Source organism: Bos grunniens, chromosome 14, assembly GCF_055505025.1.
Source record: "Bos grunniens cultivar Pamir isolate PY7600 chromosome 14, Bosgru_T2T1.0, whole genome shotgun sequence".
Taxonomy (NCBI): Eukaryota; Metazoa; Chordata; class Mammalia; order Artiodactyla; family Bovidae; genus Bos; species Bos grunniens.
Window position 1 is genome coordinate 2,923 of NC_141178.1, and position 576,716 is coordinate 579,638.

Genomic DNA, 576,716 nt, shown 5'->3' on the forward strand with positions numbered 1-576,716 from the left:
GATTCACATTGTATATCTATTCACCTCTGTAATTGATGCCATAGCTGTTTGATACTATTGCTTGAATGAGTACAACTTATGTGACTTCGCAAACTACAAACACTACTAACATAATAGGTATTAAACCTTGAGTGACATGAGTGTTAAGAAAAGTAGAGTTGAGCTCACGAATAATGATACTATTATTCACTCTAGCCATAGTACTGGAATCGGTACATTAACACCCCTGCAAAGGAAACTGAAAGGGTAGAATAATAATAAAGGAACTTCATAACTATATTCCTACTGTAATCATTCAACACTGTATGTTTTCTTTTAACCTAACTTTCTCTCTTTTTTTTTAAATTTTATTTTATTTTTAATCTTTACAAATTGTATTAGTTTTGCCAAATATCAAAATGAATCCGCCACAGTATACATGTGTTCCCCATCCTGAACCCTCCTCCCTCCTCCCTCCCCATACCATCCCTCTGGGTCATCCCAGTGCACTAGCCCCAAGCATCCAGTATCGTGCATCGAACCTGGACTGGCAACTCATTTCATACATGATATTATACATGTTTCAATGCCATTCTCCCAAATCTTCCCACCCTCTCCCTCTGCAACAGAGTCCATAAGACTGTTCTATACATCAGTGTCTCTTTTGCTGTCTCGTACACAGGGTTATTGTTAGCATCTAACTTTCATATTTGGTCCACTCTAACCTCTTCTGTGTTCACTTTATGCTATACTTATTGCTAACAGTAAAATTACCATAGGAGCTCTAATTAATTTTTTTTTTACTTGCAATACTAGTGATAGAACCAAAGGCCGATATGTATATCTGCAGCAGTTGTAACCTCCTGAACAGACTGCAATAAAAAAGGTTTCCAGAATATCCTGATGATTTCCATCTACTAGGCTGTGGTGAGCTCAAGCAATACATGCTCCAGAGGACAGAAGACAGACAGGTTAGAAAGACTTCTACTGCACTTAGGGAGAAAGGGCCTGTTGCTACTCAGCCCAGTACAAGTGTAGAAGTAACACCTCAGTGATTCAACCTTTAAAGACTCGATAAATATGAGAACGACTCGTATGAATAAACCTTCAGAAGTGCCTTCTCAGACCTCCCATCATAAGCACAAGCATAATAAAAACACTGAGTTTTCATGGTCTCACACAAAATTAGACTCAATTAGGACTTTGCTTTGAGAGGAGTTGAACTACTCATTGTTAAAGAGAAATGATCCTTTCTTCTCTGAAGATTTGTGAATCATTCATTTGGGTGTGGTGAATAAAATACTTAAGGATCTAATACACAAAAATGCAATAGGCAAAGCACAGAGATTTTTTGCTCCCTTTCTCAAAGGATGGAATATTTTGTATTTGCACTGATTTTATTTCTTGACTTCATGTACAATTATATATGGATTTTTTCAGTTGAAATACAATAAGACTAAAAATATACATATAATACTAATAGATCATGTTGATATGTGTGGTTCTCACATAGGATTCACAGGAAATTTAAATTCACAGTTGTCAACGTAAAGGATGAATGCTATTTAGCTTCTTTATGAATCTATACCATGAACAATGAACTTTTCTCAAAATATTTCACTGAGGGAAATACAAGGATGATAGGCATAATACTATGCTTCAACTCATGGATTTCTAACCATTGCTCACAATACAGATCTGATTTTCAACATCAGGGTTCTTTCAGTGTCCTTGAACAGCATTTGTTTTTCTGTATACAGAAGAAAAAAACTCATGAGTATCAAACTTGTTCACATAAAACAAGTATATGAATTGTTGTCTTCCTGACCCAGGGATCAAACCCACATCACTTCCATCTCCTGCACTGGTAGGCAGATTATTTACCGACTGTGCCACCTAGGAATCAATATACATTTCAAGAACCACTGCCATTAGCTTCTCCTGTTCATGACCGAAGTAGGAGAAAGAACATTGGAAGAAATACTCGTTAGTCAAGGAACTGTTATACTGGGTACTCTAGTTATTACTGGGACAAGTCAGCTCCTCCAATGATGAGGGGTATAACTGAAAAATTATTATAGATGCATGGGATGTGATGTCTACATGATAAATGTGCTCCTTTTATGCTATTGCTTCAGGTGTGCCTACTTCAGCATGAAGGACTGCATTCAAGGGATGCCTGCCATTCCAGCTCAAACAACAGATAGTGAAGTGCAGATCACTGTCCTTTGTTGAAAATAATCAGCAGTTTGTCAACATATGTAACATGCCAGAGCAACCCTTGGGATGCAACTCCAAAAACAGGTTAGGTCCTCTTTTTGCCAAGCCCTGTGATAAAATACAAATCAAAAAAAGAAAAATAGCATCGGTTTTCTCAGGACTTCTTCACCTTTTCTTTCTGGATGGCAGGAAGCAGATATTGAGGCCAGATGACTGCGTGATTTCATTGTGAACTAACATTGGGTGGGGTGGATGCTCATCACTCTAGTAAGAATGTGGCTCAATTAAACTGACTTTCATTCACTTCATGTACACAGAGTTCTATAATCCTTCGTTAAGGAATTCAATAAGTTATACTTCCTTACACCTTCACAATCTCTTGGTTTACACGAACGTCAATTCCTAGTCCAGCACTTATACAATGAGTGGTACAGGTAGTAACAGTGCATAAATGATGATGAGCAATGACAGGAAGTTTATTTAATCTCTGTTTGAATTCTTGATTTTTATATAATTTTTTATAATATACTTACAGATGTGAATATTTTAGTGGCATGTATAAATACACGTTGAGTAGTGCTATGGTAACTCATAGACTTGGCACAATAATTATCATGGTTATTATGTCTTTTTCATATATTCCTTTTGAGACTCTGTTCCATTATACATTATCATAAGATATTCAATACAGTTTCCTAAACTGTACAGTAGGTCCTTGTGGTTTCTTTCATATATAGTACTATGTATTTGTTAATAATTCAATCAAAAACTGGTACACAAATATTCATAGTGACATTATTCACAATAGCTCAAAGGTAGAACCCATTCAAGTGTCCATAGGTGGGTGATTGAATATGCAACACAGGGTATATTCAAAAGCTTGAACAGTATTCTACCATACAAAAAAAATTAAATGGTGCTGCCACTGTGCAAGACATCACAGAAATTACTCCAAAACTAACACACGGAATAAATTCATAGTTCAATTCTAATTCATGCTATGTACCCAAAAGGTATGGGAAAAGGGGCTCAAAAAATGCATACTTCTGCAGTCACAGTCACAACAGCATGATTCACACTGGCCAACAAACAGAAGTAATCTAAGTGTCCATGGCAGCCAATTCCATAAACAAACTGTGGTAGACACACAATGGAATCTGATTCGGCCCTTCAAAGTCGATAATTCTGACAATGCTGTAATGTGGAAGAACCTTATGGTCATTATATTAAGTGAAATAAACCAGGCCAAAAAAGGACAAAAGTTGTGTGATTCCACTAGTATGAGATATCCAAACAAGTCAAATCCAAAGCCAGAAAAAGCAGAAAGTGATTCCCAGGGATCAAAGAGAGTTCATGTTTCATGGACCCCAGTTTCCCTTGGGGAAACTGACTTCCGATGATATCTCCAAAACCAATTATACAAATAATTGGAAGCCATATCCAATCAAATGAATGTAGACATAATTTTACAGTTTACACCAAACTCACTCAAACTTCTCTATAGACAAAAGGTAAAACTGTATCTATGGTACCTCAGCTTTGCTTAAAACTGTCTACAGTACCTCAGTTTTGCTTATGAAATTTAACAAAAAAAAAAACTAAACTCTATCCAAAAAGGATATAAAATATATATAACATGAACTTTAAAAAATTAAGAAATTTAAACTGTGAAAAACCTTATTCACAAAACTTAAACACAAGCCACAGAAAAATATATTCAAAAAATACATATCTGATAAAGGATTGTACTCCAACTATACCAAAAAATCTAGAACAAACAACCTCATTAAAAATGTATAAATCTAAACACCTGGCCTATGAAAATATAAAGATAGTAAATCAGCATATCAAAAATACTCAAAATCACATATCATTAGGAAATTACAAACTAAAACAACAGTGAAGTAGCATTGCACACCTATTAGATCCAGGAAACTCAAAAAAAGGGGGAGAAGAGCTTCTCTGGTGGCTCAGTGGTAAAGAATCTGCCTGACAATGCAAGACACTCAAGTTCGATCCCTTACCCAGGAAGATCCCACATGCCACAGAGAAACATAGCTGGATTGTTCCACAGTTAAACAAGGCTCACCTGTGACTGAATACTACACGTCTAGCATTTAGTAAACAGCTTTGGAAAAGTGTCCAGACAAAAAGTATCACACAATTATACACAACAGCTCTACTTGTAATAACTAAAACCTTTCAAATATCAGGATGCCTTCGGTAGATGACTGTGTAAACAAATTGGGATACATCCAAAGGGAAGGGGAGCAAATGCTACCCCAAAATATACCACTTCAGCATGAGAATTAGTTGGACCTAATTAACTGTTTTTTTTTTTTTTAAGAGGACACATGATCATCTCTGAAACCCAAGTTCAAGACGGCTCTTCTGTGAGTCACATTTACCAGAGAAATCTCATTTCAAAGGAATCCTCTGTATATACCAGATAGAAGGATGACAGACAGTCTTGTGAAACTCTTTTTTTTTTTTTTTATCAATAGGAAAAGCTAAGACGTAAATCTCTACAACAACCATATCTTTCCTTTCCTTTGGTTTTATTTTTTTAATATTTATTTGTTTTTTTATTTGGCTGCTCCAGGTGGACCTTTGTTGAGGCAAGCCAGATATTTAGCTGTGGCATGCAAACTCTTCGTTGTGGCATGGGAGATCTAGTTCTCGGATCAGGGAATGAACCTGGGCCTCCATCTTTGGGAGTGTCCAGTCTTAGCCACTGGACCACCAGGAAGCCCCTGTTTTGTGTTTAGATGAAGATGGTATCTAAGGTGATATCTTGGGCCATTTCAGTCACTGACTCAGTTTCCTGAGTTTCTCCAAAGCATGCACAAAGTACACATTATTAAACGGGTTTGCAAAACAAGGAAAGGTTGTTTGCTACAACATTGTATGCTTACAAATATCTAAATGGTAAATGGCATATTAATTTTTAATTACTATGGGGGAAAAAGGAATGCAAGATTCATACATGTTACAACATGAATAAACATTAAAACCACCTTTAGTTGAAAAAAAAAATCCATATAGAAAAGGCCACCCAGATCCCATATTCACCATGTCTGCTTTAAATCCATCAAGTTTGTCCAAATAACTGAAAATCTCAGTAACACTCTAAACAAAGAAAAAAGGATGAGGACGCAAAAGAAGATATATTCATACACTTGAACAATTGCTAAAAGTGGAAATGGGGCTGTGGATTACATTACAATGTAGAAACCATATGATTTCCTGATGTTGGAGGTTATGTGCTGGTTCTGCAGGAGAAGGCACCCCTTTTGGATAAAATACATAGACTATTTTAGATGATGTGGCAAATATGAGTAGTTTTTCCCATTGCTAGGAGTTTTCCATACATTTGAAATTACTGGAAAGTAAATTATGTTTCACAACAACCATGTCAATACCACAAAAGGAATTCAGAGTAGACAGGCATGAAACCTTCTTATACAGGCCAAGACTTACCCAGAGGAAGTTCAAGGGAAGCTGTGATGCTCACTGCCCTTGAAGGAGCCCACATGGAATGAAGAACTACTGTGGGAAGTCTACTAGTAACCACCATGTTGTGGGTCCTCTGGATGACCTATTGCAGAACAGGTTTTACAAATAAAATGTTTCACATAACTTCACAAAAAGTTGTTAGACTACATTCAGTAAAGCTGAATCATTTCGGATCAATTTACAATCATATAAAATACTACAATTTACAACCCCAATCAATATACAATAATCATTTGTGTTTCTATACACTAACAATCAGAAACAAAAATTAAGAAAATCCCACTTATAATTGCATCAAAAAGAATAAAACATCTAGCAACAAACTTAATCAAAGACATAAAAGACCAGTAGTCAGAAAACTAAAAAGCACTGATAAAGAAACCAAAGAAAACACAAATAAACAGAAAACTATTCCACGCTCACACACTGGAACAATGAGGAATTAAAATGTCCATTCCAACCAAAGTAATCAACAAATACACTGACTGCAATCACAAAATAATATTCAATGGCATTTTTCACAGAAATAGAAATATTCCTAATATTAGACTGCTAATATTGAACAGGACCTTAAACGGCCAAAAAGACTCTGAGAAAGAAGAACACAGCTGGAGGCAGCTTCCTCTCCCACTTCAAACTACATCACGGCCCTGTAGTAACCACCACAGTGAGGAACTGGCAGGAACACAGACACATGGACTCCAGGAAAGAATACAGAGCCCAGGAGTGAACCCACATGCACGTGGTCAGTTCATGAAAATCAAACCAGGAACGTGCGAAGAGGAAAGGACAGTCTTCTCAAGAAACAGTGACAGGAAAACTGGCCACCTACACTAAAGAACATCACTGGTAATCCTCTAGATCATCTAACAGAAATGGAACTAAAAACCCACCGTTTTGCACATGGAGCTCTTTGCCCAGAGTCCTCTGAGATGGACCTCCAGTCAGGCGTCAGCTGGACACAGGAAACGTCTACTTCGTCCTCATTTTTCCCTCTTGCAGCGCCTCCCTCCTGGCGGGCACTCAGGCAACCCCGCTCCTCTCAGCCGGGACGCAGCCCCGTAACCCCGAAGCCCAAGCCCTGAGGGCCCTGAGGAGACAAAGCAGATTCTGAAGGTAAAGCGTCCTGCGCCCGCAGGATAAAGGGGGGTTTGGCGCCCCCTGCGGGCCGCCAGAGAAGAGCGGGTAGCCCTGAGCTCGCAGACCTCAGAGGGCTCACCCAGAAGCAGCTCTGCTGTGAGCACTCAGACTGGAAGCCCAAACTGAAATGGAGCAGAATAGCTCTATGCTGCTGCTGCTACTGCTGCTAAGTCACTTCAGTCGTGTCCGACTCTGTGCGACCCCATAGACGGCAGCCCACCAGGCTCCCCCGTCCCTGGGATTCTCCAGGCAAGAACACTGGAGTGGGTTGCCATTTCCTTCTCCAATGCATGAAAGTGAAAAGTGAAAGTGAAGTCTCTCAGTCGTGTCCGACTCTTAGCAACCCCATGGACTGCAGCCTACCAGGCTCCTCCATCCATGGGATTCTCCAGGCAAGAGTACTGGAGTGGGGTGCCATTGCCTTCTCCCAGAATAGCTCCATGACCCTCCTCAAAACATGGCTAAGGAACAATGAGAGCCTGTATGGAATGCAGCCATAAAAAGGAACCCATTTGAGTCCGTTCTAATGAAGGGGATGAACCTAGAGCGTATTAAACAGGAAAGTCAGTCAAAAAGAGAAAAACATGTTATCGAGAAGGATGGGTCTGACGAGTCTGTTTACATAGCAGCAATGGAGATGCAGACATAGAGAACAGACTTATGGACAAGGGTGGGGAACAAGAGGGAGAGGGTGAGATGAATGGAGAGCGCAGCATGGATGCATGTACACCAACATTTGTAAATAGACAACCAGTGGGAATTTGCTGTATGACTCAGGGAACTCAAACTGAGGCTCTGTAATAACCTAGAGAGGTGGGAATGGGTGGGACGTGGGAGGAAGATTCAAGAGCAAGGGGACATAGGTACACCTATGGTTAATTCATGTGGATGTATGACAAATCAAACCAATATTGTAAAGCAATGATCAACCAACTAAAAATAAATAACTGTTAAAAATAAAACATATGAAAACATATGAAATGAACATAAACACAAACTTTGCAGCAAGGTAATTCCATTTAAAAAACTATAAAATTTTTAGAAAACAACAAAAGATCTACATGACCTTTGGTCTGGTGATCAGTTCTAACACACAACAAAAAAACCAACTTACTGAATTATAAATATAAATTATTTTAAAAATTGACTTTTATAATTTTATACGTTTACTCTGTTGAGGACCTTACTCGAGAGAACCAAAAACAAACTGTTAAATAAACCACTGACCACCCACCCTTGCCAGGCAACAGAGAAAACAAAACACTTGCCAGAGTCATCTTACAACAGGAGGTCCTGGTAAGGAACAAGGAACTAACAAGCTACCACCAACCGGGATTCTGGAGAGGTCAACAAGAGAGGTCAAAAAGAGGTCAACAAGAGATGGGAGACTGCAGTCCAGAGGTCCTAGCAACTTCCCAGGATCCTCCTAGCTGGAATCCATCTCGGCTGAGTGATGCGTGTGACCCCAGGAAGGATCCCAATTCAGAATGACTGGCAAGAGACAAACCAGAAACTAACCCAATGACCATAAACCCTGAGACGGTGAGCCACGTGGCAGAGCAATTCTCTCCATTTCCCTTGCCCTCCTGCCCTCCGCCCTGGCATCCCTTCCCAATAAAGGCTCTCACTTGGACGGCACTCCTCTCCTCAGACAACTCATTTTCAAGTGTCAGACAAGAACCCACTCTCAAGCCCTGGAAGGGATCCCCCTTCCTTCATCAAAAGCAATATTCAGGAAAAAATATCTTCAAAACACTAGCTTGTAGAGAAGGAAATCGGAGAAGGCAATGGCAGCCAGCTCCAGTACTATTGCCTGGAGAATCCCATGGACAGAGGAGCCTGATAGGCTGCAACCCTAGGGTCGCTAAGAGTCGGACACGACTTCACTGAGCGACTTCACTTTCACTTTTCACTTTCATGCATTGGAGAAGGACATGGCAACCCACTCCATTGTTCTTGCCTGGAGAATCCTAGGGACAGAGGAGCCTGGCAGGCCTCCATCTATGGGGTTGCACAGAGTCAGACATGACTGAAGCGACTTAGCAGCAGCAGCAGAGAAGGAAATGGCACCACCTCCAGTATTCTGGCCTCAGAAATCCCAGGGACAGAGGAGCTTGGTGGGCTACAGTCCAACAGCAGGGCATTTCTGAGGGGAGGAAACAGTCCCAGGAAAGCTGAGGCGCTCACTAAAAGCCCCAGAGCTTTTGATAGCACAGCCAGAACTGTGGCTGAGGATTCCCAGCTGCCAGGCCTCTTGATCCTGGCCTCTTTCACTAGATACATGTGTGGAAAACTAAAATATAAAATATGCCCTGGTGGCTCCGTAGTAAAGAATCCACCTGCCAGTGCTGGAGATGCAGGTGGGATCCCTACTATGGGAAGATCCCACATGCTACGGAGCCCGTGTGCCACAACTGCCCAGCCTGTGCTCTAGATCCTGGAAGCCACAATGCTGAGCTCACATACTGCAACCACTGAAGCCTGTGAGCCTGTGCCCCACAAGAGGAGCCACTGCAGTGAGAAGCCCGCACACCACTAGTTATGGCCCACGCTCACCAAAACTAGAGAAAAGCCCACACACGAAGATGCAACTCAGCCAACAATAAATAAAATCATTTTCCTTAAAAATGCATATCTGACAAAGAATCTGTACTCGAATTGTCCAAGAACGCTAGAGCAAACAATCCCATTCATAATTGGTAATGATTGAAATAGACACCTGGCCACTGAGGGTATACTGATAGTAAACTATCATACAAAACATACTCAAGATACTGGTGGGATGCATGCAGAGCCCCCTTTAGAAGACAGTCTGACAGTTTTTTTCAGTAACCACATGGGACAAGCATTGAATTCTATACATGACAAGTAGTGGAAGCCAGGTATCTTACCATTGGAATGGGAAGTTACAGATAAACAAAAGGAAAGGTTACAATATCCATGTCATGGTGGATCAGGTTGGAGACATCATCACAAATTACCTTTACCTGAATATGTTCAAAGGTAAACTGGAATACATGTATGCCATGTATTGTCAGCTGAGCATATTTAGTTCCTACATGTATGTTTTAAATATCATTCTCTAATAAAAGGGAACAGGAAACGTCCCTGAGGGCCCGGTGGTAAATGTCATGCAAGTGTATGTTCCTCGGTTCTTTGTCTCGTCACAACAAAGATTTGGAGCGACGGACGTTAAAGCCCTCGGCACATCACAGCTCTCGGGTCTTGGACAAACCGTGTTATAGCTCTTAGGCAAGTCAGTGTTACAGCTCTATTTTATTTAGAAGATAGCAGGAGAATCCATCCTCGAAGCGTGAGGGCATGCCAATCCAAAGACTCAAAGAGAAGAGAGTGGAGAAGCACGCAGGGGAGGGAGAAAGAGAGAAAGAGCGTACACACGCGGGAGAGAAAGAGAGTGAGAAAGCACTTTGGCTCCTCCTTTTATACGTCTTTTTCCTCCACCTGGGCCTGCCCTATGCAAATTGGGCTTAGCCAGGAGTGCTGTTTGTTCTACCTGAAGTCTTAACTCTGGTCCTCAGACCTTCCTTTGACCTTCCTTTGTTCTATTTGTGTGGGCTTTTCCCTTCCTTATCTTTTAGCCACCGCCATTTTGGACTCCTTTTCCCTATTCTACCTACCTAACATTCCCCCCTCAAGAGATAGGAGGCCCAATTCTTTGGGAATAGGGGCGTCGAGGTCTTTCTGGCTACTTCCTGCTGAACCAGGACAGAGAGGGGTATTGGGCCTCCCCCTCTTGCTAGTCTCAAGCTTCAGAGTCCTTATAGCGGTGTCCATCTAAAGGTGTGTGATATTTTCCCTGGTCAGCTGTAGTTTTCTGTCTTTGTTGAACTGGCACTGCATGTTGTAGCTTGTTGACCTGGTGGCAGAGGCTTAGCCTCTATGGTCTCAAAATTGAAGACTACTGCATACCCGGCTCTTCTTTTTCCATCCAAGACAAAGCTGCTTCCATCAGTGTACCAGATTTCCTCAGGATTGGTCAGGGGATCTTCTGACAATCCCTCTCGGGGTTTCGTCCAGTGGTCCAAGGTTTCTAGACAAGAGTGTAAGAGGAGAGAGCCCTCAGGGCTAGGCAGGAGGGTGGCTGGGTTAAGAACCTCACAAGGGGATATAGTGAGGCCTGGATTTTCCATCAGCATTATTTGATAACTGAGGAGGCTTTGACCAGACATCCATAAATGGCCTCTCCCATTTAGGAGTTGTTCTACTTGGTGGCTGGTAAAAATAGTTAGTTTGCCCGAAAGGAGAGTTTTAAAGCGTCTTCTATCATGATTGCAATAACTCCAAGATTTCGAAGGCAGATGGGCCAGTCTCGGGGCAGTTGGATGGAGCCTCTTTGATAAGTAAGCTACAGGCTGGAGCTCAGATCCCAACCTTTGAGTTAACACTCCCAAGGTTATTGCCTCTCTTTCATGGACATAAATTTGGAATGCTTTTTATGGGTCTGGAAACCTCAAGGCAGGTGCCTGAGTTAAGGCCTGTTTTAGTGTAGCCTCTGCCTTCTTTTGAGGAGTTCCCCACATCAGTGGATTGAATCATCTCATCCCTTTAAGCTTTCATATAAGGGCTGGGCAATTAAACCATAGTTGGGTATCCAGATTCTACAATACCCAGTTAGCCCCAGGAAAGCTCGCAATTGTTTTCAAGTCATGGAGAAGGGCACCTGGAGGGTTCCTTGTACCCGATCAGAGGACAGCCTCCTGGACCCGTGTGTAATCTGAACTCCCAGGTAAGTGACCTTTGTCTTGACCAACTGTGCCTTAGCACAGGAGACTTTATATCCCCTTTCTGCCAAAACGTTTAGAACCTGAATTGCATGTTGTTGGGCACTTTTCTTATCTGGAGAGCAGATTAGTAGGTCATCTACATATTGTAATATTTTCCCATTAGGTCCCAGGTCCAGATCTAGGAGATCCCGGCTAAGGGCCTGTCCAAACAGGTGGGGGCTATCTCTGAACCCCAGAAGCAATACTGTCCAAGTCATCTGTTTGTGTTTTTCTCCTGGGGCCTCCCACTCAAAGGCAAAAATATATTGGGATTCTTTAGCCAGTGGTATGCAAAAAAATGCATATTTGAGATTTAAGACTATAAACCACTTGGGATTTCTCCCAAGATTACATAGGGATTGGACACTATGGAATGGAGGGGGACTACAGCTTGATTTATGATCCAGAGATCTTGGACCATTCACCAGGTTCCGTCTTTTTTCTTTACTGAGAGGATTGGGGTGTTACATGGTGAACTGGTGGGGACCAGTAGCCCACAAGCAAGGAATTTATTTATTAAAGGCTGTAGTCCCTCCCAAGCCTCTCTTTTGAGAGGATATTGTTTCCAGTTAGGAAACCGAGTGGGATCTCAGAGGACAATGATGACCGGTTCAGCCTGGTGGGCTTGTCCAGGAATCCCCTGGTCCCATACCTGGGGGTTAATTTTGTCTTCCCATAGTTTTTGGTCCCTCTCTATTGAAGGTGTAATGGGTTCTTCAGTAGTAACCAGGAGCTGTAGAGCTCTAGGGGCTGAAAAACTTCCCATCACAAGGGTGGTCCCCAGTTTAGTGAGTATATATCTTCCCAATAAGGGAGTAGGACACTGAGGGACCACCAGAAACTGGTGGGAAAATATTTGTCCATCCCAGCAACAAAGAAGTGCTTGGGTGAATCTTAGTAGTTGCTTTTCCTGTAGCACCAAAAATGGTACAGATTTGGGAGGAAAAGGCTCCGGAGTAGGAGATCAAGACAGAGTAGGGAGCCCCTGTGTCAACCAAGAAATTCTTGGACCTACCTGCCACATCCAGTTGCACCCTTGGCTCCATCCCCGTGATGGTTATCTGTGACAGGCGGGCTGCCTGGAGCGGGCCGCTTCAGTCCTCTTGAACAATCGTGAGGGTAGGCTTGGCGCTTGACCTTGAGGCTCTTGGGTCCTAAGGGCAGAGTGCCGCCCAGTGTCCCAGTTGATGGTATTTGTGGCAAGCCGTTCTAGGAGACTTGTCACGGTTTGGACACTTTTCGGCCCAATGCCCTGCCTGTCTACAGATCAGGCATTTGTCTCATGCCTTGTCCTTCAAAGACTCGGGGTTTGCCATACGGCTTCTCTGGAGGGCGGCCAGCATCTCAGCATGCCTTGTCTCTTTCTTTCTTTCCTTCTCCTGGGCCTTGGCCTCCTTCTCCTGTTCTCCGTTACAAAAGGTATTGGTGGCTGTCTGGACCATCTCATCTAAAGAGGCAGCAGGGTCCTGCTGTTGTAGCTGTTGTAACTTAATTCTGATATCTGATGCACATTGGGGCAGGAATTCGTCCTTTAAAATCACCTGTGCCTCGTAAGAGTCTAAGTCCAGATTGGTAAACTTTTGGAGTGCCTCTTTTAGCCTTTCCAGGAAGGCAATGGGGTTCTCATTGGGCTCCTGAGTTATTGCTGAGACTGAGCACAGTCCCACAAGTTATAGGCTTTTTTGTTTTCATGAGTGGACTTCCTTAGAGGTGAGTCTTTCTAAAGTTTATCCTACCCAGAACTGTTGCAACCTGAGAGCCAGGCGTCCCCGGGTCAGGGTGCAGATCCCCAGGCAGGCTGAGGCATGACAGCTTCCTAGAGATCGAATCCCCAGGAAGGTCGGGGCGTGACGGCCTCCCGAGAATTGGGTCCCTGGGCAGGTCGAGGCGTGACGACCTCCTGGAACCCCTGGGACTAGCAGATCCCCGAGCAGGTTGAGGCGTGACAACCTTTTGAGAACCAGATCCCTAGGCAGGTCAAGGCGTGATGACCTCCTGGGACCCCCGGACTGGAGTTGGGCATCCCCAAGATCTCCAGTGTGACCAGTACTGGGTAGGATTAGGAGGTCGGGTATTTATAGAGTATTTCCCTCCCAAGGCCAGTTATTTTCTGGTTGTCTCTCCAGAAGATTGTAGAGGCAACCTTGTGGGTCTGGATGGGGCTCAGGAAAAGAGCATGAAACAGGAGGGAAGGGGGCAGAGCACAACCTTTGAAAGAATGACAAAACACAAGGGTATAATGTAAACCAATTAAAATCAATTGGGTCCAAGATGACAAGTCAAATTCAAGTAAACCTTAATCCCCAATCTATAAGCCAACAGACACACCCAGAGGTGGCAGGACAGCTCCAAGGCACGGTCAATAGAGGGAGGAGAGGGTGGTTCCCCAAAGGCTGGGATGCCCTCTACAATGGTTCACATCCTGAAGAGTGGCTTCTCTCTGGATCCTAACAAATCCACCTCTTATCGCTTTGTCTCTCAATGAATTTTTGCAATGAGACATCAGAGCCTGAGTTTCATTAGTTTTGGCCGGGCTTGGAGTCCCGGGAGAGAGCTGAAGGACAGGAGGAAAAACCAGTGGGAAAAACGTGCCAAGGAATCCCCTTCATAGCCCGCCGGAAAATTTGCTAAATATCTGACCGGTGCTCACAGTTTCATTGGTCTGATCCTTGGCACAGAGAAGAGAAAGGACAGAAGAACCCCCACCGGCTTGTGTAACAGCTACTGGGGCTCAGCAGATAGCACATTTGGGACATGCTGAGGAGTAGCCTCTCCAGAGTCCCTAATTGTGCCCCGTCCGCCCGCCTGTTCGCAGGAGGTTCAAGGAAACAATAAACGAGAGATTGTAAACGTCCCTCCAGCTCTAGGAGCAAGGACCTCTTACCTTAACTGGAGGTCTTCTGGAATCTGAGACTGGGCCACATGAGCTTTCTGCTGAGTTCGTTTTTCACTGTCCTGGTTTCCAGCACGATTGGCCTTCCCCTGTGCTGGGTTTCTTCGCCTTCCGCTCCTAGCGCAGGAGCTTCGCTGAGTTGGGCTCCTGCTGTGCTTGGCCTCTTCCACGCGGAGGTTGTTTCAGCCAGGTTAAACCCGAGTCACAACACTATAGGTGTCACATGAGTGTATGTTCCTCGGTTATTTGTCTCATCACAACAAAGATTTGGAGCAACGGACATTAAAGCCCTCGGCACGTCACAGCTCTCGGGTCTTGGACAAACCGTGTTATAGCTCTTAGGCAAATCAGTGTTACAGCTCTATTTTATTTAGAAGATAGCAGAAGAATCCATCCTCGAAGCGTGAGGGCATGCCAACCCAAAGACTTGAAGAGAAGAGAGTGGGGGAGCGCGCAGTGGGGCCAGGGGAGCGTGAGAGAGAGAGAAAGAGCACAGGCACGCGGGAGAGAAAGAGCGAGAAAGCACTTTGGCTCCTCCTTTTACACGTTTTTTCCTCCACCTGGGCCTGCCCTATGCAAATTGGGCTTAGCCAGGAGTGCTGTTTGTTCTACCTGAGGTCTTCACTCTGGTCCTCGGACCTTCCTTTGACCTTCCTTTGTTCTATTTTCGCGGGCTTTTCCTTCTTTGTCTTTTAGCCACCGCCATTTTGGACTCCTTTTCCCTATTCTACCTACCTAACAGTAAAGAATCTGCCTACCAATGCAGGGAACCTGGGTTCAAGTTTGCATGCTCCAGAGCCCAAGTTCTGCAACCAGAGAAAGCACTGCAATGAGAAGCCATGGCACGGCAACTAGAGGGTAGCCTCTGCTCACTACAACTAGACAAACTAGCAATAAAGACCCAGCATAGTCAAAAATAATTTAATTCTTAAAAAAAAAAAAGGACAGTTCTTTGAAGAAATGACTGAGACTAGGGGTGAGACTGTAAATATATGAGCCAGGGTAATCTTAAATTATGAGAAAGTAAAGACAACTATCAAGCTGTCCAAACTGATAAAAATGAATGATTACACAGTTTTATATGAATATACTAGCAAATAACAATCTGAAAAGGAATTTAAAAAAACAATTCCCTTTCAATAATGTCAACATGAATAAAATACTTTGCCATGGATGTAATGAGGATGACAAGACTGGCACACTGGAAATTATACACGATTGCTGAAAAATACCCTAAATACATGTACAGATATTCCATTACGATGGAAAGACTTAAGTTGGCAATACCATGGAATGCATCTTCAATCTGAAATGAAGATTCAATATGAATTACAAAAGGCTGAAAAGTTGTTGCTAAACTACAAAAGATGCCAGGATTCTTGGCCTCCAGAGGAGAAGAGTTCAATCCAGGGCAAGTGACGAAGCTTAATCGCTCAGAGGTTTTGTGTTATAAAGTTTTATTAAACTATAAAAGAGATAGAGAAAGCTGCTGACATAGACATCAGAAGGGGGAAGAAAGAGTACCCCCTGCTAGTCTTTAGCCAGATGTTATACAGCCACTAGCAGTCTGCTAATTAAAGAAAAACACCTCAAAGGAACGTGGCGGGGAGGTCCGGCGGAAGAGGGACACCGGAGACGACGGCACCCGGCGCGGGGCAAGGGTGGCGCCCGGCCGGGGATGGAGGTGCGGCGGGGCGGGCGGGAAGGCGGAGGAGAACCGCCTTTCCCACCCGACCCCTACTCTGCACGCCGCCCCCCACCTTCTCGCGCTGCCCCTCATCCCCTACCACCGAAAAGGCCAATGGGCCCAACTGCCCGCCCGGGGCGTGCCGCCTTCCATACGTTTTTCCCTCCCTACCTTCCCATCCCGGCCACACGGTTGGAGGAAAGGCTCATGAGCCGGCCGGGACGGGGCGGGGGCCGCGGGGGCGGGGCTACCGCACCGCTCTCGGTGCCGACCACATTGAAGATCCTTCCGCAGGTTGGCCTACGGAAGCCTTGTCAGCTGATCTGTCTATAATTCAGGGATAAAGCTATGACTACAGAAAAGACAGATGACCTGACCTAGGATGGACATGATATTCTATAGAACCAGAGAAAATTGGTTAAAATAAAAAATTTTTTTTCTTGGAAACTGTAAAGCTGGTTCTTTTGCATATGCAATTAAAAACAATTAGCTTGGGGGAGGAGCCAAGATGGCGGAGGAGTAGGACGGGGAGAACACTTTCTCCCCCACAAATTCATCAAAAGAGCATTTAAACGTCGAGTAAATTCCACAAAACAACTTCTGAATGCCGGCAGAGGACATCAGGCACCCAGAAAAGCAACCCAACTCTTCGAAAGGAGGTAGGAAAAAATATTAAAAACAAACAAAAAAAAAGAGACAAAAGAGGGAGGGACGGAGTTCCGTCCCGGGAAGGGAATCTTAAAAAGAGAGAAGTTTCCAAACATCAGGAAACCTTCTCACTGCCGAATCTGTGCCGAGCTTTGGAAGCACAGAGGGCAACATAACAGGGAGAAAAAATAAATAAACAATTTAAAACTCGCAGATTGCGAGCCCTACGGTAACTCCCCCAGCAGAGAAGCAGCGCAGACGCCTGCATCCGCCATTAGCAAACCGGGGCTGGGCAGGGAGGCGCGGCGTGGGCTGCATCGCTGAGAGTAAGAATTTGGCCTGAATACCCTGAGCGCTATCTGAGCGAAATAATTTGAGCTAGCAAACCAGACTGTGGGATACCTACCACGCGAAAAGCCAGCCCTAACCTAAGACCGCCAGGCCCGCACACGGAACAAAGGACTGAGCAGAGATAGCCGGCTGCAGACCTTCCCCCTCCGGTGACAGGCAGCCAGAGCCGGAAGGGGGCAATCGCAGCCCCAGAGAGACATTATCTATAAAATTGTAAGCAGGCTTCTTTGCTAACTAAAACTTCTTGGGGGTCTGGACGGTCAACATCTGCCTGAGGAGGTGCGCCGGTTTTACATCCAGATAACCGAGTGGCGGGGAGGCGATAAGTCGCAGCATTGGCGCTCGCCTGGGAAGAGCAAATTGGCACTCGGACCTGGGAAGAGCACAAAACGCAGGCCCAACTGAGTCTGCGCCTCTGAGGACTACCCGAGTGCCTGAACCTGAGCGGCTTGGACCTGGGAGGTGCATGCAGCCCAGGGCCAGCTTCGGATTGTTCCCGGCAGAACAACCTAGAGTCCGAGCAGTGTGGACAGGGAGGCTACACGCGCCGTGAGCGGGGGCAGACCCAGGGTGGCTGAGGCACTGCGAGCCCACGCCAGTGTTATTTGTTTGCAGCATCCCTCCCTCCATCCCCACAGCGTGACTGAACAAGTAAGCCTAAAAAAAAAAAAAAAAAAGTGTCCTCCACCGTGCCCTTTGAGTCAGGGCGGAAACCAGATACTGAAGAGACTAGCAAACAGAAGAAGATATAACAGAGGGAAACGCCTTGGAAGCTACAGGCAATAGATCAAAACCCTGTGGTTACTACGGACTACATAGGAAGGGGCCTATAGATCTTGAGAAATATAAATCTGACCAAGGAACTAGCCAAAAATGAACTGAACCCACAACACCCACAAAAAAAAAAAAAAACAAAAAAGTCCTAGATATATTTTTATTATTTTTACAATCATTCTTTCTTTTTTTTTAACTAAAAAAAAAAAAAAAAATTTTAAGTCCTCTATTGTTCCTTTAATTTTCACTTTTATAACCTATTACTTTGCAAAAAAAAAAAAAGACCCTATTTTTTTCTTCTTCAGCAAACTTCACATATATATATTTTATAATTTTTTGACCTTGTTTTTTGTTTGTTTGTTTTTGTTTTTGTTTTTCTCTTCTTTTCTTTAACATTGTATTTTTGAAATTCCAAACTCTACTCTAGATTTTTAATTTTCGCTTTTTGGTATATGTTATCAATTTTGTACCTATAGTTTTTTTTTATATAATTTCTGTGACTTTTTTTTATTTCTTTTTTTTTCTTCTTCTCTGTTTCTTTCTCTTCTTCTTTTATATAACATTGTATATCTGAAATTCCAAACTTTACTCTAGATTTTTAATTTATGCTTTTTGGTATTTGATATCAATTTTGTACCTGTATTTTCTTTATGATTTTTGTGACATTGTTCGTATTTGTTTGTTTGTTTTCTCTCTTTATTTTTCTTCTTCTTTTTTTTTTTTTTTTAACATTGTATTTTTGAAATTCCAAACTCTACTCTAGATTTTTAATTTTTGCTTTCTGGTATTAGTTATCAATTTTGTACCTGTACTTTCTTTATAATTTTTGCGACCTCGTTTGTTTTTGTTTGTTCGTTTTTTCTCTCTTTCTTTTCCTTCTTCTTTTCTTTAACATCGTATTTTTGAAATTCCAAACTCTACTCTAGATTTTTAATTTTCGCTTTCTGGTATTAGTTATCAATTTTGTACCTGTACTTTCTTTATAATTTTCGCGACCTTGTTTGTTTTTGTTTGTTCGTTCTTTCTCTCTTTCTTTTCCTTCTTCTTTTCTTTAACATCGTATTTTTGAAATTCCAAACTCTACTCTAGATTTTTGATTTTTGCTTTTATGTATTTGTTACCAATTTTGTACCTTTAAGGACCCAATCTACAGGACCCATTTTTCACTAGGGAGTGAGATTACTGGCTTGACTGCTCTCTCTCCCTTTGGACCCTCCTTTTTCTCCACCAGGTCGCCTGTGTCTCCTCCCTAACCCCTCTCTACTCTACCCAACTCTGTGAATTTCTGTGTGTTCCAGATGGTGGAGAACACTTAGGGAACTGATTACTGGCTGGATCTGTCTCCCTCCTTTTCATTCCCCCCTTTTATCCTTCTGGCCACCTCTGTTACCTTCCTCCTTCTTCTCTTCTCTGTATAACCCCGTGAACATCTCTGAGTGGTCCAGTTGTGGAGTGCACATAAGGAAGTGACTACTGGCTAGCCCACTCTCTCCACTATTGATTCACCTCATCTCATTTGGGTCACCTCTAACTCCCTCCTCCCTGTTCTCTTCTCCATGTAACCCTGTGAACCTCTCTGAGTGACCCTCACTGTAGAGAAACTTATCATCTTTAATGTAGATGTTTTATCAATGGTGCTGTATAGAAGGAGAAGTTTTGAAACTACTGTAAAAATAAGACCGATAATCGGAAGCAGGAGACTTAAGTCCAAACCCTGACTCCAGGGAACTCCTGACTCCAAGGAACATTCATTGACAGGAGCTCATCAAATGCCTCCATACCAACACTGAAACCAAGCACCACACAAGGGCCAATAAGTTCAGGGCAAGACATACCAAGCAAATTCTCCAGCAACAAAGGAACACAGCCCTGAGCTTCAAGATACAGGCTGCCCAAAGTCACCCCAAAACTATAGACATCTCATAACTCATTACTGGACATTTCATTGCACTCCAGAGAGAAGAAATACAGCTCCACCCACCAGAACACCGACACAAGCTTCCCTAACCAGGAAACCTTGACAAGCCACCTGTACAAACCCACACACAGTGAGGAAACGCCATAATAAAGAGAACTCCACAAACTGCCAGAATACAGAAAGGACACCCCAAACTCAGCAATTTAAACAAGATGAAGAGACAGAGGAATACTCAGCAGATAAAGGAACAGGATAAATGCCCACCAAACCAAACAAAAGAGGAAGAGATAGGGAATCTACCTGATAAAGAATTCCAAATAATGATAGTGAAATTGATCCAAAATCTTGAAACTAAAATGGAATCACAGATAAATAGCCTGGAGACAAGGATTGAGAAGATGCAAGAAAGGTTTAACAAGGACCTAGAAGAAATAAAAAAGAGTCAATATATAATGAATAATGCAATAAGTGAAATTAAAAACACTCTGGAGGCAACAAATAGTAGAATAACAGAGGCAGAAGACAGGATTAGTGAATTAGAAGATAGAATGGTAGAAATAAATGAATCAGAGAGGATAAAAGAAAAACGAATTCAAAGAAATGAGGACAATCTCAGAGACCTCCAGGACAATATTAAACGCTACAACATTCGAATCATAGGGGTTCCAGAAGAAGAAGACAAAAAGAAAGACCATGAGAAAATACTTGAGGAGATAATAGTGGAAAACTTCCCTAAAATGGGGAAGGAAATAATCATCCAAGTCCAAGAAACCCAGAGAGTACCAAACAGGATAAACCCAAGGAGAAACACCCCAAGACACATATTAATCAAATTAACAAAGATCAAACACAAAGAACAAATATTAAAAGCAGCAAGGGAAAAACAACAAATAACACACAAGGGAATTCCCATAAGGATAACAGCTGATCTTTCAATAGAAACTCTTCAAGCCAGGAGGGAATGGCAAGACATACTTAAAATGATGAAAGAAAATAACCTACAGCCCAGATTATTGTACCCAGCAAGGATCTCATTCAAGTATGAAGGAGAAATCAAAAGCTTTTCAGACAAGCAAAAGCTGAGAGAATTCTGCACCACCAAACCAGCTCTCCAACAAATACTAAAGGATATTCTCTAGACAGGAAACACAAAAACGGTGTATAAACTCGAACCCAAAACAATAAAGTAAATGGCAACGGGAACATACTTATCAGTAATTACCTTAAATGTAAATGGGTTGAATGCCCCAACCAAAAGACAAAGACTGGCTGAATGGATACAAAAACAAGACCCCTACATATGTTGTCTACAGGAGACCCACCTCAAAACAGGGGACACATACAGACTGAAAGTGAAGGGCTGGAAAAAGATTTTCCATGCAAATAGGGACCAAAAGAAAGCAGGAGTAGCAATACTCATATCAGATAAAATAGACTTTAAAACAAAGGCTGTGAAAAGAGACAAAGAAGGTCACTACATAATGATCAAAGGATCAATCCAAGAAGAAGATATAACAATTATAAATATATATGCACCCAACACGGGAGCACCGCAGTATGTAAGACAAATGCTAACAAGTATGAAAGGAGAAATTAACAATAACACAATAATAGTGGGAGACTTTAATACCCCACTTACACCTATGGATAGATCAACTAAACAGAAAATTAACAAGGAAACACAAACTTTAAACGATACAATAGACCAGTTAGACCTAATTGATATCTATAGGTCATTTCATCCCAAAACTGAATTTCACCTTTTTCTCAAGCGCACATGGAACCTTCTCCAGGATAGATCACATCCTGGGCCATAAAGCTAGCCTTGGTAAATTCAAAAAAATAGAAATCATTCCAAGCATTTTTTCTGACCACAATGCAGTAAGATTAGATCTCAATTACAGGAGAAAAACTATTAAAAATTCCAACATATGGAGGCTGAACAACACGCTGCTGAATAACCAACAAATCACAGAAGAAATCAAAAAAGAAATCAAAATTTGCATAGAAACGAATGAAAATGAAAACACAACAACCCAAAACCTGTGGGACACTGTAAAAGCAGTCCTAAGGGGAAAGTTCATAGCAATACAGGCACACCTCAAGAAACAAGAAAAAAGTCAAATAAATAACCTAACTCTACACCTAAAGCAACTAGAAAAGGAAGAAATGAAGAACCCCAGGGTTAGTAGAAGGAAAGAAATCTTAAAAATTAGAGCAGAAATAAATGCAAAAGAAACAAAAGAGACCATAGCAAAAATCAACAAAACCAAAAGCTGGTTCTTTGAAAGGATAAATAAAATTGACAAACCATTAGCCAGACTCATCAAGAAACAAAGGGAGAAAAATCAAATCAACAAAATTAGAAACGAAAATGGAGAGATCACAACAGACAACACAGAAATACAAAGGATCATAAGAGACTACTATCAACAATTATATGCCAATAAAATGGACAACGTGGAAGAAATGGACAAATTCTTAGAAAAGTACAACTTTCCAAAACTGGACCAGGAAGAAATAGAAAATCTTAACAGACCCATCACAAGCATGGAAATTGAAACTGTAATCAAAAATCTTCCAGCAAACAAAAGCCCAGGGCCAGACGGCTTCACAGCTGAATTCTACCAAAAATTTAGAGAAGAGCTAACACCTGTCCTGCTCAAACTCTTCCAGAAAATTGCAGAGGAAGGTAAACTTCCAAACTCATTCTATGAGGCCACCATCACCCTAATACCAAAACCTGACAAAGATCCCACAAAAAAAGAAAACTACAGGCCAATATCACTGATGAACATAGATGCAAAAATCCTTAACAAAATTCTAGCAATCAGAATCCAACAACACATTAAAAAGATCATACACCATGATCAAGTGGGCTTTATCCCAGGGATGCAAGGATTCTTCAATATCCGCAAATCAATCAATGTAATACACCACATTAACAAATTGAAAAATAAAAACCATATGATTATCTCAATAGATGCAGAGAAAGCCTTTGACAAAATTCAACATCCATTTATGATAAAAACCCTCCAGAAAGCAGGAATAGAAGGAACATACCTCAACATAATAAAAGCTATATATGACAAACCCACTGCAAACATTATCCTCAATGGTGAAAAATTGAAAGCATTTCCTCTAAAGTCAGGAACAAGACAAGGGTGCCCACTTTCACCATTACTATTCAACATAGTTTTGGAAGTTTTGGCCACAGCAATCAGAGCAGAAAAAGAAATAAAAGGAATCCAAATTGGAAAAGAAGAAGTAAAACTCTCACTATTTGCAGATGACATGATCCTCTACATAGAAAACCCTAAAGAGTCCACCAGAAAATTACTAGAAATAATCAATGACTACAGTAAAGTTGCAGGATATAAAATCAACACACAGAAATCCCTGGCATTCCTATACACTAATAATGAGAAAACAGAAAGAGAAATTAAGGAAACAATTCCATTCACCATTGCAACGGAAAGAATAAAATACTTAGGAATATATCTACCTAAAGAAACTAAAGACCTATATATAGAAAACTATAAAACACTGGTGAAAGAAATCAAAGAGGACACTAATAGATGGAGAAATATACCATGTTCATGGATTGGAAGAATCAATATAGTGAAAATGAGTATACTACCCAAAGCAATTTATAGATTCAACGCAATCCCTATCAAGCTACCAACAGTATTCTTCACAGAGCTAGAACAAATAATTTCACAATTTGTATGGAAATACAAAAAACCTCGAATAGCCAAAGCGATCTTGAGAAAGAAGAATGGAACTGGAGGAATCAACCTACCTGACTTCAGGCTCTACTACAAAGCCACAGTTATCAAGACAGTATGGTACTGGCACAAAGACAGAAATATTGATCAATGGAATAAAATAGAAAGCCCAGAGATAAATCCACGCACATATGGACACCTTATCTTCGACAAAGGAGGCAAGAATATACAATGGATTAAAGACAATCTCTTTAACAAGTGGTGCTGGGAAATCTGGTCAACCACTTGTAAAAGAATGAAACTGGACCACTTTCTAACACCATACACAAAAATAAACTCAAAATGGATTAAAGATCTAAATGTAAGACCAGAAACTATAAAACTCCTAGAGGAGAACATAGGCAAAACACTCTCCGACATACATCACAGCAGGATCCTCTATGACCCACCTCCCAGAATATTGGAAATAAAAGCAAAAATAAACAAATGGGACCTAATTAACCTTAAAAGCTTCTGCACATCAAAGGAAACTATTAGCAAGGTGAAAAGACAGCCTTCAGAATGGGAGAAAATAATAGCAAATGAAGCAACTGACAAACAACTAATCTCAAAAATATACAAGCAACTCCTACAGCTCAACTCCAGAAAAATAAACGACCCAATCAAAAAATGGGCCAAAGAACTAAATAGACATTTCTCCAAAAAAGACATACAGATGGCTAACAAACACATGAAAAGATGCTCAACATCACTCATTATCAGAGAAATGCAAATCAAAACCACTATGAGGTACCATTTCACACCAGTCAGAATGGCTGCGATCCAAAAGTCTACAAATAATAAATGCTGGAGAGGGTGTGGAGAAAAGGGAACCCTCTTACACTGTTGGTGGGAATGCAAACTAGTACAGCCACTATGGAGAACAGTGTGGAGATTCCTTAAAAAACTGGAAATAGAACTGCCTTATGATCCAGCAACCCCACTGCTGGGCATACACACTGAGGAAACCAGAAGGGAAAGAGACACGTGTACCCCAATGTTCATCGCAGCACTGTTTATAATAGCCAAGACATGGAAGCAACCTAGATGTCCATCAGCAGATGAATGGATAAGAAAGCTGTGGTACATATACACAATGGAGTATTACTCAGCCATTAAAAAGAATACATTTGAATCAGTTCTAATGAGGTGGATGAAACTGGAGCCTATTATACAGAGTGAAGTAAGCCAGAAGGAAAAACATAAATACAGTATACTAACGCACATATATGGAATTTAGAAAGATGGTAACAATAATCCGGTGTACGAGACAGCAAAAGAGACACTGATGTATAGAACAGTCTTATGGACTCTGTGGGAGAGGGAGAGGGTGGGAAGATTTGGGAGAATGGCAATGAAACATGTAAAATATCATGTAGGAAATGAGTTGCCAGTCCAGGTTCGATGCATGATGCTGGATGCTTGGGGCTGGTGCACTGGGACGGCCCAGAGGGATGGTATGGGGAGGGAGGAGGGAGGAGGGTTCGGGATGGGGAACACATGTATACCTGTGGCGGATTCATTTTGATATTTGGCAAAACTAATACAATTATGTAAAGTTTAAAAATAAAATAAAATTGGAAGAATAAAAAAAAATAATAAATAAATAAAAACAATTAGCTTGTTTAAAAGGCCTGCCTAGGGCAAAGCTTGAAGTTAACCCTTTCCTTGAAAAACACTGCCCACTTTGCCTGAGACCTTCAGTTCAGTTCAGTTCAGTCTCTCAGTCATGTCCGACTCTTTGTGACCCCATGAATTGCAGCACGCCAGGCCTCCCTATCCATCACCAACTCCAGGAGTTCACTCAGACTCACGTCCATCGAGTCAGTGATGCCATCCAGCCATCTCATCCTCTGTTGTCCCTTTCTCCTCCTGCCCCCAATCCCTCCCAGCATCAGAGTCTTTTCCAATGAGTCAACTCTTCGCATGAGGTGGGCAAAGTACTGGAGTTTCAGCTTTAGCATCATTCCTTCCAAAGAAATCCCAGGGCTGATCTCCTTCAGAATGGACTGGTTGGATCTTGCAGTCCAAGGGACTCTCAAGAGTCTTCTCCAACACCTGAGACCTTAGCCTTCGGCAAATGAGAACTTCAAGCCCCCCCCCCACCCCAAAAAGGAGGTCAAAGAGATATTTTAAATCTTAGGCGGAAAACTAGAAGATCTCTGTCTGTCTGTCTGTGTGGATTTATGTATGTCTCAGCGTGAGTCTTCTGTTTTTTGATAATATTGCTGAAGTTTTGAGTTCTTATTTAAATAATCTAAAGAAAAGGAAGCCCCTACAAATCAAACAATTCTAAATACAATAAAAAATTGACCTAAATGAATTTTAGATTCATGTGAACTGGGAAATAATCAATATTAAATATATAGTATTTTTTCCTAATATAGGCATGTCTGAGAGTCATTAACATTAAGCATAAAATTTTCATAGTGCCTAGGTTTATTATAAGTTCAATATTGCTATATTGTTATATCTGTCACAAACTTGTCAACAAAGAAAAAACCTCTAAAAACAAACAAACTCCTAAAAAATGTAAATGCGATATGAGCTTTTAGATAAACTATTAAAAATAATTATACTTTAAAATATGTCTATAATAGTCTCGATTGAAGGCAGAGGAGAAGGGGACAATAGAGGATAGGATGGTTGGATGGCATCACTGACTCAATGGACATGAGTTTGAGCAAGGCCCTGGAGTTGGTGATGGACAGGGAAGCCTGGCATCCTGCAGTCCACAGGGTCGCAAAGAGTCAGACACGACTGAGCAACTGAACTGAACTGAACTGAACTTACAGTAGTTTCTCCAGATTTTGTTTACCTGAATTTCTATCCTTGTGCTAAACTAAGTGACAACAGTGTATTGAATGGCTAGGTCATTTCCAAATAAATTAAGGTTCTGAAACATTCACTACTTGACAGGACCTTCCTCTTACACAGAAACTAAAGAGATTTTTGACTATCCTGAATAGTGTCTGGTGCCATCCTAAGATGTTCACTATAAGAAAGCAATTTTTTTTTGATAGCATCACTGATGTGTATGTTCACCAACCTATAGAATGCCAATGTAAAAATCAGTTCTTGGTTGCTTAAGGAAAATGCATGTCTTGTTATTAAATAAGGTATGAGAAATGAAATCACATTTTATGAAGGAAAAAGTAGTTGTTCTGACTTACAGGTGGCAGTTTCAGGATGAGAGAAGCAAAGGAATGGGTACAGAAAGGGATAAGGAGGTTTTATGGAAACTAGACCCCCAGAAAAGAGTTTTGTGTCTGGTACAAGCTTTCTTGAGATGTTGAACTGCCTTTGCTAATGGATTTTAAGTTTCTTTACTGCTGGGGACCAGCCCCAGCTGATCCAGGGTATTTGAAGGAGAGACGGCCTAGGCGACTATTTATATGCTAATTAGAGATATAGAGAACAATAGAATGAGGATAGCTCAGTAGGAAAATTCAGTGGAGAAAAGAAGCTGAGTAGCTTGGTTTACGCGGGAGACCAATAAAACTTCAAGACAATAAGTTTGCACCACTTACGTAGGCCGCAGGCGCCCTCTCGAATAGCGGAAGGTGCCTCACCCTAGACACCTTCTCGAGTGGGTCTTAGAAGCCCAGGCATAATTAGTAAGCGTGGTGGGTTCCGCGCTCCAGATGGAGATTCAGCTGGAAGTTAAAGGGAAGAATGACATGGGGAGACCAAGCATTGGTGAGCAAGGCCTGTAGCTTTATTTTTAACAGGGGCTTTTATACCCTAAGTTACACATAGAGGATAATAGGGGATGCAAAGTCAGCAGTCTTTGATTCTTACCAAAAACCAAGGTTTCTTTCCTGCAAATTTATCATATACAAATGGTTTAGGTGATTTACATCATCTTCTGGCCAGAAGGCCTACTAACATTTTATGACTCTTGACAAGGACTTATCAACAAAGACTTATTTTCTCTAAGAGTAATTATTTTAAGGTTTGGCGCCATCTTCCAAAGATAAAATTGCATTCCTATAGGGCGAATGTGTAATGGGTTTACAACAAAGGAAAGAATTTATTACCTTAAGGGTCTAAAGTTACTAACACCAAGGCCACTACTTATTTTTTACTATATACCAACTATTAATTAATACACATTCAAGGATACAATTCAGGGGATGTGAAAACTTGGCAACAAGCATTGACTCATCAATGAAATCCTTTACTAGTTTATTCTGACAGTTTTTAACTCTCTGAGAGGCTCTAAGCTATTTGAATATCTTAAGCTTCCCGTGCCTCTGGAGGCTAGGAGACTGTAAACAATCGTATGCATAGCTGCAGGAGTCCGGGTAAACTTGTCAGGCGAGTTAGAGAGCCATCTGAGGGGTTTGGATTTAAACACTCCTAATTGCCCAGGAACTTTATTAATTGGAGCTCTAAGTTAACTCTTTGACAGAGAGAGAGAGATGGTGGTAGGGGACAGCCCCCAGTAAAGTCAGAGGTGAGAGCACAAAGCAATAAAGTAGGCAGACTCTGGTTTTTTGGGGGAAAATGCTCGAGAATATCCGGGCGGACTCCTGAGGCTCGATCCCGCCTTTGCGTATGCCGAGCCTCTTTCCTCATGACCTTTGTCACGAGTGGAATGCCTCACCGGCTCCCGGCACTTTACCTCTTAAGTGATCTGTTCTAGGTTTACCTTTGAAATCTTTTGTTAACTTCGGCTAAGTGGAGAAGTTTTGTTTCACAGTAACTTATGTGATCCTATCTGACTGTTATAAACCCTTTTGATATTTATGAACAAACCTTCCTAAATAATTGACTTCTAACTAACTTTGGGATGCTTCAGAGGGCCCCTGAAACCTCCCAAAGAGAGATATTCAACAACTTGAGTTCATTTGGCGTGTTAAACTACATGGGAAGTGTTGTCAGAAAGAGAGATGAATCTTCTCAAGTTATATTGTATGGTTGATGATACTAATATAGATATCTTAGAAATTATGTGACATTCATGAAAATCTGATATGTTCTGGTAAAATGCTGTCAGTTATAATTCTAGTTATCGTATTCAAGTGTTTCAAGTTACAGCAGTGACCAGATTACTTTGTCAATTTCAATTTAATCAGGTTTTAAACATGCCTTCTATGGTTTCACACTGATGCCTTTGCAAAAATACTGCTCCTTCAAGATATATGGAAGAGACTTTTCTAAGCTTACCCATAAACAATTTTTTTGTTTGTTTGTTATCTGGTAAGCTTGTCAGACTGGAATTTAGTCTATTCTCTAGGCTAAGAGAACACAGTTTTCTTAGAATGAAGCTTTCGATCACAGATTATGAATTTCTTTACCTTTCAGTGCTTTATATTTGTTTTTATTTTTTTTTTTACTTCGGTAAAGTAAATAAGCATTATTTAAGATTATGGTGCATATAGGATGGACCAAGCTTTCCCCACTCCTGCAAATTCCCTTAACCCCTCAGATTCTTCTGATGGGACCAAGGTCTCACTTCCCTCCAGAGGGACAATCCAAGCTTTTTATCAGCTGATCTGCCCCTGATATCAGAGTCAATTTGACCATTATTTGGTCTATAATTTAGGCATGAAACTATGACTACATAAAGGAAAGATGACTTTTTGATGCAGGATGGCCATGATATTCCTTGGATTTCAGAGAAAATTGGTTAAAATGAAACTTTTTTTTTCCCCCCTTGGAAACTGCAAAGCTGGTTTTTTTAGCATTTGCAATTGAAAACCTCTAGGTTGCAAGGTCAGTTTTCATTCCAGTCCCAAAAAAAGGCAATGACAAAGAATGTTCAAACTGCCTCACAGTTGCACTCATCTCACACACTAGTAAAATAATGCTCAAAATTCTCCAAGCCAGGTTTCAACAATACATGAACCATGAACTTCCAGATGTTCAAGCTGGACTTAGAAAAGGCAGAGGAACCACAGATCAAATTGCCAACATCCACTGGATCAAGGAAAAAGCAAGAGAGTTGCAGAGAAGCATCTATTTCTGCTTTATTGACTATGCCAAAGCCTTTGACTGTGTGGATCACAACAAAGTGGGGAAAATTATTAAAGAGATGGGAATATCACACCACCTGACCTGCCTCTTGAGAAATCTGTATGCAGGTTAGGAAGAAACAGTTAGAACTGGACATGGAACAACAGACTGGTTCCAAATAGGAAAAGGAATATGTCAAGGCTGTATATTGTCACCCTGCTTATTTAACTTATATGCAGAGTACATCGTGACAAATGCTGGGTTGGATGAAGCACAAGCTGGGATCAAGATTGCCAGGAGAAATATCAATAACCTCAGATTATATATATCAATAACCTGGAGAATAATTCTTCATCAGCTGTTTTGTATGCTCTTATGTTCTCCCATTCTGAAGGCGGCTTATCACCTTGCTTATAGTTTTCTTCATTACACAATAGCGTTTGAGTTTAATCAGGTCCTATTTCTATTTTTTCTTGTATTTCTATTATTTGAGACCTGGGTCATAGGAGATCTTGCTGTGACATATGTCAGAGGGTGTTCTGACTATGTTTTCTGCTAAGAGTTTCATAATTTCTGGTCTTACATTTAGAACTTTAATCCATTTTGAATTTATGTTTGTGTATGGTTAGAAAGTGTCCTAGTTTCATTCTTTCACAGGTGGCTGACCAGTTTTCCCAGCACCACTTGTTAAAGAGATTGCTATTCTCCATTGGGGACTGGAATGCAAAAGTAGGAAGTCAAGAAACACCTGGAGTAACAGGCAAATTTGTCCCTGGAATACGGAATAAAGCAGGGCAAAGACTAATAGAGTTTTACCAAGAAAATGCACTGGTCATAACAAACACCCTCTTCCAACAACACAAGAGAAGACTCTATACATGGACATCACCAGATGGTCAACACAGAAATCAGATTGATTATATTCTTTGCAGCCAAAGATGGAGAACCTCTATACAGTCAGCAAAAACAAGACCAGGAACTGACTGTGGCTCAGACCATGAACTCCTTATTGCCAAATTCAGACTTAACTTGAAGAAAGTAGGGAAAACCACTAGACCATTCAGGTATGACCTAAATCAAATCCCTTATGATTATACAGTGGAAGTGAGAAATAGATTTAAGGGCCTAGATCTGATAGATAGAGTGCCTGATGAACTATGGAATGAGGTTCGTGACACTGTAGGAGACAGGGATCAAGATCACCCCCACGGAAAATAAATGCAAAAAAGCAAAATGGCTGTCTGGGGAGGCCTTACAAATAGCTGTGAAAAGAAAAGAAGTGAAAAGCAAAGGAGAAAAGGAAAGATATAAACATCTGCATGCAGAATTCCAAAGAATAGCAAGAAGAGATAAGAAAGCCTTCTTCAGTGATCAATGCAAAGAAATAGAGAAAACAACAGAATGGGAAAGATTAGGGATCTCTTCAAGAAAATCAGAGATACCAAAGGAACATTTCATGCAAAGATGAGCTCGATAAAAGACAGAAATTGTATGGACCTAACAGAAGCAGAAGATATTAAGAAGAGGTGGCAAGAATACACAGAAGAACCGTACAAAAAAGATCTTCATGACCTAGATAATCACAATGGTGTGATCACTTACCTAGAGCCACACATCCTGAAATGTGAAGTCAAGTGGGCCTTAGAAAGCATCACTACAAACAAAGCTAGTGGAGATGATGGAATTCCAGTTGAGCTATTTCAAATCCTGAAAGATGATGCTGTAAATTGCTGCACTCAATATGCCAACAAATTTGAAAAACTCAGCAGTGGCCACAGGACTGGAAAAGTTCAGTTTTCATTCCAATCCCAAAGAAAGGCAATTCCAAAGAATGCTCAAACTACTGCACAATTGCACTCATCTCACACGCTAGTAAAGTAATGCTCAAAATTCTCCAAGCCAGGCTTCAGCAATATGTGAACCGTGAACTTCCTGATGTTCAAGCTGGTTTTAGAAAAGGCAGAGGAACCAGAGATCAAATTGCCAACGTCCACTGGATCATAGAAAAAGCAAGAGAGTTCCAGAAAAACATCTATTTCTGCTTTATTGACTATGCCAAAGCCTTGACTGTGTGGATCACAATAAACTGTGGAAAATTCTGAAAGAGATGGGAATACCAGACCACCTGACCTGCCTCTTGAGAAATTTGTATGCAGGTCAGGAAACAACAGTTAGAACTGGACATGGAACAACAGACTGGGTCCAAACAGGAAAAGGAGTTCGTCAAGGCTGTATATTGTCACCCTGCTTATTTAACTTATATGCAGAGTACATCATGAGAAACGCTGGACTGGAAGAAACACAAACTGGAATCAAGATTGCCAGGAGAAATATCAATAACCTCAGATATGCAGATGACACCACCCTTATGGCAGAAAGTGAAGAGGAACTCAAAAGCCTCTTGGTGAAAGTGAAAGTGGAGAGTGAAAAAGTTGGCTTAAAGCTCAACATTCAGAAAACGAAGATGATGGCATCCGGTCCCATCACTTCATGGGAAATAGATGGGGAAACAGTGGAAACAGCGTCAGACTTTATTTTTCTGGGCTCCAAAATCACTACAGATGGTGACTGCAGCCATGAAATTAAAAGACGCTTACTCCTCGGAAGGAAAGTTATGACCAACCTAGGCAGCATATTCAAAAACAGAGACATTACTTTGCCAACAAATGTTCGTCTAGTCAAGGCTATGGTTTTTCCTGTGGTCATGTATGGATGTGAGAGTTGGACTGTGAAGAAGGCTGAGCGCCAAAGAATCGATGCTTTTGAACTGTGGTGTTGGAGAAGACTCTTGAGAGTCCCTTGGACTGCAAGGAGATCCAACCAGTCCATTCTGGAGGAGATCAGCCCTGGGATTTCTTTGGAAGGAATGATGCTAAAGCTGAAACTCCAGTACTTTGGCCATCTCATGCGAAGAGTTGACTCATTGGAAAAGACTCTGATGCTGGGAGGGATTGGGGGCAGGAGGATAAGGGGACGACAGAGGATGAGATGGCTGGATGGCATCTCTGACTGGATGGATGTGAGTCTCAGTGAACTCCGGGAGTTGGTGATGGACAGGGAAGCCTGGCGTGCTGCGATTCATGGGGTCACAAAGAGTCGGACACGACTGAGTGACTGATCTGATCTGATTGTATATTTTGCCCCCTTGTCAAAGATAAGGTGTCCATAGGTATATGGGTTTATCTCTGGGCTTTTTATTTTGTTCCATTGATCTATATTTCTGTCTTTGTGCAGTTACCATACTGTCTTGATGACTGTAGCTTTGTGATATAGTCTGAAGTCAGGCAGGTTGATTCCTCCAGTTCCATTTTTATTTCTCAAGATTACTTGGCTATTAGAGGTTTTTTGGCATGTTTCCATACGAACTGTGAAATTATTTGTTCTAGATCTGTGAAAAATACCATTGGTAGCTTGATTGTGATTGCATTAAATCTATAGGTTGCTTTGTGTATTATACCGATTTTCCCTATATTGACAATTCTGATCAATGAACATGGTATGTTTCTCCATCTATTTGTGTCAATTTTTATTTGTTTTATCAGTGCTTTATAGTTTTCTATAGGTCTTTTGTTTCTATAGGTAAATTTATTCCTAAGTATTTTAACTTATTCCTAAGTATTTTATTCTTTTTGTTGCAACGGTGAATGGGATTGTTTCATTAATTTCTCTTTGCTTTCTCATTGTTAGTGTATAGGAATACAAAGGATTTCTGTGGGTTTACTTTATATCTTGCAACTTTACTACATTCATTGATTAGCTGTAGTAATTTTCTGGAAGTCTCTTGCGGGTTTTCTACACAAGGATGTCATCATCTCTAAACAGTGAGAGTTTTACTTCTTCTTTTCCAAACTGGATTCATTTTACTTCTTTTTCTACTCTGATTCCCATGGCTAGGACTTCCAAAACTGTGTTGAATAGTAGTGTTGAGAGTGGGCACCTTTGTCTTACTCCTGACTTTAGAGGAAATGCTTTAAGTTTTTTGCCATTGAGGATAATGTTTGCTGTGGGTTTGTCATAGATGGCTTTTATTATGTTGAAGTATGCTCCTTTCATGCCTGTTTGCATCTACTGAGATAATCATATTGTTTTTATCTTTCAATGTAATCTAGTGTATTAAGTTAATATGGTGTATCACATTGATTGATTGGGGAATATTGAAGAATCCTTGCGTCCTTGGGATAAAACCCACTTAGTCATGATGTATGATCTTCTTAATATGTTGTTGGATACTGTTTCCTAGAATTTTGTTGAGGATACTTGCATCTATGTTTATCACTGATATTGGCCTGTAGTTTTCTTTCTTGTGGCATCTTCATCTGGTTTTGGCTAAAGTGATAGTAACCTCATAGAATTAGTTTGGGAGTTTACCTTCCTCTGCAATTTTCTTGAAGAGTTTGAGTAGGATAGGTGTTGGCTCTTCTCTAAATTTTTCGCAGAATTCACCTATTAAACCATCTGGTCCTGGGCTTTTGTTTGTTGAAAGATTTTTTTATTACAGTTTTGATTTCCATGCTTGTTCTGTTAAGCTTTTCTATTTTTTCCTGGTTCAGTTTTGGAACATTATACTTTTCTAAGAATTTGTCCATCTTTTCCAAGTTGTCCATTTTATTGGTGTATATTTGCTGATAGTAGTGTCTAATGATCCTTTGTATTTCTGTGTTGTTTGTTGTGATTACTCCATTTTCATTTCTAGTTTTATTGTTTTGATTCTTCTCCCTTTTTTGTTGATGGATCTGGCTAACAGTTCGTCTATTTTATTTATCTTCACCAAGAACCAGCTTTTAGTTTTGTTGATTTTTGCTATAGTCTCTTTCCTTTCCCTTTCAGATATTTCTGCTCTGATTTTTATGATTTCTTCCTTCTATTAACTTTGAGGTTCTTCTTTTTCTAGTTGCTTTAGGTGTAATGTTAGGTTATTTATAAGATGTTTCTCTTGTTTCTTGAGGTAGGCTTGTATTGGTATAAACTTTCCTTTTAGCACTGCTTTTATTGAATCCCATAGGTTTTGGTTTGTCGTGTTTTCATTTTTATCTGTTTCTATGCATATTTTGATTTCCTTTTTTATTTCTTCCATGATCTGTTGGTTATTCAGAAATGTGTTATTTAGCCTCTATATGTTTGCATTTTTAATAGTTTCCCCCCGCCTGTGGTTGACATCTAATCTTACTGCATTGTGATCAGAAAAGATGCTTGATTCCAATAATTTTTTTATTTGGTAAGGCTTGATTTATGATCCAGGATGTGATCTATCCTGGAGAATGTTCTGTGTTCACTTGAGAAAAAGGTGAAATTCATTGATTTAGGGTGAAATGCCCTATAAATATCAATTAGGTCAAACTGGTCCATTGTATCATCTCAAGCTTGTGTTTCCTTGTTAGTTTTCTGTTTCATTGATCTATCCATAGGTGTGGGTGGGGCATTCAAGTCCCCCACTATTGCTGTATTACTGTTAATTTCCCCTTTCATATTTATTAGCATTCGCTGTACATATTGAGGTGCTCCTATGTTGGGTGCACATATATTTATAATTGTAATATCTTCTTGGATTGATTCTTTGATCATTATGTAGTGTCCTTCTTTGTCTCATTTCAAAGTCTTTATTTCAAAGTCTATTTTATCAGATATGAGAATTGTTCCTTCTGCTTTCTTTTGTTCTCCATTTGCATGAAGTACCATTTTCCAGCCCTTCACTTTCAGGTCTGTCCTTTGGTTTGAGGTGGGTATCTTGTAGACAGCATATATAGGGGGTTTGGTTCTGAATACATTTGGCCAGTTTTGTCTTTTGGTTGGGGCATTTAACCCATTTACCTTTAAGGTAATTATTGATAGGTATGATCCCATTACCATCTACCTTGTTGTTTTGGGTTCAATTTTTATAAACTTTTTCTGTGTGTCCTGTCTATAGAAGATCCTTTAGTATTTATTGAAGAGTTGGTTTGGTGGTGCTGAGTTCTCTAGCTTTTGCTTGTCTCTTTCTCCTTCATATCTGAAAGAGATCCTTGCTGGGTAGAGTAATCTTGGTTGTAGGTTTTTATCTTTCATCACTTTAAGTATGTCTTGCCATCCCTTTCTGGCCTAAAGAGTTTATATTGAAACATCAGCTGTTATCCTTATATTAATTTCCTTGTGTGTTATTTGCTGTTTTTCCTTGCTTCTTTTAATATTTGTTCTTTGTGTTTGATCTTCATTAGTGTGATTAATATGTGACTTGGGGAGTTTCACTTTGGGTTTATCCTGTTTGGGACTCTCTGATTTTCTTCGACTTGAGTGGCTCTTTCCTTCCTCATTTTAGGGAATTTTTTTTTACTATTGTCTCCTTAAATATTTTCTCAGGCCCCTTCCTTTGGTATTCTTCTTCTGGGACACTTACAATTTGAATGCTCGGGCATTGAACATTGTCCCAGAGGTCTCTGAGGTTGTCCTCATTTCTTTGGATTCTTTTTTTTGTTTCTTCCTCTATGTTTCATTTATTTCCACCATTCTATCTTCCACCTCACTTATCCTCTATTCAGCCTCAGTTTTTCTACTGTTGGCTACCTCCAGAGTACTTTTGATCTCAGTTATTGCATTATTCATTATTGATTGATTCTTCTTTACAAGACCTTCTAGAACTAACACCCTAAAAAGATGTCCTTTTCATTATAGGGAACTGGAATGCAAAAGTAGAAAGTCAAGAAACACCTGTAGTAACAGGCAAATTTGGCCTTGGAGTACAGAATGAAGCAGGGCAAAGGCTGGTAGAGTTCTGCCAAGAGAACACACTGGTCATAGCAAACACCCTCTTCCAACAACACAAGAGAAGACTCTACACAGGGCATCACCAGATGGTCGACACCACAATCAGATTGATTATATTCTTTGCAGCCAAAGATGGAGAAGCTCTATACAGTCAGCAAAAACAAGACTAGGAGCTGACTGTGGCTCAAGTCATGAACTCCTTATTGCCAAATTCAGACTGAAATAGAAGAAAGTGGAGAAAACCACTAGACTATTCAGGTATGACCTAAATCAAATCCCTTATGACTATACAGTGGAAGTGAGAAATAGATTTAAGGAACTAGATCTGATGGACAGAGTGCCTGATGAACTATGGACAGAGGTTCATGACATTGTACAGGGGATAGGAATCAAGACCATCCCTAAGAAAAAGAAATGCAAAAAAGCAAAATGGCTGTCTGAGGAGACCTTACAAATAGCTGTAAAAAAAAAAAAAAAAAAAAAAGAAGAGAAGCAAAAAGCAAAGGAGAAAAGGAAAGATATAAGCATCTGAATGCAGAGTTCCAAAGAATAGCAAGGAGAGATAAGAAAGCCTTCCTCAGCAATCAATTCAAATAAATGGAGGAAAACAACAGAATGGGAAAGACTAGAGATCTCTTCAAGAAAATTAGAGATACCAAGAGAACATTTCATGCAAAGATGGGCTCAATAAGGGACAGAAATGGTATGGACATAACAGAAGCAGAAGATATTAAGAAGAGGTGGCAAGAATACATGGAAGAACTATACAAAAAAGATCTTCATGACCAAGATAATCACGATGGTGTGATCACTTACCTAGAGCTAGACATCCTTGAGTCAAGTGGGCCTTAGGAAGCATCACTACAAAAGCTAGTGGAGATGATGGAATTCCAGTTGAGCTATTTCAAATCCTGAAAGATGATGCTGTAAAGTGCTGCACTCAATATGCCAACAAATTTGGAAAACTCAGCAGTGGCCACAGGACTGGAAAAGGTCAGTTTTCATTCCAATCCCAAAGAAAGGCAATACCAAAGAATGTTCAAACTACCATACAATTGCACTCATCTCACACGCTAGTAAAGTAATGCTCAAAATTCTCTAAGCCAGGCTTCAGCAATACGTGAACCGTGAACTTCCAGATGTTCAAGCTGGTTTTAGAAAAGGCAGAGGAACCAGAGATCAAATTTCCAACATCCGCTGGATCATAGAAAAAGCAAGAGAGTTCCAGAAAAACATCTATTTCTGCTTTATTGACTATGCCAAAGCCTTTGACTGTGTGGATCACAATAAACTGTGGAAGATTCTGAAAGAGATGGGAATACCAGACCACCTGACCTGCCTCTTGAGAAACCTGTATGCAGGTCAGAAAGCAACAGTTAAAACTGGGCATGGAGCAACAGACTGGTTCCAAATAGGAAAAGGAGTACGTCAAGGCTGTATATTGTCACCCTGCTTATTTAACTTCTATGCAGAGTACATCCTGAGAAACTCTGGGCTGGAAGAAGCACAAGCTGGAATCAAGATTGCCGAGAGAGATATCAATAACCTCAGATATGCAGATGACACCACCCTTATGGCAGAAAGTGAAGAGGAACTAAAAAGCCTCTTGATGAAAGTGAAAGAGGAGAGTGAAAAAGTTGGCTTAAAGCTCAACATTCAGAAAACAAAGATCATGGCATCTGGTCCCATGACCTCATGGGAAATAGATGGGGAAACAGTGGAAACAGTGTCAGACTTTATTTTTCTGGGCTCCAAAATCACTACAGATGGTGATTGCAGCCATGAAATTAAAAGACATTTACTCCTTGGAAGGAAAGTTATGACCAACCTAGATAGCATATTCAAAAGCTGAGACAGTACTTTGCCAACAAAGGTCTGTCTAATCAAGACTATGGTTTTTCCAGTGGTCATGTGTGGATGTGAGAATTGGACTGTGAAGAACGTTGAGAGCCAAAGAATTGATGCTTTTGAACTGTTGTGTTGGAGAAGACTCTTGAGAGTCCCTTGGACTGCAAGGAGATCCAACCAGTCCATCCTAAAGCAAATCAGTCCTGGGTGTTCATGGGAAGGACTGATGCTGAAGCTGAAACTCCAATACTTTGGCCACCTGATGTGAAGAGTTGACTCATTGGAAAAGACCCTGATGCTGACAGGGATTGGGGACAGGAGGAGAAGGGGACGACAGAGGATGAGATGGCTGGATGGCATCACCGACTCAATGGACATGAGTTTGGGTAAACTCCAGGAGTTTGTGATGGACAAGGAGGCTTGGCATGCTGTGATTCATGGTGTCGCAAAGAGTCATACATGACTGAGTGACTGAACTGAAAGTATAAACCTAAGTTATTGATTCAGATTTTTTTTCTAACTTTGTTTTAGTGTAGGAAATTTATTCCTACAAATTTATCTCTGAGAGCTGATTTTACTTTATAAATTTTAGTATTCTTAACCAAAATTTCAGGAATGAGAAGCTCACTAAAATAAAGGGGTGTTATTTTTTAGAGTTTCTTAGTGCCACAACCTGAGAAACACAGATTCAAGAAGCACTTGAATTTTATTTCAAAGACTACAGAATGTGGGAAGTTTGTAAATGTAAAATACACAAAGCTACATAAGTTATTTGTCAACAATTAGGATTGGAGGTGGCAAGAAATAAAGTTGCTTATTAGGTAAGGATGTTGGGATTCAAAATAATTCTGTAATTGTGAAATGGAGAAGATTTTGAAACTGCAAAGGTTGTCGATAGCAGCCTCTAGCAGTTTGTTTTTTTAATATCTGGTGGTGCATTTGAGTTTGATAAAGCTGAGAAAGTTCAAGTCTGACTAATGCAGGAACATATCTGAAACCACATCAACGGTGGCCTGATGGCTCCGTTTTGGATGCATAAACACAACTTCTCCATCTTGATTTTTTTAATTGTTTTAGATATGTCTTGGGTATGGTATGCTTTGTTTTTGTTTTGTTTTGTTTTTTCATCTGTAATTTTTCTTTTTAATTCATTGTTTTGAGTGTTTTTAATTTGACATGCTTGTGAAATTTTGAATTTTCTTTGCTGTTGACATGTAGCTTCATTTATTTAGAGCTGGACAGATATTTTAGGGAATTTCAAACTTTAAATTTATTGGCACTTATTCATTGCCTAATATATGAGCTATCCTAGAAAATATTCTGTGTGCAATTGAGAATAGTGTATATTTAACTGTTGTGTGATGAAGTGCTTAATATGTGTTTGGTAGATCTTTTTTTTAACAGTGTTGTTCATTTTTCCTACTTCTTTACTTATCTTTTGTCTAGATTAGATATTCTATTCATTACTGAAACTACTGTATTGAATTCTCCAGTTATTATTATATTACTGTGTACTTCTTTTTTCAATTGTTTTATTTGTTTCTATAACATCAGTGTCTTTATTGATATTCTCTGTTTGGTAAGAGTTTGTTCTCATGATTTATTTATTGGAAAACACCTTGTGGGCAAATTAACAAGATGGCACCAGTCAGGCTCTCTCACTCCACGCTTTCACACCCCTTTCCCCATGTTCTGTAAACAATAATTTTACATGGTTAAATGATAGCTGGTATCACTTATAGCACTAAGCATGTGTGTCAGAAGGTACTTGCTTGATAAAGGGTTATTTTGTGCAGTATGACTGTATGAGTTTCACCATGAAAACCCTGGCCGCTGCTGCACTGGGGCTACATTGGAGCCACATCATGGTTATGTTATGACTATGTTATGGTTATGCTATGGATGCTGAGTGTTATGCCAGGAGAGAGGATGTGTTATGGCTGCCATGCAAGCCAGGAAAGAATAAACCTGTCTGCAGTTCCTATGGCTCCTTGAGTCTCCTTCCGGTATCTTAGCTCTCACCTTGCTTACACTGGGTTCAGCATCCACAGGAAAAGAATAGACAGGATACCACCCAGCCTGTAGGGGAGCCAGAGGCTCAACTGGATAGAGGAAGCCAGTGGCCACCAGATAGCATGTGGTACCATGCGGCTGTGATCCTCTTGGCCTGGGCTCCAGTGGGAGACTGGAAAGTTGTGGATGGTTCACCTGATAGCACTGAAAAGGTAGTGCAGGCAGTGAGTTCCTATTTGCTGAAAAAAGTGGCACAGACTGCTCTTGGCACAGTGGTGTGGATTTTCCTGACTGCCTTGAAGGTGAATATGAATAGTACCCTACACGATGCCATGCTGGTGTGCAATATGCAGAGATGCTTGCAAGAATGACAGCAATGTATATTGGCATTAAAGCAAGAAGTCCATGGCCCTAAAGAACCCAGCATTGTGACAGCACAGAGGAAAGTGATGGTGATGATGAACGTCATGAGACTAAGGATAATGATGATATACTTTATGAGACTGTGGGTCCCCCTTGGCACCAAGGCCTACTGTACAACAGAAAGTGAAGCATGAGCAGCCTAGGGGAGAGAGCAGGCATCCTCAAGGGGCCCTGGATGTGACTGAGTTCACAACATTGACCATATATTCAGGTGGAGTTGGTCAACTTGGGAAAGCAGTTTCAGCAAACGCTTGGGGAACCCTTGGCAACATGGCTCTTGTGACTGGGACACAGGCGTGAATGGTATCACTTGTTTGGGGATGAGATAGAATGGTTGGCATCTGTAACCACTTGCCCCTCATTTAGGCAAATGTTGCAAAATACTAGGTGAGTAATGCAAGGGTTGCCTAACCAAACACACCCCTGATGGAATGGATTAACGCCGCCATCCACATCGTGTGGGCGAATGCGGAAGAGCTCCCAGATACTGTGAATAAATGGCATACCTATTATGAGTTGACACAACTGGTGAGACAACTGGGCACGAAATGTCCAGAGGCACGGATGACGAGTGTTTTACTGGTCGTATCCGAGATGCCGTTTTGAACAACGCCCCATCCACCACTTTTGGATCCCTGACTGCTATTCTTGCACCCTCTGTGGGGTGCCTCCTCCGTAAGGTGACCTGGATAGTGGCTAGCTCGGGAGAAACAGAGGGATGGCAGCAGGCAAAAGGGCTTAGAAGTGTGAAGAGTCCAAAGGAGGCCAGAGCTGATAAAGGCCCCATTGGGTGATAAGAATGCAAATGAAGTCTGATTTCCTGGCAGCTGGCAGAAGACAGCCTACTGCTCTTCTCCTAAAGCAATGGAGGCAACTGAGACCAGAACATCAGTTTACCAAGTTTGTGAAGCACCCACAGCCAGATATATGGGCGATTCAGTTAGAAGATTACATGGTGCCCAAGGATGTTCCTCTAGACGATGCTCTTTTCTGCTGTGAATAGAGCTCAGACCAAGGCACCCACCTGAAGAGTCCAATCAGGGATCATAGGCCCCATGTAGAACTTGCAATTCACTGATCACCAGCTAATGCACAGAGAGTAATGGTCTTGGTTTATATTGGTGCTGATTGCAGACTTGTTTATTGCAAATCAGAGTTGTTTGCCACTCCTAGTGCATACATTGTTGGCTATGGTTTCCAACTGGTTACGAATTGGGCTGTGTTCTATGATGTAGATTTAGACAGTGTCCTACGATGTAGATTTAGAGCGGGGTGCTATAAAGGCTGTGTCTTACAGTGTAGATTTAGTAGAACACTGTAATCTAAGAGCTGCATTCTGTGATGCACTACTAGCCTCTGATTCTTTTGCAGATTTAGAATAATATGAAAGCATTTGGTATCTTGCAGGTAGGCTGTCAATGCTACAGAAATCCCCTCCTTGAAGGGATAGGCCTGATACCTGTAGGATGTTTTTTGTGTCCTTAATAAAAATCCTACAGGGGTGGAGTTAGCCTTGTGAAGGCTTTTCTGCAATTTCAAAAGGACACGTGGTGGCTTGGTCTTACCCATGGAAAATAAAGGCACTCCATGTGTGGTGAGTGTCTTTTCTAGCCCTGTGAGGGTAAGGACTGCAACTGGAGTTTCAGGTGATGCCTGGTGTTGTGTTTTACTATGTATTGGAGATGTAAATGTTTGTTGTTTTAGCAACTGCTGTTGGAAGATGTAAATTCAAGGGCCAGTTTTACTTGCCAAGGGACTATCATGGAAGATAGATTGCACATAGATTGTGAGGCAAGAGATGCTGAAGGGGTGGATTGTGGGAAAATTAAGAAGATGGTGCCAGTCTGGCCCTCTTGCCCCACACTCTCATCCTCTCTCATCCATTGTTCTGTAAATAATGACTTTGCATTGTTATGTAATAGCTGAGATCACTATAGCACTGTGCATGAGTGTCATGAGGTAATCAGCTGGTCATGGGCTACTTTATGTGGTATGTCACCGTGAAATCCCTGGCTGCTGCTGCTTCATGACTACATTGGAGTGACTTCATGGTTATGTTATATGAAGTTATATCATGGCTTTATTACGGCTATGTTATGTCTACATTATGGCTGTGGCTATGGCTGCTGCATCAGCCAGGACAGATATTGTGTTATGGCTGCCATGCCAGCCAGGAGAGAATAAACATGTCTGCAGTTCCTATGGCTCCTTATGTCATTTTCCAGGCTCTTAGCTCAAGCTTTGCCTATCTTGGGTTCAGCAAACAGTGCAAACAATGTGAACAGGATCAGCAATACACATTTTAGTCTTTTTGAAAATTGAAGTATTGGTAATTTACAATATTATATTAGTTTCAGGTACACATCATAGTGACTCAGTATCCATTAACTATAATGGCTACAGTTTCCTAAGCTATAAAGTATATCCCTTTTTCTGATCTTTTTATATATAGTAGTTTGTATCTCTTACTCTCATATTACTATTTGTTCATTTCCTTTCCCCCTTTCATTTTGGCAACCATCAGTCTGTTTTATATATCTGGGAGTCAGTTTCATTTTGCTTCATTCACTCATGTCTGGGTTGTTTTTATTACACATATAAGTGTCATCATATAGTATTTGCCTTGGATTTATTTGACTAAGCATAATATTCTCTAAGTTCATCTACATTGCTCTACAGGAAACTTCTATTTCTTTTAATGATTCCATAACATTCCATATGTGTATAATATATTGAGATATATGTATTATATTTTCTTTATCCATTCATCTATTAATGTGCATTTGGATTGCTTCCATATCTTGACTATTGTAAATCACTTTGCTATGAATATTTGGGTATAAGTATCTTTCTCAAATTAGTAGTTTGAGGTTTTACAGAGGTATACACAGGTATGGAACTGTTAATTCATATGAGAATTCTATTTTTAATTTTTGAGGAATCTCTATGATCTTTCCATAGTGATCGTACCAGTTTTTATATCCATCATGAGTGCAAAAGGGACTTCCTTTCTCAATTTTCTCTTCAACATTGTTTATCACTAGACTTTCTGACAGATGTAAGATAATATCTCCTTTTGATTTGCATTTCTTTAATACTTAGCAATGTTAAAAGTAAGCTCTTAAAAATATGCCCACAGGCACTCAACCCATTGGTATATTTTCTTTGAACAAATGTCTTTTCAGATCTTTCCCCATTTTTAATTTAGTAGTCTTTATTAACTTATTGAATTTTTTATATTGATATGGTTGAGCTATTTATTTAGAATATTAACTTCTTGTTAGTCATGTGTGCGTGCTCAGTCACTCAGTTGTGTCTGACATTTTGCGACCACCTGGACTGTGGTCTGCCAAGCTTTTCTGTCTGTGGGGTTTTTCTAGGGAAGAATACTGGAGTGGATTATCATTTCCTCCTCCAGGGGATTTTCCCAGACCAAGGATCAAACATGCATCTCCTGCACTGAAAGATAGATTCTTAACCAATCCTATCATTTGCAAATATTCTTTCTTATTCTATAGGATGTCTTTTTGTTTTATCTGTGGTTTCCTTTGTTATGAAAAGGTTTTGAATTTAATTGTCTCATTTGTTTGCTCTTGGGTTTTGTTTTGTTTTGTTTTGTTTTTTTGCCTTAGTAAATAGATTTAACTAATAGATTAATACTATAACTAATGTTAAAGATTGTTCTGCCTACTTTTTCTTCTAGGAGTCTTATAATTTCAGATCTTACAGAAAGGATTTTACTAGTTAGAGTTTGTTTTGTGTGTGGTGTAAGACAATGTTCTAATCTCACTGTTTTACAAGGGGCTGTCCAGTTTTCCTAGAACCATCACTGAACAGACTGCTTTTTTCTCTTTTCTGTTACTCTTAACTTTTTTATAATAGATTACTTCACTGTCAAATCAAGTGAAGTTCTGTCACTTAGTCGTATCTGATTATTTGCGACCCCATGGACTGCTGCATGCTGGGCCTGCCTGTCCATCACCAACTCCCAGAGTTTACTCAAACTCATGTCCATTGAGTCAGTGATGTCATCCAACCATCTCATCCTCTGTCATCCCCATCTCCTTCCTCCTTCAATCTTCCCCACCATCAGGGTCTTTTCATATGAGTCAATTCTTCACATCAGGTGGTCAAAGTATTAGAGTTTCAGCATTAGTCCTTCCTATGAATATTCAGGACTGATTTCTTTAGGGTTGACTGAACTGAACGGAAACCTTTATCAATTATTTTATCTTTAAAAAATTTCTTGGTCTTATGGATCTCTTCTATTATATTTTTTTCTCAACTTTATTTATTCCCTTTCAGATTTATTATTTTCTTCCTTCTAGGTTCCCCCCACCATAGAGTTGTTTTGCTAAATATTTTAGGTAACAGCGTATGTTGTTTTTGAGAGGTTTTTGGCTTCTTCCGGTATCTTTCTTCTTTAAATTTCTTTTGCTGCAGTCATTACAAAGATTTTGGAATGATGTGCTTTCATTCTCATCTGCTTTAATATATTTTTTATTTCTTCTTTATTTCCTCATTGACACATTTCTTTCTTTAGTGACATCTTCATTATCCAGGTATTTATTTTTTTCCCTACTTTTCTTTCTGTATTTGATGTCTGGTTTCATACCATTGCAGTTGGAAAACAATCCTTGATATAATTTCTATCTTATTAAATTTGTTGAGGCTTGTTTTGTGAACTAGAATTACATCTTGGAGAATATTTCATGTGCAGTTGAAAAGAAAGGGCATTCTACGATTTTGGAGGTAATGTCCTGTAGTTACTGTTTAAGTTCAAATGATCTAATATATCAGTTAAGATCACCATTGCCTTATTGATTTTATGCCTGGAGGATCCGTCCATTAATTTTAGATGGGTATTAAAATTCATCTTTATTATTCTATTATTATTAATTTCTTCCCTCATGATCACTAGTATTTGCCTTATATATTTCAGTTCTCCTTATTGGATGCATATATATTAATAAGGGTTATATCCTACTTTTTATTTATCTTTTTATCATTATATAATGGTTATTTTTGTCTTTTGAGGTAGGCATTTTTTTAAGTCTATTTTTTTCTATCCCTGTTTTTGCAGTTTTCCTTTGCATTTGCTTGTAGGCAGGTGGTAGAGGGAAGCACACAGAGTCCATGTCTCTCTACATCTGTGACATTTACCAGATGCTGGTGGAGGACCAAAACACTCAAGCAGATGGAGGTAACCCTGAGAAATTACATAGGATGTAGAGAGGAGCAAGGGAGGAGAAGTTGAGTTGTGACAGGTCAGCATACCTGAGGGGTGGTTAAGGGGGGTTCTTACCTCGAAAGGATCACTGGTGACAGGAGGAATCTTTGAGGCTTTGGAGGGTAAGAGAGGAATGTGGCTAGCATTTCCCCTGCCCACTCAGCCGCAGGGAGCTTGTTGGTGTTCCAGGTCTGACTCTCTGCCCTCCGAGGCCCCCTTCACCAATGTGCCTTGGGAGCATGAGGTGGATGAAGGGAGGAAGAGGAGAGTTGATCAAGGCGTCAGACTACTCAACCTCCAAAAGAGAAACAACCTCCGATGAGCAAAGTGCGTGGTGTGTCCATTAGTAGAGGCCGTGGAAGGCAGGCCCCAAGTGGCAAACACCGTTGCTTTCAGTTGTGGTCCATTTGCTTGTCTGCAGCGAGGGACAGAAGGAAGGTTTCCACCTTCCACAGAGAAAGCTATACCTAGCGTACCAAGAATGTTTGACCACACCCCACTGCCCCAGGTTACAGGCGTGACAGGTCAGACTGTAGAAATCTTCACGTCAAGGGTGTATTAACAACAGGCAGACTCATCTTAAAGGCACCCTGTCCTGTGAAGGTGGAGGGAGGGGAGGGAGGGGCAGAGGGACAAGGAGGAAGGGAAGGAGAAAGAGAGGGACAGGAACACACACAGTGTGTGAGGGTTGGGGAGGGGAGGCAGTGAGTGGTGTGTCTGTGGCATGCACAGGTGGTGCTGCATGGGCAGTGTGTGGGGCCGTGTGTGTGGGGGGAGGGGTGTGTGTGGGGGGGTATGTGTGTGGTGTGGGTGTGGTGTGTACAGGTGCCACGTGGGGCCGTGTCTGTGTTGTGTCAGCGGCATGGGTGTGTGTGTGGGGGGTGCGCCTGTGGGTGTGGGAAGGGGCAGAGACAGAGGCAAAGAGACACAGACAGGCAAAGGACAACGCTGTGTGTGTGTGTGTATGTGTGTGTGTGAGTGTGTGTGGTGTGGGTGTGCGCGGTGGGTGGTATGTGGCCGGTGTGTGGGCGGGGTGTGTGTGTGGTGTGTGGGGGCGGGGCGGGGCGGGGTGTGTGTGGCTATGCATGTGGTGTGTGGGCAGAGACAGAGACAGAGAGTCACAGCCAGGCAAAGGACAACGCAGTGTGTGTATGTGTGTGTGTGTGTGTGGGGGGGGGGGGGGGGGAGTGTGTGGTGTGTGTGCGGGTATGTGTGTAGTGTGGGCAGGGTGTGTGGTGTGTGTGGGCGGAGTGCGTATGGGCTGGGTGTGTGTGGGGGGGGGGTCAGGTCGGGATGTGTGTGTGTGCGCTGTGTGCGGGCGGGATGTGTGTGCAGGTATGCGTGTGGTGTATAGGGTGTGCCTGTGGGTGGTGAGGGCAGAGACAAGCAGAGAGACGCAGCCAGGCAAAGGACGACGCAGTGTGTGTGTGTGTGTGTGTGTGTATGGTGGGGGAATGAGTGTGTGGTGTGCGTGCGGGTATGTGTGTGGTGTGGGCGGGGTGTGTGGTGTGTGCGGGAGGGTCGCGTCTGGGCTGGATGTGTGGGGGGGTCGGGTCGGGATGTGTGTGTTTGCACTGTGTGCAGGTATGCGTGTGGTGTGTAGGGTGTGCCTGTGGGTGGTGCGGGCAGAGACAAGCAAAGAGACGCAGCCAGGCAAAGGACGACGCAGTGTGTGTGTGGTACGCGCGTGGTGTGTGGGGTGTGTGGGTGTGCGAGGGGGGCGGGCTGAGACAGAGAGACACAGTCAGGCAAAGGATAATGTGCGCTGTGTGCGGGCGGGGTGTGTGTGCGGGATGGATATCCCGCATAATTTGCTTGTGTTTTCTGAGCTCATTCATCACCTCCGTGATCAAGACCACTCCCATGAAATGTGAGTCTGCCCACCCTGACCTCAGCCACCAGCCAGCACTTGTCTTTGGGCAGGCAGACAGGGGAGTATTCTGAGTTGGCGGCAGGGTTGGGGGGGCGGGCCACGGGGGAGGGGGCGAGGGGCGTGACTTACTGTCACCAAGCCAGCCTTGATCCTTGCCCCTGAACCTGACTGGAGCAAGTGGATCCGCGTGATCTGTCGTGGCTTTGTTTGAAATCCTTGGCGGGAGAAGGAAGATTCCCCCATGCCAAGAGACAAGGCCAAAAAGAAGGAAGTCAACTCCCTTGGGTTCAAATAGCTGTTCTCCAAATCAGTCAAGTTTCCAAAACAAGATTTCCAGTCCAAACCAAAAAGCCCAAGTGGCTACCCATCCCGCCCCGTTGACCTCTGGCCCAAGATGCCCCTCCCACACAGCCTCCTTCCACAGCCCCAGGGCATTCAAGAGTTCGCCGGCCCAGCAGGCTCCAACCGTGGTCCGCACCGCCCCCCCCCCCCCCCCCGCGCCGCAACCCCCCCCCCCCACCACGCAGGACCATCTAAAAAGGCGACCGACAGGCAGGTGGTGCCCGACAACCAACCCGCTGTCCAGAGAGCCGGCCGCAGCGTAGAAGTTCCGAGGGAGACCGACAGGGACTCGTTGCCAGACGGGGCCCATCCTAGGGCCCAGGTTCTCCGCTCAGTCACCGACTCGGTCAGGAGAACAGGACACACCAACACTTCTCGAGAACGTCCCTGGGCGAGGTACGACGGAAGGACGGGAGGGGAAGGGAAGAATTCTTGACACCCCACCCACAGGGCAGCGGAATGCACTCCCATCCAACGGGTACCGCAGGCCAACGTCAAGCGGCGCGATCCCCCGCCCCGAGAAATAACTCGCCATCTTCCCGGTCCCTGTCACCGCCCTTTGGGCGTGCCAGGAGAAACCCCTTTTGTGACCCACCCCCCCGACGACGGACTGCTCTTTCAGCAAGAACAACGTTCAACAATGGGACAAATAAACAGACCTTCATGTTAGAAATACGCATTCATATTGCGGCGATGAAACAAAAAGCAAAAGCACACGCTCCTCACACACATAACCTCAACCAACAAGCTCGACGCAACTGAAAAGATAATGCAAACGTCAGAGAGCAGTTCGACCCTGACACTGACCCTGACCCTAACCCTAAACACTAACCCTAACCCTGACCCTAAACCCTGACCCTGACCCTGACCCTGACCCTAACCTACCAATCACCAACTCCTGGAACTTACTCAAACTCATGTCCTTTGAGTCAATGATGCCATCCAACCATCTCATCCTCTGTAGTCCCCTTCTCCTCCTGCCTTCAATCTTTCCCAGCATCAAGGTCTTTCCAAATGAGTCAGTTCTTGGCATCAGGTAGCCAAAGTATTGGAATTGCAGCTTCAGCATCAGTCCTTCCAATGAATATTCAGTACTGATTTCCTTTAGGATTGACTGGTTGGATCTCCTTGCAGTCCAAGGGACTCTCAAGAGTCTTCTCCAACACCACACTTCAAAAGCATCAATTCTTCAATGCTCAGCTTTCTTTATAGTCCAATTCTCACATCCATACATGACTACTGGAAAAACCGAAGCTTTGACTAGAAGGACTTTTGTTGGCAAAGTAACGTCTCTGCTTTTTAATATGCTGTCTAGGTTGATCATAGCTTTTATTCCAAGGATCAAGTGTCTTTTAATTTAATGGCTGTAGTCACCATCTGCAGTGATTTCGGAGCCCAATAAAATAAAGTCTGTCACTGTTTCCATTGTTTCCCCATCTATTTGCCATGAAGTAATGGGACTGGATGCCATGATCTTAGGTTTTTTAATACTGAGTTTTAAGCCAGCTTTTTCACTCTCCTCTTTTACTTTCATCAAGAGGCTGTTTAGTTCTTCTTTGCTTTCTGCCATGAGAGTGGTGTCATCTGCATATCTGAGGTTATTGATATTTCTCCCGGCAATTTTGATTCCAGCTTGTGCTTCATCCAGCCCAGCATTTTGCATGATGTATCTATATATAAGTTAAATAAGCAGAGTGACATTATATAGCCTTGATGTACTCCATTCCCAATTTGGAACCAGTCCATTGTTTCATGTCCGATTCTAACTGCTGCTTCTTGACCTGCATACAGATTTCTCAGGAGGCAGGTCAGGTGGTCTGGTATTCCCATCTCTTGAAGAATTGTCCACAGTTTGTGTGATCCACGCAGTCAAAGGCTTTGGGGTAATCAATAAAGCAAAAGTAGATGTTTATCTGACACTCTCTTTTTCGATGATCCAACTGATGCTGGCAAATTCGAAAGCATTTTATATTAGGCTAAACTAAGGTATTATTCTTTCCCTCTCTGGACTCAAAAGGAACCAAGTGATCATGTTGTATCACAAGAAAAGTGGACAAGAGGGATTTCCCTGGTGGTTCAGTAGTTAAGACTCCAAGCTCTCAGTGCAGGGGGCCCAAGTTTTATCCCTGGCCAGGGAATTAGAGCCCACATGCCAGGCCTAGAGTTTGCATGTAGCAGCTAAGATCTGGTATAGTCAAATAAATAAAAATAAATATTTTAAAAAATAAAAAGAAAGTGGGCAAAATCCCCACAATGAATATAGAATATCAACTGAAAAAAAGATCTGCTCTAGCCCAACATCAACATTACATGCACAGAAAACATTACTTGAGTTTCCTTTAGAAGGGATAGGTTTACTTTAAAGAGTATATGTTGGAAGCTGGAGTCAGGAGCATGTATACTAAAACTGGAACAATATACAGAAGATTAGCAAAGCCTCTGAGCAAGGATGACAGGCACATATGTGAGATGTTCCACATTTGTACAATCTGCAAAAGAACATATATATATATTTGGCGGCTCAGTCCACTTCAGTTGCTCAGTTGTATCTGACTCTCTGCAACCCCATGGACTGCAGCACGCCAGGCTTCCCTGTCCATCACCAACTTCTGGAACTTACTCAAACTCATGTCCATTGAGTCGGGGATGCCATCCAACCATCTCTTCTCCTGTCGTCCCCTTCTCTTCCCACCTTCAATCCTTTCCCAGCATCAGGGTCTTTTCCAATGAGTCAGTTCTTGGCAACAGGTAGCCAAAGTATTGGAATTTCAGCTTCAGTATCAGTCCTTCCAATGAATATTCAGGACTAATTTCCTTCAGGGTTGGCTGGTTTGAACTCTTTGCAGTCCTAGGGATTCTCAAGAGTCTTCTCCAACACCACACTTCAAAAACATCAATTCTTCAATGCTCAGCTTTCTTTATAGTCCAACTCTCACATCCATACATGACTACTACAGAAAACCATAGCTTTGACTAGAAGGACCTTTGTTGGCAAAGTAATGTCTCTGCTTTTTAATATGCTGTCTAGGTTGGTCATAGCTTTTCTTCCAAGGAGCAAGCGTCTTTTAATTTAATGGCTGCAGTCACCATCTGCAGTGATTCTGGAGCCCAAGAAAATAAAGTCTGTCACTGTGTGGCTCAGCTGGTAAAGAATCCGCCTGCAGTGCAGGAGACCTGGGTTTGATCCCTGGGTTGGGAAGATTCCCCTGGAGGAGGGCATGTCAAATCCACTCCAGTATTCTTGCCTGGAGAATCCCCATGGACAGAGGTGCCTAGCAGGTTACAGTCCATGGGGTTACAAAGAGTCGGTCACAACTGAGCCACTAAGCACTGAAGCACACACACACACACACGCGTGCGCACACACACACGCACACACATGCACACATATATATATGAAGTGTTAGTCGTTTAGTTCTGTTTGACCCTGCGACCTCATGGACCGTAGCCTGCCAGGCTCCTCTGTCCATGAAATTCTCCAGACAAGAATATTGGAGTGAGTTGCCATCCTTCTTCAGTGCTCCAGTAGGAGAAATCAGAATCAGACACCTCCAGTCTAAGTGAGCCCCTCCTCCCCCGCCCTGGGATGTTCATTATCAGAGTGTTCCTCTCCTTTGTAAAGCACTTCTGATGGCCAGATTGTTTGTGAGCCGTTCAGGTGCCATTGCTCTTCTGATCTTACCTTATCTAATGTGCACCCCAATAGATCCTTCTTTCAGGATAGAGGAAATATTTCCTATTTCTGTAAGTTTTATAACAACAAAACACAAAATACGCAGACAAATTCTAACAGAAACAGCACAAACAGATTCCAGCATCGATGCATACAAGACGAACCGATTCTCCGATACGGTGAAAAAAAACATTAAATAATTCCAACTAGGCTACCGACCCCTACAAGAGCTGGCTCCCAGACCTAAGTTTAGGTCTACCTGTATTCCAGGGAACAGAAACAGAACAAAACAAAACCCAGATCCTCATTTCATCATGCATTACCACATATCGCCATTAGATGGCAGCAGTGTAAAAACAACCGTGTAATCCAGGCTGCGTTTTGTTTGTTTTTAAGGCAGAGCAGGGCTGCAAAATCCCATGGACGGAGGGGCCTGGAGGGCTGCAGTCCATGGGGTCGCTAGGAGTCGGACACGACTGAGCGACTTCACTTTATTTTTTCACTTTCATGCATTGGAGAAGGAAATGGCAACCTACTCCAGTGTTCTTGCCTGGAGAATCCCAGGGACAGGGGAACCTGGTGGACTGCCGTCTATGGGGTCGCACAGAGTCGGACACGACTGAAGTGACTTAGCAGCAGCAGCAGCAGCAAGTTGAGAAGGCAATGGCACCCCACTCCAGTACTCTTGCCTGGAAAATCCCATGGGCGGAGGAGCCTGGTAGGCTGTAGTCCATGGGGTCGCTAAGAGTTGGACACGACTAAGAGACTTCACTTTCCTGCATTGGAGAAGGACATGGCAACCCACTCCAGTGTTCTTGCCTGGAGAATCCCAGGGACGGGGGGAGCCTGGTGGGCTGCCGTCTATGGGGTCGCACAGAATCGGACACGACCGAAGCGACTTAGCAGCAGCAGCAGCAGCAGCAGGGCTGCCCTTGGGAAAGGAAGGCGGTTTACACAGTGGAAGATGAGTAAGTACTGTGAAAGAGCGTTTCAATAGCTTAAAGGTTCATTTCCCTCAATGGTTCCCTATCTGATGGCCACTTGGAGAAACTGCCTCTGGGTGTTCAGCAAGTGGGAATGAAGAACAATAGAACAATATCCCCTGAAGAACAGGACACTGTCTGTGCTCCTCCTTGCTGTATCGCAAACCTATTAAAGTGATGTTCTGAGTTTACTCAGTCACTCAGTCGTGTCCAGCTCTTTTCGAACCCCTGGACTGTAGCCTGCCCAGCTCTTTAGTGCATGGGATTCTCCAGGCAAGAGTACTGGAGTGGGTTGCCATTACCTCCTCCAAGGGATCTTCTCCACCCAGGGATGGAACCCACGTCTCCTGTCTCTCCTGTATCGGCAGCAGATTCTTTACCACTGCACCCCCTGGGAAGCCCATAATTTAAGTGATATCAGAGGTATAAAAACATATTGCAGCAACTATGGTCTTGCAGGTCATCATGCCTCTGATTTAAGATGAGGCAAGTATTTTAGGCAAGTCAAGGGTACAAAGTTTCACCTGAGCGACACTGAGCAGGACTTACATGCGCTCCCTTTGTGTGGCACCAAGGGCTATGGCCAAGAGAAGAGAGACATTTTCAAAAGTATAACACTGAAACTAATAAAACTCAGGCCCCTTTAAAGAACTAAAACAGCCAGTGTAAGAAAAGAAAAACTGATTTATCTAAAAGAGCAAAATTGGTAACTGCGACTTCACTGAGCCGAGTCTTAGCGTTCAGCTCTAATCACAATCCTGAGGGAGAAAGGAGCATGCAGACTGAGCCTCTGCAGAAGCAAGGACACATCCCTGGCTGCAGAGACCCACGGTGTCTGTGGCCTTGGGTTGAGCTCTCCGGGCATTGGCTGTGCTGGGTGCTTGAATTATCACCTCACCTGATTCTGCCAAGGACACCATCTTATCACCCTCCTTCCACAGTAGAGGAAACCAAGGCTCACAGACCCAGGGCCCCACAGCTACTAAGGGGGGAGGTGGAGAAATGCCAGGTCCGAGACCAAGACTCTCTCCCCCACCAGAGCAGGGTGTGGCCGAGCAGGAGAGACAGCGCCACCTGCTGAGGGCTCTGCGCTCAGCCCAGGCACCTGTCCCTCTCCGCCAGTGCAGGCCCGTGCAGTTCAGTGGCAGGGAGAATCAAAAGAGTGGGAGCTGAGAAGACTTGGATCCTACCCTCCGCCAAACCCCCAAGTCCGCCGCTGCACTCTGCCTCCATCCGCGGTCGTGAGCAGCTTACATATGCGTTTACCAGGGAGGCAGCCTTTTCTGTGCTACAGCCTTGTCACTTGCAAAAAACTGCCTGCTGTTTGTTTGGGGGGTGCGTAGTTGTTTGACAATGTTGTGTTAGTTTCTGCCGTACAGCAACGTGAGTCAGCTGTAGGTACACATAGCCTCTTTCGGCCCTCCCTCTCACCCACTCCGCATCTCACCCATCTAAGTCACCACGGAGCACCAAGCTGAATCAGAAGAAAAATATCATATATTAACGCATATATGTGGAATCTGCTATTTGTTTTGTTTTGAGCATCACATGCCTGCTGCTGCTGCGTCGCTTCAGTCGTGTCCGACTCTGTGCGACCCCATAGACGGCAGCCCACCAGGCTCCCCCGTCCCTGGGAATCTCCAGGTAAGAACACTGGAGTGGGTTGCCATGTCCTTCTCCAATGCATGAAAGTGAAAAGTGAAAGTGAAGTCGCTCAGTCGTGTCCGACTCTAGCGACCCCATGCTCTGCAGCCTACCAGGGTCCTCCGTCCATGGGATTTTCTAGGCAAAAGTACTGGAGTGGGGTGCCATTGCCTTCTCCATCACATGCCTACTTCCATCGTAAAATTCCTCAAAGGTATTCAATTAATGGTTTTGTCAAATATTGACTGGAATGGAGTCACCAGAACGGAGAGAATTTTTTTTATCCAGCTTTGTTGAGATTTCATTGACATATAACGTTGTGTAAATTTAAGGTGCATGCCTGTTGACTTAACACATTTGTATGAACCCCCACCCCCTTGGCAACCACAAGCCTGTTCTCTGTGTCTGTGAGTCTGTATGTTTTGTAAAAACGTCTATTTGTGTAAGAGATCTTATACTTCTTTCTGTCCTTAGAATATATCTCCCTGGGGATGTACAGTCTAAACATGTGTTTCAAAGTCCTTTGCTATAGTTCTTGAGATTTATATGCCAGAGAATTGATATAAAGTTAGGTTCATTTTTTTCAGTTTATTTTAAAGTTTTCCGACTTGTGTTTTGGTGTGCTTTTCTCTTTGCCTTTACTTAGGTGAAATATTTACATGATTCCAAAGTCAAAGAACAAATTGTTTCATAAAGAAATCTATATCCCTTTCATATCCTCTACTTCCTTGTTCCCTCCATCCCACTTTTAAATTAATTTTTGGTTTATCCAGCTACAGAAATTATACATAAGTGTGTATTTACTATGTCTTCTCCTTTCTTATCTAAACTACAACATTGTGCAAATTCCATGATGCATTTTGTTTTTGTTACTTCAAAATATGCCCCAGCCCACTATACACTGGGGTGTAGAAGGCTTCCTGGTTCCCTTTCACAGATGCAAAATATGGCATTGCATGGCTACTCCAAGCTTCATTTGCCTCCCTTTGATAGACATCCAGGTCATGTCTAGCCTTTTGCTAGTTAGTTCTCTCCATTTATCTTATTTTGCCCTTCCAAGAATCCAGTTGCTTTGCCTTCTGTGAGTGTGCTCAATCTGTCAGTTTGTGTCCAACTCTTTGCGACCCCATGAACTAAATCCCACCAGGTTCCTCTGTCCATGGGATTTCCTAGGCAAGAATCCTCCTCCAGGGGATCTTCCCAACCCAGGGATCAAATCTGTGTCTCTGGTGTCTCCTGCACTGGCAGGTGGATTCTTTACCACTGTGCCACCTGAGAAGCCCCGTGCTTTGGCTTAGTCTTATTTTATAGAAGAGCAAACGATTGCTTAAGCAGTTAAGCATTTGACCAAAGTCACAAGAGTTAAGTGCGGAAGAGCAGACCAAGGATTCTCCTGCTTCATAATTTCTGCTCTTTGCTCAAATATATATAATTCAAACTGTGGTGTAAATAGCTATTAACACCTTTATTTTAGAGTTGAGGAGGGTGGAGAGGAGAAAACACGTGCTTTGCGGTAGATTGTGGAGGAAAATTTAGCCTTAAGTTCAAGGCTGGAATGTCAGGTCTCAGCCAGCCCGTGGGAGGAGTATCTAAGCTAACAGCTGGCCTTTCTGGCATTGTCCCCAGTCAAAGGAATGCCAGACATTCACAAGCAGGTGGGTCTATTTTTGGCAGAAGGACCTTCTCAGTGTGCCTGCTGGAATCACATCATGTCCCCTTCTATCACAGTGCACTTTGCTCTCCGGGTAAATCCACTCAAGACGCCCTTTAAAGGATATAAAACAATCCCTTCTCAACTCTTCCCTCACCCAGGACTGCTCCCTGCCTTTGTCTTCTTTCTTACTCTGCGGACCAGCGCCGGGGGAGGCGAGGGGGGAAGCTCCATGTTCTAAACCACACAGAGCAAGCACAGCTCTGATAAGTAAACATCATTTTCCAGTCTTCTTATGGGAGAGATTAAGCTGATATTTACATGAAGCCTTCAGACTTTGACCAGAATCCTTCACTAATTTTCCCTTTTTCCACCACTCTTTTTTTTAGGGGTGGTGTCAGTTCTAAAGTAACATGAGTCCCTATCACTGTGTGATTTTAAAATGAGCATCTCAAGGAAGCACCTCATCTCAGAGTATGTTTAGCCCAATCTCATCCACACGCTCCCCTCCAAAGTAACCATGTTTAGCATAAAGTATGGACCCCACTGTAAGATTGGAGGCCTAGCAGCTTTTCAGCTTCAAGACACAAATCGTGTTCACCGCACAGTCCTGACCAGGGCGCAACAACCACTGCATTTTACAGAGCTTTTAAAAGGGGTTAAACAAAGGCGCTGTTAGTTCTCCTGGGTGGTCAGAACACGCCGTCCCCACGTCGTCTTGTTGACAAAGGCTGCACTGTGCCACTGCTGCACTTCTGAAACCAAAGGCACTGGACGAGCCTCACCACTGCCAGGCAGTGACTCGGCAGCCAGGGCTGACCGTGCGGATCTGATCTCCCCCTGGGTCTCACCAGCCTTCCGAGCTAGTCTAGCTCAGGACTCTCCCAGCTCAACTGGGTGGGCCTACTCAAGTAAAAACAGTGCCCCAGAACTCTGACTTCTGTCTTGTCAAGACCCAGACTTTGAGACATGACTCAATGCCTGAAAGTTCACCCACGCAGTGTACGTGAAATTACTTCCTGCAGTGTGCCAGGGACAGAGAAGAGAGTTGTGAGCAAGACACACACACTCCCTGCTGTCTGAGAAAAACGGGGAGAAATAGGGATACAGGAGCACAAATCTATGCTAGTGTTACAGTGTGGCCTTGAGTATGTTTTCAAGCTCTTTGTGCCCGTGTGTGTGTGCAGGCCTAGTGTGTCAGTTGCTAGTCACGTCCGACTCTTTGAGGCCACTGTGGACTGAAGCCTGCCAGGCTCCTCTGTCCATGGGATTCTCCAGGCAAGAATACTAGAGTGGGTTGCCATGCCCTCCTCCAGGGGATCTTCCTGACCCAGGATTGAACTCGTGTCTCCTGAGTCTCCTGAATTTGCAGGTGGATTCTTTACCACTGAACCACCTGGGAAGCCCTTGCCTGTGTGTATTTACTTGTAAAGGAGGATGATACAAATAGCTACATCACACATTGTTATGAAGAGTAAAGCACCCAGTGTCAGGCACATGGTGGTGCTCCATATATGTTAGAATTAATTATTACGAGAATTTAAAATTAAAGCTTTCGCTCGGTCTTCTCCCTAAACTTCCTAATGTATATCTTTCTCTTCCAGGGTTTCATTTAATGAACCCAACAAGCCTGTAACATAGATGCTACCTGCCTTTGGAGAAGCTGAGGCCACAGAGACAAAAGGGCTTCTCCAACTCTTATGCCTCACATGAGCAGAGGTGGAACCCAAACTAACCCACATCAGTTCAGCCCTCAAAATTCCTTATGTTTTAACCCATACATGGTGCTGCCTCCCCTATAAGAGCCAAAACCAGGATGGAATACACAGAGGGGAGAGAGACTAACCCATGAGGAGGCATCTGGAGAAACTTGAGAAGGAAAACAGAGCGCGCCCTGCCTTGCTGACCCTCCCACGGCTCCCACTGCCTTGTTCAAACCTCTTACCAAAGCCAGAAATCCTCTTTCCCCTTCAGATCCCATATCTAAGTCACCAACAAGTCCTGTATGTTACAGTCACAAACTTTATGCCAAAACGTCCTTTTTCTCTGTCTGTCTACTGCTACTACCCTAACCCAAGGTACCACCATCTCACATCTGTTTAGGGTTCCCTACTGACCCCTGCACCCCTTCTAGACAACCTAAAACCCATTCTCTGCATAGCAGCAAGAGTAAGCTTAAAATCCAAAGCAGATGCTGGCACTCTCCCACTTTACAGTCTTTTAATAATTATCATTTGTATTTAGAATTGGGCTTCCCAGGTGGAGCTAGAGGTAAAGAACCCACCTGCCAATGCAGGAGACATGAGACATGGGTTTGCTCCCTGGGTTGGGAAGATCCACTGGAGGAGAAAATGGCAACCTACTCCAGTGTTTGTGCCTGGAGAATCCCATGGACGGAGGAGCTGGTAGACTACAGTCCACAGGATTGCAAAGAATTGGATATGACTGAATTGACTTAGCATATGTATTTAGAATTAAATCTAAATTCCTTTCCCTGATGCTAAGCATAAATATCTGGTGCCTGCTTAGCTTTCCCACCTCTTCTAGTCAGTGTCTTCTCTGCAGTCATTAGGCAGAAGCCGTAAATACCACCTTTATTTTATCCAACAGGAAACATTCTTTATCCTGTCTCATGGCTTTGCACTTACTGTTTTCTCTGCCCAGGCTGCCATGGTCTTTTCTTCGTACTTCTTTCCTCTTATTGTTCTGATCTCAAATATCATCTCCTTAGAGAGATCTTCCCTAAACCTTCCATCTAAAATAAGACCTCATTTCTGCCCCTCCCACCCCCACCATCATTTTCTGTTACTGCACACTATCTAACTCCTTTAAGACATGAATTCCATGCTATACTTTTTGATTGCATATTTATTTATTGACTGGATCCCGCATTGAAATGTAAAGCTCCAAGGGGATGGGGATTTGGTCCATATTGCTCCATATCCTGGGTTTCGAGAAGACATCCATGATATATTTATTAAAAGGATGGAGGGGAGGGAATAAAGGAAGGAATATCCAACTGAATTTTTTTCAGAAGTGTAATACTTGAGCAGGTAAATGTAGAAGGAAAGTAGGGAGGCAATTCACAGCAGAAGGAATAGCTTGAACACAAATCTCAAGTCAGATGAGTTCAAGATCTGTTTAAAGAAGAACAAGTGTATTAATGTGCCCAGAAAGCAGCTGTATAAGGAAACTAGAATCATCGGCCAGTTTACAAATACTTGTCAAATGCCTGTGATATCACGGATAGCCTGTGCTGGATGTTCCCATTACATACTGCTGCATAGCAGATTATCCTAAAACCTAGTGGCTTAAGCAATCACAATCATTTGTCTTCTTCATAGAACTGCAATTTGAGCCAAGCTCAGCAGGGGTGGCTTGTCTCTGATCCAGGGGACGCTGGCTTGGGAAACTCAACTAGGGGCTGGGAGATCGATTTCCAGGACGGTCCACTCACATGGCTAGTGAGCACTGGCTGTCGTCTGGGTGCTCAGCTCCAGCTGTGGGCTGGGGCCCTCGCTTCCTCTCCCTGAGCCATTTCTACAGATAGCTTGAGTTTCCCCACAGCACAGTGACTGGATTCCAAGAACAAGTGTCTGAAGGAAAGAAGCAAACGTGCATGGTATTTTGATGACCTACCTTTAGAAGTAACAGGGCATCCTTTCAGCTCTATTGTTCAAGAGAGTCACGAAGTTCCATCCAGGCCCAAAGGGACGAGACAGGGAATCCAGCTCTGGAAGGGGTAAGGTTCTGGAAGAGTGCTTGAAACAGGAGCTGTCATTGCAGCCATCTTTGTGAAACACAATCTACTGCTCAGGGATACAGCAGCGTGCTTGGAGTTACAAAGCCTGCTCTCAGGAAGCTCAAATTATAATGAGGAAGACAAACCCATGTGGTGTTGTGATGTGTAACTTCAGTGGTGGAGAAAAACCAAAGTGTTAGGCTGAGAACAAATGATCTGTTGCTGCACTCAGAATTTAACACTTCGGGAAGGAGAGGGTGGGATGAACTGAGAGAGTAGTGTTGACATGTGCGCGCTGTGTGTGTGTGTGTGTGTGCATGTGTGCACTAAGTCACTTCAGTCACGGCCCACTCTTTGTGACCCCATGGACGGTAGCCTGCCAGGCTCCTCTGTCCATGGGGGTTTCCAGGAGAGAATACTGGAGTGGGTTGCTATGCCCTCCTCCAGGGGCTCTTCCCAACCCAGGGGTCGAACCCACGTGTCTTACGTCTCCTGCATTGGCAAGAGGGTTCTTTACCACTAGTGCCACCTGAGAAGCCCATGTATACCCTGCCAAGTGTAAAATAAATAGCTATTGGGAAGCTGCTATGAAACACCGGGAATCCAGCGCATCCATGGTTCTGTGATGGCCCAGAAGGGTTAGAGGGTGTGGAGGGGGAGGGACAAGAGGAAGAGATGCATGCACACTCAGGGCTGGTCTGTGTTATTCTTGGCAGAGACCAACACAGCACTGCCAAGCAATATCCTCCAATTTAAACAACAACAACAAAAAAAGAATTTAACAAATTAAAATGATAATCATTTGCTTTCTCAGAGTTTCAACAGGTTAGGAACTCAGGAGTGACTCGGGTGGTTCTGGTTCAGAATCTCACTTGAGGTTTCAGTCACGACATCAGCCTGGGCTCTAGTCACTGAAACTCTCCACTGAAGCTGGAGAATCTGCTTCCAAGACTGTTGCTGGCAGGAGGCCTCAGCTTTTTGCTGCGTGGGCCCCACCTTAGTGCTGCATGAGTGGTCTCACAAGATGAGAGCTGGCTTCTCCTAGAGTGGGGCAGCCAAGACAGAGGGCAAGGAGGAAACCACAACTCCTTCTATGACCTAGAGGCCTCACACCATCACTTCTATTACATTCTCTTCTTTGAGCCCATACTCAAGGCTAGAGAATTAAGCTCCACCTCTTCAGGGAGGAAGAATTTGTGAACATGTTTCACACCATCACAGACCTTATCTATCATAGAATGGAAAGAAATTTAGGAAGAAGTGATGACTGGGTCAGACTTATTTAGATTGATCAGTCTGCTGGTGACATACTGGACAGATTGAGAAAGGTAAGACTGAAGGCAGGCAGATGAGAAGAACCCTGAAATAGCCCAGAGAGATTAAAAACAACTCTAGGTGAGAGTAATTGGCAGAAGCAATTGAGGAGGAGATGGGTTTTTAAAAGACTAAGGAAGCAAAATTCTGTTAAGTGAGAAATAAAAGCATTCAAAAACTAAATGTCATATTTTAATTAGTTAATATGAGTGTCCGATTGGAATGATGGTTACCAGTCAAGATGGAAAATCCACGAGACAAAGCATATTGAGGAACAAGAGTCAATTCAACACTATATTTCGAGTTTAAGCTTCCAGTTTTAGTGAATGAAGAGTTGTATTTTTTTTCTTTGCCCCTGCAGTATTTATTTGTGCCTTATTTTGATAACAGCCTCCTTTTGGCAAGGTGATCATACCCTTACCTCCTCTGCTTGGACTGAGCTATCCCTAGCGATGCTGGTAAACGAGCTCTCCAAAATAAACAAACACAGCCCTAATCTGTGCTGTGACTACTCCCATCTTTTCCAATTTTATGGTCACAACAGTTTAACAACCAACTCAGAAAACTACTAGATTGTTATAGTCAACTGGCTGTAGCGTACTGGGACTATGTTTCTGGCTTAGCAATGAATCACGTGACCCAGATCTAAGCCAGTTATCACACTGAATGCCTTCTCATCAGGTGATTAGTTCAGAACTGGACACTGCAGCCAATTGGAGTCAATGAGATGCAATGAGATTTTTGCTATGCATCCTGAGAAAACACTTCTATTTCCCCCGATACCTGTAACTAAGAGATAATGCAACTGCACTACTGCACCATGCAAAGCTGCAGAATGGAGCCAACTCTGTGCAAAACAGAGCTAGGGATGGAAAGAAAGTAAATCCAGATGACATTATTCAAGTCATGAATCCAGCTATAGCTAAAACTAATTCTATTCATAGACTTTCCAAGTAAGTGAGCCAAGAAATTCTATTTTCTTTTCTTTTCTTTCTTTTTTTCTTCTATAAGCAAGTTTTGTTCTGCCTTTCCTTTACATTCAGAGTTTCTCAGCTGACGTACTGTTGACATCCAGACCTTTGGTTATACAAATCTGAATCTCAGTAGACAAGCTCAGGATCAACAGAATTTAGTGAGTTTAATCCATGAGAAGGAACAAATTTACCAAGGGCAAGAACCATCTAGGTAATCATAATTTTCTTCAAATTCTATAGAATAAGAGATATGGGAGTGACTTCAGAGATTATCCAGTCAAACTCCTTCACTTAACAACTACAAAAACTGTGTCCGTAAAATGTTCAATACTTTGTCCATGGTTACTTGGCTCTTTAGTCTTTAGAGCCAAGGCTAAAATCTGATTTCCTATCTCAGATGTAGCCCTTTTACAAATCTGGCAAATTCTGAATTAGTAAGATCTGACTTAGTTCAGCAAGTATATGTTGTGTTTATATTATGAATCATGAAATGCGTCATATACCACTTTTCATTTTAATGGATAGCACTTTACTATTTCAAAGCACTGAAATAATCTAACCTTCTTGCCAACACTGTAAAGTAGGTAGGACAATTATTTTAAAGATAAGAAAATCTCAGCCTGGACTACTGGAATGACTTTTCCAAGGTCAAATAGCCAGTGAATACTAAAGCCAGTGATAGTAATAGAATCCAGGACACTTGATTCCTTCCTCCAATGCACTTCCATGTGCCTCTCATTCAACTTAAGGACATTCCATTGCAACTGGTTAAGGTATAAATTAGATAACACAGCTTCCTTGGATTTGGGATGGCTTCTCATAATCTTCATAAAAATACATTTGCAATGTTCATCCCGCACTAACTCTATAATTCTCCAGGCTTCTAGGACTCAGTCTGCTCAGTGATCAAGGCATCAGCACAGATGGTTACAAAGGAAATGCATCCGTTTCCAGGGCCACTGTAACAAATATTACTTAACAAATATGCAACAAATAAGCAAACTTGGCTTGCAGAAATGGAAATTCATTCTGTCACAATGAGTCCACAGTTAGGATCGTACTCCCTACGAGGACACCAGGGGAGAGTCCAGTCCGTGCCTCTTCCAGCTCCAGTGACTGCTGGCATTCTTGGCTATGGCCACACCGCACCAGTCTCTCCCCCCATCTTCATACAGACTTCTCTTCATTGTGTCTCTCCTCTGTATGTCTCTTATAAGGATTCTTGGCATTGGATTTAGGGTCCACTCAGACAATCCGGAATGATCTTCTCATCTCAGTATCTTTTACCTTAATTACATCTACAAAGACCCTTTTTCCAAATAAGGTAACATGCCCAGGTTCTGAGGATTAAGACATGGATGTATTTGGGGGTCGGGGGGGCTACTATTCAGCCCACTATGGTAGGCAAAGGAAAAGGATTTTTATTTATTTATTTTAGGAGAAGAGTTATTTATCCAAAGGCCAGACACTTTACAAGTGGAACGAATCAAATATTTGCTTGTACCACCAGTGATGACAAAACACTCTTTTCTAAAGTGGCCTTCAACTCATTTTGAAGTAGATCCAAGTAGCCCATAACACAGTCTCTGAAATGATGCTCTGCCAACAGCTTTGTCGGCTCACTGTGGGCCATGGGCTAGAGGGTAAAGCTGTGTCCAACAAGTAGTGACTGGCCTACATGCTTGAGCATGTGGCCTGTTTATGTGATACTGTCTGCCAGAGTTAGCTTCATGCCAAGAGGCAAACTTGAAAAGCCACTGTTGAAACAAGAGCTCCTGTTTATATCTGACCAGGATAACAAGCTCTCTGTATCATTCACTCTCTTGGAGAATCAGCCGCTAGCCGTCTGTGCCCCTCCCATCGCCCTTTAGTAAAGACTGACATGTTTGTTTCCAACTGCAGAGCTGTATCTGTGAAGTGTCATAAACTACAGAACTCACATATAAGTCACAGTCTTTCAGAGACTAGTAATAGCTCTGTGTCCTTATTCTTCCATGGGAAAGATTCCTTCTTGTCTGCACTCTCAGAAAGAGGGAAAAAAGTGAAACAACACCTACGGAGCCTGGTGGGTATGTTCAGTTCACCCCCAGATCCTCGCTCCATCCTTCTCACCCTGTTCCCAGGATCACGTCCTGTGACCTTAATGGACTCTCTTAGCAGTGGCGTCATTGCCCAGTCACCCAGCGGTCGCCAAGAACTGGCCCATCTCTGTGAAGTTCTTGGCACCCCTCCGGTAGCTCCCTTGACACAACATTCTGCCTCCAGGCCCCAGGAAACTTGCTTTTACCCAAACCTTCAGCCCTGAAGCTGGTGTCCCCAGAGTATTGCGCTCTGTTTTTGAAGCTTAATTGATTTATGATGTTGTATTAGTTTCAGGTGTGCAGCTATGTGATTCAATTGTATACACATGTATAAAACTGAATATACATATATATTTGTTTTTCAGATTCTTTCCCATTATAGATTACTATGAGATATTGAATATAGTCCCCCATGCTATATAGTAGTCCATGCTGTTTATCTGTTTTGTAATGCCAAACTCCGAATTTATATCCCACCTTTTCCCCTTCGACAACCAAAAGTTTGTAGTTTGTTTTCTAAATGTGTGTCTTTTTCTGTTTTGTAAATACGTTGGTTTGTATCATTTTTTAGATTCCACATAAGAATAATATCATATGATATTTGTTTTTCTTAGTATGATAATCTCTAGGTTCATCCATGTTGCTGCAAATGGCATTATTATACTCTTTTTAAAGCTGAGTAATAGTCCTTTGTGTGTGTATACACACACACACACACACACACACATACACACACCACGTCTTCCTTATCCATTCATCGGCTAATGGACGTCTAGTCTGCTTTCGGGTCTTGGCTATTGTAAACAGAGTATTGCACCATCCCTTGTGATTTTCCTACACCTTGCCTATACATTTTTACAACAGTCCTGCTGCTGCACTTTCCTCAAATTTTCCTACTTTGAATGGGCCATCTGTTTCCTACAGGAACTCAGGCTGAGGAAACCCAACCCTTTCAAGGTTTTCTTCTAAACATCCCTATATTTCAGTGATTACAACAGTCCTACGGGGTAGGTACTCTTAATCCCATGTTATTGATGAGGAAACTGAAGCTTGTTGAGACAACATAACTTGTCCTTGGAGACAAGCTAACAAGTAAGGATTCAAACCCAGATGTGTCTAACTGCAAAGCCCATGGATTTTTAGCTATTTCTCCTCAACACTGAAGAAATGTCCTTTTTATTATTGAATTATAATTGATACATGATATTATATTAGTTTCAGGTGTACAACGTACTGATTTGATATTTCTACACATTACAAAATGATCATCATGGTAACTCTAGTTGCCATCTGTCACCATACAGGGTTATGAGAATACTATTGAGTGTATTCTCTATACTGTACAATACATCCCATGACTTATTTATTTTATAGCTGGAAGAAATGTCTTAAAAGGGTGCCTGGAGAAACAAGGAGTTTTAAGGCACAAAAATGCCAGAATGGCTTCAGTGCTTCATTCAAAATTAAACTCTATAAAGTCATTCTGAGGCCCCATTTCTTTTTAGTATTGTATAAAGAAGAAAAAAAAAACCTACTTAGCAGTCATAATAATTGGAATGTAATTTACATTTTACTGTATTATCCTAAAAGAAGGCCAGGAGTAAATTACATTTACAATATAGAGTCAAACTTCTTAAAGGCCTCTTTCCTGCATTATTCCATGTATTTCAGATACAGCTACTCACAAAATCTTTTTCCAACCCACCCCCAAGCCCCCAAGATCTCTCCCAACAGGCTCTCTGCCTCCATCCTGTCTGTATTCTTTTATCCTTTCTGTATTTTCCCCTTTCTGCCAATAGCTCTGCCTTTTCCAATAAAAATCCCTCTTGTCTCTTCCAGGCTTTTCCAGATTTCCCTTTGGCTGCTTGTCCAGTTAACACAACTAAAGGGCTAGATTGATTTACCAGAACAGTACAAGCATCTTCTGGGGAGAGGGAGAGTTATGTAAATATTTCAATAATATTTTGTTTTCTCTACAATAATAATTCTTTCTCTACAAATTATAGATTTACTCAGTTTACAAGGCAAAAGGATTTTGGTATCACATATAAAATCTACACTAAGGATGAAGTATAAACTATAAGTACCTGGAGCAAGAGAAATGAGAGAGCGTAAAGGGAATATTTAATTCACATCTTATTCATCCCCTCAACTTCCCAGTGGGATGCACAAAGTCCAGATATTTGTCTCAATTCAATTGTATGAAACTCAAAACATATTTTATTTGAGAAACAGCACTCTGACTACATTTTTTTATCCATCATCAGTTGTGTTTCCACTTAAAATTTTAATGATATTTATTTTTTGATAATGATATTTATTTCCCTATCAGTCAGTTACCATCTGTTCGTCTAAGTCTCATCTCTAACCAGGTAACCACATAGTCATCCTAACAGCACCCCTAAAACAACCTCTGAGCCTCCTAGAGAGTGGTTATAAAATCCACTACTTTTCAGTTTTCCTGTCACCTCAATTGATGAAAATTCAGGAAAAGATAAAGTCAAGATGATCTTTTTGCAGTAGGCAGTTTATTGCTTGTTTTGTTTTTTAAATAGCATTAATGGGTTGAAAGGAGTTCATCTGGAAGTATTTTCTTTGGCAAGACAAAATGAAAAAAAAAGTTGATTAGCTCTGGGACATAAAAGACAGACCCTCACAGGAACATTGGACAATAAACCAATTCATCCTGAATCTACCCTCAGTTCATAGGATGACAAGGATCTTCATTTTTCTGGCCCCAAGAAAGGCATCTACCAAAGCTGAGAAGTAGACCATTTGTTCTTTTTCTAGGGTCCTGCAGTGCAGGGAGTAGAGAAGGCTAGAATATTATCACTTGCTAAGCCCCGAGCCTCTTAAATAAGTTAATAGCTTACCCTTTGTTGTTGTTGTTTAGTTGTTAAGTCCTGTCCAATCCTTTGCAACCCCACAGACTGTAGCCCACCAGGCTCCTCTGTCCATGGAATTCTCCAGGCAAAAATAATGGTGTGAGTTGCCATTTCCTTCCCCAGAGATCTTCCCCACCCAGGGATAGAACCCATGTATCCTGCATTGACAGGTGGATTCTTTACCACTGAGCTACCTGGAAAGCCCTATTAACTTGCCCTGTCCTGTGCTGAGTCACTTCGGTCATGTCCAACTTGTTGACACACCATGGACTGTAGCCCTCCAGGCTCCTCTGTCCATGGGATTCTCCAGGCAAGAATACTGGAGCGGGTTGCTGTGCCCTCCTCCAAGGGACCTTCCCAACCCAGGGATTGAATCTGCATCTCTTACATCTCCTGCAGTTGGGAGGTGGGTTCTTTACCACTAGCGTCACCTGGGAAGCCCAATAACTTATGCTGCTGCTGCTGCTAAGTCGCTTCACTCGTGTCCAACTCTGTGCGACCCCATAGACTGCAGCCCACCAGGCTCCTCCATCCCTGGGATTCTCCAGGCAAGAACACTGGAGTGGGTTGCCATTTCCTTCTCCAATGCAGGAAAGTGAAAAGTGAAAGTGAAGTCGCTCAGTCGTGTCCAACTGTTATCGACCCCACGGATTGCAGCCTACCAGGCTCCTCCGTCCATGGGATTTTCCAGGCAAGAGTGCTGGAGTTAATGGTGAGGGCCCCCTAACTTCCACCCTCATAGTTAATTTGGGAACAAACTGGAAACCAGAAAGAAGGCTTAGCACAAACAATTTCATTATAATGAAAATTCCCATGAACTCCTAATGCTGCCTTAGGTTTGCTTGGCTGTATTTGCAGCCAAAACCCTGTCAATCAACCAACTGTTCATCGTACACTACACCAAGAGTGGTTTGTCTGATTTTTGGGTTTTTATGTGTCATTGAATTGATGAATTGCTTTGGCATCAGGTAGCTGGCTTTTATCTTGGGAAATAGTCATCTTCTACCGGGAGAGCTATTCAGCTGTGTGGTAGTACTTTATCACCAGCTGCGCTTAAGTGGTGCTGTTTGCAATTTGATAAACGTGCACAGAGGCTCAGAGGTCCCCAAACACAAGTCTGATATGTAAACATAATCAAATTGCACTATTAACCAGGGAACTGAGTTGTGATTGCTCATCCTTCTCTGTCTTTTTCAACTCTCAGTAAATATCCTCATACCTCATTCTGCACAGGCAAAGGGAGGGAGCTTTCTCAGCCTTAGGTGGCACTAGAATAAGTGTTAAATATTTTCCACCTGTTCTAAGCTGAATTTGTGATTGGAGAAAAACCACATCAAAACAATTTCATAAGAAACTGGAGCCCTTCCAAAGGCTTTTAAGCTCATTTCAAAATACTGAGCAGTACCCGAGGAATGCGTAGAATAGCTTATTCTTTCAGCTTTTCTCTACCAAAGACTTTGGAATCATAGAACTTCAGATTAAGAGGAAACAGAAGTGCCACACACACACACACACACTCTCTTACACACACACACTCACACACACTCATCCCCTTTATAGACAAAGAAGTTAATTATTTAAAGCCTTGCCAACAATTATGCCTTTTCTCATTTGAATTATTACGAAACTGAAGCAGAAAAATGAAGTAACTTGCTATATGTCCTATATGTGGTAAGTGCCAAAACTGGAACCCAGTCCCATCTCTAGGATCCAACTAGCACACTGCACTGCTTTGTCTCTGTGATATTGCTGCCAGCCTATGCTCGACGTCCTTTTTTGGTCATGAGCTCAGTCCATCCAAACCTCAGACGTCGCTATTTGAGTTGCCTGCTCTGTGTCAAAAGTTGCCTTTCTATAACTCCTAATTACTGAACCCAGATGTGGCCTGGGGCCATACAGAATAAGTGTAATCTCTCTTCCAAGTGACAGGCTTTTGAATATTTGAAGCTGGCGATCGTGTCACCTGGAGCTCTCTTTCTTGTGGGTAAATATTCCCAGACCCTTCAGCCATCCTTCATATAACATGGTTCACTCTCTTAATTGCTTTCTATTTTAGACATGTTCCTCTTCAACTGTCACCAAGAAGAGCAGAAATCTCACCATCCTCAATTTATTAGTGCAGCAAAAATAAAATTAAGATTTCTCCATGCTGTACCAATCCTGTGTTTTGAAACCTCCACTTTATGGGCACACATCTTTGTCTTAAAGTCACCCAACCCTCACACAGAGTGCCAAATCTCTAAGAATGCTCTCCTAAAAATACAAAGAAAAACTGATATGAAGTTAATCAGAGTACCCAATGGGACTCTGTATTATGACTCTTCCATTCAGTTCAGTTCAGTCACTCAGTCACGTCCGACTCTTTGCAACCCCATGGACTGCAGCACGCCAGGCCTCCCTGTCCATCACCAACTCCCGGAGCTTGCTCAAACTCATATCCATCGAGTCAGTGATGCCATCCAACCATCTCATCCTCTGCCATCCCCTTCTCCTGCCTTCAGTCTTGCCCAGCATCAGGGTCTTTTCCAATGAGTCAGTTCTTCCCATCAGGTGGCCAAAGTATTGGAGCTTCAGCATCAGTCCTTCCAATGAATATTCAGGACTGATTTCCTTTAGGATGGACTGGTTGGATCTCCTTGCAGGCCAAGGGACTCTCAAGAGTCTTTTCCAACACCACAGCTCAAAAGTATCAGTTCTTTGGCACTCAGCTTTCTTTATAGTCCAACTCTCACATCCATACATGACTACTGGAAAAACCATAGCTTTGGCTACATGGACCTTTGTCAGCAAAGTAATGTCTCTGCTTTTTAATATGCTGTCTAGGTTGGTCATAGCTTTTCTTCTAAGTAGCAAGCATCTTTTAATTTCATGGCTACAGTCACCATCTGCAGTGATTTTGGAGCCCAAGAAAATAAAGTCTGAAATACAGTCTGTCACTGTTTCCATTGTTTCCCATCTATTTGCCATGAAGCGATGGGATTGGGTGCCATGATCTTAGTTTTCTGAATGTTGAGTTTTAAGCCAACTTTTTCACTCTCCTCTTTCACTTTCATCAAGAGATTTTTTAGTTCTTCTTTGCTTTCTGCCATAAGTGTGGTGTCATCTGCATATCTGAGGTTATTGCTATTTCTCCTGGAAATCTTGATTTCAGCTTGTGCTTCATCCAGTCCAGCATTTCACGTAATGTATTCTGCATATAAGTTAAATAAGCAGGGTGACAATATACGGCCTTGACATATTCCTTTCTCAACTTGACTCCTAGTCCACTTAAATGTCATATCTGTCTCCTCAAAGCCTCATAGCCCAAGGATACCCTGTCTCCAAGTAGTTCATAAATTCTTAAGTGTCTGCCACAAACCCAGTTACCCTTCCAGCAAACTGGTCCCAAGCAACCTTCCTTGCAAGGTTGTCATTAATGTTAATAAGATATGGTCACTTGTCACCCTTGCCATTGCTGATAAGACTGTCCAGGGAGGGATGCTTGAATCAAGGGGCTGTACAGGGTCTGGCTTCCCTTAGCAACTATCATGAACTATAAAGGAAAAGGTGAGATTATTATCAAACGGTGCCAGAATAGCCTCACTATATGCTCTCCTTAGAAAACATGTCAGAAATGTATTCTCCAAGCTGAAATGTATGAGAAATATGTCTTAATTTATGAACTTTATTTGTATTGCAAGTTTACTTACTTGCAATTACTAGATTTACTCCAGATTATTAGAGGTTTAATCTTAAGAAACTGAGGAGTCTCCTTCAGAGGGGGCCACCTCTAATTTGAGAGGCCCTACTCCTCCTGCCTCATTGGCATGAGGGCATCTTATTTGGGTTGTTATTTAACCTCACAGGTGTCAGCTGAGCTGACTCCCTTTTGAGGTCTTCTTCCCTGTCTTCAATCATTGATCCATTCATGTTTGGAATATGTCATCCCCATTCATTTTAATTTTTTTTAATTGAGGTATAGTTGCTTTACAATATTATGTTGTTTCTGCTGTAGAACGAGGTAAATCAACTATAAGTATACATATGCTCCTAACTACTTTTGTGACAAGCAAAAGATGCAGTCAGGAAAACCATAATGAAAGACCATACTAAACTATTGTTATGAAGAAACAGAAAATGTATACTGCTACAAAAGCATGTTGTGAGGGGTGAAAAGAGAATGGGGGGAGGTGTAATATAATCTAATCTAATGGGGGTGGTCAAAGCTTAAGAATAGATCTCTGGAAAAGTTCCTTTTGTCTGAGATCTGTAAGGTTACATAAGAGCTAACTAGTCACCAGGAAGAAAGACTAGCTTGTGCAAAGGCCCTGAGGCAGTATAATCACAACTTTGTGCGGACCTGAAAGAAGGCCAGGAGGCCTGGAGCAGAAAGAGTATCAGGGACACGGGTGAGCAACACCAGAAAGGGCAGCAGAAGTCACTGCTTGCTGGGCCTTCTAACCTGCATGAATAAATTTTACCAGCAATGGCCATCCCATCAGAAGAACCTCAAGTCCTGCATTTACATTATCTCAAGCATTAATCATGAGCGAACTAACAAGACTTCAACTCACAAGGTATAAAGTCTGATTGTTTCAACTTGGCTGAAGTAGTCCCTACTTACCCAGTTGGTAGGACTGGATGGTCGTGAAGACCACATGGTCATCAGAACCAATCATCGTGAGGAGGAATAAGTGTTCTGATACAAATAAATCTATGCAACAGCCCACAGAAAGCTGCACTGACCAGCATCTCTGGTTACAAGATCCCCAGACATACCCAGGTTTACCTTGGGCAGTCAGTTTTACTGTAAAGATAAAATGGGACATTAAGAAAAACCTGATGTTCATTCAGAAAACACTCGTTAGCTCTAGCAATCCACCAAACACAGGGAAAGCACCAGTCATTCCATCACATGGTCAGACTCTCAGTAGCACGCCTCCAGCTTGAATGCTCTGCCATCAAGGTTCCTTGGCAAGTCTCGGGCTCTGCTGCTTCTTCTGTTGTTGTGATGTAGCTCTGTCTTAGGCTCCAGTTCCACAAGAGAGAGGATCTGACTGAGCCGATCAGTCGCCTTTACTATTAGGCTTCCCCATTGAGGGGTAGGCTTCCCACAGGTCACTTCTGGGGGGAAGGCTGACAAGAACTTCCCTTGCCCCATGCCCATCCCTCTGCAGGAAGCCCCCGATGGCACGGGGCACTGCAGGTGCAGCACGAACCCTTCGTGAGGCCATGCCTGCAACAAGGAGGCTGGAGCCTGCCACAGACAGGTTTGGTTTGATTTGCACAATTTGGCTCACACAGGATTGTTTTTCATTTAATGCTGAACCAACATTTTTTTAAGATTTATTTATTTATTTAGGGCTCACAGGCTTCAGTAGTCATGGCTCACGGGCTCCAGGGCACAGGTTCAGTAGTTACAGCTCAGGGGCTTCCCGGCCTGGAGATCAAACCTATGTCTCCTGCATTGGCAGGCAAATTCTTTAGCAGGCAAATTCACTGAGCCACTAGGGAAGCCCACCTTATCACCTTAAGAAGTTTCTTTTTATCTCTTTCAGGTTACCACTCCTCTCAGGGTTTGCCCTAGTTCAGATATTTAGCCCTGGTTTTGTAGAGAGAAAAGCCGCTCAGTCCCACAGGTGGCTGTATGCTTTCAATGCGACTGCAGCTGCCGCTGTTGCAGAGTAAAGCCATCTGGCCTCCTTGGCTAATTCACCACTGAAGCATCCCACTGTGCTGCCACACGGCCCCAGCCACTAACCCTACGAGGCCAAGAAGGAGCCGGGCTCACTGCAGCTGCTGTGGTCTGCAAGCACGCAGCATGGGAGCAGAAAGAACCTCTGTGAACCAGGAGAGGCCTCTCTCCCTGGGGGTGTATGTTGCTATGGGGAGCTCTGCCTGCTGGTCCCACCTCTTGGGTCAGGTTTCATATTACTGACGTTTGGATTACCTGGTTTAGGTTGTGCGTGCGTGCTTAGTCACTCAGTCGAGTCCAACTCTTTGCAACCCATGGACTGTAGCTCACCGGGCTCCTCTGCCCATGGGATTCTCCAGGCAAGAATACTGGCCTGGGTTGCTGTTCTCTTCTCTAGAGAATCTTCCTGATCCAGAGATTGAACCTGGGTCTCTTAGATCTTCTGCATTGGAGGCTGATTCTTTACCATTTGAGCCACCAGGGAAGCCCATGTTTAGGTTGTAACTAATGTTTTGTCTCTCTCATCCTTGCTTTAATCAAGAATTGATTCACTCAACACTGATTCTCCTTTGTTTTCCCCTAACATAGAGAAGAGAAAGCTAAGTATTCCATTTTCCTAGCTGCATGCTAGCTAGCGATGGGAATGAGACACAGTTCTGACCAGTGACAGGTAAGCTGAGTGACACACACTCTCAGCCATGTTCCCAAAGCAGATCTCCCATTAAGCAAGGCCAAGTTGGAAAGTGCTTCCAACTCCGCAGCGGTCTGTGACAGAACCATTCTCTCTGCTTCCTTAGTCCCCCAGATCCCTGGAGGTAGAGAAAAACCCTCTCTCTCTCCTCTCAAGCCTGTCTCCTTCTATTGAATGAGCTTGTTTCATCCATGGGAATACCACACAGGTGAGTAAAGGGGACCAGATGCAGGGTGAATGCTGCTCTTCATCTTTTGACACTATTTGAAATTTTAGCATGTATATATATTATTTTCCTGTTTTAAAAAATTACCATCAATGAGACTTCCCTGGTGGTCCAGTGGTGAAGATTCTGTGCTTCCAGTGCAAGGGATGCGGGTTCAATCCCTGGTTGGGAAACTAAGATCACACATGCTGCACAGCCTGGCAAAACAAACAAAAACAAAGAAGATCCTATCATTAGTGTCTGAGGTTTTCTTTACTAAGTTATCAGACCAAGCAGCAGAGAGTGTAAAGGGACATGTATAGCTGCCCCGAGCACTTTGTGTCTGAAACAAGCACTACAGGGTTAGGGAAGCAGGCAGAAATCTAGATTCTGTGTTCAGTGAGCACAGCGCTTTACTGAGCCACAGACTTGAGGCTGTGAGCTGCCTGGGTTTAGCCCACTCTAATCCCACTTTGGACACACTGCCTGGTGTGTTTTGGGCCTTCAACCTGGGCAAAAGGCAGTATCTGTGACCCATTTTTGAGTCACTACAGATTATTGGCTGATGCTGAAGAACATCTCTTCTGTTTTTAAAAAGTGGATTAACGTGGAATTTGCTGTCTCTGCTATGATCCCTTAAAAGGGCCACGATGACAGAGCCAAGCAAGGCCACCTGAGACGGAGGCTCATCTTGCTGTGTGTGCAGCTGGCAGTCCTCCCCACATGGCTCCCCCATACCACCCCCGCTACGGCCACAAGTGTGTCATCCTGGGGGTCCAGCCAAAGAACTTCGGGACATGCCTTTCATCTGTACAGCCAAGGCCAATGCCGCACAGAATTTATTTCAGCTGTCTCCCAGCTCAGTTCTCACTTCTACAGAGAGAAGATCCTGCTAATGGAGACCTTTGGTTTCAATGTCAGTATGAGATTGTGCTGAAATAGGAGACTTTTTAATGTATGAATAGAAAGAAACTTTAATTCATCAATCAGCAACTTTTATTTTCTTTAAACGTTTGCTGAGTATCTGGCATTGGGGCAATACACGAGTGCAGTGATGAATAACAGGTCCCAGAGTCAGAGAGATTTGGGTCTGAGTACTGTCAGATATTTAAGGTTGAACCACACAATATTTCTACAAATTCTTTTTCACACATTTTCTTTACCTGCTTACATTTTCTGTCCATTTTACCCTGTCTATTGGCTATAGCTTTATTTACAGCTTATGTTTTTTTCTCCTTCCATTTCAGAATGTGGTTCTTCTCAAGCTTCTAATACAACTCTTTCAGTTTCTCACTCATGATCTGACTTCATTCAGTCTTTAAAGTCACTGCAAATGTCGGTGTATGTCTTGTGATACACGCTTTGACACCCTCCATCACTGATAGTCTGGATGCTCCAAGGCAGTGTTCTTGGTAAAGAGGCACTTAGCTTCTTGGTCTGAGTTGATCTGGGAGTTTTTGACTGGCTGAGGCATTGTGGAGCTTCCCTGCTGGGGTTCACTGCCTCTGTTTCAGGCTCTGGTTGTTATTTTTTGGGTTCCACACTTGACTACATTGTCCTTTCTTCGCTCTCAGTTCTTGAGTAACTTTTAGCCGCTCATTGCTGGTGGAGAATATGCTGGATTCTGCCTCTTCCTCCACGCAGTCCATCATTCCGAAATGTAACTCAGGGCAAGGAGTAGGCACATCCTCTCTCAGCATAGCAAAATCAAAAAAAATGGGTCTATTTTATTCTAATAGGAAGAAAGGACTTCCCAGGGGGCTCAATGGTAAAGAATCCCGCCAATGCAGGAGACACGGGTTCAATCCCTGGGTTGTGAAGATACCCTGGAGAAGGAAATGGCAACCTACTCCAGTATTCTTGCCTGGAAAATTCCATGGACAGGGGAGCCTGGTAGGCTATAGTCCATGGGGTTGCGAAAGAGTTGGATGCAACTTACGACTAAAAGAACAACAATAAGAAGAAAACTAATCTCTCAAGAAGGATGATAAAAGCTGTTTTGGTGAATGAAGCTTTTCACTTGCCCAGTAATCTGAATATCCACTGTGTGATATTGTTGGGGACTAGGGTTTCCTACCCCCTGGCCCCACTGTCCTTGTGATATGACTCTAGTTCTCAGGATGGAGGGAGATCTGGCACCTTCAGCCATCACGCCTGCTTCCCAGTCAGGAAGAAGGTAGGAGGGCCACTGGTCTTCTGCCTAATGGAAGCCCTTCCCATCGGATTAAGCTGGCATTTCATTGGTCAGAACTGTGTTGCATCACAGTTCTAGTCGCTAGCTAAATTGCAGCTAGGAAAACTGAATGCTTAGCCTTTTTGTCTCTGTGTTAGAGCAAAGCAAAGGAGAATCAGTGTTGAGTGAACCAATTCTTGATTAAGGCAAGGATAGGAAACAGAAGACATGAGTTATTCAATGAGTTATTCATTTATATTATTTTTATTTCCACAATAGGATGAGAAACTAAGGTTCAGGGAAGTTGCAACAATTACGCCAAATATAGTGGTAAGGAGTCAAGCCCCAGTCATTCCAACCCCAGTGTTTTGTTCTTAAAGGACTCTCCTTGCTTTAGACAAAAATCTAGAGTTTCTTGTTAGGCACCTTAGGCCAGGGCGATGTCCTCCGTTACAATGTGAAGAAGTAGCAGTTACGTCGGCAGTTGGCAAGATGCCTCTTTCATGGCTCTAGGACACAATGGGATTGACCATTGACTATTATTGACCAATAATTAGCTGATTACTCAAGGTAGAGGCTTGCAAACTGTACTAGGCATCGAAGCTCCTAATCTCTTAGCATAATAGGCAGAAATATGTCTATTTTGTGGTCAAAGATTAGGTTGCCAACTTGATTTAAGTACCAGTGATTTTCTTCAATGGGCTTACCTGGTGGCTCAGTGGTGAAGTGTCTGCCTGCCAACACAGGAGACCTGGATTGAATCCCTGGGTCAGAAATCCAGCTCTTGTAATGGTTTAAATAGATAATCTAATATACCTTCTACAGTCATTATCTTTTAAGCTGTAAGCAGAAGGATGTTTAAACCATTTCCTCAAAAAGTGAAAAGCAAAAAGATATTGTTCTTGAGGCTTCTGCCAAAAGCTGATTGACAAGGCATATGAACTATGATTGCTAAGAGATTAGTGATAGGCAGGATTAGAAGGATTTGAGTGGGCTTCTTGATTCTGTAAACTGTGAATAAAGTGGGGCCCAAAGAGTATGTGGAACAGAATTTTAGATTAAAAGTAAACCACAAGTGAGACTTCTGCAGTGGTCCAGAGGTTCAGAATCTGCCTGCAACACAGGGACACAGGTTCAATCCCTGATCTGGGAAGTAAGACTCCACATGCCATCAGGCGACTAAGCCCGCAGGTCACAGCTACTGAAGCCCACACCACAGAGCCTGTGCTTCACAGGAGAAAGCCCACATGCAGCAAATAAGACCCAGAGCAGCCAAAATTTAAAAAAAAAATAAAATAAATAAACCACAAGGGCAAGAGTTTTCATGTCATTCAGGGGACAGGGCCTTCTGCTTACTCCAAGGCCTGGTTATTTAAATGGAAGATTCATCTTCACTGTGTGTTGCCTAATGGTGAGAACTGGGCTTCTTAAAATATAGAGACGTATCAAGATAACATTTACCTTCAGAAGGCTCTGCACCACCACACAAAGGTGAGCCATGAACACAAGCGTAGTACTCACATCCTTGAAAACAGAAACTAAACTATGGTCCACAGAAAGATGTGCCTCTGTAATGCTCTTTACATAAGTGACAGAATCAGAATCAGCTTTGGAAATTGGTCCATGGTAAATGACTCACTCTCGCATTCCACAAACCCTCACTGATCACCTACTGAGCTAATTGCTGTGGCCCTATCTGGAAAATCTGATCACAGGCAAAGGGAGACAGAGGCTGCTTTAGCCTGTGTTCAGTTAAACCAGGCACCATCTCACTATTAACAGCTACTTTGTAACCAAACCTGTTTCATCACCCTTTTCAAGAACAAGGGGGAAATGAGCCCACAATGACTAAGAGCATGAAAAACTAATTCTCACTAGGACTTTGGGAGGTTTTGAAGTCTTAACAGGCAAGAATTTTTTGTTAAATAATCAAACAATTAAGAGATTTCTGAGAACCACACAGGGCTTATCCCAAAGTAAGCAAAAAGCTATTAGTCACCTACTGGGTAAGTCAATTGTTTATTCAATATGGTCCTTAAAGTAACCAAACACATATAAATTGAACTTTTGGAGATATTCATGGTCTGGGGGCATGAGCTGATGACCAACTCCACTTAACACTTTCCTGAACTGAGCTGTTGAAATAGCACCAAATTCATGACTTCGTGTACCCTAGCCCTCATCAAAATAGCAAATTCTGTATTATATTTAATCTCCTGCACTATAATGTTCTCTAAAGGCTGGGAATGTTCCTTATTCATTTCTGTACACTCAGCAGCTAACACAAATCTTGGCATATAGAGATTCTCAATTCATTATTTAATATATGAATATATAAGCTCATTTTTTCTCTCAAAGGTAAAATTCACAATTGATTGGGAAATGACTTTTGTCAGAAGTATAAAAATAACTAGACTTAAATCATTTTAATTAAAATAAAAGAGGTGGATGAATAATTTTATTTGAGACTGTTTGTTACATTCTTCTTTGAGCAAAAACAGCAACAAAATCTCTCCACGTATTTACATGAAAAGGAGAAGCCATGTCTCATTCTCAGTTCATGCTGCCAAAACAGAGCACCATTACTACAGAACACCGTTACTACAGAGCACCATTACTACAGAGTACCGTTACTGAGCAGCTTATTCTCAATTCATGCTGCCAAAGCAGAGTACCATTACTGACCAGCTTAAATAGCAAATGTTTGCTTCTCACAGTTCAGGAAGCTGGAAAGACCAAGATCAAGGTACCAGCAGATGAGATGTCAGGTGAAGACATTCTTCTTGATTTGCAGACAGATATCTTCCTCTTTTATCCTCACATGGTAGAAAACTGAGAGTAGATGCAAGGTCTCTCATGTCTCTTCTTACGAGGGCGCTACTCCCACACATGAGGCTCCATCCTTATGATCTAATTACCTTCCAAAGTTCCCACTTCCTAATACCATCATTTTGGGGGTTAAGATTTCAACATGTGAACTTTGTGGACACAAACATTCAGTTCATAACAAAGTTTTCTAAGGTGACGTCTTAAGTGGTGTCTTTGTTCCCAAGAACCCTAGGCATAATTTGCAACTCACACAGCATGGGAACAAGTCCACACAACCTCGTTCCATCATTTCACTGCTTACTTCTTAGATTTTTCTGCAGGTCCACAGCAAGCCATGCAGGCAATCTCAGTAGCTAATAATTTGGTATTTCAGACAAATGTTCAATAGCTACTTATTTGGGTAGGAAGAAACAGATTTTTCTCTAAATAAAATTTATACTGAAATAGATTCAGTTACTAATTCAAATTCACTTACCAAAGCAGTGCAATAATTTGGCATAACCTTTTATTCCCTATGCAGTTCTTGTTTCTCTTGCATTTTCTTGTGATATTTCAGAAACAAGTCACCTTCTTGGGAGGCATATTAATGTGTGCAAAATTTAGATAATAAAACAAGTTCTGGGACACAGCACTGTACCGTGCATTATTCATTTTTAGAATTTCAGCAGACTTTCAGCTATGCCTTGCCATGTGAGTCACAACACTCAACACAGATAGGTGGGTGATAACAAGGCAGACCTTTCTCTTTGTGACTTGAGGACGCTCTCCATTTTGGCAGGAGCTAAACTAATTAAGCCTCTCAAATTATATGTGGTAAAAACTAGAGACGGCATAATTCTGATTCGTTTTAGGGACACTTTACCCTCCCTGACCCTCCGCCTCTGACTGCGCACTAGGGTGCTGCACTTGAGGCTGTGTAGTCAAGAGAGCTGAAAACGTTCAAGTAACTGGAAAGAGAAGGAAACTGTATCAACCTAATAAAGTGCATCTATGAGAAATCTTCATCAGCCATACTTCATGTTAAAACTTTATGCCTCAAATCAGTAACAAGATAAGTAATAAATATTTTACTGGAAGTTTGAGCCAGGACAATTGTTCAGGGATGGGGAGAAGAAGGAAGAAAGCAAGGAAGGAGAGAGGAAAGAAAGAAATAAAAGGATATACAAATAGAATAAGAAGTAGTAAAACTATCTCTAGAGGACGTGATATTATATAGAGAAAAACCTAAAGAATTCACAAATAAAATATTAGGACTAGTAAACTGGTTCAGGAAAGTTTCAGGGCACAATATCAACATACAAAAATCAGTTTTATTTCTACACAGTTGAAAGTGAAAAACTCAAAACTGAATTTAAGAAAACAACTATAGGGACTTTCCTGATGGTCTAGTAGTTAAGACTCTATCTGCTAATGCAGGGGGCATGGCTTCAATCTCTTGTCTGGGAAGATCCCTCATGCCATGGGGCAACGGAGCCCAAGCATCGCAATTACTAAGCCCTCGTCCTCTAGGGCTATGTGCCACAGCTGCTGAGCCCACACGCTGCAGCTACTGGGCCCACACACGTAAGGCCTGTGCCCGCAACAAGAGAAGCCACTTCAGTGGGCAGCCCTTATTCTGCAACAAAGAGCAGCCCCTGCTCACTGCAGCTCGAGAAAGCCCCATACAGAAATGAAGACTCAGCATAGCTATAAATAAATAAATAAAAATTTTAAAAAGAACTCTTACAACTCAACAAGAAGACAAATAACCTAATTAAAACTTGGACAAAGAAACTGAATGGACATTTCTTCAAAGTAGTTCTGCAATTGGCCAAGAAGCGCATGAAAAGCAGCTCAATATCATTATCATTAGGGAAATACAAATAAAAACAGTAATAATATGCACTTCACACCCACTAGAATTTAAAAACAAAATAGGAAACAAAAAGTATTAGTGAGAAATTGTAACTCTCATACATTTTCAAAGGGTTGTAAAATATTGAAGTCACTGTGAAGAACAGTGTGGCAGTTCCTCAGAAAGTAAAACAGGATTACTATACAATACAGCAATGTCATTCCTAGGTATATACTCAAGAGAACTGAAAGCATACATTCAAACAAAAACTTGCATATGAATTTTCATGGCATCATCTTTCATAACAGCCAAAAAAGTGAATCAGCCCAAATGTTAATCAACTGATGTATAAGCAAAATGTGGTATATCCAATCAGTGGAATATTATTCATCCATATAAAGAATGACGTACTAATATATGCTACAACAAAGAACCTTGAAAATACTATGCCAAGAGAAGGAAACCAGAAATAAAAGTCTACCTACAAAATGATTCCATTTATTTGAAATGTCCAGAATAGTCAAATCCGTGGAGACTGAAAGCAGGCTAGTGGTTACCAGGAGCTGAGGGTCAGAGGGAATGCAGAGTTATTGCTGAGTGGATACAGGGTTTCTGTGCGGTTGATGAAAAACGTTCTAAAATTGAAAGTGATGATGATTATACAACATTGTGAAAGTCCTAAAAGTCACTGGATGGTAAAAGTGGTAAATTTTATGTTATGTGAATTTTAACTCTATTATTTTTTTAAAAGCTGACAAATACCACACATGTGACAAAAATCTCAAAAATAACACACTATACCTCTATTATACTCTTTTCCTATATTTTTGTCTGTATACTTTTTGTATCATTATCTCTTCACGTGATGATAATTTTATACTATTATTTTGTATGGAGAGAAGCAATGCAAATAAAATTTAAATAAAATTACATTGCTTTGAGCTGCATAATTATTTAGTCAAATTATCTTTATCCTATGCATGAATACAATAATTTACAGACATATGTAGTGCCTATAACTAATGATACTGTATTGGGTGCTTAAAATAAGATGGTACAGAAAAACTCGAACAAATTTTTTGGCCAACCAATAAAAAGATGTTGAATAGCTCACAGACTTGATTGAACAGTAGATAACCAGGTTTGCATCTTGAAAGCAAAGAACAATGCCCAAATTTATGCCACAGAACTTTCCTAGAGAGGAAATCACTGTTGCTGCCAGTGAGCTCTGCCCAATGTCATGTGCAGACAGCACTGACCTTGACATCAGAACATCCTGCAGTTCCGCTCCCTCTGCTGTTTGGGGTTAGTCTTACTTTTACCACTGCTGCCCCCAAAAATCTTCCTTGTGGTGCCCGTTCCTTCCAGTAACTCCAAGTCTGCAGAGTACCCATATGATGAGAGAAGAGTGAATTGGTGCTCACCCCGTCATAGCTGCGTTAGAGGTCAGGGAAGCTATCATCCAGCACCTTTTTGAGTCTCCTGAATGAAAAATTCTTCACACATAAGATAGACTTCTCAAGTTGGGCAGACCAAAAGGATGACAATATCCATCAGACATATCAAGTCAACTGATCTGTGATAATACATGTGAAGGGCTTAGCAAGTAGCTGGCTATAATTATAAAACACCTGCTGTTTGCCTCTCAAAAAGCTAAGGACTGTGTTGGATCCAAGGAAGTCAGGGTTCCTGAGCTCCAAGAAATGACAATACACCCCTAAAGTGGTCCCAGATTTGGGGCCTTCCCACAGGGTCTTCCCACGAGGCAATCCGTTTAGCATCGTCCTGTGTCCAGGGAGAGCAAACTCTGCCTTTTGGTTTCAGAAGACCTCTTTACTGTTATTGGAAAGAACATTTTGGTCAGAGATAAATAATGTTTTCACTTTCCTTTTTTGGAAAGCTATTTAGAGAAGGGAGAAGAGAGGGAGCAAGGGTTTCTGGAGATGTGATGGATGACAAAAGGCATTGCTCCATGCCGCAATGGCCCAGAAAGGGCTGCAGTCACACACGTAAAGCTCGTCATTGCTGATGGAGTTGGGTCTGGCATCCAGAGAAGAACGTGCCCTTGGAGCTGTGCTTCCCTCTGTGGACAAATTGACATTGAGGGAACCTTTGTCATAAATAATGCCTGCCACTCAAGAGAACATTTAGCCCATTGCTGCAGAGGGAAGACAAAAGAGACATTGGAGTTTCACAAACTGGGAACTCTCCTTAGGAAGACAAACAAAGGCACATCAGGCCCCAGTACCACAGTGACAGATAAAAGATTAAAGAGGGAGCTCTGAGCTGCTGGGACTTAAGATGACCGTCCTAGGTACACACGTGTCAAATGTCCAGGTACAAAATGAAAAATTCAGTTCCTGTTCCCAAAAGCTACAGTCCACTGCTTTGTGTTATATATTTTTTAAATAGACAAAAAGTAAAATAAAAAATAAAACATGAATTCAGAGTCACAGTACATTCTACCAAGAATTCTATCCCTGGAAGACTGTCAAAAAGTACTTTGGTGAAGGGCTCATGTTATGTGAATTAACAAATAAGTGAATGAATGAAGGATTCTTGTTGTTCAGTTGCTAATTCATGTCTGACACTTTGCGACCCCATGGACCACAGCATTCCAGGTTTCCCTGTCCTTCACTATCTCCTGGAGCTTGCTCAAACTCATGTCCATCGAGTCAGTGATGCCATCCAATCATCTCATGCTCTGTTGCCCCCTTCTCCTCTTGCTCTCAATCTTTCCAAATGGAGGATAAATAAATATTAATACAAGGCTTAACTACCAGCTTCCTTGAACCTCTTTGCCTGCCGCTCATCTCCAAGAATCTTTCAGAGAGTTCATTTTAAAATCTTCCAAAAGAAGTCGACAATCAGTGGTCTAACACTCTTCAAACACAACTATTCAGTTTTGACAGTAAATTTCATGAGGCTGAAAAGTACTATAGAGTGTTCTTTCACAAAACCTTCTCTAAAAGGAGTCCAGCTTATTGAAAGCTTCAGTCAGATGATCTGCGCCAATCCTCTCAGCATCCCCGTTGCACACCTCCTCCCTTCCCGCGCTCCGTGTGCTCTGACCACATTGGCCTTCCTTCCATTCACTGAACCGAGCAAGCGCCTGCCTGTCTGCCTGGGCTGAGCTCTGGCCCCACACCTCTCAGCCCCTTACCAGTGAGAAGACCATCTGGCCCCATCCAAGTGTCAGCACCGCAGGCAAAACCCCTATGACTACTCCATGGACAGCAGACCTGCCCCTCAGCCCAGCCCCTTGTCTTCAAAGCACTTCTGATCACTCGTACTGAAGGGCTCAGGGCATGACACCCTAACACAGGCTGCTTCTGCACATAAAGTATTCTGAGGTGAAGGCGATCAGATCCAACAGATGCCAGAGAGCTCTTTATCTCCCCCTTAAGTGCCTAAAACAAAGCATAAATTTCCTCTTTTGTAAAGGAAATTTGCATTTATAAACAAATATTCTGTTGGTAAAGGCATCTGTATTAGGAGAAAAGCTACACCCAGAGACACCTTTTTTTGGTTTTACCCTAGAGACTCTTAACTGCAAAACAAGGCAGCCTTTAACTTACCAGATGTTTCCTTTGCTCCCCTAATTCACTCCCCCAACCAAGTGTCACAACCCTATTCCTTTCCATTATTCCAGATAGTATACAAGTCTCAACTTGACCCCTCTTGACTCTCATATTTTTATGAAACTCTCCTGTGTATGTATGGAATTAAAATTAATTTTTTCTCCTGTTAATCTGTCTTATGCCAATTTAATTCTTAGACCAGGTACAGAACCTAGAAGCAGAGAAAGAAATTTTTTTCTCCTTTATGGCATCCTTATTTGTATATGTTCCTTCTGTTTCTTTTTTCTCACTATAATTCAAGCACCATGACAGCTGATGTCAGGTCTGCCTAACTCCTTATTTCTTTTCCTTAGGGCCAGCAGAGTAGTTATCATGTGGTTTGAGATAAGCAAATGTTGAATAAACAAATGAATGTATTCCCCATTCCTCTCATTACAAGTTTAGGAAAATGAGAAAACCAAAGAAAACAAGTTCTTATTGAGAGATACATTCAAAACAAAAATTTTCAGCATACGCCTTGTGGGCAGCAAATATTCAACCTAAGCATTACTTCTTTTACATTTATAACCAAATACTAAATGGAACAAGCTCATTCAATAAAAAATATCTTGAAAGGCCATAAGGGAACTAGCATTTATCTCTGCCTATTATAGGATCTATGTCAATTCTTGCAGTTCTTCCAATAACTCAGGGATAGGCATAATTAGGAAAACAAATCATAGCACTTCTTCGCCTTTCCTCGTGTGCAGATATGAGACCTGAAAGTAACAATATGAAGTAGCACCTGCAGATCTCATACTTCAGGGAAACTGGGATTGACACAGATTGCAACAGTCAAAAGCAGCTTCAAAGAAGACGTGGGGCTCACATTGAGTCTTGAAGACTGGGGAATACTCAGAAGGTAGAGAAGAAACAGATGCTCAGTCCATGAAGACAGCAGAGCTGGAACAAAGTATAAGTAAATGGTACAGGAGTCAGCCCTGGATGAGGGCACAGCAACCCACTCCAGTGTTCTTGCCTGGAGACTCCCAGGGACAGAGGAGCCTGGTGGCCTGCAGTCCATAGGATCGCACAGAGGCAAACGGGACCGAAGCGACTTAGCACGCAGCACTCACAGGAGTCAGCACAAAGCACTGAGAAAAGACGAATCATGGAGAAATTGAAATGGCGGGTGGACCATGACAGGGAGAAGTTAGAAAGATGAATTTTGTCTGCATTCTAGAGTTTTTCAGTTCAGGGCTGAGGAGACCAGATTTTATGCTCCACACAAGAACAAACCACAAGAAGTCTGGTTATGATGAAAATTGCATTAAAAACATGTAATTTGTTTGTGAACAGGTGAACTGAAAACATAGCAAGTCTCCCCACCCAGCACGTCCCATGGTTAGCTACTTAAAAACCTTGACCTTCCCCATTTGACGGAAGCGTGCTTTCCTTTTCATCTCGGGTCCTAGTCCTCGCTGTTGTGAATGCAAATAAATCTGTTTGCATTATTTCAAAAAAGAGAAGCTGGGAAAACTTGGCAGACAAATAAGTACCAGGAATGCAATATACAGCGTGGTGATTATAGTTGCTGTGTGGTATATTTGAAAGTTGTTGAGAAAATAAACCCTTAAGTTTCTTATCACAAGGATAAGTTCTGTTTTGCTTTTTTTTGTAACTGTATGAGAGATGAACATTAACTAAACTTTATGTGAGGATCAGTTTGCAGTGTATGTATAAGTCATCATGAGGTACACCTTACACTTAGATCTGTATGCCAATTACATCTCAATAAAATGGATAGAAATACTAAGTCTTCCAACCCAGAAAAAAGAGAAGCTGGAAAAGGGGAGGCTTCTTTAAAACCTAAGTCATGTCCAACTTTTGCAACCCCAAGGACTGTAGCCCTCCAGGCTCCTCTATCCATGGGATTTCCCAGGTGTCTCCTGCACTGCAGGCAAATTCTTTACTGCTGAGCCAGTTCAGTTCAGTTCAGTCGCTCAGTCGTGTCCGACTCTCTGCGACCCCATGAATCGCAGCACACCAGGCCTCCCTGTCCATCACCAACTCCCGGAGCCCACCCAAACTCACATCCATTGAGTCAGTGATGCCATCCAGCCATGTCATCCTCTGTCGTCCCCTTCTCCTCCTGCCCCCAATCCTCCCAGGATCAGAGTCTTTTCCAATGAGTCAACTCTTCGCATGAGGTAGCCAGAGTACTGGAGTTTCAGCTTTAGCATCATTCCTTCCAAAGAAATCCCAGGGCTGATCTCCTTCAGAATGGACTGGTTGGATCTCCTTGCAGTTCAAGGGACTCTCAAGAGTCTTCTCCAACACCACAGTTCAAAAGCATCAATTCTTTGGCGCTCAGCCTTCTTCACAGTCCAACTCTCACATCCATACATGACCACAGGAAAAACCATAGCCTTGACTAGATGGACCTTTGTTGGCAAAGTAATGTCTCTGCTTTTGAATATGCTATCTAGGTTGGTCATAACTTTCCTTCCAAGGAGTAAGCGTATTAGAAATTAAGAAATTAAATGGCTGCAGTCACCATCTGCAGTGATTTTGGAGCCCAAAAAAATAAAGTCAGAGGGAAGCCCAATAATGTTCATATCTATGTATTTGGCAGAAGTGAAACAAAAATGTTTAACTGTATCAGTCAGGGTCCATTCAGAAATACTACAAGTGTTTTAAATAGGAGGAATTTAATACAGAGAATTGGCTACATGGATGATATGAGAACTGAGCTGTAAAAGAGGGGACAGTGAGACAAACCAGGAATGCATACCATCAGGAAGCTGTTACCACCTCCAAGGGTGATGCAAAAATGAGAAGGGTCTTACTGGAGTCAAGGTCTGGGGCCTCTTAGAAGCTGGAGACAAAGACAGCCTGCCAGGATGTAGAGGCTGTTTGTCAGAACCTGGAGTCATGCAGCAGCCCTAGCCTGTACTGGAGATGCTGCTGATGGAGAGAGAACGCAGAGAATATCAGGGCCTCTCCTTCCTTCAGGCGCTCACTAGTGGTCTCTTTGGTGGAACCTAGACAGAAGGCAACTGGCAAGGTATTTTGAAAAATAGTTTCCTGAACATCAAAGTTGACAAGGATGTAGGGAATGCACCAGCTAGTTGGAACTGGGATTCTAGGACTAACAAGCTATTGATATAGAGGCATCCAGTCATATGCTTCAATCATTCTCTGAACAGAAAAGAGAAACTAGGAGAAAAGGTTTACAAAGAAGAGCATCATTTTGCAGATGATGGAGTTAAAGATCAGAAATGTGAAGTTATCTAGCTAATGTGATTCAGCTTTTTATTGAATTAATTCTAGGTTGAAATTGAAGATTTCTTCCAGGTAGTTTTGGGTTTCCCTAGTAGCTCAGCTGGCAAAGAATCCGCCTGCAATGCAGGAGACCCGGGTTCAATTCCTGGGTCAGGGAGATCCACTGGAGAAGGGATAGGCTACCCACTCCAGTATTCTTGCCTGGAGAATTCCATGGACTGTATAGTCCATGAGGTCACAAAGAGTCAAACACAACAGCAACTTTCACTTCAGGTAGTACAGTGTTTTTTCCATTACACAAAATTGTTCAAATTTTGTACACATTCCTCACACTGTAAGATTAAAAAAAAAAAATGAAAAACAAAACAAAACTGTAGGAGCAAATAGACAATCTTCAACAGAAAAGAGAATTTATCAGACTTGTCGTTCATTCAGAAAAAGTTTTTAACTTTTTGTTTTATATTAGAGCAGGTTGATTAACAATACTGTGACAATTTCAAGCAGCAAAGTGATTATACATGTATCCACTCTTTTTCAAATTCTTTTCCCATTTAGGTTGCACAAAATACTGAAATGAGTTCCCTGTGTCATTGTGGGTTTTTATAATTTTTAAATTTATTTATTTTTAATTTGAGGAGAATTGCTTTACATTATTGTGATTTCTGCCACATATCAACATGAATCAGTCTTAGGTATACACATGTCCCCTTCCACATGTCCCACATCCCACCCCATCCCATCCCTCTAGGTTGTCACAGAGCACCAGATTCGGGCTCCCTGCGACATGCAGCAGATTTCTACGCCATCTAACCGTACATGTGGCAGTGCACGTGTTTCAACGCTGTGCTCTCAGTCCCTCCCGCCCACCCTTTCCCGCACTGTGTTCACGAGTCTCTTCTCCATGTCTGCATCTCCACTGCCGCCCTGCAGATAGGCTCATCAGAACCATCTTCCTATATTCCATTAACTGTGTTAATATACGGTGTCTGATTTTCTCTTTCTGACTTCACTCTGTATAATAGGCTCCAGGTTAATTCACCTTATTAGAACTGAGTCAAATTTTATGCAACAAGTCTTAATAGAAATTCTCCTTTATCCATATTTTTGAATGCATAATTCTGTCACGTGCAGAGAAAATGGTGGCTTCTATGAACACCAAGGTTCAAACTGTGCACTAAATGCTTGCAAAAATAATTACCACGTGAGTGAAATGCATCGTGACGGATGTCTTTCCAACTTGGCTTCAGATATTTCTTCAAAAAAAAGTCTATTTCCTGCTGTGTCTTTATGCAATTATATACAGCACGATTAGATGGAAAAAAAGATTCCCTAAATACCATGTACAACTAGAATGAAGTTCTAATCAATTCACTGATTTTAAATTGTTTCAAAATATTTCCTGAGTACTAAAATGGCCATGCTTAACTTTTCTTATTTTAGTAGAAATTAAATTCTATTTTTCTTGACCAATACATTTCTGCTCAAGATACAATACTAAGATGCTTAAAATCCTAATCAGAAAATACAAATTAAAGTGAGATATTACCTTTTGCCTATCAGGTTGGTAATGACTAAGAATGAAAGTATCTAGTTTAGCAAACGTGTGGGGAAGGCAGAAATCTTATATTTTTCCAGAGGACGTCTAATCACTACACTCTTTTTTTTTTTTCAGTGTAGAATTTGTATTTCATATCTTTTTCACAGAAAGTTTACAACAGCTTTACAAACAGATGGAACTTGATTCTATCTTGAGTTTGCACAACAGTATCATTCATTTTTCTAAAAAATTAATTTATTTATTTTAATTGGAGTCTAATCACCTTATAATACTGTAGTGGTTTTTGCCATACATTGACATGAATCAGCCATGGGTGTACCTGAACCCCCCTCTCACCTCCCTCCCCATCCCATCCCTCAGGGTCATCCCAGTGCACCAGCTTTGAGTGCCTGATTTCATGCCTTGAACCTGGACTAGTGATTTATTTCACATATGGTAATATACATGTTTCAGTGCTATTCTCTCAAATCATTCCACCCCATGTCTTCTCCCACAGAGTCCAAAAGTCTGTTCCTTATATCTGTGTCTCTTTTACTGTCTTGCATATAGGGTCATCGTTACCATCATTCTAAATTCCATATATATGCATTAATATACTATATAAGTGTTTTTCTTTCTGACTTATTTCGCTCTGTATAATAGGCTCCAGTTTCATCCACCTCATTAGAACTGATTCAAATGCGTTCTTTTTAACAGCTGAGTAACACTTTAGGGCAAGTGTAGGCACTATAATTGTTTTGCAGCTCAATTTGGCCATATGCATTTAAAGCCATGGGCTTCCCTTGTGGCTCAGCTGGTAAAGAATCTGCCTGCGATGTGGGAGACCTGAGTTCGATCCCTGGGTTGGGAAGATCCATTGGAGGGAAAGGCTACCCACTCCAGTATTCTGGCCTGGAAAATTCCATGGACTGTATAGTCCATGGGGTTGCAAAGAGTTGGGCATGACTGAGCAACTTTCACTTCATTATTTAGAGCCATTAAGAAATATTTATTCCCTGTGACTTCCCTGGTGGCCCAGTGGTTAAGACTTCACCTTCCAATTCAGGGGGTATAAGTACAATCCCTGGTCAGGAGGATGTCTGATTTTCTCTTTCTGACTTCACTCTGTAATAAACTCTAGGTTCATTCACCTTATTAGAATGAAACTTGGATTTTATATCCCACATTTTTATATAGATCCCACATGGCTTGTGGCCAAAAAACAGAACATAAAACAGAGGCAATACTGTAACAAATTCAATAAAGACTTTAAAAAATAGTTCACATAAAAAAAATCTTAAAGAATTTCTCCATCTCTTTTTTTTTTTTTGATGTTCTTTCTCAAGCCTTTATCAAGCATAGTAGAAAAGTTTTTGTATACATATATAAATAATATTTGCCTTTTAGTTAGGCAAGCCTAACTAAAACATTTATGACATTTTGAAAAAAAATTATGAAGAAATATTTATGCCCTTTAATCCAGTAATTCCAATTTTAGTAATTTGCCCTAACAAAAATATCGAGCAAATGCAAGAATGTTCATCACAATATTATGTATGGTGGGGGAAAAAGGGGTACAACTAAATATCAAACAAAGAACAGTGTAGTTAAATAAATCAGTGATGGCATATATGATACAATATTTTCTGATCTCAATGACCAAAAATAAAACACTGGCAAATAAACTTAGGTGTATTGGTATGATAAAATACTTAGGGTGCCATTTTATGAAAGGTAAAAAGATACTACAGTAGTGTATTCTAATTCTCACAGCTTTGTACAATGTACGTAGCTGTGTACACACGTGCACACACAGTAATGGAGAACGCAAGAACTTTAGGGGTATAGGCGCCAGCGATATTTTGGGGGCCTGGCTCTTCCTGGAGATAATTCTACTTCAAAATGTTGCCATCAAGGTTCAATTACAAGTACTTGACCAGTTTCCCCAGTGGTTCAGATGGTAAGGAATCTGCCTGTCATGCAGGAGATGTGAGTTTGAACTCTGGGTTGGGAAGATCCCCTGGAGGAGGGAAAGGCTACCCACTGCAGTGTTCTTGCCAGAGGAGCCTGCAGGCTGTAGTCCATGGGGTGGCAAAGAGTCAGACATGACTGAGCAACTTTCATTTTTACATATATATATATATATATATATTGACATATATAAAAAGTATATTTAATTTATTTTTATATTTTATTGTATATTATAGGGCTTCCCTGGTGGTTTAGTGGTAGAAAGTCTGCCTGCCAATGCAGGACACGAGGGTTCGATTCTTGGGTTGGGAAGATCCCCTGGAGAAGAAAATGGCAACCCACTCCAGTATTCTTGCCTAGGCAATCCCATGGACAGAGGAGCTGGCAGGCTACAGTCCATGGGATCTCAAAGAGTTGGAAAAAATGTTGCCCTCAAGATTGAATTATAAACATATATATATAATTGATATATGCAAAATAAAAGATATATTTTGTTTATTTTTATGTGTATTATATATTCATATATTGTATATAAACATAATACTATATAACTCTTGTACTACCTATATATATGCATATGCATACATATATAAAATATATACACACAATCTCCCTATCAGAGGGCCTGGGAAATAGTAGAATTCAAAGAATACCAGTTACCTTCTTGCCTTTATAATGTTTTCCATATGAAGCACCACCCCGCACTATTCCATATCTAACGTGATTTGGCTCCAAGAATGCAATCAGAGATAGAAAAGTACCTTGGGAAGGGAAATAAATCAGGCAGAAAATGAATAAACTTCTAGAACTCTTTACAGGGTCTGCATATGTCCTATAAAGCCAAAGCTTGACGCTTATTCCAATTTTCAAATGATAGCAGGATGACAGGGCTTCATCACCCACTTAAGTTAAGGGCTACCTTACTGATGAACATAGACTGAGGATAGCTCTTCTTCAGAAAGGGGTCTCTTACTGCCTTTTAAAAGCATGAATCAGACCCTGGAAAGGCTCCGGTCCATTACTCTAAAATAACCACATAAAGGAACTTATAGCCACATGCCCAGGCCTAATGGATTCTGCCCCGTAAAGAGGCATAATTTTGAACGCTCCTAAATGCCTGTTGAGTTTCCATGGGAACAAATGTCTGGAGGTCAACTCTATTCATCTTGAGGTTGGGGAGCTATATGAATGGGTAAGAGACAAAATCTGTCCCCTTTGGGAGCTGATTAGGTCTAATGATGGGCATATATTTAGCCATAACAGAGGAATGAAAGGGCTTGATGTGATATGGGATTTTTAAGGCCAGAGCCATGAACACTTCACAGAAGTGTGACATAATTTTTAGCTCCTCCAAAGGGCCCCCTGGCAAGCTGTTCCCTGACCACCTTTAGTCTGCTTTCCCTTTTGTTCAAAGAAAGATAGATGGTATCTCTTTAGGCTACTGAAAATAAAGAGAAAACATGCTCTCAGACCCCATCATTTAATCTGATTTAATGGAAATGAAAGCCAAATGGAACATCTGACATACATTATATTACAATAAGTATCTATGCAAATAAACATTTACAATGTATTATTAAACAAAAATAAAGCTTTTCTGCAGTGTGTGTATATAATATTCTAAAATAAATACATATTAACTAAAGTATAAGTTCTAATTCTTTTGCTTCCTGAGTAACTTAGATTAAATCACTTAATTTCTCTGTAGCTAAATATCGTCATCCTTAAAACAGTGGGGAAAATACAGTAACCACACAGGGCATTTTCATGAGAATGAAAGGTGAAAATTCACATAAAGCATTTAGCATAACCTTTAATATTCAGTAAATACCAGTACAGGTGAGCTTTGAAATACGCATATAACTGCTATATATTATTATCTTGCAAACATGGGCAAAAAATACATTAAGGAGGTAGATCAGATTTTAAAAAAGAATTATTTGGTGGATAAGAAAGTAAAGAGAAAAACGTAACCAAGAAGTCAAAAGCTACACCAGAAAAACAATAGGTAGAATATGACATTTATGAATTGTAAAATTATGTCTATATATATTTTTAAAGCATACTTTCAATAAAAATGTCTTATTTTTAAGTTTATCTTCTTTATACATGCATATTTTAAAATATTTTCTACAATGAAAATGTTGCCTAAAATAAGAAAACATAATTTGAAACTATATATTTCACCTCCACAAATATAAAGAGCCCTGATGTATCCATTTTGTATTCAATGATTCTGAAATTTTATTCTCTTAAAACCTATTCTAACCATTGATTCCATCTTGTTGTTGTAGGTGATTTCCTTTGATCTGAGGGCACTAAAATGCTCCCATAATTTAGCCCTTATTTCTGCTTGAAACATTCAAGAGCTTAAATTCAAAAAGAACCTCAAATGCATCTATGTGTTCAACCATAGTGAAAGAGGTATGGTGGTGGTGGTTTAGTCTCTAAGTCATGTCCGACTCTTAAGACCCCATGGACTATAGCCCACCAGGCTCCTCTGCCCATGGGATTCTCCAGCAAGAATATAGGAGTGGGTTGCCATTTCCTTCTCCAGGGGCTCTTTCCAACCTAAGAATCGAACCCAAGTCTCCTACATTGCAGGCAGATTCTTTACCAACTGAGCTATGAGGGAAGACCTAAGAGGTATGATATTATTGAAAACAGTAGCCAAGAAAATTAACAAATGAAGAACAGCTTTGTATTTAAGCAGTGTAAACTCAGACTCAGTGGTAGATATCTCCCAAAGCTAATTTATGTACTTAAATAAGAGAAACCAATCTGTTATAATCTGCACAATTGCACTCATCTCACACACTAGCAATGTTCAAAACTCTCCAAGCCAGGCTTCAACAGCATGTGAACTGTGAACTTCCAGATGTTCAAGCTGGATTTAGAAAACACAGAGGAACCAGAGATCAAATTGTCAACATCCATTGGATCATTGAAAATGCAAGAGAGTTCCAGAAAACATCTACTTCTGCTTTATTGACTATGCCAAAGGCTTTGTGTGGATCACAACAAACTGTGGAAAATTCTTAAGGATATGGATATACCACACCACCTTACCTGCCTCCTGAGAAATCAGTTTGCATGTCAAGAAGCAACAGTTAGAACTGAACATGGAACAACAGACTGGTTCCAAACTGGGAAAGGAGTACATCAAGGCTGTATATTGTCACCCTGCTTATTTAACTTCTATGCAGAGTACATCATGCGGAATGCTGGGCTGGATGAAGCACAAATTGGAATCAAGATTGCCAGGAGAAATATCAATAACCTCAGAAATGCAGATGACACCACCCTTATGGCAGAAAGTGAAGAAGAACTAAAGAGCCTCTTGATGAAAGTGAAAGAGGAGAGTGAAAAAGTTGGCTTGAAACTCAATATTCAGAAAACTAAGATCATGGCATCCAGTCCCATCACTTCATGGCAAATAGATGGAGAAACAGTGGAAACAGTGACAGACTTAATTTCAGAATTTATTTTCTTGGGCTCCAAAATCACTGCAGATGGTGACTGCAGCCATGAAATTAAAAGATGCTTTGGCTATTTGAGGGTTTTTTTGTACTTCCATACAAATTGTGAAATTATTTGTTCTAGCTCTGTGAAAAATACTGTTGGTAGCTTGATAGGGATTGCACTGAGTCTATAGATTGTTTTGGGTACTGTATTCATTTTCACTATATTGATTCTTCCGATCCATGAACATGGTATATTTCTCCATCTATTAGTGTCCTCTTTGATTTCTTTCACCAGTGTTTTATAGTTTTCTATATATAGGTCTTTAGTTTCTTTAGGTAGATATATTCCTAAGTATTTTATTCTTTTTGTTGCAATGGTGAATGGAATTGTTTCCTTAATTTCTTTTTCTATTTTCTCATTATTAGTGTATAGGAATGCAAGGGATTTCTGTGTGTTGATTTTATATCCTGCAACTTTACTATATTCATTGATTAGCTCTAGTAATTTTCTGGTGGAGTCTTTAGGGTTTTCTATGTAGAGGATATGCCATCTGCAAACAGTGAGAGTTTTACTTCTTCCTTTCCAGTTTGGATTCCTTTTATTTCTTTTTCTGCTCTGATTGCTGTGGCCAAAACTTCCAAAACTATGTTGAATAGTAGTGGTGAAAGTGGCACCCTTGTCTTGTTCCTGACTTTAGAGGAAATGCTTTCAATTTTTCACCATTGAGGATAATGTTTGCTGTGGGTTTGTCAAAAAACCTCAAATAACCAAAGCAATCTTGAAAAAGAAGAATGGAACTGGAGGAATCCAAATGCCTGACTTCAGGCTCTACTACAAAGCCACAGTCATCAAGACAGTATGGTACTGGCACAAAGACAGAAATATAGATCAATGGAACAAAATAGAAAGCCCAGAGATAAATCCACGCACCTATGGACACCTTATCTTTGACAAAGGAGGCAAGAATATACAATGGAGAAAAGACAATCTCTTTAACAAGGGGTGCTGGGAAAACTGGTCAACCACTTGTAAAAGAATGAAACTAGAACACTTTCTAATACCATACACACACACAAAAAAAAAACGCAAAATGGATTAAATATCTAAATGTAAGACCAGAAACTATAAAACTCTTGGAGGAGAACATAGGCAAAACACTCTCTGACATAAATCACAGCAGGATCCTCTATGACCCAGAATATTGGAAATAAAAGCAAATATAAACAAATGGGACCTAATTAAAAGCTTCTGCACAGCAAAGGAAACTATAAGCAAGGTGAAAAGGCAGCCTTCAGAATGGGAGAAAATAATAGCAAATGAAGCAACTGAAAAAGAACTAATCTCAAAAATATACAAGCAACTCCTGCAGCTCAATTCCAGAAAAATAAATGACCCAATCAAAAAATGGGCCAAAGAACTAAACAGACATTTCTAAACAGACATTTCTCCAAAGAAGACATACAGATGGCTAACAAACACATGAAAAGATGCTCAACATCACTCATCAGAGAACTGCAAATCAAAACCACAATGAGGTACCATTTCATGCCAGTCAGAATGGCTGCTATCCAAAAGTCTACAAGCAATAAATGCTGGAGAGGGTGTGGATGAAAGGGAACCCTCTTACACTGTTGGTGGGAATGCAAACTAGTACAGCCACTATGGAGAACAGTGTGGAGATTCCTTAAAAAACTGGAAATAGAACTGCCTTATGACCCAGCAATCCCACTGCTGGGCATACACACCAAGGAAACCAGAACTGAAAGAGACACTTGTACCCCAGTGTTCATCGCAGCACTGTTTATAATGGACAGGACATGGAAGCAACCTAGATGTCCATCATCAGATGAATGGATAAGAAAGCTGTGGTACATATACACAATGGAGTATTATTCAGCCATTAAAAAGAATACATTTGAATCAGTTCTAATGAGGTGGTTGACACTGGAGCCTATTATAGAGAGTGAAGTAAGCCAGAAAGAAAAACACCAATACAGTATGCTGCTGCTACTGCTGCTAAGTTGCTTCAGTCGTGTTCGACTCTGTGTGACCCCATAGATGGAAGCCCACCAGGCTCCACCATCCCTGGGATTCTCCAGGCAAGAACACTGGAGTGGGTTGCCATTTCCTTCTCCAATGCATGAAAGTGAAAAGTCAAAGTGAAGTTGCTCAATCGTGGCTGACTCTTAGCGACCCCCATGGACTGCAGCCCACCAGGCTCCTCGGCCCATGGGATTTTCCAGGCAAGAGTACTGGAGTGGGGTGCCATTGCCTTCTCCACCAATACAGTATACTAACACATATATATGGAATTTAGAAAGATAGTAATGATAACCCTGTATGCGAGACAGCAAAAGAGACACAGATGTACAGAACAGTCTTTTGGACTCTGTGGGAGAGGGAGAGGGTGGGATGATTTGGGGGAATGTCATGGAAACATGTATAATATCATATAAGAAACGAATCGCCAGTCCAGGTTCGATACAGGATGCTTGGGGCTGGTGCACTGGGATAACCCGGAGGGATGGTACGGGGAGGGAGGTGGGAAGGGGGTTCAGGATGGGGAACACGTGTACGCCTGTGGTAGATTCATGTTGATGTGTGGCAGAACCAATACAATATTGTAAAGTAAGTAGCCTCCAATTAAAATAAATTTAAATTAAAAAAAATAAAAGATGCTTGCTCCTGGGAAGAAAAGCTATGACCAACCTAGACAGCATATTAAAAAGCAGAGACATTACTTTGCCAACAAAGGTCTCACTAATCAAGGCTATGGTTTTTCCAGTACTCAATGTATGGATGTGAGAGTTGGACTACAAAGATGCTGAGCACCGAAGAAATGATGCTTTTGATCTGCGGTGTTGGAGAAGACTCTTGAGAGTCCCTTGGACTGCGAGGAGATCCAACCAGTCAATCCTAAAGGAAATCAGTCCTGAATATTCATTAGAAGGACTGATGCTGAATCTTCAATACTTTGGCCACCTGATGGGAAGAACTGACTCATTTGAAAAGACCCTGATGCTGGGAAAGATTGAAGGCAGGAGGAAAAGGGGACGACAGAGGATGAGATGGCTGGATGGCATCACCGACTCGATGGACATGAGTTTGAGTAAACGCCAGGAGTTGGTGATGGACAGGGAGGCCTGGCATGCTGTGATTCATGGGATCACAAAGAGTTGGACGCAGCTGAGCAACTGAACTGAACTGAATCTGTTATAATTACTCCCTTTTTAAAATAAAAAGTGCTCAAAAAATAATTACCAAAACACAGTGGAAGCTTGCTTTAATATTGCATTATGTAATGACAGGGACAAGTAGATGCTGCTGCTGCTGCTGCTAAGTCGCTTCAGTCGTGTCTGACTCTGTGTGATCCCGTAGACGGCAGCCCACCAGGCTCCCCCGTCCCTGGGATTCTCCAGGCAAGAACACTGGAGTGGGTTGCCATTTCCTTCTCCAATGCATTAAAGTGAGATGTGAAAATGAAGTCGCTCAGTCATGCCTGACTCTTAGCGACCCCACGGACTGCAGCCTACCAGGCTCTTCCATCCATGGGATTTTCCAGGCAAGTGTACTGAGTGGGGTGCCATTGCCTTCTCTGAGGGACAAGTAGAGGGAAGAGAAAATTAGGAAACATGCAATATTGAACTCAAGTAATTACCCAAAGCAGAGAAGTCTTCGGTTCATGAAGGTATATCTAAAGATTGTGAATGCAGGCAAGCAATCTGAGTATAAAAACTATTTGGAAGGAAAAAAGTTGAGGTCATATCCTAAACTAACTGAAGGTCAAGATAGATGAGAACAAAATCAGGCTTTTGAACTAAAAAGAATTTTTTAAATAACAGCTATATTCTAGGTACTGTACTAGGTATATTACAAATGTTATCTCACTCAGTTCTCACATACATTTCATTATAGAGAAATTCAGAGACAAAAAGTTTAAATTAGTTCAACTTCTTGAACTTTCTCATTGTGCCCATGGTAGGCAAGTTGGAGAAGAGGAATAAATTTTCAGGTTTTGCCTGAGAAAAATCTATGCTTGGGTGTAAAGACAGAATTATAAAGCGGTATTTAGAAGTATCCAGCCATCCCTGAAGACCAGATGACTTTTGAATGATTTTTTTTTTAAAGGAAGAAGTTTAGATAATAATGTTAGCATGATAAAGCTTGAACCCTCATGGTATTTGAGCATATTGATTACATCAGTCAAAGAATGCACAACGTATGCAGAGAAAGCATTTGAAAAAATTCAGTGCTCATTAATAATTTAAAAAAATTAAAATAAGTGCTCAGCTAAGAGCAAAGGCAAACTTTCCTCAACTAATAAAAACATGTCTACTGAAAAACCTACATAAAAAGCTTAGCCAAAAAGAAAAAGAAAGTTAAAAGAAAATCTTCAGTTCACTTCAGTTCACTCGCTCAGTTGTGTCCGACTCTTTTCGACCCCATGAATTGCAGCACGCCAGGCCTCCCTGTCCATCACCAACTCCCGGAGTTCACTCAGTCTCACATCCATCGAGTCGGTGATGCCATCCAGCCACCTCATCCTCTGTTGTCCCCTTCTCCTCCTGCCCCCAATCCCTCCCAGCATCAGAGTCTTTTCCAATGAGTCAACTCTTCACATGAGGAGGCCAAAGTACCAGAGTTTCAGCTTTAGCATCAGTCCTTCCAAAGAACACCCAGGACTGATCTCCTTCAGAATGGACTGGTTGGACCTCCTTGCAGTCCAAGGGACTCTCAACAGTCTTCTCCAACACCACAGTTCAAAAGCATCAATTTTTGGCACTCAACATTCTTCACAGTCCAACTCTCGCATCCATAAATAACCGCTGGAAAAACCATAGCCTTGACTAGACGGACCTTTGTTGGCAAAGTAATGTCTCTGCTTTTCAATATGCTATCTAGGTTGGTCATAACTTTCCTTCCAAGGAGTAAGCGTCTTTTAATTTCATGGCTGCAATCACCATCTGCAGTGATTTTGGAGCCCCAAAAAACAAAGTCTGACACTGTTTCCACTGTTTCCCCATACATTTCCCATGAAGTGATGGGACCAGATGCCATGATCTTAGTTTTCTGAATGTTGAGCTTTAAGCCAACTTTTTCACTCTCCACTTTCACTTTCATCAAGAGGCTCTTTAGTTTTTCTTCACTCTCTGCCATAAGGGTGGTGTCATCTGCATATCTGAGGTTATTGATATTTCTCCTGGCAATCTTGATTCCAGCTTGTGCTTCTTCCAGCCCAGTGTTTCTCATGATGTACGCTGCATATAAGTTAAATAAGCAGGGGGACAATATACAGCCTTGAGGTACTCCTTTTCCTATTTGGAACCAGTCTGTTCCATGTCCAGTTCTAACTGTTGCTTCCTGACCTGCATATAGGTTTCTCAAGAGGCAGGTCTGGTGGTCTGGTATTCCCATCTCTTTCAGAATTTTCCACAGTTTATTGTGATCCACACAGTCAAAGGCTTTGGCATAGTCAATAAAGCAAAAATAGATATTTTTCTGGAACTCTCTTGCTTTTTCAATGACCCAGCAGATGTTGGCAATCTGATCTCTGGTTCCTCTGCCTTTTCTAAAACCAGCTTGAACATCTGGAAGTTCACGGTTCACGTATTGCTGAAGCCTGGCTTGGAGAATTTTGAGCATTACTTTACTAGCGTGTGAGATGAGTGCAATTGTGCAGTAGTTTGAGCATTCTTTGGCATTGCCTTTCTTTGGGATCGGAATGAAAACTGACCTTTTACAGTCCTGTGGCCACTGCTGAGTTTTCCAAATTTGCTGGCGTATTGAGTGCAGCACTTTCACAGCATCATCTTTCAGGATTTGAAATAGCTCAACTGGAATTCCATCACCTCCACTAGCTTTGTTCATGGTGATGCTTTCTAAGGCCCACTTGACCTCACATTCCAGGAGGTCTGGCTCTAGGTGAGTGATCACACCATTGTGATTATCTGGATCTTGAAGATCTTTTTTGTACAATTCTTCTGTATATTCTTGTCACCTCTTCTTAATATCTTCTGCTTCTGTTAGGTCCATACCATTTCTGTCCTTTATTGAGCCCATCTTTGCATGAAATGTTCCCTTGGTATCTCTAATTTTCTTGAAGAGATCTGTAGTCTTTCATATTCTGTTATTTTCCTCTATTTCTTTGCATTGATGGCTGAAGAAGGCTTTCTTATCTCTCATTGTTATTCTTTGGAACTCTGCATTCAGATACTTATATCTTTCCTTTTCTCCTTTGCTTTTCGCTACTCTTCTTTCACAGCTATTTGTAGGCCTCCCCAGATAGCCATTTTGCTTTTTTGCATTTCTTGTCCATGGAGATGGTATTGATCCCTGTCTCCTGTACAATGTTACAAACCTCATTCCATAGTTCATCTGGCACTCTATCTATCAGATCAAGGCCCTTAAATCTATTTCTCACTTCCACTGTATAATCATAAGGGATTTGATTTAGGTCATACCTGAATGGTCTAGTGGTTTTCCCTACTTTCTTCAAGTTAAGTCTGAATTTGGCAATAAGGAGTTCATGATCTGAGCCACAGTCAGCTCCTGGTCTTGTTTTTGCTGATTGTATAGAGGTTCTCCATCTTTGGCTGCAAAGAATATAATCAATCTGATTTCGGTGTTGACCATTTGGTGATATCCATGTGAAGAGTCTTCTCTTGTGTTGTTGGAAGAGGGTGTTTGCTATGACCAGTGCGGTCTCTTGGCAAAACTCTATTAGCCTTTGCCCTGCTTCATTCCGTATTCCAAGGCCAAAGTTGCCTGTTACTCCAGGTGTTTCTTGACTTCCTACTTTTGCATTCCAGTCCCCTATAATGAAAAGGACATCTTTTTTGGGTGTTAGTTCTAAAAGGTCTTGTAGGTCTTCATAGAACCATTCAACTTCAGCTTCTTCAGCATTACTGGTTGGGGCATAGACTTGGATTACTGTGATATTGAATGGTTTGCCTTGAAAAGGAACAGAGATCATTCTGTCGTTTTTGAGATTGCATCCAAGTACTGCATTTTGGACTCTTTTGTTGACCATCATAGCTACTCAATTTCTTCTAAGGGATTCCTGCCTGCAGTAGAACGTCTGAATTCAGCAAACATTAAATAGATGTAATAATATGACACCAAAAGTATGGAATATAAAAGAAAAATTATTCACAACAAGGACCTACCGTATAGTACAGGGAATGATATTCAGTGTCTTGTGAAAAAGAATCTGAAAAAAATTCAGTTATATGTTCATGACTGAATCACTTTGCTATACACCTAAATAATTTGAATCAACTATAATTCAATGCCAATAAACACTTCCAAAATAAATAAATATCACACATGCAAAAAAACTTGGCAAATTTCACTGCATTGAAATTTAAACTTTTGTTCTTCAAAACACTCTGTTAAGAATTTTTAAAGGCAATCACAGATTGGAACAGCATCCTTACAACACATGTATATCTGACAAAGTACTTTCATCCAGAATACATAAAGAATTCTTATAACACAATAATTGGAAAATAACCTGATTAAAAAATATATATGTAAAAACTATACTTCATAAAACAAGGTATACAGATGCCAAATAAATTCATGAAAATATGCTTATCATTCATCATCATGCAATCTAAAATCACAATGAGATACCATTACATATCTATTAACCTAAAATAAAAAAGATTGACAATACCAACTATTGACAAGTATATGAAATATTCAGAGCTCTCTTACATCATTAGTGAAAATACACATGGGAAAACAGTGGGGATTTCTCTTAAAATTATACATCAGTTCAGTTCAGTCCCTCAGTTGTGTCCAACTCTTTGTGACCCCATGGACTATAGCATGCCAGGCTTCTCTGTCCATCACCAAACCATGGAGTTTGCTCAAACTCATGTTCATTGAGTTAGTGATGCCATCCAACCATCTCATCCTCTGTCTTCCCCCTCTCCTCCTGCTTTCAATCTTTCCCAGCATCAGAGTCTTTTCAAATGAGTCAATTCTTCGCATAAGTGGCCAAAGTATTGGAGCTTCAGCTTCAGCCTCAGTCCTTCCAAGAAGTATTCGGGACTGATTTCCTTTAGGATTGACTGGTTGGATCTCCTTGCAGTCCAAGGGACTCTCAAGAGTCTTCTCCAACACCACAGTTCAAAAAGCACCAATTCTTCAGTGCTCAGCTTTCTTTATAGTCCAACTCTCACATCCATACATGACTACTGGAAAAACCATAGCTTTGGCTAAATGCACCTTTGTTGGCAAAGTAATGTCTCTGCTTTTTAATATGCTGTCTAGGTTGGTCATAGCTTTTCTTCCAAGGAGTAAGCATCTTTTATTTCGTGGCTGCAGTCACCATCTACAGTGATTTTGGAGCCCAAGAAAACAAATTCTGAAATAAAGTCTGTCACTGTTTCCATTGTTTCCCCATCTATTTACCATGAAGTGATGGAACTGGATGCCATGATCTTAGTTTTCCTAATGTTGAGCTTCAAGCCAACTTTTTCACTCTCCTCTTTCACTTTCATCAAGAGGCTCTTTAGTTCTTCACTTTCTGCCATAAGGGTGGTGTCATCTGCATTTCTGAGGTTATTGATATTTCTCCTGGCAATTTTGATTCCAATTTGTGCTTCATCCAGCCCAGCATTCCGCATGATGTACTCTGCATAGAAGTTAAATAAGCAGGGTGACAATATACAGCCTTGATGTACTCCTTTCCCAGTTTGAAACCAGTCTGTTGTTCCATGTCCAGTTCTAACTGTTGCTTCTTAACATGCAAACTGATTTCTCAGGAGGCAGGTAAGGTGATGTGGTATTTTCTTCTCTTTAAGAATTTTCCACAGTTTGTTGTGATCCACACAAAGCCTTTGGCATAATCAATAAAGCAGAAGTAGATGTTTTTCTGGAACACTCTTGCTTTTTCAGTGATCCAACGGATGTTGGCAATTTGATCTCTGGTTCCTCTGTGTTTTCTAAATCCAGCTTGAACATCTGGAAGTTCACAGTTTATGTACTTCTGAAGCCTGGCCTAGAGAATTTTGAGCATTACTTTGCTAGCCTGTGAGATGAGTGCAATCGTGCAGTAGTTTGAACATATCATGCAGCAGTTTGAAAATTATACATAATCTAACATTTCCACAGAAATTCCAAGAGATATGGAAACATTATTCTACACTTATACTCAAAAGGGGATTTATTCACAATAGCCCCCAAATTGTAAAGAATTCAAATTTCCACTAACATCTAATTAACCCATATAGACTGTGGCATATATATAGGAACAATGAAATGTTAATATCAGTATGATTCAGCAATACAAAGAAATGACCCACTGACAAAAGCAATAACATAAATAAATGTCAAGGACAGTTTTGCTAAGTAAAAGCGTTCAGATACAAAAGATTACACAGTTTATGATTTAATTCATGTAAAATTTTAGAAAAGCCAAAACTATAGTAAAAGAAAGATGACCAATAGTTGCCAAGAACCAGGCATCAGGAAGAGAAAGTTGCCTTTAAAGGAACATAAAGGAGTTACATACAGCAGGATCCCTACCTGATCACACAGTGTCCAGGTCTTTTCTTTGAAACATCTTTTATTCAAGACATAAATAATAGTATTATGTGCATTAGGTGAACCTACCGTGTATTAGGTTCTGTTCTAACCACAGGACACACCGCAGTGAACCAGATTATGTCCTTTCTGTTAACAGCTCACATTTTAGAGACAGAACATAAGTATGAAGTATATTGTCTTCAGATGACAATAAATCCTGCTGACCCACGAACAATGCTGAAGTTAGGGATGCTGGGCCTCTGTGCATTTCCAAATCTGAGTGTAACTTTATAGTCAGCCCTCTGTATCTAGCTCTGAATCCTAAGATCAACCAACTGCAGATCCTGCTGTATGGATTTGTTGAAAAAACTCACAAGTGGACTCAAGCAGTTTAAACCCTGTTGTTCAAGGGTCAGCTGTAAATGAGGAAACAAACCAGGCTGATGGGCCAGCGCTGGGCTACCCACTACAGTAACCGTTCACCATGTGTGGCAGCTGAGTACTTAACTTGGTTACTCCAAGGCGAAATGTGATGGACTTCAAACACTTAGTGCTAAAGAAAAGAGTGTCAAAGTCTCATCAACAATTTTATGTATTTAGTACATGTTGGTAAGGAAAAGTCTTTCAAGTATAAATCAACATATTTACCATGTCCAATGTTCCTTATTTTTTCAAGTTTTCGTCTGGTATTTGCCTTCCATATTAAAAAAACAAACAAACAAACAAAAAACATAAAAACTTCTAAAAAATATTTTTTATAGTGCAGGTCTGCACTCAGGTCTGAATTCTTTTAGATTTTGGCCTTGGAAAAAGTTTTTCTTTCTTTTTTTTATTTTTAAAGCTAACTGCATTGAATAACAGATTCTAAGGTGATAGCTTTTGTTTTGTTTTAAGATTTATTCTTTCCATAGATTTTCAAAAATGCTATTCAACATGACGTTTTCTTTCCTTATCCTTGTTGGGAGTCTGTTGAGTATCTTGAATATGTGTATCAATAGTTTTCATTATGTTTGCAAAACATTTGCTAGTGTTTCTTCAAATAATTGTCTGGGGTGTTTTTCTCTACATTATATAAAATTCTGATTACACATATGTTGACATTTGAGAATGTCCCCTGGCCAATAAGGTTCTGTTCATGTTGACTTTTTCCCTCTGTGCTTCAGTTGCACAGTTTCCATTGTTACATTTCCAAATTCAGTGATTTTTTTCCTTCTTAGTGTCTAATAGTTACTGATCCATTCCAATGAATCTTTCCATTTCAGATATTGTTTCATTTCTAGAAATTCCACTTTTTAAAGTCCTTTATTCCTCTTCTAATTTGGCTTATATTTTGCCTTTAAATTCTTGAAGGTTATTAGCTATTTTAAGATTCTCATCTGCTAATTATATTACCTTCGCCATTTTTATTTTGTTTATAATAATTGTTGCTTCTTCTTGTAGTAGGTTGTACTTTTTCTGCTTCTTCACACATCTAGTATTTTCTTCTGTTAAATTCTGGACACTGTGCAGTTTATAATGTTGAATGCTGGATTTTCTTTTAATATACATTCCTTTAAAAGGCATTGGACTTCATTCACTTAAATTACTTGTTATTCAGTCTGAGATTTGCAAAGTTTTCTTAAAAGCTTTTTAGGGCAAGTTTGAGTGTCCTCTGCTCTAGAGCCAGTTTACTCTGTCTCACTAGGCACGATCCTCCAGCGTCCTCAGGGCCCCAACACGAACTCTTCACTACAGCTGACCAGAACTCAGACATCTCCCAGCCCTGCGTGTGTTCTAGGAACCCTTCAGCTTACAGTTAGTTGGTAGTTTTTCTGCCCAGCCTCATGGAGGCTCTCCCTTCACATCTGTAGGTTACTCTTCAACACAATACTCAAGGGGACCTTTATGTATATTTTGGAGTTTTTTCCTCTGGGCAGCTTCCTCCTCCCTGATACTCTGACCCTTAAATTCCAGACACTTCACTCTTCCAAAATTCCACTCTCTCTCCTCCTGTGCTTCGCTTGAGTTTCTCCTCCCTTCTCTGCAATCTGGGAAGTGCCTCCAGACTCACAGCCCAGATGAACATCAGGTTCACATTGTTATTTCTTTTCTCATGAATCACAGTTCTGCACTGCCTGTTGTCTAATGTCAGAAACAGTTGTCTGATATACTTTATGCAGTTTTCTCACTGTTTACCGTGAAGGGGTATGTCCTATCACAGTTACTCCATCACAGCCAGAAGCAGAAGTAAACCTGTATGAAATCTGGCCATATATAAAAATTTAGATGTCTTATTTTATCAAAGTAAATGCATCCCAAAGGCATTTCATCATAAGAAGTGTTTAATCTGGTACACCGATACTCAAACTTGATTGCACTTTGGCATAACCTGGAATATCACTCCAAAAGTTTCTGATTTAAATATTCTGGGATGCCACTTGGGCACTAAAAATTTTAAAACCCTCTTGGTGATTCTACTACTCTGCAGCCAAGCTTGAGAACCACTGATGTGATGCACTGAAGTGTTTGGTTATTCTTCATTATATACACATAGTTATACTGACCTTACACCACAGAGGAATGGATGCAGCGTGTTAGTGTGTGTTTAGATGTTGGTGTGCTCACACAACTGAGTATACATATATACATGGACTATACCTTACACCTAACTCTCTAGATCAGTGGTTATAAAACACTGTTGTGGGAAAAACATGGCTCTAGGTAAATGCCTAGCAAATGGTATTTTTCCAGCTCAGATTACCTAGCGAGCCCCAGGAGTGAGCCTGATGATGCTGCTCAGGAGGGTGAAGGCCTCGGGGGCAGCTGTTTGCAGCTGGGTGCAAGCCTGTGTCTCATGGATCAGCCCTTGGATCACCTGTTCATCAACATGAGTCAGAGGAACCACACAGCTGTGTCCTACCAGAGAAGGCACGTTTGGCTCGTCAGAGCTCAGAGAACACTCATGTCCCTCTCCTCAGCTTTCTAGTTGCTGCAGTTTTTCAGACTGTTACCAAACTCCAGTTCAGGTACCTGATGCACAGTGAGACCAAACAAGCAAACAAAAAATATATCAGAATTGGGAGCAGGGAAAGGTTTATTGTAGGGGTATTCAAGGAATAGGGTGGCTCATGTTGTCCCCAAAACCCGAACTCCCTGAAGGGTTTCAGCACAGCATTTTTAAAAGCCAAGTGAGGGAGCGAGGTTGCAGGCCATGTGATCAGCTTATGTCCAATTTTCTGATTGGTTGATGGTGAGGTAACAGGACTGTGTCACAGGGTTGAGTTAACATTCTCAATCTTTAGCTGCCAGTAGGTCCAGGGGCTACGTGCTCATGGTCATTAAGTAGTTAATTTCTTCCATCTGCTGAGGTTTTTAGCATCTGTAAAACAACTCAGGGAGTGTGCATCATCATATACTGTTATCTAGGTCCTCCAGAGAGGAGCTGCTGCAGAGGGCATGGGGGCAGGTCTGTCCTGGGAAGGCTCCAGAGGGTCCTGCTCAGTTACAAGACCACACCCACGCTTAGGGAGCTACTGATGGTGAGAGATGTAACTGAAAAAAATCATGGCCTAAACTGAATTTTATTCTCTGGATATACTCAAGAAGAATGAAAATAAGAAGAAAATATACATTTATTGAGAGCCAGGTATTTACATATGAGATCTCAATGATAACACCAACCATCTTAAGGGATAGGACAGTCTCATTTTAAAGAAGAAACCAAGGAAAGCTTTAGAGACTTCTCTCTCATAGTTTTATTTGGTGAGCACAGAGGAAAAAAAATAGTAATAAAGCTGATTAAAGTGTATCTGTCCTCAAGAAAGCAGATGAGAATGTCTAAGCCCATCCCATATCTCTCTGCTCCTCATGGAGTCCCAGATGTTTCTGTGTGGAACTCCTGGGGCTCCAATGAACACAGCATGAAAACTCATTCCAGGTCTAATGTCCTACGGTCCTCCAGCTACAGTATCTTGTCCAGATTAGACAGTCAGTTAACATACATAGATCATAATTTTTTCTTTCTTCATCTCATAGTGGGATCCTTCCCAGCTAAGGATACTGGTCCCCTAGTTTCTCCCATAAATACTCATCCAGCCTGGCATAATGCAAAGGACATAGGCATTGGACAGACCTGGCTACAAATCCCAGAGCCAACTATTTCTAGATGTGCGAATGTGGGCACATTACATAAAAATCTCTAAAATTCACTCATACCATTTATAACAGAAGAATAAAAACACAGTGCCTGGGTCAGTCAAGGTAACAGCAGGATAACAACAACACCATAAAACTGGTAATTGATGAGAACTTGATACAAGGACTGTTGGAAAGACTTGGGCAGGGTCTAGAGGAGCCCGCAGCCTGGACCAGCTAAGGCAGCAGGCCTAAAGGGGCAGGGAGGTGCTGGGACCACAGTGTTGATGGATGCAGCCTTGCTGTGACCCAGAGAAATAAATACCCAGACCTTGTCTCTTTTCGCCTTCCATTCCATATCAAAGTCTCCTATGGACGAAACCCAATAGGAAGTTAAAAGATAAAGGAGAAGGCAGGGGAAGGGTAAAGAGTAAATCTTTTTCAGGGGAGGGGGGGGTCATATAAATGTAATAACATAATGTGCTCAGAGGATTAAATAGCCAGGCTGTATAGGATGCGTGGTATTCATGTGACAGCTCATTTCCTTTTCCCTTTTCGGCACTTACTCTCATTCCTCTTCAGCTTCATCTCTCGTCTATCTCCTCTTCTGTGTCTCCCTGACTCTCAGTCCAGTTCTTCCCAGAGAACTGGCTCCAGCCCTGTTTGCCCAACCTTTGCTAATCTCCATCTGTTCTTGCCACACTTGAGTTTCTTGAAGAACTGTTACTACAGTTCTTCACATTCACTTACCTGGAGGTCAGTGTGCCTCTCACTAAGCCCCCCTTTCCTGTTTTAGGGTGTTTTACCCTAAAAACACCCACAGTTGAAATAAATGAGAAAACAGAATAAATAGCATCCTTATTAAAACTTGCATTTTACTCACTGAACATGAGATCTTGGCTAGTTTTAACTTGTTCAATCATCTGATTTTTAGGCCAGAAAAACTAGCACCAGCAAACAGAAGAAACCAAGAAAAGGGAAAGAAACCAAAGAATGAACCAAAGGAAAAGAGAAAGAAAAGATGCATAAACACGGCAGAAGTGATGATCAAGATTCAGACTCAGAGGAAAGAGAGAGACACAAGAACCAAACCCAAAACCCCAAGGACATTCATGAGCGAAGAAAGAGAATGTCCCAATCCTTGGTAAAAGGTAAGATCACATTCAGTGTTGTCTGGTTAAAAACGTAGAAAATAATATGTAGTCCTAGCATATGATTCAGAGAAGGCAATGGCACCCCACTCCAGTATTCTTGCCTGGAGAATCCCAGGGACAGGGGAGCCTGGTGGGCTGCCGTCTATGGGGTCACACAGAGTCGGACACGACTGAAGTGACTTAGCAGCAGTAGCAGCAGCAGCGTATGATTTCTCACTGTAAAAATGATGAAAATCAAAATTGTATTGAACCTTGTAGAAGCATTACCTCAATCACCTGGAAAATTCTCTCATGTGGCGTGCCTTATTCTGATGAGAGGAGATAATTAAAAAGTTAATGTACTTTCTTAATACACTGAGTCACTGTTAATATACTGGATCACTATTATTTCTTTTATTTGGTTCTGTCCCCTCTGCTCTTTGAGTATCGAATTTTAAAGATTTACATTTATGGATCCTTTCTGAGGCTACCATAGAAGCAGATATATGGTAGGTGTTCATGGCAGAAGAAGAAACAAATATAGAATCAAGCAATCTTGAGTTCAAATCCCAGGACTAAATAATATCAATTAAATCAGAATATGATTGTCTGAAAGTGAAGTCACTCAGTCGTGTCCGCCTCTTTGCGAACCCATGGACTGTAGCCTACCAGGCTCCTCTGTCCATGGGATTCTCCAGGCAAGAATACTGGAGTGGGTTGCCATTTCCTCCTAAGACTGGTCCAAACTGAAGAGCAGGATGAGGAAGAAAAGAAGATAGGTCCCTTTGAGACTTTCCAGTGGTACGAGGTGAAGAACCCACCTGCTAATGCAGGGAGCAGCTGAAGTCCACAAGCCACAACTTCAGAGCCTGTGCTGCAGTGCCCATGAGCCTCGACTCCTGGAGCCTGCGTGCCTGGAGCCCGTGCCCCACCACAACTAGAGAAAGCCCGCATACAGCAGCGAAGACCCAGCACAGCCAAAAAGTTAATTGACTAAAAAAATAAAATAAAGCGTCCCTTTGCAACATGCATAAGTCACCCCAACCATACACTGATTCATTTGAAAACTGATTATTGAAAGTCCCTAGCATCTAGAAGGTTTTCTGGCACATACACTCACTTATTTAGAACTGGGGCACTGGAGGTTCAAAGACAAGAATGGTGGGTCACTGTTATTGAAAATTCTTTGGAAAGCAATGAGAAAGACTTTGAAATACTTCCATCCTTTTTCCCACCTGAGTCCTGAATATCTTCCCATCTCTGTAAGCCTTGGATGCAAGGCTAACTGCAGAGCCCTTTGTTCCACAATCCCTAGTCTTTAGAAGGCTTAGCTATTTATCAGCATCACCTAAGGGGTTATATCTGATTGTTGTTGACCTGATTTATCCTTCTAATATGTGGTGAGTGCTTTTTATCAGTCACTTCTAAGTTGTATGATGACATTCAAAATTCATGAGATAGTATTATGCCCTGCTGCCACTGCTAAGTCTCTTCAGTCGTGTCTGACTCTTTGTGACCCCATAGATGGCAGCCCACCAGGCTCCGCCATCCCTGGGATTCTCCAGGCAAGAATACTGGAGTGGGTTGCCATTTCCTTTTCCAATGCATGAAAGTGAAAAGTGAAAGTGAAGTCACTCAGTTGTGTCCAACTCTTTACCACCCCATGGACTGCAGCCCACCCAGCTCCTCAGTCTGTGGGACTTTTCCAGGCAAGAGTACTGGAGTGGGGTGCCATTGCCTTCTCTACTAGCAAAACCATGGCCCCAGCCCTTGCCCTCGGAATGGCCCACACCCTGAGCATGGCCCCAGCCCTTGCCCTCGGCAATGGCCCACACCCTGAAGAGTGTGCTTCTTTCTGAATCCTAACAAATCCACTTCTTACTTATTGCTTTGTCTATCACTGAATTTTTGCAATGAGACATCAGAACCTGAGCTTCATTAGGTCCTGAAGCCAGGTGTCCTGGGTTTTGGCTAGGCTCGAGTCCCAGGAGAGAGCTGAAGGACAGCTCTATTATGCCCTAGGAGATAATATTATTCCCATTTTACTGATCAGAAAGCTAAAGTTCAGATACATAACTAGAAATAAATTTACAAATCACACAAGTAGAAAAAATGGAACAAAGATTCCAATCAAAATATCTGCCTTTCATATATTCTGGTGTTCATATCATGGGTACGACAGAACAAACTAACTTCTGGGACTGGGAGCCAGGCGTGGCCCTTGGTGTTTACACCAGACTTCTTAGATCTCTTCAGCTTATTCAAGTTCAGATGCCAAAAAAATGACTAAGACAATTGTGACCTAGGAAGAGCTTACAAAAGTATTTGCATCCAATCAGATCCCAAAGGTGGGAGCCTGATGCAATGGGAAGAACACTGTGGAGTTCAGACACCTGGTTCCTAGACCTGACTGTATCAGAACATGTTAATGGTGGTACAGCTACTACTTCTTTTTTTAAGTTTTTCTTTTGACATGGATCATTTTTAAAGTATTTCATTTGTTACAATATTGCTTCTGTTTTATATTTTGGCTTTTTGGCCACAAGGCATATGGGATCTTAGTTCCCCAACCAAGGGTCCAAGCCACCCTCCCTGCATGGGAAGGTGACGCCTTAGTCGCTGGATCTCTGGGGCAGCCCCACGACTGACGCTGCCTGTGCTTGTTAGGAGCTCCCGTGAGGTGGTGATGAGCCAGTCACCATAACCACATAATTAGCTACTTCATTTAGAAAAAGAATAAAAGAAAAGGTGCTCTTTAACATAAAAAAAGCTTTGATGGAAGAGGAAGTTTAGACCTTTGATTACACTGAGTTTTCGCTATTTTCAGTTTTCATTTAACCTGGCCTTTTTTTTCTATTACTCACTAACAAGAATTGATAGAATCTAGTTCAACATTCTGCACCAACATGTATGTTTGGTATGATCACCATATGTTAAAAACTAAATGATTCATTTTTTAAAAAAACTGGAAGGGAAATACACGCAAATGCTAACATTGACTATCACTAAGTGATAAGAATACAGATAACTTTTTTGTTTTCATAAGAGCAGTTTTTTCATAATGAGCACATATTATTTTCTTAGTGAAAAAATAATACCTGCTCATTTTAAATCCTTTTAGTACTCATTCAAACGTGTGCCTTGAAGCAAACAGCAATGATGTAATTAAACAAGAAAATAGTATTTCAAAAAGCTCTTATCCTTAAATATATGATCATTTTTTATGTACTTACAGATAAATCAAAAATGAGAGGGAAAATTATACTGAAAAATGCACCCATAATTTGTATAGCCCTGACTATAACTCCGAAAGTGATATAATGTGGGAGGGACACCGTCCTTAGTTGTGAAGGCAGAGACTTCTTCCTAGAATCCCTCAACATTGTAAAATATCACAAACTCTTACAGCCAGAACTGTGACCACAGAACAGAACAATAAGCACAAGCTATGACCACTCAGTGGACACATCTGAACACCTGCTTTAGCCCGGGCTTCCTGCTGCATTTGCTGAGCTGGGCAGCATCAAGTTGGAAGAGCTCATGTTTGAAAGCACCATGTATATTTTTCACTTTCTTGGAATATGGGAAGGTATTCACAATGCAATCACGGGGACCAAGTTCAAAGTGTACCCACACACACACACACACACACACCATTGCTTTAATACTCAACATTAATTGATGCCCATCTTGTCAAAGTCTATCTGAAGTTCTTCATCTACTTGCCAGTCCTTCACCAACTTCAAATATTTGTTTAGTTTCCATCTTAAGTCACTTTTCTAGGGGGGAAAAAAAAGAGTGTTTGGATTTAAACCCAACTGTCAAATGTTCTGGACACTTACAGTGGCCTAAATAAACTCAAAAGATAGGTAGTCGCAAGTGACTGTGAACATATTTCAGGGAGACTACTCTATTTGCAGGCAATTTGCCTTTCTGCAAATTAGTGATGATGCATTAGTAGTTTAGTGTTGATTCATCACTGCATCACGAGACATAAGGGGGCTTCATAAGTACTTGTCATTTTTTCTGTTTGACAATCAGTTTATTATTTTCCTTCTAACCCTTGTCTTCTTCCTGATTGAGAATATCTTCTCAACAACTGTTTTTAACAAAGCGCTGTCGTCCTCGTAATAAAGACACTGAGCGCTGTCGTCCTCGCGATAAAGGCACTGAGCGCTATCGTCCTCGTGATAAAGGCACTGAGCACTGTCGCCCTCGAGATAAAGGCACTGAGCACTGTCGCCCTCGAGATAAAGGCACTGAGCGCTGTCGTCCTCGTGATAAAGGCACTGAGCGCTGTCATCCTCGTGATAAAGGCACTGAGCGCTGTCGCCCTCGCGATAAAGGCACTGAGGCTGACCCGTTGGCACTTCTGCCTTTGCTCCGGCTCCTAAGGGAACGTGACGCGCGTGAGGCTCCTCTTCAGAAAGTCTGTTTTCCTTGTTACTGCTACTGTCCACTCCTGTCATTTCCTAATAGTGAGAATTCATTTAAAAGACTTTTAAAAGTGCATCTTAGAATTTTCTCATGTAATACCCATAGGATTACTACTAGCTATGTTTTATGATATAAAGATATTATGTTGCTGCTGCTGCTAAGTCGCATCAGTCGTGTCCGACTCTGTGCGACCCCATAGACAGCAGCCCAACAGGCTCCTCTGTCCCTGGGATTCTCCAGGCAAGAACACTGGAGTGGGTTGCCATTTCCTTCTCCAGTGCATGAAAGTGAAAAGTGGAAGTGAAGTCGCTCAGTCATGTCTGACTCTTCTCGACCCCGTGGACTGCAGCCTACCAGGCTCCTCCATCCACGGGATTCTCCAGGCAAGAGTACTGGAGTGGGTTGCCATTGCCTTCTCCAAAAGATATTATAGATGCCTATATTTTCTTTTCATTCTACAAATATGTGAAATGGTAATAAGTTAAAACCCTAGAGGGTGAGGCTTGATCAATGAAAGATGGGAAACAAGAAGGAACCTTGCCTAAATGAATTCCAGTGGATACTCTGTATAAATATGCACAGTCTATGCATGTATATACTAGCACAACACTGTAAACCAACTAAACTCCATTAAAATAATCTTTAAAGTAGAAAATAAATGTATTTCACAAATGTGAAGTGAGCACCTAATATATTTCAGGCGTCATACCAGCTTAATGATAATTACATGAACCTTTGATGTAGACCACACCATCTTGTTTCTTTTTATGGCAAAAGGAAATTTTTTCTTCTTTATTCTAAACGCTACTTAAAAGCTGACATTAGTGGGAATAAAAGAGTTTGCAGGCACAGTGCCTTTCAAAACAGCTGTTTCTCTTAATGATAGTGAGTCTTGGAAATCTTGCTGGAAGCTACATGTCTTGTTTAAAGTAAGCCAGATCTCCTCTCCCCGTGATGATCATTTCAAGTGAGGACTAAATCTTAGAGATCAAGTGAATTACACGGGCCAGAGACATTTCTAAAAACAATGAACCAGTAGAGAGATGCAAATTTCCAATTTTTTTATTTCCAAGGACAACATTCAAAAGTAAACTCAAGGTACTATTACCATAATTTCGTATATAAAACTCATTTTAACACTGGTAAAAAGGAAATTATCTCAGAATTCTAAAATTCTGCTATAAACCTAATATTTTTAAAAACTCATTAAATATTAGTTTTCTCAAAAGTAGGAAGAACTCAGGGTTCCTTCTGCCCTCCTTTAGTAGTTCATGTTTTAGTTTATTCTTCACCCATTTATTCAAAAAAACTATGCTGAGTGCCCAACATAGGTTTGTTCTAGACATTGATAGCGAAAGATGGAGATCTCTAAATACTGTCAGAGTGTGATTTTCAAAAGTTGAAAACATGACTCGCATGATCAATTTATGTTACCAATTTATACAGAAGGATCAGTTTATCTGACCAGTCTAAGAGGGAATCAGCAGAATCATAAAATAGTATCAAATAGCAACTGAGAATTTACAGGGATTAAAGAACACTGAAATAAATTGCTGGGTTAGGTAGAAAACAAACTGTCCTCTGCAGCTAAACTTTCTATTGGATAGAAATTTGCATTTCTACTAAACAAAAGTCTGCTAAAAGGTCCCATGACAGAGTTAGGCCTGATCCGTAGAAAACAGAACATCGAATACGGGCATCTTCTCTTAGATGCTAAGTAGTCTGGGAGGCCTATTGCTCCATGAGCCTGGACGACACTGAGAGGACACACGGTCCTCTTTGCCGTGTTTCTAAGTATCAGATAACGTTGACTACTAAAAGCAGATTATATATCCTTTCCCAGCTTCTGGAAAGGAAAAAGATTAAAGAGATTACGTCTTCAGGATAAAGACACACCTAGAACTTACATGTGCCACTTGAATTCTCACACAACTGAGCAAAGCTGTTATCATCAAGCAAATTTCAAAGAACAAGTGTATGGATACCCAGGGGGAAAGGTGGGGAGGGGGGGATGAACTGTGAGACTGAGGTTGGCGTGTGCACACTATTGATACTGTGCATAAAATAGGTAAGTAATGAGGGTTACCTGTGCCCACAGAACTCTGCTCAGTGCTTCATGGTGACCCGAAGGGGAAGGGTCCAAAAAAGAGGAGAGATATGTGCACGTACAGCGGATTCACTTTGCTGTGCAGTGAAAACTAACACAGCATTGTAAAGCAAGTACACTTCAAAAAAAATTAAGTTAAAAAAATAAAACAGATAACCAACAAGGACCAACTATACAGCACAAGAAACTCTACTCAATATTCTGTAAAAATCTAAATAGGTAAGGAGTCTGAAAAAAGAATGAAAATATGTATGTGTTAATCACTCAGTCGTGTCTGACTCTTTTCAAGTCCACAGACTGTAGCCTTCCAAGCTCCTCTGTCCATGGAATTCTCCAGGCAAGAATACTGGAGTGGTTGCTATTTCCTTCTCCAGGAGTATGTGTATATGTTTAACTGAATCACTTTGCTGTACACCTAAGACTAATGTAACATTGAAATGAATTATAATCCAAAATTTTAAAGAAATCAAAAAAAAAAAAAAGAAGAAGAAGAAGGAAAAATTGAGGCTGGAAGCATTGAGCTCACATAGAAGGAGCCATTATTCCAAACCCATCACGTCTGGTGGAACCTTCAAGCACTTTCCAGTAGGGCCACAAGGGCACTCAAGAAATTCACACAAGCGCTGAGCCATTTGCTCACTGGTTAATTCCTAGTCATTTATTGATGACCTCCTCCACACTCAGCATCTCAGGCGAAGGAGGGAACCAACAGGCTCTATCCTCATGTAATCTCTGCCTCATCAGTTCAGGGGCTTCCCAGGTGGCGCTAGAGGTCAAGAACCCGCTTGCAAACGCAAGAGACTTAAGAGACATGAGTACGACCCCTGGGTCAGGAAGACCCCTTAGAGGAGGGCATGGCAGCCCACTCCAGTATTCTTGCCTGGAAAATCCCAAGGACAGAGGAGCCTGGTGGGCTGCAGTCCATGGGGTCACAAAGAGTCAGACACGACTGAAGTGACTGAGCCCACACACACTCGTCAGCTCACTTTCTAAGGGGCCCCAGGCCTTCATTTTAGCCAGCTGTCACTCAAGCATCCCCCCCACCCCCACACACACACACGCACGCACACACATATATAAATTAACTGGCAGTCGTCCCTTCTGGAAGCGTGCCCCTCTTTCTGCCACCCCAGCCCACAGACGCCGCCCCTTTCATCTGCCGCCTGCCCTTTCCTGCTCCAGCTTATCTTTCCCTTCCAAAAGCCATCCCTTTCCCTGAGGTCAGAGCTGCCAGCTTTCCTTGTAAGTCAGACACTTTACACATTCTATGCAAAGGTTTCAGATGCCTGAACGGCCAGCAGCTGCTCTTCTGAAACCTGAGCCCAGAGCCCTTTCCAGCAGCGGCTCCAGAAATGGCCCTCCCCTCTGGGCCAGGCCGGAGGGCACTTTCATGGAGCTGCCTGGCCAGTGGGAGCGTAATGCAGGCCGCTGTCTTGGTGGTTATCCACAACAGATTAGGTCACTGGTAAAAACAGAACCCAAAGTCCCCAGTGTTGAAGGGCTTCAACAAGCTTTAGCAAGAATGCAAACAGAAAGAGCATGTAGCTTTACAACTCATGGAGACTGTTCTTTACTTCCAGGGAAACTGTGGTGAAACTCACTTCCCACCTCTGAGCTACAGTGATGTGACTGTGTGGTGCTTAAATAGCAGACTTGTCTGTGTCTCCACTTGCGTGCTTAGTCGTGTTTGACTCTTTGCGACCCCATGGACCATAAGCCCGCCAGGCTCCTCTTTCCACAGGACTTCCCAGGCAAGAGTACTGGAGTGGGTTGCCATTTCCTTCTCCAGGGGATCTTCCCAATACAGGGATCGAACTGAGGTCTTACAGTACCTGCATTGGCACGCGGGTTCTTTACCACTTGAGCCTCTTGGAAAGCCAAAACAGCAAGCCACAAAATCCTAATCTTTTAGACCTGTAAAGACTGTACCAAAAGGAAGAAGAAACAAAATGGTAGCTGCTGAGGTGATGGATGTGTTAATTAGCTTGATTGTGTTGATCATTTCACCATGTGTACATATACAAAACATCAAGTTGTCCACCTTAAATATTTACAATTGTTGTCAGTTATAATTTAATAAAGCTGGAAATAATTCCATGATTCTGCGGCGCTCCATTGAAATGGCAAACATTAGTTATGCTAGTGAAGGGAATGATCTTTCTCAAAGGAAAGCAGGGTGTTTGCTTTGACATCCTTACTGCATCAGTAACAGAAGTATAGGAAAAGTGGCATGATTCATGGCGCTGGCAGCTTTCTGTGGCCACAGAGCAACCAGAGCTAGAAGGTCCACGGGAAGGATATTGCAACTTCCGAGGAAGCAGGAAGGCAACCGAGGCTTCAGGGGATGGCGCGAGGGCCACTGAGGTGTCAGGGGACAGCAGAAAAGAAGTAGGAGCTTCAGAGGACAGCGATCAGAAGGGAGCAACAAAGGTAACAGATTCCAAAACAAAGGCGGAAGCGGAGTTTTAATAAAGCATTTGGACAGTGGTTTGAAATAGATTATTTATTTGGCAAAAACAGAACTATGTTCAGCAACGTGGAACTGAACATTATTTTTCATACAAGGTTCAAAGCACATTGTATTTCCTTCCTGACCACTTGCCCAGTCCCCATCTCTTCGAGAGAGAAAAGCTTCATCTAAATTATTTCATCTGATTGATGACTGTCATTTATAACTTTATTGCTACTTCTGTCTTGGGTATTCCTTTGGAAAAGGTGTAAGGATTCATTACATCTTTATTATAATCCAACATTCTAAAGTACTATCCATAGATTATAAGATAAAGTTAAGCATGTATCTGCTGATACTTTTTAAGTTGACCTGTCTTTATACTTAGAAATATCTCTTAATAGTAGGCTTCCCTGGTGGCTCAGTTGGTAAAGACTCTCTTGCAATGCAGGATCCCTGGGTCAGGAAGATTCCCTGGAGAAGGAAATAGCAACCCCCTCCAGTAATCTTGCCTGGAGAATTCCATGGACAGAGGAGCCTGGCAGGCTACGGTCCATGGGGTTGCAAAGAGTCAGGCATGACTGAGCGACTATCACTTGCACTCACTCGTGTGGGTGTAATACATAAGACCTCCCAAAACAGAGTCTTAGGTCAAAGGCTCTTCTTGTCCAAATGTGGGTAAAAAGGAAAATCTTGGGTTGGAAAAAGAGGTGGGGAGAAGAGAAAAGAAAGTAGGGCATATAGATTGGTTTCCCTACTTAGGATGCCCAAATGTGGAGAAACATGGTAGCTGGCATCATGGTAGTTAGCTAAATAAAGTTAGCACAACTTTTTTTCCACAAAAATGTTCTGAGGGAGGAGATTAGAGCTTTGCATAATCAACATTCAATAAATCATAATTGATTAAATGAATCAATAAAGTCCACGTCCATCTATGACACCCACTATGGCGATACAAGGAGGGGCTTTTAGCCACTCTTTGGGGTCCAATAATTTAACACATGAAGTTCTAGTCCTGAGAACATCTAGGCAAAATACACCACCTCCCTGGGATTCACTTTTATCTATAAATCAAAAAGTTTGCATATTGGAAGACAGACCTCATCTTCTTTATCTTCACAATGGCATCATGTTCACTGTCTGGACTTCTAATGGAATTGTCGGATCTGTTACACGAGGTGACATTAAGAAGTGGCACATTCAGATAGCCCTCACTATAGGAACACCATTTCAGGGATACCGTAATTGTTCACTAAGGCTGCATTAACACAGTACCACAACCTGAGTGGTTTTTGTCTCACGTCTCTGGAGACTGGAGTCCGAGAGCAAGCCGTTAGTAGGACCATGCCCCTCCGCAGGCGCTAAGGCAGGATCAGGGGCAGCCTCGCGTAGCTTCTGCAGCTCCTTGGGTCGTGGCGGCATAACTGCAGTCTCCACATGGTGTTCTCTGTGCGTGAGTGTGTCTGTTCACATTTCCCCTTTTTATAAGGACACCAGTCGTATCAGCTCAGAGCCCATTCTACCCCAGACGACTGCACCCTAACTAAGTACAATGGCAACAGCTCTATTACCGAATAAAGTTCTATTGTGAAGTTCTAGATGTTAGGACTTCAACACACAAACGTGGGAGGGACATAAATTAACCCGCAGCACACATATTCCAGATGTATCTATTTTCAAATATATTGCTCTGTTGCATTCACGTAGTACTTTTTTCTGTTTTCTAAAACTTTACATATTTTCCAGGTAGATCATATATTACCTCCATTTTATAGGTATGCAGTGCAAGGAGCATAAAGAAGATAATTGACATTCCTAAATTTACACATTGTTGTCAACGCTCATTTCCTCCAAAGTGAGACTATATTTCCTCTTTTCCATACATGATTTATTTTTCTAACAACACTTTCATTTCTGTTGTTTTCATTCCTATCCAAACTGAATGCTTAAAAGCCACTTAATCTTGCCTGTTTTCTGTGCCTATAAAAATTCCGACTTGAGTCTTTGTTATTGTGTTTGATCTCAAGAACAAGATACATTATTCCCAGAGACTGACGCTGGGTTCTGAGTCTTCCTGAAGGCAAACAAAATGAGTGAACCACAAGCTTTGCTTCCTTGGAGTAATAGGAGTATCCCTGAGCATCTAGCTGATGGATTCTCTATAATTCTCCAGGGGTAAACCATACAGACAGTAGAAAAAGCTAAAGATTGGAAGTAAGACAAGATTTGTCTAAAGCCCCACCATGGCCACATAGTAGTTGTAAGTAACATCTCAGACTTCATAATACAATCTTAGTAGCATAATGGGATTCATCAAAATACATATAAAAGATCCAATAAATTAGAAAGGGTTTCCCAGGGGCTCAGTGGTAAAAAATCCTCTTACCAATGCAGCAGACAGAGGAGACTCAGGTTTGAACCCTGAGTTGGGAAGATCTCCTAGAGGAGGAAATGGCAACCTACTCCGTATCCTTGCTGGGAAAATCCTATGGACAGACGAGGTTGCAAAGAATGGGACATGACTGAGAACACACACAAGCATGTCTTGCTTTGTGCTGCAAGCGAGAGGCAGGCAGAGGCATAGTCTATTTCATGCAGGTACCCTTCAGGAATTTCACAAGCCAGTAGCACACAGAGCTGTGTTTGTTGTTCGGTCACCCAGTCCGACTCCATTTGACCCCACGGACTGCAGCATGCCAGGTCTCCCTGTCCCTCACCATCTCCTGAAGTTTGCCCAAGTTCATGTCCATTGCATCGGGGATGCCATCCAGCCATCTCATCCATCCTCTGATGTCCTCTTCTCTTTCTGCCCTCAATCTCTCCCAGCATCAGGGACTTTTCCAGTGAGTTGGCTGCCCGCATCAGATGACCAAAATATTGGAGCATCAGCTTCAGCATCAGTCCTTCCAATGAATATTCAGGGCTAATTTCCTTTCAGATGGACTGGTTGGATCTCCTTGCAGTCCAAGGGACTCAGGAGTCTTCTCCACACCACAGCTCAAAAGCATCCATTCTTCAGCACTGCTCCTTCCTTACGGTCCAGCTCTCACAACTGTACATGACCCATGGGAAGACTATAGCCTTGACTATATGGACCTTTGTTGGCGAGTAATGTCTCTGTTTTTTAATATGCTGTCTAGGTTTGTCAAAAGTTCCCCACTCCCTCCTGTAGTGGACCACATTTTCTCAGAACTCTGCACTACAACCCGTCCATCTTGGGTGGCCCTGCAAGACATGGCTTACAGCTTCATTGAGTTACACAGCCCCTTTACCTCGACAAGGCTGTGATCCATGAAATGGTTATAAGAGATAGGCAGGAAGTTTCAGATACACAGAGTAGAAGGTAGTGTAAAGGTGAAGCAGAGAGAAACAGATCTGAAGATGCTACTCTGCTGGCATGAACCAGAGGTCTCCCAGAAACCAAAGACAAGGAAAACAATTCTCCCCCTGAGCTTCCAGAGGGAACACAGCTCTACCAACATGTTTGATTTTGGCTCAGTGATACTGACCTAGGACTTCTGGCTCCAGAGCTCTAAGAGAATATATCTGCTGGTTTAAGCCATCATGTTCATAGTGATTTGTTACAGCAGCCATGGGAAACTAACATGTCTGAGTTCAAGTTCTCACTTGCTGATTTGGGAGTGGAAGCAGGAAGATTCTTAGTTCTCAATTCTCGCTACACAATAGTATCAGCAGGAGAGCTTTAAAGCTATCCTGATGTGGATCTGGCTCCAGAGAGTCTAGCTGTATAGTCTGAGGTGGGCTGTGAGTATCTGTACTTAAAAGCTCTCCAAAGAGTTACAGGATGCAAAGAAGCTTAGGAGTCACTAGACTAATGGTTCTTCCTGAATCTAACATGTTCCCATTCTATGTTTTTGTACTTTACCACCATGAATTGCTTGAATGTGGGATAAGAAATCTCCAGAAAGGACAGGAGGAAAGAAAGCCTCCAGGAGAAACCAAGACAAAACAGCCATGTGACAGAGATCCAGAAGGATATCACAGCGAATTTCAACATGTCCCTTTGGTGTTCAACAGCCTTCCCTTCCTGGGTAGGATGAAATCACCCCTAGCAGCAAAGAAACACTGAAGAAGTAGGTGACTTTCAGAAAAGCTACATCAAATGTCGAGTCAGTTTACTTCCATGCTCCAACAGAATGAAAATCAAAAGATCAACGGGAATTCAAAGGATTCTTTCTGAATGATACATTTATCCCTTTAGGAAATATTTATTACAGTGCTTTCTCAAATGCCATCCAAGGTTCCAGCATTCAACACACACATACAGGGTGCGTGCTAGCGCTGTTCTAGGTATCATGTGTGCTTGCGTGCATGCTCAGTTTGGTCTGACTCTTTGCAAACCCATGGACTTTAGCCCTCCAGGCTCCTCTGTCCATGGAATTCTTCAGGCAAAAATACTGGATTGCCATTTCCTACTCCAGGAGATTTTTGCCCACCCAGGGATTGAACCTGTGTCTCTTGCATCTCCAATATTAGCAGGTGGATTCTTCACCACTGCACCACTACATATTGAGACCCAGAGAATAATCAGAAAGATGCTATCCTTGATGAGATGGTGGGGGAAAAAAATGCTATGATGAAAAATAAATCAGGAATGGGGAACAGGAAATGGGATCAGAAGCAGTGCATGTGTTTGGACAAGTAAAGGCTCACAGAAGATACATTTGAGCAAAGCTCTGAAGTAGGTGAGTAAGAGCCTTGGGTGTTCTCTTAAAGAGTTTTCCCAACAAAGGAAGTAGCAAGAACTCATGGCTCTTTGAATAAATCTAGAGAATCATCATTCCTCAGAACTTGAATACTTGATTCAAGAATCACATTTAGTCTCTTCTGCTTTCCCCTATTTCAAAATTATTTGGAAATGGAAAATAGAAGGGCCTCCCTGGTGGTCCAGTGGTTAAGAATTCGCCTTCCAATGCAGAAGACCCAGGTTTGATTCCTGGTCAGGGAACTAAATCCAACATGCCATGGGGCAACGAAGCCCTAGGGCTACAGTTAGAGAAAGCCCATGCACAGCGACAAGAAAGAAGCCCCAAGCGCTGCAACTTGGGGGAGCCGAGAGCCGTGATGAAGACCCAGTATGGCCAAAATGTAAAAAATAATAACTAAAAAATAAAAAATAGGGAAACTGTTTAAGCAAAGCTCAAGTACAAGGGACACTGCATTGAAGAACTGGTTCTATGAATAAAACCTTTTTATGTTATTTTTGTGCTTCCCACGTGGCCCTAGTGGTAAAGAACCCATCTGTCCACTCAGGAGATGTAAAGAGATGTGGGTTCGATCCCTGAGTTGGGAAGATCCCCTGGAGGAGAGCATAGAAACCCACTGCAGTATTCTTGTCTGGAGAATCCCCATGAACAGAGGAGCCTCCTGGCAGGCTACAGTCCATAGGATCACAAAGAATTGGATACGACTAAAGCAACTAGCATGCATGCATACCATTTTTAGCAATAAAGAGAGCAAAAGGAACTTTTTCAGGCAAATATCCCAACAGCAAAAGTTAAGCTACCATGGGGCTTCAGTCTCCAGAGGGCAAATTCCTTGACAAGAAGCTCAAGAGGTGAACAATGATCGAGGCGGCGGAAGCCCCCGAGCTCCATGCTCCTTTTCAGTGCTGGGACGCAATTTCCCTTTATCATTTTTGGGCCAGTCCCCTTTGCAATTAGGGACCACAGCTGCTAAGAATAAAGTGGTGTCTGTTCTACTGGCAGAAGGCACAATGGCCCACTCATGTCGTCAATGAAGTCGTTGTTCGGGAAATATTGCCATTGAGATATTTTTAAATGCTAATGAATTAATTTCTGTTTCAATGCTAATTGCCACTCAGTTCCTTTTGTTTTTAAAGACAGGAGGGCTTCTTTTTTTTAATTGTGTGGATCCAAAACATTTCTCATGAATATATAAATTTAGAATTTCAGGAACCTTTAACATTATTTATGTAACCAACTCACTTATAGAAAAGAATGCAGCCCAGGAAAGCTGAGTAGCTTGGTTACAGCCCTGCTGCTACTTAATGACAGACTTGAAATTAGGAACCAGTCTTCACTCTCCATCCAGCATACTTTTCATGGTAGCAGCCTCTGCCATCAGAAATATTTTTATTAGAGGGATCTGTAATTTACCATTAAATATTCTTGCCAAATAAGTATATTCTCCCAGCAACTTTTTTCTTAGTACTCAAATATGAAGTCCAGTCAAGTTTCTCAAAGCCTTCTCATCAAATCAGTGCTCTCCTTTTCACTCAAGGGAAAAAAGTTCTTGTACCCTGGACAGTCTCAGGGAATTGAAGGAATGTGTATTCTTTCAGATACAGGCGTGTTTCCCGAAGCAGCCTGTTCTGTGGCTTGTGTGGACATTAGTTACCAAGAGTCTCTCTCCTTCAGGTGACCTGGTTAATGGTTTGTTGCTGGTAAATCATTGGGTTACTCTTTCCAGAAGCTGAGGGTACTTCAACCATCTCAATTCAATGCCCTTAAGACTAGATACTCAATGAGACTCACTGGGAAAAAGGGGGATCTCGCCAGCATTCTGGAACATACAAATGTGACTCAGTTCACATTTTTATTAAACAAGCTGTACTTTATCTGTGTGCATGCCTGCCCAGTCATTAAGTCGTGCCTGACTCATTCTGACCCTGTGGACTGAGACCCACCAAGCTCCATCGGGTTTCCCAGGCGAGAATACTGGAATGGGTTGCCATTTCCTTCTCCAAGGCATCTTCCAAACTCAGAGATGAAACCCATGGTCTCCTGCATTGGCCGGCAGGTTCTCTACCACTGAGTCACCAGGGAGGCTCATACTCTATCTGCATATGCATTCTTCTGCTGTCTTTAGGAGAAAACACGACCCTGGTTTAGATATGCCGCTTGAGCGCAATAAAAATAGTAGTGACCCTGGAGGTCAGAGAATTTTTGCTTCAAGCACTTCATTCATTTATTCAACAAAAATGTTGCTAAGACCTATGAAAAGCCAAGGCCTATTCTAGATGTTGTTAGAAAGAAAAAATTATTCATGACATTTGTTAAAGATGAAAGACAGATTTCATTCAGTGTGAGACTTTTGGGATTGGCTGGGGAACCACTGTAATAGGGTCTTGTAGTGGAGAAGAGAGTGAGCTCAACTTGGAGCACAGCCTGGGCAAGTGGGAATTTATAGCCAAGGAGCGGGATGGGGGTCAGTAGGTAGAAAATTACTAAGAGAAAATATCTGGAGGTAGGGAAGATTCTTGCTTAGCCCGCCAAACGAGTCTTATTGAAGGTATTCCCGTGTGACCAAATATCACTTGAGGGATGGTGGAAGGTGAGGAACCCAATTAGATACCAAGAGTGATCAGATATGGGAAATTCTAGCTAAACTGACATTGCTAAAACTGGAAAATGCAGAAACAAATATGGAAATCCAAGAGTTGAAGCCTAGTTGAGAAATAGTTCAAGAGAGCTTGGAATTTAATCAAGAAGAGAATCTTTGTTATAGATAATAAGGGATGATGCTGACCTAAGGCCGTTTTCTTGATTTGCCTTGATTTGCAATGTCGTGAACCTTGAGAAATCCATTTTATGTATCTTGGCCTTGGTTTTCTCGTCTTTAAAATGGGAAGTTTGGGGACTTCCCTGGCTGTCCAGTAGTTAAGACTCCACACTTCCAATGCATGGGGTGTGGGTCCAAAGCCTGGTTGGGGAACTAACATCCCACATGCTTCAGATTGTATAGTCAGAAGCCAAATAAATAAATAAATAAGAGTGGAAATATGAGAATAAAAAAATGGGAAGTTTTTATACTTGCCTTAATATTTTAGCACATAAACTATTCTCACAAATAATAAATATTTTATAAACTATGAATCAAATTTCAAATGCAAACAGATTTTAAATACTATCCTTCCAGGGGATGCTAGTAATAACAATAATATGCCAAGATCATTTATCCATTCCAACATCCTGCCAGGCAGGCAGCATCATTTCCTACCATCAGCGTAACTGAGGCACAGGAGAGTGAAGTGTTCGCCCAAGTTCCCAAGGACAGGAGGTAGAGGATCTGGGACTGAAACTCTGTGACTCAGCTCTAAAGTGTGAAGGCCATGCATACGTGCCTCTGCACAACAGACCAAGAAAAAGCCATAGATGGCTGTAAAACTCTTGGAGTAAACAGACCAGACTGGTTTATAAAGTTTCGTGCACTTACAATGACCTACCTCTCTTGCCCCCAGCAGTAGAAAATGTCTCCCAGAGCCGAATGTCTTATCTTTAGATACGAAGTCCAGAACCATCAAAAGCAATAATTGAAACGCTATCTCTGGGTCAATCAGTCTACAGATTTGACAGTTTAATCAAGAGATATGTGGTCACCACTGTCAAAAAAAATTTTTTTTTGTATCTAGGCCCAGGCAATTTTAGTATGATAAACTCAGATAAAGTTTACCTGGAGCTCATACAAATTTCAGGAATTGACCTTTGCAGGCCTAGACATTTCTTTTCTTTTTTAACCACAAGTGGGGGGAAAAAAAAAAGCAAAACAGCAAAATCAAAACAAATATAACTGAAAAAATAAGCCTGAAATACTGACAACAAAAATTTCCAATTCAGTAACTGTTCTTTAGAAATTTAAACGTCTAGGAAGAATTATCTAGAAACAAAATTTTCTGTGGGTTTGCTTTCATCTTAAGGTAGTATCACCATTGATTCTATCTACAAAAGCAGATTGTAACTGTTAGGTAGTGAGAGTAGAAAAAAGGGAGTCCAAAATGGTAGCTAAAAATTGGCAGCTAAAAGGCAAAGAAAGAAAGGAAAAAGCCTGAGAAAAAGAAAACAAAGGAAAAATCCAAGGACTGGAGTGGGAACCTCCAGTGGGAAAAAAAACACACCACCTTCCTGATGGGTAGCCTGTACAAGCCCCACTTTGCGTAGGGCAAAACCAATCAGGCTCTGGGGGAAGGAGACAAAAAAGCATCAACAGGAGGAGCTAAGACAGGTTGAGGCCACTTCTTCAGGGTCCGCCTGCCCTCCCCTCTCAGGGGTGTATGTATGATCTGCTGTCTGCTTAATAAAAGCTTGAGCTGTAACCGAGCTATAACACCGGTCCATTGTTTCATATCTTTGCTGCAATGAGACAAACCAAGAGAAAGAAATGCACACACCTGAAAAAATCAATTACATAAGCAGCCTTGACTTAAGTCAAGAAACAGTTCCATCACTGCCTGGCAAATTTGCAGCCATGTTCCTGTCCCACATAATAAACCAAACCTTAATCTTTGGCAAACTTGAAATGTTAGTTACATCTGTTTGAGGTGGACTGTGTTAGGCGAGGAAAACCAGCTCATCAGCCAAATGGCTTCCTCTGAGTGCCTGAAACCGACATTCTGGCACCTGGCTTCTGGGAGACGGAAACATCCATCGAGTTAAGTGGAGAGTGGAAGTGGAAGTCACTCAGTCACGTCCCGGTCTTTGGGACCCCATGGCCTGTTAGATGTCTCTGTCTATGGGATTCTCCAAGGAAGAACACTGAAATGGGTTGCCATTTCCTTCTCCAAGGAACACACCAAGTACAAAGAAAAGAAAAAAGCAAGCAAAGACTAAAGCTGAGGCCAAGGCCGCAGAGCAATAGTTAAATTCAATTCCAAATAACTGTCCAGAACCAATATTGATGTCGCTCTTTCTAAACTCTAAAAGAGGCTTTTAATTAATTCATTAAAACAATTAAATTACACCCTTTAAAAATTCTTATTCTTAAGTTTTTGTTTTTCTCTGTTTTGTGTAGTCCATCTGTCAACCACAGAGTGTTCACTGGAGCATAAATCTTCGCTTGGCCCACACGTATGTTGCACATGTGTCATATTTATGCCTGAAGTTGGCAATGAATGTGTTCATTATCATGCTATGAAATGAATAAAGACATCCGTGCTGCTTTTCACACACAGCCAGCCCTTGCATGTCACTTCTCTCTTTCTGCTTAGCCTTAAAACCATCCTGCAAAGTAACTAAAAAAGGTATTACCACTCCCGTCTTATATTTTAAGAAAATGAAGCCTCCAAGAGGTTAGGCGAGTAGCCTTGTAAAGGCTAATCGGCTCAACACTGTGCTGACAGTACCTGGACCCTGGAGCAGAGCAGACCAATCACTCATGCTTCCCACCTGCCTTCCTTCCCTTCTCCCTCCGTCCGTCCCTTTCTCCTTTATTCTAGAGGCCAGTAACTATTGGACTCTGAAGTCTGCCAGGCAGACACTTATTCAGTCACTGACTGGCAAATTCATGGCCATATTCCCATTCCAGTCATCTAAAAGTGATAACCCCAAATCCGACCCTAAACTTGAAATTGTAGCTCCATCATGTCTTCTAAAACCTGACCTTTCCTTCCGTCATACCTATCATAGATATTTTTGTTGGCTAATTTGGATAAATATGTATATTGCTTAACAGTTCTCATAATTTGCACAACTGTGACCATTGTGATGAGCATTCTTTTGTCTCCAAGTATCCTTGGAAACAATGATTTAGGGCAACAAAGATTGTGGTAATGAGACACTGAGCAGACGTCCATATGTGAGAACGACTCGCTGGAAGCTTAAGGAAGAGAGAGAAGCTTCACCCCTCTGTCGCCAGCACGAGGACCTTTCTTTCAAACACCCTCACAATGTAGCTACTGTTTTTATTTCCAGCAATAATGCGGGGTCATTACTGCTGTCCTTAATCACGTGACCTCAGCTTCTGACCCCTCATCCTGCATTTATGAAGTGAAGAAACATACCAATTGCTTCATTGTAAAGTCATGAATGAGACGCCCTGAAGGCAATCAGCAATTTATGATTAAAATCATTAGCAGAAGTCAGTGAGCTATGGAAATGGGAACTGAAGAGGGAGAGAAAAAAGAGAAAGGAGAAGCAGTGGTATGGGAAGCTGCAAAAGCTCCTTATAAGTCAGTTACCGATTTCCACATTGAGTTCCTCCTTGAAGGGAGAAAAATTAGTCTTTCCCAGAGTATGTGTAAAGGTTTTCCCACACACACAAAAGAGGAGGGGTAGGGTAGGACAGGTCTTACAGTCAGCAAGACTAAATAAAATTTGAAATTTTCTATATTAGTAGACTTTAATATGTGAATGGTAAGACACCATGAGTACAGAATATGTTGGGTTTACCAGATTTATGTGATTATGAAAACATTTTCTCACAGTCTATGTCACAGAATGTTCTATTCTGGGGAACACACTTTGCCCAGTTATGTCTGTTAAAAAACAGAAGAGAGATAAGAACCCCAGACATGATAGAGCTGAATTTCTCACACTCACAGAGTAACTTCCAGTTTGGCAAATACTCAACTGACATAATCTCAACACGGGATTCTTTTTATCTCACTGTGTGCCTGTTAGTCGCTCAGTCATGTCCGACTCTGCGACCCCGTGGACTGTAGCCCACCAGGCTCCGCCGTCACTGGGATTCTCCAGGCAAGAACACTGGAGTGGGTAGCCATTCGCTTCTCCAGAGGATCTTCCTGACCCGGGGATCGAACCTGGGTCTCCCACATTGCAGACGGATTGTTCACCCTCTGAGCCACCAGACAAGCCTGCTGCCCCCTTGAATTTTAATTCCATGTACCCTCGATGAAAACAGCTTGCAGCCCTTGTAAACACAGGAGAATTCTTTCTCCACCTCCCTCCAATTTCTCCTGTTCTTTTCATCCTGTGTTCTCTCCTCTTTCTCTAGAGACTGGATGCAAGGCTGAGAGAAAATCACTTCCTTCCCCTGGACCCTCAGTTCCACATGTTCCTGGAGCTTGGAAATACTAGAGAAAAACAGCAATCAGGACAATATATGTATACAGGTAAATTACAATTAGATTAACATTCTAGCTTCACTGCTGCTTCTGAACAAGAGAAGAAGACCAAAAAAAAAAAAAACCTTCTGTCACTTTATACTGTAGACATGGATGATGACTGCATAAAGTGTGTAAAAATAAGTATCTGGTAACGTGTGTCATTTTTGCTAACATGGTGTCTACAGGAGATAGTTGGAAGCTATTTTGAACATGGCTTCTCTCAACTCTCGGTCTACATGATGCGGAAAGAATGAATTTGATCCAGGGGCTGATACATGGCCAAACAACTCCCTCCGTTGGTCAAAGGAATCAACTGAAGGATGGGCACGTGACATCAGGGGTCAATCAGTGTTGACCCGTGGGACTTTGGCTGAAACTCTCAGGAAAGAGGAATTCTTTGTTCTCTGTGATCATTAGCTGTGAGAATGATGTAAGCCTAGAAATTTTGGTGACCGCATTAGCTTCATGAGAGTCAATCCAAAACCGGGTAAGGCAGGGCCAAGACAGGGAACAAGGCAATTTCCTGGTTACGTTATTTTAGCTACCGGATCCAGCCCTTCTGAAGCTACAAACACTTCTAAAGTTCTAGTTTTATGAGCAAATAAACCCTTTTTTGCCTAGAAAAGTTTGATTTGAGATTGTAACTAAATGGATTTTGATTAAAGCACTTTAGAATTTTTAAGTTCTATAAAGAAACTGAAAAATATATGCTTTTGCTCATTTTGCCAAAGATAATTAGAAAGATTTCAAAAACCAAATGCTTGCCTTCTTTAGAAACTTAATATATAGGACGTTTTAAAATTTTAATAAAATTTTTAACTTGGAAAAATAATGTGACTGTCATTTTTAGAATGGTCTGTTTTCTCTTATTTTAAAAATGTATTGGCATAAAAATAGTTGTTGTAATTTACTTTTTCAGATCTCTGCCATGTATACTTAGGTACCCCTCTTTGCCAGTCATGTATATTTCAGTATTCTCTGTTTTTTTAATCAATTGACTCACAGTTTTCCACATGTTATTATTACTTTTCACACTGAATCAATTTGGGGGTTTTTGATCCTCTCAAGTTTTGTTTTTTACTTTACTTACTTCTGCTTTTAAATTTATTATTCCTTTTTCCTCTATTTGTTTTATGTTTAAACTGCTGGGTTTTTTCCAAGGGATATAAATTTCTGCATAATACTGCTTTAGATTTTTGATGTGTAAAAAGCTCATGTATTGCAGTTCTAAGTATTTTCTGACTACATAATGACTACTATGTAATCAACGAGTAAGAAGAAAGGTTTTTTATTTATTTATTTTTTGCTCATTTTGCTTTCCAATCACATCTAGTAATTGTTATTTTATTTTTGTTGCAGTCTTCTAATTGCACTGTGGTTATAGAAGAGAGTCAACGTATTACTGCGGCGACTTTGCTTTTCGCCAAGACATGCTTTAGAGGTAGATGCGTAATTGATTCTGGCAAGCGATCAATATGTATTCACAGTGTAACTAGCAAATGTATATTGCAAATCGTTAAGTCTGGAGTTCAATGTAAATCCATTAGATAAAGCTCCTTAGTTGAATTTTTAAATTTTTCTACGTTTCTCCTTGTTTTTATTTTGGCTTGATTCATACATTCACTCATCCACTTACTCAACAAAGGTTTGAGTGCCTACTGCCTGCCAGGCCACTTCTTCACACCCTTGAGGTACCATGAAAGCAACAATGGAAACAAGAGCTCCTGTCATCAGAAAGCTTCCTACGGGGGAGAATCTCAGTATTTCAGAGGGAGGGAAGGACGCGGGAAGGAAAGAAAGGAGAGGGATATAGTATCCGAAATTTCCATTCACCCAGCCACTGGCACGGAATCAGCAGACTCAGAGAGCCAACTCTGCTGCCATTTTTATAAGATTCTTGAGCGCTGGAACGCTTCCCTGTGGCTCAGATGGTAAAGATCCGTCTGCAGTGAAGCATTCAAGGTCTGGGTCAGGAAGATCCCCGGAAAAGGGAAAGGCTACCCACGCCAGTGTTCTTACCTGGATGATTCAACGTACAGAGCAGCCTGGCGGGTACAGTCCATGGGGTCGCAAAGAGTCAGACACGAATGAGTGGCTTTCACTTTTTTCATTGTCTTTATAAGAAAGTAGTAAAACTAACACTTCCGCTTTCACTCTTCTTTGAGCACTGGCAGATTTTGGTGTTCCAGATGTCCCCAAACCAGTCCCTCTCAGATGATGAGGATGGCTGCAGAGAATTTTAGATGGTAGTAGGTACAACAGAAAAAATAAAGAAAAAAGATAAACAGTGCAAGGGTGGGAAAAGGAAGCAGGCTGGACTGTATGTAGGAGTCCCAAGAAAGAGCTCGCCGAAAAAGCCACACTTGACTAAAAACTCCAGAAAGTGAGGGTTGGAAAGTGAAAGTTTGTGACAGTGTTAGTCATCACTCAGCCGTGTCCAGCTCTTTCAATCCCATGGACTGTAGCCCACCAGGCTCCTCTGTCCAAGGGATTCTCCAGGCCAGAATACTGGAGTGGGTTGCCATTCCCCTCTCCAGGGGATCTTCCCGACCCAGGGATCGAACCCAGGTCTCCCACATTGCAGGCAGATTCTTTACCATCTGAGCCACCAGGGAAGCCATTTTCAGAAAAGCCCTACAATCGGAACATTCTTAATAGAATCAAAGAGCACAGGGACCCAGGAAGCAACCACAGAATAAGTAAGGGAGAGAGGAGGACATGATGAGCTCAGGAAGGAAGAACGCTGGGTTATAACGAGGAGGAAGATCACGTGAAGTCTTTTAGCTGTTAATATTTTCAGGGCTTTCACTTTATTTTTTAATTGGAATATAATTGCTTTACAATGTTGTGTTAGTTTCTGTCATAGAACAAAGTGAATTAGGTAATTCAGACTTAAATTGAAGAAAGTAGGGAAAACCACTAGACATTCAGGTACGACCTAAATCAAATCCCTTACAATTATACAGCGGAAGTGATAAATAGATTCAAGGGACTAGATCTGATAAGAGTGCCTGAAGAACTATGGACAGGAGGTTCATGACATTGTACAGGAGGCAGGGATCAAGACCATCCCCAAGAAAAAGAAATGCAAAAAAGGCAAAATGGTTGTCTTAGGAGGCCTTACAAATAGCTGAGAAAAGAAAAGAAGCTAAAGGCAAAGAAAACAAGGAAATATATACCCATCTGAATGTAGAATTCCAAAGAAAGGCAAGGACAGATAAGAGAGCCTTCCTCAGTGATCAATGCAAAAAAATAGAGGAAAACAATAGAATAGGAAAGACTACAGATCTCTTCAAGAAAATTAGAGATACCAAGGGAACATTTCATGCAAAGATGGGCACAATAAAGGACAGAAACAGTATGAACCTAACAGAAGCAGAAGATATTAAGAAGAGGTGGCAAGAATATACAGAAGAACTATACAAAAAAAAGATCTTCATGACCCAGATAACCACGATGGTGTAATCACTCACCTAGAACCAGACATCCTGGAGTCCGAAGTCAAGTGGGCCTTGGGAAGCATCACTACAAACAAAGCTAGTGGAGGTGATGAAATTCCACCTGAATTATTTCAAGTCCTAAAGGATGATGTTGTGAAAGTGCTGCACTCAATATGCCAGCAAATTTGGAAAACTCAGCAGGGGCCACAGAATGTATTTCATTTCACAGAATGTAATACATTTCACATGATGTATTCTGCACATAAGTTAAATAAGCGGGGTGACAATATACAGCCTTAATGCACTCCTTTCCCAATTTGGAAACAGTCCATTGTTACATGTCCAGTTCTAACTGTTGCTTCCTGACCTGCATACTGAACTGGAAAAGGTCAGTTTTCATTTCAATCCCAAAGAAAGGCAATGACAAAGAATGCTCAAACTACTGCACAATTGCATTCATCTCACACACTAGTAGAGTAATGCTCAAATTTCTCCAAGCCAGGCTTCAACAGTATGTGAACCATGAACTTCCAGATGTTTGAGTTGGATTTAGAAAAGGCAGAGGAACCAGAGATCAAATTGCCAACATCAGTTGGATCATATAAAAAGCAAGAGAGTTTCAGAAAACCATTGACTTCTGCTTTATTGACTATGCCAAAGCCTTTGACTGTGTGGATCACAACAAACTGTGGAAAATTCTGCAAGAAATGGGAATACCGGACCACTTTACCTGCCTCCTGAGAAATCTGTATGCAGGTCAAGAAGCAACAGTTAGAACTGGACATGTAACAATGGACTGTTTCCAAACTGGGAAAGGAGTGCATCAAGGCTGTACATTGTCACCCTCTTATTTAACTTATATGCAGAATACATCATGTGAAATGCCAGGCTGGACGAAGCACAAGCTAGAATCAAGATTGCCAGGAGAAATATCAATAACCTCAGATATGCAGATGATACCACCCTTGTGGCAGAAAGTGAAGAACTAAAAAAGCCTCTTGATGAAAGTGAAAGAGGAGAGTGAAAAAGCTGGCTTAAAACTAAACATTCAGAAAATGAAGATCATGGCATCTGGTCCCATCACTTCATGGCAAATAGATGGAGAAACAATGGAAACAGTGAGAGACTTTATTTTCTTGGGCTCCAAAATCACTGCAGATGGTGACCACAGCCATGAAATTAAAAGACACTTGTTCTGTGGAAGGAAAGTTATGACCAACCTAGACAGCATATTAAAAAGCATTACTTTGTCAACAAAGGTCCATCTAGTTAAGGCTATGGTTTTTCCAGTAGTTATGTATGGATGTGAGATTTGGACTATAAAGAAAGCTGAGTGTCAAAGAATTGATGCTTTTGAACTGTGGTGTTGGAGAAGACTCTTGAGAGTCCTTTGGACTGCAAGGAGATCCAAACAATCCATCCTAAAGGAGATCAATCCTGAATATTCATTGGAAGGACTGGTGCTGAAGCTGAAACTCCAATACTTTGGCCACCTGATGCGAAGAGCTGACTCATCTGAAAAGACCGTGATGCTGGGGAAGACTGAAGGCAGGAGGAGAAGGGGATGACAGAGGATGAGATGGTTGGATGGCATCACCAACTCTACAGACATGAGTTTGAGTAAGCTCTGGGAGTTGGTGATGGACAGGGGGGCCTGGCGTGCTGCAGTCCATGGGGTTGCAAAGAGTCGGACACAACTGAGCGCCTGAACTGACAGGTGCCCATATCCCCTCCCTCTGGGCCTCCCTCCCACTGCCCCTCCGGGCCCACCCCCTGGGCCATCACAAAGGTGTGAGCCCCTGTGCTGCTCAGCGGCTCACTCGCTCTTTCACACGGTGGAGTGTGTCAGTCCTGCTCCCAGCTGTACCTGCTCTTCCCCCACAATGTCCGCGTGTCTCTCTGCATCTGTGTCTCTATTCTTGCCCTGCAGATAGGTTCATCTGTACATAAGTGAGATGGAAAGTGAGATGTGTGAAGTGATCAATAGGAATAGTATGATAAACAGTTTGTTCAGATATATTTTGGGGAAAGGGAGCAGGAGAGAGGGTGAACAACACTAGGAGACAGAGAGCAGAACCAGGGCGAACAGTTAAAAGGTAATTGAAATGAATGTGTAAAACACTATTGTAGCCCAGGCCAGGATGGTATCAGTGAAGGCAGTAAGATGAATGTATTCAAATACTACGGCTCAAAGATATAGCTGGCAAGATTTGCTAACAGATTAGTAAACTCGGAGTATGAAAAAGAGAAAACAGTAAAAAATGACTCCTAGAAAAGTTACTCTCTTCCTTCTTTCTGTAACACTAGAGAGATTTTGAAAACTTTTACTCTTATCATGCCTCTCCTTTTCATGTGCATTAGTTTTCCAGTATTTCACTTCCAGCTCGCTTTACACCCTCCAAATGAATCAGTTATCTTTATTGTTTTATATACAGCCATTGCCATTCAGATTTCCCCACAGTATTATCTGCTGTTTTTTTTAAATACACCTGCCTTCTTGGATCACACTCCTTTGTTCTGTAGTCAACTTCCTTTTATCTAAAGTTTATTATATCCCCTATCAATTTATTACTTCTCATTTTGAAATTCACCCTTCAATATGTACTCTGCAATGGTGGGAGAAATTCCTTTCAACCTTTCTTCTTTACAGTGAGTTGAGGTTTCTGGGTAGAGGGCATGGATGGGGCATTGAGTAAGGAGGCACTCTCCTGCAATTCCTGGAAGCACTCTCAGAAGGGGTACAGGTGTTACAACATCCAACGGCGCTTGGCCTCAGCCACACACCCAGAACACAGGTGGTTCTTTGGTCTGGTCTGGTCTGGTGATCACTTTTCATGGTCTCGACAGGGACTCCGTGAGTTCCGCCCACACTGCCCCGCTCCCTCCACAGCCCTCCCTCCCCTGGAGTTTTGCCTCCTATGACCATGCGGCCGTGCACCAGGCTTCCCACGCGCTCAGCATCCTGACGCCACTGCTTGTCTCCGCTCTGAGAAGTTTGTCTCTTGCAGATGCTACAAGCCCACCAGACAGAAACAATACTCAGCAACCTCCCACCCACCCTGCAGACCTATTTGCCTGGCAAGCCTGTGGCTGGAGTCTCTGCACCCTGGAGACTTTAGAGGACACTTTCTATTTTCATTCCAGCTGCTTTTAAAATCACCTCCTGTCTGGGCTCTTCTGCAGGTTGAGAGTGATGTGTTGAGCCCCTCCCCACTTCTGTTGAACCAAGCAGGCCCCTGTGGGGCCTTCCTGGAGACAGACCCCTGTGTCTCCCCCTTCTTGTTTGTAGAAAAACTTGTTTGTAGCCTCTCTCCCTGAGTTGCAAAGAGCAAATTTAGGCAGAGAAGTGAGAAAATGCAGAAACAAAAGAAAACAGTCAAACAAAACAAGGTGACAATAGTTAGCCATCAAACAAATCAAGGACCTTTAGTTCCTCCTCAAGGACTATAGATAATATCCTGAGTCATATCCTTCAGTTGCAGATACTAAAACCCTCACCAGTGAAAGAAGTTGACTCCCTGCTGATCACCAGCACACAGACTACACACAGTAGTTAGTCAGTTCAGTCGCTCAGTCGTGTTCAACTCTCTGCGATCCCATGAATCGCAGCACGCCAGGTCTCCCTGTCCATCACCAACTCCCGGAGTTTACTCAAACTCATGTCCTTCGAGTCGGTGATGCCATCCAGCCATCTCATCCTCTGTCGTCCCTTTCTCCTCCTGCCCCCAAGCCCTCCCAGCATCAGAGTCTTTTCCAATGAGTCAACTCTTCGCATGAGGTGGCCAAAGCATTGGAGTTTCAGCTTTAGCATCAGTCCTTCCAAAGAACACCCAGGGCTGATCTCCTTCAGAATGGACTGGTTGGATCTCCTTGCAGTCCAAGGGACTCTCAAGAGTCTTCCCCAACACCACAGTTCAAAAGCATTAATTCTTCAGCACTCAGCTTTCTTCATAGTCCAACTCTCACATCCATACATGACCACTGGAAAAACCATAGCTTGACTAGACGGACCTTTGTTGGCAAAGTAATGTGTCTGCTTCTTAATATGCTGTCTAGCTTGGTCATAACTTTCCTTCCAAGCAGTAAGCGTCTTTTAATTTCATGGCTGCAATCACCATCTGCAGTGATTTTGGAGCCCCCAAAAATAAAGTCTGACACTGTTTCCCCATGTATTTCCCCTGAAGTGATGGGACCAGATGCCATGATCTTCGTTTTCTGAATGTTGAGCTTTCAGCCAACTTTTTCCCTCTCCTCTTTCACTTTCATCAAGAGGCTCTTTAGCTCCTCTTCACTTTCTGCCATAAGGGTGGCTGCTAAGTCACTTCAGTTGTGTCTGACTCTGTGCAACCCCATAGACAGCAGCCCACCAGGCTCCTCTGTCCCTGGGATTCTCCAGGCAAGAATACTGGAGTGGGTTGCCATTTCCTTCTCCAATGCATAAAACTGAAAAGTGAAAGTGAAGTCACTCAGTTGTGTCCGACTCTTAGCGACCCGATGGACTGGAGCCTACCAGGCTCCTCCATCCATGGGATCTTCCAGGCAAGAGTACTGGAATGGGGTGCCATTGCCTTCTCTGTGTCATCTGCATATCTGAGGTTATTGATATTTCTCCCGGCAATCTTGATTTCAGCTTGTGCTTCTTCCAGCCCAGAATTTCTCATGATGTACTCTGCATAGAAGTTAAATAAGCAGGGTGACAATATACAGCCTTAACATACTCCTTTTCCTATTTGGAACCAGTCTGTTGTTCCATGTCCAGTTCTAACTGTTGCTTCCTGACCTGCATACAGATTTCTCAAGAGGCAGGTCAGGTGGTCTGGTATTCCCATCTCTTGAAGAATTTTCCACAGTTTACTGTGATCCACACAGTCAAAGGCTTTGGCATAGTCAATAAAGCAGAAAGAGATGCCTTTCTGGAACTCTCTTGCTTTTTTGGTGATCCAGCAGATGTTGGCAATTTGATCTCTGGTCCCCCTGCCTTTTCTAAAACCAGCTTGAACATCTGGAAGTTCATGGTTCACATACTGCTGAAGCCTGGCTTGGAGAATTTTGAGCATTACTTTACTAGCGTGTGAGATGAGTGCAATTGTGCGGTAGTTTGGGCATTCTTTGACATTGCCTTTCTTTGGGATTGAAATGAAAACTGACCTTTTCCAGTCCTGTGGCCACTACTGTTTTCCAAATTTGCTGGCATATTGAGTGCAGCACTTTCACAGCATCATCTTTCAGGATTTGAAATAGCTCAACTAGAATTCCTTCACCTCTACTAGCTTTGTTTATAGTGATGCTTTCTAAGGCATCCAGAAAGCTGATGGTTGAGATTCTTGAAACACCACTCTGTTACTCACCATCAACCAATCAGAGAACCAGGCATGAGCTGATCATCCACCCCGAGGCCCTCTCCCTCACATTATCTAAAAAACACCTCTAGGGCTGATTAATATTGATGTATGGCAAAAATATAATTACTTTATATTGTAAAGTAATTATCTCCCAATTAAAATAAATAAGTAAATTAAAAACAAAACACACTTTCCCTGAAACCCATTAAGGAGTTTGCGTCTTTTGGACACAAGCTGGGCACTCTGCAGTAAATGCTGTGTTTTCCTTTTACCACAACCCAGTGTCAGTAGGTTAGCTTTGCTGCATCTGGGGCGAGAGGACCCAAGTTTGGTTCAGTAACACTGTTATGCTCTTCTTGCACTTCCAAGTATGAGCATCCAAGTCTTCCATCAATTCTGGAATATCCTCACCCATTTTCTCTTCCAACATTGCTTCTTTTCTCATTCTCCCCATCTTTTCCTTCTGTGTTCCTCTTCAGCATACGTTAGGCCTGTTTCTTTCTAACTTGCATCTCTTTAGTCTCTATATTATCTGCTTATCCCTCTGTTCTGATAGTTTCTTCAACTGTACCTTCTACTTTTCCCCATTCTCTCTTCCAATGTATCTAATCTACAATCTAACTTATCTATTGAGTTTCTAATATAAATGACTCCATTTTACATTTATAGAAGTTCTATTTGATTAATTTTCAAATTGGTCTTTTTTTATAGTTTCTTATTCTTTGTTTGCTTTTCTGAAGTTCTTTCCGCAGCTCTTTAACCATGTCACATGCCCTTATTCTTTGTTTGCCTTTCTGGAGTTCTTTTCGCAGTTCTTTAACCATCTCACATGCCCTTATTCTTTGTTTGCCTTTCTGGAGTTCTTTTCGCAGTTCTTTAACCATCTCACATGCCCTTATTCTTTGTTTGCCTTTCTGGAGTTCTTTTCGCAGTTCTTTAACCATCTTGCATGCCCTTATTCTCTGTTTGCCTTTCTGAAGTTCTTTTCGCAGTTCTTTAACCATCTCACAGGCCCTTATTCTTTGTTTGCCTTTCTGGAGTTCTTTTCGCAGTTCTTTAACCATCTCACATGCCCTTATTCTTTGTTTGCCTTTCTGGAGTTCTTTTCGCAGTTCTTTAACCATCTTGCATGCCCTTATTCTTTGTTTGCCTTTCTGGAGTTCTTTTCGCAGTTCTTTAACCATCTCACAGGCCCTTATTTCATCATTTGAAGCCGTGCTATTTGTTGTGTGTGCTGATTCTAAAGGATAATTATTTTAACTGATTGATGATTTATCACTGTTGAGTTTTTCTTCAAAAAGAGAATTTCTCAGTAAAAATTCTATGTATCATAGTTGAGAGTACATCCTTCAGGAGAAAAATTTGACCTAAAAAATGCTAGAACCATTTTTGTGTTAATTAATCATCATGGAATTTCCAAAAATGCAGACAGTAAAAAGTATAATCTGTTATCCAAATGAGAACATGTCAGCGGTTACATTTATCAGAAGAAACTTTGTTCCCACTCAGAATCCAGGATAAGGTTCCTTGTCATCCTACTGTGATCATGGCTCACTTGTGTCTAATCGATCCTTTCACTAAAACGGTGCCCTTGAAGGGTCAGGCTTAATGCAGCGGTCTCAGTTATAAACTGTTGTCTCATACTGGCCTGTTTTGTCCTGCCTCAGTGTGTGCACCTAATACCATCGGTTATTGACACTGGCAACTACCGACTGTAGTGCTCCCACTGTTCCAGGTCAACTCCTTTTACAGTTAGTTCCACTGGTACCTCCTGTCTGCCTTACTCACTGATACCTCAAAGGATGAGCTCAGAAGGGTATTGTCTGTATTTTAACTGGCGTTTTGAAATGTTTTTGTTAGCAAAGTTTCAGGCTGTCTATTCCACATGTTCCAAGGTATAAACATACAACAATTATTTTAAAATATGTTTCCCATAGTAAAATGTAGGTTGTCCTCAAAGGAGAAATGTAATTTTCCTATTGATCATTCTTTGCTTCCCAAAGTGCTTCTGCTGAACTAAAAATCTAAGAGTTCAGAATATATTTTTATTTGAGCCTTCTGAGTCATATTAATTAGGCAATGTTTTCAAAGTGCTTTTTGAGATGAAATCATTATTCATCAGCAAACCCAAGTGTTTGTTATCATAATGATGGCTTCTTTTAAAGATGCTAATTGGCCCACTGCCATGAAAGAATAACTTCACCTTTGCAGGAACGATTGGAAACATACGTAGGTATCCTATTTATGAACTCATAAATAAAGGCTTCATAGGCAAATATCTATCTATCTATCTATACACACACACACACACACACACACACACACACATATACACATATATACTTTTACTGTTAAAATAGCAATGAAAAGTCACCGAAATGAAAGTTCATCTTTGGCAATGCTCCGCACCTCCTGAAAATAGAAAGTTGCTTGTGTGGGAACCACAGGAGAAAACCCATTATTCTCATTGTTTCCATGTCATTATTTCTATTTACATGAAAAGTATTTCCATATTTCTCAGCAGACTAGAGCTTATTGAAGTGGTCTGTTCCCAACCCCTGCCCTATGAATACTGTTTTATGCTAGTTCTATTCTATTTCTACAGAGAGGAAAGAATTGTTAAATGATTTTTTCAGCATGTAAATGAAAATAACAGTAATGAGTAACTAAGCAGTAACAAGAAGGTTTCTCTCAGGTTCTTTTCTAACTTGCAAAGAGAATATCATGCTCACTAAAATGGTATCCAAAAATTCCTTGGCATTTTTTTCAAAATTATACGTTTATCCACATTGCATTTCTTTGGATATCAAATGTTTGATACGGCATTTGAACTGAGTTAATTTTTTCCCAAGGGCTAAGATGATTTTTTTTTTTAATAAATCTTCCCTACAGAATAAAAACTATTTGGAAGGCAACATTAATAGCCTTCTCTTCTGAGAAATGTGAGAGGGCTATAAAAATCTAGCATAGAGAGCCAAGTACACTACAGCTCCTATAAACCTTAAATCTAAAAATAAACCTTTTCATGACACTTGTTTGAAAAAAAAGAGTTGTTCTAAGAGAATATTCTAGAAATAAATTTAATCCAAATGTCTCTTTTCAAAACAGTTAGTTTTGAAGTCTTTGTTCTGTAATAAAATAGCCTAGTGTATGAGCAGTTTGCTAGTTGTAAAATAGGCAGTTGAGGGTGTTGGGTTAACTCTTTTGTGGATCCAGAGACCTGAGTACCCATTTATTAAATGGAGCCCCAGAGTCAGAAAAGCTAAGAAAGCAATCAAAAAATACCTAAATTGTCAGCAATCAGATTCTATCCCGGGATAATCCATCTGGCTCAAATTTAAAATAAATCTAAATGAAATTTTAAAAAATCATGATATATAACATTAAGAATCTGGTTTCTAAACAGAAGTCTTAGCTGTTCATTCCAAAGGACTTCCCTGGTGGCCCAGTGTTTAAGAATCTGCCTGCTAATGCAGGGGACACGGGTTTGATTGCTGGTCTAGGAAGAGTCCACGTGCCGCCGAGTAATCAGGCCCGTGAGCCTCAACTCCTGAGCCCGAGTACCTGGAGACCTGCTCCGCAACTAGAGAAGCCACCACAGTGAGGAGATCGCAGGAAGAGGAGCCCCTGCTCATTGCAACTATCAGAAAGCTCACCTGCAGCAACGGAGACCCAGAGCAGCCAACAATAAATAGAGACCAGGTTTTAAAAATTGATCAGGTTGGTTTTTGAGTTTTCATACTATAATACGCTCCATGGTACCTAAATAAGGAATTTTAAATAACTGGGCAAAGAAAATTTCTATCATCAAGGGAGTTATTTAAATGCACGTTAGGCGGCTGCAGATGGGTCTGTAATTTAAAATGTGGATGTTTATCTTTACATATTATACTAAGTGATAGGTGAATATAATACAATGGCCCCAGCTTCAGACAGGAGACAGACATGTAGAACTGCTGTTGTGACGGAGGGAAAAAAAGGAGTGATCGATTCTACTTGAGAAGCTCAGGGAAGATTTCTAAAGGAGGTGTTTGCAGGGAGATTGAAGGCTGAGTGGGACTAGTGTAGGTGGACAAGCGGGAGAAGGGACATCCCAGCAGAGCTATGGAATAGGATTGCAGATTCAGAGAGCTGTGTAAGTTCAGCATGATTGGAGCATTAAATAGACTCAGGGCAACAGTAGGAATTCGAGTTCCAGCAATACATACATACATATATTTACACTTTAATATTTCAACCTTTTGAAAAAGTGTCCAAGGATCAGATTATAGGAAGGAGGCTATGAACCTTGGTGGCTGAGAATAACACTCATTCACCATCGCACAGTTGACATGGGCCAGGAGCCTGGCCCAGGCTCGACTGGGGCCTCTGCCCGAGGTCTGACAAGCGCTCGGTAAGACCCCCATTGCTGTGTGTGCACCCGGAGTCTCATCTGGGAAAGAATTTACTCCCAAAGCGCATTCAGGCTGCCGGCAGAACTGACTCTCCTGTGTTGTGTGAAGAAGGCTGGCAGCTGGCTGGCGTGGCCCACAACACGACTCGGTCAGAAGAGAGTCCGGCTCGCCAGTCTGCTGACAGCCTCATCAAAGGACGATACCCCAGTACCCTTAACACATTCCATTTACTGTCAGGAATCCACTTGTCCTTCCTGCACTCACGAGGAGGGAGTTATGTGTGTGGCTCTCTGAGGGGTCACCATAGGGTGTGTCCACCTCAGAGGGCTTGATGGAATCTTCAGGCGGAATCAAAGAGAAATGGAAATATTTGAACTGCTTTGGTTATCAAAATTCCTAACGTTTTTATAACTCACATTTAAAAATTAGAGGTACATTCCTTTGGAAAATGATCGGCCCTAAGGTATAACAGCACGACACATAGAAACATAGCAAACATTCTCGAGATAAAATAATAGGAAACAAAGCCTTGATGAGCTAATAGTGCTCAAAATAGCTTAAAAAATTCAGACACTACAAATAATATGAATTACATGTTTGATGGAATATCAAACTAAATATCTAAAGGAAAGCAAAAATGGGCCCTTAGATTCAGTCATCACAACCCCTCCTTCCATCGTCCACAGTGAAGTAACAGGTGCTGAGAGCCATCCAGAGCTCCATGGAAACTATTTGGCCTCTGGGAACAATTGTGACTGAGTGAGGTGTGAAATAAGACAAGGGAAGTGGCAATTCCAGATGTAGCAAGTGACTCCATGAAGTATCTTATTTATTAATACTAAAACCAGAAAGAAGAGAAACGTGAAAACTCCACTTATTTATTCAACAAGTATTGACACCTCCTACGTGCCAGGCATTGTAACAGGCCTTGCAGAGGTGATGGCAATCAAGGCAGACTCAGTTCACGTCCTCAAGGAGCTCTTGTGACCTTGTTATGTACAGGTATAAAGGGCTCCTGCAGTCTTGCCCTGCCTGGCAGGGTACCCACGGACCACATTGAATGCCTACAAGGATTGAGATTGTTATGATCCATACTGTGTATTACCATGGGCTGTCCTGGGTGGCTCAGTGGGTAAAGAATTCACCTGCAACGCAGAAGACACGGGTTCCACCTCCAGGTTGGGAAGATCCCCTGGAGGAGGGCTGGCAACCCACTCCAGTATTCTCGCCTGGGAAATCCTATGGACAGAGGAGCCTGGTGGGCTACAGTCCATGCGGTCGCAAACAGTCAGACACAGCTGAAGCAGCTGAGCACACAGGCACACATGTATAAGGGTAAGATAAGCAGTGGATTTCACAAATTTACTAAAAAAAAAAAAAATATATATATATATATATAAGCTCTCTTATTAGTAATTCTTTCAGTTCCAAGTTAAAATAACATTTTGTGCATTGAGTTACATATTTACATAAATAAAATACATCATTAAAGTTAGTTTCGTCTGTTCTTTTTCATGTGGCTCATATTTGTGGCTTGCATTGTATTTATATTTATTTATTTTTAATGAATCAATTTTATTTATTTTTGGATGTTCTTTGTTGGGTCTTTGTTGCTGTGAGGGAGCTTTTCCTCCAGCTGTGGTGCACCAGCTTCTCAGGGCCGTCGGCTCCCTTGTTGCAGGGCGTTTAGGGCAGGGGCTCAGGAGCTGAGGCACGGGGGCTTAGTTGCCCTGCTGCCCCTGCAGTCTTAGTGCCCAGACCAGAGATCGAATCTGTGACCCCTGCATCGGAAAGCAGGTCCCTAACCACGGGACCACCAGGGAAGTCTCTGCTTGCCTTTTAATTGGACAGAGCTCTCGACAGGGACTTCTCGTTTCTGTGTCTTTTGAGCCTAACGTGGTGCCTGCCGCACTCGTCGGGAAGCAATAAGGGCAGACAGAAGGGACCGCCTGGGACTGTGCAATGAAGTAAATGAGAGCGTTGTCAAGATTTCTCTTTAAACACTGATGTTCTTGGAACTAGACAGCAGTGATCCTCCACTAACGGACCCGCGGCCAGTGCAGGAGGCGCAGGAGGCGCAATAGGCCAGGTCAGATCCCTGGGTCAGGAAGATCCCCTGGAGTAGGAAATGTCATCCCACTCCAGTACTCTTGCCTGGAAGAGTCCATGGACAGAGGAGCCCGGTGGGCGATAATCCATGGGCTCCTGAAGAGTCGGACGCGACTGAGCGACTGAGCATGCGCGTGCACACATTTGTCTCTTCTCAGTTTTCAGGTGAGGAAAGTCAAATAAAAGTATTTTCCGTAATTAGTATTTTTGTTCATGAATTATTTTGAAATCTTTGTTGCCAATTGTTGCTTTTTGTGCTATAAAATAAATAAGAAGCTGAGTAACTGGTGGAAAAACTGAAAATTTGCCTCCATCCAGCAAATACTGAGAGCTTCCCAGGAAAATAGTTTTCCAGACTCCTCTGAAATTTATTTTCAAACCTCTTCCATTTCACGTCCTCTTTGCTTTTGTCTTCTGACCTTTAGTATCATGTCTTGTTTGGGATTCTCTTCTGCCCTTTGGACAGGAGTCAATATTTGTCTTTGCAAGCTTTGTTGTTTGATGCTACTAAAGTTATTGGTTCTGTTCTTTTCTGACCTTGAGCAGGAGGTATCATAGTTCAGTTTTAGCCTCTGAGCCTTGCCACCTAATTATAAATTGTACCCACAGAAACAAGCTGTTTGACTGAAGAGATGTTATTGTCTTGGGCATGATGAACCATTTCTAAGGAAAAGAGCATCAGCTCCCATAGTCCACTGGGTACCACAGATGACACGGCAAGTATGACAAATTTCTGGAGCACAGTGAGATAATACAGAGTTCCATTCCTGGGGAATCACTTATTTGGTTTTCATATGAGGAGCAGCCACAAGCTAAAGGGAAACATTTTCCTCCACTACTTCACGTTTCCAGAAAGGTAGTCCCACTCGAGTACACCCTTGGCCTTCTTCTCTACCCTTTTACTCACTGTTCTCAGCAAAGGAGTGATTATTTAGGAGATTATTTGAGAAACTTGGGAGAAGAGACAGGACAACTCATCCCTTAAGAACTATCGAGTCAGGGACTTCCCTGGCATTACAGTGGTTAAGATTTCCTGCTTCTAATGCAGGGGACATGGGTTCAATCTTTGGTCAGGGAATGAAGATCCCACATGCCACCTGGCTTGGCCAAAAAATAAAATAAAATAAATAAATAAATTTCCTGCCCAAAATTTTGTTTAAAAAAAAAAAAAACACAATTGGGTCAGCCCTACTTCTGTGATGGGTGGGGAGCCTGTCTTGGCTCAAAGACCCTCCGGTTGAGTGAGTAGGCCTATCTAATCCTAGAGTTCAGTATTAGGAAGCAACATCCTCCAGCCTGGTGGTAGGAGCCCTTAAAACTCCAGCACTACTGTGTTCTATCACAGCGACAGCCATTGGGAAGACAGACACCAATAGGCCGTGGTCCCTTCACTCAAGAGACATGTGGCTCGTAGGAGAGACCAAGTGGACAAGTAGATAATTACAGCATAAAGTAGTAAGTTCAGTTCAGTTCAGTTGCTCAGTCATGTCCGACTCTTTGCGACCGCATGAACCGCAGCACGCCAGCCCTCCCTGTCCATCACCAACTCCCGGAGTCCACCCAAACCCATGTCCATTGAGTAGGTGGTGCCATCCAACCATCTTATCCTCTGTCATCCCCTTCTCTTCCTGCCCTCAATCTTTCCCAGCATCAGGGTCTTTTCCAATGAGTCAGCTCTTCATATCAGATGGCCAAAGTACTGGAGTTTAAGCTTCAACATGGGTCCTTCCAATGAACACCCAGGACTGGTCTCCTTTAGGATGGACTGACTGGATCTCCTTGCAGCCCAAGGGACTCTCAAGAGTCTTCTCTAACACCCCAGTTCAAAAGCATCAATTCTTTGGTGCTCAGCTTTCTTTATAGTCCAACTCTCACATCCAAACATGACCACTGGAAAAACCACAGCCTTGACTACATGGACCTTTGTTGGCAAGTGGTAAGTAGTGACAGAGAAAAGCACTAGGTTCTGAGTGGGGGGACACGGAAGAAAGATACCTGGTCCAACTTGAAGAATTCAAGGAAAGCTCAAGAGGCAAACTGAAGGACTTCACTCATGGGCCAGTGGCTAGGACTCCTCACTCTCAATGCAGGGGGCCTGAGTTCAATCCCTGGCCGGGGAACTAAACCCCACATGCCGCCACCAAGAATTTGCACGCCACAACCAAAAAGATGCCACGTGCTGCGACCGGGACACAGCACAGCCAATCAATAAACAAACATTCAAAAAACAAGAAGCAGTCTGAGCTTCAGTGAAAATTACAATTTAGCTGTCAAAGCAGTAAATAACAACAAACCCCCTGCCATTTATTGACAGTGTGCTATATTCCAGGCACAGGCTTTATGTGAATTATCTCATTTAATCCTTGTAACAATCTATGAAGCAGATTATTGTTCCCGTCTGAACAATGAGGGCACTGAGATCAAAAAGCAGCATTTTTTCAGCTCATACGACTTGTCAGTGATGAGGCATGCTTTTTGGGGAGGAGGGGTACTCTAAATAAGGATTCAGCAAACTTTTTTCTGTAAAGGAAACAGTAGGAAATACTTTGGACTTTGCAACTACTCTTGACTCCACTGTTAGAGAGTGAAAACAGCCAGGGAGTCGGCATAAATCAGGGGGCACGGCTGTGCTTCAACTAAACTGTGTTTATGGACATGGAAATTTGAACTGTGTGCAGCTTTTCTGTGTCACTAAACATTCTTCTTCTTCTGAAGTTTTTCAAGTTTAAAAATGTAAAACCCATTCTCAGCCATAGAAATACAGGCCACATTCAAACCAGTGTTGGGCCTAAATCAGCCTATGGACCGTTCACTGCTGTTCCCTCTTTAAATGATTTCTTACCCGAATTTCTCTCTGATTATTTCTTGCAGTTTTTCTTCTCCTTGGTGTTGGCAGGGACCTTTGTTGGTTTTAGTTTGTTGCTATTAAAGTGCGAGTTACTGGATTTTCTTTGATGTTTTCTAAAGTAGAAAATAACTTCTCACCTTCCCTGCGTGCCACTTAGCTGAAAGTAAGAATGCCGTGGCTGCTGCTGGCGCCAATTAGAGCCCATCGCAGTCTCTGCCCTGGTGTGACTCTGGAACACTTGGCAGAATCTTCCTTCTTGCTCTTCCAGCCCATTTTGTTTTTACCTCACTAGTCCCAGGCACATTCCTCTGCGTTAATGAGTTCATTCCTTTATAAGTCCAGGTGGGGAGACTGATAATAAGTGAAGTGATGTCCTCATGGAGGTGTTGGGTGACCCCTAAATCATTCTTCCCCATTTTCCAAAGAAGAGAATTTAAAGGTACTAGCAGACACAGCAGTGTGGATGCCTTCTTATAGGAAAGGCCCAGATAAAGTAAAATTGCCAGAGTTCAAGACGCTTGTAATAATGACGAAGGGGTAGAACTTACTCTCTGAGCACTTCTGTTCTCTCTTAAAGTCTATCACACCTGTGCAGCACCCCTTGCCAACCTGCCCCTTTAGCCCAGTGTCCTCAAAACGCCCCTTGTTCAATGGCTCAAAGTCATAGGCAGAATGACTTTGGTATCTTGATACTATAATGATGAGACTCCATCCTTAACACTCAGAAATGGATTGTTTTGGGCAGAACTGCTAGCAACTTATTCTAAAATCCATTCTCTCCTTCTGCCTTACTAATAGAACCCAAAACTGTCCCCCAGGCAAATGACTGTCTAGAAAAAAAGAAGAATTTTCCTAGCTTTCTTACAGCCAGCTGTGAATAAAAGACTATATTCTGGACAATCATATACAAGGAGAACTGTTATTTAGCAGATTTCAAGAAGCATACTCAGGTATCCAGTGTCCACCCCTCCTCTCCCTTCTTGTCGTCTCCTTCTCCTTGCAATAGAGATGCTATGGCTGGCACTCCAGTAGCCACCGCAAACATGTCTATGAAGGGATGGTGGGTGGAGAGCTGGAAGGAGTGTCGGTCCCTAATTTCATTTGGCCAACAGATTTTCTCTGGACTGCCTCTGGATTTTTCACACATGGGAAAAGGGTAAATATTTATCTTACTTAAGCAACCACATTATTCTGTTACCATCATACACAGCCCCACTCCCCAAATCTAACTGATACTGTTGTCAAGTTAGCCAAACTCATATGGGCAGAAATATTGAATCTCTGACTTTTTGAGGCAATTCAACTCATGTACCACCAAGTACCCAGAGGCTGGTAACAGTGATCAGGGGCACCTCCGAGACTGTACAGTGCCTTCCTGGCTCCCTCTTGTCAAGCCCAGATCAGTTCTCAGCTCAGCCTTGAACTCTGTGGGCTTCCATCATACCTCGAGATACAGACTAGAATGGAGGTCAAAGCAGACACTCAGGACTCACCCGCTTCTGCTCAACCTGTTACTCACTGAGCGTCCTAGAGTGGGTTAACTTTTTTATGCTGCACTTCCTTCTCACTAAACTGGTGATCTAAATGGCAACTGCTTCATTATTTTAGGGCTTAAATGAGTTAATCTGTGCTAAACAGTGTCTGGAACAAAGAAGAGCTACCTAAGTGTGTGCTGTTATTATTATTATTATAATATTATTATCATTAGCATTTTCCATGCTTTGGACTTTATGTTGATAGCACTTGATCTTCCTAGTATAGAGTTACTGTCTATTTTATCCTCTATACATTTGTTTAGAAATGTTGTTTAATTTTGAAAGAAATAAACATTCATTAAAAACATTCAAACCATATATAAGTCAGTAAATCAAAATTCAAAATGTTCCTTCACACGTTGGTCTCCCTGTCAATGGCAATCATTAACCATCACACATGCATCTTTTCAGGTATGTTCCATGCATGGAGAAACATACATAGACATATGTAAAGATATAGACAGACATATGGATACATATATTCTGCTGCTGTTTCATACATAAAAGCTCATATTATACCTATTATTCTATTATTGGATTTTTTGATTTAATACTATTATTTTTATTGAGATAAGTTACATATAACATTGTATTCACTTAGGGTATGCAACATAATGATTTGATATGTGAAATGTGTATTATCACAAATTTAGTGAATTATCACTACGTATAGTTACAGATTTATTTTCTTATGATAACCTTTAAGATCTACTCTCTTGGCAACTTTCAAACAAACAACACACTATACTGTATATCCCCAGGATTTATTTATCTTATAACTGGAAGTGTGTCTCTTTTGACTTAATATTATTTTGACAGCCTTAAAAATGTTTGCATGGTATTCCTTATTCATGGCTTTTTAAACTGTCTCCAGCTTTTTACTATTATAAAATGTACAGTACCTTTGTACATTTGTGTGAGTATATCTGTCAAAAAAATCCCAAAAACAACAGAGCTAGGTCAAAGTTATAGAAAGTCCTGACAAGTTCTCCAAAAAGTTTGTTTCAAATTATAAACCATGGATAGAGAAAGTGAATTCTATCTTCCTACACCTTCTTTAAGATGGACTATTATCAAATGTCTTAAATCTTTGCCAACCTGAGAGGTAAAAAGACAATGATCCATTGTTTTGATTTTTATTGTGAGTGGAACTGAGAAGATTTGGGAAATTTATAATTTATCTGTTTTGTTTATTTTTTATGTGAAGTCTTTTGTTTATGTCCTTCCAGTATTTGAATCTTGCCAAAACCTCAAGGGGCTTCCCTGGTGGCTCAGTCGGTAAAGAATCTGCCTGCAATGCAGGAGAGCTGGGTTCAGTCCCTGGGCTGGGAAGATCCCCTGGAGAAGGAAATAGCAACCCACTCCAGTATTCCAGCCTGGAAAACCCATGAACAGAGGAGCCGCATGAGCCGCAGTCCATGGGGCTGCAAGAGTCGGACACGACTTAGCAACAAAACCACCTCTCCGTGCCCTGGGCCACCACACACAGGGACTCCTGTTGTAACACAATCTCCATCTGATTTCTGACACCAGCCATTCATTCAGTTGCATCTTAGTCTGAGTGTTCTGGTTCCAAGTGCCCTTGTAAGTAGATGGGAAGGGGCTCTGGTGGAAGATTTGGACACACTCATTCTGAAGAGTTAAGTGACAGAATGAAACTATCGCCCTTCTTTCCCTAGTTCTGTCTCCTCTGTGAGTCAGAGGAATGGGCTGTATTATAATCCTGAGCCTCTCCAAGCTGGTATGACGCCTCAGGCAGAGTCCAGCATCTCCAGCACCACTTTGTTTCCTAGTGAGAAGCCATGACTCTTAAGGGCACACTTGGCAGAGAGCCCAGCAAGCTCTACCACCCTACAGTCATCCTATGTCAGAGGGGAATCCTTTGGGAACGGTTGAGGGGGACAGGGTCCTCCAGGCAAATAGGTCCCACAGCCTTGGGAACATCCATAGCTCACAAGGCTGACTCTGACTAATAATTTTCTGAATTATTAATAACTGAAGCTTCAGAATACAAAGAATAACAGAGAAATTGGAGTCTACCATATGAAGCTCTAGCTTTGCAAAGTACATCTGCGGGCTGTAATTTTGGTAGGTAAACCATTTGAAGAACCTGTTTGTAAGAACCTATGCAAACAAAGCCTTGTTTTGCACACATGCGAAGCATGCACAAGACCTTCCAGAGGCCTCTTACACACTCCTTCACTGTGCCCTGAGCAACGGCATGGTTCAACCCACTCTTCACTCTTCTTTCACAGATATTGCAAAACCTGGCTTTTCATCCACTTCAGGGAGTACCTGAACTCAGGAAGCCAAAGCACTTGGCAAAAGCCACAAATTCTCCTTTAGAACAAAGAGGCACACTTGTAAATCCAGCTCTGAGAACAGGCCGTGCTAAGCCACAGCTCTCCAGCAGGGTAAGCCACCTGACCTCTGAGGGAGACGGTGTCACGGTTCTGACCGATCGCCCACCCGCTGCTCACGCTTTCCCAACCCACCTGTGCCCTCCTCACTGCCACTGGGTCTGCACCAACCTGCCCTCCACTTTCAAGTTCCAACTCAACACTCACTTCCCTGGCCTTGCCCTTCTCTTCTGGTTGCTCATCTTTTACATTTTCCTTGACAATGAAGTGTTCAGTCCTCATCAAGATGGGCTCCTGTGTGTTTGGGAAGTCAGAATGGCACAGGACTTTGAAATCTGGCAGGAATACAGCTAACACCAGCTCTGACATCTGCCAGCTGTGACCTTGGGCATGTTACGTAATAGCTTCCTCGGTTGTCGGGGGATAACCACAGTCACCTTGGAAAGTTGTTCCGATGGGTAAATCAGATAATACATGTAAAGTGCTTAGCTCTGGGCTCGATTCGTGCTATGAGATCTATTCTTAGCTTGGCCTCTCTTTTCGGGTAGTTTCACATAATCCTTTTCTTTCAAATTCAAACCACCCATCCCTTGAGATCGGAAATCAAGTGCTATCAAATTTTTTCAATTCCATAAAAGTGTCTAACACAAGTTATTTATGGATTAGTCAATAGTTGTTTCTGAAATTATTGGAATATTGACATAATATTATAGTGAAAGGTGAGAAAGTCATGTGAATCAGGTTTAAACGTTGATGGCCTCAACAGATTGTTGACACAGTTTTGTATACAGTATGATTCTCCAGAGACTCAAGAAAAATGCTGAAATTTGACTCAGAAAACCTGAGTTATAATAACCTTGAAAGTGAAAGTGAAGTTGTGAAGATGAGTCTGACTCTTTTGCCACCCAATGAACTGTAGCCCGCCAGGCTCCTCTGTCCATGGATTCTCCAGGCAAGAATACTGGAGTGGGTTGCCATTCCCTTCTCCAGGGGATCTTCCTAACCAAGGGATCAAACCCAGGTCTCCTGCATTGCAGGCAGATTCTTTACCTTCTGAGCCACCAGGAAAGCCCATAATAACCTTGGAAACCTTGATAAAGTCACACTACCTTGTGTTCTTGTCAATAAATAATGCTTAGCAATATCTGACCTGCCTGCCTTTCTGGGATATTTTGAGGATCAATCGCCACCATCTGTATGAAAACATTTTCAAACCATAATGCAGTCTAAAAATGAAAGATTTGAGAATGGCTGGGTCCATTAGATTTATGATGACCTAGGGATGGAATAAGGAGGCACACTGTTTCTCCGGGAAACCGCCCCGTGGCTGAACAGCGTCAGGATCCATAGCCTCGAAATGTGTACATAATGCGATCCTCTCCTGGATGACCGAGTGTCAGGCTGTACTTCCCAAGACTGCTCAGAACCATATCTGCTAGCTCCTTCCACTCTGCTCCTGTGCCCCAGCTAAGCCTGCAGTGGTTAGAGTGAATTTCTAAAATATTAGCAGCCTTTATGGGGATCAAAGTGCAGGCACTTACCCAGAAATGTTCTCTGAATTGCTTACATTACCAGAAAAAGTAAAGTGCAGAGAATCCTGGAATGGCCTATAGATTCAAATGAACCCCAAATTTATCTCTATTCCAGTTCCATTGTTAGCACTTTTTGGATCAAGTTGGAATTTTTTTTTTTTTCATTTGTTTTTGCTGCAAGCTTGTGGAAGTGTTTGGCTTGACAATTAGGAGTTGGGAAAGAGGTGGAAAATTACAGTCTGAGAGCTGCTCTGTGCCTTTTTTGCAAGAACCTAACAGAAAAACATTGAGTCTGGTGTTGAAGCATTATAGTAGAAAACAGAAGTCGAAAACATCCTCCTTCCGCCGCGAGTTTGGACAGCGGTGCAGGCTGAAGGTGCACAGTGACGCAGGAGGCAGGCCGGCTGGCTCGCTGCCACGTTGTGGCGTTCCATACTTGTATGTAACTTGCTGCCATGACCCACTTGTGGCGCTACAGTCACTGTATGGACAGGGATGGGAGCTTCTCGGGGCTCAGAGTTTTCATTCTGTGCTATAAGAGCATGAGATTGTATCAGATTATGTACTAAGACAGACCAACCATATGCAGACTTCCCAGAGACTGAGATAAAAATCCAGGCCTCCAATTCAGTTACTTAGAGCGGGAGATACAAAGTCATGACCCGAAGGCCAAACTCCACCTGTATGAGTCTTCGTTTTGCTTGTCATTTATTTTATTTCTGGGGCTAAATCATATTTTATGCAAATTTGAGTCAAAAAATTTGTCCACTTTTATTGTGATACCACTGACATATAACATGAGGCAAGTTTAAGATGCACAACATGACGACTGGATAAACATATTGTGAAATGTCTCCCCCAATTAGGTCAGTTAGCATATCCATCACTTCACAGTTAACTCTTTTGTAATCATAAGGACTTTAAAGACCTTCTCTCTTAGCAACTTTCAAGCATACAATGCATGCACGTGTGCTCAGTCTTGTTTGACTCTTTGTGACCCCAAGGACTATAGCCCACCAGGCTCCTCTGTCCATGGGCTTCTCTAGGCAAAAATATTGGAGTGGGTTGCCATGCCCTCCTCCAGGGGCTCTTCCCCACCCAGGAATCGAATCCAAGTCTCTTCTACCTCCTACACTGGCAGGCACACTATCACCACGAGTACCACCTGGGGAGCCTATTTTCCATAGTGGCTGCACCAACTCCTATTTCCACCCACAGTGTGCAAGGGTTCCCTTTTATCCACATCCTCACCAGCCCTTGTTAGTTCTTGACTTTTTAATAATAGCCCTTTTAATAGGCTGAGCACATTTTAAAATCATCTAGAAGTGTATCTCTTGATTGTCTTAAGTCAGAGGACTTGGTCCCTATGCTTTTCCCACGTGGCCACAGTCACTGCCTCCTGCTGAGCAGGGCTGGCCCTTTCAGCAAGCTCGTGCTCTCCATATGTGTGCACCTCTCACCTCTGATTATTACCCAACACTGGACTCATTTACTGTGCTCTTTGTGGAGAAATAGCTAATCTATACTTATGTCTCTATCAAAATTTGGAAAACTTAATAGAAAACTGGAGGGCAGAGCATTTTAAGAAAACTGAAAAAGGACATATTTCCTCTTGAGGGTGAAAAATAAACATTCTCATTTTATATGTATATATAAAATCATCAAAATGATAAGCTTCTTTGTTTCCCAAAGCAAAATCACAATAACCTTAGCCATGAAAAAATTTCAGAACACACTGATTATAATGGATGTTTTGTGACAGCATCTAAGTTCATTCTAAACAGATTTTATTGGGAAAAACAAAATTCTCTCTCAAAAAAAAAAGAAGAAGAAAGAAAGAAGTCTTCAAACAGCCCCAAACAAAATTTGCAGTTGCTTGACTTTCTGGAAAGAAAATAAATGGCAATAAAGTATCTTTGCACCCATGAGAAATGTAAGACTCCCTTGCTCTGATTATAACCTAAAGCTGCTTTTTGTTGGGGGCATTGGTGCTGGTGACACTGAGAGCCACAGGTTTTTTTCACTTTTCAGAAAGCCTGTGAGACAGAGTTTAAAACACAGCAGTGGTGGGGCCGCCAAAGACTCAGTCTTTGGAAGAGAGGTTGGTCCTCTTGTGGGTTTCCCTTTCAAAATGACTGTAGACGCCTTGGATGTAAAATCTGAGTTTCAATCAACTGAAGCCTAAACCGTGGTGAAAGTGGCAGAGTGACTCAGCGTCAGGGATTTGGTGGAGTTTGTCAACCCAAGTCTGCATTTCAGCTCTTCCCCCAGATCTATGTAACCTTGAGTGGGCTTCTATCTTTGTATTCCATGTACTGTTCTGTGAAACTTAGATGATTTCTACTTCACAGAACGGATGTGACTATTGCATGAGAAAAGGTAAACTGGCCCACAGTAGGCACACTCAAGTGTTGATTCTGATTCCTCCCGGTTTGTTTCCTTTATATACAATTACATTAGCTACCATGGACTCGAATGTTTACTATTTGCCAGGCCAATGCCCCTTCCCCCAATTCCAGGTTTCCCTGCTTTTAAAGTTGCTCTAGTCCTTTTCTTATATTTGAATACACTAGAGCAGGGGTCATTCTTTTTTTTTTTTAAGTCTTTATTGAACTTGTTACAGTTTTGCTCCTGTTTTATGCTTTGGTTTTTTAGGTGCGAGGCATGTGGGATCTCAGCTCCCTGATCAGGGATCAGCCCCGCAGCGCGGCACTGGAGGCGGTGTCTGGACCACTGGTCAGCCGGGAGGCCCAAAGTGGCCCGGGGAGGGGGAAGGAGGGGGCGTCTTTTTTTCTGTAAAGGTCTGGGTTAGAATATTTTTATATTTCTGATCATCTCTATTGTCAAAGGGTTCAAAGGTCAGAGGGCTCTGTGATCTGTCAGATTATTCAACCCTGCCTGCCATTGCAGTATGAAAACAGTCACAGATAATTTATAAACAAATGTCTGTGTTCCAATAAAACTTTATTTACAAAAACAAAATCTGGACCAGGGACCATAGTTTGCTGCTTCAGAATCTCCTTGATAAAATGTATGTTTCCAGACCCTACCCAAGATCAGAATCATCAGAATCTTTTGGATCGGGGCTTTAAGTTTCTGCACTATTACTCCTAACACTATTTTTTTTTAAAGTATGAAGCCTACCAATAATTTTAAACAATCATACAATGAATCCCCATTTATCTCTCACTGGATTCACTTACCACAAATTTTGCCACATTTGCATCATAGATCTCCTTCTCTTTCTCTTCTCTGTCTGTCTCTATATTTGAAAGTTGGTTGATACTCTGCCACATTTTCTTGGTAATTCCTCTCTTACTCCATTTGAAACTCAGTTACAGATATCATTACAGTGAGAGACTTTTATTCTTTTAGGGGCTCCAAAATCACTGCAGATGGTGACTGCAGCCATGAAATTAAAAGATGCTTGCTCCTTGGAAGAAAAGCTATGACCAACCTAGACAGCATATTAAAAAGCAGAGACATCACTTTACCAACAAAGGTCCGTATAGTCAAAGCTATGGTTTTTCCAGTGGTTATGTATTGATGTTAGAATTGGACCATAAAGAAGGCTGAGCACCGAAGAACTGATGCTTTTGAACTGTGGTGTTGGAGAAGACTCTTGAGAGTCCCTTGGACTGCAAGGAGATCCAACCAGTCCATTCTAAAGATCAGTCCTTGGTGTTCATTGGGAGGACTGATGCTGAGGCTAAAACTCCAATACTTTGGCCACCTGATGCAAAGAACTGATTCACTGGAAAAGACCCTGATGCTGGGAAAGATCGAAGGCAGGAAGAGAAGGGGACGACAGAGGATGAGATGGCTGGATGGCATCACTGACTTGATGGACAGGGGTTTGAGTGAACTCTGGGAGTTGGTGAGGGACAGGGAGGCCTGGCGTGCTGCAATTCATGGGGTTGCAAAGAGTCAGACACGACTGAGTGACTGAACTAAACTGAACTACAGATACCGTTTCACCCATAAACAAAGTAGCACATACTTTCTAAGAAGAAAAGCTTTCTATGATTATTGCCCCCAAGGAACTTAATTACCATGGATGCAATTATATGATCAAATATACAGTCTGTATTTAAATATCTTTAATTGCCACACACATAAAAAGTCCCTGCAGTTTTTCTTTGATGATTGAATCTAAGATCCTACAATTTATCTGGGTTTCATGCCCCTTTAGCTTCCTTTTAAAAAACCCCATCCGGTGTTTTGTCTTCCAAGACTTAGGACTGTTGAGACAGCCAGGCCGCTTGTGTTACAGAGTCCGGGCCGTCTAGGTCTGCCTATCAGCCCATGTTTATGAGTTTAGGTGGCGGGCTGGATCGAGCCTCTGTGTGGTGATGTGTGTGCCTTTCCTGATGCTCGTTCTAGGGATAAATGACCTGCAGAGATGCTCTGAACTTACTAAGTGGGTTTGTTATTGGTGCTGCTATCAAAATACTAATCGTGATTTCTGAACAATCTCTTTCTGTATTGTAGGACACACCAAAATGAATAACTCTATTGACATGTGTGAAAATCAGATTTCTCACATATCGGGAGAAACAAATATGGAGTAAGGAAAAGTAAGAAAGCAGCTTATGGCGTAGGATTTGAAATGAGAATATGAATATGAACTATCTGCCTGTTATCATAGTATAAATAAGTACACCTAGTCTCCATATCTTTGTTTGTAAATAATTTTCCCACTAAAAGGAACCAGGGCTCCCTAAGGAATGACTGATCCCAGGGCTAGGCATATAAAATACAAATTAATCCTGGAAGAGCTTGTTATGCCAGAAAGCAAAAAGCAGAAACTTGTAAAAAGTGCTTAAAGACAATGATGGCCCATCAAAAGAACACAAGAGTCCGCTTAAAGAGGCTCATACTGGCCAAATTTGATATATTTAAGCAGAAAACAGGATAATGACAGTAATGAATTAGAGCACAGTAGATAAGAATCTGGATCATAGTGAAATAAGAATCAGCAACAAAAACAGCTGTATATGGGGATTCCCTGGAGGCCCAGAGGCCAGGCCGCTGCGCTTCCATTGCAGGGGCACAGGCTCGATCCCCGGTCGGGAAACCAAGATCCCACACGCTGTGAAGCATGCCAAACAAACGACCTAAGAACTGTGCATAGAAGAAAGCTCCTCCTTGCAGAGGTACGTCTGCTAGTAAGTGCGGGAGGAATTTCTGAATCCGATACCTGCCTTTCTAACGTGGCCCCCAGGTGGTTCTATTTCCCTCCCACCATTGAGAACAATTGCCAGGTGTTTCCTTGACACTGCAGTTTTATAATAGCCATGGTATCCCCAGTGCTGGAGAAACTAACATGGAACAGAAACATGGAAACAGAAATTCTAGTCAGTCCACAGCGATTTGTTTTCTCCTTTAAAATACTTCCGAAAGTATTTTTCCATGCTGTTTAGCCGAGATGTCGTTCAGGCTGCTCCTGAGACCTGCCTTTCTATTCTCGGGTGGTCCTGAGAACTTCTCCACTTGCTTTCGCCACAATCCCCTCCCCTGCAGTGCAGTCTCATCACCCACGGAGATGGTAAACTCAGGCCGCTGCCTGGGACTGCCTCCAGGCTCAGCCTCTTGCTTGCTCTAGTTTTTTTTCCCTTCACCAAGCAGAGCAGAGATTTCAAGCATCGACGGCCAACTTGGAGTTTAGTCCAGTGGCTACTTCAAGTAAATATAGTGTCTTATGATGCCTCAGATGGCTTGAATTTTCATTTCAGAAGTAGGGCAGTAGCCCTTTGCCTTTAAATATGTCTTCTGTCTCTGGGTTTCCAAGTTTTCTAGTTAATTGGGGCTATTTTTGTGTGGCTCTAGTTTAGTTATGAAGAGAAGCAATTCAAAAGTCAGCGTAATAATTATGAATTTCTCTCCCATAAATACTTTCCCTTTGCTCCCATATTCAAATACATTGCCAGACCAAATCGATTCTGCTTTCAACATTTTCCAAGTACCATCCTTTGACTTTTCACTTCCTTGCTATTTAAAGATGTGTATGAAATAAACCTTTGATTTCTTATTCCTCTTCGCCTGTTTACTGGGACATCTTCAATGCCTCCTCAGGCCAGCCTGCTAAGGCCCCTAGTATTTGGTGGGATGCATCTTGCCTACCAGAGTCTTAGAGTCATTTATCCAATGTCTTTAATGTGACATCTCACCTATCCTACAGTTTTCAAAAAGAATCAAAGTTAAGATCCTTTAGGAAAGTGACTTAAATTTAGACCACAGATATTAAAAGACTGGATATGGTTTGTCTCAGCAGAAGTAGTTATGGAAGAGAACCAGAGAGAATGGAACTCAATAAGAGGAGAGAGAGGATAAGCATCTAACTGCATTACAATTCTGCCCTGGGCTGGCTCTGCTCCCAAAAAGGTCACCACCACCACCACATTCTCAACACAATGAGCAATCAAACAATTCACCTGACCAACTGGCTGGCTGAGAGTCTGGGTGGTGGTCTCTCTGGTTTACCAAGGATCCACCCAGCTGAATACCAGTCTCTGCAACAGAGGGTGCTGGCCAACCTGTTTACAATGGATGATGTGCCTGCAGGCCTCCTGGGATGTGCCAGCACTCTTCACGTGTCTCATCCCTCAGTCCCAGTACTTCATCTTGAAAGTAAGAGTCACTCCTCACGTGCTTTGAGGAAGCTTTGAGAGCCAGTGTGGAGTCTTCGATGGGAATCTTCTTCTTACAGAAAGTAACTAGCTTTGCGGGTCCTCTTGGGCCAAGACCTGCACCAGAGCAACTTCTGGTTTCTTAAAGTGGCCTCTGTTACCAGTTAAGACTCCTCAGTAGGTCTCCATGAGGCTTCAGCAGCCTTGCAGCAGAGGGTCAGATCAGGGCTTGACTGGGCCCCCTGCCGTCACCTTCAGCCTTGTTCTGGCTCGGCCAGTGACGACGAACAGCTTTGCTTCCTTACAGTGCCAGCACATGAATCTTGTGAAAGATGCCCTGTTGTTACTTGTGAAAAACCTTGCCCCAAGTCACTCTAGACCCTCTTGCCCTGCTGCAGTTTCTTCCTGGCACTTACCTCTCCATGAAAGCATCTTACCTCTGCAGTCTTTCTCCACCTCCACCCTGTGGCCCGCTATGATGGACGCCTCCGAGGGCACGTCCTACCGTCTATCTGCTCCCCCGTCACAGTGCAGCCCCTAGAACAGTGCCTGGGACAGGGCAGGGGACAAACCCCTTTGTGGAAAGGGAGCGGACACAGCCCCTTCCCCACGGGCTGCTCCTGCGCCTCAGGCATCCTCGCCCCAGCCGAGGACTTCTGCAGGCCAAGGTCCACCCCCTTTGCAGGAAAACGCACCTCCCACAGCAAAGACGCACCCACAGAAGATCCCACTTCGGGCTGGGTGGAGACGGAAGTCAAAAGCAGAGGACCGAAGGAGGAAACAGAACCAGAGCTGAGTAAAAGAAATCTGGTTAAAAAAAGGAGGAGGGGACTTGAGGTGTCACTTCTGGAATGCTCAAGGTGGACGGGCAGTCGCGCCAGCCCAGTCGTGGCTTGTCACAGACCGATCACGGGGCCTTAACGCCGTCACTGCTCTGCTCAGCTTCAAACGCCACACTCGTAAAGTGAGGATGCCGGGAGTCTTTTCAGACCTGTTCAGGGGCCATTCTTCACAAGGGGAGACCGAAGAGAACATAATCTGTCCTGATTGTATGTATTACAGGGCTACTGCGTGGTAGTCCTGCCTAGTACCAAGAAATTAGATCAAGCTTACCTTTGAGAGCCAGCAGCTTTCCTAATTGGGCCAGGTGTGCAGAGGTGTCTGAGGGATAAGACAGGGCTTCTAGGCCAGCAAGACCATAGCCATCATCAGCTCCAACCTATTAACACATCTGAAGAAAAGAATGTGCTAACTCTAGGGGAGTGGGTGTCCTCTGAGCCTGGGGAGCAGGAGAGGCCAGAGACAAAGCTGGCTGCACCTCGCTAGTTGTTGAGATGCCACGTCCGGTCTGACCCATTCTACTCTGTGGGCTATAGCCCGCCAGGCTCCTCTATCCGTGAGGCGAGGATACTGGAGTGGGTTGCCACTTTCTTCTCCAGGGGGATCTTTCCCACCCAGGAATTGAACCCGTGTCTCCTATATTGGCAGGTGGACCCTTTACCACTGAGCCATCTGGGAAGTCTGCACCTTTCTAGGGGAAGGGGCCTAACCCTCAGGGCCTCCCTCCCAGTGGATACGCTGTCCTCCGTGCAAGCTGAACATTGAGGCCGACGGGGTCTGAGCATTTTTTAGGAGAGCGGAGGATAATGGTGAAGAGTCCAAACTCTTCACACCTGGGTTCATACCCTGACTCTGCCATTTATCAGCTACAGGACCAGGGCTAGTTTTAAAATTCTGCATCTCCACTTTTCCACCTGTGACATAGGAGTGATGATAATAGGAAGTGTTATCATCCCAAGAATTCCCAGGAGGATTAAGTTGACATGTGTAAAGTGTTTAGAATAGGGCTGTTACTCCAATTCCACTGGCAAAGCCGTCTCTGGCTGACAGGCACACCTTGGGCCTAATGATAAGGAATATTTGCTCTGCTCCTGATGCCACTTTCAACAAAGAAACCTACTCCTTCCCACGTAGGTTTGCTTACCTGGAAAAAATGTGCTTATTGTGGGGATTCTGAGAAATTGCCATCCCAGAGCTCGCAATTTCTGATGACAAATCGATACATTACTTCTAGTTATGCCTGGGCCTCTGACATCGCTCGACCGCAGAGGGAGATCCAGGTGCAACGTGAATAGAGATGTCAGTCCCAGGGCAGAGCTGGTTTGATTTCTAAATCATCACACTGGCCTTCTGGCGCCCACCTCCATCTCAGAGCACTTGGCAAACGTTCCTGACTTGCGTCTCTAAACAGAGGGCGGGACCCTCCGGCTTCCCACCCAGAAGGGCGCTGCCGGTGCTGTCTGGGCCTGAGGACCGCTAATGAGAGGATAAACAGCTTTTAGAGCACTGGTGGGTTAGCAGTACTGGAAATGAGGGTGCTGCAGGCAGAAGTATAAATCTAAGCCTTCCCCTTGACCTACCTGCAGTGACTTCAAAAAAAGAAAAAGAAAGAAATCCAGTGTTTCCATTTTATCCTGGGTCCCGGCCTGGAATACCAACCACCCAATCTTTCGGGATTGGTCTGGATTTTTAAACATTCTTATTTAAAACTGTGAGTCATGCTGGAAGGGTTAGAAGTTTCAGTGATGATACGCATCGGTGGGAATGTGTTCCTAAGACTTCTTTCCTCCTGATGTTTTGCTGGGTCGGGTTTACATTTAGGAATTCTGGGATTGGTGAATTTTTTGTTTGTTTTTGGAGAGAGGGCACAGAGAAGTGGGGAAGGGAGGTATTAATAACTGGGAAATGTGAAACGCTTCCAGAGCTCCGTGAGGCCTGCTGTCGGGTGGAGGAGAACTTGAGGAGTTTCAGGAACTAGGCTGGTTCTGAAAGATTCATCTAAGGGTTGCATTGGCATTTCCAGTGCTTACCTTACCACTGAGAAGGTAACCAGGGATTATAATGTCTCATCCCAGGAAAAACGCAGCTTAAGCTGCAAATAAGTCACCCATAAAGAAACTTTGGAGACACAATCCATTGCAACTGCGTTCTTTAAGATGGACTTTCTCTATTGGATCTTCGGGATAAAGAAAGTCACAGGAAGCATTTGGGGTGGCGTGGCGGGTAGGGAGATAGGTCAGAAGCAGAGTGCATATATTCCGCTAGGACTGGAAGAGCATCTGTCCCTGGGGCCTGAGACACGTCTCCCAAGACCCGGCGCAAAGATGTCCTGCCTTTAAAGACGGTGTCCCGCACTCGAGTTGTGCTGACGTTTCACTTGGGATTCACGGGCCAGCCTTTCCCTCGTGACTCTCGGGGAACCCGGGGCCTCTGAGTCCACCTGGGCGTCCCGGCGGAGAGGAGAGACAGGTAAGACCTGGGCAAGAGGCGGAAGCGAGGAGGCTTCAATCTAGACTCGGCTGAGGTTCAGACTGAGGGGCGATCGGGCAGAGGGTGTGAGGGGGGCGGGGGCTTGGGAGCGCCCGTGGGGGAGGGAGGACGGGCGCCGGACACCCAGACCGCGCGAGGCGGCGCGCGCCCGCGGAAGGGGGGTCCCCGGGGCAGGGTGGGGGTCCTCGGGGCGGGGCGGGGTCCCGGAGAGGGCGTGGGGTCCCTGGAGCGGGGTGGGGTCCCCGGGGCAGGGCGGGGAGACGAGAGGGCCGGGGCTGCGTGGGGTCCCTTGGAGCGGGGTGGGGTCCCTGGGGCGGGGCGGGGAGACGAGAGGGCCGGGGCTGCGTGGGGTCCCGGGGACGGCGTGGGGCCCCCCGGGGCGGCTCGCGCGCGCGGGGGGCGGTGGCGCCTGGACAGGTGAGCGGCCGCGGCCCCGCCCGTCCCCGCCGGTCCCCGCCCGGCGCGCAGCCGTCCCGCCCCCTCGGTCGGGCTTTTGCAGCTGGCTCTTTCCTCCCCTCCTGTTCCGTCTCTCCTTTTAGGTCGCTCCACCCCGCCCAGATCAGGCCGGGGGCCGGCCCGAGAGCGGCCGCCAGCTCGCGCGGGGCGGCTCGGCGAGTCCGGAGCGGAGCCGCGTCCTCCCCGCAGGCGCGCTCGTCGATCCCCGCGCGGCCCTCGCGGCTTTCCCCCGGCGCGCTCGTCGCTCCCCGCGCGGCCCCCCGCACTTTGCCCCGCGGGCGCGCGTTGGAGAATGCCGGAAAGATGGCGGTAGCTGCGGGGCCGGCCGGCGGGGGCGGCCGCGCGCCGCGCAGCGGGCTGCTGGAAGTTCTGGTGCGGGACCGCTGGCACAAAGTTCTGGTGAACTTGGGCGAGGACGCCCTGCTGCTGAGCTGCGAGGACGGCGCGGCCAACGGCCTCGGGGCGGCCGCCGGAGCCTCGTCCCGCCGGGGCGCGGGCCCCGCGGAGGCGGCCGCCGGGGTCCGCACCGCCTTCACCGACCCGCCCGAGCGGGTGCCCGAGGCCGTGTGCAGCCAGAAGCGCGGCGTGAAGGTGCTGAAGCAGGAGCTGGGCGGGCTGGGCATCAGCATCAAGGGCGGCAAGGAGAACAAGATGCCCATCCTCATCAGCAAGATCTTCAAGGGGCTGGCGGCCGACCAGACCCAGGCGCTCTACGTGGGCGACGCCATCCTCTCGGTGAACGGCGCCGACCTGCGCGACGCCACCCACGATGAGGCGGTGCAGGCGCTGAAGCGCGCGGGCCGCGAGGTGCTGCTGGAAGGTGAGGGACCGGCGCGGGGCGGGCGGGGAGCTCCCCCAACACCCCACCCCCCCGCCCCGTCCGCACGCCCCCCGGGGGCCATCGCGGCGCGGGCGGCTCTGGGTGCGCACCCCCTCCGCCCCTCCGCCCCACCCCTCTCCACCCACCACCCAACCCCACCCCCCCGCCCCGTCCGCACGCGCCCCGGGGAGCGCGCCCCCCTCTACCTCCCCCCCGCCTCCCCGCGTCTGCACGCCCCTCGCCTGCAGCCGCTCTCCGGAGGCCGCAGCGCGCGGAGTTGTGACAACTTCTATCCTCCTGGGGGCAACTCGTCTCCACCCCAGGGTCGTCCTGGGCGTTGGCCTGGCAGGGCTGGAGGGAAGGGCCGGGCGAGCGAGCTTTCTTGAGCCCCTACCCATTGCCCGGCAGAGGACCGGGGGCGGCCTGCACTTTGCCTCGTTTTTATCCGCGCGAAATCCCGGTGTCGTGTAGGGGCTGCAGGTGAAGCTGGCGGTGAGGGGTTCACGGCCACGTTACGGAGCCGGCTCACCGAGTGACCGCGACTCTGCTCGGGCACGATTTTCTCTCAGAAGCCTGGGCAGCCGGGCGTAAAAAAGGCGGTGGGGGTTTGAGTCTCACAGGGGCCCGAGAGAGGGGGCCACGTGTGAATGCCAACACTCCCACCACCCTTCCCGGCTTCCCTCCTTCCAAATTGGAAACGGGGCTTCTGGCGAGTCGTGCCGAGGCTGGGAGGTGTGCTGCAGCTTTACGCAGAAGTTTGCTTCTGCTGCCAGGTGCCTGGCCGGTCGGTCTGGATTCCAGGTCGCTCTGGGTGGAGGGCCGGTGGAGTGTTTTTTCCTGCCTGAGTTTTCCCCATGTTTCCCCTGCATCCCCTCGGAGTGGTGTGGAAACAACTTTACGTTTGTAAACAGTTTCCCCTGCTCGTGAAGTGTCTTAGCACCTCCTCTCTTGAAACCTGAAGGCCCCGTTCCCCCGGTTACGGAGTGTGAGTAGGATGGTCTGCGGCGTGTGTCCTGGTGTGGCTGTGTGTCCGTCTGTGCGGAAGAGGGGCGGTGGGGGCGCTGAGGGGGTGGACGTCTTTCCTGCCACAACTGCGCTCCCTTCTCTCCCTCCGTGTCCTGTCTGTCGCTCAGCTGCGGAGTACGTACCTCTTTGTGTGACATGTACGTGTCTGTTTAGCCAGCTGCCCCCACACTGTAGACTGAGTTGTCTGGGGTCTTTTATTTGATTGTGGGTCCTCTCCCTTGAGCTCCATGTCATGCCTGCTGAGTAAATGAATAAATGAAACCATGGCCATTGAAACAGAATGTTTCAACTGAGACCTTGTAAACTGGTGGTTGATTTAAGTCCTAAATTAAGAACTTGAGTCGATTTCCTGCTCACCGATGAAGTTGCAGTGCGACCTGTGAAACCGAGAAAGTTTGAAGTTTGGAAACCAACTGCTCTTCCCTGTCACAGCTGATGCAACTCTGGTCCATGGTTCCTGGCCTAGAATACAGAAGGTCCCCATAACCCTTATTTGTGTAGAGTATTTGCGATGTCTTCATATTTAATTGCTACGCGGGATCCAGAAAGTGGAAGGCTGTTTGCTTTGGCTTGATTATTAACATAAGTAAACAGAAAAAGTTTCTTGATTCAAGTGTGTGTTGGCTTGTGTGACAAGGGGCAGGTGGAATCTGGAGCAAGTGTAGTTTGGACTATAAACGGCTGGACACCTGCTCGGCTTGCAATATTACAGCAGAATATCAGGGGGCACAAAGGCAGGTCATTTCTATTTCAGGCACTGCTCTTGATTATGTTTTTTGTTTTATTCTCCCTCCGTTTCAATTTAGTGAATAGTGACTTAGCAAAGAAATAAATTTAAAAATCTACCTCTCCCCTGAAGAAGAAGAAAATATGATTCTGGGAGTTAAAAATAAATTTAGTCAAGAAAATAATTCAAGCAGTTGTCTGACTTTTTTTGGTGCGGCAACTGAAAAGTGAGTTTTGTAACAACCTCTAAATGTAACAGTCTTACAACAGATTGTTATGTGTTACAGGCAGGAGCTTTAGGGGGAGACTTGTGGGCTTCCTGGACAAGACCCACCTGGACTTTGTTTGGGCAGCAGTCTTATTCTAAGCCTGAGTGTTCAGAAATCAACTGCTATTAAGATAAACCAGAAACTTCCTCCCCACCAAAACAGTATCTCTTCTTCTGAGAGTATTGATCCTAAATGAGGTGGGTCATGTATCATCAAATCAAATAGCACACAACTTCTCTCTTGTAGCTTGGCTAGTACTAGTACAGGGTTCTCAGCTGAAGGGACTTACCAGAACCACCAGAAGGGCTTTTAAAACTCACCTGTCCACTGCTCCTGCACGGAAATGCCATCTGGATTCCAGAATTTCTACATAGGAAAGACTGTGCTGATGTAATCTAGTTGGATGCGAGGGCTAAGGGAGCTGCATTAAATATATATTTATATGGCAAATACTTTTTTTTTTTACTTAGATTGCTTTTTCTGGTTTGTTTTTTGAGGGAGCAGATGGAGACTAGTTGAGTTCTTCAACGAATGCTGATACAACCGCTCATTTCATGACGTGTGCCCCCTAGTGGAAACTCACTGCCTGTACTAATGGTGTGTGTGTGTGCCTCGATCAGTCACATCAACTCTTTGCAACCCCGTGGACTATAGCCCCCCAGGCTCCTCTGTCCATCTACTAATGGCACAGAGGGCTGTACCACTAGTAATGTAATCAAGGGCTACATTTCTTCTGAAATGAAGCCCAGCAAATTTCAGTGCCTGCATTCTAGTCTTAGATTCTGTCGTAGAAGGATCTTAACCTCCCCGAGCCTCAGTGTCTTCTGAAAAATGAGAATAAATAAATGTTTATTTACTGGGCTGCTATAAGGAAGAGCACTCTGAGCATTTTCTTAAAGGAAGCAGGGGGCATATATCAAATGCTTGCTGTGCTTAATTATTTCTATAATTCAAATGAAGATGAACTTGTCCCTTCTAAGGAACAGACTTTCCCTATTCCTCTACTAGAGCTTATATTTTTAAATTTTTATTTTATTTTTTATTTTTCTTGTACTATAGAACTGTAACCTTAGGAGACCATTGCTCTGGGCAAAAGGAATCACAGCAACAGCTCACAGCTCTTGAGGACTTAATATATGCAACCTGCATTTGTTACCGTTGTTGCTGTTACACTTTGAGTAACTCTTTGAGGCTAGTGCTACTGTTGCTAATTTTACTGAATGGAAACTGAGGTTGATAGATAACAGGTTATTTGCTTCAACTAACAGAAAATACCCAGGTCTGTCAGACTTAAAAGCTCAAGGTGAGACTGATACTGACTTCTGCTTCAGCTGTCTGCTTGAGTCAGTGGAAGTGTCATCAGTTATTAGACTCAAGATGCTCTTCGCGCTCCTCGCGTGCTGACATCAGGCGGCGGCCACGGACCGGAAACGGTCATTGTGCGGCCACCCAGAGGGAGAGGCAGGAATAGACAGTGAGCCCCAACTTAATCACCAAGTGTCTGGCTGTCAAGAGGGATCTGCCGCGATATGGCCCAAGTTTGCAATGTGATGGAGCCTCCATTGTTGGGCACATGGTGAGCAAAGAGACTAAACTGCAATTCAGACTTTAAATAGTGAATAAACTATGCCAGTTAAGTCAGTGTCAAACCAAACGTGCATCAAAGTTAAGATCAGAAATCTCCACACTACAGACTCATTTCCCTTTTTAGGGAGTGGAGAACAGGGACCCTGCGTCCAGCCGTGTGATGTTGTGCCCCATGACTCCAGGAGCGCACGCTCTGGAGTAGGGCAGGGCACACCTGCACAAATGCCTTTGGAAGCTTTGGGTGGAGGGTGGGGGGTGGGGGGGTTGCCCTTATATTAATAGTAAAATCATAATTTGAACTATATCAACTTGTTTGTAGCTGAAGCAACAATAAAGTCAGTTTCTTCAGAATTTGTTGAGATCAAGGAGTGTAGAATGTTCTGAGAGTGGAGGTGAGGGGTGGGCAGAATTATCCTTGAGTGCAAAAGTCTCCCGTGGAACTGAACCCGAAAACTGGAGACTCAAGCGAGAACGTCAGAGACAGTTGTTGACATTCACCCTGTCGCTCAAAGCTGCTTCCTCAGTGCCACCCCAGGAGTGCTTGGTGTGGAGAGTCGCTGAAATGTCACTTTCGCCACCACTTTATGCAGTGCTGGGGGCAGCGGACAGGGAGAAGGGGTGCAGGAGAAGGGTGGCTAGTTTGCTGGCGTATGGCCTCAGAACTGGATGAAGATGTGAACTTCAAAGGGCTTTATGGGCTGCGGTGGTTGCCCATGGGAAGGGAAGCTGAACCCCCCTTGGGCTAGTGGAAGGCCAGTGCCTCAGCCCAAAAAAGAGCTTGGTTGTCAGCTGTAGCTGAGTCTGAGTGGGAAGAATGTACCCTTTAGACCTTGCTGAGGGGCAGGAGTGAGAAAAGATGAGAGGATCGAGCAGGGTCAAGGCTGGTAGGGCTTGTTAGAGTTGGATTTCATTCTGAGGGTGAAGTGTTTAAGGCAGGGAAATGTCACACTTGGTTTCATATTTCCATAAGCTCACTCCCTCAAGCATGCTTCTAGCATGAAGTTGGCGAGACTAGTGAGGTGAGTGGCCCCCTGCGCCCACCCAGCTGCCCTACGATGTGGGCACCTGATCCTGAGCTATACTTGGGGGCACCTCCCTGAGCAGGACTTAGGTTTGTAGAGGGGCTTCACATGCATTATGATTTTGTCTCCAGGTCACCCCTTTGTGGATGAGTGGACAGCTGTTGTAATTCCCCTTTTGTACAGGAGGAGATGGAAATGCCAGGGTTGGGTGACTGGTCCCAGGTTACTTTGTCAGTGATGGAGCTGGAAATCAGGTTATCTAACACTCCATCAGCTTTTCTGCTGCACACTGACACCAGCCCAAGATATCATGCAGGGACTAAGAGAAGCCTCAGAGGAATAAGACGTGGCTTCTTCTTGCAGTAAGCAGTGAGGTAGGGCATTAAAGGCTGATTGTGCAGTACTTGGAGGGCTTCCCAGCTGGTGCTAGTGGTAAAGAATCCCCCTGTCAATGCAGGAGACATGAGACTCAAGTTTGATCTCTGAGTCGGGAAGATCCCCTGGAGGAGGGCATGGCAACCCACTCCAGTATTCTTGCCTCGAGAAGCCCATGGACAGAGGAGCCTGGGGGGCTACCATCCATAGGGTTGCAAAGTCAGACACAACTGAGGCAACTTAACATACGTGCGTGTGAAGCAGTGGAGATTAGTAAGACAAATAGGGTGATTTTTACTCCAGGACATAAAGCAGTAGTACCTGGCATACACTGGGCTCCCCAGGGGGTGCAGTAGTATAGAATTCGCCTGCCAATACAGAAGATGGAAGAGACTCAGGTTCAGTCTCTGGGCCAGGAAGATGCCCTGGAGGAGGAAACAGCAACCCACTCCAGTATTCTTGCCTGGAGAATCCCACAGACAGAGGAGCCTGGTGGGCTACAGTCCATGGGGTCGCAAAGAATTGGACACGACTGAGCGACTGAGCATCCATGCATGCACCTGGCATATGTTAAGCTGTTAGAATGTGTTAGGGAGGAAGAAATGGCAGGACAGGCAGAAGGAAGGAGGGAGAGAGAGAAGGAATTTGGGGACGTATCAATGACCCTTTTTTACAACTCCCATCCTCCAGCATTCATGCTGTTAGACCACGGCGATAAACATTTGGCATCTGATAAGGAAACCGAACCTTTCCCTGTAGAGAAGAGGGGTGAAGAAAGGACTTTATAAACCCAGGAAGCACTTACTTAACATAGACCAGCCTTGAAAGACAGTTAACAAAAGAGGGGCCAGACATGACTTCACAAGTGGTGGAAAAGGGCAGTTATCCTTTTCATGCTATATTTAGAACCACTGTGCCTTTGCCCCTCTGTGGCTCAGGGACCTCCATGTCCAAATAAGTAAGAACACGTTCTACTGGAGGAGGTGAAAACTGTCTGCTTAGATATTTTAATTGTCTCTTTTTTAAGCTTGTGTATCAGTCTGAGGATTCAGACCATATTCCTTAAGTGAAGCTGACCTTTTAGTTCCTTCTTTCTGCTGGGCGAGGGGTGCTCCTCTCGTTCAGTGGTGCATTTTAACACATACCCTGGAGTATGTGTTAAAAATAGCTCATTGCACAGGGTCTACATTTGTGAAACACATCTAACCAAGGCTACCGGTGGTCCGTGTGGAGGGGAAGTTCCTCTCTGGCAGCCTGTGGGCTACTGAGAATTCTACTTCAGATGATGCATTTCAAAGCAGTTAATGTTAAAGAAAAGCCAGAATTTCCCCCCACGTTTATAACGTGTTTTATGCACCAAACCTCATTACCCACTTCGCTGGCTTTGATCTGTAATAGCACTTGCCTTTGGCTCTGGCCTGCAGAGTGAGACTTATGAGAAAATATGTAACGTGCACCGGAAGTAAATGTCCAAACAGACCCACGCAAATGAGCCCCATCCCCAGCACGAAATAGGCCAGATGGAAAAGCTCATGATTAGTCATGGCTATCACGGAAATTAAAAGGATGCCCCATACTCGAGCTCAGTACTTTTCGAGACTGCTGCTCCCCTCTGTGGACTGAAGTGTCAGCATGTGCACAGATGCAGGCGGCTGTGACTGAAGTTCAGCAGTTGCTGAGGATGCTGCAACTGACATGTCCACTTTGTTTGCATTGCTTTCAGACTGCCCTTGTTTCTTCCTGTTGCAAATTTTTTTTTTCCCTCAAAGAGGTAAAAAGCAGTGGTTTAGAGAGTAGGCTTTAGATGTATTCTGTCTGGGCTTAAATTTGCACGCAACCGCTTTCTAGCTTGTGATCTTGTACAAGGTATTTAACGACAAGCCTCAGTTTCTCAATTAGTAGGTTCATCGTGAGGAGTGGAGTGATTGCCTGTGTGAAGTGGTTAGCTCATTGCCTGGAACGTAGTCTGCACTAAATGATGACTGACCGTACAGTATGTCAGATCTCATGCTTAGCTAAGTCTTGTTTCTGGATAGAGGGTTCAATCGTGGGTTCTGTAATGCAGGCACAGGGGACAGTTTGGGATTTACCCTGCTAAGAAACTGGCTGATGTAAGAGATGGCCTAGCGGAGTTCGTTTGCCATGTGGGGTGAGTTACGATCCCACAAGACTGTGTTTCACTGATGATTTTTAGTCACCTCAGATATTTTCCTTCAACCAAACCACAGCGTAGGCTGCTGTGGTTTTTAGTGGAAAAATGTGAACTGTGTCTTAAAATGCTGATATGCAGGAACATGAAGAAAAGTGTTTTGTGAAGGGATAGTAGGCAAATAAGGATTTAACCAAAAAAGCAAAATTCAAAACTCTGAAAATTTTTCTAGTAATTATAGGAATGCCAAAATCTTATTAGCCCAAAGAAACCCGTGTTTTTATTTTAAAATGTAAAATATGTAACTGTTACTAAATAAAAATATACTTTAGTCTTTTTTTATTATTTTGTTATTTAGTACTGTATTTTGTGGAATCCAAGAGACCATCCAGTGGAAGATAAATTTATGTATCCTTAGGAAAGAAAAACTAAGATGGGGAGTCTTACAGGATACCTGCTTAAAATTGGGACACCAAAATGTTATCCCTTCAGTGCAGGGTTAAATGAAAATTAAGCCATCACACAGATAGGGACAACAAAGGAACTCATTTCAAACTTGGTAGTGGTAGAAAGAGGGAAAAACACATCCCCTGTGATTCTGATTGCAAGTTCTGTTGCTGTTTAGTCACTAAGTCATGTCCAATTCTTTGTGACTCCATGGACTATAGCCCACCATGCTCCTCTGTCCATGGAATTTCCCAGGCAAGAGTACTGCAGTGGATCGCCGTGCCCTTCTCCAGGGGATCCTCCCGACTCAGGGATGGAACCTGCATCTCTGGCATTGGCAGGTGAATTGTTTACTGCTGAACCACGAGGGAAGCCCTGAATTGCAAGTTGGTTCTAATAAATATTTAGATCTAAATTTAGAATGTCAGTGTGAATGTTAACAAGTACTTAGGCAGATAGATAATCTAAAGTGTCCTCAGATTGGGAGGGCCCTTGATGAATGAGAGGAAAAATTATGAATACTCTATGTAAGAACTTGGTTTCCATCCAGGCCTTCAGAAACTTTAAGGCCATTCCCCAATTCAGAGATGATAAAATATGAAGAAGAAGGAAGAAAAGGGGAGGCAGTTTGAATTGCGAGTTACGGTGTAACATTGCTATACAACTAGTTATTAAAATAATTTTTCGGTACTTTCCTGGTGGTCCAGTGGCTAAGAATCCACCTTCCGATGCAGGGGGTGTGGGTCTATTCGATCCCTGGTCGGGGAGCCAAGCCCCTCCGTGCAGCCGGTGCTGCAACTAAAGAGACCCTGTGGAGCCCCTGCGACCAGAGGAGCCCAGCGCTGCCGAGAGAGAGAGCTCGCACGCTGCGGCAGAGACCCGGTGCAACCAAAGCAGAAACGAAGGAAGAAAACCATTTGTCTTAGGATGGTTAGTAAGGTGGACCTTGTTGGTAGATTGAAGCAAAAATCTATAGAGGAATGAAATGAAATTCCTGCTCTTCTAAAATGGAACAGCCTGGAGGGAGAGACAGGTGTAGAGTAATAAACTGCATTTATATAAATTACAGGTAAGTTCTATAAGCATATAAATTGCAAAGGAGGAAATCTTGTAACAGAACTTACGGAATATCTGAAGGTACTAAGTCCATATGAGGTGGAAAGGAGTGCTTCCCAGAAGAGGTGACGTGCCCGGGAGGACCACACAGGAGAGGGGAACGGAAAACCCAGGAATTAAATGGTTCTTTGGGGCCCTGCGCCTCATGCACTTTCGTCTGCAACACCCTTTCGTCTGCGTAGAAGATCAAGTTAATGGCTTTTCTTTTTTGCTCTGTTCTCTACTTCATTTTTAGAATTTTTCTAAGTCAAAATAATTCATGTTTATAGCATTCCTTCACCTACCCTCCCTCATATCTTCTCTCCTGTTCCCCAGAATATTAGAATATATCGCAATGTAGGCATATTATTTAGAATATTCTAATAGCAGTATTATGGGCAGACTATTTAAAATACGGGATACATATTTTTACATACTAGAATACGTATTCTAATATTCTGAATAATATGCCTATACTGCTATTTCTTGATATATCAAATTTAGCCATTACTGACTATATTGGTTTATGTATATAAAATTAGAATGATGTCCGTATTGCTCTATTTTCGAGTTAAGTAGTATTCTATGATCAGGATTCTTGCGGTTATTAATACTAACAGTTTTTCTCTTTTTTTTCCATTTGCTTTGTTTTCTTATGCCTAGCTCAATTTTTTTTTCTGAATGCAGCACTAACGTGTCAAATTTCTAGCAATAATTTTTTGAAATGTTCACACATATCAAATAATCCACCCGTTCTGCTTGTTTTGCTCCTGGAGCCCTGCCGCTCTGGCGGCTCCATCTTGGCCTGGCTGTGGCCATCCTCCCCGGGCTGTCCTCAGCTTTCCCCTGCTCTCCTGGTCAAACATCACCTCCACTGTTCACTCCCCAGTTTTGCTGGAGCACAGTCTTCAGCAGCTTTCTGAGAAAGGGCGTTTGGGAAGCAAACACGTGGTAATGTCTTTGGTCTCTTTTCTCGCTGGTCTCATGCCATTCTCCTTCTCTTTTTCTCATGTGTGAACTATTTCTTATCTCTGGAAAGTCTTAATATTTCTTTTTTATTTCTGATAGTCTCAGTTGTGTAGAGTAACTTGACAAGGTGTGAGGCTTTTGGTAATCATTCTTCTAAGCACTTTAACGGACACCAACAGTCCATGGGGTCACTAAGAGTCGGGCACGACTGAGCGACTTCACTTTCACTTTTCACTTTGATGCATTGGAGAAGGAAATGGCAACCCACTCCAGTGTTCTTGCCTGGAGAATCCCAGGGACGGGGGAGCCTGGTGGGCTGTGGTCTATGGGGTCCCACAGAGTTGGACATGACTGAAGTGACTTAGCAGCAGCAACAGACCAGAGCGGTAGTTCCCAAACTACCAAGGTTCCACAGGGTGCACCAGTGAGTCACCAGGACACCGTGTGGAACATTTTAAAGTTTCAAGGAAGGCAGCAGCATCTGTTGTACACCAGGCAGACCAGTAAAGGGAGTTTCAACGTTAAATTGCTACATTCCTTCAGTGATGTCAGTATCTTTGCAAAGATGGATTTTCTGCAATTGCTATGATAAGACATTAAAATAAGTGCTAAGTGAAAAGTAGTGTGGAACAGAAAACAGAGGCAGCAGTATCCAATATGATTTCAAGGCTTGAGAAGTTGCATAGTGCCCAACAAACGCTAATTTTTCAGGACATAAAGATGCACTGGGGGCTTCCCTGAAGGTTCAGATGGTAAAGAATCTACCTGCAATGCAGGAGATCTGGGTTCAATCCCTGGGTCGGGAAGATCTCTTGGAGAAGGGAATGACTCCAGTATTCTTGCCTGGAGTATCCCATGGACAGAGGAGCCTGTCGGGCTTATGTCCATGGGGTCACAGACAGTCAGACATGACCGAGCGACTCACCCTTTCATTTTTTTCAAAGATGTACTATGTTGTTAGGACTTAGCTACTTAGTAAATCAGATTGTTGGGTATTTCTTTGTGCCTGGGAATGTCATGAAGAAAAAACAACTGAGACATTTAGGGGGCCGTTTGCTGAGTGGATTGGGGCCTATGGTCTGAAGGCTCTGTTGCTCCGGTTCTGGAACTCGCTCTGGTGTTGTGTCCGGCAGTTCCTCTCCTCTGGTGTCAGTGCCTCAGGGTGCAGATCCTGGTGGCTGGATACAGGACCCTCTGTACTGACCCAGCAAGAAGCTAATCTTTGTCGTTACCTTTCCCTCTGATTGCTGTTCTGTGCCGTGTTTGTTCATTTTCACGGTCAGTTACTAGATTTGTATCTACAGCTCTTGTGTTGAATCTTTAGAAAGTTTATCTGCTCTGTTGCTAAGTTCCAGCACATTTTCTTGGTCTCATTGTTCGTTCTTTTTATATCTATAGCATCCTCTTGTTTTGTGGATGCAGTGACTTGGCTGTTCTCTATGAGTCTGTGAATAGTGGTTTTTTGAAGGTATATTTTTGCACCATTATTGACTCTGATCTCTCTGTGTACCTTTCTGTCCACTTCATTTTCCAGTGTCATTCGTATCTGATAGTGTCACGTGTTTCGAGATTTGTTTCATTTTTGTGTTCCCTAGAAGCAGAACCTCAGATGAACATCTCAGTATAAGAATTTTATTTGGGATAGAACCCCAGAAAACACTGGTTGTAGAGTGGGAATGTAAGATGATGATGGAAATGAACCCAGAAGGGCCCCACTGTGAGCATTAGCCACTCTGGAATGTACTGGGTCCCATGAGAGGTGAGGAAAGGAGTAAAACTTATTTTACCAACTCATCTTTTCATTAAGGTTGCCTGCTGGGGGTATTACCTCTCTGATACTCTTGCTGCTGTCTCTGTGAGGGTCAGCAGCGCGTGCGTGCTAAGCTGCTTCAGTTCCATCCGACTCCTTGCGACCCCATGGACTGCGGCCCGCCAGGCTCCTCTGTCCACAGGATTCTCCAGGCAAGAATGCTGGAGAGGATAGCCGTTCCCTACTCCAGGGGGAGGGTCACCAGTACCTGCTGCCCAAAAGATGCCCTCCAGGGAGAGAACTGCAAGTATTCACTGAGGTGCCATTCACTGCTTTGGAGAAGGCATGGTATATCAACTTGGGCTTCATTGGAGTCTCATTTCCTGATTTGAAGTGTTCATAAGAAAGCATGATGAAGATTTCCATCCCAAATCTCTCAGAAGGGCTGGTTCAGACACAGTCAAGATTGAGCACACTGTGAGGCAGCCTGGGCCACCTTCACCTGGTCCTTCACTTCTGTGCGCAGAGGTTAGCGGAGAGATGTGAGGTTAGCGGAGAGACGTGAGGTTAGCGGAGAGATGTGCAGTTCTACTTAGTTGACTGCACAGCCCCTGCAAGTAGGTTGTACACAAGTTAGATCAACTGAACCAAAGTGGAGCGTTGCGTTTCTCACCCTCAGTGCCACTGACATTGTGGACTGGATCAGTCCTTTGTAACGTAGAACGTTTGCAGCATCTCTGGCCTCCACCCACTGGCTGCAAGTGGCATCCTCCGTCCCTGCTTGTAATGACAAACTGCCTCCATACATCACCCGGTGTCCCTTGGAGGGCAGAATCACCACTGGTGTACAGCCTAACAGTCGTTCTCAAACTTGCCCATGTGTTACAGACATTTGCTTGCGGACTAAGTCAGTCATTCCAACTCTTTGTGCAGGGACTGTAGCCCCCCCAGGCTCCTCTGTTCAAGGGATTTTTTTTTTCCAGGCAAGAATTCTGGAGTGGGGTGCCATTTCCCCCTCCAGGGGATCTTCCCAACCCAGGGATCGAACTCATGTCTCCTGCGTCTCTTGCATTGGCAGGTTTTTTGTTTGTTTGTTTTTGTTTTTACTGTGGAGCCACATGGGAAGCCCAATGTTAGAGAAACTTGCTGCTACTGCTAAGTCACCTCAGTTGTGTCCAACTCTGTGTGACCCCATAGACGGCAGCCTACCAGGCTCCTCCGTCCCTGGGATTCTCCAGGCAAGAACACTGGAGTGGGTTGCCATCACCTTCTCCTAAGTGTAGAGACACTTCAGTTCAGTTCAGTTCAGTTGCTCAGTCGTGTCCGACTTTGCCACCCCATGAATCTCAGCAAGCCTGGCCTCCCCGTCCATCACCAACTCCTAGAGTTCACTCAAACTCACATCCATCAAGTCGGTGATGCCATCCAGCCATCTCATCCTCTGTCGTCCCCTTCTCCTCCTGCCCCCAATCCCTCCCAGCATCAGAGTCTTTTCCAATGAGTCAACTCTTCGCATGAAGTGGCCAAAGTACTGGAGTTTCAGCTTTAGCATCATTCCTTCCAAAGCACACCCAGGACTGATCTCCTTAAGAATGGACTGGTTGGATCTCCTTGCAGTCCAAGGGACTCTCAACAGTCTTCTCCAACACCACAGTTCAAAAGCATCAATTCTTCAGCTCTCAGCTTTCTTCACAGTCCAACTCTCACATCCATACATGACCACTGGAAAAACCCTAGCCTCGACTAGACAGACCTTTGTTGGCAAAGTAATGTCTCTGCTTTTCAATATGCTGTCTAGGTTGGTCATAACTTTCCTTCCAAGGAGTAAGCGTCTTTTAATTTCATGGCTGCAGTCACCATCTGCAGTGATTTTGGAGCCCCCAAAAATAAAGTCTGACACTGTTTCCACTGTTTCCCCATCTATTTGCCATGAAGTGATGGGACCAGATGCCATGGTCTTAGTTTTCTGAATGTTGAGCTTTAAGCCAACCTTTTCACTCTCCTCTTTCACTTTCATCAAGAGGCTTTTTAACTTTCTTCCATAAGGGTGGTGTCATCTGCATATCTGAGGTTATTGATATTTCTCCTGGCAATCTTGATTCCAGCTTGTGCTCTTCCAGCCCAGCGTTTCTCATGATGTACTCTGCATACTTTCCTATTTAAGGAAGCTTTAAAAATGCTCATGTCTGGATCCCTCCATAAGGGATCCTGATTTTAATTAGTCAGAGATTTATCTTGGATATTAGTCAGTTTATAGGCTCCCCAGGTGATTTTAATGTACATTCAGGGCTGAGAACCACTGGCCCAAAATACCTGCTCATTAACTGTAGTCTTAAGACAGTCAGGAGTGGTGGAGCTCGTGGTGAACTGGGTTGATCTCGTTCGTCCTAAGGTGGGCAGCTTAGGCGCTTATTGTCGGATGGAAGACTTTTTTATGTTTTGTCTCTGGATCTTGTGGGTTGATTTTCCTTTATTTACACTTTAGAGTGCACAAATGACATGAACATCATACCCTCTTTTGACCTACCACTCCTGTTATGGTGACAAGGAACTACTGAATCTCAGAGTGACAGACCAAAGTAGATTCTCCACGAACAAAGTGGACAGACCAGGTGTGTGACCTTGGACAGCAGTCCCCCCTGTCTAGAGCCCAGTTTTCCCGTGGCTCACCTGGGGTGACAGTGGCACTTCATGGGGCTGACAGGAGAATTGAGAGAGTGAATATAGACCTAGGTACAGCGTTCAGCACCCTGTGTTGTATCAGAGTACCGAAGGGTGTTGATTATTATTATGATATATTTGCTCTCCTGCACTAGACTAAATGATCGTAAGAGATCAGGCCTGATCCACCGTAAAAGATTCAGTGAACTGAACAGCACTGACTCATTGACAGTTGTCTGCTGGTCATTAGCCATGGCCCTAACACAGCAAGACTTGGGTAAAACTAAGAAACAAGCAGCTTTGGTTGGTGAGATTTATCAGTGGCTCAGTAAGGTACGCTGTCGGTAGTGGTGTTTAGTTGTTAAGTCGTGTCTGACTCTTTTGCAACCCCGTGGACTGTAGCCCACCAGGCTCCTCTGTCCATGGGATTTCCCAGGCAGGAATGCTAGAGTGGGTTGCCATTTCCTTCTCCAGGGGATCTTCCCGACCCAGGGATTGAACCTGTGTCTCCAGCATTGGCAGGTGGATTCTTTACCACTGAGCCATTAGAGAAGCCCAAATAATGTACACGTGTTGGATAAACAACTATTCAACAGTGTCTCCATGTCACAGGTCTTCATTGTATCAATCCCTGGCTGAAAGAGGGACTTAAATTAACAAACCCAGGTGCTCTATCCTAATCCATCTAACACTTGGGAAACAAAATTTTGAAATGGATTTAGTGGTTTTCAGGTTTTTTGAACACTACAATTTTTATGTGAGTACATTTCATTTTCAATTATAGGTGTCCCTGAATCATTATTTCTCATTCTGCCGGAAAATATACTCTCTACAAATTTATCTTTGCCTCAGTAATTATGAAATGACAGGAGACTGTGTCCCCAGTATGCTTATCAGTCTGCATTTGTCAGAGGAAACAATGAATATAACTTTTTAAGTGTTTCAAGTCCTGAATTAAGTCATATTTTCTTTGAAAATGTCCATAAGGCCTGGAAAGATGATCTGGAACAATTTTAAAGGATGAATCTCAGACACTGATTTATAAAATACATTCTCAGCTACCTAATGTTTTAAGATACATTCGTATTTGTATATGTGTGGGCATACTTTGGGAAAATGGAAGGTTTCGCTGGTATAGTTGTAGAGAAGGAACGTACCTAGCTTTGCTGAGTGAGTGCTACGGATAGTACGTGCTGCACGCGTGACGGGGAGGAATCCTGAAAGCTGGGGATGGCACAGAATGCTCTTGCACAGCCAAGGCCTGAGCTGGACACAGCAGAGTTCGTTCTCATCTGCCACTGCCTCCTTCCAGCCTCACAGAAGCCACGTGCCCACTGCAGGGCGGCTCTTCCGTCTCTGAGGCCCCCGAGGCCCAGGCGGGAATAGTGAGACCCTGGGGCTGGTCCCAGGCCCAGGGAGCCTCCTGCCCCCACTTCACAGGTTCCCTCTGTCTGGTTTCGTATCCACACTGGTCTCCTTGATTTTTGGCTCTCCTCTCCAGTCCTTTTTAACACATTTACAGATTCTACTCTTTGTTATGAGTTAAGTATGTCCGCTGCCAATTCGCGTGTTGAGGTCCTTTCCCCGAAGTGTTTTGGAAATAGGATCCTTGCCAGTGTAGTTAGTTAAGATGAGGTCATAATGGAGTAGGGTGGGCCCCTGGCTGTATCCTTATGCAGGGGGGAGTTTGGATACACACACACACACACACACACACACACACACATCCACAATGCCATGTGGCCAGTCCGTGACAAAACTGTGAGTCACTAGAGTAAACCAGTCAGGGGTGGATCATTTAAAGATGGCTTTGTAAAGATGCACGAGAACCAGAAAGCTGCACACAAGGTGTGACTGTGGCCATTCCCAGGCCTTTCTCAGGAGACGAGCGTACAGCTTGGGAGATGTGACTCCTTCCCTGAAACCTTTGCTCTTTATCCCCAGTGTCCCAGGGATCGGGATTAAGAGCCTTCACTGAGATGTACAGGTGAGGGGCAAGCTCTTAAGAGCCCACCATCTAGAATCATCCCTGAATTACGAGTACAACCAGCACTACCAAATGTGAACAGAAGTAGTCATCATATGAAAACTGAAGAATTGGCATCTTGAGGCTATAGTTGTAAAATTAATAAGATTGTTATTAATAACACCCTCCTTTATATCTTTACCCTGATTTATTTCTACGGCGTCATAGTATTGGGTTAGCCAAAAAGTTTGTTTGGGTTTTTTGTAAGATATGGAAAAGGGTGAGCAAACTTTTTGGCCAATCCAATACTTACTTACTATATTCTTCAATACAGTCATTCCTTAGTATCCTTGGAAGATGGGTTCCAAAACCCCTGAGGACTCTGAAATTCACTGATGCTCATACCTGTTATGTACAGTGGGGTAGTGCAGTCAGCCCTTGGGAACTGCAGGTCCCGCCTCTGTAGATATGGAGGGCGAATGTGTGCATGCCTGTACGTGGGCTTCCCAGGTGGTGCTAGTAAAGAACTGCCTGCCACTGCAGGACACGTAACAGATACATGTTCCATCCCTGGGTTGGGAAGAGCCCCTGGAGGAGGGCATGGCAACCCACTGCGGTATTCTTGCCTGGAGAATCCCATGGACAGAGGAGCCTGGCGGGCTGCAGTCCATGGGGTCAGACACAACCGAAGCAACTGAGCACCATGCCCCTGTGTGTGTGAGTGTGTGCAAATAGTGCATGTGCTGCTGTGTATTGCTTCTTGGTTTCTTATCTGATTCCCCCTGTTGGAAGCTATATTCCAATGCTTAGAGGATTACTGGGAATTCAGTGGGCACTCAGTAACTACAACTTGAGCGGATGAATAAGTGAATGAATGAATGAGCAAATTGCTCTCTTTAAGTAACCTTTAGGTTAGTCAACTTGAAAGAAAGGCCTGACCCTCTGAGCTTTTTATGCGAAGGTCTGAAAAATTTGTGCTGTTCCAAATTATCCTGGGCTGGTGGGGGCTGCGAGCAGAGGTAGGAGGGATTTAGAGAGGGAAGGATCCTTTTTTCCAAGACTTTGCAGCATTCCATTCCAAGTTACTGAGCTGTGTCAGGCTTCAAGACGTTGTATGGTCTAACGAACTTCTCAGAGCCTCTCCAGCTTCTTGCTAAACGGCAGTGAAGTTAATCTTCTTAATATTGGATTCACCAACCGTTTCCTGCTCCCTCCAGTTGGTTTCACGAGGGGACAGAGGCACACGGGAAGAGACGTCTCGTCGCCTGGGTCATACCCTGATATTGCCGTAACTCAACCAGTTGCAGGGTATTTTCCCTTTCTGCGGCATTAAAAAAAAGCATGATTGAGCTTGACCTATATTAAACATAAGCTGAAGCATCTATTTATCTTTGAGAAAGACACTGTGAGGTAGTCACACTTAGGAAAGTTCTTTCATGTGCTTCAAATAAATATATAATGGTGGGAAAATAAGCCTAATAATTTTTTCATTCTTTGGCAGCAGCATTAAAATTCAGATTAAATGTTTGATTGCTAATGTGTTCTAGAATCTTGTAAATAGGATTTTTTTTAATCACCTTAGAAAATCTGTATTTGACTAGTTAAAACAATGTAGGGTTTGAAGTTAAATAGGCTGATTTGCAGTTGTGCAACTCCCTGGACCGTCACTGCCTACATCTTCATAATTTCAGTTATCAGAAGCCAAGGACTCCGGAAGAAAAAAAAAAATTTTTTTTGAACCAGAGCTGGTCCCTTGAGTGGAACACACGCTGATAGATCACCCTCGGGAACAGCATTTCTCCCTGGGCAGCTGCTGTCCTCTTTCTTAGATCTCAACTTGCCTTATCTTTTCAGGGGCATGATTAGAAGCGGTTACTGCAATCGCTGTGGAAAAATCCAGCAGGAGGTTATCATATTTAATGTTTCAGAAAGCTTCCTTTTGAAGGCGATAACAGTGTTTCCTAATCACTGTGCCGTTGGGCAGGCACAGGTGTGTTGCAGACCGTTAAGTCACTCTCTCCTTAGGACAGAAGGTTTTTCTTTGAAAGTATTTGGCTCTCCTTCCGCTTTTTTTCCCACCCTGTCTTCATGCCAGAGAAGGCACCTTTCCCAGACTTACTCTCCACACCCAGTGAGGTGTTCTTTCAGAAATCCTGGGTGATTTTTTTTTAACTCTTTCCATTCCAGTCGCATCTGCAAGCTCATAAGGCATGTTTCTTATTCAGTTCCGGTCCTCAGGTACTGCCTGAGCATCTCCTAAGTCCTGAGCATTATCACAGCTTCCAGAGGGGCTTACAGTCCCCGGGGGGAGAGACCTACAGAGCAGCCACGTTCTTCTCTTTTTTCCATTCGAGTTGATCTTGCACTGGGAGAACCATGATGTAAACAGATAGCTCAAGTCTACTAATAAAAAGAGTGTGTTGCAATTGTAAAAAATTCCAACACACAAGATTCGATCAATTTTGGTTGCATTAAAAGCATGAGTATTGGAAACGAGTGAGGGGGAAGCAGAGGTTCTTTTTTATCAGAGTGGGTTGCTCACACTGCTGTGTTGGTGTCTGCTGTGCTGCAGGGTGAATCAGCCGTGTGTATACAGACGTCCCCTCTGTTTTGGATCTCCTTCCCATGTAGTCACCTGTGCTGGCGGGAGCTCCCCTCCAGTTGTCTGTTTCGTGCACAGCAGTGTGCGTGTCAGTTCCAGTCTCTGGATCCACCCCACTTCCCCCTTGGTATCCCCGAAGCAGAGGACTTCTTGATGTGAGCTCGCTTTTTGTAAAACAGGCTAGCTTTTCATTGTAACTGCAAGACGCAACCCTCACCCTTGCTCTGTCCTCAGAATCTGCTACAGTTTTAGCCTCCTCCTAGTTCCATCTTCCCTCATGAACACGAGGCTTCAGCTCAGTCTTGTTTTCGCCTCCTGAAAACACGGTGTCGTATAAGCTCTGCCACAGGCCTTGACAGCAGCTGGAGATTCGTCAGTATTTGGAGCATGAAGAAAAAATCGACGCAAATGTAGATATTTTCCTCTTCCATTTCAATTTTAGACTTTTGAGAAAGAGGAAATCTGACTGGGATGGCTCGGGTCAGGGGTCTCCCCTTTGTCCAGGAAATCTGGCTACAAGGCCAGGTTCACAGTGTGCAGGAGTTTGGAGGGTCTGTTCTGGGAAAGGGGTCACGAGAATCACTTGCCACACGTCTGAGTGCCTTAAGGAGCAGAGTTCCTCAAGAGATTGTGGAAGATCAAGTGTCTGCATGTGCCCCAATGCTTACTGCAGCACTGTTTACAAGAGCCAGGACATGGAGCAACCTAGATGTCCGTCGGCAGATGAATGCATAAGAAAGCTGTGGTACATATACACAGTAGAATATTAGTCAGCTATTAAAAAGAATGCATTTGAATCAGTTCTAATGAGGTGGATAAAACTGGTGCCTATTATACAGAGTGAAGTAAGTCAGAAAGAAAAACACCAGTACAGTATATTAACGCATATATGTGGAATTTAGAAAGATGGTAACGATGACCCTATATGCAAGACAGCAAAAGAGACACAGATATAAAAACAGACTTTTGGACTCTGCCGGAGAAGGCATGGTGTGTGATGATTTGAGAGAATACAATTGAAACATGTATATTACCATATGTGAAATAGATTACCAGTCCAGGTTCGATGCGTGAGACAGGGCACTCAAAGCCGGTGCACTGGGATGACCCTGAGGGATGGGATGGGGAGGGAGGTGGGAGGGGGGTTCAGGATGGGGAACACATGTACACCCATGGCTGATTCGTGTCAATGTATGGCAAAAACTACCGCAATATTCTAAAGTAATTAGCCTGCAATTTAAAAAATTAAAAAAATAATTTATATCAAAAAATGCTACACTCAAAACAAAAGAAGATCAAGTGTCTAGCAGGGACAGTGGGGGACAAGGAGTCTGCTGACTTCTCTTTGCCCTTGAAATTGAAGGAGAGATCAGAATTGGACTTATAAAGAAAGTGGTATTTTCAGGGGAAAGCCTTCTGTCAGGGCAAGGAGGAGGAGGAGGGAGTGTTTAAGAAAAGATTAAAGATAAGGAGAAAAGTTCTCTTTTTCATCAGTAAACATAATTCATTTTAGTTTACTCTTTGTTATGGGTATTGACATACTTTTTTTCATTATCTCATTATGGTATTGATTTATGGAATACACAAGACCAAGTCTGCATGGGTAACATTGCCCGTATTTTAAATGATGCATTCCAATTCCAAACAATGGTGTTATAAATTGAAGGAAAGTAACCCACTTTGGGGTTGGGATTCACCTATAATTGTTGAATGAGTCTGTGAAAAGTGAGTGAAGAGTGAGTTAGTATAAAACAGATAAACTGAGAGTCAGAGTGGGGATATTTGGAAAACCATCAGCTTTATATAATTTACTTTTGTAAGAAATATTTGCTATGTTCGATCAGTTTGCTGCCAGAGCATGTTTTTAAGATCAACCCAGAATAGCTGTCCCACGTTAGACAGATTTGCAAAAGCTTTTTAGGCAAATGTGCAATTGCATGTTATGGGAAAACTATTGATCAGATAAACCAAGTAAAAGGGAAAATGTCCCCTTGTGAACTTCCTGCGAAGTGTCCTTGCTGTGAAGACCTGTCCAAGAAGAGTAGAGTAGAAATCAAAGGGAAATTTGTCGTCCTTGCTTTTCTTTCTGAGTGGAAAGCAAAAGGTAAATACCATGGTTGAATGGAAAAGTAAATTGGATTTTAAATTTTTATATGTGTTTCCCCAGTCTGAGGTGCTCAGGCTTCATTCAGCTGTACAGTTAAAATTGACAAGACCCCTCAAAATGTGACACAGCCACTTGAGGGTTAACCTTTCAGTATAGCTATTGAGTGGATGTGTCTCCATGGTTAGATAGAATTTATTTATAATTTAAATTATTCTTACTTCCTTCAATCCTAAGTCATCCTAGAGACAGTATGTATCTAGAGGAAGTAATGCTATGGTTAGTATTTTCCATTGTGTTTGGTAGAGGATTTAATAATAAATGGCAACCCACTCCAATATTCTTGCCTGGACAATCCTATGGACAGAGGAGCCTGACAGGCTACAGTCCATGGCGTTGCAGTCGGACACGACTGAACAACTAACACTTTCAGACTTTCAAATGTAAAGTGAATTTCTTCTTTCAAATCTCTTTCCAATTAATTGTCATTTTTTAAAAAATTGTTAATTTATTTGTCCTCACTGGGTCTTAGTTGAGGCATGCGGGGTCTTTTATTTTCCTTGCAGCGTACCAGCTCTTCAGTGGCGGAATGCGGGATCTTCAGTTGTGGAATGGGGGATCTTCAGCTGTGACATGAGAATGCTTAGTTGTGGCAGGCAGGATCTAGTTCCCTGACCAGAGATCGAACCTGAGCTCCTGGGTTGGGAGCTCAGAGGCCTTAGCCACTGCACCACCAGGGAAGTCCCAGTTTTAGCTTTCAGTGGGACACATTCCTAGATGAAGAAAATTTTCAGTAAACTCTGTACATATTTGGAGGAAGGCTTCAAGGATCTGGTCATTTTCTGGTTTTATAGGTTAAACTGTGTTCCCCCGTTTTCATATGTTGAAGTCCCGGTCCCTAGTATCTCCGAAGGTGCCCTTGTTGGAAATTGAGTTGTTGCAGCTGTAATTGGGCTTGCCTGGTGGCTCAGTAGTAAAGAATCCGCCTGCCAAGCAGGAGACATAGGAGACCTGGGTTCGACCCCTGGTTTGGGAAGATCCCCTGGAGGAGGAAATGGCAACTCACTCCAGTATTCTTGTCAGGAAAAATCTCGGACAGAGGAGCTTGGCTGGCTGCAGTCCGTGGAGTTGCAGAAGAGTCTAACGTGACTTAGTGAGTAAACAGCAACAACAGACGGTGTAATGACTTAAGATGAGGTCACCCTGGAGGAGGGCAAGCCCATCCAGTGCCGCTGGTACCGTTGTAAAAAGGGAAATCGGGACACGCAGGCTTGCATAGAAGGAAGACCTTGGAGGAGACCCAGGAAAAGGGCAGTCGTCTCCAAGCCACGGTGAGAAACCCAGAACGGACCCTCCCTCTCAGCCCACAGAGAGAGCCAACCCTATCGACACCATGGTTTTGGACGTTTTTGTTCTCTAGAACTGAGAGACCATGAGTTTTTGTTGCGTGAACCACCCAGTCTGTGGTGCTTTGTGATGGCAGCTTTGACACACGAATCCACGTGGCCATGTGGTCAGCTGAGCAGGGGTGGCTGTGCAGGTGCCAGGGTCCCCCCTCCCTAAACACTGACTGCAGTTTGGAAATTCCAGTTCCATACCCCACCTCTTAGTATTTTCCTTTTTCTCTGTAATGTCAGACAGTTATAATGTCTGATGAGGCCGAGCTCTGATATAATAATTTTCCAGGGAAGTCTGTGGTGTAGTCTGACATGTCATAAAAGAGAATGAATGCATTCTCTGCTTCGTGAGATTCGTAAGCAGCAGCTTGAGAGCATGTGGATAAGGTACAGACCTTGTGGAAGGGCTGGATTCTTGCCTTGACTCTAGCTGTGTGACCTTGGACAGCTCGCTTAACTTATCTGAGTCTCAGCCTTTTTCTTTGCAAAATAGACGGTCTTCTCTTTTTGTGACTCTGTGAATGTAAGTTCAAAAACCTGGCCTACATAAGACAAAGTAATCATTGTTTAGTCTCTAAGTCATGTCTAACTCTTTTGCAACCCCATAGACTATAGCCAAGCCAGGCTTTTCTGTCCATAGGATTTCCCAGGCAAGAATACTGGAGTGGGAAATCCTTCTCCAAGGGATTTTCCCAATCCAGGGATCAAACCCTCGTCTCCTGCCTCACAGGCAGATTCTTTACCACTGAGCCACCAGGGAAGCCCACAAAGTAAGCATACATGCAGTCATAACATGTAACCTCTCTTTTCCACTTTCATATTCTCTAAATAAAAATGCTCTTGGTTGCAGAAAATTGGAAAGTACAGAACATCTTATAATGAATATCACAGGCTCCTGCTTCAGCCTAGTTTTAACTCGTTTTAAAGTGAAGAGTCCTCACCCTCCTTGACTGCTCACTGACTTCCCAGAGGAGACCACTTTGAACAGTTTCCATATTTAGTTCTTTCAGTGGTCACCGCCCTCTCTTTAATGATATGCTTATGCTACATTTCCTTGATGATCAAGTCCAGACATTAGCTCTGGACTCCCCACCACTTACTAGTTTTAAAGTGAAGAACCACTGATTCAGCAGACATTCCTGATAGCCTGTGGGTCAGCAGGCCCCTTCAGGAGTCTCACTCTCTGTGGATCTAATTTGAGAACAGAATTGTAGCTTCTGTCAAAGGGAAACCAGGGATTAGCTGATTTCCACAGGGCATAACACAAGATGTCAGGAAGGAGTTTGGTTTAATTACCCAGCCTCAGACCAGGCCTGAATGCTTTTACTCCTTTCTGCTTTTCTGTTTGCACATGTTTACTTTACATGAAATAAAGTAAAACAAAATATTATGTGTTATTTTTATAAAAAGAAAAAATATCTACCCTGATAGCTCATCTTTCATAAAAAAATTTTGAGATGCCCGGCAGGTAAGGTGTTTGATTCTTGAATAGTGACAAAACTGCTCTGAAAGTCTCCATTGATTTTCACTTGTAGTACTAGTTTGATTTGGTTTTGCAACTGTTCTTTTTCAGAAAATTATAATTGGCTATCCAAAGAGTAAGATACAGAGTTGAAGAAACCATTACTATTTCTTGGAAACACAGCATTTCTGCAATACAGATTTTTCTGGAAATGCTGTTACATAAATGACATTGATTTATAATTTAGAAAACCTCTTTATCATCCATAATGTCAATAAAATATATTTTATAAAAGTTATGTTGACCACTTTCGGTTTCTTTCGTGAATCGTGAAGTCTCTCAGTCGTGTCCGACTCTTCATGACCCCATGGACTGTAGCCCACCAGGCTCCTCCGTCCATGGAATTTTCTAGGCAAGAGTACTGGAGTGGGTTGCCATTTCCTTCTCCAGGGGATCTTCCCAACCCAGGGATTGAACCCAGGTCTCCCGCATTGCGGGCAGACGCTTTACTGTCCTGTTCAAATAATCTGATGCGTGTCTGCTGTTCACTTCTAGCTCTTGATCATGTCAGATGTCCCCACCAAGGGGCAAGAGACGCTGCCAGCAGTGGAGTTTTAGTCTAACACTCATGCACACCATAGCTGCATATTAAGATTCATATTAACTGACAGCTTAATGGGAGATGTTAAAGGATGTGTCTACAAACGGGACAAACAGATGTGGTGGTGGAGTGAAAAGAGACGAGCACACACTGCTTTATTTAAAATGGGACCAACGAGGACCTACTGTGCAGCACGGGAACTCTGCTCAACATTATGTAACAACATAAATGGGAAAGAGTTTGAAAAAGAACAGATGCGTGTGTGTGTACACCTGAAACCAGCATAGAATTGTGAAGCACCCGATCTCCAGAACTCCGATATAAAAAGAAATGTAGAAGGGAGAGTTGGGTTTTCAGCACTTTTTGCTATTTTCCAGTCCCCTTTCTAGGACTTCGCTGCAGCTCAAATGGTAAAGAATCTGCCTGCAATGCATGAGACCCAGGCTCGATCCCTGAGTCAGGAAGATCCCCTGGAGGAGGGAATGGCAACCCGCTCCAGTATTCCTGCCTGGAGAATCCCATGGACGGAGGAGCCTGGGGGGCTACAGTCCGTGGGGTTGCAAAGAGTCAGACATGACTGAGTGACTAACACAAACACAGCCCTCTTCCTGGAAATTCTCTTTTTTCCCTAATGGGGGCTCTAAGCCCCACCTATGGCAGTGAAAGCTTGGAGTTCCCATCAGTGGGCTGCAGGGAAAGCAGCTCTGCCTCTTACCTTGTCGGCTTCGTAATAGCACCCTGTCCTCCTCTCCTGCTCTGCCATCTGTCTTTTTTCCAGTAGATCACAATCCCCCATATGTCCCTAATAGGCTTCGGCAAAGGTCTATATGTAAAATCTTCTTTTCTACTTCCATGGTTTCAGCTGTTATTTATTTGCACACAATTATCAGATCCCTTTCTCTAGCTGTTGCTCCTTTTCCTGAACGAATGGCATGCCAAATGGACATTCCTGCCTGAGTGAGCCAGAAATATCTCAGATGAGGCATGCCACAAACAAAATCATCATCTTTGACTCCATTGTTCAGACTTGCCTCCTCCCAGTGCCCCTCAGTGGGGTTGCAGTCTCATGCTTTGCCCATTCACCTGCCCCAGGAGACAGGCTAGCCTGCTGCACCCATTTGTCGCTAGGTGCAGTTCATCTGCTCACACTGTGTGACCCCCGGCCGCCTCTGCTCACACTGCGTGCACCCCGGTCCTCCCCTGCTCACACTGTGTGCACAGTGGTCTGCCCCTGCTCACGCTGTGTGCACCCCGGTCCTCCTCTGCTCACACTCTGTGCACCCCGGTCTTCCTATGCTCACACTCTGTGCACCCCAGTCTTCCTATGCTCACATTCTGTGCACCCCGGTCCTCCTCTGCTCACACTCTGTGCACCCTGGTCCTCCTCTGCTCACACTGTGTGACCCCCAGTCCTCCTCTGTTCACACACGATCCTCTACTTACACACTGTGTATACCCCGGTCCTCCCCTGCTCACACACGGTGTGAACCCCAGTCCTCCTCTGTTCACACACAGTGTGAACCCCAGTCCTCCCCTGCTCACACTGCATGAACCCCGGTCCTCCTCTGCTCACAAACTGTGTGAACCCCGGTTCTCCTCTGCTCACCATGTGTGAACCCCGGTCCTCCTCTGCTCACACATGGTGTGAACCCCGGTCCTCCTCTGCTCACACACAGTGTGAACCCTGGTCCTTCTTTGCTCACACAGTGTGAACCCTGGTCCTCCTCTGCTCACCCTTCCTGTCCCACCCAGGGCTTCTCATCCTGCTCCTCATCTGCAGTGGTGTCTTGAGAGCTGGGCTGTCAGCCATCAGCCCCCCTCACCCTCTACTGTGAACTTCCACTAGAACTGTTTCTCCATCCACTAGAACTGTTTCACTTCGTAGAAATTGTGATCATCATATTTGCCTGATCCTTAGCGACTGTCAGGATGCCACCAAAACGTCACAGCCTGACATCTGTTCGCACTGGGCCTGGCACTCAGCAGAGGCCTGAAGAACAAGTGAATAATGAGCATAAGAAAGACTGAATGAGTAAGTGGACAAACGATTCAACAGGTATTGAGCCTGCCAAAGATATTCTTATCTCATACTGCCAGGAAAGCTATTTTCCTCTTTCTAGAATGGGTGAAATCCCATCCGTAAATGTGTCATCTTTGTGAAGTCTTTCATGATGATCCAGACTCAGTTTTCTCTCAGTTTGTGGTTTGAAGACATGTTATTCTTACTACAGTCATAGCGGTTAATAAACGTCATGGTTATTTACATGTATGCTGGGTGTTTAGGGACACTTGGATGCTTTAAGGCAATGGAGACTCAAATCCTAATATGAAGCCTGGCACACATGGGAAATCAATGCATGTGTGAATGCCCACCAGCACTCATTTCTTTCCGACTCTCATTGTATCTCTCTGGAAGCTCTGTGATGCTGTCGTAAGCGTTTACCCCGTCTTCACTCTCCCATCCTGAAATCTGCCACGGAATTCCCTAGTGGTCCGGGCTTTGAGAATCTGCTTCCAATGCAAGGGCTAGGGTTCGATTCCACATGTTCTGCAACGAAAACCCAGCACAGCCAAAATAAGAAAGAAAGAAAAGGGAAGAAAAACCTCTACAGAAAGCCTTCTCTTCGCAGCCCTGCTCACTTAATTTGTCCTGAAAATGAGAAGTTTGCAAAAATGCAAGAGCACTGATGAAGTCAGGGGTCCGGACTCTTGGTTTAGAGATTCTTGCCTTTTTGAAAGCGTCTAAGTTTCCTTCTTTTGGAACTCTGATGGCTTTAGAGTAGTAGGTATCTGAGGTTACAAAATGAATGGAGTGTCATTCTGTGGGGCACAGGAGGTCTTTCAATGAACCTTGCTGCCTCACCATTTACAGTATTTGTACTCTGAGATTAAATGTAGAGTTAGGAGGAAATGTTCCTGGGAACAAGAAGGAGACATATCTCAGGCTAAAGTGAGCTTCATCACTCTGTACTTTCCCTCCTAAGAAGTCTTGGAAACCACCTAAGTTGTAGCAGATAAATACAGTTATTGCAGTTTGGGGCTTCCACCATGGCTCCGCGATAAAGAACCCACCTGCCAATGCAGGAGACATAAGAGATGTGGGTTCAATCCCTGAGTCAGGAAGATCCCCTGGAGGAGGAAATGACAACCCATTCCAGTGTTCTTGTCTGGAGAATGCCATGGACAGAGAAGCCTGGTGGGCTACCATCCATAGGGTCAAGGAATTAGACACGACTGAGCGGCTTCATGCAGACATTGTAGTTTGAGGCAGTTGTGCTCATGTGTGCAGTCTCCATGTGGCTGAAGCAAACAGCTGGATGTAGTTAACAGAGTGGAAGTTGGCAGAACAGCCAAATAAGTTGGAGACTTGAGAAAGGGAGTTCAGAGAACCATCCTCTCACCAAAGCACTTCTACTGCTACTGCAGATGCCACTGTTAACTGGAGTTGCTTATTACTTCAGTTGCTTTCGATGGTACTTCAGGGGATGTCATTGCCCTTGTATTATCTAAATTTGTCCCTGCCACCAGTGACTGGACGCCTAGGGCGTTTTCCCAGGCAGCCTGTTACTTGAGAGTCGGCATCTAGTTCCTTGTATTAGAAGTAGATATTTCTCCAGGGATTTAACCACCTGTGCAAAGTCTGAACCTCTTTGGTGGGAAGAATGTATTCCTAATCATGTTTGCCCATTACCTGTGGCTTGCAGCGTGCTTAATGCTTATTAACTCATTAATCCTCTCCATGAACCCTGTGAGGACGGTGGACCTCAAATCGTGCTTTCTTCCTTCCAAGGGTTGTGAATTGGAAACTCACATTTGCACAGGCTGGATAAGTACAGGCATGGCCAATCTTGGGCAATGACCATACCATTTTGAAGTGTGTGGAACTGACATATTTTAGCATCTGAGTCCTTTTTTTCCTGTAACACCTAGATGGCTCTTTACAGCCACCAAGCAGAAGTCCTCATTCAGTAAATCTATCAAGGAGAAAGGGCTTTCCGGGTGGCTCAGTGATAAAGAATCCACCCGCCCATGCAGGAGATGTGAGTTCGATCCCTGGGTCAGGAAGATCCCCTGGAGGAGGGCATGGCAGCCCACTCCAGTATTCTTGCCTGGAGAACCCCATGGACAGAGGAGCCTGGTGGGCTGCAGTCCACGGGGTTGCAAAGAGTCGGGCATGACTGAGCACATACACACGTAACCGAAACTGGGATATTAGTTATTTCTACTTCTAGGTAACAGTTTTATTTTTGTCCCTTAGATCTGAAAGTTGAAGGTGATTTCTGAGGATCTGCTTGGTCACAGGGCCTGATTTAAGTCAACATGCTTCTCAGATAACTATATTGCCTTCTTATCGTTTTCCTAATGAAGTGTGCAGAGCCCAAAGGCATGCAGACCGTTGATGCATCCCTGTGTGCTTTGATTCATTTTGCATGTACTTCTTTATTACCCACCATGTGACAGCAACGTGCTAAGCTCCTGGGGTGCAGAAATGGCCAGGCTTAGGAGGAAGAGCAGGTGGGCTGTTTAGCTCCGGCCTCGTGTTCATAAAAGGCCTCACACTGAGTCTCCTGACATTGTCCCCAAATGAGGTTTTATTTTGGTAGTAAATAAGGGTAATTGTGAAGTATGTGTGTTTTAGACTATTTGAGAGTTTTGGTCATCCTGCTTTGCTATATCTTAATTCCATAGCATATTGAGAGTTTTGAAAGTGGAAGTGAGCAGGGCCAGGTACTACCTCAGGGAGATTTAAGGACTGGCTCAGACACCCTCCCTTTGTCTCATTGCCACACAGGATATCAGAGATCCTTTCCTCCAAGAAAGAAGGTGGTTTGCCGGGATGAAGCAGCATCTCCTGTCAGTAGCCATGGACTCTAAGTGTTAGACGGCTGGAAAGGGCTGGAGTCGGCCTCTGGGGAGTTGACCTAGAAGGTGCGCGACTGGTAAAGCCAGCTTGGTGGCTAATGGCAGAGTGAGAATGGGATGAAGACTCGCTCATCTGATTGCTCAGACCGTTCCTCCACAGAAAGGGACCCTGGGCAAGCGATACAGTGCTTTCCTTTGCTGGAGGTCCCCTAGCTGCTCCCCGGGGTCCTAGCTGACTTCGGTTTACTTCCCTTCTTCCTGCTCCCTTCATTCCTTTTCTCTCCTCCTCTCTTTCTGTCTCTCTCGCTTTCTCTCGTTCTTATTTGATGGAGTGCACCTTGCTTTATACTTATTGCCAAAGTCCCCTGGCCACACTACTCCATTGTCCTTACCTCAATAGAGGCTGGGCCACATCAAACGCCGAAAGCTGGGTTTTGATCAGAGCAGCATTTGTGCTTTGCGCTTTGATCTCGGCTCTCGCGCCTGGGGCTGGAGGAGGGCTTCTCCACGACGACGCACTGGCTGGGGCCAGGGTGCTGCTAGCCTGAGCAGAACGGGTGCCTCTTGGATGAAAAGCCTGCAGCCAGATTTTCTCAGGGAGTCCCAACTGCTTGAGGAGGAGGGAGGGGGGAAAAATAAATAACACAAGCCATCCGCTAGTGCCCTCAAAACACACCTGAGAGCCGAGGCCGAGGTACGGAGTACATACCTTCCTGTCCCACATTTATTATTTCTCTCTTTGGGTTTTAGACAAGTGCAGAATGACAAAAGTTTAACCCCGTGTCTTCGCTGGGGTTCTGGAATTATCTTTAAGCTGCCTGGTGGGTAGCGTCACCCAGTGTGCCAGAGGCTTTTCAGGCTCAGCGTGCAGACGGCCCGCAGCTGCTCCCCTTGGGGACCTGCTCGTGCTCTTCGGTTTCAGACTCTGCCACCAGGCTCCCGCTGGAATCCCTGGTCTCAGCCTCCACTCCACGCTCAGCCTCTGCTGCTGTCTCAGCCTCCGCTCCCTGCGCGGCCTCCGCTCCGCGCTCGGCCTCCGCTCCCTGCTCACCGGCTGTCGGCTCTGCCCCTGAAAGTCTGGGAGTCGGTTTCTGCCGCCTCACTCAGCGCTCCCCGCGGCTGCAGGAGAGTCTGTCCAGGATGCAAAGCTGGACGGGCCAGGCTCCCTCGTAAGAAACCCCGAGCACCCGGGCCGGGAGCGGCACCCCCGTGCCCTGCAGGTGGGGGCCACGGGGCCACGCAGGTGCGGGCTGTGCCTTCCCGAGGCAGGTCGGGCGCCTGGGTACTTTGCTTCAGTCCACCTCACCCCCGGGACATGCCTTCACCACGGTCACATCCCGCTCGTTCTCAGATTCAGCTCCACTCTCTCCACTCTTTATCACGTCTTCGGAGACTCTCTGTTAGTTGGCGGCTCCATCCTTTTACCAGGAGTGTGGCTTGTTAGAAAGAAATGGGCTTTGGAGTTAGACCAAACAGATCTGGAGAACGCGCTTCGTTCTGAATCCCGGTTATGTCGCACATAGCATCCGTGGCCGCCTTTGTAGACTCCTTGATAGGATTAAACAAAATGGCGCTGTTTCCAAGAAAGAGCAATTTCCTTCTCCAAGCAAACTGTACAGAGATAGAGTACAGTGATTAAAGGAATACGATCCTGGACCTCCCTGGTGGTCCAGTGGTTAAGAGTCCACCTGCCAGTACCGGGGACATGGGCTCGATCCCTGGTCCGGGAAGATCCCAAGTGCTGCAGGGCAACAAAGCCAGAGCACCACGGCTGCTGAGCCTGTGTGCTAGAGCCCCAGAGTTGCAGCTACTGAAATCTGCGTGCTCTAGAGCCGTGCTCTGCAATAAGAGAAGCTGCTGCAGTGGGAAGCCTGGAACTGGAGCTAGAGAGTAGCCCACGTGCAGCAACAAAAGCCAGTCACAGCCACAAATAAATGATTGATTAATTAACTAAAAAAAGAATATGGCCCTGTTCCAGACCATGTGGCTTTAAAGCCCAGCTCCCCGACTTATCCTGTCGGTGACCTTGAACAGTGCCATTCTCTTGAGCAAATTGCTCCCTTTCAGCGAGCGTCCTCATCTGTATGATCATAAAGCCTGTCAGTACTTTGTGGGTTACTTGGGAATATGAAATGAGATAGACGTGATGTTATCATGTTTGGCACTTGGTAATCATGCAGTGGATGTTGGCTGCACTCATTTTGTTCCTGCACCAACCATTTGTTTATGTTGTTCTTTCCCCGTCAACTAGAAAGTTCCTAAAGAGATCAGGCTATGCCATACACATGCGGGTATCCTAAGGGATAACCAGGAAGCACGGAATAAACATTCAGAAGTTGTTTCTTCAAATGGATAAAACCAGGAGCATTTCATCTGAAGTTTTCATTCTGTACTACAGTTAACAGGCTTCCCTGGTGGCTCAGCTGGTAAAGAATCTGCCTGCAATGTGGGAGACCTGGGTTCGATCCCTGGGTGGGGAAGATCCCCTGGAGAGGGGAAAAGATACCCACTCCAGTATTCTGGCCTGGAAAATTCCATGGACTTTATAGTCCCTGGGGTCACGAACAGTAGGACACAACTGAGCGACTTTCACTTTCTTTCACCTTCACTACAGTTAACAATACAAAGTGGGCTTCTGGGATGTTGCTGCGTTTTTCTGTCCACGCCATCCCCTCTTTATGATCCATTAAAAACTGGCTCCTCTAAGAAGCTTTCCTCATGTTTCCCCAAGTCCATTGAAATCTCTCCTTTAGATATCAGTTCCTGTTTTATTACTTTTTTTTGTTGTTGTTCAGTTGCTAAGTCCTGTTTGACTCTTTGCGACCCCATGTACTGCAACACACCAGGCTTCCCTGTCCTTTGCCATCTCCTGGAGCTTGCTTGAACTCATGTCCATTCAGTTGGTGATCCATCAGTTGGCTATCCAACCATCTCATCCTCTATCGCCCCCTTCTCAGTCTTCCCCAGAATCAGGGTTTTTCCAGTGAGTCAGCTCTTCCCATTAGGTGGCTAAAGTATTGGAGCTTCAGTTTCAGCATCAGTCCTTCCAATGAATGTTCAGAGTTGATTTCCTTTAGGATTGATTGATACTTTTAAAAGAAATTATTATTTTGCAGGGGCATCCTCTGTAGAAGTGGAGCTTTGACAGCAACAGGGACTGTCTTCCTCTCCCGCCTGACTGACGTGACTTCTTCTTCTCCCGCCTGACTGACGTGACTTCTTCTCCTCTGGCCTGACTGACGTGACTTCTTCTCCTCTGGCCTGACTGACGTGACTTCTTCTCCTCTGGCCTGACTGATGTGACTTCTTCTTCTCCGTCTGTGACTGAAGGGGCCACCAGCATCACTTGGTGCTGCTTTTAATGAAAGGCGTTACCTCTTAGGCTGCTTCGTGTGACTACATCTTTTCTTCCCTCCTTCCTTCTCTTCCTGTTCCCTCCAAGGGGGTTTTTAGCCTTGAATGAGTTTGTTGATCCCTGCTTTCGACTAAAGAGCTTCCATTCCCGCACTGGACCTAGGTTCTATCTATTCAAGGTCTTTCTCTCCTCTGCCCTGAGGCAGGCACACACAGTGTTGAGTTTTCCCCTCTTCTCATTTTAGTTTAGTTGACCCCAGAGGTACTGGATGCCAGGAAGCATTTATCTACCTCCTTTGTTATACTTTGTATTAAAAAAAAAAAAAAAAAAGTATGTCCCTAACCTTTATATCTGAAAAGCAATCCCGATGATTCTGGACAGGACAGATAGAGAACAGAGATAAAATATGGGTTGTAACATCGTTCCCAGACAGAACTCCTCAGAACAGCTTATTTTGGAAAATTTCTGTTAGTAGGGCTCAATTCTGTTCTAGAGATGCTTGGAGAGCTTGATGTAAATTAAAGCTGTATGACTTGGGTTAAGTTTCAAAGAAAAGAGGCATGATTTTGTTTTGTTTTAAGCATATTTTCCCCGTTGTTTTCAAATCAGACCCTCGAGTTGAAAATGATTCTTGACTGGGAAGAAGACAGAAGCTATCAAGGGCGTCTCCGGTTCAGACCGGGTGACTGCTTCAGAGAAGTGCATTCGGTCCTTGCATTTGCAGTGTCTTAGCTGGATTCACCTTCTTAGCAAAGAAACCTAAATGCTTGTGACCTAATGAAACAGAAATTGCTTATGCATTTTCCCTGAATCTGTAGTTTTTTCTTTAGTTTTATACAGAAACAACGTTTTCAGGTGCATTTTCCTGAAGAGTAATTGTTCCTCCACTCTGCACATAAGAGAAATAATAGAGACTAAAAGAAAACACCACTCAAAGTTTCTTTTAATTCATAAATTCTGACCTCCTTTGACCTCATTCTCTGGGTTCTGAGATTCTGAATTTTGACTGAGTCCCAGATCTTTCTCTTGCCTCAAAACCCTCTTCACCTCCCTCTGGGATGAGCAGTTTCCTTTTTGGGGGATGTTGGGCCGCAAACCCAATCCCACAGCAGCTGCCAGATCTTCCTGATCTGCCCCTGTGATGCTTCTCTCACCCTTCCACTGAGGCAGTAATCTGGAAATACATGGGCCAGAGGGACTCTTCCTGTTGAGAGAGGCCTGGGACCTGGGACCCTTCACCGCAGTGTGTACGCCTAGACACACGTCCCCTCAAGCAACAAAAGACAGAGAAATTCATAACTGCACGCATGAGCCGTTGGGGCAAATTCAGGACCCAAAATATACAACGAGACTGAAAAACCCAACTGCCACTTTTGAAGAGCTTGGAGCAAAAACAGGGCCCTGCACGTGCTCTGCTCTCAGCACCACCTCAGGGGCAGGCAGAACACCTAAGCCCCACCCCCAGACACACACCCCCTCATATAAGGAGCAGCGTTGTTCCCACCTTGAGGAGTGAGTGGACAAGGGAGCCTGTTTTTCTTTCTTGGTCCCCTGGCTGCAGCAGAGACCCCAGTAAAACCTTGCCTGAACTTCTTATCTGGGCTCTAGTCGACTTCTAGTGACTGGAGGAGGGCAAAAACCCTGGTCAGCAATACCGTTAGAATTCTGAGGCCATTGCTGCATACCTCTGCCTGTTTTCCCCATAACCTGGCTTAATTTACATGTAGGTAAAGATTGACACCAGAAATAAAGTACTGTGAAACGAGCAGTGTCCATCACATTGGAGGGCTCCACAGTGAGGAGAGCTGCATTTCAAGAATGACGTCCTGCACACAGGGTTTACAGCCTCCCTTCTAACACTGAAGGGTGGATTGTTCTAAGGTCCATGTTTTCAGTAAGCCCTTGAAATCAGGCAAAGGGATGGTGGATATTGGGCATGCTTCCTATCCATCCTTGATAGGAGAGGGGTGGTTATAAGAAATGAAGGGAAGCGGGAGAGTCCACACTGACTTTACTTTCTGCAAAGTTAATGGTGACTGTTTTTCTTACCCTTTTATGTCAGTGCCTTCCCTGGGATGAATGTCTGTTGGGAGGAAAAGCCACTTGGCAATGTAGGATTACTAGAGGACAGTATCACAAGATGATGACTGTAGTCAGATGCTGAAACAGTTACAGACATTGATTGTACATTTCATGATCACAGAACACAGTGGCTGATTTTAACCAACTGCCCGGTGAGTAGCAAGAACAACTGTGTGGAGTAGTAAGAGCCCAGGTCTGGGGTGGGCAGGGGGCATCTGCCTGTGTTCTAGTCCCTGCCCAACAGCAGATTTGTGAGTTTGGGTTCATCACATAATAATGTCATATGTATAGGAACATACTGAGCATTTTAAAAGCATTTTATGCATGCTGGTTATCTGTTGTGTAACAAACCATCCAAGGCTTGTGCTGTGCTAGGTCGTTCAATCATGTCTGACTCTTTGCAACCCCTTGGATTGTAGCCTGCCAGGCTCCTCTGTCCATAGGAATCTCCAGGCAAGGATACTGGAGTGGGTTGCCACGCCCTCCTCCAGGGGATCTTCCCGACCCAGGGATCAAACCCGCGTCTCCTGCGTCTCCTGCATTGCAGGTAGATGCTTGACCACTAAGCCACTGGGGACGCTTAGTAACTGTAAAAAAAAAAAAATTGTCATTCTCTTTTACATTGTGCTCAACTGGGTAGTTCTTTTTTGGGTCCCTCCATGTAGTTTCAAGGGCTTCCTTGGTGGGCACTCAGCGTAAAGAATCTGCCTGCCAGTCCAGGAGATTCGGGTCGATCCCTGGGTCAAGAGGCTCCCTTGGAGAAGGAGAAGGCAACCCACTCCAGTATCCTTGCCTGGGAAATCCCTTGGGCAGAGGAGCCTGGCAGACTGCAGTCCATGGGCTCACAAAGAGCCTGGCACAACTGAGCAACTAAGCAACAAGAACAGCTTGTGAAAATGGTTTGGTGACAAAACCACGATGGCAGTGTGATCGCGTGATGGGACATCATGCACATAGAGCTGCAGACAGATTGTAAAGCGTGTGAAGGCTTCAGTCACGCGTCTGCACCCGGGCTGGGATGGCTGGATCTGCTTCGGACTCTGAGCAGCTTTGTCTGTCCAGTTTCTCTTGTGCCCATTCTGGGCTTACTCACGGCATGGAGGATTCAGACAGTCAGACTCCACATGGCTGCTGGCATCCCACAAAGCAAGTATTCCAAGAGGCAGGCAGTGGAAGCACCTCTTAGAACACTGGAGCCAGCCTTTGAATCAGGGGCCAGAAACTGTCCCAGCATCATTTCCGTCAGATAGTCCATAGATCAGAGCATTCCCAGAGCTCACCCAGGTTAAAGGGGAAGAGAGATTGACCCCACCTCTCAATAAAAAGAGTGTCAAAGACGGTATGGTCATCTTTACCTCAAGGCATTATTGAATACTCCTGTTAAAAGTTCCAACTAGGGTCCTCTTTCAGAAATCTGTTTGTAAAAAGATAGTTGTAAAGGATAATTTCCAAATGAGGATCAAAATAGCACCTTTATTGTCGCTAAAATTGTGTCAAAAGCCACAACCTACTCTAGCTGAAATAAGGGCTTTCTACCCCTTTCCCCACTGAATTGAAAGTGGGGGTGGGGAGCGGCTAGGGTCTAAGATGGGTGACCCTCCAAATCCCATGTCTTGCCCAGAACCAGGAAAGTAGACTCCTGGCTGGACCTGCCAGGTGAAGCAAACAAGTCAAGACCCAGAGATCCAGAGAGAGGAACTTCTGAGACGCTCACGGGCAGCTCTGAAGTGCTCAGCCTCTCCTCCTCGTGGTGGGGTGCCACCAGGTAGGCCAGAAGTGTCCTCTTGGTCCTGCTCTTTCTCGAGAAGTAGAGCAAAAAACTCCATCTCTTGTCAAGCTGTTGGGGGTCACAGGAGGTTTCAGGCATTCTTCCTTCCTGTAACATTTCACAAGTCCATGCAGGAGACTTTTGCAGAGTATTCAGTTCAGTTCAGTCACTCAGTCATGTCCGACTCTTTGTGACCCCATGGACTGCAGCACGCCAGGCCTCCCTGTCCATCACTGGCCCCCGGAGTTTACTCAAACTCATGTCCATTGAGTCGGTAATGCCATCCAGCCATCTCATCCTCTGTCGTCCCTTTCTCCTCCTGCCTTCAATCTTTCCCAGCATCAGGGTCTTTTCCAATGAGTCAGCTGTTCGAATCAGGTGGCCAAAGTATTGGAGTTTCAGCTTCAGCATCAGTCCTTCCAATGAATATTCAGAACTGATCTCCTTTAGGAGGGGCTGGTTGGATCTCCTTGCAGGCCAAGGGACTCTCAAGAGTCTTCTCCAACACCACAGTTCAAAAGCATCTTCTGTGCTCAGCTTTCTTTATAGTCCAACTCTCACATCCATACATGACCACTGGAAAAACCACAGCCTTGACAAGAGGGCCTTTGTTGGCGTAGTGATGGCAGAGTATTACTGGCCCTCTTTTCACTGGAGGAAAGCTGAGGCTCAGGATAGATTTGCTGTCTGGCCGGGGCCATTGGCTGACAAGGCGGAGAGCCTGGTGTGCTCTCTTTCAGCGTGTTAGGTGGAGCACGCTGTGTCTGGCGGGCCTTGCCCCTCCCCCAACACACACCACTCCCTGAGGCCCTCACCAGCTTACTTCTCCCCATCACCCCCGGTACCATCCCACACAGTCTAGTGTGCTTGTCTGTGTGTGTGTTGTCTGCCCTCTCACTCGAATGTGATGAAAGGTAAAGGATGTGGTTGGGAGTGTAGCAGATGTGCAAGTACAAGCGCCTATTGTTTGCACAGAGGTGTTATTCCCTGTGGTTTTCAGTGAGTACCTTCTGCTTGTCAGGTGCCCCCCAACGAGCCCCTGAGGATGTGGGCTGCCAGCGTCCAGCAGTCCTGGCTTCAGGGTACCGGTGCCCAGCCATGGAGGTTCATGATGGGTGCTGGTCCCCTGGAGCGTGAGCAGCATGGGGCCAGTACGCCCCCCGGGACACTGGTGCAATCTTGTATGGCGGGTTAGGCTCCATTTCAGGTTAGTTGTTCCTGGCTCTGCTGCTGTTTCCTGTGATGAGTTTCATAGCCAGAAACAACTGCCTCTTTCTAGCCGAGTGCTCAGAATATCAAAACGATTGTCTGGCTCCTCCGCAGAGCGACAGACCAATTGAAAGTGGTTGAAATAATCCAGATCCCAGAAGGGTCCTGCAGTTTGACGAGGTTGTGACCATTTTCCCGAGGGACCCCTGCAAGTCTTTTGCAGGAAGTAAAGAAGTAGCTTTACTTCCAACCAGTCCATTCTGAAGGAGATCAGCCCTGGGATTTCTTTGGAAGGAATGATGCTAAAGCTGAAACTCCAGTACTTTGGCCACCTCATGCAAAGGGTTGACTCATTGGAAAAGACTCTGATGCTGGGAGGGATTGGGGGCAGGAGGAGAAGGGGACGACAGAGGATGAGATGGCTGGATGGCATCACTGACTAGATGGATGTGAGTCTGAGTGAACTCCAGGAGTTGGTGATGGACAGGGAGGCCTGGCGTGCTGCGATTCATGGGGGCGCAGAGTCGGACACGACTGAGCGACTGAACTGAACTGAACTGAAAGAAGTAGCATCTCTTTTTTCATTAATCAGAGTCATTATTTACAGTTTATCAAGAAGGAGAGAGTTGAGTGTTGAAAAGTGCAGCATATAAACAGCAGTCACTAGTGTATTTATAATACTTCCACTGTGCTCCAGAGTCTGATGAAAGCCAAGTAATAGAAGAAACATTTTACTGAAACATCAGGGGCTCCGAAGAACCCTCTGAGAAATGAGTCCTTCCATTCAATGGTGAGCAGCCTAAGGTAGAGACGCTCAGAGATGGGCCTAGGGTCATAGTCAGAGCCCAGGTTTGAGCCAGGATAGTCTAGCTATAGAGCCTGAGTTCTAAAGAACTGTATCACCAGATCCTTTTCCTGTCTTTTCTTTCTTTTTTTGTCGATAGCATTTTCAAGGTCTAAAGAGTGTATGAGCAAGCCAATTAATACATCTAGCAAGTGAGCTGTTTGTATTCTTGAACCATGTAAGCTTGGTGTGTGTGCGGACAGCGTGTAGACATTGCACTCAGTTACGCTGGAGTGGGAAGGGAGTTTAGAAGCAGGGTATTTCAGCTTCCCACCCAATTCAGGAATCCCCAGAGAATCATCCTTCAGCTTGGCTTGAACTTTAAGGTCAGGTGAGTAGAAATACTAACAACCAGCATGAGAACGGATGCTAATAATTGCTGTAACCATGGAAACAAACTGGAATACAAATGACAAAAATAAAGGTTCTTAAAAGAGAATCAAACACACACACAGTAATGACTAGGTTTGGGAACTCAGATAAATTAATAAAGACTGGATAATGGAGGGCAGTGGTGTTGAGAGATGTACAGGGACTGAATGTCTGCTGCTGCTGCTAAGTCGCTTCAGTCGTGTTCGACTCTGTGCAACCCCGTAGACGGCAGCCCACCAGGCTCCCCCGTCCCTGGGATTCTCCAAACAAGAACACTGGAGTGGGTTGCCATTTCCTTCTCCAATGCATGAAAGGGAAAAGTCAAAGTGAAGTCGCTCAGTCGTATTCGACTCTTAGTGACCCCATGGACTGCAGCCTACCAGGCTCCTCCGTCCATGGGATTTTCCAGGCAAGAGTGCTGGAGTGGGGTGCCATTGCCTTCTTCGTGTGTCTAGGCATCTATTAAAAATTATCAAATGCTTTTGTTTGTTCCCTTGTTTTGGTTAGATAAATAAGATATTTTGTGTGTTTGTGAAAAAAACCCTAAGAGAACCCTTCATGTAATTAAAGATAAGATGCCTGTCTCCTGAGTGGGTATGGGAAATAAAGGATCTGCTACAGAAAACAAATGGTGCAGAAGAAAACGCACAGACAGACTGTGGTGGCGGTCCAGTGGCCACGACTTTGCCTTCCGACGCACGGGGCGCTTCGGTGGCAGTCCAGTGGCCACGACTTTGCCTTCCAACGCAGAGGGTGAGGGTTCCGTACCTGGTTGGGCAGCTAACATCCCACATACCTTGTAGCCAAAACATGAAAACATAGCATAAAACAGAAGCAATATTGTAACAAATTCCATAAGGACTTTCAGTTCAGTTCAGTTCAGTCGCTCAGTCATGTCCGACTCTTTGCAACCCCGTGAATCGCAGCACACCAGGCCTCCCTGTCCATCACCAACTCCTGGAGTTCACTCAAACTCACGTCCATCGAGTCAGTGATGCCATCCAGCCATCCTCTGTCGTCCCCTTCTCCGCCTGCCCCCAATCCCTCCCAGCATCAGAGTCTTTTCCAATGAGTCAACTCTTCGCATGAAGTGGCCAAAGTACTGGAGTTTCAGCTTTAGCATCATTCTTTCCAAAGAACAACCAGGACCGATCTCCTTTAGAATGGACTGGTTGGATCTCCTTGCAGTCCAAGGGACTCTCAAGAGTCTTCTCCAACACCGCAGTTCAAAAGCATCAATTCTTCAGCGCTCAGCTTTCTTCACAGTCCAACTCTCACATCCATTAGCCCACATCAAAAAAAAAGAACTTAAAAAGCAAGGAAACGAGAAACAATAATAAACTCCCAAAGTGTGTGCATTATGGCAAATACATAGTTTTAAATTCTGTTAAAACATAAAATAGTTTGAAGTGAACTAAAAAGCAGTATTCAGTTATTTGCTCTATTACCCAGTGAGTAACATGGTCTAGTCAATTATCACACTGTGCAGTATTTTGTTAGTTAATATTGTCTCTAATTACCCTGAAGACAGACTTTATGTCTTACTCACTTTGGTATTGCCAGTGTATAGTTGGTATATGGTTGTCAAATATGTGTTAAATGATTTAGTTATAAAAAGATAGTAAGTGGGTAAAAATATGAGGAAACTAGTATTTAATCAAAAAGTATTATACACAAGAGAGTGAGTGGTTTCACATTGACAAATGGTATAATCAATAGTGAACACATAATAGATTCAAAATTTATGTGCCAAAAATTTCCACTACAAAATATATGGAGCAAAAGCTGTTGGAAATACAAAGATAAATTGGTGGTAAGAGTACGGGCTTTGTCATCAGTCATACCTGGCTCTGAACCATAGCTTTGCCATTTGTTAACTTGGAGCAATTATTTATCCTTTACGGGCCTTGTTTTCATCATCTGCAAACATGGAAATGACCTCATTGTTGTGAGGATTAAACAAGGGAATGTAGGTAAAATACCGGCCCCCAGGAGTCGGCCTTTCCTCCCACTGGTTCCTTAGTTTTTCAAATAAAATGGGAAGGATGGCAAAAGGCGGGGAGGAAGAGGGGCCTGGGGCCGGGGTAGGGGGGCCCTGTTCTGCGTGAAGTGTGTCACTGCCTGGGCATCCCATTATTTATTTTCTTGATGACATCTTTTTGGATAGTCATTACTACTACTACTACTACTCCTCCTACTAAGTCGATTCAGTCGTGTCCGACTCTGTGCGACCCCACAGATGGCAGCCCACCAGGCTCTGCTGTCCCTGGGATTCTCCAAACAAGAACACTGGAGTGGGTTGCCATTTCCTTCTCCAATGCATGAAAGTGAAAAGTGAAAATGAAGTTGCTCAGTCGTGTCCGACTCTTTGCGACCCCATGGACTGCAGCCTACCAGGCTCCTCTGTCCATGGGATTTTCCAGGCAAGAGTACTAGAGTGGGGTGCCATTGCCTTCTCCCGGATAGTCATTAGGTTTTGCTAATATTTTGCTATCATAAATAAGACTGTAATAAATATTCTTAGAAATATGTCACTTTGCAAATGTGTAAAAGTACCCCGGACATGAACTTCCATGCTGAAACAAAAGGTATGTGCCTCGTGACTTAGGCTGTTGCAGATTGCCTTCCAGAGCTATCGGCAGTCCACGCTCAACAGCCAAGCACCAAGAGTGCGTTTTCTTCATTCTCTTGCCCATTGCATTGTGTTATCAACTTTTGGACTTTGCTCATCTAATCAGTGGGGGGAGAAAAAGCACTGAAGCTTTGATTTGCATTCCACTTATTTTAAATGAGGTTAAGCCTCATCCTGGAGACTTGAGTCTTTTAATATTTTTTCCATTTATATTCTTCACCCATTTTTTGTTAGTGTTCTTTATAGTTTAAGGAAACTGACCTCTTGTAAGTTATAAATATGTTTCCCATTTGTGTTTTGACTTTGTTTTATGGTATATTTTTCATGCAGACATTTTTTAAATGCTTATATAGTCAAATTTATGAATGTTTAAAAAAGTTATTCAGGATATATATCCCAGGTAAAAGGACTTACCTTCCCTTAGATTATTTTAAATGGTCATTTTTTCTGCTAATATTTATTGGTTCCATTGTTTATGTCTTAATCCATCTGTAATTTATTTTGTTGAAGGTGTATTATTTTAAAATGACCTCTACATTTTATGTGCTAAAAAACCAGTTATGTTAATAATTCCATGCCTTTTGATGTCTAACACAAAGATATGGAGACCAGGCAACCAGTTCCAGATACCAGCCAGGTGGTTGTTGAAAAGAAGTATGTCCAGACAAAGATCTGTATAACTACCAGTTATGAGAAAACAGATTTCTGCTCTTCCAAGAAGAAAGAACATTATAACAATTAGGCTTGCAGTGGAATTGGCTTTATTGCAGGTTTCTTTGTGGCTGAGTGAGCTAACTATTTTTCAGAGTATTCCAGGAAGCCTCCATTCTTCTGCCTGCTTTTTAAGAAGAGCTTTGTGTTTTCCAATGGGCATCATTAGCAAGCAGTTCTTGGGAAATAAGCACCTATAGTAATGGGATATGCAGGACTTTTACTGTCCAAGTAGCAAAATGAATTTCCTGGGAATCATGTACCTCGTGCTAGAGGTGGAAGTCCCTGGGATAATCCACTGCACAGGCTGAGCTCCAGAGGGCCTGTCTCAGTCCCAGCTGTGTGCCTGGCTGCACAAAACCCTGAGCCTCAGTTTTGTTCTTTCTTGTAATGTTTATTTGCTGCATCAGGTCTTACTTGCAGCATGTGGGCTTCTCTCTAGCTGAGGTGTGTTGGCTCAGTAGTTGAGCTCAAAGGCTTAGTTGCTCCATGGCATGTGAGATCTTAGTTCCTCGACAAGGACTGAACCCTGCATTGGAAGGCGGATTCTTAACCACTGGACCACTGGGAAGTCCCTGAGCCTCAGTTCCTTCATCTATAAGATGGGGATGTAGTACTACCAACTGTGAGGGATTATTGTCAGGCAGTCTTGAAAGTTCAAATGCTCAATAAAATATTACTATTTTTATTATTATCCTGTTTTGGTAAAATTCCTTTGCTAGCATTTTTTTTTTCTTTCAGCAAGTATATTTAATGAGTGCCCACTGGGTAGTAAACACTGTAGTGGGGCATAAAAAGATTAAACCAAATACTTGTTATCAAAGACCAGAGTTCTAGGTTGTACAGAAGTATGTGAGCAAGATGCTAATAAAAATCCACTGTTAGATCAATAAAGGCAAAAGCACTGAACAAACTGGGGGAGGAAGGGCACGCAGAGTGAAGTAGCTTATGTTGGCAGTCAGCCTGTGAGTGAGCACCAGCTGGTAGGAAAATCAAGTGGGAGCTTCCTTCCCACCCTCCAAACCCACAGGCCTTCTTTCATGCAGGTAACGAGAGATGACAGTGCCGGATCAGGCCCTAATGCACAGACGTTCATGAACCCGGCTCCTCTTTTCATCCTGATTAGAGGATAAAGGAAATGGTTTCCTGGCTGGGCTCATCCTGGGAAACATTTTGCCTGCTTTGCAGAACCGCCACCCTAGTGAAGTGCAATTTGCTGGACCTGCAGTTGGAGAACAGCGGGGCCTTTGTCAGAGAACAGAGCTGTGGTGACCGGGAGGACATTCACGCAGCCGCTGCTGTGCCTCTTGCCTCATGCCAGCTGCTGCTACTAGTGCTCTTTCATGCAACTCTTGAAATTCACTCTGATCAATTCTGAGAGCAAAGCCGGGGCATAATGAGTAATCAAATTCAGTTCTCTGGAATCCAGAGTAGAGGTGGTTTTGAACGTGGGTGTTGTCTCATTGGAAGAGGAAAACCTCTGAGGAGCTGAGAAAAAGTGGTCGATATTTTTGTAAAGCATCATATGGGTTCCTTTCCAGTGGTTTTATTTTGAAAGAACCAGCAGTCCGTGAGCTGAAGCACATATGTCTTACTAGTCTCTGCCAGCTGCTGGAATACTATAGACTGGGCACCTTGTGAAAACAAATTTTTTTCTCACAGACCTGGGGGCTAGAAATTCAAAATCAAGGTGTCAGTGTGGAGGGGGAAGGGCCCTCTTCTGGGGTGCAGACTTCTCATTGTACCCTCACCTAAGGAAGGAGGCTTGAGGGATTTCTCTGGGGTCTTTTATAAGAGTGTTAATAGCACTCATGAGGGCCCCACCTCACTTTGTAAGCACTTTCCAAAGACCCTGCCTGTTCATCATGCTGGGCATTAGGATGTCAGCGTGTGAGAGGGGCGGGGAGAAGCATTCAGACCGTGGTAACACAGGTAACTGGAGCCCACGAGTTTATGTGAATCCTGCAGAATGACCTGAGGCACCATTTTGACAAAAAGAAACACTCATATGAAAAGTTTCCAGTGGCTTCATAGGGTGTCTCTGTCAAGCACAGTGCATGAACCATGACCCACGGGTTCACACCTTTTTAGTGGGTTGTTTACCTGCCAGGAATTAAGTTGTGTGTGTGGCTTCCTGGCGCTGTGGGTGTCAGAGGCTCAGGTCTTGTGATGTCTTTGCTTCTGTGTTCTCTGTTGTCTTGGGTTTCCCGGGAGACTCTAGAGCTAGGATCTGAGCCTTGGGTTGGCGATGTCACCTGTCACATGGCAGCTGAATCGATGCCGTGCAGAACGTGTGGGCGGGAACGCACTCTTTTTTTTTTTTTTTTTACATTTTATACTCTTACTTTTATTTAATGATACATGCTTCAGTTTTTCACACTTGTACTTATTTCCTTTTTCCTCCAGCTTTATTGAGATATCATTGACATGAAACATACTTATTTCTTTATCATTTTATCACAAGCTTTCTGGGCTTCCCTTGTGGCTCAGAGAGTAAAGAATCTGCCTGCAATGCAAGGGAACCAGGTTCAATCCCTGGATTGGGAAGATCCTCTGGAGAAGGGAAAGGCTACCCACTCTGGTATTCCTGCCTGGAGAATCCATGGACAGAGGAGCCTGGCAGGCTACAGTCCATGGGGTCAAAGAGTCAGACACGATCAAGTGACTAACACACACACACTCTTCTCACAGTACACTTCCGTTTTATTTTTTTAAACCTCCTTTTTGTATTGGAGTATAACCAATTAGCACTGTAGTGACAGTTGCAGGTGGACTCTCTATTCACATGTATATACATGTACCCATTCTCCCCCAAACTCCCCTCCCATCCAGGCTGCCATATGACACTGAGCAGAGCTCCCTGTACAGCAGATCCTTGTTGGTTTCCACTTTAAATACAGCCCTGTGTGCGTGTGGACCCCAGACCTCCCTGACTGCCCTGGGGAGCGCTCTTACCCTTGGCGTGCCATGCTTTCTGACTCGGGGTCCATCACTGACAGCTGTGGATGCCCGTGACCACCTTAGTTCTGTAATGCCACTTTCACATGGGCACGGTGTGAAAGGTTAGGTTAAGTTGCTCAGTCGTGCTGGAGCACTCTTTGCAACCCCATGGACTGTAGCCCACCAGCCTCCTCTGTCCATGGAATTCTTCAGGCAAGAATAAACGTGTTCAAAATGTGGTTTTCAATTCTTAAGTTACCAAGAAGTGCACTGCTTTTCGGAGGGACTGTGCTCATTTATCAAAAAAAGTATTTGAAGCAGACCACCAACATAATCTCAGGAAGTAATAACCAGAGAATGGGGAGAAGTTCCTGAATGTTTATGAACGGGTGAAAGTACGTGAACATTCCTGGTTGATCTTGGCTCTGGTGGTCGTGTTTGCTGCTCTCCTGGGCCTCTGAAGGCTGCTTTGCGTTTCATGCAGAGAAGCAGCTAAACCACTAGCTGTCGAGCTTATGTGTATCCTCTGATACAGACCGAGTTTACTATGACCTCCATAGAGAACAGGGACTTCAGAACTCATGGCTATAACCTGTTTTTAACTCTTTCAGTCCTTATAGTTATGTGTGGTGTTGCTGTTCAGTCGCCAAGTCATGTCCGACTCTTTGTGACCCCATGGACTGCAGCACACCAGGCCTTCCTGGCCCTCACCCTCTCCCGAAGTTTGCCCAAGTTTATGTCCATCGCATCCGTGATGCCATCCAGCCATCTCATCCTCTGACCGCCTCTTCTCCTTCTGCCCTCAATCTTTCCCAGCATCAGGGACTTTTCCAATGAGTCAGCTGTTCACATCAGATGACAGAAATACTGGAGTCTCAGCATCGGTCCTTCCAACGAGTATTCAGGGTTGATTTCCCTTAAGATTGACTGGTTTGATTTCCTTGCTGTCCAAGCGACTCTCAGGAATTAGGGTTGTGTGTAACTAACATAACATATAGCTATGTGTATTCCAGCTGTGAGATATCAGAAATACTTCTTGATCTTAAGTGGGATGATGCAGGGGAAGGTCGGTGATGGGCTCGTATAATAGGGTGGGTATAGGCAGCAAGTAATATACAATCTGGATTTCCTTATTCATTGAAGATAACTTCTATGAGGTTCAGAGTCTTGAGGAAAGTGAGATGACCACAGTAGCCTCCCGGGTCCTCTTTGGAGGCCGTAGAGTTAAGGTCAGCCTAGTTCATGATTCAATAGCAGCTTTGAGTCTTCTGGCTGTGTCCCCAAATTGCAGCCTTGATTGCACAGTATGCTGTGGTTTGGCACGGAAACAAAGGTGTATTTCTTTGCCTTCTCTTAGATTCCTTATCAGAGTGATTGTGAAACCCCCCCAGGAGGTCTTGTAAGTGAGCCATCAACAGATGACATTGCATGTAAATGGAGCTGGAGAAACAGTGAAGCCGAGGACCCCTGCAGGAGTGACTGAGGCAGAAATGAAGAGCGTGTGCTTGAGTGTCTTGCAGCTCTCACAGAGTTTAGGCTTCATCAAGACTGCAACTCAGTGCAGAAGTCACCTGCATGGAACCCGGGTCTTGTGACCACCCTCGAGGCGCTTTTCCGATGTGTCCAGAGGTGGAGAGCTCAGCCCTCATCTCAGCCCATGTGCGGGAGGGCTCCCTCTGATTACGTTAGCCAGGGAGCTCATGGTTGTGAGTGACTCCACACCTAAACTCATTTTAGGAAAAAGCAACCTTTTTCAGCTCTCTTGACAAAACTTGGGAAGGGCAGGTTTCAAGGATGAGTAGCAACCAAGTTTGAAGCCTGGAAATCCATCCATTTTCCATCCTGCTCCCTGTCTCCCTCACCCCCTCCTTTCCTCTTTCCGTCTCTGATTCTTGCTCTTCTCCTCCTCCCTTCTGAGCAGGGGCTGGCTTTCCTGCTTAGTGGAAAGCTCAGCCACCTGCAGCTTCCTCAGTTCCTGTGTCCATGCTTCGCAGTTGGGAAGGGTTTAGTGTTTTTTCTTTCGGGTTCTCATGCTTCCTGTTGAGGGGGCCAATCTCGTCAGCTAACCTCCCATCTGGTCTCTGTACTCATTCAGCCAAAGTAGCTGGGAAAGAAGGACACCCCCACTGGAATGCTGTGGTTGGAATAAAAAGAAGTCTTTCACAGAAAAAGGAGGAATGTCAGACTGATGAATCTCGGGGTGGACATTAGAGACATCTAGGTGCTTGAGAATGCTTTCCTAAATAAAAACCAAATGTTCGTGCTTCTAAGTTTTGTCTCCTCCTGAGACACAGAATGCATTCGTCCTTCCTTGTTTGTGACCTTTCAGATCTGCGAGCACAGGTTTCTCGTCTGACTGACTGGACTGCTGCAGAGTCCCCTGGCCTCGGTCCCATCTCCGGGTGACCTTCCCCTTCCCTCCAACGCCTCAGGAGCTTCGTGGACATCGCCCCCCTCACCCTCGTCCCGTAGCATCCCCTTCACTGTGCCCAGCCGGCCTTGGCAGCTGTGGGCCTGTTACCCAGTGTCCTGTAGGAATGCAGTTCTTTCAGTAGAAAACAGGTTTGGGAACCTGATAGATCTGTTTTGATTCCATCTCTCCCACTGAGTAAGACTGTGACCTTGAGAAAGGGACTCAGCCTTTCGCAGTGTTCTCATGGGGACTTTGGACTAATACCTAATAGCCCCAGGTCTGGCATTTAAGTAGGCACCCAAATAAATGCCCACCAAGCTCCTCTGTCCACAGGATTTGCCAAGCAGCGATACTGGAGTGGGTTGCCATCCATTTCTCCAGGGGATATTCCGACTAGGGATCGAATCCTAGTCTCCCGCATTGCAGACGGATTCTTTACCATCTGAGCCACCAGGGAAGCAATGCCCTCCCCCCAACCCAAATAAATGATAGCTGTTGTTATTGTCATCATGACTGTTACCTTAATTTCTGACATTCCACAGGTAAGGGACACCCAATCATCTATGGTTTGTCTATGGAGAAAGAGACAAGATTTTTTCTAACCTGGAAAAGGAAAAAAAAAATTGGCAGGCACAGATTGGACCTTGGGGCTTCAATTTCTCTTTCCTGCAGGCTTCAGATTTCAATCTCTGTGCTTAGGCCTCTGGGAATGTACCAGGAGGTTTTCTCTTGTTCTACTTGAGGCCTTGGGCCAATTGTCTCGAGGGAAATAAAAGCTCTATTATCCCAAGCTAGAGAATTGGACGGAACTTGAATTCCATCCAGGTCAGCTATTAGAGACCCTGAAGGTAGAGATGATTCTTTTCTGGGGCTTTCCTGGGAGTGCCAGCCCAACTTGTTCAGCTCAACTGAAGGAAGATGGTTCTCGTATCACTACTCTGGGTTAATGTCTTGGCATTTGAATCTCTCCAGATTTTGGCTCTAGCTTAATTTTCCAGATTTAATTCCCTTTACTTTCTAATACTTCCGTTCTGCCATTCAGAAAAGGGCAATTTAGTGCCCCCAAAGTTTGCTCTGTAAATGAATACCTCTGAAATTTCACTACATCATTAACCAAGTGGATGTCCTGCACCAAACTAAATCCATCTCTACCACCTTATCCATCCATCCACATCCATCTGTTCATCTACTGAATAAAGTAATATCTGTTCTTTTCTGTTATTAGTGTTCAGTTCCAGGTACTGGATGTGACCGACATCAAGTTCTTGGCCTTGTGGAGTTTACATCCTAGTGAAAGAAGCAGAAAGCAAACACATGAATAGATGCGTTAGTGTCCGGGGTGTTGGGTGTTGTGCTGAAAATGAAAACAAAGTGAGGAAATGGAAGTGATGCTGAGGCTGCAGAGGGCAGGGGCCAATTATTAGATGCGCTCGTTAGGACCCTAGACTCTTACTGACTTGGAGGACTGAGAAATGGAAGGTCAGCCAGTCCAGAATACCACCTAATCTCTGAAAGCAGCTAACCATGGAGACAGTGCATCGTGCTCTTCGGAGCGGGCCGTGGGGACTTCTTGGTGGTCCCGTGGGTAGGTCTTCACCTTCCAGTGTAAGAGGTTTGAGTTCCATCCCTGGTCAGTGAGCTTAGACCCCACAGGCCTTGTGGCCAAAAAACCAAACCATGAAACAGAAGCAATGTTGTAACAAATTCAATAAAGACTTTAAAAATGGTCCACATTAAAAAAAAAGTCTTAAAAAAAATAAAAGATCAAACCGTGGATTCACCTGGGTTTGAATTCCAGCTCACCACTTGTCCCTTACTTGCCACTGTCTCAGAGATGCGATTTTTAAAAATGATATATATTTAATATTAATTATATATTTTATTTATTTTACATTTGATAATGTGTGTGTGTGTGTTGCTAAACCCTATGTTTCTGGGAACTTTAACTTCTCCAAGTTCCCTGACCTGAGGTCAAATTGGATTTTTCATTACCATTTTGTCTACTGAAGAGAGTAAACCTGCTCTTCTGTTAGACTTGGCTCTCCTTAACTATCTCTTTAAATTTGATATCCTTTTCTCACTCTGTATGTTGTTTCTAATGAGACATATATATCACATAGTGTTTTGGAGAGGTTTACCACAGGCAAGAAAAATACAAGACCATCACTGACAATGGATCACAGGTTATAATGTCAGAATTCTCCAAAACGTCCCAAATGAGCCACGTGTTGGGCAGCACCACTTGTGTCTGACTGCTTTAAGCTAGCGCAAGGTGAAGGAAAGAGAATGGGTCAACAGTTACCTGATTGTGACAGCTGACATTCATTGGGCACCCACTGTGTGCAGACACTGGACTCAACTCATGCAGGATGTTTCTTTTTTAATCCTCATACTATTATTATCCCCAGCTTCCAGAAAAAGAAATGGAAGCTTACAGAGTAAAAGTCAGTACCTTAAGAGGTTATAACAAATAAGTGATGGAGCTGCTGGTTTAAGAACTTATTTTTTAATCGAAAATAGTTCACTGGCCCATGAGGGAAGAGAGCTTTAATCACAAGCCAAATGCAGGAGGGAGAAGAGAAACCAGGACCAGATATCAAGGCAGGCATTGCCTCCAGGGCCAATAACAATACTGTCACCACTGCAGGTAGAGACACGACTGACGAGGATACACTTCTTGCACGCGAGCGCTAACCTTTAACACAGAGAGCAAACTCGTGGCTGCCAGGGGGCAAGAGTGAGGGAAGTGGCATTTGGGGCGTTTGGGATGGACAGATGTGCACTGGCATATGTAACGTGGATGACCAACAGGACCCCTGGAAGCACAGGGAGCCCTGCTCAGGGTCACTGGCAGCCGGGTGGGAGGGGGGTTTGGGGGAGAGGGACACATGTCTGTGTATGGCTGAGGCCCTGTGCTGTCCGCCCGAAACTGTCTCAACATTGTTAATCAGCTATACTCCAATATAAAATTAAAAGTTTACAAAAGAATCTAGGCTTTGAGAATGAGTTTATATGGGTATCTGAAGGAACTGGGCGAAAAGAAGTGGAAATAGCACATGTGAAGAGTGGCTTTGTGAACTCTTTTGCCCCAAATCCTCTCTTCTACCCAGCTGTCGTGTCTGAAATTCCCTCATTAGTGACTAATGTCCTGGCATGGCTTTTCTAGGTGTCATGGTAATGTGGGCCACACATTCATAGCCTGTCAGATTTCATCAAAATTCAGAGTTTGCTTTTTCACACCTACTGCCCCCAGTCTCCTGCCCTGAGATAACTTGGTGTCCTCTCTTGGTCTCGCGCCTCCATGTGAATCTCCCTCCATCAGCACTCCTGCATCCTGCGAATCTGCCCCCGCTCCTTTGTTCTCTGGAGCAGACAGTGCTTGATGAGGGGTGAATTATTAGCTGGGATCCCTCAGCTGTAGATAATATGGTTCCTCTCCTTAGCACACAGGATCGTCATGTTTAAGCAGCAGGCTAATTCTGTGAGTCTTCAGCGTCTGAATCATAGTAGCTTAGGTTGAGGGGATGTCTCGAGGAAGCAGACAGAGTTCTTTTAAATTCTCCAGGATCCTGTCCGCATTCTTAAGTCATGGTCCCCTTTGCTTGTGCATAAAAGCTGGTTCTGCTTGTAAAGTGGAAGCCAGCCCTTTGTTTTCCACCTGACACCTCATGACAGATGGAAACATTTCTTCCGCTTCTCCTTATCGCTCAGCATCCTCCTCTGAACAAATGAGCATCCGTGACCCTTAGTGAGTCAGTTCCATTTAAACAGAAGGCCAGATACACCCTGGTGTATTCAATTATTTTATAATCAATTCCCTTCCTGCAGCATCTTTCTTCCAAGGGTCAGAGAGCACTTTACAAACTGTATTGGCAGCATTATCACGAGTCGAAGCACAGTGACCAGCATCTGAGGACAGTGATTTAGGAGAGAGTGGATATAAAGAGGCGAATTCAATTTCGATCAACAAAGGATAAGCACTCGCCCTGTTACCTCCGTAAGGTGACACCTAGAGAAACCAGCTCAACAGATTCATCCCTGGTGAAGGAATTTCAAGCAAGCCTGTTGGTACTGGGGAAGTTCGGAACACAGCAAGTCATTTCACACTGTGGATACTTAGTAAATCTCTGTAGAATGATTAGCCATAGAAATGCATTAGTTCAAAATATTTGTTGAATTCCTAATATGTGACAGACACAAGCTCAGCCCTGGGGATTATAGAGGCCTGGGGATACCGCTGTGGGAGGCAGGAGTGAATGAACGCACCGTGGTGCTGGGCTTCAGGGAACACAGATGCAGATTCACCAGACACGTCCACATAACCAAGATGATCAGAAGACACTCTGAACAAACACAGTGAAGGTGAAGTGTGTAGAGCAGAGGTTACAAAACTGGCATGTTTATAACGACCTGCTCGGAGTATAACAAGTCGTTTTGTGAAAAATTGGGATATCATACACACCTGCCCACCCACCCAATTCTCTAGACACATGCACCCTCCACAGATTCTGAGCTTCTTGTGCGTTTCTCAGAGCTGGGAACATGAGCCCCTGATTCCACGTCAGACCTCTCGCTTAGAGACTGCCGGCTCCCGGAGCCACAGCTCCCCCAACCCTGTACACAGGGCACAGATGCAAGTGGCCCTCTTTTGCATGTATATGCCTGGCTGCCTCCCCAGTTTGAAAATGCTGCTGTAGGGTGCTGTGGGGAATGAAGAAGGAAGGTGTCAGCCCTATTTTGAGAAGTGTCAGAGAGGAAGTGACTCGAGTGTTGTTAAAAGCTGAAGTGTTAATTAGGTGGCAAGCGGTGGATGGGCATTCCATGAAGAGGGGACTAGAAAAGGGAAGTCAAGCAAATGCATGAACTGTCAGGGGAGCTGTGAGGTTTTCCTGAAGCAAGAAAATGTCGTTTTCTGGAGAGAAAGAGAAAGGCCAGATCATGGGGAACTTTGCTGGTCAGCTGAGAAATGTGGGTCTGTGACAGCCTCCTTCTCTCAGCACCGCCCTCTACCTGAAGGTGACAGTTGTTGTCCAGTTGGTCAGTCGTGTCCAACTCTCTGTGACCCCGTGGACTGCAGCAGGGCAGGCTCCTCTCTCCTCTACTGTCTCCCAGAGTTTGCTTGAATTCATGTCCGCTGAGTAGGTGATGCTAACCATCTCATCCTCTGTTGTCCCCTTCTCCTCCTGCCCTCAATCTTTCCCAGCATCAGGGTCTTCTCAAATGAGTCAGCTCTTCAAATCATGTGGCCAAAGTATTGGAGTTTCAGCCTCAGCATCAGTCCTTCCAATGAACACCCAGGACTGGTCTCCTTTAGAATGGACTGGTTGGATCTCCTTGCAGTCCAAGGGACTCTCAAGAGTCTTCTCCAACACCACACTTCAAAAGCATCAATTCTTCGGCACTCAGCTTTCTTAATAGTCCAACTCTCACGTCCATACATGACCACTGGAAAAACCATAGCCTTGACTATATGGACCTTTGTCAGCAAAGTCATGCTTTTAATAGTCAATTCAGCCTCTAAAACAAATGAGTTAAATATAAAGCCACTCAGTTACTAAGGCCAGAATCCTGAGCCTATTCTTAATTCTTCTGTCTCTACCCTTCCATGCACTTATTATCGAGTCCTGCTAATGCCACCTCTAAACATTCCTTGATTTCCATCCCTTTCCATCGTCGTCTCCTGTTTACAGTATTCCTTCCAAGGCCTTGCACACTTCCCACATGCGGGTTTTTTTTTTTTTTTTTTTTGTCACCTCAGGTCTTCCTACATGCCATCTCTCTGCCTAGGTCTTAATTTCCCTGTAACAAGCTCTCAGTCACCACCCTTCAAGTCCCAGCTTAACTAACTCAAGGTACCTAGCTCTGAACTGGCCCAGCCCCCTGTTTCTTCTTGTACAAGATATGGTTTCCCACTGCATGTTCTCAAACATCCTTATGCTTCTCCACCACAGAACATGTAAAGATTTTATAGCTTGTGTGGTTATCTGCGAGGTGGCCCTTACCGTCATTCAGCTGTGAAGTCCAAGAGAACGAGGGTAGGTTGCTATCTGTCTTTCCTACTCTCTCACCAGTCCCATCCCCAAGTTGGTGCCACCCTATTGTATGAGTCATATTATCTTTGTAGAGTAAAACTCATACAAATAATGGTAATAACTAATAAAAACAGTGCTTTGCATTACTAATGATTCTGTGGGGTATAGTCACTGCCATAGTATTGCTGAGGGGTAATGGCAGAGCAGCTGGCCCTGTGAGCAAAGGAGTCTGTCTGTGTTCCATCCATTCTAACTGAACACACTGGAGGCTCATGGTGGGTCTGGCATTGTTTTAGGTGCTAGATAGCACGCCGTCTCTGTGTGTGCCCCTCGATGAGTACATAAATGAGGGAGGCAGGAAAGGATGAACAGAAAAGAAAGAAGGAAGGTAGAATTATTAGCCTAAGTGATGAAAGTGAAAGTGGAGAGTGAAAAAGTTGGCTTAAAGCTCAACATTCAGAAAACGAAGATCATGGCATCCGGTCCCATCGCTTCATGGGAAATAGATGGGGAAACAGTGGAAACAGTGTCAGACTTTATTTTTCTGGGCTCCAAAATCACGGCAGATGGTGACTGCAGCCATGAAATTAAAAGACACTTACTCCTTGGAAGGAAAGTTATGACCAACCTAGATAGCATATTCAAAAGCAGAGACATTACTTTGCCAACAAAGGTTCGTCTAGTCAAGGCTATGGTTTTTCCAGTGGTCATGTATGGATGTGAGAGTTGGACTGTGATGAAGGCTGAGCGCCGAAGAATTGATGCTTTTGAACTGTGGTGTTGGAGAAGACTCTTGAGAGTGCCTTGGACTGGAAGGAGGTCCAACCAGTCCATTCTGAAGATCAGCCCTGGGATTTCTTTGGAAGGAATGATGCTAAAGCTGAAACTCCAGTACTTTGGCCACCTCATGCGAAGAGTTGACTTATTGGAAAAGACCCTGATGCTGGGAGGGATTGGGGGCAGGAGGAGAAGAGGACGACAGAGGATGAGATGGCTGGATGGCATCACTGACTCGATGGACGTGAGTCTCAGTGAACTCCGGGAGTTGGTGATGGACAGGGAGGCCTGGCATGCTGCGATTCACGGAGTCGCAAAGAGTCAGACACAACTGAGCGACTGATCTGATCTGATCTGATCTGATGGAATAATTTGTCCCTAGTTGAGAGGCCTGGCCTTGAAAGATAACATAACACTTTTTTTTTTTTTTAAGATAGTTTATTCATTTGGCTGTGCTGGATCTTGATTGCAACACGAGGGGTCTTTGATCTTTGTTGCAGCATATGGGATCCTTATCTGCGGCAGGCGAACTCACTTGGTGCGTGTGGGGTCTAGTTCCCTGACCAGGGATGGAACCCAGGTCCCCTGCATTGGGAGCAGAGTTCTAGCCACTGGACCACCAGGGATAAGACTTTTAATACTGAAAATAATCACTGTTATGATTATTCTATTGAAAAATTGAAAATGGAATCTCTAGCCACATCACATGATTGCTAGAAATTAACAAAGTGAAGTCTTTAAAGCTTGGGAAGAATCAGGTAACATCTTTAATGCAAAGATTTGAATGGTCTGTTCACCCAAAGAAGAAACAGAATGGACTCCTAAGGAGTTAGGTTAGCTCACAGATGGGTGCTTTAGCAGACAGGGACTCCTAGACCAGCACAGACTTTTCCATACTAGTGTGTGTGTTGTGTGTTAGTCACTCAGTTGTGTCCAACTCTCTGCGACCCCGTGAACTGTAGCCCACCAGGCTCCTCTGTCCATGAGACTCTCTAGGCAAGAATACTGCAGTGGGTTGCCATTCCCTTTTCCAGGGGGTCTACCCACCCTGGGACTGAACCCAGGTCTCCCACATTGCAGGCAGATTATTTACAATCTGAGCCCCCAGGGAAGTATTTCAAGCCAATCCGAGTGTTACAGGTGTTAGACCCCCGCGAGCTGGGCTTTCAGGGGAGAGGTAAAGATGAGAAGGACAGCGAGCTCCTAACCTCCAAGTCTGTTTCAGTTTTCTTCATTGCAAACCCTTATCAACATTTTTCACAAGACTTTCCTAGTAACCAAGAGACTCACAGGCAACCACAAGACAGGGGCCTCTTCATAACGTACACACCACCAACCACAAGATACTACCAGAGAAGCAGAATGAAGGAAGAATGGCAGGCACCACAAAGACAGACTGTAGTGGTTTATAAATAGTATACAGACTGTAGTAGTTTATAAATAGTATACATGGAATGCAGTTTTCCTGGTGGCTTAGATGGTAAGGAGTCTGCCTGCAATGTGGAAGACCTCAGTTCAGGCCCGGGGCCAGGAAGATCTCCTGGAGAAGCGCACGGCTTCACTCTTGCCTGGAGCATTCTGCAGACAGAGCCCCCAGTGGGCTGTAGTCCACAGCATTGCCGAGAGTCAGACAAGAATAAGTGACAACTACCTTCACAAACTTTTGACTTTCACGTACGTGGTGTACATGTATTCAGTATACTGAATACAGTAAACAACTCCTATACATAGAAAAATCAATAAATTTAAATAGTCTTAAAAAAGAGAGAGAGTGCTTTGGCTTCTTGGTAAGCAGTCTGGTCAACTGTTAGCATATGATATACGGAATTATTCACAACAGCCTTGGTCATGTCAAGATTCTACAAACGTATAAAGAGGAAAGAGATGGCTTTTCCTTTTTCTTTTATTTTCATCTTTAGCCCTTGAACTGTTGGTAGGTTTGCCCTCACAGTTAATTTTTAAAGTTGAGAAAAGCAGGTTGGAAAAACTAGCTAGAAATAGGATCTGACCCAGACCTCCTAACGAACCCCCGAGAGGCTGTCTTCTAAAGTTTTTCCAGACTGTCCTCTGATTCAGAGCTTGAAAAAGCAGGCAAACTAGATTATTATGAATATGACCAGTGTTTGAAATAATATTTGTATTACTTACATTTCAACCGTTAGTGAAGTAGCCACCCTTTACCATTTCCTTTCTGGGTGCCAGGCACTGGACTGCCCTTTACACATATAATTACTAACAATGATGAAATTGCTGAAGGGTTGGTAGTATTATTTCTTTTATTTTTAGAAGAGGGAAATGAGGCCCAGAGGGATGCAAACGACTTACTCAAAGGCCCACAGCTGTGAAGTCACAGGGCTGAGGACTCCCAACGCTTGGGTCTGCCTGCCTCCAAAGCCTGGGCTATTTCCACTGCACTGGGCTTAATGAAACCAGAGCACTGCCTTCAGTGAACAAGCATATGGCATTAGTATCACACTGGCCTTTTGCTGGGCACTTAAGTATTAATGACATTACCCCAGAAGAAATTTTTGTATTTTACTTTCCTTTGGAATTCTCTGCCTTGACAAGCACTAAGCTGCCTCCCCTTCTCTGGGCAGCTCCAAAGTGGTCCTGTGGGCCCTGATGCAGGAATCTGACTTTCCCAGACACCGTATCACTTGACCATCCTTCCTGTCTCATCTTTACAATTCCTGTATGTGCCAGATGCTTCAGAAAACAGATCCTTTGTATTGAATTTCCAGACCACGGTTCCCAGACCGCGGAAGGATGAGGAACAAAATATTTTTTTTATTCCATCAGCTCTGTTTTTTGTGGATGGATATATTTTTAGAGCCAGTTGAAAAGGAGGGGGGAGAAAAACCCACTCCCAAACAAACAACTCCCTGATCTAAAACAGAAAATGCAGGAGTCTTCACGTCCACTAGAATGGACAGGATGTCGGCTGTTGCTACAGCAGAGCTTGTTTGAATAGAGTCAGAATGTAACGTGTCTGAGGAAGGCCTGTGTGCAGAGCAGGAAGCGGGGTGAGAGGTTTGGGTTGATTAGAGAAGTCACAGGGTACTCTTTAGCAGGCATCAGACAGTTAAACTCTGGCAAAGAAGTCCATTTAAGATCTCATCAAGGAGATGATCAGTGCCTAGTAATGTGTAAAATGTATTTTGGGGGAAAAAATAGAGAAAATAGAAAAAATAATCACTTTTTTCCTCTCCACTCGGAGACAGACATGTTGAAAAATTGGTATATTATTCTGCCATTTTTATTTGAAAATACAACATGGATCTCACTGGTTGAAAAACAATTTTCTTTCCTTTTTCCTTTGTTTTGCTGATGACTCGAGGCTTACGGGAACTCAGTTGCCCGACCAGGACTGAACCTGGGTCACAGCATCCTGAAACCCTAAGCACTAGGCCACTAGGGAACTCCTGAAAGCAAACGTTTTGCATGATTGTTTTTCATTGCTTCAGACAATTCCTTGAGTGCATACACTAGGCTTGTTGTCTCATGTTGACACTCTTGTAGGCCGAATCCTTATCCAATACTGATTTCCTTAGGATGAATTAATAAAAGTAAAGCATTTATTGGGCTAAAAGCTCTGCATATAATCAAGATTAAACTGTCCTCAGAAAGGTCTACAGTCTGAATATAAGAAATGCCATTTCTCTAATCTTCACTAACACTGAATATCCATGATACTGAGTAATAAAAAGAAAATCATCTTTTTAAAAGCTGGCTACTTATTTTGGTTGGCAACCCGACAGATGGCAAAATTAATCTTAAGACTGCAACCTTTATTTAGGAAAATATCTCCTGACCTTTTTAGGTGAGAAAGGCTAGACCCAGGGGGTGGAAACCTTTTTCTGTAAAGGGTCAGATAGTGAATATTTTAGGCTTTGTGGGCTGGAAAGTCTCTGTTGCAACTGCTGAAGGCCATACTGAAGGCCTGTGGCCGCGTTCTAGCAAAACGTTCACAAACACGGGTTGATTTGACTCCTGGGGCCATAGTTTGCCACCCCGTGGGCTCGACTCTCAGGAGGGTTGTTAAGGATAAGATGGACACAAAGAGCGGACAGGAGTGCCTTGCAGGAAGGAGGCGCTGGTTCCTGCGAAACGCCTGTAGGAGGGGCGGGAATGAGAGGGGTGAAGGATTGGGGAGGCGGGAGAGAACTCGGGCCAGAGAAGCCCAGTGCAGGGCAGTTAGGAGGCTTCAGGAGCCTGCGGAGAGCAATTCTATCTGGGGTGGGAGGCTGAGGAATTTCGTCCCTTCTAAATTAACTTTAACTTGTTTCCTGTTCTGCTCTCCGCAGGAGGCCGCCTCCATCTTTCTCAAGCCTCCCCTAAGGTTTCGCTCCATTCCTGCGTTCGGGCGGGTGCTTTGGAGAAACGGGGTGACCGGACGGTTCCCGGGGGGAGAGGAGACATTGGCGGGGCGCTGTGATGGGCGAGTGTGTGAGAGTGAAGCCCGAGAAGGGATCCAGGCAGATGGTGGCGGGAAAGTGTAACCCTGCTTCTCCCCGAGTCTCAGACGGTCCGGGAGGCTGCGCCTCCGTGTGTCCGTGGGCTGGGCTGTGCTGGGCAGTCCTGCGGGGCGCGGAGGACACGGAGGCGCTGGGAGGATGCAGAGGACACAGAAGTGTGGCCGGCTCCGGACAGCCGGGCTGAGGGGCCCGGGGCCGCAGGCGTGGGGCTCAGACCCCTCGTTGGGGGCGCTGGGGTGGAGACCCGGGCGCCGGGGCCGCGAGGGCCGCACAGGGGCCTCGGAGCCTCGCCTGCAGCTGCTGCCGCCACGGTCGGGGCTGAGTGCAGCAGGAGGGCTGTTAAAGTGACCACTCAGACCTCTCCTTCCATCTTTGACCTCCTGCCTGTGCTCCCAGACTGAAGCAACACAGGTCGCGGGGCAAGGTCGCAGGGCAAGGGGATTCACAGGGTCAGTCTCCCAGGACACCGAGAGGCTCAGGGCGGACTTGGGGGCAGGGAGTTGTAATCGGAATACTACTGCATTTTATTTGGATAATTTTTAAAAAGGGTATATCAGAAAACTGAAGGCCTTGGCATAAAAGGGTTTAAAACAATGATATTTTAGTATTTTAATTCTTTGTTTTAAACATGACACTGATACTAGATGCTTTAGACAGAGAGAGAAAAAGGGGACAGCAGATGTATTTATGATTTCCACTGACTGCTTGCCCTTGTTTTGGTTTTAGAAGGCCAAAATATGCCCCCAATTAATCTATGTATGGCATCTATTCAAAGTTTCTTTTGTTCTGGAAAGATTCTACCAACACTAAAATCTAATAATAGAACATTAAAATGTTCTGCCCAGTTACATAAGTTATAACTATAACAATATGTTATATTTACTGGTAAAATGCTGCATCAAATATATTAAGAACTTGTGCTCCATCAAATATGTTTAAGAGCCACTCAGAAGCTTAGTTTTGTATTCTGGTGTGGGGTCGGGGGTGGTGTGAAGGATCCGTTCCTCCAAGGCTGGCAGAGGGGCCCAGACAGACAACAGTTCCTGATCACCTTCTCACACAGCTCAGAGTCTGTATAAATAGGATCAACAGAACCCTTCTATTCCATAGAGTTGTGGTGTTAGTATTCATCTTGGCATATATGAATTTGTCGGCTTTTAGAAGGAAGTAGGGGGTACCAGTTAATTTTTAGTAGACTCACCTTCTTCCAAAGGTTAATCAAATTCTCTTCCTAATGAAATCAGAAATAAATGGGGGTGAAGACACGCTCCCCAGCGCATTAGTTTCTTAGGAGGGATTTCGGGACCAAAATGAAGAAGCACAGCATTTTCTTTTCTTGGCCCAGTGGCATAATGGCACCGCGCCCTGTGCTGACCTGAGACACGCAGTCAGGCAACAGGTCGAGGCTGCTTTGGCACCGATCCAGTAAGAATGACATCCGCAACACCCCACCCTTCCCAGAGTCCCTCAGTTGCTAGACTACCTGCTGTTAATTGAATGTTTTATTCATGGGTTGCAAGAGGGTCTTACTTTATCAGGAGGTAGAGAATTAACACTTGGACCGTTGCTGCAAATCAAACTCCGTGAGATTTTCAGCTTCCTTCATGGACACAGACCTTTGTGGAGCCTTCCCTCGGCATTCTGCCAACATGGTCTGAGTACCCTGCTCGCATTACAGACCTCAGTTAACTAGAGTGATACCAGCCAGGCATTAGGAACATCGATCAAGAAGCCAAGGAAATGGTGCCCAGCGCTTGTTTGTCATTATTCTGTGTTCCATGTAATTTCCGGACTCCAAGTGACAGTGAGACACAGACCCTCAGTGTCATTTTAAGATACGTGTCCTTTGAAGATCAAGCTTCATTGCACTGGTCCTCACATACTTTGTCCCTGATAATCAGAGGTTTCTTTTCGAGATGATTGAGCAGAAAGACCAACAAAGAAGAATCTCTGTTTCCATAGTACGGTCACTGACTTAGAACCTAAAGGTGCCAGAGCAAATTGCTAACTCCAAACCCTTTTTAATACTCATAAGAGAAAAACAAGGGTTATATTAATGGAATGGCCAGCAACCCAGCAAGTAAGAACATGTCCGACGTTAGCTGTCTTCTAAGAGCAGCTGAAGTTCTGATAGTTATCCCCCAAAGAATGCTGATTCTGTTGTCAGCATCTGGCTGTAGAACTTTTGACCTTTCCTTTGGGAGTTCTGTGGTTTTGAGGTTTTGACTGTGCACAGGAATTCCTTTAAAAGTTTGTATACATAATACCATGTTAGCTACCTTGAGAAATTGCTCATCAGTAATTTTGGCCCTTCATGGTCTTAGCCTTACATTTAAGAACCCAAAGCTTCCTCTACTCTCCACATAAGATGAGCTGTCACCCTCGTTCAGCAGAGTGAGTCTGTAACCTGGTTGTGCATATACTCAAGGGTCTTCAGCCTCTGATAAGTAACTTTTGATCGTTCTCTTAGTCTATTCAAAAGCATGTATACACGCTGCTATATTTAAAATGGATAGCCAACAAGGACCTACTGTAAGCACAGGGAACTCTGCTCAATATTATGTGGCATCCGGGATGGGAGTGGAGTTTGGGGGATACATGTTTATGTATGGCTGAGTTCCCCTGATGTTCGCCTGAAACTGTCACAACAGTCGTTAATTGGCTATATCCCAATACAAAATAAAACATTTTTTTTTAAAAAGGAGGAAAGAAAAGATGATGAAAAGAAATAAAGGAATTGCTGTGTTTAAAAAAAAGCAAGAATAAAAACATATACTGCTATAACAACAACAACAACAACAACAAACCCATAGACCAAGTGGCTTATAAACCTCTCACAGTTCTAGAGGCCGGAAAGTCCGAGTTAAAAGTGCTGGTACTTTCTGTATCGGGTGAGCACCCACTTCCTGTTCACAGTTGGTTGTCTTCACAGCGTTCTCACATTGTCAAGGGAGCTTTCTTGGGCCTCTTTTATAAGAACACTAAAAGCCTCTTGATGAAAGTGAAAGAGGAGAGTGAAAAAGTTGGCTTAAAGCTCAACATTCAGAAAACAAAGATCATGGCATCTGGTCCCATCACTTCAGGGGAAATACATGGGGAAACAGTGGAAACAGTGTCAAACTTTATTTTTGGGGGCTCCAAAATCACTGCAGATGGTGATTGCAGCCATGAAATTAAAAGACACTTACTCCTTGGAAGGAAAGTTATGACCAAACTAGATAGCATATTGAAAAGCAGAGATATTACTTTGTCAACAAAGGTCTGTCTAGTCAAGGCTATGGTTTTTCCAGTGGTCATGTATGGATGTGAGAGTTGGACTGTGAAGAAAGCTGAGTGCTGAAGAATTGATGCTTTTGAGCTGTGGTGTTGGAGAAGACTCTTGAGAGTCCCTTGGACTGCAAGGAGATCCAACCAGTCCATTCTAAAGGAGACCAGTCCTGGGTGTTCATTGGAAGGACTGATGCTGAGGCTGAAACTGCAATACTTTGGCCACCTCATGGAAAGAGTTGACTCATTGGAAAAGACCCTTATGCTGGGAGGGATTGGGGGCAGGAGGAGAAGGGGATGACAGAGGATGAGATGGCTGGATGGTATCACCGACTCGATGGACATGGGTTTGAGTGAACTCCAGGAGTTGGTGATGGACAGGGAGGCCTGGCGTGCTGTGATTTATGGGGTCGAAAAGAGTAAGACATGACTGAGTAACTGAACTGAACTGAATGTCATTCTTGAAGGGTGGGGCACCTTCCAAAGGCCCTGTCTCCTAAATCCTCACCCTAGCAGTTAGCATCTCAACATGAATTTCAAGGTGGGGAGGGGATCCAAATACTCAGTCCACAGCAATAGTAAAAACAAATAGAAGAGGCTTTTTAGCCATTATTTTAAACCATTTTAGTGACAACATTTTTTTAATTAATTTATTTCTATTTTTTATTTTTGGCTGTGCTGGGTCTTCCTTGCTGTGCATGGGCCTTCTCTTGCACAGCAGCCTGAGGAATCTTCCCAGACCAGGGATCAAACTGCTGTCCTCTGCTTTGTAGGGTGGATTTTTAACCACTGGACCAATGAACCACCAAACCACTAGGGAAGCCTGCCCAGCATTTTCTGATGATAACACATAATGGGTGTAATGTCCGTGACTGGGGCAAGAAGAACAGAACAGATGATTTGCTGTGCTCAGTCTGGTGTGGAGGCTTTAGGATGCGCCCTCCTTGCTTCCTCCACGCTCTTCTGTGACCACAAAGACTGGTTTGGCATCCTTTCTGTGTGGTTGTCATCTTTTCCCCAAATGCATTGTTTTGCATTTGCCTTCAGGGAAGGCAATACCCATCCATCTGATCACTTCCAGAAAGAAAAAGGATTTTTTTTTTTTTTTTACTCTGAAAGGCAGATCCATGTTTCCAGTCTGTCTGGGGATCTTTTAAAGCTCCTGAAAGAGACAGCTGAATGAAATGCCACCTGTGTGGCCTGAATAGTTAACAGATGTTGGAAAGATGATGCAGGAGGAAGCTGGGCTGGAGTCACTCTGTCGGGCAGGGTGCTCAGGGCACCTGTCCATCAGTGCTTCTGCTCCCTAGGAATATAAACGGCCTCAGACAGATGCGATGCTTTCAGCTGGAAACATCCTCCAGAGCAGGCAAGCTGGTCGCCTCTCTCAGTAACGTATCCATTGCCTGGTAATCCTGAGTTGGTACACTTTTCCTTATATCTCGTGAAAGTCCTTTTTACACCAACATAATGCAATGCCTAGGAGACAGAGGAAAGGGATTTTTAAAGGCACAGTTTTATACCTCAAAATGCTTTCCCTTAAGCCAACGGCCATAAATTGGCAGGCAGTGTTCTGCTTGGCTGGAAGAGGCTTGACTTTTTTTAATTAAATGTCTTTGATTTTGTTTCCTTGTTTCCATAGGCCCTGCCATTTCCTCCTGTTTTTCTTTTCTTTCTTTCTCTTTCTCTGTCTCTTTTTTGGCCAAACCACGTGGCATGTGGGATCTTAGTTCCCTGACCAGGGGTCGAACCTGCACCCCCTGCGTTGGAAATCCAGAGTCTGACTACTGGGCTGCCGGGGATCCCGTTTCCTGCCGCTTTCCATGCCGCCCATTCACCTTTGTTCCACCTCGCCAGGCCCTGCGGGTCCTTGGGTTTTGTGAATCTTACGTCCTCAATTGTATAAAAGAAAACATAACTATGGCCGCCTCTGCGTCTCCTTTACAAACTAAACTTCAGTCCTGACCCCAGGATACTTTTAGAGAATGCAGAGTTACTTCATGTATTTTGTCCCATATGGTTTGGTAAAACCGACGGTGTTTGCCAGTGTAAACACCCTCACCGTGGCTGCGCCCATCCAGTGCTGACTCGGGAAAAGATGCTCATAGTCACTTTATGAAGCCAGCTCCAGAACCACTCAGGTTGCTGCCGTCAAGCCTGTGACCTCTTTTGATTTCTTTCCTCAGAATGAGCTAATCAGATGAAGAGGACTTAACTTTAATCGTGGACAAAGCAAAAAAAGAAAAATATAAAATATTTTTCTCTGATAAACTTTAGACATTATGTAACACACGGAGTCAGCAAAATGTTTTTCCCTATAAATGGCCAAATAGTAAACACTGCAGGCTTTGTTGGCCGTATGCAGCGTTGATCACATACTCCTTCTTGGCGTGCCAGCCATACAAACAGAGTCAGTTTGTCCTGTGAGCTATAGCTTGTACACCCCTGATACAAAAGGGTAGAAATGAGAAGATGCTTAGTTTATTTTTTTAAATTTGAGGTGGTAAAATACCACACTTCCAATATTTATCTGAATATCAATGCACAGAACATGAAGCAAGGTTCCCTAGAGATTTTTAATACAGGAATAAAATTTATGAGTAGCTGCCATGAAGACTAGGTAGGCTTGGGCATACGTCTGGCGTATATTCTCTTTAGCATGATGCTTCATCCGAAAGGAAAAGAGCTATAAGAAGTGGATATGGATGCACTGAACACCAAGAACCTACATCCTTGGGCCTAGAGAATATCATACTAAGTGAAGTAAGTCAGAGAAATACATATACCTGTGATATCACTTATACATGGATCTAAACAGTGATGCACATAAGGGGCTTCTCTGGTGGCCTAGTGGCTGAGACTCTGCGTTCCCACCGCAGGGGCCCTGGGTTCCGTCCCTGGTCAGGAAACTGGGTCCCACGTGCAGATCCTACACTGCCACAAAGACCTGGCACAGCCTAATAAATATGTATTTTTAAAAATGATGCAAATGAATTTATTTACAGAACAGAAACAGAGCTTCAGACATAGAAAACAAGCCTGTGATTACCAAAGGGGACGTGGAGTGGGTGGGGGGGTGGTTTAAGAGTTTGGAATTAGCTCGTGTACACTGCTGCTGCTGCTGCTGCTGCTTAGGCACCAAGCTGTGTCCCAATCTGTGACCCTGTGGACTGTAGCTGCCAGGGTCCTCTGTCCATGGGATTTCCCAGGCAAGAATCCTGGAGTGGGCCGCCATGTCCTTCCCCGGGCGATCTTCCCAGCCCAGGGATCGAACTCAAGTTTCCTGCCTGGCAGGCAGGTTCTTTACCACTGAACCACCTGGGAACCCATGTACATACATATATAAAATAGATTTAGAAACAAGGTCCTACTATATATCACAGGGAGCCATACTTAATATCTTGTAATAACCTGTGCTAGAAAAGAATCTGGGAAAGAATATATATGTATACATAACAGAAGCACTTTGCTGTACACTAGAAACTAACAAAACATTATAGATCAACCATATTTCAACTTTTAAAGGAAGAAGATGATGCATCCTTGTGTGCAAACTCACTACCCAGTGTTTGGTGGGGACAGAAGACTGATGTGCCTAGCACTTAAGAACATGAGCTGTGGGTTCAGATCTGTGCTCTGCTACTGATGAGCTGTGATATATCAGTCTTAAACCCTCTGGGCCTCAGTTTCCACATCTGTAAAATGGCAGTAATAATTGTAACCACTCCCTAGTCCTGCTGGGAAATGGAGTCAATAGATTGAAACTGTGTAAAATGTTTTTGGCACACGGGAAATGCTGTATTAATATGTTATTATTATTGTAAATATTATTATTGTTTGCCTGCAAAATCCAATAAAGGGAATAGATGATGCCTCCTTAAGACATCATTCTATAGAAGAAAAATGTGGAAGTGATGGGGGAACCTGAACTTGAGTGCTTTTTTCTGTCTAAAATATGAAATAGAGCCTGTGCCAAGCTCTTGACCATGATAGCATCCTGACTCAGAAGACAGTGAAAGTGATTAGGCGCTAGCCTCCGTCTTGATCTTGTCTTCAGCCCTGTTTATAAGTGGTCTATCCCTTCCCTTTCCCTCCAGCTTTCTTCATGTCACTAAAATTAAAGAATCTGTTATATTATCCTGTCCGTGGCAAACAAAGATCATAAATCTTTTTATGGAACGGACACAGACAACTGCTTTCCTGTTAAACTTCCTTTAGGGCAGTTGACTGATTCCTCCTTGGTCTGGATCGGTTACTCTAGGAACATGGGTTCACGCGTGATAGTGTTACTTTCACTCAGGCCAACCCCCAACTTTTCCATTAATTTGCAATTTTGAATAAGTCACTCAGCATTTATGATCCTCCACTTCCTCACCAATAAAATGGGAGTAATAGCAACACTTATCTGTCTGAGCAGAAGGCAGAAATGTGAGGAAGAATTAGAATATACTTTATAAGCCCAAGTGCTTTGTAAATATTCCGTACTTAGTTGAGGTAAGTGTCGGGGGAGTATAGAAGCCGACATTCATCTTTTTGTCATGACACCTCTCTAGATGTGCCTAATTTCCCAATCCAAACACTGAGGACCCTGAGATTTGCTGACCCTTTCTCCTTTTCTTATTTTTCTTCTTCTGTTGGGTTGGCCCAAAAAGTTCGTTTAGGGTTCCTGAAAGAACTTTTGGGCCAACCCATTTTAATCCCTTTACAAAGAGTCGCTTTGGCTCATTAGGAAGCCCAGAGTCCCGCTGTCTGTGCTGAGTTCCTTAATGCTGGCACAGGAACACTTAGGCCTCACGGGGAAATTCCCTGTTTTGACAGGAGCGTTTCCTTGTGTTGGGCTGGACTGCATGTCATTACTGTGCAGCGGCCCTGCTGGGGGGTCCTTGCTCTCATTAGGATCGCTTGTGTCCGCAGACAGGCTTCCCTCCAGCCACTGCCCCGCGGGGTCCTTGTCACTGCTGAGGCCCCATGTCCGCCTTGGCAGCATGGTTTCCTGACTGAGGCTGGAGCCGTGTGGTGAGTGGAGGCGGCAGAGGCTGAGGGTCCGATCCCTGGTGGGGGGCTTTACCCTTACATGCCAGCTGGCGCAGCCACAAATAAATAATAGTTGTTTAAAATTAAAAAGCATTTAATAACGCATAGAGATTTTCCCAGATTAGCTCTGCCGTTTCTCTTGAAATGACGAGAGCTTTTCCACAAACACTTGTCTGGACACTTTGTCACAGGGGAGGTTTGCTGACTCAGAGGAGAGCTCCAGCTCCTCCTGGTCAGTGGCTAAGCCTGGGCCACCCCCACCTCAGCTGCCTGATGGAACAGTTCCTGTGAACAGTGATTTGCTTTGCAGTTTTAGTTTATTTCTAAACTGCAGGAATGGTGGATGCGTGAAGTCTTCTGTAGCTTTTATTGGAACACAGAGTGTAGATTTGGGAGTTCTTGAGGCTGATGTTTAGTGAAACAAATAAAAAAAATAAAACCTTGTGCTTTCTTTTTTTCTGAATGGTGATGCATACAGTTATCTGAGGATAGATATATTGTGCTTTGCAATTTGCTTAGGACATTTCTGTACATGATCTCAGCTCTAAAGTACTATTATTGAAATCTTTGATGGATGATGTTCAGTGACTGCTTTAGAAAACAGAGTTATGATAAATGATTTTGGGGTGCTGAGGGGGGTATTTCTTTTTCACGCAAGAAGGAAGGGAAAAAGGACACAGGGAGGCAGGGAATGAGAGAAGAAATCACTTAGCCTCATCAAGACTTGTGTTCCTTATGTGAAAAATGAAGATAATAGTAATCTTTACCCTATTTGTCTTGGATTCCCTTTGACAAAGTATTTTTCAAATATTATGTAATTTATTTAGAGCATTGACTCGGGGGGGGTAAGAATCTTAAGTTTGGGGGGAGAAATGAAGGTAATAATACATACCTGTCTCCCAGGATTGATAGGATTAAATAAGATGATGTTTATTAAGAGCTCTGCCTAGCCCCCTAGCATACAGAAAACACATATTTCTAATACCTCTCATTTATGGATGAAGAAACAAATCCTCAGAGAGGTTATATGATATGTTTAAGGTTACAGGACAAGTCAAAGGTGGATCCATCAGTCAGACTGCCCCTTCACCATACTAACATGTCATGAGGAATGGTCAAAATATTTGAAAGTGTAAGTTTGGATTGAGAAAGAGAGAGATAAAAGGAAGAAAAGGAAGAGAGATAAGGGGAAGAAAGAGGGAGGGAATGCAAGCACGTGCTGTGGTGTGAGTGTGTCCCTGCCAAATTCATGTGTGTGTGTGTGTGAGTGCTCAGTCGTGTCCTCTTTGCGACCCCATGGACTGTGGCCCACCAGGCTCCTGTCCATGGGAGTCTCCAAGCCAGAATACCGGAGTGGGTTGCCGTTTCCTCCTCCGGGGGATCTTCCTGACCCAGGGATCAAACCCACGTCTCCTGAGTCTCCTACATTGCAGGCAGATTCTTTACCACGGAGCCACCAGGGAAGCCCAGATTCATATATTGAAATCCTAATGCTCAGCGCGATGATTTTAGGAGGCAGGCCCTTTGGGAAGTGCTTGGGTGATGAGGGTGGGCCTCCTCTGAAGGGGATTAGCCCACGTATAAAACAGATGCCCCCCGAGTTCTGTGGCCCCTCCATCACGAGGACACGGTGAGAAGTCTGCCGCCTGGAAGAGGTCTTCACCCTGCCCGCTGACACGCTGGTCTCAGACTTCCAGACTCCAGGACTGTGAGACATGAATTTCTGTTGTCATCACCTACCCAGTCTATGGTATTTTGTTATAACAGCCCAATAGAACTCAGAGAGGTTTTAAAATGTTGACTCGCTAAGACATAGGTGAGAGATAATAAACACCCGCCGGGCACAGGTGCTAAGTCATTTCAGTCGTGTCCGACTCTGTGCGACCCCATAGACGGCAGCCCACCAGGCTCCCCCGTCCCTGGGATTCTCCAAACAAGAACACTGGAGTGGGTTGCCATTGCCTTCTCCAATGCATGAAAGTGAAAAGTGAAAGGGAAGTCGCTCAGTGGTGTCCGACCCTCAGCGACCCCATGGACTGCAGCCTTCCAGGTTCCTCCATCCATGGGGTTTTCCAGGCAAGAGCACTGGAGTGGGGTGCCGTTGCCTTCTCCGCCGGGCACAGGTAGGTGTCCTGTAAACAGTGTGGGGGAGGGGGTCTTCGGACGGTGACGTAACCGAAGAGCTGGCGGGAGTGAAGTGGCTGCGTTTCCCTCCGCTTCCGGCTTCCGGCTGCTCAGGCGCCATGTTCCAGCCCTACCACTTCAGCGTTCTGTATTAAGAGCTGGTTCCATGGCAGTCCCCAGGGGGCCCAGGGGAGGCAGAGGCCCTCTGATAAAATCCAAACTGGTTCAGCTGAAAGTGTCTGTTAATCCTTCTTATATCTACTTTGTTTCTTGACCTCTCAACAAACATCGTGGAAATGCTATTCACAACCGCAGAAGTTTTGGTCTCTTGACAGAATTCTGAGGGAAGCAGACTCACGTTCACCAGCTCCCAGCACTTCTTCGGACCCTTCCGACCCTACATTCAGCATCTCTGACTTCTGCAAAGTCTCAGGCTCACCTAAGGTCTCTTTGGGTTTCCCAGGTGGTGCAGTGGTAAAGAATCTGCCTGCCAGTGCAGGAAATGCAGGAGACCCAGGTTTGATTCCTGGGTCGGGAAGATCCCCTAGAGGAGGACGCAGCAACCCACTCCAGTGTTCTTACCTGGAGAATCCCCATGGACAGAGGAGCCTGGCAGGCTACAGTCCAAGGTGTTGCAAAGACTTGGACACGACTGAAGTGACTTAGCACACCCACCCTAGAATGGCACCTCATCTAAGGAGTATTACCAATGTTTTCCAAAGGTCTCAAGCTTCTTCACAGTGATAATTAGAGTATGTATTTCTTTGCGTTGCTGTCAGTCATTAGATACGGGAGCATAAAGTCTGGCACACAGTTCAGTTCAGTTCAGTTGCTCAGTCGTGTCCGACTCTTTGTGACCCCATGAATCGCAGCACACCAGGCCTCTCTGTCCATCACCAACTCCCGGAGTTCACTCAGACTCACGTCCATTGAGTCAGTGATGCCATCCAGCCATCTCATCCTCTGTCGTCCCCTTCTCCTCCTGCCCCCAATCCCTCCCAGCATCAGAGTCTTTTCCAATGAGTCAACTCTTCGCATGAGGTGGCCAAAGTTCTGGAGTTTCAGCTTTAGCATCATTCCGTGAACTCCGGGAGTTGGTGATGGACAGGGAGGCCTGGCGTGCTGTGATTCATGGGGTCGCAAAGAGTCGGACATGACTGAGTGACTGATCTGATCTGATCTGATTCCAAAGAAATCCCAGGGCTGATCTCCTTCAGAATGGACTGGTTGGATCTCCTTGCAGTCCAAGGGACTCTCAACAGTCTTCTCCAACACCACAGTTCAAAAGCATCTTAGGTGCCCAGCCTTCTTTGCAGTCCAATTCTCACATCCATACATGACCACAGGAAAAACCATAGCCTTGACTAGATGGACCTTTGTTGGCAAAATAATGTCTCTGCTTTTGAATATGCTATCTAGGTTGGTCATAACTTTCCTTCCAAGGAGTAAGCGTCTTTTACTTTCATGGCTGCAATCACCATCTGCAGTGATTTTGGAGCCCAAAAAATAAAGTCTGACACTGTTTCCATTGTTTCTCCATCTATTTCCCATGAAGTGATGGGACCGGATGCCATGATCTTCGTTTTCTGAATGTTGAGCTTTAAGCCAACTTTTTCACTCTCCACTTTCACTTTCATCAAGAGGCTTTTGAGTTCCTCTTCACTTTCTGCCATAAGGGTGGTGTCATCTGCATATCTGAGGTTATTGATATTTCTCCTGGCAATCTTGATTCCAGCTTGTGCTTCTTCCAGTCCAGCATTTCTCATGATGTACTCTGCATAGAAGTTAAATAAGCAAGGTGACAATATACAGCCTTGACGTACTCCTTTTCCTATTTGGAACCAGTCTGTTGTTCCATGTCCAGTTCCAAGTGTTGCTTCCTGACCTGCATACAGGTTTCTCAAGAGGCAGGTCAGGTGGTCTGGTATTCCCATCTCTTTCAGAATTGTCCACAGTTTATTGTGATCCACACAGTCAAAGGCTTTGGCATAATCAATAAAGCAGAAATAGATGTTTTTCTAGAACTCTCTTGCTTTTTCCATGATCCAGGGGATGTTGGCAATTTGATCTCTGGTTCCTCTGCCTTTTATAAAACTGGCTTGAACATCAGGAAGTTCACGGTTCATGTATTGCTGAAGCCTGGCTTGGAGAATTTTGAGCATTACTTTACTAGCGTGTGAGATGAGTGCAATTGTGCGGTAGTTTGAGCATTCTTTGGCATTGCCTTTCTTTGGGATTGGAATGAAAACTGACCTTTTCCAGTGCTGTGGCCACTGCTGAGTTTTCCAAATTTGCTGGCATATTGAGTGCAGCACTTTCACAGCATCATCTTCCAGGATTTGAAATAGCTCAACTGGAATTCCATCACCTCCACTAACTTTGTTCATAGTGATGCTTTCTAAGGCCCACTTGACTTCACATTCCAGGATGTCTGGCTCTAGGTCAGTGATCACATCATTGTGATTATCTTGGTCGTGAAGATCTTTTTTGTACAGTTCTTCTGTGTATTCTTGCCACCTCTTCTTAATATCTTCTGCTTCTGTTAGGTCCATACCATTTCTGTCCTTTATTGAGCCCATCTTTGCATGAAATGTTCCCTTGGTATCTCTAATTTTATTGAAGAGATCTCTACTCTTTCCCATTCTGTTGTTTTCCTCTATTTCTTTGCACTGATCGCTGAGGAAGGCTTTCTTATCTCTTCTTGCTATTCTTTGGAACTCTGCATTCAGATGCTTATATATTTCCTTTTCTCCTTTGCTTTTCACTTTTCTTTTCACAGCTATTTGTAAGGCCTCCCCAGACAGCCATTTTGCTTTTTTGCATTTCTTTTCCATGGGGATGGTCTTGATCCCTGTCTCCTGTACAGTGTCACGAACCTCATTCCATAGTTCATCAGGCACTCTATCTATCAGATCTAGGCCCTTAAATCTATTTCTCACTTCCACTGTATAATCATAAGGGATTTGATTTAGGTCATACCTGAATGGTCTAGTGGTTTTCCCTACTTTCTTCAAGTTAAGTCTGAATTTGGTAATGAGTTCATGATCTGAGCCATAGTCAGCTCCCGGTCTTGTTTTTGTTGACTGTATAGAGCTTCTCCATCTTTGGCTGCAAAGAACATAATCAATCTGATTTCGGTGTTGACCATCTGGTGATGTCCATGTGTAGTCTTCTCTTGTGTTGTTGGAAGAGGGTGTTTGCTATGACCAGTGCATTTTCTTGGCAAAACTCTATTAGTCTTTGCCCTGCTTTATTCCGTATTCCAAGGCCAAATTTGCCTGTTACTCCAGGTGTTTCTTGACCTCCTGCTTTTGCATTCCAGTCCCCTATAATGAAAAGGACATCTTTTTTGGGTGTTAGTTCTAAAAGGTCTTGTAGGTCTTCATAGAACCGTTCAGCTTCTTCAGCGTTACTGGTTGGGGCATAGACTTGGATTACTCTGATATTGAATGGTTTGCCTTGGAAAGGAACAGAGATCATTCTGTCGTTTTTGAGATTGCATCCAAGTACTGCATTGTGGACTCTTTTGTTGACCATGATGGCTACTCCATTTCTTCTGAGGGATTCCTGTCTGCAGTAGTAGATATAATGGTCATCTGAGTTTAATTCACCCATTCCAGTCCATTTTAGTTCGCTGATTCCTAGAATATCGACATTCACTCTAGTAAGCACTCAATAAATATCAGCTTTCATGGCTGCTATGCAAATAAAATGTGGTGACAGTCTTGACCTTCTTATTTTAGAAGCTTCTTTCTTTCTCTTTGTGCTCCTCTATTAACTTTTATTCAACAAAATATTTGCTAAATAACTGGTATGTTCTAAGCATTGTGCTAAGATCTTTGCATTCACTGATCTTACTTGATTCCTCACAGTAAGCCTTGAGCTGAATATTATTACAAAAATAACCTCGCCATCCTGGGGATATAGCCTTGAACAAGGCAGATGTTATACCCACCTCCTGGAGCTGTAGTATAGTGGGGAAGTCAGATGTTCAGCTAGTAATTACAGTACAGTCATCACACCAGTCTGCTCTTCTGGAGTCATTGGCTACTTCTTCACAATGGTTACTGGATCCTGGATTTTAAATACAATTGGCCTTCCTATTGCTAAATGTTCCACACTGTGAGATTATATGCCCAGTCTCTTAGGGCTCTTATCAATGAAGATCCTGAAAGCTTAGAGATGGAAGAGAATGGAGAACATGTGGCTATTTGTATTTTTTTAGATTAGAGCTTATTATTTGTTATTACCTGGTAAATAAGACACACAGACCCAAGCTTCTTTCTTTCATTCAAGAGGGATCAAAGAGCCTGGAATTCCCAGCCAACGTCCTCACAGAAGGCAATTATTTGGTTGGTGGAAGAGGAGTTTAGAACAGACCTACTGCTTGGAGATCCGACTCACTGGGTCTGCTTGGACCATGCAGCTCAACAGAGCAGTATACCAAACACAGAAGTAACGCCTTAGAAGAATGATACAGACGTCTACACATACACCACCATTGCCAGCCACACTCCCTTTCCTGGCCCTCAGTGAAAACCACAGCCAGATCGTCAACATGGGTGGGCTTTCTTGTCCATACACAGTGATCCCTCAGGTACAAAGACTCACTCCAGGAGGAGGAAAGAGCGGGCCACAAATGACTCTGAAATAAACTAGCATACTTTTAAAAAAACACTTTGGGAGTACTTCTCAGAGATCATATTTATCTACTTTATACTTGCATACATATAATTGTGTTCCCTGTTAGGGTCTCTCGAATGAAATTAGTTTCCTTGTTACCTCCTTGACGTTTGTCACATGAATTAGCTACAGTTCAGATCGTCCCTTGCAAGCAATGTGTTTTACACCAAAATATAAATTCCTGAAGGCATAGGCAAACGAGAGTTGGTGTTTTCCTCATTGCATAAACTTCCATGCCCTTTTTACTTGTCAGCCTGCTAGAGTCTCAGAGACACAGTGTACATGCTCTGTATCCATCAAATACTCCTTTGCTTGAAATAGAAATGATCAGCTCTTCACTGAAGGAAATGACATAGTGATGTGAAAGCAAAAGGAAAACTTTTCATGCTCAGGAACCCAGAACCCACATCCCCCCAGCGAGGCTTCCGCTTTTCTGGTTAATTGTGAGGAATAACCAGAAAACTCTACTTTAAAGTATAAATTCTGCTAGAGATAACAAACATCATTTTGAATGTCCTTGCCTTTTATAAAAAATCATAAATTATAATTCTGTTTTCCTCTCAATGGCCCAAGGTTGCAGATATGAGAGTTAAAGTATTTGATAACCAAAAGTTATAGGAAGCTATTTAATAACCAAGGGAGACTTGAAGAAAAAAGTAGTTATATCCGTGCTTTGAAGAAAAGAACACGGCCATTGTATCCTGTGAAAAGTGTCGGTAATAAACTCTTTACAAAGGTGTTGAGCTTTCCAACTTTTCATTTTCATGCCCTCATGGAAAGATAAGCATCTTAAGAAGAGCCAAATTGCTTCATTCAGCTATCTAAAGAAGCTCCAGTTTTGAGACACTGCTCACTGCTTATACAGTCCTCCCATTTCCATGAAATAAAATTTTCATATTAGTTGCCTTTGCAGAAATTATGTAGCACTTGGGAGTGCTGAGTGTTTTCCATTGGGGTTCATTTTAGGGGAAGTTAAAAATTGAACAAGTCATAACCATTACCCAGAATTATACCCATGGTCTCCAGGAACAGCTGGGCTGCTGAAGGATGGGCAGGCCTGCTGTGGACATCTGCAGGCTTGGCTCCTGGTTCTGAGTTTGGTCCTCGCTCACTGAGCAGCTCAAGACAAGTCTCCCCTCAGTGGACCCCCTCAGTGGACCCCAGCTTCCTCCCTTGCGACATGACATGGTTTTGCATAGTCCTTCCCTCCACGGATGTTCTGTGACTCTTGGCAAGACCAGGGAGCTAAACTTCTCTAATGAAGTATTAAGCAATCAGGATTTTAAGTCTCAGAAGTCATCTCTTCCAAACCCTGTCCATCCAGGATTTCATAACTGGCCCAGAAAGATAATATTGTCCTCCTGATCCATTTCTAATGCTCTGTCATGGACTCCCCATCTCACACTCTCTGGGTCTGAAACTAAGAAGCTACTGCTGCCTGATTTTATAGAACATGTATGGTTTCTTAATGCTGTTGTTGTGTAGTTTTTTTAAAGAAAAAAAAGGAGAGCTAAGCAGTCTTTTCCTTTTCTTGAGCAAACTAAAATAATGGTATGATTTGACCTGGATTTATAAAACTGCGATTTATTTATTGAACTGGAAACAACTGCACTTTTTCTTCTTAGCTGTTATTTATTAAGCCACCCCATGGCAGGCATTGGGCTAAGCTTTCTTTCTAGACATACTATTTAAAATCTAAATAAATCACCATGAAAGATAGGTGTCATTATGCCCACGTTATAGAAGATGAAATTGAAGTGCAAAGATATTAAGTAAGTTGCCTAGAGTCACTCAATTTGTGGTGGAACTGAGATTCCAATTCATCCCAGTAATCCTAACCACAATATACTATATATATCATATACACATATATATCTATCATATATGATATATATCATATACATATATATATGTATCTATCATATATGATACATATCATATACATATATATCAATATGTATAAAACATATTGAAAGATATGTGTAGGGGTAATGTTTCCACTTCCATTTCTAAAACAATTTGTTGCAAAATGGAACATTTTAAGTTCACCACTTAATGATTTAGAATTCATTTACAGCATCTCCTAACACAGAGTGGGTTCTCACTTTGGTTGAACAGATGTGTGTGTTTGCTCAGACTCTTTGAGACACATGGACTGTAGCCTACCAATCTCCTCTGTTCATGAGATTTCATGAGATTTCCCAGGCAAGAATACTTGAGTGGGTTGACATTTCCTCCTTCAGGGAATCTTCCCCACCCAGGGATCAAACCCACATCTCCTGCATTGGCAGACAGATTCTTAGCACTGCACCATCTGGGTAGCCTCGTTTGAACAGATTCTTGGATTTATAAACATGGGGCTTATGAATGGAACATCACTGTGGGGTCAGTGATACACTCGGCAGTGTGTTTGTTGAGTTGAGATGATGGCTTTTGTAGCCTCCATGTTTGTACTTTAACCTGATGCCATAGTCATTGGCCATGGTGGCCGTCAGGACTCCAGGACATGAACCCGCACTCTCTGTTTAAAATATGTTGGTGGAAAGATTAGGTCTAACGAACAGCTTTCTTTCTTTTTTTTTTTTTTATTTTATTTTTAAACTTTACAATATTGTATTGGTTTTGCCAAATATCGAAATGAATCCGCCACAGGTATATATGTGTTCCCCATCCTGAACCCTCCTCCCTTCTCCCTCCCCATACCATCCCTCTGGGTCGTCCCAGTGCACCAGCCCCAAGCATCCAGTATCGTGCATCGAACCTGGACTGGCGACTCGTTCCATATATGATATCATACGTATTTCAATGCCATTCTCCCAAATCATCCCACCCTCTCCCTCTCCCACAGAGTCCAAAAGACTGTTCTATACATCAGTGTCTCTTTTGCTGACAGGGTTATTGTTACCATCTTTCTAAATTCCATATATATGTGTTAGTATACTGTATTGGTGTTTTTCTTTCTGGCTTACTTCACTCTGTATAATAGGCTCCAGTTCCATCCACCTCATTAGAACTGATTCAAATGTATTCTTTTTAATGGCTGAGTAATACTCCATTGTGTATATGTACCACAGCTTTCTTATCCATTCATCTGTTGATGGACATCTAGGTTGCTTCCATTTCCTGGCTATTATAAACAGTGCTGTGATGAACACTGGGGTACACGTGTCTCTTTCAATTCTGGTTTCCTCAGTGTGTATGCCCAGCAGTGGGATCGCTGGTAACGAACAGCTTTCAACTCAGACACGTTTAGCAGTAGCTCTGCTCTTGCAGGAGGTTGATGATGTTAGGTGTGGCTCTTGCCCTGTCCCTTCAGCCTGTTCCAAAAGGGACACAACTTTCCCTTTGGGGACGTTTGGTAAGCCTAGAACATGTGGGCAAAGTGTGGTGCTTTTAGCTATAGTTGATAATGATTCTAATTGTAGCTACATAAGAAAATCTTATTTTTCAAAATAATTTTCAAGAATTTATGCATGCATGGGATACATAATCCAACAGCTACTGAAGTCCTGCCTCCAGCCTTCCCTCTCATTCACCCAGTTCCTTTCCCAGAAGCAACTGGTGTGTTCCAGAATATTCCAGAGATACTCTAGACATCAGTTCAGTTCAGTTACTCAGTCGTGTGCAACTCTTTGTGACCACATGGACTGCAGCATGCCAGGCCTCCCTGTCCATCACCAACTCCAGGAGTTTACTCAAACTCATGTCCATCACATTGGTGATGCCATCCAACCATCTCATCCTCTGCTGTCCCCTTCTCTAGACATGTATAAGCACTTAAGTATTTGTGTATTTTTTTCCCACAAAGAGTAATGCATTTTACACAATTTTATACCTTGCTTGGAAAACAGAACTTTAACACAGTGTCCTTCATGTAAGGGTCAGTTAATACATATTTTATTTAATAAATTAATCCACAAAGGCAATGAGCAAGAGGCAGGGAGAATATTTTCCTGGGAGGTAATAATACCATTCTGCAGTAAAGCTCAGAAAGATTTGCCTAGGAGGTTGGCTTCTAATCTCTATTTGTTCCTCTCTTCTATAGTAGGAGTCTAAAAAAGACTGAGGGCATGGAATCAAACTCACACAGACTTTTTTAGCCACTGATTTTCCCAGTGATCAGCAGACAGAATTCTCACAAGCAGCTCCCCAGCCCAGTGCTAGGGACATGGTGGGTTTGATACAGGAACGGCAGAAACTTCTGCTTTGTCATGAATCTCCTCTAGTGTGTTGGCTCTACCCAGGGCTCTTTGCCATATACTGTGAAAACACCTGGCAGTAGTGTTTCTGGTCTCTGAAAGCAGTGGGCAGCATTTACTGAGTATTACTCTGTGCCAGGCGTTGTACAAGGCACTTTTCATGCATGATCACATTTAAGGCTTTTAGCAACCCTATAAGATCATTACTAGTACCTTTCAGACCAGAAACTGAACAGAAAAATAATTTTCGCACAGTCACCCCTTGGATGAGTGACGCCTCAGGACTTGAACTCTGGGTTCAAGTCCTGAAACCGACATGCCAATTCCTCCCTCACCCGGCTGCTTCTTGTCTGGGTCTGATGGCTTCACACCTGTGGACACGGCCTGTGGACATCACAGGGGAGAATGAACTTGTTATATCTCAACCCAGTTCTCCGCTCACATCCCTCCCGTTTTATGTAGCTTTACATCCCTCGTTAAGTTGTTTCAAAAAGCAGTAACAAGATGAGGCACACCTTAAGCCCACAAGTCAGAAGTGCTGTGTTCTTCTTTACCTCCTTGGTCAGCAGGTAAGGGCTTGTACAGAGGCACCTTTTCTGATCTCTGCTGCTCTCATCTTCCAGCCCTTCATTCGGGAGAACCTTCACGCCCTTCATCTCTTGATCACGGCAGGCGCCATGCAGTTCCTGCAGCGTAATGCAAAAAGAAACGGAGAGAAGTATTGCCTGAGAATTCTGGAAAACATTACTTAAGCTGAAGAGAAGTGCTGCAGATTGACTATTAGACTCTTAGTGCTAGGAATGCCTGGACGCTGTTTCGTCAGCCTTCCAGCTTCAGGTTTTTATGACTGTTTAATTACCGCCACTGTTCCACATTGCCAGGATTCCTCTTCCAGACACTGTGGAAGTTCATTGTTGATTACAACCAGCTACATGCAAGCTGTACATTGTGGGTCTTTAATAGCTTTCTTTACTTCACAGCACTTTCACAAATAATCCAGATAATGGCTCTAATTTTCCCTCTTAGAACACATATTTTTTTCCCTTATGTACCATGAAAAAAAAGATCAGATGAAACTATTATCTTTCTGCTTAAGAGTGATTTTCCCTGTAATGACTGTTTAAATACGAGTCTGTTTCAAAATGTCCACCCTCATCTTACATGGTATCAGAAATCTATTCAGAAATGTATTTAGCCATTTGAATAACTCTGGGAATTACATGTTGATATCAATGTTGAAAGAGGAGTTTAATCCACAAAGGGTGATTTAATGAAGAAAATAGCTTTGCTGTTGGAATATATGGTTCTTTACAGAGCAACAAATCGATCCTTAGCCCATAAAATTTACAGTTAGTGGTCAACGGTATCTTCAAGGACATCTAAGAAACTAGAGAAGAGAGCATCTGAGGGCTAAAATAATATTCAGCTTATTTAGTGATAGCTGATGATTTTTAAAGAAATGTAAGTTTTGAGCATAATAACCTAAATGGGAAAAGAATTTGAAAAAAAAAGAAAGTGCATATATATGTGTAACTGAGTCACTGCTGTTCACCTGAAACCGACAACATTGTTAATCAAGTATGCTCCGATATAAAATAAGAATTAAAAAGAAGAATGTAAGTGCTAAAAAATAGATTTTCAAAACTAAATGAACACAGAACATATAAGTAAGGATGAGCCTAATAGCTCTGGTGAAGCTGCACCAGTGAGCAGGGAAGACTTTGGTTCAAGTTCAATATGCGGTGGACACAAGCCTTCTTGCGGTGGGAAGGAAGAGGGTTGTAGTGCAGTTTCAGTGGAATGAGATGCTGACCACCCCTAGCAGGTTGGTCAGGTTGATTGCATTGGTTTGTAACAAGTCAACAGTCACACCTTTTTTTTTAAAGCTTTTGGTTCTAGTGGTCTAATTCATTATCAGTGTTGATAATAATGATTAACTTAATAGATTTGGTTAATGATATTGCAGGACTTCACATAGCAACTCCTAAGAAAGTCTCACCTGCCTGAGATTGATGAGGCACCTGTCTTGAGGTAAAAAGGCAGACTAGATCACCTCTTTAGTTTCCTTTCAGCCTGTTTACTGTGACTAATATCGTGTATTGTCGACCACTTTACGGGCATGACAGTGGTTCTTTCTCTGCTGCAGCTGCCACCACCAACTTCCCTCCTTCAGCCCTCTGTCTGTTTGGGGGCCCCCAAAGGCAGAGTCTGAGACAAGGACTTCGGTGCAGGGAGTTGCTTGGGAGGTGATCTCAAGAAGCTGGGCTGAGGGCAGAGAGGTTAATACAGGAAAGAATAGAAGTCCATGAAGAGCACAGATTGAAATACTGAGCTCGTTACCGCTTTGGACAGCTAGGGGCCCGTGCAGGAACTGTTCCAAATGCACCCAGGATAACCCCCCGCAGAGGTCTGCAGGCTGCAGCCTCGCCCGCCAGTTCCTCCCGCCCCTCACCTTCCCTCTTGCTTCCCCGCCTCATTCACTCTTCCACACTGGGCTGCATGAACGCCTTCTGCATCTTTGGAGAAAGTTCTGAGGCAGAGGAGTTGAAAAGCCTTCAGATGAAAGGCTCTCGGTGTCTAAAGAACTGTCCGCCTCAGAGAGTGAAGTCAGCTGTGGTACCAGTCAGAGAGGCCACGGGGAGGGGCGTGGAGCCCGCGTCAGCAGCTGACACGGAGTCAGACCCCTCACTCACCAGCCCCCCATCTCCGCCCCCGGCTGCTTCACGACTGTTCACTTGCTCCCTGCCAGGCACTCCTCATCCCGCTGTGTTCAGTGGCCCCTGGTCTCATCCCGCTGTGTTCAGTGGCCCCTGGCCTCCTGGCTTTTCTCCTCTCTCCAGGTCTGTCTGCCCACTGTCTTCCTCACTCAGCTGTGCGGCTCTCCCATCCCTGCCTTTCTCCCTCTCTAGCTGATACCATCTTGTTTGGGGGCCTTACCTTTTTTAATCTGCTTTCCATTTCCTCAAAACAGAAAAAGACCAAGAAGAATGGTTTCCAAAGTTCAAACCTTATATCAGGTTAGAGATCATTAAAGATACTGTGAACTAATTTACAGCCATAGCTTTAAAATCTAGTGCTTTATTTCCATCAAATGACTCTTTTCCCTATTCCAAGTTCCCTAGAAGGGAATCGCTCCTGAAAATAAGGCTCAGTGTTTGGAAGCTGGAGTGTGGTATATGTTGAGAGTTCAGCTTGGTGGGGAGAGCTTTAATCTGAGAGTTGCAGGGCACTCACACTGGATTGAGCAGGGGACTCCATGTCTCCTAGTGGCAGGGCAGGAATGTAACCATGTGTGCCAATTAGAACTCATCAAAGTAAGCAGGCCCAGGTCCACTGGACGGAGCAGGGGACTCCATGTTTCCTAGCAGCAGTGCAGGAATGTAACGATGCATGCCAACCAGACCTCATCGAAATAGGCAGGCCCGGGTCCATGGCTGTCACTCTCAGCCTACCCTGTGTCCAAGAGCTCTGACTGGCCATGTGCCCTGCCACAGGGGGGCTTTGCAAGGGACCCAGGCTGAAGCTGCAGTAGACAGGCTGATGAATGTCCAAAGCCTTTTTTTCTCTCTGCTGTTCTCTGTTGGTTTCCTTTCCAGCTTCAGGGGCCCGAAAGATCTTGGCAGAGCCTGAACTAGTCTCCTTCCTGCATGGTGAGTGAGCACAAGTTTGAGACTCCCCGACTCACGCTCCATCCCACGTGCTGCCCCTGAGTTCCGGAGACGCACTCGTCACGCCTCTCGGCAGTGATGATGGGGCGTGGCATCGTTTGTTGTTGTTGAGTCGCTAAGTCGTGTCGAACTCTTTGCAGTCCCATGAACTGTAGCCCGCCAGGCCCCTCTGCCCGCGGGATTTCCCAGGCAAGAATACTGGAGTGGGTTGCTGTTTCCTCTCTAGGGGATCTTCCCAACCCAGGGATCAAACCCATGTTTCCCGCATTAGCAGACGAATTCTTTACCACCGAGCCACATTGTATCATTATCTGTTTTCGTGTCTGCTGTCTTTCTACGAGACTGGAAGCACCTTGTGGCAGGAAACATATCTTTGGAAGAATAGTAGCTGCCATGTATTGGACGTTCAGTATGAACTAGACGTGGTTCTACAGCTGTAAGCCTATTTCATTTCCTTTATGGTAGTCCTGCTGGGAAGTTATTATCTTTATTGTGTTGATGGGAAGTTTTGAAGTTGAGAGAGGTCAAAAATATACGGAGGGAGGCCAGAGAGGAAGCTATACAGAGAGGCCAAAGATATACAGCTTTTGAGGGAGCAGAACTGGAACTTGGACCCAGTGGCCTCTGTGTCTAAGCTTGAGTATATGACATGAGCTGTGTGGTGCCTCTTTCCTAATCAACAAACTAGGAGTGAATGAAGGGATGCACAGAGCAGGCTTAGCAAGTTCCAGACTCGTCTCACACGTTTATTTACTCTCTGCATTTGGAAGTAATGCCAATCACATCCATCCTTCTAACACTGAGGAAATGCCTTTGCTTTGCTTTCTAAAAATAATTTCAGTTGGTCTTCTATATAGTTTTGTAATATTGGCATATACAATTTAAGTCTTCTATAAGCATGTATAACATGTAATGTGTATGTGTGTGTGTGTGTGTGTGTGTATATATAAATATTGTGCTCTATAGAGCTCATTTGAACCATCTTGTTTAACAACATAACGATACGAATATTCTTCCATACAAAATATTTCTTTGATATAGATGGAACAAGTGTGTTATAAAAGAATCATATTGGAAGGGACTTTTTGAAGTCACTCCCACATTTATCTAAAGCAGTGTTTTCAAGCTTTTTAAAATTAAAAAAAAAATTTTCTGACTTACTTCCCTTACCAGGGATCAAATCTGCACCCCCACATTGGAACTGCAGAGTCTTAACCACTGCACCACCAGGGAAGTCCCTCAAAGTTTTTTTTAACCATGATATTATTTTTTCTCAATAAATCTATATAGAATATCAACACAGCTTCCCTAGTGACTCAGATGGAAAAGAATCCACCTGCAATGTGGGAGACCTGGGTGTGATCCCCAGGTCAGGAAGATCCCCTGGAGAAGGAAATGGCAACCCACTCCAGTATTCCTGCCTGGAGAATCCCATGGACAGAGGAGCCTTGAGGGCTGCAGTCCCTGGGGTCACAGAGAGTCTGACACAACTGAGCGACTGAGCACGCAGAATGTCAGCAGGTGACAGCAGGGCTATGTTTGTCTACATTTACTTTTTAAGTGCAGCTTCGCATATTTACCTATTAAGAAGGCAACCAATTAAAGTAATAAGGCTGTTTTGCTAGCCAACCCTTTTTAATTGGAAGTTACAAGTGGCACGTGCAGTTACGTATACCTCAGCATCTCATTTTGACTGTGTGATGATGGGCAGAGCGTGGCCCACACAGATAAGTATCTGTGACCCGTCATCAGTGTTTGACACATGCCACTGCAATTAGCTGAGTACATGCTGCAGGAGAAGCTTGATTTCAAGGTCCTTAGAAACATGAATTAACCTCGCAGCAGAGTCCAAACCTTGGTGTCACCCATCTGTCAAAGTTTCGTATGAGACACACTGAAATCCACGAGTACCCCTTTTTATTACTGTTTAAACAATAATCAAAGGTAAGTTTTCACTGAAAAATGAAATCTTAACCAAATATTTGTGTAGCCCTTTAAAGCACACTTTATAGAAGTCTGAGATTCCATGACACTCTAGAGTTTTCTGGAACTTAGCTAGGAAACTACTGATATATTAATAGCATCCCCTGAAAAGCCTAATCAGTTTATAAAAACTGAAAAACAGGGAAGCTACCCAAAACTACCTCAGGAATATACCCGATTTTAATCCACTCATAATGTCAGAAAATTTTCCTCATGTCTGAATCAAGTCCCTGAAGTTGTGGCCTGAATTTAGTGCAGTAAATAGAGGTTCTTGGAAGATCCTTGATGACTGATAGCTTGAGGCTTCTGTAGGGTAGAAGGAAGCTGGTCACTCTCCTTCTCACTAAATAAATATGATATATTCTCTCACCCAGTCCTGATGTAGCGTCATGGGTACCTGTGGCTGCCTGCTCGTGTGCTCACTCACATTGGACTCTTTGTGACCCCATGGACTGTAGCCCACCAGGCTCCTCTGTCCATAGGATTTTCCCAGCAAGAACACTGGAGTGGGGTGCCATTTCCTCCTCCAGGGCATTGTACCCACCCAGGGCTGGGACCCACGTCTCCTGCATGGGCAGGTGCTTTACAGTTGAGTCCCCTGGGAACCCTCCCAGGACTAGGCAGCATCACTCTCTGATTACCCCCAGTTCAGTTCAGTTCAGTCGCTCAGTTGTGTCCGACTCTTTGCGACCCCATGAATTGCAGCATGCCAGGCCTCCCTGTCCATCACCAACTCCCGGAGTTCACTCAAACTCATGTCCATCGAGTTGGTGATGCCATCCAGCCATCTCATCCTCTGTCGTCCCCTTCTCCTGCCCCCAATCCCTCCCAGCATAAGGGTCTTTTCCAATGAGTCAACTCTTTGCATCAGGTGGCCAAAGTATTGGAGTTTCAGCTTTAGCATCATTCCTTCCAAAGAACACCCAGGACTGATCTCCTTTAGAATGGACTGGTTGGATCTCCTTGCAGTCCAAAGAACTCTCAAGAGTCTTCTCCAGTACCACAGTTCAAAAGCATCAATTCGCTCAGCTTTCTTCACAGTCCAACTCTTACACCCATACATGACCACTGGAAAAACCATAGCCTTGACTAGACGAACCTTTGTTGGCAAAGTCATGTCTCTGCTTTTGAATATGCTATCTAGGTTGGTCATGACTTTCCTTCCAAGGAGTAAACGTCTTTTAATTTCATGGCTGCAATCACCATCTGCAGTGATTTTGGAGCCCTAAAAAATAAAGTCTGACACTGTTTCCACTGTTTCCCCATCTGTTTCCCATGAAGTGATGGGACCAGATGCCATGATCTTCGTTTTCTGAATGTTGAGCTTTAAGCCGACTTTTTCACTCTCCTCTTTCACTTTCATCAAGAGGCTTTTTAGTTCCTCTTTACTTTTACCCCCAATGTCCTGCCAAAGCGGTAGGGACTTCTTTATGTCGCCTTGGCAGAGAAGACATTCACTTTGTTTATTTTCAGAGTTTGGGTTTGGAAAAGCTCCTGGTGATGCCCTTCAAAGCACTTGCGTGTATCTCTCACCCTTGTTGTCCTAACCCCATTCAGAATGGCTGGGGATGACAGTGGGCAGGCAGGCAGGAAAGCTTGTCGAGTGACCTGACCCGAGGAGTCTCCGTGAAGTTGGATTCACTTGCAGAAGATAGGAGCAGGACACGCACGCAGATCCGAGGTGTAAGGAAAAGAAAGTTGTCAGAATGAGGTCACAGGGTCAGGGAGTCCAGAGGGTTTGATGCTGATTGGCTGTGTCTTATGCTGAGAAAGACTCGGTTTATCCTTATTGGCCGTGTCTTATGCTGAGAAAGACTCGGTCTGTTCTGATTGGCTGTGTCTTATGCTGAGAAAGACTCGGTCTGTCCTGATTGGCCGTGTCTTATGCTGAGAAACACTCGGTCTACCCTGTCCGGCTTATGTCAGGCTGGTATCAGAACCAGGACGCTGGGCCCTTGAACAGGGGCCAAATAGGGAGCTGGGAAGAAAGGAAAGCTTCGTGTTTTCTTGGGGTACTTTGCAGGAAAACTTCAAAGTTTTCTCTTTCTTTGGGTGCCAGGCAAGGTCTAATACGCTTAGCACTGGGCACCCCAAAGGGCACACGGGATTTGTCCACAGCCTTATGACACGTCTGGGGCTCTTCTGGGCATGGCACACTAGGGGGAACTGAAATTCCTCAGCAGGTGTGGCCTTAATTCCCAGTTGGCTCAGATGGTGACGTGTCTGTCTGCAACGAGGGAGGCCCGAGTTACCCTGAGCGACTCCACCGTCACTTAGCGGGCGCGGCCTGGTGTGCTGCCTGCCCCTCTGCCCCTGTCCGTGTATCTACCACGTCCACCCTCTCCAGACGGTGTGGTTGCCCAGACTTCTCAGAGAATTTCCGGCTGCATTCTTTTCTCTCATTTTTCTTTGAGAATAATTGCTCTGCGGTGTTGTGTTGGTTTCTGCTGTACGCATGCATCAGCCATAGATACACATGTGCCCCCTCCCTCTCGACCTCGCCCCCACCCCCGGGTCCTCACCGAGCGCCCAGGGAACTCCCTGCGTTGCACGGCTGTGTCCCGCTCGCCGTCGGTATTACACACGCAGTGTGTGTGTGTCAATGCCACTCTCTCAACTTGTCCCACCCCCTCCTTCCCCTGTATGACTATGTTCTGATCCTGACAGTGAGCATACAATTTTTATTGAAATGGATAGTTTGAAGTTGTTTCACAAACAGGAGAATGAGAACTTTTGGTTTTCTGAATCTTTTTAAAGTCTTTTTTGAATTTGTTATGATATTGCTTCTGTTTTACATTTTGGTTCTTTTGGCTGGGAGGCAGATCCTCCCCTACCCGGGCTGGGACCCACCCCGGCGCTGGAAAGCGAAGTCTTAGGTGGACGCCAGGAGCATCTGGACAAGACTTTCTTACACCTGGGCATTTGCTCTGAGATGGAGTGGGGGTCAGGGCTCGAAGCGGATGCTGATGGACGCCTCTGCTGCCCTTTCCTGCTCCTGGTTTCAAAGGACTTTGGAATCACAGAGGCAGAGGCAGGAGCAAGGACTCTTTTCCTCCTTTCTGGTAAAGTTTGACGCTTTTGCCGAAGTGCGTGTAGTATTTGGAGCTTCTGAGGGGGGAATGTGCTCTACTGTGATTTCTTGCTGGTGGTTTTCATTTCCCTCAGCTTCTCCCTCTGTTTTAGTAGCTCCTGGTACCTCAGACTCAGCCTCCCAGAAGCCTCACTGCCCACCTCCCAAATCATGCTTAGTTTTTCTTACCTTTCCCTCCCAAGAAGCAGTTAGTGAGTGAGGGATATGTCAGAAGCAGGCCTGCTCCTAATAGTAAGATTTTCAGAGCCCTGGGCATGAATACACGTGGAGATCCACATACTACAGGTCTAAATATTTTAACATTTTCAAACAGATTTTTAAAATCAAATAAAATCAACGTGTCCATCTCCTTTGCTGGATCATACTTAAAATTCTCAGGGACTGCCCTGGTGGTCCAGTGGTGAAGAGTCCCCCTTCTAATGCAGGGGATGCGGATTCAGTCCCTGGGGAACTAGGATCCACGTGCCACGGGGCCGCTAAGCTCGAATGCTGCAGTGAGAAGCCCGTGGGCTACAACCAAGGAAAAGCCTGCTCTCTGAAATGGAAAACCTGCACGTCTCAATGAAGACCTGGCACAGCCAATATAAAAAAATTATAAATAAAATTCCCAGATTCCTTGGAGTTCCACGCAGAAAGTGGTAAGGGAAACCAGTGGGAGAGCAGGCGGCGAAGTGCCCTGAGGACCCTGTGCCCTCTCCCGCCCCACCCTGGGCCGTACAGATGCGGTCACATGCTTTATGCTCGTGTGAGCAGGCACTTCAGCCCACACAAGCTCTGTCCAAGCCCTGCCTCAATGAACATGCTTTGCTTTTGCTTCTCTTGAGCCTGAGGTTGATGTGTTCTGGCTCAATGATCCTCAGGAGGAAAGACAAGGAAGAAAAATGCCTGCATACTCTGGAACCAGGCTTGGGGCCAATTAGACAAGAAATTCCAGGGAATCGAAAGGGAGGCAGTGACAGGCTCCACTTGGGCTCATTTTCTTGGTCTGAAGGTCTCCTCACTCCACGGGAGGGATGTGGCCAGGGATGAACAGGAGCTGAGTCCTTTAAGAGGAGCTCAGGGGTGGCCTCTCTCGTCTGGTTCAGACAGGACTCAGCTGATCCGTGGCACATCTGACACCTGGCTTCTTCCACCTTCAGCCTGTCCCCAGGAACCATGGAAGTCCTCCCTTGTTTGAGCCTCTTGAGGAAAGAGGGCTCCGTTTTTCATTTCACTTTTGTTTTCTCTAAAAGTATCCTGAAGCTCCTCTCTCTAAAAGTGTGGGGATAAAATAAGCAGCTTCTAACTCTGCCCCTGTCTCTGCCTCTGAAGCACACAACAGAAAGTCCATCTCGACCCTGCCTGGCTCCCCTCCGCCCTGCACACCATTCTTGACCACTTACCATCAGTACCGTGGGAAGGACTCACGATGCCTGCTCACTGGCTAGATCCCTGTCCAGCCTCTGCAGCAAGGCTGGGAGCTTCCCCCAGTGGAGAAGGCAGACCTCAGTGTTCTAGAGGCTCCACGGTATTTGCTAGCTGAGAATCGCCATCAGTGAAAATGAAATCAGAGAGAGAGAGAGTGCTGTGGCGAAGTTGGAACAAAGAAACAGCTGATGAGCAGCGTTTTTCAGTCGTATTCCCTGGGCCCCTGGAGCCACCCAAGCACCCCTTTGGCTGGGGCCGCCATCCTGTGAGGGCTCAGGGTCTTCACCCTGACCTCACAGTGAGGGAGGAGACTTCATATGGAGCGGGCTGAGTGGGGTTGGGTGGGCTGCGTCCGGGGCTCTTTGACAGCAGCCGATGTTTCCTGTCGTCCAGACAGGACTGAAAGGAGCATTGAGCTGCATGTGCGTATCCGCGAGGTCCCAGTGGCCTGAGGGTCAGAGTCAGAGTGTTCTCGACAGTCTGCCGGGTGTCCTCCTGGGCGGTCTCTCACCGGCCTGCGGTTAGTTGACCCCGGTAGGCTGAGCCACCTTTCATGGGGGGAAAGGTCATCCAGGAGAAAGCCTGAAGCCTGTTGAGCCCGGGAAGGCTAGTGACAAGTTGAAGGACCTTGGGTTACTAACGCGAGGGCCAGTTCTGGGGAACCTAAGGGTTTCCGCAGAGAGCTATGGCTCTCTTGGCTAGAATATTAAAACCTGTGAAAACTCCTGTGAGGGGATCAGTAAGAAAATTGCTGTTCAGAGAAGCCCAGGCTCTGGACCTCTCTTTTGCCCTTGCGTGAATTATTTAGCAGTCCCCAAACTACTTCACTGGAGAAGGAAATGGCAAACCACTCCAGTATTCTTGCCTGGAGAATCTCAGGGACAGAGGAGCCTGCTGGGCTGCCGTCTATGGGGTTGCACAGAGTCGGACACGACTGCTGCGACTTAGCAGTAGCAAACTACTTCACAGGGCTAGCAACAACTTCTATTTCCAGTGGGAAATCATGAAGTTTTAGAATTTCAGGTGCAGGAGAAGGTAAGCACATCTGAGCTGTCATGCTGGGACGTCCCTGGCGGTTCAGTGGGGGAAGACTCTGTGTTCAACGCAGGGACGAGAATTTGACCCCTGGTTAGGGAAGTAAGATCGCACCTGCAGCATGGTGCCGCCAAAAAAAACAAAACAAACACACAAAACTGTGATGCTCAGTTTCTCTCCAAGGTGCTGCCCAGTAGATGGCCTGCCTCCAGAGCAGCTGCCCATGACAGGGAGCCCGCAGCTCGCAGCTGTGGGCACTTCTGATTCTTAAAAGTTCTTATTCCCCAAAGTCAGGATCACCAGCTGTCCCAAGACAGAGACCTTTAACCTCTAGTATCCTCCCCGAGGGAGCAAGGACATATATTTGCAAAGTCAGCTGCTGGAAAAGATGATTAACTACAAGCACTGACCTTCATAAAATAGAGCATAGAATGTTGGCTAAGGAGCCAGTTCCGTTCTGCGTGGCTGTGAAGAAAATAACAGAATATGACGTGAATAGCTTAAATAGGGGTTAGCAGAATTTAAGGTTATTGCTGTGTGACAACACTTTGGAGTGTATTTTGAGGGAATTGTCAATAATAGTAATAATAATAATGGAATACTGCAGAGAGTATCTACTTACTTTATCCTCAAGCAGTTAGCCTGTAGCAGATGTGTTTAAGGTAGGAAAATGTATTTTTTATTCGACCGTTTATTTAATTTTCTGTTTACGTTTTTATTGAAGTATATAGTTGATTTACAATGTTGTGCTACTTTCCGGTGTACAGCAAAGAGGTTTAGTAATATAAGTGTTAATATATATTCAGATATTCACCAAACATTTATTAGGTACGACTGCTGCTGCTGCTAAGTCACTTCAGTCATGTCCGACTCTGTGCGACCCCATAGACGGCAGCCCACCAGGCTCCCCCGTCCCTGGGATTCTCCAGGCAAGAACACTGGAGTGGGTTGCCATTTCCTTCTCCAATGCATGAAAGTGAAAAGTGAAAGGGAAGTCACTCAGTCGTGTCTGACTCCTAGCGACCCCATGGACTGCAGCCTACCAGGCTCCTACATCCATGGGATTTGCCAGGCAAGAGTACTGGAGTGGGTTTCCATTGCCTTCTCCCTATTAGGTACGAACTCAGCCCTAAAATACCAGGGAAGAAAGACTTGAGTTTTTCCTTCTGTGAAGGATTCCAGGGTCTGGTTGAAGAGAAGATGATTTAAATCATCCATTGTGACTCATTGAGACCAAGATTCCTGGGGTTCCACCAGGAACTGAAGAAACGTGCCTGGATTAGATCAGAAGGAATTTGCCAAGGTGAATGGGGCCGTCACAGACGGAGTCAGCGAGCTGTCTTCATTGCATTCTCTGGAAACCCTAGTCCCTTGATGAGTTAGAGATCTGACTTTTTGATTAGTCCAGACTCTTGGTCAAATATTTCCCCCACTGCCTTGCGAGCCAGATAGTATCGTGAGTACAGAGAGTGCTTAATAAATATGGAAGAGGAGGAGGAGAAAAAGGAAAGGAGACTGCCACCACTCTTGCTCATCCCTTCAGCCTCTGCAGACGGGACCCTCTGCTCTGCAAGTAGCTAATCTCAGTACTTGACTTCGCTTGAGGTCCTGCCCAGACGTTCATTCGCGTCCTTTCCGCCTTCTTTGCTCATAGTGTTTCCAGGCATCTTCTTATGTTTACCACCCCTTTAAAGGAGACATTTTAAATAATAAAAACCAACCTCTCTTTTTCTCTTTTTAACTGCTTTTCTTTCCCAGATGCCCAGCTCGTGTGAAGCAAGCTTGTTTACTGTTGTTTTCTGGTTTCTGCTGAGTAACTGCCAGCCTCGCATTTCGATGAGAATCAAGCAGCTTGAGCACTGGATAAAAATAAACTGTAGATCTCACTTAAATGCAAGCAATGCATCCTTCATTAACAGCTGGGTAATAAACCAAATTCTCTGTTCCTCTCCTAAGGATATTGTGAGCTTAATGAGACCAAACACATGCTTTGACTTTCATGCATTTAAACTTGTTTTGGAGAAGTGACTGGCTCAAGTCCAGACCGGATGACCTTGAATGTACTTTACTTATTTAAAGAAATGGAGCTACATATGTTGAGGAAGAATGAGAAGAAAATTACAAGATAAAGGTTGGATCTATTTTTACAAACTTCTAGAGTTGTGTATTGAAAAAGAATTCCACTATGATTGGGGATTTATGTCTTTCGGGTACATGATATTTCTCCAGTTTGTGCTATTATGTAGCTCATCTTTTCACAGAAATACGAGTGCCAACAGATCAAGAGGTTTAACATTTCAGATCCTTTCAGCATTCAGCAAATGCAATAAATATCAGAGGTGGCTTGGGTTGAATGTAAGAGCAGATGTTGTTTCTACAGGAAGCAGGAGAGAAACACACTCACAGACTGGCAGTAACGTTGAGGAAATGTACTTCTATCCCTCTCTCCAAATGTGACTTGATATTTTAATAAACTTTGTATACCTTTGCTTCTCTGGAGGACATTATTCCTGCCCAAGTTGCCACCTGAACCAGGGGTCGTTTCCAAAGCTCTTCTGTTAGTTCGGTTAACAGAGACTCCTGAAATTTTTGCTTGAGGGTTTGGAATTTACTAATATATTGACACCTCATCCCCTAAGACTAATTCTTGAGAAAACTCTTTGGCAATAGTATCTGCTTCCCATTTAGATTTGAAGACAATGATTTTAGTGAAGAAAATCTCTGCCAGAAAGGACTTAAAATGTCCATCTCGATGATTCTGTCTCTTTCCTAGTGTGGGTTTATTTACTGTGGCAAATCACCTTCTGTGAAATGCAGTATTTGTGTCATACTTGTGTGGGCCAGGCTCCAGTTCCCTTGGAAAAATTGAATTACACAGCTGGCCAGAACTGCCAGCACAAGCTCTGGCCTCGCTGAAGGTGAGGGTGACGGATGATGTTTTGCACGTTGATCTTTCAAATGCCATCTTCTGGTGGAGGTAGGCCTCCATCTCTGTGATGGGCAAAAAGGAATGTTTCAGAAATACACTGGGAAGGTACTCTTGGCATATCCACTTACCCTGGTTGAAGGCTAAATTCAATCCAGTTCCACCCCAAGCTCCAGATATGTGTGCTTCTGACGTGGGGTGTTCTTAAACATAGAAAGAATGGGATATGAGAGACGCTAATAATAGACTCCTTTCTTCAAATATATTCCAACCTCTGATAGGTTTAGGTATTGTCCTCTTGGCTCTAACATTCTAGTGGTCCTGGGCTTCCTCTTTTGAACGATAATAACTATTTTGGTTTAGCCTTTAATAGGTAATAATGTACATTATTTATTTTAATGCTTATATCAAATTATTATTGGGCATTAAATATTATTACACACTGTAACATGGGTTGGAGAAGGAAATGGCAACCCAGTCCAATATTCTTGCCTGGAAAAATCCCATGGACAGAGAAACCTGGCAGGCTACATGCAGGGGCCACAAAGAGTCAGACAGAACTTAGTGACGAACACATAACATGGGCAAATCTCAAGGGCGCTACCCTGAGGCAAAGGAGCCAGAAACACACATGTGCGTATTGCATGGTTCCATTTATAGACAATTCTATAGTAGAATCAGCAAAATCAGGTTGCTTGGTGGGAGGGGTTGGTGGGGAGGGTTGATTGAAAAGGAGCATGAGGGAAATTTCTAGATGGATGGAAACGTTCTATCTTCGTATGCATTCATCTTCGATCCCTGAGTGATGTAATACTTGAGATCTGAGCCCTTCACTCTATGTGAATTACACCCAAGTTTTAAAAGTTGTGGTTTCTGTTGGTATATACAGATGAGGAGGCTGAGCTTTGGGAAGATTAAGTGAGCTCTCTGCTGTTGCGCAGCTGAAGGGGAGTGGTGCCTCCTCCATATGGTCCTAACTCCTATGTCCAGGTTTCTCTAAAACAGCTTCCAAGAGCGGTAATATCCACATTACTCCGACTTGAGGCCAAGGAGTTTTCAGATGCATGTCTTTCTGGGAATTAAGTCCAGGTTTCTCTAAAACAGCTTCCAAGAGCAATAATATCCACATTACTCCGCTTTGAGGCCAAGGAGTTTTCAGATGCATGTCTTTCTGGGAGTGTGTTGGGTTTCTGAGAGCGCGTCAGTGAGTACGAGAAAGAGCAAAGAGAGGGGCTTGTGTCACCGATCCGCTCGTGTGCGATGGTTGAGGGCTGGAGAATCGGCACTGGGCTCCAACTCTCACTCCGCAGCTGACTCTGCGTGTGACGTGGGGCAAGGAGACCTGTCTGAGCTTCGTCTTCACGGGTAAAGTGGGTTGTTGTGGGGCATCAGTGTAATCATTCAGAGATAGTGTGTAGGTGTCTATGAATTATCAATAAACGTCTGCTATTGTTAGTCACCATTTTGGTTAAAGGACGAATAAATGCCCTTGTGTTATCCACAGGTTTACTGTGTCATTATATTTATTATAGTGTGAAATTTTTGTTTCTACTGTGCCTGTCCAAGTAGATACATAATTAACTTACCATCATGCTAAAGAAATGCATATGTAAAGCTAAGATTCAGTGGATCCAGTGCTTCCCTCCTTGACAGCCTTGTTTTGGCAACAGGTGTTGTCAAACAATTTATTACTGTACATATTTCATTCTCCATGTGGATAATGTCATGTATTTTTCTAAATTCTGGGAGAAAACTCATTCCAACTATAATTCACTTACAAATCTATGATTCCATAAACTCTGGGACTGATTCACTGAACTATGTATTAATGTTTGTAAATGACTGTAGAACTTGAAGGAACCATTTCTTGGAAGTAATTAGTATATTATATAGTTTAATGTACGTGGGTTTTCTTAAAGCACAATATTCCTTTTAAAAAATGTTTGAGTGTTATTCACGGATTTTAAAAAAAAGGAGTCTTTTTTTTTGAGACATGATAAATAGGCTGTACAGGTTGGGTGGCAACATTTGCTTTTCCAGTTCTGATTCTATTATTATAGATAGCATATTAAACTGTAAATGTTTGATTGTTATAAATCAGAGCCCTCTTGAGCAGGCTCAGGTCACAAATCCTGCTTGACTTGTAGGCTTATATTTTAGATAAGCCTTATCTGTTGAACAAAAAAGAAAAAGGGGTAAAAATTTGGAGCCTGACAGTAAATAAAGCAGAAATGCTTAAACTTTCTGGTCCAAGATGTCTGATAATATGCGCAGCTCCTGTTTCTCTGGCATGTATGCATGGAGGGAAGCCTGGACACCTCGGACAATAGACAGAAGTAATGGTCAGTCTGTAATTCACTGCCAGGATTTCCCACTTTGCAGTCCTTAAACTAGCGTGGGGAAGCGGTAGGACCTTGCCTCAGAGGGACTTGAGGCAATTTTGCCTCCCTGGTGGCTTAGACAATGAGGAATCTGCCTGCAGTGCAGGAGACCCGGGTTCACTCCCTGGGTGAGGAAGATCCCCTGGAGGAGGAAGTGGCAACCCGCCCCAGTGTTCTTGCCTGAGAATCCTGCGGACAGAGGAGCCTGGCGGGCCACAGTCCACGGGGTCGCAAAGAGTCGGACACAGCTGACTGACTAAGCACAAGCCACAAGGGTTTTTACTTTGGATTCTTCTCTCAGTACAGGAGACACGACTTCCAGGGCAACCAGCTGTCTCTTTAGGGTGGCTCTGCACATGTGCTCAACATGATCTAATTGAATATTTATAGTAAATATGTGCGTTAGCCTCATTTAAGAGTTGTAGATACTGAGGTTTAGGGAAGTCAGGAAATGTTCTGCGTAGCCATTTGTGGGGGAGTCAGGAGCATAAGCCAGACTGGCCTGACTCGAGGTCTGTCGTCTTTTAGCTAAACTATATTGGGTCTTGAATAACCCAGTCATCCTCCTGTTGCTGAGTTTGAGCTTTCCCTTCATAAAACTCACAGTCTCCTTTCTCTTCTTTCCTGCTCCCAGATTAGACCATGGAACGTAGATTGTGTAAAACAGGAAATGGTTTAAGTCATCTGTTCAGTTTGCCAGTTACTTCCCTTAAGTTTTGGCCATTACCTTTTGCCCTTTGCTTGGCCCTGAGCTGTCTGCAAAGATGTGGATGACTTGGAGCAGAAGATATCACTGAGGTTGTCATCCCTGAAATGACCCTAGGGTGTGAGATGCCTGCCAGCTCCCTCCACCCCAGCGTTCTAGTTCTCTGCGTCTGTTTCTGGGAGTTTGCCTTGGTTGGAAAGAATAATGGGCGGTACCATTTATGGGGTAGCTTTTTAGTACCAGACTTTGTGCATATAGCATCTGGTTTAATACAACAGGCCCATGTGACTAGAGTTACTTCATTTTTAAGAGAGGAAATCTCAGGCTTAGAGAGTCTTAGCAATTTGCTCAAGCTCTCAGAGAGAACGAGAGAAGATTCTACATCAGATCTGGTTCCAAAAGGCAGCTTAGCACAGCACGGTGGGGAAGAAGGGCTTTGCAGTTGGATCCAGGCTTGAGGGGATCAGAGTCATGAAACACCGTGACTATGAGGCTGTAAAGTCTTATAGTAACTTTTTCGATGTCTGTGTCCTCATCAGTAGACTGTGAAGAGCAGGAGTACCTATTTTACAGGGTTGTTGTGAGAATTAAAAGACATAAGCTATGTAAAATCCTGGACCTGTAGTTAGCGTTCAGCAAGTGTTTAGCTCCTTCTTGAGGTAAAGCTCTCACCACTTCCCAAAGCTTCAGACTCAGAATTCGATTGCCGTTTAGCCTGTTTATGGATGGTCTATCTACATCTCAAGCCTTACATCTTCAAAACTTAGATAGTTTACCCTCATGTCTCAAATATGCACATCTTAACATATATTCTGTTCTTTTTAACGGCATCATTGTCTACCTAATTAACCAAGATATTTGATAGCTCCAATTTTATAGATAAGGAACCTTACAAACATTAGAAGTTATATGATTTTTAATGACCACACAGAAAATTAGGACCCCAACCAGAATGGAAATCCAGGTGCCATGAACTCTAAGTACCTTGCATTGTATCTTTTCTTTTCTTCTTCTCCTTCACTTTCTCGCTTACTCCCTTTTTTAAACCTTTCAATCCTACACTTTTCATTGCTTCTTGTCTTTTAACATTGCCTGGGGCCTCTAGTTATAATACTGAATAGTGTATTCATAGTGGGTGTCAGTTTTTTGGTCCTAATTTTCAGGGAGATGCTTTCAGCATTTCCTCATTTATGATGTTTGATGTCGAGCGGTTTTTTTTTCCCCCTTTTGTTCTGTTTTGTGTATGTGTGTATTTTGTTTTTTGTTTTAGTAGATACTTTCGTCAATTAAGGAGGTTACCTTCTATTTTTGGTTTAAAAAAGGCTTTTTTATTTCATTGTAACTGCTTGTTAGTGTATACATTCTCATTGACATCGTCTTATGTTTTTCTCCTTTTTTTTTCTGCTAACATACTGAATGACATTGACACATTTTCTAATATGTAACTGATCTTGCATTAGTCAAATAACCCAAACTTGGCCATGCTGTACTGTCTTCTGATATATTATTTGGCTTAATTTGCTGATATTTTGTTTATAATTTTTGCTATTAATTTATGAATGAAATGGGTTGGCAGTTTTCCTTTCTGAAATTTTTCTTCTCTGATTTTGTTTTTTAAATCTTCATAAAATGAACTGGGGAGTCTCTTTCTCTGTTTTCTGAAATAATTTGTATGGTCTATTCTTTGAAAAGTTGATAGACTCCACTAATAAGCTCTGTTTTCTTTGTGGGAAGAATATTGACCAGAGCTTCCATTCCCTTAGGAGTTATAGGAATAGCCATGCTTCCTATTTGTACTTGGGTGAATTTTAGTAAGGTTCCCCCCACCAGAAATTTGTGCATTTCATCTAAGACTTCAAATTCATTATCATAAATCTGTCCAAAATTCTATTTTTTTTATCTTTTTAATCTCTTTTGTGACTAGTTGTTTTCCCTTCTAGTTGTAATACTGACTTTCTGTTACCTCCTTTTATTTAATCAAACATGTCAGGAGGCTCTTTATTTTTTTAGTCTTTCCTATGCCAGACATCCTGGAATGTGAAGTCAACTGGGCCTTAGAAAGCATCACTACGAACAAAGCTAGTGGAGGTAATGGAATTCCAGTTGAGCTATTTCAAATCCTGGAAGATGATGCTGTGAAAGTGCTGCACTCAATATGCCAGCAAATCTGGAAAACTCAGCAGTGGCCACAGGACTGGAAAAGGTCAGTTTTCATTCCAATCCCAAAGAAAGGCAATGCCAAAGAATGCTCAAACTACCGCACAATTGCACTCATCTCACACGCTAGTAAAGTAATGCTCAAAATTCTCCAAGCCAGGCTTCAGCAATACATGAACCGTGAACTTCCTGATGTTCAAGCCAGTTTTATAAAAGGCAGAGGAACCAGAGATCAAATTGCCAACATCTGCTGGATCATGGAAAAAGCAAGAGAGTTCCAGAAAAACATCTGTTTATGCTTTATTGACTATGCCAAAGCCTTTGACTGTGTGGATCACAATAAACTGTGGACAGTTCTGAAAGAGATGGGAATACCAGACCACCTGAACTGCCTCTTGAGAAACCTGTATGCAGGTCAGGAAGCAACAGTTAGAACTGGACATGGAACAACAGACTGGTTCCAAATAGGAAAAGGAGTACGTCAAGGCTGTATACTGTCACCCTGCTTATTTAACTTATATGCAGAGTACATCATGAGAAACGCTGGGCTGGAAGAAGCACAAGCTGGAATCAAGATTGCCGGGAGAGATGTCAATAACCTTAGATATGCAGATGACACCACCCTTATGGCAGAAAGTGAAGAGGAACTAAAAAGCCTGTTGATGAAAGTGAAAGAGGAGAGTAAAAAAGTTGGCCTGAAGCTCAACATTCAGAAAACGAAGATCATGGTATCCGGTCCCATCACTTCATGGGAAATAGATGGGGAAACAGTGGAAACAGTGTCAGACTTTGTTTTTTTGGGCTCCAAAATCACTGCAGATGGTGACTGCAGCCATGAAATTTAAAGATGCTTACTCCTTGGAAGGAAAGTTATGACCAACCTGGATAGCATATTCAAAAGCAGAGACATTACTTTGCCAACAGAGGTCTGTCTAGTCAAGGCTATGGTTTTTCCTGTGGTCATGTATGGACGTGAGAGTTGGACTGTGAAGAAAGCTGAGCACTGAAGAATTGATGCTTTGGACTGTGGTGTTGGAGAAGACTCTTGAGAGTCCCTTGGACTGCAAGGAGATCCAACCAGTCCAAATCTAAAGGAAATCAACCCTGAATATTCATTGGAAGGAGTGATGCTGAAGCTGAAACTCCAGTACTTTGGCCACCTCATGCAAAGAGTTGACTCATTGGAGGAGACTCTGATGCTGGGAGGGCTTGGCAGCAGGAGGAGAAGGGGACGACAGAGGATGAGATGGCTGGATGGCATCACTGACTCGATGGACGTGAGTCTGAGCGAACTCCAGGAGTTGGTGATGGACAGGGAGGCCTGGCGTGCTGCGATTCATGGGGTCGCAAAGAGTCGGACACGACTGAGCAACTGAACTGAACTGAACTGATACCACCTTTAGATTCTCCCTTATCATGTAGAATCTTTTGATACTTTGAATTCTGATATAATAATGCAGAATATGTTTATTAATTTAGTTCCTCCCAATACCCGTACATTTTTCCAGCACCAGTTGTAACTCATTAAGTCACAGTCATCTAGCCAATGCCTCCATGTCACTTGGACTATTTGTATTACTGAAGCTGAGGTTATTAGATTTATTAGATTAGATATTAGATTTAGAACATGAGAGAACAGATTCCAGGTCTGCTTCTTACTTGAGGTGATATATTTAAGCCTTCTGAACCCCAAATTGCCCACCTTTTTGTTGCTAAAATTTCCCGTGAGTCTGTTTATTATAAAAAGTTGTATCTATTTGTGGATGCTCACCATCACTCCTTCCTGAAAAGTGAAAGTCACTCAGTTGTGTCCAACTCTTTGTGACCCCACAGACTATACAGTCCATGGAATTCTCCAGGCCAGAATACTGGAGTGGGTAGCCTTTCCCTTCTGCAGGAGATCTTCCCAACCCAGGGATCAAACCCAGGTCTCCCACATTGCAGGCAGATTCTTTACCAGCTGAGCCACAAAAGAAGCCCAAGAATACTGGAGTGGGTAGCCTATCCCTTCTCCAGGGGATCTTCCCAACCTAGGAATTGAACCAGGGTCTCCTGCATTGCAGGTGGATTCTTTACCAACTGAGCTATAAGGGAAGCCCATTTTAAACATATCAAGCAACAAAGCAAGCCCTTCTATCTTGACTGCTCAGAATCAAGGGGAGCTTCTAGAGGCTTGGAGGAGAGCTTGTGAGGGCTGAGCCTCCTGGATCTGGCAATCAGATACAAGAAGCTTGCTTATGCCTCTCCTCTGGCATGCTGATCAGTTCCTGTAGTTCTTGGCGATTCCTCTCCCAAAAGACCTGTAAGCAGAGTCAAGCTAAGTTTAGCTTGCAGGGAAAAAAAACCAGTGCATCAAGTGTGGCCAATAGGCATTAATTCTGTTGAATAAAATGTGTTGAACAAAATAAAATTCTGTTGAATAAAATGCATGTATACTTGGGAGGCTTCCCAGGTGGCTCACTGGTGGAGAAGTCCCCTCCCAATGCAGGAGACACAGGAGACGCGGGTTCGATCCCTGGGTTGGGAAGATCCCCTGGAGAAGGAAATGGCAACCCACTCTGGTATTCTTGCCTGGAGAATCCTGTGGATAGAGGAGCCTGGTGGGCTATAGTCCATAACGTCACTAAGATCAGACACAGCTGAGCAGACAGGCATATACATGTGTGCTTGGGAGTGGGTGGAGTTTGGTGGAGAAAGTTAAGCTCTTACCCCCTGGGCTGTGGACATCCCAGGCAAATAAATGCACAGCCAGCTTCTTACAGGACTTAGAGTTCATGCGTCGTTCGGCGGAGTTGACGAAACGTGTAGTGAGATTATGCACAGAGTGTTGTAAACGGTGAGCACTTTGAAAATGGCAGGATTTTGTGACGTTGTCCAGCCTGATGGACACTGATGCCCCACACCCATCTCCTTTGCTCCAGATGCTTCTGTAGTTGCTTTAGGTCTGCTGCATATCCAGGCGAGGGTGAAAAAGAAATTCAGACCTGGCCTGAGTCTGCCCTTGGTCATGATATTTTGTTTACTTAACCTGTTTCCTTTGGAAAATCTTGATGACTCTGGGCTTCTGCCACTGAAAAGTAACTGCAAGGTTACTGAGCCCCAAGTCTGACTTGCAGGATGTTGTTACCAAGCTACACCTGGAATAATAGGAGTTTGTTTTCCAGAGATACCTGTCAGGAGGAAGTGAGCACAGCCCTTCCTGCCTGTTGACGCAAAGTCCTGTTCACACATGGTCTTCTGTCTGGAAAAGACTGAAAACAATATTAGGGCTTGAGTGTTCACACGTCCTTGCTGCCCATTACTCACTTCCTGTCTTCAGATGTTAGGGTAGAGCTGCTAAAACAGTTACCATACTTTCCCAAGGAAGAAAAACTATGATTATTGGTGATGGTGAGGAGCCAACTAGCGAACTGTTGGAGGATCGAGTCTGTAGACATCATTAGTCCATATTCTCTCAAGTATTTATTAATAGCTAATGAATGCACTTTAGTCCAATTGTGAGTATGTATTGAATTATGTTGTAGCAATCCCCTGATTTAATTGATGTACAGTAAATGAATGAATGAAATGATACTTTATGTACTAAGTACTGATGATTTTGATGGTTCCTAGAGTTAAAAAGTCGGAGAAGGCAATGGCACCCCACTCCAGTACTCTTGCCTGGAAAATCCCATGGATGGAGAAGCCTGGTGGGCTGTAGTCCATGGGTTGCTGGAGTTGGACTCGACTGAGCAACTTCACTTTCACTTTTCACTTTGATGCATTGGAGAAGGAAATGGCAACCCACTCCAGTGTTCTTGCCTGGAGAATCCCAGGGACAGGGGAGCCTGGTGGGCTGCTGTCTCTGGGGTTGCACAGAGTCGGACCCGACTGAAGTGACTTAGCAGCAGCAGCAGCAGAGCTAAAAAGTAGATAGGTGTTCTTGCAATACATGTTCTCATTTAAATTTCGTAACAATAATAGCAACAACGTAGCAGTAAGAGTTATATGTGAGTACCAAGTATGTGCCAGACACTGTTCCAATGGCTTTGGATACATTTTAAAAAATTATTTAATCCTCATGACAATTCTATGAGATAGGTCTTGTTATAATCAGGTGAGGAGGTGACGTTCAGAGAGGTTACATACCTGTTCGAAGAAGCCCAGCTTGTAAAATAGAAAGAAAAGAAAAGTTAGATTTAAGATTTGAACTGAGATCCTCTGACTCTGGGGCTTCCCTAGTAGCTCAGTTGGTAAAGAATCTGCCTGCATTGCAAGAGACCCAGGTTCAATCCCTGGGTTTGGAAGATTGAGGAGGGACTGGCAACCCATTCCAGTATTCTTGCCTGGAGAATCCCATCGACAGAGGACCTGCTGGGCTCCAGCCCATGGGATTGCAAACAGTCGGACACGACTGCAACTAACTTTCCTTTCCTCTGACTCTGAAGCCCTTATTAAACTGGTGCATTTCATTGCCTCTCTGAAGAAGGCACGTGTTCCTCATTTTATAAAGGAGGCTTCTAAGAGTTAGAGAGCTCATGTCACCCAATATGTAGCTACTATGTAGCTAACAAGCATATAGTCATAAGGAAGTGGGCAGCATGATTTTGCGTGGTGTACAACCGTGACCCGCCCTCACTGTATCGGGGTCATTAGATTCTGCGTCTTCATGAACTGCATTCCAGAAGGAACACAGAACCTGACGGTTTGAAGGGATTTTAGAAGCAGCTGTTCCTCCACAGAGTAAAAGAATCTTTGCTGCCACGTGGGAGATAGCTCATCCAGTTTCCGCTCGAATGTCACTCACGATAGGGAACTCGCTACTTCACAGCGTTTTCTCACGTTGAACCCAAAGATAATCTCATAATTTGTGTTCACTGATTGTGACTCCACCCTGCAGAGATACACATAGTGAGTTTGGTACAATCTCGGTTATGTAGGCGCCGTAAGTCTTCACTTTTTGGTTACCTTCTTTTTAAATTTTTTTATTTATATACTTGGCAGCTCTGGGTCTTTGCGCCATGTGGGATCGCATTCTCTGACCAGGGCTGGAACCCAGGCCCCCTGCGTTGGGAGCACGGAGTCTTAGCCCCCGGACGCCAGGGAAGTCCCTCGGTTGATTTCTAAAGGTGGTGACTGACCATTGTGGTGTTTCCTATGCCAAGCTCCGTAGCAGTCTTTACTTATACTAACTCATTTAGTCCTCACGACAATCCTATGAAATAGGTGAAAAATAACACATGAGGAAACTGTCATTTGCTCAAGAGCTGCTGCTGCTGCTGCTGCTGCTGCTGCTAAGTAGTGGATAGAAAAGACAGGAATTGGATTCCTCAGACTCCAGGCTTTTTGTCTTCACCACTGTGTTCTAATGTCTCTCATTTAACCTAAGTTTTCTCTGTGTCTTGAACCTTTAGCACCCCGGTTCCCCTGTTTGCATGCGTGCGTGCCTAGTCGCTCAGTCATGTCCGACTCTTTGCAACCCCGTGGACTGTAGCCCGCCAGGCCCCTCTGTCCATGGGATTATTCCAGGCATGAATACTGGAGTGGGTTGCCATTTCCTCCTCCAGGGGATCTTCCCAACCCAAGGGTCAAACTCTCATCTCCTGCGTCTCCTGCATTGGCAGGCGGATTCTTTATCCGCCGAGCCATTGGGGAAGCCCCTCAGCTGCCCATAGGATTTTGTAAAAAGTCAGAAGGCGCATCTGCCTAAGGCCAAAGGATTTGGCGCACATTTTCACGGGGCTGTTTGTCAGTGATGACTCAAAGAGCAGGATAAGAAATATTCGTTTAAAAACCAAACAAGAATGTCAGAAGAGGCAGTTTCCCAAGGAATCATGGGGTATTTGAAGGACAGGAACTGTATTTCCCGGTCCTCGAAGGTGAGGAGAAGGAGACCCGGGAGGTGAAATGACTTGCCCGGGGCTGGAGAGCTGGTGAGCACAGGCTCAGAACTGCAACCAGGTCCCGACTCCCAGGACCAGTTCTCTTTCCAGCTCACCACTTGGCTTCCTGAGAGGTTAGCTGTAGTTCCTGAGAAGTCTGATTTACTCCTTTCATCATTTTTTGGTCCTTTTGGAAATATTGATGAGCTCCCGCTGCATCTTCCCTAAGATGACCCAGGAAATGGCTTTAAGAGAAGCCTCACGTGTGTTGCGTTTTTGTCAGCAAACCCCACTGTCACCAGCTTGTCCCCCATTTGCAAGTTGCACTGAAGGTCTGAAAACTGAGGTTTCTTGCCTCCAGCTGATCCCTTTCCCCCTTAATCACATTGGAAAATGTACATTTCATGTTCCCATCCCTTAGAGTCATGAAATATTTCTTTTCCTTCCTATAATCTGGAAATCCCTTTTTTGTTGTTTTGTTGTTATTTTTAAGAGGAAAACTTGCTCCTAACAGAGGGACTTGCTGATTCTTCAGAAACCAGCCTGGTAGGGGAGTTGATTGGATCTGCCTGAAGCATTTCCTCGTTAGTAGCCTATGTCTGTTTTTCCTTTCAAATGTCAGCTGGCCTCCTCAACAAAGATTTAATTGTGGCAACTCGGGGCCTTTGCAAACAAGGGCTTTACCGACTGTTTTTTTGAAATCTTCACATCTGTCCACCTTGCAGATGAAAAACTGGAAACATACTGAAAGCGACTTGGTGCATTATTGGTTTGGGGACCACTTCTTACTTCTCTTCTCTCGCTCTTTTGCGAGAGAAGACTGAAATTTTAATTGCTTAACCACGTTTTTTACTTCATGATGCCCAGGAAGGCATGGTTTATTAATTAGTCCTGATTAGGAGGTGCCGGAGCCCGGGCCTGGCTGCTTCTTGATCAGTTTCATCAGTTCTCTGCCCGAAATTACTGTCTGTGAGCACAGGGAGGTATAATTATGCAGACACTAGCTGCACAGTTCTGCCAGGTTAAACCCTCTATTATAAATACACATTACAGTGTCTTAAAGGCACTTACTGAAATGCTATAGTTTAATAGTTCAGGCTTACAAAATCAAGCTCTCTTACGTTACCAGCAACAGCCTCTTAATTGGATGTTTTCTCCCAGTATAGAAAAATGTTGGCTTAAATACACAGACACACACACACACACACACACACTCTCTCTCTCACACTCACCCAATTAAATTTTTTTAAAGTGTGAGAAACAGTATGACTTCGTGGTTAAAAGGAAGAACTCTGGAGCCAGGCTGCCTGGATTTGACTCATGTATCTGCCACCTCCCTGCCTTCTAACTTGGGCGTATGATTTACTCTGTCTCTCTCTCTACTGCAGAGTCCTTGGTTAAATGGGGATGCTTGCAATGTCTGTATGCCAGGATTGCTGTGAGGTTCAAGTGAGCACACAGCAGACACTTAGCAGGGTTCAAGGAACCTGGTCGTTCTTTCTTTCACTGATTGCTCCAGTACATTTACTGTGTTTATGCCTTATAAAGAGACATGACTTACAGCTTCCCAGGGGGCACTAGTGGTACAGAGCCGGCCTGCCCGTGCAGGAGACCCAAGAGATGCAGGTTCAATGCCTGGCTCAGGAAGATCCCCTGGAGGAGGAAACGGCACTCCAGTGTTCTTGCCTGGAGAATCCCACGGACAGAGGAGCCTGGCGGGCTGCAGTCCACGGGGTCGCAGGGAGTCAGACAGGACTGAAGCAAGTTGGCACATGTCTTGTAAAGTCTAGTTGTGTTAAGCTGGCGTGATCAGGGCTGTCTCCCTATGGCAAAAGCTAAGTATTGTCCCCTTGTTTTGTTCCACAGTAGTAGCCTCCCTTCTCACTAACTTTTAGCTGGGTTGGCATAGAACTGTGCAGAGTTAAGAGTAAATTTCTATCTAGAAGTGACCATGTGACTAAATTCTGGCTGTTGGGTTGTAAGCAGATAATGTGTCAGCTGCTTAAAACTGACCCTGAAGGAAGAAGGGTAGTGTGTCTTTTACTTTTTCCTTCTTCCTACTAAAGGGAATTTGGTCCTGATGGCTGGAACCCAAGCAGCGCTGTTGGGTCATTAGATGGCAGGTTGATGATGTACAGCAGGAAGCCTGAGGACCTGAAAACTTCAGGGAGCTGAGAGTTCCCCTGGCAACGCTTTTGTTTCACCGTAGACTTTTGGTAAAAGAAAAGCAAATCTCTGCATTATCTAATACACTTACTACAGAGTAAATCATGTACTAAGGTACATGTACTCCAATGTTCACTGCAGCTCTGTTTACAATAGCTAGGACACGGAAGCAACCTAGATGTCCATTGACAGACGAATGGATAAGAAAACTGTGGTACATATACACAATGGAATATTACTCAGCTATAAAAAAGGAATGCATCTGAGTCAGTCCTGATGAGGTGGATGGACCTAGAGCCTATTATACTGAAGGAAGTAAGTCAGAAAGAGAAAAACAAATATCTATACTAATGTATATTGTGGAACCTGGAAAGATAGTACTGATGAACCTTTGTGCAGCAGTGGAGACACGGACATTGGGAACAGACTCTCGGACATGGCTTGGGGAAGGAAGGAGAGGGCAGGACGTGTGGAGAGAGTAATGTGGAAACTTACGTCACCACAGGTAAAATAGACCGCCAACGGGAATTTGCTGTATGACTCGGGAACTCACACGGCCTCGGTAACAACCTCAAGGGGTGGGAGGGAGGTTCAAGAGGGAGGGGACACGGGTAAACCCATGGCTGATTCATGCTGATGTTTGATAGAAACCAATGCAATACTATGAAGCAATTATCCTTTTCATTAAAAATAAATAATTTTTTTAAAAATCTAGTCTTAGGTAACCCTTTACCCTCCTTGAATTAGACCACACTGCTTGACAAATCTTTGCTTCTAGGCTAAGATTTGCTATACTTCCCCAGCCTCTACTCATGATGGACAAACCCACACACTTCTGTAATGACCCGCACCTTATATGCATGTTCTGAGTGTTCATGGTGTCTCTGGAAGTAAGCCCAGATGGTCGTGTCACTGGTAGGCCAGCATCTAGCATCTTCTCCGTCTGCTATAAGCAGTCTCTCTTTCCTGGTGCATCCTTGCTTGCTGAGTCGCTTCAGTCGTGTCCGACTCTGCAACCCTATGGACTGTAGCCTGCCAGGCTCTTCTGCCCATGGGATTCTCTGGGCAAGAATACTGCAGTGGGTTGCCGTGCCCTCCTCCAGGGGATCTTCCTGACCCAGGGATCGAACCTGTGTCTCTTAGGTCTCCTGCGTTGGCAGATGGGCTCTTCACCAGCAGCGCCACCCAGAAGCCCCTCTTCTCTGGCGTTCTCTCTGAGTCTGACCCTCAGTTCTGCCATTCTCTGGCCCCTACACCACCAGGGCTGTAGCTACTGCCTACCGAATAAAGAATAACTACCCTCGGTAGACCCTCGTTTTGAATACTTCATCTTGGTGGGCTAGCCAGATTTCATGAAAGAATATGATCTCTGGGAAATCAAACCCCAGCTTCACCAGTCATTAACCCCTTAAGTTAAATTTCTGAGCATTGGTGTGCTAATGTGTAAAATAACACATTTGTCTTGCAAGGAATAACCTGTGTAAAGCTCCTAGTGGCCCCCGGAATTAGAATAGCCGTATGTTTCTTTCCAGCAGGGTCTGAAAGTGTTAGCAACGTAGTACATTCTTCTTTTAAAATGTATTCTTTTACTGTTTCTGGACACAGAGATACTTGGTGGCTCAGATGGTAAAGAATCTGCCTACAATGCTAAGAGACCTGGGTTCGATCCCTGGGTCGGGAAAGTCCCCTGGAGAAAAGCATGGCAACCCACTCCATTGTTCTTACCTGGAGAATCCCATGGACAGAGGAGCCTGGTGGGCTACAGTCCATGGGGTCACAAAGAGTTGGACATGACTGAGCATGCACGCATGCATATGGACACTTGATAAATGAAAGATCCCTTCTCCATTTCTTCTCCAGACCTGGTTTTTTTGTATATAAAGTGAGGCTTTAAATGGTCATTTTAAAGCTTACATGCAGGAAGTATGGAGGGCCTCTGATCCCAGACTTGGCACTAAGTGTATAGTGGCTGCTCCTTCTTTATCCCCCTCCAGACTGAGGTCTGATTTTCCTTTCCTATGGTATTGTGATAAAAACTGTAAATCAGAGTACGTTATGTAGAAGGGTTTCCCTGGTGGCTCAGTGACTCAGGAGACTCAGGTTCAGTCCCTGGGTTGTGAAGACCCCCTGGAGGAGGATATGGCACCCCACTCCAGTATTCTTGTCTGGAGAATCCCATGGACGGAGGAGCCTGGCAGGCTACAGTCCATGGGGTCGCACAGAGTTGGATACAACTGAAGTCTCTGAGCATGCGTGCGTGCACATTATATAAAACGACTTTTATTCTTACCTCTACTTAGCTACCCTTTAAAGTCAAGTTCAAATGCCACCTACTCCAATGAGCATCCCTGGGTTGTCACTTCTGCAACACTCACCCCCTCCTACAGCCAGAAGGATAATAATGCAATCAATGGAGAATTGTCAAACGACCTTGGGTGTGATACTTGAGTTTCCCACTATCAATAAGTATAAGTCAACAATATACAAACTTAAGCAGAGTTATAGCTTCTACAAAAACATACTCGGAGATAAAAAAAATTCAGTAACATCAGAAGAGGTCTATTTATTCCAGTTTTTAGACAGCTTAAACCTGTCCCACTGAATTTTCTGCCTTTGTTCATAGGTATGTCTGTGCTCCTTTTTAAATGGTATTCCTTAAAATACACTGTTCATGAATAATCTTTCTAATTCTGTCTGCAACCTGTGCTAACAAGTTTGCAGCAACCAGGGAGCTGTTTTCTCCCAATTGCATTTATATTCAGTGAAAAATCTTTTCAAATATGTATTGGTGCCAAATGACATCTCCTCTGTCTTAAATGAATAATGGCTGGTTTTAATATCTACGACTGGATCTCCCAGTATATGCCCTTACTGCATGCATCTGGGTATGTTTGGTCTGCTTATTAAATTGTTGTGAACTAACCTGTCACTCAAACTCCTAGATGCACTTTTCTGATGAGTTCTTCCAGGGTCCTTTCTTCTTGTTGCAGCTCATTCTGCTTTATGCCATCGCTTATATGCTTGTTTTATGCCACAGTGTTAGGTGGGGTTCCGGAGAAGCAGATCCTCTGTCTGGAGGATGGAGCAGTGGGCCGGTAGTCTCTTGGGCTTGATGACTTCTGATGTTCAAGAACAGTGTTCCAGAGCAGGAGAGCATCTCAGAGTGGTTCTCAGCAACACACAGCAGCTAGGATACAGGTCCTGCAGAAAAGGGTCTGCTGGCACACGACAGCATCAACTATAGTGGCCTGTGACTTGGTTGCTCTTAAGCATGGAAACCACGTCCTGTTGGTTCCTGAGTCTCCAGGAACCTGACCCCGTGTCTCCTACGGGGAAGCCACTGGTTTGTGCAACTGAGTCGCCCAAGATCTGGAGGAACTGCCCCTTGGGTTTGCCACCCATTTTAATCCATTGCCATTTGTAATAGCAGATGCCGTTAAGGGGCTTAGCCAGACCCCTCCCACAGCCCCAAGCAGCAGAGAACCAGGTTATGTGAATGGCAGGAAAAGGACATGGAAGCTCACATTCTGCATTTCAAGAACCCGGGTGCCTTGTCAACGCGAATGCTCTCTAAGGACCAAGTGTTTAAATTCAGAATCAGCAAATAACACCTTAATGTGTGCTTAGTCCTCAGTCGTGTCTGACTCTTTGCGACCCTTTGGATTGTAGCCCGCCAGGCTCCTCAGTCCATGAAATTTTCCAGGCAAGAAAACTGGAGTGGGTTGCCATTTCCTTCTTCGGGGGATCTTCCTGGTCCAGGGATAGAACCCAGGTCTCCTGCATTGCAGGCAGATTCTTTATCATCTGAGCCACCAGGGAAGCCCCAAGTAACACCTTAAGATCAAGTAAATTTATCAGAGAGCAGAATTTCAGTCTGCTCCACTCAGCTCTTAAACGATTTTGTTTCTTTAAATTTTAAAACACAATATATAACACAATGGCTAAACATGAGAAATTATATAAAAGAGTAATAAATGAATAATAAAGGTCTATTTCTCCATCATCTTGAGTTTCATATCTACTCCCAGAGCTAACTACCATTAACATTTTCTTGGATTTCTATCCATAAATTGTAGTAGCTACACAGACATATATATCTATGATTGTACACACAAATGATTACAGTAAATACACTGTTCTCTATTGCTTTTTTTTAAATGGATAGTAGATCTTATAGGCTTTTCTACATCAAGACATCGGTATCTATCCATTTTTAAATGAACGTAAAGGTGTCTTCAAATTTCTCTAATCTGTTCTCTTTTACTGAACCTTTCAGTTCAGTTCAATTCAGTCGCTCAGTCGTGTCCGACTCTTTGCGACCCCATGAATCGCAGCATGCCAGGCCTCCCTGTCCATCACCAACTCCCGGAGTTCACTCAGACTCACGTCCATTGAGTCAGTGATGCCATCCAGCCATCTCATCCTCTGTCATCCCCTTCTGCTCCTGCCGCCAATCCCTCCCAGCATCAGAGTCTTTTCCAATGAGTCAACTCTTCGCATGAGGTGGCCAAAGTACTGGAGTTTCAGCTTCAGCATCCCAGGGCTGATCTCCTTCAGAATGGACTGGTTGGATCTCCTTGCAGTCCAAGGGACTCTCAACAGTCTTCTCTAACACCACAGTTCAAAAGCATCAATTCTTCAGCGCTCATCCTTCTTCACAGTCCAACTCTCACATCCATACATGACCACAGGAAAAACCATAGCCTTGACTAGACAGACCTCTGTTGGCAAAGTAATGTCTCTGCTTTTCAATATGCTATCTAGGTTGGTCATAACTTCCCTTCCAAGGAGTAAGCGTCTTTTAATTTCATGGCTGCAATCACCATCTGCAGTGATTTTGGAGCCCAAAAAAACAAAGTCTGACACTGTTTCCACTGTTTCCCCATCTATTTCCCATGAAGTGATGGGACCAGATACCATGATCTTAGTTTTCTGAATGTTGAGCTTTCAGCCAACTTTTTCACTCTCCACTTTCACTTTCATCAAGAGGCTTTTGAGTTCCTCTTCACTTTCTGCCATAAGGGTGGTGTCATCTGCATATCTGAGGTGATTGATATCCCTCCCGGCAATCTTGATTCCAGCTTGTGTTTCTTCCAGCCCAGCGTTTCTCATGATGTACTCTGCATAGAAGTTAAATAAGCAGGGTGACAATATACAGCCTTGACGTACTCCTTTTCCTATTTGGAACCAGTCTGTTGTTCCATGTCCAGTTCCAACTGTTGCTTCCTGACCTGCATACAGATTTCTCAAGAGGCAGGTCAGGTGGTCTGGTATTCCCATCTCTTTCAGAACTGTCCACAGTTTATTGTGATCCACACAGTCAAAGGCTTTGGCATAGTCAATAAAGCAGAAAGAGATGTTTTTCTGGAACTCTCTTGCTTTTTCCATGATCCAGCGGATGTTGGCAATTTGATTTCTGGTTCCTCTGCCTTTTCTAAAACCAGCTTGAACATCAGGAAGTTCATGGTTCATGTACTGCTGAAGCCTGGCTTGGAGAATTTTGAGCATTACTTTACTAGCATGTGAGATGAGTGCAATTGTGCGGTAGTTTGAGCATTCTTTGGCATTGCCTTTCTTTGGGATTGGAATGAAAACTGACCTTTTCCAGTGCTGTGGCCACTGCTGAGTGTTCCAAATTTGTTGGCATATTGAGTGCAACACTTTCACAGCATCATCTTTCAGGATTTGAAATAGCTCAGCTGTAATGCCATCGCCTCCACTAACTTTGTTCATAGTGATGCTTTCTAAGGCCCAGTTGACTTCACATTCCAGGATGTCTGGCTCTAGATGAGTGATCACACCATCGTGATTATCTGGGTCGTGAAGATCTTTTTTGTACAGTTCTTCTGTTCTATTTTTCAGCTCTTACAAGTAATATTTTTGCCATCATAGATTTCTACCATTACGGAGTAAGTGTTTTTCTGTGTATTTCTTTACATACATGTTCTCAGCACTGTTTTTTGAAAAGATTGTCCTTGCTTCCCAACAGAATAATGGTAATGTGGATGGTCAAGGTGGGTACCAGATACCCTACATCTATACTGAATAATTGTGTTTCTTTTAACTAAGATATGCTTTCTCAGTCTCTGTTCATTAGTTTTCCAGCCTCTTTCCCAGAATGCATCTTATAATCAGAAAAGATAGACGTTGTCATAATCGAAAAAACCTGAGAGTCATTCTCAAGTTCAGGTCATCTTAATGGCAGATTGTAAAAACCACGTTGGCACCTAATTTATGGGACAGACAACTATTATCGGGGTTAGGGTCCTGTGCGGAGCTGGGCTAGCGTGCTCTCCGAAAGCCGCAGCCCGCCGGGCCCCTCAGCGCTGACCGAGGCTCACTGTCCCCTCTCTGCTTGCAGTGAAGTACATGCGCGAGGCCACCCCCTACGTGACCAAGGGCTCGCCCGTGTCCGAGATCGGCTGGGAGACCCCGCCGCCCGAGTCCCCGCGGCTCGGGGCCGGCGCCCCGGACCCGCTGGCGTCGCAGCCGCCGTCCTTCCACCGAGACCGGAGGAACATCCCGCTCAGGATGTGCTTCGTCACCCGCAGCCTGGCACTGGCCGACCCCGAGAGCAGGTACGAGTGGGCAGGCCCCTCCAGCTGGCCCGAGGACCGCGAGCAGTGTGTGTCACGTGCGCCCGCCTCCTCTCTTCCTCCCTCCTCCTTTTTCCTTCTTCCTTTATCCTCGCGAGGAATCTGTGTGTTAAGCTCTCGTTCCGGAAATTGTTGAATCGATGGCGTCAGGATCTTTTGTCTCTTCGCTGGGTCTGCCTCTGCCGGACGCTGGGCCAGTTTCTCAAGCTGTGAGCCTCAGTTTTGGCTTCTGTAAAATGGAAATAATTGAAATCCATACTTCCCTGAGTTATGAAGAGTAAATGAGGAAATCCACGTGAAGTACTTAGCCCAGAGGAGCCTTCCATGAATATAGGCTGTAATACTATGTATTATTGATGTCGGGTGGTAATAAGCGTGGGCTTCCCTAGTGGCTCAGTGGTAAAGAGTCCGCCTACCACGCAGGAGCTGCAGGACTGTTCAGTCCCTGGGTGAGGAAGATCCCCTGAAGGAGGGAATGGCAACCCACTCCAGTATTCTTGCCTGGAGAACTCCATGGACATGTAGTTTGGTGGGCTACAGGCCACGAGGTCACAGAGAGTCAGACACGACTGAAGGGAGTGAGCACGCATGCACAGTAATAAGCATGTCGCCTCCCTGGGGCCCTCATCTGTGCCCTCGGAACGTTCAGGGAGAGGATCTTCAGTGCTGTTTTCTGCTCTGAACCTCTCTTTATTCTCAAGAGAGGAAACAGAGTGGTTTGGATCCAAGTCTAGGATGCCGTTTCCCAACGTCTGTACGTGACTTCTTTGTCACAGGCTAGATACATAAACCAATCCATGGCAATCAGAAGGAGTCCTGGCAAGATGAGCGAATATTTGGGGTCTCTCTTCCCCCCCAAAGTCTTCATCTCCTCTGCACAGAAAATGTACATCTGGAATGAAAAGAAAAGACGTGTAGAAAGGAAAGAGGGAAATGGAGCCAGCGAAGGGGGAATCTTGGTGACCTTTGCATCCACATTTAGATGCTAAAAATAGACAGCTCTCCTGGCCCTTATTTATAACATATGTGGGACAGCTGTGACCCTCCCGAGGAGGAAGTACTTGGCTAGGTTCAGGGCTGCTGGTGGGGAAAACCCAAAGGAAATAGAAACAAGGAGAAAGTTGCCTCCTTGGCTCCCAGCTCGGTGCTTTCTGGTTCTCTTCCCTGTGAACTTAGGCTGAGGAAGCTGCCGGCCCTTCTGACCCCAGCCAGCTGCCGTCTCCTTGGTCAGGGGTCAGAGATGGGCCTTTGTATGAGACAGCCCGGTCCCCGCAGAAGAGAGGAGGCGGGGAGGGCCGTTCCGAGGGGGCCCCGCCTGCCCGGTCCGCACGCCTGCTCCCTTCCTGCTGCCTCCCGGGCCGCAGCGGGCGTCCTTCGCACTGACTTTCCTCCTCCCTGACTTTTTTACCCACCCAGTCAGAACAAGTCCCTTCTCCCAGGAGTCTGAGGTCTGAGATTTCAGGTCTGATGAATTCATAACTTACCCGCTGCCGGTCTTGTGCCGGGCAGCATGCTGATCACTTTAGCCCGGACACTGCAAAGCGCCCGCCTTCGGGTGTGCCCAGCACACAGTTTTGCGTTGTTTTTAATGGCCTATCTAGGGTTGCAGAGAGATCTGTGAATTAGTTGCCACATTGACTAGTTGGGAAATTTCACGTTAAAAAGCCAGATTTCTGCTTTTCTAGTAAAATTAGAAGATCTAATGGTATCCTTAGGCCTACATTGCTGCAGGCAGGGCTCTAATCTGTAGCAGCCCAGAAAAGACTTCTCCTTCCAAAAGAGAAGGAGCTCTTCTCATCAGTCCTAATACCTTACACTTAAGGGATTCAGTGCATCACCTGACCTGCCGGGGTGTTCAGTTTCCACCTAGTCCTTGAATTTGTAACCATGCTTAGACCTCTGCATCTCAGTCATCATCCCCATTCCACAGATAAAGATAACTGAGGCTCAGGGCTCATATAAGTCCCTGTCTTCATAACTAGTATGTGATACAACTGGGCTTTCATCTTGTTCCCATAGAATGGGTGACAGTGTTAGCTTACCATTACCAGAAAAATACAGAGACTAGAAAACTTGGGCTATCGTAGAAGTGGTTAATGCACTGGGGAGAGGGTTTGAGACAATGTCTAGGGTTCCTTTCAACTGTGGACTTACATGCTATCACATTTCTCCCAAGCATTTAATTACCTTTTAAAGAATCTTTGGAGAGACATCAGGCTTTAGTTCAAAAAGTTTATTAAGGCAATGGCACCCCACTCCAGTACTCTTGCCTGTAGGATCACATGGGCGGAGGAGCCTGGTGGGCTGCTGTCCATGGCGTCACGAAGATTCGGACACGATTGATCGACTTCACTTTCACTTTTCACTTTGATGCATTGGAGAAGGAAATGGCAACCCACTCCAGTGTTCTTGCCTGGAGAACCCCAGGGACGGGGGAGCCTGGTGGGCTGCCGTCTATGGGGTCGCACAGAGTCGGACACGACTGAGCAACTGAACTGAACTGAACTGATAGTTTATTTACAATGTTGTGTTAATTTCTACTATATAGTAAAGTTATTCAGTTATATTATACATATATACATTCTCTTTAGTATTCGTTTCCATTCTAGCTTATACCAAGATATTGAATATAGTTCCCATTTTTTAAACTTTTATGTTGGTGCTCTTCAACTTGATCTCTGGTAAGTATACGTAGGGCCTCCTACGAGGTGAGGGAACGTCTGTCCTCTGGAGTGTGAGAACCAGCAGGGCGTGACTGCAGACGAGAATCCAGCTAAGCCAGAGGGTCCAGGAGGGGATTTTGGTCCAAAGAGATCCAAAACAGCTGACAGTAAATTAACCTTTCACAGTAAATCCATATATCATGTCACCATGATGTAAACTTTACATGTCTTATAATTTTTTCAATTATACCTCGGTAAAACTAAAAAAAAAAAAACTAGGTGACCCTGGTTAAATAAGAGAAGAAAAGAAGAAAGCAATAAATACTTTGTGAAACTCCAGTCACATGCTAGGCAGAGTATATTATACCATTCAAAAATACGGACTTTGCAAGACTTTCTTGGTGATTCAGTGGTTAAGGCTTTGAGCTTCCAATGCATGAAATGCAGGTTCAATCCCTGGTCTGGGAACTAAGATCACACATGCTGTGTGGCACAGTCAAAAAAAATTTTTTAAAGAAATATGGTATAGGGCTGGGCAGATTATACACGGCAAATGAAAACTAACAATGAAAACAAAAAGATCATCAGTCTCTCTTGATATATGACACGGTAAAGTGCAGACTGCAAAAGCGCAAAACAGGACACAGAAGGACTGATTTATGCTTAAGGTCAGAGTTCACAAGGAACAGATTTTTCAGCAGTTATGAACGCACATCAAGTAATAGAGCAGCAACCTCTACAGCAAAATCTGCATAAAATGCAAGAAGAAACAGAAAACACTAATATTAAGTTCAACATACTGCTCTCAACCCAAGACAGGGCAGTTGGGCAGAAGATAAACAGACGTACAAAAGCCCCCACGTGCAGAATTAAGGAAGGTCTGGGTACATCACAGTCTTTGTACCCTGATAATAAAGAGTACAGTTTTCTTTTCAAAGCCACATAGAACATTCCCCAAATTAACCACAGATTAAGTCACCAAAAATTCTGTAAATTCCATAGAGCAGAAATAATGCAGACAACATCCCCTAATGATTGTAGAATGAAACTAGAAAGTCAGTAACAAAACCAAAGCCCAGAAAGCCTTTCTTCATGGATTTTTAAAAAGCTCTCTCTGAGATAAACAGCTCTTGGGTTAACAGGGAAATAGAAACTGGAAGTGTAGCTGTTTAAAAAGTAATGAAAATAATGCGTATATTAAATATAAAAGGGAAAGAAGGGAAAAGAGAGGGTGTTGACTTGTATCAGCTAACTCTATGGTGGAATCTTAGCTCCATCACTTATGTGTGAATTTAAGTATCTCATTTGATCCAAATTCCCTTAGGTCGCAGGTGCTCTAATCTCTGTTTTAGATGCCTGTGCGCACTCAGTCGTGTCCGACTCTCTGCGACCCCATGGACTGTAGCCTGCCAGGCTCCATGGGATTCTCCAGGCAAGAATCCTGGAGTGGGTTGCCATTTTCTTCTCCAGGGGACCTTCCCGACCCAGGGGTCAAACCCTCGGCTCCTGCATTGGCAGGCAGATTCTTTACCACTGAGTCCCCTGGGAGGCCAATCTCTATTTCATAGACAGTGAAATTTAGTTCAGAAGCAAGAACTGAAGCCAACAGGAAATCTGGGATTCAGACCCAGGCCCGGCTGACACCAAGCTCAATTTCTTAATCAAGGTACCCCGTTGCTTCCAGCTTTCAGCACCTGCCGGGGCAGCCCACCTGACCTGTAAGTACCACGACCAGGAATTAACGGTCTCCTGGCTGCTGAAACCTCGCTTCTCGGGGCTAATCCCCTCGGCTGGTGACACACAGCTACTTAGCGTTTGCATTAAAAGCTCTAATGTTCAATTTCTCAAATCAAAGCAGCCTTTGAACGGCAGGTAGCATTGCTGCTCTCTCCGTGGAGAAGGTCGCCCAGCAGGCACTGAATCCACAAGAATGTGTCGCTGCCAGCGCTGCTTGTCAAGGACTGCAGTAGTTTTTCTCTTTGAATTCCACCTCTTAAATGTCTCTTGTGTTTCATGGTCCCCTCTTTGCCTTCATGGCCACTGCCCTCGTCCAGGCCCAGACTGTCCCGCATCCTGGAGACCACGATTTCCAGCCTCTGGGCTGAGGGTCTGAGGATCCATGGCAGCGTCAGGTTGGAAACAATGGGCAGAGCAAATGTAACGCGCTTACTCGTCCTGGAACCATCCTGCCGCCACCCCTAGCCCGTGGAGAATTGTCTCCCATGAAACCGGTCCCTGGTGCCAAGAGTGGGCTCCACTAGTCTGCGCTATTTGGGCAGATTTTTACTGGATGCTTCCCTGGGGGCTCGGATGGTAAGGAATCTGCCTGCAGGGCAAGAGACCCGGTTTCAATCCCTGGGTCGGGAAGGCCTGTGGAGGAGGGGATGATTACCCTCTCCAGTATTCCTGCCTGGAGAACCCCATGGACAGAGGAGCCTGGCGGGCTACAGTCCACGGGGTCACGAAAGAGTTGGACACACTCGCAACTAACACTTTGACTACTTTCCGAGTTTCTAGTTTGCCCTCTGACATCCCCGACATCTGCCCTACTCACAGCCAGCCAAGGGAGTGTGAAGCATGCAGAATCTGTCCGTGTGGTCAAAACGGCTTCCTGTCGCCTTCACTAGAATTGAAGCTCCTCGGCACTGTGATTCTGCGCCTCTCCTAACTGTCCGGCTCTGCTGCTCCCGTCGTTTGCAGCCAGGAGCCCTTAAACACCCATGCCTGGCCTGCGCTCGCCTCCCTGACAGCTTCTGAGCACCCTTCAGCCTCAGCACGCATGCCTTGTGTGGAGATCCGTTCATGACAGCGTTCTTTATAATGACTTAGGATTGTTGTTTCTAACATGATAACCCAGTTCCTAAAGCCAGAAGACCCTTGAGGTCTGGGATGCCCCGTGCTTTTAATATCCCAACTTTCTAAAAATTGTTATGAAGAGAGATAAGCAGCAAGTGATAGAGGACATGGAGGGAAATATTAAGAGAAGGTGCACCTGAGTACTCATATATCCTTGGCACCATTGCTCATTTTCCATGTTTTCTGTAAATTTGAAATTATTTCTTAAAAAAAAGCTAAAGACCTGCACACTGGCAAAAAATCTCAGCTTTCTAGAACATTGCTTGATCCAAGAAGGCATTCAAAAATATATGATATGTTAATAACTGATAAATGGCATATTTATCTGCCCATTTGGAGTATTCTTAACTTTTCAGAAAGTTCTTTTTAAAAAATCTTTCTCTAAATAGTCTTGGGAATAAGAGGAAAAACACCATTCTATCCTGCCAGGCTCAGCAGACTTAAATCAAGAGAGTTAATTACCCAAGCCCATTTCTGGGTTAAAAGCAGACGAACCAATAGGGAGGGTGGGGTACAGAACTTTGCTGTGACTCTGTATAGTGCTAACAGTAACAGACCCTACAGTAGATCTTCACGGTTAATTTGTGGAGCAGGGCACCAGTGTTTCTGTTTAAAGATTTCTTTGTGTGTCTGTGGTGGCTCTTCCTGGCTGCATGCGGGGTTTCTCTAGTTGCGGTGGGTGGGGGCTCTTCTTTCCTGTGGGCGTGGGCTTCTCACTGCAGTGTCTCTCTCGTGGGGCGTGGGCTCTTGGTGTACGGCCTTCAGTAACTGCTCATGGGCTTAGTTGTATGTGGGAGATCTTCCTGGACCAGGGATCAAGCCGCATTGCAAGGTCGATTCTGAACCGCTGGACTGCCAGGGAAGCCCACAGCACACACCAGGGATCGAGCCGCATTGCAAGGTCGATTCTGAACCGCTGGACTGCCAGGGAAGCCCACAGCACACGCTTTTTGTGAAAATCAGTGTACATCTCTGTTTACTGCATACAAGTGAAAAATTCACAGAAACGTTACTGTGGCCCAAATGGAAGAGCTCACTCAGCACGCCATGGTTCAGAGGGTATGGTCTGATAAATCCTGTAGTGTGCACGGATTCGTTCCTTCAAAGTTCTCTCAATGATGTCACCGCAATTCAGCACCCAGACTTCAGTTCAGTCGCTCAGTCGTGTCTGACTCTTTGCGACCCCATGAACCGCAGCACGCCAGGCCTCCCTGTCCATCACCAACTCCCGGAGTCCACCCAAACCCATGTCCATTGTGTCGGTGATGCCATCCAGCCATCTCACCCTCTGTCATCCCCTTCTCCTCCCGCCTTCAATCTTTCCCAGCATCAGGGTCTTTTCAAATGAGTCAGCTCTTTGCATCAGGTGGCCAAAGTATTGGAGTTCAGCTTCAACATCCTAGACTTCAGCCAGAGAGAATCAGAAACCTCATTAGAGACACAGTACATCCATCTCCAATGTCAAGGGGTGGGTACATGTTAACCAAACAAGTCAGGATTCACTTGTAAGGCAGTATGATTGTCAAGCAGATGGAAACACTCGTATAGGAGGATCGTCATGTCCCCATTAGGGGCAGGCTGTATTGGAAGACCAGTGTAAATAATAAGCAGAACACCAGAACTCCAAGTGACAAAAACGCTGCAGAGTTTCGAGGCAACCTAAGCAACGCATTCTTTCTGCATAGGCCAGCTCTGTGAGAAATTCAACTGTCACCAAGGTTATCAAGACAAGGTATGCCAATCGACCTTAAGAAATGTATTTCAGGTGAGGAAGCTGGAAGCCGTGCCTTCCCAGATCCAGAGGTCTTTGCCAAGTGTCAGTTGCTCTCTCTGCGCCCCCATGGACTGTAGCCCACCAGGCTTCTCGTCCATGGATTCTCCAGGCAAGAGCACTGGAGTGGGCTGCCCTTTCCTCCTCCAGGGTGGCTGTTATACCAGTCTCTGCTCCACTGGGACTGCCGTCTTCTGGGTCTGTGTGTAGACGGGCCGGGTTCCCCAGGCGGCTCACCCTTGCTGTCTTAGATTCACCTGGGCTTATTTCTGATGGGATCAGAACAGCGGACTGAGTTTTTCTGATGTAATTAAATCATTTTCCAGTCCTGGCGCCCTGAAGCTGCTCCCCTATCTCCTTGTTCAGAGTTTTAGATGATTCCAAATACTTCAATTACACGTTTATAAACAGATGGTCTTTCAGCCGCTCCCCTGCAACAGAAGAGTCACCATTTTTCCTGGTTTAGCCTTATTTTCTCCGTTTTCCACATTGTTTCCTTGTCCCTCTCCATCCTCAGAGCTTAGGTAAGATTCTCAACTGTATTCTTTACACTTAGAAGACGATTGGGACTTGCCTGGTGGTCCAGTGACCGAGACTCTCAACTCCCAATGCACGGGGCCCAGGTCTAATCCCTGGCTGGGGACGCAGATTCCCACATGTCACAGCTAAGGTGGGTTTACACGCCACACCAAGGTGCCACAGCTGAGACTCTTCACAGCCGATAAATACATTGATTAAAGTAAATACTTTCTTCAGAAAAGAATACTATTGAAAAGTTCCCTGCCAGAGTACACAGTAGTACATCCAGAGTATCGATTCGTGAGGTAGTATAGCCATCTTCACTCCACAGTGAGTCCTTGTTTGTGAACAATGTTTCTCCTGGAAGGAGGCTCAGGAAGCATGTATTTTCTTGCTTCTGTTTTCCTCACTCTTGGTTGGACACATCCTGGTGGCCTCATAACTGAAAATATCACCAGCAGATCATGATTGATGTTAACATTTTGGAAACAAAGAGAAAATGTAAAATCAATTTATAAGGGTGCTGTCGTAAGTGGACACAGTTTAAGCATCTGAAACAGAGGCCCAGATTAAAACCATTATCAATGAATAAAACTGTGGTGTCGAAGTTAGAAAATATGGGTTTGAATCCCAATTCTGTCGCTTATTCCCTTCAACTTTAGGCAAAGTATCTAATCTCTCTGGTTCCCAGGTTCCTTATCTATAAGATGTGCTTTATTTTAAAATACTAACCACATAAGATTGCTGTGATGATTAGATGACTTAATGTAGATATCCGGGCAGCGTAACCATGGCATAAACGTAGCTTTCAACCAAAATATCCTCATTCCTGGGTGCCGGAGGGGTGGGTGGGAGTGTGGGGGTTCTTTCCAGCAGAGAGGAGTTTCTGGGTCATCTCACCAAGCTGCTGAGCAGAAGTTATTTGTAAGACATCCTTTCACAGAGGGTTTTAGCCTGTTGAAACGAATGGCTCTCTGCAGAAAGGTCAGTTCCAGTTTCCTATCTCCTGGGCTCACCAAATCTTAGCTGTCATCTGTGTATCTAGAAAGACTTCTGCCCACCCAGCATTCCCGGCCACCACCCCACCCACAGCCTGGTTCCAGGGGTGCGCATGGTCAGCTTGAATGCTCATCCCTTAGTTTTCAAGGCTCTCCTACCCTTTCTTTTAATACCTAGGAGTTGCCTTGTCTTTCTTGCCAGCTTAGCATTACATTAGAACCTAAGCAAGCCAGCTTGTCCCATCACCCTGTACCCCACGTGTCCAGGTGTTCACTGCAGAGGGTCTCCGCGTTGGCACTGACCAGCTTTGTGCTGGAGCTGGACGCCTCCTCGCAGGACTACGGAAGTGTGTGGTCGGTCGTGTGTGTCATGAACAGAAGCCAGTGTTCTAGTTTTCATCCTGTCTAAAAAAATAAGTTAAGCTTTACTGTCATGTGGAAAACTGAAGCCCGACAAACGAGTGCCAGCCTCTGAACGGCCCACCGCTTTCACCTGCCAGGGCTCCCCCACCGCCTAGAGTGCCAGCTGGGCCACGCTTATTGTCTGCCTGTGCCTGTCCGTTGATCTCCCTTCTGTCTGCTCTTGTTTCCTGCTCCCTTTTGGCTGCACTGGGTCTTCCTTGAGTGTGCAGGCTTCTCGGGCTACGTAGCGTGTGGTCTGCAGTGACGGGCCCCGTGTCTGAGGCAGGAGGGCTGAGGCACCCTGCAGCGCGTGGGGTCTTAGTTCCCGACCAGGGGTTGAACCCACATCCCCTGCATTGGGAGGCGGATTCTTAACCACCTGGACCACCAGGGAAGCCTCTGGTCTTGTTTCTTATTTAGACAAGTCCAGTGAAATATTTTGTTACTGTAGGAAAAATGTGCATAAAACAAGAGATGGCCTTGGTGTTTGTTTGACTGTGCTCACATCCTGCATTTGGGAAATATAGAGAATTGAATATAAACTCTGTTTCAGCAAAAGATGGTTGGGAAGGGGGCGTTCAGGGAGGTTGGGCTGAATTAGTCAGAAATCTGACATAGGAAGTCCTAATCAGTTACATATGCGTGCGCTTAGTCGCTCAGCCATGTCCGACTCTTTGCGACTCATGGACTATAGCACACCAGGCTCTTCTGTCCATGGGATTCTCCAGGCCAGAATACCAGAGTGGGTTACCATACCCTCCTCCAGAGGGTATTCCCAACCCAGGAATCGAACCCAGGTCTCCACATTGCAGGGGATTATTTACTGTCTGAGCTTCCAGGGAGTTTTTTATGTAATTTTATTTGTCTGTTATTGGCTGGGTCTTCGCTGCTGCGAGGTCTGCTCTTTAGGTGCAGTGCATGGGCTTCTCGTCGCGGTGGCGTCTCTCACTGCAGCCTTGTGTGGACTCCAGGGTGCGTGGTTTCAGTAGATCCACCCCTGTACACAGGCTCAATAGCTGTGGCACTCGGGCTTAGTCACTCTGCAGCCTGTGCGATCTTCCCGGATCGGGGATTGAACCCATGTCTCCTGCATTGGCAGGTGGATTCTTTGCCACTGAGCCCCCAGGGAGGCCCAGTTACGTGGTTTTTAAGGGTACGCAGTGAGACGAAGTCAGGCGGTATGCCTCTTAGCATTCATGACAGGCCTAAGAAAATTTGTAAGACACTCCCTTTTTAAAGTAATTTTAAATGAAACTTTAAATATTAACAAAATAATAAAGGCAGATAGTTTAAAAATCAAGTAAATCTAAAGGATTTATTTTATTAAAAAAAGCAATATGTTTTATCATTAATCTGCAGCCCCTTTGTAAACTAATCCAGAGACTCATGTCTGGGATCTGGGAAATTTTCTTTTATTATTTACTGGATAAAATTCTCCTGTTTCCTTTGCTCTCTCTCTGCTTCTGCTGTTGGAAGAGTATTGGGCCTCCTGGATTGATTTTCTAAGTCTATTTCTTTCTCTTTATCGTGTTTTTTACTTTATTTTTTGACCTTTCTCACGAACGTGTCCTGTTTACATTTCAGCTATTGTATTTTAGCTCTTTTTGTTCTTTGAATGTTCCTTTTATTAAGAGAATTTTGTTCTTGTTTTGCGGGTGCCAAATTTTCTCTTCTTGTAGAGTATCAGTTCATTTAGTTTCTTTGCATCTTTGCTTCTCCAGTTACCTTGTTCTGTCTGTTCCGATTTCATCTTTCTTGCTGGAGGTTCTCCTCAAATGTCTGGTGACCGTTGCTCTCAGCTCTTTTTACACAGAGAGACTAAGAAGCCTGTTGAAACCTGTGTGCGTCTGGGGTGGGGCTTAATCATTGGTGAGAATTCAGGTACAGTTGTTACTTGGTGAGTCCGTGGTTCTGAGACCCCTTCCGATCCTGCACATGTTGGCGTTTGGAAGTGTGAGTTACTTTAAGGGAGAACCGTCCGGTCTCTCCGCGAGTCCTCTGAGTGTCCCACCACTCAGCTTGCAGAACTCATGCAGAGCACTTGTTCTAGCCCTGCGCCAACCCCGGCCCTCTCCCTGGAGGTTCCGAGCCCTGCATGTTTGCAGAGTCGGGGCTCACATGTCACTGAAATCCTGTCTTCAGCCCTCTAAGTTGTATCATTAAATTCCTTGCCTCTTTCTCTACTCCATATCAGTTACCCGGCTCCACTGCTGTCTGTATTTCAAACACATATTGAACTCTTGCCTGTCTTATTTTCTTGTGGGTTTTGTATGTATTTTGTGATCTTTTTACTGAGATCTTTTAAGGGAGAAGATATGATCATGGGTGGCCAAGCTGCTGTTTTTTCCCTAATAAGAACACTTGCATAACTTGCATCTTTGCATACAACAGACACTAAAGGCTCACTTTAATGAGCTTAAACAACATTTTCATAGTCTTGTTATTTTTAAGAAAATCAGTTTCCTTCATAGATACACTTCAGTACTGTATTCATCCTAATTATCATACATTGTTAATCAGTGGGAGATGAATTAGTAAGGCTTCCCTGGTAACGGTAAGCAAGTTACAGAAGGGAATTTAACTATCTTTAGTTAGCCTTGAGAAAGAGTTGAGGAGAGGGCTCTCTGGGTATGATTCTGTGATTTCATCAATACACAGTAAAGTGAGTTCATCTGAATCCATTCCTGTTCCTCTAAACACTGTTTCGGGAAAATCTCAGTTTCCCCTTTCCTAAGAGCACTTTGAGACATTGAACTTGACCATCTGGGTACTGAGAGATTTCTGCTGATGTTGACTCTCAATATTTAGGTCTTGATCCTTTGTTCTTGATATATTAATTGAACTCTATTTGGTTTGCAAAAAGCTGCCCCAGGATTTTCCAGCTGAGATAATGAAGCCTCTGAAAATAACCCCAATGGTCTCATGCAGGCATTCTCGGTTCAAGCAGGCATCTCCTACCAGGGTGTGGGGACAGGGAGAGAGGGGAAGGTTCAGGAGCAGTCCCTGCCTTCCTCCCTTCAACGCACACATGGAATTGTACTTTCCTTAGTAGAGGATGGGCTTGGGGCACAGAGGGCTGCAGGCACATTCAGAAAAACACCCACGTGGGCATACGGGGCCTGTCTGTTGGCAGACACCCCTCTGTTTCTAAACAAGGCTCGAATGGGATTTGACATTGCCAGTCCTTTAGTACCTGGCTGAGGTTTCTTTCCATTTTTATTTTTTAAAAATTTATTTATTTATTTGACTGTGCCAGGTCTTAGCTGTGGCCCACAGGATCTTCAGTCTTCATGGGAGCATGTGAGATTGGTTTTTGTTTTTGTTTATTTTTAAGTTGTGGAGTGCAAACTCTTCACTGTAGCATTTGAATCTAGTTCTCTCACCAGGGGTTGAACCCAGGCCCCCTGCACTGCACGGTGTCTTAGCCACTCGGCCACCAGGGAAGTCTCTGTTTCCTTTTCTTAATTTCAACTTTTAAATGAGTAGGTTTTGGTTCTTCTTTGCTAGATACTGAAGCTACAGCAGTAATAGATAGAGTTCTTCCCCAACACAGCTCACCATCAGGCGGGGAACAAGGACAAGGACACTGGACCCCTGAGCAATTCCATGGAAAGACACTGGGGAGACGAAGAGGGCTGTGGGAGCTGCCTCTCAGGACAGCTGCCTAATCCAGAGTCCAGGTTTTGGACGGGGTAGGCGGGAGCAACGGGGAATGATTGTCAGAGAGGGTGATGTCTGTGCGGAGACACGACTTATAAATCAGAAGTTAGTTAGGCCAATGGTTGGGGTAGAGAGGCAGAGAAGGGATTCTTGGCAAAGGAAATAGTACGAGTCTAGGCACCAAGGCAAGAAAGAGTTAGTTCTGTGGCAGAACTGGGAGAAGTCAGTCCTTTCTGGAGCTGTTGATGGGAAAACCATGTCAAGAGTCTGGAAAGGCCAGCACAATCGGGGTAAGCCAATTTATGGTTGGACTTTATCCTGGAGGGTCTGGAGCTGTGGAACAACGTAACAGAGACAGGCCTCACAGTGAAGTGTGGATGGAGCAGGGCCAGGGCTGGAGGCCAGGGAGCCAGGAGGGGCTCTTGCGGAAATGGAGACAAGAAATAATCCAGGCAGCTACTAGAGTAGGACAGAGGCACTGAAGAGAAGCTAGATGAAGTTGAGAGATTTTAAGAGAGAGAATCTGCAGGAGGTCACGATCAAGCGGGCCCGGAGGCATGAGGTGGAAGAAGGCATCCAGAGCTCACCATGGACATGGACGAGGTGACACATGCTGGTTCCCCGATTCCTGCCATGGCATTGCGGACAGGTGTGTTTTGGTGCAGGGTTGGGGGAAGGCAGAGGCAAAGAACAAGTGTAGGTCTTTGGAGATACTGCCTTGTTTGAGAGTCCAAGTATGAGAGTCCAAGAAAGGACCATTTCTTGAAGAGTGGACTGGGTTCAAGGAACCCATGATGGATGAAAAAGGACCCAGGGCTTAGGAACAGTGGGAAGTTGGTCCCATCTCCTGGGACTGAGGAGCAGAGGGAACTGCTGAGGATCAACGTCCTGGAGAAACGCGGTGGCCCAGGGAGGGGTGGGTAGGGCAGCATCCCCAACCTTTCTCTTCTCCTGCCCTCGAATCATCAGACGATGCTTCTGGTAGGCTGCATGCAATTAGAAGCCAAGGCTAGGGAGCCTGAGTGATAGAGTTTGACATCTTGAAACACAGAGCAGGACAAAGAAGGGAGAGAATGAATCTGGAGGCAAATATAGAAACAAAAAATCACAGAAGTGTGTTTACACTCTGCCTTTTGAACATCAGTCTGATGTGTATGTGACAAGTAATAACTAGTCATGGGAACAGTGTGCTTGACATCAGTACTCTGTTTCCTGACCTTGTTGGATAGAATCATCTTGGAGAGGCCCTAACTGATATTCGTCCATTCCTCCTCATCAGTGGAGTTATGCCCTGTCTCAGGGCCTTCCTTGGTGGCTCAGACAGCAAAGACTGCCTGCAAGTCAGGAGACCTGGAGAAGGGAATGGCTACCCGCTCTGGTATTCTTGCCTGGAATTCTAAGGACAGAGGAGCCTGGCGGGCTGCGGTCCATGGGGTTGCCAAGAGTCGGACACAACTGGGTGACTAGCACAATTCAGAAGTTTGGTTGAGATTTCTTTTCACCACGGTGATGTGACCTGGATAAAGAGATGACAATTGAGAGATTTAGAGGAAAAGATAGTTGATTTTATTCAGGCTGGAAGCTGCCGGGAGGGCAGAGACACAGGGAGCAGACAGGGCAGCGAACTTGGGAAGCGGCCTTGATGATGACTGTCGTCTCCTCAGACAGTGCGGGCGTCCGCAGGGCTGGCCTCTTCCGCTTGACAGAGCTGGGGCTGGAGGGGCAGGTGAGCCCTGCTGTCCCTCTGCCAGGCTGCTCTTGAGGGTGGAATCCCCCCTGAAAAGGCGGCAGACAGAACAGGGGGGGCAGTGCATTTGAGCAGCAGCCTTTGGTCAGTGGGAATCTTTATAATGTTCATTTGCTCTCATCAAAAAGGCCTCATCATTTACCCTTTATGGACACTCTTTGACTTGGAATTCAGCGTGCTCTTTTTCCTAGAATAAAACCGTCTCCTCCGCTTCTGTTATGAAACACACAGCGAAGGCCAAGTAGTGCAATTTGTTTTCGTTTCCTGTGTTATTAAATCTTCAGGCAAGTGGAAAATATTCCCTCATGTTACCTGGAAACGAAACACTAGGCCCAGAGCTTAGGATTCTTGGAGCTGTTTTTCTCAAGCTCTCTGGTAATATATATATATATATATTTTTTTTTGGTGGATGCATTGTGTTGTCTTGAAAAGACAATTGACTTTGGCCAAGCCAACCTGAGTTTCACTGCTAGCATTTCTGCTTCCTCTCTGCGTGATTTTGGTCAATTTACTAGCTTCTTTAATTTTTTTTCAACATATAAAATGAGGGTGACAGTGTCCCCATGTTTGTGCTGTTTTATGAATGAAGCAACTTTAAAGTTCAAGTGTTAGTCGCTCAGTTGTGTCCGACTCCTCGTGACCCTGTGAACTGCAGCCCACTGGGCTCCTCTGTCCATGGAGCTCTCCAGGCAAGAGCGCTGGAGCACGTTGCCATCTGTGTGCCTAACTGCCTGGCACAGAGTAGTTACTCAACCTCTTCCCATTTCCTTTTTTCTTATCCAAAGATAACCACCCCTAAAAAGATTATCAAGAGATTCTTTCAGCGTCATGAAGATATGTTAAGAATTTGTTAGGTAGTTTTGTTAAGTGCTAGGAAAGCCCTGGGTGAAATATTTATTATATTGGAAAGTGTAAAATAGCTGTTTAGCAGATGAAAACCCTCCTGATTTTATACGCTCCTGTCTAATACCACATCCATAGTAGCCGACAGTTTGAAGAAGTAGGTCAAATTGCAAATAGTATCTTTAGATTAATTTCTCCAGGAAGGAATCAGGACTTGAATCACTAAGAAGGGGTAGACTCCTACCAAGGCCACTTGCATTTTTATAAACATTTTCCAATAAGTCTTGATGGAAGAATCCTCTAGCTCGCTGTCAGATATGTAGAGAAGGAGAGTGATAAATAGAGCACATGTGTGTGCCAGAGTAGGCATTCAAGCCGAAATGTTGCTGTGGATCCAGCGGTAATCTCAGGGTCCTGTTGGCTTCAGTTTGCATCAGGTTTCCATGCTTCACAAATCTGTCATCATGTCCGTGCCCAGAATCATAACAGTGCTGCTCATGGCGACCAGCAGTAGAGAATGTGCATCTCAGTCATTTTTTTCTGTATCTGCAGGTGTTTTTCTTATGTTCCATCCATCTTTTCTTTTTGAATTCTTTATAAGACAGGAAATGCACCGTTTTGAGGCAGATTCTTAGAGCTCTTGACGTCTGTGGAGGAGGGAAGCACTGACCAGTGTACACCAGTGTTGAGCTGAATGAACTGACCAAACCTCCATCACAAACCAGTGCTCAGAGCAGCTAGGAACCAGTGAGCCGCTGCTTCCTGGAAGTCTCTGTGTTTCAGTGGAAAGAGCCTGTGCCTTTGACAACAGAAGCACTGGGTTTACACTCTGGCTCTTAGATCTTGGACACCTTATGTTACCTCTCTAAGCCCCAGTTATCCACCTATAAAATGGGCATAATGAAACCTACTTTTCAGAATTGTTATACAGATTAAATGCCTCTCAAAATGAGATATGCATAGCCTCTTAGACAAAGTAGGTTTCAGCAGGGAATATTTAAGACAAGTGAATGAAAGTGTGTACCTTCTAGGAACATGAATCGTACTCTTAATTTTGGGAGAGTAGAATTTATTATAGAGTTCATTCACTTGAATTGCAAAGCTAAAATGTGAGACTTCAAACAAATTTATGCTTGGAGTTATTTTAGCTAAAACATAAATTTCCTGAAAGTACATGTTTACTCATTTCAGCAATGAAGAGTTCTTAGAAAGTTGTTAGAAGAGCTTGTGTATGTAACAGTATTTAGCAAATGTTGTCAGTCACATCACAGTGAAGAAACAGAAGCCAGTCTGTGTGCTGTGTGCTAAGTCGCTTTGTTGTGTCCATCTCTTTGTGACCCCATGGACAGTAGCCCTCCAGGCTCCTCTGTCCATGGGACTCTCCAGGCAAGAATCCTGGAGTGGGTTGCCATTTCCTTCAGTCAAGGTAACTTAAACAGAGAAGGATTTAATATAAGGAATTCATTGTTTACAAAAAAAATGGGAAGACATTCAATTGGGTCTCCCTTACTGACCCTCGGAACTCCATAGAACTGGTATAATCAGGAAAGTGGGGGACCAGGAGGTTGCCCCTGAAACTGTTGAAGTTATGTAGCACCAGAGTCGTGATCAGGAATCAGGAAACTGAGGTCGGGGTGTGGAACTTTGCACCTGCCTCCCAACACACAGAAAACTGGCGATCAGACCCTGCCGCTGCAAGCCAGTTGCCTTTGCCTCTTCCTTTCTGTGTTGCCAGCCTGGCTTGCCAGCAGTGGCAGTTAGAACATCAGAAGTATGTCCTTCTCTTCCAAATCTTATGGGAATAGATAAATGCTATATCTGAGATAACCTTGTGTCTCTGGAACCCTAGCTGCAAGGGAATCTGGAAAGATGGATGCGTTTTTTAAGCAGTCTACTTTATAAAGAGAGTCCAGTGAGTCTGAATAAGCCAGGTCGTAGCCTCCATCCCGTGAAGCGTTGGTACATGGTAGGAGCTCAGACAGTGCCCATTCTGCTCTCTTCTTCTGTAGAAGGCTCAAAAAAAAAAAAAAAAAAAAAGAGGCGGGGGAGAGAGCTTAAAGGAAGTTCTGAGCCTTTATATGGCTTGTGGAATTATTGAAGAGGTAGTCCCTTCTCTCTGGAGCAGTTTTGTTTTCTTTTCTTTTTAATGTTTACATATTCATTTGTTTGGCTGCCGTGGATCTTAGTCGCAGCACACGAGACGGGATCTGTGGTCTCCACTGTGCTGTGTGGGATCTTCAGTTGCAGAATGCAGACTCTTAGTTGTGGCAGGTGGGATCTAGTTCCCTGACCAGGGATTGAACCCAGGCCCCCTGCATTGGGAGCAGGGAGTCTTAGCCACTGGACCACCAGGGAGGTTCTTTGGGATCAGTTTTGTAGAGTTCTGGAAACAGGTTATAGTGGCAGAGAGACTAGTGCTCACCCAAGAGTCCATTTGTTCCTCTGAATTTCCAGGGCGTCTTATAGTTTGAGACTAATTCTGGCTAACGAAATGTGAGCAGAAATGATGGGCGTATGTGTTCTTGGAGGTGCAGCTATGAAATGGGGAGGCTTCCTGAGCAGATCCCCACCCCATCCACCTCAGACCCTTGTTGAATGTAGGGCACGTTATTTTAGTGAAGTCTGGTTATGTTGGATAACTGAAATTTCAGGATAACTTAATACTGCCTTAAACCTTTCTCATCATTACTAATGTGATCATCATTAGTAATTCGGTCCATTCGGTCCAGCTGATTGATACTTACTGGGTGAAAGTGTTAGTCGCTCAGTCATGTCTGACTCTTTGCTACCCCACGGACTATAGCCCTCCAGGCTCCTCTGTCCATGGGGATTCTTCACGCAAGAATACTAGAGTGGTTGCCATGCCCTCCTCCAAGGGATCTTCCCCACCCAGGGATGAAACTCAGGTGTCCCACATGGCAGGAAGGTTCTTTACCTTCTGAGCCACCACGGAAGCCCATTTACTGGGAGACATCCATCCCATCACTTCATGACAAATAGATGGGGAAACGTTGGAAACAGTGGCAGACTTTATTTTCTTGGACTCCAAAATCACTGCAGATGGTGACTGCAGCCACAAAATTGAAACGCTTGCTCCTTGGAAGAAAAGGTGGGACAAATCTAGACAGTGTATTAAAAAGCAGAGACATTACTTTGCAACAAAGGTCCATCTAGTCAAAGCTAGGGATTTTGCAGTAGTCATGTATGGATGTGAGAAATGGACTATAAAGAAAGCTGAGCGCTGAAGAATTGATGCTTTTGAAGTGTGATGTTGGAGAAGACTCTTGAGAGTCCCATGGACTGCAAGGAGATCCAACCAGTCCATCCTAAAGGAAATCAGTCCTGAATATTCATTGGAAGGACTGATGCTAAAAGTGAAGCTCAGTACTTTGGCCACCTGATGCAAAGAAACAACTCATTAGAAAAGACCCTGATGCTGGGAAAGATTGAGGGCAGGAGGAGAAGGGGATGACAGAGGACGAGATGGTTGGATGGCATCACCAACTCTACAGATGTGAGTTTGAGCAAGCTCCGTGAGATGGTGAAGGACAGGGAAGCCCGGTGTGCTGCAGTCCGTGAGGTCACAAAGAGTCAGCCACAACTGAGTCACTGAACAAACCAGTAAATATTCTTTTTTCAACTAAATGCCTTTAACTAAAAATACCTTCAACAAAAAAAGGGAAAAAAGGAAATGGAATTTTCTCTTTCGTACTTTATATAGTTTTCAATTTAGAGCCTAAAAAAATTGCTTTTTTGTTTTCCCTATTTTTAGTCAAAAGCATCCAAGTGAATGAGCATGACTTAGGTACCAGAGGCAGGACTGTGGGGCCTTTTCACACTTAGAACATGTGAAAAGCCCCTTTCATTAAAGCGATTAGAGCTGTTGCTTTTGGGAACTGCTATTCCTGGTGGCCACCGCACTTTCCCTCTGGGCCTAGAGGTCACCTTGTTCCAGAGGAAGCGCTGTCTCTGCCTGCCTCAGCGCAGCCAGCTGTACCTGCAGCACCACCACATTCTGCCGCAGCTCAGATGTCGGACGTGTGCATGTCTGTGGCACTTCTGCCTTTTTAGATTATAATTGCACACTTGCACTTGAAGACAAGACCAACAATTTCTGTTTTCAGTCGTGACTTGAGGCTTGTGGGGTCGTAGTTCCCACAAGGATTGAGCCTGAGCTACCACCGTGGAAGCAGTGGGCCCAGGGAATTCCCATGACCACCGAAGTTTCTTTTAATGTTTTTTGGTCTGTTGATTTTTTTTTCAAACTTTAACTTTTTACTTTGTATTGGAATATAGCTAATTAACAGTTTTCTGGTAGTTTCAGGTGAATGGCTGAGGGCCTCAGCCGTGCACATCCGTGTATCCCTCTCCCCCAGCCCCTCCCATTCAGGCTGCCACGTGACACTGAGCAGAGCTCCCTGTGCTTACAGCAGGTCCTGTTGTGTGTCCATTTTGAGTACAACAGTGGGAACATGACCTTCCCAGGCTCCCTAACTGTCCCTTCCCCCCAGCAACCACAGGTTCGTTTTCTAAGTCTGTGAGTCTCTTTCTGTTTTGTAAGTTCACTGGTATCATTTCTTTTTAGATTCCACACATAAGGGATGTCATACGACATTTCTCCTTTTCTGCCTGACTTACTGCACTCAGTATGACACGCTCTAGAGACCACCAGCTTTTGAAGAACAAACTTGAAGACCCTCTCCTCTCTAATGTACCTAACCCATTCTCTCAGGTTTTCATCTATATCAGGTTCCTCTACAGTAATTCTCAGGCTTCTTTTTTTTCAATCTTGTCATTGCAGAATTGATGTGAAAAAGAAAGTGAGATAATGTGTTAAACTGGTTCACAATGTATGAAGCTATAAGAATGTAAGAGAACGGATCTTCCTGGTGGCCCAGTGGTTAAGAATCCACCAGCCAATGCAGAGGACCCAGGTTCAATCCCTGGTCAGGGAACTAAGATCCCACATACGTCAGGCAGCTAAGCCTGTGAGCTGCAATTACTGAGCCTCTGTGCTCTAGAGAAAAAAAAGAAGAAGAATGTAAGAGAAAAACGTACCTCGTTGAAGATGTCTACACCTCTTCACCCCTTTGTTGGGGCCCAAAGAAACTCAAAGCTTCCCCAATCTGGGTCTCCATGTATCACTCTTCTGTAGCTCTTAGCATGTGGTGGTTTTACGTTTATTTGTGTCTTTATCTGACTCTCCCGCCAGCTGCCTGAGTTCAGTGGCCACGTTTGCTTTTGCTCATCAGCGACTGGCTCAGGGCAGGTTGTGAATGAATGGTCGCTGGAGGTAAGTATTGCAATGATAGCTGTTCTTTGGGGGACTGTTATCGTTTGTGGGCAAATGGATGAGGGGAAAAGAAAACAAGAAAGACTCATGAGGTAGGAAAGCATTTCTCAAACCTCCCTTACCCAGCGTTCTGATGGTCTGCAGGTGACCTCTGGTGGGTCAAACATGCTTTTAGAATTTCTTCCACTCTGGCCTGTGTGCTGCCTTGGAAGTTCCTCAGTGTACTCCTGGTCCCCAGATGGAGAATTCTTTACACTGATTGCCTCAGTCAGTGTATTAGATTGCAAAAGCCCTGAGGCACCACTTATGAGAGGAAAAATGCCCTCTAACCATGACCAAGGGGAGCATACTCATTTTTTTCAAGGGAATCTCTGTTGGCTTCTCTAAGAGTGCAATAGCTTACACACACACACACACACACACACACACACACACACACACAGCATGTGGGATCTGGTTCCCTGACCAGGCCTCCAGCCCGGGCCCCCCGTGCTGGGATCACGGAGTTTCAGCCGCCAGGCTACCAAGGAAGCCCTGAAACAGCTTCAATACTGTGAGCAGCCTCACTATTTCCACGTGGCCGTTGTTCTAATTGCATGTCCTAGTCCTGCGGCTTAGAATCCCTCGTCCCTGAAGAGCCATGAGCTTGAGCCCAAAGGGCCTGGCTGGGTGGCGGATTGCCCAGGGATTGGCCTGGGGAAGCAGCGTCCCCCTCCAGGAGGTCCTGGAGCTCGGGGCACCCCGGCTCCCGGCACTTGGAGTCGGATGGAGTTCGTTCTGCTCCGGGGTGTGCAGCTGTCGCTTGACAGCCCTACATAATCCAAGCAAGGAGGACGACTTCCACAAAGGAAATAAAAATCCAGCTTGCGAATGGATTTCATGCAAGGTCCAACCAGGAAAACAGACTCCTCTGGGCATTGTAAACAAGGGATTAAAGGCAGATTATACTGGTGAAGGAAGAGCTGAGATGCCACCAGGGGTGATGAGACCTCCCAGAGGGGAGCAAGCTCTCTTAGGCTCAAGGGACAAAGAAGGGAAGTGGTGTTACCAGCATCCAGGGTTCAGGGCCACTCATAAGGGGAGGAGAGAGTCAGTGATTAAACATACAGATTCCTGACCACACCCCAGAACCCCAGAACTGGAATTTCCAGATAAAGAACCTAGGAACCTGCAGTTTTAACACATTTTCTTGGCACGTCTAATCATTGGTTAAGTGTGGAAAATCCCCTTTTGAAATAACCAAGCAAAAGCAAAAATTCCAAAATATTAAACTTCATCCAGTAGACTGGAGCTCAAACACTGGCTATGCCGGGATTCACTAGTTAATAACCTCAAGTGTTTTATCCAGTCCCTTTGGGCCTCAGTCTCCCTGTCTGTCATGACTTAGCGACAAAATAGCAACGAGAGCAAAGCAACTCCCTGTGTGTGGAATAGTAGCAATGATGATATGCTACGGGACAGGGTTGCTAAACATGGGAAGGACCATGCGTGTGAACTCCACATGTGGCAGAGCTCTGCTAGCGGCACATCTGGAGCTGAGACCTCTCTAGTCTGTGCTCACCACGAACTTTCCATCGAAACCTGCCTTCTGGTTGACTCATAGAGCAGTAGTTCATAGGAACTCCTGAAATAGCCAGGTTTCCCCCCAAAGAATTAGAAATTTGATTCTATTCTCAAAGCTATACTACCTGCATACTTACCAAGAAAGTATTCAGGAACAGAGGAGTGTGTTTCTTGACACCTTGGTGATGTCTTCCACCCAGAACCATTCATTCACCTCCTTACCCACTGACCCTTAATAGATCTACCTCATAAACTCCTGGTCATTCTTTAATCATCACAGCAGAGGAGGTACCACCTACTCTGGGAAGTCTCTTCTATCTCCCTCTCTCCAGACAGAAGAACCATCACTACAGCCTTCATTTTACAGCACTTACCATATAAAGACTAAGGCCGAGAAAAACAAGCATCATATATTAATGCCTATCTATGGAATCCAGGAAAATGGTGCAGAGGAACCAGTTTACAGGACAGGAATAGAGACACAGGCACAGAGAAGGGGAGGGAGGTGGGATGGATTGGGGGGTTAGCACTGACATACACACAACTATGTGTCAGATAGCTATTTGGTAGGAAGCTGCTGAATAGCGCAGGGAGATGGGCTTGGCGGGATTCACGGTGGTGGGAGGCAGGCTCAGGAGACAGCGGGGACCCGTGTGCACACAGCTAATCCGCTGTGTGCACAGCAGAAACCAGCACAGCAGTGTAAAGCAATTATACTCCAATAAAAAATGGCCAAGGCAGTAAGGGACAGACCTGGGTTTGAGCCCCTCCCCTTGACTGCTCAGATGGCACGGAACCATTACCTCACACACTCTCTCTCTCTCCAACCCGCTTCCAAAGTTGCCCTAACCATTCTGCGTGGGGCAAAGGGGGAAGCCTGTGTCTGCCATTGAGCTGTGACTCCTGTAGGCATCCATTCCAGAGCAAACCTCATGCTCTGTTCATTTCTGTGTCCTAAAATCTAGCACACGACACGATTCATAACAGAACAGGTCAAGGTATGGTCCCAGATCAGCACCATCAGCATCACGCAGAGACATGCAGATTCCTGGAAGTCAGAGGGTGGGATCAAGCAGGCTCTGTTTAACAAGCCCCACAGGTGAATTAGACGCACATCACGTCTGAGACCCAAGATGGGATGGCGCCCCCGTCCTGCCTGGTATCCAAATGCAGTTCGACTCTCAGCCCTCTGTGGGCTCCTGACGCCCGCTGGCTTGAGCAGCTCTGCAGTGCGTGTGGCATCGTGTCACCATTGCCCAGCTCTCTCTCTGAACTGAGTTCTTGGGGCCAGAGTTCGACCTAGTGTGTACTTAGCTGGTCACCATCTTATTCAGTGCCCGGCCCGTGGTGGGTGCTCAGCACGTCTGCCAATAGTATGGACACACTCGCGGGCACAGCGAAGCTAGACCTGCACTCGCAAGAACACGAGGCATTTTTTTAAATTTATTTTTATTTTATTTGGCTGCACCGAGGCTTAGTTGTGGCGCACGGGATTTTCGGTCTGCACTGAGGCATGTGAGGCATTTCAGTCGTGGCCTGCAGACCCTTCTTTGCAGCATGTGGGATCTAGTTCCCCGATCAGGCACCAAACCCCAGGCCCCCTGCTTTAGGAGCTCGGAATCTTAGCCACTTGAATACCACGAAAGTCCTGAACAAGATACATTTTTAAGAGCTAGAAGGAACGTTAGAGAAAATTTTGTATCGATGCTAACTGAAGTCCAGATGAGAAGGGCTCCCAGGATAGGACAGTGCTTTAGTGGTGAGATGAGCCCTGAACGGTGTCTTAGGATGCGGTCTTGATGTCTCAGTACAGTGGAGAGATGCCATCAGCAGCGCACCCCTGGGGGTCTGTGAGAGGCTGAATCTTAGCCCCCTCCCCGCACCTGTTACACCCGAATCTGCATGTTAATAGATTCATCTCATTACAGGTTGAGAGGCTGTTTCATTTTGACTCTGTCACTGGGCTTTCATCTAAACTAATCTCTCACCCTCTAGCTGACGGTCCTTTTTTGTTGTTGCTTTGTTTTCTAAAGATGACATTCAATTTCCTACTGAATCCACACGTGTGAGGAATTTATTAAGGAGGGGAAGGTAGTGGTGAAATTAATTAAACTCACTCAGTGCCTTGGAAACAAAGCTTTAACAAATGATCAGAAAAAGTTCCTTCAGTGCACTTGGGAAAACTGATTTCTCGTTTTGAATAGCACCCAGCCTGGCTCAGATTCAGGCAAATGTCAGCTGCTCCAGCTCATAAAAGGTCAACACATTATTTCAAACACCTTTACGCTCATCTCAAAATGGAAGCATCACGAAGACGTAAGCTCACACCGCAGTGTCCTCGACCTTGGACTCAGTCCGGCCAGCTTTGTGCCCTCGGGTCTAAGGCGGGACCGTTTGAGGCCTTGTTCTCACCCATCTGAAGCAGAGCCAGCTTTCTGTCTTGGTTGTGGGAGTAGAGAAATAGCATGAAACGGGGACGTTGGCAGGTCATCAGCATGAAACAGTTCCTCTAGAGTTTCCCCTTCTGCCCCTAAGTCGAAGCCTAAGGGCTGCCTACAGTCAGTAAAATTCTGTGACTTGGGTCTCTTATTTCAAAGAAATAAACTATCCTTGATGCAAACTAGTGATGGCATTTGGCAGATACAAGAAAAAAAGGAGGGAATATTAAAAGCATGGGTTATATGCAAATCCTATAATTGGTTTCTTCCAAAGGTATTTGCTGTATCTGTAAACTGATAATAGGAAGGCAGAGGCTCTTTGGGTTTGGTTCAGGAAAATCCCCTGGAGAAGGAAATGGCAACTCGCCCCAGTATTCTTGCCTGGAGAATACCACAGACAGAGGAGCCTGGTGGGCTACAGTCCATGAGTTGCAAAGAGTCGAATGAGTGAGTGACTATCACTTTTACATCTTTATAAACTCAATGCCAAGCACACAGAAACTGCCCATTAAATGCCTTTGAACTGATCTGAATGGAGTACAGTCTAATCTGTCACTTACATACATCAAAGATAGCAAACGCTATAATGCCTTCAGAATAAGCACTACCATATTGGAAACAGTTTATCTTAAAGACTTACCTTGAAAGGCAAGGCACAAGGTTTTCATTCTGACTGAGACAGAATTACAGGAGCTGGATTTAAGTTCCCAGCTGAAAAACTCAAAGAGCAGGAAAAATACAGCTGAGGACCTTGGGTATCAGGCAGTGATTCCTGAGAGCTGGAAAACAAAGCAGGCACTCCCTAAGGCTGTCCACACTCTCTGTCTTGAGAGAGTTTTCAGCTGTGGCAGGAAAGAAGACAGGACAGGGAGAAGGAATCTCAGTGGAGCCTGGAAGTTTCCCTGAGTTGGGAAGACAGAGCCAAGAGTCCAGGGAAACCAAAACAGCTTAGTATCCACAGGGCAGAGAGCAGGAAGAAAGAGAAGCGCAGAAAGAATTCTGGAGATCTGAAGAGTCCTTAGCTGAACAGGGATCAGCACATGTGTGTGAGGAAACCACAAAAGCCCAAGGAGAACACTACCCCCGAGGATTAGAAGTCACGTCGCTGAGCACTCACGCGAGGCCAGGAATTATACTCATTCTACCAGTGGGACTGGAAAATGTCATGATTGAAGGACCTGGGTGGACTACACAGGAGGCCTCCCTTTAGCAGGACAGAATTCACCCTAGATGGAACAGCCCCCAGTCCTTAAATACACACCTGAAAAGATCAAATGGTTTCCAAATAACTGTGTCCCAGAAAAAAATGCTGAACAATATTTTTAGCAATGTAAAAATACATGGAACTCAACAAGGTAAAATTCACAATGTCTGGCATCTACTAAAAAACTACCAGGCGTGTAAAGAAGTAGGAGAAAGGATAGTCTTTTTAGTGACTACCCAAACGTGAAAAAGAAATGTCCTTGAATTCATATCTTATGCTGTATATAAAAATTAGTTCAAATGTATCATCAACTTAAGTGTAAAACTTAAAAACATAAGAGGAAACTTTTGTGAACTTGGGTTAGGCAGAGGTTTCTATGTATGGCTACCAAGAACACAATCCATAAAGAAAAAAATGATAAACTGAATTCCATTAAAATTAAAAACCTATCCTTCAGAGAATGAAGACACAAGAAAATATCTGCAGACTCCATATCTGATAAAGGACTTGTATCCAGAATAATATATTAAAACCTCCCTAAATTTAATAATAAAAAAGGAATAATGTAATTTTTAAGAGCAAAAATTTATAGACACTTCACCATAAAGATGGATGGATAGGAAGTAAGCACATAAAAAGATGTTCTGCATCATTAGTCATTACAGACATGCAAATTAAAACCACAATGAGATAACACTACACACATTAATCTGGCTAAAATTTAAAAGACTGATCATATCAAGTGTTGACAAGGGTTTGAAAGAATCGTAACCTCCATACAATGCTGATCAAAAATGAAAAATTGTTACAACCATTTTGGTACGCAGTTTGTCGATGTCTTAAAATGTTAAACACACATCTATCATATGAATCAGCAATACACTCCCAGCTGTTTCCCCAAGAGAAATGAAAGCATGTGTCCATAAGAAAAGGTGCAGTTGTTCATAGCAGTATTATTTGCAATAACCCCAAACTACAAACAACTCATGCATCTATCAGAAGGGTAGATGAACAGCAGTGTATCCACACAATGGTTGCTGCTTGGCGATAAAGGGGTGCAGTCCTGACACATCTGCGACATGTGCGAGCCTCGGAGTAACTGTGCTCTGTAGAGGGAGCCAGACAAAAGGGGTAAATACTGTATGAGTCCATTGATCAAAATGCTCAAGAACGCAGACTAGGCTGTAGTAAGAGACATGAAGGGAGGAAGGGTCCTTGGGGAGAGGGGTATACATATGCCTAAGTCTTACGCACTTAAAATTATGTACAGTTCATTGTATGTCAATTATAACTCAGTAACACTATTTAAAAATGAGCACAGTTCTGGAAAGACTTTCGAGCGAGCTGGGCTGTCTCAGTGTGTGCACGTCCTCAGCGTCCATGCCTCTGCGTCCCTGGTCATGGTCCCCCCACCCCCAGACTGGAATGACCTTCCTCTGCTTGCCAAAGTCCTCTTGCTCCCTTAGCCCCATCTCAAATGCCCTTGTCTTCCAGAAGTATTTCCTGATCCTTGCAGTCTAGCAGCCTTCCTTGGATAATCTGCACTTCCTTAATGGCACACCTGTTCTGCCATGCGTTATAATTATTTTGGTTCTGTCCCCCTCACTAGACTGTAAATGGTTTGGACGACATCCAGCTGCTCTTTGTATCCCACCCCACATCATGCCTAGAAGGCTCCTGTATCCATGTATGAGTATTTAACTATTTCGTTTTTAAGAAATTATTTTATTATTCTTATTGTTATTTTACTTATTTTTAATTTTTGGCCTTGCTGTAGGGCATGAAGGATGCTAATTACCCAACCAGGGATCGAACCCACACCTCTGCATTGGAAGTGTTGAGTCTTAACCACTGGAGCCAAGGAAGTCTCATATATGGATACTGTGGAATTCAATATCTGGAGGACCCACTTCTCCAAAGACACACACATTAATTCATAAAGCCAGTGGTCATGGTAGAATGCACTTTCCTCTGCTGAAGTGTGACCTTAGTTCTAAGGTTCTCTCCTTACGTTTCCATCGCACGCACCTCTGTACCCACAGACATGTCCTAGCTGGCCGCTCTCCCTCCCGCCCCCTCCCGCCCCACTCTCATGCCAGGAGCAGAAAGCTGTAATTCCTTTATTTGCAACAATTTCCCAGTTCCACTATTTTAACATGTATTTTCTCTAAAAGAAAAAACTAATGAAGTCAAAACAAAGCCAAACAGATCTAACCCACAGCTTTGCTGCTGCTCAGAGAGACTGAGTCTCCTCGCACCTCGCTCTGCACCTTGGCATTCCCTGTGAGAAGGCGGAAGGCTGACTCTCGTGTAGAGTGGCCTTTGGAAGTGAGGGCTGGTCATCTGCATGATTCTGATTTTCACCCTCGCTTGCAACCAGCGCGGAATTGCATGACAATTTGAAACTTGTCTGGATAGTTCAGATATACGTTTTTTTTACATAGCAATTTTGTGGGTAGCTGATTTATTTGTTTCTGCTGGTTTAAATCCTTCACGTAATGAAAATAATTATTGCTATCTACACAAGAGGTGAAAGTGTCTTTGAGCAGAGGCTTCGTGGAGAAAATAATTATGAAGCTGTCATTTTCATAAATACTTTGACAGTGAAGTATCTGCAGATACTCTGTGGGCTTCCCTGGTGTCTAGTAGTGAAGAGTCTGCCCCCAATTCAGGGGCCACAGATTCGGTCCTTGGTCCGGGGAGACCCAACACGCCCCAGAGCAGCTCAGCCCACGTGCCTCGATCCTGAGCCGGCACTGGAAGCCCCAGTCGTGACTGCTGACCCGGATACAGAAACCAACACGCTGAGAAGCCCACTCACTGCAATAGAGACAGCGTGCACGTAGCAACGAGTACCCAGCGCAGCCAATAAATAAATACTCACATAAATTTATTTTTTTTAACTACGAGGTTGTTATTATTATTATTAAAAACACTGTAATGAATGTTTCAAATACAGAAAAAGCTACTGGCCTCAAATTCAGGACAAATCCTTGGGGAAATGGTAAGGGAAGTTACATTTGCCTCTAGCACACCACCTTTCTCCGTTCTTTCCCTGCTCTCTGAGTGTGGATAAATGCGGTGCTGGGAGCTTGCTTCTAGGCTCAGTAGCACTGCTACCTGTGTGACCTTGGCTGAGCCCCTTCTCTTTTTCCAGGAGTTAGGGTTTTGGTTTTTTATGTTTAAAGTGAGTGGTTGCATTAAATGATGTCTAACAGGTCAGGAAGCAAGAGTTAGAACTGGACATGGAACAACAGGCTGGTTCCAAATAGGAAAAGGAGTTCGTCAAGGCTGTATATCATCACCCTGCTTATTTAACTTATATGCAGAGAACATCATGAGAAACGCTGGGCTGGAAGAAGCACAAGCTGGAATCAAGATTGCCGGGAGAAATATCAATAACCTCAGATATGCAGATGACAGCACCCTTATGGCAGAAAGTGAAGAGGAACTAAAAAACCTCTTGATGAAAGTGAAAGTGAGAGTGAAAAAGTTGGCTTAAAGCTCAACATTCAGAAAATGAAGATCATGGCATCCGGTCCCATCACTTCATGGGAAATAGATGGGGAAACGGTGGAAACAGTGTCAGACTTTATTTTTTTGGGCTCCAAAATCACTGCAGATGGTGAGGGCAGCCATGAAATTAAAAGACGCTTACTCCTTGGAAGGAAAGTTATGGCCAACCTAGATAGCATATTCAAAAGCAGAGACATTACTTTGCCAACAAAGGTCCGTCTAGTCAAGGCTATGGTTTTTCCAGTGGTCATGTATGGATGTGAGAGTTGGACTGTGAAGAAGGCTGAGTGCTGAAGAATTGATGCTTTTGAACTGTGGTGTTGGAGAAGACTCTTGAGAGTCCCTTGGACTGCAAGGAGATCCAACCAGTCCACTCTAAAGGAGATCAGCCCTGGGATGTCTTTGGAAGGAATGATGCTAAAGCTGAAACTCCAGTACTTTGGCCACCTCATGCAAAGAGTTGACTCATTGTAAAAGACTCTGATGCTGGGAGGGATTGGGGGCAGGAGGAGAAGGGGACGACAGAGGATGAGATGGCTGGATGGCATCACTGACTCAATGGACGTGAGTCTGAGTGAACTTCAGGAGTTGGTCATGGACAGGGAGGCCTGGTGTGCTGCGATTCATGGGGTCACAAAGAGTTGGACATGACTGAGCGACTGAACTGAACTGAACTAAACTGAACTTCCTTCTAGATTGCTAATTCTTTGACCACTCATTCTTTCTCTGTTTTCTGCTGGCCGGTGACTGTTAATGACCTTTGTGGAAGGCTTCCTGGGTATTAGTGGCTTAGGTGCCATCCTCCACAGCTGCACACCTTCATTTATGGGGGCCATAGACATACAGTGGGTAACCCACTCCAGTATTCTCGCCTGGAGGATTCCATGGACTGAGAAAGCTGGTGGTCTACAGTCCACGGGGCAGCAAGAGCGTCCTCGGACACGACCGAGCCACCGACACACAGAGACATGCACTGCTTTTGCCCTTTTCTTCCCTTCCCTCTTTGAAAAGAAAGACTTAGTTGAAATTAAAACTGAATGGCTAAGTGACATTTTGGTGCTGTTACTGTCTGTAAGCAGCTGCCAACTTCACATGGTTAATTACTCCTTAAATAATTTATTGAGAATTTAGCAAAAGATTCTCTGCTCCTCAAATGAATACAGATTCTTCTCTTGTGTTAGGAAATTTCTCATGTTTTTTGAAAGCGTAAGAAAGCGTGTGTTGTTGTCCAAGATTGCTAGGCTGTAATCTCGGTGATTATAGGACCCCAAACTGTGTCAAGTTGCCCCTCCCCTTCTGTACCTAACACCGTGTTTAGTAGATACCAGACACTCAGTAAATAATTGATAAGTTAACGAATGAGAAAGGCGTCTCACAACTTTGTAAATATATCAGGTCAATGAATCTTGCTGTTTTTCGTAAGGCTCTGACATAAATGAGTTAGATAGCATCCACTGCTGTCCTTGCCCCTCAGAGATAAGCGCTTGGAATTAATATTCCTGGCTGCTTCAGTTCTGTGCCATCGTTTTACCCTGCTCTATGCATTTGCAAGGCTGCCTTTTACATCTAATCCAGGTAAAAAGGCTCACAAGATTACACAGTGATTATTTTAGCCCAAGAAAATTATGTATGGCAAGTTGTGTGATAAACATTATAATATGAAATAGAATGCAATAAATATTTCTGAGCTGATTGCTATTGCACAATACCCATGCAAACCAGCCTTCTCATGGGACCTTAAAACATGTTTGACTTATTTAGTATACTAAGCTTATGACTTAGAACTGAAGACACTTTGTGCCATAGGATTACATTCCATTCTTCAAGACTAAAAAGGCTGGGGACTTCCCTTGCAGTCTGGTGTTAGGGTTCTGCCCTTCCAATGCCGGGGGTGTGGGTTCTATCCCTGGTCAGGGAATTAAGACCCCACATGCTGCACAGCCTGCCCAAATAAATATGCATTAAAAATAGAAAATAAATGTAATCCGTTCCCCCTACCCCCGAGAAAAAGACTAGAAAGGTTAATTTCTAGTAAGGGAAAACACAAAACAAGAAACAGCCAGTGGAGGCAGTTGCAGAGCTTTGACTAGAAGGGAAATTACCACAGAGATGAGACAACCTTTCATAGTAGACAGAGCCATCCATTCAGTTAGCCAACACGTACAGAGTGTTCCCTGCACCATAGGCCCCACGTATGGATATACCTGCCTGCATGCGTCAGGCAGTGCGGATGAACTGAAGATAGTTCTGGTCTAGGCCACGCCCTCAGAATTTATCATCTGGTGCGGGAGATAAACTGTAAAAGGATGAATCTTGAAAGAAACTGTCAGCTGACCAAAAGTGGACAGTAGGGTAGGGCGATAAAGAAGTACGTGTCAGAGCTGCGTGTCAGAGCTGCGTGTCAAGGGCTCTCTGGACATTTCTAGAAATGTGAGCATGAGTACCGCTGACGCTACCGCCATGCCTGTGGCAGAGAGCGGCGTGCGACTCTGCCACCGTACTTCCAGGAGCAAAGTGCTTCCCACTCAAGTACCTTACTTCCACGTGACTTTACTTCCTTGTCAAATCTGGACCTTCTTCATTTTTTATTGTCTTGGTAATCAGCACTGCCCTTCGTTCAGTTGTACAAGCCAGACAACCAGGAAGCCTCCTCTTCCCCGTGTCCAACCCATCATGAAGCCCCATCAGTTTATTTTCTATTCATTTCTAATCCATGTGTGTCATGCTATTTCCCCCACTGGATACTGCACACGACATACACTAAAAATGACTCATTGTTTACCTGGAATTCAGATTAACCAGGCATCTTGTATTGTTATATGTGAAACCTGCCAACCCTAGCCCAATTAACCTCATTCAAAAGAGCAAAAACTGGTCCTCAGGCGGCCAAAGTACTGGAGTTTCAGCTTTAGCATCATTCCTTCCAAAGAAATCCCAGGGCTGATCCCCTTCAGAATGGACTGGCTAGATCTCCTTGCAGTCCAAGGGACTCTCAAGAGTCTTCTCCAACACCACAGTTCAAAAGCATCAATTCTTCGGCACTCAGCCTTCTTCACAGTCCTCACATCCATGCATGACCACAGGAAAAACCATAGCCTTGACTAGACGGACCTTTGTTGGCAAAGGAATGTCTCTGCTTTGAATGTGCTATCCAGGTTGGTCATAACTTTCCTTCCAAGGAGTAAGCATCTTTTACTTTCATGGCTACAATCACCATTTGCAGTGATTTTGGAGCCCCAAAAAATAAAGTCTGACACTGTTTCCACTGTTTCCCCATCTATTTCCCATGAAGTGATGGGACCAGATGCCATGATCTTCGTTTTCGGAATGTTGATCTTTAAGCCAACTTCTTCACTCTCCACTTTCACTTTCATCAAGAGGCTCTTTAGTTCCTCTTCATTTTCTGCCATAAGGGTGATGTCATCTGCATATCTGAGGTTATTGATATTTCTCCTGGCAATCTTGATTCCAGCTTGTGCTTCTTCCAGCCCAGCATTTCTCATGATGTACTCTGCATGTAAGTTAAATAAGCAGGGTGACAATATACAGCCTTGACGTACTCCTTTTCCTATTTGGAACCAGCCTGTTGTTCCATGTCCAGTTCTAACTGTTGCTTCCTGACCTGCGTACAGATTTCTCAAGAGGCAGGTCAGGTGGTCTGGTATTCCCATCTCTTTCAGAATTTTCCACAGTTTATTGTGATCCACACAGTCAAAGGCTTTGACATAGTTAATAAAGCAGAAATAAGTGTTTTTCTGGAACTCTCTTGCTTTTTCCATGATCCAGTGGATGTTGGCAATTTGATCTCTGGTTTCTGACTTTTCTAAAACCAGCTTGAACATCAGGAAGTTCACTGTTCCTGTATTGCTGAAGCCTGGCTTGGAGAATTTTGAACATTACTTTACTAGCATGTGAGATGAGTGCAATTGTGCAGTAGTTTGAGCATTTTTTGGCGTTGCCTTTCTTTGGGATTGGAATGAAAACTGACCTTTTCCAGTCCTGTGGCCACTGCTGAGTGTTCCAAATTTGCTGGCATTTTGAGTGCAGCACTTTCACAGCATCATCTTTCAGGATTTGAAATAGTTCAACTGGAATTCCATCACCTGCACTAGCTTTGTTTGTAGTGATGCTTTCTAAGGCCCATTTGACTTCACATCCCAGGATGTCTGGCTCTAGGTCAGTGATCACACCATTGTGATTATCTGGGTTGTGAAAATCTTTTTTGTACAGTTCTTCTGTGTATTCTTGCCACCTCTTCTTAATATCTTCTGCTTCTGTACTTTGGCCACCTCATGCGAAGAGTTGACTCATTGGAAAAGACTCTGATGCTGGGAGGGATTGGCAGCAGGAGGAGAAGGGGACGACAGAGGATGAGATGGCTGGATGGCATCACTGACTCGATGGACGTGAGTCTGAGTGAACTCCGGGAGTTGGTGATGGACAGGGAGGCCTGGCGTGCTGGAATTCATGGGGTCGCAAAGAGTCGGACATGACTGAGCGACTGAACTGCACTGAGACTTAAAATGCTGTGCTCTAGATTGAACCATGGAGTGGATTGTTTGTTTTGTCAGTATATGGTACTAATATTCTAGAGACAAATGTATATTTATTTAACCTGCAGAACACCTGTGTATTTAGACAGCTTTAAAAAAAAAAAAAAAAAACGGAAAACTCCAGTTGAGTAAGGTCAGACCACAGAATGTTTTGTGAGGTACAGATGAAGTGTGGAGCAGAAAAGCAAAATGTTTTCTCTAGTTTGACATTAGCTAACTCCTCTTCTAAAACTTTGATAACGATATTGTTTCCCTAAGAGAGGCCAAAGTGCTGAAATTCTTCACATATTTTGTAAATTTATGTATTACTGAAGCACTGAAACCTAGCCAATGCAAGAGATACTGTCAGGTTCCCTCAGAGCTGAGCAGAATACTGTATCATGCATGACCTGTTTTTGAAATGGGATTTTGCGAAAAAACAGCAGAACACCTTCTTCAGGCTTCTTTTCCATTAACTGCTCACACTTGACACGTCCCATGGATGATCTCATGGGCTCCCTCATGGCAGCCAGATTCCTCCATCTGTGCTCTTCACTGGGCAGTGTCATTTTAAGCAGTAGAATTTATTCTGGCTAGAGGGTGTTCGCATATCTCAAAGCTATGGTTTTTCCATTAGTCATGTATGGATGTGAGAGCTGGACCATGAAGAAAGCTGAGCGCCAAAGAGTTGATGCTTTTGAACTGTGGTGTTGGAGAAGACTCTTGAGAGTCTGTTGGACTGCAAGGAGATCAAGCCAGTCAATCCTAAAAGAAATCAACCCTGAATATTCACTGGAAGAACTGATGCTGAAGCTGAAACTCCAATATTTTGGCCACCTGATGTGAAGAGCCGACTCATTGGAAAAGACACTGATGCTAGGAAAGATTGGGGGCAGGAGAAGGGAGTGACAGAGGATGCGGTGGTTGGATGGCATCACCAACTCAGTGGACATGCATTTGAGTAAACTCCAGGAGACAGTGAAGGACAGGGAGGCCTGGCGTGCTGCAGCCCATGGGGTTGCAGAGACACCACTTAGCGACTGACAACAGCAGAGTTCTCATAGAGTTCACGTAGCCAGACTAAGAAGTTCAACACCAACCACGTGATGAAAGCTATTCTAGAAGAAGCGCCTTTGTTGCCCCTGCTGACCAGCCTCCCCCAGCCCACATGGCTGCCTCGGCTTGCACCTGTGACACCCCGGCACTGGCCAGGCTCTCCCACTGCTGCCAGTAAGAGCTGGGCAACCCTGCCACCGTGTGTCCAAAGGATGGGTCCCAAAGGCAGCTGCCTTCTCCATGACCTGCTTCAGAACTGCCGTTTTGAGTGAGTAGCTCGGTGCCCTAGCAGCAACGAAGGCTGAGAACTGGAGTTCTGGCTTCTACCTTGGGGAAGCTCAACTTAAGGTGGGAAAACTTTCCGAATAGGTAGGAAGGGAGTTCAAAAGATACTGAGCGACCACTGGTGTGAAAAACGTTCACTTCTCTTTTACGCAACCGACCAGGCTTTACAAACATGATGATTAAGGTGCAAGCTTTGCATTTAGATGGACTTTGGTTTCAGTACTAGCTTCGCCTTCTGGGAGACCAAACAAACTAGCCCCCCCGAGGTGCCATCTCTTTTCCATGATGTAAGCACATTACTACCGTTCCTCTCGTAGGAGGGTGGTAAGGGTAAAATGAGAAAAATATACTTGTTTGGGGGTGGAGTTTACCTCCCCATAGGACAAATACTCATCCCCATTTTGAATATTGTTTCTAGCATATTTTATCTCTTTCTTTTAAAATCTTTTAGCTACAACCACTTTGGGGATTTTATTAATGAATCTGTTTTTTCTATAGTGTTGTCTTTTTCACATTACAACACTAATGTGATTTAGTGATTTAAAACAGACTTCTTTTCTTTAGTGTTGTCTTTTTCTCATGGGCTTCCCTGGTGGCTCATATGGTAAAGAATCCACCTGCAATTTGGGAGACCTGGGTTCAACCCCTGGGTTGGGAAGATCCTGTAGAGAAGGGCATGGCTCTTCTGGCCTGGAGAATTCCATGGACTGTACAGTCCATGGGGTTGCAAAGAGTCGGACATGACTGAGCAACTTTCACTTTCTTTTTTTTTCACTTAAGACTGATTTTCCTAATGAATCATTTTGCTAACAACATTATGACCAAAGGCAGGCAAGCCCTCATTTTCTTAAACTTTTTTTCTAGTATTTTCTCTGATTACATTGCAAAAAAATTTTCATAAATTCCATGAAAACAGAAAAGTAGAAATAAAAATACATTAGAATTCCACCATCTAGCAGTAGCCACTATTAAAGGTGTGCTACGGATTTGTCTCTTGGGAAGTTTTTTATCAACCCCTGGCTTCACAGATTTGTGAAACAGGAAACAAACGCGGTCTGAGAGCCCCTTGACTCCCAGTGATCGCTGCAAGTCCACAGGACACGTTTCCCTGACCCCCTTGGTCTGTTTTCTCCAACTTCCCATTGGATGGGAGAGGGCACCTGAAACCTTCCTTGCCAGGTAGCAAGTTACATTTCATTTACGAGCATTGCGTTAGGAGCCTTCCAGCTTTGTGTGTCCATCCACGTTTCCAAACGGGAAGCAGAGGATGCTGGGAAACATTGTTTGGCTTTGTGAGAGCCTTTGAGAGACTGAGAGGGGAAGAAAATTACTCTTTTATTATGAGGTTTGCCAAGTGATCTCTGAGAAGCTGTGATATCACTCACAGGCCCGCCAAGCTGCGTGGAAATGGTGCGTCTTGGCAGACGTCTCGACAGCGCCTGATTGCTCGGGGCTGGTGTGGGCCTCTATCAGAAATGGTTCCATAGGCAGTATTTACATAACCGTGGTGGAGTATGAGAATAAACACAGCTGTGGCACTGCCCTAAATATTTCTATTCAGCAGGGAATTAAAGGAGAACTTTATCGCTGAACTACAGATAAACACAATTCATCAAGCGGTGGGCAGTTCAGCTGGGAACAAGACCGCCGTTAGGAAGGCCCGGCCTGCTGAAAATAGCCCCGTCGGCGGCCTGGCTGGCTGCTCCTTCCCCCGCCCCGTCCCCCCAGCTCCAGAAACGTCGGGCTCGTCCACTCAAAGAAGTTGTCTGGATTGTTTTTCCTCACTAAGCGCTCAGTCCACTTACTGAGTGTAGACCTACTGTGAGCCAGCGTGCCACTGGATGCCTCTCCCTTCAGCAGCGTTCTCCTTTTCTTTCTGGGTTATAGAATTGCATGTGGGCAGGAGTAAGATTATGTTGCCAAGGAGATTTTTTATTCCCAGCGTGCCCTGAAATGGAAGCAGGGTTGACTCAGTCCTGAGTGATCTGCAGCCTACGAGTCCCTTTAGGACCCGTGTACGTGTGTGTCGGTTACTCAGGCATGTCTGACTCTTGTCATTCACAGGCAGGAATACTGGAGTGGGTAGTCGTGCCCTTCTCCAGGGGATCTTCCTGGCCCAGGGATCAGACCTGGGTCTCCCCCACTGCATGCAGATTTCATATATACATGTAAATACTTCCCAGTGGTAAGGAATCCACCTGCCAGTCCTGGACACAGATGAGAGTTGGATCCCTGGGTCGGAAAGATCCCCTGGAGGAGGAAATGGCAACCCCCTCCAGTGTTCTTGCCTGGAAAATCCCATGGGGTTTTTCTGAGGGGCCTGGCGGGCTACAGTCCATGGGGTCACAAAGAGCCGGACACAACTGAGTGGCTGAGTGCACACACACACACACACACACACAAACACATATAACTATATACATATATAACTCCACTCTCTAGAGGGGGCCACTGATACAGGTGGCCATGGATTTGTCTGTTGGGAAGATTTTTATCAACCACCAGTACCACGGATTTGTGAAACAGCTACCATGTGGTTTGAATTCCACTTGATTCCCAGTGGTTGCTACAAGTCCACAGGCCACATCTTCCTAAACACCTTCATCTGTGTTTTCTCCAGCCTCACATTGGAGGGGAAAGGTCACTTGAAACCTTAGCTGCCAGGTTACAAGTTATGTCTTATTTATTATATTATTATATTTATATCATATATTTAATATATTTATTTATTATATTTTATTTTATTATATATTCAAGTTTTGTATGTCAGCCTTGCATTTCATGTATATAATTAAGAGAGAGAGAGAGAGACTTATAGACACATTTATCATCAGATCAGAGTAGTGGTTATATTTGTGTGGAGGGTGGAAATGGTGACTCAGAGGCTGCATGAGTGAGCTAGGATGCTGGCAGTGTTGTTTCTTGTTCTTGTTAAATGGGTGTTTGCTTTGTAACGAAGCACTGAGTTATACAAAAATAAAACCAGGATAAAATACCATGTTTAAACTAAGCAGAGGATAGAAACTGATTTTTTTCCAAGTTTCTCTATAATAATTTCATTTTCAGTTAGTAAAATTGCAAACTATTATTTGTTTCCAAGAAGATGTGCATGTATTTTGCTGGCCAGAAAGTTCTTTAGGACTTTTCAGCAGATCTTGTAGAAAAACCTGAATGAGCCTTTTGGCCAACCCATATGTAAATATGAGTAATAAGTAGCAAGTAAATAGCATAAACATAAATAGTAAGTGAAACCCAGGAAAAATTAACTTTAAAAGTATTATGAAGACCATCTTGAAGATAGGAAGGAGAAGCTGCGGACTCTTTCTGTTGAAAGTGACAGATATTCCACTCAAACTACTTGGATGACAAAAGGGACATCTTCTGTCATTTAACCAGGAAGTTCAAATGGGCAGCTCCAGCTACAGGCCTGGTGGATGTAGTGATTCAAATGATGTCATCATGAAATATCTGTCTTGACTCTAAGCATCCATGTATTTTAAACATTAATGCAGCCCCCATGCAACTCTGCACGGGAAGATAGCTCCATGGTGTATCAGTTTTCTAGGACAGCCGTAACAAAATGGGCACAGACCGGAAAGCTTAAAACAAAAGCTTCAGTTCTGGAAGCCTAAGTGTGAAGTCACAGAATGGACAGGGTTGGTCCCTTCTGAGGCTGTGAGGGAGAAGCCCTCCCAGGTAAGCCTTGGACTCGATGCATCTCCCGTGTATTCCCGCGTCGTCCCCAGGCCTTCTCTGTGTCTCTCGGCATCTGTGACATTCTTATTGGATTCAAGACCCATCCTCACCCAGTGGGTAGATTAATAAGATAAGGATCTCACCATCATCCTTACTTTCATTACTTCTGCACAGATTCTTTCGAATCAGTCACATTCTGAGTTTCTGGGTAGACATGGGTTGGGGGAGATGTTATTCAGCCTTCTGCATGTGGTGAACTTCTTAGGGGCAGGGGCCCGTGCATTCTACTTGCCTCTTCAGCGCCCAACACACCTGTGTGTGTCTGGAAGACTCACAGATACTCACAGCATATTTGTGCATCTGTAAAGAAATCACTGCATGCTCCTGACTCTGTTGTGCAACCCAAGAGATTTACTGGGACTGTCTGCTTTAATAGGCATGACTGTCTGTTTACTCATGGTATAGTGTAGAGAGAGTTAACTTGTTTATAGGTGCCCATGTGTCCAGATGTATAAAAACATTGCATCCACTCACAGAGTTTCTTTTCCCAGTAACTGAGCCAACAGTAGCCTTAAAATGCCAAAAGCTTAAATGACAACTAGCAACGTCGGGATTTACAAGTCACAGAGCATGTGCACAGTTACCACATTTGATGCATGCGTGCTCAGTCATGTTTGACTCTTTGCGATATCATGGACTGTAGCCCACCAGGCTCTCCTGTCCATGGGATTTCCCAGGCAAGAATACTGGAGCGGGTTGCCATTTCCTTCTTGTGGGGATCTTCCCCACCCAGGAATTGAACTCGCATCTCCTGCATCTCTTGCACTGGCAGGAGGATTCTTTACCAGGGCGCCACCTGGGAAGTCCAGTTATCTCACTTGGTTCGTTAGTAATCCCATGACGGTTATTGCTGTCACCTTCATTATAATCATTATCACTTGCATCATCATTGTCATCATCCCTGTTTTATAGGGATAAGGAAACCTGAAGTGTCAGGACCTTTAGTTGTATTTGAAAATTACCCAACTCAAATTGGCTTCTGCAAAAGGGGAACATGGAAGAAAATACAGGGATCTACTGAGGGTCAGGTGCAGCCGGACCAGGCGTCTCATCTCTCGGCTCTGCTTTCCTCTGCGTTGGCTTCATCTGTCGGCAGCCCGCCCCTCTCGATGGCCAGATGGCCGTCTGCAGACCTATGATTGCAACTGTTGTCTCTGTACACATGCTGGGAGAAAAGCATCACCCCAAAAGTGACTCCTGAAGAAACCCCGGGCCTGGATCTCCTTGGACAAATGGCGTCACACCTACAACCTTTAGCACACTGATGCCCCAGATCACACAGACTGAGGATGGAGGTGAAGCCTGTCATCAGCAGAGGCGGGAGTGGAAGGTGGGCCTGTAGAACCACAGGTGTCCGTGAGGAAGCGTAGGTCATAAGTGCCAGAGCCTGCGCTTTGGAACAAGGCTGCTTCAGCCAACAGGCCGGTCCTGTTGCTCTTTCTCCCCCCTTTCTCCTCGGCTTCTCCTGTTCAGATACAGTGAAAACACAGTGCATACACATGGAACACAATCGGAACATACAGCATTACCCGTGAAGGTTCTCTTCTTAAGTGCGTAGGTTTGCTGATTCATTTTGGTTCTAATAGTCTGCAAAGATTGATCATGTTCTCAGGTTGCTTGTTGGCATTTGTATTCAGGCAGAATAAGACAATTTTTGTAACGTGGCTGTGTTTTTATGTGGCCTGCAAACGTATTTTGGTACGATCCATATAGTAAAGATACGGCTTCAACTACAGAAATTGACTTCGGGGGACTGTTGTAGCTCTCCTAATCCTGCATGTCGCTATGTTTACGTGTTTCTCCATATATAAAATCCAGCATAAAACTATTTTTTGAAATAAAACATTTTATATTTTGAAAATTATAAAAAAAAATTCCCTTCTTACCTTGTTCGGTCACTCAGTTTCCCTCCCAGTTGAACTTACCTGTATGCCTCTCCAGCCATAGGCTCCACACTTACGAGCATTTGTGTTAGTAGCTAAGTCATGTCCGACACTTTTGCAACCCCATGGACTGTGGCCCACCAGGCTGCTCTGTCTGTGGGATTCTCCAGGAAGGAATACTGGAGAGGGTTGCCATTCCTTCTCCGGGCTTACAAGCATTTATATGGATCATTTTTACATCAGTGATACGATACTGCTCTCACTGTCTGCCCCGTGCAATTTTTACTTCTACTGTGGCAGCTGTTTTTGGTTCTCGGACTCTAATGACCTCAGCCGCCCAACCTTGGGGCCATTTTCACACACCCCTTGGTTATTTTTCCACCTTAGGTCTTCATGTTCCTTTTCTTTCTCGTGCCCCTCCCCCTCCCCTCTTTCTACTTTATTTCCTCATCTTTATCTCCTTCCATCTTTATCTCTCTTTTACAAATAGGTGAAGAATTATTGGAGTTGACAGTGCTCTTTTTAAAAATGAGTTACATGATCCTACAGAATGGTTCTTTGCGGGTATGTTGTCAGAAAAATACTTTAGGAAGATGAAACCATTCCCAATCTCTTTTCACCCCCAGAGGCACAGGTTAGCCCAGGCAGTTCAGAAAGCAAAGGGACTTCAACAGACACTTGTAGCTCATATGAACCTGTGCCCCTGAGCGTGAACCTCACAAAATCCTTTTAGGTGGAACAAATAAGTAGATGGAAGGGAGAACGCAGAGTCAGGTTTGCCCCGGGTCTTCCAGGGTCTCTCAAGAAACCCATGCATCTCTCCCAGAGTTGTCTTTTCCATTCCAAGATGCTGGAAATAGTGCTTGCTTAACTGTCTAGCTTCTTCTTGAGGCTTGCCTTTTTCAAGCGCAGGTGCTCTGAAAAGGAACTGAACCACAGCCCACCCTGGAGGATTCTCCTTCTTGCCTCACTGGACCCATTTGCTTGTACCCAAATTGAGAAGAGTCTTCATTGTAAACCAGAATGTAAACTAGAGCTGACCAAGATTAGCTTTTCACTGTGACATCTCATGCACACATTATCTCACTTTTCTCTTTTCAATAATTTTAAGAGGCAAGATTGAGCCATTTTACAGATAAGAACATTGAAGTTTAGGGAGATTATGGAACATGGCTCACAGCCAGCAAGTTTTAGAGTCAGCCTTGAACCCCCACATCCACATGCTTAACAACTACCCCCTGATACTTGTGCTTTTAAATTGTTTCTTTTTAAAAAGCTGCTGAAAAAACCTCTGCATGGCCAGCCCAGGAATGGAATTTCTTTCTCTGTCTCTGCTTTTACTCCAAGACATGCATTGCACAGAGTACATTTACATTTTGACAAAATGAGTTTAAGTGAAAAATTAAGTCAAAGGAATGTATGTTTGAGACTTGTACTCGGTAATGTAATAAGAAATAAATATATATACTGGGTTGGCCAGAAAGTTATTGAAGTTTTTCCATAAGATGTTTAGGAAAAACCCAAATGCACTTTTTGGCCAACTCAGCACATGACCTTCCATGACCTTGACCAGAATCTTGTGTTGTCCCTCGGAGCTCCTAGGGACTTTCATGCCACCAGATGCTTGCATTTGCTTTAGTGTGTAGAGTTTATAGGGATTAAAATTAAATGTTTGTGCTCTTCTTCCTTTTTCCCCTTTGAGTTTGTTGAGCTGATGGAGAGGTGAATGCAGATCACTGTGTTCTGTGTTCGTTACACAAACAACTGACACCTGTTCTGCATCAGACAAGCCAGCCGGCCTTCGTCCACCACCGTTCTGGCGGCTCTGCACAGCCATCGGCGAAAGGCTCCTTCTCCCTCTGGTGATGCTGACCCCTCTCGATCCACAGCCCACCTCTTTTTAGAGCTGAAAGCTGCAGCTTTGTCAGAAACAAGTCTTCCTCCTCGCTCACATGTGTAAGCGTTTTCTTTCTAGTCTGCTGGCTCACAGTCCCAAACACTCGCCCTTTGCCCTCAGGATCGACTCTTCCAGAACTTGCTTCATGCAGAGCCGCTCGGTGGTGGTTTAAGTTGTGTCCCCAAAGTCTTTGCTTCTATTCCCTTCAAGAAGTGAAGCTTAACTCTTCCTCATGAGCATCTGTTGGTCTTAGTGACTCACTTGCAGCACAAAGAATAAACCAGAAGTGATGCTGTGTGACTTTGGAGACCAGGTCATAAAAGGAATTGTAGTTTCTTCCTGCTCTCGGGGGGAATCCAGCTTCCATGTCATAGACACTCAAGCAGCTTTTGTGAGGTAACAAGACTTTGGCATCTCAAACTGCCTGATTCTGGGGGAGTGTTATCTCAGCAATGGGGCTGATACACCCCCAGGACCTCTGATGTGTTGTCCTGGTGACGATCCCCTCCAGGCCAGCTCCTTGGGAGGTGTGAGCTTGGGCTCGGAGAGGCCCACCATGATCCTTAATCCATATAATCTGTGGACCATGTAAAGCGTTTACCCAGGCCTCAACCTCTAGAAATTCTTAATAGCTCTGCAGTGGGGTCCAAACATCTGTGTTTATTTAATTAGATGATTAAAAATTGTAATAAACTACTTCCAGGTTCCTCAAGAATACTTTCAATGGAGAACTGCTGCTGCTGCTGCGTTTGTAAAAAGTCACAGGCCCCTCTGTTCTATGTCCTCTCTGCTTCTCCTTTGACACTGATTGCGGGGAGGTCAGTTCACCTTTCAGCATGTTCGCCTCAGCTGCTGGGAACCCTGGCAAACAACCAAGATCAGGGCTTTCTTCATGAGGGTCTATAGAGCACCCTTCCCAAACTTAAATTGCATCAGATTTGTCTGGAGGTGGTGGCTCGTTTGGTAAAGAATGTGCCTGCAATGCAGGAGACCTGTGTTGGATCCCTGGGTCAGGAAGATCCCTTAGAGAAGGAAATAACAACCCACTCCTGTGTTCTTGCCTGGAGAATCCCATGGACGGAGGAGCCTGGCGGGCTACAGTCCATGGGGTCTCAGAGAGTCGGACCCAACTAGCAACTGACACTACATGCAAGAGTCTTGCTGGCTTTGCTCCCAGAGTCCCTAATTCAGAGGGTCCGGGGATTCGCTGAGAGGCCACACCTCTAACACGCTCCCAGAATCCCTAATTCAGAGGGTCTGGGGATGCACTGAGAGGCCACACCTCTAACACGCTCCCAGAGTCCCTAATTCAGAGGGTCCGGGGATGCACTGAGAGGCCACACCTCTAACACGCTCCCAGAAGATTCTGTTCTGCCAGTCAGTGGTCACACTTTGGGAACCACCACGAGCAGGCCCAGGACTTGGTGTTTAACCATGGCCTCTCCAAGATCCTCCAACAGTGCAGGCAAGAATAACAAATGAAAACAAGTAGAACCTCATCGATTTTGCCTGAGAGGAAGTTATCTGTGGTGACAGAAATCCTCATTGGGGTTATTTGAAGGGAAGTAACGGGAAGAGGAGGGTGTCTGGGACACTTGTAATGTTCTGTTTCTTGGTCTGACTGGTGGTTGACTCGAATGTGTTCCCTTTGTGAAAATACATTTAAGCTATACACTATAATCTGTGCACTTTTCTGTCTATATGCTGTACTTTAAAAGCTGACTTAAAAGTTAACAGTAAAGATAAATGCTGTCAAAATCTGGGGAAAACGGGCCCCCTCCTCACTAGCCTGTACCTCTGTTTTTATAAACCAATTTTCCTCTGGGTATGCTGGAAACTCAACAAAGAAATATTCTCTTTTTTGCTGGCATCATTTTTTGCACGTGCGTGTGATTCCTGACAAATGACTGCTTCCCAAGCTGTCATTAAATAAAACAAAAAATCCAGGTCTTCAAAGGAAAATATTCTAAGAAAAACATTTGTGTGTTTTAAATTCCTAGAATAGTGGATATTGATAGAATACTTTGAAAAGCCAGTTGAGCGCTCATTAATGCATCAGAGAACCCTAGTTTGTGCTTGGCTAGCCAACTTCACTGAAGAGTAAGACCCTTGGTGGTGGCTGTGGTTTAGTCACTCGGTCATGTCCGACTCTGGCACCCCAGGGACTGTAGCCCGCCAGGCTCCTCTCTCCATGGGATTTCCCAGGCAAGAATACTGGAGTGGGTTGCCATTTCCTTCTCCAAAAACTTTGGGAAGGAATGAAAACTCACCGTAGATTGACCAACCATTTCTCTGAAAAATGCCTGAGAGACTTGAGAGTATTTTTCTTCTTGGTAAGGACAAATGTAATTTTAAAAAATACCCTGTTTCATCACAGGAAACCTTTGGATTTTTAGTGAGGAGACTTGTTTTGAAGATTTCTTACTGAAAAAAAATGCTAGTTTTTGCTAAAACTCCCCTAGAGATATTTTACTTTTTAAATCCTCCTTTTTCTGTAATTAAAGTTTATGAGTAAAAAGGTTTACTCACTCTAAAAGGCTGGTTTCAAATGTAAATGAGGCCAGGTTACATTGGGACTTCTGATTTCCAGGTGACCTGCAGAATTGTTGCTTTAAACTCAGGAGTTAAGGAGGACACTGTTGGGCATGTTTATTGGTGACGACCCTCTGGCGGAGTAAATGGCAACCCACTCTAGCATTCATGCCTGAAAAGTCTCAAGGACGAGGAGCCTGGTGGACTACAGTCCTTGGGGTCGCAGAGGGTCAGACACAGTTGCGCAGCTGAGCACACATGCATGTTGGTGATGATGCCTTGGGTCAGCTGTGGACACAGCAGATGCACCTTTACTGGACACCATCCCGTCTAAAGGAGAGACATCGTAATACAGTATTTAAATGCATGGCCTTTTGAGCCTGATTAACACGGCTTCAATCCCGACATCACCAACTATCTGGCCTTGCATCAGTTCTCTGTCCCTCCCAGCTTTGTTGTTGTTCTTCAGTCGCTCTGTCGTGTCCAGCTCTTTGGAACCCTATGGACTGTAGCCCGCCAGGCTCCTCTGTCCATGGGTTTCTCCAGGCAAGACCACTGGAGCGGCTTGCTATTTCCTCTTCCAGGGGATCTTCCTGATTCAGGGATCGAACTCATATCTCTTGCATCCCCTGCATCAGTAGGCATTCTTTATTCCTGGGCCACCTAGGAAGCCCCTTTAATTCTATTATATGAGATGTGAGAGTGAAAGTCGTTCAGTTGTGTCTGAATCTTTGCGACCCCATGGACTACAGAGTCCATGGGATTCTCCAGGCCAGAACACTGGAATGGGTAGCCTTTCCCTTCTCCAGGGGATCTTCCCAACCCAGGGATGGAACCCAGGTCTCTCGCATTGTAGGCAGATTCTTTACCAGCTGAGCCACAAGGGAAGCCCAAGAATACTGGAGTAGGCAGCCTTTCCCTTCTCCAGTGGATCTTCCTGACCCAGGAACTGAACTGGGGTCTTCTCCACTGCAGGGGGATTCTTTACTGACTGAGCCACCAGGGAAGCCCATTATATGAGATTAATAATATCAATCATAGGACTGTTAGAAAAATTACAAAAAAATAATATAAAAGGATTTAAATTTTTGCCCAATGCATAATAAAAACTCAGTGAATATTACCATTATGACTGAGGAATGAAAGGAAATTGATACATGGATCATTTCATTCACTTCTGAAATTCCCAATCCCCCTAACCCTAACCCTAATTAATCAGTGGGATTTATTTGCCTGTATAAATATATGAATGGGTAAATAAAACGTATATTTTTCTCTCTGCAATAAAATTACAGATGTGGGGAGTGCTTGTCAGGGATTTGGGGTGGTGGGGGGTGCAGAACTTTGACCCCTAGGGGCGGCTGAGGGGAACGCCGGCTGCACTTGTGACCCCTAGGGGCGGCTGGGGGAAAGCGGCCGCACTTGTGACCCCCTAGGGGCAGCTGGGGGGAAAGTGGCCGCATTTGTGACCCCTAGGGGCAGCTGGGGGGAAAGCGGCCGCACTTGTGACCCCTAGGGGCGGCTGGGGGAAAGCTATGGGGATGGTGTGGTTCTGTTCTGTCCCTTGCTTGCAGTGGCGTTTCCATGAACCTGCACGTGGTAAATGGGGTCCAGCTATACACTTACATTGTGCCAGGGCCCCGGTTTTGATATCGTATTGCTGTTGTTTAGTCACTAAGTTGGGTCTGACTCTTTTTTGACCCCATGGACTGTAGCCGGCCAGGCTGCTCCATGGGATTTCCCGGGCAAGAATACTAGAGTGGATTGCCATTTCCTCCTCCAGAGGAACTCTCCCACACAAGGATCAAACCCACATCTCTTGTTGGCAGGTGGATTCTTTACCACTGAGCCACCTAGGAAGCCCTGACATTATAATATATTACAGCTGTATAAAATAGAACTATCAGAGTAAAGTGAGTGAACGGAATGAGTGAGTGAGTGAGTGGAACCATCAGAGTAAACAGAGTGGGTCGTGTCCTGGGCTTCTTTGTCCTGATTTTGCAATACTGTGTAAATTTATAAGTGCTTCACAATAAAAAATTTAAAAACCAAGAGCATCTGTCAAGAACTTCTGCCTTTTACCATAGAATTACAGTATGCAAATCTCACGCTGAATCTCAAGTGATCCCATTGGAGTTCTTGCATAAACTTTGAAATTTGACTTTAAATATAACTCTTTGGGAATTTCCTGGTGGTCCAGTGGTTAGGAGTCCAAGCTTTCACCACAGGGGCTCAGGTTCGATCACTGGTCCAGGAATTAATATCCCAAAAGCCTCCCAGTGCAGGTTTAAAAAACAAACAAAACAAAACAACCACCAAAAAAACCCCACATTTTTGTGCCTCTCTTTCCCCACTGTTACCTTGTCCTAGGCCAGTTCACTCCAGCGCATGCAGGCTCAGTTGCTCAGTTGCGTCCGACTCTTTGCAACCCCATGGACTGTAGAGCCCACCAGGCTCCTCTGTTCATGGGATTCTCCAGGCAAGGATACTGGAGGGGGTGGCCATGCCCTCCTCCAGGGGCTCTTCCTGACCCAGGGATCGAACCTGCATGCCCTCTTAGCAGGCGGATTCTTTACCACTGAGCCAGCTGGGAAGCCTTGCATTACACGTGCACAAAGATGAAGAGGTAGGGAAATGTGCCACAGACAGGATTCCTGAAGAATGCAAAACTTTGGTCGTCTCTGATGCTAAAATAGTCACAATTAATAATGAACAGTAGAATTATGCAGGTGGATAGATATTTCAGTCTACATCCCACTAGCATCTCCTAGGATGTGAGCATATTGTTAAAGTCCTCTAGGGATGGAGAAGTAAGGCAGATTAATATCAGTTCACAGCTTGGAAGTCTTAATACGATGCTGCTAATAAGACACAGCTGAATAACAGGAAGGCCAGGCGTCCTTAATTCATGTGACTAGAGAGCTATGCCCTCAGTAGCTCAACCAGTGCCTCAGCACAGCCAGTGTGTGTGGATGGACGGGTGAGTGGATGGATGGACGGATGGACGGATGATGGGGCCATTAAGACCTCAGCACAGCCAGTGTGTGTGGATGAACGAGTGAGTGGACGGATGGACGGATGATGGGGCCATTAAGACCTCAGCACAGCCAGTGTGTGTGGATGGATGAGTGAGTGGATGGATGGACGGATGGACGGATGATGGGGCCATTAAGATAAGCCATGCAAAAGAAGCTTAAAGTAAGAATGAAGAATTAGTTCACTTTAGTGGGGAGAGGCAGTGTAGGGATAGGAGGGAGGGCAAGGGTTATCATAGGATGATATGAACTCATCTATGTGAAACTTTTGAAAATTGTAAAGCATTCTAGAGTTTAAAGACTCTTTTATTCGATTAAAAAGTGAATTTAAAAATCTCAGGGACTTCCCTGCAGTCCAGTGGTTGAGACTCTGTGCTTGCACTGCAGGGAGCCCCAGTTCGATCCCTGGTCAGGGAACTAAGATTCTGCAGGCTTCATGGGGTGGCCAAAAGGAAAAACAAAAACAAAAACAAAACCCACTCCAAAAAAACCTTAATTAAAAAGCTAAAAAAATTAAAAGTAAAATGTATGATAGAAAACAGAAATTAATTCACCTTTGTAGCTCAGGGCTTGAGGAGGCACAATCTGCCAGGGAACCCCCTAACCCTTCTCTCTCTGCTCCTCTAGGCAGCTTGAAATCCACTCTCCAGATGCTAAGCACACCGTGGTCCTGAGGGGCAAGGACTCCGCCACGGCCCAGGCCTGGTTCAGCGCCATCCACGCGACCGTCAGTGACCTGCTGACCCGCGTGATCACAGAGGTCCGGGAGCAGCTGGGCTCGACAGGCCTTGCTGGGGGCCGGGAGATCAGGCACCTCGGCTGGCTTGCAGAAAAGGTAAGGAAACATCCCCCATCCAAGCATCTTCCCCAGGCCTTCCCAGCACACGCTGCAGCCCCTGAAATTGGGTGCCTCGTTCCACAGGCTGAGTCACTCACTGGGATTTCTTGTCTCCAGCGGGTCTGCATTATGCAGGAGCTCTGTGTCTTCAGCAACTTTGATTCCCCACAGACAGTCCAGTATGTGGCAAAATGCAAGTGGTCACTCACTGTCTATTGTCTGGATGAATGAGTGAGCAAGCGGCCGGACAGTTTGGTTCTCATATGTACATGGGAAGGGGAAGGGCAGGGGAAATAACTCAGACGCACAATAGAACTGTCTCTTTGGCAGGTAAAGAAGTAGGAATTGTTGCTTTAAAAAGGGATTTGTGTGGGTTTTGAGGGACCTAACTGTTAACACAGATACTTTGCAAATAAAGCAATTGTAATCTTGCCAGTAAGATCCTATGGACAGAGGAGCTGGCTGGGCTACAGTCCATAGGGTTGCAGAGTCAGACACGACTGAGCGGTTTACCTCACATACACATACAGTGATGATAACAGCGAAGATTTCTTAAGCAACTACTCTGTGTGCATTCTTCTCAGATATCATCTTTTATTTGTACTCTTCAGCCAGCAGGCTCTGAACATCATCATTTCTGAGCACCTATTTTGTGCAAGGCACAGTGCTAGGCAGGAGGGGACAGGTGTGTAAACATGAGTACAGGGAGGGCAGCCGCCCTGGAAAAGACCTGGGGTCATGGTAACACTGTCGCTCTGATTTCTTTTCCCAAGTGATGTGATGTGTTGAAGATAGTAAAACTCACTTTGCAGCAGTCTCCTGGGAGTTAACCGTCCTCTTGGTTTCAAAGCGTTGAGCCTTTGCCATTGTCCTTACACCTGATTGCTGTTCCTTGAACTTGACTGTGAGTGCTCAGGAACAGTGGACTTTGGGGACAGTCTGACCTCCCAGTGACTCACTTTCTAATAGGCGGTAAGTTGGAATAATGATTGTTGCAATAACAGCTTTCCTGCCAATGAGCTGTCATCTGAGAAGGGCTAGTTCAGTGGCACTTGAACAGGGCATTTGGCTGTTTTCCACCATTGTTCTTTGTTTGTATCAGTTCGTGCGTGGGTCCCAGCCACCGACTTCACACAGAGTGCGTTGTTTGCTGTGGTATTGCCCCATCTCTTACAGATTGCAAAGGACTAAAAGACAATGCAGGTGGTGGTGACACCAAGATCATAATAAACAAAAGCCACAGGTGGTGTCTCGTGACCTGATGTGTGAGGCTTCTTGGTGAAAACAGCCTGCACATCTGGACGGCAGTGTGTTAGAAGTCACAGCCTCTCACCCTCTCCACTTTTACTCTCTCCAATTGCACGTGTTTGTTTCAGGAGCAGTCCTGTTAGTCTGGGATCTTTCAATTGCAAGTGACAGACAGCTCAGCTCAGCTTGAGCACATAAAAGGGGGCCTAGCACTTCTGGTAACGACAGTGTGCAGGGTGAGCTTCAGGCCCGGCGGGATCCAGGGCTCACAGAAGGCCAGGGGCCTGCCTCTGCATGGTTTGCACCCTCTCCACTTTGCTGGTTTATACCCTAGCAAGCGCCCTTTTCTTCGGCCCAGGAGTTCCAGGTTTGTCTGGGTGGTTTTTTTGTTTTGTTTTTATAGCTGGCTGCCTCAGTGAACAGAAGGCTCTTTGCTCCCATATTTCCAACAAAAGTCCTAAGGTCAGCCTTATCCAAACTGTGCCCTGATGGATGAGGAGAGGTAGTTCTGAAATGGGAAAGTAGGCTACAGTGCAAGAAGAAGGCTGAATGGATTCTGGGGAAGCAAGAACAACAGACATTTGCTGTAGAAGGGAATGGGGAGGAGTTGATCAGGATGAAAAATGTCTTTACTGGGTTAGGGTCCAGAGTGGATGCAGGGATGTGCTGTGTAGGTTAGGGTCCGGCAGGAGATGGATGGCAAACTCAGAAGGGGTGACTGGACGGGATTTAACACAGCGACAGTTTGTGAGTGTGGCCGAGACAGAGGAAACCAGGAGCTGAATGATGAGAGGCCACTGCCATCCTTTACCTGGAAGTGGCCAGGAAGAGGAGCCGCGACCTTAAGCTAGCAAGACTCGCAGCTCTGGAAAAGCGCCACTCGCTGAGAGCTGTGGCCTCTTAGCACAGAGACAATCCCCGCGAATCCCTGCCTGCTGATCTCCTACTGGTGTCTGCCCTAGGTTGAGGCTGCCTGGAAGCCAGAGGCAGGGGCCACGGGTGCTCAGTTAAGGTCAGCCTCCCTGGGCTCCGAGCAGGGCAGCAGGTGGTGGGGCCTGGCTGTGGAGGCAAAGGGAGGCTGTCCAGCACACACATTCCTCCACCTCGCAAGTAACCAGATGCTGTCAACCCTAGAAGGTACCGTTCTCTCATCTCTTTTAGCACCAACTGCAATTAAAACCATTACCATTCGGATAGTTGGAAAATGGTTATTACATCATTAGTAGTGATATTAGCATTTTTTCCAAAGGTTCCATTTTCTCACTTATAAACTGTCTGCTTATGCCTTTTGTTTCTCCCAATTATCCGTAGACACATTAAGCATTCCAATGGAGCAGTCATAAAGGTACATAAAATGCTTTCTGTTTTTAGAATATGATTGTTCTTTTGATGTACTTTCAGATCTTCAGATGTTTCTTTAAATTGTATCATGCATTATGCCCGTAAGAGCAATCAGTAATGACTTATTATGGATAATTATCAGAAGGGAGAAGGTCTTTTATTGCCTTCATCTTCAAAACTTCTGAAAAGATTACCATAGATCAAGTCCAAGGGAGCAAATCCAAACTGGAATCTTTTTGAATAAATATTTGATACTGAATCTTGATGTGGAGACATTAGAATGGTTTTTAGCAAAATGTTACAACAAATGGCAAATCCTTAATACTGTGGCTTTCTTGTATTACCACAAATATCAGAAAATTCACTTGGCATTTGTAAAGATATAAAGGATGATCCTATATATATTCAGCTGTAATTTATCTGAAATTGATATCCTTTGTCTTTTCCTATACTGTTAATCTTTGATTTATTTTTTTTTTGACCTAGTAACAGTGGCTCCAGGACAAAGTTTGTACATATTATACTCAATTTCAAGTTTTTAGAACTGGCATTTACATGAACTAAAACAATAGGAAGCAACAACAGTTTCCCTTCTAAAATTCTTTTCAGTGCAAATCCTCAAGCTTCCTCCTCACTACACAGAAAGAGAACTTTATATTAACATTACTTTTTACAGTGAGATGATCCAGGGACTAGAAGAATGGCTCTCACGAAATGATCTTGAGTCAGTGGGGAGAACTCAGTCACTCCCCGAGGAGAACCAGCCTGAGAGAAAGGGAGGTGATGGCACTAGGGGTAAAGGACCCGCCTGCCAGTGCAGGAGATGGAAGAGACACGGGTTCCGTCCCTGGGTCGGGAAGACCCCCTGGAGGAGGGCACGGCAACCCACTCCAGTATTTTGCCTGGAGAATCCCGTGGACAGAGTAACCTGGCGGGCTATGGTCCATAGGGTTGCAAAGAATCGGACACGATTAAAGCAACTTACCACGCAGTGGCTTACAGTTTTCAGGGAGGGCAGAGCAGAGACTGGCTTAAAGGGGAGTGGGGTTATCCTGAAGGAAGGTGATGAGAAAATCTGGTACCTTGGGTGGCTCCTAATTATGGAAGATCCTGAAAGCGGGACAGACGGTTTGAATTTGATTTGTTGGCCATCGGAAATCTTCATGTATGCAGTCAGAGAGAAGGGAACTTAGAGGTGACTTCTCTGAACTGAATGTTTGTCTCCCCCCAGAATCTGTAGACTGAAGCCCCAATCCCTAATGGGATGGATTTGGAGGTGGGGGCGTTGGGAGGTCATGAGATTTAGATGAAGTCATGGAGATGGATGGAGCTCCATAATAGGGTTGGTGTCCTTCTAAGGGGTGAGGACCCAGAGCAATGTCTCGCCCCCTCACAAAGATGCATCAAGCAGGGAGGCTTCTCCAAGCCAGGGAGAGGACCCTCACCAGAACCCCGTGTTGGCGTCCTGGTCTTGAAGTTGCAGCCTCCACAAGTGTGAGAAATGAGGGTTTGTTCTTTAAGCCATCCAGTGTGTGATGATGTATTCTAGCAGCCTGAACCGAGAGAGTGATCAAACATACCTCTTCTTTCTAAAGATGAGGAATCTGGGACCTGGAAAATGGAAGGTCTCTTATTTACGGCCACACTCTAAATCAGGATACAGGATTAATGAGTGAATGGGACAATGCCGTGGTGTCATTATCTCCTTTATTTAATTTGTAAAGAGCCTAGTGCAGCTCTCTCATCGCGGCCACTTTACCTCTCCCCGTGGACTCTGGCGGCCGTTCTCTGGGCCTGCTGCAGCCAAGGTCAGCCACGCCGCCCCTCCGAATGGGGCCGTCACCACGTGCCCTTGACGTCCGTGGGCCGCGGTGGCGGGGCCGCTGCTTTCCCCGTGGGTGCTCTCGTCTGTAGGTGGGCAGGGTGCACCAACAGAAAAGCCTTTCCGCCACCAAGTTAATCTCAAACCGTTTTAAGCCCTTGCAAGCCCTGCTTGCCCCCTAAGTGCTCATCTCTACCCTTGACTATGAAACGCATTATGCCCCAAACAAATTTTTTGAATCATCATTCTTTAGGTAGTCTTTTTACAGTTATTATTGAGGTGTCTTTAATGGTCCTATTTCGGACAAAAGAAAAATAAAAGAGAAAATAAAACAAAGATTAATAAATAAAGGAAAAATAAACAGAAAAAAATAAAGTTCTGACTCGCTACTTAAAAGAACAGTAATAAGCGAATGCGCGGCAATTGTTGAGCTCTGTTTTGTGCTCGTTTATCGGGTGTTGTCTTTACTCTCACCTGTTATCTCAGTTTGCAAACTATTTCTTGTCAGGTTAAAAACACAACATGGTTTAAAAAAAAAAAAAAAACCCAGTTGGGAGCTCTGAGATGCAGTTCAGTTCTCAACTTCCCCTCATTTCCACAAAAGTTCCTTTCAAATGGGAATGTTTAGAGGGCTGTGCCTCCCCAGGGTGGTATTGGAGGAGAGGCAGTAAGTTGGTAATTAGTATTTATTATGTGCTTAAGTCTTTCTCAGCCAGAGTGCTTTAAATAATCCCTAATCTGCCTGCAATGCAAGAGACATGGATTCAATCCCTGGGTAGGGAAGATCCCCTGGAGGAGGAAATGGCAACCCCTGCCAGTATTCTTGCCTGGAGAATCCCTTGGACAGAGGAGCCAGCAAGTTACAGGCCATGGGGTCACAAGAGTTGGACACGACTTAGCCTAGGAGGCATCGGAGAAGACAATGGCACCCCACTCCAGCACTCTTGCCTGGAAAATCCCATGGACGGAGAAGCCTGGTGGGCTGCAGTCCATGGGGTCGTGAACAGTTGGACACGACTGAGCGACTTCCCTTTCCCTTAGCCTAGGAGGCAAGCTTGGAGAAGTTAAGGAGCTTTTCTAAGATGACTCCTCTAGTAAGAGGTGGGGCCAGAGTTTGAACCCCTCTTTCTGCGGGGAGCGAGCTCCGCCCCTGGCAAAGGTCATGAGGAAGGAGGCTTGGCATACGCAAAGGCGAGATCAAGCCTCAGGAGTCTCCCTGGAAATTCTCGAGCAATCTACCCCCAAAACCAGAGTCTGCCTACTTTCTGCTTTGTGCTTTCACCTACATCTCTGACTTTACGAGGGGCTGTTCCCCACTACCTCTCTGAAAAAAGAGTTAGCTTACAGCTCCAGTTAATAATTCCTGGGTGTGACAGTGTTTCAACCTACAAACTCCTTTGGAAATCCTCTAGCCTGCCTGAATAGGTTTTTCCGGCCACATGTGATTGTTCAGAGCCTCCCAACTGTGAGAGGCAGGAGATGTTCTAAACTGTCTAAACACAGATTCTTTTGAGTAGCTAAAAGATTGATTAGAAATTGTATTGGTGAAGGGATTCTCACTTGTTGGGCCAATGTTTGCTGCTAAGTCTCCATATCCCTTACCTGCTGTGTCCCTGGCAGTGTATTGATTAATATAGTTGGTGTAAGTAGTAGCTTTAATGTTTGTAATCTGGGACCCTTGAGTTAATTCTTTTTCTTGTTATAGCCCACCACACCTTTGCTCTGTAGGAATGCAACTTTATCTAATGCTTTTGGGAGGCTGGTGCCTGACTTTAGAATAATCACCTTTAGAGAAAAAGGCCTCCAGGCCAGAAGATGATGCAAATTACCTAAACTTTTGCATATGATAAGTTTGCAGGAAGAAAGCCTGGCTTACTGCATGACTCTACCCCTTCCCCCATTATCCTCTATGCATAACTTAAGGTAAAAAAACTACTTTGGAAAATAAAGTGCGGGCCTTGTTCACCGAAACTTGGTCTCACCTTGTCGTTCTTTCTCTTACCTTCTGGCTGAATTATTCAGCCTCTTTTCTCCACTGAATTTCCTCACTGAGCTATCCTCATTCTATTACTCTTTATATCCTTAATTAACGTTTAATTAAGCAATTGTTTCCTGATCTTCGCCTACACCGTCTCTCCTTCGAATACCCTGGATCAGCCGGGGCTGGTCCCCGGCAGGTGGCGTCTTTCTAACTCTATGGCAACCCATTCCAGTACTCTTGCCTGGAAAATTCCATGGATGGAGGAGCCTGGTAGGCTACAGTCCATGGGGTCGCAAAGAGTCCAACATGACTGAGCGACTTCACTTTCTAACTCTATAGGTCAGAACTTTCCACTAAGCTGAGCTAAAGGGACCCAGGGAGCAAGTGTTCACATGAGTGAGCCCCCGAGAACCCATACCAAAAGCAAAGTTTCAGAACTAAGAGCCATGTCAAAATACTCAGACCCTTCATTCGCCTTTATGGAAATAAAGGGTGGCTGTCGGTTCAGGCTGCTGCCACAGAATGCCCTTGACTGTCTGGTTTATAAACAAGGGAAACTTATGTCTCATGGTTCTGGAGGCTGGAAGTCTAAGATCAGGGTCCCAGCATGGAGCCTGTTACAAACAGCCCTCTTCTGTGTCCTCACGTGGCAGAGAGAGAGGACTAGCCGCTCTTCTCTTATAAGGACGCTAACTCTGTCATGGAAGCTCCAGTCTCCTGACCTAACCACCTCACAAAGGCCCCACCTCCTAAAACCAGCATATCAGGGCTTCAACATGTAGATTTGAGGGGGAGGGAAACATTCAGTCCACAGCAGAGGGAGTGGACATGCCATCACAGAGCAGTGCTTCCTAAAATCTTTTCCCTCCTGCCCTACAAAGACTGAAATTATCTTTGGTAGGAGAGGTTAAGAGGAACACTAGAATACACACACACACACACACACACTCACACACACACGACACGAATATGATTTGTGTTTACACACACACACTCCAATACTTTGGCCACCTGATGTGAACACCAGACTCATTAGAAAAGACCCTGATGCTGGGAAAGATCGAAGGCAGGAGAAGGGGACGACAGGATGAGATGGTTGGATGGCATCACCGACTCAATGGACGTGGGTTTGGGTGGACTCCGGGAGTTGGTGATGGACAGGGAGGCCTGACATGCTGCAGTCCATGGGGTTGCAAAGAATCAGACACAACTGAGTGGCTGAACAACAGCAGCAGATACACACACAGAGAGCACTGGGCTTGTTTTTCATGTTTCCCAGTATCTGTGAATTTCCGGTATCATGGTTTAATTAAATAATCCCAGTCAACAACATGGTGCAGATTTCAGTTACTGTAGGTAATTTTGTATTATTAACTGTAAGTAATTTTAACCGTGTTTTAACTGCATATTCACAGTAAGTAATCTTGTAAAGCGCACATCTTGCTGCTAGTTTTTACCCACAGGTCGCTGCGTGCCCGTGGCTGCTGAGCATCGTGGTGACAACCGGTCATGGTGCTCACTTCAGTCTGCTGTGATTGGTCACGGCGCACTTGCTCCTTCACACACGACAGCGAGGGGGGTAGGTGTGCTTCCTGCTTTTCTCCCAGGGATCAGTCAATATGACATTTGCAGGAATGGATATTAGAAAGAGAGAGCAAAGCTAAGTTTATGAGAGTGGCTGTGAAGAAAGGATGAAGGTGACCGGGAGAGTGACGCCAGTGGAAGCCTTCACATTCGTGGAGCTCTCAGAGAAGTTCCACATCCCTGGAGGGTCCAAGTGCAGTGTAAGAGGCTGCTAGCTGATCCAGGCCTGGAAAGGAGGAGGATGACTTGTCAAGGCACAGACAGGGTGCTCACGTCTCATATGCGACGTGACGAGAAGGCGGCGAGCGCTGCTCAAGCTGCTCCCAGCAAGGTTTCAACAAAGGAACAAAGGCACTGAATCCCCAATCTTTCCAATGTTTTAAATTATAGGTTATTTAGTAAATATTAATTTTATTTTTATAGACAGTAAGACAATTTTAATGTCTTAATAACAGTTTTGAAAATCCACAGAACATTACCAGTTTTCCCAACTGACTGTTGAGACCACTTGGTGTGATGTCAGCTTGCACAGCCGTTTCTGTGTGTTCACCACTGCTGTGCAGAGGCAGGTGTCTGTCTCTGTCTCTTTCTCTCTCTCCATTTATCCATCTCTCCCTCTGTTTATCCATTCATTCATCTACCTACCTTATCTCTGTCTCTCTACCCTTATTCATCTCTATGCATCCTTATCTATTTTTGCCTCCCTATCCACTTATCCAGCTATTTCACTGTTGCTGTCTCTGTCCGTCCATCAGTTTATCACATTTTTATATTATTACTTACTTCACTAGGCCACCTTTAATCTTCAGTTCCAACAATAGCAATCTGTTCTTTCCCCCAAAATTCCAGGTGAAATACAACCAAGTGATTTTATTCTCTAGCTACATTGCCCAGCTATATTAGAAGAATCTCAAATGTAAATGTAACAGCCCTGGCCTGAGTCAAACAGGCTGCTGGTAATCAAGATCTTGACAGTGTAATTAATGGAATGGTATTTCTGGAGCCTCTAAATATATCAACTCCACCATCTGCCCTAAAAATCACCTAAGCAAGAACTTCCTACCCCTTCTTACAGGGAGAAAGTGGTCTCTGACCTGAGGGGACTCCCTTCTGGTAAATGGAAATAGAGCTACTGCCCAGGCCATCCCTGACTGCATCATCCGTAAATCGACTGTCTGCTGTGCTGGGAAACACAGTTAATGCAGTTAAGTGGTAACAGGCCTGACGTGTTGCTGTAAAATGCAGTCAGCAAGTTCCTGCCTGAATCACCTCTGAGATGGAGCAGGACACGAAAACTTGGTTATCTTCCTGTTGGTTTCTGTCTGTAAGCGTTTAAAGCAAATGTGCCAGAATGAATCACCGACTTGATGGACGTGAGTTTGAGTAAACTCCAGGAGTTGGTGATGGACAGGGAGGCCTGGAGCGCTGCAGTCCATGGGGTCTCAAAGAGTCAGACATGACTGAGCTACTGAACTGAACTGAACTGATGAGTGGAGTTCAAACTGCCCCCATCTCACATTCACTCTAATAAAAATCAAAGACTTAAAATTAGGATGGATGTTGGCATGGAGACAGAGGCAACCATAATGAAAGCGTGAAAATCTGCCCACTTTTATACATGACTTCACAGTGCAGTTTAGCCCTGAGTCATTCTCCCTGGAGCGGAAACCTCAGAGCTGCCCTCGTAAGAGAGATGGGGGCATGTGTGTCTAGTTCCCATAGGCTGATTTGCACAAATTCACCTGATTCCATCTCTTTGGAAATGATCATGAGACTCAAGATAGAAAGCTTCCTGTGCCTGGTTGTGTGGTAGCAAACTAAACTTTGTTTTATCTCATTAGGCTTTGAAGATTGTTCTTCCTTTATGAAACAGATCATACATTGATGACAGTCTTAGAATTCTTTGGGAGCTGAGACTGAAATGGAGATTCTCTAGGAGCGATTGGTAAGGGAGGACTCTGTTATACGATAAACTGAGGCATGTCGGACATTTTCAGAGTTTAAGCAAAAATCAGTTCAAATTGGAAGTGTTTAGGAGCTCAGGGAAAGGCATATAGAAAAAGTGTGGAAGCAAAGGAAAGAAATGTTCAATCATTTATAGCTTAAAGCCCTCATTGGATATGATTGATTATCCTTAAGTTTGATTTCATAGCCTCAAGGCATTTCAGGGCTTGGATTTTGGTTTGCTCACACAGACCTCCTAAGCATTAGATCCATCTCAGTCTAATGGCCTCCTTGTTTACTTAATTTAACAGCTCTTAGGAGAAACCTGTAAGGAAATGAATGAAGCAGTGTAGACAGGGGAGGAAGCAAAGCATGGATGATGTGGTGATGCTGCAGGAAAAAAGTGCACTGTAAGAGGATGGTCACATCCTGTGTCTCAGGCGAGTTCCTGGGACCAGCTGCCAAGTGAGGGCCACCAAGTGAGGGCCGCCAAGTGAGGGTCTTTGGCTTTGCACATGAAGAAATTCAAGAGCAAGCCAAAGTACAGTGAAAGCAGATTTATTCAGATCCACAGTCCAAAAGCAGAGTGTGGGTCATCTCAGAAGGCAAGAGGGTATGGGATTTTATGGGCTGGGTAATTTCATAGGCTGGACTTGTCTGGTAGCACAGTGTTAAAGAATCCGCCTGCCAATGCAGGAGATGTGGGTTTGATCCGTGGGTCAAGAAGATCCTCTGGAGAAGGAAAAGGCAGCCCACTTCAGTATTCTTACCTGGGAAATCCTGTGGACAGAGGAGCCTGGCGGGCTACAGTCCATGGGGTCTCAGAGTTGGAAGTGACTTAGCAGCTAACCAACACAACAATTCAGCAATTTCATAGGCTGATGAGTGGGAAGATTATTTCAGCTATTTGGGGGAAAGGGCGGGAGGTTCCAGGCATTGGGTTACCACCTACTTCTTGGCCTTTTATGGTCGGCCTTGGAACTGGCAGGCACCCACGGGTGTGTCATTTAGCCTATGCCGATGTATTACAATGAGTGTATCCTGAGGCTTGTGGTCTGCTGGAACTCACGTTGCCTGCCATCTTGGACTTAGTTGCTTCTAACCAGTTTATGTCATGTCCATTTGCAGTGCCCGTGTCATTCTTTTCAAGGTTGTGCCCCGCCCCTTCCCATTTCAGAATCAGCCCACCCCTCGGGGAGGCTGCAGCATGAATGGCAGCACAGAGCTTTCCCACGCAGAGCCACAAGCTGGGGTTGATCGCCGGCATGAGTCAGCCGTGGCTGTGGGCTCCGCTGGAGGTCGCAGGAGCCCGCCTGTCGGCCACAGGCAGTTCTCTAAAGAAGGCAAAGGGTCCACTGAGCAGTCAGTGTTCACATCAGGGAATTTTGTCTTCAGGCCAACAGTACCTGCTATAATCACTGGTGTGTCCACACAGGGGGAAAAAATTCCAACAGATGTACATGGCACCCTTGAGTAGCAGAGAAAGATACTTTTAATGCTTTGAAATTCCCAAATGTTATTTCAGAGTCCCTTTGCATCCTTACATTTTTGGCTTGGGCTTTTTATTGCTTCTAATATGAGTAGACCGTGACTTTACAAATTCGGTGTAAATTAACACATTTCATTTTTCATCCTGAAACTCCTTCAAGTTGGTATATTCAGGTTTTTTCAGCTGAATCAGTTCCTGGGTTTATCAACTGCATAAACTAGAAGTTCTTCATATTGATTTTATTTAGGATTAGAGCTCGAAATGTAGGTGTATCTAGAGTTCTAGAACCTGATTTAAGAACATCCCTATTTACATATTTCATTTCCCTATTTACATATGGCTTCCCAGGTGACTCATGTGGTAAAGAATCTGCCTTCTCAGGGCTGAGTGAGACGCACGTGTGATGGTGTCTGAGTGCCTGCTCAGTCGTGTCCAACTCTTTGTGACCCCAGGGACTGCAGTCCACCAGGCTCCTCTGTCCATGGGATTCTCTAGGTGAGAATACTGGAGTGGGTTGCAAATTCCTTCCCCTTCTCAGAGTGGCCACACTTTGTGAATTTATCATCTTTCTTAATGAAAAGAACACTAGATCGGAACTCAGAATTGGAGAACTCTAAACTGAGGTTGCTGATTGCTCTGGGGGGAAATGTCAAGTTTTTATTGAGATTTACAGCTAGGAGGTACAAACAATAATAGAATAAGAATTGGCAGTTTTATGTTATTTTGTCATAATCATGCAGCTAGTTAGCATTAGGTGTGAATCTAAAACTCACTCTGATTTTCAGTCTAAGGCATTCCCCCTGGTACACCTCACTGTCATGTAAAGCGTTGTAAGAACTCTTCAGAATCATGCAAATGTATGACCCTCTCAGCTGTTTCTCCTTTGGTGTGGATGGGGCTGCTGGCCGAGGACTGTGCTGAGATCAAAGGCAGGGATGCACGAGAGATGGGGGTACCTTCTAGAGCACAAGAGGTCCAAGGGAGTGAAAGTGAAACCTGGGGGGGGGTCGGCGGAGAAAGACGGTGGGCTGAGAGGATTTCTGGTCACGGTGACGCGGTGGCCACAGCCTCTCTTGCCTTAAGTAGCCCTGACACTCTCCTGTTGTCCTGAAAGTCTTTTTAAAATAGTGCTGGCAATGTGTATGGGGCTTCCCTGGTGGCTCGGATGGTAAAGAATTGATAGCTTACAGTGAACGGTGTCGGATTTGTGATCTCCAAAGAAGAAGATGTAGCTTTGGGACCAGGGACCAGGCTTGATCACTCCAGAGCTTTTGTGTGGCAGAGTTTATTAAAGTGAAAGAGGGCAGAGAAAGCCTCTGACAGAGACCTCAGAAGGGGGCAGAGAGTGTCCTCTGCTAGTCTAAGCAAGGCAGCTGTATACCTTCTCAACTGGTTCTTACAGTAAATCAAAAGAACGTCTCAAGGTTGTAAAGATCTTACTAGACCCACTCCCATAATTTACATTTTAAGATGACAGGATTAGAACTAACAATAGAAAGATCTTACCAGATCTTACCATTCCCATAATATACATTCTAAGATATCAGTTGTGGATGTGACTGGTGGTAGAAGCAAGGTCCGATGCTGTAAAGAGCAATATTGCATAGGAACCTGAAGTGTTAGGTCCATGAATCAGGGCAAATTGGAAGTGGTCAAACAGGAGATGGCAAGAGTGAACGTCAACATTCTAGCAATCAGCGAACTGAAATGGACTGGAATGGGTGAATTTAACTCAGATGACCATTATATCTACTACTGTGGGCAGGAATCCTTTGGAAGAAATGGAGTAGCCATCATGGTCAACAAAAGAGTCCGAAATGCAGTACTTGGATGCAATCTCAAAAACAACAGAATGATCTCTGTTCATTTCCAAGGCAAACCATTCAATATCACAGTAATCCAAGTCTATGCCCCAAGCAGTAATGCTGAAGAAGCTGAAGTTGAACGGTTCTATGAAGACTTACAAGACCTTTTAGAACTAACACCCAAAAAAGATGTCCTTTTCATTATAGGGGACTGGAATGCAAAAGTAGGAAGTCAAGAAACACCTGGAGTAACAGGCAGATTTGGCCTTGGAATATGGAAGAAGCACGGCAAAGGCTAATAAGAGTTTTGCCAAGAAAATGCACTGGTCATAACAAACACCCTCTTCTAACAACACAAGAGAAGACTCTACACATGGACATCACCAGATGGTCAACACTGAAATCAGATTGATTATATTCTTTGCAGCCAAAGATGGAGAAGCTCTGTACAGTCAGCAAAAACAAGACCAGGAGCTGACTGTGGCTCAGATCATGAACTCCTTATTGCCAAATTCAGACTTAAATTGAAGAAAGTAGGGAAAACCAGTAGACCATTCAGGTATGACCTAAATCAAATCCCTTATGATTATACAGTAGAAGTGAGAAATAGATTTAAGGGACTAGATCTGATAGATAGAGTGCCTGATGAACTATGGAATGAGGTTCATGACATTGTACAGGAGACAGGGATCAAGACCATCCCCATGGAAAAGAAATGCAAAAAAGCAAAATGGCTGTCTGGGGAGGCCTTACAAATAGCTGTGAAAAGAAGAGAAGCAAAAAGCAAAGGAAAAAAGGAAAGATATAAGCATCTGAATGCAGAGTTCCAAAGAATAGCAAGAAGAGATAAGAAAGCCTTCCTCAGCGATCAGTGCAAAGAATTAGAGGAAAACAACAGAATGGGAAAGACTAGAGATCTCTTCAAGAAAATTAGAGATATCAAGGGAACATTTCATGCAAAGATGGGCTCGATAAAGGACAGAAATGGTATGCACCTAACAGAAGCAGAAGATATTAAGAAGAGGTGGCAAGAATACACAGAAGAACTATACAAAAAAGATCTTCACAACCCAGATAATCACGATGGTGTGATCACTCACCTAGAGCCAGACATCCTGGGATGTGAAGTCAAGTAGGCCTTAGAAAGCATCACTACGAACAAAGCTAGTGGAGGTGATGGAATTCCAGTTGAGTTATTTCAAATCCTGAAAGGTGATGCTGTGAAAGTGCTGCACTCAATATGCCAGCAAATTTGGAACACTCAGCAGTGGCCACAGGACTGGAAAAGGTCAGTTTTCATTCCAATCCCGAAGAAAGGCAATGCCAAAGACTGCTCAAACTACTGCACAATGCACTCATCTCTGCTGCTGCTGCTAAGTCACTTCAGTCATGTCCGACTCTGTGTGACCCCATAGACGGCAGCCCACCAGGCTCCCCTGTCCCTGGGATTCTCCAGGCAAGAACACTGGAGTGGGTTGCCATCTGCTTCTCCAGTGCATGAAAGTGAAAAGTGAAAGTCAAGTCGCTCAGTCGTGTCCGACTCTTAGCGACCGCATGGACTGGAGCCTACCAGGCTCCTCCGCCCATGGGATTTTCCAGGCAAGAGTACAGGAGTGGGTTGCCATTGCACTCATCTCACATGCTAGTAAAGTAATGCTCAAAATTCTCCAAGCCAGGCTTCAGCAATACGTGAACCATGAACTTCCAGATGTTCAAGCTGGTTTTAGAAAAGGCAGAAGAACCAGAGATCAAATTGCCAACATCCGCTGGATCATCGAAAAAGCAAGAGAATTCCAGAAAAACATCTATTTCTGCTTTATTGACTATGCCAAAGCCTTTAACTGTGTGGATTACAATAAACTGTGGTAAATTCTGAAAGAGATGGGAATACCAGACCACCTGACCTGCCTCTTGAGAAACCTATATGCAGGTCAGGAAGCAACAGTTAGAACTGGACATGGAACAACAGACTGGTTCCAAATAGGCAAAGCAGTACGTCAAGACTGTATATTGTCACCCTGCTTATTTAACTTCTATGCAGAGTACATCATGAGAAACGCTGGGCTGGAAGAAGTACATGCTGGAATCAAGATTGCTGGGAGAAATATCAATAACCTAAGATATGCAGATGACACCACCCTTATGGCAGAAAGTGAAGAGGAACTAAAAAGCCTCTTGATGAAAGTGAAAGTGGAGAGTGAAAAAGTTGGCTTAAAGCTCAACATTCCGAAAATGAAGATCATGGCATCTGGTCCCATCACTTCATGGGAAATAGATGGGAAAACAGTGGAAACAGTGTCAGACTTTATTTTTGGGGGCTCCAAAATCACTGCAGATGGTGATTGCAGCCATGAAATTAAAAGACGCTTACTCCTTGGAAGGAAAGTTATGACCAACCTAGATAGCATATTGAAAAGCAGAGACGTTACTTTGCCAATAAAGGTCTGTCTAGTCAAGGCTATGGTTTTTCCATTGATCGTGTATGGATGTGAGAGTTGGACTGTGAAGAAAGCTGAGTGCCAAAGAATTGATGCTTTTGAACTGTGGTACTGGAGAAGACTCTTGAGAGTCCCTTGGACTGCAAGGAGATCCATCCAGTCCATTCTAAAGGAGATCAGCCCTGGGTGTTCTTTGGAAGGAGTGATGCTAAAGCTGAAACTCCAATACTTTGGCCACCTCATGCCAAGAGTTGACTTATTGGAAAACACTCTGATGCTGGGAGGGATTGGGGACAGGAGGAGAAGGGGACGACAGAGGATGAGATGGCTGGGTGGCATCACCGACTCAATGGACGTGAGTCTGAGTGAACTCCGGGAGTTGGTGATGGACAGGGAGACCTGGCGTGGTGTGATTCTTGGGGTGGCAAAGAGTCAGACACAACTGAGTGACTGAACTGAACTGAAGATATCAAAATTAGTCAGAAGGTTTTCAGGAAGGAGAAACTGTCCTCAAGCAGGATACACTGTTGTTGTATAATCCTTAGTACAGAGTTTAAACTGAGTTGTTTGTTGTGTATCATCAGTTCCGGGCTTAAAGAAAAAAACATTTTATGTGACTAAGACTAAGGAATGTAGAGAAAAAAGGATGTTTGTCCTTTCCTCCTCCTTGAGAATTCCAGATCCCTATCTCCTCCTCAGCGGGGACCCTAGACTTCTTGTCAACCTGCCTAGGAATTGACTCTCTCAGAATCTGCCTGCAATTCAAGAGACTTAGGTTCAATCCCTGGGTGAGGAAGATCTGCTGGAGAGGGGAATGGCAACTCACTCCGGTATTCTTGCCTGGAGAATTCCATGGGTAGAGGAGCCTGGCGGGCTACAGCCCATGGGTTTGCAAAGAGTTGGACATGACTGAGTGACTCTCACACACGTAATCCTTATTATTGCCAATGGTTTGCCCGGCAACTTTGTTTTGTCTCAGAGAACATCTGGCTGCATGGTTCACCTGCCTCCTCATTCCAGACTCACTGTTCTTTGCACTCTGCTCTGCGTGCAGATAGACTGAGTCTTGTGCGAACTATGTCTGCCTGATTCTTCTCAGTTGCAGGTGTCCTGGGTTCTGCACTACACACCCTTTTCTCTAGTTTCTTTGTCTACCTGTAGGGCTGCTTTCTGCTCATTAGCACCTCCAGTAGTGGGTGTGGAAGAGGGAGAGATTCAGCACCTCCAGTAATGGGTGTGAAAGAGGGGGAGATGCAGTTTTACTGAACCGGATTCTTTCCAGAAGCCTTGGGGGGGAGATGTGTTGGTGGAGGAGGGAGGGGAGGGACTCCACCAGTGCAGATGGAGCTTGTGAGCAGGGCTGTTTCACAAAAGCTTCAGATGAACATTTATCTTATGACCCAGGTCCCCCAACCCGGACACACTAAGATAACCTGAAGTCAATGCTGTCGGTGCAAAATCATGCCTTGTGTGTGTGTGTGTGTGTGTGCAATGCACAGCTTAATTGCACACATCTTATGTGATTAAAATGCTTCAGCGTAGCATTTTAGCTAAGCTGAATTTGGGAAACCTAGAAATGAGATTGGAGTCAATAAATCCAATAAGAATCAACTGAACGAATATGCCGGAAGCAGGGAAGCGGGTGGGGGTTGGGATACAAGATAAAGTAGAGGCCCGAGCATAGACGCTGGACGAGACCTGCCCCCAGCCCCCTCCAGTGCTCTTGCCTGGAAAATCCCGGGGACAGAGGAGGCTGGCGGCCTGCGTCCACGGGGTCGCAAAGAGTCGGACAAGACTGAACGACTGTTGCTCGTTGCCTGTTGGCTGGGCGACTTTAGGCAAGTTTCTTCAAGTCTTTGAACCTCAGTTTTTGTGTCTCTAGAAAAAGAGACATTAATACCTACCTCAGAATGTGTATGGTTTAAATGAAAAGTTTTACAGACAGTGTCTGGCACAGGGTCTGGCACGTCGCATCTGCTACGTCTAATGCAACGTGTGAAGGCAGCTCTCTCACCGCACATCTTACTGCACTCTCATCTAAAGAGTATTTTTTAAGTGGGCTTTGTGTAAGGCTTTTATAACTCCCAAGTTTGTGAATGCTACTAACACACAGAGAAGAAACGGCAACCCACTCCAGTAGTCCTGCCTGGAGAATCCCAGGGACGGAGGAGTCTGGTGGGCTACAGTCCATGGGGTCGCAAAGAGTCGGACACGACGGAGCGACTTCACTTCGCTTCACTAGCACACAGGGCATACTTCCTTCTACCAAGTGCAGTGAGGAGGGCTCGCACTGGTGCTGTGACCGACTCTTGACCCATCAGTGGCTCAGAAGGGCCAGCTGAACGTTCTTTTCTTTCGCTCCCCCAGCTTGTTTTCTGCGGAGAACCGCCACTTTCATAGAGCTCCGTCCCTGATACCGAGTCTGGCTTTTTAGGCCATTTTCCAAGGAGCAGCTGAGCAGGGTGGGCATGTGTGGGTGTGTGTCTCCACCGGCGTCTCTTGAGGGGAGAGCTGCTCTGTCTGCGGAGGGCGGTGGGCTGGCTTCCCCTGGGGCTGTGGCAGCCCAGACTTTCAGATCTGACCTTAGCAAAACGACAAGTGACGACAAGTCATCAGCATTTACGGTCATGCTCAGTAACAACTCTGTCAAATCCATAAGAGCCAAAGATCTACTGTTTGTTGTAGATGACAAGCTGAATCCAAATGTGTAGCCCCCAAGAATGCCACCAGATTTAGGGAGGAGGAAGGAACAGGGTGACTGGGATTTCCAGGGAAAGCTTGAAGGGAAAAATCAGACTTGAGGAGCATCTATGTGATGCCTGGAAAAGAGGTCATAAAGTCAAAGTTATGTAATCTCAATTTCCATCTAAAAAGAATGTGAAATTCATTTGTATGGACAGTCATTCCCTTCTCCAGGGGATCTTCCCAGCCCAGGGATTGAACCTGGGTCTCCTGCACTGCAGGTGGATTTTTTACAGTCTGAGCCACCAGGGAAGCTCAGATTTTATATATATAATTGTAACCAAAACTGTATTATTAAGCTTTAGAAGTAATTTCATATTTAATCAACTATTAATTATAAAAACATTCTTCTAAAGTTTGTATAAACTTGATTAAATAAAGAAATGGTATCTGCCTGTGATGCAGAAGGTGCAGGTTTGATTCCTGGGTGGGAAAGATCCCCTGGAGGAGGGCCTGGCAACCCACTCCAGTGTTCTTGCCTGAAAAATCCCATGGACAGAGGAACCTGGTGGCCACGGTCCATGGGGTCACAGAGAGTTGGACTGAAGCAACTGAGCACGCACACATTCAGTACCTATAACCCTCATTCAATAAACAACCACTGAGCACACAGACTCTGCCAGGCAGGCTGGAGTCCTGGGAATATGACAGCGAACAGCAGGCAAGGTCCTTGCCGTGTGAGCTTACACGCCAGCAGGGGAGATGGATAGTATACAAGAAAGCAGGCAGTTCAGATAGCCGTAAGTGCTATAAAGGGAACGAGCATTTTGCATGTGGGAAGTGATCTTAGGTAACTGTTCATGATGGGCAAGGCAGTGGGTTGGAAATTCAAAGAGGTTCTCGAGAAACTCACCAACAAATGGGGAAGACAGACATGCAATCTTAGAATCTCAAATACAGAACTGTGTGTGTGTTAACTTGGTATTAAATCCTGTGAGAGTTCATAGGAAGCAATCATCTGACTTGGCCTAAGAAGGTAGGAAAGTTGTGAAGGGGAATCTTAAGAACCAGGTAGAGGAAGACTTTTTCGGTTGCAAGAATAGCACGTGCAGAGATTTAATGGAGCAAAATGCATGGCCGTTCTTTTAAAAACAGCTGTTAACCTTGGGTGGCTGGAGCACTGAATATACACCTTCAGGTCATTCTGTCTTTCTTAGCAACGCTCTTAGGCAGTTGTACCCTCACTCATATGCTGCTGTATTGCGTTTTTAGAATTCTTCTTTGGAACTGCCTTCAAAGACAGTTTCTTAGCAACGTGTGAATACCTGCTTTAGAGGCACATAGACATCCTCTCCTGGTCCAAATATGTCATTACTGTATCTCTTTCACCTTCACCCTGTTTGGCTCAGTCCCAGCACCCTTTACCCCTTTAGACAATAACTCGAGCCCTGCGGAGCTAGGGACCTGGAGCTGCCTTTTGCCTTTTGCTGTCATGGATTGAAGCCAGGGCAAAGAGGCTTGCATAACTCACTGAAGCTATGAGCCAAGCTCTGCAGGGCCACCCAGGACAGACAGGCCATAGTGCAGGCTTCTGACAAAACGTGGTCCCTTGGAGGAGGGAATGGCAGCCCACTCCAGTATTCTTGCCTGGAGAGCCCCGTGGACAGCATGAAAAGGCAAAAAGGTGTGACACCGGTAGGTGAGCCCCCAGATCAGAAGGTGTCCAAATATGCCTCTGGAGAAGTACGTGAGTCGCTCAGTCGTGTCTAGCTCTTTGGGACCCCATGGGCTGTAGCCCACCAGGCTCCTCTGTCCGTGGAAATCTCCAGGCAAGAATACCTTCTCCAGGGGATCTCCTCAACTCAGGGATGGAATCCCGGTCTCCTTCATTACAGGCAAATTATTTACTGTCTGAGCCACCAGGGAACCCCACTGAGGAAGAGCATAGGGCAATTACGAATAGCTCCAGGAAGAAGCGAAAATGGTGCTCAGTTGTAGGGGTGTCTGGTGGTAAGAGTAAAGCCCGATGCTGTAAAGAGCAGTATTGCATAGGAACCCGGTAGGTCCATGAATCAGGTACTCAATGGCCATAAATCTGAGCAAACGCCAAGAGACAGTGAAGGACAGAGGGGCCTGGCGTGCTGCAGTCCGTGAGGACACGGCTTAGCGAGGGACAGCGCTGCTGTGCAGTTAAGCCTGACCACCAGGGCACCGCGTCCAAAGTGCCCGAGGGAGCTGGATGCTGTAAATTCCTGCGGAAGATAGCTCAGCAGCGCTTCTAGGGAGCCTGCCGGCCTCGCTGGGCCAGGGCTCTGTCCCACTTTCCCACCAGGCTTAGTGAGTTTTCCACGTCAGGTCCATTTTCACCCAGTGTATATAAATCTGTAAGCTCGGGACTACCATTTTTTTAAGTTTGAGAACAGTGACATACTGCTTTTAGTCTGGGGCCTTATGCATTGCACCAGAATAGATTTAGAAGGGAACACTCCAGTGTGCCTCTCACAGAAAAGTCCTTCTTCAGTTTCCCGACTCCAAGAACCACTGAGTTATGTGTGATCAACAGTTGTCTTGATTTCTTTGGGCTGCTGTAACAACATGCCACAGCCTGGGTTTCCCGGGTGGCGCAGTGGGAAGGAGTGCGCCCGCCAGTGCAGGAGCTGTGGGAGCTGCGGGTCTGATATGCGGGTTGGGAAGGGCCCCTGGAGTAGAAAATGGCTGCTGCTCCAGTATCCTTATCTGGAAAATCCCGTGACAGAGGCGCCTGGCGGGCTGCAGTCCACGGGGCTGCCGAGAGTTGGACAGGACTGAAGACACATACATAGGCTGGGTAGCTTGTGCACAACAGAAATGTCCTTCTCACAGGTCTGGAGGCTGGACGTTCAGATCCAGGTGCCGGCACGGGCAGGCCAGGACCGCTTTCTGGACTGCAGTCTTCTTGTCTTCAGACGGGGGAGGGCCAAGAAGGCAGGGTCCCTCTGGAAGGTCTTTTGTTGGGCGCTGACCCCACTCATGTGGGTTCCATGCGCTCACGACCTAATCACTTCCCAGAAGCCCCACCTTGTAATACATCGCCTTGTCCATTAGTTTTCAACATACGGACTTTGGGGAGATGCGAACTTTCAGGCCATAACTGCATTGCTTCCTAGTGATTCCATCTTCGTTTGCTGTGACCCTCCCAGGAACTGGCTGGTTCTAGTCCGTCTAACACCAGAGCAGAGCTGAGGGCCGTCCTCCTAACGAGTGAGCACGGGGCCGCGCACCCAGCCAGAGGCCGCCTCCGTGGTCTGCAGGAATCGCGTCCGTTTTCAGGAAGCACACAGGGGCAAGGGAGATGCTGTGTGCCTCGTGGCTGTCGTGGTGCAAAGTGCTCACTGGGGTGCCGCCCAGAACAGGTGCGATCGTTGAAAGCAAGGGCCACGTTTTGAATCGTGCTGACAAGAAAGCTGGGTCTTGGGGCTGGAATGATTAGTTTGACCTTTCATTTTTAAGTGGTTTTATGAAAATGTGAGCACTGCATGCTCTGTAATTTTAAACAGGAAGTGTTGGATTTGTTTCCTTTTTTTTCTTTTTTCAAACCAGACCTACAAAAATCAAGCTAACTTGAAGTACCCATGTAGGGTCAGGTAATCATCTCTAAAATACCAGCTGCTGGGAGCCTGTAGTCCTTGTTCCACTCTTAAAGAAAGGAGAACTGTTGGTGAGAGCAAGACAGTCCTACCCAGAATGTCCTAGTTGGTAATTACTGTGGGGCATGACGGATTTGGAGGCCTGAGGAAACCTTTCTTCTCGGAAGTAATTTTTCTGCCCTGCTGGGGTTTGTCGTCCTCCGGGAGAAGATGAGAGGAGGTGTGTGAGCAGTGTTTTCTGCCAAATGGTGTATTATGAGGGATGACTTGAGAGGCCCCGACCTGGGAAGGACAGCTTTTAAAGGGCTCTTTATTACTGTGCCTGTTTAAGGAAGAAGTTGGGGGGAAGGAAGGAAGGAGTGAGGAAGCGGGGAAAAGAGATGGAAAGGAGGGGAAGAGAGAGAAACGCTGCTTCAATCATTTTACCTCCACTGGATTTAAACCAGCAAATGTTACAAAAATAGCATTTACATTTAAAGAGACATGCTTCACACTTTCACTTGGACCCCTAACGCATGATGTCTGACTCCTGGAAATACGAGAACAGCCCTTGACTGTTCAGGGCTCTTATTTTGGAGATAAATCCCGCAGACGTTTCATGTGAGTGGAGGGCAGATCAGTAACCGTGAAGCCTCGTGGGTCCTGCAAAGCGAAGTTCCTCCTCCCGTCAGTTTTTAACTAGGCCCATGTTTGCCATCCTCCCCGAGGGCCAAGTGGAGCGCGACATGCTGGGTGTGGGCCGTGGGGTCAACACCGAGCTGCTGACCTCGGCGTCGAGGAGCCCTCGGCCGAGACACTGACCCAGGCTCCAGCACATTGCTGGATCCATTGTGTTGAATCTTGGCTCCGATCCGAATGTGCAGCTAATGAGTTGTGTGGGGTGCATATTAACCCAGGCTCTGGCTGTGCTAACGCCAGACTCCCCGTGGGATGGAGCTGGGAGGTGGGCAGCAAGATGCCCAGGGCACTGACATCGTACTAGACGTGAGCAATTAGCAAAGCTGTGTTGCAGAAGCACTGCTTCTTAGCTTCTGGGAAGTAAGAAGCCATCAAGAAGTGGAAAAGCGTGCTATCTTACATCTCCTTTTGAATAAAAAATCCTTCCACATCAGAGGGGTGCTTTATGAACTGTGAAATAGGGAGGAAAGCTGAAATGTTTAAAGAGTCGGGTAATAGCTTTTATTACCACAGGGAAGCTGACTTCCAGCCCTGCTGTTGAGTAAGAGCAGATTTAGGACCTTCGGGCGTGGTCACGAGGCTCTGGCCACCAGGACTCTGTGACATTTCAGGGCAGTGCTGTGCTACCTGGTTTTTGTTTGTTTTTTCAGGAGACGACAGGTCAGAGGTACCAAAGGGCATGGTGCTCTGGCCTTAGAGGACAGCTGCACACAAACATTTCTACCAGCACATTCTGGGAGACGGAATGTGCCGGAGAAGGAATCACGCCTAAGTTTTTCTTGCAGCCGGAGTGCCCACCTCTGTTACTGGCTCCTGGTTCACGGCACACGGGTTGAACTGGTTAAGGAGCTGAGAAAATCAATTACAATTCCAGCCATGCTGCGGAAGATAGTGTTTGCCTTTGGCCACGGCACCTCTCTTAAGTTTGTTCCAACTGCCTCATTTTACAGATGAGGAAACTGAGGCAAAGAACGGTGAATGACCTTTCACTTAATGCCCTGCTTCCCCTAAGCATTAAGTTTCTGTAGGAAAGGAGACTGCCTGCTATGACGGCACGGGTCGACAGTGGACACCGAGCCCTGAGCCCCCTTCTGCCCTTCACCCTGCTCCATCCACGCACCCTGCTCCGTCCAGTTCTTGCTTCCTGGGGAAACCTCTGATGGCTTCTCTCAACTCTTGCATGCAGCCCTGCAAAAGGTGATGGTGTGCCTGTGAGTGTGCTTTGTAAACTGTAGAGCTCCATACAAGTGCCAGCTATTATTATGAAATTATTTTTCATGACATTGCTTTCCAAACTGTTAATACAGTTTAAAAGAGGTAATGTAAAAGATAAAGAAGAAGTAATGGGATCCATGACCAAATAACTTTGAAAACAAGGCTGTGTGTGTGTGTGTGTTAAGTCGCTTCAGTCCAACTCTTTGAGATCCCGTGGACCATAGCCCACCAGGACCCTCTGTCATGGGATTCTCCAGGCAAGAACACTGGAGTGGGTTACCACGCCTTCCTCCAGGGGATCTTCCCGACCCAGGGTTCAAACCTGTGTCTCTTGCGTCTCCTGCGTTGGCAGGCGGGTTCTTTACCACCAGTGCCACCAGGACGCCCCAAAAGGCTCTATTTTACCGGTGTTGACAGCTCTGAGAGGTCTCGATATAAAGAAACCCTGTGACTGTGTTGACATGGCGGTCCCTAAGTCTGTCTCACCGTTGTAGCTCTCCACCTTTACCTTTACAGAACCAGATACAAAGAATGTCACGTATCTTGTGTAGGTGTCGATAGATGTTATGTTCACTTACTGACCGTCACTGAGTGTCTGGTGTGTCAGCAGCAGTGTTGTAGTGCTTCTCGAAAGTTTTGTAAGAAAATTCATCTGGTGGACTCTGGGGTAGGACTTCCTGGTGTGATGATCTTCCAGCTGCGTGACCTGGACAAGCCCACTCCATGTTTCTAAGGCCCAGTATTCTTATCTGTGAAAGGGGTATAATGACGACTTTGCAAAGGTTTGGGAATATTAAATGATATCATGTAAGCACAACGCTTGTCACAGCATCTGTCCTAGTCCATCCAAGCAGCTATAACCAAATACCACCCACAGGCTGCCTGTGAACAACAGAGACATTTTCTCACGTCTGGAGGCTGTAAGTCCAAGATGAGGGTGCCAGTCTGCGGCCCCCTCTCAGATCCAAACTTCTTGTATTTTCACTCGACAGAAGTGGGGAGGGATCTCCGAGGAGTCGCTTTCATAGGAGGTAAAAGCCCCTTTAGGAGGCCTCTGCCCGGCTCGTGGAATCACCTGCCAAAGCCTCGGACATCCTAATTCCATCACCCTAGGGCTTCCCAGGGGCAAAGTGGTGAAGAACCCACCTGCCAGTGCAGGAGAAACAGGTTCAGTCCCTGGGTCGGGAAGGTGCTCTGGAGAAGGGAATGGCTGCCAGTTCCAATATTCTTGCCTGGAGAATCCCATGGACCTGGAATTCCATGGCGGGCTGTAATCTACAGTGTCACAAAGAGTCAGACACGGCTGAGCGACTAACACTTTAACACACTACTACTATTATTATTATTATTATTTTTACTTTGTGACCGCTATACAAGATGGAAACATGAAATAGCTGTAGAGTGATCACTTTCCTTCAGTGCATTCTGCCCAGTGCTAGAGTTAAATTTTATCAGTTAACTACAGGCACCATGATATGCAAATTTGGTGATTCACAGTTTGGAAGGACACCCGGAAGGCTCTACAAAGATGATATGTGAGCTAATCTTAAAGTAGATATCTTCCAAGTAAGAACAAAACAACCCCACTAATAAACAGAAAAACAAACAAACAAAAAAAAACACACAGAAATTCAAGGATGTTTACTGCCTGTCTGGCAGTGCCTTCGTGGTAGCTTTGCGATTTGGCGTCCTATCGCCTTATGTCCAGAGCTGACTCGTCTTTCTCTGATTTAATTTTCTGCAGAGACTGTCACGTGTGCATGCTTAGTCGTGTCCAACTCTTTCCGACCCCACGGATGCAGCCCACCAGGCTCCTCTGACCATGGGATTTCCCAGGCAGGGATACTGGAGTGGGTTGCCATTTCCTCCTCCAGGGGGTCTTCCTGACCCAGGGATGCATCTCCTGCTTCTCCTGCATTGCAGGCAGATTCTTAACCCACTGAGTCATCAGGGAAGGTCCAGAGACTGTAACAGGAAGTGTTAAAAAAAAAAAAAAGACTCTACAAATATTCAAAAGTAATTTAAAAGAATAGTTTCAGTTTCTTTTTCGACTTTCCCCCCTACAGCTTCTAGTTGCTATTTGATAACTTTTGACTTTTATGCTTCTCTCTTGTGTCCCCTCTTTGGTAACTGGTCAACAAGTGGCTCAGAGTGACCATGAACCAAGGTTTAATTACTCCCAAGCTTAGTGATGGATAAAACTAATAACATCCAGCATTAATTTCTTCAGTGCTCTGGTTAGCATTATCAAGAAAATTCAGCAAACTTAGGTTAATTGCCTATGGGAGGTTCAGCCCCGTTCAAGGGCACACGTGGGCTACAGATGCAAAAAATAGTCCTTGTCCTCAAGTAGTTTATAAGCTAATCAAGGAAGGAACTAGCAAAGTGAGAAGTTTCAAAAGCAAATAATGATCCACAGAGAAAACCACAGTCTGATTGGGCCAAATAAAGTCCTCCTGTGATTAATTAGATACACATGTGATCAGGTGGGCTGAGACCATTGCTCTAGCCTCATCAGTTCAGTTCAGTTCAGTCGCTCAGTCGTGTCCGACTCTTTGCGACCCAATAAATCGCAGCACGCCAGGCCTCCCTGTCCATCACCAACTCCTAGAGTTCACTCAAACTCACGTCCATCGATTTGGTGATGCCATCCAGCCATCTCATCCTCTGTTGTCCCCTTTTCCTCCTGCCCCCAATCCCTCCCAGCATCAGAGTCTTTTCCAATGAGTCAACTCTTCGCATGAGGTGGCCAAAGTACTGGAATTTCAGCTTTAGCATCATTTCTTCCAAAGAATACCCAGGGCTGATCTCCTTTAGAATGGACTGGCTGGATCTCCTTGCAGTCCAAGGGACTCTCAAGAGTCTTCTCCAACAGTTCAAAAGCATCAATTCTTCAGTGCTCAGCCTTCTTCACAGTCCAACTCTCACATCCATACATGACCACTGGAAAAACCATACCTTGACTAGACAGACCTTTGTTGGCAAAGTAATGTCTCTGCTTTTGAATATGCTATCTAGGTTGGTCATAACTTTCCTTCCAAGGAGTAAGCGTCTTTTAATTTCATGGCTGCAGTCACCATCTGCAGTGATTTTGGAGCCTGAAAAAATGAAGTCTGACACTGTTTCCACTGTTTCCCCATCTATTTCCCATGAAGTGATGGGACCAGATGCCATGATCTTCGTTTTCAGAATGTTGAGCTTTAAGCCAAATTTTTCACTCTCCTCTTTCACTTTCATCAAGAGGCTTTTTAGTTTCTCTTCACTTTCTGCCATAAGGGTGGTGTCATCTGCATATCTGAGGTTATTGATATTTCTCCCGGCAATCTTGATTCCAGCTTGTGCTTCTTCCAGCCCAGTGTTTCTCATGATGTACTCTGCATATAAGTTAAATAAGCAGGGTGACAGTATACAGCCTTGACGTACTCCTTTTCCTATTTGGAACCAGTCTGTTGTTCCATGTCCAGTTCTAACTGTTGCTTCCTGACCTGCATAGAGGTTTCTCAAGAGGTAGGTCAGGTGGTCTGGTATTCCCATCTCTTTCAGAATTTGGAGAGCCCCAAAGCAAAGACTTAGGTGAAAATATGAATTTAGTTAAGTCTCATCTCCGGTACCCTTAGGAATAGCATATATCAAGCCAATTTTTCAAGTATTTCCTACAAGCGTGGAAAACAGAGTATCTCTGAATAGAGACATGAAATATTAGATAAAGTGATACACGTTTCTCTTCTCTCCCTCCCAAGCAGAAAAGGAGGGTAACCTGATTGGTTTTCACTCAGTTTGGACTTTTTTAAAACACAGTTTCCTTTTTGAAAGTCAGCGTGTGCTTATTGTAAGAACTGCTGTCCATCCCTTTATTTTTTTGACCATGCAGCATGGCATGCAGAACCTTAGTTCCCAATCCAAGGATCAAACCCATTCCCACTGCGAGGAGAGCTTGGAGTCGTAACTTCCAGGTAGGTCCCTACCTCTTGTTGAATGTGGTCATGAATTTCGCAAGAATAGCTCTGCAGGGCCCCAGCTCTCCCGAGAGAGACCCTTGGCGACGGGAGGCAGGCTGGGCTGGAACTTCGAACCTTAGCAGCCAGAGTCTTTTCTGATGACTCAGGATGGCCTGATGCCTGCTCACTGGGCTGTTGCTGTTGGGAGATCGTTGGGTCGCCCACAGGGATCACTGGTGAGAGAAACGCTCCAGCCTGGAGCTGTTTGGGGTCGACGCCGTTACTTCCCTCCACTGAAGCACCGGGCCATGAGCTACCCCGGGATCTGCCGGTCAGAGTCTTTGCTTTTTCTGTTTCCTGTTTCTGTTTTTTCTTGCCTGCTACTGGATTTAATGCTTTATTCTTTATTTTCCCTCTGTACTTATTTTGGAAATTATATGGTCTGTTCTTTTAGTCATCTCCCTTTAACTTTAATATACGTATGTGACTTTACAAAGTCTAAACAAAGTGAAGCTCTCTACCCAAAGTGAAGCTAAGTCACTCAGTCGTGTCGGACTCTTTGCGGCCCCATGGACTGTAGCCCGCCAGACTCCTCTGTCCATGGGATTCTCCAGGCAAGAACACTGGGGTGGGTTGCCCTGCCCTCCCCCAGGGGATCTTCCCGACCCAGGGGTGGGACCCGTATCTCTTCTGTCTCCTGTGTCGGCAGGTGGGCTCTTTACCACTGGTGCCACCTGGGAAGCCCGTCTCTGACCCGTTTCACCCCCACCCTCTAGCCCTGGGAAGTCTCTAGCCCATTTCACCCCAAACACAAGGATTCAGGAAGCGTTTGCTCTGCTCCTGGCTTACCTGTTATTTTTTTCAGTGCAGTATTGGCCATCTTGCTTTATATTCCCCAAGCTAGCTGTCACTTTTTTAATCCAACAACAGATGCTTGCTTAGGTTTAAACACAAGACGCCTGCTTCCTTTGCTCGTCATTGCTTTCTACACCCCACTCTTTCCTTTGGGATTCAGCTTCCTTCTTCATGAAATACTTCTTCAATGTTTTCATAGGCTTTGTAGCTTTTTTTCCAGCAGGAGTCCTTTTCTTACTTTCAGTGTCTTATTCCGTGTTTGCGGTTTCCAGTATTTTAACCGATTTCTATGTCCGTGTCTGTCCGCTTGTTACCGGCGGCTCCATTAGCTTACTGGCTACCGTAACAGAGCGCCGCAGACTAAGTGGCTTAAACAGCAGGAGGTTGGTTTTCTCGCTCTTCCAGAGGTTAGAAGTTGGGATCGCGGCGTTGAGAGTGTTTCTCCTGAAGCCCCTCTCCTTGGTGCGTAGACGGCCGTCCTCTCCTTGCGTTTTCACACGCGCTTCCCTCTGTTTATGTGTCCCCCAGTCTCTTCTTGTCGTAGGAACAACCGTCGTATTGAATTACCAGCCCCCAGCCTTATGTGTCTCTAAATACAACCACCTTCTTAGGTTCTGGGGTTAGGACGTCAACTACGCGCCTGGGGACAAAGGGAGACGCAATCAGCCTAAGCGTAAGTTCTCAGTGCTGTAATAACCCGACTCGATATGTCTGTTAGCTCGGTCTCGTGAAGGGCCTTTATCACATGTGTTCTGAAATTGTGCACTGTGGGCTCATTCCACCGAGGGCCTAATTGTGGGAAGACTGTGTGCCTGAGTCAGAGTTGCGTCCCTACAGAGCAGCTTTAGCCTGAAGGATCTGCCAGGAACCGCCAGAGTTTCGGTGGCTGAGGTCAACTTCTGCGATAATTGCCCAGCTTGGGGTTTCCTGGATTGTGTACACAGTATAGACGCTGACCCCAGAGCCATAGCCTGTGGTTCCACACAAATAAAAGAGACCTTGTATCTCACTCAGATCGCCAGGTGCTGTCAAGATTGTTTTCTGTCTCCTCTTTCACTCACTGTAAATTCCTTAAAGGGTTCAGATTTATGCATGGACGTCAGTTACAGCTTCTCCTCTTGCAGGCCTGGCCGTCTGTGGTGCTGGCTGGCACCCAGCTTCTCCCAAGCCGGAGCCAGGCGTTGGTTTGGAGACCAACAAACTCTCCTTCATTCTGCCCCAGCCTTTCTACCCCAGCCTGGCCACAGCACTAATCCATTGCTTTGTGGTTCCCTCTTTTTTTCTTGCACCTGAGACTTTAAGGTATTCATTTAGAAGGACATAAGTTGGATTTTATCCAGCATTTTTAAGTGTTTTAAGCATTTTCAAGATACCTAGTCTCCCACTGCCAGAATGCAAATGCAAATGCTGGGTTCATTGAGACTGCTTTAAGCTTTGGGGTAACGCAGGGAGGTGTGAGATCTTAATAATGATGAACAGTTCCGTCTAAGAACTGGGTATTTGTTTAGATTTTCTTTGAGTCGCTCCGTTTGATTCTTTTTAATTTTCTTTAGATGGATTTGTACTTCTTATTTTCTAATTTACTTCTAACTATTATACATAGGAGCTGTTCAGTCCTCACTTTCACTGACTATATATGAAGCCTGTGATTTCTGTGTGTGTATATATATATATAAAATGCTGTTCCTAGCCAACTTGTTGAATTCTCCTGTCATTTATAAGTTTTCCCATTGCTTCTCCTGGGTTTTCCATCATACAATCATCTCAGTCCCTGACTATGGTAAACTTACCTCTGTCTTCCAGTTACTTATGACCCTATTTTATTTCGTTTTGCTGGGTTGATAGTACTTTCCTAGCAGTGTTTTGTAATAACGAGGATAGGAAGCATTCTGATATTTTCTTTTCCCTGGCTTAAACAGGAATGGTTCTCATGGTTTCTTCTTAAGTTTGACACTGGCCAGCTCGCAGATTAAAGTGACGGACATTTCTGTAGGCGTTTAGAATTTACAAGCACTTTTCTGCACATTATCGTGCTGAATTCTTGCCACCGCCTGGTTTTGTGAGATACAGGAAATGCGTAGTTTGCTCAAGTTTTCTTTTAAAGACAACTCACCGAAACTTGGACCCGAGTGGGCAGTGACCTTCACGGAACGTTCCAGCAGATGTTTCATCCACTTTGGGTTAGCAGATGAAGCAGTAAGACTTGCCTGTTCAGATTTTCTATTGTCGATTTCTTATTGAAAATCTAAATCGGGTTTTCTTCTCTTTAAAAAGCAAGTGAGAAAAAAAAAAAAAGCAGTGTAATGTTTGGTACTGAAATATGTATGTCTCCATGTAAACTTTTAAAGGAGTAGCTGTTGTTTTGAGATGTGTATGGCACCCCACTCCAGTACTCTTGCCTGGGAAATCCCACGGATGGAGGAGCCTAGTAGGCTGAAGTCCATGGGGTCGCTAAGAGTCGGACACGACTGAGCGACTTCACTTTCACTTTTCACTTTCATGCACTGGAGGAGGAAATGGCAACCCACTCCAGTGTTCTTGCCTGGAGAATCCCAGGGACGGTGGGGCCTGGGGGGCTGCCGTCTATGGGGTCGCACAGAGTCGGACAGGAGTGAAGCGACTTAGCAGCAGCAGCAAGCTGCTAAACCCTGGTCTGGTCTGTGTGCATTTGTAGGTTAATGGTATTCTCTACGGCTGCTATGTCAGTGACACACTTCGGGCGTTCCACACAGGTGCCCAGCAGTGAGGAATAATGGGGGCAAAACCCAGATGACATTCCACTTGCCAGGCTCCGGCACTGGTGGCGGAGGAGGAGGAGCTTGACCCGGAAGAAAGGGCCCGCCCCTGGGTGCCGCCCAACGGGGCACCTGCAGGGCCGCTTCCTTCCAGGAGAGGGCGCCTTTCCCCAAGTGCCTCAAGGGTCCGCAGGCTGGTGGGTTAACCGCACCCGTCTGAAGCATATTTCCATACACATCTCATCAGACTCGCAGTGAAATTCACGCTGGTGTTTGACAGGGGCTTTGCCTAATCTGGGCCTTAACAAGTCAAGGTAATTTTTGCAGAAGTTTCCCACTTATGGCTCTCAGTTTTGAAACACGATACCACCTTCATCACTGTCGACAACAAACGTCTCCTGAGCGTTTACTAAGCAGGGGTCAGGAATAAGGTCGAGAAAGAGTTGAACTCAGCGTGGCTACTCATCAAGCACTGGCCAGAGTTACGTGTCGTGAATTGTCTTGTGGGTGTACATTACTTTTGTTTAAAGCGAAATTTCTAGAGGCACAAGCAGAAACCACCTTAGTCTTGCAGCTGTCTCCTGGGAGGCTGGCAGTCTTTGTGGGAGAGGGAGCAGGCACAGGCTTTCTCCTGAGTGAGTTATGAAGAGCGGGAGGGGCACACAAGCCGCCTGCGAGCAGACAGAGGTCTGTGCGCGTCCACAGCGGAGCACTCAGCCGGCCGTGGCTGCTCCTCCAAGCCTCAGAGAGAGGGGACCGCTGTGTCAGCACTGATGACGCGCGTGAACGCAGTTGTGTGCTCGGCCATGTCCAGCCCTTGGCAGTCTCATACTCTGTAGCCTGCCGGGCTCCTCTGTCCATGGCATTCTCCAGGCAAGAACACTGGAATGAGTTGCCATTTCCTCCTCAGGAGGATCTTCCCAAGAGGATCGAACCCCGTCTCCTGCACTGGCAGGTGGACTCTTGACCTCTGAGCCATCAGAGAAGCCTGATTGAATTGTTGATCACATCTAAAAACATACTTTCATGGCAGCACCTAGACTGTTTAATCACTGCACTCCATAGCCTAGCCCAGAATATAGAACTGACATAAAAAAGTTTAAATGTCACACACAGTAAAAGTATCACTTTGTGAAACTGTCGCTTGCACTTGCACACACACACGTGCTTGCACACAGGTGAACTGGCCTGTGATTTACGACGTCTTCATAAGTGCTATCCGCAGATTTAAACGTGTGAAGGCCTCGGCTTTAGAAAACTTGTTCATAAAATCAACAGAACAGACCAAAGCCTGCTTTCATACTTTTGGAGAAAGCACATTAACGGGAATGCAAGGAAATCTTCCCAGTTGGCTCCAGTGGTAAAGAATCCACCTGCCAAGCAGGAGATGTGAGTTCAATCCCTGGGTCAGGAAGATCCCCTGGAAAAGGAAATGGCAACCCACTCCAGTGTTCTTGCCTGGGAAATTCCCATGGACAGAGGAGCCTGGCGGGCTGCAGTCCCAAAAGAGTCCAACACAGCTTAGCGGCTCAACAGCAAGGAAGGCCTCACTCACTTCCAGTGCAGAGGCCGTGTGGCGGGAACGCAGCCTCCGGCCACCAGGAGCCTCTCGCTGCCGCTTTATCACTTAGACAGCCAGAGGCTTGTGATCGTCTGAGCGCTTGCAATGCCGAGCCTGGGATGATTGAACCCAGTGGAAAACTCCAGTAGGCTGGCAGGCGCGTCTCGCAGGCCGATCCAGGTGGTTAAGCAGAGGCTCCCGTGTCGTTAACATGCAGCCAGAGCAGTTCTTGTGGAGGAGGCTGTTTTGATGAGGCAGCTTCAAAACATGAAAGCACTGTGACTTTGTTTAGGTCACCACAGAACACTGAGCAGAGTTCCCTGTGCTCCCTGGTGGCTCAGGCAGTGAAGAATCCGCCTGCAACGCAGGAGACCTGGGTTCGATCCCTGAGTCAGGAAGATGCCCCAGAGAAGGGCATGGCAACCCCCTCCAGTATCTTTGTCTGGAGAATCCCATGGACAGAGGAGCCTGGCAGGCTACAGTCCATCGGGGTTGCAAAGAGTCAGACACAACAGAGCAAGTAACACTTTCACCCACCAGGGAAGTGCCTGCCGTAGGCTCTTGCTGGTTACAGAGACTTACACGAGCGGGACATCCCTGGAGTTCCAGAGGGTAAGACTGCGCCTCCCTGTGCGGGGGGTGTGGGTTTGATCCCCAGTCAGGGAGCTAAGATCGCACCTGCCTCATGACCAAAAAACCAAAACATAAGTCAGAAGCAGTGTTGTAACAAAGTCAATAAAGGCTTTAAAAAATGGTCCCACATCAAAAAAAAAAAATTGTTTTCTTATGAGAAATGAATCTTAAAAGTATGTACATGTATAAACTGAATCATTTTTCTGTACACCTGAAACGAGCACGGCGTAGGAAATCAACTATACGCGGATACGGTTTAAAAGTCACGCAGGTAAACCTGAGATTTCTTAACCAGGTGGAGCTTGGCCAGGCCGCTGGGCGCCCCCTGCTCCCCAGCCGGGTTCACAGCGTGAGACCTGGGGAGGGAGACGCAGGGAGTGGGTGAAGTTGTCTGGTACACACGTGACTGCCTTGTTGGTTTTATATAAGGGGCTTTAAAATGAAGGGTCATGTTTTAAGCGTGAAGGAAATGGGGTTGGAGCTGGGATCCGGCCCAGCGCAAGCTAAGGCTTGCCCGTGACTTGTTTCTGATAACACATTTACAGTTTAAGGGTTCTGTCCTTAAGGTCATTTCACACTGTGTCATCCAGGTGAGTGGTTTCAGAATCTCGGGTGTTTTCATCCTCACGAGACCGGTGAAACCTGCCCTGACACTGAGATCGCATCCTCAGCTGTGGACAGCTGCCTCGCCCGGCCGCGGCCCCGGGAACAGTCTGATGGTGCGGCGGACAGGCCCACCTTTGCCGAGACTGGGGGTCTTCTCCGAGCGCCCCAGCAGCGCCCCCGCAGCGCTGGGAGACGCCCTGACGTGGCCCTGTGGGAGGAGCCGGGCACCAGGCTCTCAGCCCCTCTCGGGCGCCCGCAGGCCTGCCGCCCGCTCTGCGCCCTCGCACACCCCGCCAGCTTCCGTCTGACCGGTCGTCAGGCTGGCAGGATGCGTCCGGCGCTCCTTCTGGCCTCCGGTGGACCAGCCCTCACGGTCCTGCTCTGCCTTCTCCCTCTGCAGCCTCGCAGCAGCGGCCCATCCATTTCCCAGTGACCAAGCCCAGTTTGCCCAGTTCCACCCCATCTCATGGTCAGACGGATTCCAACACCATGCCATCTGTCTGGGGAGACACTGCTATTGCCAACCAAGACACTTTGTAGGTAAATTAAGTAATAAATGGATAGACACAATAGTAGACAATCTCAGCTATCTATTGTTCAGTAATAGCTATGCCAATTAAATGGCTTTTGAATTGAGGTATGGCTTCCCAGATGGCGCTTATGGTAAAGAATCTGCCTGCCAGTGCAGGACACATAAGAGATGTGAGTTCAATCCTCGGATTTAGGAGACCCTGGAGACAGGCATGACAACACACTCCAGTATTGTTGCCTGGAGAATTTCGTGGACAGAGGAGCTTGGTGGGCTCAGTCCGTGGGGTCGCGAAGAGTTGGACACGACTGAAGCAATGCAGTGGCTTCAAAACAATACTAATTGTATCGTCTCGAAACCCTGTGGGCTGACTGGATGGGTCTGGAAAGCGCTTCTGCTCCATGTGCTCTTGGCTGCAGCTGCGGTCATGTGCAGGCTTGACCTGGTGCCCTCTCCAAAGTGGCACACATGTATGTTGTCCATTGGCAAAGGCGTCAGCTGGGAGCTCGGCAGGGATTGTCAGCTGGAGCACCTCGGTCCTGTGGGTGCCTTCTTTGTATGCCCTGGACTTCCTGAAGCCTGGCAGCTGGACCCCAGGAGTTCAAACCATACAAAAGCAGAAACTGCACATCTTTTAAAATCTGCTCTCAGGAGCTACAGCAGCGACATTTGTGCTGCATCCCATTAGTCAGCACTAGTTGCAGGGCCAGCACAGAAAGGGAGAGATCCCACTTCTTGACAGATGTCTATCCATCTGTAATCTACCACATCGAGACAGAACAGATGAATGCGGAAGAGCTGGACTGGCGCATTCCCATTAGCATTTTGAGGAGGTAATGGTGGGTTTTATGTATTTCTTGTAGCTTCACTGTATTTTCTGGTTTTATTCTTGCAATACTAAATTGCTTTTTTTTAACTTTAAGTACAATACATTCTTATCTTAATGACAGATAAGAAAGCCTTTTTAAGTGAACAGTGCAAAGAAATAGAGGAAAACAATAGAATGGGAAAGACTAGAGATCTCTTCAAGAAAATTAGAGATACCAAGGGAACATTTCATGCAAAGATGGGCTCAATAAAGGACAGAATTGGTATGGACCTAACAGAAGCAGAAGATATTAAGAAGAGGTGGCAAGAATATACAGAAGAACTGCACAAAAAAAGATCTTCATGACCCAGATAATCACGATGGTGTGATCACTTACCTAGAGCCAGAATGTGAAGTCAAGTGGGCCTTAGGAAGCATCACTATGAACAAAGCTAGTGGAGGTGATGGAATTCCAGTTTAGCTGTTTCAAATCCTAAAAGATGATGCTGCACTCAATATGTCAACAAATTTGGAAAACTCAGCAGTGGCCACAGGTCTGAAAAAGGTCAGTTTTCATTCCAATCCCAAAGAAAGGCAATGCCAAAGAATGTTCTAACTACTGCACAATTGCACTCATTTTACATGCTAGCAAGGTAATGCTCAAAATCCTTCAAGCCAGGCTTCAACAGTATGTGAACCGAGAACTTCCAGATGTACAAGCTAGATTTAGAAAAGGCAGAGGAACCAGAGACCAAATTGCCAACATCCTTTGGATCATAGAAAAAGCAAGAGTTCCAGAAAAACATCTGCTTTGTTAATTACGTCAGAGCCTTTGATTGTGTAGATCAGAACTAACTGTGGAAAATTCTTCAAGGGATGGTAAGAGGGTAGCAGGCAGGAAAGCCAGGGGTCTCCAAATGGAGGAAATAGGCTGCAAGCGTCAGAAAGAAACAGTCTTTCACTAGGAATACCAGACCACCTGACCTGCCTCCTGGGAAACCTGTATGCAGGTCAGGAAGCAGCAGTTAGAACTGGACATGGAACAACAGACTGGTTCCAAATAGGAAAAGGAGTACATCAAGGCTGTATACTGTCACCCTGGTTATTTAACTTATATGCAGAGTACATCATGAGAAACGCTGGGCTGGAAGAAGCACAAGCTGGAATCAAGATTGCTGGGAGAAATATCAATAACCTCAGATATGCAGATGACACCACCCTTATGGCAGAAAGCGAAGAGGAACTAAAGAGCCTCTTGATGAAAGTGAAAGAGGAGAGTGAAAAAGCTGGCTTAAACTCAACATTCAAAAAACAAAGATCATGGCATCCGGTCCCATCACTTCATGGGAAATAGATGGGGAAGCAGTGGAAACAGTGTCAGACTTTATTTTTTGGGGCTCCAAAATCACTGCAGATGGTGACTACAGCCATGAAATTAAAAAAACACTTGCTCCTTGGAAGAAAAGCTATGACCAACCTAGACAGCGTATTAAAAAGCAGAAACATTACTTTGCTGACAAAGGTCCATCTAGTCAAAGCTATGGTTTTTCCAGCAGTCATGTACGGATGTGAGAGCTAAACAATAAAAAAGACCAAGCGCTGAAGAATTGATGCCTTCAAACTGTGATGCTGGAGAAAACTCTTGAGAGTCGCTTGGACAGCAAGGAGATCCAACCAGTCCATCCTAAAAGAAATCAGTCCTGAATATTCACTGGAAGACTGATGCTCAAGCTGAAGCTCCAATACTTTGGCCACCTGATGCGAAGAGCTGAATCATTGGAAAAAAACCCTGATGCTGGGAAAGACTGAGAAGGGGACGACAGAGGATGAGATGGTCGATGGCATCACTGACTCAATGGACATGAGTCTGAGTAAACTCCAAGAATTAGAGAAGGACAGGGAAGCCTGGCATGTTTCAGTCCATGGGGTCCAAGAGTCGGACACGACTGAGCAACTGAACAACACCAACAGAAACATCCATATACATGCATATGTTATTAGTAGTACTTGATAAATTTTAACAAACTGAACATACCATGCAATTCAGTGGCTATTAGTTTTTGCTAAGACAAAAACAAATTGAATTTTTAAAAAGAAAGATCTATTATAAAATACAACGACGATTCTTACTAACCTTCTATCCTTTACAAGTAATATATATCTTTGACATTTGCAAAATAACCACTAAGCCTTCATCATTCTTTATAGGTTTCAGGGCCCAACTGACTCGTACCTATCCATTTGTAATGAATGGAAGTAGGTTTTTCTGGCAGTACAATGACCAAGTCTGTATGTTTGGTGAATTGACCAATGGCCTGTATTTTTTAGCAAAGTTTTTTATCATTGTCGGGATGGCATTTAATTCTCCAAACCTGTTTTGAAATTAGGCATAAATAGATAGAAAATGAGAGTTTTTAGCAAAAGCATCATCCAGCAGTCAGTTTCAGAAATTTACCAAAAAACCTGTGTGCACAGTGTCAAGTTGCCCATCTTACTGGTTTTGAGGCAACAGCTAGAGTCTCAGGAGCTAGAGTCTCACGGTTATACAGCCCACTGTTACTACAAATTACTTACATAGAATTTTGTTACCTTTGATTTAAATTTTTTTAAATGTATTTACCTGGGGCTGTGCTGGGCCTTCTCTGCTGCCCAGAGTTTCCCTGCTTGCGGCGTTTGGGGACTGCCGTCTGCTGCGGTGTGCTGGCCTCCCTTGTCTGGATCACGGGCCCTGGAACGTGAGCTCGGTGGAGCTTAGCTGCCCTGTGGCATGTGGGATCGAACCCACGTCCCCTGCACGGGTGGGCGGATTCCTAACCACTGAACCATCCAGGAAGTCTGAAAAAAGTTTATCTTTGAAGAATTAATGAAGAGTTTTGCAACTGGAAAATCTACCGAGAGACTCTTAATTTCAGCAGACAATGTGTATTCTGTTTTAATATTAAATCTTGGTTTCATCTTGAATTATATGTATAAGTAAACCCACAACCTTTTAAGGACATTAAGTGTGTGCAGGACTTAAGTTATTGAAGCCGCAAGATGGCTGGAGCACAGGTTCGTCTCTGGCCGAGGCCATGTCCTGGGGCGGCCCCGTGTGGCTCAGAACCGCCGATCGTTCCCAGTCTGCAGAGATAGGCTGGCACTGCCTTGTCCGATCCCGGTGCTCCCGAGCTCTTGCTTTGTATTAACGATGACCTATGTCCTCATTAAGAACTTACAGTCAAGATGGTGATCAATTGGCAAGCTCACTAATTGGGATCCTTCCTTGTGGTTGTGTTGTGAAGGATACTCATTTCTCCACTGGTCCTTCTAAAAAACTGCCATCCTGTAAAAATGCCAGTTTAGCAAGAACCCTGGCTGTGAAACAGGCGTGTGCAAATCACGCAGGCTGATAAAAACCCACCACGCCCCCGGTGGGAGGGAGGTTAGTGCCCCGGGCCCCCCACACCAGGTGTTGTGTTACCTTCTATAGCTGCCACAAACAGAGGACCACAAACTTCAAAGTCTGTAATGATCCAGAAATATCAGAATCATCGGAGGTTTATACATGAAGGCATGAGCTCTTTAGAAGAGACAACCCTCCCACTTTGTAACCGACCAAGGTAATGAAGGCTCATAAAAAGCTCAAACATGAGAGAACTGGATAAAATAAACAAAGTCCTTCCTCTCTTTCTGCTTGATCTCATCCTTGAACAGTTCAGTATTTCCCTTCTTCAAGACAAGGACTTTTTTGTATTTGTGAATTTGAGCCAGCTTTAAAAATAGACTCCCCAGATGCTTTCTAGATGAGGTGATTAATGGGATTAGGAAAAAGCCCCATCCAACACGCCATCCCCCCAAATAGCCACTTTGTGGCTGAAATTCTGTTATTAGCAATTTGTTTGTTGGGCTTCGTGCTTTGTCCCTTCTTAAGAGGCAGGGACCTTGGACAAGACTAACCTTTAAGCACTAGTGTGTGTGTGCCAGGCGCTCAGTCGTGTCCGACACTCTGTGACCCGTGGACTGTAGCTCACCAGGCTCCTCTGTCCATAGGGATTCTCCAGGCAAGAACACTGGAGTGGGTTGCCATGCCCTCCTCCAGGGGATCTTCCCAACCCAGGGATCGAACCTGGATCTCTGGCATTGCAGGCGGATTCTTTACCGTCTGAGCCCCAAGGGAAGCCCCTTTAAGCCCTAAGGATCCTTATAAGAATGAGTTCATTTAACTTACATCTTTCCCTCTCCCTGCTCCCTTTTCTCATCACCTGCTTTGTTCATGTTTACAGTTTGGAATCATTTCGTGTTTCCTTGCTTTTTTGTCTGTCACCACCGTAGATTCCTAGGTTTCATGAAGGCAGGGACTACTTATGTCTTCATCACTATTTAGTTCCTGGGATACAATGACAACGGATGTACTCAGTAAAGATGTGATTGGATGGGAGACCTTGAAGTAATGGGACCAGACATGAGACTGAAAGGTCCTGGCACGTTGAGGAAGGCAGGAGACACCTGGTGTGGGAGGGTGGGGCCGCCTCCCAGGCCTGCGCTCCGTCGCTGCCCCTGGGCCTTGCTTCCTCTTGGCTCCCACTCCCACTGGTGGGGCTGTGCTGGCTGGTTAATCGCTTGACTATCACACCTGTGACCTCAAAGTTCTCTTAATGATCTCTCCTGTGAATCAAAACTCCCTGGAATGGAGTTTTTTAAAGTCTGAGAAAATGGAAAATCAAAGCAAGAGAAGAGTATCTGTTTTGGTTGGCTTTTTTTTTTTTTCAGTCCCCAAAATTGTTTTTCCTGGTTTTTCTTTTTAACAGCTGTATAAACATTTGCAAAAAAAACAAAAACAAAAACAAAAAGGCCTGCAAACATGGTGTGGGTGAAGGATCATTTGCAAAGGAATCTGCTGTTTGCAGAAATACTTACAGGAAGCCAGCAACCTCCATGCACCTGTTATTCCAGGTGTGCGTTCCGAATTCGCTGACCCACGTTAGCACTTGCCTTGAATGGCATTTAATGCGAAGGGAATTTCAAAGTTAAGATGAGCAAAGCTCCCTGAGCAAGAGCAAGTGGACTTGACTCAGTAGAACTCTGACGTAAGCCTCAGGGTGAGTGGCAGCACCACCAGCGTTTAGAATTGATATTTATTGTTCGGTTGGTGATTCCTGTGCCATCTGAAAGGGAACGGCCACCCACTCCAGTATTCTGTCTGGTCTGGAGATTTCCATGGACAGAGGAGCCTGGCGGGCTACAGTCCATGGGGTCGCAAAGAGTCGGACACGCCGGAATGAGTAACACTTCACTTTTTTCATTCTCTTTATATAAGAAAGTGGTAAAATTAAACTCAAGTGCTCTATTTTTTTTACTTGTTTTCATCATCGTCATCTTTTCTGTTTTTCAACTGCAGGATCCCTTTTTCAATTTAATTTCATGAGAATGGCTGTTTGCAGCCACTGAGACCAAATGCGATATTGGCAGTCGCTTCCTTTAACCTACCCACATTCCTTTGCACACAATGAAGATGGAAGAACGCTTTTTACGGGTGTGGGAGAGAAAAGCGTGCAGACTGGACTGGTGGTCTTCACCCTTGGGGAACGAGGCTGAAAGGGACCTCAAAATCTGTTGGAGATGAGGTTAGTATGAGGCAAGAGACCAGAATGAGCGCCTTTACGGACTCACAAAACAGGGCCATTGTTGACCCCACCTGTAGCCCGTCTGTAAGCGAGCAGGTTGTCGTGGGTGATATGTTTCTGTCCCAGACCTTACACTCCCCACATGGTGAGTTTAAAGACAGAGTTCTTCTCAGACAGTCCTTCCTGGCAGAGAGTGAAGAGGTCCCAGAGTTATGTGTCTGTGGCAAATCTTATCTAGAATAGCATGTAAGCCCTTGATTCTCAGGTCTTAAGATGGATGGAGGGAAAACAGTGGCTCTAATGAAAAAGGTCACCAATTATCTAAGGGTCAAAAGGTGGAGAAGAAGTTGACTAAATCTAACAGTGTTTGGTGCATGAAAAGCACATAAGGAGCTGCTATAGGAAGAGGTTAAGTGTTGGCAACAGAAGGGGAGAAGACAAGGGGCTCCCCTGGCGATCCAGTGCTTAGGGCTCTGTACTGCCACTGCTGGGGTGCAAACCCTGCTCAGGGAACTAAGATCCTGCATGTCTTGTGATGTAGCCAAGAAAGAAAGAGGGAAATACAGGAAGTATGTTCTTGTGCAGTTCAGTTCAGTCGCTCAGTTGTGTCCAACTCCCCGAGACCCCGAGACTGCAGCATGCCAGGCCTTCCTGTCCATCACCAACTCCTGGAGTCTACTCAAACTCATGTCCATCAACTCGGTGATGCCATCCAACCATCTCATCCTCTGTTGTCCCCTTCTCCCTCCTTCAATCTTTCCCAGCATCAGGGTCTTTTCAAATGAATCAGCTCTTTGCATCAGGTGGCCAAAGTACTGGAGTTTCAGCTTTAGCATCATTCCTTCCAAAGAAATCCCAGGGTTGATCTCCTTCAGAATGGACTGGTTGGATCTCCTTGCAGTCCAAGGGACTCTCAAGAGTCTTCTCCAACACCACACTTCAAAAGCATCAATTCTTCGGCACTCAGCTTTCTTTATAGTCCAGCTCTCACATCCATACATGACCACTGGAAAAACCATAGCCTTGACTAGACGGACCTTTGTTGGCAAAGTAATGTCTCTGCTTTTGAATATTCTGTCTAGGTTGATCATAACTTTTCTTCCAAGGAGCAAGTGTCTTTTAATTTCATGGCTGCAGTCACCATCTGCAGTGATTTCGTGGAGTTGCTCGAGGACAGCGCATTCCGGAGAATCAAAAGTGCCGTTGTTTGTGTTCAGTGGAGACCTTATGATTGCACAGGGGTGGCCAGGATCAGGCCTGTTAAGGATGTGTTGATGTAACAGTGGGCGTCACTCCGTAAGTGATGAGCCCTGCAGACTGCGGCAGTTCCAGGAAGCGTTACCATTGACTGTGCACTTTAAGCGTGTACTCCTATTGGCGTTTATATAACGCTTCCAATACTTCCACTTTTCCTGTGTTACTTCATTTGGCTCTCAGTTACCCTGTGAAGTAGATACTGTTGTGTTCTTAAATTAGATCAATGGGAGGTGCTGGAGAAACCAGAAGGGAGGAGCAAGAGAAGCCAGGTTGCACTCAGGGCATCGGCCAAATAACATGGAGGCCAAAATTCAGATTTAAAAATATTTTTCACAGAGTTAGAACACGGCACTGTCACTGGAAAGTGATGAAAACTATTTGCAAGTGGAAGCTTCAGCCGTATTTGGTGTCTAAGTCATTCGACGTGAGTTTAATTAAGTTCAGCCTGCTTTGTCCCCTCATACCACTGGCCGAGGTAACGCTTTTATATTGGTCGCTGATTTACTCTGTTTTCCACCTTGTCCACCTTCCACCCCCGTTAAGTGACCGGGACACTGAGCAGGAGACCTGGCATACAATTCGTGCCAAATAAACACTCTGTGAGTGAATGAGTGAAGAGCTCTGAAGGCAGGACAGAGAAAAACGAAAAGAAAGGCTTTCTTTACAGAAAGCGACATCCTCTTTAGGTTCTCAGTCGTTAGTGTGCTACGTTATTGCTTTTGTACATTGAAGTTAGATCTCAGATTTAATTAGTATGAGGGTAATTTTATATGAAATCTGTCACTAAAAGCCCTCCTGAGAGGTTCAGGAACATCCACAAAATGTCCACCTTTGGAAAGATTTCAGCCCTGACGCTCTACTGCATTTGAAACATGCCTTCGTATGTCTCATTTAATTCTGCATAGGATAGAGAGAGAAAGAAAGGCACAGGTCACCCTACGTTTTCATAGTTATTTTCCTGTCTGGAAATAACATTTGTAGTGGTCCCTGTTTGGTAACTACAAAGAGTGTGCTGCAGACATGAAGAGGACTTCTTTTCAGAGAAGGAGGTGCCTGGATGTGTGACTAAAGGAATGTATGTGAACTCGGATGTTTAAGCAGTCCTAATAGAATAGAGGTGGAGGTCACCCCTGCGTTGGAATTGTCAGAGGAGGGTGAATATGAAGGCCTATGAAAGCTGGAGCTAGGAGTAAGAATGTTTTAACCCTGCATATAGTCACTCCTAATAATTTTGGTTAATTCTAATTCCTTTAATAAAAAAAGACAGAATAGATTTTCGGTGGGCAGCTAGCAGTTGTTCTCATAATAAGTAAATACAAAGAAGATCTTGAAAATGGCAAGTTAATGACTAGAGTCTGGAAAAGCTACCGTGCAGGAATCAAATGTCCGTGGAGACTGTATCAGGACAAGTGGAGGGTGAGCTCCCCGTGGACACTGTATCGGGAGGGGTGGAGGGCGAGCTCCCCGTGGACACTGTACCACGGGGTGAAGGGCGAGCTCCCTGTGGACATTGTATCACGGGGTGGAGGGCGAGCTCCCCGTGGACACTGTGGGGGGCAAGCTCCCTGTGGACACTGTATCAGGGGTGGAGGGTAAGCTCCCCGTGGACACTGTGTCAGGGAGGAATGAAGGGCGAGCTCCCCGTGGACACTGTATCAGGAGGGGTGGAGGGCGAGCTCCCCGTGGACACTGTGGAGGGCGAGCTCCCCGTGGACACTGTATCGGGAGGTGGGAAGGCGAGCTCCCTGTGGACACTGTACTGGGAGGGGTGAAGGGCGAGCTCCCCGTGGACATTGTATCACGGGGTGGAGGGCGAGCTCCCCATGGACACTGTATCGGGAGGGGTGAAGGGCGAGTTCCCCAAGCAGAGCAGGTCACAGATGAGAGGCTTGCTCCGGCCAGCACACCGTTATTCTGGTCAGCTCATTTCAGCAACAAACGTTTATCATGGCATCATAGACACTGACTAAATGGTTAAAAAAGAAAGGGCCATGACCCAGTGTCAGAATGAGTTATGTGGGCCAGGGAATCTCAAGGCAGGTTGAGCATCAGAATCTCCAGAAGATCAGAAAGGAGAGATGTGTGGTGGCAGCCCTAGGTACACTGTTAGGGTTCACTGGATTTGGGAGTTAAGAATCTATACGCTTAAGGAGTCCCCTCGTGATACCAAGGCAGAGAGTGCAGGGGAAAGGTCTTTGGAAACTGCGGATGGAAAGTAAGTGCTCTGCTCATGATGATTGTGGTCATGGTAATTGACACTGGTGATGTTGTCAAAGAATCGTGGGCACGCAACTTCCCAGGCCCCTTGGTATAAATGCATGTTCCCAGCGCCACCCCCAGCATTTTTGAAGAACTGGATCTTAGAATGGGCAGACGTCTGCGTTTGTAACTAGCAGCCCAGCTGGTTTGAAAGCAGGTGGTCTGCACACCAAACGTGGAGAAACAGTGACTTTTGAGGACTTGGTGCTCGCCCAGCAGCGCGCTGTAAACCACGAACACCCGTGACCTGCTTCCGTCCGTCAAGCAGCCTCTTAGGACAGGGGCTTTAATCCCCCATTTTACAGGTGTGGAAGCTGAGCGTGGGCAAAACTGGGCCAAGATCACACTGTAAATAGCTGAGCAGAGGGACTTTAATCCCCCATTTTACAGGTGTGGAGACTGAAGCGGGGGCAAAACTGGGCCAAGATCACACTGTAAATAGCTGAGCCGACTCAAAGCCTGGAACTGTCTGACAATGAGATTTATGATCTTCATACAGATTGCCTCCTTGCTTCCAGGAGGTCACAGAGAAAAAAAAGAATCTTTCCAGTTGGGACAGGCCTTATGAAGGCATTGAAACAAAAGTAGGATGAGGGGACTTTGGAATTTGTCGTTCGTCCTTGGACACACACAGTTTGCGATGTCTGTAAAATGAATCCTTTTTATTTTTTTGCTGAGTTATAAAACTTTGAAATATGCAACTCAAAGCAAACATGTTATTTTTTCACACAGTAAATAGTGGAATAGTGTCTGGCATTATTGAATACCTGTTGGACTAGGCCATGACTTTAGAAAATGCTGATATGCCCTAAATCTCTGGTGTCATTAAGAAGCTGAAAACTTCAGGGACTTCCCTGGTGGTCAGAGGCTAAGGCCCACACCTCCAGTGCAGGGCAGTTCAGCTCCTAGCCGGGAAATAAGACCTCACATGCCTTGGGGCAGGGTCAAAAAGTGGAAAAAATGCAGGGCAGTTCAGCTCCTAGCCGGGGAATAAGACCTCACATGCCTTGGGGCATTTCAAAAAGTGGGGAAAAAAAAAGTTGAAAACTTCAGAGGGCTTATTGGCAGCTGTGATGCATAATACAGAACATTTTGTGAAAAAAAAAATGCTGATGTGTTTTTGAGGCCAACACTCCCTACATTCTTTGGCCTTCGATAGTCTTTTTAATTGAAATATAGTTGATGTACAGTATTATTTTAATTTCAGATGTATGGTATAATAATTTCACATTTGTATGCAGTATAAAATGATCACAGTGTTAAATCCAGTAACCATCTGTCATCACACATGGTTATTACAACATTATTGACCGTCTTCTTTATGCTGTGTGTTACATCCTTGTGATTTATTCCTTCAAAGAACTTTCGGTTTTCTCCTTTGAAGAATTAATAAAATGAGGAAATAGATAAGGAAGCCCAAAGACACAGTGAAAACGAAACAGAGGGTGCTGAAGCACAGACTAGGTTTTAAAATTATTTGCTCTTTTGGATTTAGTGATGTCAACTGTCTTTCAAAAGATAACTTTTTAAAAAATTACAAATTTCTGCTGCCTATTAGGATCCCTTTAAAGGGCAAATTTCCTGGGCATTAGAGAAGGAAAGGCTGTAAGTAAAAGATAACTTGTTTACCAAACAGGGACTAGAATTGAAATAGCCCTTTGGAGTTAATGAAAGTATAAAATAGCTTTTCCCCAGTAGACTGAGAGAAGCCTAATTTAATTATCTGTGAGCGTTACAGATTAGAAGCAGCCTTTCCTTCATCTCTGGAAGCTGACAGTGGACAGCTCACACCTAGTGAAAAAGTGAGTCACTCAGTCGGGTCTGACTCTTTGCAACCCCATGGACTGTAGCCCACCAGGCTCCTCTGTCCACGGGAATCTCTAGGCAAGAACACTGGAGTGGGTTGCCATGCCCTCCTCCAGGGGCTCCTCCTGACCCAGGGATCAAAGCTGGGTCTCCTGCACTGCAGGCGGGTTCTTCACAGCCTGAGCCCCCGGGGAGGTGACGGGCATGGGGCACTGGAGCCAGGGGATGTGAGGAACACCCGTGGAGAGCACAGCGGCCACAGGGCCCTGGGCCCCAGCTGCAGCCATGGTGTAGATCCCGCGTTCTGTCTCCCACACTTACTGGGCTTCCCTGGGGGCTCAGAGGGTAAAGAATCCACCTGCAATGCGGGAGACCTGGGTTGGGATTCCCTGGGGGAGGGCATGGCAACCCACTCCAGTATTCTCATTGGAGAATCCCATGGACAGAGGAGCCTGGTGGGCTACAGTCCACAGTCGCACAGAGTCAGACATGACTGAAGCAACTTAGCATGCATATTTTATAGAGTATTTATTTATTCTTTTTTTGGCCACACAATGCAGGATGTGGGGTCTTAGTTCCCCAACCAGGGATCAAACCTGTGCCCCCTGCAGAGGGAACACAGAGTCTTCCCCACTGGACCGCCAGGGAAGTCCTGAAAATGTGTGTTTTGAACTGTTACCTTAAGCCATGAACTGGAAGGGTCAGAATCCGCTTAACTTCCTAGCGGTTCTAACATCTAGAGAAGTTTGGTAGATTACAGATGTTCAAACACTATTTCACAGCCCACTGTACTTATCTGTTACTTATCCCTTAATGTATGATATCTGGTTGATTTAAAACTACACAGCATATTAAATTGGACTTCGCTTTCTTAGATTTTGCTAACATTTGTAGTGGGGCAAGCCGCACCCACAAGGAAACGGGTTTACTAAAATTACAAAAACATGCAAATTAAATTTATAGTATAATGGAATGTTTCATCCCCTTTAGAAAACAAACTGTTTCATTTACCAGCCCCTCGGTTGTGTGATGAAGATTAGACATGAGACACTAATTTTGTCCCAGCTACTTGCTGAAAATAGAAATATCCCTTTATGGAACAGCGTCTTACGGGTTATGCGTCATTTACGTCTTAGTCTTGAATTACTTTAATCAGATGTGAGACTTGGGGAGTCAGGAGCTTTGATGATTAGGAAAGCATTCGGAACTCGGATTAAACCAGTGTCTGGCCACCTGAAGGAGGTGGGAAGGGAGCACAGGAGGAGCCTGCGGGGGAGCCTGCTGCCCGGCAGAGCGCCTTGCCCTCCGGCAGGGGAGGCGGAGCCGCGGGGTCCCTGCCGGCCCCTCCTGCCTTTCCCCCTTTGCCCACATCCTGCCCTTTCCTCCCGGGGGCGGGGCAGCTTTGCGATCATCACAGCGCTGAAGACTGGAGCTAATGTGACCTTGGCTTGTCCACGACCTCTCCGAACCACATTTCTTCTTCTATAAGATAGGGATATAATAAATGCCAGAAAATGTTGAAAGGGTTCAAAAAAGTGAAACAGCACGGTACTTGTCTTATTTCCTAGAGCTGCTGTAGCAACAACCACAAACCGGGTGGATTAAACAACAGAACGCACTGCCTCCGCTCCTCCAGACAGATGGACGCGACTGAGCACACACGTTCTCTCCAGACCGCTCTCGACTGCCTCTTCTAACTTGCCACTGTTTTTGAGAGACTTGATGATAAGCAAACCCCAAACAACACTGACGTTACTCAGTTACAGCATTCTATAATTCAGGCAGCTGAAATTTACTTCTGGACTTGTCTCAGAAAGGATTGACCTGAGCACATAAGTAAACAGGATGAAAAGGGAATGTTTACAGGTTTAAAAGAATCAGTGATTCTGAAGCACTCTACAGAATGCAGTTTCGTGCAAACTGCAGGTCTCCATTGCAAACAGCCGGCGTTCTGAGTGGTCCGCAGGGAGCGGCCCTGTCCTGGGGGAGAGCCCAGTGTGTTCCCAGTCGAGCCAAGGCGCTGAGGGGAGCTGCGAATAAATCTTTGACTCTAAACGCAGCGGGTCTCCCCTCTGCTTCCCCGTTGTGTCCACAAGTCCTTTCTCCGCGTCTGCGTCTCCACTCCTGCAGATAGGTGCGTCAGTACTGCTTTTCTAGATTCCAGGTACATATATACACCGATGTATGGGCGAACAGTAGAGGCGCACTGACGTGTGCGCCACGGGCATGAAGTACGCAGCTAGCAGGGAGCCGGTACAGGGCTCTGTATGGACCTAGGGGTGGGATGGTGGGGGGAGGGGGGCTCAAGAAGAAGAGATTTGTGTGCACTTCCAGCGGCCGTGTTATAGAGCGGAAACATAACACAAATTGTGAAGCAATTACCCTCCAATCACAAAGGCAAGAACCCCGCGTAATCCAACCTAAACAGAAACAAAGGCTAAACGGGGAAACTCCCTGGACGTCCAGTGGCTAAGACTCTCCTCCCAAAGCAGGGGACCTGGGTGTGATCCGTGGTCGGGAAGCTAGATCCCACACGCCACAACTCAGAGTCTGCATGCAGCAACTGAAGATTCCGCGCTGCGACGAAGCTTGAAGATCCTGTGCTCTTTAAGAAATCAAAGAACAAGTGGAATGGAGCTCTAATGGCAGAAGGAAGTGCGAGTTTTCAGATTCTAGCACATCATCAGCTTTATTTCACCTTACTAATGATATCTAGGCTGCAGAGTAATAATACTGTTTTAAAAAATAAGATAACCTTAAGCGTTTGTGTGTTTGGAGTAACACAAGTCAAGGACAACTACTGGCAACATTTTAGCGCTCATTCTTCTGGAAGGGCTTCCCTAGTGGCTAAGTTGGTAAAGAATCCATCTGCAACGCAGGAGACCTGGGTTTGATTCCTGGGTCGGGAAGATCCCCTGGAGAAGGGCACAGCAACCCACTCCAGTGTTCCTGCCTGGAGAATCCAAACGACAGAGGAGCCAGTGGGCTACAGCCCATGGGCTCACAAAGAATCATACACGACTGAAGCAACTTAGCATGCATGCAGTGGCAGTTCCTAGGTCTGGACAATTAGAGATGAACAGTTAGTTCCTAGATCTGGACACCTTTCTCCTTGGAGGAAGAGTTAATTAGATTGATGTAGAGGAAAGGGAGGAAAGAAGAAGGGATGGCGGGATTTGTTTTCGTGTAGTAGAGGCTCCAGCAGGTCTGACTTCTTGTTCAAAAGGCAGAGGCAGGCGTACAGCAGAAAGAGAACGGCGCTCTGTCGTGTCCGACTCTTTTCGACTCCACGGGCTGTAGCCCTCCAGGCTCCTCTGTCCCTGAGGATTCTCCAGGCAAGAACACTGGGGTGGGTGGCCATTTCCTTCTCCAGGGGATCTTCCCAACCTGGGGATCAAACACCAGTCTCCTGCATTGCAGGCAGACTCTTTACCATCTGAGCCACCGGCTAAGCCTGTTGGGTGGAAAATCATCCCAAACTTAGTGAGGCACAGGGGCAGGGTGGACGGATCTGGTTCTTTCAAGTCTTTAGTCCACGTTGACTATGCGCTCACTGTAAAGAGAAAGAGCTCCAGGTGGAATCCAGCAATCTTTCAAGGCAACAAGAGACCTTGGAATCCCTTCCTGGGGCGTCTCTTAGACTGTCATCACTCTGAAGAGCCATCTCAGTAGTAGTGAGCCAGTGAGGCACTGCGGTTGAAAGCCCCAGGTGGCGTGATGGGGATGCTCCGGGCGTGATGGGGACTGGACCTTCTCATGCCTCCCGCCTCCTCTTTGCGTCATGCTCTGTGATGAGAGGACATTTAAATTCCGGCTCTGCGCCGATCTCCCTGGATATGTGTCATCTGCCCTAAGACTGGCTTCATTATGAGATCCCAGGGACCAAGGCGTTACTTTTAATAGAGTCATCAAGGCCTCTGTTAGAGTCCATTAGCATCTGACCTTCTGCATACTCAGTAAATAAGATAACTTTCAACAAATGTACTCCACGTCTACAAGTGTTCACGGTGGAAAAAAATAAAACTGAAAACTGAAGATGTAGTAGATTCAGACCATTTTCTTATGATGAATTTCTTGTCTTAAGCCTGCCCCCTAAATTTAGAAGGTGACCTGGTTTGGAAATAGGGTCTTTGCAGATGAGATGAGTTGAGTTCATACTGAAATATATGTGTGCATGCTCAGTCACTTCAGTCATGTCTGACCCTTTTCCACCCCGTGGACTGCAGCCCGCCAGGCTCCTCTGCACATGGGATTCTCCAGGCAAGAATACTGGAGTGGCTTTCCATTTCCTCCTCCAGGGGATCTTCCCGACCCAAGGATCAAACCCGTGTCTCCTGCATTGCAGGCGGGTTCTTTACTGCTGAGCCGCCAGGGAATGTTCCAAGTGTGCAATAGTCAGACCGTATTTTTCGTCCCGTAGTTTTCACTTAGCTTTCTCTTCCTTGTCCTGACACCCATTAAACAAAGGGGTCATCCAGCCTGCTCCTCACTGTAAGCCACTCTTGAATTCCTCTTGTTATCCGGGTGCCAAACAAACGGATCTGTGTGAGAGGTGAGGAGCTGGTCCTGTGAGCCTGAGGCTTCCCCAGAACCCTGTCCTGAGCCTTCCTTCCAGCCTTCTTTCCCTTTCTCCTCTCCCCTCCTCTCCATCTCCTCTGCACCCAGGTGTGGAGGTCCCATCGGGCTCCCGCCTTCTGGCTCTGGAGGCGCTTCAGGACCAGCTGGAGGAGAGCTGCAGGCGAGGGACTTGCTAAGCGGCTCCCCGTCCTCTTCTTCTGGTAGCGCAGAGATGATCTTTATCCGGCTCTCTGAGACTTGGCGCAGGGATTAATTATCTAATGTTTGTAAAGCATCTGGAAGTTGATAACTGCTAATTATTGTACCCTGGTATCTTGTCCTTTGTTCTAAATACTTACCAATCTGAAGTGGAAAGACGTTAAAGTTGAGGGCTTCCCTGGTGGTCCAGTGGTTAAGACTTTGCCTTCCAGTGCTGGGGGGGAGGTTCATCCCTGGTCAGGAAGCTAGGATCCCACGGGCCTTGAGGCCAAAGAAACCCCAAACAAACATAAAACAACAGAAGCAGTACTGCAACAAATTCAATAAAGACTTTGGAAATGGTCCACATCAGGAAAAAAAATTATAAAAAAGGTTGTCAAGATAACCACAATCTCTGAAACGAGGTTGTGATGGACCCTCTTCCCTTAGGCACCTTTTCACTCTCCTGTGAGCCGCTGTCTGTTCTAGATCATCCTTCCCGAGAAGCGTGGCTGGAGGAGGAATGCTTGAGGTGTGAAATGGGCGTAGTCAAGCTGCTGGAACCGACCCTGTAAGAGTGAAGGTGAAAGTCGCTCGGTCCTGTCTGACTCTTTGGGACCCCGTGGACTACAGCCCGCCCGGCTCCTCTGTCCATGGAATTCTTCCAACCCAGGGATTGAATCTGGATCTCCTGCCTTGCAGGCAGATCCGTTACTGTCTGAGCCACCAGGGAAGCCCACCTACCTTATGGGAAGTGCTTTATATACATTATCGCTTTTAATCCTCACATAATATGCACAGGATGCCATTGGTGGCCATTGGTGATAACGAATCTGCTCGCAATGCAGCAGATGCAGGTTCGATCCCTGGGTCAGGAAGATCCCCTGGAGGAGAGAATGGCAACCCCCTCCAGCATTCTTGCCTGGAGAGTCCCATGGACAGAGGAGCCTGGCGGGCTACAGTCCATGGGGTCACAAAGAGGCGGACACGACTGAGCCACTAAACCACCGCCGCGGCCACATCGTGAGCAAGTGCTCAGAGCAGTTCCAGCTGAGAACTGGTAAAGCTCGATTTTGAAGATGTTGTTATCTGGTTCCAAAGACTCTGAGCTCTTCCTGCCTCCTCCCCGCTTCATCCCGGGCTCAAGCAGAAGGCAGAAAATCAGCAGCTTGGGCAGAGTGAGCTGGTGTGAGGAGGGAAGGAGAGACCCACACTTGTCTTTTTCCCAGTGAACAAAGTCTGCTGAACACAGAAGCGGTTTAAAGCAAGAGTCTAGAAGCTAAAGCAGCCCCAGCCTATAAGCAGGGAACTTTATACTGGAAAAAAAAAAAAAAAAGATCTGATTTTGAGTTTGGAGAGGCTGTTAGTGATAATTTAGACTTACCCCACCCTTTGGCAGATGAGGACATTAGAGCTACAAAGGCAAATAATTCTCACCCAAGGTCACTCAGATCTTTAATTTGATATTCTTAGTAGGAAGGGCTAATATTTTTTTAATTCCTTGGGCCTCTTTACTCACTGTTTGTTAATTTTTATTTATATTAAATTTTATTTATTTATTTTCTTCCAGTTTTACTGGATATAATTGGCATACAGCTCTGTATAAGTTTAAGGTATACAACATAATGATTCTACCTACCATACCTCATGGACTGATTACCACAATAAGCTTAGTGAATGTCTACCATCTCATAAAAAAACAAAAGAAAAGAAAAAGAAAAAAAATTTTTTCCTTGTGATGAGAGCTCTTAGTATTTGCTCTCTTAAAAGCTTTCGTGTATAGCACACAGCAATGTTAATTACATTAATCATATCACTAACACTTATTTACCTTATAACTGGAAGTTGTACCTTTTGACCGTCTTCCTCCAATTTCTCTTCCTTCCCTCCCACCTCTGAATCACAAATCTGGTCTTTCTATGAGTTTGTCTGTTTCTCTGAAGTATAACTGACCTACAGCACGTTATGGTTCCAAGCACACAACATAGTGAGTCAGTGTTTCTAGACGCTGCAAAACGTTCACAAGAAAAGCTAACACGTTTAAGGCTTGCCTGCTTACTATGTCGGAGAAGGCAGTGGCACCCACTCCAGTACTCTTGCCTGGAAGATCCCATGGATGGAGGGGCCTGGTGGGCTGCAGTCCATGGGGTCGCTGAGGGTCAGACACGACTGAGCAACTTCACTTTCACTTTTCCTTTCATGCATTGGAGAAGGAAATGGTACCCCAGTCCAGTGTTCCCGCCTGGAGAATCCCAGGGACGGGGGAGCCTGGTGGGCTGCAGTCCATGAGGTCGAGAAGAGTCGGACACGACCGAAGTGACTTAGCAGCAGCAGCAGCTTACTGTATCAGAGAAGGCAATGGCACCCCACTCCAGTACTCTTGCCTGGAAAATCCCATGGATGGAGGGGCCTGGTGGGCTGCAGTCCATGGGATTGCTAGGAGTCAGACAGGACTGAGCGACTTCACTTTCACTTTTCACTTTCATGCATTGGAGGAGGAGATGGCAACCCACTCCAGTGTTCTTGCCTGGAGAATCCCAGGGACGGGGGAGCCTGGTGGCTGCCGTCTATGGGGTCGCACAGAGTCAGACACGACTGAAGTGACTTAGGAGCAGCAGCAGCAGCTTACTGTATGCAGGACGCTTTTCTGAGCCCTCTGTGTGTATGAGTTCATTCTATCTGTATAGCTCTAAGAGGCAACAGTATCATCTTCTCTTTGAAACACCTACAGAAAGGGCACGGAGAGATTTTGGTAAAACCATCTCTTTGAACATAATCTTCAGATTTCAAGTACTGTAGAGGAAATGAGGTCAGCAGTTTTCAAACTGTATTTCAGTGTTTGTTAGGAACCCTGCTCAGAAGTGTGAGTTGTCAGAAGATAAAGGCATAAAATCTGGGATTCCCAACCAGGCTGCAACCCTGTACACACTCTCTTTCGATTGTTCCACATTTTGTTTTATGGCTAGATGACTTATGAGTCCTGTCTCAAGTTGAGGAGTCAATGACTACCGCCTTCAATATCTCTTTTAAAATTGAGACGTAATTGACGCAGAACATTGTGTAAAGTTTCAGGTGTGCAGCATGCTTACTTCATACTTTTATATCTGTGTGTTCCCTCATTTTCTTAGTTTTTTATAATGTTTATTTGGCTGCATCGGGTCTTAGTCTCTGCACCCAGGATCCTCTGCAACGCATGGACGCCTTAGCTGTGCTTCGCAGGTGCAGTGTGTGTGGCTCGCAGGCCCTCAAGTGCTCAGACCCAGCGGTCAGCATGGCGACTCTGCAGGCTGGTTGCATGGGCTCTAGTTGCACCACGGCTCGTGGGCTCTTAGTACCCCCGCTGGGGATCGAACCCACGTCCCCTGCATTGCAAAGCAGATTCTTAACCACGGGACCACCAGGAAAGCCCCTGTTCCCTCAAAGCTTAGCAATGACTTCTTTCTGCTCTTAGACCCTTCTTGCCATTTTGTAAACCTTGTCTCTCCTGCTCTGCAGAGGTGACTGTGGGATGACTCTTTATGGGGTTTAGCTCACTTGTGTGTCAGAATAATTTCCGAATTGCAGGTCTGTTTCCCTGTTTCTTTCCTTTCACCATCTTCATTAGAAACACGATCAGTTCTTGAGACTCTGCTCGATGCAGATCTAGTGGCGGGAAGCCGGGGTCGCAGTGGAAGTTGCCACATCTGTTCCAGGAGTCGGCTGCTAAGTCACTTCAGTCGTGTCTGACTCTGTGCGACCCCATAGACGGCAGCCCACTAGGCTCCTCTGTCCCTGGGATTCTCCAGGCAAGAATACTGCAGTGGGTTGCCATTTCCTTCTCCAATGCATGAAAGTGAAAAGTGAAAGTGAAGTCCCTCAGTCGTCCCCGACTCTTATCGACACCAAGGACTACAGCCTACCAGGCTCCTCCATCCATGGGATTTTCCAGGCAAGAGTACTGGAGTGGGGTGCCATTGCCTTCTCCGGTTCCAGGAGTCGCATTTCAGTAAAATGCAGACACAACCCCGGAACTGTTGCATTAACATCGGAGAATCTTTGGATGCCAGGAAATTTGGATTTGTAATAGAAGTTAGCACCAAACAACAGCCTAAATATTCAAACCTGAATAAAGGTGTCTTTGAAAGACTTTACAGTATGAGCTCATGTGACCCAAAATATGGTTTTAAAAATCTGCTCGTCAACATGAATTTTCTCTCCTTATAAAGCCAATGGTCCTCATGGGCAGCCTTCTGTTGCCTTTGAGCAGCCACGTAGTATCAATCTGAACCTTCTGCACACAGAGTTAGTGGGGTCGCCCTCTCTGAGTCTTCTAGTAGCAGAGTTAACCTATCAGCAGAGGTTTTTAGTAAGCCACAGACTGTGGCTAGGGCTTTGGAATTGTTCATACCTGTATACACCACTTGACACATGGGCTGTTTATGATCCACCATTAGAAAGACCTGCATGCTGCTGAGGGTATTTACTGTTGAGGGTTATTTTGCAAACTTCATATTGTTTTTGAATAAGGATGCTTAGTTGTGTTCGCATTGAGACTGGTTCCAGACAAAGCCAATGGATCAGATCTGACTAGGTAAGACAGGCACTTTGGGAAGATTGTCTATAGCTTCTCCAGTCCTGTGTAATGAGCTGGAAAAGCAATTTACTAAGTTTAATGTTGTTGTTCAGTCGCTCAGTTGTGTCTGACTCTTTGCGACCCCGTGGACTGCAGCATGCCAGGCTTCCCTGTCCTTCACTGTCTCCCAGAGTTTGCTCAAACTCATGTCCATTGAGTCAGTGATGCCATCCAAATATTTCATCCTCTGTCACCCCCTTCTCCTCCTGCCTTCAGTCTTTCCCAACATCAGGGTCTTTTCCAACGAGTCGGCTCTTTGCATCAGGTGGCCAAAGTATTGGAGCTTCAGTTTCAACATCAGTCCTTCCAATGAATATTCAGGACTGATTGCCTTTAGGACTGACTGGTCGGATCTCCTTGCAGTCTAAGGGACTCTCAAGAGTCTTCTCCAACACCACAGTTCAAAAGCGTCAATTCTGCAGTGCTCAGCTTTCTTTATAGTCCAACTCTCACATCTGTACATGGCTAGTGGAAAAACCATGGCTTTGACTATACGAACCTCTATGGGCAAGTGATGTCTCTGCTTCTTAATGTGCCGTTTGGCTTGTCATAGCTTTTCTTCCAAGGAGCAAGTATGTTTTAATTTCATGGTTAATGTAGAGGCTGGAAAAAACTTATTCCAACCCCTGAACACTTTATGCCCTGAGACCATAGCTTATTCACCTTGTACAGTCTGGTACTTTCCTTTTTCTATCAACTCACTTTGATCTCTTGAAGATGCTGTTGTTCTTCTGGAAAAAGCAATAAGCTAGAGCTCAATTTTTTGTATGCATAAAGTGCAGAAAGGAGAAAATAAGCCAGGCAGTCATTCATATTCTAGTATTAATAACTTTACAGGGCATTTCTTCATTCTAAAAAGGAAACTCTTATTTGGAATTGTTGGAAGAAGGGCATTAAACAAGCAAAGTGATCATTGTGCAATGAATTCTTCCTGGAGGAGGAGGAATTGAAATTGTCAGCACGGAAGGTGTTCTTGGCTTGCCTTAGCATTTTCCCAAGGAAAGTCAGTCGTTTGTCACATTGTTGCCGTTTCCAAAGAATACCTTTTTCTGAGAAGTTTAAACATCAGTGAGTCTTCCACAGTTTTCTCACCCTGAGTTTCACCATCTGCCAGGTACCGTGTGCGGGACGTAACGTGCACTGTCCCATTTGATCTGCACGCAGTCTCATGAGGGCCATGCTACTGAACAGGCTCTTCCTGTTGTTGTCGTTCGGTCGCTCAGGCGTGTCCGACTCTTTGCGACCCCATGGACTGCAGCACGCCAGGCCTCCCTGTCCATCACCAACCCCCTGAAGTTTACTCACTCATGTTCATTGAGTCGGTGATGCCATCCAGCCATCTCATCCTCTGTCGTCCCCTTCTCCTCCTGCCCCCAATCTTTCCCAGCATCAGGGTCTTTTCCAATGAGTCAGTTCTTCGTATCATGTGGCCAAAGTGCTGGAGTTTCAGCTTTAGCATGAGTCTTTCCAATGAATATTCAGGACTGATTTCCTTCAGGATGGACTGGTTTGATCTCATATCCATAAACAAGCTCTAAATGGTGTTTATTCTACATTTTAGACATTTTAACTCAATCTTCACACCAACCCTCTATAGGTCCTATTATTTCCCCATTTCAAAGATACAGAAACGGAGATACAAAGAGATTAGCTGACTTGCTCAATATCACATGATCTCGTGGGATCTCGCAGCACAGGGTGGAGCTGATTTATGTCCAGGGCTTCTAGTTCCAGAATATACTGTTGTATATTGATGTTATCATTATCAGGGAGGAAACAGAAGCACAGAGAATAACAACTTGCCCCAAGTCACACAGGCAATGAATAAGGGAGCAGGGTCTCAGATTCAGGCAGCCTGCAAGCTACAGCCATTGTATCATCCTGCCATCGTCTTTTTTGATCAGTCATTTCTAAAGCCGCACACACTTGCTTCCACTCAACACAGATCTCACTGAGGCACTTAAGAAAAGGTAATGATAAGAACAGGGAGGGAGAAATTAACTTTATCATTTATTTAGCTTCCTGATTAGTTTGTTTACTTAGTTCACTGTTTCCTTTCATTCTGAGTCGATGTGGGAGAGTGGTTCATTATGAGAGAGCTGGATCCTCACTGGATTAGTTGCCAGAGTCAAAGACAACCTTAACCTCATGTAGAGCAGTGTTTCTTATCTTTAATGAGCATACGAACCCCTGAAGACCTGGTGAAAATGCAGAGGCTGATTCAATAGGTCTTGGATGGGCCGAGATTCTGAATTCCTCGCAAGTGTCCAGGTGATGCCGACGCTGCTAGAACATGATCCGTGCTTTGAGTAGCCAGGCTGGAGTATCGAGCTTTTCCAAACTGATCAGAGAGATTTACTCCCAGAGTTCCAATGGGAAGGAAGGCATTTTCATCGATGGAAGAACACTTAGGGAGTTTGGTCAAATCAACACCGGGCAGAGGAGGGATGACCCATGAAATAAGAGCTGAGCTCCTCAGGCTCAGCCTTAGGATTGGAAGGAGCCTTAAAGGTCATCTGGTCCAAACATCCAGCCAATGTTTGAATCGTCTTGGATCCCTGCCAGGCCATCTCAGCCCTTGAGTTACAGAAGTATTTGCCATGAATGGAAATAAACATTGAACAGAACAAGAGAATTTCAAGATGGTGCCTGAATCACAGAAAGAATCAAACAGCGAATGGCTTTTGGAAGAGCTGTGATGCCTCACGCCGGCGCAGACAGATGTTTGCTGCATTTTAAGAGTCTCTGGATATTGATTCAGAAGTTTTCAGACCTACCGTTTCATAATAAAAGCAGTAAACTCTATCAGAGGGCCACTTGGGAGTGCTTCTTCCCCCACACATGTCGCCCTGCCATGAGTAGAGGTGTCTGTGCTGACTGGCAGGTGAGAGTCAGCAGCAGGCATTGGCTGCCGGCTACTTCTTGGCAGCCCTGACTGTAAACCAGGGCCCTTGAGAAACCATATTTTCAAGGACCCAGCATCCTGCAACCATGAATGGTCTACCCTCACTTTGATTTTCCATGCGTGCATCATGTCCAGCTGTTTGCAATCCCATGGACTGGGGCCGCCAGGCTCCTCTGTCCCTGGGATTCTCCTGGCGAGAATACTGGAGCAGGTTGCCATTTCCTCCTCCAGGGGATCTTCCGACCCAGGGATGGACCGGCATCTCCTGTGCGTCCTGCATTGGCGGCAGATTCACTGAGCCACCTGGGGACTCGGCCTGAACCAAAAGATACTTGTTCTGTGGGGCCTTCTTACGGGGAGCTGCCAGCTTCTCCTTTTCTCTCGTCTCAGGCTGTTGCTTGATGGTTCTCTGCCTTCTGTTTCAGGTGCCCGGGGACAGCGAGAAGCGGTGGAGGCCAGCCCTGGTTGTACTGACGGAGAAGGACCTTCTTATTTATGACAGCATGCCACGGAGAAAGGAAGCCTGGTTCAGCCCAGTTCACACGTACCCACTTCTTGCCACCAGGTAGCCATGGTCTTGTGTCTGGGTGTGAGGAGTTTGCTGTTTGAATCTTTTAATCAATGATAATTATTTCAACATGTGATATTACTGCTTCCTCTTGCAGCAGGAGCTGAGAGTTCCTCCAGAATGTAGGCACACATTTTTAGCCACTTAGATTAATTATCATTTCTGACCATACACAGGGCAGCACAAAGCCCTTTCCTCCTAATGGAGAGGCAGTGACATGTGCCCGGCCTAGTGGCCTTCCTGGGCCTCCATCCCGTCCACCTGGAGATGAGCTGCACACGTGTGCCTACTCTTGAGTTCAGGTGGAATCAAGTAAGGGTCTTCCCTTGGTGGCACAAAGAATGTCACGTGGGGATGTCCCACTGTGCTTTTTGAAGCTCGGTCAGCAGGAGACCCCGCAGCAAGTCCTCCTGCAGTTGCGGGGTGCTTCCCCTGGAGGTGGGGCTGCGGGGGTCTGTCTGCTGCTCAGCACCTTCAGTGTTGAGACTTTTGATCCTAACGCAGCATGTGCTTCAGTGCCTTCTCTAAAGTCCCGTATCCTGAGCACCGGAGCACCTCAGAACAGACCCCTGCTTTCAGACCTGGCTCCTGCCGCCGGCTCTCTGTGTATGCTTTCTGATAATGGTTTAGTTTTCATCACTCCCGCTGTGTCTCTTTCCCTACCTAGAAGCTTTGTGTCCAGGATGTTTGTGGCCCCTGCTGGCATAGCTGCTGGCAACTTGGGGCCCTTAAACGTCCGTAGAATGAATTACTGAACAATGTGGGGCGGGCTCTGAAAGGAGTTTGTCCAACCGACAGCGCAGTGAACTGAGGTTTGGGGGCATCTGTTCTGGGTGAGAGAGACAGTCGAGATGGCTTCTCCTATCTGAATGGATTGAGATGCCAAACGGGTTATAGTCAAAGCTCAGGTGCAAGAAGAGAACGAGCCCCAGTAGCAGAGCAGAAGTGCCACAAAAATCAAAGCGACCATAGAGAGCCGAGCTGAAGCTCCCCGAACGCTCTCCTACTTTCCTCGTGGTTGGTGACGGGGAACAGCCAGGGAACCCTGAGAGTACCCGTGAGCAGGGCTGAAGCTCCCTGAGCTCCCTCCTACTTACCTCATGGTTGGTGATGTGGAACAGGAAGGGTATCCTGAAAGTACCCACTGTTGGCCTCAGAGGTAAGTAGAGGAAGCCTTCAGGGGCTGGGAACCAGGCCTAGATCACTTAGACATTCATCAAGTAAATAAAATGAAGTAAAACAGTAGTTTAATTTTTTAGTCTCTTAAGCCTCAAAAATCTTGGCAGGGTAACTATTAAAATACTGTTTGTGTTTCAATAAAACCTCAATAATCAGAATACAAATATCCTACGATGCTCCTGCAAAGATTCGGGCTGTTCCTTGGGCTTCGTTCAAATTCAGCCCAATCCCTGTCACTTTCCACAGTTAATATCCATGTTCTTCATCCATGGGCACTGGTGTTCAGGTTCTGAGACATCCCTGTGATAAAATCAAAGAAAGATTAGACCACAGTCACTGTCTTCCAGTTACTAAGATATATTGGAGTCTTGGACCTCTTGAAACGGTTTTCAGGAACAAAAGTTTAAAGAACGTAAAGTTTCTAGGTACTTTTCAGGCAACTTGAAAATAAAACTTACCTTAACACATAGCTTTTGTCTCTCAGTTTCTGAGTATTCTGACTAGTGGAGGCTGCTGTTTCATTCCTGTGTGCGTGTACTTATTGATTCAGGATTTTAAATATTCAGTTCCTGGATCGCACTGGCCACATTTCGAGGATTCAGCAGTTGGGGCCGGTGTCTGCCGTTTTGCACAGCGTGGATCTAGAGCAGCTCCACCGTCACAGCACGTTCTGTTGGACAGCAGTGCCCTAGAGCATACATGACTCCCTCGGAATTTGTCCCAAGCAGCCTGCCAACAGCTCAAGCCACCGGGGGGGTTCATCCTCCAGGCTCTGCAGGCTGTCGGCACAAGCTGGGCTCCTGGGGCTCTTTGTGACCCCATGGACTGCAGCACACCAGGCCTCCCTGTCCATCACCAACACCCAGAGCTTGCTCAAACTCACATCCATTGCATCAGTGATGCTGTCCAACCATCTCACCCTCTGTCGTCCCCTTCTCCTCCTGCCCTCAGTCTTTCCCAGCATCAGGGTCTTTTCCCATGAGTCAGGTCTTCGCATCAGGTGGCCAAAGTATTGGAGTTTCAGCCTCAGCATATGAACTCATACAAAAGCAAAGCCCCCTGAAGGGGGCGGGCGCACAGACACAGCGGTTGGTAGCTGGGTAGCTGTCGGTGGCACCGGAAGCACCTGTCGTAGACTCGCCAGCCGTGCCGTGTCAGGTCTCATTATGAGCAAATCACACCAATCGCCTCAAACCACGAGCTGCGCCCAATGTGGAGACAGAAGATGGGATTCCCACTCGGTGCAGACTGCGCTCACTTAGAACAGACGATGCAACATTTGAAAAGACCGGCATCCAGGGGCTTCCCTGGGGGCCCAGTGGTTAAGACCTCGCCTTCCGCTGCTGATGGTAGGGGGTGTGGATTGGATCCTGGTTGGGAAGCTAAGCCCCACCTGCCTTGCGGCCAAAAAACCAAAGCATAAAATGGGAGCAATGTTGTAACAAGTTCAATAAAGGCTTTAAAAAGAAGGAAAAAAATCAGGGTCTGCCATCTAAATATAAAGGAGACGTGCTGGGGATGCTTGACTTCCCATCTTGCCACCCTCTCCCAGATTACTGACCGCTGAACGGCAGAAGAGCTCATCTTGATGTGTCTGAATCAGCCCCATGAGCCCGTAATTGTGCCCTGACCTCCGCTGGAAGCCCAGGAGGCAGCTAAGATGTGGAGGCTGCACTGGGAGCCTCTCCTTCCTTCAGCGCCGCCTGCAATCCTGGAAACGGAGGAGCTGGACTTCCATCCTCGCTTTCTCTCCCAGGACAGGGCTTAGCCCGGGGTCACTGCACCTCGCTCCTTCCCAGTCCCATCTGTTCACGCACTTGGTCGAAAGCTGCCCTCTGCCCAGCCCAGCGGGGGGATGCACTTTAGGGAAATGGCTTTTAACTGACCTTTCACTTGCTCATCAGCTCCCATGCTTTGCCTGCGTCGGTCCTGGCTAACTTCCCTCCTGGACCCTGTGTGTGTGTCTAGAAAAAGACTTTTGGGAAACAGTGAGGAAAACGACCCCGGCATCTCCCCGTGTGATCACAGCAGAGACGCAGCTCCAGGCTGGGAGCAGCATCCCCGCCCTGAAGGTTGACAGTCTCCCTGCGCGGCAGGCCGGTTCTCCTGTTACTGGAGGGTGTGTGATGGGTCCGGGTGCTTGTGCTCAAAACCCAATAAACAGGCCAGGTTGGTCGAAAGTTCGCTTTATGTCAGATGCCGGCGGTGGGGGCGGGAGTGGACGTCTGTGCAAAGGCCCAGTCCTCCCCTGACAAGCGGTGAGCGCTCTCACAGACAGACTGGGCGGGGGGCCTGCAGAAACAGTGCCCGCAGCTCTGGCCGCTCTTCAGATTGGCCCTCAGTGGTCTGACAGGCCTCGTCTTGGTGGTTTCAGGGACAGTTCATCTTCAGTTCTGGGGCCATTTGTTCTCATTTCTCTGAGGCCAGTTCTCAGACCTGTGGCAGCTCGTGTCCTGGGTAACGTCTGGTCATCGTGTAGCTAACTTCTCCCACCTGGTGGTCTAGAATCGATAAGACTGCTCACAGGATATATCTTAGAATATTATCTGCAGCCCTCGAGAAAGAACTGAAGGCCCTTGACCATGCCTCATGACTGCGTTGTTAGTATTTAGTCTCATGGACTGTTTTCCGTTATTTCCTCATTTCACACTTCTCTGATTAAACCTCTCCTTTGAATGGAGTTTTCCACACACAAGAGGCAGGCAGGGGACGTGGGTTGGGGCAAGGACCACAGGGCCCCGCTCCGTTTCATCTGAGATGAGAGGCCAGGCGTGGCAGACACCCAGGGAAACCCCGATCCTCCCACCACAGAAGGCACCCCAGCACTTCCTCTGGGAAGGAGGGCTGCTCCCCAACCTCATGTTGAAATTCATCGAGTGACTCTTTCACTCACTTCTCGTGTGTTCCATGCACGGACCTGTGGCTCTGTGCGCTTGGTATATAAGCATTCAGGCACATAGCCTGTCTAGTAGCATTATTTTTCCGAAGAAGGGGAGTCGTGTCTTTTTAAAATTTCTTTTGAAGACCTTCTCTTAAGGTATTATTTATAAACAGTGCTATACACGAATCTTAAATGTGTAGTTCACTCAACTTTTATTTGTAGATGCAGAGCCACATCGTCTAAAGTTTTATTATAGGTTAGGGTGTCTGCTAATTAATCATCCTGGGTAACTTTATCAGGAAGTCCATTATATACCATCCGCAAATAGCTAGACCCAGCTGCTAATAAACCCGTGGCTGACCTTTGTGGAAGGAGCATAGACAAAGCCAACAGCTTTACATGGATTCTACCTGACTTTGCAAAACTTGCTCAACTTAATCACCTGGCTGTCCATTAACGATTCTGGCCCCAAGCACCCTGCCCTGGAGATCCTGGCTCAGCAGGCTCAGGTTAGGAGTCAGGAGTCTGTGCTTAACAAGCTTCAGATGTAGTGCGCAGGTACCACGTTTAACCCTCGCAGCCCCACGAGCTTTAGGTTTTCTTCCTGTGTCACAGAGAAGTAAAGTGAGGAACTAGGATGTTATGTGACTTGCCCACAGCTGTACAGCTGGTGAGAGACAGGCCCGGAATTCCGATTCTGAATCCACTTTCTGTTTTTTAAAGATTTATGTAGTTTCTGCTGCTCTAGGTCTCCGTTGCTACGTGCAGTACACGGGAGCTACTCTCCCATCGCAGTGTGAAGGCTTCTCTCGTGGACACAGGCTCTAGGCGCTCAGGCCTCAGTAGTTGGGCACACGGCTTAGTTGCCCTGTGACGTGTGGAATCTTCCCAGACCAGGAATCGAAACCATACGCCCTGCATTGGCAGGCAAACTCTTCACCACTAGACCACCAGGGAAGCCCTGAATGCACCTCCTTAACCACCATTCAGTAAAGCCAGAATGGTGGCTCAGATGGTTAAGAATATGCCTGCAATGCAGGAGACTAGAGATCCAACCAGTCAATCCTAAAGGAAATCAGTCCTGCGTGTTCATTGGAAGGACTGATATGGAAGCTGAAACTCCAATACTTTGGCCATATGATTCGAAGAGCTGACTCACTGGAAAAGACCCTGATGCTGGGAAAGATTGAAGGTGGGAGGAGAAGGGGGCGACAGAGGGTGAGATGGTTGGATGGCATCACCGACTCGATGGACATGAGTTTGAGTAATCTCCAAGAGATAGTGAAGGACAGGGAGGCCTGGTGTGCTGCAGTCCATGGGGTCGCAAAGAGTCAGACATGATGGAGTGACTGAATAACAACTGCACCATTCTCTGCAGCCTCCCAGGAGCGTATTTCCTATTCCCTGAAGATCAGATGGCTCTTCGAATTTGCTGAGTGGATCATATAAATCTTTCCTTAGTGCTCCTGACAACTTAGTCATGAATAGAGAGCTGTTCAGATCCTACAGCAGAGTGAGCACAGAGCTGGGGACTCTCTAAGACCTGGAGTTTACGCCCAGGACTTGGACCAGGGGCTCTCAAAGTGTCATTGCCAACCGGAATGTGAGCACCGCCAGGGAACTTGGGGCACATTGCAAATGCTCCATCCCACTTCAGAGGAATTAAATCAGGAACTCCGGGACTGGGGCCCAGCCCACCTGTGAGCGCACAAGCCCTCCAGGTGCTTCTGATGTGGGCAGATGAGAGCCCCTGGTTCAGAAGACTCTACTGGCTCCCAGGGTTCCTGGTGGGAAGGAAACGCCATAATCAGGACGAGGCCTTTGTCCTCTGTGTTCTTCAGAAGCACCATTTTGCTTCAGGCAGTGGTGACCACTGATGAGTTAGTTCGAAGGCTGTCCTGGATCCAGGTGCCCACAGAGTCATCAGCAGGTCCCGGAATGTGCATATGGCTTCCGGGCTCTTCCGTCTTATAGCACTTTCCACTGGTCCTTCGCCCTCTCCCTCAGCTTCCTCCGAATGACTGCACGGTGCCCAGCAACGGATCGCTGCTACACAGCACTGACTCAGGTACAGACTTGGTCAGCATAGTGCCTGACCATGGCCACAACGAAATACCATAGATCGGTAATCAGTTCTCACAGTTCTGGCAGCTGGGGGTCTAAGATCAGGCTAGCAGCATGGTTTGTTTCTGGTGAGAAATGCTGTATTTTGTGTGTATATGTGTGTTGCATCAGGATCTTAGTTTCCTGGCTAGGGATCAGAGCGCAGAGGCCTAATCACTAGGCCCCCAGGCAAGTCCCGAGAGCTCTCTGGGTTTGCAGACGCCGTCATCTTGCTGTGCATGGCCACACGACTTCCTTGTGTCCCTGAGGAGAGAAAACTTGAGCTCTATGGGGTCTCTTCTTACAAGGACACTAATCCCATCAGAGCAGGGCCCCACCCTTGTGACCTCACTTAACCTTAATGCCCTTGGTTCTGTCTCTAAATACAATCACACTGTAGACTGGAGCCTGCCTGTATGAACTGACGGCTGGGGCAGAACTCAGCCCATTGCACTGACTCCAGCACGGCCGAATTCAATGTGCTGCACGCAGCAAGGCTGGCAAGGAGGGTCCTCGAGCCTTCATCTTGGCAGTCCTGGAAAGCGTCAGTCAGAAGGCCAGAGGGTCTTTTCTCTTGCAGAAGAACTGTCTGGGACTGTAGCCAGTAGGAAACAGATTTCTTCTAAAATCGTTCCTCAGCTCACACATTTCATAGTTGACTTGCTGATTTGTTTGTGGTTCTTTTTTTTGGGGTGGGGGGGTGCGGGTTCCAGGCATATCAAGTTTATATTTTTCTGGAAGATGAAAGTGTGACTGTGTTTCAAGGCAGAGGCGCTACAAATGCTCCAGTGGTCTTGGCGTCAGCTGCCACAGAGAAGTTTCCAGGCAGTCATTTCTTCCACTGACAGCATTCCGTGGTGTCTCTGTGCCCTGATGGTGCTGCTCATGGCAGCTACTCTCATCCCCCGGCTTTTTATGAGGCTTGGGAAAGCTTTTTTTTTTTTGCTTAGCCAAAGCCTATTTGATGTTGCCAAACATTAAAAAAAGGAAGGTATCCTTGCGCATACAGAGTGACGCGCAAGGTCTTTTGCCACTGTCGTCATCGTTGGCAAGTGAGATCGGTCTACAGAGAACCAGGATTCAGGTCGCAGTATTTCTGGAATTCTAGAAGTATAACCCCAAAATTCTGCCCACCCCGTCCCAGGCGTTGGGGAAAAGTTCAGAGGCACAGAGCTTGTAAAAAGAATGCCGCTACTCCCAGCCCAGTTTCCCAACCTGTCCCTTGAGAGGAGCAGAAGGAAACCAACCAGCGAACTCGCTCTGCTCCCCTCGGACGTCACTCGGGAGCCAGAGACGCGCAGCGTTGGTACTCAACGTGTCCGGGAATCTCGTGCCTTAGGAGCTAACTGTTTCTAAGTGCTAAAAGTAGCTGCCACCTCAGGCGGGCGCAGACGTTTTAGGAATGCTTTCCACTGGGAAAGGCTGGCCAATTGCATCTGTCAAACTTTAAATTGTAATCAGCCTGTGGTTTTCACTCGAAGCCTGGGAGGCCCCTTCCTCTTGGAGGGCGCGGGCATGTTCCACGGGCTTCCTCTCGGGCCGCACAGAAGGAGCCGCGTGCCCGCGAACCCATGTTGTGTCAGACCGAGAAGTGTGGGGTTGGCCCTCACTCCGTCCGCTGCGTGTGTCTCCGCGTGTCTGGTGCCACCCCTGCCCTCACTCGAGCCCGGGCGGGAGCCCTTCAGATGTGTCGGGGGATTAGCTGAGCGAGGAGATTCATGGACTTTGGGATCAAACCAGGAGTCAGATTCTGAGACTTCTGCTTGTAATGGGGCAAAGTATTAATATCAGTTTCTCCAGATCCAAGTCTCCTCATCTACAGGAAGCAGTAATAGTAACTTCTGCTCTTTCAGTTATTGATAAGATGGACTTCTCAATCGCTCTTAAGTGAGTGTAAGCATTCAGCATGTAACAGATGTAATAAGTGATGGATAAACGCCAGCAGTTGTTACTATTGGAGAAAGTAATTGGCATTAATGCATGAATGGCTGAAAAGGAATTGGGTCTGTTTGACCCTACACGTGATACTGCGTTTACCAAGGACTTGTAGTGTCTTAAACCAAAGTCGCTGAGCTGTGAGGGCGGGGCTAAGGAAGAGTTGTGGTTTTGTTTGTAGGGACGAGGAAGTGTGGGATGGAAATAGGGACCCGAAGCCCTTAACTTCACAGCACAAAGCTGGTCCTGAGTGCTGCCGCGGGGAATGCGTGGCAGACGCTCCCGTGGCTCTGAAAGTGGACCTGGATGAGCCTCGGTCGGAACTGGGCTCCAGTCTGCTTCCGGCTCACTCCCCTTTGTTTAACGGGCCTTGGCTTACACTCAGTATCCCTAATGATGTCCCTTTCTGAGAGCTGGGACCTGGCCTGATTCCTTTACCACCATATTCAGATGGAAGAAGTTTAGAAGGTGCAGTGAGACAGGAGTTCAGTGACTCCTGGCCAAGGGACAGCAGGCTCATTCTTGGGCAGCCCTTCCTGTCTGATGGTTTGGGGCTTGTTTGGGATTCTGCCCCTTCCTGTCTTCCCTGGAGACTGTTGACTGTCGGGCCCCAAGTAAGGGTGGCCAGCTGTTATAACAAAGAATTCAAGAGGAGCCCCAGAACCACTGAAGGGGTCTGACCAGTTGCTCTTCCTTCCTCCTCCTTTTTTTTCCCTTTTCTTTATTGTTCTGTGGCTTGCGCTGTGGCATATGCATGGAGATACTAATTACAGCAATTAAGGAAAATGAGGGTGTAATATTGCTTAGCAACCCAGTTACCTAATCTGTAATTTTACTAATTTGGCTGAATCTGTGTGCTGCAACTGTTTTGGTTTTAATTAAGGATATTAATAATAATGTTTTTAATGAATCATTTTATGCTACATTCTCTAACGCCTTATCCAGAATTAAACTAGTGCATAAGCATCCCTTGTGAGGTAGGGTTTTCTGTGTTTTTCTTGAAACTAGTCAGACAAAAGGGGCCCATCTGAGGATCAAGAAACAATATGCAGCTTCACATCACACCTCAGTTGTTAGAGACGCCTGTGGCTGGCCCCCACAGGGACGGCTACTTCTACTGCCAAGCTCCCAAAATCTCAGACAGAGAATTTGACTCGAAAGGGGGCTTATCACACAACCTCTGTGAGCCTCCTGGTATCAGCGCTTTGGGCATAGGACGTGATTTTAAACCATTGCATCCTTCCTTTTTGTCTTATAAGGAGACAGCCGGGTTGGACCCCCTTTCCTTTGATGGTAGTGCGTGCGTGCTCAGGCGTGTCCGACTCTGCAACCCCGTGGGTTGTAGCCCACCAGACTCCTCTGTCCGTGCGATTTTCCAAGCAAGAATACTGGAGTGGGTTGCCATTTCCTCCCCCAGGGGATCTTCCCAACCCAGGGATTGAACCTGCATCTCCTGTGTCACCAGGTAGATTCTTTATCCGTGAGCCACCAGTGAAAGCACTAGTTGCTAAAGATGGATTTGGAAGCAGAAACAGGAAGTGGATGTTAGGCGAACCGCATACAACATTCGATCCCAGGTACCTTTCAAGATCATTTTTTTCAGGATGAATTAATCTGTAAATTAGCATTTAGTGGATGCAAATCCAAGTTCTTTGGATTGAGCCATAACTATTCTTTGGTATGGTTGAGGGACAGAGAGTGGGAGACAAGTCATAATATCTCAGTTCAGTTCAGTCACTCAGTCATGTCCGACTCTCTGCGACCCCATGAATCGCAACACACCAGGCCTCCCTGTCCATCACCAACTCCCAGAGTTTACCCAAACTCATGTCCATTGAGTCAGTGATGCCATCCAGCCATCTCATCCTCTGTCGTCCCCTTCTCCTCCGGCCCTCAGTCCTTCCCAGCATCAGGGTCTTTCTAATGAGTCAGCTCTTCGCATCAGGTGGTCAAAGTATTGGAGTTTCAGCTTCAACATCAGTCCTTCCAATGAACACCCAGGACTGATCTCCTTCAGAATGGACTGGTTGGATCTCCTTGCAGTCCAAGGGACTCTCAAGAGTCTTCTCCAACACCACAGTTCAAAAGCATCAATTCTTCGGTGCTCAGCCTTCTTCACAGTCCAACCCTCACATCCATACATGACCACAGGAAAAACCATAGCCTTGACTAGACGGACCTTTGTTGGCAAAGTAATGTCTCTGCTTTTGAATATGCTGTCTAGGTTGGTCATAACTTTTCTTCCAAGGAGTAAGGGCCTTTCAATTTCATGGCTGCAATCACCATCTGCAGTGATTATGGAGCCCAAAAAAATAAAGTCTGCCACTGTTTCCATTGTTTCCCCATCTATTTCCCATGAAGTGATGGGACCGGATGCCATGATCTTAGTTTTCTGAATGTTGAACTTTAAGCCAACTTTTTCACTCTCCACTTTCACTGTCATCAAGAGGCTCTTTACTTCTTCAATTTCTGCCATAAGGGTGGTGTCATCTGCACATCTGAGGTAATTGATATTTCTCCTGGCAAACTTGATTCCAGCTTGTGCTTCTTCCAGCCCAGCGTTTCTCATGATGTACTCTGCATATAAGTTAAATAAGCAGGGTGACAATATACAGCCTTGACGTACTCCTTTTCCTATTTGGAACCAGTCTGTTGTTCCATGTCCAGTTCTAACTGTTGCTTCCTGACCTGCATAGAGGTTTCTCAAGAGGCAGGTCAGATGCTCTGGTACTCCCATCTCTTTCACAATTTTCCACAGTTTATTGTGATCCACACAGTCAAAGGCTTTGGCATAGTCAATAAAACATAAATAGATGTTTTTCTGGAACTCTCTTGCTTTTTTGATGATCCAGCGAGTGTTAGCAATTTGATCTCTGGTTCCTCTAGCAGTAATTAGTCAAATCTCTTAGAAAAGAGTCCTCTTTGTGTTCCAGTTGTTCATTCAGCCATTCATTTAACAAATACTTACTGAGTGTCTGCCATGTGCCTGGAATTATTCTAGGTGCTAAGTGTGCAACAGGATAATCAAATAAAAAGTCCTACCCAGCTCAAATTAATTATAATAATGACTCTTACAGTATATTCTGTGCCAGATACTGTTTCATACAGTATTCCTGAAACTCAGTTCATCCTAACATACTGCTGATCCATCCCAGATTGCATTCGAAGATCCCAAGGCATGGAGAGTTTAAAAAACTTGTCAAGGGACCTTTTTGGTGGTCCAGTGGTTAAGAATCCACCTTGCAATGCAGGGGACATGGATGGATTCGATCCCTGGTCCAGGAACTAACATCCTACATGCTGGGGGGAAGCTGAGCCCGTGAGCTGCAGGAAAAAATTTTACATGCCACAGCTAAGACCAGAGGCAGCCAAATAATTTTTTTTTAAGGACATTTGTCAAGGTCATACAGTTGGCTGAGAGCCAAGACTGAGTGTCTGCTGCTCTGCTCTGTGCTCTTATACCGATGCCTTTATTCTCTTGCTCCGCTGTTTCATATTATATGGTCCTATTCATTTCTTCACTTACCTGCACTTTTACACTCGCTTATAGGGAGCGTAACTCTTGCTGGAGTTGCTGGCTTTGCTTCCAACCATGGGAATGTGTGTCTGAATTTTGTCACCGGGAACAAAACTGTCCTTGGGCTTCTCAAGCTGCTTCAGAGAACACTTAGAAATTAAGTGTAAACTGCAGCTTGGAAACTTGTCCCAGGGTACCAGTATTTTTTTCACTGGGTAAGAAAGTTATCTTCTCTGGGGAGACGGCATTTTCTGGGTTGCTATAGTTTAGTCCCAGCTGCAGATAAGAAACACATGGTCATATTTTTAAGGATACAAATAATTGAAAGATAAATAATAGCTATTTCAGAGTCTTCCCCCGGGACTACAGATCAGGAAAGATGTTTGGAAAGAATCTCGGGAGGAATATAAAAAGCCCATTCCTGGCAGGATGGGGAAAGTCAGGCCAACAGATTCTGTCCTTAGCCCTACCTTTTCCAATGTCCAAGCGATGGCTTTTAAAATCTTAATGTCCAGCTGACATTTACTTGGTACATAGTATCCCAAATCTGGTTACTGTAATGTGTTCCCAAATGCAGTTGGCAAGTGAAGAGCCCATTAAAAACTTTTCAGTGGCCCCACGTTTCAAAGGATTTCAAAATAGGTCAAGTGTGTGTGTGTGCATGCGTAGTTTTCATTGTCCACTTGAATTCACATTTGAGAAACATCTGAAAACCTTGCATTCATGCAGTTACTCAGCCAGTATATGTGGAACTCTGACCATAAGTCAGGTGGGATACTAGACAGTAGGGAAACCATGAGAGATGGGACAAGCCTCCTACCTTCAGGGATATCAGAGATGAGGTGGTGATCTTGAAGCCGTAGGGTGGGGGCAGTCCAGTGGTTAAGGTTCTGCACCTTCAATGCAGGGAGCTCAGGTTCAATCCCTGGTCTGAGGACTAAGATCCCACCTGCCATGCAGCCAAAAAAAAAAAAAAAATTCCCTGCTCTGAAGCAGTGGATGGTGATATGTGTGAAGTCCAGAGGACGGGCACCCACCTTCAGGACATCCGTGCTGCGCTTGCTCTGGAGCACCAGCAGATTGCTGAGCTGTCAGTAGTAAGCTGCTTCCCCCAACACCTTCCTTTACCCCTGACCTGTCAGCTTGAACACCTGAGCAGTGAACCTCACACACAGAGAAGCCCAGGAGCTCCCAAGGGCTCCAGCCCCGGCAGGTTCAGCTCACCTTCGATCCCAGGAAGCAAGTCACCTGCTCCAAGCGTGGCTCTCACACAACGGGCAGAGGTCCGCAGAGGTCCGAGACTCAAGGCGAGAGCGCTTCCATCCCCTTGACCTTGGCCTCCCGAGCAAGAGCGCATCCATCCCCGTGAGAGTTCACCCATCCCCATGAGAGCACGTCCATCCCGGCGGGCCGCTGGCCGGTGCCCAGACGCTGCAGATGCGTGTGCCTGCCTCCTCCCTCCTTCCCATTCCTCAGTCTCTTCTCCAGACTGTGTTCTCAGTGGTTTCTGATGCTCAGTTGGAAGGAGAGGGAAAGGGCTCCTTGAAGGCCCCTCAGGGCACCCCGGGATCCAGAAGGCCCCTGAAACCTCCGCCCGCAGGTCTCCGCTCTCTCCTGTCTCATTTGCTGGCGGCCAGTAGGTGCACGTAAGGCGTTACTGAGGTCACGAGTGTAGGTTTCACCCGACCTGGATCGATTAGCTTCATCCTGAGTAAGGCCATTTCTCGGCCTGCGGATGTCAGGTAACAGGAGCCAGACATGGACAACTTAGGCTAGCAAGACAGGAACCACGCAAGACGACGCGGCTGACTTCATCTAGTATTCCGAGGCAGGATTGCCACCAACATTAAAGAAACAAAACATGTATTCTGCGCTGAGTAAGAAGGTACATATTTTTCAATGTCGTGGAAGTCCTGATTCTAAACATTAAAGTGAAAGATTTGGGTTCGTTTTAGTCCCACAGCCTTGTCAAACTAATCTTTACATTGTGTGCTATATATTGCTTAGAGAAATTTTTAAGAACTTAAATAAGTAGAAATAAAACCACCCACAAAATTGCTTGACATTTTAATGGATTTGTTTGCAAGCTTCTGTTTTATATCATTGAATTGCATAGTAAGTTAAAATCGCTCAGTCCTGTCTGACTCTTTGTGACCCCATGGATTGTACAGTCCATGGAATTCTCCAGGTCAGAATATTGGAGTGGGTTGCCATTTCCTCCTCCAGGGGATCTTCCCCACCCAGGTATCAAATCTGAGTCTCCTGTGTTTCCTGCATTGGCAGGTGGGTTCTTTACCACTGAGTCACCCAGGAAGCCCTGCTTATCAGGAGTCGCTCAGTGAATATAGGTGCATTTCCCTACATTCACACATATTTACAAATAATTTGTTAGGTCTATGCTGTTCCCCATCCTCAGGATGTGTTCCCATGCGCCTTGTGGAGATATCTGACGCAGCTCATTTGATTTGCATCTGGAAAGAGTGTCCTTTTGTTACCAGTACACACACTAGCAGGAATTACACTTTTTAAATAAGGAGACTGAGGACAGGGGCATCACCGACTCGATGGACGTGAGTCTGAGTGAACTTCGGGAGTTGGTGATGGACAGGGAGGCCAGGCATGCTGCGATTCATGGGGTTGCAAAGAGTCGGACACGACTGAGCAACTGAACTGAACTGAGGGCGGGGGCAAGGGATGGAAATATTTATCAGGTACAAACTGGATCTAGGTTGTGTACTAGGTGCCATACACAGATCCTTCCTTCGACCTTTACAGCCCTGCTTGATGAAGTGGTGACTCTGAACGTTTAACCTAATGGTAGGGAGGATCCTGATGCCGCTGGTTATTCCTCCCAAACGTGTCCCTTTTCAGCTCACCAGGAGCCTGCCAGCCACGTCCAGCTGACGCAGCTTTAAGATTTTAAAAAGGAAACACTAGACACATTTCACATTTTTATTTCATTCGTTTTACTTCCATCTTTAGGTGTTTTTTTTTTAACTTTTATTTATTTTTTGACCTCACTGCACAGCAGGTGGGATCTTGGTTCTCTGACTGGGAGCCCGCGCCCCTCGCTTTAGAAGCGCAGAGCCTTTCTTCACCATTGGATGGCCAGGGAGGTCCCGGATAGATTCTTGAAATGACTGAAATGTAAACACCTTCGAGTAGAAAACCACTGCGGAGCAGCTAAGAAACAGTGTGAATTTGTGTTTTCTCTACATGCTTCTTCTTGAGTTTTTACCGGACCCTCAGTCCCTTTAAATTCTCTATCAGACTTTGAGGAATGCTCTTGTTTTATTTACTCTCCCCCAGACGATGAAGCCTCAGGCAGCTTCTCAGTCACTCTCATCACACAGCGCTCTCCTTCCTCCCATCAGCTGGACCCTGTCTCTACACTCGAAATCCCTGGGGCGGGCCGGGAGGAGCGTGTCAGCAGAGTCCCGGACTCCTCTCAGCGAGCTGCAGGGAGATTCTGTCTCTTAGGGTCACTTCTTGTTGAGGCAAAACTGGCAAATACATGTATACCGGATGATTTCCTGTCCGTATCATTATGAAATGATTACCGCAATCAAGTTAATACATCCATCACATCATTAGCTTTTTTGCAAATTTTATTTTTTTAGCAAATTTCAAGTCTACAATATTATCCCCATGCTATTCACTAGATCCTCAGAACAAATTCATCTCACAACTAAAAATCTGCAGCCTTTGACCAGCGTGACCCCATTTCTCCCAGCCTCAGCAGCCATCGTTCAAAGGCGGGCGGGGAGCCCTTCGCTGCGGAGCGGCAGTGGGTGCTTCTGGACAAACTTCTCGAGTGACAAAATGCAAAGAAACCGTGGGACTGAAAATAGCTGTGTGCACGCACAGTTGGGGCAAATTCTGGACCCCAAATATACAAAGAGGTCAAAAAACCCAAGTGCCACCTTTGCGAGCCTGGCTGAAAACCAGGACGCTGAGCGCGCTGCATGCTCACGGCCGAAGCCACGCCCGCCGCAGCCTCGGCCGCGGCCCTCCCCTCACCCCGCCAGGATTTCCCCGCTTGGGGGAGCAAGTGAGCAAGGGGACCTCTGCTCTCACTCCCCGCTGCTGCAGCAGGGACCCCAGGAAAGCCGTGCCTGAATTCTTGTCAACTGAATTTCTATTGGCTGGGGAAGGCTAAGAACCCTCGTCAGTAACAATTCTTCTCTCTGCTTCTGTAAGCTTGACTTGTTTTTTAAGATTTGTTTTTGAAATCTTGTTTTTCAAGATTTCACATAAGTGATGTCATACAGCATCTCTTTCTCTGTCTGGCTTATTTCAGTTGGCATAATGCTTTCAGATTCACCCATAAGGTTGCAAAGGGCAGAATTTCCTTTTTTGTTTAAGGCAGAATAATAGTACATTATGAATATATGCATCTCGTCTTCTTTAACGATTCGTCCACAGATGGGCACTCAGGTTGCTCCCATGGCTTGGCGATTATAAATAGTGCTGTGGTGAATTTGGGGGTGCAGATATTCTTTCAGATATTGATTCTGCTTCCTTCAGATATATCCTCAGACGGGGCATGGCTGGACCTTTGGTCGTGCTAATTTTACTATTTTGAAGGACCTCCAAGCTCTTTCCGTAGTGGCTGCACCAATTTACATAACCACCAACAGAGTGCGAGCATTCCCCTCTCTCCACTTTCTTGCCAACACTTGTTATCCTCTGTACCTTCTCTATCTTCAAAGAACTGTACAGTCAAAAGCCTTTTTCAATTAACCTTTTTCTTTCAGTCAGCATTGCAAACCACCCCTCCCACCAGATTTCAACTCTGTAAGTAAAAGAGAGCTCCTCAGAGTTATAGGAGCTTGTCACTAGGAATTCAGTGGGCTACCGTAGGTTTTATGTCACTGATAATTTTGGTCTACAGTATCTAAACTTGCAAGAGAAAATAAGCTTTTGGATTTCCTCTGTACAACTTTTAATCTAGAGGTAACAAGTCCTTTGCCTAAGAAAGTAACTCTCCCATCCACCAAGTGAATAACACCTGGAATTCCACTAGCAACCAATGAACTGTTTCTTTCTGTATTGAAAGAAAAGGCTGAAAATGCAAATATCCTGGAGACAAGGAACATTTCCTACATTGTATTCATGCTCTCCTGCAAATTAATGACAAGAGAGTCTCTCCCAAAAGGAGGCTGGACATGGAGGAGAAGGAGCAAGCTTGAGAGATTCGAGTGCTTAAACGGGGTGAGTGACGAGGGGCCATCCCTGCTCGGAAGGCGGCACCAGAGCTTCCTTGTTTCCCCTGGCCTGTTAGAAAGCATGGACGCGGGAGTCACGGTTAATGCTGGATGTATGTTCTAAAGTCAGTGTGTCCAGTGAAAATCACTCTTGAAAATCACTTTAATCTCCCATTAAGTGCAGTTCTCGTCCCTCTTTGAAGAAGTTCAGCATCACTGTGCTTCTTCAAGCTTTTCAAAACTTTTTATTTAATGATTCATTTTTATTTTGGCTGTGCTGGGGCTCCGTTGCTGCTCTGGGGCGCCCTCTAGTGCAGCGAGTGGGACCTGCTCTCTCGTTGCCGCGCACGCTTCTGGTGTGGGGCTTCTCTCGTCGTGGAGGACAGGCTCCAGACCTCCGTGGCTGTGGTCCACAGGCTTAGTTCCCCGAGGCGTATGGGATCTTCCTGGACTACGGATCGAATTGGTGTCCCCTGCATTGCAAGGTGGATTCTCAACCACCGGACCACCAGGGAAGCCCTCTTTTTCAAGCTTTACACAGACACAGATTGCGGCTTCTTAGCAGAGTGAGTCCCATGGTTGTCTGCTTGCGTTTGGAGGCTGAGTGCATGAGAAATGCACACCCAGAAGTACATTCCCTGCAGCCAGATGCTCCAGAGTATAAGAAAAATGGTATGTGTGGCGGGGAGGGGGGGTGGTGCTCAATCCAACTCAGAAAACAACAGATTTCCTTCCTCGTCTCAGGCTCGCCCTGGGTCATATGTATGTAATGGCAGAAGGTAACTGTTCTCAGTCTTTTCCGTATCTTCCTTTCTCATCTAAGTGTCTGCATAGTCAACCGGATGCCCAGTTCATGGCCACTGTATTCATCTCCCTCTACCACTGGTGAGGAACTGAGTGAGAAGGGGGCAGAAAACCATTGTGAACATTGGGGTGTCTTGGATCCTTGGGTTCCAGATCAGAAAAGTGATAGCAATTCGAGCAAATCACCAGCTGGAGCTTTTTCTCAAGTGACGTATCGGGTGGATACAGTAGCTTCCATTTTGATCATTTCTCTCTTCTTCTCAACAGGCTGGTCCATTCCGGTCCAGGAAAGGGATCACCCCAGGCTGGTATGGATCTGTCTTTTGCAACGCGAACTGGCACCCAGCAGGGGATTGAAACGCATCTCTTCAGGGCCGAGGTCAGCAGGGACCTCTCACACTGGACACGGAGCATAGTACAGGGGTGCCACGACTCGGCGGAGCTCGCTGTGGAGATCAGCACAGGTGCGCGCTCGGGCTGGGGACGCCACAGCCTCCTGGGGAGGGGGCGCCCTCCTCTGCATCGTGGCCTCAACATAGGTTCCATTACTGGCCCATTTTGGGGTACTTACTTAAATTCCAGAGGAGATAAATTTCAAAGTCTTCTAAATGAAGGCACTCATAATGCCCTACTAAAATGGGACCTAGAGAGTGGTCCCTCTCGCCACAACTAGAGAAAGCCCAAGAGTAGCAATGAAGACCCAGCTCAGCCAAAAATAATAATGATAATAATTAATTAAACACTTTTTAAAAAGCTTAAAAAAGAACAGTGATGCCAGACTCCTTGAGACATGGAGGAGGAGGGCTACACTTTATGGGAGGTTAAAGGGGTCTTCACGAGTGATTTTTACTGGACATTATTAGTACATTTAGTAATGCTTTACTAAAAATGCAGGGATTCCCCGGTGGCTCAGACGGTAAAGCATCTGCCCACAACGCGGGAGACCCGGATTCGATCCCTGGGTCGGGAAGATCCCCTGGAGAAGGAAATGGCAACCTACTCCAGTACTCTTGCCTAGAAAATTCCATGGATGGAGGAGCCTGGTGGGCTACAGTCCCTGGGGTCGCAAAGAGTCGGACACGGCTGAGCAACTTCACTTCACTAAAATGCAACCTAAGGGTTTGACTACAAAAACTCTTACTTCATCTTCCTGCAGAAAAAGTGGGTAACTCGGCTAGTCAGCCGTCATTTCTACCATGCTGGACAGTGCATGTCCAGAACATTTCCATCACGGGAGAAAGCCCTATGGTGTAACTCTGCTCTATATGACTAGGGTTTTCCCACAAGACCTCTTACGTACAGCACTTCCAGACTTCAGTCACACTGAAACGACAGCAGAGTTTATAGTTTTACCCTCAGAAGACTCAGATGCTCATCCCTGGAGATTCTGGCTCAGAGTTCTGGGCTGGGGCCTGAGAATTTGCATCTAGTGAGATCACAGGCAGTCCCGATGCTGCCGGTCCGTGGACCACTCTGTGAGCAGTACTGCAGTAGGGTGCAACTTCCTCCGCACCCGAGACTGTTCTAGAAGGTGGGCCACATGTTGGACTTCCCTGGTGGTACAGGGGAAAGAATCCACCTGCCAATGCAGGAGACACGGGTTTGAACTCTGTGCTGGGAAGATCCCACATGCTGTCAGGCAGCTAAGCCGGAGTGCCACAGCTACTGAACCCACACGCTCCACGGCCTGTGAGCTGCAGCTTCGGAAGCCTGCGAGCCCTGGAGCCTGCACCCCACAAGAGAAGCCCTGCAGGGGATGCCTGTGCACCCAAGCTGGAGAGTAGCCCCCGCTCTTGCAATTAGAGAAGGCCCGCATGCGGCAAAGAAGGTCCAGTGCAGCCAAAGATACACAACTGAATAAATAAGACTTTCAGTTCAGTTCAGTTCAGTTCAGTCGCTCAACTCTGCGACCCCATGGACTGCAGCACGCCAGGCCACCCTGTCCATCACCTACTCCTGGAGTTTACTCAAACTCATGTCCATTGAGTCGGTGATGCCATTCAACCATCTCATCCTCTGTCGTCCCCTTCTCCTCCTGCCCTCGATCCCTCCCAGCATCAGGGTCTTTCTAATGAGTCAGCTCTTCACATCAGGTGGCCAAAGGATTGGAGTTTCAGCTTTAACATCAGTGCTTCCGATGAACACCCAGGACTGATCTCCTTCAGAATGGACTGGTTGGATCTCCTTGCAGTCCAAGGGACTCTCAAGAGTCTTCTCCAGCACCACAGTTCAAAAGTGTTAATTCTTTGGTGCTCAGCTTTCTTTATAGTCCAACTCTCACATCCATACATGACTACTGAAAAACCATAACTTTGACCAGACAGATATTTGTTGGCAAAGTAATGTCTCTGCTTTTTAATATGCTGTCTAGGTTGGTCATAACTTTCCTTCCAAGGAGTAAGTGTCTTTTAATTTCATGGCTGCAGTCACCATCTGCAGTGATTTTGGAGCCCCCAAAAATAAAGTATGTCACTGTTTCCGCTGTTTCCCCATCAATTTGCCATGAAGTTATGGGACCGGATGCCGTGATCTTAGTTTTCTGAATGTTGAGCTTTAAGCCAACTTTTTCACTCTCCACTTTCACTTTCATCAAGAGGCTCTTTACTTCTTCTTCAATTTCTGCCATAAGGGTGGTGTCATCTGCATATCTGAGATTATTGATATTTCTCCTGGCAATCTTGAATCCAGCTTGTGCTTCCTCCAGCCCAGCATTTCTCATGATGTACTCTGCATAGAAGTTAAATAAGCAGGGTGATGATATACAGCCTTGACGTACTTCTTTCCCAATTTGGAACCAGTCTATTGTTCTATGTCCAGTTCTAACTGTTGCTTCCTGACCTGCATACAGGTTTCTCAAGAGGCAGGTCAGGTGGTCTGGTATTCCCATCTCTTTCAGAATTGTCCACAGTTTATTGTGATCCACACAGTCAAAGGCTTTGGCATAGTCAATAAAGCAGAAATAGATGTTTTTCTGGAACTCTCTTGCCTTTTTGATGATCCAGGGGATGTTGGCAATTTGATCTCTGGTTCTTCTGCCTTTTCTAACAGCAGCTTGAACATCTGGAAGTTCACAGTTCACATATTGTTAAAGCCTGGCTTGGAGAATTTTGAGCATGACTTTACTAGCGTGTGAGATGAACTTAAAGGAAATGAAGGGTGGGACACACATCAACATGTAGCAGGGTTTCTCCACATTTCCTTCATTTGTGCAAGCATGAAAAATCAGATATTTTGTAGAATTTCTACTGCAGCATCTCTGAGATGATTAACGTCTTTTAAAAACTATCCTGGGGCCTCCCTGGTGGCTCAGTGGTAAAGAATCTACCTGCCAATACAGGAGACACGGGTTCGATCCCTGGTCCAGGAAGATTCCATATGCCAAGGAGCAACTGGGCCCATGCACTGCAACTCCTCAGCCCAAGCTCTGGAGTCCGGGGGCCAGTCCTGAGCCCCAGGCTGCACCTACTGAGGCCCAGGTGCCCACAGGCCTGTGCTCAGCAACAAGAGATGCCCCTGGATGAGAAGCCCACATGCAGCCAGGAGGAGAAGCCCCACTCACTGCAACTGGAGAAGAGCCTGCACGGCAGCAAAGACTCAGCACAGCCAGAAATAAATAAATACAGTTATTTTTAAAAGTTATCCTGAAGATGGCTAGTACTCCCAATATTTTCCAGCATTTTTGAAAATGTTTCTTGACGTGTCACTGAAGTTTTCATTTTTGACACATATTCTGTATGGCGAGCAAAACGAAGAGTTTTGAACCTGAGAGTTGGTAAAGGCTCAAGTCACCTGAAAACGAAATTTCCTGAAGTTGTATGTATGATAGCAGAGAAGTGCAGACTCCTGGCAACAATCAGGAGTGTTCTAGGAAAGAATAAAGTGGCCAAAGGGGGTTGGTTTAGTTTACAGTCCATACATTTCATAAAATTCTTCTCTCTATAAGCTGAAATCTACTTTGACAGAAAAACAATGAGGCTGTTGATCGACCAGCCCAAGGAAAACAGCAAAGAATTGTGCGGAGTGAGCTAGCTGGCCAAGTGGTGGGAGAGAAGAGTTACAGAAATGACTGAAGCCCAGTTTCAGACGCAAAGACGCCTGCAGGGAGCTGGGAGGCGGGCTGGCGTTTTCATCAGAGCGTCAGTTAGCTTGATAATGCGTTCAGTTTATCCTGTGTGGATTAAGAGCGCCTTCAGATAACCGATTCCATTACCTAAAGGCCACAAATACCACTTCAGGTCAATTTGAATGAAAAGGAATCACGATCAGTTAATTAGACCATTCAGTGGACTAGCTTTAAAGTTCAAAGATAGAGGAAAAGGGAAAAACACGTTTAGAGCCCAGTTGCCCACATTCTGCAACATTAAACAGTGTCAGAAATGAAGATTCAAAGTGTATAGAAGAACCTGTGCGCAGGGCAGGGACAGACACTCACGTGGAGAACGTCCGTCCGTGTGGACACAGCCCGGGGAGCGGGGCGGGAACAGGAACCAGGAGAGCGGCTCTGCCAGACACACAACCGTGTGCACAACGGAGCCGCTGAGAGCCTGCTGTCCGGGGCAGGGAGCTCAGCTCGGTGCCCCACAGTGACCTAGGGGGGTGGGATGGGGATTGGGGGTCTAAGAGGGAGGGGTATGTGTATATGTATAACTGATTCACATCATCGTGCAGCAGAAATAATACAATGTAAAGCAGTCATACTCCATTAAAACAACCATGAAAAGCTGGGAAGCCATCACTTCAGCTGTGCTGTCTCCATGTTGCGGGTTGATCATCCGTGAACCAGACGGGCGGTGGAGGCCCAGGGCCACCGAGAGGATAATGTGGGAGTTGCCCAGGGCCTCTGCCCAGGACGTCTTCGGAAAATGTCAGCCCTTAGTTACAAGTTGAACGATAGCTGCGGCCCTTGGAAGGAAGGAGTATATGTTTTAACTAGTTAAAAGCCTCTTCATTCTGAGAGCAGAGAGACAGCCTGTGTGTCCCCCGAACTCTGAGGCCCCACCCCGCTATGACCCGGAGCGTCTCTCTGCAGGGATCCCTGTCCCGCCCCTCTGCATCGTGCGCTGAGCGGAGCGGGAGACCACCGGGAGGAAAGGGCTGGATCCTGCATCGGAACCACCGGGTTGGGACGTGCCCACCTCTCTGAGCTCTGCTCTTCTCACTTCTGTACTAAGCTTCCCAAGTGCGGTAGGGTGAAACTCACTTCGGCTTATAAAGCTGAGTTAGTGATGGTGTAATCAATACCGCCTTCATCTTTACGCCTCCCTCAAAAAGAAGGTGTCTTGGTCTCCCTAAAGAGCTTTCAGGTGTATATGAAGGCCAGAGCCAGTTGAGTTACCAGGGTCTGTTAAATGTGGCGTTTTGTAAGGCAGAAAAATAAATAAATAAATAAATCCAATCCCCTCCTTTGATCACCTTTCCCAGAACTCTCTGCTTTACTTTTGGGGGTTGTGCATTTTGAGGGATCTTAGTTCCCCAACCAAGAATCGAACCCTGGGCCTGACGGGAGTCCTAACCATCACACTGCCAGGGAATTCCCTCCAGAACTCTTTGGTGAAGGGTTTTTAACACTCACAGGTCTTCTGAACAGAAACTTGGAATGGGAGGCAGGCCTGCGGCTCATAATCGGAAAGGGCTGGTCTCTTTTCCTAAACGCAGCGTGGACCACTGAGAAGTGCTGGCGCCTAACCTGATGGAAAGGTTTTCCTTTTGTCCTCTGGAATCGGGGGCACCTACGGACAGCCGCGGAGGCTGACTGCACCCTGGCGGCGGGGGCGTGGCTCCTTCGTAGAAGCTGCAGCAGCCGCTTCTCCAGGACCCGCGATGATCAGATCATCAGGAAATTCAAAAAGCTCCACTTTATAAAAGGAGCTTTGACTTTTTTTTTTTTAAGTAAAACTCAGGTTGTTTTTTAACAGCTTGCTCCTGGCTTCTTACATGTGTTTTTGTTAACTTGGGTAACGTCACTGGGGGAGTGATTGCTTCAGGTGATAGGCGCTTCATTAATTGATGATTGATTCAGTTATAGATTGTGTGTGTGTGTGTGATGATGAAAACAATGATCAGAGGTAGCTTGCTCTAAATCGAAATGTCAGGGACTTGTCTGGTGGTTCAGTGGCTAAGAATCTGCCTTCCAGCGCAGGGGACCCGGGTTCCACCCTGGTTGGGGAACTAAGACCCCACATCCCTGGGGGCGACTGAGTCCACATGCCAGAGCAGAGAGAAGTCCTCCGACTACAGAGAAGGTCCCTTGTGCCGCAACTAAGACCCAGTGCAGCCAAATAAATGGTTTTTTTAGTGTCAGATTTTTTTTCCAGCTTGAGACAAGGTCATTGGAACACCTGTCTCCCTATATATCAGATGGTTACATTAGGGCTAGAGCCCAGATAAAATGTAGTAAATCTTTCTGTTTATTTCCCTTCATTTCACAGGACAAGTTAAGTGACAATGTCATAATCTAAGGAGAACACTTTCATGCACATTATTAATTTTTACCTTTAGAAAGCAGCTTTGTGGCTGGGCCTGGGGTGGGGAGACAGGTTAGAGCCGGGAGAAGGGACGGACTTCTGCTGCTCCTCACTCACCCCTCCTTCTCTGTCTGCCTCTCGCAGCTTGCACCTACAAAAACCAGGAGTGCCGACTGACCATACATTATGAGAATGGATTTTCAGTTACCACTGAGCCACAGGAGGGTGCCTTCCCCAAGACAGTCATACAGGCTCCTTATGAAAAGCTGAAAACGTCTTCAGATGATGGAATCAGGATGCTGTATTTAGATTTTGGAGGCAAAGATGGAGAGCTTGTAAGTACACTTTTCTTTAGACAGTGTGATTTTGTGTACGCAACTCACCCATACTGGCTTGCACACATAATACTGCCTTATATTTAGTTAGTATTTGATTAACAAAATACTTATAGGTTCATGCCTTAATGGATCCTTGAAAAACAGTGATGGCATCCAATTTTTTAAGTCCTTTCCTTTGGTCTCATTTGAATATAACAGAAATATTTGAATCAAAGGAAAGGATGCTTATTATATAGTCAGCATTAAATTCTTCTCAAAGAGGGCCCCACCACCATCAAAATGTACCATTCATTGTTTAAAAGCATCTGATCTAAACTGGGCATTGTGCGAGGTGTCAGGGATACATGGATGTAAAATACTGGTCCTGCCCATGGTCTCTTGGGTCTCAGCAGTGGAGAACATGAAGAGCCCAGAGGGGAAGGGGCGGCCAGGAAACCCAGCAACGCTGGTCGGCTCCCCCTCGTGGACAGAGGGCCGGACGAGGACCGGGCGCTGTGAGCTCCTGTCAGCAGGCATCCGGCAAAACCAGCAGACTTGTCGTCAGGGTGACATTCATACTTCTTCTATCACTGCAGATCGCCCATGTGTTTAAAATCATGATTTCCTGCGATCGTTACCGACTACCATATTGAAAAAATGCATTACTCTAGCTCCTCTGAAGGGTGAAAGTCACACATTGCTCCACTTTCTAGCTCGGGTGTTCTCAGGAAGACATAGCATCTCATTTAAGCTGTGGAATGCAGACCTGCAAAAAAGGACTTTGATTTGGAAAAGCGGGTCTCTGTCTAGATCCTTCCTAGTCACTGGCTTAGTCAACAAATATTTATTGACTCATTCTTGATAACCTGGATGGGGGTGGAATATATAAAATGCAGAGATAAATCTCTAAAAATAAGATCCAGTCACTGTAACTCAGCTATTAGGCTTGCATAACCCTCCCCTCTCCCAGGCCTTCCCTGTTGGCTCAGGGGTAAAGAATCTGCCTGAAGTGCAAGGGCTGCAGGAGACTCCTGCTTTTTGTCCATGGCTGGAAAACTCAAGGCTTTTTGCCAGTGAGGAAAAATAACGTATGTCTAAATTTTGGCCTTTCTGCCTATAATTGCAACCTGACTTGAAAAGACTTAGGAAGGACTGGTTTTCCCGCTGTCGATATGTTAGTCTGAGAAGCAGTTTCAGACACACCTTTCCCAGGATCTAGGTCAGCAACCCCCAGAGGCAGGTGCTAGGGAAGGGTCAGAGACAAGTGGTAGAAAACGCAATAAACTTTGGGTCAAGAGACCCCTGCTGTCTTTCTGAGTCTGGAACTAACTCATCACATGTCCTGGGCAAGTCGTCTTATTTCTTTGGCTCTGAGTCTCCCCACCTATAAAACACAGGGACTGAAGGAGGTCATCTTTAAGGTTAGTTTGAAGAGTTACGCTCTGTGTTAGTAAAAGTGAATATGCTGGTGAAATGGATTTCCCTGGCAGCCCAGTGGTTAAGAATCTGCCTGCCAATGAAGAGGACACGGGTTCGATCCCTGGTCTGGAAATTAAGATCCCACATGCACTTGCTCCAGGGCCCGTGTTCTGAAATAAGAGGAGCCCCGCTCACAGCAAACTAGAGGAGAGCTGAGCACACAGACGCAGCCCCGCAGGACACGCCCGGTGTCACCAAAGAAACAAGGCGAGGGTGGGGTCAGGCCCAGAGTCTGGCATCAGACAGGCCTGCATCTGAGTTCATGCTTTCTCTCCACTGTAAGCTGTATGGTCTTAGAAGGTTTTATAGCTTCACCAAATCTTAGTTTTCCACTTGAGACACAGAGAGGGTAACAGTAGATATCCCAAAGGGATTCTGTGAGAATTAACTAAGATAACGTACAGAAAGTATTCACACAGTGCCTGGTTCACGCCAAGTACAACTTAACTCTGCCGGATGTTACTGTGGTCAGGTTGTTATTCTCTAGCACCAGAATAGAGCTGGGGATAAGGGGGACGAACTGAGAGTGTAGCTCTGGCGTATGCACTGCCGTGGGCAAACAGACAGCTCGTGGCAGAGCGCTGGAAGGCGCGGGGGCCCAGCCAGCTGCGGTGGTGCCATAGAGGGGTGGGAGGGGTGTCTGTGTGTTTACAGCTGATTCACACTGAGGCACAGCAGAAACTCACACAGCACTGTAAAACAGTTATTCCCCAGTTACAAAAACATCCTATTATAAACCATCTTAGAAAAGAATATTAATAAAAGAATGTGCGTATGTGTATAGCTGAATCACTTTGCTGTACAACAGGAATTAACAACAGTGTAATCAACTATACTTCAATAAAAAGAAAAATAAAAAATGAGATAAAAAAAAAAAAGAATCAGGAGCAACACAGCGCTCTTGAACTAGGTCAGGTGATGAAAATCCAGCCTGTTTAGCTCTGAGCTTGTGCCGGCTCTGTAGGGACACGAGGAAAACCAGCCTTCAGAAGGAGCCTCTGCAGATGGTGCTCTAGGCGCGTTCGATGCCACGAGCTGTGAGGATGCGGCTGCTCGTAATATAGCTTCTGTATTTTCTGGTTTGTGAGGGATTTTCACCTGCAGTATCTCATTTTAATACTCTACCCTGTAAGTTAGGTTGGACTGAGAATAATTTTTAATGGATTGTCCAAGATGATGTACACACCTGAAAAGTGTTAGAAGCAGGACTCAAATCTATGATGGGAGACTTAGCACGGCCTCATGCTGTACCTAATCCAACATAAATACCAAAAAGAAAAGGTTTAGACAGTCAAGAAGGGCAGCACTGATATGTGTGCTATTGGTATGTATAAATTTCACAGAACTTATTTTTGGAAATAAGATAGATGAGATGTAAGGAGTAAGTTCAAAGAGTTATTTTTTTTTTAATCTCATCGGGGGGCAAGGATTTAAAAACACAGTTGCTCCAGTTAACACTTAAAAGCAGGAAGTGCTTGGATCTCTTTGATGTGTAAATCACTATTTTGTGTCAAGCATTCATTTAAAATTTTTCATGTGCTCTTCTTTTTAAATTCCAGCAACTGGACCTGCACTCCTGCCCCAAGCCGATTGTTTTCATCATTCATTCCTTCCTGTCAGCTAAGATTACAAGACTGGGGTTGGTGGCCTGAGCAGGGGGGTGAATTACCTCTGAGCAAAGGAGGCTTCGCTGCCCCCAAAACAGCGTCGTGTCGGACAGCATTCGCAGTGACCACCAGATGCGGCATGTCGGCTTCAGACCCCGAGTCCCGCGAGCAGTGCCCGGCTTCTGTCAGTTTCCGCAGCGATAAAGGGTACCCTCAAAACACCGCAAGGACTGTCAGAATGAAACTGTTTTTTTAGCACAGTAAAAGGGTAGAGCGGTGAGGCTGATTGGAAATACACAGCACAGCTCTTAGATAACGACAACCAAGGACATGCTACTGAAACAGCATGTGCAGCTCTTAAGCATAGTTTCTAGGCAACTGGTTCACCTGCTCAGCCAGGGCTGAACAGATGAGAAAAGGACGTTTTCCGCCACCACCCCCGACCCCAGGAGTAAGGACCCCGCGTTTTACTGTGCCCCATTTCCTACTTCTGAGCTGACTTCCACTGGTAAGGGAAGGACTCAATGGAAACCCACCTTTGATTTAAGTATGAAACAGCTGTTACTTTTTCTTAATGAATTACCTTTCAGTGATGTAGAAGGATGTGTTCTCAGGAGCATATGATGAGTGGGAATTCACACATCAGATACTTCTCTGAGCTGTAAGCCAGTAGATTCTGAGCCAGAGTAGGCTGCTTAAATTGCAAAGCTTTGCTGAAGAGTGGTTTGCATGAAAGAATTAATTCTGGGACTACACTTATACCAAGGCCTGCTATTTTAGAGCCATGACTTAGAGCTTTATTTATAGAAAGCAAATTATGGATTTTTTAAAAAAGATTGTCATTTGAGATATATATATAATAATTCACGGGGGGTTAACTTATACCCATTTTGTGGTTTTCAGTGGAAGTGCTGAGCAATGTATTGGCCCTTATTTCTGCCTGTGCTGTATGCATGCATTTTCAAGCAAGTAATAGAGCCTTATATGATTCTGTTTAATACTGGGTTTTACACAGAGAGCCAGTATTATAACCAAACCCATGAATAGCACTCACAGCTCTTTTGGAATTCCAGGGAAATAATATAATGACCTGATATTTTTCTACAAGAATATTTTCAGACAGCATAGTGAAGTCACTCAATTGTGTCCGACTCTTTGCGACCCCACGGACTGTAGCCTACCAGGCTCCTCCGTCCATGGGATTTTTCCAGACAAGAGTACTGGAGTGGGGTGCCATCTCCTTCTCTAGAGGAGCTTCCCGACTGTAGGCAGACGCTTTACTGTCTGAGCCACCAGGGAGGTGCCAGACAGCACAGTCTTATTCATTTAACACTTTTGCTTTTATCTTTCAGAACACAGTCACTGAAAACAACCTGTTATTTGATCTTAAAGTCACTTGCCTCAAATCTTGAGAATTAGCTCTAGAATTTCTGTATTTGCAACACTTCTCTCCTCTGTAGTTTACGCAGACAAATGTTCCAGGTTAGATTTGTGTGTCTTTTCAGAGAGCTATGCAGAAAGATTTAACAAGTGATTTTGTTCACTCAGACACATGTGTTTATGGAGTTTTACTTTAGATCAGCATTTTATTTTAGATAGGTGTTTCCCCAGAGTAATACAAGTAACATTAATTCAAGTTCCAAAGGGTATTGATTGAATGGTATTTCGTGTAGAGGGAAATAAAAGGGTTAGTAATCAAAAACTGTTATATACTGCATTAAAAAATGTTAAACAGAGTTCATGGTTGCAGCCCTCTTCAGAGACTTTATTGCATATCGCAGTTCTGCAGGGGAAATGATCCGAACACACAGGGATGATCCTATGTCATTCCTAACACGTCTACAGAACTACTTTCTAAGACACCTTATGAAACTAGTGTCTAAACACACACACACACAACAAAACAATCACTTTGGAAAACATAGCTTTAACACTGATTTTGTTTCCTATTTTAAAATGCTGAAGAGTGAAGTCCCAGCCTCAATGTTGTAGGAAAGCTTTGATGCATCTGTAAATTGTAATGCACTCTTTCATGATATATTTTCAAAATCACTGGAAAGTTGTTATACAAGAGAACTATACTTATGTATTGTAAATAACATGAAAATACAGATATTAATGCCAATAGTTCAACAATATGTAATCTAAGGTGCTCCATACTATATGAAGTGTGAGTTAATTACTCATAATTAAGTTGCAAAGGTCCTATTATATATTTATAGACACATTAAAATGATCATAATTACAAATACTATTTCTTCATCACTTGAGTTTTAGACTGATTAATATCTGGGTGGGGTTCAAAAGAAACTACATTCTCTGCATTTATAAAAGTTTAATTTAAATATTTATATTTTAGAAAAATATATTTGAATAAAATCAATGCATTTTCTGAATTAAAATGTTATTAGCAAGAAATAGAAAATTTCACTAAGAAATGTGTATATAAATCATTTTTCTTCTTCAAAATTAAATTGTATCATATCAGAGTGGCTATGATGAATCAATTCAAATATTCATTTTTTTCTCCTTCAATTTGAATTCAACAAGTTACTACTTCACACTGTAGATTTTAATCTTGTCTTGATGTGCATTATGAATGATGTGAATAACACAAACTCATACATCTGGATCATACCTGGGTACAGACAGCGAATCAACTGAGTCATTTTGGGGGATTTGTTTTTGTCCAGTTCCCTCTGTGATCAACTGTCTCATATTTGAATTGATGAATTATTAAATTCACAATGTCTGTTCTTTTAGGTGCAAACCAACTCCAGTGAATGATGTCTTAAACTACACTTGGAGGGAGGGAAGCTGCCCAATTGTTAATTAGGTGAGCCCTTTGGTGTGGTGACGGAGCTCTAAACCATCCCATGGGAATTTAAAGAAAACCAACAGGAATACAGATATCAAGTTTCTTTTTCTGCCTTGACTAAGTAGGAGAAACAAAACTATACATCTATTTTAAAAACCATTCAGCCAGAGGCATTTAATTGTATCAACTGATGCACTGAAATGCTGAAAAAAATGCACGCTGCTTTGTCCAAAAGCTTGTTGACCCTGCTTGGTTGAAGTCAGAAGGAACGGTCTTAATGGGCAGGAGTCCTCTACAATTAATGAGTGGGGCCTTTCTGGCCCTTGTTTTACAGATATTAGATCTTCTATCTTGAGGGGACTGGAGTGGACTGGGGTGAGGACGTGCTTTATGAGTTTATAAAATGTGCCTGTTTATAGCGCTGTGGCCACCCTGTAAACTTCATATGTGAGTTAAATAGGTGCTCACTCTGCGTGTGGTGGGCTGGCCGGCGCTTTCCTCAGTAGCCAGAGGGATATGGGCACAAACAGACACCCCGTGCCCGTCTCGTCCTCAGAGACGGGCCTGGAAAGGGGCCACGGGGGTGGCGGGGCGCCACCTGCTGCTTCTGTGTGTACAGTTTCATGCTGGGTCGTCACCTGGGCTCAGGGCTTTCAACCCTCATTTTAACTACATTTTCACGGGATTTTATCTATACACCAAGCTCCAAATGCTCAAGTTCTCTTTAGTACCAGAACTTGGTTTGTGTTCAAGTTACTTGTAATAAAAACAGCAGGCTGGGGTTGAGAAGTCTTTTACTATTTGAAAACCGGAGGAAATATGTGCAAATCATAGATAAGGGACTAGGATCCAGAAACTATAAAGAACTCTTACAATTCAACAATAAAAAGAGAAATAAGCCCACTGAAAAGTCCTTAAGAAAGCATTTGGTGGACATTTCCCTGAAAGAAAATATCCAGCTGGCCAATAAGTGCATGAAAAGATGCTCAACATTACTTATCAGAGAAATGCAAGTCAAAGCCACTATGAGATCTTACCTCACATTTCCTATCATCTGTCAAAAGATAAATGCTAACAAGAATCAGCAAGGAGGTGGAGAAATTGGAGCTGCTGTGGAAAACAGTCTGCCATCTTCTCAAAAATTACAGAGTTACTGTATAGTCCTAGGCATATGCCCAGGATAATGGAAAACATACGTCTGTGCCAAAACTTGTACACAATGTCCACAGCAGCATTCTCACGACAGCCAAAATGGGGACTCAGCCGTGTCCATCGACTGGTGAATGGAAAAACAACTGTGACAGGTTCATACAATGACACGCTGACTCAGGCTACAACACGGGTGAGCCCCGAACACCTCAGGCAGAGAATCTGCCTGCCAGTGTCGAGATGTGGGCTCCATCCCTGGGTCAGGAAGATCCCTTGGAGGAGGGAATGGCAACCCACTCGAGTATCCTTGCCTGGAAAATGCCATGGACAGAGGAGCCTGGCAGGCTGCAGTCCAGAGTCTGAGCCTAAACAAGTAGGAGAAACTGGAGACAGAAGACCACACTGTACTAGTCCCTGTCCGTCCAATGTCCAGAACAGGCAAATCCAGAGAACAGAGAGGAGACGGGTGCCTGCCAGGGGTGAACAGAAATGACTGCTCGTAGATACGGAATTTCTACTGGGGTGATGGAAAGCTGAGGGAGTTAGACGGTGGTGATGCTTACACAACTTTGTGGATATACTAAAACCTACTAGAGTATATACCATAAGGGGCGACTTTCACAATATGCGAATTACATGCCAATAAAGGTAAGACTTGTGGGCTTTCTGTGTATCCAAAGTCACAGTCTAGTCTGTCAGATGAAAACCACACCCACCAGACAGGGTGTCTTGGGCTGTCAGAGTCTGTGGGGCAACACCCTTAAGATTCACAGAAGTCCTTTTGTCTTGCTGAAAGGGTTCAAGTATTTCTAAGGTTTTAATGAAGCATTTATCACTGAACCTTTGGTTTGATCTTGAGGCTATTACTTACTTGGAGAACCTTTTGCCACTGGAAATGAAGTGGGAAAACATTTTATTTTCCAATCCAGAATGTTCCAAGTCTTCTGTATCACCTCAAAATTCTGCTAGAAAACTGAACATTCCCTCCTCTAGTTCATGTATCTTGTCCTGTGCCTTTATTGTTTTCAGCCAAATAAGCAAACAAATGGCTCACTGACACTTTCAGCATTCTGTTTGGAACCAACCTTAACTAGATCCATGAGTTCATTTGGTGCCACTTCTCTTTTCCGGGTTGTATGTGTGTGCTTCAGCAAAGCGCGGCCGCTGCTCCTTACCTTGGACGAGGGGTATCTCCTTGCTGGAGCAGCCGTGAAGAGATAACCCACGTCCAAGGTAAGAGAAGCCCAAGTAAGACAGTCGGTGTTGCGAGAGGCATCAGAGGGCAGACACACAAACCATAATCAAAGAAAACTAGTCAATCTAATCACACGGACCACAGCCTGGTCTCTCAGTGAAACTAAGCCATGCCCTGTGGGACCACCCACGACGGGCGGGTCATGGTGGAGAGATCTGACAGAATGTGGTCCACTGGAGAAGGGAACGGCAAACCACTTCAGTATTCTTGCCTTGAGAACCCCATGAACAGTATGAAAAAGCAAAATGATAGGATACTGAAAGAGGAACTCCCCAGGTCGGCAGGTGCCCAAATTGCTACTGGAGACCAGTGGAGAAATAACTCCATAAAGAATGAAGGGATGGAGCCAAAGCAAAATCCAGTTGTGGATGTGACTGGTGATAGAAGCAAGGTCTGTAAAGAGCAATATTGCATAGGAACCTGGAATGTCAGGTCCACGAATCAAGGCAAATTGGAAGTGGTCAAACAGGAGATGGCAAGAGTGAACGTCGACATTCTAGCAATCAGCAAACTGAAATGGACTGGAGCGGGTGAATTTAACTCAGATGACCGTTATATCTACTACTGCGGGCAGGAATCCCTCAGAAGAAATGGAGTAGCCATCGTGGTCAACAAAAGAGCCCGAAATGCAGTACTTGGATGCAATCTCAAAAACGACAGAATGATCTCTGTTCGTTTCCAAAGCAAACCATACAATATCACAGTAATTCAAGTCTATGCCCCAACCAGTAACGCTGAAGAAGCTGATGTTGAACAGTTCTATGAAGACCTACAAGACCTTTTATAACTAACACCCAAAAAAGATGTCTTTTTCATTATAGGGGACTGGAATGCAAAAGTAGGAAGTCAAGAAACACCTGAAGTAACAGGCAAATTTGGCCTTGGAATATGGAATGAAGCAGGGCAAAGGCTAATAGAGTTTTGCCAAGAGAACGCACTGGTCGTAGCAAACACCCTCTTCCAACAACACAAGAGAAGACTCTACACATGGATATCACCAGATGGTCAACACCGAAATCAGACTGATTATATATTCTTTGCAGCCAAAGATGGAGAAGGTCTATACAGTCAGCAAAAACAAGACTGGGAGCTGACTGTGGCTCAGATCATGAACTCCTTATTACCAAATTCAGACTGAAATTGAAAAAAGTAGGGAAAACCACTAGACCATTCAGGTACGACCTAAATCAAATTCCTTATGATTATACAGTGGAAGTGAGAAATAGATTTAAGAGACTAGATCTGATAGAGTGCCTGATGAACTATGGACAGAGGTTTGTGACACTGTACAGGAGACAGGGATCAAGACCATCCCCATGGAAAAGAAATGCAAAAAAGCAAAATGGCTGTCTGGGGAGGCCTTACAAATAGCTATGAAAAGAAGAGAAGTGAAAAGCAAAGGAGAAAAGGAAAGATATAAGCATCTGAATGCAGAGTTCCAAAGAAGGGAGCTCTTCTTTGCAGAGATAAGAGATAAGAAAGGCTTCAACAATCAATGCAAAGAAATAGAGGAAAACAACAGAACGGGAAAGACTAGAGATCTCTTCAAGAAAATTAGAGATACCAAGGGAACGTTTAATGCAAAGATGGGCTTGATAAAGGACAGAAATGGTATGGACCTAACAGAAGCGAAGATATTAAGAGGTGGCAAGAATACACAGAAGAACTGTACAAAAAAGATCTTCACGACCAAGATAATCATGATGGTGTGATCACTCACCTAGAGCCAGACATCCTGGAATGTGAAGTCAACTGGGCCTTAGAAAGCATCACTACGAACAAAGCTAGTGGAGCTGATGGAATTCCAGTTGAACTATTTCAAATCCTGAAAGATGATGCTGTGAAAGTGCTGCACTCAATACGCCAGCAAATTTGGAAAACTCAGCAGTGGCCATAGGACTGGAAAAGGTCAGTTTTCATTCCAATCCCAAAGAAAGGCAATGCCAAAGAATGCTCAAACTAATGCACAATTGCACTCATCTCACACACTAGTAAGGTAATGCTCAAAATTCTCCAAGCCAGGCTTCAGCAATACGTGAACCGTGAACTTCCAGATGTTCAAGCTGGTTTTCGAAAAGGCAGAGGAACCAGAGATCAAACTGCCAACATCCGCTGGATCATCGAAAAAGCAAGAGAGTTCCAGAAAAACATCTATTTCTACTATCTTTGACTGTGTGGATCACAATAAACTGTGGACAATTCTGAAAGAGATGGGAGTACCAGACCACCTGACCTGCCTCTTGAGAAACCTATACGCAGGTCAAGAAGAAACAGAACTGGACATGGAACAACGGACTGGTTCCAAATAGGAAACAGAGTATGTCAAGGCTGTATACTGTCACCCTGCTTATTTAACTTACATGCAGAGTACATCATGAGAAACGCTGGGCTGGATGAAGCACAAGCTGGAATCAAGATTGCCGGCAGAAATATCAATAACCTCAGATATGCAGATGACACCACCCTTATGGCAGAAATTGAAGAAGAACTAAAGAGCCTCTTGATGAAAGTGAAAGAAGAGAATGAAAAAGTTGGCCTAAAGCTCAACATTCAGAAAACTAAGATTATGGCATCTGGTCCCATCACTTCATGGGAAATAGATGGGGAAACAGTGGAAACAGTGTCAGACTTTATTTTTCTGGGCTCCAAAATCACTGCAGATGGTGACTGCAGCCATGAAATTAAAAGACGCTTATTCCTTGGAAGGAAAAGTTATGACCAACCTAGATAGCATATTCAAAAGCAGAGACATTACTTTGCCAACAAAGGTCCATCTAGTCAAGGCTATGGTTTTTCCAGTGGTCATGTATGGATGTGAGAGTTGGACTGTGAAGAAAGCTGAGTGCCGAAGAATTGATGCTTCTGAACTGTGGTGTTGGAGAAGACTCTTGAGAGTCCCTTGGACTGCAAGGAGATCCAACCAGTCCATTCTAAAGGAAATCAGTCCTGGGTGTTCATTGGAAGTACTGATGCTAAAGCTGAAACTCCAATACTTTGGCCACCTCATGTGAAGAGTTGACTCATTAGAAAAGACTCTGATGCTGGGAGGGATTGGTGACAGGAGGAGAAGGGGACGACAGAGGATGAGATGGCTGGATGGCATCACCAACTCGATGGACCTAAGTTTGAGTGAACTCCTGGAGTTGGTGATGGACAGGGAGGCCTGGCGTGCTGCAATTCATGGGGTCGCAAAGAGTTGGACACGACTGAGCGACTGAACTGAACTGATGTGTGTGCTTAGTCAGTCAGTCGTGTCTGACTCTTTTCGACCCCGTGGCTGTAGCCCACCAGGCTTCTCTGTCCATGGACTCTCCAGGCAGCAACGCTGGAGCGGGTTGCCATGCCCTTTTCTAGGGAATCTTGAGCACGCAGGAATTGAACCCGGGTCTCCTGCACTGCAAGCAGATTCTTTACCATCTGAGCCACAAGGGAGCCAACTTCTCTTTTCCAGGTGATGTACACAACAATTTTCCCAAACGTACCATCACTGTGGAACAGGCTGAGCCAGTCTGGCCCTGTGGCTGGCTCCCTTTTTCTCTAAGGTCCTCTCAGGGAATGCAAGTTTTACGGGAATTAACATCCGAAGAGCCGAGGCCTGCGCTCTGCTCTATTCTCCCTCGGGTCTGCCTTTTGAGGTCCCGTGCGTGGGTGTCCTACAGATGGACAGGCCCGGCCGGCAGGGTCCTCTCCTGGACACAGGCACGCAGCTCACGCAGCTGGACTTCCGCCCGGCCTGCAGCTCCTCTCGTGAGTTCAGTCCGTGCCAGAAACAGACCTGAAGTCCCTAGGCCTTTTAGATCGCTCCTGTTACCTGCTTTCACATTTATCTCGAGTATCTTGAGTACTTTTTACTTTGAAGTATTTTTATGGTGGCGGTGGTGGTTCAGTCGCTAACTCGTGTCCAACTCTTGCGACCCTGTGGACTGTAGCCCACCAGGCTCCTCTGTCCCTGGGATTCTCCAGGCAAAAACACTGGAGTGGGTTGCCATTTCCAGTATTTTTATGGGACATTCACAAAAGTTATTAAGTGTGAGCACAGCACTGAAGTTAAGTAAAAGCAGTACATTCAGACACCTGCAGACTCCACCCTGAAAAAGCTGTACTAAGGAATAATCAGTGATGTACCAGAAATATTCATTTAAGTTCCATTTACAATAAGCAAATATTAAACTCATATGTCCAACAATGCAGGATTGGTTAAATAAACTGATTCATTTGAATTATGCAGTTATTAATGATATGATATAAAAATCATTTTAATCATATTGTTATATCACATTGTTAAGTGAAAAGCAGGCTATAAATTAATATACATACATATCACACATATGACCGCAATTTTAAAAATAAATATAATGTTTATGTAGACAGAAGAGTATTGGAATTTTTTCCATTCTCCTTAGTGTTTTCCACATTTTCCAAATTTACTGTCATGGGAAAACATTTTTTTTTTCTGGGAGTAGGTACTTAAGTCATTTTCACTATGTCTTATTTTCACAATTTTTGCTCTTTTTTTCATCCCAAATAAACATCAATAGCTCCAACAGTGCTGGCTCCAGGGCAGGGGTAAGGGAGCATGACTAATGTTATACGAATTTTTTGCCAATATTTTCTAAACCAAGGGTCATCCAATAAGTCAAGCTGTAGTAACACCTGAGAAAAGCCACTGGCGATGTCTTACTTAAGACTCAGCAGTTTAAATATACCTAACAACAAAGACATTTACCAAGAAGTAAAGAAATATCTTTTTCTATTTATTGAAATAATTAAATAACCAAGAGTAAAATTTTTAAACATACACAAAAATATTAACTTTAAAAATTAAAATATAGTAAAACTGTAAGTATACAAACTAAAATTACATTAACTGAGCAACTTCAAAACTATATAAGTACAGGGTATTTATGAAATTCCTTAGAAATGGAACATTAATTCTTTGAATAAAGTTTGAAATGTGTAATTTTCAAACTAAGGAAGGAAGTGGTATATAATAGATCCATCCAATTTATAATCATCCAAAGGGAATGATTCTGTCTTATTTCTTGCTTGCTTTTTCTAACACCCATTCAATTACCTACGGGGAGAAAAAATATGATTATGGTACATTCTTTTGAAAACAAAAGCGATAGAAAAATACATTGTTCAAAAGAGCATGGTAGAAAATTTAAGACAAAAAATAACACATCAGACTCTTAAAAAATACATTTTATCTTAAAAGTACCCTTTACTGGTGGGGAGGGGGAAGAGGGAGAGGCAGTCCAGGAGGAGGAGAGTGAAGCACAAGCTGTTCTGTAGCAAACGAGCTACAAGGACACTGTGCGGCACAGGGAGTGCAGCCAGGATTTCACAAGGACTGAGAGTGCAAAACCTGCAAACGCTGTGAGCCGCTATACCGTACACCTGTAACCCACACAATATTACACACCAACTACAGTTTAAAAAATTAAAGGATTATCAAACACAAAACATCAATACAGCATTTACCCCCAGAGGTGACAGAGTAGGATGCGGTGGGGAAGAGACTTCGGGGCCTCCAGGGTTCTTAAATGTTTTCTTTCTCAGCCTGAATCTTTTAAAATTCTTTTTTTTTTTAGTTGTATGTGTTTCTTTGCATATGTATTTACATATTATATCATGAATTTTTAAACAGAAAAAAAAATCACACATTTTATTTTCTTGCTAAAGAACACTTTTTGGTGAACTTTTTTATGTTGCAGAATACAATGGTGGTGTGCTCACTGGACAAAATGAAGATACTGCTCTATTTTCTCACCTTTATTTGAAAATTTGTTTTTAAAGGATCACTAAAAATAGAATTAAACCAAGCTTTGAAAACAGCTAATCAAAATGGATTAAGTTTTCCAGCTCTTTGGATTATTCTTTTTCTTTCTGAACATTAATTTAGAAGCTCTTTTGTTAACAGAGAAATCTCTTAAATACTACTAAAGACCCTACTTACGTAAGTCCATTAAGCTATTTAACGAGTGGTCACAGGGACATAGCTGAACAGACCACTCACTAATTCTCACTGCGTGTACTACGCCTCCTGGCCGCCCAGAAACAAGACCGCAGCCTAACTGGATGCACTCACGGCACGCTTACCTGCACAACATTGTTGTTTGTTGTTTTCTTCATTTCTTCAAATAGACCCCTTGAAGTTTTAAGATCCTAAACATAAGAAAACAGAGCATTTCAAATCTGTACATTAAATTACAAAGAACAAGTCATTATTAAATAAACCTGCTGCTAAGTCGCTTCAGTCATGTCCGACTCTGTGCGACCCCATAGATGGCAGCCCACCAGGCTCCCCCGTCCCTGGGATTCTCCAGGCAAGAATGCTGGAGTGGGTTGCCGTTTCCTTCTCCAATGCATGAAAGTGAAAAGTGAAAGTGAAATCGCTCAGTCATGTCCGACTCTTAGCGACCCCATGGACTGCAGCCTACCAGGCTCCTCCATCCATGGGATTTTCCAGGCAAGAGTGCCGGAGTGGGGTGCCACTGCCTTCTCCGTGTGCGTGCTCAGTTGTGTCCAACTCTTTGTAACTCCTTGGACTGTAGCCCACCAGGCTCCTCCATCCATGGGATTTTCCAGGCAAGAGTACTGGAATGGGGTGCCATCGCCTTCTCCTAAATAAACCTGACATGATCCTAAATCATTCTATAATCATCAATGTGAAGAGGGAGAAATCACAGCAAGAGATTATCATTTAGTTCCACCCTGGAAGGCCAAAGTTCTCTAACCAAAATACACCTGTCTGTACGTAAGTCCATGCTGCTCTGAGCTCATAAACCCAACAGCACCGGCCAGACCCACACCCATCCTCAGCTGTGCACATGTGCTCAGGCGCTCAGTCGTGTCTGACTCTGCAACCCCATGGACTGCAGCCCAGCAGACTCCACTGTCCATGGGGTTCTCCTGCCTAGTACGCTGGACTGGGCTGCTGTTTCCTTCTCCATCGTCGGCTATGTGTACTCACTAATGCTTCATTACTCAGGAGACGGACATACAATTAATGTTTATTTTTCAGATAAAACACCTTTTACCTCTCTCTTCTTACTGGCTATTTCACTCCAGACACAGAGGGGATGACACTGGACATAAAACTGAAATCTCTGACTTTTAAAAAGTTAATAACCTATAACAAGTTAAAATTTAAAAAATTCACTTGTTTTACAAAAAAAGCTGTCCTCTGCTGTGCTTCCAAGTCATGCTCCGTCGAAGCAGTCACTTTCAGGGCTCTCTTCTGTTTCTCTTGTTCTACCTCCGTGTTTCTGGATAATACGCTTATTACTGCTACTGTGTGACTTCACACTTTCAGACAGTGACTGCTGTTACCCTGGATTCAGGCCTCTGAATCCTCCCACCTCCCTTCGTTTCCTCTCAGTAACAGCTGCACCACAATTTTTTTTTTTAATTAGTAAACAGTCAATGTTTGCATTTTATGCTTAAGCAAATAAAGTTTACTCCCAAGCTAAGTAACATATTATGGTTATAATTTCTCTTTCATCTAATGTTTCATTTATCCTGTGGTTGAACTATATTGGCTTAGCTTTCCAGGTACATAATTCTGCCCCTAGCCCCACAACTCTGATTAAAAAGACTGATTAAATGTACATCAAAGTTCTTCAAACACTCTCGGATACCGGGTAATCGCCCCTTCAGCTTTTCGTTTCTGCGCTGGTTTTCTTAACTGCATTCTTTAAACCCTGGAGCCCCTTCTCCCACGGCCTGCTGCAGTTTGGTCCAGCTGCTTCCTGGACCAGGTCCCACTGGAACATATCTTTCCCAGTCTAGGTAGTTTTTCTTTTATTTCTTGAGTAAGTCCCTTGTTCTACTGAATTTCATCTTCTCACAAATTCATTAAAGGTTACACAGGTGACAAAATTTTTGAGACCTTTCGTGCCTGAAGCGTCTCCACTGAATCTTCACACCTCACTGGCTTCCGTGTGTCAGTCGCTCAGCCGTGTCCTCTACTGAATCTTCACACCTCACTGGCTTCCGTGTGTCAGTCGCTCAGCCGTGTCCGACCCTTTGCGACCCCGCGGACTGTAGCCCACCAAGCTCCTCGGTCCATGGGATTCTCCAGGCAAGAACACTGGAGTGTAGCCATTCCCTTCTCCAGGGGATGTTCCCAACCCAGGGACTGAAACTGGGTCTCTTGCATTGCAGGTGGATTCCTCACTGAGCCGCCAGGGAAGGCCTGTGACTGACTTCTGGGCCAGATAAAAAATGCCAGGTAAATCACTTTCCTTCAGAATGTGAAGATGATGTTCTACCATCTGGCATGCGAGGCTACTAGAAAAGTCCAATGCCAACCTTATTCTTGAATCTTTATGTCAACTGCTTCTCTCCCAGAAAACTTCTCTGGAACTACTCTCCCCCTCCAGGAGATGTGACCTTCCACAGTGACGGGCTTGCAGAACTGCCACCCTCCAGGCAGGACGAGCTGTGTGCCCTTTCCAGCAGGAGGTTTGCATCCTTCGGTTCTGGAATGCCTTGTGTATTTCTGAAGGTTTTCTCTCCTCTCGTCTCTATTATGAGCATAATGGATCTTTCAGATTAATTCCCCCATTTTCTTATCTCACGTTTAATGTTTTTCTCCTCAATTTTGTCAGTAATACTAACTTCTGGCAAATTTCTTACTCTCACTGTTGACTATTAGTGATTTTACTGTATTTTTAATTTTAAGGAAATTTCACGTTCTATAGTTTGCACAAACAGCATCACATTCCGGTTTTGTACATGCGACTGTCTCCTTCCTGACATCCAGTTTTCATGGCGTTCTCTTCAGGCTTCTGCTCCTCCCGCGCCCCCTCTGCTCCTTTATGTTCTGACACCTGCTGAGTTAGACGCTTTCCTCAGAACTCTGCCGAGTCTCAGCTGTCTGGTCACACAGACATTTTAAAATTGTTTCCGCTGTAGCACACAGCACATGGGATCATAGTTCCCAGTCCAGGGATCAAACCCATGCTCCCTGGAGCAGAAGCACAGTCTTAGCCACTGGGCTTCCAGGGACATCCCTTCCAGTCGTATTTTAAAATGAGACAATAAAAATCTTACTGGAACTTCTGTGTGTGCAGAGCTTATTCACTGGCACCTTTGTAAGGTAGGGGAATAAGAGGTCATTGGCCTTTTCACTGCGGCCTCCCACGCGTTTCTCCTCCAGGGACTGTTTCCCACACTGCCGCAGGGTGGGAGAGAGCAAAGCCACGGGTAATACAGCCATCCTCAGCGAACGCTGTGGGGAAAGGTGTGCAGAGCAGGCTGAAGGCTCCCCGTTCACTCTGCGGACCTCTCTCTAACTCCTGCTCTTCATGGCACTCTGCCCCCGCCTTCCACAACACCTGGTTTCACCAGGCTCCAAGCAGGCCCGAGACCGTGCTGGGTCTGGACTCTCAGCCCCAGGCGGGCATCGAGGCTGTCACTGCTGCTCAGCCACAACACGCATCCACGTGCTTCCTGCGCCAACGTGTGACAGCACCGCCACGGTCTTCCTTCTTCTTTTCTTGGCTTTTGCACCTTCAGTACTGTCTTTCTCGAGAGATTCTACAAGGGAACTCAAAGTGTTCCACCTGTGGTCCATCTGCAGTTTTAATCAAAAACCCACATAAAAATCTAACACCGCTTAAGTTTCACAAAACGGTTATCTGAACGGTCGGTCTGTTTGTACTACAGCGAGCTATTAGTGGATCCAGAACTAGAAACTGTATGTTTTGACACTCTGTCAGGTACCTTCACGATATACTAAGATTACCTGAGTACATAAAATAAGCTGAGCTTATGATCAACTCAAGTCAATGACCTGTTAGGCAAACACTGGGGGTGTCAGTTAAGGTACCATTCTCTATATATGAGAACTAAAATCAACCATAAAGTATTCTGACTCCAGTTTTTCTACCTCCATTAAAAAATGTGGCAATAAGGTGTCAGAGTAAAAAATATTCAATTCATACTACCTTGAGTCAAATAGGAACATTAGAACATGACCTCGATTTTGCCGTCAGTAGAGAAGACACTGTACCTTTAGGTAGAACTTGGAGATCTCAAAGAGACGCTGGCTGCAAGCAGAGAAGCACCCGTGAGCCTCCGTGATCCCGTGCTTCTTCAGGGTTTCAGCAACTACTTCTTTCAGTATCTTGAATACAACATAACATGTGACTAGTGTTTCTTACCCTGAGAGCTGAGCTCTGTAAATCACACAACCGTGTAGCTATGCTAAAGACAGTTAAGCTCATTAAGACCAAACCATTGAGAAGAAGAGACCTGAAACAGTGACACACTCACATGTCACAGGGTAGCTGTCGGGCAGAGAGGACTGAAGCGTCCCAAGAGAGGGTCTCATGTGCTGAGCTCTGAGTCAACATCAGAATGGGAATGGTACACACAGCAGGGATAGGTATACACAGGTGTGTCCTTGTTTTTTATTACGGAAAATTTCAAACACTATAAAGAGAATATATTTTCTAACAAAATCTCTCTCTATATATATATACATGTATCAGGACTACATGTAAGAGCTGGTTTTATATATATATATATATATAAAAATCATTATATATTTATATATATAAACAAATATAATTATGTGATTATAATTATATATTTTATATAAATATATTTATACATAATCTATATATAAATTATAAATATATATATGAACTATATATAAGAGCTGGCTCTATACATATATAAATATATATACATCAGTTCAGTTCAGTCGCTCAGTCGTGTCCAACGCTTTGCGACCCATGAATATCAGCACGCCAGGCCTCCCTATCCATCACCAACTCCCGGAGTTCACCCAAACTCACATCCATAGAGCCAGTGATGCCATCCAGCCATCTCATCCTCTGTCGTCCCCTTCTCCTCCTGCCCGCAATCCCTCCCAGCATCAGAGTCTTTTCCAATGAGTCAACTCTTCGCATGAGATGGCCAAAGTATTGGAGTTTCAGCTTTAGCATCATTCCTTCCAAAGAAATCCCAGGGCTGATCTCCTTTAGAATGGACTGGTTGGATCTCCTTGCAGTCCAAGGGACTCTCAAGAGTCTTCTCCAACACCACAGTTCAAAAACATCAATTCTTAGGCGCTCAGCCTTCTTCATAGTCCAACTCTCACATCCATACATGATCACTGGAAAAACCACAGCCTTGACTAGACGGACCTTTGTTGGCAAAGTAATGTCTCTGCTTTTCAATATGCTATCTAGGTTGGTCATAACCTTCCTTCCAAGGAGTAAGCGTCTTTTAATTTCATGGCTGCAGTCACCATCTGCAGTGATTTTGGAGCCCCAAAAAATAAAGTCTGACACTGTTTCCACTGTTTTCCCATCTATTTCCCATGAACTGATGGGATCAGATGCCATGATCTTCGTTTTCTGAATGTGAGCTTTAAGCCAACTTTTTCACTCTTCACTTTCATCAAGAGGCTTTTTAGTTCCTCTTCACTTTCTGCCATAAGGGTGGTGTCATCTGCATATCTGAGGTGATTGGTATTTCTCGCGGCAATCTTGATTCCAGCTTGTGCTTCTTCCAGCTCAGCGTTTCTCATGATGTACTCTGCATAGAAGTTAAATAAGCAGGGTGACAGTATATAGCCTTGAGGTACTCCTTTTCCTATTTGGAACCAGTCTGTTGTTCCATGTCCAGTTCTGTTTCTTCCTGACCTGCATATAGGTTTCTCAAGAGGCAGGTCAGGTGGTCTGGTACTCCCATCTCTTTCAGAATTGTCCACAGTTTATTGTGATCCACACAGTCAAAGGCTTTGGAATAGTCAATAAAGCAGAAATAGATGTTTTTCTGGAACTCTCTTGCTTTTTCAATGATCCAGCGGATGTTGGCACTTTGATCTCTGGTTCCTCTGCCTTTTCGAAAACCAGCTTGAACATCTGGAAGTTCACGTATTGCTGAAGCGTGGCTTGGAGAATTTTGAGCATTACTTTACTAGCGTGTGAGATGAGTGCAATTGTGAGGTAGTTTGAGCATTCTTTGGCATTGCCTTTCTTCGGGATTGGAACGAAAACTGACCTTTTCCAGTCCTGTGGCCACTGCTGAGTGTTCCAAATTTGCTGGCATACTGAGTGCAGCACTTTCACAGCATCACCTTTCAGGATTTGAAATAGCTCAACTGGAATTCCATCACCTCCACTAGCTTTGTTCGTAGTGATGCTTTCTAAGGCCCACTTGACTTCACATTCCAGGATGTCTGGCTCTAGGTGAGTGATCACACCATCATGATTATCTGGGTTGTGAAGACCTTTTTTGTACAGTTCTTCTGTGTACTCTTGCCGCCTCTTCTTAATATCTACTGCTTCTGTTAGGCCCATACCATTTCTGCCCTTTATCGAGCCCATCTTTGCATGAAATGTCCCCTTGGTATCTCTAATTTTCTTGAAGACATCTCTAGTCTTTCCCATTGTTGTTTTCCTCTATTTCTTTGCATTGATTGCTGAGGAAGGCTTTCTTATCTCTTCTTGCTGTTCTTTGGAATTCTGCATTCAGATGCTTATATCTTTCCTTTTCTCCTCTGCTTTTTGCTTCTCTTCTTTTCACAGCTATTTGTAAGGCCTCCCCAGATAGCTATTTTGGTTTTTTGCATTTCTCTTCCATGGGGATGGTCTTGATCCCTGTCTCCTGTGAGGACTATATATAAGACCTGGCTATATATATATATATACACACACACACACGAGGACTATATATAAGAGCTGGTTTTATATATATATAGACTATATATAAGACCTGGCTATATATATAATTATATATATATGAAGACTATATATAAGAGCTGGTTATATATATATAAATATATATAAGGAGGATCCATCTGGGGCTCCTTCTGCTCCTTCACACCCCGACTTGCACTTTCCCATTACCCTTCTTTCACTGAACTATTATTATGTGGCTGCACCACGGGGCAGGATCTCAGCTCCCAATCAGGGACTGAATCTGGGCCACAGCAGTGAAAGCCTGGAATCCTCACCAAGAGGCCACCAGGGAACTCCTTGGTATTATTTTAAAGTAAATTACAGACCACTTCATTTCATTGATAAACTTTTTTGACAAACATCTGAAATGAATCAAATAAGAACGTTTCTTCCCGTGTAGACTGAGAGAGTCAGGAAGCGGATCTTTACCCGCGTGTGCTTCTGTGATCGGGATTCCTTCGCGGGCCTTGATGTTTCTGATTCACGCACAGCTTTTGGACCTGAGCCAGCCTTGGCAGTGGCTCCGGGAGTTTCACTGCTCAGCGCAGAGGGACACGTCACAGGTAATGGCCGCTCTGCCCGCAGCTTTCTGGAAGGGACCGCGTGGTGATGGTGACCACTGCCACTTGTCTGAGAAAGAAGAGAATCTGAACTTCCAGATCTCACAAGTCTGTTGCAGGGGCAAGACCAGAACACAGATTAAGGGAGTCACCAATCACGTTCATTTTCTTTCCTCAACACTACAGCTATAATCATCAACATATAAACCCCAGGAGAGCAAACACAATTTCTTGTTACTACTGCCTTAAATAAGCAATCAACATGGCATTACACAGTTGCTCCTTTAGTTCTTCAAATGAGAAACAAGAACACAGAAAGCAGTGAATAATAATCTAGGATTTTAGCTCAGAGGAAAAGCAACAAGTGATACTACTGTCTCCCTTCCTGTCAATTTACAATTTCTCACATAAACCAGAGATGGCACTCCAGGCAGTACTGTTTATAGACAAGTTAATTTTGATAAAGAAACCCTAATAATCATGCTTGTTATAGCCATTCAACTACGTGTAGAAGATAAGCTGTTAAAACAAACAGAAATAGAACTAGAAAAGTGATTTTAGTTTCGATTTTTCTAAGATGTTTAAATTTCTTTTTCCAAGAAAGGGTCTCAGACTCTTCAATTCTGCTAACCTATAGGACACAGTGTTACTCTCTTTTCCAGAACACATAGACATCAATCACAGTCAGAAATAAAAAAATTACTAAAAAACATAGTATCCTAAATATTAATGGATTTGCTTTTTAGCTTTATCAGGTGAAAAAAGTATCATGAATTTATAACAATAATTTAGTTATTCATATCAGGGAAACAGTATTCTAATATATATATATATATATTGCTACACTGCATGACATGCACGCTAAGATTAGTGCAGAATTAAACCTGCGCTCCCTGCACAGGAAGCATGGAATCTTAACCACTGGAAAGTCCTTAATACTTATTACTGTTTAAGACAGTTTCACTTTAAGATATTTGATACTTTTTGAAAGGCTTACATATGATAAGAATTTAAGGTTTGTTTTAGGTGCCAAAGACCTAAATTTGACAAAAGTTCCAAAGATATATAAAGATATATAAATTCAATAGAAATTAGGCTGTTTATTTCATGAGCTTCTAATTTTTTGTTCAAGTATTTGGACATTTTATCTAGCTAGCAAATAAAGTAGCTAGAATAGTCTCATTTTTATGGTGTATTATGTAGGCTTTAAAGCTATATTTTGTATGAAACAAGTTATTTTAAAATGGTGCCAGTGGTTAGGACTCCGTGCTTTCACTGCCAAGGCGCGGATTCAGTCGTAAGCTGCAGTCCTGAAGCCCCTTGTTCAAGGGGCCAGTGCAGGCAGCAGACAGCGGGAGGAGGCAGAAAAACTGCATCTCTCAATATCCTCTTCAACAGAGCATCTCCTCTGCTTTATCTATGGAGAAGACCGCCAGTGTTCCATGGTTTAAAAACCTGACAATCCCTTGTGCCAATGGACTGTATATTAGTATTATAAAGCCAGAAAGAATGTGATTTTCCCCAAGTCATTTCTCTTTATAACTTATAAGCATAATCATCAACTGCTCACAAAAGAAACAAACTCCTGGTATGAAAGCGTCACCAATCTACGCTATGAAAGCGTATAAAGTCCACACAGAAAGCAACTTAAAAAATATGAATGATTAATATGAAAAAAAATTACCCTAAGACTAAAACACTTTCCATCAAGATACTATTTTTGTGCACTTCATATATCACCTTTTGGGGGGATAAAGGCAGTTCACATCTTTTGATCTCCTTTTCACTCGGGAGACGTCGGTCCGGAGCTCCCTTTGCAGAGCTTCTCCGTCAGGGACACTCAGGGGCTCTGACAAAACCGCAGGAGATGGAAGCGGGCTGAGCACGGTGGGTCCCGGAGAACTCCCCCTGGCGCAGGTGCTCTGGGTCTCATAACGAATAAGACGGGATTGCAGCTCTGAAAATCCCCCATCTCTCTCTAATGCCTTCCGGTCATCCAAGCAGTACCTGAGCAAGAGAAAGATCTTTAACATCAAAAACTCTGCTGCAGCAATGGGCTATTTCCTGCCACCTGCAAAGAGCAAAACATTTACTTAAAAAGTTCTTACAAAACTTCCTAATAATTGTTGGGAGCGTGAGTGAATAACCAATTTCCCTCACAAGTTCAGTTTTTTCCAGCCTGCTACATGACACAGCAAAAGATTAAAAAAAAAAACAAAAAAAACAGTGAGGTACAATCTGATTCCTCTTTGACTGTTTCTGGGCAACAGATTAAGTTAATCCTCTGGTTTATTTTCAAAATAATACAGTTGCTGTTTTGATACCTTCTAAGTCTCTACCAACCTCTGATTCCTCAGCACGGCTGATATGTAATGATGTGAAATGCTGACTTCCGTTAGAAAGGGCAAGTTTGTTTTCAACACAAAGATTAGGAGGGTATAAAGGCATTCTAAACTGGCTCAACAAACACAGCTCAGAACACTCTGACATTCCCCTTTGAAACTCACTTCCACCTTAGGCTGACGACAAATTCTTCTTCAAAGTCTGGCTGACTATGGATCTGGTTTCTAGCCAAATCTGATCTAAGATGTCAGGCAGCTGTCTGTTCAGTGAATGCTTCTGGACAAGAGTCCCCACATTGTTAAGGACAACAAATAAGTTTATCAGGGAAGTCACCTATGAGACACATGATGTTGGAAAACCCTTCCCTTTCTCCCTCTGTGCAATGTATCGAGGAAACTCAAACAGTGTCCCATATACAATGACAGGACTGCAGACATCAGACTTTTTCTGTTATCTGTCCTCTTGTAGATTCTAAGAAGTTCCTTAAATCAGAACTTTGGGGCTATAAGCTTTTAGTCCAATGTTTAAGGAGTGTATCATGACCCCAGTGTCTGATTGCCTGGGGGAGGCTTTAAGGGCTTTCTCTTTCCCTTGTGACATGTATTCTGATTTCTAAGAGTAGAGAACCAGACTCCCTGGACTTAAATCTGCCTCTACCGTCATGTAAACATGGCCAAACTACTTAATTTTATCTACACTCTTGCTGCCTCCTCTGCAAGATGAGATTTACAGCAGTTACCTCAAAGAGCTATGGTGAAGATTCCTTGAATGGACAGACACAAGCACTCAGAATCAGTGCCTGGAACCCGCCAGCAGAGCAGTCAAGAGATACACGCTGCTGCCATCATCACCAACACAGTGGTTTTACACTCCACCACGGCAAATCTCACAGTGCGCTAACGATGCGAGCAAAGCCAGGACTCAGACCCCAGGTGGTGACCCCAGAGTCTGACCTGAACCGATTTAGTATGTAAGCTTTCATGTAAGGGATAAGGATCACCTTACTCAGGGGTCAACTCACAGATGCACATTGGAATCACCTGACAAGTTTTCACGAGCTGCTAGTGCCCAGAGTTTCTGACTCAGCTGGTCTGGGGTTGGCGTTTAGGACTGTTTTTTTTAAAGCTACCTAGGTGATTCTATGGAGAAGGAAATGGCCACCCACTCCAGTACTCTTGCCTGGAGAATCCCATGGAGGGAGGAGCCTGGTAGGGTAAAGTCCATGGGGTCGCAAAGAGTCGGACATGACTGAGTGACTTCACTTTCACTTTTCACTTTCACACATTGGAGAAGGACATGACAACCCACTCCAGTGTTCTTGCCTGGAGAATCCCAGGGACGGGGGAGCCTGGTGGGCTGCCGTCTATGGGGTCGCACAGAGTCGGACACGACTGAAGCGACTTAGCAGCAGCAGCAGCTGGTGATTCTAAATTGTAGCTAGGACTGAAACAGCTCTGATATAACCCAACAATTTAACAGGCGAAAAAACTAAGATTGTTAACTCGTGGCAGAAAAGTGACTAGAACCTAGATCTCTCAACTCTCTAACATTCTTTCTCCAGTCCGTTGTTTAATAAAACATATTTCATTAAAAACCAGCAGCAACCCTAAGGATTACTGATGAGTCCTATTTCTATCCTGGGCAACTGACAGAATCTAGAATACAACTAAGAACCATGAATGCTAAGGACAAGCTGTAGGCAAGAGGAAATGTAATCCCTGATTAGCCTACAGGAAATTTTTGAGAGGGAAAAAAATGTATAGTTTGACTCCAATACAATTTTTCCTACTCTAAGATTTCGATTCTAAGACGCAGATTTTTCCTTCCAGTTCTACCATCTCTCGATCACAGCTGCTCCCAGCGTCATGCCTTTAACTGAATGACGGGCACCGCCGTGTTGACTCTAATTGCCATCTGAAATGTCTTCACCATGATGTTCCTATCGTTTGGCACTGAAACAAGACATGACTTTGTCAGTCAGAAAGGGCCAGAGACAGAGCAGCAGGCGCAGGGTGACCCTGGACAGCAGGGGAGCCAATACCCACTCCTGGATGAAGGAGCGCACGCCCGTATTTTCTCACAAAACAACAGCCAAGTGCTTTCTGTATCCAGAGAAAGAAAAATACCTAACAGAAGATTAAGCTGCTGCTGTACTAACCTATCAATACAAGGCAGACAAGACACTGCCGAGCACACACCAAGCAATGCCAGTGAACGCTGGAAAAACTCCCAAACACACTGGAACAGATGAAAGAAAGTTCAATGCAACAAGAGACCAGTGTGGCCACCTGACGGTCACAGTTTGACAGTGGAATTTCAGTTTGTTCAAGAAGACGCTGCATCTTACAATCAACGGGCTCTTACACTCCAGGATAAGAGAAACAAGTGAAAAACGAGCCAACAGTAGACAGATTTCATTTTGCCTTTGGAAAACACTGATTTGCACTTAAACAGTTTATATATTTCTTCCAAATATACCTTAAGCCTGAGTAGAGCAAGAGCTCAAGGACTCCCAAGGGTCACAGCAACGTAAGAGGAGGAGAGCACTCTCTGCAGTTTCCTATTTACTTTAAGGCTTCACTTGAGCGCTGTTTAGAGGAGTCGGCCTACACAGTTTACACCAGAACTTGGAAAAGCGAGTTTCCGGATTCACTGTGCTTACCCGCACATTCACTGCTTTGATCTCAAAGGCTCAGGCTTAAGGAAACGGAGTCACGTCTAGCTACGTTCTTTTGCTTAAGGGGGTTTCATTTTATAAACTCCTCAAATTCGTATTTCAACTGTTCTTTTCTTTCCCACAGACAAAAGCTCGGTGTTGTTCCATGTATATGTGTTGCTCCTGGTTACTGTTTAGTAGTACTGCGTTACATACACATATCAGTTTATTTATTGATCTATTGATGAAATAAGGCTATTTCCAGTTTGGATTATTATGAATACAACTACTCTGTGGGTTCTTTTACAAGTGTTTCTGTGGTGTTACATTTTCATTTCTCTTAGGAAAATGACTATTAGAAATGCTGAGCCATGGGGTTTAAGCTATGTTCAGTTTCATAAGAATCTGCCAGATCCTTTTCTGAACTAAATATGCCATTTTATACTTCCACTAATAATATTGGAGAGTTCTGATTGTTCTATACACTTGTCAATACTGATCAGTTTTAATTTTAGCTATTCTGGTGACTACATGGGAATTTTATTTATGGATGCACTATAATTTATTGAACCAAGTTCCTACAGTTAGACCTTATTTCCAATGTTTATTTGAAATAACACTATGAAAAGTACCCTTGCAAAATTACTTTCAGTGTATACACTAATTTTATCATTGAGCAAAGGTTATCAATCTGATACTATACAAAATTGCATGGCTTTTGGTAAATTACTGATCACTCTAAGTAAATAATATTTATTTCACTTATATGCAGAGTACATCATGAGAAACGCTGGGCTGGAGGAAGCACAAGCTGGAATCAAGATTGCCGGGAGAAATATCAACAACCTCAGATATCTAGATGACACCACCTACTGAGAGTTTCCAGGGGGACTCCTGATGCTCGATCCCGCCTTTGCGTATGCCGAACCTCCTTCCTCATGACCTTTGCCACAGGTGGAGCTCCTCACACCGGCTCCCGGCAACCACCCTTATGGCAGAAAGTGAAGAAGAACTAAAGAGCCTCTTGGTGAAAGTGGAGAGTGAAAAAGTTGGCTTAAAGCTCAACATTCAGAAAACGAAGATCATGGCATCTGGTCCCATCACTTCATGGCAAATAGATGGGGAATCAGTGGAAACAGTGGCTGACTTTACTTTTCAGGGCTCCAAAATCACTGCAGATGTTGATTGCAGCCATGAAATTAAAAGACGCTTACTCCTTGGAAGGAAAGTTATGACCAACCTATAGAGCACATTAAAATGCAGAGACATTACTTTGCCAACAAAGGTCTGTCTACTCAAGGCATTGGTTTTTCCAGTGGTCATGTATGGATGTGAGAGTTGGACTATAAAGAAAGCTGAGCGCAGAAGAATTGATGCTTTTGAACTGTGGTGTTGGAGAAGACTCTTGAGAGTCCCTTGGACTGCAAGGAGACCCAACCGGTCAATCCTAAAGGAGATCAGTCTTGGGTGTTCATTGGAAAGACTGATGTTGAAGCTGAAGCTCCAATACTTTGGCCACCTGATGCAAAGAGCTGACTCATTTGAAAAGACCCTGATGCTGGGAAAGATTGAAGGCAGGAGGAGAAGGGGACGACAGAGGATGAGATGGTTGGATGGCATCACCAACTCAATGGACATGGGTTTGGGTGGACTCCAGGAGTTGGTGATGGACAGGGAGGCCTGGCGTGCTGCGGTTCATGGGGCTGCAAAGAATAGGACACGACTGAGTGACTGAACTGAACTGATCACTCTCCCATACAGGTAGCAACAATTTAGACTCCGAGCTGGTGGCTCATGCCCTGTACTATCAGTGTGGTCTTACGGGTGGAGAGGACTCTCGCTGCTGTTTCAGTTTACGTTCGTAACGTAACTTTAAACGGCTGACTGGTAAAGAAAACACCTTCCACTGTGTACTGGTCCTATGCGTCTCCTGTCTCGTGCACGAATGGCCTTAAGATGCTGCCAGCTCCCACATTCTCCTTATTCACACGGTGTTGACAGTATTTCAGTCCTTTCACATGTCTTCCTTGAAATACTTCACCTCAGTTTATCAACAGACAATGAGATTTCTTTCACTGGCACAAACCAAGGATATGATTTCATGCTTTAAAAATAAAGGTTTCCTCTACTGCCACAGTAATAAGGAACAATCTCCCTCTCACGTCAACAATGATCTTCATGATTTGGTCTCAATATAGTACAGTATACGTCTTTAGTCTTATTCAGAAACAAAAATGGTATTTCCTCTTTCTAGAATCTGTACCACTGCACTTCATTCCTCGCATTAGTTCAGTTGCTCAGTCGTGTCCGACTCTTTGCGACCCCATGGACTGCAGCACGCCAGGCCTCCCTGTCCATCACCAACTCCCAGAGCTTACTCAAACTCATGTCCACTGAGTTGGTGATGCCATCCAACCATTTCATCCTCTGTCGTCCCCTTCTCTTCCTGCTTTCAATCTTACCCAGCATCAGCGTCTTTTCAAATGAGTCAGTTCTGCACATCAGGTGGCCAAAGCAATGGAGTTTTAGCTTCAGCATCAGTCCTTCCAATGAATATTTAGGACTGATCTCCTTTAGGATGGACTGGTTGGATCTCCTTGTAGTCCAAGGGACACTCAGGAGTCTTCTCCAACAGCACAGTTCAAAAGCATCAATTTTTCAGCTCTCAGCTTTCTTTATGGTCCAACTCTCACATCCATACATGACTACTGGAAAAACCATAGCTTTGAATAGACAGACCTTTTTTGGCAACTCAGTGTCTCTGCTTTTTAATATGCTGTCTAGGTTGGTCATAGCTTTTCTTCCAAAGAGCAAGTGTCTTTTAATTTCATGGCTGCAGTCACCATCTGCAGTGATTTTGGAGCACAAAAAATTAAAGTTTGTCACTGTTTCCATTGTTTCCCCATCTATTTGCCATAAATTGATGGGACCAGATGCCATGATCTTAGTTTTTTGAATGTGGATTTTTAAGCCAACTTTTTCACTCTCCTCTTTCACTTTCATCAAGAGGCTCTTCAGTTCTTTTTCACTTTCTGCCATAAGGGTGGTGTCATCGGCATATCTGAGGTTATTATTTCTCCTGCAATCTTGATTCCAGCTTGTGCTTCTTCCAGCCTGGCATTTCTCATGATGTACTCTGCATATAAGTTAAATAAGCAGGGTGACAATATACAGCCTTGACATACTCCTTTTCCTATTTGGAACCAGTCTGTTGTTCCATGTCCAGTTCTAACTGTTGCTTCCTGACCTGCATACAGATTTCTCAGGAGGCAGGTCAGGTGGTCTGATATTCCCATCTCTTCAAGAATTTTCCAGTTTGTTGTGATCCACACAAAGGCTTTAGCATACTCAATAAAGCAGAAATAGATGTGTTTTTTGGAACTCTCTTGCTTTGGCAATTTGATCTCTGGTTCCTCTGCCTATGGGTTGGAGAATTTTGAGCATTACTTTGCTAGCGTGTTAGATGAGTGCAATTGTGTGGTAGTTTGAGCATTCTTTGGCATTGCCTTTCTTTGGGATTGGAATGAAAACTGACCTTTTGTACTCCTGTGGCCACTGCTGAGGTTTCAAAATTTGCTGATATATCAAGTGCACCACTTTCACAGCATCACCTTTCAGGATTTGAAATAAATCAATTGGAATTTCATCACCTCCACTAGCTTTGTTCATAGTGAGGGTTCCTAAGGCTCACTTGTCTTCTCATTCCAGGATGTCTGACTCCAGGTGAGTGATCACACCATCGTGGTTATCTGAGTCATGAAATCTATTTTGTATAGTTCTTCTGGGTATTGTTGCCACCTCTTCTTAATATCTTGTGCTTCTGTTAGGTCCATACCATTTCCATCCTTTATTGTGCCCATTGTTTGCATGAAATGTTCCCTTGGTATCTCTAATTTTCTTGAAAAGATCTCTAGTCTTTCCCATTCTGTTCTTTTCCTCTATTTCTTTGAGGAAGGCTTTCTTATCTCTCCTTGCTATTTTTTGGAACTCTCCATTCAAATGGGTATATCTTTCCTTTTGTCCTTTGCCTTTCTCTTCTTTTCTCAGCTATTTGTAAGGCCTCCTCTACAATGTCACAAACCTCTGTCCCTAGTTGTTCAGGCACTCTATCAGATCAAACCCTTGAATCTATTTGTCACTTCCACTGTATGATCCTAAGGGATTTGATTGAGGTCATACCTGAATGGTCTGTGTTTTTCCCTACTTTCTTCAATTTAAATCTGAATTTTGCAATAAGGAGTTCATGATCTGAGCCATAGTCAGCTCCTGGTCTTGTTTTTGCTGACTGTATAGAGCTTCTCCATTTTTGGCTGCAAAGAATATAATCAATCTGATTTCGGTGTTGACCATCTGGTGATGTCCATGTGTAGAGTCTTCTCTTGTGTTGTTGGAAGAGGGTGTTTGCTATGACCAGTGCATTCTCTTGGCAAATCTCTATTAGCCTTTGCCCTTCTTCATTCTGTACTTCAAGGCCAAATTTGCCTGTTACTCCAGGTGTTTCTTGACTTCCTACTTTTGCATTCCAGTCCCCTATAATGAAAAGGACATCTTTTTGGGGTGTTAGATCCAGATGGTCTGGTAGGTCTTCGTAGAACCATTCAACTTCAGATTCTTCAGCATTACTGGTTGGGGCAAAGACTTGGATTACTGTGATACTGAATGGTTTGCCTTGGAAATGAACAGAGATCTTCTGTCATTTTTGAGATTGTACCCAAGTACTGCATTTCAGACTCTCTTGTTGACTATGAGGGCTACTCCATTTCTTCTAAGGGATTCTTGGCCACAGTAGTAGATATAATGGTCATCTGAATTAATTTCACTCATTCCAGTCCATTTTAGTTCACTGATTCCTAAAATGTCAATGTTTAGTCTTGCCATCTCCTGTTTGACCACTTCCAATTTGCCTTGAATCATGGACCAAACAATCCAGGTTCCTATGCAATACTGTTCTTTACAGCATTGGACCTTGCTTCTATCACCAGGCACATCCACAACTGCATGTTGTTTCTGCTTTGGCTCAGCCTCTTCATGCTCTGGAGTTATTTCTCCACCGATCTCCAGTAGCACCTCCAACAGGCCACCCACTGACCTGGGGAGTTCATCTTTCAGTGTCATTATCTTTTTGTTTTTTTCATACTATTTATGGGGTTCTCAAGGCAAGAATACTGAAATGGTTTGCCATTCCCTTCTCCAGTGGACCACATTCTGTCAGACCTGTCCACCATGACCCGTCCTTCTTAGGTAGCCCCACATGGGATGGTTCATAGTTTCACTGAGTTAGACAAGGCTGTGGTCAATGTGATCAGTTTGGTTAGTTTCCTGTGATTGTGGTTTTCATTCCTCCCATAGACACTGCCTTTTTGGTCAGATAAATTCCTCTTCATTCCTTCAAACTTAGTTCAGATGTCCTCAATGGAATTCTCAATTTGTGGTGTTTACTTGTTTCACACACTGGGAAGTGTTATATACTGGTATTTTTAACACCGTTTACATTCTGAAACTCCAGTACTTTGGCCACCTCACGTGAAGAGTTGACTCACTGGAAAAGACTCTGATGTTGGGAGGGACTGGAGGCAGGAGGAGAAGGGGACAGAGGATGAGATGGCTGGATGGCATCACCGATTCAATGGACATGATTTTGGGTGAACTCCGGGAGTTGGTGATGGACAGGGAGGCCTGGAGTGCTGCGATTCATGGGGTCACAAAGAGTCGGACACGACTGAGCGCCTGAACTGAACTGAATTGAACTGACATCCTACTAAAGTCATGTCTTTCTTTCTCCCCTACTAGAGTACATGTTTCTTAAGGGCCAAAATACTTGTCTTACAGTCTTTTGTATCTTTAGCCCCTGAGTGAATCACTATCAGTAAAGAAGGTTTAAAGTTATGTCACATAAAGATTAAGTTTACAAGACAACCAAAGTAGTATATCTCTTTTGCTCACTGATAAAGGTGCTTCTCGGAGAAGGCAAGAGATCAAGGTAAAATCAAGTCCTTTTCTATTTTCACTTATGGAAAATCAATATAAAATAATGCTTTGCTTTAGGAATGTGAAATAGTTTGCAAAATGAACCACTAGGGTCTTGCAAATTTAACCTAAAATATATTATTTCCATCATTTCCTTTCTTATCCCAGTGAATGGTAGATGCACACATGGCCTCAGGAACTGCTGATGCTTCTAATTCTAAGTAAGAGAACCCTTTGAAATTTTATTCAAACAGGTCAATTAAAATTCCATAAAAATGTACACACAATTAACATATTGCAAATGAGAATACATTTCATCTAACAGTTTCTGGGCAGTGACAATGACCAGAGAATATCAATGTGCCCAGTAGTGTAAATATACATTTACATACAATATACAAAGTAGGGGCCAAAATAATTCTGACTAAAATACCCAATAACTAATAATAGGACATTTAAATGTAAAACTGATTAATCAACAGATATCTTTCTTTTACCAACAGAAGACGAATTATTTGAGTATGTAATACTTGTTTTTTGAGGGTTTTTTGACATACTTTCTCTTTGGTTCTCTATCTCAACTTCTATCAGTTTGTTACAGTCATTCTTCACAGTCACAGAAGATAAGCCACATTAAGAACACACAGAAGAATAAAATGAAAATTAAAAACTCACTCAATTCCATGATAATGACATACTGAAGCTTTTTCAAAAGGTAAACCGCGAAGTTTCTGAGGACTAAGTTCTGGTGTCAGGACAAAAGTCTTCTCCCTGAAACAAAAAGCTTTCCATTTGCATATATTTGGTGAGAAAGTTCAAGAAACTGTCTAAAGAAGGAAGTCTGACTTCCTTCTCTATAACTAGATATTATATGGGATTAAAACTGAATTATATCAGGAAGCCAAAGAAGAAAATGAAGTAAGGTTAAGCCTAGGGGTTTCGTCACTTACATTTTCTCTGTCCCAAGCTTCTAAATATGATAATATTACTTATTTTACAAAACTATTCTGAGAAATGGTTAAATGAAGAATAGAACATGATCTGTAGGGGAAATTCAAGAAGCAGCATTATTCCTGAAGCATATGTTATTCTTGGTGTAGTAAACTGCTTATGCATTTATTAACAGTTAAATTCTTTTCTTGCAGTGGAATAATTAAAGTCAAACTCAAATCTTCAGTAACAAAAGAGGTATTTAGTTCCTACTATACCACATGGGGAATCCAGATTTTTCTATGCCTGGGAACAGTCATTTTGACACCTATTTTAAGAATCAGTGACCTTTTAAACATCAGTGGATATAAAGACTAACTGCTGATCTCAGCTCTTCTTCTAACGCTGGTTCCAATCAGCAGGTGTGTCGGAACCAGTCCCGTGGTGAACTTAAATAAACACTCACGCTCAGCCCCTCCACGTCGGCACCTACAGTCAGGTTAAGCTTTCTGAGTTATTCTAAGAAGAGCCCTCCTTCTCTGCCTGGGTTGGGAGGCACTGTTCTGATGAACTGCATCATGATTCCTGGAGCTCAGAACAGGTTAGAGGTAGGAATGGGAGAATTATGCAAGTTTCTGTACACTGCTAATAGGCAGAAGGAGACACCAGGGGCTTGACTTCAGAAGACTTACAAATGGTAAACAGAAAAACAAGTAGGTAGTGGAGTATCAAGAATAATTCACTATCACACTCCCCCCCTTGGCTTTAGTAATGAAAACTGCCCATATGACACTGAATATTATCTATAGAGTTTAAGATAAGCATTTGAAATTATTACATTAAAATGTAAGACATATGCAAGTTAATGAATCCTGAAAACCAGGATTTATATTCTAATGCATTCATTTAAAGTGCTTCACATAAAGTAACACTAATAAATGGCAATGATCCCAGTATTTTATGACTAGCTATTCAAGGGAATAATTCTGTAATATAAAACTATTTAGGTGCCTAGCATTTCAATTCCTTCTTTTACCACGTTGTCTTCCATTTATTTTAATCTCTCCCAGCAACTTTATCTATTTGTGTTTAATTTTACTCACACCTTGTTCTTTCTGAAGGAAATGCTTTATAAGTATGGATTTTGTCAATGTTTAATACTTCGTTTATATGTACAGGTGTCGTTCCTGTACTTTGCTTAATATTGCTTTTCAGGTGGTTCCTCAGTAGACAGTTAATAAAAGCCCACAGGTCCTTGAGTCATTACCATGAAAGCTCATCCTTCAACTTTAACACAAGATATAGTTGATAATGACACAGTTCTTTACTAACATCAAGGAATTATATAAAACTTCCCTAGATAAATTACTGGTAAGCTACAGGGAGAATTAATAGTATCCCTCCTTGACACTGCAGCTACAAAGACATTCTGGTCAAAAAGAGTACAACCTACATAATTCAGTTTTGGCAAACCCATCTGACTCTGCCAGTTCACGCTTAATAATTTGGAAGGACAGGAATCCAATAACTAAATAGATGAAAACGTATATATAATTCTTCCCTTTCTTGATTCCCACAGTAAGGATTATCAATCTCTCAAAGCTATAAGAAAATTACTCTAAAATTATACTGTTTTTGTCATTAAAATCATTAAGTCATTAAAACTCAGAACTATTAAGACCATCATATCTCCTAAGTTGCTCCCCATCTCTCTCTCTCTTTAGTGACCACGCACATGATAAATTCTTTCCAAAATCAACCCTTAAATTCGGGCTTCCCTGGTGGCTCAGACGGTAAAGCGTCTTCCTGTAATGTGGGAGACCCGGGTTTGATTCCTGGGTCAGGAAGACCCCCTGGAGAAGGAAATGGCAATCCACTCCAGCACTCTTGCCTGGAAAATCCCATGGATGGAGGAGCCTGATAGGCTACAGTCCATGGGGTCGCAAAGAGTCCTACTTGCCAAAACAAGCTTTGTAAAAGTAATCAAAATGTTCTATAATTTTTAAAGTCCTTTGGAAGATTCTCAGAAAAATGGATTAACAAGAAGAAACTGGGGCAGTGAACAAGGTATTCAAATCTCACAAGTATTTCATGTCACGATTTTGCAATACCCAGTTATGACCAACCTAGATAGCATATTCAAAAGCAGAGACATTATTTTGCCAACAAAGGTCCATCTAGTCAAGGCTATGGTTTTTCCAATAGTCATGTATGGATGTGAGAGTTGGACTGTGAAGAAAGCTGAGTGCCGAAGAATTGATGGTTTTGAACTTAAGTGTTGGAGAAGACTCTTGAGAGTCCCTTGGACTGCAAGGAGATCCAACCAGTCCATTCTAAAGGAGATCAGTCCTGGGTGTTCTTTGGAAGGAATGATGCTAAAGCTGAAACTCCAGTACTTTGGCCACTTCATGCGAAGAGTTGACTCACTGGAAAAGACCCTGATACTGGGAGGGATTGGGGGCATGAGGAGAAGGGGACGACAGAGGATGAGATGGCTGGATGGCATCACCGACTCGATGGACGTGAGTTTGAGTGAACTCCAGGAGTTGGTGATGGACCGGGAAGCCTGGCGTGCTGCAATTCATGGGGTTGCAAAGAGTTGGACACGACTGAGTGACTGAACTGAACTGATTTTATTAATTAGCAACTTAGTGGAAGCTGTCTTGGAAGTCAAATTAGTTGTAAAGTATTCAAGTTGACAGTGAGTTTTACTTGGTATAGTTTCAAAATCATTTTTATTATACTTTCCCATTCTTCTCAGTTGAAAGGCTATCCTTTTTGCTACTATTAGGCATAACTGACAATGTTATGATTAAGTAGTAGTAAAGTCAAAACTAGAAAGTGATAGAAAAGAGAATTAAAAAAATTTTTTGCAAGTCAAATTATAATTTTTCTGAAAAAGTATTGCCATCTGTCTACGAAATAGAAGCTCACTTCTATAAGAAATATGTTAAGGTGGTTTTTATTATTCCTGTTTCCTTTATACTCAACACTACAAAGAGTAGAACATTAGGCTGACGTGTGAGAATTAAGGTCAACTGATAAACACTGGGCTCAAACTTGTAGATTTTGTCAAAGTGGCACAGAACATCTAAGTGGATGTTAGATCTAAACACATAACTGAAGAAATAAGAGGCAATGTGCTTTTAAAATGATTCCTTAAAAATTAATTGGAAGTTGTAAGTTTATAACTTACCCTTTTTGAATCTGTAAAGGCTGAAGATCTCCAATTGGTAATCCATCTGAGGTAAAGAATTTAAGCAATTCTTTAGCATCCAATAATGTGACTGAATCCCGTGGACCCTCTTTGTGGCCCAGCAATTGTTCAGATGAACGAGGTAATGAACCAGTTCTGAGAAGAAAAAAAAATTATGTAGATTTATTAAAAGCAGATTAGAATTCTCCATGGTCAGGAAAAGCTGCTATGAACAGAAACCAGAAAAATACACACACACACAAAACTGAAGATCTACACATTTAAGAAAGAAAAAAAGTAAAATCTTTGTAAATCATTTAGAATCAAAGCATATTTTCAAAAATCTGTATGTAGGCTACAGGAAAACTTGCAGTTATCATGTCAAAACAATGTTACTACTTAACTAAAATACACATAATTATATTCTTTATATTTGGCATGATTGATTACATTCATGCTATCATTATCATACTATCACACCATCATTATTAGTGTGAAGTCATCAAATCTATAAAATTTAAATCTAAACTCTCTTGTATGTTCCAAAGCCCCATAATATTGTAAATTCTGAAGGCAGAAACCGAATGTTCCAATGTTCTATAAACTTCAAAGATTACGTAAAGCACAACCATGAAATGAGATGGTAATCAGATATTTCTCAAAGATCTCTTCTAGCCATGATTATGACATTATGAATAAATACTAAATTGTTATTATACCTGAAATATATGCAGGACTTCATACTTTTCAAACTGCATACAATATATTCTCTTTTTTTTTAAATTTTTATTTATTTGGCTGCATCAGGTCTAGCTGCTTCGCACAGGATCTTCTGTTGCTGTGCACAGGCTCTCCTTGTGGCCCATGGGCTTTGGAGTGAGAGGGCTCAGTTGTTGCTTCCTCTGCAGCATGTGGGATCTTAGTTCCCCATCCAGGGCTCGAATCTGTGTCCCCTGCATTGCAAGGTGGACTCCCAACCACTGGACCACCAGGGAAGTCCCTACAATATATTCTTAATCCTCACAAAGTCCCTTGAAAAAGACAGGACAGGTCTTATCTCGAAATGAAATTAACACCTGAAAATAAGAACTTTGTAAAGTTCGTATCATACCAAGCCTAAAAAACGATTACTATTCTTACCACACAATAGTGCCTTACAGACCCATGGTGCCAAGATTTTTTAAATGACAGAATCAGAACTAGCCTGACTCTGAATTAGGTACCAATTCTACTCTATCACTCTATGAACCCAAAAAGCTCAGTTTTTAAAAACTGGAAAGAAGAAAACAGTAGCAGAGAATGCTACAGGTTTTCTCAAGCATTGAGTTACAAATCATACTATTACTCTGTCACAAAAGCAAAAATAAAATCTTTCAATACCTGCACAGAACATTAATTTCCTGACTTTGTATTAATTCAACTGTTTCCTGATTAATCACTCAAGCATTTTTATTGATAATTATACAATTAAAATGCTGACATTATGGCCTTAAGACATATTTCTATACAACAGTGTCTCTTTCTTCTACTCATTCCCTTTATTTTTAAATTGAAAATATATATCTCATAAAAACAGTCAAACAAGAAAACACTCAAAACGCTGTATCCCAGGAGGGTAAGAACTACATGATGAGGTCAATTTAATTTCTATATAGCCATTCTCTAACAGTGACTAACAAAATCTTAATCAATATTATTCTCAATCATTTGATAGTCCAGTTGTGATGGGGAAATGCATACTTTGCATTTACATAGAACCCAGGACATAAAAATATCAGAAAAATTTAAAAGCCCCGTTTGTGATAAAGTATACCAACAAGATACATCTTGAGTAAAAAACAAAACAAGACACACTGACAACACTTTTTAGTGTTTCCAAACTTACAAAGTATTTTTTCATACATTATCTCATTAAATTTTCGGAACTTTGAAGTAGAACTGGGCTTGTTATCTCCATCTTACAGATGAGTCAACAAAGTCACATAACAGGTGACTGAGTTTGTCTAAAACCAAATTCCTGGTACTTCCCTGTGGTCCAGTCATTGAGAATCTGCCTTCCAGTACAGGTACAGAAGTTCGATTCCTGGTCAGGGAAGTAAGATCCCACATGCCACGGAGCAGCAAGCCTCACCTGCATGACAAAGCTCAAGAAGCCCAAGCACCCAACAAGGAGCTGGCACCCCACCACGAAGAGGAGCCGGCGCCCCGCCACAAAGACCTAACACGGCCAACAAGGGCTGCCCTGCTGCTCAGCGGGGAAGAACCCGCCTGCAGTTCGGGACACCTGGGTTTCACCCCTGGGTTGGGAAGATCCCCTGGAGAAGGGAAAGGCTACCCACTCCAGGATTCTTGCCTGGAGAAGTCCAGGGATGGTAGAGTCCATGGGGTCACAAAGAGTTGGACACAACCAAGTGACTTTCACTCACAGCCAAATAAATAAACAAAACCAAATCCTTATGATTTCTGAATGTCACTCTGTAATGGTCTTTTATTCTTCAGCTGAATCTGTTTTAACATAAAACAAATTATGAAACTATATAACTTTGGTTTCCAGCCAAGAATCAGATGGTATCCTCCCATATTTTGAAGTGTCCACAAATACGTATTGAGTATTTACTCTGTAATTATCACCGTGAGGTACTAAAAAAAAGTTCACTGATCATAATTTATAGACCCCTAATCACTGTTCATGACTGTGTACAGGTATGACTTAAAGTAGGAGAAAGGAGGGAAGGAGAGCGAAAGGAGATAAATACATCAGTGTAGAATGAGGCAGGAAAGGCACAATAAAACAAGTCTCATGAAAGAAGTAATAGCACAGTCTTTTAACTGCAGCATTTATACAAGCCTTAAGAGAAAGGTGGTATTTGAGCTACACCTAAACTACAAACAAGCTTCTTCTGGTTCAAGATGATGCATCAAACATACACATTAACCTCTCCATTCAAAAGAAGAAAAATCACAATGCTGAAGTACCAGGCACTAAGTTTATAACAGGGCTCAAAAAGGAAGAAGGAAGAGGAGTGGACCAAAGGGTTCAATGAATTCCAGGAATGACTAGAATACTCCTCAGCAGGAATTAAAAGGAACCTATAGAGAAGGCAGACTACGTCTTCGTCTCCCAGGAAACCACAGGCAGGCTCTAATCCAGAGCTCAGAGTGGCAACGGGCAGCCATCACCTGATACATTTTCAGAACTCTACCTGAACACCCTCCCACTCCACATCTTAGATTCATGCTTTTACCTCTAAGAGAAAAACTGTACTCTGAAGATCCAGAACTAAGTGCCTGTCCTACCATCAGCGGCGAAACCCCCAGAATACAGCCCTTGAAGAAACACAAGCTGGAATCAAGATTGCCGGGAGAAATATCAATAACCTCAGATATGCAGATGACACCACCCTTATGGCAGAAAGTGAGGAGGAACTAAAAAGCCTCTTGATGAAAGTTAAGTGGAGAGTGAAAAAGTTGGCTTAAAGCTCAACATTCAGAAAACGAAGATCATGGCATCTGGTCCCATCACTTCATGGCAAATAGACGGGGAAACAGTGGAAACAGTGTCAGACTTTATTTTTTTGGGCTCCAAAATCACTGCAGATGGTGACTGCAGCCATGAAATTAAAAGACACTTACTCCTTGGAAGGAAAGTTATGACCAACCTAGATAGCATATTGAAAAGCAGAGACATTACTTTGCCAACAAAGGTTCTCTAGTCAAGGCTATGGTTTTTCCTGTGGTCATGTATGGATGTGAGAGTTGGACTGTGAAGAAGGCTGAGCGCCGAAGAATTGATGCTTTTGAAGTGTGGTGTTGGAGAAGACTCTTGAGAGTCCCTTGGACTGCAAGGAGATCCAACCAGTCCATTCTGAAGGAGATCAGCCCTGGGATTTCTTTGGAAGGAATGATGCTAAAGCTGAAATTCCAGTACTTTGGCCACCTCATGTGAAGAGTTGACTCATTGGAAAAGACTGATGCTGGGAGGGATTGGGGGCAGGAGGAGAAGGAGACGACAGAGGATGAGATGGCTGGATGGCATCACTGCCTCAATGGATGTTAGTCTGGGTGAACTCCGGAGTTGGTGATGGACAGGGAGGCCTGGCATGCTGTGATTCATGGGGTCGCAAAGAGTCGGACATGACTGAGCGACTGAACTGAACTGAAAGCACCCAAGCTACCTCCCCCCAGCTGCCCTTCATCTCCCTTCTCCCAGGATAAATTCTGGTGACAGCAGGCAGGTAACAGAACCACACATATAGAGAGAAATGTAGGCAACTACCAACATAAAACAGTCTAAGACTAAATTCTCAGCTGTGAACAGTCAAGGGCCACCAGATACTAAAAAGCTGCACAGAAGAGAAAAACAGCAGAGGAACAAATGATACAGATCTAAAGGATAATGGGATCATTTAAAGAACAGATAAGACAAGTTAAAAGAAAATTCCAATTAATAAATTAATATCCTTAGAGTATCGTCTCAATTCTTATTATTAATAAGAATAGGTTGCTATGAAAAAAGATTAGATAACAAAAAAGAATTATTAGGAATTTTTTTAATAGCTGCCAAAAACTTATTGGAAAAGATGAAAGTAAAGGTCGAGGAAATATACCAGAATGCAGAGCAGAAAAGATGAAAAGATGGACTATTATGATTTTTTTTATGGAATCATTCTTCAAACTTTTTTTATTTTTCTCACTGTGCTGGGTCCTTGCTGCTGCATGGACTTTTTCTATAATTGCAGAGAACGGAGGCTATTTCCTAGCTCCAAGGTGCCAGCTTCTCGTAGCAGTGTCTTTTATTGTGTGGAGCACAGACTCCAGGGCTCCCAGGCCTCAGCAGTAGTGGCATGCGGGCTCAACAGTTGCCGTTCACAGGCTCTAAAGCACAGGCTCAGCAGCTGTGGCACAAAGTGCCCTGTAGCACACGGGACCGACCCAGACCAGGCACTGAATTGGTGCCTCCTGCGTTGGCTGGCTGACTCTCTATCACCGAGCTGCCCAGAAAGTCCAAAGACATGGATTATTGAAAGAAGAATCAAATATAATTGAAAAATCAATCTGAGGCATCTAAAATTAGGTAAAACAGATCATTACAAATAAGGAAGAAAGAAAACAGAAGGACAAATACTATCAAAGAAATAATAGAAGAATATTCCCAAGAGCTAAAGGAGATCAGTCCCGGGTGTTCATTGGAAGGACTGATGCTGAAGCTCAAACTCCATTACTTTGGCCACATGATGCGAAGAGTTGACTCATTTGAAAAGACCCTGATGCTGGGAAAGACTGAGGGCAGGAGGAGAAGGGGATGACAGAGGATGAGATGGCTGGATGGCATTACCGACTCAATGGACATGGGTTTGGGTGAACTCCGGGAGTTGGTGATGGACAGGGAGGCCTGGCGTGCTGCGGTTCATGGGGTCGCAAAGAGTCGGACACGACTGAGCGACTGAACTGATTTCCAAGAGCTAATAAAAAGGCAAAAGCCTCAAGACCAAAACATTGCACACCATGAGGGCCTCATGTAATTTCAGAAAATTAAGGAAAACAGAAAATTCTAAAAGTTTCAGAGACAGAATAAAATACCTATTAAGGAACAAAAATCCATGTCACATCAGACTTCTTATTAAGATATGAGATCCAAGAAAATACAGGTCTAATCTAATCTAGAAATGTAACCAAAAGAAATACCAGGACAACAGCTGTGCAGGTAGACAGGGTCAGTCCAAATGAGAGTATCAAGTCAGAAAAATGGGAGAAAAATAACTTTAAGGAAAAAAAAGATTATCTATTGCAAAATAACATAAGGTGCAGAGGAAGAAAGAGGATAAAAGGTAAAGAGAAGCAGGGATGTCCATCCTCGTCCTTCACAACGGGAAGTGGAAACACACAATCTGAAATCGACGAGCAGGAAATCCAAGGTCTCATGGGCAACCTGTCCTTTCCTCCATCTTCTTTCTAGACTGGCGTTTTCCTCCTGAGCTGTGAATGTCACAGAGCCCCAGGGAACAGCCTTACACCCTCCTCTTTTTCTATACAGCCTCACCATGTCATCTCATCCACTAGCATATATTAAAGAAACCCTTTTGGTGATAACTCCAAACAAACTCCCAGATTTCTCCACCTAATATGCCCACATGCATAATCCACAGGTCAAATAAAGCATCCCTAAAGCAGAATTCTTGATCTTTCTCCCCAAACCCACCCTTGTTTCAACTTACCCATCTTCCTCAAACCATGAGGACACCACCCACCTGCTGTTCAAGCCAGAAATCTAAACTGTCTCAGATGCCTCTCTCTCTCTTCTCAGAGAAAACGGGCAGGAAAAAAACAGGAAGTTTCTTTTTTTCCCTAGCTTAGCACCAAAATATTCTCCAAACTTGTCTCCACTACTGCTCTAGTTAGAACTCAAAGTTACCTCTCAGCCTACAGAAAAAGCCACCTAAGTGATCTGTCTGTTCCTACTATCTTCCTCCCACAATCCATTCACCACAAAAAAGTACGTTATTTTGCAAAATCAGATCACATCACTCTGACAGAAAATCCATGAAAAGCTTACCAAGGCACTTATGATCCAAAGACCGCATGAACACCTGTAAGGGTCTAGTGCCTTCACATGCTTTGCTCATTTACCCATGAGATCTCAGCTCCAGCGTAACTCCTCAGGGTGCCCGCCCTGGCCATCCCTCCCATGCCAACAAATAAAACCACTCTCCTTCAGTCCCGCAGCCTCATTCGTTACACACAGATAGGTTTCCAAGCCTTGTGTTTACTTGTCTGCTTATTGAGTTCTGTTGACTGTCTCTCCTTCTTAAAAGGCAAGCTCTAACAGGAGAGCCTAACACACAGTTGGTACTCAGTAAATATTTGTTGATATCTATCTATGAACAAAATGTTACCAGTTCAGTTCAGTCACTCAGTTGTGTCCGACTCTTTGCGACCCCATGGACTGCACCATGCCAGGCCTCCCTTCACCAACTCCCGGAGTTTACTCAAACTCATGTCCATTGAGTTTGTGATGCCATCCAACCATCTCATCCTCTGTCATCCCCTTCTCTTCCCATCTTCAATCTTTCCCAGCATCAGGGTCTTTTCAAATGAGTCAACTCTTTGCTCAGGTGGCCAAAGTGTTGGAGTTTCAGCTTCAGCAGCAGTCTTTCCAATGACTATTCAGGACTGATTTCCTTTAGGATGGACTGGTTGTATCTCCTTGCAGTCCAAGGGACTCTCAAGAGTCTTCTCCAACACCACAGTTCAGAAGCATCAATTCTTTGGCGCTCAGCTTTCTTTATAGTCCAACTCTCACATGCATACATGACTACTGGAAAAATCATACCTTTGACTAGACAGATCTGAAGTGATAAATGTTCTCAGCAGAGGAGCTAAAAATATGAACGTGATTTGCAATATTTGGGAGGGCAATGCAACAGTCAAATCCCTTTTCTTTATTCCATTCTTCCACCACTCAACAGTGAGGTACTGAGTGCCTGCTATATACTAACCCAAACAAAGCGAAAACAAACTCTGCCTCTTAGAGACAGTTATGATGTACTGAGTGCCTGCTATATACTAAACCCAAACAAAGCGAAAACAAACTGCCTCTTAGAGACAGTTATGATGTACTGAGTGCCTGCTATATACTAACCCAAACAAAGCGAAAACAAACTCTGCCTCTTAGAGACAGTTAATATATACAAACATAAAATGTAAAACAGGAACATTTTAAAACGGCCTCAAGGAAAAGAGTACTTTTACTTTATTTTACACATTCCTGTGGAGAAGGAAATGGCAACCCACTCCAGTATTCTTGCCTGGAGAATCCCATGGACAGAATCCCAGGCCATGGGGCCTGGTGGGCCCCAGTCCATGGGGTCACAAAGAGTTGGACACGACTGAGTGACCACACATACATACACATACACACACACACACACACACACTCCTATATTTTTTAAATTTCTCTTTCATATTCATATGTTTTTGTACTTCTGTGGAAGATGTTCTGGAAGTCATACACTAACCTATTACCTGTGATTATGTACACCCAGAAAGGACAAGTAGAATATGGAAGGGGAAGAGCATTTCCTGGACACCTTACTCTGCAACAGTCTATCTCGATCTACCCATCTATCTATCTACAGTAAGCACACATATCGTTTACAATAAAACCATAAATTACTATTTCCTAAACACAATTTAAGGATTAAGAAAAAATAAAGATCATAAAAAATAATAAGCTATTTAAACGTTACCTCATTTTTTGTTTAGCTTTTTCACAAGTTTCCAAATTTTGAAGGACATGCCTTTCTGGCCACTCCAGAGGATTAGTCTCCACTAGGCGGGAAGAAGTAAGCTCCAGTGAACTGTTATCTGAAGAGAAAGAAACACATGTGAGTACTGAACGGTACTGACACACTGGATTTCGCCATATAAAGATGTGTACGTGTAGATGCACACGTAAGAACCAGCTGGATTAACTGTGCAATGCCTGCCTCAGGCATTTATTAAGGGCGTCTCTGATGACCTGAACTATGCAAAATGGCATAGAAAAGTTTTTTGGAAATGATTAAAAAAAATTAGTATTGAGCTTTATTTTACATTCTCCTCATAATAAAAGTTATGGGCTAGAATTCAGAAGAGGAATTAGCACTGCAAGGACTCATAGGGAATGAAAGCATAACTTTGTTATTTTTGTGAAATTAGTTCTAAATGAAAAAGAGACAACTCTGTGGAGAATATATGGGATATAATATGTGATCTCCATATTAGAAAGAGGAATTAGCACCAATATCCTGAAAAATTTATATTTTTAAAAGATTACTTCATTCTCAAAAGTACAATAATACCATAAATAACTTAAGACGTTTGAGGGTAAAGATTACTTTAGAAATAATTCTCACATATATTAATGTAAGATGCTTTAACATATCCATTTTCAAGTAAATCACTAACATTAAATGCTATTTTACTACTAATAAAGTATTATATGTAAGAGTGTCTTATCTTTTTGGTCAGTATGGTGCAGTGAATTAACATTGAGATTGTTGGATAATCTACAATTCTCATTAAAGACAGAGGGCCATCTTCCATTCTCAATATTAATTATGAGGACATCTCAATGTTTCAAGACTGACAAAATCACTAACTGTACTAATGGATTCCAAAATAAATTGACTGAAAATTACTGGACATTAGCTGTTTGACTAACTGTCAACCCTGACAAAAAATACCCATTTTATACTTTAGGGTCTTACAAAGTGATAATGATTTGGGAAGAAATTTTTGAACTAAAAAGAAAAAATTAATCACAGATGAAAACAGAAGCCAACTGCATACCATTCTCCCTTTACTTTTAAACTATTTAGTCTTCAATAGTTAAAAATATTTTTAATGTCTATACTGGATTGCCCCAACCAAACACCATCCAAGTATAGTAGTTCCTGCTTCTTAATAAGGGTGGTGAAATACGGACTATTTCATGGAAGAATAAGCTTCATGATGAAATAATCTGCTTTACAATGCTGGCATGGCTTTTCAAAAAATGGATAAAGAAAAAAATCATTAGTAGTTCTGAACAATTACAGGCTATGTTCACAGAAGAATACAAGCCATGTTAAATAAAAGTAAATATTAATTATCCCCCTAAATATTACAATATAAATTATTAAATTTGAGTATGCAACCTATATAAATGTAAATGCCATAGGCTAAATATTAAGGGGCAGACAAGCACTCCTGTGAGTCACAGGAGTGACCTGGTGACTAAGGTGCACTGATAGTAACAGCAGCTACAATGGCAGCATGAGTGACCGGTCACAGCTTTTGGAGATGATTACATTCTAAGTGTTTCACAGGAATCACCTCAGTTAATCCTCATACTAAGCCATAATATTACCCATAATAACTGGGTAATATTATTATCCCCATCTGAAACATGAGGAACCAGGCATGGAGAGGTTGAAGAACCTGCCCAAAGGCACTCAGCTGAAGGCCTGAGCCCTGGCCGTCTCGCCCCAAAGGCCTGGCCTTCACACATGGCACGAGACGCTGTGCTGATATTCTTTTCCAACTAGATCATAAGCCTGTTGAAAGTCAAGGACCCACCCAAACTTTTAATTCTTTGTGTGCCTTCCTGGCATCAAATAGAGAAAAGGCACACAACAAACATTATTATTAATTTGATTCTATGGCCATTTTCTTATTAATGTATGGGATAAAAATGATTTTCACAGAATAACAACAAAAAATTATCCTATACATTTACAATGCCAGGCAACTGTTAAACGCGTCCTTTTTAAATCCTGAAGAGCTTCACTCCATGCAAATTCATCACTAGAACAGAAAGCAGGAAAACAGAAAGAAATACCAAGTTAATATAGAAATGATTTCCTGCTCCTTCAGTAAGTTTGGTGACTTCCTACTATAACAAATGGCAAGTGTGGAGCATCTTATTATATGTAGTTTTAACTACATTAAGTTTAGTAAGTTCTACTTTTCTCATCTTATGAAAATATAGCTTAATAGAAACCCATCCATTCCAGCAGCTTAGTAACAGTTTTAAGAGGAATTACCTTAAAGTGCTTCTCCTTCGCTCAAAAACAATTATACTGAACGTGCTTAACAAAAAAGGTCATCAGAAAATTTCTAATGTCTAAATGATGAAAAATACAACATATTGATATTTACACACATACTTGTACACACAAATATATTACTGCTACAATTTGATAGATTTTGATCAATACATTTTATAAGTTTTAATAATAACTCTCATAAATGCTACACACAAAAAAAGGACTACTATTTAAAGTAACAAAAACTTACCATGTAACATACTGGACGTTTTGTCTGTCTTTATTAGACTTGTTTTAGGAAGAACAGCATCAAAATGACCTAAAAAGCGTTCCCTTGTGCATGTTAGCAGACTTTTGAGTTCATCCACAGAAATCACCTCACGCTGCTTTGCCAACTTTCTCCTTTCTATAAGACAACAAATCAATATGATTAACAATATAACTGTTATTTAAAACCCTGTGAGCTACTGTATTTTAGGGGAAATACTTTCAAAAGTAAAAGAAATGAATTTCTCAAGCAAATCAGCATTCTTGTGTAGGCCTATTTTCCTTTCAGTCTCATTTGAAGGTAATAGAAGAATTTCCAGTTATGTGAAACAGAGTAATTTGTTAACACTAAAAGGTGAGCAACAGTCAAAACAAGTTTACAGAAGTTTTCAGAAACACACCGCAGAGGATGAAGAACGGCCTTATGTGGGTGCTCACGTGAAAATAAAACCTGCAGCACTCTCAGTTAAGCGTGGTGGTCTGGTCATGTCCGTCTATTCCCTCTCCTACTCAAAACTCAGAATCACAACTGAGGAATTAAAAAAGGACAACAAAAGAATAAACACTAAATGACGGCAGTTTTCAACGAATTTTGGAGGATAAGATGATGGTGGAGTGGTAACTGAGTCAGCAGAGCAGAGAAAGGGTTAATCGAAACAGGAAGGTCCCGCAAGACAGATAATGGATGCGCCCTCAAGCCAGATGACTCTGCTCTCATTTTGGGGTAGAAACAGAGGAGGAGGAACCTCAGATCACAGCCTATCAGGAACGGGAGATGGTGCAGGACAAGGAAGCCTGCCATGCTGCAGTTCATGGGGGTGCAGAGCCAGGCACAACTTAGCAACTGAACAACAACAAAAAAGCTGGTGTTGATGCTGGAGGGTTAGACTACAAGATTAAGCAGAGGCTAATACTGAAAGGTCAGACTTTCAACCCGGTGGCCAGAAAGACAGCAACTACAGATGCCCCACTGCAAAGATGAAAGGATTCTCCCTTTGAAAAACTGAATGCCCCAGGAGAAAAGAGCTAGATACTGACACTACGGTAGAATTAAGGAGAGGACCTCACAAACAAAATGTTGAATAGTTACTCCACCACTCTTGAAGCTTGCCAAATATTACATTAGAGTGACACATAAAATTTCCCAGTTAAAACAGGACAGGGGGGAAAAAAATCACCAGACATTTAATGAAAGGGGTAGAGGGGACAGGGAACTCTGCATTTCATGGTCTCATGTTCAGACATGTAAAGAGTTCAATTCAGCAATTCTTCCAGCTTCCTGCTCCCTCCCATCACCCACTGAGCTGGTCTGGAAAAGAAACAAGGCATGTTCTGATCAGAACTCCCCTTTCCAACTTCCACCTGAGTGAGCAAATCCTCAGGATGCCTCTGTATGGTGGTGAAAGCCCCGCCACAGCAGGCCTGATCTGTGATTGCCCAGCTCTGGCTATCATTCAGGGAGTAAATTCAATTCTGGGTATATGCAGCAGAAAACCCGTTATAGCTCTAAAAAGTCATATCCTTCAATCTAGGAATTTATCTCCATCAGTGTGTTTCTTAAGTTTATTTCTCAGTTGGTTCCAAATTTGGGAAACAAGTATTATTTACTAGGCCCCCCCAAACTAAAAGCCAAGTCTGGGATGAAACAGAAAGACTAAAGCAAGCAAAAATAAAAAGGAGCCCAGCAGAAGCAAAAGCATTCCAGGTAACAAAGAAAGTTTGCTGGGATTAATACTCTCACAAGGGCTTCTCTGGGGGCTCAGACGGCCTGCAATGCAGGAGACCCAAATTCAATCCCTAGGTCGGGAAGATCCTCTGGAGAAGGAAATGGCCACACATTCCAGTATTCTTGCCTGAAAACTTCTATGGACGCAGAAGCCTGGCGGGCTATAGTCCATGGGGTCATAAGAATCAGACATGACTTCACGACTAAATCACCAAACCAGCAATTAATATTTTCACAAAAATAAGAAAAGATACTATACTCATGAAACAAGTACAGGATGATCTGATAAAGGAACAGTCAATGACCATGAAAATATTTTTTAAAATTAAGCACGGAGAGATCAAAATTAAAAAATACTGCAAGACATCCCCCAGAAACTAGAACAAAAATAATATGGAAACAGGAAAAAAGAGCAGCCATTCTATCCAAAAAAAGCTTGCTATATAACCAACAAGAGTTCTAGGAAGAAAGAAAATGGGTGAAAGAAAATTATATTAAAGAAAAAATTATAAGAAAATTATATTAAAGAAAATTATAAGAAAAATTTTATTATAAGAAAAATTATAATTTATTATAAGAAAAATTATATTGTAAGAAAATTATATTAAAGAAAATTATATTATAAGAAAAATTTTCAGACTTAGGAAATGTGAATCTTGTACTGATGTGGCTCATCAAGTACACGGTTTAATACACTAGACAGTGGAAAGCGGGGGGTACACACATTAAGATTCAGAATAAAGCTTCCAGAGACAAAGCTTCTGGAGGTAAAAGTTCTAGAAGGGGGCAAAAGCAAACTAAAAAAAGACCACTTTAAAGGATAAGAACTAGTATGAGATTTGTCAGCAGGAGCACAGCAACAGGAAACTACGGGACAGGGACTACCCTGGTGGTCCAGTGGCTAAGACTGTGCTTCCAGGCCAGGGAGTGTGGGTTCAATCCCCGGATGGGGATCCCACATATCATATCAAGTGGCCAAAAAAATAGACGGGGGACAATGTCTTCAAAATTCTGAGGGCAAACAATTTTTAACCTGGAAGTCTAGACAAATTATCAATCTAGTAAAGATATTTTCAGACATGCAAGAGCTTGAAAACTGTATGCCCCAAGAACAAACTTTTACTCAGGAAGCTAATGCAAGACATGCTCCAACCAAACAAGGGAGTAATCCAAAAAAAAAAAAAGGAGGTCAAGGGGTCTAGAGAATAGGAGATTCCAAACGAAAAGAGGAAAGAGAAGTCTCTAAGATGTCAGTAGGTCTAAGACACATTTTGTTCAAAATACACTAAAATATGAAATACTCCAGAAAAAAACCTATGAGAAATAAAAAGGAACTGTTGTGTTTGAATATACAATAAATTTAACAACAGGTGTGTGGCAGAAATGTTGGAGGCTTTGGAGAAACATAAAAGTATTTTTGCCTCTACAGAAGAAAGGGCAAATTAAAAATAAGGTGATTATCAACCACAAGAAAAACAAAGATTATACAAGAAAGGAAAATTGACCATCATATACTACATGACTCAGTAGTAAATTTATAGATAGGTACGTAGGTAAGTGGGCTTCCCTGGTGGCTTAGATGGTTAAGAATCCGCCTGTGAAGCAGGAGACCTCAGTTTGATCCTGGGTTGGGAAGATCCCCTGGAGAAGGGCAGGGAAACCCACTCTAGTGGGTTTTCACCTTAGGTGAAAAATAATCCCTACACAGATGAGTCTGTAACACAAGTGACAGATAAAGATCTGGGAGAAAAATATTGGACTAAAGTCTTAAAATGAATTCACAAAAGAATGCTATTCCTAAAATAAGCTAGTAATAACTCAGGACTTAGTAAAGGAAAATAGAGTGTAAAACATCTAAAAATATCAGCAGAATGAACAACAATCAGGTTTGCACCGGGCTCTATAAATTTAAAAACAACGTGGGGAACTCAGAATTGTGACCACAGTCCTGGAGCGATATGACAATGCTGCTATTTTGGAATCTGTTCTGCATCACACTGAGCAGTTTTTATTTAAAAATCACTCAGTGTTCTTAAACCTTTTGTCTTTTTTATTTTCTTAATATTTTATTTGGCTAAACCAGGTCTAAGTCGTGGCACGTGGGATCTAGTTCGCTGACCAGGGGTCAGACCTGGCCCCTACACCGGTAGCCCACCTCAGCCACTGGACACCAGGGAAGCCCCAAGCCTTTTCTTTACAAATCAGAGAAACAGGATATTTAATACTTCTAATTATAAAAGTTTATAAATTACAAAAGATCAGTTAGACATAAATTATAAAATTTATGTATCATTTCAAATGTCTATATCTAAATATCTATGTATAGTTAAAAATTAAGATAATTTTTAAAAATAAAATTTTCATGCAAACTTTCCCAGTTGCTCATTCTAACTCAGTAGTCAGAGAAATATTGGGGGAGATAGTAAGTTTAACCCATGTCTGATTAATAATTTTGAAAAGAATTTTGAACAACTTGTTTTCCAGCAGAAACTACAATCTATACTGATACTGAAACATTAACTTTTACCCAAAGAAAGCTTTCCCATTCATTTTCATCAGGTATAAATTAACTACATCAATTTAAATACTTTTATATTTATATTCACTTCTCTGAAGATCACTGAAAGAGACACTAAGATTCTCTTACACTGGAAACGTCATTTGTTGTCATCCTCCTCTACCTTCAGAGATGCATGAAATCTGAACCTTTGTCCCCAGATTTTCAACTCAGTACTCACTCTCTGGGTAAAGGAGAGATTGGCTCAGCAAATAATTCCACCATAATAGATTAAGTGGGTCACTCATCTTAATCAAGATTTAACGCTTCAGATTGCACTTGGCCAGTGCATGGATATCCCCAGAGCTGACGTCTCAGCTCTGAGGCTTCCTTCAACCTCCAGACCCCTACCGGTCCTTGCCCAGTGCTGAGGCCATCCTTCCAGCTCCTGCCTGGGTTATAACTCAGCTGCTGGTGCTTCCACATTTTCAGCATTTATTTAGCACTTCCTCTTTCCCCCTCCCCGAGGCAGAGCTTCTAGTCACACCTACAGGCAACAACTTGATTATATTCCCTTCCCAACCAAGCAGGAGGGATGGCCTTACCCAGAAGAGAGACGGACCAGCTTCAGGGAGCTGCATGCTCTTCCGCTCTCAGTTTTTCTGGTTGGAAGGGTCAGGAAGAGAGGTGAAGATAAGAGAGGGAAGACGCTAAAGGAACTTAGTTTTAAGGAGCTGCCAGAGGCTTATGGCAAAGATTCAAAGCCTACAGACAGGTTTAGCAGGGCTAGAACAAAGTCAGAAGTAAATAACACCAAACAAGTAAATGTTTGAAATATAGGGGTTTTATCCACAAAAACACTAGGATTTCAGTGGTATTTCAGCTTTTTCTTCCTTTTAAACTGAAGTATAGTTGATTTACACGGTATGTTACTTTTAGGTGTGTAGCAAAATGATTCAGAGACACACATATATTCTTTTTCTGATTCTTTTCTGTTATTACAAGGTACTGAATATAGTTCCCTGTGCTATATACATCAGGACCTTGTTGTTTATCTATATATATATATAGCAGTCTGTATTTGCTAATTCCAAATTCCTCATTTATCCACCCTTCTCCCTGCTCTGCGTTCTCCTGTTCTCCTTTGGTACCATAAGTTTGTTTTCTATGTCTGTGAGTCTACTTCTGTTTTATAAATAAGTTTATTTGTATCATCCATTTAGATTTCACACGTAAGTGATATATGATATTCATCTTCTGTCTGACTTCACTTAGTATGAGGATCTCTAGGTTTATCCATGTTGCTGCAAACGGTATTCTTTCTTTCTTTTTTATTGTTGTAATATTCCACACCCTCTTTATCCATTCATCTGTTGATGGACATTTAGGTTGCTTCCATGTCTCGGCTATTATAAACACTGTTGCTATGAACACTGGGGTATACATATCCTTTTGAATGACAGTTTCCATCTTTTACAGATATATGCTCAGGAGTCAGAGATGCTGGATCAAAAATGCCATTTTTAGGTTTTTTCCTTATTTTTCCTTGGGTTAATACATACTACCTTTTATTGAAACTAATTTGCCTTTCCCAATTATATCCTATTATTTTCATAGTCAAAAAAAAGTGGTTTGAGGAGTTCAAGACTACACAATTACTCTGGCTTTGTACAAATAAAAAAGTAGTAATTCTTATACAAATTATTAAGACCAGGTATTCTAAAATTATTTTCCATTGAATAAAATGAACTATCGAATCCAAAATATTTTTAAATGCTTTTAAAGAGTGGTATTTTTCATTTTATAGTGTGTGTACGTAATAATCATTTTTTCTATATGCAACTAATGAAGCCTCACAAGCTGAATCAAGGTTTTAGAAATTCTATATTAATTAGCTTAAGTCCCTATCAGGTATTAATGAATGATTATTTATGAAAACAATGTTAAGATTGATAACCAAGTTAACATTTAGAAAGAGGGAAAAAATTTTAAATAACAACCCTTAAAAAAGTGTCAATTTCTTGAGTAAAGAAAAACCCATGATCCAACTTCACTCAATATGTGCAATGTGCTTAGTTATGGTTAAAGTCTAAGAAGCAATGCTCAAGTTAACATATTAATTTCTCTAAATTTATATTTTATTCTGTTTGCAATCTCTACTTTCCTTTCCTCTGGCTAAATGATATAAAGAGAAATTTTGTAAAGATGACTACATTAACCAGGAAGTATTCTTTATGGTATACAATTAAAAATAATGAGAAACTAAATTTTCCTGGACAATTATAATAAATGGTAACCGCAATATACAAGTAAATAGGAATATTCTTAATCTGGTGGGAAAAAATTTACAGACCGTTTCTACCCTACATTACCTCTATTAAGAATGTAGTTAGTGCCACTGAACTGCACAGTTAAACAGGATTAAAATATAGTATGTTTTATATTATGTGACTTTGACTACAATAAAAAAAATTTAATTAAAAAAAAAAAGGAGACCAACCACCTAAGACCTTGCACACACAGTAATTTTGTCAGCAACGCCACCCTCGAACCGTTGCCATAAAACTCCTCAACAGACTCCCCTGGGTTGGGACACAGTTTTCAAGGGCAGGAGCCCACTGTGGCTCCTTTGCCTGGCAAAGCAATGAAGCTATTCTTTTCTGCTTCACCTCCCACACAAAAAAAGATAGTTCTACAAGTGAGTATCATATCTAAAAGAAAGTGTGTAAGAAAAAAGTGTTAAAATAAATTAGGTCTGAACAAGTCAACATTCTTACAACAGAATGAAAGGCACACATGATGACTTACTCAGACATTCCTTCACAGCCAAAGCCTGAACACCGGCTAGCTGTTTCTCTCTCTGTATAAGCTGCTCCCTGGAGAAACTTGGGAGTGACGAGAGGTCAAGAGGAAAGCCTAAGAAACAGAAAAAATCAGTACTAAAGATGGCTTATAACAACAATTAAGTTCTCAAGAAATGTGTTAAAATGTAATTAAAAGTCAATTATTTATCTTTCATCTTGCATATTTCAAAGTAAACAGTAATAAATGAACAGCAGAAAATAAACATTCTAAATTATTTTGCATTTTAAACTTTGACCTGCTTCTTAAATTCAGAGAATTTAGGTAGAAGAGTAGAATTCCCTCCACTACATCTTATTCTGAGGGACTACAGGGGCTGGTCTTCAAAGACGGCCTCCCCGTGAATCCGATTCTGCTTCTCACCTGCTGTGTAGACCTTCCACAGTGAACCTAGGTGACCCCAGGAAACCAACAGGCATGGTGAAACTGCCAATGAAAGACGTAGGTCACAGAAAGTCTCACAGCTTCTCAGAACACTCGCTCTAAGAGAAGGCGGCAACCGTACAGGAATCAGGCTTCCTGCAGGCGACGCTGTTGCGAGGAAGCCCAGGCTGGAGGACGGGCGTGTGAAGAGGAAAGCAGCTCTACCTGCTCCAGCCACCCCAGCCCAGGCACCAAACACGCGGGGAAAGAGCCAGCCTACACACCCAGCCCCGTTAAGTCTTCAGATGAACAGAAGCCCCAGCCGTGTGTGAGGGCAATCACGCGTGGGCCTTCAAAACAGAAACGTCCAGTCACAGCACTATGAGACGTTATAATAAACAGTCGTTGTTAAGCTAAATTTGGGGCGGTTTGTCACACCATGATGGATAACCCAAGGATGGAGCTTGAACAGTAACAAAAGATGAGCAATAAAGATGCTTGGGAGAAAGTAAATAACAATGAGAAGTGCCGGGAGCCGGCATACTACATATTGAGTGCATATTGCATACTGAGTGCATATTGCATATTGAGTGCAGCACTTTCCACAGCATCATCTTTCAGGATCTGGAATAGCTCAACTGGAATTCTATCACTGCAGGGGGCCAGCGTGAGGAGCTCCACCCAAGACAAAGGTCATGAGGGAGGAGGCTCGGCATACGCAAAGGCGGGATGGAGCCTCAGGAGTCCCCCTGGAAATTCTCGAGCATCTCTGCCTACTTTCTGCTTTGTGCCTTCACCTACACCTCTGACTTTACGGGGGGCTGTCCCCCACTACCTCTCTGAAACAAGAGTTAGCTTACAGCTCCAGTTAATAATTCCTGGGTGTGACAGTGTTTAACCTACAAACTCTTTTGGAAGTCCTTTAGCCTGCCTGAATAGGTTTCTCCGGCCACATGTGATTGCTCAGAGCCTCCCAACTGTGAGAGGCATGAGATGTTCTAAACTGTCTAAATACAGATTCCTTTGAGCAGTTAAAAGATTGATTAGAAATTGTATTGGTGAAGGGTTTTTCATTTGTTGGGCCAATGTTTGCTGCTAAGTCTCCATATCCCTTACCTGCTGTGTCCCTGGCAGTGTATTGATTAATATAATTGGTGTAAATAGTAGCTTCAATGTTTGTAACCTGGGACCCTTGAGTTAATTCTTTTTCTTGTTATAGCCCACCACACCTTTGCCCTAACCTTTAGAGAAAAATAAGTTTTCTGAAGAAAGGGTCTTAAAATGTTAACAGGCCTCCGGGCCAGAAGATGATGCAAATCACCTAAGCTTTTGCATATGATAAGTTTGCAGGAAGAAAGCCTGGCTTGCTGCATGACTCTACCCCTTCCCCCATTATCCTCTATGCATAACTTAAGGTATAAAAACTACTTTGGAAAATAAAGTACGGGCCTTGTTCGCCGAAACTTGGTCTCCCCATGTCATTCTTTCTCTCACCTTCTGGCTGAATTATTCAGCCTCTTTTCTCCACTAAATTTCCTCACTGAGCTATCCTTATTTCAGCCTCTTTTCTCCACTCAATTTCCTCACTGAGCTATCCTTATTCTATTACTCTTTATATCCTTAATTAAAGTTTAATTAAGCAGTTGTTTCCTGATCCTTGCCGACGCCGTCTCTCCTTTGAATACCCTGGATCAGCCGGGGCTGGACCCTGGCAGAGAAGTAAATTCTAGAAAGATAAATTGTTTAAAGTGGAAAATACTAAAAATTTTCCTGTTTGGAACTGAAGGGGTGACCTGTTACATTTTAAGAAGTATGATGCGTAAGGGATTAATAATTGTTCAAATGTGTTATAAAATATTTAAAGCAAAAGCAAATTTACTGAAAGTGAAATGCAGTTTGAAAACAATAGGTTCACTAAAACCACGTAAGTTAACTACTTACACAAACAAACGTAAAAATGTTTTGTTTTCCCTCTAAAGTTAACACTCACTCAATTTGGTTTCTTCTGTCGTTGCTTTCATCTTTCCATGAATTAAACTGAGTGCAAACGAGCCATTGATCTGGTTGGCTGAGTGAATCAATGTGGCTTTACACTTTCCATTGCCATTACCTTGTAACAAGAGATAATAGCTAGAACTCTCTCCTTTCACTTCAACATCTGGAACTAAACAAAAACAATTATCTTGTTAAGCATGTGAAAATTCAGCAGACAACATAGCAGAATCATACGTTTGACCCATAGGATATAATTACATTTCTATGTTATTTTAAAACAAGGTGTCACTCAATATATTTGGGACAGCAGTTGTTCATTTAACTGAAAGTCACTCAGTCCTGTCTGACTCTTTGCAACCCCATGTAGTCCATGGAATTCTCCAGGCCAGAATACTGGAGCGGGTAGCCTTTCCCTTCTCCAGGGGATCTTCCCAACCCAGGGATCAAACCCAGGTTTCCCACACTGTAGGCAGATTCTTTACAGCTGAGCCACAAGGGAAGTCCTATTTATCTTTTTTTAATTTAATTTATTCATTTAACTGAGGAAGCTGTTAAAGCAGAGACTCATATAACAAAAATGATACTCACAAAGCATATATGTCTTACTTTAAATTAAAACTATGTATACTCATTAATCGGAGAAGGCAATGGCACCCCACTCCAGTACTCTTGCCTGGAGAATCCCATGGATGGAGGAGCCTGGTGGGCTGCAGTCCATGGGGTCTCAAAGAGGCGGACACTTACTGAGGGACTTCACTTTCACTTCTCACTTTCATGCATTGGAGAAGGAAATGGCAACCCACTCCAGTGTTCTTGCCTGGAGAATCCCAGGGACGGAGGAGCCTGGTGGGCTGCTGTCTATGGGGTCGCACAGAGTCGAACACGACTGAAGCGACTTAGCAGCAGCAGCAGCATACCCACTGATTAACTTTGATGTGGCTCTTTAGAGTTCTAGTACATCTTTTCTATACATTCACACCCATAATGTATCAACTACTATTTCCGGCTTTCATCTCTTTAAAAGTGGAGTACACTGAGCCCTGCACGCACACGCAGCTCCACTGGTGGCAAAGGAGTGCACACGTGCTCAGAGAGAGCTTCTTGCTCCTGCACGGTGCATCCATAATGAACTTTACAGTGGGGTGGACAGCACTCATTAATCTGGCCGCCAGTAACGAGAAGGTCAGTTAAGACAGCTAAAAACAAACCAAGTAAGGGCTATAGTGAAGGTCAAGGAGAAACTGTGAAGCCTTTGAGATTAAAAATAGAAATAGAAGCCTTTTTGTAGAAGATGGTGAATTGGACATAAGCATTTATTTTCACTGTCTCCTGAAATTCCATGAAATGAGAATAAATTTAAAAATAGCAGAGAACTATAGGAACCAATATCTGAGAGAAGAGACAGGAGCAACTGAAGTTTCAAAGCAGGAAAGAAGATGAACAATTGGAAACAGACTTCAGACTCCCAGTTGCTAAGCTGAGAAAAACCATAAAGTTTGGAAGCAACAAAATTTATACTACAACTCCTGACACAGGACTCTGGGATGGCACTGGAAACAAAGTGACGGTGAAACAGTAAAACAGGCTGGAAGTCTGTCTTAAAGCTGTTTGGTGTCCAGATCCCTCCACATTCTGTGCAGGCAAACAACCGTCCCTTCCCCAACTCAGGGGACTAGCGGTTATTCTCTGGAGAAAGTAAAACAAAACATCTCTGGCCTGGGAGATATAAGACAGAGCTTAGGGCTGAAATTGATTATTCATGTATTAAGTGAATGCCGGTATACTAAATACTGAGGCCCTTCACCCTTCTTCACTTACATAATTTCCAGAATTTTGGAAGCCAGAGCAGAACTGAGCTTCCTTTTGGAAATATGGTCAGTACTGGTGTGCTGTGTGTTTAGTCGCTCAGCTGTGTCTGACTCTTTGCCACCTCATGGACTGTAGCCCACCAGGCTCCTCTGTCCATGGGATTCTCCAGGCAAGAACACTGGCGTGGGTTGCCCTGCCCGCCTCCACGGGATCTTCCAGACCCAGGGATCAAAGCTGCATCTCTCATGTCTCCTGCGTTGGAAGGTGGGCTCTTTACCATTAGCACCACTGTAAGTCTCTAAGTCACTTATTAATTGGGTTGTCTTCATACTATTGAGTTGTAAGAATTTTTTTAAAAAATATCTGTCCATTTTAAGATAATATGATTGAAACTATTTCCTCTTGCTGCTGCTGCTGCTGCTGAGTTGCTTCAGTCGTGTCCGACTCTGTGTGACCCCACAGACGGCAGCCCACCAGGCTCCCCCGTCCCTGGGATTCTCCAGGCAAGAACACTGGAGTGGGTTGCCATTTCCTTCTCCGACGCATGAAAGTGAAGAGTGAAAGTGAAGTCGCCCAGTCATGTCTGACTCTTTGCGACCCCATGGACTGCAGCCTACCAGGCTCCTCCGGCCATGGGATTCTCCAGGCAAGAGTACTGGAGTGGGGTGCCATTGCCTTCTCCATTTCCTCTTAGTAGATTTAAAAATTTTTCCTTAGCAGAGTTTTTCAAAAAGGAGACAGGTGAATTTATTCAAAAAATTTAAATTTTGGTGAATTTATAGGTTTCTTTTAACAGATCCTCCTTTTGGTATATGTTTTCTTACAGAGGTTTTATACTTTTAGTGCTTGCATTTAGGCATATGTAACTTTACATATATAATTGCATATATGTGTGTAATTTTTGAGTCTCTATATATGAACATTCAATTATCCTGGTATGTGTTAAAAAGACCATCCTTTTCTCACTGGCATCCCTGTCTATTCTGCTCCACTGACACATGTGAGCTCTGTCTTGATTCTTACAGCTTTACAGTGAGTTGCAAATCAGGCGGTATAAATTCTCATACGTTGCTCTTCCTTTTCAAAATTGTTTTAGCCATTCTAGACCTCTGTAATTTCCTGTAAATCTAGTATCATTTTGACAAATTCTATGAAAAGGCCTTCTGTAATTTCATTAGAGATTAGATTGAATCTATTCCCTGTAACTCAGATGGTAAAGAATCCGCCTGCAATGCAGGAGTCCTAGGTTTGATCCCTGGGTCGGGAAGATCCCCTGGAGAAGGGAAGTGCTACCCACTCCTGTATTCTGGCCTGGAGAATTCCATGGACAGAGGAGTCTGGCAGGCTACAGTCCATGGGGTCGCACAGAGTCGGACACGTCTGAGGGACTAACACTACTACACCACTGCTACCATCCATGTGGAGAGAAGGATCACCGTGATAAAACTGCGTTTCCTCAACTATGAACACGCTGTATCTCTCCATTCACTGTTCTCTTCTTTAAATGCCCTCAGTGATGTTTTGTAGTTTGCAGTGTACAGGTCTTGGACTTTGTTAGATAGAGTCCCCTGGGTTTTATTCATTGATTTCTGGTCTAATTTCCTTCCTTCTCCTTAACTTGGATTTAGTATTCTAGCTTCCTGAGGTTAATGTCGACTTTAGATCTTTCTTCCATTCTAAGATATGCATTTAGAATCCTCTTAGAACTGCAATGAGGGGCTTTTCATATGTTTGTTTCTATTTTCATTCAGTTAAAATTATTTTTTTAATTTGACCTAGGGGCTATTTAGAAGTGTGCTTAAATTTTAGTTTCCAAATATTTAAAGTATTTCTCAGATTTCTTTCTGCTGTTGCTTTCTAATTTAATTCCATTGTAACTGGAGAAAACATTGTGTATTATTTTTATCCTTTTAAATTTACTGAGCCTTGTTTAATGGCCTAACAAATATATAGTCTACCCTGAAAGTCCCATCTGTGCTTGAAGAGAACAAGTATGCTGTTCCATGGTATGCTCAATAAAAGTTAACACAGTAAAGTTGGTTGACCGTTTTTACTACTGAATTTCTAGCACCTAGAATAATGCCCTGAACACAACGAGCACACAGTAAATGTAAGTTCTGCTGACTGGAAGGGTACTTTGTCTTTGCCACTGAAATCTCTTTAAAAATCTTTATCCAAGTCCTTCACCTCTTCTCAAGGGCAAAAGTATTTATAAAATAAATTACACTGAGTCACCTTAACCTTGTCAGTTTCAGCTCACTATTTTGAAACACTTTTACCCCACTGATTGGAGTATGAAGAAGGCACAAGCTTCCTCAATGCAAAGTACTTTATTAGTCCTAATAATTTTTTTTTTTTGGCCGAGTATCTTCAAAATGTTTCCTTTCAAAAGAATTTCAATTTTTAAAAAATGTGGCAAAAATAGAACTCAGGATGGTGAAATGATCACAGATGACCAGCAGAAAGATTTAGGTGGAAATTCTGACTTCACCCTGTGCCTTAGGCAAGTTTCCTGATTTCTCTGTACCTTAGCTTTTTCATTCTTTATATAAAATTAGGCAATGATCAACATCCAATTTTTTGACCATTTCATAAAACATCTCTGTGAACATATGGTGTACCAGGTTCTTTTCATTATACAACTGACTTTTTAATGCAAGTTTAATCATAGAGCCCTTTCTTCAGAAAGGTAGTAGGGTTTAGTTCCTTGCATTTGTTTCCATAGTTCTTTTACATTTTTCCCAGTACCATAATACTCGAATATTTCAGCAAAAATCACTTTTAAAAATCTATTCTTTTGCCATTCAATTTAAGCATATTTCAAATTGGGCACTGTCCTATTTGAGGTCAAATTGTATGAATTGCTGATATTTAACAATTTTTGACATACCACAGTTCAAACTAATACATATATGTATTATATACATCCCTTGATTTCTTACATTACACCTGAAGAACTGATAAAACCCAGAGCACAAACTTTGGTTCACACTGCAGTTCATTCAAAGTCTTTCTTCACTTTTCCAGACAGCAGTTACTACTAATTGGAAATACAATCTATATTTCACTTAATATTTAACAATTATTTTTGAGTACCTATTAAGTGTCAGGACTTCCCTGGTAGCTCACAGGGTAAAAAAATCTGTCTGCAGTGCAAGAGACCTGGGTTTCCACCCCTGGGTCAGGAAGCTCCCCTGGAGAAGAGAGCAGCTGCCCTCCAGCATCCCTGCTGGGGAATCCCACGGACAGAGGAGCCTGGTGGCCACAGTGCATAGGGCCCATCAAGGGTCAGGCACTGTTCCAGGCTCTGAGAATAAAGCAACAAATAAAAGTAAAGAGTTCACCTTGTCTCTTCTCCATTCCAGCGAGAGAAATGAACACACATTAGGTATACTAGATGGCGGGAAGCACTAAGTAGGAAAACAGAGCTGGGACGATGAGAGGACATCAGGAGTGCAGTCCAGCTGCAGCTTTAGACAGGAGAGTGAAAATTAGGTCCTGAGCGAGAAAATGACTGTGGAGTAACGGTTTCCCCAAACTGAGAGACCTAGCCACTCTGGGTAAGAACTGAACCTGTGACCCCATCACCGTGTGAGCTCCCCAAGGGCGAGGTCTTTGTTCAATTTACTGCTGGTCCAGCATGTGAAACACACCTAGCACATTTGAGCTGCTCAGAAAAGTCTGCTGAAAACATAAGTATTTCATACATGTGCAAATACAGATACTTACATTCACACACCTGAACAGGTATTTGTACTACAAACTGTAGCAATAACAACCTTTGCACATGTTTTATTTATGTAATAGCTACTCGGGATTATTTCTAGTTGGTTACTACTAAATACAATGCTTTGTACATAGTATTTGTATAAGTATTTTGTATAAGTATTTGTATAAATAGCACTTTGTATTTGTATAGGTAAGACTTATAGCTCTTTCTCCATATCTATTTTCTAAGTTATAGTGTAAATTCTAGAAGAGGAGAAGCCATGTCTGCCTTGCTCACCACCAATCCCCAGATTGTAGTACCATCCCTAATTCATAGTACCTACAAAGCACGAACAGAAAGGTATGATTGAATGAACAATTAACAAGATCGTAAAAGTACAAAGTCAGGGAAGAATTTCAGCAAAGAGTACAAAGTGTAGCTTGGAGGAAAGGGAACATGGAAGGCACCATCAGAGAACAGCTGGGCAGGATTCAATAGGCTGTGGGGAGACAGAGTTTTGATTCAGAAGACTGATCTGACAGTTGATATCTTATCTGACAGTGAGAGAGGCTACTGGAAGGGGCACCACACAAAAGGGCTATGATGCTTCCCCATGGAAGAGGCATCAAGCGTATACTAGCTAAAATTCAGCTACTCTTTACAATGGAAGTTTTGTCTGTGGGATAACTTCCCCTCCAGGAAGTAAAATAGAACTTAATAATCAACTGTTCTTTTTGATTGTTTCTACTTCTAAAAAAAAAAAAAAATACCGTGAAGTGTCAGCTTAATCAGCCCTCAATGATACAGCCTAATCAGTAATCAACAATCTGGCTTCAAAGATGGTCATGTGATAGATTTCTAATTATTTTTCAGAAATTACCAATATGAATCCCCAAATTTAAAGAGGGGATAAAGAAAAATCAAATCAAGCCAACTGATAAGGTATTTTCTTAGAGCTGCAATAAAAACTATGAAAAAGAAAAAAGCTGAGAGTAAATTCTAAATCAAGAAATTATCTTAGAAACAATTACAAGAGGAAAAATAAATAAAGGGCTGTCCAGAATACACTCAAGTTTAGTTAAGAGACGTTAGTGTTCAATCCATGTTAATAGCCTTCAGTTCAGTTCAGTCGTTCAGTCGAGTCCGACTCTTTGCGACCCCATGGACTGCAGCACACCAGGCCTCCCTGTCCATCACCAACTCCCGGACTTCACCCAAATTCATGTGCATCAAGTCACTGATGCCATCCAGCCATCTCATCCTCTGTTATCCCCTTCTCCTCCTGCCCCCAATCCCTCCCAGCATCAGGGTCTTTTCCAATGAGTCAACTCTTCTCATCAGGCAGCCAAAGTATTGGAGTTTCAGTCTCAGCATCAGTCCTTCCAATGAACACCCAGGACTGGTCTCCTTTAGGATGGACTGGTTGGATTTCCTTGCAGTCCAAGGGACTCGCAAGAGTCTTCTCCAGCACAACAGTTCAAAAGCATCAATTCTTTGGCGCTCAGCTTTCCTCACAGTCCAACTCTCACATTCATACATGACCACTGGAAAAACCATACCCTTGACTATGTTTTTTTTTTATGATTTAGGTATGACCTAAATTTTGACTTTTTATCATTTAGGTATGATCTAAATCAAATCCCTTATGATTATACAGTAGAAGTGAGAAAGAGATTTAAGGGACAAGATCTGATAGAGTGCCTGATGAACTATGGATGGAGGTTCATGACACTGTATAGGAGACAGGGATCAAGACCATCCCCATGGAAAAGAAATATAAAAAAGCAAAATGGCTGTCTGAGGAGGCCATACAAATAGCTATGAAAAGAAGAGCAGGGAAAAGCAAACGAGAAAAGGAAAGATATTCCCATTTGAATGCAGAGTCCAAAGAATAGCAAGGAGAGATAAGAAAGCCTTCCTCAGCGATCAATGCAAAGAAACAGAGGAAAACAATAGAATGGGAAAGACTAGAGATCTCTTCAAGAAAATTAGAGATACCAAGGGAAGATGTCATGCAAAGATGGGCTCGATAAAGGACTGAAATGGTATGGACCTAACTGAAGCAGAAGATATTAAGAAGAGGTGGCCAGAATACACAGAAGAACTGTACAAAAAAGATTTTCACGACCCAGATATTCACGATGCTGTGATCATTCACCTAGAGCCAGACATCCTGGAATGTGAGGTCAAGTGGGCCTTAGAAAGCATCACTACGAACCAAGCTAGTAGAGGTGATGGAATTCTAGTTGAGCTATTTCAAATCCTGAATGATGCTGCTGTGAAAGTGCTGCACTCAATATGCCAGCAAATTTGGAAAACTCAGCAGTGGCCACAGGACTGGAAAAGGTCAGATTTCATTCCAATCCCAAAGAAAGGCAATGCCAAAGAATGCTCAAACTACCTCACAATTGCACTCATCTCACACGCTAGTAAAGTAATGCTCAAAGTTCTTCAAGCCAGGCTTCAGCAATATGTGAACCGTGAACTTCCAGATGTTCAAGCTGGTTTTCGAAAAGGCAGAGGAACCAGAGATCAAACTGCCAACATCCGCTGGTTCATCGAAAAAGCAAGAGAGTTCCAGAAAAACATCTATTTCTGCTTTATTGAGTATGCCAAAGACTTTGTGTGGATCACAATAAACTGTGGAAAATTCTGAAAGAGATGGGAATACCAGACCACCTTACCTGCCTCTTGAGAAACCTATATGCAGGTCAGGAAGCAACAGTTAGAACTGGACATGGAACAACAGACTGGTTCCAAATAGGAAAAGGAGTACGTCAAGGCTGTAGGCACCCTGCTTATTTAACTTATGTGCAGAGTACATCATGAGAAACGCTGGGCTGGAAGAAGCACGAGCTGGAATCAAGATTGCCCGGAGAAATATCAGTTAACCTCAGACATGCAGATGACACCACCCTTACGGCAGAAAGTGAAGAAGAACTAAAGAGCTTCTTGATGAAAGTAAAAGAGGAGAGTGAAAAAGTTGGCTTAAAGCTCAACATTCAGAAAACGAAGATCATGGCATCTGGTCCCATCACTTCATGGGAAATAGATGGTGAAACAGTGTCAGACTTTATTTTGGGGGGCTCCAAAATCACTGCAGATGGTGATTGCAGCCATGAAATTAAAAGATACTTACTCCTTGGAAGGAAAGTTGTGACCAACCTAGAGAGCATATTAAAAAAGTTATGACCAACCTAGAGAGCATATTAAAAAGCAGAGATATTACTTTGCCAACAAAGGTCCGTCTGGTCAAGGCTATGGTTAATAGCCTTAAATATAGATAATAGTGAGAAACCGATAAATACTATACTATCCCATCATTTCATGTAGTAAGGTGAAACTGACTCCTCTGCCATCCAGTAAGTCTATTTCTGACTTTGTTTTAGCATCCGCCAAAATCACCAGGTATACACATATTCCCTGTGAGCTGAGAAGGGTTAAAGTTGAATTTATTCATGAGCTAGTTCAATGCAATAAGCTACATTAACAATGTCTGTTCCTCAAAGAAGCCCTCTTGTAAGGCTCTGTGAGGTCGTACACACTGGAAGTATCCTCCACTTCACTTTCACCCTGCCAGCTAAAGGGATTTAAAATAATTTTTCAAAGTGCCTGCCTCATTTGGCTATAAATTTCACAAAGAAGAGGACCATGCCTCTGTTTCCTCAAGTGTAAGAACCTCGCTGGACTCCCCATCATTTCTCACACCTTGCACCATATTCTATATCATGTCATAAATTGTATTTCAATATTGATGTTAATGCCTATAATTTTTTCCAGTTTTCCAACAACCGTTTCCTCCACTATGCCTTAAATTCAGGTATTTCTAAAGGTTCTTGTTCTCATCACGCTGTGTTTCTTTCCAACCACGCCTACAGTTTCCACTGCTACCTTCACTCATCTGTGGAGGGCTGTGACATCAGTGGCGTCCCAGGATTCAGACCCTAATAGCCACCTCCCTCTTGAATCTGGCCCATGTTGAGAGTAGCTTTAAATAATAGAACACAGCAGAAGTAACACTTGGCCAGTTCCGGGAAGAAGCCTTAAAAAGTCCCAGCAGCCTCAATTTTTGTATATCTTGGAATCTTGAGTTGTCATGTAAAAATCTTAGCTATCTGCTATGGAGATCACAGGAAAAAAGCACGTGGCAAGGAAAAGGCACTGACAGCACATGGGGAAGTGCCCCTCTTCCTGTGCCCATCTGAGGCCAACCCGCAAACAAGCCACCAGCTCAGTGACGCCACAGCTCAATCCGTGAGCGCTGGTGAGACGGGCAGGAGAGCTGCCCAGGTGAACCCTGCTCCAACTATGAGCAAGTCAACTGTCTGCTCTTTGCAGCAAGTCACTTAGGGTGATGTTCTGTTTGAGTCTGGGAATTCTCCAGGCCAGAATACTGGAGTGGGTTGCCTTTCTCCAGGGGACAATTTTCAACCCAGGGATCAAACCCAGGTCTCCTGCAGGAGACCTGGGGAAGGTCTCTTGAAAACAGAAGGAAAGTCAAGAGATACCTGGAGTAACAGGCAAATTTGGAGTGTCTCCAATGCAAGTTTGGCACTGGAGTACAAAATGAAGCAAGGCAAAGGCTAACAGAGTTTGCCCAAGAGAACATACTGGTCATAGCAAACACACTCTTCCAATAACACAAGAGAAGACTCTATACATGGACATCACCAGATGGTCAGTATCAAAATCAGATTAACTATATTCTTTGGAGCCAAAGATGGAGAAGCTCTATACATTCAGCAAAAACAAGGGAGCTGACTGTGGCTCAGATCATGAACTCCTTATTGCCAAATTCAGACTTAAATTGAAAGTAGGGAAAGCCACTGGACCATTCACATATGACCTAAATCAAATCCCTTACGATTATACAGTGGAAGTGACAAATAGATTCAAGGGGTTAGATCTAATAGACAGAGAACCTGAAGACCTATGGACGGAGGTTTGTGACATTGTACACGAGACAGGGATCAAGACCATCCCCAGGAAAAAGAAATGGAAAAAGGCAAAATGGTAGTCTGAGGAAGCCTTACAAATAGCTGAGAAAGGAAGAGAAGTTAAAGGCAAAGGACAAAAGGAAAGATACACTCATTTGAATGCAGAATTCCAAAAAATAGCAAGGAGAGATAAGAAAGCCTTCCTCAGTGATCAATGCAAAGAAATAGAGGAAAACAATAAAATGGGGAAGACTAGAGATCTCAAGAAAATTCAACATACCAAGGGAACATTTCATGCAAAGATGGGCTCAATAAAGGATGGAAATGGTATGGACCTAACAGAAGCAGAAGATATTAAGAAGAGGTGGCAACAATACACAGAAGAACTATACAAAAAAGATTTTCATGACTCAGATAACTACGATGGTGTGATCACTCACCTAGAGCCAGACATCCTAGAGTCTGAAGTAAAGTGGGCTTTAGGAAGCATCACTACAAACAAAGCTAGTGGAGGTGATGGAATTCCAGTTGAGCTATTTCAAGTCCTAAAAGACGAAGTTGTGAAAGTGCTGCACTCAATATGCCAGCAAATTTGGAAAACTCAGCAGTGGCCACAGGACTGGGAAAGGTCAGTTTTCATTCCAATCCCCAAGAAAGGAAACTCCAAAGAATGCTCAACTACGCACAATTGCACTCATCTCACACGCTAATAAAGTAATGCTAAAATTCTCCAAGCCAGGCTTCAACAGTACATGAACTTCCAGGTATTCAAGCTGGATTTAGAAAAAGCAGAGGAACCAGAGATCAAACTGCCAACATTCGTTGGATCATGGAAAAAGCAAGAGAGTTCCAGAAAAACATCTACTTCTGCTTTATTGACTACACCAAAACCTTTGACTGTGGGGATCACAACAAACTGTGGAAAATTCTTGAACAGATGAGAATACCATACCACCTTACCTGCCTCTTGAGAAACCTGTATGCAGGTCAGGAAGCAACAGTTTAGAACTGGACATGGAACAACAACAGACTGGTTCCAAATCGGGAAAGGAGTATGTCAAGGCTATATATTGTCACCCCGCTTATTTAACTTATATGCAGAGTACATCATGAGAAACGCTGGGCTGGATGAAGCACAAGCTGGAATCAAGATTGCCGGGAGAAATATCAATAACCTCAGATATGCAGATGACACCACCCTTATGGTAGAAAGTGAAGAGGAACTAAAGAGCCTCTTGATGAAAGAGGAGAGTGAAAAAGTTGGCTTAAAGCTCAACATTCAGAAAATGAAGATCATGGCATCTGGTCCCATCACTTCATGGCAAATAGATGGGGAAACAGTGCAAACAGTGGCTGACTTTATTTTTCTGGGCTCCAAAACCACGGCAGATGGTGACGGCAGCCATGAAATTAGAAGATGCTTACTCCTTGGAAGGAAAGTTATGACCAACCTAGACAGCATACTAAAAAGCAGAGACATTACTCTTCCAACAAAGGTCCGTCTATTCAAAGCTATGGTTTTTCCAGTAGTCGTGTATGGATGTAAGAGTTGGATTATAAAGAAAGCTGAGCACCAAAGAATTGATGCTTTTGAACTGTGGTGTTGGAGAAGACTCTTGAGAGTTCCTTGGACTGCAAGGATATCCAACCAGTCCATCCTAAAGGAGATCAGTCCTGAATATTCATTGGAAGGACTGAGTGATGCTGAAGCTGAAACTCTAATACTTTGGCCACCTGATGTGAAGAACTGACTCACTGAGAAAGACCCTGATGCTGGGAAAGACCGAGGGCAGGAGGAGAGGGGGATGACAGAGGATGAGATGGTTGGATGGCATCACCGACTCAAGGGACATGAGATTGAGCAAGCTCCAGGTGTTGGTGATGGACAGGGAAGCCTGGCACGCTACAGTCCATGGGGTCACAAAGAGTCGGACATGACTGAGCGACTGAACTCAACTGAAGTAGGGTGACTTTTAAGATAGGTAAACAAAACAGCTGGTAAGCTAAACTCTAAATCTCCTGCTCTGATGACTCAGTGAGATATACATCTAAAACTTTAAACTCTAGCTTTAACTTTCTACATAAATACTAGGTGCATTTCAAATTCAACATTTGCTAACATGTATTTCAATATCTCACCTATAAAGTACTGGGGAAGCCACTGATTGTAAAACTGTATTCCTTGGCATTCTAGGGCTCTACAGTATCTCTGCAGCTTTCCCGGTCAATAATCTGCCTGCAATACGGGAGAGGTAGAAGACGCAGGCTCAATCCCTGGGTGGAGAAGATCCCCCTGGAGGAGGAAAAGGCAAGCCATCCAGTATTCTTGCCTGGAGAATTCCAAGGGCAGAGGAGCCTGGCGGGCTACCGTCCATGGGGGCACAAAGAGCTGGACACAGCTGAGCACGAGCACTTGACTTGAGAGCATGTCCAGAGATTACAGCAGGGCAGACACGCGTCTGCAGTCCTACCACAGCATGGGGCACAACAGCTAACCATAAGCGCAGAATTAAATTAAACGAAAGAAAGAAGTGAAAGTCGCTCAGTCGTGTCCAAGTCTTGGCAACCCCATGGACTGTATAGTCCATGGAAATCTCCAGGCCAGAATACTGGAGTGGGCAGCCTTTCCCTCCTCCAGGGGATCTTCCCTACCCAGGGACTGAACCCAGGGCTCCCACATTGCAGGCGGATTCTTTATCAGCTGAGCCACAAGGCACAGTCCACAAGCACTGTCCAATTGGAATAGACACTGGCGAAGAGTACAGAGGAACACACTTTGGTGATGTGACTTTGGACAAGTCACTTTAACATCTGACCCACCATTACTTCATGAAATATTAGTTTGGATTTAAATAATCTGAATTTATAATAGAAACTAATGACATCTTGAATGTAACAGATTATTAGAGGCCTGGGTTCAAATCCTTGGAGAAGTTAACAGAGCTATTAACTGGAAGAGACAGGATTTGAAACAAGATTCTGCCAATTAATAGCTCTGTAATTTCTCCAAGCCCCAATTTTCCGTATCTGTTAAATGGGTATAAATGCAATTTCAAAAGGTTATTATAAAATTTAAATGAATCAAGATTTCTAAAGTACTTAGAATAGTGCACAGCATATAAAAAGTTGTTAAATAGATTCTATTAATTTCGTCAGAAAATTGTAACCACAAGTTTATTTCCTGAAATGGCTCTAAGAAACCCATGTTCAATATAATTAGCTATCTAATTAACCAAGATTTCTGTCTTTTGAACACTGATATTTTACGAATGAATTAAGGTTGTTGTATGTATGTTGCAGTAGGTTGTTAGATAAAAAAAAAATCTTAATATGATACAGGTCTTTCTTAATTAGTAGTAATAACATTTTCTCATGAAGAAGTGTTATCTCTATTTCAGATTTGATATGTACATTATTTATGTTACACCATGAAAACTGGACTGCTTACCAGTGATTGTCCTAGGCTTTCTAGCCATATATTCCTTCCATCTTCTTGAACTGAGCTGGCTGGGAGGAGGAGTAAGTATGCTACCAATGGTACACGGCAATACAAAAAGAGCACCAGCCTGGATAAAACAGAACATACTTTTAGTGACTGCACACAGAAAGCAACTTTAAAACAGTATCACCTGACAATTCTCTACTCACATTTCATCGACATAACACACCTTTAATAACACTCTCTCCCCAAAATTTCACTATAAAATCTAAAAAAAAAAAACCCAAAACACAGCCTCACCTCTACCAAAAAAGTAAAAGCCAAAAAACATAGAAAGGTATTCAGCTATAGGTATTCCTTTTCCTTCCACTGAGTCATATATCTGAAAACCATATTTACAATATTTGATTTAAGTTCAGGTTGTGGGTATAATTTCTTTGTCTATCTGCAAATCAATGCTGCTAAGTCACTTCAATTGTGTCCAACTCTGTGCAACCCCATAGACGACAGCCCACCAGGCTCCCCCGTCCCTGGGATTCTCCAGGCAAGAACACCGGAGTGGGTTGCCATTTCCTTCTCCAATGCATGAAAGTGAAAAGTGAAAGTGAAGTCGCTCAGTCGTGTCTGACTTTTAGCAACCCCATGGACTGCAGCCCACCAGGCTCCATGGGATTTTCCAGGCAAGAGTACTGGAGTGGGGTGCCATTGCCTTCTCCGGCAAATCAACGAGAGGCCACAAATTCTATCTGTCCTCAAAAGATTCTGGTCACACTAAGCCATAATTTTATAACTTTGAGTCTAAATGGATTATTGTTCTGGCTTCAAAATTAGAATCAAAAGGCAATTTCATAACTTCTGTTCCTAGATATCAGAGACTTAATGCTAACAGATATAAAATTCAGAGAAACCATGAATCTATGCCAGAAAACATACAGCAGTGTCCAACTGATTTATGAGCAAGCTCAACTTAGTCATCCTCATATTCCCATGGCTGGGTTCACAGATGTTCATTAAATATTTGTTCCCCCAAACCCAACATAACATATTTAGGTAAATTCTCAATTTGATTAAGCACTGAACAATACAAATTGCAACCCTGAAAGCTGTACTTTGCCTGTTATTTTAGAAATGTAAGCTACAAAATCAGCACATCTCGATATATACATTTTTTTTTTTTAATTTGGGGGAAATTTAGGCACGAGGCATCTCAAATCTAAAGCAAAGTCACTTTTAATTGTCTTTTGTAGACAGATGGGTTACACGAGATATGTGATACAAAGTTAATTAACACTTTTTGCTGCTATTTATTATTTTTCCTTACGTATTCTTAACAGTTGTAAAAATAAGTCTACTGGGGCAAAGTAAGGAAGGTAAAATTAAATATTCTTACTTTATTATTATAGCCATAATCTTTTTAAGTCAAGTATATTCCACATACTCAAGATTAGACATTAAAATAAAAATATTTAGGAAAATAATCATTAATTCTAAAAGATATATGTTTAATTTTCTAAACATTAAGTCCTAGTTCTTCCTCCTTGCATTAAGAAGACTTCTTAGCCCAAAATGCATGACAAGACCATCTGGCCCAAAGGGCAGACAAAGCTGTAATGTTAGTATGCCAGATCAGAGTCCAGTTATAGTTTAACAATTATATGACCGTTAAAATTATAGTTACAGCTTAACAATGTAGAGATGCTAAACACAGTTCAAAGCATAACTTATACCCTGGTATAAATATCCTGATCCACCATCCAGATAAATAACCACATTTCTGAAACAGCCTATTTTTGATTATACATTTACTACAAAAATGAAAATAAACATCTCTAAATCACATACGCTATAATTTCCTACAAAATAAATGTATGTCAATAGTTTACACTATACTGACAACAAACTTGGATCCTGATAAGCCGTGCTCACTCCTACACTAATCCTTAGACAGACTCTGAGAGACCTGAGAATGCTTTTAGTTTCACCTTCTATTTCAAAATTTAAGACAACGTTTCAAACCCCTTTCAAGGGGCAAACACCAAACAAGCAGGCACTAATATGACAATCATCATTTTAGCCTTATAAATTCTCCTCTTTAACAAAAATGTTCCTGCCCATATGATTAATAGATATTATGATTCCCTAACAATTTTATCTTGCCTTTTTCTAATCTAATAAGTATTCCTCTAAAAGGGTTTTATTTTTATTCTGGGGATAATCAAACATCCTTTTTAAGCTCAGAAGTCGACTTAGGATCACATAAATCACTAGAATTTCAGCACTATGATAGCTTCCCAAGGAGGGACCTTGTCCACTTTATTCTCTCCAGCACCTGCAACAAGCAAATGGCAGGCAGTCCAAAAAAAAAGAATAAATAAATGAAAACCATGGTATAAAGCACTAGGATTATTTCAAGCAATGAGCATCCAGTTTAAAATTTTCTTTCAAAAAATGTAGAAGACTAATTTTAACCCAATGTAAAAGGACAATGAACTGTTTCACATTTACAGATCTATCAGCCAAATTACATAATCTATGTTTCCAAAAATTATCCCTTTTGCTGCTTTAAAGTAGGAACATATATTTAAAGATCCAATATTTGTCCTTGACTGATAAAGTACAGTCCACTATTCTATAGTCATTGCCCAAGAAACAATAAAAATGACAATCTAATACAACAAATTTAAAATAAAACAACTGAAAATATGACATGAATAGATACCAACAGTTTAGCTGTCTTCTAGGATTGGTCTTGCCTATCTTCAATAGATGGATTAATAATTACTTTATACCTGTGCCAAATTACAGGTATATGCTTGATTTTGACTTGAAACATTATCTATAAAACTAAGGACTAAAGATTTCATTGTAACTTCAAAAAGAGGGTATCTAGAGCTTTATACGTTTCGGGAAAATGTTTCACTTAAGTGTGTCTATCATCTGGGCCATATAAGTATCTTGCCACAGAACTGAAATCACATGTGAAAGGAGTAGGTTAACAAAAATCTAACATAGCCTAAAACTTTAAAGCAATTACCAATCATGAAGCTTATTTTTGAAAATCTCTTCTAAAAAAACAAAAATCACTTCCTGTCTGCAGTGGACTCAAGTTATAAAGTCCAAAATATTTTAATATGAATTAGGACCAAAACAATGTGTTATGTGAAAGAAACCAAATCATCACACAAAGACAGATTAAAAAAACATATATTCCCTTTTCTCACACATCTGTAAATACTGAGTTTAAAACAAAACAAACAAAACCCCACTTTCTATACCTCGCCACACAGGGAAGAAATCTGCTCCAACAGCAACCTGGAGGTCTGCTTGGTACTGTTTTTTGTCAATCCCCTGTACTAAGGAGTTAAAGAAATGACGGAATGGTTAGCTATCAAATAATTTAACTTCCTAAAATAAGTTTGATCCTCCAACTCACAGGATGTTTAAATTCATTTATCAAAAATTTTAAACTGCAGGAACTCAGAATTACTCCTCTCCTTAAGGACAATTATTTTTCTGATTCTGAATATACACCAAGAAGTAGGGATACTGCAAACTATTAGAACCAGAAATTTTAAAAACTGGAGCTTCTGAATAAAAATTCAAGAACACTGTATGTACTAGTGTTTCATTTCCAATCAACAACAAATTCTTTTTATACAAAATATTGTTATTAGGTATACTCTTAAAACGTCTTAAGATATATTTTCTTTAAAAAGATTCTAAAAACGCTGAATATTTGCAGACAAATGTGATGGCATTCATATTTACTTAGGTATTTAAAACAATACAGTAGAACAGCACTTTTATCTATCCTGTCAATGTCAAGAGAAACATCTGAACCTTCTAATAGTATATAAATTATTTTGTTTTTCTTCATAGATTCCTAACATTTTTCCCTCTTCCCTACCCCACAAATGAGTGATAATTTCAGGAAGTCTTCTGCCTATCCTAAAGGCGTAAATATACTACCTGAAGGAAGATTCTTTTCTGCAAGTTGTAGAACTTCTCTTAAAACAATGGCAATGAAAGGTATACTGATATTATAAAAAAAAGAAACACAAAAGTAGGGCCAAATATTTAAATGTGGTAGTACCAGGAAAAAACTCTACTTGACACAGAAAATGTGACCTATGATGAACATGTAAATGAAAAGGATACAACTCAAATTCAATGTCTGACATATAGCAGGAGGGTAGATCTGATAATTTTATCATCTGCACAAATTCTAAAGCAGGGCCATAATAATGAAAAACCTAAAAAAGAAAATAAAATTATGTAAGTTTTTAAATACCAGAAATAAAATGAAAGTGAACAAATTAGTGATCAGGTTTTAAACCTTTAAAATTGGTCTTAAAAAGACAGTATTTATACATTATGCAAGCCAAACACTTCATTCTCTATAACAGAAAAGAATTTCTTCCATTCCAATTCTAGCTTTCAGAGTGGAGAGATAAACATGGAGATTTCCTAGAAAGGAAAGTTTCTAGAAAGAGTTTACAGGAAGAAGTCTAAAAAGAGGTAAGCAACAGAGGACAAGAGTTCTCAACTTATCCTGTTTATCTCTAGCTAGACAGACAGATACGCCAGGAGGCTAGGTTACTGAAGTGGGTCTGAAAAACTGAGAAAGAAAAAGAAAAGACACACCAGAATGGACTCTGACTGGTATGCTGAGATTAAAAAAAAAAAAAAATCCTTGGAGAAAATACCAAAGTAATTAAAGAAAGAACTAGTGAAACCAAGATGCTAATTAACAAAGCAAGCTCCACTCGAAGAAGTAAGATTAAGGATTTCTTTGGATAGTCTAAAACTAAACTAAGAGTGAGCTAGTGAAGAGGGTATCTCCAAGGCTGGGGTTAGCGTACTTAACAGGAAGCACAAAGAAAAGCAAAAACATCTTCAAACAATACAAAATTTTAAACTTGCAGAAATCTGAGTAATTTTACCATATGTGATTATGTGTATGTATGTGTGTGCATACACAAAAATACACAACACATATATAAAGATCTGTATACTCAAGGGTATGGTTTTTTCAGTAGTCATATGTAGATATGAGAGGTGGGTCATAAAGAAAGCTGAGCGCCGAAGTATTGATGCTTTTGAACTGTGGTGTTGGAGGAGACTCTTGAGAGTCCCTTGGACAGCAAAAAGATCAAACCAGTCAATCCTAAAGGAAATCAATTTGAAATATTCATCAGAAGGACTGATGCTGAAGCTTCAATACTTTGGCCACCTGATGCAAAGAGCTGACTCATTAGAAAAGGCCCCGATGCTGGGAAAGACTGAAGGCAGAAGGGGGCGACAGAGGGTGAGATGGTTGGAGGCAACACCAACTCAACTGACACGAGTTCGAGCAAGTTCTGGGACTGGTGACAGACAGGGAAGCCTGGTGTGCTGCAGTCCATGGGGTCACAGAGCTGGACATGACTGAGTGCCTGAACTGATGCATGCGTTTATGTGTGTGAACACAGAGACAGAGAGATCAAAGCCTGTTTTCTTTCCACTGTGTCATGCTCCCTTCAAACTGAATCCTAGAGAGCTCACATGGTAAAGTTCAAACCTGAAGTGGTTTCAGGCCTATACTGACCTAACATTAGGATCATTTCATTTTGAAAAGAATCTAAAACAGTGATAGTTTTGCCATCATTCAATGCTGATAACACAGTATAATTTAAGAACAATTATAATAAAAGTTGTGTGAGTGAGCACACTTAAGCACATATATTAGCTAAGTTAACTGAAGATTCAAATGTATCTTATAACAATATTTATGAATGGAAGATTGCAAAAACAAACACAGATTACCTTTGGCAAAATATCTTTATCCTTCGATGGTATTATCTTTTTGTCAAGAAAGCAAGTTTTTAAATTAGATGTACTAAAATTCTTAGGTGTGACTCCCTTTAAACAAAATTCAGGAAAACTAATTTCACTTCCAAACTGAAAAGAAAGAGAGCACAGTTACAGGCATCATGAATTAAGTTACGAAGATTAATGCATCTTATTGCAACATAAAAGTTGAGAGAAAAACCACATGTAAATTCATTTTTGATTCCTCGGCTCAAAATGAACTCTTCCATTTAGGTATACATCATTCGTATTTCAACTTACACGTGAATTTTTCATGAAATGCTCTCCTTGGCCTTTCACTAGCCCACAAGAGTATAGTAAGCCCATTCTCTGGAACCACAGGGGCGTCCTTGATGGTTCAAATGGTTAAGAATCTGCCTGCAGTGCAGGAGACTGGGGTTCGATCCCTGGGTTATTAGGAAGATCCCCTGGAGAAAGGAATGGCAACCCACTCCAGTATTCTCGCCTAGAGAATCCCATGGACAGAGGTGCCTGGCGGGCTACAGTCCATGGAGTCCCAGAGAACTGGATACAACTGAGCAACTAAGCATAATAGACTGAAATACATCAAATACCAGAAATACTTATTTCAACATGGATACAACTTACATGCAATGAAATAAAGCAGCTTGGACAAACATGAGCTCAACTAATGTTAAAAGCTATGTTTTAAAATAATGTTACATTCTAGAATTGCAGTGCCCAAAACAATCGTAGAGACTATTTAAATTTAAATAAAGTGAAAAATTCAGTTCTGTGTTTGAAGTAATCACATAGAAAGTTCTAGTAGCAACATGAAGCCAGGGGGCTATTGTACAAGTATAAATTCAGAACGTTTCTATTAATGAAGAAGTTCTATTGAGATAAGTGTTTTTCCAGGACATCTTCAAATGGTACGTTTTCACTAGGATTCATTAATATTATCTGTGTTGTAAATAAAGTTGAAAGGCCTGCTTTGTAAACTGTGATAACAGAAATCCACTTACCTTCCTCTCCCATATCTGAATCTTTCCCCTCCATAGCTCCTTTGAATCAATAGCATTTCTGAGATCTTCAAAAGATACAATATTAGCAGAAAGGTATTCTGCAATTTTCTGATAATTTCTATAAATAAAAAGTTCATGATAATTCAATACAGGCTTTTAAATTTGACTTAGATTTAATGGTTATAGTTAACTACAAGCTAAATAAGCAAAATGTAAAGGTTATATTTCTGCTTTTATCTACTAATATAGAACATTCATTAAATCAGTCTCTGGAGAAGTTTCCAGCATATGTTCATTTAATCTCAACATCACCATGAATTATGAATAATCATCCTTAATGCCATAGATGAATAGATTTTCCTATTGTTATTTACTGGCTTTAACATGTCAGATACACACATATGTACACACATATACAGACGGAAAGAATTAAATTCTTATCTTCAAAAGAACTGCTTTCCTAAACTGTTCCCACAGCAGTTCTGTATGAAATTCCTTAATAGCACTGACAGATTGTCCTGACTATATGCATTCCAGTTCCTCCCTGTATTTCAATGAAAAAGACCAAATCTCACTTTTGTAATTCCCCAGTATACACTGCTGTGCTTAGCATAGTGACAGTGGTCAATAGACAGCTGCTGAATGAAGAAAATCATGAAGTGAGCAAATCCAACACCTATTTAAGGATCAAAACTGTAATACACAGTTGATCCTTACTCAGGTGTCTAAGACACAACAGTATATATTTATTTCTACATTGCACATAAAACAAAAAAAAAACCATGACGTTATAAATCCAGTGTATCCATACACCCATGGCATTTATCACGGTGCTCACTGGACAATACAAACCTATTTAAAAATACACAATGTGTTTGGAGAATAATGCTCAATAACGGTTCAAAAACAGTATCCATAATATTTACTAAAAACCTAAAACTTCTGAGAAATATAAAGAATGAAATAAGGAAAATCTAAGTTCTTCTCAATGAAAAAAATTTCTAATTGCAGTGGGACATATTGGGTTGGTCAAAAAGTTTTAGTTTTCCCATAAGATATTGCTTTCTTGGCCACCCCCATAAAACTCACATTTTTAAAAATCTTCAAATGTTGGGTCTATTAAAAGCAGGGTACCAAGTTAACTGTAAAAATAAAAAGCACAGATAGCTTACATTTCACAATGATCTCCTGCTATAGTAATTTTTGCTGAATACCATTCCTTCAAATGTTTTAATGCTCCTACAGTAGGCAAACAGTCTCTCAGTTTCGGAGGATCTTTGTCAGAAGGCAACAGTATTATATCTATCATTGCTCTACCTACAAAGAAAAAAAGGCATTTTTATAATTTTTTTACATTTTTATTTTGGAGCACAGTTGATTAAGTCTAACTTTTTAAAGACGTGAGACCTGAAATGCCTCAAAACAGTATCCTGGACAACTGAATTTTATGTTTATTTAGAAGATGAAGAAGGATTTTAACTTTAATTTCTGAAGTTCTTCAAAACAACACACATCTTTAGGAGTTTGAAATTTTTAAATGTTCATCACTTGATTTAAAGCCATGTTATCTTGCAATAGCTAGCATATGCCAGAAAAACAATGAACTATATCATAATCACTTGCCAATTATGTGCCAGTGGTTAATAATATATTGCTTGTGAGATCATCAACGCTATTGTTGTTCTGAACAGAGGGGGAAAAAAACGTGCAATTCATTATGCTCTTCTATACTTAATTTTGTTACACAAAAGGGAATGAATTAGTGTAAAACTGTAATGCTCAAATACATTATTTCTCTTTTTAAAGAACAATAAAACACTCAGAAGATTCAATTATACTGACAATATCACTGGTTCCTGAGAAAGAAGGTTAACTTCATGAAACTTTAAATTTTATAAAATGATAAATTTTACTGAAGGATAAGAAAAATCAAAATCAAACAGAAACCAAAGTATAACAATGAAACTATTTCAATTTGCCAAAATAGCAACTCTACATTTCATATTTTGAACTTCATAGAAAAAATTGATGCTTATTTGTCGATGTATTCAGCTATTTTCCATATAAGATCTTTTATGCTAAAATACAATCCTGAATATAAGGATTAGATTGTGAGCTAAAGCCCTTTATGATAATCACATATATTTTACTTATCACTGCATACTCAGGTCCCAGTACAATGCCTGATACATGACAGACACAACAAATACCTGCTTAATATCCGACTCCAATAATGAAAATATTCAGAAAACTCTTTAAAAGTATTTGTGGATGCCAAAGTATATCAAATTTTTGATGAATCAAGTAATTGATTCATCTTAAGAAAGATTTAAGATAAAATACAGTTTTAAGAATAAACAATACAGTATTTCATAAAATACGCTTCCCATTACAGGAAAAGAAAGTGAACTGCAGAAAAAAACTGAGTCACGGGCTTCTCCCACTGTATGACTTTCTATACAACAGCATAGACACAGCTGACTGTACACCATCGAAGACTGTCACCCAAATGACCTATGCTAAAGAATTTCTTTCTCCAGGAGTTGCCATGGGACAAGCGTTCTAAAGAACATTGTGGAAAACAATGGTAGACAGTAGAAAGATTCTTCTTCAGTAATAACTGAAGAAGGAGACAGATGAGTATTTAATTTTATAAGTTCTAATTTTTGTCTAAGTAAATGAAAACAAGAAAGCTAATATCTCAACAATGTATTTTATTAAAGTAGTGGAGCATGTTTTTTTTCACAACTTCAAATAAAAATCATTTTTCATTTTGAATTTAAAAATAAGAAGTGAGAACACAAGCATAAAGACTGAGTTTATCGCTCATTCACATACAATGTAAGACCAGATACAAATACTGAAAGTAGCCATAAGGTATTACCAGGAGCAGGAAGCTTGTCTGATAACTGATGCAAACCTTCTGCAGATTCTTCATAAAGGCTAAAACAAAAGAGAAAGTAGAAAAAAAAAGTTATATACAATCATAATTAGGTCATATTAATCAAATGGATCTCTGTGCCAGACACAATATTAAGTATGTTAGCATTATCTCATGATCTTCATGACAATTCCATGAGACAATACTCTTAATACTATTTTTATCCTCACTTTAAATAATTCAATTAAAGTTCACATCAGTAGTAGGTATGAAAGCTAGGATCCAAACCCTGAATCAAGTTCTAAGCTACACTCCCCAAACAAACAACAGTAACAAGGGGGGGGAAACCCTACCTAAATTATATCTAGTACATTAAATATAAGTCATAACTTGTAGACCAAACATTCTTCTGAACCCTACAAAGTAAGATATTCCTAAGTGTCTAATAAAGAAGGCTACTGCTTTTCTCTGAATGACATAAAACAGATGACAGGAAAACATGACACTCTCCTTCAATTCTTTAAAATCTATTAAAAATCTATTAGTTTTATCCATATAATGAATTTTTCTCAAAATAGCTTATTATATAGCATAAAGGTACTTGAATCTTTTATTATAAACTCACCATTGTTTAAAAAACTTAAGACATCTTATGGTAAAGTGCAGTTTTCAAGCTCCCTCTTGTGGAAATAGTTATTAAGTCACTTGCTAGAAACAACTATTTTAGCACTCACCATCGTCGACAGCGGTGAGAAAACATGGAATGGTAAGAGCCCTAAGGCTGGAAGGCAGCTTAGAAATCATCTAAAAGGATCTCAGCACTTCACAGATGAAACAGTAAACACCAGAGAAGTTCAGTGACTGGCCCAAGGTCAAGACCACTTCTACCAGCCTCCATTTCAATGCCCTTTCTAAACTTCTACGTCTCCCCTCATTAATCAGTATAAACAAATATGATTTGAAAACAGGAAAACTCGAAGTCTGCAATAATTTATAGAAATATAATACATGAATATTAAAATAAGCAAAAGTAGTTTTTTGTAATGAAGTATTACACAAGACCAAAATGACTAGTGGGCTTCCCTTGTAGCTCAGTTGGGAAAGAATCTGCCTGCAAAGCAGGAGACCTGGGTTCAATTCCTGGGTTGGGAAGATCCCCTGGAGAAGGAAATGGCAACCCACTCCAGTATTCTTGCCTGGAGAATCCCATGGACAGAGGAGCCTGGCCGGCTACAGTCCATGGGATCGCAAGAGTCGGACACTACTTAGCAACTAAACCACCACCAGAGACAGTGTACTTCATGAAGAAAAAAATAATGACCACAACTCACATTACCTAAATCACCATACTTGTCAAACTATAATTCAAAACATCTAAACATGAATCCAATCACCCATATAACCCTCAGCAGCTCTGGATTTTAAGGGTGCCTGAGACGCTGAAGACACACACAAACTGAAGAGATGTATTTCAGTTTCAAAAGCAAAATGAAAGTGACACTGCGGTGTGAATGCCAGCTACTAACCTTAAATAAAGTTTCTATTCAAGCTCCTGAAATATTACATCAAGCAAGTGACACATTAATTATCACTTTTTATGACTCCTACAAATAAGTAAGCTTAAGAAGCTAAACATTTTCAGATACAAATTTGTGCATTTTAAAGAATTTTATTCAAATTAAAGGCCCAAACTGCCCATCTTCCAAAATAAGAGTTGAAATTTTTAATTATGTAAAATTCCCTCACTGTAACTGCTAACATATCAAATCCTCACCCTCATGGCTAAAATACAATCTAACGTCAAATACTATAAAGACATTATAGGACGCATGTAAGCATACTCAGCCAAGGATAATGATTCCCTGCTATTGCTATCTTCTTCCTCAAAACACTCAACAGCACTCAAACATTCTTCCGTATTTGTTTGAAGAACATCTTCGATGTCATCTTTCTCTGCACCAAAATGTATCTCTTCCCAGTGTGAACTACAAAACTAACATATCAAAAGACTGCATTAAGTAATGGATTCGTGGAATTATTTGTATTAACAAAGACATTCACCAGTTACCATTTTCTTATTTATATTACCTGATAAAATCCACATATTGCCTGAACTGCAAAGAACCACTTCCTGGAACCAGGTATACCACCCACTGAACAGGCTTGAAAGCAAAATCATACTGATTAGAAGAGAAGAATGCCACAAATAAGCAGATGTTACAGCATGTATACTTAGAGAATTATGCAACTTTGATATATATATAAAATACAGAAATTCAAACAGGAAAATCTGCCTAAAGAGCAAAATTGTTCATTCTCTATGAAGACTCTGCTTTAGTTCATCTCAGTTCAAAATCTACATCATTATTATTAATCTTCATTTCAAACTCTAAAATCTAAAGATGCTGAAAAATACACCCACTCAATTACTGTTGAATAATACCAAAAAATGCAAAGCATTTTAGGGAAAATGGTTCCCTCCTCAAAGATCATGAAGGTTTGGTTCAGCCTTACTTAAGAGACAGGAAATAAAGAGTAACTATAGCTTTAAAATGGAGATGATCTTCTTAGAGACTGGAATATTATATGAAGATATGAAATTAAGGGTCACCCCAGGTATGAGTCAGAAGATCAATGAAAAATTTAGAGCAACGTACAGAAATCGGATTCAAAGGAGGGGGAAGGAGATATATGGTAACTGTGGCTTACCTCATAGAAGTTAGCAAAGAAAGATGCTAAGTGCATTTTATTACCAATTTTTTACCAAATTGGTATCTCATTACCAATTTCTGCCAAAATTCCACAAGACTTTACCCCCTAATTCCTTAAGAAAATAGAAGCCATTAGGTAATAAACAGACCACCCGTCCTGCATTTCCATTAGGCCTTTCCTCATTCTTCCCTGTTGACATGTAAGAGGCACCACCCTTCCTACCCAGGCTACTCCCTGGACTTCCACTGGGACACCAGGCCGCTGACTTCCCGCATCTTTGATCTCTCCTTCTCTACCATTTCCTTCCCGTTAACATCTAAATATGCACAAGTATTTCTCAAATTACTTTTTTAAATCACCTTTAAATTCATCTCCCCTTTTCAGTTAACCACTATCTCTCTTTACTTTCCAGGAAGATAAACGTCCTGAAAGCACTGTCTACACTTGACCGTCTCTGTTTCCTATGTACCTTTTCTATTCCCTTCCAAATCCAATGTCATCTGTTCTTTTGTCTCCAACATGCCACTGAAGCTACACCCACCAAAGTCACCAACGACTAACATGTTTCTAAATCTAAGTTTTTAGTCCTATTGGTACTTGACTTCTCAACATTAAGACTAAGATGCCAAAGGACCACACAAGGGCAGAAAAGAGGTGGCATCCCAGTTCCAGGAAGAATGCCGCCTTTTCCCACAAAACCATTACAAATGCCTTCCCCTCATTACTCGTACCTTTAAATCTTGCCTTAATTCCCCCACCCCTGCTCAACGTTAAATTGATTTGTAAACTAAGTTCCTAGTTCTCCATTCTCTGATCACTGAATAGATTTGTGTTGTTTCTAAAAAAAAAAAAAAAGACTAAGAAAGGAATAAAAAATGACACATTTGACTACTTTCTCCTGAAAACATTTGCTTTCTGTGCAAAACTTATCTTTCTTTAAAAACTGGTGCTCAGATCCTTTCAAAAATGAATTCCTTGGAATTCATTTCAAGATTTTCTGCTCTTCTCACTCTCCAAAACAATCCCATCTTTCTTCATGGCTCAAATTGACATCTATATATTGATGATGCCATAATCTTTCTCCAGCTCCATTCTCCTTTGGAGTTCCAGACACATGTATCCAACTTTTTTTTTAAGTCTTTATTGAACTTAAAATTACAACATTGCATCTGTTTTATGTCTTGGTTTTTTTATGTTAGCTTCCTGACCAGGGACTGAACCCACACCCCTTGCACTGGAAGGCAAAGTCTAAACCACTGGACCACCAGGGAAGTCCCATGTGTCCACCTTTTACAAAATATTTTTACTTTGCAATCGTTCAGGCAACTAATCACATGTCTTTCACTGACCATGTGATTTTCCATCAAAATCCTGTTGTAATAATAGTAGTAATGACTTAAACTATACCAACTTGCAAAATTAATGAGTACTACCAGGTGTTCAAGCTGGTTTTAGAAAAGGCAGAGGAACCAGAGATCAAATTGCCAACAACCGCTGGATCATGGAAAAAGCAAGAGTTCCAGAAAAACATCTATTTCTTGCTGGGAGCCAGCATGAGGAACTCCGCCCGTGGCAAAGGTCATGAGGAAGGAGGCTTGGCATACGCAAAGGCGGGATCGAGCCTCAGGAGTCCCCCTGGAAATTCTCGAGCATCTACCCCCAAAACCAGAGTCTGCCTACTTTACTGCTTTGTGCTCTCACCTACACCTCTGACTTTAGGGGCGGCTGTCCCCTACAACCTCTCTCTGAAAAAGAGTTAACTTACAGCTCCAGTTAATAATAATTCCTGGGCATGACAGGAGCGTTCCAACTTACAAACTCCTCTGAAGGCTCTCTAGCCTGCCTGACAGGCTTGTCCGGCCACATGTGATTGTTCACAGCCTCCCAACTGTGAGAGGCACGAGATGCTTTAAACCTTCTAAAAACAGGTTCTTTAGAGAAGTTAGAAAACTATTAGTATAAGTATAGTGGGCTGATTAGAAATTGTATTGGTGAAGGGTTTTTCATTTGTTGAGCCAATGTTTGCTGCTAAGTCTCCACATCCCCTGCCCTTATACACATTAATGAATATATAGAAGAAATAAGTATTAACCTTTGATATTAATCACGTTAGACCTTAGGCTAAGCAAATTCTTTCCTTAATTAAAACCCACTACACCCTCACCCTATAGGAATGTAACTTTATCTGGTGCCTTCGGAAGGTGGCGTCTGTTTTAAGAATAATCACCTCTGGAAAAATAAGTGTTCTGGTTGACTGACCGCTGTCACAAGGAGAGGGCCATAAATTGTCAGCAGGCCCCCTGGCTAGAAGATGATGTAACACCCCTAAGACCTCTGTATACATTTGTATGAAGCACCCGACTTTAATAAAAGTCAGGACTGCTGACCCCACGTGACTTTTGTATAACATCTCAGTGTATAAAAACAGACCCTGGAAAAATAAAAAATGGGATCAGTTCCTCGAAAGACTGGTCTCTCCAGGTCGTTCTTTCTCTCACCTTCTGGCTGAATGCCCATCTGGAACGTGGAGGCTCGTCAAGCCTACTAATTATGCCTGGGCTTCTAAGATCTGACCGGAGAGGCCTTAGTGTCTCCTCTCTTTCAGGAGAACGGGAGGACGCCTGCAGCCTACGTAGGTGACAAAAATTCCTTGCCCTGGAATTTTATTAGCTTTCCAAGTAAACCAAGTTATTCAGCATCTTTTCTCCGCTGAATTTTCCTGCTGAGCTATCCTTATTCTATTACTCTTTATATCTCTAATTAATATTTAATTAAAGCTATTGTATCCAGTTTGCCGAAGCCGTCTCCCCTTCGAATTTCCCTGGATCCACCAGGGCTGGACCCCGGCAATTTCTGCTTTATTGACTATGCCAAAGCCTTTGACTGTGTGGATTACAATAAACTGTGGAAAATTCTTCAAGATATGGGAATACCAGACCACCTGATCTGCCTCGTGAGAAATTTGTACGCAGGTCAGGAAGCAACAGTTAGAACTGGACATGGAACAACAGACTGGTTCCAAATAGGAAAAGCAGTACGTCAAGGCTGTATATTGTCACCATGCTTATTTAACTTCTATGCAGAATATATCATGAGAAACGCTGGACTGGAAGAAACACAAGCTGGAATCAAGTTTGCCGCGAGAAATACCAATAACCTCAGATATGCAGATGATACCACCCTTATGGCAGAAAGTGAGGAGGAACTAAAAAGCCTCTTGATGAAAGTGAAAGTGGAGAGTGAAAAAGTTGGCTTAAAGCTCAACATTCAGAAAACGAAGATCATGGCATCTGGTCCCATCACTTCATGGGAAACAGATGGGGAAACAGTGGAAACAGTGGCTGACTTTATTTTTTGGGGCTCCAAAATCACTACAGATGGTGACTGCAGCCATGAAATTAAAAGACGCTTACTCCTTGGAAGGAAAGTTATGACCAACCTAGATAGCATATTGAAAAGCAGAGACATTACTTTGCCAACAAAGGTCCATCTAGTCAAGGCTATGGTTTTTCCTGTGGTCATGTACGGATGTGAGAGTTGGACTGTGAAGAAGGCTGAGTGCCGAAGAATTGATGGTTTTAAACTGTGGTGTAGGAGAAGACTCTTGAGAGTCCCTTGGACTGCAAGGAGATCCAACCAGTCCATCCTAAAGGAAATCGGTCCTGGGTGTTTTTTGGAAGGAATGATGCTAAAGCTGAAACTCCAGTACTTTGGCCACCTCATGCGAAGAGTTGACTCATTGGAAAAAACTCTGATGCTGGGAGGGATTGGGGGCAAGAGAAGAGGATGACAGAGGATGAGATGGCTGGATGGCATCACCGACTCGATGGACGTGAGTCTGAGTGAACTCCGGGAGTTGATGGACAGGGAGGCCTGGCGTGCTGTGATTCATGGGGTCGCAAAGAGTCGGACACGACTGAGCGACTGAACTGAACTGAACCAGGATTTGACAAACAGGATAGGGAAGCACATAGATATTAGAAATAATTCCCCAAAGATGACAGTTGAAACTCAAGAGACAGGTTCTCTGATGAATGAAGACAGAAAGGAACAGAGCGTTCCGTCATGAGAACAGGTGCACTCTCCTTGAGGCCTCCAGAAACTCCCTTCAGCTTTCAGACATGTTCTGGCATCTCTACTCTCAGACTGAGGCCAAGCAAGGGAAGGGAAAAAAAAAGAGGGTAACGACCAAAGAAGTAATAAATGGATTATATAATGCCAATAGAAACCAAAGGATAAAAAATATTTCCAAAATAAAGGATGATCAAAAAAGTCAAAAGATTTTTAAGAAGTTCAAGCAGATAAGAATGGAGAAAAGATAACAATTATGAAGTGCTTTTAAGAGAATTAGTAAGAGGTAAGAATGAAAAAAAAAAAACCAGTTAAGGAAATGACTATAAGAACATTAATAATGTATTTGTACTCAGAACACAATCATACATCCTCCTTATAAAGCCACGTTACTCTATTTTACACGAAGCTAAAGATGGCAAGCAAATTTCATAAAGGGAACAAAGCTCAAGATGAGAATATAAAATAATTTTCATAACAACTTTTATGATATCCAAGCATCAGTAAATGAAGGAAAGCAATTTTCCCCTTTTGCTTTTCCTGTATTTCTTTTGCTAGCTCCCTATCCCAAGGACTTGCACCCAGTCAACAAGTGCTTCTTGTTGAGTTTAAAGACAGAGAATATAATATAGTAATGGACAAATAATGTATATTCATATATTTTTTTAAATCTTGTAACAATAAGTAAAGGACTGTGCCATAAGAGACTAGAGTTTTAAATTAGTCTAATATTTATATTATTTCTGTGTTATATGAAATTTTTATATAACACAGAAATCCTGTTACATAAAAATTGTTATAGAAATATTTATATATTCTGTGTTAATTGGTAATGCATTATAGCTTTGCACTAATATTTTCCTGTAAATACGTTTAGCTAAAATATTAAATGACATTATTAATATCCCCCCAAAAGCAAACAAAGAAAAAAAACCAAATGTTTTTGGGACTCTCATGTGACCAAATTAATTCAAGTTATTTCCAATACAAACGCTATGCCAGTGAAAAGAAGGGCGATTGTCGTACTCACCAGGGAAAGTACTATCTTCTGGACTAAGTGAAGCAGTAATGCCTCTTTTCAGGAGATGATAAACATTTGCTGCTCTTAAGTCTGAGAAAGAAAACTCAAACTCAGCGGGGCTCAAGAATTCCACAACGTAGACCAATTCCAATTTCACCATCAGCCTCTCCAGAACATACGACACATAAAAGATCTACTCTGTTCAAAGTTTAACATAATAAATCTTAAGCAAGCAGAGAGAATAGCTAAGTTCCCGGTTTGCACATGCTTGCCAGTTAACGCAAATCCAAAATCTCCCTCCCCCAAACCATTTTTAAATCAATGGGATGGGAAATCCTGTTACAGTACTCCGTACACAGCCACATATACTTCCTCCTCAAAAGACCTCTCCATCAAAACAAACTAAATAAAATGCAACAGATTCCAGATAGGAGCATCAACAAGAGTGCAAAAACGGTCAGATTCGTCTTACATCTGTCGCTTGTTTTTTTAACTTATTCCACGTGCGGAATGCCTCCTCCTGTTAGGGTGAATACTCCAGGAGAGTAAGAGCCCTTTCCATCTTGTTGTTTTCCGTCTGACTCGCATTTGGAACACAGGAGGCAGAACTACCTATTGAATGCATATACGTCTCAAGAGCAGAAATTCCATTTCCAAGGCCCCGAGAACTTTGTAACTGTGTCTGCAAGTTCTGAGCGCGGGCGTGTGGCACCCAGAACCTTGGCCCTGTTCTGCGTGCGGGCAGCATCTTCCTCGGCCCTTACAGGCGAGCCGCAGGAGTCACGGCTCCCCGCGGCCCCTCCGCCCAGCCCTCCCCAGAAAAACCTAGTCCCAAAAGTCCTCTCCGCCCCTTGAGCCGCTCCCGCGCTTTCTCGGCTCGGCGCTTACCCGGCGGCCTCCCGGGGCCCTCGACGCGCGAGGCCTCGGGCCCACGCCCCGGGCCCGCCGCCGCCGCCGCCGCCGCCGCGGCCTTTCCCTCGCCCCAGACGGCGAGGAGCAAGTACCGATCCATCCCTCAGCGCGCGCGGCCGCCTCAAGCGACGGCGTCCGTCCAAACCGCCCGCGCTGCTGCAGCACTTCCGGCGCCCTCTCTTCAGCTCGGCGGGAAACGGCCCGTCCCCCGTCGGTTTACGCACCCTTTCCAGCAGAAGAGTGACTTTCGGGGGCTATTCTCTCAATAACCGCATCGTGTGCTCTCTTCCTGACGGAGTGGTTGTGTTGGGAAGACTGGAAAAGACGTGGGAAACGCGGAGAAGCAGACGAAGCCTTGCTGGCCTAGGAACCATCACCCGCAGCTCCGCGCGTTTCCCTCCGGGCCGTGATGCGAAGCGGCCCCGGGTCCTGGCGGAAGAGCCGAGCCGCCCCTCGGGAACATGGCGAGTTTGTCTAGGGCGCCGCAGGTGAGGCTGCACTCCCGGCGTGGCGGGCTTCCCCACTGGCGGGAGGCGGTCAGACTCGGCGGTGCCGAGGCGGATGGGGAGCCAGACCCCTAGGCCCGGAGATGCCGCGATAAAGCACAGACGAGGTCGCAGCTGACCACCACTTCGTGTAGTGCTGTCGGTGCCCCTACTTCGGCGTTTTCAGGCAGCCCTTTTCTGGTCTCCCCTCACCCCGGATTGGGGTTAGGGCGACAGTCAGGGAGCTAATAAGACGGATCTCATAGGGCACTGTAGACTGCTGGAAGAGTGAGCAAAATAAGGGCCGCCTTGGGGGGTGGGGGGAGTTGAGCTTTGGGCTTCCCTGGTGGCTCAGCTGCTGAAGAACCAGGCTGCCAATGCAAGGAGACACAGGAGACGTAGGTTCGATCCCTGGGTTGGGAAGATCCCCTGGAGGAGGAAATGGCAACCCACTCCAGTGTTCTTGCCTGGAGAATCCCATGGACAGAGGAGCCTGGTGGGCTACAGTTCATAGGGTCGCAAAGAAGACAGACACAACTGAGCGATTGAGCTCAGGTATGCAGTTCAATGGGCTTCTTTGGTGGCTCAGATGGTAAAGAATCTGCCTGCAATGCGGGAGACCTGGGTTTGATCCCTAGGTTGGGAAGATCCCCTGGTAAGTATTCCGGCCTGGAGAATCCCATGGACCGTATAGTCCATGGGGTCGCAGAGAGTCAGACACCACTGAGCGACTTTCACTTTGGAGGGTTTTGAACCAAGTAGTAATCTGATCTGGCTTAAGTGTTACAAGGAGTACCCGACTGCTGAGTTAAGACCGAATTGTTTAGAAATGGGAATTGGTGGACGACAGAAGCAAATAATCTATTTGGAGGCTGCCGCAATAATCCAGGTTAGACATGCCGGGGGCGCGAACCAGGCCCGGTTGCTGTGTAGTGGTGAAAAGTGGTCACGTTCCGTGTGAAGGTGGGACCGGTAAGATTTCCGGAAGAGCTAAGTGTGGCGGACAGCAACAGAAAAAACCAAGGACTAATCCAAGGTTTTTTTGTTTCAACAACCGGAGGGAGCTTCCATCAACTGAGATAGGGAAGGCGGGGACTGAAGCAGGTTTCAGAGGAAGAGCAGGGTTCGGTTTTGGATATGTTGCTGTAAGATGCCTCTTAGCCTAGTCCTGCCCCAGGTGAGATTCAGTCCTTGAACTCTTTGTTACCTGCCCCTGATGAAGGAGGTACAGGAATTAAAGTTAACCATTAAAAAGAACTGTAGCAGTTTGACATTGTGGCAGCATTTTAATTGCCTTATCAAAGTTTTGTTGGGGTTTTTTTTTCCTATCAGAGTATTGGTCTGTAATGGATTGGGGAAAAACTGGTCTTCTGCTACATATAATTTTAAAAACACTGTAGTGTATATGCCAGGTGGGCAGTTGAATACAAGTGTATAGTTCAGGGGGCTTCCCAGGTGGCTCAGTGGTAAAGGAATCAGCCTGCCGGTGCAGGAGATGCAGGGATCGTGGGTTTGATCCCTGGGTAGGGAAGATCCCCTGGAAATGGCAATCCACTCCAGTATACTTGCCTGGAGAATCCCATGGCCAGAGGAGCCTGGCAGGATGCAGTCGCTAGGGTCTCAAAGAGTTCAGGAGTTAGGAAAAGAGGTCCAAGCTGGAGATGTAAATTAGGTAATCATAAGCATACTGTGAAGAAGGCTGAGTGCCGAAGAATTGATGCTTTTGAACTGTGGTGTTGGAGAAGACTCTTGAGAGTCCCTTGGACTGCAAGGAGATCCAACCAGTCCACTCTGAAGGAGATCAGCCCTGGGATTTCTTTGGAAGGAATGATGCTAAAGCTGAAACTCCAGTACTTTGGCCACCTCATGCGAAGAGTTGACTCATTGGAAAAGACTCTAATGCTGGGAGGGATTGGGGGCAAGAGGAGAAGGGGACGACAGAAGATGAAATGGCTGGATGGCATCACTGACTCGATGGACATGAGTCTGAGTGAACTCCGGAAGTTGGTGAGGGACAGGGAGGCCTGGCATGCTGCGATTCATGGGGTCGCAAAGAGTCGGATACGACTGAGCGACTGATCTGATCTGAAGCATACAAATGGCCTGGATGAAGTCTTTGAGGAAGTAAGAGGAGAGGAGGACCAAGAACAGTTGTGGAACATACCAGCCTTTCAGAGGCAAGAGAAAGAATCAGCATGATGGGTGAATGGGGATAGACAGTGGTGTTCCAGAAATTAAGTGAAGAAAGAACACCCAGGAGAGGGGAATGATCAACCATATCAAAGACTTAGAACTGACCGAGGGATTTCGTAATGTGACGGCCGTGGTACCCTTTGGCAGTAGTGTGCTGCTGGCGGGTATGGGAAGACAGAAGCCCGGGGGGAGCAGGTTGAAGAAAGCGTTGTTTCGGTGGTTGTTTAGTCCCTAAGTTGTGCCACCTCCTTTGCCACCCCACAGACTGCATCCTGCCAGGCTCCTCTGGCCCTGCAATTCTCCAGGCAAGAATACTGGAGTGAATTGCCATTTCCTTCGCCAGGGAATCTTCCCGAACCAGGGATCGAACCCCTATCTCCTGCATTGGCAAGCGGATTCTTTACTGCTGAGCCACCAGGGAAGCCCTGAAGAAAGAATGAGGAGAGATAAATTTGAAGTAAAGACAACTCTTAGCAAGAGTTTACAGCAAAGAAAAGGAAAGAAATGAGGCAGTCATTGGTAAGGAATGGAGGTCAGGAGTAGCTTTTTTTGTTTTTTTAACTTTATTATGGATAATCTCAATCAGATATTAGATTATCACCCAGTTTCGGAAGGCTCATAGTATCATTTAATCTGTACCTCATTTACTTCTTATTTCATCAGTAAATGTTTCAATACATTCTTTATAAGATAAAGATTTTTTTTTAATGCCATTACTATTTATCAAAGCAAATGAAAATTTCATAGCAATTCCTTAATATCAATTATTCAGTATATGTTCACATTTCCAATTTTCTCATGTATATATTATATAAATATTAATACAGAATATTTTTATGGTTTTTTCCTTTGGAATGGGATCCAAAGTACAGTAAGTTTCTGATGTGTTTTTTTTTTTAAGTCTCTTAATAATGGGTTCCTATCCTATCTTTTTTCTTTGCAATTTATTGAAGAAACAAGATTGTCCTGCAGACAATTGAATTTTTTTTTTTTTAGTTCATATGCTGAGAGAGGTGGAAAGTATGTGGGCTAGAAGCTCTCCTTATTTGCAAAGAAAAGGATCATCTGTGTAAAAAAGGGAATTTACAAAAAGTTACTAGAACTGATGAATGACTTTAGCAAGGTTGCTGTATATAAGACCAAAATATAAAAATGAAGTGTATTTCTGTATACTAGCAACAATCAGAAATTTAAATTAAAAATGCAGTACCCTTTACAGGGGCATCAAAACATATGAAATCGAGGTAAACCTGACAACAGATAAACAAGGGGAATGGGATGGAGACTAGAGAAATGAGAACAGGAAAACAGATGGGTAAGCAGTTTTACTGATTTTAGGTTTGTGATGGTTAAATTTAAGAGAAAACCAGCCAGCCTAGTTGTATCAATACTTTCTCCAACATTGTTTGGCAGCTTGTGTATGTCCATAGAGAAAGGATCTGATCAGGATCTTCTGGCCTGTAACTGTCTTAGCGTTTGAAGGCAGTGTTAGACACTGCAAAAACCTGTGGCAGCCTTAGATGTCAGTCTAAGGCGGTTTTTTGAAATTTAAGTTTATTCAGTATCATCCATCTGTACTTCTCCAGCTTCATTTCTGCTAGTTCCCTGGTGGCTCAAATGATAAAGAATGGGCCTGCAATTCAGGAGACCTGGCTTCAACCCCTGGGTTGGAAACAGGCTCTGGAGAAGGGAATGGCTACTCACTCCAGCATTCCTGCCTGGAGAATCCCATGGACAGAGGAGCCTGGTGGGCTGCAGCGCATGGGGTTCAAAGAGCAGACACGACTGAGCGACTAACACTTTTTCACACTTTCTTTCACTAGAGTTAAACTCCTAAATAGTCATCAGTTTCTAACTGGCCACTCTTCTTTAAGTATAACTCATCTTCTGATCTCAAGGTATTTTTGAAGACCTTCAGAAACAACTGCTTTCTCATTAACCCTCCAGTCTATTGTACATGGTATGAAAAATACAAAATGTAAAAGGAAATAATATCTTTGGAATGTTTTTAATAAAGCATGATCCATATTGCTAATAGAAAAGCAGGCAGGAAGAATGACTGCATTAATCTCTGCAGAAGAATGAGGAAAGGTTCCCTTTTTCCAGAAATAGAAATGAAAAAAGTTACCTAACGATGGGATCTTTTTCGTTATAATTATTGACATTAATTGTAGATTATGTGCAATGGTATATAATAACAAACTCCGGTGTTCGCATTTAATGAGAATTTCCCTCGTTTCCTCTTCTGTCTCTTAAGCAATGGGCCACTTTTGCCCGAGTTTGGTATCTCCTAGATGGGAAGATGCAGCCCCCTGGCAAGCTTGCTGCCCTGGCATCAGTTAGACTTCAAGGATTGCATAAGCCTGTGTACCATCAACTGAGTGAGTATCATTTTAGACCTGTCAGTAAACGCAGTTTTCATGTGAGGATAGAATTTTGAAGATGTTTGACTGTACTGCTGCAAGGATCTGTTTTTTTTTTTTTTTCCTTGAAGATCCCTTATTCCATCTTCGCTGAAATCCTGTTAGGGCACTAAAATGAATTTTGCTTCTTCATAGGAAAACCACATAGACCATTTCACCTGAAACAGTCCCATTTTATGCCATTGTCCCAGCAAAATTATCAGTAGCTCTTCCTTTCACTCTCAGAAATGTCCTGACTTGGACTTTAAACGCTCACTCTTCAGCACGTCTCTTCACGTGGCGACGTGCGTTTCAATAGAGAGCTTTGGAAAATATGCAGATAAGCTTGCCCTCTCTTCTAAAGACTCTTTCCTTCAGAGAGATATATAGAGCTAGTTAGCTATGGAAAGTTATTTTTCACTATTTTGAGTTAACAAATTTGCTTTCCATATCCTTTTTCCAAAACAAAAAACAGTTGCTTTCGTACTGAAAGCCTTCCGCTTAGCCCAGGTAGTTTTGATTGACTTCACTTTCCTAGGCACTCCCTGTCCACCCTGCAAGGCCCGAGTGTCAATTCTTACTCTTCATCTTGCTTGGCCTGTCAACAACGCTTTTTGCACTGAGTTTTAACTTTGTTTTGAAATATGAAATATACAAAGATGTGTATAGATGGATAGGGATGTATTCATCTATCTGTATATAAATATAGATAATATTTTTAAGAAAAGTAATAATAGTAATGATGAAATAAATATCCATTCACTGAGCATTTGGGTGGTTTACCTCCTTTTTTGTTTCTTATACACAACATTGCTATCAGTATTCTTGTACCATTTTTCCAGGACACAGGTGGAAGGTCTATCTGTAGGATAGGAATTACTGGGCTCAGAGATACACAGGAACCTAGTCAGTCTTCATATGCAGATGTTTTCATTATTCCTCATCTGAGTAACAGTCTGCTTTGGTAGCTGGGAAGTGCTCTGTGGTTTTAATTTGCATTTTCCTAATTGCACATGGAGTTCAGTATCTTTTCATTTATATATTGGCCTTTTTGTCATTTCCCATTCTGTGAAATGTCTGCATTTCTTCTTCCCTTTTTTCCACTGGTTTGTTAAGTCTTTTACTTTTTCTCTAACTTGTCTTATAAAAATTTTCACAATTTCAGAAAAGGTCGAAATAGTACAGTGAATTTCTCTATATCCACCTAGATTACACAGTATTTTACCATGTTATTTTTACTCAGTCATTTGAAAATAAATGATAATCAGTGTGAAAGTGAAATTGCTCAGTCGTGTCCGACTCTTTGCGACCCCGTGGACTGTATGTAGCCCACCAGGCTCCTCCATCCATGGGATTCTCCACTCAAGAATACTGGAGTGGGTTGCCATTTCCTTCTCCAGGGGAATCTTCCCAACCCAGGGATCGAACCCTGGTCTCCCGCATTGCGGGCAGACGCTTTAACCTCTGAGCCACCGGGAAAGCTGGCGATAATCAGTATATTACCCCCTAAATACTTCAGCATATGTCTCCTAAGAATATTCTCCAGTGTAACCTAAATGTCATTATCACACCTAAATACTAACCTTTATAGCTCTTCCTGTATATGTGGCCATCATTTGTAATATTGTTTTTCTGAGAAACTGTATGTCAGTTTTCAAGTAAACATGTCTATGATGTTTATAAGCACATAAAACATACATAATAAATGCTGATTAAACCAATAAATGTTAGAAAAACACCTAAAACAACATATTTGTAAATTGAAAACTGCTTGCAGTTTAAGTTTTTGGGTGTTTTTTGCAGTTTAAGTTCTGATTTTGGTGACATCTTAGGGACATGAAAAGTCCAATCTTCTGCTGATAAAAGTCGAATATTAAGTACAGTGAAACAAAAATACAATTTAGTCTTTAAAAAGTAAATTTCTGATTTCCTAGAAAAGCTATCCTCCATTCCTAGGAAAGAATGGCCTGACAGAAAGGCTTGTCTGTATTCTGGCAGAGTGTTTACTCTGCAGTGCATAAGGAGCGCTTTTGCAGTGATGACTTACTTGTAAGGAAGCAGAACTTTAATTCAGTGGATGGATAAGTGCTATACTTGAAAAAGAATTATGTGGCTACTGCTGATTCCATCTTCTCCCCAATTTTGTGAAAGGAGCACGTTCTTTTAATTCCGTGGCATTTCCATCTTGACCCAAACCACAGTTCCATAAGAAAAACACAGCCGTGGAAAGGGAAGGCTGGTTTGCCACAGCATCTCAACAAGCCGTGCAGGCCTCTGTGTGTGTGCGGATATGTGAGTACACAATCTTTGAACCACTTTACACACACTGCCTTCTGATTGGAGCTGCCCTCCTGAGCTGGAGACGCAGGCGCTTTCTGAACATATTTATTTCTCTCTGATGAATGAAAAGTCAGGGCCCTTGGTGATTTCTGCATTGTGACTTACTCTTCGTCAGAATGCTGTTCTTTTCATTGTCCACAAGTTAATCAGTTGAGGAAGACTATATGAGCATTTAAAAGAAGCAGAGGGAAACCTTTCTTTAGCATTATCTGAAGTTATCAGATCATCCTAAAGTATTTCTGGTGCACATGGAATGAAATCAAATAAAATTTTCACACAATTCTTAAAGGTTATATTGTGAATATTAGCAATTCAAACAATTCAACTAATCTAATCTCTAGTATTCTGTTTTGCATTATTTATTTAAATCTTTTAAGAATTTGGTAGGGGGAAAAAGTTTAAAATGCTCTTCTTAAAGTCACCCAGCTAAAGTATTTTTCTTTCTTACTATTCAGTTGAGTCAGTCTATTTCAAGTGTTAACAATGTCATTTAAATTTCACAGTGTTAATCGCACATTTGTTCTTCACCTCACTCCTAGAACATCATCATACAAAACACTGAAGGTTTTTGCTCCCAGTTACATATAGACTACTTACCTCTTTTCAGTTCAGTTCAGTTCAGTCGCTCAGTTGTGTCCGACTCTTTGCGACCCTATGATTTGCAGCACGCCAGGCCTCCCTGTCCATCACCAACTCCCGGAGTTCACCCAAACTCATGTCCGTCGAGTCAATGATACCATCCAGCCATCTCATCCTCTGTCATCCCCTTCTCCTCCTGCCCCCAGTCTCTCCCAGCATCAGAGTCTTTTCCAATGAGTCAACTCTTCACATGAGGTGGCCAAAGTATTGGAGTTTCAGCTTTAGCATCATTCCATCCAAAGAATACCCAGGACTGATCTCCTTTAGAATGGACTGGTTGGATCTTCTTGCAGTCCAAGGGACTCTCAAGAGTCTTCTCCTACACCACAGTTCAAAACCATCAATTCTTCAGTGCTCAGCCTTCTTCACAGTCCAACTCTCACATCCATACATGACCACAGGAAAAACCATAGCCTTGACTAGACGGACCTTTATTGGCAAAGTAATGTCTCTGCTTTTCAATATGCTACCTAGGTTGGTCATAACTTTCCTTCCAAGGAGTAAGCGTCTTTTAATTTCATGGCTGCAGTCACCATCTGTAGTGATTTTGGAGCCCAGAAAAATAAAGTCAGCCACTGTTTCCACTGTTTCCCCATCTATTTCCCATGAAGTGATGGGACCAGATGCCATGATCTTAGTTTTCTGAATGTTGAGCTTTAAGCCAACTTTTTCACTCTCCACTTTCACTTTCATTAAGAGGCTTTTTAGTTCCTCCTCACTTTCTGCCATAAGGGTGGTATCATCTGCATATCTGAGGTTATTGATATTTCTCCTGGCAATCTTGATTCCAGCTTGTGCTTCTTCCAGCCCAGTGTTTCTCATAATGTACTCTGCGTATAAGTTAAATAAGCAGGGTGACAATATACAGCCTTGATGTACTCCTGTCCCTATTTGGAATCAGTCTGTTGTTCCATGTCCAGTTCTAACTGTTGCTTCCTGACCTGCATATAGGTTTCTCAAGAGGCAGGTCAGGTGATCTGGTATTCCCATCTCTTACCTCTTTTAGAAGTGAATATTTACATACCAGCAATAAATTGGAACAACACCCTTTGTTCCTATCACAATGTCTTTATACTCAGTGGATTTTGTGGTAACTTCCATGATCATCTGTCACATTAGCCATGCAGAAGTTCAGGGATACTAAAAGAAGAAAAAAAAAGTTGAAGTAGGCATTTGGATATTTGTTCATCAAGGCTGGAAACAAGCATAAAAGCCAAAGCCAAACTTCTGTTATTTATCACTAAATTGGAACAGCTTTTTTTCAGACATTTCTCAAACCAGATCCTATAAGATCAGTATATAAAAGCAATGCTGTATGTCATGAAGGAGGAAGAAGACTGTGGATCCACGATGAGACCTTAGATATCCTCACATAAATCTTTGAGTTTTCCCCTTGATTTAATTAGTTTGAATTTTACTTGGCCATTTAACTTAGCCCAATATTATAAAAAGAAATCAAATAAGGTTAGAAATCTAAGGTGATAAATTTTTGTAAATAAACTTAATTCCTGTTTCTGAAAACTGTTTACCAAACCTTAATTTTTTTTTTCCAGTTTGAAAGATATTTAACTAGTTAAATGTGATTGGAAAAAGCCTTGGGTTAGTAGTTAAGCATGAGAGCATAATACTCTCTTCTCTGAATTTGAACTAATAACAATTGAGATGTTTTACATTTGTTTCCAATTTACCTACTGGTAAAATATACCTTTTTTCATCTATATGCATATTGTTTTCATTTTCTCTTATTTTTAAGGGGAAATTTGTATTAGATAGTTGAAAGTGAAGTGTAATTATTATTAAAGTGTAATTATTACATTTTAATGAAGTGTAATCATTAATGGTCAAAGATAATAAGAGGAACAGTAATTTGCCTTTCAAAGACCTATGTTGTTATTGGCTTCCTTCCCAAATTCTCTTTTACCTTCCAGTGTTGAGATTTTCCAAATGTCTAGCCAACTCCTCTACACTTAGATGTTATATAAAAGAAAAACATCAGTCTGTTCAAGGATTTTGATGTTGCACTGACATGCTTTATATTCACTGATGTGTTCTTTGGACTTTGGAAAGCTTTGTAAATAACCAAGCGCACTTTTTCTTAAAGGCAAAATTTTTCGACCAAAATCCTTTTTTTCTCTCTTTGTTCTTTTAAATCCAGGTGACTGTGGAGATCATGTTGTCATCATGAACACAAGGCACATTGCCTTTTCTGGGAACAAGTGGGAGCAAAAAGTGTACTCCTCACATACTGGGTAAGATAGTGCTTTTGTCGGGGAAGATAGGCAGTGGAAATGTATTACTTTAGTATTATTATATTTAAAAGAAATTTAAGGAACTTCCTGGTGGTCGAGTGGTTAAGGCTGCACTTCCACTGCAGGGGGCACAGGTTCAGTACCCGGTTGGGGAACTAAGATCTCGCGTGGCACAGCCAAAAAATAAAAATAAATAAAATAATAAAATAATTTTGAAAGAAAAAGAGATTTAAGAAAACACTGATTTTGTTCGTGATGCGTGTGTGATTTACTCAATCAGAAAACAACAAAACTAAAAAAAAAAAAGAAAACGACAAAACTGTACCAGATCCTTGTAATTGCCCGAGGCTATTGGTTTTTCCTGAGAGTATCTGTCAGTTAACCTCTCTGATCTAGGTTTCTCTCTTTCTTTATCAGTCTTCTCGTTTCTTTCTGCTTCCTCTGATTTGTCTTACTGCTGTTTCCAGAAGCGTCTTGAACTTCTAAAAGTGCATGAGAGGTTGAAAGAATGGTGAGGAGAATCCCAAGTTGGAAGGACACCATTACACCTTCCCACAGCATCCCTGTCAGGTCTGCCTGTCTTTGAACAGTAGCAGTCTCCTAGCTCCTGAGGCAGCCCATTCATTCTGCCTTTGACGTGGTCTGAATTTTGGAAAGATCTCAGTGCTGTTAAGTCATCACCTGTCTTTCTTCAGCTTTCATAATGGCCTTTTGTTGCTGTTGTTCAGTCGCTCAGTCGTGTCTGACTCTTTACGACCCCATGGACTGCAGCACGCCAGGCCTCCCTGTCCATCACCATCTCCTGGAGCTTGCTCAAACTCATGTCCATCAAGTTGGTGATGCCACCCGGCCATCTCGCCCTCTGTCCTCCTTTTTTGGACGGTGTAAAACTATATCTTCCACATGACCTCCTTCAGGTAATTGAGAGTGATCAGCACGCACTCACTGATCGTCTCTTCTCTAAACACCTGTAGTTCACGCAAAGTCCTTTATGTGACTGCCCTTTGAAGATCTCCGTCATATCTTGCTCACTGTTCTCTGGGTGCAGTCATTACTTGTCAATATCTTAACTAAATAACACTCGCCTGGCTGTGTCCTGCTGGGTTTCTGGTGCAGTGTGACCCCCCATCTCTCAGTTACTCTGCCTTCTGTTGCTCTAGGAGGGCTCCTCACGGCTGCGTCACTGCTACACTGCGTTTACTACCAGCTGAAACTCCTGAGGGCTTTTCAGCCTTGTGTCCTCCTTCCTGTGTGTTTCAGTTGCATTCTAATCTAGCTGTAGTACCCTGAGTTTACTCTATGTTAAATTTTATCTCCGGCCTTTGAAGATCTTTTGAGACCTGAATTATTTCAGGTAATGTATTAGTTAAACCCCTCAGTTTCAGGTCATGTACAAATTTAATTAAGCATAATTTCTTCAGTATCATGCAAGATATAGTTAGACATATTGGCCTTTCATTCTTGATCAAAATTATTTTATTTCCAAGCGCACCTGCATCTTAGACAAGCCGGCTTTGAGGCTCCCTTCTGTTCCTTTTTGTCTTTTGCCCAGGTAGGTCTTTAATGCTTGGAAAAACACTTTTGCTTGTTAGCCAACCTTTGCCCATCCTGTACTTAAACACTTTAATGAAATCTTTAACAAAAATTAATTCACATTCACTTTTAGTCATTCTTACTTTTGGCAAAGTAAAATATATGTAAAACAAGTTTTAAAAGTTTAGAGGCAATTGGGAAAGAAATATGAAAATGCAAGATAACCATGTGATAAGGATGGGGAACACATGTATGTACTCCCATGGCTGTTCATGTCAACGTAGCCAAAACCACTACAATACTGTAAAGTAAGTAGCCTCCAATTAAAATAAATAGAAGAAAAAAAAATAAACGTTGTTTCCTTCGTACACACACTCACAAAATAACCATGTGATAAAAGCATAAAGTATTTTCTTCCCAGAGAGAAAGAATAGAGGACAATTATTTCTTGTTCTGAGGGTGAAACTCCATGAAACAAATGAAAGAGCATCATTTTGAAACTTAGACATTTTTCTCAGCACACTTCTAAATTTGCTTTCTTAAATTTTATTCCTAAAACGTGGTTCTCTAAATCCTCTTCAAAATGTTTTTAAGTGTTGAAAGAAACCTATAACAGGAATCATATTTAGATAATTGTAAATTTCCCTCACAGAGTCCATTGTCTTTATGTTTTCTTTTTCCCTTCCTTGAAAATCATCTAGGCTCTTATTCATCCATTCAGTGTAATAAAGTCTTACATCTGTGTGCTCTTTTTGTTTTAAATTTCTTAAGTACTGTCACAAACACTTTCCTACTCGACTGTCATAAAATCTTGAGAGGTAGATGGGGCAAATACTAGCATTTTTCTTATCTGAGCAAACCCATAAAGAAAGAGATGAAATGAGTTGCCTCATATTACACTGGTTGCTGCTGGCCAAACCTTGATTTCAGACCTGGGTCTGGGGTATTCAGGTTAGTAAGATCTCCAATACCTATCCCAAATATTTTCTTTAATCTCTATTTATGATTTTGATCTGAACACAATGAAATATTTTGTTACTCAGAAGCAGCATATGACTTCCTGGTAATAGGAAATAGGAGCACGACCTGTTTAGAGTATTAACTTGCCTTCAGAACCAAGTAGTCTACCGGCTTTCCCCAGACCTGACCCCTAGCTTGTTCACTTTGAAACACATTTTGGCACTGTTTTGTTTTCCCTGCATTCAAGCAGAAATAAGTAACTGTGAATGAATGAATGAATGATGAATGAACTTAAATTCCAGTAGAAATACAGTTAGCCAGGGACTTCCATGGTGATGCAGTGGATAAGAATCCGCCTGCCAGTGCAAGGGACACAGGCTTCACCGCTGATCCAGGAAGATTCCACACGCCTGGGAGCAGCTGCTGAGCCGGCACCGCAGAGCCTGCTGCAACACTGAAGCCTGCACACCTGGAGTCCTGCTCCACAGCGAGAGAAGCCAGTGCCATGAGGAGCCCATGTGCCAGAGCAGCACGTAGCCCGTTTGCCGCAGCCGGAGAACGCCTGCCTGGAGCAGTGAGGACAGCGGGCAGCCTTCCCCTCCAGGGCACCTTCCCAACCCAGCGTCCAGCCCGGTCTCCTGTGTTACGGGCAGATTCCACCAGCCAGGCCACCAGGGGAGCCCAGTGAAGACCCAGCACAGCCAATAGAGTAATTAATTTTAAAAATGGTTAGCCAAGAAATTTCTAAGATGTGGAATTTTTTATGAAATTCAGTTCAGTCGCTGAGTCGTGTCCAATTCTTTGTGACCCCATGGACCACAGCACGCCAGGCCTCCCTGTCCATCACCAACTCCCAGAGTATACTCACACTCGTGTCCATTGAGTCAGTGATGCCATCCAACCATCTCATCCTCTCGTCCCCTTCTCCTCCTACCTTCAATCTTTCCCAGCATCAGGGTCTTTTGCAAGGAGTCATTTCTTCGCATCAGGTGGCCAAAGTATCCTTCCAATGAATATTCAGGACTGATTGCCTTTATGATTGGTTTTATAAAACAACAATTGCTAAATTTGACCACTTAATAGCATTTCATGTAGCATAGTTACTGCTTAATTTTTAAGACATGATGAGTAGCATAGTTCCCAGAAGCAAGTGTGTGTATTGGTTGCTCAGTCGACCCCATGGACTGCAGCCCACCAGGCTCCTCTGTCCATGGGATCCTCCAGGCAAGAACACTGGAGTGGGTTGCCATTTCCTCCTCCAGGAGAAACAAATGTAATTTCATAATAAAAATAGTTTCATATTATGAGAATGTTCATTTCAAGGATACTATCCCATCGCCTACTCCCAATTTTATTGTCTTTGTTTCTTTAATAGCTACCCAGGTGGATTTAAACAAGTAACAGCTGCTCAGCTTCACCGGAAGGATCCAGTAGCAGTAAGTGTATTGTATTTTTTTATCATTATTAATCATTTGTGGAGAAACTGGTTCAGAAACTGGGTTTTCAGTCTTCCTTCTCTTCTAACGTAGCTAGCGTTCAGGGCTGTGAGTTCTTCACTATATCATACAAGTTTTGATAAGTATCAATAATATTTCATCATCATCCAGTTCTGTATCTTTTCTAATTACTATTTAATATACTTTGCATTTAGTCATAGAATTTTGATGCTTTTCTTTTTAATTTCTTGACATCTGCATGATCACCTAGAATATATGATTGCTGAAAATGTTTTGGGGAGACAGATGTATGTATATATATCTGTTTATATTTTAAGTATATCAAATGTGCTAAATATGTTGTTCCAATCTTGCACTCTATTTTTGTTATTCACTTTATTGAAGAGTTATGTTAAAATCTCAATTATGGATTTATTGATTTTTCCTTATAGTTCTGTCAGTTTTTTCCATTGTATGTTTTGACGATTTAGGGTTAGATAAATTTAAGTTTGGAATTGTAATCTTCCTGAAGAATTGATTGAGGTATGTCCTGACTTTATCTCCAATAGTGCTTTTTAACTTGTAGTCTATTCTTTTTATATATTGATATAGCTAAATCAACCTTTTTTTATTTTGATGCCTCATAGTTTATCTTTTATAGTTTATCTTTAAACTTTACTGAGCTAGATTTTATTTTTTTAATTGGAGTGTTAATTGCTTTACAGTACTGTGTTGGTTTCTGCCACACGTCACTGTGAGTCAGTCATAACTGTCTGTATTCCCTCCTTGAGCCCCCCTCACCCCCACCCTGCCCCCTCGGTCATCACCGAGCCCTGAGCTGGCCCCCTGTGTTACAGCAGGTTCCCACCCACTGTCCGGCTCACACACGCCTGCCAGTGCAGGAGACGCAGGTTTGGCCCCCGTGTGGGGAAGATCCCTGGAGAAGGAAATGGCAGCCCACTCCAGTATTCTTGCCTGAGAAATCCCATGGACAGGGGAGCCCGGCGGGCTGCAGTTCACGGGGTCACAGAGAGTCGAACTTGACTCAGCGACTGAACAGCGGGGTGTATATGTCGGTGCTGCTTTCTCAGTCCGTCCCTCTCTGCTTTCCCCGCTGTGTCCACAAGTTGAGCTAGGTATCATTTTCCTTCTCCTCCCCTCCTTGCTTGCTTTTGGATTGATTGAGTTCATTTCTTAGAAAGTGAAAGTGAAGTCGCTCAGTCGCGTCTGACTCTTTGTGACCCCATGGACTGTAGCCCACCAGGCTCCTCTGTCCATGGAATTCTCCAGGCAAGAATACTGGAGTGGGCTGCCATTTCCTTCTCCAGGGCATCTTCCCAACCCAAGGATAGAACCCGGGTCTCCTGCATTGCAGACAGACTCTTTACCGTCTGAGCCACCAGGGAAGCCCCTCATTTATTAGAAGTATAAGATTAATCAATATTTTTACTTTCCTCACAGTCAAGTCAAGGCCTCTAGAAGATTTTTAATACCCGTTCTCCCTCTGTCTGTATGTTTTCTCTGTTCAAGATGGTTTAAAAACCCTTCTGGTTGGACTTTCTTGTTCTCAGTTTTTTATACTGTTACTAATTTTTTTAAGATCTTCTTTGCTTGCAGTCTTTTAACTCCGATCAGTGTCCTCCTTGAAGTACTCCTCATTGACATTCCCATCATAACAGTCTCTGAATAGTGGACGCCCCTTTTCTGTTTGTAACTTTATTTTTACCTTCATTCTTAAAAAATAGTTTTGTGTATCTGCACAATTCTAGGATAACTTTGTTTTTTTCTCTTAGCTTTTTGAAGCTATCTTTCAAATAGATTTTAGTTTCCGTTATTGCTGTTGATGTCAGATTCAGATGTCACTTTATTTGTGTGTAGCCTGTCTTGTCTTTCAGAATACTTCTAAGATCTTTTCTTTGGCTTTGGTTTTTATTTTTGAGTTTTCTTACCGATTTTGCTTGAGGACCGGTTTCTCCTCTGAAAATCTGTCAGCTCTTACACCTCTCCACATTGGTCCCCTTGACTCCCTGCCCGCCCTCTCCCTCTGGGAGCTGCCTGTGTACACAGCAGACTGCCTCCACTGCGCACAGTTCAGTTCCTCCTTTTACATTTTGTGTCTTCCTCATATTTTATGTCTCCCTGGCTCTGTGCTGGATTGTCAGGAATTTCCTTAGATCTGTGTTCTTGTCCTCTCATTTTCTTTTCCCCAAGGTCTAATCTTTTACTGAGTTTCTAATGTCAGCTGTTGCATTTTTTTCCTTTTCTGGAAGCTTTTACTGTTTGTTTCTTTTTCAGTTTGCTAGTCAGTTTTGACCATCTTCTGTTCCTTTGTCATACCTTGGTTCTCTCTTATATTTCTTTAAGCACTTTAAACATAATTCTTAGCATTTATATCTGACTGATACTTGTGGGTCTTTGTGGGTCTGCAATTTATTGTTTCTGCTCAGGGTGCTAGGAAAGTACTTGTACCTTGGAACTTCATCCCTGAGAGTTTTTGAGACCTATGTTAAAAATGAATTTCTTCAGAAGAGATGTACTTAGCTTTTGGCTGGTGCCTGGGGATATACGTGTATACACACACCCCCCAACCTAAGACCCCTTTAAGCTATACTTCCAGCTTCTGGAATTTGATCCCCATAAAACAGGTGAACTTGGGGCCTGAAAACCTTACAAGATCAGGTTCATAGTTAGCAACTCCCTATCAAGAAAGACTTATTTTTTCATTTCCCCACTCAGCACCCTGAAAGGATGCTGCCTTTCTGCTGGCCCCGGGGATCCAGGCATGTGGGGGCGTCTTGATCCTGCCTGCAGACCTCACGTTTGCGGTCCTCTGAACCCAAGCCCTGTGCTGAGCGGACACCCCAGAGCAGATGGCAGCCCAGGACTTTCTTTTTCTTGTTCTTCCTATTTTTGTCCTCCAGTCAGTTCCATCCTTTAGAAATATTTAAAAAAACAATATTACTAGCTTCATTAATGTTTATTTATTATGTATCATAGAGTTCTGTCCTAACAGGTGTTCTAAATCCAAATGCTAGTTCTCAGTATTGATTATAAAAGCAGAGTCTTCTGTTGCCCTTTACAGTTTTATTTTTTTCTTCCTTAACTCTTGATAACCCAGTCTTTGAATTGTTCTCTTAGATTTGGGAGTGTTTTCCCCATTCACAGCTGTTTTAGCTTTTTATTTAAATGAGCAAACTGTTAAGTTTTGAAGATACTCCTTTTTATTTTCCTAAAATGATGAATAAAAATAAATGTATGTATGTATGTATGTATAAAGAATGCAACCATTTGTTTGGTGTTCAGTTCAGTTGCTCAGTCGTGTCTGACTCTGCGACCCCGTGGACTGCAGCATGCCAGGCCTCTCTGTCCATCACTAACTCCTGGAGCTTACTCAAACTCATGTCCATTGAGTCGGTGATGCCATCCAACTATCTCATCCTCTGTCATCCCTTTCTCCTCCTACCTTCAATCTTTCCCAGCATCAGGGTCTTTTCCAATGAGTCAGTTCTTTGCATCAGGTGGCCAAAGTATTGGAGTTTCAGCTTCAGCATCAGTCAGTCCTTCCAATGAATATTCAGGACTGATTTCCTTTAGGATTGACCGGTTTGATTTCCTTGTGGTCCAAGTACTGTCTAAAATTTTCTTGGTTAAAGGTGGGGGAAGAGCTGTGTTTATTACTGACATAATGTTTAGAAATTCTGTACTTTACTGAGTATTTTTACTTCATCATTTGAATCTGTTTTATAAAAACATACTCAAGAGTTGTTTCTTAGAAAATATTTAATGTTCTACTTTTATAATACTAGTAAAAAGTTGTTGTTAGGGCCGCTGCTAATATATACCATAACTTTTACAACAAATTATAGTTTTAATACTTAACAAATATTTTCCAATGTCTTTAAAACTAGTTTCTAGTTTGTTCAGTATGCTGAATGTACACCAGGAGGCAGTGTAAGCCAACTTCCAATGTGAAGAACTTGGCTTTGGGTAGCATCTGTAGGAATCGTTTCAAACTTTTTTATGAACAGAGATTGAAATGCATTATGAAATATTTGATGATGGCTTTAAGTCTTAATTTTGACTGTTTTTAAGGAAGAGGTCAGTTACTTTACCACCAATCCAAACCCTCAGTGTTTTTCAGGAACAATAAAGTACATTGATTAATAGCAGGACATGAGTTTGAGTAAGCTCCAGGAGTTGGTGGATGGACAACCAGGACAACCAGATGGACAGAGAGGCCTGGCATGCTGCGGTCCATGGGGTCGCAGAGTCAGACACGACTTATAATTAAGTACATTGATTTAAATAGTAGGCTTTAAAATATTTTTCCATATCTTTTTGTAATTACATAGCAGATCTTTAACTCTAAACTCAAATATGTGTATTGATCCAGCCCTTTATTTATGTCCTTTCTTCATCTGTCATGCAGTTTAGTTTCCTTAAGAGCTTCTGTGTTCTTGCCTTTTTTTCTAATACGGTTCCTTTCTCATATCCATTCCCTCTCCTATAGCTTACAAAGATGTGTTTTGTGAAACAGGCGTCACATGCCCTGGGTTCAGATTCAGTTAGGAGGGTCTTGAATGTTCATAACCCTGCCTCGTTCTGTCTGTCTCACTTTCTGAATTCCTCGGAGTTCGTGCTTCTGTCCGTGGAGCTAGAATTGCTCGACGCCTGTTCACGTTGCGTCACGCTTATGTTTTGGGCAGGTGTGTGTGTGTGTCTGTCATCTTTTTCCCTCACCTGGCAGCTTGTAACCTTTTCATACTTTACAGCTTTCTCTAATTTGATTGTTATGTTTGCATTTTTTAACTAAGGTGCATTTTAAAAATACCAATTTGTTTATTCAAGTAAATAAAACTAATTATTTTAAGAACATGAAAACCAAATACCAAGAAACCCTGCTGATGTAATAAACTGGCTGTTAGGATGATGTTCAGAAGATAGAATGACTTGCTAATCCAGACAGGATGCTAAGTAGTCTTAACATCGTCGCTTTCTACTAAAGACTTTTAAGACACTAAAAATTTTAAAGACTGACATCAGTGCTACCCAATAGAAGTTTCTGCTCTGATGAAGACGTTCTTTGTCAAATACAGTAACCACTAGTCGCAGGTCGACCACTTGAAATGCGGCTTATGTAATTCAGGACTGAATTTTTAATTGCTTTTAGTTTTAACAACATAAAGTCCCTAGAATATAAAGCCTTAACAGCACTAACAAGAAAATAGATGGAAAATATGCGTGGGGTGGCGTTAGTATTTGTACATATTGAGGTTTTGTGGTCTGATTTGATGAGAAGATAAAAGGATAAGGAAATCCTCCACAGTGCAGTCCCATTGTAACATGTGCTGTCTCAGAGGGTTAGTGTACTACATGCCACATTATAGCCTTGAAATATGAGTGCGGATGAAGACAATCAGCTTGCCTCTCCGGCTGTACGTCAGTCGTTCCACGCGGCTCACGCAGTGTGTCTGTGCACACTACATGCCAGGAGGCCCACGGGAGAGCATAGAGCGCAGGCTGACGCTGCGTGACTTTCTTTTGACACACACGCAGAGCCACACTCAGGACAGCGCTGAGGACGCCTCGAACTCCCCTGCTGGGCTCGTGTTTCCGAGTCCGCCTGCCAGCGCGGGGGCCTCGGGTTCCACCGCTGGGCGGGGAGACCCCACGTGCCGTGGGGCAGCTCAGCCCGTGCGCCACGGCTGCGGAGCCCGCAGGCCCTAGAGCCCGCGCTCTGCACCAGGAGGAGCCAGCACCGCAGGCAGAACAGCCCCTGCTCGTCTCAGCTGCAGCGAGCGCGAGTGCAGCGACAGAGACCCGGCACAGCCTGAAAGAGGGCTTAAATAGCAGATAAACTGTGGGGCTGACCTTAACAGGCAGAAAAGCAAATCCTAGGAAGCTTAGTTTGCCCTCTTGGCAACGGGTGTGACAGGGTGAAGGGTCTTCCTGATAAGTGACAGGAACGCATTGTTAGGTGTCTTTGCATGTGGTATGTGTCTGTCCTGGGAGTAGGCCTACCTGGTTTGAATTCCAGTACCATTTATTAGATACAGGAAATTAGGGTGGGTTCTGTAACCTCACTGAATTTGTTTCCTCGTCTATGAAATGGAACTTAGTAACATAAACAAGATAACAAATCTAATGCAGTCACCCCTGTACACGTCGTGAGTTTTCAGTGAATGCTCACCACTACCTTCATTCTAGATTTGTGACTTACAGAGTCAGCCTCATGATGGTATGGTCAGGCTTAGTTCACTCACTGGCAGTCTCCTGATCACCCACCTCGGAAGCGGGATTAAACCTCACTAGGATCTGCTGTAACCTGTATGTAATAGATTATTTGGGCCACAGGTTCTTGTATAAGCTCAGAGAATTTCTTCTTATTCCATCTAAAATCAACACATACACAGGTTTTCTTAATGTCTTCCTTTTTTTTTCCTTTTTCTAAATACAGATAAACATTTAAAAGATGGTAATGTACAAAATAATAAAAGTTCTTTTTTATTGCTGCCACATATCTGCTTACGTCTCAGTTTTGTTCCTTTCATATTCATATCAAGTCTTAGCCCACTGCTTTTCATCACTATCTCTTACTGTGTTTATATTCCCATCACATGTTTCTTACTGAGTGCTCCATGTATCTGTTTTTCAGATTGTAAAACTAGCTATTTATGGCATGCTGCCAAAAAACCTTCACAGAAGAACTCTGATGCAGAGGTTGCACCTTTTCCCAGATGAAGTAAGTCCTCGAAGATCCTTTATTAAATTTTTAATTAAATATTTTCTCATTTTAAAATAATTGTTGTATTTGTTTTCAGTAATTTTATGTCGACTTTTGAAATATTTTTTTGCATTTTATAGTGAATACACTACAAAAACAATTGCTTCTGATTTAAATCATAAAGTGAACCATCATTGAACTAAAAATCAAAAGTCTGTAAGATCCATATTTTCATTTTAATAGCTACTTTTTTTAGAACAAGGAACTATAATTAGAGCTCCTGTTTATTTGAGGGTACTCATAGGTAATTTCATGAACTACAAAAAAGTATGAATTCACTTTACTTTTTTGTGACCTGTATAGCTTCTATGAATCATAGATTAATAGCTTGGCTTTGATTGCTAATCATCTCCCATGATATAACTTCAGAATACTTATTCCTACTCAGAACTTGTTCAGCTAAAAAGAACTTGAAAATGAAAAGACAGTTTTATTCATAACTATTATACTGGTATGAATACTTAGCTTTTCTCTCTAGTATAATATAAACACTAGAAGTTCTATATAAAGTAGTTGCGTCCAGGCTCTAGAATCAGACTGCCTGGGTTTGAATACATGTCCCACCATTTACTGACTTTGTGGCCATTATTATCTGTCTTCTCATCTGTGAAATGGGTGTAGTAATTGTACCTGCATCCTAAGATTGCTGTAAGAATTAGATGAAACAACATTTTTTAGGTACTTAGACCAGGCCCTGGAACATAGTAAGTACTACTAGTTGGTATCAATATTACGGGTTATAATTGTCCTTATAGTTCCAAGTAAAAGAATAATATAGAATTCATTCCAGAATATCAAGTTCTATCAGCTATTCAAGGCACTTGTATGTTCTATTGTTAGCTTAAATAATGCATAAGTAAATTATTCAGACTTTTACCAAAGTGGCTAATTATTAGCTTTGCTTTCCATGAATGAGTAGAATAATTTCCCCCTGTTCACTTTACCTCTGAGGTAACAAGCATGGGAGTAGTATCATCATGTAAGGATAAATGACCCTGGGCATGAAATTAAAAGAATTTTAAAACTGTTTCTGATTGTACTTTCACATATTTTTAGCAACCATGATTTCTACAAGGGACAAAGAAAACAGTAATGTCATTTTTCCCAGTTATCAAGTTAGATAGGTTTTGGGGTAAATTACTTAAATGATTTCAGTCTATAAAATAAATGAGCCCATTTCCCCAAAAAGGGATTGCTAAATTTTCAAAAACTTGACAACACATTTTACTGTCATGGCCACGAGGAAACGGGCACTCACACGCTGCGGGTAGCAGTACAAAGTGGTGCAACCCACGAGGAATCCAGGGAATGAGGTGACAGTTAACACAAAGACATACGTAAGGAGGTTCGTGCTTGGTCTAGCAGCCTCGTTTACAGCAGGCTACCCTGAAGATGCACATACACAAGATTACTGTTTCCATATTACCCGTAATAGTAATGGAAATAAACAAATGCTTATGCATAGGAAATTGGCTAAGTTATGCTATATCTATTCAGTTGAGTACTGTGCAATTATACAAAAAGGAATGACAGATACCATTGTGACTTGATAAGTAATGCTTTCCAAGATACATTATTAAGTGAAAAAAAGCAAGATGGAAAAGAATATAGGTGGCATACTACCTTTTACATGCATTTATACATGTGTATGTTTACACACACACACATATATCTTTTTGCATAAAGACACAGGAAGAACAAACAAGGACATGCAGTTGGTCACTCACTAGATTGACACAGGGAAGGATGGGGAGGAAAGAGAAGGAGCTTCTGCAGAAAAGCCTTCTAGATTATTACAGCTGTTTAGATTTTTTTTAATCATGTTAAGATTTTATATATTAAAAAAATAAAATGCCAGTACCAATAGAAGTAAGCAGAACTAGTTGTCAGACTGTGTTTTCTAAGTGCTATTCCATATTAAAAGGAATGTGATTCTTAGAGAAGTGGTTGATTCTAGGTCTGGAACAAAAAAGTTTATTTTGGAGTACACACATGCACAAGATTATTATTTCTGCATTGTTTATAATAGCAAAATAATAAGTAACAAAGTAAGACAGTGTTCAAAGACCGATGAGAAATATCAGCACACGGGAGGCAACTTGAAGTGGTGCCTGCTGAACATACACGGGGCTCTGTGAGCCTCGAAATGAAGGAGCAGAATGATGGAGTACTTGGAGTAGAAAACAGAAATCTGTGAGCCCACAGTGATAGTCCAAAAATTATTTTTAACTTATTATAATTTCCCTTCTCCTTTTTCAAGAAGGAAGAGCTCTTCTTTAGAGAAGAATGTCATCTAAACCATGTAGAAAATAATACTGAATTAGAAAAGCCACCATCATCAGTGTATCGTATACCCATTGAGTTAAACATTGTAGAACAGGATATTCACAGAGTTTCAAAACATGCCACAGAGAACTATTTAAAAAGGGAAAAGATTCTTCTATGGTAAAGCCATCTGGTCAACCACCACCTGTAACCAAGACATTAAATTTATCATCAATATGGGATAAACTGATGTTGTACGCCTCCTGCTTCGAATGAGGCACTGAAGACCCAACATAAGCTATGTAGTGTCCTGCCAGAAATGTTCATCCTGAATCTGATCATGAGGACACAGTTCTACAGATCCAAAGGAAAGAGGGCATTCTGCAGCATAGTTGGACTGGCCGCTTCAAAATCAATTTCCTAAGGAGGCCTTCCAATCAAAGGGAGCTAAAGGGCGCATTATGTACATTAAACAACATAATAACATAATAGCTGTAGCATGTGACACTTGACCTTGGAGTAGAAAAAGAAAGCTACATAAGACTTTATTAGACCACTTTGGTAAATTTGAACATACACTGTGTGTGTGTGTGTGTGTGTGTGTGTATACACACACTGTATATCAGGTTACAAGATGTTTCATCAATGTTAGTTTTCCTGAACATGAATTTGTAATGTGGTTACGTCAGAAACAATTCTTATATTTAGAAGATATATATGCTGAAATATTTAGGGATGAAATATTGGCAGACAACTCTCAAATGGTACAGTCAAAGAGTGTTTGGTGTATATGTGCTTATGAATAGATAGAAAGCAATCGTGTTACATTTTATCAATTAGTGAATTTATGTGAAGGCTTCATGAGTTCACTCATTTTCACAACTTTTCTGTAGATTAGAAATTCTCTTAAAAATTGCATAAACTGGGACTCCCCTGGCAGCCCGGAGGTTAGGACTCTGCTTCCACTGCCCAGAGCCTGGGTTTGAGAGCTCAGCTCCAGAGCCCAGAGTCCCAGATCGATCCCCGGTTGGGGAACTGAGATCCTGCTGGCTGCGAGGCATGGCCAGGAAACAGACAAAAGCATGAAGAGGAAAACCTGTGAAAGAGTGAATGATCACCTCCCCCCCCGCCCCCGTGCTTCTGTTTTCTATTTTTATTCTTTTCCTTATTTCCCTCTTCGGCTAACCACCCACTCTGCAGAAGGCATCATCACAGAAAGAGAAACTCTGATAAACACCCTCAGTTAGCCTGTGAGGGCTCCCTTCCCTGCGTGCGTTAAAGGAGCACTTGCCCGCCTTTCTGGTTCCACTTCGCTCAGCATCTCCATCCCTAACTGTGCACTGATTTTTGTCCATTCTTTCAGTGGATTCCTTAATAGTGGTGAAATTTGGTAAGCTCATTTCAGTCAAAATTCTATTCAGTCCAGCAAACACTTACCAGAAACCCACTAGGTTCTAAATTCTCTATGCCGAGTGAGCAGTTGTCAGTGTTAAAATTGTCTTTGCAAATGTGATCTAAGGATTTTTTTAAATAGTTTTCCAAAGAAGTGTGAAATATTCATACATTTTCATGAATACCAAACTGGCAGATAGATTTCCTTAGTAAATAAAGATAAAGGAGTAATTAACAATATTTAATGTGCCTGGGCATCCTCTGCTCATTCTGGTTCTGTGTGCTTACACTTGTGTATTTGAATATGCTGGGGAAGGAGAGTTCAATGTTTTTCAAATGCTTTTGAGTGAAGAAACAATTGTGAGTAATGTTTATTGTGGCTTTATATATGTTGATAGTGACCCAGCCTATCCAAACCATAATTTTAAAGTCATTTTAAGTTTAAAAAAAAAAAATCTTTAAATTTTTGGCGTGTTGGGTTTTAGAATCAGCTTATAGTGTAAGAGCTCTGTGATTCTTTGAAACTATTTTTAAATTGTATTTTGATTCTTAAGGCAAACGAGTAACTTGTTTGATGCCATGTGCTTGCCTAGACATTTGATTCCCAATTACACTATTGCTCTCTGCAGACAATGTGTAATCATCCTGTGTTTTGAGAATGGTTCAGATCAGATCAGTCACTCAGTCGTGTCCGACTCTTTGCAGCCCCGTGAATCGCAGCACGCCAGGCCTCCCTGTCCATCACCCACTCCCAGAGTTCACTGAGACTCATGTCCGAGTCAGTGATGCCATCCAGCCATCTCATCCTCTGTCCTCCCCTTCTCCTCCTGCCCCCAATCCCTCCCAGCATCAGAGTCTTTTCCAATGAGTCAACTCTTTGCATGAGGTGGCCAAAGTCCTGGAGTTTCAGCTTTAGCATCATTCCTTCCAAAGAAATCCCAGGGCTGATCTCCTTCGGAATGGACTGGTTGGATCTCCTTGCAGTCCAAGGGACTCTCCAACACCACAGTTCAAAAGCATCAATTCTTCGGCACTCAGCCTTCTTCACAGTCCAACTCTCACATCCGTACATGACCACTGGAAAAACCATAGCCTTGACTAGACGAACCTTTGTTGGCAAAGTAATGTCTCTGCTTTTGAATATGCTATCTAGGTTGGTCATAACTTTCCTTCCAAGGAGTAAGCGTCTTTTAATTTCATGGTTGCAGTCACAATCTGCAGTGATTTTGGAGCCCAGAAAAATAAAGTCTGACACTGTTTCCACTGTTTCTCCATCTATTTCCCATGAAGTGATGGGACCGGATGCCATGATCTTCGTTTTCTGAATGTTGAGCTTTAAGCCAACTTTTTCACTCTCCACTTTCACCTTCATCAAGAGGCTTTTTAGTTCCTCTTCACTTTCTGCCATAAGGGTGGTGTCATCTGCATATCTGAGGTTATTGATGTTTCTCCCGGCAATCTTGATTCCAGCTTGTGCTTCTTCCAGCCCAGTGTTTCTCATGATGTACTCTGCATAGAAGTTAAATAAACAGGGTGACAATATACAGCCTTGACGTACTCCTTTTCCTATTTGGAACCAGTCTGTTGTTCCATGTCCAGTTCTAACTGTTGCTTCCTGACCTGCATACAGATTCCTCAAGAGTTAGGAACACACTAAAACTAAAAAGAGGTAATTATATCTGCAGTCCCTGTGGAAATGCCCACAGGACACCAAGTATTGGTATCTTATTGTTCCTTCAGTAGACTCTCCTGAATTAACCTATCATCCAGACCCACAGTATGATTCCTTTGCCTCACTTCTGTTCCAGGAGCACAATATGAATGTCAGTTCTTTCGGTTATCCATGCTCTTCATTTTATCATTCCCCTTACTTAGTGCAGTTCTCTCAAGATGCCTCTCAAATATGTGCTTTACTCTTTAGTCTGCTTTTCGTTTACTCAGGTTCAGACTTTTTCACATCTTACCTTTCCTTTCATTTTTCTGAAGCCTCGGCAGTATGCCCAGCGGGAATCAGCTCTGGAAGGCGCCCTGAGTAAAGGCACGGGGGTTTCAGCGTGGACCAGCGCTGGGAGGGCTTGCTCGGGAGCGCTGGCCCTTGTGGACAAGGAGCCTTGGAGGGGCTGGGAGTGAGCACACTGGTGTGGCCCGGTAGTTAGAGCTGCGTCCGGAGAGATTCTTAACCAAGGAGTAACTTCTTAAAAATCGGAAGCCTTTAGAACCATGATCTTTAGATTTTTCTTTCTATATCATCCCCTAGCACAATTTCTGGTTCATAGAAGGAGTTCAGTAAATGCTTGCTGGCTAAATGACTCGAGGATCCAGCAGATTTTCATTTTTGAAAGGTTTTTTTGGCAAAAACATGAAGCGTAAATTGAAAAAGGTTGTGGCACTGGAAGCAACAGACCTCGTACAAACAGTCATCAGATGAAACATTATGAGAAGGATCCAGGGCAGTGCTTTTTTTGCTGTTGAAAGGAGGAGGAAAAAATTAAACAATATTCAGAAAAAGTAGAATTTAGTGACCAGATACTTGTCAAAATTGAAGATGTCTGATTCATCATTAGAAATGTTTGTCAAGATTAAAATATAAAATGTGTTATTGTAAACATTCTTCTATTTATTATTTCTTAATACTTACTAAGAATTACTAAGGGCTTCCCTGGTGGCTCAGAGGATAAAGCATCTGCCTGCAATACAGGGGATTCAGGTTTGATCCCTGGGTCAGGAAGATCCCCTTGAGAAGAGAACGTCTACCCACTCCAGTATTCTTGCCTGGAGAACGCCATGGACAGAGGAGCCTGGCGGCTACAGTCCATGGGATTGCAAAGAGGCAGACACAACTAAGGGACTAACACACTTACACACGAGAATTGCTAATTACTAAGAATGGATTTGAAGAAAGTAAGCCTAAATTTTTGTTTGATCTAGGATATACCAGAAGATATTCTTAAGAATTTAACAGAAGAGCTTCCTCAACCACGAAAAGTGCCCAGACGTCTAGATGAGTACACACAAGAAGAAATAGAGGCTTTCCCAAGAGTTTGGTCTCCGTAAGTCTTCTTTTCCTTCCCGTCTTTGTTTTTATTGTCTTTTTAACCTGAGTTCAGTGTTTCCTATTTGCCTATCCAAATGATAAGGTCCTTGAAGGTGGGAAGTACGAACTTTTTTCACTCCCTTGGATACTTTTTGCGGCTTTTCCCTACAAATAAACTCTAGCTGTAGGTGGTAGAACCAGAAGTCTCAAAGTCCTAAGACTTTGCTAGGTAAGTGCAAGGATGTTCATAGGGGCCTATAAATTATCAGATATTTTGTTTGGAATAACATAACTTGGATTGATTATAGTCTCTTGGAATGATAAATGAATTGTCTTTACCTAAAACCGAGTAATTCTGCATTTTCGGGATTGCTTCACTAAGCCAAGAATGAGATCCAATGAGAGTCATCCGTTCTGGACGCTTTCACAGTCTGTCCAAGTAGAGGAGTAAAAGAAGAAACACTGCTCCCCTCCCCTGTGCAGTATCTTCCGCCTGTGGCCAGAAGCCTGCTTAGGTCACACACGACTCCCATCTCGCTGTTTCTAGGCAGCTTTGCCTGGCCTGCCAGGCTCTTCGTCACCTCCTCAGCTTACGTTCTTCTCCCTTCACAGTGCTGGGCTCTCAGTAACAGACTGTACAGAACTGGCACCCCTTTTATGCCATTTATCTCTTCCATGACTTTGTGCTATCAGTTCAGTTCAGTTGCTCAGTCGTGTCCGACTCTTTGCAACCCCATGAAGCGCAGCACGCCAGGCCTTCCTGTCCATCACCAACTCCTGGAGTTCACTCAGACTCACGTCCATCGAGTCAGTGATGCCATCCTGCCATCTCATCCTCTGTCGTCCCCTTCTCCTCTTGCCCCCAATCCCTCCCAGCATCAGAGTCTTTTCCAGTGAGTCAACTCTTCGCATGAGGTGGCCAAAGTACTGGAGTTTCAGCTTTAGCATCATTCCTTCCAGAGAAATCCCAGGGCTGATCTCCTTCAGAATGGACTGGTTGGATCTCCTTGCAGTCCAAGGGACTCTCAAGAGTCTTCTCCAACACCACAGTTCAAAAGCATCAATTCTTCGGCAAGTCTTTAGAGTAGAGTACAAGTCTTTAGAGTATTCTATTTAAAATGTTTTTGACTTTGCTGACTTATTTCAAGGTTCACCTTTATTAAGTCTGCAAATAATGAGCAAAATAGTATTATTAGTGATCAGTTATATTAGTACTTTCAAATCGCCCAGCACTCTGCTAGATGGTTTACATACGCCGTATGTAATTCTCTGGCCAGTAAGAGAAATGTGTCCTTCCTGTTTTTAAGACTGAGTCAGAGGTTTGGCTGATTGTAGTACAGCCTGAATTTGAAACTAATTCCAGTCCTGTGTTCTTTCCACAAAAACAAACTTTCATTGTCTTTTGCAACAAATAGTATGAGCACTCTCTGCTGTGCGAGAGGCTGCAGTATGCAGGACACGCATTGGAGGGGCTGCCACTAGGGTACTCACGTCACTCAGTCTACGGACTGCTGTTGAGTTATGCCATGCGCTGTAAGTGTGATAGGTGCCAAAGGGATACACACGATGAAGCCTGGTAAATGCACCTTCTTCCCTGTAATCCTTGAGCTGGGTTAGGCCACCTACATAGGGTCTTGTTATAAAAGAATAAATTATTTTACTGTATTTAATCTCATGCAGTTAAACATATGTTGTCTGGTTAGCACTGATCACAGTGACTCATCAGGTAGGCACTCAGCACATACTTAATGAATGAATAAATGAAGAAATAGAGTATCTTTTTTATCAGGTTTTATAAATGAGGTAAAAATAATCTTTATAAGATATAAAGCTATTGATACTTTCATGAAATTTACATTTTAGGACAAATCATTTTAAGTTGTTCTTAGAGATTTGCATGGTCATTTACTGAAGACGTATCCAACCTACCTTTTCCTAGTTAGACTACATAGAAGTTACATTTATGGTTAAACTCAGCCCACGTAAACACAGAACGTTCTTCTAGGAAGATGTTAACATTTTTAAAAGTTCTTTAAAGGAGATGTGAAATTTAAATTAATCCTTAACTTCTAGAAATCATTTATTAGCTTAAATTTACCAGTCTGAAACCTTTTATTTACTAAAAATTCACAATAAAATAGACTGCATGTAACATAGACAACATTTACTTCAAACGTAATAACTCTGGAAAAAGCAGACTCAGGCACTCAGTTGAAAAAATGTTTTAATTTGGGGGTTTTACTAAATGTTCATTGCAGAAAATAAAAATAAGATATAAATGTAGGTAAACAATGTCGCCACACTTAACATTTTGGTGTGCTCGCTTCCTGTTTCTGTGTTAGTTTTTGTGCTGTGTATGTGTGTTTGTATGTTTTACAAACTTGGGGAATCATGATTTTGCGCGAAATACGGTATCGCTGTACCTTTTCCCGATTACACGATTTTTTTCCCCCACAGCATGATCTTCAGTGGCTTTAAGATATGATACCAGTTTTATTCTGTAAATCTAAATATCTCATACCTGATTTTCTTACAGAAAACCTGTCATAATTCTTGCCGAGATGGGAAACAGGTCTTTTTTTAGAGCCTGGAGACGCCAAAGGTGGTCTTTAGTTGCGTGACCACACACACGTTATGCTTGTGGCCATGTGTGTCGTTCATGTTCTAAAGTATGTGCTAAGTGAGTTACACCAGCATAATGGTGTAATAACCATCCACAACAAATTATAGTCAATGTTGAAAGAGCACTGATCAAACTGCCTGTTTTATTGCTAAATGTTCCTGGCTCATTTAAAACAAGCTAGAAGCTGACTGAGTGCCTTCTTTATATTAAGGGAAGTAGAAAGGGCTTTTCTAGAATTATTTTAAGGAGACTTTTAGTGAAACTTGGAGCTGCCTGATCCATGTTTGAGGTATTATTCTGGGAATGGATTTTCCTGCCCCTTCTTTCCATTCAGGTTTCCCTGTGGCAGGAATACACATCAGACACCAGGCTTTCCTGTGAGCTTTAATAAAGTTGATCTTTCCTCACCACTACCACACAGTATCTGTTAACTTATATGAGTATACACTTACTGCAATTACAGGTATACTAGCCATTAAATTGTTCAACATTTTATTCTTCTGAGTATTAGAGCTGACACCAAGTCTAATTTTTTTTTTTTAAGTCACAGAATGCATATGACCAGGAAAAATGTATATATACATCTTTGTATCAACCAAAAACGTATTGCCTAAGAAACAGATGCTCCTTTAGGTCAGGGCCGTCTGACAGACTTTTCACGTTGATGCATAGCTGAGCTAGTACAGTAGCTGCTGGCTTCTGTGACTCTTGAATGCTTACACTGTGGCTAGTGTATCTCAGAATTGAATTTTCAAGTTTACGTATGTAATTTGACTTAAGTTTTAGTAGCTTCATGTGGCTTGTTGTTCAGTCGCTAAGTCGTGTCTCTTTCGTGACCCCGTGGACTGTAGCCCACCAGGCTCCTCTGTCCATGGGATTTCCCAGGCGAGAACACTGGAGGGGGTTGCCACCTCCTTCTCCAGGGGACCTTCCCCATCCAGGGACTGAGCCCATGTCTCCTGCATTGCAGGCGGGTTCTTGACCACTGAGCCACCAGGGAAGCCCCTCATGTGGCTAGTGACTACTTTAATGGACTGTGCTGTTTTAGTTGTTTACTGCTTAATAAAGTTCAAGTATAAAATAGGATATATATTAGGATCACAATTAAAATATTTGACACACCATGCCGTCCTTAAAAATGGCATTCCCCATTACTAATAGATTGGCTTTTATGAGAAAAAAATTTTTTTCTCCTTTTAGAGAAGGAACCAACTTAAAATATTCTTTTGTTCCACCCCAAATAGCTAAGGCAAGAGTATAATCTTCCTTTGGAATGTAGTAATTGGAAATTATTCAAGATAGATATGACAGGTAACCTGTAGAGACTTGACTGAAACGAATGTCCCTAGATTGCACCATAAATAAATAGACATGAAAATAGCTTGCTCTGGTTTCTGTTTCCCTAGCAATAAAACCAAACACATTTATAGTATAAAAAGGTACATTTCATAATTGAAGCTATCATTAGCTTTTGGTTCAGTGTAAGCTCTTTAGCTTTTCTGTTAGAGATGAAAATCTTTTGAGCAGCAATAACAGTTGTCAGACTAAGCTTTGAATGACCTTGAAACCAAGTCACCCAGTAGGTGACTAACAAAATTGTATTAATCTTAATTGAATAGCTAATCATTTTAAATCACTTAAAAAGTTACATTCCCTCAGGGCTAACTTCAGCATACTCTAGATTTTCTTATGCTGGTTGTTTATTTTTTTAAAAAAATGGTATACAAGACAGAAAGAAACTGATGTTTATGAGGAAACTCTAAATATGTTGTATGACTAAAGCCATTTTCTCAGATGAGAAGTATCATCCATGCACCTCAGTTAAATTAGTGTGTATCCTTGGTGTATTAGTATTTTTTACATCTCATGGATATAAAAACTGTGTCAGAGAAAGTTAGGTCAGAGTGTGTTATAAAGTTTTATTTGGCATTTCCTTACGCATTCGCCATATGAACATGGTGATCATAGGGTATGCACTTAGACCTTGTTTCTCAGAGAGAAAATAGCACTATCTCTTCTCACAGTTCAGTTGCCTGAGTTTGTAGCTTTCAAACGGTCAGCTTATTTTAATTCTGTCAATAATTATTTCCAGGATCATTGAGGTTTTGCCAACGTTACAAAACCACAACAATCATGGAAATTATAATGCTGTCACTGTAATGGAAATTTTTCATTGTGTAGGGTAAAAATAAAACTTGTTTCATTTGAAACTTTTTTAATTTTCAGTTTTTCAAAATTCTGTAGGAGAGCTTTTCTTTGGAAAAAACTAGGTGTAAGGAAAATTTCAACTTGAATTGCTTCACAGTATCCACAGAATGATGAAACAAAACCAAAAAAGAAATGTGTTTTTTTACTCCTCACCCGTTAAATCCGTAATGCTTTATTTTAAGCATAGCCCCCACCTTTGCAGAGAAGCTAAGTGTGGAAAGTCTCAGCCTTCGTGAATGCTTGAAGACAGCCTGTGGGATGAGAACCCAGCCCCTGGTCTGACACTGCCCACAGAGCGCCCTTAGAAGTGGGCCTGGGCCGGGGGAGGCTGCGAGGGTGCCGGGCCCTGCAGTCGTCCTTGCTGGAAGCAGGGTTAGACTTAGGCAGTGTCACGGTTCACCTGTACAGCTCTGTAGAAAGGAAGACAGAGCCAGGAGTGGAAGCACAGCAGAGGGGCCTGGTGAGCATCCCGTCCAGGCAGTACGCAGCCTGGAGGAGGCCGGGGCATGAGCTTTCTGCTCGCCCTTCTGTGTGGAAGCTGTTCATCCCCCAAATCTGCCCCTTAAAAAATAACAGTAATTTCACCTATGGCTTTCTAAAAATGTGCTTCAGGTCAGAGACTTAATTCAAGACAGTGGAGAGGAGTTTTACCTTTTCAAAACCCATAAAGAACTGGGATCTGGGCATCTTCAAGATTTTCCATAATTGTACGCTAGTCTAGTCATGTGGCATTTTCCTGCAAGATTTAACTTAATTTTGCTGCACTTCACAGTCAGAAGTTATTGGCTGGACTCGGGGAGCAAGTTTACGTTCCAGCTTTTCCATCATTTCAACCAGCTCAGCACTGGCCTAAACCATAGACCTCAACATTTCCAGTCCTGAATTTTGCTCAAATCAAGCCTTCTAAACTATACTGTTCTTTTGGATAGGAACACATTAGGACTGGTTGCTAAAATAAAAAGCAGTCTCTGTGTAAGAAACCAAAACCAAATCATTTATATTCCCTAGCCAATAGAGCTATGACTTAAAAGTGACAGTTGAGTGCAACAATAATTCCTATTCATTTTTATTGAAAACAATTTGCGTTTTAAAGAAGTCAGACGGTCTTTTTTTATATTGGAGCATGCTTCATTTACGTGCTGTGTTAGTTTCAGATGTACAGCACAGTGATCCAGTTACACACACACGCCTATTCTTGTTCAGATTCTTTCCCCACATAGGTTATTACAGAGCATTGAGTCGAGTTCCCTGTGCTGTACAGTAGGTCCTTGTTGATTATCTGTTTTATATATAACTGTGTGTATGGGCCTCCCTGTGGCTCAGCTGGTAAAGAATCTGCCTGCAATGCAGGAGACCAGGGTTCAGTCCCTGGGTCGGGAAGATCTCCTGGAGGAGGGCATGGCCACCCACTCCAGTGTTCTTGCCTGGAGAACCCCATGGACAAGGAGCCTGGCAGGCTGCAGTCCACGGGTCGCGAAGAGTGGACACGACTGACCAGGCACACAGCAGTGTGTGTGTGAACCCTGACCTAATTTACCCCTCCCCGCTTTTCCTGTTTGGTAACCATAAGTTTGTTTTCTGGTCTGTGAGTCTCTTTCCATTTTGCAAATAAGTTCATCTGTATCATTTTTTGGATTCCACACACAAGTGATATCATGTGCGGTTTGTCTCTGCTTAGTATGATGAGTCGGACACGACTGAAGTGACTTGGCGGCGGCAGCAGCGTGACCACGTCGCTACAGGTGGCAGTGCGCCGTCCTTCTTACGGCTGAGCAGTGCCCACTGTGCCTGAGAGTGCGCTTGGTTTTAAAGGAGTCCCCACTGAGCACTTCCTGGTCGGCTGCTGGCAGTGTCTGGGTGAACGAGCCTGGCAGTGCCCACTGTGCCTGAGAGTGCGATTGGTTTTAAAGGAGTCCCCACTGAGCACTTCCTGGTCGGCTGCTGGCAGTGTCTGGGTGAACGAGCCTGGCAGCACACTTGCTCTGCCTGTTACCTGTACAGCTGCCATCTTCAGTTCAAGGAGTATGAACTCGGATCCCAGATTTCCTGGGATGATTTATTCCAAATAATTGCATTCTTCCAGTGAAAGTGACTTAAAACTCTGTCAACCTGACCGTTTATATCTCTTAAGATTATTCCACTATCCAGATTTTATCCTAGTCTTTTAACTGTTTTCTTGGAGTAAGCATTTTACTTATTATTTAAAAGTGAAAAGATATAAAGCCTAAAGGAGAGTAAAATATTTTTGAAATTTATTACACTTAAGTTATACTCTGTGAAGAATTGATGCTTTTGAACTGTGGTGTTGGAGAAGACTCTTGAGAGTCCCTTGGACTGCAAGGAGGTCCAACCAGTCCATCCTAAAGGAGATCAGCCCTGGGATTTCTTTGGAAGGAATGATGCTAAAGCTGAAACTCCAGGACTTTGGCCACCTGATGCGAAGAGTTGACTCATTGGAAAAGACTCTGATGCTGGGAGGGATTGGGGGCGGGAGGAGAAGGGGACGACAGAGGATGAGATGGCTGGATGGCATCACTGATTCGACGGACGTGAGTCTGAGTGAACTCCGGGAGCTGGTGATGGACAGGGAGGCCTGGCGTGCTGTGACTCATGGGGTCGCAAAGAGTCAGACACGACTGAGCGACTGAACTGAACTGAACTGAGTTATACTCAGTGTCATGAATTTACAACAGAAATTTGAATGCTCTTTTTCCTTTGGAAAATAAATTCATCGTAATGGGATGAACACTGTTGTCTATTTGAACTACAGTATAAACCATGTGTTTTGTAGCTTTATGTTTCATTTTATTCAAAAACCAAATGCATTTTTTTCTGCCATTTTACAATGAAAGCTAAAATTTCCAAAAAGATTTTTCCTGAACTCAGAAGATTCTTCATAGAAATGTCCCCAGTTTCAAGATAATACAGATGTGTTGGTTTCTTAGCATTTTTGTGTTCTGAACTTGAGTGTCTTCATTTTTGAGATGTGTCTGCTTCATTTTAGCGAGTGACAGTGTTGTGCTTGTGTAACTTGGCGAGTGGCAGCTAGTGTTTTGCATGAGGATTCGTGTGGTAAAGGATTTGCTATAGAAAATGGGGAACCATGTGAGCTGTGGTATGATTTCAGATGCCCAAGCAATCACAAGCACATAGGATACTTTCTACAGCTCCCAGAGGCCTTTGTGTCTTCATTCGAAAAAAGTGATATTATTGTGCAAAGCTACATTGCTTTTAAAGGCAGTTTTCTGCTGGTGACAAGTATTAAGCTCTAAGTGAGTTGTTGCTGTAAAGCATTGAATACCTATGAAGTTTAGCACACTTTAGAAAATGAATTAAGAAAGTCTTACGTAGGCAAACTCTTTGAAGATTCGTTAATCTCCAAGTAAACCCTAAATGCGTGTATGAGAACGTCAGACTTTGAGCTTTCTCTTCAGAGGTCGGTGTGTGTGTGTCTCCCTCTGTTAAAAGCGCTCTCAAGACAGGCTGCGCCTCGCTCTGCCGTTTCCCGCGCCCAAGGTGGACCTGGTGCTCAGGAATCTTGGTTGAAGGAGACTGAATGAGTGGACTCGTACCTCCCTTAAAGAGGAATTGACTTTTAATTCATTGTGTGATGAATTCATATCTTGGTCTTTGTTGCTTATTTAAATATTGCTTAATGCCTCTAGCTAAACTAGGATTTTCTCTCAACAGTCTGCTTTGGTGCAACTCTGGTGTACCCAATTTTGGATACTTTGTATTACATATATAAAGAAAAGACCGTGCTAATTTCATTAATTTAAGTTTTATTTCTATCAATAACTTTCTATTAAGAATTAATAGGTCTTAGCTTTTTATAACAGCACATGAAATGTCTCCAGAGTTTTCCTGAGGTTCTAAACTATTGTAAAATGAAAGCGGTTATTATTTACAGATTGTTGTTGTTCAGTCGCTAAGTCCTGTCTGACTCTCTGCAACTCCATGGACTGAAATCCAGTGGGCTTCTCTGTCCATGGGGTTCTTCAGGCAAGAATACTGGAATGAGTTGCCATTTCCCCCTCCAGGGGATCTTTCTGGACCAGAGATCCATCCCACGTCTCCTGCATTGGCAGCCGGATTCTGTAGCACTGAGCCACCTGGGAAGCCCTTATTTCCAAATGTGTTACCAGTGTAAATATCTGCTAGTTCAAAACTTCATACATTATATTTGCAATGAAACAAAGAACTATGGCTAATACAGACTAAATTACCTGTCGTCTATCTGGCAAAAGATCAAGCCATTTCATTAAAAGTTCATTAAAGTTTCAAACAGCATTTAAGTATCTGTAGGCTGAAAAGGAATATTCTAGTTGCCAGATTTCCTGTTTTTAAAAATTACTTAATCTAGAAAGGAGAGTACGTAGATCTAAACATAAAATAGGATAAACATGTAGCAACATCTGAGAATTCAGTTCTGATTAAGGTAATGTTGCTGTACATACATTAGCTTTTAAACTAATACAGTTTTAAAAATTTAAAGAACCTTAATACAGTGACATTCACTCAGTTAAAGCTACAATTAATCTTTCTTTGATGACAGACGTCAAAGGAATTTTAGTATCCAGCCTCTGTAGATGTTATCATAATTTATAGTTAGCTGTTGTTGTGTCAGAAAAGCATAAAACTGCCTATTAATAGAGTCCTCTGGTGGGTAAAGAGCCAGAAGGGTGCTATATATCAACTGGGAAAATCTCTTGCTAATAAGGAATTGTGTTGTTTTCTATTAGGCGCGGCATAGCTTTAGAAATTTCTACCGAAAGTGCTTCTTCAGCATCTTCAGTCACCTCCTCTGTCTTAGGAATAGCTCTGTGGGAGGTCTGAGGTCCATGGACCAGACTTGCACCACAGGGGAGCCTGTTAGAAATGCAGAGTCATGACCTTTTACAGACTTAACTGAATCCAAATCTGCAAGTGATTCGCATGCCCGCTGCTGTTGGAGATGCGCCCAGGCACACGGCCCTCCCTTCCCGTTCTCCTGCCGGGTGGGCCTGCTGTTGGTGGAAGGGAGTGAGCGGCCAGCACGTAGTGTGTGTCCCCGCTTCCACTGATGCGGGTGGAGAGAAAGGCAGAACCACATTTAATGCAAACGCCTCCTTCTTCGCACGGGGGTCCCTCCTGAAGCCATGTAGTATTTTTAATTGCCTCCTACATAAGTTGATTTTTCTAGCCCTGCTAACATCTAAAATATCTAGTCCCTTGGCCATGACACTGTTCTTGACACCAGCCCCACCTCGGAAGCCAGTTAACCACCTGCAAAAGACTCCGAAAGAGGAAAGGTGACTTTGTGAGCGCGGTGACGTTTGCAAGGCGGTCGCTACAATGACGAGTGTCTTAACGCCTCCACAGCGTGCAGGGTGCTGTCCTAACTGCTGGACGCATGAGACGGATCCTGTCGGGACTGTGCCTTCCGTGACGGGACACATGAACAGAACGGGGCTTGCGAGCAGGGGTCAGAGGTCTGCGGTGGGGCGCTGCCCTTCCCTGCCGGCTGCACGTCCTTCGGTCCCTCAGCTCCTGAGGGTCCGCCTGGTCAGCTGTGTGGGTTTGACGACAGTGTCTTTCTCACTGTGTGGCTAGGAGGGTAACATGAGACCGTGCCTGTGGGGTAGTTAATGTACTTCACGGCATCTAAGCAGCCGGCACTGTTAATCTACATAAACACCAAATATTGTTTACATTCAGAGCAGTATTGACTCATTTACGTAGGGCAAGCGCAGTTTGAGAAACTGTAATAGAAGCAAGCATGGAGTTCCTGGCAGTCTCAGGGAAAAGAGCCCTGCCTCAGAAAGGAAGAGTTGTGTAGGGTTTCCCAGAACATGTGATTTTGTGGGTGGGTTTTGCAGGATTAGTCAAGTCTACAGACGGTAAAGTGTCTGCCTGCAATGCGGGAAACCTGGGTTCGATTCCTGGGTCTGGAAGATCCCCTGGAGAAGGAAACAGCAATCCACTCCAGCACTCTTGCCTGGAAAATCCCATGGATGGAGGAGCCTGATAGGCTACAGTCCATGGGGTCGCAAAGAGTCAGACACGACAGAGCGACTTCACTCACCAGGCAGGGAAATGTAAGAGATATTTCAAATGCAGAAAATACCAAGCGCCCAAGTCCAGTGGTGTGAAAGTTCTTATCTGGACAGCAGCAGGGAGTGTCGTGGGGCCAGAAGAGACAGGGTGTGGAAGAATGACTCAGAGAAGTTACCCGGGGCCATTACGGAGGCTGGTTTGTGTGGACTTCTGAGACGTTTGAATCTGACAGAGTGGAGAGCTGATGAAAATGCTTCCACTGGGGAGGTGGGATAGCAGTCTGTGTTAGAGCCTCTCTAGAGATCAGGCCTTCAGGCGCTGTGGCCATAGACTGTTAGAGCCTCTCAGATGTCTTTCTCTTTCCCCGTTTCTCCTAAACTCCAAATCCTGCTTACTGGCTGCCTGCCATGTCCAGATAGCATGTACAAAACCAGGCTCCTTCCCTTCAAACTCTGTTCTTCTGCTTGTATTCCCCCTCCTGAAAAACAGATAGCATTGCCGTTTCCCGTGTTCTTCAAGCTGAAGATTAATAGTGGCCCTTGAAGTGTCCTTTTGCAGCAGCTCCTTCCTCTGCGGTCCCTCCGCTCTCTCCCTTCCCTTTCTTAAGTCCTCACCTCCGTTCCTCTCTCACCTGCCTGAGTCCTGACGGGCCTCATCTCCATCCTCTGCACTGTCTCCACAGGGTCACAGAATTGAGCTTCATTAGCCCCCTTTCCTTCAGGTCACAGTCAGCATGTTTACCTGACAGATCCCAGCCTTCACACATGCTTCCTAGTTCACTCCTAAGTCCCAACAAAAGGTACTTTCGTCATCTCATTGTGAATAAATTGACTTTTGGTGTGGAAACAACCAGACTGTGGCTAAGCACGTTTGAGTGGAATTGTAGAAACTCCTTGTCAGGACGCCTTGTTAGAATCTTAGCTTTCCTTCCAGTGGCATCACCACCTCCCTTTTTTAATTATGTGAACCAGCTGGATGGGAGAAGAAATTGTTTCTTAAAAGGCACTTGTGTCTCTTGACTGGGAGCTTGGACTGTATGGAGTCACACCCGCAAGACTAAAAGGGCAAGTTTTGGAGCCCCTTCCAGCTATTGTGTATCAAGTTGTCAATTCCCAGACTTTGGATTCAGTATGAAAAGACATTTGAAAAGAGATTTCAAAAACAGCAACAAAATGCTGCAGTTTCTCTTCTTGTTACAGAATGATGATGGTGAAGCATGTTTGGATAGTTTTTAAGTGTTAGGTCGTTCACTTACTTAGATACCAGAAGCTGCTCCTCCTGTCTGGGCTGTCTGGTCTTTTTTTTTTTAATATGCTATAAACGTAGAAGGGATGAGATAAGTTGTTTCAGGGCAAACAGACTTCACCTTTTAAAGGAACTCAAACTATCGAATATTTTTACAGTTGTTTCAGAAATATCTATTTAGTTTACTTATTACTAAATTCCTTCTGAAAATTCCTCAGGCGTCCAATACCCACAAATACACTACACTCTGTAAAAGATAATGAGACACAAACACTTCTTACATTTTGTAAGATCCTTTCCCTCATTTTCTCCATTTTTGAAATTAATATTTCTCTGAAAATGTTGTTTTATTTTACTACTAGAAGGAACTGTCAGGTAAGATTAATCCTATAAATATATAAATGAAGAAAAGACCTTATGTATGTATATAGTAAAAGACCATATATGTACATATACATACATGTATGTAATAAATGTACGTGTGATTAAAGTACCAAAGGACTAGTGTCCACACAGTTGTTTTGTTTGCTATTATATTGAAAATTAAAGTTAGTGTATGATATAATATAAATAAAGTATTTGCTCATTCAGAATATGCTGCTGCTGCTGCTAAGTCGCATCAGTCGTGTCCGACTCTGTGCGACCCCAGAGACGGCAGCCCACCTGTCTTCCCCTGTCCCTGGGATTCTCCAGGCAAGAACACTGGAGTGGGTTGCCATTTCCTTCTCCAATGCATGAAAGTGAAAAGGGAAAGTGAAGTCACTCAGTCGTGTCCAACTCTTAGCGACCCCATGGACTGCAGCCTACCAGGCTCCTCCGTCCATATCTTTGTGTATAATCCTTTCTATTAAAAGGGCTTTGGGGAAATTGAATTCAGGCTTATTCGTACATACATTCATGTATGGGCACATGGGAGCCTATATTTATACTCTCAAAAGAACTTGGAAATTGCCACATAACTATTCTACTTTGCAGTAATTTGGCCTTAATGTTTTTCACCAAAAATTTAGACATAATATTTGGAGATATTTCTTGGTGAACAGTTACTTTCATTTTAGATTAGAAAAATAATCTTCCTGCATCAGGCAGGAGAAAGTGAAATAATAAGTCGTTAAAAAAATAAACACTGTTTTTTGTCTTTCAGACCTGAGGATTATCGGCTGTAGGAGGAAGAAAATTTCAGAAAATAACGGTGTGGTGCTTGAAACTCCTTCCTCAGGGCAGGATGAAGCAATAGCTGCCTTCTGGAAGGAAGCCTGCTCTGGGGGCTGAAAGTTTGTGGGGAAAGGTCGGGAAGGGGTATCCCTTCATTAGGAAATTGCAGTAAGATGTCATTTTATAGAATTGTTTTATTGTATAGTGCTATTTGAATGTTGGAAATGATAAGAATAAAACTGCCCCTTACTTCGTTCAGTGTCCCATTTAATGAGAAAAGCAGACCCAGGTGGTGTGGCAGCTGTGGTCGCCAAGTGCCCGTCAGCGCCATCTTCTCAGCTCAGCTCCAGTTCTGGACGCCTGGGGACAAGGCCCTCCGCTCGTCTCCTTTCAGGGACTGCTGTATGTAACCCACCAGCTCAGCAAGGCAGGGCTTGCCTGAGCTCCTTTCACACTGCTTCACCTTCTTCTGTGTCCCATGGAGCTTGCTGGTTTCCGTGTCTGCGCCCTGAAACCTGCGACGCTGTGTGTCCACGAAGCTCCTGTTGGCCCCTCTTCTCCTCTGTCCTGGGCGCTGCGACTGCCCCGCTGGAATCAGTGTGTCCAGCAAAGTCTCCTCCGGAAATTCAGCAGCTAAGACCCTGCGTTTGGGGTTTTTATGGTGGTGTGCCCTAGCCAGTCAAGGAGCGGCTTTCAGACCACTCCTCCCACTCATGCAGCAAATACACACTGAGCCTGATACAGGCGTTGGGGAGCAGAAGTCACCTGTCTTCCCTACACCTTCACACGCACCAAAGAGCCTGCCGTCTGTCACGGGTGGAAAGGAGCTGGGGCTCGACCCGCACGCGCATTCCTGCGCCTGGCGGTTGCAGGTGCTGGAGTGACTGTGTGAGCTATGGCTGAAGTCCACTGGGGGAAAAGGTAACATTAAACATAAAGCATCGCTGTTAAGCACCTTTAACGGACCAAACACAGCTGCTTTATATAAATTAAAATTAATTCCTACATCAACCAATATTGTACACAAGATTACCTCCCCGTTTAAAGATGGGCCCGAGGCGGTGGCAGTAAACCTGACCACGTCACAGACCTGCTGAGTGGTGCCATCGGGACTTGAAGCCAGGCAGCCCGGCTCAGGCGGCCATGGACTTAGCCACCACTAGAGGAGAAAACGTCAGTACGTATGTATCACAAATTCAAGAATAAAGTAACCGTGACCTGCCACCAGGAAGTGGCAGTTACGTTTCAGACTTTTGGGCCAGAAAGAAGCCCCACCTCTTCCTTTAGACGTGTGATGTTGGGTGTGAGCGGGTGTGAAAAAAGCCCCCAGCTCCTGCTAGAGCAGCTTTCACAGGGAGGGCTTCTGTATCCCCAAAACAGGTGTACCTCAAGCACCTAGAACCATGCCCGGCACATACCTCAGGAGACGGAGGAGACGCAGGTCCGATTCCTGGTTGGGAAGATCCCCTGGAAGTGAAAATGGCAACCGGCTCCAATATTCTTGTTTAGAAATCCCCGTGGACAGAGGAGCCTGGTGGGCTCCAGTCCACTGGGTCCCAAAGGTTCGGACACGACTGACCACAAACACAGGCCTGTCATAGCGTCAGCCCTGCACTTCCATGGATGCAGAACCAGCGGGTGCAGAGGGCTTCTGATGCCACAGTGTGAAGGACTCGGGTTTTCAGATTTTGGCATCCACAGGGAGTCCTCAGAACCATTCGCCCACAGATACCAAGGGACCACTGTTAAATATTCAGTAAGAACATTGAGACTCTCACTTGCTGAGTGAGAGCCCATTTGGCCGCGTAGGGGCTGTCCAATCCTCCAGACCCGTGTAGACCTAAAAGGGATATGTTGTTGGACTGAATTCCTCCTGCTCTCGGGGGCTCACTCCATTTTGCATTCAGAGTAAAGAGGCTTTTATACCAAATGGCTTTCAGAAGCAGGAGCTATCAGACTTCCCGGTCCTGCCCATGTGCCGTTCCTTGAGAGTTTAACAGCCAGATCTCTGTTTCTTCAGAGAACATAAACGCAGGGAGCCAAATAAAACTCACAGCTCATGCAGGGGACCGGGAACTCGAGGGGGCAAGACAAGCTGAACTGTTAGACTCGTCGCTCATATCAAAATAGGTTGAATAGAAGAAACAAGAACTGGAAAAAAAAAAATACAAACTCTTACATGAAGGAAATTCTACTCCAAGTATCACATGGGGAGGAAAAGAAAGCTGATATACATACTCTGTTGCAACATGTGTCTGTAACACGCAAATTAGAACAGATAAGGAGTCAAGTCCCTAAAATCAAAATTCTGTTTGCTCATGCGCGGTTTTTCACCAGGTGCTACGTGTTACGCTATTGGGTAACACCAGCTAAATGTGGAAAACCCCATCCAGTCGAACATAAGGACGGTGGAAGAGCCACCCACAACAGCTGTCTCTCGCTTTACCCATGTGACTGCCTGCTGTTTCTCTTCAGTAAAGCATGAGTTAGTATCCTGATTATAAGTAGCAAAGGAAAAGGAAAAACCTGAAGTATTGTGGAGTTTTGAAAGGAGAGAAAATGTATTTTGCAATAGCCAGAGGGCAAAAGTAATCACATTAGCGAACACAGAGACAACACTTTAAAAAAGAGCTTAATCAAGTTTCCGATAACCGCCTGCTTTCTGGGGAACTGAAAACCAAAAAGCACTCATTGGAATGGGTTAAGGATAACTGTGGTTTCCCAGGCTCAAGTGTAAAGAATCCATCAACCAATGCAAGACTCAAAAGACGTGGGGTCGATCCCTGGGTTGGGAAGATCCCGTGGAGAGGGCATGGAAAAATTCCCATGGACAGAGGAGCCTGGCGGGCTGCAGTCCATGGAGTCACAACGAGTGGGACATGACTGAGCACACAAGACACAGGCTAACTAACCTCCTCCAGCAGGAGAGCACGTGTGTCCCCCGAGCTCAGCCGGGGTCCTGCAGACGTGGGTATACGAGAAAGGGCGAGTCGCAAAGCCAGGAGAGCTGGGCTTCTGTTTTAAGCCAGTTCAGGGGAATGAGAAATAGATCAATAAGCCACAGATACCAACCTCTGCTTTCCCGTTTTACTTGGAAAACTACAGTGTTCCTCCCAGTTCTCCTCCATGGTTCACAAGCCACAACTATTTGCTATCAACACCTCCACCAAGCAAGCTTCATGTCTTATCAAAATAGCATTCTATATTTACTGTAATTTTTTTTTAAATTAGGAACTTCTGACGTTTAAAATTCTGAGAGTTTTCTTGTATCACAAGATGGTGTAAGGTTTGAGATTTCTGCCTCACATCTGTTTTCCCATAAGCCCATAACACATCAGGCAGGGATTCGTTTATAGGACTGCATATGCCACTTCATAGTACAGACAGCAGTTGCTGCTGCTGCTGCTAAGTCGCTTCAGTCGTGTCTGACTCTGTGCGACCCCAGAGACGGCAGCCCACCAGGCTCCCCCGTCCCTGGGATTCTCCGGGCAACAACACTGGAGTGGGTTGCCATTTCCTTCTCCAAGGCATGAAAGGGAAAAGTGAAAGTGAAGTCGCTCAGTCGTGTCCGACTCTTAGCGACCCCATGGACTGCAGCCCACCGGGCTCCTCCGTCCATGGGACTTTCCAGGCAAGAGTACTGGAGTGGGGTGCCATTGCCTTCTCCACAGACAGCAGTACTCACATATAAATCCTGGTTTAGCACATCCTTTCATCAAGCAGACTCTTCTTCCAGGGTGGGTCCTAAGAGGTCACACTCGCCCGACCCCAGAAAACGGGGCTAAAGGGGAGATACTGTACTCAAGTCTGGCGTCACCCCTCGTCATGCCTGGTCCGCGTAGGGTGCAGCTCCCTGCAAGGCCTCCTGAATGGGCGTAGTGATGCCCTTGACACAGCCAGCCCTCCTATCCAGGCCTGGGGGATCCCGGGGTTCCATCAGGACCTAGCCAGGGGGCCGAGACAGAGCTAAGGACTAAAGCAGGTCATTAAAGCCGTTCTCTACCCAGAATGCAAGGCTCCCCTTTCTCCGCCTACTTCCTCTAAATTTACAAAGCGAATACAAGAGCTGTGCTCAGTGAGGTCTCCCTTTTAGACAAACTAGGCCACAAGCTGGCCCAGGGGCTAGGGTCGGAGTGATGAAGCAATGCTGCCGTCTAAAAACAACTGAAGAGCAGCATTCGGTTTTATTGCCAGATTTACCCCAAATGCACGAGGTTTGGGAGAAACACATGCAGTTGTCAGATTCTCTACTACTCCTTCCTTCCCTCCTTTCTTGGTAATTTCCTCCCTGATGGATCCAGACAGGGTCACAAAACCTGTGCCCCATTTTTTTTTTTTTTTTTTTTCCGAGTCTGTATGATTTGCTTTCCTACCTTCTGGACAGGGAGCTTAGTACCACAGTCAGTCAAGAACAACATTACATGTCCAGGTCTCTCCAGGCTGAAAATCCTCCCATCGGCCAGGTAGCAAATCCTGAGTCCTCAAAACCTAAAAGCCCCAGGAGGGATATAGCTGCCAGTCTCTACAATGCCAAGTTTGAACTGGATAGAACCCCACTTACAAAGGCTTGATCTTTCCAAGACAGACATTCAGATTCCATTTCAACTTAAGGACAGGCTCTTGCAGAGAAATGGTATTCCGCACCCCCACTCTCTCTCTGCCCAAAAGTCTAAAATAAAGAAAACTGAGAAGTTCTGCAGCATCACTACCACTCAGCACTCCGCCTTCAAAAAGAGCCTGAGACCAGCTCTCAGTAAAACAGCGGGTCCCTCCAGCTGAGGCCGACTGTCATCAGGCTGGCAGCCAGCAAGGTGTCGGGTCCCTTTCCAACGAGGACGGCGTGAATGGGACCGCAGCGGGAGGCACACTCAGGCGCCAGGGCCACTTGGTCCACGAGAAGCTCTCTGATTTCCAACCAATCTTATTTCACCGCCTTCACTTTTCAATTCCAAAATTAATACCTAGTAAAACCTTGCAGATAGTGGCTGCCAGCGAGTGTCTCGCTCACGGCACACCTGTGCTTTATAGGTTGGGCTTATGGAGCTCCAACTTGTCAGCCTGTATTAAATCATGGAGAAGCAACACTTGAACGGTGATGCCATTTTAAAGCCTGAAGCTGGAAAGGGTTTTTAATATTTAGAGGAAATTCTGAGCATAAAGCCTATCTGTCTTTTACTTTGGGGCAAATTCACAAAGTCCAAATAAAATATTTTTTAAGTTGTTAGGAAAGTATTACAAATTACTTTATCAGTATGCCTTGTTACCAGCGCAGTAGAGAAATCGTGGAGAAATGTAAATACACGCGTCCTTCAGAAATTCTGACCTCTAAGTCTGAGCCTTGGAAGCAGCCATTAATTAGTCAACTTGATAGTCTGTATTCTTGGGTTTCCCTGGTGGCTCAGATGGTAAAGAATCCGCCTGCAATCCAGGAGACCGGGGTTTGATCCCTGAGGCAGGAAGATCTCCTGGAGAACGAGATGGCACCCCACTCCAGTGTTCTTGCCTGGAGAATGCCATGGACAGAGGAGCCTGGCGGGCTGCAGCCTGTGAGAGTCAGACATGACCGAGAGACTAATACGAGTCTATATTAACAAGGGATCAGCTGCTCTGTTGCATTCAGTTATTCAACAGATATTATATTCCAGAAATTGTTCTGGGTTCTTGAGATACATATGTGAATAAAGTTTCCTGCTATCATGGTATGCTATTGTGATTTATAGTAAGAAACATATGTTATATATTCCTATAGATTTGACATATATTGATGTATACATTGGAGAAGGCAATGGCAACCCTCTCCAGTACTCTTGCCTGGAAAATCCCATGGACAGAGGAGCCTGGTAGGCTGTAGTCCATGGGGTCATGAAGAGTCAGACACGACTGAGCGACTTCACTTTCCCTTTTCACTTTCATGCATTGGAGAAGGAAATGGCAACCCACTCCAGTGTTCTTGCCTGGAGAATCCCAGGGACGGCGGAGCCTGGTGGGCTGCCGTCTGTGGGGTCGCACAGAGTCGGACACGACTGAAGCGACTTCACAGCAGCAGCAGCAGAGTATACATATACTTACTATATACTTGATTTATATCTACTAGATAGATAGATATGTCTATTTTTTATTTATTTTTTAATTGGTGAAAAATTGCTTTCCAGGGTTGTGTTGGCTTCTGCTGTACAATAATGCAAATCAGCCACAATTATACACATAGCACCTCCCTCTTGAGCCTCCCACTTCTCTAGGCCATCACAGAGTGCTAGGCTGGGCTGGGAAATGTGTGTGTGTGTGATCAGTCAAGTCTGACTGCAACCCTGTCTGACTCTGTAGCCCACCAGCCTCCTCTGTCTATGGAATTTTCAAGGCAAAAGTACTGGAGTGGGTTGCCATTTCTTTCTGCTGGGGATCTTCCTGACCCAGGGGTGGAAACTGTGTCTCTTGCGGCTCCTGTATTGGCAGGTAGATTCTTTACCCCTAGCACCAGCTGGGAAGCCCCTATATATGGATACATGTATTTGATCTTCATCCCTGTTGCTGGCACAGAGCTCTTTAAAAACCTCCGCATTTCCTAAGTGATGAAAGCCACAAAGATGCCTTTTGTTATGGATGGTAGGGAGGGGATGAAAGCTGCAGGTGGAAATACTCATCAACAAGCAACGTTTAGTCAGTTATGTTCCATTCAGTGCCCGTGTAACGAAGCCTCCATAGGAACACAAAGGTCAGGATTCCGAGAGCTTCCAGGCTGGGCAAGAAAGACACATCCCAGTGTCCACGAGCTGAGCCCCGAACTCCACAGGGACAGAGGCTCCTTGGCTCGGGGCCTCACCCTGGGTATCTCTTCACCTGGCTACTGATTCATCTCCTTGAATGTCCTCCACAATAAACCAGCAACCGACTGAGGAACCTGACGGTTCCTGAGCTGGGAGATGCTCTAGCAAAGCCACGGAACCAGTGGCGGCAGGGGGGCGGCGGGCCTGGAGACCTGGTTTACAGGCAGACACGCCCGTCATCGCCTGGCCTGGTGACTGGCCTCCAAGGCAGGGGCCGCCTTGGGGAACTGAGCCCTTAACCCGTGGCGTCTGACGCCAGTTCCGGAGGGCGGGGCGGGCGCGGAGGCACGCGGGCGGGCAGGCGGGGCGGGCGCGCGGGCGGGGCGGGCGCGGTGTTACAGGCACAGCTGACAGCGCCCCTGGGGACGGAGAGCGCGAGGCTGCATCTGGGGAATAGACTGCCGGGCGGCGGGGACGCGAGAGGCGACGGGAGGCTCCCTGACTCACCCCAGGAGGAGCGAGAGTCAGCACAGCGCCCCCCAGTCGTCCTGGAAGCCAGCAGCCTCCGTCTGACTCCCCCAGGCTCCTAGAAGACTGGGGAGTCCCCGCATACAGGGTGCAAGTGGGGAAGCAACAGGCAGACAAGACACGCAACTTCTCAACTCCGGTGACTGGAAACCCTCAGGTGTACTTCACAGGCCGAGAACACGCCACGTGGCCGCTGAGACAGTCTGGAAAAGAGTCTAACCTGTGCTCAACAAGAAGAGAACATAGTTTTGTGGGGGTTTTTTTAAAACGTTTTATTTTGTAATCTGGGTATAGCCAATTAACAACGTGAGTTTCAGGCGGACAGCACAGGGCCTCAGCCATACATATCCATGTATCCCCCTCCCCCAAACCCCCTCCCATCCAGGCTGCCCCATGACACTGAGCAGAGTTCCCTGTGCCAGACAGTAGGTCCCCGTTGGTTATCCACTTTAAATACAGCTCTGTGTACATGACCATCCTGGACTCCCTAAGTACCCCCTCCCACCCAGAAACCATAAGTTCATTTTCTAAAGTCCATGAGCCTCTTTCTGTTTTGTAAGCAAACTCATCTGTATCATTTCTTTTTCGATTCCACATATAAAGGATGTCATATGATATTTCTCCTTCTCTGATTTACTTCACTCAGGGTGACATTCTCTAGATCCATCTGTGTTGCTGCCATTGGCAGTACAAGAAGATGAAAACATAGTTTTAGCCGAGGCTAGACTGTCTCTCACACAGCAGCCAGCGTGCAGGCGCCTGCAGTGTGCAGGAGTGTGTCGGGTGGCACCCTGCAGGCCTGTAAGACCTCCGCCTCCCCACTCCAAGACTGAAGAACGAGGCGGGAGTCAGGGACAGCCATGTCAGTGCTTTGATGGGTCTCACACGTCTGGAGCGGGATCCTGGAGTGGTGCCCACCGTGGGTAGCAGACTGCAGTCGGGCATGGTGCAGTCTCCACTCCCAGGAGAGAAGGGAAAGCTGCCAACGGGCAGGAACTGCCCGCAGGCTGGCTCATCAGTTACCAGGAAGCATGCAGACGGGCACACCGTCAGCACCCCTTTGATGAGACCAAGTACCAGCGGGGGCTGGGGGCGGGGAGGGGCGGCCAGTATGTGGAAAGGGCAGCTGTGTGAGTCAGGTGTGCACGACACGGGCACTGGCCCCGCAGCATTAAAGAGGGAGCGCGAGAACAGCCACCTGGGGCGGCCTGACCACACAGCATCTCTGGTGATGCCAGATTTAGGGAGATGAGAAATGCAGTCTTTCATCAGCTGAGGGAAGAATGTATGGACAACAACTCCAAGCTAATAAGGTCCCTCATGAGTAACTGGGCTTCCCCGGTGACCCAGGGGTAAAGAATCCACCTACCAACGCAGGAGACGCAAGAGATGCAAGTTTGATCCCTGGGTTGGGAAGATCCCCTGGAGGAGGGCATGGCAACCCCCGCAGTGTACTTGCTGGAGAGTCCATGGACAGAGGAGTCTGGTGAGCTAGTTTCCAGGGTTGCAAAGACACGACTGGGCGTACCTGGTGGTACAACACTCACGAGCAACAGAGCACGTGACGGGTTCCAAACAAGTGGCGTAGCTGCAGTGGGTGACTGTTTGATAGGCACACAAATTCAAAATGAGAACAAGGAGGCGTTAAGGTTCAGAAATGGTGTCCAGGCCGAAATCTTTGCTCAGCTGTGCCAGCAGAAACCCTCGGTCTGTCTGCACCCTGCCAAGCTGCTGGGGAGATGGGTGACCAGGTTCACAGTCCCTTGGATCGCTCTCCAATTCTTGAAAGCCATCTTCAGCCTTGCGGGTGCAGACCCGGTTCCTTCAGAAAGCACTGCAGACGTGCACCGTGGGTATTTCGGGAGAGTGGTAAGTTGCCCCAGTGCTGTGGACAACCCGCACGGTGCTGCTTTTGAGTTGCATCCATTTTTTAACTTTCCTGTTGTCTATCGCCCTCAGAGTTGTGGCTCTCTGCTGGTCTGATGAAACATGCTCACGCTCGTGTGAAATCAGAGACAGAACTCGTTGGCAAGACTCCAAGAACAAGAGCGGGCAGCCGGAGAGGAAGGTGGTGTCCAGATCTGATAATCGGAATGTTTGCCAAAAAACTCTGCTTGTGAAGTTCAGTCCTTTCAGTCTGCACACTTGCCAGCTCAGAAATATAACCATATACGTGAGAAAGGCTAGGTAAGGTGAAAACACATGAATGTTCTAATAACAAATTGTCTTCCACACATCTATCCAATATCTGAGCACATTCAAATAACAATGCTTTCTCAGCGTGAAAGCTGAGCTGATTGACGATTTTGTGGCATGAGTTTTAGGATATGATGGGGATACAGTTTTATTAGGAGTCACGACTCTGGGTCAGATGACAGGACAGTGAAAAATGGAGATGAATGTCTTCAGTGAGTACACGTTCTTTTTCTATCTGACTCAGCTTTGTTTTGTTACCGTACAAAGTTCATCTCAATGTGAAGAAAAGATATTTTCACTTCTCTGGATTCCGTTATAAAACCTCTTTTAAGTTAGGGAAGTTCAATTTCACTATACTGATCATGGTAATCTTTTTAATCAATCAGATCAAATGCAATTAAACATTCTAGAAACAATGAAATATGTTATTCATGCCAGCATATGTTTTTTATTAGGAAGATATAGAGAAAATAAATCATTACTAATATTTCTGCATTTAGAAACAAGCAAATCGCCCCACCCTCCCACTGACCCTTTTATTCTGCTTTTAAAATAATCACGGCCTCCATTTCTCTAAATACTGGTGCCTCGTTTTTCTTCATTCATTCATATCATTTATTATGATAAGGGTATTAAAAAGGTGATAGATGATTTTTGTAAGGTAGAATTTTACTCTGAAATCTTCTGTGATTTTCCTGTAAAGTATTAAGGTTCTGAGTACACAGGTTGATTGCAAAACACTTTTCCAACCATAGAGAAATGTTAAACATGAACAGTTAAGTGAGGGTAACACTGCACAATCCCATCGCCAGGAGGTAGCGTGGTGAAGTGTCTGGAGTTGACTCGTCACAATTTTCAATGTGGATAGAACAGAATAGTAGGTAAATATTGTAATATTGGTCTGCAACTTGCTTTTTTAATTTTATCAAGACTTAAGCATCTTGTGTCAGCCAAACTTCTAAAACAATTATGCAGTCTGATAAATAATGTAAAACTGTTGCAAATATATTCATGCAGTTAACTTTTGTTAAGGATAGTTATTCTAGAGAGTGTAGAATAACCAGAACTTTGTGACAAAGAAGTGTCTAAGCTCTGAGCTTGTTTAGCACAAATGGGCCATTTGCATCAGTGTTTCCAATGCTACATCAAATCAGAGCAAAAAGTTATTTTTTAAACCAAATATTTTGGTTCAGTCCTTGGAAACGTCCACTCTGCATTTGCACAGCCCTTCTTATGGGGACGGGCCCTTGGAAACGTCCACTCTGCATTTGCACAGCCCTTCTTATGGGGACGGGCCCACGGAAACGTCCACTCTGCATTTGCACAGCCCTTCTTATGGGGACGGGCCCACGGGGACTCAGTCCTGACGACTGTCACGGTCTGAGTGAGTCGTCCAGCATCACTCCCCACCCGTCTCAATCTCCTTGAGTTACTATCTGCTGTTAACACTGTACTCCTAGAAAAGCAGAAACACCTCAAACCAACTTGCCGTTCTAAAATCACTCTCCTTTCCTCCTCAAGTCTCTGTCTCACTCAGTGAAATTCCTATTCACTCAACCTTCCAGACTTGCTGTCGTAAAGCCGTTCTTCCCTTCTGTCATCACCCAGCCTCCTGCCATCGGTCATCAGACCCTGCCCGCAGACTTCTCCTTCAGCAGTTAAAGCCGCTCCCCTCACTCCTGTGTCACCGCGGCCAGCCCTGTCATCTGAACCCCTGTGCCAGGCATCGCAGGATGGATGTATTGGGCTGGCCAGAAAGTCCATTCAGGTTATGAGAAACCCACTAAGGAGCGGCCGTGAGCCAGGGGAACAAACCCGTGAGAATCCTTCCTTTGTCCCTTCCAGGGATGTGTGTCACCCTGGACATTCTACTTAGTGCGTTTGATCATTTGTAAAAAGGGAATACTTAAGCTAGCTTGTGCAAGTCAACCTAATATATCCAGAACAGAGGCTAGCACGTGGGAGGTCGTCCTTGAACGTCTTTCTCCTTCTTGCTCTTTCCCCACACCAGCCTGTCTTACACACCACATAAAACTGCCTTCACGTAAGAAGCCCTCAGGTCACTTACCTCCTTAAAGACCCCCCGACTTCCTACTGCCTTCAGGCAGAAATCTGCACGTTTTATCAGGCGGTAGGTCTTCCAGCCTTGTACAAACGACTTTACTTGCTTCAGCTTAAAGCGACCTACACCAGCAAGCTTCCCTTTGCTCTGCCTCCACTATAACACATGGCTGAACCCCCAGTGGAGTGACGTCCAGCTCTTCCCGACCCCATGGACTGTAGCCCACCAGGCTCTTCTGTCCGTGGAATTCTGAACCCATGGCAGATACTAATTAAAAGTCTGATGGATGGATGGATGCCCAGAGATGGAAAAGTACATGAACACATGGATACATTTACAGAAACACAAGGTTTATTTACTTATTATAAGCCCTTATTCAGTTCGGTTCAGTCACTCAGTTGTGTCCGACTTTTTGCAATCCCATGAATCGCAGCATGCCAGGCCTCCCTGTCCATCACAAACTCCCAGAGTTCACGCAAACTCAAGTGCATCGAGTCAGTGATGCCATCCAGCCATCTCATCCTCTGTCATCCCCTTCTCCTCTTGCCCCCAATCCCTCCCAGCATCAGAGTCTTTTCCAATGAGTCAACTCTTCGCATGAGATGGCCGAAGTATTGGAGTTTCAATCTCAGCATCAGTCCTTCCAATGAACACCCAGGACTGGTCTCCTTTAGAATGGACTGGATGGATCTCCTTGCAGTCCAAGGGACTCTCAAGAGTCTTCTCCAACACCACAGTTCAAAAGCATCAATTCTTCGGCACTCAGCTTTCTTCACAGTCCAACTCTCACATCCATGCATGACCACTGGAAAAACCATGGCTTTGACTAGACGGACCTTTCTTGGCAAAGTAATGTCTCTGCTTTTGAATATGCTATCTAGGTTGGTCATAACTTTCCTTCCAAGGAGTAAGCGTCTTTTAATTTCGTGGCTGCAGTCACCATCTGCAGTGATTTTGGAGCCCAAAAAAATAAAGTCTGACACTGTTTCCCCATCTATTTCCCATGAAGTGATGGGACCAGATGCCATGATCTTAGTTTTCTGAATGTTGAGCTTTAAGCCAACTTTTTCCACTCTCCTCTTTTACTTTCGTCAAGAGGCTTTTTAGTTCCTTTTCAGTTTCTGCCATAAGGGTGGTTGTCATCTGCATATCTGACATTGTTGATATTTCTCCTGGCAATCTTGATTCCAGCTTGTGCTTCTTCCAGCTCAGCGTTTCTCATGATGTACTCTGCATAGAAGTTGAATAAGCAGGGTGACAGTATACAGCCTTGACGAACTCCTTTTCCTATTTGGAACCAGTCTGTTGTTCCATGTCCAGTTCTAACTGTTGCTTCCTGACCTGCATACAGGTTTCTCAAGAGGCAGGTCAGGTGGTCTGGTATTCCCATCTCTTTCAGAATTTTCCACAGTTTATTGTGATCCACACAGTCAAAGGCTTTGGCATAGTCAACAAAGCAGAAATAGATGTTTTTGCATATTTCTAAAATTTGAAGATGGAAGACTTCCTTTAAGTCACTTAAAATGCACAAAGTGTGTAACTCTCTGCTTGTTCTAATTTTTATTGGAATATAGTTGACTTACAATGTTGTGGTTTCGGGGGTACAGCAGAGTGAACCGTTATACACACACCCACACTTCTTGTTTAGATTTATTCCCCATGTAGCTCATTACAGAGCATTAAGTAGAGTTCCCGGCGCTGTGGTCCTTGTCAGCTGCCTGTTGTACATACAGTAGCGTGTATGTGTCCGTCCCGATCTCCCAATTCACCCCTCTCCCTAGGGTTCCCCCTGGGACCACGCATTTGTTTTCTACATCTGTGACTCTATTTCTGTTTAAACACCTCTTCCTCACATTCCGAAAACTTACCAGATTTGATTTGCAAGCTTCTAAGGAGCTGATTAGTCATTCCTGGGCATCACTGCTGTCTCCCAAATGTTCCGGCTCATAGTGAGAGCAAAGCCACTCCTCCCACTGTAGACGGAGCGCAGGGTTTGACTCGGATTACAAACCGCATGCGCTAGCGTGGGGTGACTCTACAGAGGTCCTCCGCACAGGGGTCAAGTGCTCAGCGCACTGTGGGCAGTCTGACAGCCCCTAAGGAGTGCACACAAGTACCCGGGAGCACGGAGCTTAAAGAGCAAACCAAACAGCAGGGACGGCAGGACCGCGGCTATGGAGGTTATCCAGCTGGTGGTGGGGGGGCTCAGGGAAGGCTTCACACAGGAGGAGGAGCCTGGTCTGATTTCAAAGAGTGAGTATGACTACAAGCACTTCTTTGAGACAGTTGAGAGAAGTTGGAAATTAAATGTTTTTATGGAATAACTGGGGGCTTCCCAGGTGGTTCCGCACAAAAGAACCCACCTGCAATGCAGGAGACAGTGGTTCAATCAGTCCCTGGTTTGGGGAGTTCCCCTGGAGGGGGACACGGCGACTCAATCCAGGATTCTTACCTGGAAAATTCCATGGACAGAGGAGCCTGGTGGGCTACAATTTATAGGGTCACAAAGAGTCAGACACAGCTGAGTGCTCATACACACACACACACACAGATTGCTCTCCCTAGCTTCAACTCACACTGAATTATCTCCTAAACTGAACTCTTCGATCACTCTGTCCCAAGTCTGTAATTCTAGAAATCAGGAGTTTCTAACCAAAGTGATTAAAACTCTGAAGAGTTTTATGTCCTTTTATGAAATGGTTACTTTCAGAAATTTTATAAAGTATAAGTTAATATATCAGTATATTCCTGCCAAAATAGGTAAGTCAATAAAAATGCACTTCAGAATCAGCTTTTATTATAAGGCAAAGTGTTGTAAACATAAAAATCTTGACCTTGAATTACACCTTTTATTATGGACATTTCACTCAATAAAAATCTCATGAACAGGGTCCAACTGATGACAAATTCCAAACTAATGAAATGTTCCCATAACTCAAGTAAACAAATGTAGATCACCAAGTAAAGTCAAAGCCAGGTTTATTCGCACAATCCAAGAACGATGTGAATGGACCAGAACCTCCAGTGCTCGATCCTCCACCGTTTGTATCAAACTTTGAGTGTCTCCTGAGTGACACAGTAGTCTGCATTTCCAAGGGCCAAACAGCAAGGCATACAGAATATCCTCTCTCTCCTCACTTGCTTAAGGCCAAGAAATCTGAGATAAAAGGAATGAAGTGACTGATGACACAGCCCACTCACTTGGGAGTTCTCTCAGGTGATTCTGGGTCAGGTCATCTAATCTTGTGCAAACTCTCCTTCTCATCGGCCCTGCTTTGTGTGTGTGGACGCATGTCGTAACCAACAGGGAACCGCTGTTCGTCACCTGCTCACTGTCTGCTTTCATTTCCCGCACAGGCACCAAAATATATATATTTATTAGTTGGATCCCCAAAGGCAACATGTAGACCTTTTTGTTTGAATATTTTAGATGAAAAGATCTTAAACCAAGCTGTGTGAACTTCAAAGAAGTTCAAGAGACACTGCTGATCCAGGAAGAATACAGCTTCTGGTGATAAAAGACCCTGTCCCAACTTTTGGCAATTACCTGTTACTAGATGCTACAGAGAAAAAGGAATATACATTCAGTTTATGGTTCTCTTTCAAATTTCTATTTTCAACAACAATTAATAGAACCCAGATCTTCTTCAAGCATGGGTCTCCCTGGTGACTCGTGGTGAAGAATCCACCTGCTAATGCGGGAGACCTGGATTCGATCCCTTGGCTGGGAAGATCCCCTGGAAAAGGAAATGGCAACCCACTCCAGGATTCTTGCCTGGAAATCCCACGGACAGAGGAGCCTGGCAGGCTTCAGTCCATGGGGTCCCAAAGAGTTAGTGACTAAACAATAACACGTGTTTTCCTTTATGAGCAAAAGGCAAATTATAGTTTAGAATGAGAATCCATGAGATTCAACCTCATTTCCTCTTTGTTTCCTAGAGTTTTAAAGGTTTTTCTTAAGCCCAAAAGACAAGTTCTTCAGGCAAACATTTATTTAGCATCAGTCTTACATTTTCACAGTCATTGCTGTCTGGTGGGTTATAAATGAATAACAGAATTCTGCCAGTCGCTTAGGCTCAAGACAATTGCTTTTTTTCTGCTAAAGCGTTTTTTCCGTTCATTCACACTCTGAATGAATGAAAGCGTGAATGCGCATCCAAAGGAAGGCAGCTGTCGCTTTTCTGGTTAAACCTCAGCCCAGACTACACGAGCTTAAGGTGACATACAGAAACGGAAGAAAATAAAAAGAATCAACATATGTACATTGTTTCAAAATTTTATTTGCTTATTTAAAAAAGATTGGAAATAGGTTTGCAAAAACACATCTGCATGTACAAAGTAATCCATGTGGTTACGGAGGGCAAGCTCTGGAACATACTGCTGGATCAACTGTTCATCAAAATTGGAACTCTTTGTATCAGAGTCGGTGGGAAGTCATTAGGTTACATGCCAAAAGCCACTGAAAAGAACCGAATCTAGTGTCACAGTTGCCAGATTCAGAAAGGCCAGATTCTAACGCATATTCTTGGATACCAGTGAAGCTGGTCACCAAGTGATCTCAGAGTTAGATCAATTAATTAAGCAAGAGGTAGTTTCTCCAATCATGTCCCTTTTTCTCTTTTCATCAAGGTCATTCCTAGAGGGGATAAGGATACATGACATCATCTTTGAATCCCTTTGAACTCCTGTTCTGGGGCCCCATTTCCCTCAAATACAGACATTTCTGTCTTGTTGCACTTTAGGACTCGCGATCACCCAACGCAAAAAGGATTCCAGAATTCAACGTTAGGGCCAATCTTTCTCTGAGGACACCATTAAAGCAACAAGCAGAAATCAGTCCTGTGGTGTATGAATTAAGGAGCTTCTTTTTAACACGCTTTTCTGTTAATATGACAATAACATTAACGGTGTCCAAACAGGAGACGCAGGCTGATGCAACAAGCCCCCAGAGGAAGCATACAAACCACATGGTCAGTCGCCTCACGCGCCTTTGCGGTCGGGCCTCCGAGCTCCGCTGAGACTGTCAGATCCCAGAGCCCCACAGCTCCATGGCCTCCAGCTCATCCTGGACAGGGGTGAACTCTGGCTGGTCAGGATGGGGAGCTAGAGGGGGAGAGTGGGGTGGGGGCTTGACAGAACCCAGGAGCCACAAATTGATGTCCTCCCCTCCTTTGGATCCGCAGAGGCATAGGTTTGGTCTCTAAAGTACAGAGATATCCTGCTTGGGTAGAAAGTGAGAGCGCCCTGCATCCACCGGGCTGTGCGCACCTTTTCCAGGAGGTTTCAGATGGTTAGTAAAAGAAGGGTCAGGTACACCGCAGAAATGGTTAGCCAAACTGCTTAAATATGACATGTTTTATTTACAAAAGAAAACCCGAATATCAGCAGAGTGACGAAAGAAAAATAAATTGTAAAAATCAGTCTCATGTTAGAAGTCCAACACCGGGGACAGGAGGCGGAGGCAGAGGTGGGCGATCAGAGGGGGAACGGACAGCAGGGGGTCGGGAGAAAGACGCCCAGCGATGTGCGTGAGGTGGGAGCAGGGGGTCGGGAGAAAGACGCCCGGCGATGTGCGTGAGGTGGGAGCAGGGGGTCGGGAAGAAAGACGCCCAGCGATGTGCGTGAGACGGGAGCAGGGGGGTCGGGAAGAAAGACGCCCAGCGATGTGTGTGAGATGGGAGCAGGGGGTCGGGAGAAAGACGCCCAGCGATGTGTGTGAGACGGGAGCAGGGGGGTCGGGAAGAAAGACGCCCAGCGATGTGCGTGAGACGGGACGAGGAGAAGGCGCCCGGCACTGGCTACTCCTGGGCTCCACCTGGGGAGGTCTGGGGTAACTCTCGGCAGCCACACTTACACCCTCACCCAGGCTGGTACGGAGCAGTCGGTTTTTATGACAACTGACAAATGACTTGGTTAAATTCCAGTCTTATCGTGGTTAAGTGTTTGGAGCAGGGAGGGCAGGAGATGAGAGGGTGGGCAGGTGGGGAAGCAGGTGGGCAGGGGAGAGGAGTGCCCGTGGGCAGGGGCAGGGCGGGGTGGTCGTGGTCAGCAGGACAGTTCTGTGTCTGCAGCCAATTGCCCGGGCCAATGGAGTCAGAGTGGGAGAGTTCCGTGTCAGTGCTGGTGATCATTGTAAGGGACCAGATCTTAATGAGAGACAGGAAAGTTTGAGAGAACGGGGAGGGAAGAGACGAACAGGGAAAAACACATCAGCAAAACTCTGATCAGTCCCTCTGGGAAATAAGGTTAAGTTTCTTCTAAAACAGAAAACTTCAATTCATGGGCTAATAGGTTTATTGCCCCAAAGCAATTTCTGAACCTCTCTCTTGATACTTCCAAGAGTGACTGTGTTGGAAAATGTCCCGTTATGCAACCCTCTAGCATGGAGACCACAGATGTTTTTAGGAAGCACAATTTTTTCAGGATCTCAGTCCAGTAGTTAATAAGAGGCAAGGACAGTGTGGCCGGCCACTTTTGCTTCTTAAAATAATCCCTGGTCATTTAAAATGCATGTGGTGGGAAGGATGTCACCCAACAGAATCTCCAGGTCTCTCCTAATTATGGGGAAAGTTCTAAGTTTGAGGTGTCCCCAAAACAAGAGTACAATTTAATAGGACATTATGGCCATACCACAGAAGTAACACAGAGAGGCCCCAGAGAATTGTCAGATATGTCCCTCAATGATCATATATGAGGTCAGAGGCCATCTGGAAGCAAGGAAGACATAGATGTGGCATTAATTTAAATGTCCCCTCAAGAGGGAACCTCTACATTAATTTGCACTTCACAGAAGAGCCCTCTGGATAATTTCAAAGGTAGTGAGCAATTCCAGCTCTGCTTCCTGCTCAAAATAGGTCTACTTTTCAGAGGTCCCCCCACGATTATGGTACTAAGACAGTAAGATTTGCTCAAAGCCCACGAAGGGCTGACACTTACCTCCCACGCCATAGGCAGAACACGAAGAAGGGTCGCAGTATCCAGGCTGGCCGGACGGACCCTGGGGTCCAGGGACCCCCAGGTGACCTGGTGGGCCCCTTGGTCCAGGAGAGCCAGGGGGGCCCGGGCTTCCTGGTCGACTCTCCCCAGAAGGCCCTAAGGAGTGCCCACCAATGAAAAGAGTTGGTCTCTTAGCATCACAGGGTGAGGTTTCAGACCACCAAGAAACAAACTAACTCTTACAAGAAGCCATCTTACACGTTTTGACAACTAGGGTGGTCTGCCTGTTTCTACTCAATGAGTTCTATTCCTGAACTGGATTTCCTGGACAGAGGATCACACTGCAATCACACGTTCTCCTGGAGGTCAATGCTTTCAACCAGCTCAGGAAACTGGAAAGCAAAATGCATTCTTGTCCCTCACCTCTTGAATATTAAGGGAAAGGAGCAGACTGCCACCAGCCTCTATCTCCCAATGCAGGCTCCCACAGATCCAGTGTGAGGGCACGCACACACACATTTACACACACAGGAACACATCTGACCTCAGCCTGGCAACCCCTACTGGGTTATGGCCCCAGATGGTTGAAATAAATTATTCTACATTTGAAAGAAATTATACTGCAGGAGAAAAATGAAAATTCTGAAATTGGACCCAACAGATGAATCCAAAATTCCTTTAGGCTGCCGCTGCTACTGCTGCTAAGTCGCTTCAGTCGTGTCTGACTCTGTGCGACCCCATAGACGGCAGCCCACCAGGCTCCCCCGTCCCTGGGATCCTTTAGGCTAGCTTGTGTCAATTGAGAACTTAACACTGAATGAAGGTGAGAGGGTGATTAAAATTTCTGTGAATTTAAGAAGTACGTCAGCCTGGACTTTCTCTGGCTCATGTGTTTGTTTTGTTCTAGACCTGGATTTCAACAGTGTTTCAAGGCCTTTTTCAACTACAAATGAATCTCTTTGAATAGAACCAAAATGAAACTCAGGAACACGTATCACTCTGTATTTTAAAAGTGTTGCAAATCTCTGGAGAACTCAGCTCCATGAGTTAACATTCCCCAAGCATTCACTCTGCATACGGCATGCTCTGGAACAGTTCCTCATGCAGTCTCTAATAACAGGGGTATTGATACTCAGAGCAGACCTATTGCACTAGGAATCTCTCCTACAGAAAGTATTTCCCCAAATCATCAACAGGTTGGCAAGAAAAACCGGTAAGTCATTAGATTCAATATGCTTAAGACTGGGATTGTAAATACCAGTAGGACTGAAAATTTATAATTCTAATAAACAAATATGGCCATCTGGAGACCATCCTAAAAGCATATAGTAAAATTCACAAAACTCCAAGCTTGCACAAGCCCCATGAAGTGAGATGGCCATGGTGGCAGAAACTGTGAGTGCTCATCACACAGCCATGTGTCCCCCCAGATTTTGAGCCTCCCATGCAGCTCGGCTGGGGCTTGTGACTAGTCCCAGCCAGTGGAATATAACCGGAAAGGACATCTGTCATCCTCCATTCAGGAAGCTGATCTTTCTCCTCAAGGCCCTTTGCTCTAAAATGAGGGGAAAGTCAGCCTACCCACATCAAACTTTGGGTACGTGTCAGTCCACGAAGCATTTGGGGATTGATTCATTAGTGAAGCATAGCCTAGCCCCAGCCTGACCCTGCAAACAATAAGATCCCCGCACATGCTGTACCTCTGGGTCTGGTGTACGGGAGACTCGTTACTAACACACTGGCCCTCCCATGAAAGGCATGGGAGACATGGCCACTCCAGTCGGCCACATGGATGTAATATGGAAACGTGGCTACTCCAGTCAGCCACATGGATGTAATATGGAAACATGGCCACTCCAGTCGGCCACACGGATGTAATATGGAAACATGGCCACTCCAGTCGGCCACATGGATGTAATATGGAAACATGGCCACTCCAGTCAGCCACACGGATGTAATATGGAAACATGGCCACTCCAGTTGGCCACATGGATGTAATATGGAAACATGGCCGCTCTAGTTGGCTACAAAGATGTAATATGGAAATATGGCCACTCCAGTTGGCCACATGGATGTAATATGGAAACGTGGCTACTCCAGTCGGCCACACGGATGTAATATGGAAACATGGCTGTTCCAGTCGGCCACACGGATGTAATATGGAAACATGGCCACTCCAGTTGGCCACACGGATGTAATATGGAAACATGGCTGTTCCAGTCGGCCACACGGATGTTAACATGGCCATCTGCCTCGTCTGCAATGTCAAGGGAAAATGAAGACTTGGGGTCTCCGTGCTGCAGTTTGCCATTGGGTAGGAAGACGTACCTGCTGGCCCTGGGGGGCCTCTGGGACCTTGAGTTCCAATGCCCGGATTTCCTTTCTCTCCCTTCACACCAGTTAAACCTAGTTTTTAAAAAAAAAAAAGGAAAAGAAAAGAAAATTCTCCTTAAATGAAATCTGGGTAGTTCTGTTTTTCCTGGGTTTCGCAAGGATCTCTCTGATGAGGACAACGATGAGGGTTGATTTGGGGTTATGCTACCACAGGACTTTTTAAATTGAATCCTGACACTGGTGCCTTTTGCACAACCACATACAGAAGGCTGGCTCTGTGTCTGAGTGTGTCGTCTGTGTTTGTAACACTGCAAGTTTACCGTCTTCCCTCCGCTGAGGTGGCCCAGCCCGCTGGGATCTGGCCGGTGTTTTGCACACACGGGCCATCGGATGGAGGCGGCTGGCACTCCACAAGGAGCAGAATAGAAATAGCCAGCGGACACGTCTAACATTTTCCTTTGGGTCCACCCTGTAATGTATCTGCAAAAGGCATGAATTATAATTAGGCAGCAAAGCTCTAAAGAGCGTGAGTTTCCATTAAAAACTTGGAAGGTTCGGGGAAAGCCTGTGTTTGATTTGGCTGATTCAGCTCCATAAAAATCTAAACCTATTCGTGGTTCTTTTCCACTGAACAAACCTCTTCTTCCAAGTAATTTACGGTGCTATTAACAAACTATACATTTTCACAGGCAGAAAAACAAAGAAACATACACGCTGACACCTCATCATCCCAACAGGTCCTAACACAAGACCGCTGGACAGACGACAAGGCTGCAGCGAGGCCCAGCCCAGCACGCACGGCTGTGTCAGACCCGGGTCCGGGTTGCGTGGCTCGAAGCACAGAAGCCTTTAGTGTCTGTTTTCACATGTACAACAATACTTTGAGTTAATAGGATGCGGAACTACACCTCTTTGCAATTGCAAAGAAATTATGTGTGAGTTGGGAAAGCCGAGGAGGGAACATACATAAAAGAAAACAATCAAGTTGATAGGCAGCAGCATGCGACTGGTCTAAAGTATTTAAAATCACAAATAACTTATTTTTCCCTTCTAAGTGCAAGGCATATTTACTGTAGACAAATTAGAAGACCCAAAAAGCAATGACTCCAATCCTAGAAAATAATCACTTTTGACATCTTGGCCTGTAACTTCCAGAAAGAAAGGTATTGATGCAGTGTTTGCTCTGGGGATAGCAGCTTTTCTACACTGCAGGGATAAAGATTGTCCTCTGATGTCTGCTGTGTTCCTAGTGACCTCTTTCTGGGGTCAAGGTATACGTGTCACCTTTTGGAAAAGTCCTTCCTCCTTGTTATCGGTCCTCGGGGCGGCTCCACCCGCAGGGAGGCTGCCCTAACACGCGTGCGTGCTGCGCGGCCTCGGTGGCACTTCCTGAGCTCACCGGAGACCGGCGCTGCAGGGAGAGGGCGGGGCGCTGACCGCTGAGCGCCGACCTCCTGCTCCGGCCCAACTCTTCTAGGAGCGGACAGGAGGAGAGAGATTTCTCAAAAGTAAAACTGCAGTCGCATCTGAGTTGAAAAAGCACGTAACTTGCATGCATCGACACTTAACGCTCCACTGTTAAATCCAGTTGTTCAGAAAACCATCCTGAGTCTACTGGTTATTTGTAGCTACCAGCTTGGCTAATTGGGTAATAGTTGGAGTGGGTACTATTTTTAATTAGAGGGAGATGCTTCCTCGCTTGACAGCTGTGCCCTAACACGCATCAGGGAATTCAGCAGAAACCGCCTCTTCTGTGAGAACTGGAGCCGCTTTCCCCACAGGGACCCACTCACTTTTAAAGAATTAGAACTGCAGAAAGGACCCCGATGACTAACGGCAGCCTGCATGACTAACAGCACGGTGACTCAGGCCTCCCGTGACCTTACGGTACCCACGGATCAACGCTAAGGAGAGCTCCTCAGGGACACGGAGTAAGAGGGAGTAGGAGAGTCGGCGGAAGAGGACACTCAGGAGAGAGTCCCTGCGCAGAAACCCCCGACAGCAGCTTCCGGACGGGCCCTGCCCTACTCACAAAGAGAGCAGAAGGCGGGGACCACTGTGGAGCAGAGAGTCTGGCTCTTTTAATTTTCTACTTACGTAGAGAAGAACAAGTGGCATTTGATACTATCCGCAATGCAACTCAAAGTAGAAGAAGGTACTCACAAGAATGTTCCAGCCCCCCAAGATGCCTCAGGGCCTCCCTGATGGCTCTGGTGGGAAAGAATCTGCCTGCGAGGCAGGAGACCTGGGTTTGATCCCTGGGTCAGGAAGATCCCCTGGAGAAGGAAATGGCAACCCACTCCAGTACTCTTGCCTGAGAAGTCCCATGGACAGAGGGGCCTGGAGAGCTACAGTCCATGGGATCACAAGAGTCGGACACGACTCAGTAACTAAACCACCAGATGCCTTAAAAGAAAAAAAAAAAAGGAAGAAAACTGTAAGGATATAGTTACATATTAACAGAATTTTAGATTGCATTATCCTTGAAGTTATGAAATATTCCAACTACATATAGGCTAATACATTATATGTTAATATTTGCCTATGTCTTCACTCGTGTTTCTCGGACTGATGGAATACTCACGAAGCTGACCTTGGTTATAAATCTTTCTCTGGGGGAATAAAAAACCATGTTAAACATCATTATTTAAGTAGCTAAGTGAGGACTGAGATTGAAGGCTAAGTTCAGAGACCTCAGATCTCTAAACAGAGAACAGGAAATACTTTTTTGAAAGGAGTTTTTTGATGTGGATCATTTTGAAAGTCTTTATCAAATGTGTTACAGTATCATTTCTGTTTTATGTTCTTTTTGGCCACGAGGCATGCAGGATCTCAGCTCCCCAAGCAGGGGTCGAATGTGCACCCCCTGCCTTAGGATGTACAGTCTCAACCACTGACCACAGGGAGTCCCTGGGTGTCTTTGATAAGCCTTGTAGGCTGTAATCAAAATAAAGGAAGTCAAGTGTTTCAAAAATGTCAACCAGCAATTGTTCCTGAGACAGCACTGAAGTTTATAGACTGAGTGACTGCCTGCAGCCACCACCCATAATAAGGACTCCCTCATGCATCTCTCTGGTGAGGGTCCAAGGCAGGGTAGCTTGGTACCGAGAGGGGGTCTCCAGAGCTAAGTGCCAGCACCCTGTCCACGAAGACACGGGGACTCTTGAGGCCACAGCTTACTTCCTCCTGAAATACCCTTCCTACCTCGGCCGTCTCCACAAATACTTCTCAGTCTTCGAGACTCAACTCATACCTTCTCTACGGCCGGAATGGGCAGAAGCACAACAAATCCGAAGGCAAGGGTTATCTGCTCCACTCGTGGCCAGGTCCCCAACATGCCCAGGTGGTGGTGGTTTATTGCCAAGTCGTGTCTCTTTGCTGTCCATGGGATTTCCCAGGCAAGAATACTGGGGCGGGTTGCCATTTCCTTCTCCAGGGGATTTTCGCAACCCAGAGATCGAACCGGGGTCTCCTGCATTGCAGGCAGATTCTTTACCAACTGAGTCACCAGGGAAGCCCTGTAAATATGGAATACTTCACGAATTTATGGTGCCTTCCAAGTATTTTATAACTGACAGATATTTACTGAATGAACAAGTGAACGAATGATTTGCTTCCATAGTATCTGCGCCTCCCTTGGCACTGATCCCATTGAACTGCTTGTTTTTACGTTCATCCGGCCTGGAACCAGGAGCCTGCTGACTGCAGGGATCGTGCCTTATTTATTGCTCCAGCGTCAGATCCAAGCTCTCACATAGTAGGTGGTCCAGTAAACACTAGAAGAATAACGGGATGACTGCATGTCTACACCATCACGCAGCTGATGGTTAAAAGCAGCCATGACCTTTGAAGGGTCAACAAACAGAACTTCTTAGGCTGGAAGCCTGCTTTTACTTTCACATGCGTGGCTTTTGTGAAAACTGCTTTTTCCTAACAAGTTCCTTATGCGGCCATACCAACTACTGGCGTTGTGTAGAGATGAATATCACAGAGCCCAATTAAACTGGAGTTTCTGTCATTTTTTTAAAAAATGAGCCTAGCTGATAGAAATGAAGACCTAACTTTCCAAAAATATGATTTAAGCTAAGATTAAAATAGCCTTAGTTTTCTGTGGAGTTACCAAAAATATTTGGAATAGAGTTTTCTGTTATTTATTCATTCTTCCTTTTTTTCCTTTTTTTAATGAGAATCGTCACAATCTACTCTCTTAGATCTTGCTCTCATTAAAAAATTTAAGATCTTATTCTCGTATTTCTTGCTTTTTAAAAGAACATCTTTAAAACTTACAAAAAACTTAAAAACTTAAAAACAGACTTTACTCTTTTAGAGCAGTCAGGTTCACAAGCAATACTGAAGAGAAAGTAGAGAAAGGCTTCCCACACCCCCCTCCCCTACTCTTGCCTGGCTTCCATCACCATCAACATCCCTCCCTGGAGTGGCACACTTGTCATATTCTTTCTTTAAAAGTCTCATTGGGGGATCTCCCTGGCGGTCCAGTGGCTAAGACTCCATGCTCCCAATGCAGGAGGCCAGAGTTCAATATCTGGTTCGATATCAGGGAACTAGATCCCACAAGCTGGATCTCAGACCCGATACAGCCAAAGAAACTAGATACTATTCTTTAAAAGTCTCACTAAAAACCACATCAGGGCTCCCTGAGCCTGCCTCACCACTAACCGAAGACCAACCCTCCATATTTTCTTTGCTAAAGAATACGTATTCATTTGCCTGCAGCGGGCCTCAGCTGTGGCATGTGCGGTCCGTTCCCTGACCAGGGAGGGAACGTGGGCCCCCTGCTCTGGGAGCGCAGAGTCTTAGCCACTGGAGCACCGGGAAGGTCCCTCCAGTGTTTTCTTTTATGGATGTACGAAGGCAGAGACCTGCTTGTTTTAGTTCATCCTTGTATCCCTAGTATCAGACACAGATCAGGCACCAGGAAATATCTGTGAAACAAAGGGAGGGATGAAGGAAGCACAGAGTCTGACTGTGGGCTCTGACAAGCCTGAAATGTGGCTCGCCACCTGTGCCCATACGCGCCTCCCCAGGTTTTGAATCTAAATGCTTTACACGTATAAACTCACTTCGTCTTCCCAAGAACCACAATGGTGGGTAGTACTCTTAACCCGAAAAGCGGGCTGTGATTCAGACAGGTTAAGTGACTTGCCTTTAGCTAGTAAGAGCCTCAATTTAACACAGGCAGGTTGATGCCGAAGCCTATACACAGAACTGACTACAGCATTCCCCACCGCTCTACCCTAAGCTGGGTTTCGAGGCTGCACTTGTCTTGCTCGCTGCCGTCACGGCTCCCTGGGCTGCCTGTCCAATCAAGCTGCACATTTTCTCCAGCTCCACACTCAGAAATCAGTCCTGTGGTTATCACATCTCCTCAGCTTATTTCCCCTGGTTTGCACACTTGCCTTCTGCTCTGAGCAAGACTTGGGGTTGATTTTCAGAAGATTTCTCTTATTCACACTGATGACTTGCCCAGGGTCTGGCCTTTGGTTATCAGTTTCCTATTTTCTTTGGCCCGTTGACGTCCAGGTGGGGAGAGTTTACTCATTTCTCTGGTGCCCTGAGCACAGCAAGCACTCAGGCTAGAGTCTCAAGGCATTCCATGGAGCAGTCATTCATTCCCTCTTTATCCCGGCTATTTGGAGCAACTCTCCGAATTTATGCCCAGGCAGATATGCAAGGCCTGGGTAATGCTTTCATTGTAATTCTACCAAGAAGCCACAGAAAATGTGAGACAGGGCTTCAGCTGTGTTATTATATTGTCTGTTGCCTGGGAAATGGCTGGCAATACATTCCAAGTAGAGTTCATTTTTCATTCAATGTATGCTTGAATGCCTGCTAGGTACAAGGTCCTGGAACAAATAACTCATTACAAGATGGCAGATTAATTGGACTCAATCCAACAAGCGTTTTATGTCCTTCTCCAGGCTCTGCTCTTTTTACATGTTTGGGCTGTACCAGCATGTACAGCTCCAAGCTTTGTGCTTCACTGGCCAAGACTAGAAAATAAATATTTTTGTTTTTCTTGTTTTTGAGCTGCAAGGCAAGGTTTGTGGGATCTTTGTTCCCTGACCAGGGATTGAACCTGTGCCCCATGCAGCAGAAGCACAGACTCTTAACTGCTGGACCTCCAGGCAAGTCCTCAAATTGGTTTTAAATGTAAACAATTTTTGCAAACCGTTGCTAAGAGTCTATCTCTCTACAGCCTTTTCCCTTAAACAACTGGCCATGTAGTACGCCTCTATAATTCAGGGTCCAGCCAGGGACCACTGTAGATCTTTCAGGAAGAGGGAATTTGGTGCAGAGATTTGGTTACATGGGAGAGAGAAGGGCTGAGAAGCCAAATAGAGATGATGAGGCAACCCACACCCCAACAGCAGCAGGAAGCAACCATAACTGCCAGGCATGCAGGGACAAGAAGGAAGGGTGTGCCCGGAGCCCAGGGCCTGGGCCTTCTAGAAGGGTCTGGAAAGAGAGACAGGGGTCCAGTGGACGCAGGAGCCACACGGGGGCCTGGCCACAGCTGGGATGGCCGAGGAGGCTGGGTGGGGTGAGGGAGGAACAGCCTGACTTCTCTCCTCGTCAGACCCTCAGCCCTCGTCCATGGCTCCCACTGGTTGAACCTGCCCAGGAGCAGAGCCCAAGGCAGCCTGGGAACAGAAAGACGCGCAGCTACAGGAGGGAAGAGGAGTCTGGGACAGAGGACGATGAGCCCCCAGCTCATCAGCGACCCCACTGCACCTCGGGGTCCGCAGCCGCAGGGCAGAGAGGGGCAGGGGCCACACAGCAGGAAGCCTGGGGCCACTGGGTTACGGCCTCACGGGTCCCAACAGGAACGTCAGACCAAATGCCGCTCTACCACTTTCAGCTCCAGGGTTTGCACTGCTCTTCTTCAAAGCCATCATATCATGTCCAGCGTTGACGGTTGGAAAAAGTATAAATGATTCAAACTTAGCAGAAAAATGAGCCAACTGCTGCAGTTTAAAAAATGGGTATTATAGGTTCAGCATGAATATTCAGCAAGCTGGTGTTATTTAAACAGATATTTAAGTTAGAGCTTGGTCTGGTCTTCACCCTCACAGAACCAAAAAGCGACGTGATGCTCTCCACTCTCGGGAAGGAAGGGAGTTGTGTCAGGGCGGTGGGACAAGGCCCAGGTCTCACAGAGTTTAAAACAAAATGTGTTACGGCCAACAGCCCTCACTAATAAGCAGGACGAGTCACTGTTAAGATGAGCACATCGTATGTCTGTGATCTGCATCATACTTTTCCAAGCCAGCAAAAAGTTCAGAAAAGTCAAATTACTCTGCTACACACACACACACACACACACACACACACACACACAAAAGGGCTTCCTTGGTGGCTCAGCTGGTAAAGAATCCACCTGCAATGCAGGAGACCCGGCTTCGGTCCCTGGGTAGGGAAGATCCCCTGGAGAAGGAAATGACAACCCACTCTAGGATTCTTGCCTGGACGGTCATCATGGACAGAGGAGCCTGGAGAGCTACAGTCCACGGGGTCACAAAGGATTGGCCACAACTGAGCCACCAACACACATACACATAGCAATTTAATGCCAAAGTTGAATTTAGAGCCAATGAAAATGGAGAGGGTTAATGAAGACATCTCCTCTGTGTATGTTTTCACCTAGCTCTGTAAATGCATTCTGTTACACTTATTTATTACAGTGTATTTATTGCTTTAAAAGCCGTGTCAAAGAATTCTCTGAAGATGGTTTATCATAGCTAACATAAACAGCTTTAGTTGTATCATATAAACTAAAACTTGTCATTCTTTCATTTCACTTGCTTATGCTCAGGGCCAGAAATTTAGAAAATGCCAGAGTACCTTCCTGCATTTAAAAGAAAGGGGGTGGGGGGAAGGCCATCGGGTGAAGGCAGTCAAGATGTACAAACTCAGAGTTATAAGATAAATAAGTGCTAGGGAAGGAACGCACAACGTGATAAAAATTAACACCGCTGTGCAATATGCATGAAAATTATCAAGACAGTAAATCTTCGAAGTATTTTCACAAGAAAAAAACCATTTTTTCCTATTTCTTTAACTTTGTATCTGTCACTAAGCTTATCATGGCACTATTTCCTGATGTAGGTGAGCCAAACCATTGTGCTAAACTTACATAGTGCTGTATGCTAGTTAAATCTCAATAAAATTGGAAGAAAAAAAGGAAAACAATGATAAAAAAAAATGAAGGAAAGATAAAATAGATAGCCTGTGGGAATCTGCTGTATGACTCAAGGAACTCCAGCTGGGCTCTGTGACAACCTAGAGCAGTGGGGTGGGGCGGGAGGGGGGGGGACATGTACCTACGGCTGATCCATGTTGATGCTTGGCAGAAACCCACACAGCATTGTAATTATCCCTCAATTAAAAAGAAAGAAGAGAAAATAAAGTCTCTCTCCTCTCTCTCTAAATTATCTGTGTACACATGTAGTCAATACAACCAGAAGGTCTTTTGACTTTTGACCACAGACTTCTAAATTAGACACTCACATTTGGGCACTGAAATATCCAATGCATTTTCTATTTCATATGCAATAGGAAATGCATATTAGATATATCCAGTATAACCAAAATTTCTACTTAAAAATTTTACCCTGCTGTTCTGGCTGAAATTATGTGATGATGACTCGAGAGAATGCTGACATTGTCACTTGGCAGTGACTGGCTATTAATAGGACGTCTTCTGACGGATGAACCAGCACACCATGGGCTTCTGCTTGTATCATGACTCTTGGGTTGGATGAGGAATGGCAGCCAAAAAGCTAAGCAAGTGGTAATTAGTACCATAAATCACTTATGAGTCACGACATAACTGCTGGATGTCAGGTATTATGAGGCATAAACGGAAAACAGCCACGGAATTTGATCTGTGGGGAGCATGTAGTCTCATTGGTGAAATAACAGAAGCAAAACCAATAAGAGACAATTCAAGAAAACATATTCAACTTGGGTGCTACATGATATAATTTCACATGGTAATGAGGTAGGGATCAGCTGTTGCTTCATGTGTCAAATATTTGTTCAGGCTCCTTGGGGAAGGTGTATAGAGCAAAAGCATAGTCCCGTTCAAGGAAACCAGTGTCCGGTGGGAAGACAGACAAGAACGTCAACAATCACAGTAGTAAGTGAGACAGCTGGGAGGCAGGCACGCAGCTGGGGGCCGGGGGCACAAAGCCGAGGCCTTGGTCCGGTTCGGTGGGAGTAACGCAGGTGTGGCCGACACACGGGGCAGCCAGCCCTGGGGAGGAGGAGCGGTCTGCCAGAGCTGGCCGTCGAGACGAGTTTCAAAGTTTGAGTCTGAATAAACCAGAGCAAGGAAGAGAGTTCTGGGGAGTTGGAAGAACAGTGGAAACCCACGAAAGGTGTAAGGACGGGGCTGCACAGGAGTCAGCACGAGGACAGAAAGGAAGGGGCGCGGATGAGACCGCGGCGGGCAGCGGCGGCGGTCTGGATTCCCCGACCCAGCAGGAGAACTGCACGTCCATCTCCCACAGAGGATTCTCGCATTTCCCCGCTCCTGGGATTTGGGCTCGGCCGTGTGACTTGCTTCTCTCAGAGGAGTATCAGTGGCCGTGATGTGAACAAAGGCTTGAAATATGATAGGCAGGTGAGTCAGCCTATTTATGTCTGTGACTGTCGTAAGGAGAATATACTCTGGAGTCACTGCCCCGCCAGCCGGGACCCCAGCAGAGCAGAGCTGCCCTGTCTCCCACGGACATGTGGTGGCAGATAATATCTATTGTGTGTTACTGAGATTTTTGTGGTTCGTTATGCAGCGAAAGCTGACTGATACTGAGAGCCCTGAGCAGCTCCTTTTGGCTAGAACAAAGGGTACCGACTTGAAGAGCAGCTGATGGGGAAACACGACACAGGGCCACACAAAAATATCCTGCTGAGAGGCCATCACCACTGTGCAGTACTCCAGCATTCCAGCATAATGCCCACTACCCCAGACATTGTGCAGTATCCAGTATTCCAGCATAATGCCCACTACCCCAGACAATGTGCAGTATCCAGTATTCCAGTATAATACCCACTAGCCCAGACAATGTGCAGTACTCCAGCATTCCAGCATAATGCCCACTACCCCAGACATTGTGCAGTATCCAGTATTCCAGCATAATGCCCACTACCCCAGACAATGTGCAGTATCCAGCATTCCAGCATAATACCCACTACCCCAGACATTGTGCAGTATCCAGTATTCCAGTATAATACCCACTAGCCCAGATAATGTGCAGTACTCCAGCATTCCAGCATAATGCCCACTACCCCAGACATTGTGCAGTATCCAGTATTCCCACTACCCCAGACAATGTGCAGTATCCAGCATTCCAGCATAATGCCCACTACCCCAGACAATGTGCAGTATCCAGTATTCCAGCATAATGCCCACTACCCCAGACAATGTGCAGTATCCAGCATTCCAGCATAATGCCCACTACCCCAGACAATGTGCAGTATCCATCATTCCAGCATAATGCCCACTACCCCAGACAAGGGCTGAGATCCAGTGCAAGAATCTGCCACTTATTACACAGACCTTCCAATTAGGATTTCAAAGCAAACTAAAGCCACAGAAACAAGTGTATCAGCTCTCAGGGCAAAAAGAAGACAAAACAGCAGTCACAGGTTTTGTTATTGTAATAGTCGTATTACAATAGTCCAAAGCTAGGGACACAATTTAACGATAATTGTAACTTGTCAGTGACTTCTTAAATTACTTCTTTGTGTTTGACTGGAAATTGATTTTATCCTAACTACAATTAATTTCAGAAACAGATACCCAAAAAAGTGTTAGTCTACAAAAAGAATTTTCCAGTAGGTGCTATTCTTTCAAGGTGTTTAAATCTACATCTTGCATTTCCCTTTAAAAAGCCACATCTGGAATTTGAATAATGTAAAAGAGGTAGGAGAGAAAGACACCCATTTAAATGGTGAAAACAGGCAGACAGAGCATGAGCCAACCCTTCACAAGAGCCCTAGAAGTCAGACTGCTTGGAAATCACTCTTACAGATGAACGCATCACCCTGGTTATACTGCAAGGACAGAAAACCTTGGTTCAATTCAGAGGAGTGTGACTAAATGCATATTCCCCAATTCTGTACTACTTCTCCCTTCAAAAGATGCAGCTTAGTCCCCTTCTATTTGAGCGGGGGCATGTCTTAGGGACTCTCTGCTAACAAGAGGATATTCGGAAAGCAACGTTGGGACTTCTGAGTCCGTAACAGGCACTGTGGCCGCCCCTGCCCTCTCTGGGAGCACTGGTTCTGAGGAAAGCAGCTGAGCAAACACCCAAGTGTCCCTGTAGAGACGCATCCTTCTCAGGCAAATGTAAGCAGAGTGGCCAGGGAGCGCCTGAGACCGCCATCGTCCTGGGTGGGGTGAGCCAGCCACGTTGGCAGCAGGTCAGCCTGCCCCAGTGGAGCCTTCAGATGACTGTGCCCGGACTGGCATCTTACCTGCAGCCCCATGAGAGACCTGGCCTCCCCAGGTGGCGCTAGGGGTACAGAACCCACCTGCCAATGCAGGAGACGTAGGAGACGTGGCTTCGATCCTTGGATCGGGAAGATCCCATGGAGGAGGGCATGGCAGCCCACTCCAGTGTTCTTGCCTGGAGAATCCCATGGACAGGGGAGCCCGGCGGGCTACAGTCCATGGGGTTGCAAAGTCAGACACGACTGAGCAACTAAGCACGCACCAGAGACCCTGAACCCGAAGCACCCAGCTAAACCAGTCCTGAACCCCAGACCATAGACTCCATGATTACACATGCTTCCTTGTTTGAAGCTAAGTCGTAATTGTTCACAGCTTGTTTGTTCACGGTAACAGATCAGTACCTAGAGCTTCTCTCTGCAGCCATGATAATGCAAGGGGTTACTTTGTAACGGGGGGGGGGGAACCCTACAAATAAAATGTGGTATAAAGATAAAAAGAAGCAGCATTCATTGCCAAGCCTTAAGGTCACTAAACATTAGGAAAACACAATCCATCAAACTTTCAGAGAAAGGTCTTGTTCCCAAGGACATTCAAATTGGACTTTACCAGATAATTACTGGGTGAGAAAAGAGAAAGTTCTGTTTCTCCGGAATTCATCTCAGGAAATGAGAGGCAGAGGATGGAGAACGCCAGAGAGGAAGAAGGCAAGCACGGATTTCTGCAGATCTTTACCAGCAATGAAAAGATGATGTCTCACGCAGCTGAGTGTCAACCATGTGCTACATCGCAGGGAAGACGTGTAAATATTTAGGCATTAACCAGCACATTATTATGAGAGCTCTACCGGCCCTCTATCTTTCATCAAGTTGGTCTGTCCCATAAAGAAAGTTTTTCCAGGAATAAACCAGGATACAAGGGACATTAAGAAGTTTCACAGACGCTTACCATTGCAGCCTTCCTGGCTCACAACTGCTATGCTTCACTTCTGAGTCTGTGACCAGAGGTTTCTGCCAAAGGCATCTTCTGTGCCAACGGCTCTTTTCAACAACAGGAATACTGAAGGCAGGAACCCTGCTCCTTTCTCCAGCTTCGAACCCATCGGGGACTCTTTTCCTCTAGACCTCTCAGCACCGTGAATGCACAGGAAGCTGGCACAGGCAAGGCACTCGGCGTCAGCTTTAGCAGGGGTGCGTCAGCTCTCGCCCTGAAAGCCACTTCTGTGTCTCTGAAAGGCAGTGGCCCTGACTCATGGCAGCCATGGATGCTGGTACCTTCTCTGCCCTTGTCTGCTGGTGGAGCTCCGCTGTGTTTCATTTTCTTCTCCCAGCTCCCTCCTCTCATTTTCTGAAACAAAGTCCATCTTTTTTCCAAGTTAACCACAGAATCTGACTGATGAAAACTGATCTTTATTTAACTCTTGTCTTTCTTTACATTCAGTCATTAGAAATTTGATCTTCTATGGCAGAGAAAGCTCCAAGAGAGTCATTTCTAGACTTCAAAAGTCACTCAGGGATTTTATCCTCAAAGAACAATAACAAATTAACCTAGGGAGCCAACAGAGGGTAGAAACCACTCTGCACACACGCTCAGTCCCTTCAGTGGTGTCCGACTCTGTGACACCATGGACTGCAGCCCTCAGGCGCCTCTGTCCATGGAGTCTCCGGGCAAGAACACTGGAGGGGCTTGCATGCCTCCTCCAGGGGATCTTCCTGACCCAGGGACCTAACCCACATCTCCTGTGTCTCCTGCACTGGCAGCAGATTTTTTACTGCTGAGCCACAGAAGAAACCACCCTAGCATCAAGCTTTTACGGTAGAAACCACCCTCGTATTAGCCTTTAGACAAACGTGTTAAGGGTAACATTCTAATATTGATATTTTTAGTCCTCAATAATAATATTGGACTAGAGCACTTCCATCCAAAAGATTTGATCCAGCCAAGCAGATGTAAAGTGCTAGTGAAATTTATAGAAACCAATCAGGTCCAGCAGGGCAGGGCTTTGCAGTGGATACCTCCCGGTCATTTCCCATAAACTTTTTTTCAGGGGCTGGCATGGGGAAAGACACTGACCCCAAGAAGTGGGAAAAAAGACATGATGAAAAATCAAAAGGTGCCTGAAAAAGTAGGCGAAGGTGATTTACGTTATTTGCATAATGCCAGGGATGTGTTCGCGATCCTAGCAGACCCTCACTGTGAGCACAGCAGAGACAAATGCAGAGGCCCAGTCATGGGTAGAGCTCAACTACATCATCTTGAACTTGGAGCTGTCGCACGTTAATAATTCTTAAATACAAGTACATTTTGACTCTTCATTATGTTGCCAGTGTAGTTATGCTGGAAATTTGCATGTAGGGATAAATCTCCTGACAATCATTCACTCTCCTTTTACTTCTTTATAGTGCCCACTAGGGCACTCGGGTTTATTTTTTTAATTATGTGTGAAGGTAGGTTATATTTGTTATCTATAACTTTCAGTTTAGAACAGTAACAGAAATGCTACAAATTATTTGTTATAAATTAGGAGACATTATGTTTGCTAGGCTTAAGAATCAGGGCTTTACCAGTTTCAAACCCGTTTTCACCTCAGGACCGTTGGACATGCTATTGCTATCTCTCCTGGAATACTGTCTTCTGACTCTTTTCGTATTGTTATGACCAACCCTAAATTTTCACATCTTGGCTAAAACATCACTGATTCAATAGACTAAGTCAGAGTCCCCTCTTCCATGCTAATAGAGCAGCCTGTATTTTTTCATAATATATAACAAGTGAAACTGAGCTATTCATGTATTTTTTCTTTAATGTCTGTCTCCATGCAAGGCACTTGAATAGAAAAAGCTGACATGCAGTTGGTGCTCAGTAAGTGCTGGTTAGATGCATGAATAATCAGAAAGGCTAAATTGTAAGATTACGCACCCAAGATTACACAGCTAGCACGTGGCAAAGTTCAGACCCTAACCTGTATGGGATTGAGACATTATTTCCATCACCTTATTCTGTTTCCAGCTACAGAGGCATCACACACAGTGAGGTGAAAACAGTTCTATTCTAAAATATTGGAAGCAGAACAAGATCAAATTACTTTGAGCCAGGTTTCTCCTATTTGTCCCCAGGGTGAGATACTGCAATAGAGGTCTACCTCCATCCATGCATCTCAGATCACCAGATCTGTGACCGATTTCCCTATAGGTTACTCCCCTACTGAGCCTATGCTAAAATCTAGAAGACATGTCAAGTGCCAAAATATATAACCATAAAAAAGTCTTTATCACGTTCATATGCACCTAAAGCAGTTCACCTTTCAAAGCTGGTCGTCTACCAGGTCGAGGAGGCCCCAAGACCACCCAGACATAGCAGAACAACACTCGTAAGACGCTTGCGAATCGTACAGCCACAGTCCGCTGAAACACCCGGTCACCTGGCAGCTGATGTGCTGTGAGTTATGGACATTAGGGGCAATAATGAAACCGGGTTCACCAAACCCTGCACAGCTCTGGCCTCCGCTGGGAAAACCCCACTACACAGTGAATTCACAGCGACGACAGGGCAGGGGGCACAGGCTCAGGCAGTTGGTTCTGAATTCTGGTCCCCTGCTGTCCAGCAGGTGGCTTTTGTGACAATTGACCATCTCATTGAGCCTCAGTTTCCTCACCGAAAACAGGCTAGTACTGATCTCATAAAATCTTTATGAGCATTAATATCGTACTAAGCAACTGACAGTTTATTAAGTACTTGCCAAAGACTCTTGAGAGTCCCTTGGACTGCAAGGAGGTCCAACCAGTCCATTCTGAAGGAGATCAGCCCTGGGTGTTCATTGGAAGGACTGATGCTGAAAATCCAGTCCTTTGGCCACCTCATGTGAAGAGTTGACTCACTGGAAATGACTCTGATGCTGGGAGGGATTGGGGGCAGGAGGAGAAGGGGACGGCAGAGGATGAGATGGCTGGATGGCATCACTGACTCGATGGACGTGAGTCTGAGTGAACCCTGGGAGTTGGACGTGAGTCTGAGTGAACCCTGGGAGTTGGTGATGGACAGGGAGGGCTGGCGTGCTGCGATTCATGGGGTCACAAAGAGTCGGACACGACTGAGCAACTGAACTGACTGAACTGATGAATCGATGGCAGCACTGCTTCTTCCTTCTCTTTTCACACGTGTATCCATTCCCCCCAGACTGCCCGCCCATCCAGGCTGCCACACAGGAAGGAGCGTAGCTTCTTTCTTCTCTTTTCACACACATGTATCCATTCCCCTCAGACTGCCCACCCATCCAGGCTGCCACACAGGAAGGAGCGTAGCATTGCTTCTTATCAAAGTTTATAGCTTGTTTTATCCAAAGGAGCCTGTGTATACGGGACACAGCACAATATCGGCAGACGCACTTGATGCCTAACAAGCAAAAGCCATAAATAATCATATTATCTCACACCCTGCCCCGCCAAGAGTCTTACGTAAACCTTGCATTTCATAAATATTTGTTGATTTATCATACAAAGTAAACCAGCTATGAATTCCAGCTGTTATGGATACACAATCTAAAAATGAAAATCTTTAGC

General features: G+C 43.9%; 4 protein-coding genes, 3 long non-coding RNA genes and 1 other non-coding gene across 26 annotated transcripts in view; 4 read left to right on the forward strand and 4 right to left on the reverse strand.

Moving 5' to 3' along the window:
- Window positions 1-50,482: 50,482 nt before the first annotated feature.
- On the forward strand, window positions 50,483-50,589 carry LOC147358921 (U6 spliceosomal RNA). The gene has a single exon (XR_015141393.1). It is a non-coding gene; the product is annotated as a U6 spliceosomal RNA (small nuclear RNA).
- Window positions 50,590-162,835: 112,246 nt separating this feature from the next.
- On the forward strand, window positions 162,836-163,348 carry LOC147358922 (uncharacterized). Its single transcript, XR_015140399.1, has 2 exons — window positions 162,836-162,950; window positions 163,171-163,348. It is a non-coding gene; the product is annotated as an uncharacterized LOC147358922 (long non-coding RNA).
- Window positions 163,349-164,008: 660 nt separating this feature from the next.
- Window positions 164,009-415,188, forward strand: SNTB1 (syntrophin beta 1). 4 transcript variants are annotated; one of them, XM_086335685.1, is made up of 7 exons: window positions 164,009-164,671; window positions 276,402-276,618; window positions 325,713-325,920; window positions 385,064-385,203; window positions 403,100-403,296; window positions 409,441-409,631; window positions 412,652-415,188. In XM_086335685.1, the coding sequence occupies exons 1-7, from the start codon at window positions 164,155-164,157 to the stop codon at window positions 412,742-412,744; spliced, it is 1,563 nt and encodes a 520-aa protein (XP_086191811.1). In that variant the 5' UTR covers window positions 164,009-164,154; the 3' UTR covers window positions 412,745-415,188. The 4 variants fall into 4 exon arrangements, with proteins under 4 accessions (XP_086191811.1, XP_086191814.1, XP_086191813.1 ...); XM_086335686.1 differs by lacking the exon at window positions 164,009-164,671 and adding an exon at window positions 165,464-165,656; XM_086335688.1 differs by lacking the exons at window positions 325,713-325,920; window positions 385,064-385,203; window positions 403,100-403,296; window positions 409,441-409,631; window positions 412,652-415,188 and adding an exon at window positions 296,897-297,126.
- On the reverse strand, window positions 241,026-245,262 carry LOC147358924 (uncharacterized). Its single transcript, XR_015140397.1, has 3 exons — window positions 245,112-245,262; window positions 243,175-243,345; window positions 241,026-243,043 (listed from the first exon to the last, which is right to left on the reverse strand). It is a non-coding gene; the product is annotated as an uncharacterized LOC147358924 (long non-coding RNA).
- On the reverse strand, window positions 291,049-302,437 carry LOC147358925 (uncharacterized). Its single transcript, XR_015140398.1, has 2 exons — window positions 302,030-302,437; window positions 291,049-291,281 (listed from the first exon to the last, which is right to left on the reverse strand). It is a non-coding gene; the product is annotated as an uncharacterized LOC147358925 (long non-coding RNA).
- A 7,466-nt stretch (window positions 415,189-422,654) lies between the features above and the next one.
- On the reverse strand, window positions 422,655-499,269 carry MTBP (MDM2 binding protein). Of its 10 annotated transcripts, none has more exons than XM_086335676.1 (22): window positions 499,107-499,269; window positions 497,980-498,060; window positions 492,255-492,328; window positions 492,008-492,159; window positions 490,170-490,228; window positions 488,458-488,602; window positions 487,286-487,403; window positions 486,255-486,389; window positions 484,608-484,702; window positions 483,725-483,797; window positions 480,459-480,576; window positions 466,551-466,724; window positions 464,144-464,251; window positions 457,096-457,251; window positions 454,524-454,641; window positions 446,278-446,433; window positions 442,827-442,922; window positions 432,926-433,192; window positions 431,055-431,295; window positions 427,943-428,056; window positions 424,024-424,089; window positions 422,655-422,995 (listed from the first exon to the last, which is right to left on the reverse strand). In XM_086335676.1, exons 6-22 carry the CDS (start codon window positions 488,592-488,594, stop codon window positions 422,957-422,959), a joined length of 2,211 nt encoding a protein of 736 aa, XP_086191802.1. In that variant the 5' UTR covers window positions 488,595-488,602; window positions 490,170-490,228; window positions 492,008-492,159; window positions 492,255-492,328; window positions 497,980-498,060; window positions 499,107-499,269; the 3' UTR covers window positions 422,655-422,956. The 10 variants fall into 10 exon arrangements, with proteins under 10 accessions (XP_086191802.1, XP_086191800.1, XP_086191803.1 ...); XM_086335674.1 differs by having other exon boundaries at window positions 498,859-499,187; XM_086335677.1 differs by lacking the exon at window positions 499,107-499,269 and adding an exon at window positions 498,443-498,696.
- A 56-nt stretch (window positions 499,270-499,325) lies between these two features.
- On the forward strand, window positions 499,326-540,114 carry MRPL13 (mitochondrial ribosomal protein L13). 3 transcript variants are annotated; one of them, XM_086335689.1, is made up of 7 exons: window positions 499,326-499,370; window positions 503,818-503,941; window positions 509,097-509,190; window positions 513,059-513,119; window positions 519,775-519,861; window positions 526,489-526,610; window positions 539,851-540,114. In XM_086335689.1, exons 1-7 carry the CDS (start codon window positions 499,344-499,346, stop codon window positions 539,870-539,872), a joined length of 537 nt encoding a protein of 178 aa, XP_086191815.1. In that variant the 5' UTR covers window positions 499,326-499,343; the 3' UTR covers window positions 539,873-540,114. The 3 variants fall into 3 exon arrangements, with proteins under 3 accessions (XP_086191815.1, XP_086191817.1, XP_086191816.1); XM_086335691.1 differs by lacking the exon at window positions 526,489-526,610; XM_086335690.1 differs by lacking the exon at window positions 519,775-519,861.
- Window positions 540,115-555,671: 15,557 nt separating this feature from the next.
- The window catches only part of COL14A1 (collagen type XIV alpha 1 chain), a 236,029-nt gene continuing 214,984 nt past the window's right edge, over window positions 555,672-576,716 (reverse strand). For 2 of the 5 annotated variants that reach the window (XM_086335693.1, XM_086335694.1), the window contains exons 46-48: window positions 560,676-560,753; window positions 558,348-558,503; window positions 555,672-556,514 (exon numbers count right to left, since the gene is read on the reverse strand). In XM_086335693.1, the coding sequence (XP_086191819.1) occupies window positions 556,435-556,514; window positions 558,348-558,503; window positions 560,676-560,753 (314 nt within the window). In that variant the 3' untranslated portion in view covers window positions 555,672-556,434. Of the gene's footprint in view, window positions 557,558-558,347; window positions 558,504-560,675; window positions 560,754-576,716 lie in introns of all 5 variants that reach the window. The other 3 variants (XR_015140401.1, XR_015140400.1, XM_086335695.1) reach the window with 3 other exon arrangements.

Bases quoted from the DNA above. Each gene is read 5' to 3' on its own strand.
- SNTB1 (XM_086335685.1), top strand. From the start codon at position 164,155: ATGGCGGTAGCTGCGGGGCCGGCCGGCGGGGGCGGCCGCGCGCCGCGC. The intron at 276,619-325,712 runs GTACGAGTGGGC...CTGCTCCTCTAG, and splicing joins CTGGCCGACCCCGAGAGCAG to GCAGCTTGAAATCCACTCTC. The intron at 325,921-385,063 runs GTAAGGAAACAT...CTTCTGTTTCAG, and splicing joins TCGGCTGGCTTGCAGAAAAG to GTGCCCGGGGACAGCGAGAA.
- MTBP (XM_086335674.1), bottom strand. From the start codon at position 498,982: ATGGATCGGTACTTGCTCCTCGCCGTCTGGGGCGAGGGAAAGGCCGCG. The intron at 490,229-492,007 runs GTATGCTTACAT...CTTTTGTTTTAG, and splicing joins GAATCATTATCCTTGGCTGA to CCTTTATGAAGAATCTGCAG. The intron at 466,725-480,458 runs GTAAGCAGTCCA...GTTTTTGTTTAG, and splicing joins AAAGCCTAGGACAATCACTG to TTCCAGATGTTGAAGTGAAA.
- MRPL13 (XM_086335689.1), top strand. From the start codon at position 499,344: ATGGCGAGTTTGTCTAGGGCGCCGCAG. The intron at 503,942-509,096 runs GTGAGTATCATT...TTTTAAATCCAG, and splicing joins GCCTGTGTACCATCAACTGA to GTGACTGTGGAGATCATGTT. The intron at 519,862-526,488 runs GTAAGTCCTCGA...TGTTTGATCTAG, and splicing joins TGCACCTTTTCCCAGATGAA to GATATACCAGAAGATATTCT.